The sequence below is a fragment of the Muntiacus reevesi genome, chromosome 5 (assembly GCF_963930625.1).
Source record: "Muntiacus reevesi chromosome 5, mMunRee1.1, whole genome shotgun sequence".
In the NCBI taxonomy this organism is placed as follows: domain Eukaryota; kingdom Metazoa; phylum Chordata; class Mammalia; order Artiodactyla; family Cervidae; genus Muntiacus; species Muntiacus reevesi.
Window position 1 is genome coordinate 109,923,250 of NC_089253.1, and position 576,716 is coordinate 110,499,965.

A 576,716-nucleotide genomic window follows, 5' to 3' on the forward strand; every position below is an offset into this window, starting at 1 on the left:
GTTTGTGCAGCCACTCTGGGAAATAGTGCAGAGGTTCCTCAGAAAACTGAAAATAGAATTACCATATGATCCAGCAACCCCACTCCTGGGCACATATCCAGACAAAACTTTAATTCAAAAAGATATGTGCACCCCTATGTTCACAGAAGCATGATTCACAACAGACAAGACATGGAAACAAGCTAAATGTCTATTAGCAGATGAATGGGTAAGGAAGTTGTGGCACATATATACATACATACAGTGAAATACTAAAAAAGAATGAAATAATGCCCTTTGCAGCAACATGGATGCAGCTAGAGATTATAATACTAAGTGAAGTAAATTGGACAGAGAACAACAAATACCATATGATATTACTTTTATGTAGACTCTAAAATATGATACAAATGAACCTATTTATGAAACAGAAACAGACTCACATAGAAAAGAAACTTGTGGTTACCAAAGGAGAAAAGGAAGGGGTAGGATAAATAAGGAGCTTGGGATTAACATATACACACTACTATATATAAAATAAGCTTCTAGTGTATAACACAGGGAACTATATTTAGTATACTGTAATAAACCATACTGGAAAAAAATTTTTTTTAATGATTATTGCTTTAAGCTACTGTGTTTTAATTTGCTATGTGGCAGTAAGTAGCTAATCCATTCTTGGTCATTTTTATTGCTTGTTGTTGCTGTTGTTCAGTTGCCCAGTCGTGTCCGACTCTTTGCGACCCCACGGACTGCAGCACGTCAGGCCTCCCTATCCCTCACCATCTCCTAGAGTTTGCCGAGTTCATATTCACTGCATCAGGGATGCTGTCCAGCCATCTCATCCTCTGACACCCTCTTCTACTTCTGCCCTCAGTCTTTCCTAGCATCAGGGACTTTTCCGTTTTATTGTATGACATTCATTTATTCAGCCAACATTTTCTGCACTTCTGCTATATATTGTGTAACTGTGCTAGACAGGGGAGAAATATGAGCAAAACCAGACATGACTGTTTTCACTGAGTGGATCATCAAATAATCTTACGTAAATATAAATTACAATAGTGCAAGTGCTGCCCAAGAAAAGGGCTCTAGCTATGCAGGGATATGAAGGGAACCTAATTCAGGTCAGGTGGAATTAGGGAAAGTTTGCCTGAGGAACTAAACTGAAGGAGGAGTTAGTTAGGTCAACGGGAAGGAGAGGAGAAGAGCATTCCAGGCAGAGGAAGTAGCAGATGCAAAGGCCCTGTGGCTGGAGTTCAGAGGTTGAGGACAAGCTGTGAGGCTCAAAGACCGAGGCCAACCCACACAGAGTTTTGTGGCCATGTTAAGGAGTTTGGTTTATACTAAAACCAATGGAAAGCCTTTTAAGAAGTAGAGAAATAAAATATGATTTTGATTTTAGGGTCTTTGATTTAAATCTGACTGTGAAGGAAACAGATTGAAAGGCATCTGTGAGAGGACTGTTTCAGTAATCCAGGTATTTAATGTGTTGGTTACTCAGTCATGTACGACTCTTTGCAGCCCCATGGACTATAGCCCACCAGGCTCCTCTGTCCATGGAATTCTCTAGGCAAGAATACTGGAGTGGGTAGCCATTCCCTTCTCCAGGGGATCTTCCCAACCCAGAGATCAAACCCAGGTCTCCTGAATTGCAGGCGGATTCTTTACCATCTGAGCCACCAGGAAATCCAGGTACTGTTACCATCAAATAACATGTTAACAATTCCCAAGCACGGTCAGTTTTCTTCTCAATATTCTATAGAAAGAGTAACATATACAGACATAATATGTAATGTCATAATATTATATAGACATAATTTTTGGCTTCTCAGAGTCTATCATGTAAAAAAATCAGCAATGGTAGGACCAAATGGGATGACAAAAGACAAGTAAGAGAGCTGGAAAACTGAGAAATAACTCCAGCAAAGACTGAGATCAATCAGTTGATTAGCACAGAAAGGAAATATAACTAACATTTCTTGAAAGTTGAATAGATGTCTTAGATATTTGACACTCCTTATTGAATTATGCCCCGTAACAACTTCATACTGCAGATGGCATTGTATTTACCTTACAGATGAACACACAGCCTCGGGAAGGTTAAGCAACTTGACAGAGATCACATAGCTTGTGGGGTCTGTTTATTTCAAAGTGAAAGCTTGTTTTATTCCATGAAATTACCTACACTTCCATTTGAAGTCCCTTCATGTAGTGGAAAAAGTTTTGTTTATAACCAGACACTTACCAGATTCCAGGTCATCACTATAATGTATGTTTCTCTAGGCAGAATAATTCTCCAAGCTAACTTCATTAAAATGAAGACAATAATATCAATACTCATGTATTTAGCTTTTAACAAAAGGTGCCTGGTCCTTCAGTAACATATATAAGGGACCCCAGTTATATACAAGTTTTATAACATGACCAAAGATAAATAATCTATGGACTCTGCCATAGAAGAATCTATTCATGAAACATTTTTATTTTCTAAAATGAGAATCCCCTGTTTCTGAGAAATTTTCTTCCTTTATGCTCCATCCATGGAGTTGCAAGGATAGCATGCATTTTAGCACAATGTGATCCAGCCTATTCCTCACAGCTGATTGGTCCAGAGGTTGGTTCTAAACTCAAACTGGGCCAATTGGAATCCTTCCCTGGCACTTTGGAAGCTGAACTGAGAAACAGAAGCCCGTTTTGGTCTGGACCCCTGAGCCTCAAGATGAAAACTCACAGCCTTCTGGTGGACACATTTTGTCATGTGACTGGTAAAGGCGAGGAAACTGGTCGGTAATAAAACTAAGAATGGAGTAGACCTGCGGAGAAATGCAAGTATCAGTTTTAGGTGGTAGGCGCATAATGTTAAACAGAACTTTAGCCAACTTTTTCTTGCACAGCATCTGGTAGCACCATTTACACCAACTTCCTGTGAGTGGTGCACCTTAGAACACGACTGTGTGGCATGAATGCAGTTCCCTGGAGCTGTGATAGGGGACACCCCCATTTTTTGTTGGAGATGGGGCTGTAGATAAAGGCCAGGACCAAATCACTCAAGTGGTGTGGTGGTGGTGGTGTTTAGTCATTAAATCATGTCTGACTCTTTGCGACCTCATAGACTATAGCCTGTCAGGCTCCTCTGTCCCTGGGATTCACCAGGGAAAAATACTAGAGTGGGTTGCCATTTCCCCCTCCAGGGGATCTTCCCTACCCAGGGATTGAACCCATGTCTCCTGTGTCTCCTGCATTGGCAGGCGGGTTCTTTACCACTAATGCCTCCTGGGAAGCTCAAGTCAAGGATATCTTCTGATTTTTATCTGAGGACTAAGAAAATTTGGAGCCAGTGTTCAATCACATAGTGGAATCCGATATCTGTTAATTTACTTGTTTTAATACCGATAATGAGCAGAATTCTGGGACACTGTGCTTTCTGATACCATTCTGTTCCCTCAGCCTGGTATTCCCTGGCTGCTCTTGTCTGTCTGGCAAACTCCTCTTTTTTTTTTTTTTTTTTTTTTTAAATTTACATTTATTTGCTTGCTTTTGTCTGTGCTGGGTGTCCTTGGCTGTGTGCAGGCTACTCCCTAGTTGCCACGTGCAGGCTTCTCTTCGTGGTGGCTTCTCTTGTGGCCACAAGCTCTAGAGCGTGATGGGTTTCAGGAGTCGCAGCCCCACTCCGGCTCAGCAGCTGTGGCATGTGGGATCTTCCCAGACCTTGGATGGAACCTGTTTCCCCTGCATCGGCAGGTGGATTCTTAATCACCGAACCACCAGGGAAGTCTTGGTAAACTCTTATAGCCTTCAAGACCCAGTGGAATGTTTATATTCTCACAGTTTTCCCCTAACATTCAGTCTTGGAGAGGTATTGCTCCCCATCTGATATTCTACATAACTTTACTCCTTTCTCTATTCTAGTTTGTTTCCTACAGAACTGTAGTCATTGCTTGTTGTGTCTATTCTCTAGAATCTAGGACCTGAAAAGGATTGAATCTTACATATGTCAAATAGCCCCTGGCATGTAGATATTTGATTAAATGACAGGGAAATTGTACCTTAATGTGTGAAATACTTTGGGTATTGTTAGCTGTCCATCTAAAGAAAAATACCCTTAAATCATGAGAAAGACAAGCAAGCTAGTCAACTAGGAGCTCCGTGGGACTTCTGCCTGAGGACAAGCTAGTCACTGGGATTCTTAAATCTGCAATTATTAAGAAGGAAAAAAAAGATCAATGTTTTAAAATAAAAAATCTAAAATGTAAGATCATAAAAACAATAAAGGAAATTTTAAGAAAATTTATTTTTTAATTTTGAAGCTAGGAAAACTTTTCTAAATATGATTTGAGTGCTAAAAGCTATGAAAGATTAATAAACTCAGTTACAGAAAAAGGAAATAACTTCTTTATTCATAGTAAAAACCATCATAAAGTCAAAAGACAAACTGTAAGAAGATATTTGACATTTCTACGACAAATAAAAGGCTTGCATCCCTATGAGAAAAACAGCCCACACAAATCAACAAGGAAAAAAAAAGCCATCAATTGGGCATAGGAAGTATAGAAAAACACAAAAGAAAATACAACTGGCTAAACATATGAATAGATGCTCAACCTTATTTACATGAAAAGAAATGCAACTATATGATACCATTTTTTAACCTATCAGATTTGCAAAGATATAAATGTTTGATTTATAGACACACAGGGAAGATGGGGGGAGAGGGGGTAAACATTGCCCTACATCACCAGAGGAAGTGTAACTGATGTTCTAAGGAAGGCACTCTATCAAAATTATACATATACACCCTTTGACCTAAAATTTCACTTTTAAAAAATCATTTATAAATAGGCTTGAACATACGTAAAATGGTTTATGCAGTGTTGCACGTCATTAATTCATCATAGTGTCATTTATAAATTCAAAAGATCAGAAACCACCTAAATCAGAAAGGAAATGTTTAGGTCATTTATAGTACATTTATTTATGTGATAGAATATTACACAATCAGTTATAAAAGAGAATAAGGAAGTTCTTTCCATATTGACAGGAAATTATTGCCAAAATAGTTTCCAAATTATTGCCAAAAGGGCGCTCAGACAGTAAAGAATCTGCCTGCAGTGCAGAAGACCCAGGTTTGATCCCTGGGTCAGGAAGATCCCCTGGAGAAGGTAATGTCAAGCCACTCCAGTTCTGGCCTGGAGAATCCCATGGACAGAGGAGCATGGTGGGCTACAATCCATGAGGTCACAAAGAGTCGGACACAACTGAGTGACTAAGCACACACAGACATACTTAACAAAAAATCAAGGTGCAGAACATTGTTTACAATATGCTAGTATTCATATAAACAAGGGGGGAAATATATGGGTATTTGCTTGTAAATGCACACACTATCTCTGTAAGGATGCCCAAGAATTGAGTACTATTAGTTGATTGTTAAAAGGGGAACTAGCATGGGAACAGAAAATAACCACAGTGCATCTTTTTTTGCCTTTTGGATATCAAATCATACAAACAAACTACTTATTTTGAAAATAAGTAAAAAATTAAAATGAAAAAAAAAGACAAAATACACTGACTTTTTAACTCAGCCACCAAATAGAAGAAAATCTTATTTACAGGTACTTCTGGAGTCTTGATTCAATTTTTGGATAAACAAAGGAAGGCATGGTGTTATTCAGCAGTGCTGTCTGTTTACAACATCCATGACCCCTAAGAGCTAAGGTGGTTAGATAATCCTAGGTATAGAATGGGGAAAGTAGCATGGAAACATACACACTCCCATATGGAAATTAGATAGCCCATGGGAATTGGCTGTGTGATTCAGGGAACTCAAACTGGGGTTCTGTGACAACCTAGAGGGTGCAGGGTAAGGTGGGAGGTGGGAGGGAGGTTCAGGAGGGAAGAGACATTTATATACCTATGGCTAATTCATGTTGATGTATGGCAGAAACCAACAAAATATTATAAAGCAATTATCCTTCAATGAAAAATAAATGTATTTAAAAAGACAGCAGAAAAAAAAAAAAAAGAAAATCCTAGATATAAACAGAGTCAGAAAAGGTGGTATAAGTTCATCCATACGGTTTCATCCCATCTTAGACAGTGATGCCAGAATAACGGAGCTGTTCCATGAGAATTCCGACGATGCCACTGACATGTGAGCTGGAATTCTGTCTTGATTGGATCTAGGCTATTTGAACCTAGGAGGAATTTACTCTTTGCATAGCTTTCAAGTTTTTTCTTCTAATATGTTCTCCTGTTCAGGCATCCTAGGACCCATCCACAGAACTCGGGGATATCTTAGTCAAATGATTTGGCTCAATCAGTATTATACAACTGATAACACTGGTTGAATATAAAATACGTCAAGGGATTGTGGAGAATGAGGGAGATGTGGCTACTATTACTCTAGGAAGGCCATAGAGTCTAGTAGGAAGGTCAAGAGGGTGTCCTGGAGAACATTAGCCAAATGCTGGGCTAGGAAATAAGTAAGTCTTAGAATGCTGGCCTGTGAAATTCAAGTGAGTCATATACCATTCAATTTGTATTTCATGTATCCAGCCTTTAGGCTACTGTCTCGTAGCAAAAGAGATGTAAGCATAGATAATTGATGTTTATTGTCTTTAAACATCCAAGTAACATAAGTGATGAAGGAAAATGGAAATAAGAGTGAATGAACTGTGTGTCCTACGGGGCTTGTGGTTCATAAGTGTGGGGATGTAGCGCCACCTTGAGGCGGATATTATGCTGTAATTCCGGGAGTCCCAGGCTTCTGTAGCTTGACTGGCTGGTGTAAGAGGCACCTGCGTTTTAGCTCACAGAACTTTTTAATACAGGAGTTTTCATGTATTCTGTCAATGATGCTGGGCTAGGCAGAGAAGGGGTAGGGCAAAGATCCACGGCAGGAATATGAAGGAAAGAAATTTTGTTTAGAGAACCCTGTTTCTAAACTGTTCTAAGCCCCTATCAGTTTGTTTTCTAATTGGGCTCACCTTCCCATTCCCAATCACTTTGGTGTGCTTTTGTACATTTTTTTTTTTTGTCTGTAAGTCGACGTTATTCATAAATCTAGAGAAAATAATGTAATTAAAACTTGGTCTTAGATTTTGGGTTATTTGCTCAGTTACTGGCCAAAGCAATCTATAGAAATAAAAATCAGCATTTTTGCAGTTTAGAAAGAAGCATTTCAAGTATTCGGAGCCATTTGGGGAATTGTGGGAGGGCATTACTTAACGTGCTTGAGAACTGCATATTTATTTATTAGAAATGATTCTGAGAGCATGAGCATTAGATAAACTAAGGAGAGAGAGAGGAGAAAGTGGAGAAAAGCAATAGATGCAGGGACTGGAGAAAGAGAAGAAAATAGAGAAGTAAAGAACTAGGGAGAGGAAAGGATACAATGCAGAGGCGAACAAGAAGTGAGAAGAGGGGAGGTAAATCACAGCGGGTAAGAACTTACCCAAACCCAGCTGACATGTGATGGTGCTGTGTGATGCTGGCAGACATGTGACGGCAGCATGCATGAGGAACACAGTCAAATGTTTGTTATTGGCTTAGCGCCTGGTGAATGGCGGCTTGGTTCCTGATGCATGCCGTCTGTGATCATGATCCCAACTTCCTCAAAACCAGAGTTATCTCAGGAATTTCCCATTCACCAGGATTCCCATATGAAAACTCTAATCTGCAATCTTTAAACTGGATTGTGAGGGCACTCCAGAAGTGTGGACAGAAATAAGTTTGCAATTCAGGGTACTTCCAAAATGGAACACCAGATGATTATATTGAATGTGGACAACATGGATCAATTAAGCAAATAATTTTTAGTTTATGACCAATAATCTATTTAACTTGACTAATGAAATGAGAATTGTAGCTCTGCTTCTTGCTAAATGGAATTATGATGAAACTAATGAAAATAGAAGTTCATTAGTTAAAAGACATCATCTAGGGATTTCCCTGGTGGTCCAGTGGCTAAGACTCTGTGCTTCCAACGCAGGGGACCTAGGTTCAATCCCTGGTCGGGAAACTAAGATCCCACACCGTCACAACTAAGACCCAACGTAGCCAAATTAAAAAAAAAAAAAAGACATCGTCTATGACAATACGGAAAACAGGAATCTAGTGGGAAGCTGCTGTGTAATGTAGGGAGCTCAGCTTGATCTCTGAGATGACCCAGAGGAGTAGGGTGGTGGGGGTTGGAGGGAGGTTCAAGAGGGAGGAGATATTTGTATCCATATAGCTGATTCACTTCCTTGTATAGCACAAACTATCATAATATTGTAAAGCAACTATCAGTTCAGTTCAGTCGCTCAGTCGTGTCTGACCCTTTGCATCCCCATGGACTGCAGCATTCCAGGCTTCCCTGTCCATCACCAACTCCCAGAGTCTGCTGAAACTCATGTCCATTGAGTCAGTAATGCCATCCAACCATCTCATCCTCTGTCATCCCCTTCTCCTCCTGTCCTCAATCTGTTGCAGCATCAGGGTTTTTTCCAATGAGTCAGTTCGTCACATCAGGTGGTCAAAGTATTGGAGTTTCAGCTTCAGCATCAGTCCTTCCAATGAATATTTATGACTGATTTCCTTTAGGATTGATTGGTTTGATCAACTTGCAGTCCAAGGGACTCTCAGGAGTCTTCTCCAATACCCCAGTTAAAAAGCATCAATTCTTTGGTGCTCAGCTTTCTTTACAGTCCAACTATACTCTCAACTATACTCCAACTAAAAAAATACTGGGTGGGGAGCAAGACATAAGAGAAACTATGAGGAGTTTCTCAAGACAAAGAGAACTTTGAGGAGCCCAACTCTCAGTCACTTTTCTCTTTTCTAGTGGAGTTACATATGTTATGGGAATTGGCCTCTGCCTCATACTTTAGGAATCATCAAAGGCAAGTAAAACTCACAATGAAAAAACAGCAATGCCATGCTGAGTATGCTTCTAGCATTGCAGCACTTCTCCAAATCTCTCTTCTGATTTCTATGATTGTTAACCTCTGCATCTTTGAAGGGCTCCTGAGGAGGTTTTGTCTCTCAACAGTAACCCTGAAGCATTAAGATTTGAGATGTCCAGAGAAAGCTTATTTGTCCTGGAAACATCTGCATTCCTCAAGCACCGGAGCTGTGTAAGAGGTGGGGTATGACTTGGGAGTCAGGCAGATCTGAGTAGGAATCCAGTTCCTACAAACCGTGTCTCTTTTATCTATTCTCTAAGCTTCAGTTCTGAAAATAAAATATGATGGTACTGACACATACTAAGTACTCAATAAAGGGTGGCTTTTGTGTTTTAGTCTATCTACTCTCATGGGCTTCCTAGGTGGCTCAGTGGAAAAGAATCCGCCTGCCAATGCAGAAGATACAGGTTCGATCCCTGGGTCAGAAAGATCCCCTGGAGAAGGAAATGGCAACCCACTTTAGTATTCTTGCCAGGAAACTTCCATGGACAGAGGAGCCTGGAAGGCTGCAGACCATGGGGATGCAGAGTTGGACACGACTGAGCGAGCGACTAAGCACAGCACAGCGGCCCCAGCTGCTCTCACTGAGAATCTCGCTTCGGAAATTAAAAGCCACGTTACCACCACACGGCGAGTGCTATGCCTTTGGTTTCCTGCTGTTTGTGCTATATCTGTATTACATTTCATACGTTTCATAAACTTGGGTAACTCTGGACCTCAAGGGCCTTTTTGTAGGACTCTTAAAGTTGTTTCAATGTTTCAGACTACTTTGAAATGAACTAACATTTTAAGAAATGATGAAAAGGATATAATTATGAAAAGGATATAATTACTCATTCCATTTTTATACATGAAACTATTTTATACTATTAACTTAAGATGCTGTCTTTCTTATAAAATTTCCCATTCTTTGACTACTATAAAAGGGGTGAGGGACTTCCCTGGTGGTCCAGTGGTTAAGAATCTGCCTGCCATTGAGGCAGGGGTCGATCCCTGCCAGGGACATGGGATCGATCCCTGCTCCTGGAAGTTTTCACACGCTGAGGGGCAACTAAGACCTCACACCACAACTACTGAGCCCACACTCTAGAGCAAGAGCTCTGCAACAAGAGAAGTCACCAGAGTGAGAAGCCCAACCACCACAACTGGAGAGTAGCCCCCGCTTGCTGCAACTAGAGCAAGCCTGCACACAGCAATCAAGACCCTGCGCAGCCAAAAATAAATAAATAATTTAAATTTAAATAAAGGGGGGAGGGTAAGACTGAGTGACCATCAGTGTCATTTCAGCTAAAGTAATTTTTTTTTTAAAGTTCATGACTTTTTTGAATGCCTCTTGGAGAAGGCAATGGCAACACACTCTAGTACTCTTGCCTGGAAAATCCCATGGGTGGAGGAGCCTGTTAGACTCTAGTCCATGGGGTCGTGAAGAGTTGGACTCGACTGAGTGACTTCACTTTCACTTTTCACTTTCATGCATTGGAGAAGGAACAGGGAATCCACTCTAGTGTTCTTGCCTGGAGAGTCCCAGGGTCGGGGGAGCCTGGTGGGCTGCCATTTATGGGGTCACACAGAGTCGGACACGACTGAAGCGACTTAGCAGCAGCAGCAGCAGCATGGAAATACTTTACCAAAACCTAATCCTCTTAATAAATAAATTTCATTGTCTATAACATTATGTTAAAATATTAAAACAATAAAACAGCAACAGTGAAACCTGCTTCAACTTTCTCATCTTTCTACTCCTTCCATTTCAGTTGAACCTGCCCCTTCTGCCTGTGCAAGGCCAAGTTCAGACTGATCTGTCTCCCTTTATTCCAATCCACCCTGATCTTGCTACTCCTTCAACATGGATTCAGTGCATCTACAAATATTGTATACCAGTAATAGGACACTGGAAATAAGAGGATTTGGAGAAAACAAAAGATGTTCAAATTCCCAAGTGTCACAGCCAGAGATGAATTTATCGTGTAGTGAAAGGTAAGCCTTTGGGTCCCCGACTGCATATGCCCCTGCCAAGACCCTATTTCAATCTTAGGATTGTAATTCATATATTCTTTTCCTTAAGGAGAGCTCTTCCCTAGAAATCTGGATTAGCCACCTCTGGCCATAGTACTGTAAAAACAAAAACCCCACCACTTTTACTACTCCTAATAATATTCTTGCCTTTTCTATCAGAGGATTAGGTTAATAAACAAAAATACAGAAAAAATACAGGAAAAAGAAAAAAAAGAAAAAGAGGAAATCCAGCATATTCACGAAGGCAGGCCTTCTCAAAATTGGGGAAGTGGTATTAGAGCAGGAGAAAGCCACCAACCAACCAAGTAACTCCATCATTCTCAGTTGGCCTTCCCGCGCTGCCTGTGGGCAGCTCTCCAAGGACCACTCAATGGGGAAAGAATGCTAGCGCACCCCTAGGGCAAAGGGGGAATTCAAGTCAAGAGAATTCACATGCGCTTTTTAACTATTTTAAGAAGGGTCAGATAAACAACGTCACCCCAAGGAGGGGCCGAGGCACTGGGGCTGGGAAGGAGGCCAGTCTGCAGGGAGTCGCAGGGACACAGCACACAGGGCTGACTGGGCCCTGGGGAGCAGGGCAGGCGGGTGATGAGGGTTAAGAGCCTGCTCCAGAGCTGGGAAGACCCCAGCCCCTTCACCCATTGCCTAGGATTGTTTTCAGGACAAACGGATAATGCCTGGACAGACTGTGGAGCAGTCGCCAAGGGCACAGGTTCTGGAGCCAGCCCAGGTTAGAATTCCTGAGAGCTGATTGACCATGGGCAGCTCCGTACCTGTTTCCTCATCTGCAATATGGGGGAAATCACACCACCTATGTCATAGGGCTCTTACGAGGACTAAAGGAGATAATACACATAAAGCACTTTGAGCCATACTTAGCATATGCCTGCTGGCTAATAAAATTCTTAACATCAGCCCCTAGTGATCAAGCAAGGTATCTGGTTACTCACTTGAATCAAGACGCTGGTTCAGAACTGTCAGCTCTCCAGTCTGCAAAGGAGGCGTGAAAGGTCTTCCCAGTGTCATGTTCTACTGGGAGAAATCAAAAGCCAAGCTTGCTTGTCAGATTTTCTAACTGACCCCAAACTAAGATTAGCATCCTGATGTGAGGATGAAAACACTGGGCAGGTGAATTAAATGAGGCAGACTGGGAAAGGTCTAGGATAGGCTCTCTCAAACTTGAAAAATGCTTTCTCCTTTAAAAAGAAAAAGGCTCACAGACAGAACCTCTCCTACCCTCACTGTCAACTAATTAATCCTTATTATAATAATTATACTGCTACTCACATATATGCAGATAGAAAACTAAGATGAAGCTCCTTTAAAGCCTGTGTCAAAGATTTAAAAGCAAAACAAAAATTACCAAATAATACATTCAAATTAAATAAAGGAAGAAAAAGTAACACTTATTGAACACTTAGTATAGGCTTGAAAATTATGAAGTTGCCACTATTCCATCATCTTGCCCTACAAAGATAGCAGTTTCATATGGTTCAACCAAACATGTGAAGGCACTAAATGCTTTCTGTAATTCCTACAACACTATTATTACTGCCCCATTTTCTAAAAGGTGAGAAAACCGGAGCACCAAGAAACGAGGACCCATTTTTAATTAAAGTTTTTAATTTTTTAAAAATTGTCTTTAAATTAAAAAAAAATTTATTGGGCTGTGCCATGTCTTAGATCGTCATTGCAGCCCACAGGATCTCGTAGGTGCTGCATGTGGGATCTTTGTAGTTGGGGCAAGCAGACTCTTAGTTGTGTCATGTGGGATATAGCTTCTTGACCAGGGATCGAAGCAGGGCCCCCCACATTGGCAGCATGGTGTCTTAGCCACTGGACAACCGCAAGTCCCCGGGGACACATTTTAAAATCTTCTTCAGAACCGGCAGTTGCCCAAGAACTCAGTTGCAGAAGCCCTAGGGATGAACAGACACCTCTTTGGGAAGCTTTGACCCAGCAGGCATGCAGCATGCTTCTTCTAGAGGAAGCAGCAGGCCCAGAAGACTTTGTTCAGGCAGTGAGTAATAGAAGGATGACGTCAGGGACAGCATCTCCTGCTGGAGGGAGTGAGTGAAAGGCACTCAGTCACATCCGACTCTTTGCAACCCCATGGACTGTATATTCTTCAGGCCAGAATACAGCAGTGGGTAGCCTTTCCCTTTGCCAGGGGATCTTCCCAACCCAGGGACCGAACCCAGGTGTCCCACATTGCAGGCGGATTCTTTACCAGCTGAGCCACAAGGGAAGCCCAAGAAAACTGGAGTGGGTAGCCTATCCCTTCTCCAGCAGATCTTCCTGACCCAGGAGTCAACCCGGGGTCTCCTGCATTGTAGATGGATTCTTTACCAACTGAGCTATCAGGGAAACCCCCTAGAGCTGGAAGGAAGGGACCCCAAAGACCATTTTGCTTTCATGTCTTCTTGCCTTTGTTTGGGGTGGGACAGGCAGTTTTCCCGGCTGGTCCTTCCAGAGACAGGTGCTAGCCCTCCTTGGGATCAACAGTTAAGGGGCATAATACTAAATTATATGTCATTAACTTTAGAATGCTTAAATCTTACTTTCCAATGAGGCTGAAAGCAACTTGTGAGCAAGATCCAGATGTTACTCTTCCACTATGTCCTTTGTGATCATGGGGAACATGATGCATGCTTTAAAAAGACTCAGTTTGTCCCATCTCCAGATGGATTTCACCTGTGTGTTGATAGATTCCTCTAACACATCATCATACCTAAACAGTGCTGTTACTGAACAACTAACAAACGGTTCTTGTTGTTTAGTCACTAAGTTGCATCTGACTCTCTTGTGACCCCATGGACTGTAGCCCACCAGGCTCCTCTGTCCATGGAATTTTCCAGGCAAGAATAAGGGAGTAGGTTGCCATTTCCCTCTTCAGGCGTCCTGCCGACCCGTGGATTGAACCTGTGTCTCCTGCACTGGCAGGCCGATTCTCTACCACTGAGCCATCAGGAAAGCCCCAACAAAGGGTCTGTGTGCCATTTCCCCCCCCTTTAAATTGGCAAAGACAAAACACAGAAAAATAGTTAACCACCGAGATTGAAGTAGAAGGGCATAGGTGCTCAGAGTGCCCCTTAGCATTCATCTTTTTCCCACAATTCATGCTACCTCTCACTCTTTTCACGATGGTGCTTTGTCATGGTCAGCATCACTCGGGCTGAAGTCTAGCTGAGATGCATCAGTTGAGCCACTTGTTTCCAGCTGGCATGCATTCTGACTCCATACCTATGCTGTTCTATTTGCTACATAGTTTTTCTCTGAGAAAAGCTGTTGGCAAATTTTGAGTATAATCATTCTTATGACTATAAAATAGATAACTCTGGAATTTCCTCCAACACTATAGTCATGAAAGAGATGTTAAGGACTTTATGAAAAAGTATTGCAATCTGGACTTCCCTTGTAGCTCAGTCGGTAAAGAATCTGCCTGCAAGGCAGGAGAACTAGGTTCGGTTCCTAGGTTGGGAAGATCCCCTGGAGAAGGAAATGGCAACCCACTCCAGTATTCTTGCCTGGAGAATCCCACGGACAGAGGAGCCTGGCAGGTTCCAAGTCCATGGGATCACAAGAGTCGGACACGACTTAGTAACTAAACCACCACTGTTGCAATATCACTTGTTTTCCTTTAAAGTTTGTATGTGGTTGTTATACCTATTTGACCACCTGTATTATCTGTAGTTTAGTGTCTCTTACTCATTGCCCTCTGAACTGCTTGTAAATTTCTAAATCTTTGATGTAGGAATCTAGTCAGGTGCAGTGGTAGAGAGAATGCCTTGAGTAGCTGAAGACAGTAGATGACTGATGTAAGAAAGAGCTTGGGAGCTGGGAGTGGTGTTCATCAGGCTTCCAGACAGTTATGGAATCACTCCAGAGTGAGTGATTATAATAATCACTTCATTATTAACATTTATTAATAATTTTCTCCTCTTCTCTACTATCTAATATTTAAATAAGGTAGTCATATAAACCTTCTATGCAAAATTATTCTTGTCAAAGAGTGTAGTAACCTGGTGGTAAAAAAGGAAATCTTTCCTCTTCATTAACTATGCCTTCGTAAGTATTAAAATAAGACAAAAATAAATTATTCAACACTGACAATTTATTTTCTGAAGATTATCATTTTTACAAAACAGAACAAAAAGCAGGTATCAAAAACAGCAAAGAGTTTACAGAATTTCTGCACCAGTTTTCACACAGGTCAGTGGTTACGAAACTGGTGTCAGATGTAAATCCTAGATATACTCTGATTTCCTGCTTGGTCATAAGCATTCAGGTGGTTTGTTTTAGAGCTACTGAATAATAATAATTTTTCATAAGCACCGGTCATTTTTTGAGAATCCATTTGGTTTGTCCAACAAAGTAAACACTTTTCGATGTGTGGTATTTTGTTTTTTTAAAAAAACACTGACCTAAAATACAGAATGTGTATGTGTTTGGATCTGAACCAAATCCTTTGAGGTCCCAATTACCCTGAAGAACACTGAAGAAGACATTTATAGGACATATTAAATACTAGTTATATACCTCATGATGTCAAAGGCAGCTACTGTAAGTCTAAAGAAAAGATCTTTTCATTCAGAGGCTGCCCAGAGTTTGAACTACATCATAGTTTCCACATCTTTTCTGATTTGGAGTAATTTCCCCAAATAGGGTCATATTATTGGAAAACAAAGTTTATGCTCGTGCCAAACAGGCTCTGGCATCTTATAGATACATTTGTGTAGAGCAAGATTCGTCGCTCTGTACCCTGGGTGACCACACAGAAATCAAGAGGCCATGATTACTGGATGCGGAGAGGAAGAAGATGACTTAAACGCACATCATCTGGAGGGAAGCAGAAACACAGCTGGACTTGGTCATGGTGTTCAGCCACCACTTGTTCCAGAAACACATTTCATTTAAATAAGGGAAGTTTGGTCCAGTTTTGCAATGTTAATAGCTGACAGTCTCTCAAACATTTTTTTTTTTTAAATATATATAGATCATTTCCTGGCTAGCAATGAGTTAAGAAACTGGCCTCCAATTCTGATCAAATTTCTCACTATTAGTCAAAGCCAAAAAACCCTCCCAAAAAACAAACAACAAACAAAGGAAAACCCAGCCAACAGGGGAACAACTGCACAATTAAAGTTGAGTGTAAATTATGCTATTTACAGACTGGTATCCATGGCACTGAAATCATTCTGAGATCATGACACACTCCTGTTGAAATATTTCTTTTATCTCATCCCAATTTTCATTTAGGGAAAACTGATATGAATGTAATTTTCTTCTGTACAGATATGAAAAGGAAGCAAGAAGGCAAAGCTGAGAGAACAGACGCTGCCCGGGGACAGCCGTGGCATTTGGTTGTTTTGGTCTTGGTACCAGCAGCTCCCACCCCATGGGAGAAATCCAGTTCCCGCCGGACTACACGGTTTTCCTTGCAGTCAAGACTCGAACGATGGACCCCACTCCTCCAGCAGCAAGCGCCTAAACACAAACCAAAATGTCAGTGTTGACAGAATCGTAAAGGCTCAGTTCTCATACCAAGTAAAACATTTTTCTTCAAGGAAGGGCGTGTGCAGCAACTGATTTTGGATTTGCTAATTTTTTAAACAAGTATTTCTCGAGCACCTATTATGGGCCAGGCACTGTTCACGGCACTGGGGACACAGTAACAGCAACAACCGAAAAACCTTCCGAGTGCCTGCTCTCAGGCACTCACATTCTACTCAGATGCTAGTTGACATTCTAGGGTGTCAAATAACAGTATGTTCTTAGAGATCTGCAGCATGATGTTCTTGCCGAAAACAGGTTAGGGCTGGGGTTAGGGCATAAATTTAAATATAACCATGTATTTAAATTTAGGACATTTCATTCTGCTCTTATTCTCAGCAGTGCCAGGAAGAAATTCAAACTGGGTTCGACCATACTAAGTTCCAGTTTAAAGCACTCAGCGTTTGTCAGATTTTTCTTTTCTCAAGCTAAGAAAATACTACTTAATAGCTAAGAACTTAGGAACTTTGACATTACCTGGAAAAATTGGAAGTTGTGATTAAGTATTAGGAATTTGAAGCTCTGGTTTTCTTGTGGTCAAAAACACTGAAACACCTGTGTGTATTGCGTACTGTGCTAGAGGCTGGGGGAATAAAAGCGAACAAATACAGCATCGAGACAGGGAAGAGACAGACATATACACAGGCTATTTACATATAACGTATGAAATGACAGAGCCAGGCTCTGGGTGCTAGAAAAGCAGAGGAGGGCCATATACACAACCTGAGGACACAGAGGAAAGTGGAATGGTGAGGTTACGGCTTCCTGGAGAAATGACACATTAAATGGGTAAGTAGGTGACAGGCTGACATAAAAGGATAAGGAGGCACTGGGGCAGAGTGAAAATCATAAGCAAAGCTACAGAGGTGTGAAATATTGTGGTATGTCCAGCGGGAAACACATTACTATGCTTATTGCTACAGTACACGGGGAAGAACAACATGAAGAGGAGGCTGGACCTGGGAATCTGGACTCAGTTCTGCAGTGGACTTTCAAGCGTAGATCTGGACATTAGATCATCTGGCAACTGGGTGGAGAACAGATTTGAGGGAGAAAAACTGATAGCCAGAAGACCCTTTTAGAAAACCCTGGCAACAAACTGAAAGAGGCCGAGGACAGCTGCGTTAGAGATGGCTGAGTGGATGATCTGAGAAGTATTTAGGAGATAAGGCTGGCAAAAACTGGTGACTGTTAGGAAGAAAAGAAGACTTAGCACATGCCTCAGCTTCCCATGTAAAAAAGGGAAGTAGTTAGCATTCCTCCCAGTATTTTTATGAGGATTAATTAATTGAGTTAACATTTATAAAGTGCTTAGAATACAAGAAGTACTCAGTCAATGTTTGGTATGATCCTGAAATTATACTGAAACTAGGCTGATAGGTTTCAAAGCTGGCTCTTTCATCTGTATATTGAGGATGATAAAGATATTTATATATCTCATAGAGTTGCTGTAAGGATCACATGAAACAGAAACTAAAAGTACAGTGGCTGTGCAAAGCAATTATACCTCAATTAAAAAAACAATACAGTGGCTGATGAGTAAGAAGTACTCCATGAACAGGATGACTATATGAATTATTCTCATATATATAGTCATAGAGTAAAAGGGAACTATTCATAATTATGTTGGAAACAGGCATATCTGGGGCTGTCTTGGGAAAAGTGAGTTATAATAATCCTACCCACAAAGGTTAGCTCTTTTATTTGACAGTGTATGAGGAATGAAGTGACTTGAGCCAGGTTAAACACCAAGTTTTGCTACCTGTTCATATCTTATGTTTTCACTCAGATATCGAGACAACAGCTTCTGAAAAACTAAGTTTTTGGTAACTGTAAGATGTTAAAGAATATACACCTTATCTGTGGTTGGTTTTATTCAAATATTACCAATATAATGTAAGAGCTGGGTATTAAAATTACCTCACCAATTTTTCACCTAAAGCTAAAAATCCCCCATAGCCATTTTTTTGGGAGAGGAGGGACTGGGGGGATGCATAGTGTACCAGCATCTGCTTATACTGCAAAGCAAAATGCAGGAAAACAGAAAAAAATATTAAGAATTCTTGATCCTACTCCTGATTTCATTTTTTAAAACTGATAAAATATGTAACATAAAATTTGCCACACTAGCCATCTTTAAATATAAAATTCAGTGGCATTAGTTATATTCAAATATTGTATAGGCATCACCACCATCTATTTACAATACTTTCCCATCTCTCCAAATAGAAATTCTGTACCCATTAAGCAATAACTCTCCAGCCTCCCTTCTCCCCAGGCACTGGTAATTTCTAACCCATTTTCTGCCTCTACGAATCTGCCTATTCTAGATATTTCACATACGTGGAATCACAGTATTTTGTGTCTTTTTGTATCTGGTTTACTTTACTTTGCATAATGTTTTCAAGGTTCACTCATGCTGTACCATATATATAAACTCTTTCTGGTCAAATAATATTCCCTTGTATGTCTGTGTCAGATTCTGTTCATCTGTTTGAGCATCCCTGATGACTCAGTGGTAAAGAATCCACTTGCAATGCAGGAGATGTGGGCTGATCCCCTGGAGGAGAAAATGGCAACCCACTCCAGTATTCTTGCCTGAAAAATCTGGAGAGGGGCCTGGGGGGCTACAGTCCATGGGGTGGCAAAGTTGTACATGAATGAGCAGAGTGACTGAGTGTGCATGCATGCATGTTCGTCTGTTCATGGGTGCTTGGCTTTTCCACCTTTTGGCAATCCTTAAATAATTCAAATCAGCATCTCAAGACCAAGGCTAGTAAGCATAAATCTAAACTTTCATTTCCATGCATTTATTTGTAGTAACAACCAATGTATAACCAAAGAGTCAAAACAGGTATTTACGTTAGAGGTTATCAATGTTATTTTCCATTACAAAGGAAGCAGTCATACAGATTGTGTAATTCATAACTTACCTTTTCATGCCACTGCAATAACACAGCACTGCTATTGTCAGAGGGGCTCTCAAAGCCTTTATAAATATACTTCATTAGGAGATCCACACCGTTCTTGTCCAGGGATTGAACTGCTTTTTCAATATCGTTAGCTTTAAAAGAGATGAGCACCTTCAAGACAATGCTCCCTGCTTGATCCTGAGGGTAAATAAATAACAGATCATTCAGACTCATTTTTGTGTTGGGCAGTTTCAGTTTTTAGAAAGGCTGCACTGCGAATGTGACATTTGGGTAAAGACCTGAAGAAAGGAAGAGGAAAACTTGGGTGTACCTGAGGCAAATATTTCAGACAGAGAAAAGAGTAACTGCTGTTAGTGTGTGTTCAGTATGCTCAAGGAACAGCAAGAAGATGAAGGGGGGGTGGAGCGGAGTGCAGGGCAGGAAGTCAGAGAGGTAGTCGGAAGACAGAACACGTAAACCCTGCAGGCCCTTATGAGAATTCTGGCCTCCAGTCACAGAAATGAGAAGATGTTGGAAGGTTCTAAGAAGAGTGATATAATCTGACTTACATTTTAACAGGACCGGTTGGCTGTCATATTGAAAACAAGCCCGGGGCAGCAGGAGCGGGGAGAGTGGGGAGAGCCGGAGACAGAAGCCGGGAGACCAGTTTGGAAGTTACCTCACTAAGACAGGCCAGTTTTGGCTAGCTTGGGAGCAGCAGAGGTGGTCAGAAGTAGACAGAGTCTTGATATATTTGAAGAGAGAGCTGAAAGGGTTTGCTTACAGATAGATGTAACAAATTATCAACTTATTAAATCAATACATTTCACTTGATTAAAAAAAAAAAAGACCAAAAAAAAAAAAAAAAGGAAACTGAATTATAGTTCTACCCTGAAGCATCCTTCAGAAATAAGTTATTAATAAATAAAAATTTAAGTTTCTAAAACTTATTTTTCATTTCATATCTATAGTCGAGTGAAGCCAAATATAGGGAACACTTAATTTCCCCTTCCAACAATGTTTCTCTTTCTATTCAACACAAAGTGATACTTTCCGCATTCCTGCCCAGCATGATCTTACAGTATGCTTCTACCACCTGTTGTTATCTTCAGTTTAAAGACTATGCAATTATCCTGTTTAGAAAAATATCCTTGTATGGAGAGCTATAACCTCCCACCCACAAGTTCTGATTAAAAAAAAAACACCCACATAAAAGCAGAAGGTGGTAAAACTGAAATTTCAATGACGTTACTCACTTTTAAAAACCAAAGAAGTATTTCCTCTTATAAAAGATTATGTTGCCTAGATAATAATTATGCACTTACCTAAGTTATTATTTAATAGTATTTAACTAAGGAGATACTTGGGGCTCCTAGGATGCGTGAATGGCTAGGGACAGTGGGAGGTCAGTGCTCTGGGTGTGGGATTATGGAGGATTACATTTTTATTCCCCCATATTTCTGAGTTTTCTACAATAGTTAACAAAATTAAACATCAGAATTTAATCTGGGCTTTAAACAATTAAGTAAATAGGTTCTTAAGAATTACTGAAAGACAGTTAAGAGGCAATGTAATTTTACAACTTTTCTGAAGAGTAGTATGGCAATACCATATGTAGCCTTAAAAAAATGTGCAGTCTAAAATCTAGCCATTCACTTCCAGAAATTTATTCAAAGGAAACAATTCAGACTTTACCAAGAATTGTTCATTTCAGTACTATTTATGACAGGAAAAAAGTCAATAAATATATGATCAAAGATTATATATAACTAAACTGCAGGATTATCAATATACAGATGTTAAAAAAGATATTATAGAAATAAATTTATTACCAAGTAAAGCTGTTCATATATGCTGCTATACAGATGAAAAGCAGTTTATAAAATTCCATTTTAATTAAAAGAAAAAACTCATAGAAACACTGTAAGCATATAGCAACAACAAAAAGTAATAATTATCTATGGGTGTGGGGTTATGATTACTTTTTTATTCCCCCACATTTCTCAGTTTTCAATAATATTTAACAGAATTAAATATTAGAATTTAATTCTATGAGAATTGTAGAATTTTTAAAAATCTTTCAAAAGCAAGTAGCATGTGTTTATTTTGTGAAAGTTTCACTTGTTCTTCAAGTCTTTGCTCAAATTCACCCTGAGTGGCCTCCTTTAAAAACACACAGATCTCTCCGTCATTAGAACTTAAGTCTACCTACCACGAAGTGTTATCACAACTCAATGTTGAGGCACTAAGTTTTTATATAGATTTTCCACCTATCATACTACATTGTAAGCTCTTCTGTGTCAAAGATGGCAAACAGTTAAGACACTTTGGAGGGTTCTGGTAAGAAGACTGAGATACCAACAGAGATCGCGTGTAGTCTGTGACTCACCTTCACTGCCTGGCTCTTGGTGTTGATGGGGGGGTTTTTCAGAGCTGCCTGTAGGGCAGCTGTCATATTCCCTGTGATGGAGGTTAAGGGGATAGCGGCAAAGGCCAGCCCACAGGAAAGCACTGTAACGCCCAGGAACCACTGGTTCTTAAGATTTGATGTCATGCATGGAAAGAAAAATTACTATGGTTGCTACGTTCAATACTGGAAAATTCAACATGTTCGTTTCAAGGATGTCAATCAAAGGTAAAATACTGAAAATGAAAGAGAGCATTAAATTTTTAAAAAATAAGGCAAAAACTGTTTCACCCTTGGCTCTAATTATTAACTGAACACCTTAATAACCTTTCATTTTCCAGTAAAACACATGTGCAAACATTATCCAGGGTGATATTTTAAAAAATTCTAAAATATATATCAGAATTATTTAGGCCCCCAAATGAAACAGCCTGTCCGCCTATCCTTTAATTAGAATTATATTCTGTATTTATTGAAATGCTGGTAGAAAAGTGCTGGCAGATTACTCTACCAATCTGAATGATATACATTAGCAACCTCTCAATATTGATGATAAGAAGCATTACAGAAGATAAAATGATGACCTGTAGGTGGCAGCTTAATTTTTCTGTTTTTTAATATTTCTTCTCATATTTCATAAAGGCCATTCAAACTGCTTTAGGCCACACCTATTAAATTTAGTCCTGCTTTGAAAGCACCAGTGAGTTAGCAAGAATGAGGAACAGAAGGCCAATCACACTGTCAGAATGTACAGTCATTGCCCTAAAAGGAAAACCTCAGAGTTCACTTGTTCCTCCATCTGTACTGCCTGATCAGGGCTTGTCTCTTCTTGTTGAAACAAGAAGAGACAGTATCTTTATATTTCAAGACGAACTGATTTAAAAGCAGATCCACTATACAGATACAGCAATACCATGGAAGAGTCATCACACGTCACCTAAAAAAAGTTAGTCTCACAAAACATCATTTATGCATCACGAAGAATGTTTTTACACAGGATAATCTTCACCACTTATGTTCTAAAGAAAAAGGTCTGACTAAAAAAACTATGGTTGGTGGCGGGCTGTTATTTTCCAGGCTTAATGGACTTCTAGAGAAGCATGCCATTTGCAGATTGGCTCACTTATGAGACCGCTCCCCTCCACCCCAAACACTTAACTATTTTAAATAATGCAAAACAGCAACAGCTGATTGTGAAAGTCAAGGAAATCAAAGAAACATCTGTATGTTGATAAATGTTTAATGCTGTATTTTATGTGCCTGTAAGACCAGCTGTGGCTGCTACCAAATATTTTCACTCATGTATTTCCCCATTTAATTTAATAGGCCACTGATGAGGAAAGTCTAAAGAGCCTTCCTAATCTTATGAATACACCCAAGAATAATTAGAAATGAGCGAATTCAGTAACTGAGAATCTCTAAAACGACAGCCTTGGTTATTGCAACATTTACATTTTTCCGAAAAAAGATCTGAGGCAAATACTCCTTCAAAGTTATGAATATTCAAATATGCAAAACCCACACCAGGAACTGACAGCCACACTTTAACTTAACGGAAACGATTCCAGCATTACAAAATGATTCGGTTCTGTACAAATGATTCACCTTCTCCTATGTTATTCTTTGGGGTTTATTTAAAATATTTCCAGGGATTCTCTACATGCATTTTCCGTCTAGCAGGTAAAACGCTTCCAGCTTCTTTCTGGGCAGTTTTGTACTCATTCCCTTTCCCCTGGTTAACCAACTCTGTGCAACCTGTATTTTGTCAAATCGCTTCCTCTTAAAAAAAAGAAAAGAAAAAACAAAGCGCCCACAGGCTTAAAAAGACAGACAGAAGGCCCTCAATTTTGCAAGCCGCCCCATCTCTCCCGGCGTGAAATAACGCTGCCACAACAATACCACCACAATAAAAAGAAAATCACTGAAGAAAAATGCCCGCTCCTCCCGACCGGACGTGGGTGCTAATGAAAACCCGGTAAATACGACCTGAGAGGACCACTTAAGCACTCTGCAGCTGCCCGACAGACCAGCACCAGCGCCGCGAGGGCGCGGCCGTCGCCGCAGGTCCCTGGGAGGCGAGAACTCCGGGCGCAACCTGAGGAATCGGGGGCGTGGACGGCGCGCTGGGAAGGCAAGTTTCCGAGGGCGGGACCCGGGGGTCTCGGGAGAAAGGAAGAGCCCTCCTGCCCACTCACGACAGGAAGCCCACGGAGGCGGGGGTCCCCGCCCTCACGCCCTGCCCGCAGCGGGGTCCCGGAAGAGGGGCCGGGTCGGGTGGGGCGCGGAGGCCAGCGAACTGAAGGATATTGCCGCAGGCAGGAGTCCACCTCGCCCTCGTCGGGCCCGGCCTGCCCGTCGCCCCCGTCTTCCTCGTCCACGAACTTGTTCTCGTCGTACTCATCCACGTCCACCTTCCGGAACCGGGCCGACGACACCGTGTTCTTCGACATCCCCGCTCCGGACCGGTGGCCGAGGCCTCCTCTCGACGCTCCCTCGACCTTAGCAAGCCCAGCCCCAGCTGGAAGCCACAGACTGGCGGCTCCACTTCCCTCTTCCGCTCAGAGGCGTAGCCGGCAGCCGCGTCTCGGGTGGTTCTGGGCCTGCGCGCTGGCCGCGCTCCTTCCTCCTCAGGCTCGCGCCTTCCTCGACCCTCCTACGCCGCCCCCACGCGCCCCACAGCAGGGCGCGCCGGGGCGGTAGCGCGCTGGACGCAGCGCGCATGTGCGAACTCTCTGCGGGAAAGGGGCGGGGCAGGGCGACAGAGGCGTGGGCGGGAGGGGGCGGGGCAGGAGGGAGGGCCGAAAGCAGTGCCGCCGGCAGAGGTAAGAGGCGATTGGTCCTCCGGGTGCGTCACGTGAGCGCTAGGGGGTTTCCATAGAAACGCTTCTCTGCGGTCCAGTGTGGGGGGGGGTCTTAGGTTGGCGGCGATGGGCGCTGGGGGCGGGTGGCCTTGGCTTTGCTGCCGCCGCCGCCGTCAACAGCCTGTCATCGGGGTCCTGCCTAAGGTCCGGCTGGCACGGACTTGCCCGTGAGCTGGGATGGATTGGTTGCCGGACCAAGTCTCCTGCAGTTGGCAGGAGTATGGGGCGGAGTGATGCACGCCCAGTCGCTCAGCATCGTTCGAGTTGTCAGAGACCTCGCTTCGGACCGTGTTCTCCCCGTGGCTTCGTTCCCGAGCCCGGAAGCCCCTTTCTCCGGTGTGGAACTACGCTGCGCGGCCAGCTTGAGGTCCCCAAGGACGGAGTCGAAAGGTCACATCTTATCTGTCAGTGCTGTGTAATGGCAAGCGACTGCACCTGCAGAACTCGAACCTAGGTATCATAAATTAGGGAGGAGCGGGAGGTGTCTGGGCAGGGTCTAGGGTCCGGTGGCAGGACTGGGATGAACCTGTGGAATTTGGGGTAGGGTCAGCCATTGACATCTTAAAATAAGTGGTTATTTGGAGCAAGAATGCTAGAAAAGGGTAGGGACGAGTTACACTCTGGCTCTGAGGCGAAACAAAATGTGTAAGGATTAGTTCAAACAAGATCTTTAAGATTTATCTTTATGGCTTAAGATGTACATGATCCTCCTAAGGCCAGCTTTTTATTGTATTTGACACCCCAGTTTCTGCGAGCAAAGCTCTCACTGAGCAGGTAAGAGCCCTAAAGCACTAAATCTGAGGAAATGGTAGTTGGGTGGTGTGTCTAACACTGAAGTACAAATTTGCAAAATAAAATTAATTTGGATATTTATCAGGTTTAGTTTAATTCCACCTCTAGCTGAAGGCAGGCTGCTGCCCTGTTAAATACCTCAATCCTTGTTTTCCTGTGCTGTAGTTGAAAATAGCACTAGGTTTAGAACCAGAAAACCTTGGCTTGAGTCTTGATTCTTCCTTCCACTTCCTATTGATTGAGGCAGGTCATTTAAAATTCTGAATGTCAAGTTCCTCATTGCTAAAGTGGGGCTAATAATGTGTACTTAACAATATTGTTCTGAGGGTTAAACACAAGAAAGTGTTTGAAACTCTAAAATTGTGCATCAATGCAATTTGCATGTTATCTATACCATTGATTTTGGTACTAGTTTTATAAATTGCTTAATGATATATTGTGTTATATCTTGCCCCTGGAAGATATAGAAAAATTCTGGAGGGCAGAGACTGTCTTATTTCTTTTCTTTTTTCGAATTGAAGTACAGTTGATTTACAATGTTGTGTTAGTTTCTGGTGTACAGCAAATGATTCAGTTATACATACATGTTGTATCTTCCTTTATATCTGACATACAACTGAGCATGCAGAAGGTACTCGATACAGACACTCAATTATTTATTGATGAATGAATAAACGTGAAAGGCAGTACAGTTTGAGGGTCACACTGAGAATAATGAATCAGAAAAAAGAGGAAGAGAGATCTCAAAGTCAAACCTTTGTTGGACATGTATACATATGTGTGTATATATAGCTGTATCTATATCAATTTGTATCTATATACATATGTATGCAGAGATAGACAGGTAGACAGTTGGATGGTAGGTAGATACCTCCAGAATGGAATGCACCCCTTTTTCTTGGGAGGAAGAAGCAACATGGCATTTTCTTTTCACAGTTGAATTACCCTCAATAAGATTATCATTAAGTGATAGAAGTGACATTTATTGAAATCACCACTCAAGTTATGCGCCAATACACTGCTAAAAACTCCCTCAAGGGCTGTCTTAAGACAGCCAAGGAAAATTTTCTACCTGTTGGCAATATTTATTTTAAAAAGTCTTATACCAAAGTATCAGATCATTACTATGGTGAATGGCATTACATAACCTAGAATAAAGATTAAAAAAAATTTTTTTTCTGAGTTTAAATCTTTGGTGACTTTAGTAAGAACTGAATAATATACTTGTTTAAATGCTAAAGATGGTTGTACTTTTTGGTTTTGTAAATCATGATTTTCTTTGAAGAGAAAATTGAACATTAGAAGCATATTTGAGAGCAAATGGAAACAAGAATTCAAGAACTAATACATCCCTTCTCTTCCATTTCTATTCTAAATAAGTAGGGCTTATTTAGGAAATTTCTTTATTCTCTTTTTTTAGAATTGGGAAAGAACACGAGAGTGGAAATCAACTTAAGGGAATAGTGAGGGGAATTTTAAAACTCAAGTTGTTCAAGGGTATAATTGTTTTGAATTTTGCTCTGTGTGTTAAATGTGTTAAATATAATTAATTAGTTCTCAGTCACATAGTGCATATTACATTTCAGATATAATGTTTAAAATGTACTTTTCCAGTGGGTATTTTTTGTTGTCTCACAATGATAAATACCTAGTCCACAGTGGGTGCTCAACACATTTCTATCCAATGAATTAATCTGACAAGTTAATTTTGGAATTATATTTAGAGGTTGAGATTTTTAATTATCTTCCCACCTTCATTAGCTAATAGTTAACTCTATATAAAGCTTTAGAGAAATTTCTTTGTGTGTATATAAGTGTATGTGAAGAAACCAATCCTTCATAATCTTTTAATTGGAAAATACATTCTTCTACTTGCAAATTCCAAATTTTTATTGTTGATTGTGGCACTTAATTCATTTTAAGTAATATTATTTTTCCTACTTTAACTTTTCAAGTGAGTGCTTATTCCTGAAATAAAGGATCCATATGGTTTTAAGACAGTTTATTTATTGTGCACATAGCCTGGTTTGGTTCAGTGCTAAAGTAATACTGAATCTGAATTTTCCCAAGATTAATGCTGCAATGGTAGTATATACCTCTTTCTGATTTTCTGTGATGAAGGATCTTTTTAGTTAGAAAGGATTTTGATAAAACTATCCAGTAACAGATCTCTCTTTGCAGATATTTTAAACCAAGTACTTTGCCTGCTCTGTGCTTCTTTCTCCCACATTTGTCAATATTTATTAATTTACAAAGTAAAACATTGAATCCTGTACACTATTTTTTTTATTTGAAGTGGAAGGGACTTCAAAGTTAATCAAATATGTTGAAAGTATTATAAATAGAAACTAAATAATTTTCAGTTCTGGTAATGATAGTTTAATACCACTGTTCTCTAACAGCATAATTATTACAATGTAAAAAGATTTTTAGCATTTTATCCATAGATTATGTTATGTTTTAACACTTGTGCTTAATATCCAAATGAGCTGGTTCAGTGTTGAAATACCAACCTTCAAATCTTCAGGTTTTTGTGATTAATTTTAGCTTTACATAACCTTGTGATTACACACTGAGGTAGAGTAGGTAGGGTGAACTATTACTTTATGATAGGATTTTTATTCTTCAAAGATTAAAAACATTTTAAAATCTGTACTCATGTCTCAGGCAAAAAATTTAGTGCTAAATCAAAGATTAAACCTTATTTGTTAAACATCCTTGTGAATGGGACTCTTTCTATTAACATTTTTTTAACCTCTTTTTGATAATCTAAAGGAAAGCTATCAGTTTTTTGCCTGGGGAATCTCATGGACAGAGGAGTCTGGCAGGCTACAGTCCATGGAGTCGCAAAGAATCAGACACAGTTGAAGTGACTGAGCATGCACATGGGTTTAAACATTTACTTCTTCTATATTGCTTCCCATTACTGAGGTCTTTTATTAATGCTAACTATTGTTTTAAGTCCACATTTATTGTCACAATATAAATCATAGTATTTGATTGATAAATCATAATTTACCTATTTTCCAATATTTATATTACTTTTATTTTTCTTATCTTATTGTACTAGCTAGACTCTCAAAATCAGTGTTGAAAAACTGAATAGTAGGCTTCCTTGTTTCTATTTTTAATGGAAATGTCTTTGTTATTTCACTAGTTTTTATTTCCATTTTCTTATGATTTTTAGGAATCACAGCTGAAATTATCAAATGCTTTTTCGAGAGATCTAATGATAAAATCTTATAGGTTTTGTTCTTTTAATTTATGAATATGATTAATTGCCTTTATATTTTTTCTGTGCTAAATCATTCCTATTAGGTTGGTGCAAAAGTAATTGCAGTTTTTGCATTGTTGAAATTTGCCGTTTGATATTGGAATACATTCTAAATGTGGTTATGTTATGCATCACTTTAATGTGCATTTCTCTCTGTGTTTTTTTGCTGATGACTTATTACTTGCTGTTTATTTTATATTTATTTTAGACTATGGAAATAATGTTAGACAAAAAGCAAGTTTGAGCCATTTTCTTATTTGAGTTCAAAATGGGTTGTTAAGCAGCAGAGACATCTTGCAACATCAGCAATGCATGTGGCCGATGAATTGCTATGAACACACAGTGCAGTGGTGGTTCAAGAAGTTTTGCAAAGGAGATGAGAACCTTGAAGATGAGCATGGTGGCTGGTCATCAGAAGTTGACAGCAACGAACCGAGAGCATCATTGAAGCTGATCCTCTTTCAACTACTCGAGAAGTTGCTGAAGAACTGAACCCTGGTCATTCTACAGTCGTTTGGCATTAGAAGCAAATTGGAAAGGTGAAAAGGCTTGATAGTGGGTGCCTCCTGAGCTGACTGAAAGTCAAAAAAATCGTTTCCAAGGGTTGTCTCCTCTTAGTCTACGCAACAACAGCAAACCATTTCTTGATCAGACTGTGACATGTGACAAAAAGTGGATTTTATATGACAATCTGCAGTGACTCAGTGGTTGGACTGAGAAGAAGCTCCAAAGCACTTCCCAGAGCCAAATTTGCACCAAAATGTAATGGTCACTATTTGGTGGTCTGCTGCTCGTCTGATCCACTAAAGCTTTCTGAATCCTGGCAAAACCATTACATTTGAAAAGTATGCTCAGCAAATTGATGAGTTGCACTGAAAACTGCAGTGCCTGCAGCTGGCACTGGTCAACAGAAAGGGCCCAGTTCTTCTCTGTGACAATGCCTGAAGACATGTTGCACAGCCAGTGCTTCAAAAGTTGGGCTGCGAAGTTTTGCCTCACCCGCCATATTCACCTGACCTCTTGCCAACAGATTACCGCTTCTTCAAGCATCTTCACAACTTTGCAGGGAAAGTGCTTCCCCACCCAGCAGGAGGCAGAACATGCTTTTCAAGAGTTCATTAAATCCCAAAGTACAGATTTTATGCTACAGGAATAAGCAAACTTATTTCTCATTGCAAAAATGTATTGATTGTAATGGTTCCTATTTTGATTAATAAAGATATGTTTGAGCCTAGTTATAATGATTTAAAATTCATGGTCTGAAACTGCCATTGTGTTTGCACCAACCTAACATATTTCAAGAATAAACTATTTCATTACTGTTTTAATTACTTGTTAGATTTAGTTTGTTTATATATATGTTTTTAACGTGATTTCAGGGTCTCTATGTGTAAGATTGGTCCACAGTTTAATTTCTTTGTGTTACCTTTATCCACTTTTGATATTAGGATTAGTCTAGCTTTGTTAGGTGATTTGAGAAGATTTCACCATTTTTTCTATGCTCTGGAATAGTTTGAATAATAGAAAATTACCATGCTGTTTTTTTCTTTGAAAGTTGTAGAATGTACTTGCAAAATTATTTGGGCTTGCTCAGTTTTATGTTCTGTGGTTATTGACTTGTTTGGTTTTCATTTTCTTAGTAAATCATGCATTTCATTTAGATTGGCAATTTATTGGCAAGAAGTTCCATGAGATATTTTCGTACAGTTATTTTAATGTCTTCCATGACCACAGACGTACTGCTTTTCTCATTGCTACTATTAACTATTTAAGCAAAATATTAAAATCAGTCAGCATAGTTTTCTTTTCCTCTGCAACCTGATTGTCACAAATTCTAGTAGCATATCTTTATTTCGTGTAGAAAGTCGCTATCTCACGCTTGGAGGGCTGATACAATTTGAAAGATTCTACAATTTCTATCTGTTTCTACTGCCTATTCTTATTGTGTTAATATTTTATGAACAATAACAATGACTTAATGAGTGTTTACTATGTTTTAGACACCTGGTAAATAAGCTCTTTACTTATACCTGGTCAATAAGCTCTTTACTTATATTATTTAATCTAGGGCCTAGGAGTTAGTGTTCCCATATTATAGATGAAGAAACTTAAGGCTCAGAGAGGTTTTGTAACTCAGCCAGTTATGCTCAGCTAGCAAATGGCAGATAGATATGGGAATTAGGTCTACTTTCAGTAAGTCTTAATTCTCCTTCTACTACTTACCTTTGTGCTAAAAATAAGGATGTAGTTAAGTATCAAGAGTCTAAAGAAACCCACACAGTAGTTTGAAATGAACTACCACAAATTGTGAACTTTAAAAAAACCTGTTATTATAATGAATTTTTTGAAAGATATTTGGTTTTCAGATATTCCTGTGAGCCTTCACTAGCTTATCTCAGTATTTTGAGACTAGACATAGAGACTGTTACCTAATATTTAGTCTGTACAAGTACAAAAGATGACCTTTTTTTTTTTTTTTGTATATGGAGAGATCAGTAGATGTCAATTGTAATTCCACTTAATTTTTTAAAAATTGTGGCAAAATACATATAACATGCAATTTACCATCTTAACCATTTTCAAGTATACCATAAAGTAGTATTAAGTACATTCCTACTGTTATATAACCATCACTACTATCCATCTCTAGACCTCTTTTCATCTTGCAAAACTGAGAATCTTCTAAACAATGTTTCTTCATTCCACCCTTTTTCTAGCCCCTGGCAACCATCCTCTTACTTTTTAAGGTGGTAAATTTGATGACTCTAGGTATGCCACATAATCGGAATAATGCAACATTTTTCTTTTTGTGATTGGCTTATTTCACTTAGCTTGATGTCCTCAAGATTTGTTTTATGTTGTAGTATGTGTCAGAATAGCCTTCCTTTTTATGGCTGAATAATATTACATTATATGTATACAGCACACTTCATTCATTCATCTGCTGATGGACACTTGTGTTACTTCCACCTTTAAAAAAAAATTTATGTATTTATTTTTGGTTGCACCAGATCTTCGTTGCTGCGCTCAGGCTTTCTCTCGTTGCAGCAAGCAGGAGCTACCCTTCATCGCGGTGCATGGGCTTCTTTTTGTGGTGGCTTCTCTTGTAGAGCACAGGCTCTAGGCACACGGGCTTCAGTAATTGTGGCATACGGGCTTAGTTGTTCCGAGGCACCTGGAATCTTCCTAGACCAGGGATCTAACCTGTATGCCCTGAATTGACAGATAGATTCTTATCCACTTTACCACCAGTGAAGTCCTTCTTTCACCTTTTGACTAATGTGAATAACAGTGCTTTGAATATGTGTGTCATGTATTTTTTCTTTTTTTCTGAGACCCAGTTTTCAATTCTTTTGCGTTTATACCCAGAACTGAAATCACTAGATCGTGTATATATGTGTGTGTGTGTGTATGTATATATATATACATATAAAACCAGTTCTACTTAATTCAAAAGGGTATTAAAACAATGTTCTGCAGCCTCAGGCCTTTGATTTGATACATTCCTGAGAATCAAGGACATCCAAGGTAAGATAATCTCAGGACTTAACATTTGTTAAGAGGTCCTGGATAACAAGGAATGGGGGTGGGGAGAATACCAAACTCTGGGGTCTAGAACCTAGAGAAGTTCTCCACCCTAGCCCACCCAGCCTACCTAGCTCCCAGAGTCTAGAGGATGCCCATTGGTGCACTACTTTGAGCAGGATACAGGAAAGCCGTAGGACCGGTACTAAATAGATACTAATTTTTCCAGCCTTTATGGTGCATCCACATTGTTTTTATTTTGAGAGGCATTAAAGCATAGTAGATAAGAACATGGGTTCTGGAGCTAGATATTCTAGGTTTGACTCTCAGCTCAACCTTTACTATTTGAGCATTTACTTAAGTTTTCCTTGTCTGTAAAATAGGTACTATAATATTAGCTACCTCATAGGATCATTGGGAAGATTAAATGAGTTAATTAAGTATTTAGAAAAGTGCCTGACATATAGCTCTTAGTAAATGTTAAGTAGTAATAATAATATTTTTATTTTTAAAATTGGAAGCTAATTACTTTACAATATTGTAGTGGTTTTGCCATACATTGACATGGATCTGCCATGGGTGTACATGTGTTCCCCATCCTGAACCCCCCTCCCACCTCCCTCCCCATCCCATCCCTCTGGGTCATCCCAGTGCACGAGCGCCGAGCACCCTGTCTCATGCATCGAACCTGGACTAGAGATCTATTTCACATATTATAATATACATGTTTCAATGACTTTCTCCCATATCATCCCACCTCGCCCTCTCCCACAGAGTCCAAAAAACTGTTGTATACATCTGTGTCTCTTTTGCTGTGTCGCATATAGGGTTATCGTTACCATCTTTCTAAATTCCATATATATGCGTTAGTATACTGTATTGGTGTTTTTCTTTCTGGCTTACTTCACTCTGTAAAATAGGCTACAGTTTCATCCACCTCATTAGAACTGATTCAAGTGAATTCTTTTTAATGGCTGAGTAATATTCCATGGTGTATATGTACCACAGCTTTCTTATCCATTCATCTGCTGATGGACATCTAGGTTTCTTCCATGTCCAAGCTATTGTAAACAGTGCTGCGATGAACACTGGGGTACATGTGTCTCTTTCAATTCTGGTTTCCTTGGTGTGTATGCCCAGCAGTGGGATTGCTGGGTCATATGGCAGTTCTATTTCCAGTTTTTTAAGGAATCTCCACACTGTTCTCCATAGTGGCTGTACTAGTTTGCATTCCCACCAACAGTGTAAGAGGGTTCCCTTTAATAATATTATTTTTTAATTAGTACAGGTTACCACGTGGCTTTCCTTAAAACCTTTGGAAATAAATAACGTTCCATTCTGTAAGTTATACTTTTTAGATTGTATGCACTATGAATCAAGAAAAGATATCTAATAGCATTTTAAAGAGGTATTATTGCTCCCAGGCTAGCAGTATTAGATTGTAGCCTGATGAAATATTAACATCTATAGAACATCAATACTAGTTGTGATAAGAATTGGTTATAGAGGTTTATGTTTTCTCTCATAGCCTTGACCCACCTAAGGTCTGTCCATGGGGCAGATGTCCTTGTGCATTTCCCATCATTTCATTCCAAGTGGTAGATGTCTTTCCCTGGTAAGCAAAGTCTGACAGCACTAGATATTTGAATCACATTGTGAATTCCTCTAATACACCTTGTGATTATAGTTTGGCTTCTCATGTAGCTTATATACATGAAGAGGCTATATAGGCTGCAAAGCTTGGATAGCTGGTTGAATATCCATTGTAAATCTCACTAGAAATCAATTAGCTTTCTGCTTTTATATATGTAAATCTTGGAAGTTTTGTTAATCTAGGTTTGCCCCTAATTTATAAATCCATTTTCTCTGTAATGACTGAGTACATGGTTGAGCCTGCAATGGTGAGACTCAAGCCCTCAACCGTGTTCAATTCACGGAGGAAATGCTCCCCTCCCCTTCCTGCACCTCCCACCCACCCTCCAGCCTGACTCTCATCAGTTTCTTGGGATCTACTCCCCTGCCTTGCTTAGATCACCACACCACTAGCTCCTTTAATTCATTGGCTTGAATTTTCCTTATTGGGATTACCAGAGATGGGGTGGCAGTTATAATTCTTTGCTACCACCTTTGCCAGTTTGCTGAGGAAAGGTGGAGCATTCCGATCTACTATCCACAAACAAGAATCCATTGTGTGGTGAGCAGGAAGACTTGATCATCACACTAAAAGCTCACTGCATGGAACTATTGCTCTGATATGTGCCCTCATAGAACAAAAAGAGCTCCCGGGGAACTTTAAAGATGAGCTCGCCCATCTCTTGTTTTACAGATGAGGAAATAGAGACTACTTGCCTAGGGCCATATGTCTTTGTTGTTGTTGTTCTGTCGCTAAGTTGTGTCCAACTCTTTGTGACCTGATGGACTATAGCACGCCAGGCTTCCCTGTCCTCCACCATCTCCCTGAGTTTGCTCAAACTCATGTTCATTGAGTCAGTGACGCCATCCAACCATCTCATCCTCAGCCACCTCCTTCTCCTCTTGCCCTCAATCTTTCCCAGCAACAGGGTCTTTTCCAATGAATTGATTCTTTGCATCAGATGGCCAAAGTATTGGAGCTTCAGCTTCAGCACCAGTCCTTCCAATGAACATTTGGTGGCTGATTTCCTCTGGGACTGACTGGTTTGATCTGCTTGCTGTCCAAGGGACTCTCAAGAGTCTCCCTTATGCAGTCTTAACAGTTCCTTCTCTAAAGCTTGACTCTGTTGGCCTGGACTCATGATCTGTCAGTAACATTTTTCTTTCTACCCCCTAGTCTTATCTAACAAGTACAAAAACTTAACTGTCAAGTGCTCCTTTCTTTTCTATGGCAGCATTTTCCCCTTTGTTACATACTGTGATAGCCAGGCTCATATTTGAAATAGAAATCCATTATAGATTTCACTCTGTTCCTAACTGGACCCTTTGTATCCCGACTGATGCTTTAGTCTTCTTGACCACTTTGGAGGCAGCTTTCATAGTAATTAATTGAATCTATTTTTTTTTTTTTGGAGGAGCCCACAAGGCAGGAAGTTTCAGAACTGGGTCCCCAGGTCCTTCAGACTTGCTGATGTTGTTAGCTGAGTCACCTACCTGCTCTATCTACTTTTATAATGATCAGAGCTCCTGAATTTCTCATGTGCTGGGATCTTTTTTTTTTTAACTCTACATCCCAAACTGTAGACATATGAATTCATGATCTAATAATAAACTTCAACAGTACCCCTTTGAATAATAATTACTGTACACCTACAATATAATTATATTCTAATAAATCTATTAAAAATTTCAGGTTAACAGTACAAATTCCTTTTAAAATTTTGTGTTTATTTTAATCACAATAGAGATTTCTATTCTAAACATTTTTGTTTTCTTTTCTTTCTCCCCTTACTTCCACTTTCCCTTTCTCCTCCTGCATGGGGTGCTTTAAGTTTTTTCTTCCAATGGCAAAACTGTCTTACTAGATTAGATTTAATTTTTACACATGTTAAGAACATATTGAGTAGTAAGTTACAAATGAATGCACATTTTTCTTGTAATGCATTTCTAAGAGGGAAGTGAGGCAGCAAATACAATTAAACATAAACAAGGTACTTTAATGTACATGCTCAGAGGATTAGTCAAGAGCATTTCTCAGAAGTGTGTTTGGAACAAGATTTTAAGAGAAGGGGTGAGAAAAGGGAAAGTAAAACAAATTCTGATATGCAATTTATATCAGAAAAAGGGAGAATGGATCCTAACAAAAGAAAGATATTCATTGCAGTATGGCTAAGCAGGCGCCTGGGTGGAATGGAAAAGGAATGTTGGGGAGTGGCAATTGGTTAAGTTACTGAAAACGTAGATTCACAGACTTCCTCTCCACCTTTTGTCTGAATACTGTGCTAAACCCTAAGGGAAAACCAAAGGGGAGAGACAGTGCAGGAACTGATACTCTTGCTGATGCGACAGGGTGGCAGGAAGGTAGAGGAGGAATCTTGAAAGTCCGTAAGAGTGGCTTGGATTTTATGTGGTGTGTGATGGAAGGCCTTTTGGAGACTCTCATGTATTATCCCACCTTTATCATCTGCTCTGGAAAGAAAGATCAAACTGAGCAGGTGACTGGTTTCAAAAATCAATTTTGGTGGCTATAGCTAATCAACTAGCAAAAGAACTTTTCTCCCCACAAACTATTTTGAACCACTTTAGATAAAAAAGGAAATGAGCTGCCTAAAATCTTCTGTCCATGGTTAACAATTAATGGAAAATCACTGGTTTGCTTTTGCAAGCAGCACTTAATGTCAGTAACTCAGGCTGTTTTCCAATTTTGCAGTAAATTTTTTATACCAAAACCAATTTAGGAAGCTATTTAGTCCATGGTCTTTTTCAGTGGAAAGATGATGTGGGTAGTGTATAATAATGAATTTTCTTATCCACATCAGAATATTAGCAAGTTACTAATGAGTCCATTTTGATACTGTCACTTTCAAACTAAAGGAGAGAGATCAAGTTGCTTATGGAAAGATCTTGGATTATGCTAAAAATAGTGTAGCCTTGTAATAGTTGAAATAATAAATAATTCATGTTTTGCTTTGAGTGTGTCAGTTTATCTCCGTCTTGAATCAGACCTAAGAGAGAAAGTTTCCAGATTTCTGCTGCCTATCTAATAAAGTCCTCTGGTAGTAGTTTGGTCTCCTGACCAGTTGTCGAAATGCAAATTTTAGTTTTTCCTTTTCTTCTTCTTTTCATCTGCTTCTTTGCTACTTGTAAACTGTCCTGTGATTTCTGCTCTCTTCACTGGCATGCCAATGGGAGGCTTTCTGAGATCACCGGTTTCCTGGAATGATATTTGAGGCATATTTAAATGCCTTATGATATTCCTAGGTTTATGTGGACTTGGTCCTACATGGATTGGTGGTAGGTCTCTGTAAGGCACCAGCATGAATACGACAGGAACCCTGGGGTCTAGGGTCAGATTGGGTTGCAGCTGTCCGCTTGGCACTTGAAAAGACTGCCTGGGAAAGACATTGTTTAAGGGGTAGCCCTCCAAAGCTGCCTGAGCTTTTATGTTCGGATTCTCTTTTGCCTGGAGAAGAACATCGGTGAAATACGGCTTCACCCCTGTTATGGCATTGATTTCATGTGCGTTGTGCCTGTCCGCCAGAGCTCTTCCGGTTAAAATGGGCTGGAAAACAGTCGCTCCCTGGACACCACTCACAAAGTTGCTGAGGAGATAATGCCACATCCCACCACTTATTGGGCTCAAAGTGACCTGTGGCCATAAACTGGCCAGGCTCCGGAGAGCTTCGCGGTTCCACGCCGAGGCAGGAAATTCAGCCTCCATGTGATAGAGCTGAGAAAAGTAAATACTAAGAGTGATGTCTGGATACTTTGCCAGGAAGTTATACATTTTGCTGATGCAGCAGTGGTTAGCTTCATTGCAAGGAGAGTTACTGGAGTACAGAATAACATGCCTGATGCGGTCATTATTGTGTATGGCAGAGTCAAGGTAACCGTTCACCTCAAATAACATTGATTCTGGGTGGGTATCATTTCCAGTGCAGCTGCTGGCATGACCCTTTTGCCCCAGGCTTCCAGAAGAAGTTTTTAGCTCATAGAACGTGAGGTGTTTCGTGGGAGGATATGTTGGCCCATAAGGGAATCCAAAAATCTGATAAAATTCTGTGTAAGGAACTCTTGCTTCTTCACCCGTCCGAATATGGTAAGGACAATTAGAGCAATCGAGAGAGAAACTCAGCCAGTAATAAGGTTTTACTATCGTTCCATGACTGGCCAGGTATTCCTCATATAAGGGCTCCATCATTAGTTTTATTGTCTTCTAGCTGCAACCCTAAACAAGGAAGAGAAATGACATATAAAACCATGCAGGAAAAATGAAAGACAACACTTTAATTTGCCGAGCCATACTTTTCTTCAGAGGAAGTAGCACAATAACCATAGTAGCATCTTTGACTCTAAAAGATAGTGATTCATTGTATATCAGTAGTGAAAAGTCAAGATACTAATCCTGAGAATTAGACAAATGCTGGGGGAGGAGACAGAAGAGAAAGACATAAGAACACCTTTACCTGTTTGATAGATTCTGAGGCAGAAAAACAAATGGGTTAACAGTGAAAGTTATAGAAACAGACTCAGTTCAGTTCAGTTCAGTCTCTCAGTCGTGTCCAACTCCTCGAGACCCCGTGAATCACATGGAGCACGCCAGGCCTCCCTGTCCATCACCAACTCCCGGAGTTTACTCAAACTCATGTCCATTGAGTTGGTGATGCCATCCAGCTATCTCATCCTCTGTCATCCCCTTCCCCTCCTGCCCCCAATCCCTCCCAGCATCAGGGGCTTTTCCAATGAGTCAACTCTTCAAGAAACAGACTACCTTATTTCAAATCTGGGCTTTGCCAGTTACCAGCTTTGTTACTTTTGGCAAGTTACAGAACATCTGGGAGCCATAGCTGCTGCTGCTTTTTTTTCTTTTTTTTGTGAAATGAGGATAAAAATAGAACCTGCCTTGCAAGATTATCTTGTGGATTGAATGATGGAATAAATAAAAAATGCTTTATTATATGCCTGACACACACTAGGGACTCCATACATATTAGAGATGGCAAGAGTGTCAACATTTTAGGAATCAGCGAACTAAAATGGACTGGAATGGGTGAATTTAACTCAGATGACCATTATATCTACTACTGTGGGCAAGAATCCCTTAGAAGAAATGGAGTAGCCATCATAGTCAACAAAAGAGTCCGAAATGCAGTACTTGGATGCAATCTCAAAAATGACAGAATGATCTCTGTTTCCAAAGCAAACCATTCAATATCATGGTAATCCAAGTCTATGCCCCGACCAGTAATGCTGAAGAAGCTGAAGTTGAACAGTTCTATGAAGACCTACAAGACCTTTTAGAACTAACGCCTAAAAAAGATGTCCTTTTCTTTTTTTTTTTTTCATTTATTTTTATTAGTTGGAGGCTAATTACTTTACATTATTGTAGTGGTTTTTGTCATACATTGACATGAATCAGCCATGGATTTACATGTATTCCCCATCCCGATCCCCCCTCCCACCTGGAATGCAAAAATAGGAAGTCAAGAAACACCTGGTAAATTTGGCCTTGGAATACAGAATGAAGCAGGGCAAAGGCTCATAGAGTTTCGCCAAGAGAATGCACTGGTCATAGCAAACACTCTCTTCCAACAAAACAAGAGAAGACTCTACACATGGACATCACCAGATGGTCAACACCAAAACCAGACTAATTATATTCTTTGCAGCCAAAGATGGAGAAGCTCTATACAGTCTACAAAAACATGACTGGGAGCTGACTGTGGCTCAGATCATGAACTCTTTATTGCCAAATTCAGACTTAAATTGAAGAAAGTAGGGAAAACTACTAGACCATTCAGGTATGACCTAAATCAAATCTCTTAACGATAATACAGTGGAAGTGAGAAATAGATTCAAGGGATTAGATCTGATAGACAGTGCATGATGAACCATGGACAGAGATTCATAACATTGTACAGGAGACAGGGATCAAGACCATCGCCAAAAAAAAAGAAATGCAAAAAAGCAAAATGACTGTCTGAGGAGGCCTTACAAATAGCTGTGAAAAGAAGAGAAGCAAAAAGCAAAGGAGAAAAGGAAAGAGGTACCCATTTGAATGCAGAGTTCCAAAGAATAGCAAGGAGAGATAAGAAAGCCTTCCTCAGTGATCAGTGCAAAGAAATAGAGAAAAAGAACAAAATGGGAAAGACTAGAGATCTCTTCAAGAAAATTAGAGATACCAAGGGAACATTTCATGCAAAGATGGGCTCAATAAAGAACAGAAATGGTATGGACCTAACAGAAGCAGAAGGTATTAAGAAGAGGTGGCAGGAATACACAGAAGAACTGTACAAAAAAGATCTTCATGACCCAGATAATCACAGTGGTGTGGTCACTCACCTAGAGCCAGACATCCTGGAATGTGAAGTCAAATGGGCCTTAGAAAGCATCACTACGAACAAAACTAGTGGAGGTGATGACATTCCAGTTGAGCTATTTCAAATCCTAAAAGATGCTGCTGTGAGAGTGCTGCACTCAATATGCCAGCAAATTTGGAAAACTCAGCAGTGGCCACAGGACTGGAAAAGGTCAGTTTTCATTCCGATCCCAAAGAAAGGTAATGCCAAAGAATGTTCAAACTACCGCACAATTGCACTCATCTCACACACCAGCAAAGTAATGCTCAAAATTCTCCAAGCCAGGCTTCAACAATACGTTGAACTGTGCACTTCCAGATGTTCAAGCTGGTTTTAGAAAAGGCAGAGGAACCAGAGATCAAATTGCCAACATCTGATGGATCATCGAAAAAGCAAGAGAGTTCCAGAAAAACATCTGCCTTATTGATTACTCTAAAACCTTTGACTGTGTGGATCACAGTAAACTGTGAAAAATTCTTAAAGAGATCAGAATACCAGACCACCTGACCTGCCTCTTGAGAAATCTGTATGTAGGTCAGGAAGCAACAGTTAGAACTGGACATGGAACAACAGACTGGTTCCAAATAGGGAAAGGAGTATGTCAAGGTTGTATATTGTCACCCTGCTTATTTAACTTATACACAGAGTACATCATGAGAAACACTGGGCTGCATGAAGCACAAGCTGGAATCAAGATTGCCAGGAGAAATATCAATAACCTCAGATATGCAGATGACACCACCCTTATGGCAGAAAGTAAGAAGAACTAAAGAGCCTCTTGATGAAAGAGGAGAGTAGAAAAGTTGGCTTAAAGCTCAACATTCAGAAAACTAAGATCATGGCATCCAGTCCCATCACTTCATGGCCATTAGATGGGGAAACAGTGGAAGCAGTGGCAAACTTTATTTTTGGGGGCTCCAAAATCACTGCAGATGGTGACTGCAGCCTTGAAATTAAAAGATGCTCACTCCTTGGAAGGAAAGTTATGACCAACCTAGATAGCATATTAAAAAGCAGAGTCATTATTTTGCTGACAATAGTCAAGGCTATGGTTTTTCCAGGAGTCATGTATGGATGTGAGGGTTGGACTATAAAGAAAACTGAGTGCCATAGAATAGATGCTTTTGAACTGTGGTGTTGGAGAAGACTCTTGAGAGTCCCTTGGACTGCAAGGAGATCCAAGCAGTCCATCCTAAAGGAGATCAGTCCTGAGTGTTTATTGGAAGGACTGATGCTGAAGCTGAAACTCTAATATGTTGGCCACCTAATGTGAAGAGCTGACTCATTTGAAAAGACCCTGATTCTGGGAAAGATTGAAGAGGGGAGGAGAAGGGAACGACATAGGATGAGATGGTTGGATGGCATCACCGACTCAATGGTCATGAGTTTGGGTGAACTACGGGAGTTGGTGATGGACAGGGAGGCCTGGCATGCTGCAGTTCATGGGGTCACAAAGAGTTATACACTGAACTGAACTAACACATTAGCTCAGTAGTAATAGTGTGAATCTGCCAGGTTGTCCAGTTGGTTCTGGTTTATGAGAGTCCAAAGACATAAGCAAGGGTTTTGCATTTTGTTCATAATATTGTTCTCTTTTGTTTCTTTTCTGACTATGAAAGTATCTAATATACTGTATGGATATTTTGAGTGTGCTTGCATGTAAAAGCAGTTATTTCTTCAAATCATTGGCAATAAGTAGGAGGTGGTTATCCTTTGGCAGAGACTAGGACCTTGGAATCTATTTTATTTAATGGCAGAGACTTCTTGGAGAAGGAATGCTTGAGTATTCTATGGGTCATGGACCCTCATTCATTGACATTTGAGAGTTTTATTTCTAGTAGGTGGGCCTTGTTAGAGAATTTTGGAAACTTTAGAGTTCTGGAGAGCAAAGATGATCCTTCAGAATATTGCAAATAAATAATTTCTTGAATGTTAAGCCCTCAAAGTTGAAATTTTAAGTAATGATTTTTCCTTTACAAAAATATTCCTTCAGTATTATTGTTCTCATGCAGCAACGAAGGGTATTATAGTTATAGAAGCATTTTAAAGTAATTTATTTTGCAACTATTACATGTTTCTACAAAAGAAACTCTCCCAGTTTTGTTTATTAATATGCCCTTTGTCAGTTTAAGAAGTGAACATCAGTATCTCTTTATGGTTGTATTTTGTACCTTTTCAATTCCTGGTGAAAAGGTAATACCTTTTTATATACTTATTGATCTGTAGTACTTATTCTTCTGTGAAAGATGTATGATTCTTTTTTTTTTTTTTTTTAGATGTATGATTCTTTACCACTTTTTGTTTGAGGTTTTTCTAATGGATTTACAGTAACTCCTTATGTATCAAGAGCATTAACTGTCATATTTCTTGTTAATATTTTACCTGCTTTATACAGCCTTTTAATTATGCTGGTGGTATTTTTAATTGAACCAAATTTTACATTTTATGTGGTCTAATTAATGTTATGATTTTTTTAACTAGTGTATTTAGAAAAGAGGAATTTAAGTATTCCCCATATTTTCTTCTACTATGTATGGTTTTTACATTTACCACTTTGTCCAGGCAGGACAATGGATAAAGCAGAAAATTTAAAAGGGACAAACTGACCATTGCAACAAAATTAATTTGTCACTTTTCAAAATTTAATTTACCACTTCAGAAGTATTTATGACAGCCTCTCCTATAGACGCACTTTGATCAACTTCTGTCTTCTCAACCCAGGCCCCCTCAGTCATTGCTGTGTTTGATACGGCCTGATCTCCAGGCTGAAACCTGCAGAGGTCCTTTACTAGTCCTTTCCTGGGCAGAAAACACTTTAGGAGCGTCAGTCCAGCTGTTGATGGGATGTGACTTTACTCATGTCGCCATTAACCTAATGGCTGGTATCTCTGCACTGACTCTGGGCACTACACACACATCAAATTCCAGATTTCTCCTGACCTCTGACACATCAACGTGGTCCACAGGATTGGCTGTTTGCCTCGGATGGCTCCTTAGTGCCATCTTGGTGCCATTTTCCTGCTCCAAGGCTTCTTACACCCTGCGTAGGTTTTCCCTGGGATCCTGACTCTCCTCCTGATTAACCCTTGGCAATGGACCAATCACCTAGAACCTGACACCATCTCCTGCTCGACCCTCAGCATTGTTTTCTCCTTGGATCTGCACCTCTCTCAGCCTTACATACGAGACTGGACCTCTCTGAATATCAAAACTTGCCGAAACCAAGCCCAAAGTCTCACTTTCTTTTGAATATTGTCTCCTGAGTGTGGTCTGCCGTTGGGTGGTACACCCAATATCCAGGTTATAACTCAAATTACAATGTCAGCTCACCCACAGAAAATTTACAGATTGATTTGTCTAAAACATTATGGAAGCAGTACCAAGAGGCCCTTTTCTGCTTTTACTTTTTTGACGGGGAAGGGAGTGTGAAGATAACTGTATGTAATAGTCCCAGAATTACCCTTCTTGTAAGGAGAAGTCTTTGGGTTTTCAAGATAAAGGTGATATGGAAAGTCCTGATTGCTTTTCTAAGCATCCTTCCTTTGCATCCCTCCTCTAGGCTATCTTAGCCACGAATGATGCATCATTACTGTCTTAAAGGGGATCTTGAGGACTAGTGGCTTTTATAGATAACGATGGGAGTTTTGGAGTCTCATTCTTGCTGATGGCTTTCAGGGCCGACCAACTGTGGCTCCCTCTTGGCTGCTGCTGCTAAGTCACTTCAGTCGTGTCCGACTCTGTGTGACCCCATAGACCGCAGCCCACCAGGCTCCCTCACCCCTGGGATTCTCCAGGCAAGAACACTGAGTGGGCTGCCATTTCCTTCTCCAATGCATGAAAGTGAAAAGTTAAAGTGAAGTCACTCAGTCGTGTCTGACTCTTAGTGATCCCACGGACTGCAGCCTACCAGGCTTCTCCATCCATGGGATTTTCCAGGCAAGAGTACTGGAGTGGGTTGCCATTGCCTTCTCCCTATTGACATGTCTTCACTTTTTCAGAAGATCTTTAATCACCCTTATCTGAAGGGGAAGCAGGAAAGAATTCCCGCCCGCTTTGAACTCTTACAGAATTTCTGGTTTGTATCAGCAATTTGCCACTGACCACAGGCCGTCTTGTTGTGTTAACCTTTGGTATCTGGCCTTTCATTTTCCCCTAACCAGGTTGAGACCTGCCCTGTTTAGCCCCCGGGCTACCTCAGGAACCTCGATTGGTTCACGGGCCGGGTTGGCTGAGACTTGTTTCCCCACCATCCTGTGTCCCTACCACCCAGTTCTCTTCCTTCTGCTTTGTCCGCACTTGAGAAATAAATGCATGCCGCCCTCAGCTGAGCAGATCTACTGGCGGTGGGGAGTAGAGAGCTGCAGAACCCAGCTCCCGGTCTCCACTCCTTTCTAGTGGCCCCCTGGGCTGTGGCTATGGGAGGACCGCCTTCCTGAGTTTAACACCAGTTAGCCATACATGAGGACAGTCTGCTTTCTCGTCACTCAGCCAGGATTTAGTGAGTACTGGTAGAGCACAGTTTGCACCGGAGTAGTTGGAAAATGGAGTCTGCCCTTCCCAATCTGTGTGCAATCTGTTAGCAGCTAAAAACAAGTGTTAGCAGTTATAATTACCATCATTTTGTCTCCACGCTTGGATTACATTCCAGGTGTTCTAGGAGTTGGTCCATTTCCTCTTTCCCCCTTCAAGTCTCATGCCCTGTTTCAAGTAGCTGTTTCAGAGGGCAACTGTGTTGTTAAGATTCACCTCCTGTATCGGTTCAGAACTCTTTGTGGTTTGCGTCCCTTAGTTCCTTTGAACTGGGCTGTCCCGAGTGAAAGGCCTTGCCGAGGTGTGGCTGCGTCTAAGAACACTGTTGAATTGGTGCCATGGTAACGTTTGCAAAGTAGCTACTGCTAGGATACGGCTCTGACACTTATTACTTTATTTGCATTTCAAACCACCTGTTCCGAAGATGAAAATATACATGAATGCATATTCCATTCTGGATAAAAGCGTAATATCTTACTGTTTAAGTGAACATGTTGGGTTTTTTTTTCTCTCTCTGGCTGTGAGAATCAAGTTCTGAGCTCAGAGCCTTTGTTCTGATCTAAAATAAGAGCCAGGCTTGGGATGTGGACAAGATCTATTGGTTTCATTACCTGTGTTGGTGCCAGGGCCCCTCCTTGGGAGGCTCTCCCTTCTGTGAGAGGGAGGCCCCTGCGAATGGAGCAGAGACTTGACTTCCCCAAAGGGAGGCGCTTTCTACTAAAAGCCCCGCAGCCCCTGGTGCGGGGAGGAGCTCTATACTTTTGTCAAACCTGGGTTACTACGTGCTAGCAGTTTCCCTTCTCTTACACATTCCCTGGGATATTCTTGCTATTGATATGCTTGTGGTTGCCTCTAGTGTTAAGATCAGCTTTGCCCCGGATCAGCTGGAAGAGCATCTCGTCGCTCTCCTTCCTTCCCCTCCAGCCCCTCCATCTCCACACCGTCTCCTAGGACACTACACGTGTTGACAGTAATGACTCATTGTGCTCACCCTCATTATTCGCACTCTCCTCTTCCTCAGCCCACTTGAAAGACTGCGTGGTGATCACTGTCATGTATTTCCATTCGTTGCCACCCAAAGTCCTTAAGCATGTATCACTTCAGCCGCTCAGTCGTGTCCGACTCTTTGCGACCCCATGGACTGCAGCACACCAGGCTTCCCTGTCCATCAGCAACTCCTGGAGTTTGCTCAAATTCATGTCTGTTGAGTCGGTGATGCCATCCAACCATCTCATCCTCAGTCATTCCCTTCTTCTTCAGCCTTCAGTCTTTCCCAGCATCAGGGTCTTTTCCTGTGAGTCAGTTCTTCATATCAGGTAACCAAAGCATGTATACTATGCTAAAATATATGTTTGTTTTTTTTTTTTTTTTTTTTTAGTTCTACCACTTTATTGCTACCAACCCATCTCCCTCCACCCTCGTGCACACATGCTCAGTAACCCCATGGACTGCAGCCCGCCAGGCTCAGTCCAGGACAGAGGTCCATGGACTTTTCCAGGCAAGAATACTGGAGTAGGTTGCCATTTTCCTTCTCCAGGTAAAATATATGTATGTATACTACGCTAAAAATAACTAGCAGGGATGATGGAAGCACCCAGAAGGCTTCGTACAAGCAGCATCACCACTCGGATCTGTTTTTCATGGTTAAGCTTCCAGTCTCCACAACAGCAACAGTCCTTTCCCTTCTCCTCTTGAGGGCTCCTTCCAGCTTGAATATTTTATGTTGATCTCTGTGCCATTCATGGGCCTCAAGTGTGTTCATTCCCTCCTCAGCTGGCTAATTTTCAGTGAGATTTTCTTTCGCTGGTGCTTGTTCACTCTATTGAGTCCCATTCCTTCCACATCATTGGCCACTGGTCTTGCCTTTCTATCCCAAATTCTTGCCTCTGTTTTCACCGCGTAACTCAATGAACTGGTAAATATAAAACCCAAAGTTGATACTCTAAGTTTACCTTTTATTTGACCTCAATAAGTGATAGTCCATTTAAAATATTACCTTAAAAATGAGCCTCTATCCACTAATATGTTTACTAATTGCATTTTAGGGTAATTTGAGAAATAGGCAATCCCAGTTAGGCAGACAGTTTTTAAGACAGCTCTAGTGAGGTGGAACTGACAAAGTTGTGTATGTTTAGTATATATAACTTGATTTTTTGATGTTCTTGTACATTGTGAAATAATCATAACAATAAAGCATATTAACACATCAGTCATCTCACATGTGTAAGAGATCGTGCAGTGATTGTCTTTCTGTATTTGGTTCATTTCTTTTAACATAATCCCCTCCAGATTCATCCATGTTGTTGCAGATGGCAGGGTTTCCTTTTTAAAGGCTGAATAATATTCCATTGCATATATATACCACATTCTTTAACCATTCATTTGTCGATGGACTTTTAGGTTATTTCCATATCATCACTGTTGTGAATAATTCTGCAATGAATATAAGGGAGTACAAATATCTCTTTGAAGTTCTGACTCTGATACTTTTGGATAAATATCCAGAGGTGGGATTGTTGGATCATATAGTAGTTCTATTTTTAATTTTTTGAGGAACCACTGTACTGCCTTCTTATAATGGCTATATCAGATTACATTCCTATCAACAGTAGATGATGTTTCTCTTTTCCCCATTTTCACCAACACTTGTTATCTTTTGCCATTTTGATAATGCCATCCTAACAAGGGTGAGGTGATATCTCACTGTGGTTTTGATTTGCATTTCTGTGATGATGAATAATGTTTGAGCACCTTTTCCTACATGTGTTGATCACTTGTATGTCTTTTGAGAAATGTCTCTTCGGGTCTTTTGCCCTCCCTCCCTCCTTGTTTTAAGTCAGAATGTTTTGTTTTTGCTTTTGCTGTCAAGTTGTATGAGTTCCTTATACATTTTGGACATTAACTCCTTATCAGATATGTTGTTTGCAAATATTTCTTGCTGTCCTGTAGGTTGTTTTTTCACCCTGAGTTTCTTTTGTTGTGCAGCAGCTTTTTAGTTTGATACAGGTCCACTTGTCTATTTGTATTTTTGATGCCTGCATTTTTGGTGTCACATACAGAAAATTACAGCCAAGATTAATGTCAAGAAGCTTTCCCCCTATGTTTTCTTCTAGTAGTTTTACAGTTTAAGCTTTCACACATTAAGTCTTTAATCCATTGTGAGTTGATTTTTGTTAATACTATGATATAAGTATCCAATTTTGTTCTTCGCATGAGTCACCATTTTTAAGTTACAGTTTTTAAAATACCTGTTTGGAAAACTCTAAAGGAGATTGACTTTGCAAAACTTCATTTAGATTGCACAGAACGACTTTTAAAACCGAATTTAATCACAGAGAAACAAAAACCTTGATCATAGGGTTTCTGCTCACAATTATTATTGCTGAGTTGAGATTTACAGGAGGGAAGGAAGGTTGTAGAAACATCTAGATTCCCAGATAGACTTCTTTTTTCTGTCTTTGTTAGCTTGCCATGTTTCATCTTTAGTCGGATGAGTTATGCGATATATTATCTATATAAAGTAATATGAAATTATGATGAAAACACTTACAGAGGCCGAATTCTTCTACATTGATATATGTAATAATATGCTTTTACTTAGTTTAGTTGTAAACAAAGATTTGTTTCTAACCTGTATCCCGGCATCCCAGTTTGGGATGTATCCAAATTGGCTTATGTATTGCTAGCTGCTGCTTATAAGGTGACATTTTTCTTTGGATGGCAAGAAGTAAAGTAATCTCTATTTTATTGCTAAAATATTTTACTTTTATTTGAATGTACTGTGCTGAATTAATTCATTGCTTTCATTGCAGTTTGGTTGACACTGAATAATAATGCCCACATTCATATAGCAGTAACAGACTACTTAAAACTACTTAAAAAAGAAACTGAAGAAAAAGAGTAATCACGAAATAAACAAGAGCAGAGTATTCAGTAGATTTAATGAAGTTCACTACAGAATTAGATGGGATGAGAGAAATGTTAGGGTTGAGAGGAAAGGGATATACATATATATATGTGTGTGTGTGTGTGTGTGTGTATCACATATATATATTTGTATATATTTATACATACACATATATGGGTTTCCCTGGTGGCTCAGATGGTAAAGAACCTGCCTGCAATGAAGGAGACCCTGGTTCAATCCCTGGGTTGGGAAGATACCCTGGAGAAGGGAATGGCAACCCACTCCAGTATTCTTGCCTGGTGAAATCCATGGACAGAGGAGCCTGGCAGGCTATAGTCCACGGGGTCACAAAGAACTGGACTCGACTGAGCTATATATATGTGTGTATATGGCTTCTCAGGCGGCGCTAGTTGTAAAGAACCCGCCTGCCAATGCAGGAGACAGAGAGACGCGGGTTTGGCCCCTGGGTCAGGAAAATCCCCTGGAGGAGGGCATGGCAACCCTCTGCAGTACTCTTGCCCGGAGAATAGCGCAGATGGAGGAGCCTGGCGGGCTGAGCTACGGTCCACAGAGTCGCAAAGAGTCGGACACGACAAAAGCGACTTAGCACCCTGGCACACACATACCTGTACAGCAAAGGCTGCGTCTTCTCGCTTGGGGTCGTAAGAAGAATGGCCAGAGGGTGGCAGCACAGTCCTAAGAGCAGGAAACTCTGCGGGCCCCACGGTTAGTCCGCTAAAAACACAGTGTGTGCGCGCGTCCCAGCAGTTTCCCGCCCCGCCCCCACCACGTTGGAGACTTTTAATTTTATATAGTTGATTAATAACGTGTTAGTTTCAGCCGTACAGCATAGTGTGGGCGCGCATGCGCCTAGTGTCTGACTGCGGCTCCATGGACTGTATCCACTGCCTATGGGATTTTCCAGGCAAGAATACAGGAGTGGGTTGCCATTTCCTACTCCAGGGGTCTGCATCTCCTGCAATGCAGGAGGATTCTTTATCGCTGAACCACTGGGGAAGCCCATTTGCTATACAGTAGGTCCTTGTAAAACCACACTTTTTTTTCCTCAGAATTCCTCCATGTTGTTTTCCCCATTATCTTAGATAAACATCAACAAACTTTCAGAATCAAAGGTCACTCCTAAAACTTAAACTGAGGAAAAGTGCAGGATGAAGCACTGTCTTTACTCCTAGAGTCTGTAAGCTATTTTTGCCTAAGCTTTTGATGTCATATCCAAGATATTACTGCCAAGACTAATGTCATGAAGCTGTTCCTTCTAGAGATTTTATAGTTTCAGGCGTTAAATTTAAGCATTATACTGGAGTGGGTAGCCTTTCCCTTCAGGCATTATACTGGAGTGGGTAGCCTTTCCCTTCTCCAGGGGATCTTCCCAACCCGGAGGTTGAACCCAGGTCTCCTGCATTGCAGGTGGATTCTTTACCAGCTGAGCCACAAGGGAGGCCCAGAAATTACTGGAGTAGGTAGTCTATCCCTTCTCCAGGAGATCTTCCCAATCCAGGTGGATTTTTTTTACCAACTGAGCTATCAGTTGGTAAATAAATAAAGCCCCTTTATTTATAGAGTCTATACAGAAGCTCTGAAAAAGGTTTCAAACTGTGAGGAAGGTTCAACTTAAGTTACCAAATCATCATACACTAATAATTTTGTAAAATTTGATGAAAATTATTGTATTAAAAATGAACAAAAAACATTGAAATCAGAAGATTATTTTAAAAATATGTAGTTCAACATATATAACAAGATCAACATATACAGATTTTAAAATTATGTTTTAATAATTATAAACAGAACACTTGTCTCTTTTTGCTATTTTTGCCTGAGCTTGTGATGTCATATCCAAGAAATTATTGCCAAGACTAATGTCATAAAGCTTTTCCTTCTAGAGATTTTATAGTTTCGGGCTTTAAATTTAAGTCTTTATAATCTATTTGGAGAAGGAAATGGCAATCCATTCCAGTATTCTTGCCTTGATAATCCCTTGGATGGAGGAACCTGGTAGACTACGGTCCATGGGGTCGCAAAGAGTCGGACACGACTGAGCGACTTCACTTCATTTCACTTCTTCAATCTCTTTTGAAGGTTTTGTATGTGTGTATGTGTATGGTTTAAGGGTCCAATTTCATTCTTTTACTTGTAGATATTCAGTTTTCCTAACATTATTTGTTGAAGAGATTATCTCCTTCCCATTGTAAAATCTTGGGCATCCTTGTCAAAGATCACTTTTTTATTGGCCACGCCATGTGGCATGTGGAATCTTAGTTCCCTGACCAGGGATTGAACCTGTACCCCTTGAATTGGGAGTGCAAGTCTTAACCCCTAGACCACCAGGGAAGTCCTCAGGATCATTTGATTGTGTTTGTGTGATTTGTTTATGGGCTTTCTAGTCTGTTTACACGTAGTTGGTCTATGTGTCTGTGTAAATATAAACAGAACAATCATCACACAGAAGAAAAAGAAAAAAAGAGTTACCAAAACTACATATGTTGTTTATTGAAAGTATATGTATAGATGATTAATGTATATAGATGGTTAATATAGAGAATTGCTATTACTGTATCTTACAATTGTATTAAAACATTTATGAAGGATATAGTGAATCTCTATATTCAATGTCTTATACATGTCCATTTTATTTCCACTATGTATATCCATTTAAAAGGTTTTCACTGTGACCAACTTGCTTCTTGCTTGTTACTTTATCCCATCTAGGTTGAACAGCTTGCTCAAACTCAATGTTTGTTTTAATAGGAATACTAATAGGAATAAAGGAAGAGATTTTAAAGCAGTTTCACCACCTGAAGATACTCACTTTTAAAAAACATTTATTTACTTATTTTATTTTTGGCTGTGCTGGGTCTTCCTTGCTGGGTGGGCTCCTCCCTAGTTGGGTGAGTGGGGGCTGCTCTCTAGTTGCGGTGTGTGAACTTTTCATCGTGGTGGCTTCTCCTGCTGTGGAGCCTGGTTCTGGGGTGTGTGGGCTTCAGTAGCTGCGGCACGTGGGCCCAGGAGTTGCGCCCTCTGGGCTTTAGAGCACTCGCTCAGCAGTTTCGATGCATGGGCTTGGTTGCTCCGCGGCCTGTGGGATCTTTCTGGACGGGGACTGAACCCATGTCCCTTGATTGGCAGGTGGATTCTTTCCCACTGAGCCTCCAGTGAAGCTCTAAAGATACTCATCTTTAATGCTTTTTAAAAACAAAGCAAGTGATGTAATATTTTAAAAATTCATTGTCAATGCTTCATCAGTGGCCAGTTCCAACAATTTATCCTGTAAAAGTGAAAAGTGAAAGTGTTATTTGCTCAGTCGTGTCTGACTCTTTACGGCCCCAGGGACTGTAGCCTGTCAGGCTCCTCTGGCCATGGGATTTCCCAGGCAGGAATATTGGGGTGAGTTGCATTTCCTCCTCCAGGAGGTCTTCTTGACCCAGGGATCAAACCTGGGTCTCCTGCGTGGCAGGCATATTCTTTACCGTCCGAGCCACCAGGGAAGCCCTGTAAAATAATATTAAATTTAAACTACCTTTCAACGAATGGTTTCTGGTTCCATGAATTTCCTATGCATGGATCTTGATGGAGTATAAAAATTTTAAGCATTCTATCAATTCTGTCAGGTGTTTGGTAATCACTTTGAGCAGATGAGCAATATAAAAATCATTACCTTCTGTATGGATAATAGTTGTTAAATTATGAAACATGACATAATCTGCGAAAACTGTCCTTTTATGCTTCTAATGTTTATATTGACTTTTCAGTCATCTACTACTGGAAAATATGGTGCATTTCTTCCTTGTTTGGAAATATTAAGATTATTAACTTGACAAATACATTTCAGAAAAATAGGCAAGTCTGGCTGTCTAATACATATCTTTACAAAACTGAGCCCAAACATGTTTCTTTTCTATTAGTAACTCTTGAGTTTCTTCAATGTGCAGACATTCTCTACAGAACTTTTTTCCTAGATAACCAGTGTACCTAGTATACCATTACAGTTGTTTGTGATCAACTTCCATATTATCACATAAAGAGAATACTCTCAAATGGAATGCATTAGCTTTTATGTAATTTATAATTTTTATTATGTCACTAAACACATTGTTGAGTTTGACTTTTCATAGTAAGATTTTCTTTTTTTTTGCAGTGCAATTTTTTAAAAATTTTACTGGAGGATAATTTCTTTAGAGTGCTATGGTGGCCTCTGCCGTACATCAACTCGAATCAGTTATAATTATATATATATATCCCCTCCCTCTTGAACCACCTTCCCACCCATATCCCACCTACTTAAGTTATAGAGTGCCAGGCTGGGCTCCCTGTGTTATACGGCAGCTTCCCACTAGTTATCTATTTCAGAGTGTTTAACTGATGCTTAAAATAATATAGCTAATAATCGGTAAATCGGGGATTTGAGCACTCTAAAATTCTTCTCTTAATACCACAATCTCTCCATCATATCCTACTTTTTAGAGCAAAAAGAAAATAATCTCAATTTAATGACCTAGCCTTAAGATAGGGAAAAACCATATTTCCAAAGTGAGACAATGATAAAGTCAACAAAGAGAAGAAAGTGTAGGAAGAGCATGTCATGAGAAAATGATAAGTATGTGTGGGAAAACAGCTGAAAACGTTTTTGGCAAGAGGAAAGAAATTTTTAAAATCAGCTTTATTGAGGTGTAATTTACATATAATGCACCCATCTCGAGTGTACAGTTTTATGAGTTTTGACAAATGTATGTACTCATGTTACCATCATTACACTAAAAATGGAGAACATTTCCATCAGTCCCAAATTTCCCCCATGTCCCTCCCTTTCCCATCAACCACCCTCCTGCATGGCTCTAGGGAAGTATCATTTCTTTGCCATTACTGTAGACGAGATTAATTTTTTTCCAAAGTGTCACATAAATGGACTCATGAAGCATGAACTCTGGGCTTTTTGCTTATTCCTTAGCATGATGTTTTTGAGATTCACCCTCATGATTATGTATATCAGTAGTTTGTTCCTTTTTAATACCAAGTAATACTCCATTGTATAACTATACTATATAATTCATTTATCTGTTGATGAACATTTGTATTGTTTCTAGTTTTGGATGATTATGAAAAAAGTTTCTATGAACATACATGTCCAAGTCTTCGTGTGGACATGTGCTTCCTTCTTTTGGACAGATACTTAAAAGTGGAATTGCCAGTTTGTATGACAAATGCATCTCAAATTTCTAAGAACTGCCAAACTGTTTTCCAGAGTGGTTTGTTACCTGATATTCCCACTGGCAACATATGAGCATTCCAGTTGTGCCACATGCTTGCCAGCACTAGATATTGTCAGTGAAAGGAAATGCTTAACATTATCAGTTTAGGAAGACAAGTTCCTTTTTTTTAAAAAAAAAAATTATTTGTTTATTTGGCTGTGTAAGGTCTTAGTGGTAGCACACAGGATCTCTCTTGCATCGTGTGGAGCCTCTTCTTGCGCCACTTGGACCCTCTAGAAGTGGCACACAAGCTCCAGAGTGTGTCGGCTCAGTAGTTGCAGCGCACGTGCTTAGCTGCTCCACGGCACGTGGGATATTAGTTCCTGGACCAGGGATTGAACCTGAGTCCCCTGTGCTGCAAGGAGGATTCTTAACCACTGGACTATCAGGGAAGTCCCATAGAAAAACGAGTTTCTTTTAAGCTTGTCATTTGATGAGAAGGGAATGAATAGCAAATAAGATTCTGTAGTACTTCTGTTACTTCATTTGGATAGTTAATGCCCAGTGAATTTCCAAGGGCACCATAATATCAAGAAATGTGATACTTATCACTGCTTTCATCTGCTGCTGTCCCGGTCCCTTCCAAATGAAGTCACTGATAGTGCTCCGCTCAGTTCAGTCTTCTCCTTCAGTTAGGAAGGCGTATGTGGCAGCTGATAAAAAATACTATGATCTTAGGCTCAGTAGAGGATAAGGTGAGCTCTGAAAATGCTCCAAGCAGTTACTGTTGAGAAGCCTATTGAGTCTAATTGTTGTTTCATTATCGATATATTTTTTGTCTTTAAAATATTGTTTTGATTGTTGTATAAGTTTAGGTATATAGCATTGTAACTCAACATCTATATAGACACTATGAAATGATCACTATCACAAGTCTATTTACTATCCATTACCATTCACAGTTGATATCTTTCACCCATTTCTTCCACCCCCCAAGCTCCTTCCCCTCTGGTAACCACTAATCTGAACTTGTATCTATGAGTTTGTTTTTATTTTATTTTGTTCATTTGTTTTGGTTTTTTGGATTTCACATAGAATTGAAATCATATTTGACTTATTTCACTTAGTATAATACCTTCAAGGTCCATTCATGTCACAAGTGGCAGAATTTCATTCTTTTTTATGGCTAAGTCATATTCTAATGTGTATATATGCTACATCTTCTTTATCCATTTATTCATTGATAGATATTTAGCTTGTTCCCATATCCTGGCTATTGTATATAAATCTGCACTGAACATAGGGGTGCATATACCTTTTTAAGTTAGTTTTTTTTTTGTGCTCTTTAGATATAGATACCCAGAATGGAATAGCTGAGTTATACGATAGTTCTAGTTCTTTGAGGGACCTGCATACTGTTTTCTGTAGTGGCTTCACCAATTTATAGTCCCACCAATACTGTAGGCTTCCCTTTTCTTCATATTCTCTCCAACACTTGCTATTCTTTGTCTTTTCAATAATGACCATTCTAACAGGTGTGAGACAACGTCTCATTGTGGCTTTGATTTGCTCTTTATAGGTAATTTATGTTTTCTCTGATAACTTTTGAAACACTTTCTTTGCCTTTCATATTTTATAGTTTCCAGTGTGATGTATTTAAGGTATAGATTTAGTTTTACATATCCTGCTTGAAACTCAAATTTGCTAATTTTTGCTTCCCATTAATTCTGGAAAATAGCCATAATTTCATAGAAAATTTAATATATACTTTATTTGGAAATAGTTTCAAACTTAGAAAAAAGTTGTATAACTAAAGATAGTAACAAGGAACTATCCTAGACCTTTTATCCAGATTCACCTGTTGTTAATGTTTACATCATTTGCTTTGTCACTGTGCTCATTGATATTGCCTTTGTTATCTCTCTCCATCTCTGTCTCTGTATTTTTTGAAGTATTTTAGGTTATTCATTATTTTTTAAAATATTCCTCCTTTCCATTTTCTCTTCTTTTGGAACATAAATTAGGAACATGCTGATCTTCTTATTTATCTACATTATTCAGTTTGTCTGTTGTGATTCCAATTATTCATCTTTTAGTGCCACACTTTAGGTATTTTCTCCAGAACAATCTCCTAGATCTCCCCTTTTCTCTTTGTTGTTATTGTTTAGTCACTCAGTCATGGCTGACTCTTATTTTAATCCCACGGACTGTAGCCCACCAGGCTCCTCTGTCTACGGGATTTTCCAGGCTTAATACTGTAGTGGGTTGCCATTTCCTTCTCCAGGAGATCTTCCTGACTCAGGAATCAACCCACGGATCCTGCACTGCAGGCAGATTCTTTCCCACTGAGCCACCAGGGAAGCCCTCCACTTTTCTCTACAGATCTGTTAATCTGCTATTTAACTTACTTGTTGAGTTTCTAAAGTCAATGAATGTATCCTTTCTAGAATTTTATTTTTTCCTTGTATTCTCCTCCATTTTATATTTTTTGATTTTTCATCTTTAATTATTTTAATATTATATAGTCTATAACAAATAATTCTGGTATCTTTAAAGTTCTTGGGGAGTTAATTCTGTTTTTTGTTATTTCTGCCTGTTCTTGGTGGATAGTTCCTTTGGGTGTTGTAAAATTTTGTTTTCTCAATCATGCTTGGTGGGGATCTTGTGTGGCCCATGTTGAAGCTATATCTCTCCGGAACAGTGGTTCTCAATCTTTGCTACTCACTGGGATCACCAAGTGAGCCTTTAAAACTAGGATGGCAGGTTGAACCCCAGTCCAGTGAATGCAGATTCTCTGAATGTGAGGCATCAGTGTTTTTAAAGCTCTACAATCAAGGTTGAGAACCATTGCTTCGGAGAGTGTTTACCTTCCATTTTTACAGGAACTATAAATGTGTTTCCCAACCTTGATCACTTTAATTTCTCAGCTCTGGGTTCCTGAACACATAGGTAGAATAATTTTTTTTAACGGTAGAAAGATATTTCAAATAAAGAGTATCAGCATACCAATTTGATTCTTTTTGTTTTGTTTTCTAATTTCATTGAAAAATAACTGACAAATGTATATATTTGAAGTGTAAAAGGTGATGATTTCAAGTATGTATACACTGCAGAACGATTATACAAGATCAAGCTAATTAATATATCCATTGCTTCATGTATTAAGTTAATTCTTCTTTATTTCTTATGGTGAGAATGCTTAAGATCTGCTCTCAGCACCTTTCAAGCATACAAGTATACAATGGCATGTTATTAACTATAATCACCTTGCTGTACATTATTAGATCCTCAAGACTTATCTAATAACTGAAAGTTTGGCCCTTTGACCTGCATCTTCCCATTTGCTTCTCCTCCTAACTTGGTAATGTAACAGAGCAGGACAAGCACAGCCCTTAGCAGTCAGCCACTGGGGTGCCTCCTTGGTCCAGCACCCTGTTACTAGGCAACAAGGCTTGCTCAGCCATTGGTCAGTGCCTCAGTGGTCCCTGCCCACAAACAGCCAGTTGTCAATGAGCGACCGTTAGTTGTCCCGCTCAGCTATTGGTCAGCGCCGCAGTGGTCATGCCCACAAGTAACTGTCAGTGAGGGACCAGTCCAGAAGCAGTTCAGCCAGCTGTCAGTGATGTGGTGGTCATCAGGTGGAGAGGGAGGTAAGAGGCAGATTTAGGACTTCTCCTGGGGGTCGTCCAAGAGAAGGAGGAGGGCCAGCCTTGGGCCAGCAGGTGAGCTGCTGGCCCAGGGAACAGGCTGGGGATTATGTCCTGTAGGGCTCCAGAGCCCTCACTGACGCCCTCCGTTAGCCTTGGTCCAGGCCTTGAGGCAGCGGTGAACCTCTCCCTCATATCTGTCTCTGTGACCTAATAGCAGTGGCTGGTGCCTGGTCACAGTCCGTGAGGCCTGGTCTCCCCCATTTGGGCGGCCTGAGTAGACTGAAGGCCAGTTGGGTTGGATGCCTGGCTTCCTCAGGCATGACAGCTGGGCAGGCTGTGGGAACCTGGCCCTGAAGTAGCTACCAATTGAGACCTGCCTCCTCTTAACCAGGACCTGGGACCTTGGAGGGTGAAAGTTGTGCCTTGGGACCTTGCCCTTTCTTGTCAGGCATAGAATAACTTTCCTTTGGTAGAGATTTACAGGAACTTCGTTAACCTGACCATGACCTGACCTCAAGAACAAAGGATCTGACACCAAGAAGTTTGCAACAACTAACCACACTTGCTCCCTCACCTTTTGCTTTTAAAGGGGTTTGCTGACAACTTTCAGTAACTTGGGGTTATTGGGGCATGAGCCACCCATCTCCTTGTATGAACCTGTAATAAATCTCTCTGTTCCAAACTCTAATGTTTTAGTATTGATTGGCCTCACTGTGTATCAGGCACATGGATTTGCAATTCAGTAACAGTAATTGCCATTTTATTCTGTTTCTATGAAATCAGGTTGGTTTTGTGTAGGTCCCACTTATAAGTAATACCATACAGTATTTGTCTTTCTCTGCTGTCAAGATTATTTCGTCTAGCATAATGCCTTCCAGATTCATCCATGTTGCTGCAGTTGGCAGGATTTCCTTTTTTATCACTGAATTAATATTCCATTGTGTAGATATACCACATTTTCTTTACCCATTCATCTGTTGATGGGCATTTAGGTGGTTTCCATATCTTGGCTGTTATGAATAGTGCTATAGCCATTATAGGGATGCAGATATCTCTTCCAGTCACTGATTTCATTTCCTTTGGCTATATACCTAGAAGTACTATTGTTGGATCTTATAGTAGTTCTATTTTTAATTTTTTGAGGAACCACTCTCCTGTTTGATAGTGGTTATATCACCAATAGTGTGTAATAGTTCACTTTTCTCTACATTCTCACCAATGCTGGTTAACTTTTGTCTTTCTGGTAATTGCTATCAAAACAGATGTGAGATGATATCTCACTGTGGTCTTAATTTACATTTCCCTCGAATGCTGGGAAGGATTGGGGGCAGGAGGAGAAGGGGATGACAGAGGATGAGATGGCTGGATGACATCACTGACTCGATGGACATGGGTTTGATTAAACTCTGGGAGTTGGTAATGGACAGGGAGGCCTGGAGTGCTGCGGTTCATGGGGTCGCAAAGAGTCGGACACGACTGAGCGACTGAACTGAACTGAATGATTAGTGATTTTGAACACCTTTTCCTGTGCCTTTTGGCTATTTGGAAAAATTTCTACTCAGTCCTTTACCCATTTTTGTTGTATTATTTGCTTTTTTTCTGTCATTAAGGGTGTGAGATCTTTATAGTTTTTAGATATTAGCCCCTTATCAGAAATATGGTTTGCAAATATTTTTTGTCTTTCTGTAGGTTGCTGTTTCAATTTATTGATTGTTGCTCTTGCTGTTCAGAAGTTTTTTTAGTTTGATGTAGTCCCACTTGTTTATTTTTGGCTTTTGTGCTCTTGGTTTCTTACCCCCAAAAATCATTGCAAAGAGCAACGTCAAGGAGCTTTCCCTATATGTTTCCTTCTAGAAGTTTTATGTTTTCAGGCTTCACATTTAAGTCTCTGATATTTTACACTAACTTTATGAGTGGTGTAAGATGAGAGGGGTCCAGTCATTCTTTTGCATGTGAATATCCAGTTTTCTTAGCACCATTTTTTGAAGAGAATGCTGCCTTTCATGCCCTTACCATTACGTGTTCTTGGTGTCCTTTTCTAAGGATGTATGCATAGGTTTATTTCTGGGCTTTCTATTATTTGCTAATGACATACTCTTTTGGTTACTGTAACTTTGTAGTATAGTTTGAAATCAGAATGTGTGATGTCTCCAGCTTTATTTGTTCAAAAGTTTGCTTTGGCTACTCAAGGTCTTTTGTGATTCCATACTAATTTTAGTATAGTTTTTCTATTTCCATGAAAAATGCCAGTGAAATTTTGATATGGATTGCTTTGAATTTGTAGATCACTTTGGATGGCATAGACATTTTAACAATATTATTTCTTCTGATCCAAGAACACTGGGTTCCCAGTATTCATGTGTGTTTTCCATTTCTTTCATCAGTGTCTTATAGTTTTCAGTGTACAGATAATTTACCTCCTTGGTTAAAGTTATTTGTAAGTATTTTGTTATTTTTCATGTTATTGCAAATGTAATTGCTTTTTAAATTTCCTTTAGATAACTCATTTTTTATGTATAGAAGCACAAATGATTTTTTTTGATGGTTTTTAATCCTGTTATTTTGTTGATTTCATTTCTTAGTTGAAACAGGGTTTTTTTGGGTAGACTTAGGCTTTTTATTATTAGATCATCTCATCTGCAAACAAGGATAATTTTACTTCTTAATTTCTAATTTGGATGCCTTTTGGTTATTTTTCTTGTCTAATTGTGGCCATGACAGTAGTACTGTGTTGAAAAGAAGTGGTGAGAGTGGGTATACTTATTTTTTTCCTGACCTTAGAGAAAAGGTTTTTAACTTTTCACCATTGAGTAGGATGTTAGCTGTGGGCTTGTCATATATGGCTTTTATTATGTTGGGGTGTATTCCTTTTATAACTAATTTGTTGAGAGTTTTATCACAGAAGGACATGGATTTTGTCAAATACTTTTCCTCCATCTATTGAAATAAGCACATAATTTATACCCTTCAGTCAGTTCAGTTCAGTCACTTAGTCATGTCTGACTCTTTATGACACCATGGACTGCAGCAGACCAGGCTTCCCTGTCCATCACCAACTCCTGGAGCTTGCTCAAACTCATGTCCATCGAGTCGGTGATGCCATTCCAACCATCTCATCCTCTGTCGTCCCCTTCTTGTCCTGCTCTCAATCTTTCCCAGCATCAGGATCTTTTCTAGTGGATCAGTTCTTCTCATCAGGTGGCCAAAGTATTGGAGTTTCAGCTTCATCATCAGTCCTTCCAATGAATATTCAGGACTGATTTCCTTTAGGATGGACTGATTTGATCTCCTTGCAGTCCAAGGGACTCTCAAGAGTCTTCTCCAACACCACAGTTCAAAAGCATCAATTCTTCGGCACTCAGCTTTCTTTACAGTCCAACTCTCACATCCATCTATGACTACTAGAAGAACCATAGCTTTGACTAGACGGACCTCTGTTGGCAAAGTTGAATACGCTGTCTCGGTTGGTCGTAGCTTTTCTTCCAAGGAGCAAGTGTCTTTTAATTTCATGGCTGCAGTCACCCTCAGCAGTGATTTTGGAGACCAAAAAAATAAAGTCTCTTAATTCTGTTAATATGGTGTAGCACACTTACTGATCTGCATATGTTGAACCATCCTAGTGTCCCAGGGATAAATCCCACTTGATCATGATGTATGACCCTTTTACTGTGTCCTTGAACTCGGTTGCTAGTATTTTGTTGAGAACATTCACATCTATGTTCATCAGGGACCTTGGCCTGTAATTTCCTTTTCTTGTAACATTTTCACCTGGCTTTAGTATCAGGGTAATGCCAACCTCCTAAAATGACTTTGGAAGTGTTCCTTCCTTTCAATTAGGTAATATAAATTTGATCCTTGTGTTCGGGGAGACTCTCCCTGCCCCAGGCATCTATGCTGAGATAGACAGATTCCTTGTCATCTCTTTACTGAGAAAGGAGCCATTTGAGGGCTTATAGGGGTAAGCAGGGACTCTGATGCACTTTTTCATATTGAACAAAGCCAAGTCTTCGTCATCTACTTCCAAATGACTGTGAAAACCCAAGCTTCCTACTTATTCATATCAACAAGCACTTTCTTGATAGCCTAAATGTCAGTACCAACGTAACCTATCTACGTTTATTCAACAGTTCCAGGTTTTGAGTGTGAGTGTGTGTACTTAGAGCACAACATTGCTGGAAATAGAAGTCTTGCTCTGTGAGTCTGTACTTCAGGGTCATGCCCTCCCTATCCTTGAGTTCATTCTCCTGTTACCAGCTCTGCCTGAACCGAGTGTGAATTTGCTTTGTCTTTGAGCACTGTACACTGGGTTTGCAAGCATCTGCCTGGCAGCCAAACTGTATGCGTTTCTCCAGACTCTGCCGGGCCTCGTCTTGGCTTCATCTTGATCCAGTTGGTCTGTGTTGCCAAGATCCCGTCGTGCTTTGAATTCCAGCCTACCTGAAGTATGTCAACCTTTATTCTTTTTCTTCCGTTTCCAAGTCTCTGTCTTCATTGACTTGTCAAAGTTAGGTCTGGTGTCAGTTTATTTCTTGGATTCGTCTTTCCACAGAGGACTCTGTCCCTGATTTGAGAGTTTGTAGTGTGGTTTACAGCAATGTGGGAATGGGTCCAACTCAGGGTTTGGGTTTTTAGGATGCCCAGATGGGCTTAGCAGAAAGCCTCTAACTTTCTACTTCATTTCAAAAGCACTTAACCGGAGTGTGTAAATTTCAAAGGCTTTCTATTACATGTTGGTAATATGTGTACCTATAGTATTAATTGAGAATAAATACTGAATTACTCATTTTGTCAGAAAGAGGAGTTTACAGTTGAAGATATCATTTTGTTTACTTCTATTTGCTAATTCACGAGTAGCCATCTCCCTGTATTACCAAATGCAACCAGCTGTGGCTGGATTGTTATTGTTGTGGTCCATGCACCCTTTTCCTCTGAGACCTTCTGAGGAAATCAAATTTGGTGAAAAGCATCCACTGAGCTCTTGGTAATATTAGATCATTTACCCCAGTTTGGCTTTTCTTATTTCTTTTAGGAAGTCCTGTGGAAACCTCAATCTTACTCAGAGAACAACCCCTAGCCATGTACCAATGGTGTTAGCATTCGATTATGAATGTGGCTCTTAAGTTTTAAATAAAGTATCTCATGATGAGACAGCACTCTATGCTAGTAATAACCCCATGGAATCGTGGGTTGTATGGTCAGTGACGTCTAATAGAATTTTTAATCTTCATCAGGTGCACCTTTGGGGTTCACATGAGTGTCTTCCTTTCCACTGTTTTGTTGTTACTTAGATTTCTCTTCTTACTTTCTCTCTTTCTTTTCTTGGCAGCATCATCAAAAGGTGTTAGCAGGGTCTCCCGGAAGTGACCTTTGAAGATTGTTGCAGTGTATATACCTGTCAGTGTATATACCTGCTGAGAGCTATTTTATGCATCAAGTCCTGAGGCAGTCTCTGCTCTTCTCTTCCAATCTGATCATCCAGAATGATCTGAAGGAAATCCGGGAGAGCTCGTTATAGAGTCCAGAGTAATTTTCAGATGTAATTTTTCTTGTTTTTTTCTAAATGTAGGGTATTTAGGAATCTTGCACTCTTCATGCAAGGTTTTTTGTTGGCATTGGGAAAGTTGGGGGGGGAGGTAAAATTCTTTAATTTACTTAGGAAACACTTATATTCTACTTATTTTTATTTTTCTTCTCCCTCTTTCTGTTCTCTCTCTCTTTTTTATTCTTTCTTCCCCTTGCCTTCCTCCCTTACTTCCTCCCTCAGGGAAAGAAGAACAAGGAGAAGGAGAAGGGGGAGGAGGAGAAGAAATGGAATAGAATAGAAAGTATCAGAGTGTATCACAAGTAGTAAAGTTTTCATGAAACTTTTGTCTTGATTGCATACTTTTTTAATTATATAATTAACTACATATGTGAACTAGATCTCAAAAAGCTAAAAAAGTTTGAAAGCTGATGAACAGAATGTGTGTAAGAAAAAAAAATGTGTTTAACCTTTCTTCCCTACGATCATCATATGGTTGAGCCATTCTCATGGCCTACCAAATCTTTCTTAGCTAAGTATTTCTTTTTACTCATCCATGTGTATCATCATCTCATGTCTCTTTGCCGTCTTTAATACACTCTAATGTGCCTAGTTTGTATAAAAAACATGGAACCTGGAACCACAACAATGTCCTTAGATGTGGTCCGACTGAAACAGAAGCAAGCAGGACTGTCCATTGCCTGGTTCAGTGCCCTTCAGTGCAGTCCGAGGTTATCTGAGTGCAGCGCATACCCAGAGGCCACTGGCTTTGGTGTCCGTCTCTTCAGTTAGTGTAAGTCTTAGGGCAAGCTAAACAGTAACCTTGAGCAAGTTATTTAACCTCTCTGTGACTCAGTTTCTTTTTCTTCCTACCTGAGAAACTGTTGTCTAACCCAACACCACAGAGATTTGTCTCCTTTATTTTCATCTAGAAATGTTACAGTTTGGGCTCTTATGTTTATATCTATGATGTATTTCAAGTTAATTCTTACAAAAGATGTGAGGTAAAGTTCAAGTTTTTTTTTTAAAAAAAAATATGTGTATATATATATATACATATATTTATATTCATGTTGATTCAGCACCCATAAGGCTATTCCTTCCTGCATTGAACCTTGGCACCTTTGTTAGAGATCAGTGGCCATGTTTGTGTGGATCTGTTTCTGCACTTGATACTCTATTCAATTGCTGTCATTTAACAGGTATTGCACTGCAGATGTATTGTAAGCCTTAAAATCAGGAAGTACAAGTCCTCTGAATTTTCTGCTCGTTCAAGTTTACTTTGGCTATTGTAGGTCCTTTGCATTTCTATATATATTTGAGAATCAACTGACTATTGTCTATAAAAAAGTTGTGGGAACTTTGGTATTTCCCTCAATCCACAGATAATTTGAGGGAGTGAGGTTAATATTTTAAGAATATTGATGTGGCTCAGTTTCTTCACCTACATCTTCATTATCTATTCTATGAAGTAGGATAATGATACTTCATAATATTTCTGTGAGTCTTAAAGGAGTCAGTATATGTAAAGGACTTAGTGCCAGGCATATAGTAAGCACTTAGTGAACTAACATTTTTAAACCAATTACAGCAAACTGTTGATCTGTTTAAGTTATCCTCAACTCGGATGTCCAGAGCTTTTGGAGTGTGCTGTAAATAGTGTGATTGTGTGTCCCGGTTTGCTGAGGGCAGCCCCAGTCTGCACCTGTTGTCTTAGTGCATAATTAACAGTGACCTCTTTTACTCTTAAAAGTGGTCCAGATAGAATCTCACGTCTGATTATGCTAAGCTATCTATTTTTGTAGTATGAATTAATGTTTTCCCCAGTTACATGCCACTCTCATCTTCTCTAAGTACTTGGTTAGTTTTGGACTTATGTTGAAGACCTTACTCTTTTTTTCTATTGAAACTGCACCTCAGTTCTCTGCCCGCTGCCCGCCTTGCCCTTTCTGACAAGTGGCAGAACGGAGATTGGAACCACAGGGCACCTAACTGCAAAGACTAACGCTTTTCCTTCTGGCTGCAGTCACCCAGGTGTAATTTGGGCCATTGTTCTGTTCCGTGAAGACCTTTTGGTTTCTGATTAAGTCATTCTGAATATTTATTAATCCCCTTAACTTCATATTAGTCACACACTTTTAATTCACTCACACAAGTATTTAATGAACTCCCACAGGGTGCCAGGCCCTGTTCTAGGAGCCAGGGACGGAACAAGGGCCCAGCTGACAAGTCCCTTCTCCTGGGGAAGGGACATACCTTAAAGGCTGCTGTGTGGCCCAATCCAGGTGAACTGGGGTTACCAGAATAGGACTGACCAGTCTAGAGACTGGTCACGAGACACTTCCTTCTGGATTAAAATTATGTATCCAGCAAAAATAGCATTTGGCACTCATTTAGTAGATAATGAGTCTGTTTGTATTACCACTCAATTTGAATTTTTTCCTCTTATCCAAAGGATAATATAAACCTACTGTCAAAGGCTTTTTCTTGCTATGTAATATCTGTCATATTTCCTAGATGTATTAGTCTGCTGTGAAAGAAGGAAGTGGTGGTGTTTGGACTAAGTCAACCTTAGTGGTGGCCCCATAGTATTCTTTAAGTAACCATATATTTTAATAGTCTGTTTAGAGTCCTGTTGTGTCTGCATAACTAGAATTCTCTGTCATTTTGAAAATTGGGACTCTCCTTCTTTCTGCTAGTTTCTTCTCTTGTTCGCTAAGATTGCTTGAAGATGCTTGCTGTTGGCACAGTGATTGGCTAAGTTTTTTCCATATCTTAGAATATAACATGGCCAGACCAGGAGACTTAAGCTTCTTTATAGAGCCTGATGCTCTTTTCTCTTTACAATCTTACTCATCATTGGTTTCTGTTCTTGCTGTGAATACATTAATGAAATTCCTCACTGAAGTTTAGACAGTGTGACAGTTGCTGTTTGTAAAGCCCTCACTATGTGCAAAGCGCTATTGCAAGCATTTTACACACCTACCTCCCTTAGTCATGTTGTATCACCACGACAGAGGGATCATCTCCATCTGAGAGATGAGAAATATAGGGCCACGTAGGGAGTGAGGTATCGGGCAGAAACTTGAACCCAGTCCGTCATGTCAGGGTGGTTGAAGAATTGGGTACTCTTAGGGTTAAAATGTGGACAGAGTTTCCTGATAAAGTAGCCTTCTAAAAGGGAAATTTTATATACACACTAATATATATATAACAAATAACATGTAAGAGCCTACTGCACAGAGCACTGCACAGGGTGCTCTGTGATGGCCTATATGGGAATAGAATCTAAAAAAGGGTGGATGTGTGTATACGTGTAACTGATTTGCTTTGCCGTGCAGCGGAAACTAACACAACAGTGTAATTAGCTATACTTCAGTAGAAATTAATTAAAAATAAGATGGAAGCCTTTATTCTAATGTGATAAAATTGTATTTATAATTTATCATTTTGTTGATGATTCATAGTCCTTATTTAGAATATTATTTTACTTGCCTAGAGATGAAGCTATTAAAGCAGATGGAGATGAGGTGGAACTTTGGGGGGAAAGGAGTAATAATTTGAGGAAGATCATCCAGTTTGTTTTCTAATAATGCATCCACAGTGTCTGTTTGCTTTTCATCATAAAAATGAAGCGAAGAGTATGCGTAGCTGTCACATGACCGTCCAGGCAGTGAAACAAAGTTTGCTTTCTGTGGGGCACCAGAGACCAAAGTGCTTTCTTTTAAATTATTTGTTTACTCTCTATAGATTCATGTTCTTTTCTGCTGTGATACCAGGATCAGTGAGTTAAATTTTCATTGGTTTATATCAGGCTTACTTCCAGAAAGGATTTGAGGTGATATCAGGGTCTGTTGGCTTGTTAGTGATATTAAAAATTCAGAAATAATTTTCTGTATTACTAATATTGTTTAGTTGCTAAGTCATGTCTGACTCTTTGTGACTTTATGGACTGAAGCCCACCAGGCTCCTCTGTCCATGGGATTCCCCAGGCAAGGATACTGGAGTGGGTTGCCATTTCCTTCTCCAGGGGATCTTCCTGACCCAGGGATCTAACCTGCATCTCCTGCGTTGGCAGGCAGATTCTTCACCACTGAGCCACCAGAGAAGCCCTCTTACTGACATTTTCTATACTAAATAGTAGGCCATATATAGACTGGGACCCACATCTCTTCTGTGCCCTGACACATTACTAGCTCTGAGCACTCTTCATGGCTCATGGCCACATTAATTGAATAAATGAATGAACTGGTGAGTCTGCTGTTTAAGAGATTTTCAGTATCACTTGTATTACTTTTGTTGATGGTAAATTCAGAAGCTACTTTGTATCTCTTTGTAAAAGAGTAACTTTCTTAAAAAGAAAAGTTGTGACGTTTCAACATCAAGATGACTTCCTGAGACTTTTGATTTTTGAAAGGTTTTGTTATCTTGGTGAAGATCTAGTCCTGGCCCTGGTTGTTTATCTGAACAACAGAAGGAGCTGAGAGCATTTGCAGGGGTGAGGTAAGAGCATTTGCAGGGGTGAGGTAGCCCATCAGCCCTCCCTTTCATGCCCAGAATTGGTACGGCCACTGCAGGACTGGGCCACTGGCCATGTTGACACTTCTAGTTTTTAAGTGAAAAGACCAGGAGACTTCAGTCCCAAGGTGGACAGAGGAGCCTTTATACAAAGATCCTGAGAACAGCATAGAGGTGAAAGGCTAAACCCATGATTTGCTCCCTGCCCCACCTGCTCTTAGGATGTTAGTGGCAAGTTGTTTTAGCAAAGCCGAACACTTGAGTCTTTCCTTTGGAGAGCGTTATTTCTTTCCACTTAAACTATAATTATCATCTGAAAGTACACCAATATTTGATTTAAATATTTACATTTATAGTTATTTATATGAAGTTTTATATTTAAAACCTCATCTAGAGAACTTGATTTAGAGTAATAGCAATTTGGGAAAGGTTTAGAGTAAAGAGCATCCTAAATTGGCCAAAGGTTTTGTTTTCCCCCCTCTTTGATATGTTTAACATTTCTTTAATTACTCCAGAACTTGAATGTTGTTAATAAGTTTCTTAAGTTTAGCATAAGACCTGGAAAATCAGCGGCCTGGTTGTGAATCAGCAGTGCCATCTAGTGCTTACTACCCTGAATTGCAGTCAGAAGTGCTAGCAAGGGATGTGGGAGACCAAGAAATTCTACTCTATGTTCAGAGAAGGACATAGAGTGTGAAAATTTCTCACCTTGCTAAGACTTTAGGTTTATTTCATTAGAAGAGGTCTTCCTTTGAATTCAAAATAGCATGGACTACAGTTTTCTTTAAGGCCCCCTTAGTGCTGAATTTTTAAAAACTTAGAGTGACATTTACAGTCGGACATGGTTGAGCGCTTGAACAATAGAAGCGAAAGTGACTTTAAAATGGATTTTTTTTTCTTTTACTAAATTTTAAAAATTAATTCTTATTGGAGTATAGTTAATTACATTGCTGTGTTAGTTTCTGTACAGCACAGTGAATCAGCTATATGTATACACATATCTCTCTTTTTTTGGATTTCTTTCTCATTTAGGTTACCACGGAGTATTGCATCAAGTTCCCTGTGCTGTATAATAGATTCTCGTTAGTTACCCATTTTATACTTACTAGTGTATATATGTCAGTCCCAATCTCTCAATTCATTCCACCCTCTCTTCCCCTTTGGTATCTCTGTTTCTTCCCTATGTCTGTGTCTCTCTTTCTGTTTGGTAAATAGCTTCATCAGTGTAGTTTTTCTAGATTTCACAAATAAGTGATATTATACAGCGTTTGTTTTTCTATTGGTGACTTACTTCACTATGTATGACAATCTCTAGGTCCATCCTCATCTCTGCGAATGGCATAGTTTTGTTCCTTTTTATGGTTAAGTAATATACCATTATATATATGTACCGCATCTTTATCTGTTCCTTTGTTGATGAACATTTAGGTTGCTTCCATGTCCTGTCTATTGTAAATAGTGCTGCAGTAAACATTGGGTTGCATGTATCTTTTTGAATTATGCTTTTCTCTGGGTGTATAGATAAACCCAGCAGTTATAATTTCATACATATTATATGAAATCTTTTCTGAATAGCAGCTCTCTGAGGTGTTCTAATAAAGCCATGGATTTTAGGTTAAGTTGAAAAAAATCTATAACATAAATAGGGTAAGCAGATAAGTAAGCAAAAGCGTGGCAGGAATATAATCAGAAAATAATCTTGCTTCCTCCATACTTATTGTATGGTAGTACAGTAATTTTGTCTGCTACGTTTAAATGTGCTTTCCAATAGTTAACAAATACTGATGGGTTCAATCAGAAGAAAGTTCTTGTTCGTTAGTATTATGTTTATAATAGGCGAATGTTAGAGATCTTTTATATTTCCTGAATAATTATGTTTTAAGACCTTAGCACTTGTAAGAGTATTCATTTGATTCTTGTTTTACTTTATCAACACACATTAGTTTACAGTTTAGCAAGGATCACCATTGAGACCAATTTTAACAGTCCTTTGGTAATTCCAGTTTTCTTATTAGAAGTGTCTCATACTGGAAGCTTTTTGAAAATAGTTCATGAGTTGCTATTTTTTTTCCCATTAGTTGTATATGTCATCAGTTCAGTTCAGTTCAATCACTCAGTAGTGTTCAACTCTTTGCGATCCCATGAACCACAGCACGCCAGGCCTCTCTGTCCATCACCAACTCCCGGAGTCCACCCAAACCCATGTCCATCGAGTCGGTTATGCCATCCAACCATCTCATCCTTTGTCTTCCCCTTCTCCTCCTGCCCTCAATCTTCCCCAGCATCAGGGTCTTTTCAAATGAGTCAGCTCTTTGCATCAGGTGGCCAAAGTATTGGAGTTTCAGCTTCAACATCAGTCCTTCCAATGAACACCAGGACTGATCTCCTTGCAGTCCAAGGGACTCTCAGGAGTCTTCTCCAACACCACAGTTCAAAAACATCAATTCTTCAGCACTCAGCTTTCTTTATAGTCCAACTCTCACATCCATACATGACCACTGGAAAAACCATAGCCTTGACTAGATGGACTAATACATGTTCATGATAAAATTGCAGGTATTAACCATTCTCTATAAACTCAAACCCTGGAAACAGTCACTGTTAATAACTTGGAGTACTAGTTTCAATTGCTGTATTTTTAATTAAAATCTTTTCTCTTTCTGGTGGATCAGAGGTTAGGGGTACCCTGTTTCTACTTTCCTCAGTGGTACTTTCTTCCAGGGGATTTGCTGGCCTTTTTTTCTGCTGAGGTAACTGGTAATTTATTACTATGGTCAGGATTTTTGTTCCTGGTTTTGCTGTTTCTACCTTTTTATGTCTTTCAGTTTCTTACGAGCTTGACAGCAACATGTATTTGTGTAGTGCTGTGCAGATTTTTTGGCCTGTTCAAAGGTATATCAACCCTGCATGAAAAGGGTGTAGAAAGGTTGAAGACTCTGCCCAGGTTGGCTAATGTGTGGCAAAGGCATAGTTTGAATGCCTTCTGATTACTCATGTCCTGAGGTGACCTCATCTGGTCCTATAACGTTAAATGCTCTCTGAATTCTGATGATTCTCAGATTTGTATTTCCAGCCCTGACTTCTCCCCTGAGGTTCAGACTTGTATATCCAACTGTTCTCTCTTCCTCCTCACCCTTCACTTACTTCTCTCCTCCCCCCTCCTGCTCCCCTTCCCCCTGCTTTCTCTTCTTCCTCTTCCCCTCCCCTCTCCTCCTTCTTCACATCCATTTTGATGATATCTCAAACTTGACTTCACAGTAAAGAGGAGCCTTGCTGGCCCTACGCCTATCTTGTTTCTCTCAAGGTCTTTTCCATCTTAGCTAATGGCATCATTAGCCACTTATTTACTCAAGCAAAATCTTGAAATAATCTTGTTTGTCTCTTTCTCAAGCTTGATATTGAAACTGAGCCGGACCTGTGGGGTTCCTGGGCATGGAAACCTATCGGTGTCCCCATTTCTTGTTTGTTAGGAATAGACTCCAGCCTCCATGACCTTCCCTGAGTTCCAAAGGGCAGGTCCAAACAGCTGCTAATCAGGGAAGAGAGGGGGATGTGGAGACAAAGGAGGAGCAGTCAAGAAACAATAGTGAAGCCTTGGGGCAGGGCCCTGGTCCCACCTTGCAAGACACGCAAAACAGCGTCTTTGTGCCTTTAAACTAAAAAAACCCCAGCAAATGAAAAGTGTTAGTATTCTTCGTTCCAGATTGAAGGAACCAGAGAAGTTCATCAAAAGGAGACCACGTGGGACCAGATTAAAATAGTGCAGCCCTGCACACACCCTGATCTTATCAGCAGCTCTGCTCTTGAACCATCGCTATAGAACTCCTCACCCAGTTCTCCCAGGTTGGGACACACGGTTTGCAAAAGCAGGAGCCCACTGTGTCCCCCTTTGCCTGGAAAAGCAATAGAACTATTCTTTTCCACCATCACCCAAAACTCTGTCTCTAAGAGACCCAGAGGCCAGAGGCTGAGTTTTTGACATCAAATCCATCAGTGCCTGCAAAACCTGGGCTTCCCAGGTGGCGTTAGTGGTAAAGAATCCGCCTGCCAATGCAGGAGACGCAGGAGATGTGGATTCAATCCCTAGTTTGGGAAGATCCCCTGGAGGAGGGTATGGCAACCCTGCCTGGAGCATCCTATAGTCGGAGGAGCCTGGCCAGCTACTGTTCATGGCATTGTAGTGTTGAACACAGCTGAAGCAACTTGGCATACACGCAAACCTATTTTTTCATCAGTGTCGGCTATCACAAGTCACTTGTTCCAACTGGTTTCCCTGCTTCCACTCTGTTCTCCATTACCTTGTTTCATTTTTTCACTGTGCGTAACAGTATTAGATAATTATTTGCTATGGATTTGTTGCCTGTCTCGCTTTCTCTAGAATGAAAGCATCACAAGGCAGAAACCTGTTTTGTTAATCACTGAATCCCCAAGGCCTAGAACACTGCTGGCAATAGTGAATTTCATGTTGAATGAATGAGCAAATATGTGAATGAAAGGAAGAAATCTGGTGCTTTTCAGTGGTTGAGGCTTCAGGAAAAATTATTCCTTTGCTAGTTTTATCAGGGCTTTTTGGTAAAGTATTAAGAGACTTTAATAATGTGTTCTTGAGCTTTATATTCAAGTCTTATAATCTGAAATATTTGATTTCATTTGAGCCTTGGTGCATGCATCTTGTGCTCCCTGAGATATTTGAGAGGTTTTCTGTGGAAACCTAAAAATGAAACCGATTCTACTATTTTCTGGAAAAGGCCTGGCCCAATAAATGAAGGGGAAGAAACTGTTGCTAGTTGAGAGAAGCACTCAGTTTGCCCTTCAATAGAGAATTAAAAGAGAAAAAAGAAAAGTGACTGCAGAACATCTTTATTTGCTTTGGATTGCCCTTCTTCCAGTAAGGTTAACTTTGAATAAAGAGTAAATTGATATTGGGCTGATCAATAAATTTTTAAAGTTGAAAACTTAAAGGTCTAAAGATCCTGAAATGTTATGTTAAGTAAAAACCAATGACTCTATTAAGAAATGCAAAGCAAAATGAGGGAAAGGTGGGGAGAGATTGATTGGTTGTTCTATATTTGGTATAATGGAAAATATTTTTTTGAAGCAGCGAGATCTGGGCTTTGATTCTAATCTTGCTGCTAGCTGGCCACATATACTTGGGCACATGGCTTCTGGGATCTAAGTTTGTTATCTCTGTTGGAGGTTTAGTATGATTATATGTGCTGAATCTTGGGAAAGAATTCTTAGAAGTAAAAGTATGATATAAATGCAATGCATTGGTATTATTTTTAATGCTAAAATGCTTTAATGAAATATAATTTATAAGTATAAAAGGTACAAATTTTTAAAAACTTGTTTTTCTTTTTTTTTCCCCTTCCAGTTTTAGTGAGATATAATTGAAACACCTGTGACTCAGTGGTAAAGAATCCACCTGCAATGCAGGAGATGCAATGCAGGAGACACTAATTTGATCTTGTTGAGTTGGGAAGGTCCCCTGGAGAAGGAAGTGGTAACCCACTCCAGTATTCTTGCTTGGAAAATCCTATGGACAGAGAAGCCTGGCGGGCTACAGTCCATGGGGTTGCAGTAGAGTCAGGCATGACTTAGCAACTAAACAAGAACTGTGTAAGCTTAAGGTATATAGCAAATTATTATTGCACACATCATCAAATTATTACCATAGAAGTTTAGTGAACTTCTGTCATCTCATATGAATACAAAATTAAAGAAAGAGAGAAAAAAAAACTTACTTCTGATGAGAACTCTTAGGATTTACTCTCTTAACAACTTTCATGTGTAACATAAAACAGTGTTAATTGTATTTACAATGTTATACCTCCCTAGTACTCATTGATCTTGTAACTTGTTAAAGGAGTTTGCACCTTTTGATGCCTTCATCCAGTGCCCACTCCAGCCATCTCCACCTCCTCCACCTACCCCCCGTAACCCCCACCCCCACTTCTAGTAATCACACATATAATCTATTTTTCATGAGTTTGTTTGTTTTTGAGGTATAATTGACCTACAATGTTATCATTGCACAACATGATCATGTAATAAGTTTAGCTATGATATGTCACTGTACAAAAATATTCCATGGTTATTGGCTGTATTCCCCCCCCCCCCCCGCTGCTGTATATTTCATCACCATGACTCATTTATTTCACAACTGGAAGTTTGTACCTCTTAATTTCCCTTATTGATTTCTTCCCTTTACTTCTCTCCCCTCTGGTGAGTCCTCTGTATCTAACTCTTTTTCTGTTTTGTTTGTTCATTTGTTTTGATTTTTAGATACCACATATAAGTGAAATGATATGGTGTTTACCTCTGTCTGAATTGTTTCACTTAGTGTAATACCCTCTAGGTTCATCTGCATTATTGCAAATGACAAGATTTAATTCTTTTTTATGGCTGAGTAATATTCCAGTGTATAATATCTACCATACCTCCTTTATCCATTCATCTATGATGGCACTTGGGTTGCTTCCAACTTTGGCTGTTGTGAGAAGTTCTGCAATGAACTTAGAGGTCATATGTCTTTTTTAATCAGTGTTTTTGTTTCCTCCAGATAAATACTTAAGTTAGGAGTGGGATTGCTGGATCATATGGTAGTTATATTTTTATTGTTATTATCAGTATTTCATTCTTCTAGTATGATATCCAAGTCTTCATTCTCTTGCTGTTTTCAGCTCAGGGGTGCTAGAACTCAAATGACTATGAAGATGCCAAGATCTGAACTAAGAGTTTCATGAAACAACTTAAAATAGTTTAAAATGAATTTTCTGGGAAATTTTTGCTTGCTTATTTATCTGATTGTTTATGTGCATCTGGATTAACAACAGAAACAACAAAAGCACCTTTTATGTGGCACCATTCAGTCAGTTCAGTTCAGTTCAGTCGCTCAGTCGTGTCCGACTCTTTGCGACCCCATGAATCACAGCACGCCAGGCCTCCCTGTCCATCACCAACTCCCAGAGTTTACTCATACTCATGCCCATCGAGTCGGTGATGCCATCCAGCCATCTCATCCTCTGTCGTCCCCTTCTCCTCCTGCCCCCAATCCCTCCCAGCATCAGGGTCTTTTCCAATGAGTCAACTCTTTGCATGAGATGGCCAAAGTATTGGAGTTTCAGCTTCAGCATCAGTCTTTCCAATGAACACCCAGGACTTACCTCCTTGAGGATGGACTGGTTGGATCTCCTTGCAGTCCAAGGGACTCTCAAGAGTCTTCTCCAACACCACAGTTCAAAAGCATCAATTCTTCGGTGCTCAGCTTTCTTTATAGTCCAACTCTCACATCCATACATGACCACTGGAAAAACCATAGCCTTGACTAGATGGACCTTTGTTGGCAAAGTAATGTCTCTGCTTTTTAATATGCTATCTAGGTTGGTCATAACTTTCCTTCCAAGGAGTAAGCATCTTTTAATTTCATGGCTGCAGTCACCATCTGCAGTGATTGTGGATCCCAAAAAAATAAAGTCTGACACTGTTTCCACTGTCTCCCCATCTATTTGCCATGAAGTGATAGGACCAGATGCCATGATCTTAGTTTTCTGAATGTTAAACTTTAAGCCAACTTTTTCACTCTCTTTTTTCACTTTCATCAAGAGGCTTTTTAGTTCCTCTTCACTTTCTGCGATAAGGGTGGTGTCATCTGCTTATCTGAGGTTATTGATATTTCTCCTGACAATCTTGATTCCAGCTTGTGCTTCTTCCAGACCAGCGTTTCTCATGATGTATTCTGCATATAAGTTAAATAAGCAGGGTGACAATATACAGTCTTGATGTACTTCTTTTCCTATTTGGAACCAGTCTGTTGTTCCATGTCCAGTTCTAACTGTTGCTTCCTGACCTGCATCCAGGTTTCTCAAGAGGCAGGTCAGGTGGTCTGGTATTCCCATCTCCTTCAGAATTTTCCACAGTTTATTGTGATCCACACAGTCGAAGGCTTTAGTGTAGTCAATAAAGCAGAAATAGATGTTTTTCTGGAACTCTCTTGCTTTTTCAGTGATCCAGCAGTTATTGGCAATTTGATCTCTGATTCCTCTGCCTTTTCTAAAACCAGCTTGAACATCTGGAAGTTCACAGTTCACATATTGGTGAAGCCTGGCTTGGAGAATTTTGAGCATTACTTTACTAGCATGTGAGATGAGTGCAATTGTGCAGTAGTTTGAGCATTCTTTGGGATTGCCTTTCTTAGGGATTGGAATGAAAACTGACCTTTTCCAGTCCTATGGCCACTGCTGAGTTATCCAAATTTGCTGGCATATTGAGTGCAGCACTTTCACAGCAGCATCTTTTAGGATTTGAAATAGCTCCACTGGAATTCCATCACATCCACTAGCTTTGTTCGTAGTGATGCTTTCTAAGCCCCACTTGACTTCACATTCCAGGATGTCTGGCTCTAGGTGAGTGATCACGCCACTGTGATTATCTGGGTCGTGAAGATCTTTTTTGTACAATTCTTCTGTGTATTCTTGCCACCTCTTCTTAATATCTTCTGCTTCTGTTAGGTCTATACCATTTTTGTCCTTTATTGAACCCATTTTTGCATGAAATGTTCCCTTGGTATCTCTAATTTTCTTGAAGAGATCTCCAGTCTTTCCCATTCTGTTGTTTTCCTCTATTTCTTTGCATTGATCGCTGAGGAAGGCTTTCTTAATCTCTCCTTGCTATTCTTTGGAACTCTGCATTCAAATGGGAATATCTTTCCTTTTCTCCTTTGCTTTTAGCTTTTCTTCATTTCACAGCTATTGTAAGGCCTCCTCAGACAGCCATTTTGCCTTTTTACATTTCTTTTCCATGGGGATTGTCTTGATTCCTGTCTCCTGTACAATGTCACGAACCTCTGTCCGTAGTTCATCAGGCTCTCTATCAGATCTAGTCCCTTAAATCTATTTCTCACTTCCACTGTATAGTCATAAGGGATTTGATTTAGGTCATACCTGAATGGTCTAGTGGTTATCCCTTCCTTCTTCAGTTTAAGTCTGAATTTGGCAATAAGGAGTCCATGATCTGAGCCACAGTCAGCTCCCAGTCATGTTTTTGCTGACTGTGTAGAGCTTCTCCATCTTTGGCTGCAAAGAATATAATCAGTCTGATTTTGGTGCTGACCATCTGGTGATGTCCACGTGTAGAGTCTTCTCTTGTTTTGTTGGAAGAGGGTGTTTGCTATGACCAGTGCATTCTTTTGGCAAAACTCTACGAGCCTTTGCCCTGCTTCATTCTGTACTCCAAGGCCAAATTTGCGTGTTACTCCAGGTATTTCTTGACTTCCTACTTTTGCATTCCAGTCCCCTATAATGAAAAGGAAATCTTTTTTGGGTGTTAGTTCTAAAAGGTCTTGTAGGTCTTCATAGAACTGTTCAACTTCAGCTTCTTGAGCGTTACTGGTTGGGGCATAGGCTTGGATTACCGTGATATTGAATGGTTTGCCTTGGAAACGAATAGAGATCATTCTGTCATTTTTGAGATTGCATCCAAGTACTGCATTTTGGACTCTTTTGTTGACTATGATGGTTACTCCATTTCTTCTAAGGGATTCCTGCCCACAGTAGTAGATATAATGGTCATCTGAGTTAAATTCACCCATTCCAGTCCATTTTAGTTCGCTAATTCCTAGAGTGAGGCTTTCTATCCTTATTATAAATTTCTGAGTATCCTCTAAGATATCAGATATGAAGTTTTCTTTGGATATATCAGGGGAGAAAGAATGAAGGTTTTCATGTCTTTAAAAGCAGTTATAGGCTCAGGTCTCTGAAAAAGTATTGAGTGCCAGTAATGGCACCTCTGCTACCATTTGATCTTGACTTAAAAAAAAACTTTTTAAAGGCCAGACTGTTGATGCATTTGAATACCATTAGTACCTCTTTCTTAAATAAAATTAGTTTAACAGTGTTATTAATTTTTCTTCTTAAAAATGGCAGGAAAATGAGCTTGAAGCAGTATTATTGCATGTGCTTAAGTGAGTCTGATTTCCAGATATCAGATAGCATGTTTTTAAGTGTTTTAGAGAAAAGTAATTTTTTTAAGTCCAAGCAGATTGTTTTGTTTTAGAAATACTGAGGATGCAATATGTGAATCATATTTGGATTTTTAAACAGGATATTAAACCTCACAGTGAAAGTGATTCCATGGTTGTTAAAGCCCAGGGAGAGGTTTATAAAGCCAGCCGACAGAGAAACTGAACTCACTTGGAGAAGTGAATGATGCAGGAATGGAAATATTGAATAAATGACTTTAAAACCATTTTAAAATGTTCTTTTATCCCTTGAAGAGAGACAGATCATTAAAATTAAAATTGTATTAAAATTTTTCTCTATAAAACTATGTAACCTAATAGTATGAATGTTGAGTCAGTCACATGTATTTTTTTCCAAATCCATAATTTGAATTGGATTTCCAAGTCCAAATTTCTAAGCTTATGTAGTATTTTGAAATTTGTATTTGCTAGGCATTGCACCTTAGTCAGTCTTTAAAAATAAATCCCCATTAAGTTCAAGTAAATAATCCTGAAGGTGAAGTGAGCTGGCCTTATTGAAATGTGAGTGAATGTGAAAATTGAGTTGACTGACTAAGGCAAGTGAGGAGGGGATTAAAAAAGGCGTGTCATTTCCACGTGTTTGTTGCTTTGCATTTGCTCTTAGTCTCCTGGGAGGCCTTTATCATTCTACCTCATCTGTTAAATTCACACTAATTCTTTCAACATCCATTTTTAGCGTCCTGTTCTCCGCGATGACTTTATTAGCAGCCCACTCCATTTCTCTTGCTGCCGGTGTGAACCTCTGTTACTGCATGTAGCATGCCGTAAATCATCGGCTTACTTTTCTGTCATTTTTTGTCTCTCCAGCGCCTTGCTTAGTGCCTGACACATAGTAGGAACTTAGCACATGTTTGCAATGTACATTCAAACAGATGAACAATGTGGTGAGTAATAGCCCCTGAACTCTGCATAACCTAGATGCTGTTCAAAAAGATGTGGCTCTTGGCCCTATCCTTCTCCTCGGGCAAAGTAGTGGTGGTAGGACAGAGGGTCTCTGAAGGATAAGCAGATAGGTAGGTTGATTATTCAATAAATATTCACTGGGCTTCTGGCACTATTTCAAGTGGTTCAGGGGAAATTGCAGAGATGTAAGATACATTGTAACTACTCTGAGGAGTTTACCAGTTAGCTTTAGAGGTATGGCTTACCTATGTGAATCATTTAGAGGGAAACTGAATGCTGAATTATAAGGAAGCCCGAAAAGGTAGAAAGCCTTGTGAGCTGGAAGAGTTAGTTGGGAAAGTTAGGGGAGACGCAAGTTAATTTGAGCTCAATAGTATTGACTGAAGGAAGGGCTTTGAGGTGTTGTCAAGCCTTGGGCCAGGGGAGAGCTGGATGGTTGACTTTGTGGGAGCGAGCTGGTGAAGCAGAGTTTACTCTGGGGACTACAGACCCTTTGTACATCCATGGGTAGGCTTCAGAGGGGCTTTGAATCCCTGGAAAAAGTTGCAAAATGTTGTTTTTATGTGTTTAGGCAGTTTAACAGTGGTAAGGTTCAGCTTTTAAAGCTGTGGGTGTAGAATTTTTAAAGAATGCTAAATTTTGTAATTTGCATTGGAAATACTTTTTAACAATTTGTATTTTTGTGAGGTCATAAAGAGAGGGGGAAGGGCTTTCATGGTGCCTCAGATGGTAAAGAATCTGCCTGCAATGCGGGAGACCTGGGTTCCATCCCTGGGTCGGGGAGATCCCCTGGAGGAGGACATGGCAACCCACCCCAGTTTTCTTGCCTGGAGAATCCCATGGACAGAGAGGAGCCTGGCGGGCTACAGTCCATGGGCTCACAAAGAGTCGGACATGCCTGAGTGACTAAGCACAGTACCTAGCACAAAGAGAGGGGGAGAGGCAAGTATTCAGGAACAGGGGAGAGGATGGAAAGAGAAAGAGGAAGGAGATTTGGTCTTATGCTTGAGGAGGCAAAATAACAATATAGATGTTATTATTTATTTATGATATTTCCCTGAAAGTGTTTCAGTATCTATGCAGCATCTTTAGCTGATTATTAAAAGAAATCATCCAAGTAATGAAAGCTAAACTTCTGGGGCCAACACTGTGTATTTGAGAAGAATCAAATACTGAACTAAAAGTGAATGAACATTTATACCGTTGTTGCCCAAATGAAAATATATGAAATTCAAAGGTGAACAATGTCATAAACTTGGTCAAGAGTTTTTGGTTTTATTTGCCAGGGTCTTTCATCAGCTATTTTTTCAAAAAGGTATTTGAAAAATTATTATTTAGCTATTTAACTTTTTCCCCCAGTTATATTGGGAAATTATTGACATGTATCACTGTGTAAGTAAAAGGTGTACAACACGATGGTTTGATTTACAAATATTGTGAAATGATTGTCACAGTAGATTCACCTAAGACCCATTTTCTCATACGGATACATTAAAAAGAAGAGAAAAAAATTTCTCTTGTTATGAATTACTCTCTCAACAACTTGCCTAAATATCACACAGCAGTGTTAGCTCTGTTCATTGTGTTGTTCATTACATCCCTAGTACTTATCTTGTAGCTAGAAATCTGTGCTTCTTGACCACCTTCCTCTAATCCCCCTCTCCCAGTCTCTTGTCTTTGATCTCTCTTTTATGAGTTTGTAGTTCTTTTTTTTTTTTTTTTAAAGATTTCACATATTAGTGAAAGTGGAACAATATAGCATCTGTCTTTCTCTGTCTGACTTGCTTTACATAGTGTAGTGCCTTCAGGGTACATCCTTGTTGTTGCATATGGTAAGAGTTCCTCTTTTTTTCCTGGCTGAATTACATACGTGTGTGTGTGTGTATGTATATATATGTGTGTGTCATAATATTTTTTATCCATTCACACATTGATGGACACTTAGGTTGTTTCCATGTCTTGGCTCTTGTAAATAATGCTGCTATGAACACAGGATGCAGATTTCTTTTTGAGTTAGTGTTTTCATTTCCTTTGGATACATTCTCAGAAGTGGAATTGTTGGATCACCTGGTAGTTCAATTTTAAAAATGATGAGGATCCTCCATACTATTTCTCACATTGGCTACACCAATTTACAATCCTATCAACGGTGCACAAGGGTTCCCTTTTCTCTATATCCGTGTCAGTATTGTTATCTCTTTTCTTTCTGATGATGGCTATTCTAACAGGCACATGAAATGATATATCATCGTGGTTTTAATTTGTATTTCTCTAATCACTACTGATGTTGAGCATCTTTTCCTATATCTGTTGTTCTTTCATGTATCTGAAATGTCTTTTCAGGTCTGATGAGGTCACCTCATCAGATGTATGGTTTACAAATATTTTTCCCATTCTGTAGATTATCTTTGCACTTAGTTGATGATGTCTTTTTCTGTGCAGAAACTTTGTAGTTTGATATAGTTCCACTTACTTATTCTTGATTTTCTTGCTTGTGCTTTAGGTGTCATATCCAAAAATTCATCACCAAGACCTATATCAAGGAGTTTTTTTTTTTTTTTCTCATTTATTTTTATTAGTTGGAGGCTAATTACTTTACAATATTGTAGTGGTTTTTGCCATACATTGACATGAATCAGCTGTGGATTTACATGTGTTCCCTATCCTGATCCCCCCTCCTGCCTCCCTCCCCATCCCATCCCTCTGAGAGTTTTATTTCTATGTTTTCTTCTAAGAGTTTCATAGTTTTATGTCTTACATTAAAACCTTTAATCCATTTTGAGTAAATTTTTGTGAGTCGTGTAAGTTATGAGCCCAGTTTCATTCTTTCCCATGTGAATATCCTATTATTCCAGCACCGTTTATTGAAGAGACAGTCTTCTCTTGTCGAGTGTTAGTTGATCACATATGTTTAGCTTTATTTCTGGGATATTGATTCTGCTCCTGAATTATTGATTCTGTTCTTTCGATCTTTGTCTCTTTTTAGGCCAGTACCATACTGTTCTGATGACTATAGCTTTATAGTACAGTTTAAAATCAAGTATGGCTTTACAGTATAGTTTAAAATCAAGATATGTAATTTGTCTTGATTAGAGCCCCTAGTTCTAGTCTTCCTAATTTGTTTTTCTTTCTGGGAATTTCTTTGCCTATCTGGAGTCTTTGTGATTCCATATAAATTTTAAGAGTGTTTTGTCTACTTGTATACAAAATGACTTTGAAATTTTGATAGGGATTGCATTGAATCTATAGATGGCTTTGATAGTATTGACATTTTAACAATATCAAACCAATTCATGAGCATGGGATACCTTTCCATTTATTTGTGTTTTTTTCAATTTCTTTGATCAATGTCTTAAAGTTTTTAGTGTAGAGATCTATCACCTCCTTAGATAAGCTTATTCATGAATATTTTATTCTGTTTGATGCCATTGTCAATGGAATCTGTTTTCTTTTCTTCAGAAAATTTGTTGTTAATGAGTAGAAACTTATTTTTGCAAGTTAATTTTGTATTGCATTTAACCTTTTGAATTTAAGAATTTTTCTCTTAATGCAAAAATCTGCATTTCTTCATAAAAATTGAATATAATGAACTTGACTTGGTTATTTGCCATAGATAGAGATTCTTTTAATATTAGATGCTCAATATATAGAGAAAACATTGCGACTGGAGCTCTCTTTCAATTCTCTTTCAATTTGAGGTTAACATACTGACCATGTCAGGCACAGAAATGATGGATTTACACTTTGGGTTTAGTGAGCATTTCACTATCAGAAACATGCTTTGAAATGATAGCTCTATCATGTCACAAGTGTGAGTTAATGAGGAAGGAAATAGACAGGTGAAAAAAAAGTCTATTCATTTGTTCTTTGGCTTATTCCCAAAAGAATTGCAGTGAAGAGTGTTTCATAATTATTGGTTTATAGGATCGATAAGAGGTTAGTAATTGAGGAACAAAGAAGCTGTAAGTTTGTGTAAATAAGCACAGCAGGACATTTTTCTCTATTTGTCATTACAAAGTTAACTAATTTGACAATAGTTTAAAAAGATAGTGCTGTTGAGAGAGGAAATAGATATGTAAATCTCAATTATATCTAAATCATCAATAAGCCATATTTTTACATAGAATGCAGTTTAATTGGAAGAGCTGAGCAATTTGATGATGCTAGGAACTTACTAATTCAGATTTATAAACCTAAAAATGCATAACTAATGTTAATTTAATAATGTTGGATTTTAATAGCTTTAAAGTATTAGGAAAGATATATAAATTTACAGATCATATAGTTTTATAAGCAATTGTTCAACTGATGAAGATTCAACATAAAGGGCCACTTCAGCAAATGTTCAGAATGTATTATCATTTCTATTATAGTCTAAACCTATTAAAAAAGATCTGATAATAATATATTTGTATATATATATATATAATATAATGTTAAAATAATAAAATAGTATATATATTTAATATATCATGTATTATGGATTATAATGTAGTGATATATAATATACTTTTAATTTCTTAATATCTTGTACTTTCAGAAAAGTTGTATATGTAATAGATGCATGGATGTGGACATTTTAGATAACTGTACAGCAAGCTGGGGATGTAGTAACAGAACTTGCCTCTTGCTGGAGATCAGGTTGGATCAAGAAAGTGTATCCATCTAATGGGCCACTTCTGGGATTGGGGCTTGAAGCCTGGAGGTTGGCCCAGGTGAAATAATTAGAGTATCCCCAAGAACAGAGTGTGCAAGAGTGGATGCGGTCAGTGTCCAAGAAGGAGCAGCAGGTCAGAACTAGATAAACTACATACATTGTCAGTTATGAACGTCAGGCTGATTAAGAGGAGGCATTCAAGAGGAAGACGGGTGAAAGTTCACAGGAGGGTGAGAGAAGGTCCGGGCCTTTGTGAACAGGGGTGGGTTTTCTGGGCTGCCTTATCCCAGGTCGATGGTGGCTGGAATTAAAGATAGTTTCAGATGGCTCACCTTTTATGATTTCATGTTTATTAATATAACTTTACATTTTATTTTAAATACATTTTAATATGAGTTAAAATAACTGCTACAGCAAGATGTTCAACTTTCAAGCTATAAATAGTAACATTTCTAGTTTGGGAATGTGCAACAAAGAAAATATTAACAATCTATTTACAAAGAATGGGTCAGCGGTTGCTGGATTAGGAGTCTGGGAAGGGTGTTACTGTTCTGTACCCTGATAGTGGTGGTGTTTCTGCAGCCCCATCCATGTGTTACAATTCATAGAACTGTACACCAAAAAGCCTGCTTTACTGCATGATAATTAAAAAAAAATATGAAGTAAAGCACAAAATGCTAATGGAGAAATCAAAAGATGTTTTCAGTATACAAGAGGCAAACGATGATGCTCAGTACACCAAAACAGTCCTAGAAAGCCATGGAAGCAAAGTTCCTAAAAGTGTATAGTTTGCATGTTTCTCAGGTCCTTAGGCTGATGAAGGGTACTCTTCAAAGTTTTAACATGGAGGCTGAAAATTATTTGACCCACTAGGTTTTCTTTTATCTCTCTCTCTTTTAATAGACTGTCCTCCCTCCCTTCGTCTCTCCTTCCTTTACTTCCTTCCTTCATCTCCTTCTTTCTTGAGTTAAGCTCTTGCTATCTGACATTGTAAAGAGGTGCCCCAGATTACATGGTGGAGAAGGAAATGGCAACCCATTCCAGTACTCTTTCCTGGGAAATTCCATGGACAGAGGAGCCTGGCAGGAGCCATACAGTCTATGGGTTCGCAAGAGTTGACCACCACTGCTGCATATGACATGAAAGTGATATGAAATGAAGTGGGAGGAGAAGCTGGTTTAGTTCTGCTCCAAACATCAGGGTGGACATTTGGGCCAGGAAAAAATCGAACTAGAAATGCTGCTGCTCACCAGAATGCACCTGTGATATCCAACCCGACCTGTAGGCCTCCTTAGTTCAGACAATATTAAACGTTGTTCTAGAGCTGAGCATGTGGTTTGAGTTAGAGTTGCTTCAGACTCCACAAGTTGGCTGCAGCCCAGAACTGACCAGAGGGCCCCTGGAGCAGGTCTTACGTTGATCTTGACCTGATAGTGTTCTTTGGGTTGGACCTCCCAGGATTACTCTTGTCCAAAGCTCTCTTTCTGTTCCTTTGAAGGAATAAATTGGTGTCTTGGGTCTGGAACAAATTGAAACCAGTCTTCTAGAATTTTGAAGTTCTATTTGAGGCCAGGAACAGGACTACATGGGCTCTTCCCTCAGTATTATCTCTTTAACTTCTCATTTGCCTGGCAATTTGAGTTCTGATTTTCTGAATGGGTGTTCCTCTGGTCACTTGCCCAGGAAACAGCTCTGGATGAGGGACCATAGCAGAGTGTTTTACATCTCTTGGGAAAGGAAAGGTTAAATTTTGTTTCCAAGAGCACTGGCTGCATGAATTCTTGGACGCAGCCTTCCCCAGGAGAGTGCAGTGGGGGAAGTTTGGCGGGAGCATATAGCTACACAGAGGAGGCAGGAGTGAGCTATGCGTGCCGACTATTTACAACAGCTTCCGGAGTCTGCTAATACCAGACTGATGGAGTAAAAGATTAGTTGGAAATTCTCAACTTACAGTCTTTACTTTAAACGCTGGTAACCACTTCTCTCTTTCGATCTTTCCTCTTAAGTTATCCTGGATTTTAAAGTTCTAGTTATGAGATAAAGTCAACTGAAATTCTTGACATTTTCTAGCTTGAGTCACAGCCCTTGCTTAAGATTATTTCAACATAAAACATGTGTCTTTTAAGTAGTTTGAAAATATATGGTAGTATGTTGCTAGTAATAGATTTCTTGGAGCTGAATATTTTGGTACAGGGTTTGTGATTTGAGTTTACCATCTGATTTATATATTCTGTGATCTTTTCATAATTCAGATTTGCCAATCTGGGTAGTTCTGGCACTGTGGGGGCTGTTGTGCCTGACTTAATTACATATTTAAATAGAAGGCTAGAGCTAAATCTAAAAAAGCAGATGGATTTGGAAGAGGAGATTGTCCTGTTTTGAGGTCAAGTGTAAAGCCAAGAAATCGCTGGAGCCGCTCTGACAGGGATTTCAGGAAAATAGGCTTGTAATATTTCCATTTCTCTCGGTTTGCTGTCTGGCGCCAAATGTAGTAAGATCAGCCCTTTTTCCAAAGGTCTCGGCATTTCTGCAGTTGTTTTCAGAAAGTCTCAAAAATGAAAGTCAGGGAGTCCACAAGATCTCAAATATCTGTACCCTAAGCAGCAAAGCTTTTGGATGATCCAGGAGGGAAAGAGTTGATGCCATAGAAGTGAAGGTGTGGGTGACACAGTGCATGTGTGGAGGCCGCTCTTTCAGATAGGACACCGTGCTGATGGCACCTGAAGGCTGTAGAGTGCATCGGCTCTATAGCAAGCGTGCTGGAAAGCCCTTTTGAAGTTTGCACACGATATGTGTACCTTCTATTACTTTAGATCCTTTTTGCTCTATTCACTTGGGTCAGCTGGGCCATCTGTCAAGGTCAGTAAACATTTCAAACTTTCTAATGGGTCCAGTTCGTCTAATGTTAGTATGTCACTTACCTTCGTTACTGAGAAACTGTACTTTAAAGCATTTTTAGTGAATCCTTCCAGTGTTACCATTTTTGGTCTATAGAAACAGAAACTAGGGTTTAGAGAATTTATGTGATTTGTACAAATCACATAAACAGACCACTGGATCATAAGAACTATAGAAGAGTATATTTTATATTATTAGCTGCCAACTTTCAAGTGGTTGAATCTCTCCATATATGTAGGTGATGTATCTAAGGAAGTTTGAAACAATAGCAATGACCACTGTATTGTATCAGTGACTTTTAAATATTTTTGGCAAATGAAACTTATACAGAAACCCAGTATGTTAAGCTATAGATTCTATTCTATTAGCATGAATTTTTCTTAAGAGTTGAGTTTTCTAATAACTAATTACTTTCAACTCAACCAGTAACTGTAACAGACTATGATGAACACAAGTACTTAAAATATGAATTTATGTAGTCACTTGGAGCCTCAGTAGCTGATATGTTATTTTGTCTTATTGATTGTTCAGCATTGAAAAAAAATCTTTAAGAGTTAAATTTCTTCAAATGGGTGTGATTTTCTAAACAGTTAAGAATAATTTTCAATCAGATTGATGTAGAAGCTTCAAATCACTGTATAACTCTAACCTAAGGCAGACTCACTCTTTTCAGTCTCTCTTCAATCCAGTCCAAACCTATCTACTGAAGCTATACCTGTCAAGGTCCCTAGACCTCTGTATAGTCAAATCTATCCATAAATTCCTGGTGCTTGCCTTGTGGAACGCATCAGCTGTATTTGATAACCTTGATCGCTCCCCCCACTCACCTTCCAAGTCTGCACTCTCTCCTGGGTTTCCTCCTACCTCACTGGCCACTTATCAGTTTTCTTTCTGCTCCCTCCTCTTTTCTGCCCTGTAGTTTTGTGTGTGCTCAGTCACTTCAGGCTCCTCTGTCGATGGGATTCTCCAGGCAAGAATATTGGAGTGGGTTGCCATGCCCTCTTCCAGGGGATCTTCCTGACCCAGGGATCGAACCCGTGTCTTCCATGCCTCCTGCATTTTAGGTGGATTCTTTATGCACTGAGCCACCCGGGAAGCCCGCCCTGTAGCTTAGAGACCCCTAACCAGCCTCTCCCAGCAATGGTTTCTCATCTGAACCGCACAACACAGCAAACAATGTGAAAGACTTTTTTCTTGGTTTTCTCAGCTAGTGTTGTTCTAGATGCATAGAAGGGAAGTTGATTTGTTACATACAATGGGTGCCTTAGGGAATTATCTTAAATTTTTCACAACCTCAGTTCAGAGGGTTTGCCAGGCTCACTCTACACATGTTAGGTATCTGATCCAGTTGCATGGCCTTAAATTCCATCTACATGTTGGTGACTCCCAAATTTATACTTAAATTTATACCTAAACACTCCACCTAAACACTGAAGGCCAGAGTCTTTGATCCAACATCTATTAGACATCTTGTCTTAAATATCTATTTATGAAAAAACTAATCAATCATCAATTCAAGAAAGAAATGGAAAATTGTATTTGCACCAACCTGAAAGAGGAGAGTGAAAAAGTTGGCCTAAAGCTCAACATTCAGAAAACTTAGATCATGGCATTTGGTCCCATCACTTCATGGCCAATAGATGGGGAAACAGTGGCTGACTTTATTTTTGGGGGCTCCAAAATCACTGCAGATGGTGATTGCAGCCAACAAATTAAAGTACGCTTACTCCTTGGAAGGAAAGTTATGATCAATCTAGACAGCATATTAAAAAGCAGAGACATTACTTTGTCAACAAAGGTCCGTCTAGTCAAGGCTATGGTTTTTCCAGTAGTCATGTATGGATGTGAGAGTTGGACTATAAAGAAAGCTGAGCACCGAAGAATTGATGCTTTTGAACTGTGGTGTTGGAGAAGACTCTTGAGAGTCCCTTGGACTGCAAGGAGATCCAACCAGTCTATCCTCAAGGACATCAGTCCTGAGACTTCATTGGAAGGACTGATGCTGAAGCTGAAACTCCAATACTATGGCCACCTCATATGAAGAGTTGACTCATTGGAAAAGATCCTGATGCTGGGAGGGATTGGGGGCAGAAGGAGAAGGGGACGACAGAGGATAAGATGGTTGGATGGCATCACTGACTCAATGGACATGAGTTTGGGTGAACTCTGGGAGCTGGTGATGAACAGGGAGGCCTGGCATGCTGTGGTTCATGGGGTCGCAAAGAGTCGGACACGACCGAGCAACTGAACTGAACTGAACTGAGTGTTATAATCCAGGAGACAGGCTTTCAGAAAGCTCTGAGGACTGTTGCACCAGTTGGACATCAAAGCACAGTTATATATGTTTTTGAGACAAAGGGCTGTATGTCAAAGCAACATACTAACCATTTACATAATCCAAGCAGAGTAGCAGGGCCTTGTGACTCCCTACAGGATCAAGAAAGGAATGTTATCTCCTAAGGAGTTACCTTGCTGGAGCCAGGAGGAACTTCCTTTTTTCCCCCCTGGCAAGTAGGCATTCCAGTATCTTTTAAAGGAATATAGTTAATGTATAGTGCAGATGCAAAATGCACACTAAAGGGGGAGGAGGTACTGGCTCAAATGGCAGAGAAACTTTTATGTTAAATTACTCTCGTCCTGCTTTAAAAATGATTTTACAGAACCTCAGTTCAGACAGGTTGCCAGGCTCAGTCCGCAGGTGTCAGGTATCATGACCTTAAATTCCATCTTCCTGCTGCTGCTGCTGCTGCTGCTAAGTCACTTCAGTCGTGTCCGACTCTGTGCCACCCCATGGACGGCAGCCCACCAGGCTCCCCCATCCCTGGGATTCTCCAGGCAAGAACACTGGAGTGGATTGCCATTTCCTTCTCCAATGCATGAAAGTGAAAAGTGAAAGTGAAGTCACTCAGTCATGTCCAACTCTTAGCGACCCCATGGACTGTATAGCCTATCAGGCTCCTCCGTCCATGGGATTTTCCAGGCAAGAGTACTGGAGTGGGATGCCATTGCCTTTTCCAATCTTCCTGTTGAGAAACTCCAAATTTATACCTCCAGCCGAGACCTCTACCTGAACACAAGGTAGAGTGTTCTGTCCAACATCTATTTAATACCTTGCCTTTTAAAAAGTTAAGTATTTATTTTTATTTATTTGGCTGCACTGGGTCTTAGTTGTGGTACGTGGGATCTTCCATTGTGACATGGGGGTGATCTCGTTCCTTGACCAGGGATCAAACCCAGCTTCTCTGCACTGGGAATGCAGAGCCTTAGCCACTGGACCAGCAGGGAAGTCCCTTAACACCTTGTCATAAATATCTAACCGACACCCCAAACCTAGCACGTCTAAACACAAAATCTCATTTTTTTCTCTAAAGCCGATCCGTTCGTTTATAGTTATCATTTGATAAATGATAGGCCCCAAATTTTAGTCATCCCTGAACTTCTTTCTGACTCTCACACCTTCTAGCCAATCATTCTGCAAATCCTCTTGTATCTTCCTTCCAACTACATCCCCAGTCTGACCAATTTGTCCCGCTTTTACTTCAGCTGCCTGGACCTAAGCCGCATCATCTCCCAAGAGCTGGAAATATTTCAGTAGTCTCCTGCCTGGTTTCCCTGCTTTTGCCATGAGACCCCTATAGTTTATTCTGAACATAGCAGCCAGAATGATCCTTGTGATATCAGTCTTCTGCTCGGAACCCTTCAGATGCTTCCCCTTTAATTCATGCCAAAAAGTTAAAGACCTTATAATGGAGTGCATGATCTGTATTGCCCCTCCCCTCAACTCTGCCCCAATCTTTTTGGTGTTCCTATAGTATATTAGGCAACTTCCACCCTAGGGACACTTCCGTCTTCCTAGACGGCTCTTCACCCCACTCCCTCTCATCTCCTTGGCTTATTCTCTTGCTTCTTTCAAATCTTTGCTCAGATGACACCTTTCTGGTGAGGCCTTTCCTGACTAGTCTTTTAAAAGTTGTGAACCCCCTCATCACTCCCTATCCCTATTTTATTGCTTTTTCCCTCACCATTGTGTTTACCACTTTATAATATTCTGTATGGTCTGCTTGTTTATTTTTATTGTCTAGTTCCTCTACTAATGTGTAGGCTCCTTAAAGGGAGGGATTTTATTTGGTCTGTCCACTACTGTATGCTGAATGTCTTGAACAGAGTCTTCACAGAGTGGATGCTCAAGAAATGGTTGCTGAATGAATGATATGAACGATGGCGAGTGTTTAATGAGAAAATATGTGATATATGGAATTTTAATCACTCTAAATTCTCCTTGTAGTACACAAAATACCCCTTGGTGTTAAATAGAGCTTATTATGAGATGTTCAATAGTATCATTAAAAAATCTTAAACCTCAAAGCTATCTTTTAAATATATTCAGAGATTCAGAACAGTCACTGGTTTTGTATGTTGAGGCCAAAATTGAACTTTTAATTGCATGCTGATGCTTCCTCTGCAGTCCTAAGCAACCATGCATTTCAACCCTGCATTGCCAAATGCATCTAATTGAGTATATGAAAAATATCAGCAAGATTACAAGTACTCCAGTTTCATTCTCTCCTTTCTCCACTCTGCTCTGTGTTGTATGGGGGATTCTACTTGGGCATGTTTCTGACTGGGTTGTGTCAGTAGGAAGCAGTAGAGGATGATGGGGTGTATTCCCCCTCCCTCTCTGCTTCTTTGTCTGCACTGGCAACATCCAATTCCACTGGGTCTGCAGCTTCCATCAAGTGGCTCGAGCCTAGGATTGCACTGGAACCAGCTCACACCTGCTCACGAGGGATGGTTTTGTTCATTTCCCATACTTCTCTGTTTAGCGATACCACATTGATGACTTAAGCTTTGGTGGGTGCATCCACACCTCAGAAACTGCAACCTTTCTTCCAACAGGAAGGTGAAAGTGAAAGGTTGCTCCCTTGTGTCCAACTCTGTGCGACCCCAAGGACTGCAGCCCATCAGGATCCTCTGTCCGTGGAATTCTCCAGGCAAGAGTACTGGAGTAGGTTGCCATTTTCTTTTCCAGGGAATCTTCTGGACCTAGGGATCGAACCTGTGTCTCCTGCATTGCAGGCAGATTCTTTACCATCTGAGCCACCAGGGAAGCCTCTTCCAACAGAGAGCTACAAGAAACATTCACCAGCACATTTCTGTGGCCTTGTCGGGAGCTCTGGTGGCAGCCCCTCCTCCTTTTGTTCCTCCATTCTAGCCGTGGGCACGGTTCCAGCTGTTGCTAATCTCTGGATCACACACTTCTGTAAGAAACTGTTTAGGACTCAAGTGCCTTGATCACTTTTATAAGGAATTCCCTGCATTAAATTGCTTCCTTTGTAGAAATAGGAAATTGTTTTCTTGTACTTGGACTGATAAAATATCTAGTGTAACCATGCTACGTATGTGTGAACTCAGAGAATCTTTGGCAGCAATACAAAACAAAAATGGTCTCCTCTGAAATATTTGTGTGGATGCTTTGCTTCAGAACAGGAAGAGATTTGACATTCATGCTCTCATTTAGTTGAATAGTAAAGATTTTAGCCTTCTTATTCATTGCATATGTCGTGTGCCCATTTCTGGATACTGTGCACTGTGATATCTGGCCAATAGTACTGTTATTTCTGAGGCAATGCAACCTGGTCCTCTAATACCTCACTTCTGGGTCAATAGCCCAGGATTTAATAGGGTTCATTGACTGTTTTTTCCTCACATGTGCTGCTGTGATTTGCCCTGAATGATTTTTTTAAATGTATTCTTTCATATGGGTCATTTCTAAAGTCTTTATTGAATTTGTTACATATTGTTTCTGCTGTTTATGATCTGCTCTTTTGACCCTGAGGCATGTGGGATCCTAACTCCTTGACCAGGGATCAAACCTGCACCTCCTGCATTGGAAGGCGAAGTGTTAACCACTAGACTGCCAGGGAAGTCCTCTGAAAGATGTTTTAAAATTCACTTTCACTTTTTGAATGCTACTGCTCCAGACCGATAAAACACCCTGGAAAATATATTGTAATCTCATCTGTGGTCCTGCCATTGGAGCCTGTTCCAAATTTGCCCCCGGCCATGGACTTGGATTGTATCTTCATCTTTTATCTCTATGCCCACCTGACCAAGTGTCTAAGAAGTATTCTTAACCTTATCTTTCTGTCTAGATCAGCATATTTTATTCTGAGTGGAGTAAGTAAAGAACTGCCATGAGAAAGATATCCTGATTTTAATATTATCATCTGCAGAATTCCGCTCAAGTGTGACATAAATTGTGTTAGGTGCAACCTAGCCTCTTCTCCCCAGGTGGAGCCGTGGGATCTCATGTGTAGGCTTCCTCCGCTTCGTTGCCCTCATTGCTGCTGGTCTGCCTCTACTGTCAGCCCTGGTTTGAATATTCAAGCACTTACTTTGTTCTCACGTGCAGTCACTGTACTCTGCGTTTTATAACAGACCTTCTGACTCTCTTGGTTCTTCCCTCTTGGTTCTCATTTACTTGCCCATTCATTTGTTCCTTCCTTGTTTTTACTTCTCCTGTTAGCAGAGCCTGAGGGTCTGCCCCAGATTCCAACCCGAAGTCTGGGTTCTACCGTCTGCTGACAGACTTCCTGGAGGCTCACGGTGTGAGTTCCGGATCTTCTCAGGAGCGTCTGCCAGCTCTTTGCTGTTGTGTTGCGCCCACCTGTTGAGTCAGTACCACTTGGTCTCCTCTGCCTTCACCACTACTGGCTGGACCATGATATGTCTGTTGGATGTGGTGCTTTGCCTGCCAGACTGAACCTCCTTCCTTTGCACAGGATGATACCCGTTCTCCCAGTGGCTGGGACCAGACCTACATTCTGACCCCTCCTCCCACTCCCATCCCTCACCTGCTCAGATCTGAACAGAGTAATAGGAAACTGGCCATGCAGTTATGCCCCAGTGATAAAGCAGACTGCATCACTCATCACTGGCCTTTTTAATTATGAGGGGCGGCTATATGAGAAGAAAGGAATTGCAAGCCTCTGATGGTGGCTTTGTCAGGTTAGTACCACTGGTCCAGCCCCTGAGAGAAGCATCATGACCAGCTTTCAACTTTGCAGTATTACTTTGGGAGCATCTAGAAAATACTGTTAACATGGGTCTCATATGAAGTATTTCTATGTCTTTGGAAAATGGACAGAAAGCTGGTTTTAAGAATCTTACAACAGATGGGGAAACTGAGACATGAATTAATCAAATGTTGCTCCTGAAATCACACAGGGATTTGTTGAACAGATTCTCGGTTTTGGTTTTGAGGACCACCAATCCACTAAACCAGAGGCTCCCAACCTCTTGACTAAGAAAGGATGATTTTTTTTTTTCTCAGAAGCCTTAACATTACTTAATACTAGAGCTGGCCTGGAACTGACCTTGGATCACCTGGTTATTCGTGTGAACCCTCAGTTTTGAGGTGCTCATGATGAAGTTCATGAGAGAATAGAAGGCGTGCTCCATTTCCCTACTTTTCTTTCTCACCCCTTGTCACATGATTGGAAGAAATGCAGTGACAACAGGATTGAGGTCTGATCTACCAGGGAGGAAGGACCTCAAGATCTGTCTTCATCTGTTGTGCAACTAGGTTTAGTAAATGGACACATATAATGGACACACAGCAGTGGGTTAAGGTAGGGGACAGTTTCCTGCCCTTCTGTGCTATTGCCTTCAATAATGTTACGCTCTTGCTCTTCGTTTTTCCACCTGCTGGTTTTTTTTTCCCCCGAGGATCAGTGGTAGTGGTAGGTGACTAGAAGGAAAGCAGAATCCTCTTGCTTTTCTGAGTGCTGCTTACCCGGCTCTCTCTTGGTCCTCGACGCTCTCCATGTGACATGCTAACGCATGTCTTCTCTCTTGTGTGGGCTGCACTTTCGCCTCCTTTTGGAAGCCTTTCACTGGGGACCTCTCTGCTTTAGTGTTCTTTGATGTCTCCCTGGGCTCCTGTTTCTGGAGGTCAACTCCTGTTTAGGGAGGTCAACTCCCTAATAGCTGTTAGGGAGTCAGCCGTTTTAGACAAGGTCCCCTCCAAATGTCTCAATTCTGGCTACCCTTTGTGTTGCCAACTTGAATCCTAGGAAACTGCAGCATCTTCTTGTTGAGAGGGTAGCTTGCTGCCCTTCCCCTGCACTCTGCTTTTGCCCATTGATTCTAATCAGCCTCTTTGATGGGAAGCGAGTCCAGGCTCTGTGTCCAGAGACACTCAGATTCCAGGGGACATCCATCAGTTTCTCCCGTGAACTGTCCCTGAATTCAGTTCAGTGACAATTTGTTAGTGGAGTCTGCAGTTGCTCCCAGCCTCAGTGAGCGATTTTCTGGGAGTCCTCCAGCTATGCCCCCATCCGCCTTTGCACTTAATGGATAGGTTGGGGTGTGTGTGGCTGTGATGGGGAGCAGTGCAGAGAGGAGTGAAGTGCTGTTGTCCATTCTTCCTGGGTCTCTCCGGCTCCGACCTGTGGTTACTGAGGCTGAATGGTGAAAAGCTAGGCGCCCCTCAGGCTTCCTCTTGGCAAGACTTGGAACGGAATCCATTCCACGCCCTATTGTAATTATGTGGGGAATCCTGTCCTTTATTCAATTAAACCCATGGTGCTCAGTGGAGTCAACAAGCATCTTTGCTACCGGCTGCTATGCCAGGTCTGTCATTAAGTGTCTCTCCAGTATCCACCATGTTCCCATAACTCTGGGAATCAGGGGGAGGGGAGGGAGCAGTGGGAGGAGGCAGGAGAGAAACAGAGGACATTCATAGTGGATAACTCTGCTAGCAAATAGATATACCATTCCAAGTCACTTTATCTACCCAAGAACCGAATGATTCGCCTCAGATGTGAACTGCTGTGTGGTCTGGTATGAGTCTCTTGATTTTCCTGTCTATCAAACCAGTAGCAGCACAGATTTACATGGCAGAGCTGTTCTGAGAATTGAAGTACCTGGAAGCATGTAATTAAAATGACCCTAAAGTAATTTTCAAATTTGAAGAGTTGTGGAAATGGGGAAAGTACTTACCAAGAGATCCAGAGAGGGGCTGTACTTGAATTGTCAGCCATTCCTGGGGCAGTGGTCATTTTTTGGCAGGAACTGGCCTGGGAGGGGCCTTGACAGACCCTGTGCAGAGCTAGTTTAAGAGCCTGATTGACACATTAGTTATTATTTTATCTTTGTAAAGCCGTGGTGTGAGGCCTGGGACAGCAGGAAGGTGGCCATGAGGTAGTTCCTTGACAGCCTACCATTGTCAACTCTTTTGGGAGGAAGATGTCAGTGCCTCGAAGGACAGGCTTAGGCTGTTAGTGGTTCTTTTTTGGTTCAGCTGCAATAACTCCTGCTGGTGGTATAACACTTTGATTTTGGAATTCTCCACATGTGACTGAGTGACGGTGTATGTGTATGTGCGTGGGCATTTACGTGAACAATTCCCATTCACTTACCTCATGAGTACTGGTGGGTCACCTTCTTCATAGGATTCTGGGGGTTGCTATTACACAAATTCTGCCAGGATGACCTGGTTTTTGGACAAAGAAGTTAACACAGTAAGTCATATAATAACTTCCACGTCTCATGTTGCAAGGGTTAATTGGTAGCAAGGGCAAGAATGTTCAAGGACCATACAGTTGTGCTCATTTCACATGCTAGCAAGGTTATGCTCAAAATCCTTCAAGCTAGACTTCAGCAGTATGCGAACTGGGAGCTTCCAGATGTGTAAGCTGGGTTTAGAAAAGGCAGATGAACCAGAGATCAAATTGCTTGCATTCATTGGATCATGGAGAATGCAAAGGAATTCTAGAAGAATAACTACTTTTGCTTCATTGACTATGCTAAAGCCTTTGTGTGAATCACAACAAACTGTGGAAAATTCTTAAAGAGGTGGGAGTACCAGACCACATTACCTGTCTCCACATTACCTGTATGCAGGTCAAGAAGGAACAGTTAGAACTGGACATGGAAAAAAAAAAGAAAAAAAAAAAAAGAACTGGACATGGAACAACAGACTGGCTCAAAATTGGGAAAGGAGTATGACAGGCTGTATATTGTCACCCTGCTTATTTAACTTACGTGCAGATTACATCATGCAAAATGCTGAGCTGGATGAATCACAAGTTGGTGTCAAGATCGACGGGAGGAATATCAACAACCTCAGATATGCCATCCTAATGGTAGAAAGTGAAGAGGAACTAAAGAGCCTCTTGATGAGGGGGAAAGAAGAGAGTGAAAAAGGTGGCTTGAAACTCAGTGTTAGAAAAACTAAGATCATGGCATCTGGTCTCATCACTTCATGGCAAACAAATAGAAGGGGTAAAAATGGAAGCAGTGACAGAGTTTATTTTCTTGGGCTCCCAAATTCCTGTTGATGGTGACTGCGGTCATGAAATTAAAAGACGCTTGCTCCTTGGAAGAAAAGCTATGACAAACCTAGACAGTGTATTAAAAAGCAGAGATATTAAAAAAAAAAGCAGAGATATCACTTTGCTGACAAAGGTCCGTATAGTCAAAGCTGAGGTTTTTCCAGTACTCATGTATGGATGGTTGAATGGCATCTCTGAATCAGTGGACATGAGTTTGAGCAAACTCCAGGAGATAATGAAGGACTGGGAAGCCTGGCGTGCTGCAGTTCATGGGGTCACAAAGAGTCAGACACAGCTGAGTAAAGAACAGCAGGGGCAGTGAAGGATGGGATTCTGGTATGGACCTTCATCTCAATTCCTACAGTAGAATGAAGATGTAAAAATCAAGATTTTTGGTTCTATAACAAAGAAATATTTTGTGTCATTCTTAGAAGAGGAACACATTGGGCCATCCCCGTTGAGCTTTAATTCTGCCACTGTAAATTCTGAAGATCCCAGGTTTCAAGCCTTAGAGATGTTTTCTCCTGTTTAACAAACCCGCTGTCAGTCCCAACTATCAGTTGGCCCTGAATAGCCCGCAGTGCAGCCCTGACCTGTGTGGCCTTCCTCTGCCTTGGATAATTGGATACCAACGGAATGGATGGAGGTTTTTAAAAGAAACTTTGTTGCTTTTTTTTAATCTAAAAATGTAGTGCCCCATTTTTTTTAGTCCCCCATTTAAAAATGACCTTTTATACTGAAATTCAAGGACAATAGGTAAATTAGCCACTAAAATGTGGTTTCCATGAATGCAAGTATTTTGCACATTTTATTCACACTGTGTCCTCAGGCCCTGGAATGAGCCTGGTATATAGAAAGTTCCTCTCCCTGTAGTCCCATTCAGTAGGAATGGTCTTTTCTGGCTTCCTCTGTCTCTCTCTGACCTGCCAATCCAATCTGCCCTCACTGTGTTAGTCTCTTTGATTTGCACATTTCTAACTCTTTTCTCTTATTCCCATTTCAACTGCCACTGTTTAACAGATGCTCATTTTACCCCTGCTATTTTGATAACTTCAAATTTGTTTCCCTGACACTGAGTTCCTCAGTTTCATCTGCTGCCACCAGATGAAATCTTTCAAAGGCTCCTCGCCAACACTAACTATAACTTTTAATCTCTATAGTATGTCAGAAAACGCCCTTCCCCTCTGGCCTCTGCATATCTGCATATATCAATCTTATCTTCTTCCTTCCACCCGCTAGGCTCTTCCACCACTTCTGATAACCTGCTTTTATCCAAATGTGTGGTAATTGCTAACTTCTGTAGCCTTGCACACTTTGTGTAAAGGCCTATCTTCAGAATGAACCTTCTCTACCTCAGGCCACCTGGCATGACCTTTTCTCAGCTTGGAACATGTCCCTCCAATTTGCTCTTTGGTCAGCTTAACCTGACCTTCTCACAGAAACCTCCAATGTGCCTGCAGTTTAGTTGAGCTCCCCTGCTTTCACTTTCAGAAAGAGTCTTCTTCTCCTTCAAGGCACTTGTCACAGTGGCGATGATATTATTCATGTGATTATTCACGTAAAGACTAGGACAAGCCTGTTTACTATTGTGATTTCAGCGTCTGTGGCTGCAGCTGAAAGGATGAATATAGATGAAATCATTCAGAGAGAATTTAGAGTGAGAAAAGACAACCAAGACAGAGCACTGGGGAACAGCAATGTTTAAGGAACTGTACATGAACATTAGATTTATTATCTAGAAAGTCATAGGAGATCATAATGGAATAATTTTGATGAAGTGGTGGCACTGCAACCAGATTTCAGGGAGTTGACGTAAGAGAGATGGAAAGTGGGGTAAATGAAATGCATATTGTTGTTTTTAAAAGCTTTTCTCTGAATTGAAGGAGAAAGATTCATGGAGATTGTTGGAAGAAAATGTAGAATTGAAAAGGGATTTTAAAAAATGTTTGTGAATTGCAGGAAGGCTTAAGTAAAGATGGATAAGTGGAATATATAAGCAGGAAATAGTATATTTTGAGATGGAGAGTTTCACAGAGGTCATGGAGTGTTTTGAGCACATTTACAGAAATAAGCTTTGAATAAGAGGAGGAATGTCTTTGCTCGTGAGGGTAGGGTATGCAATGAATGAATAAAACAATTTGAAAGATTAGAGTAATATGCATGTAAATGTGTTTGTAGTTTGGGAAGCAGATAATATGCCAAGGGAATTATTGCACTGTGATTTCTGTAATGTTATGAAGGAAGGAGCAAGCTCAACCTTTCTTTTCTATAGAAAGATGATTAACACCATGATCAAGCGGAATTTATTCCAAGGATACAAGAATGGCTCAACATCCACAAATCAATCAGTGTGACATACCACATTAACAATATTAATGTTAAAAAGAATATGATTATTTCAACAGGTAGCAGAAAAACATTTAACAAAATTTAATATCCATTTATAATAAAAACTCTCAACAAAATGGGCATAGAAGGAATGTACCTCAATGTAATCAAGGTCATATATAACAAGCCCACAGTTATTAATAATACACTATTCAATGCTGAAAAGCTGAAAATCTTTTCTCTAAGATCAGGAACAAGACAAAGATGCTTGCCACTTTTATTTAACATAGTAGTGGAAGTCTTGGCCTGAGCAATTAGGCAAGAAAAAGGAATAAAGAGCATCCAAAGACCCTATATAACCAAAGTAATCTTGAGAAAGAACAAAGCTTGGGTTATCATGCCCTTTGATTTCAAACTGTATCAAAAACCTATAGTAATCAAAACAGTATGGTAGTGGTATTAAATCAGGTAAAGAGATCAATGGGACAGAATAGAGAGTCTAGAAATAAACCCAGACAATCTATGACAAAGGAACCAGGAATATATGATGGAGTAAGGACAATCGCTTCAATAAATGGTGTTGAGAAAACTGGACAGTTGCTTGAAAAATAATGACACTGGACCACTATCTTACAGCACACACAAAAATTAACTCAAAAATGGATTAAAGACTTCAATAGAAATCTAAAACTATAAAATTCCTAGAAGAAAACGTAGGTAATAAGACATTGGTCTTGGTGATAATTTTTAAAATCTGAAACGAAAAGGAAAGGCAACAAAAGCAAAATTAAACAAGTGGGACTATGTGAAACTATAAAGCTTCCAAACAGCAAAGGAAACCGTCAACACAATGAAAAGGCAACCTACTAAGTGGGAGACAATATTTGCAAATCATATATTTGGTAAAGACTTAATATCTGAAATAGCAAGGCAATTAAATAGCAACCAAAAAAATTAGATTAAAAAATGGGCAGAGAATCTGAATAAACATTTTCCCAAAGAAGACATACTGATCGTCAGCAGGTACATGAAAAGATGCTGAACACTATTAATCATCTGGGAAATGCAAATCAAAATCACAATGAGATATCACCTCACACTTTAGAATGGCTGTTATAAAAAAAACAAGGATGTGGAGGAAAGGGAACCATTATGCACTGTTGTTGGGAATCTAAATTGGTACAGCAACTATGGAAAACAGCATGGAGGTTCCACAGACAAAAGCAGAACTACCATATGATCTAGCAGTTCCACCCCTGGGTATTTGAAGAAAATGAAAACACTAGCTTGAAAAGATGTATAAATTTTCATGTTCATTGTAGCTTTATTTACAATAACCAACATATGGAAACAGCCTAAGTGTTCCTTGATGGATGAATATATATTACTCAGCAATGAAAGGGAAGGAAATCGTACCATTTGCAACACCGTGGATGGATCTTGAGGGCATTATGCTAAGTGGAATAAGACAAAGAGAGAAATACCATATGATCTCACTAATATGTGGAATCTAAAAACAAAACAAAACCAAGCCCATAGATACAGATAATAGCTTGGTGGTTGCCATAAATGGGAGTTGGGGGTGGAAGAGGGTTAGGGGTTAGGGTTAGGGTTAGGTGAAATTAAGGATCAAAACCTACAGACTTCCAGTTGTGAAAGAAAGAAGTCATGGGGATGTAACGTACAGCATGGTGAGAAATACTGTATTGCATCTTTGACAGCTGTAAGAGAATATATCTTAGAAATTCTAATCACTAGAGAAAAAAATGTGTAACTATGTGGTGATAGATGTTAACTAGACTTACTGTGATCAGTGTGCAGTATATACAAATATCAGATCATTGTGATGTTGAAACTAATATAATGTTATATGTCAATTATAGTTAAGTTGAAAAAAAGGAAGAAGAAAGGAAGGAAAGAAAAAGGAAGAGTTCATGAGCCCAGAACGAACTTAGATTGCAAGGTTAGTTTTATTCCTGTTTTATCCAGTCTCACATCCTTTCTCTTTTGAGAGTTTATGGTTTCACTTGAAAGGATTGTGGATGTTGGAGAGTTGTACCTGTGAAAAGCCAAACTTGGACTGACAAAGTAATTCTGTGATTAAGAACACAATTTTGGCTGTCATATGAATCTGGGTTTGAATTTTGGCCCTACTCCACAACTTCTTATGTGACCTTGTACACCTCATTTAACCTTTCTAAGGCTTACAATTCAATGGACATGAATTTGAGCAAACTCTGGGAGACAGTGAAGGACAAGGAAGCCTGGCGTGCTGCAGTTCATGGGGCCACAAAGAGTCAGATGCAACTTAGCAACTGAACAACACCGTCAACAAAGGCTTACTTTCCTTATTCTAAAAGTAGGAATACAGATACTTGTCTTGCAGTGAGAGTTTCTTAAGGTAACACATAGTCAACAATCAATAATGAGATTTTTAAATTAGAAACTTGACAAGGGTTTCGGCTCCTTCATGTTATTCAGTTCTTTTTTTTTTTTTCAATTTTATATTTGACTGCACTAGGTCTTGGTTGCTGCACACAGGCTTTCTCTAGTTGCAGCAAGTGGGGACTGCTCTCTAGTTGTGGTGTGTGGGTTTCTCATTGCAGTGGCTTCTCGTTGCAGCGCACGGGCTCTAGGGTCAGCAGGCTTCAGAGGCTGCAGCACATGGGCCCTAGTGGTTGCGGCACGCGGCCTCAGCAGTTGTGGTGCTAGGCTTAGTTACTGCAAGGCATGTGGAACCTTCCCAGACCAGGGATGGAACCAGTGTCTGCAGTAGTGGCAGGCAGATTCATGAGGCAGTACTTCAATATTTATGGGAAACAGAGGATAGATAGACTCCATAGTCCTTAAGTTATATTGCGAACGGGCTTAGTTGTTTCCTCTCTAAAAGAGATTTCTCTCTGAGTTGGTCTGGATCCTGTACAGAATCTGTAACATGTACCAAAGCATCTCAAAAAAAAAAAAAAACAAAAAACCTCTAACCTGTCTAAAAATGCATTCCAAGTTCTAAGCAACTAGTGCTATAAAAAAAAGTTTGTAAATTAACATATGTATAAGTGGGGACTAGTTGTATGGTAGTGATTGTTTTGTTGAAAGATTGTGGGGCAAAGAGGATGGGGGAGAAGAATCTCAATCTGCAATAAAAATAAAGACGTAGTGTAGAATGTTTTTTTCTTAACTATTGTGAGTCTTGAAGTTTGGAGGACTCTTATTTTCTAGAAAGACATCCAGTGTCATAGGCAATCCTATGTTTGGTACTCTAGTGAGAAATTCATCTCTACATTTCAGAGAAGTGAAAACAAGCACAGGGCAGAGGTTATTTGGTCAGAAAAATTCCCCAAGAGCAGATTTTAGGTCATTGAAGACTTATCGGATGAAGTGCTGAAAAAAACTGCTTATTTCCTTAAAACTAGTTATTGTATTATTCAGATACAAATGACTTTTAGATTTCTTGACAGGTTTTCATTATATTTTGGCAGTAAAGTACCAACTCCACATTCATTTATTACTTGTTCAATGATTTTTACAATTTCTTCAGATATTAGTTGATTTATATCATTTGATTTACAGGTTAGCAGTTGTATTTTTGGTCCTATAATGTGCTATATGGAATTACTATACAAATAATTGATACTTAAAATATGTAGTGGTTTTTTTCAAAAGAAGCATTTATATACCTTTCACATCCAGTCATGGATGTGATTAGGATCCCTGATTAATCTACAACCCAAAACAACTAGGAAATTGGACAAAATGTATGTTCTCAAACATCAGACTGTAGGCAGCATGATACTATGATTTCTGAGAAGGAAAGCAAATGATGTGAATCCAGTGACTGTTGTGGGCTTCTCCTTCCAGACTATTTCTGGACAATGGTACATGGAGTGAGAACAAAACAGAACCCTATATTTTGATGAATTGAGACGGCAGAGATTAAAATTTAGGTGGCTTGAGGCAGCTAGAATTTGTGAGACACAGACTCTTTGAAGGGAAGGAATTATGCTAAGAAAGAACTCCAGAAATGTGCCTATGGGTTCCCTGGAGTCTTTGGTTGCATAGAAATCTGCATAACTGTAGGGTGAGATTTCTGGCAAAAGAAGAGTTTTTCTGTACATGTAAATTGAACAGTTCCTAGAGATCACATAGGACCAGGAATAATTTAAGGTTTTACCAGTCAGAGCAGAAAGACCCCATTCCACACATGGAACATTTAGTAGAGACCTTGTAAGACTTGGGTGTTAATGGTGGGGCTAAAATAGCTGTAAAGGATAATCTAAACTCACAGCAAAAGGCGTAAAAATAAGCATCAAACATATGAAACTAATCTGCAAGAGACTTAATCTTATGTCAGAGCAGTGGTCAACATTTTTAAAAGGAATTAAACGAAATCTAACTCTTAACAATGAAAAACTCACAATATTTCAGTTCAGTTCAGTTCTGTTGCTCAGTCGTGTCCGACTCTTAGGGACCCCATGGACTGCAGCACGCCAGGCTTCCCTGTTCATCACCAGCTCCCAGAGTTTACTCAAATTCATGTCCATCGACTTGGTGATGCCATCCAACCATCTCATCCTCTGTCATCCCCTTCTTCTCCTGCCTTCAATCTTTCCCAGCATCAGGGTCTTTTCCAGTGAATTAGTTCTTCGCAGCAGGTGGCCAAAGTATTGGAGTTTCAGCTTCAGCATCAGTCCTTCCAATGAGTATTCAGCACTGATTTCCTTTAGGATCGACTGATTTGATCTCTTTGCAGTCCAAGGGACTCTCAAGAGTCTTCTCCAACACCACAGTTCAAAAGCATCAAATTTTTGGTACTCAGCTTTCTTTATAGTCCAATTCTCACATCCATACATGACTACTGGAAAAACCATAGCCTTGACTAGACGGACCTTTGTTGGCAAAGTAATGTCTCTGCTTTTTAATATGCTGTCTAGGTTGGTCATGGCTTTTCTTCCAAGGAGCAAGCGTCTTTTAATTTCATGGTTGCAGGTCACGATCTGCAGTGATTTTGGAGCCTCCCCCAAAGTAAAGTCTCTCTCTGTTTCCATTGTTTCCCCATCTATTTACCATGAAATGATGGGACCGGATGCCATGATCTTAGTTTTCTGAATGTTGAACTTTAATCCAAACTTTTTCAGTCTCCTCTTTCACTTTCATCAAGAGGCTCTTCAATTCTTCTTTGCCTTCTGCCACAAGGGTGGTGTCATCTGCATATCTGAGGTTATTCATATTTCTCCTGGCAATTGTGATTCCAACTTATGCTTCATCCAGCCCTGCATTTTGCATGATGTACTCTGCATATAAATTAAATAAGCAGGGTGACAATATACAGCCTTGATGTACTCCTTTCACAATATTTGGCATCTAATAAAAAGTGACCGGACATGCAAAAAAGCAGGAAAATGTGATCTAAAGCCTGGAGAACAATCAGTCAACATGAACAAGCCCCCAAATGACAGAGATTATAAAGCTAGTAGACAAAGACATGAAAACAGGTATTATAAATGCACTCAGTACAATCAGTTATTGGGGCCTCTCTGGTGACTCAGATGGTAAAAAATCTGTCTACAGTGCAAAAGACCTGGGTTTGATCCCTGGGTTGGGAAGATCCCCTGGAGAAGGAAATGGCAATTCACTTCAGTATTCTTGCCTGGAAAATTTCACGGACAGAGGAGCCTGGCGGACTACACAGTCCATGGGGTCGCAGAGTCGGAAACGACTGAGCAGCTTAACACAGCAATCAGTTATTAAATGGAAAATGCAGACATGATGAAAAAAGGGAAATATAAAAAGAAAGCAAAGGGAACTTTTATCTGAAATGAAAAATTCGCTTGATAAAGGAATTAACAGCAGAATACATGAAATAAAAAATGAAAGCAATAAAATATAAAGCAATATAACCTTTTGAAAACATTGCAGTAAAACCTAACCATAATGAAGCTTACACGTAGAGATTTTAAATATAAGAGTAGGGAATTCCTTGACAGTCCAGTGGTTAGTACTCCATGGTTTCACTACCATGGACCAGGGTTTGATCCCTGATTGGGAAACTAAGACCCCACAAGGTGTGTGGCCAAAAAAATTTTCTTAAAAATTAAAAAATAAACAGACCTGTGGGGAACTAGAATATTGACTAACATGTAAACTGGAGTCTTTAGAAGAGAAAGAGAGAGAGAGAAAAAGAACAAAAATAATATATGAAAGCATAATGATCAAATATTTTCCAAATTTTATGAAAAATATCAACTAAGATCTGAGGGGGGTCTATGAATATGCAAAAGCAGGACACATACTGAGAAAACTGCACCAAGGACCTCGTAATCAAACCACAGAAATCAACTGATTCTGAGAAAAATCTTAAAAAGTATGTGCAGGGGGAGATGGCACATTATGTACAAAAGAACAAAAGAATTACAGCTGACTTTTCTTTAGAAACTTGCAAGTCAAAGACGGTAATATATCTTTAGAATATATAGAATTCTAGACCTTTTCAAATATGAAATATACAATAAAAACTTTTTTCAGACAAAGAAAACCTGTGGGATTTTGTGGCCGACAAACCTGAACTGCAAGATATGTAGTTCTTCAGGAAGAAGGAAAATGATACCAGATGAAAATATGGATCTGTACAAAGGAATGAAGAGCTCTAAACATGGTAAATATGTAGATAAATATTAAGGACATTTTTATCATTTAAAAATTTCTTAAAACATAATTGATCACTTAAAGCAAAAATAATAACAATATATTGTGGGAATTTTAACATGAGAAAGCAAACTGTGTGACAACAGCACAAAGAATGGGATAAGAAAGAGATGAAAATATATTATTGCAGTAGTCTCACATTATAAATAAGATAGTATATGATGTTATTTCAAGGTAAACATAAATAAGGATGCATATTTTAAACCCTAGATGAGCCTTAAAAAATAAAAATATATTATAGCCAACAAACCAATAGTGGTGATAAAATAGAATTAAAAGATACTGAGCCAATCCAGAAAAGAGAAAAATAGGAGGAAAACCCAAAGAATAGATAAGATAAATAACAACATGATAGCAAAATGACAGATTTAAATAAAATCATATCAGTAATTTCATCAAATATAAATGGTCTTGATTCTATAGTAAAAAATCAGACATTGTTAGACAGGATAGTAAAAACCCCTACTATATGTGATCTATAAGAATTATATTTAAATATAAAGAAACAAAAGGAAAAGGTTGGGAAAAGATAAAGCTGTTTTAGCTATGTTAACAGTAGAAAAAAATAGACTTCAGAATAAGAAATATTACCAAGGATTAACAGGGATATTTCACAATGATTAAAGGGATCAATTAATCAAGAAGGCATAATAAGTGTGTATGCATGGAATAACTGACTTCAAAATGCATGAAGAGGCAGACAAATCTGCAAAGAGAAAAAACAAATCTATTATTATAGTTGCAGATATCAGCACGCCTTTTCATAATTGACAGATCAATCAGAGAATAACTAGAGACATGGAAGCTTTAAACATTCTAACCAACTTGGACTAACTGACATTTACTGGATTCTCCACTCAACAAATGCAAAATACACATTCTTTTCTAGTACACAAGGAACATTTACCAAAATAGACCATATGTCCAGCTGTTAAATAATTCTCTAGAAATTTAAAATGATTGAAATCATATGTAGTATGTCCTCTGATCACAAGGAATTAAAGCAGAAATAAGTAATGAAAAAATATCTGAAAAATCCCCAAATGTTTGGAAATTAAGCAGCATACTTATAAATAATACATGATTCAAAGAAGAAATCACATGGAAGTTAGAAAATATTTTGGACTAAACAAAAAGAAAACTGACATTATTGTGTAAAATCTGTGAAATGTAACAAAGGGAAATATATAGGTTTCAAAGTTTACATTCAATTCAGTCACTCTGTTGTGTCCAACTCTTTGCAACCCCATGGACTGCAGCACGCCAGGCCTCCCTGTCCATCACCAACTCCCGGAGTTTACTCAACCATGTCCATCAAGTCGGTGATGCCATCCAACCATCTTATAGTCTGTCATCCCCTTCTCCCGCCTTCAATCTTCCCAGTATCAGGGTCTTTTCCAATGAGTTAGTTCTTCGCATCAGGTGAACAAAGTATTGGAGTTTCAGCTTCAGCATCAGTCCTTCCAATGAATATTCAGGACTGATTTCCTTTGGGATGGACTGGTTGGATCTCCTTGCAGTCCAAGGGACTCTCAAGACTCTTCTCCAACACCACAGTTCAAAAGCATCAGTTCTTCGGCGCTCAGCTTTCTTTATAGTCCAACTCTCACATCCATACATGGCCAATGGAAGAATCATAGCTTTGACTTTAGAAGGACCTTTGTTGGCAAAGTAATGTCTCTGCTTTTTAATATGCTGTCTTTTTAATATGCTTGGTCATAGCTTTTCTTCCAAGGAGCAAGGGTCTTTTAATTTCATGGCTGCAGTCACCATCTGCAGTGATTTTGGAACCCCCAAAATAAAGCCTATCACTGTTTCCATTGTTTCCCCATCTATTTGCCATGAAATGATGGGACCGGATGCCATGATCTTAGTTTTCTGAATGTTGAGTTTTAACCCAACTTTTTCATTCTCCTCTTTCATCAAGAGGCTCTTTACTTCTTCTTTGCCTTCTGCCATAAGGATGGTGTCATCTGCATATCTGAGGTTATTGATATTTCTCCCAGCAATCTTGATTCCAGCTTGTGCTTCATCCAGTTTAACATTTCTCATGATGTACTCTGCATATAAGTTAAATAAGCAGGGTGACACTATACAGCCTTGACATACTCCTTTCCCAATTTGGAATCAGTCTGTTGTTCCATGTTCAGTTCTAACTGTTGCTTCTTGACCTGCATACAGGTTTCTCAAGAGGCGGGTCAGGTGGTTTGGTATTCCCATCTCTTTAAGAACTTTCCGCAGTTTGTTGTGATCCACACAGTCAAAGGCTTTGGCATAGTCAATAAAGCAGAAGTGGCATGCTTGTAGTCCATGGGGTTGCAAAGAGTTGGACAGGACTGAGCCACTGAATTGAACCGACTGAGATGTTTTTCTGGCACTCTCTTGCTTTTTTGATGATTCAATGGATGTTGGCAATTTGATTTCTGGTTCCTCTGCCTTTTCTAAATCCAGCTTGAACATCTGGAAGTTCACGGTTCACATACTGTTGAAGCCTGGCTTGGAGAATTTTGAACATCGCTTTACTAGTTTGTGAGATGAGTGCAATTGTGCAGCAGTTTGAGCATTCTTTGGCATTGCCTTTATTTGGATTGGAATGAAAACTGACTTTTTCAGTCCTGTGGCCACTGCTGAGTTTTCCAAATTTGCTGGCATATTGAGTGCAACACTTTCACAGCATCATCTTTTAGGATTTGAAATAGCTCCACTGGAATTCCATCACCTCCACTAGCTTTGTTCGTAGTGATGCTTCCTAAGGCTCTCTTGACTTCACATTCCAGGATTTCTGGCTCTAGGTGAGTGATCACACCATTGTGGTTTTCTGGGTCATGGAGTTCTTTTTTATATAGTTCTTCTGTGTATTCTTCTTAATATCTTACATTAGAAAAGGATAAAACTCTGTGACAAGTAACAATGTAAGCTTCTACCTTAAGTTAGAAATATAGGAACAAATTAAACCCCTACTCAGTAGAAAACAATTAATGAATCAATGATGTAAAAAACAGAAAAAATAATAAAGAATATCAATTAAAACAAAGGTGATTATTTGAAAAGATTAATATAATTAATATTGGAAAAGACCCTGATGCTAGGAAAGATTGAGGGCAGGGGAAGAAGGGGGCGACAGAGGATGAGATGGTTGGATGGCACCATCGACTCAATGGGCATGAGTGTGAGCAAACTCTGGGAGATAGTGAAGGGCAGGGAAGCCTGACTTGCTGCAGTCCATGGGGTGGCAAAACAGCAGACACGACTTAATGACAGAGCAACAATACTGATGAAGGAACCAAAAGGATATAAATATTATGAATATCAATAATGAAAAAGGAAATATCTCAAAGATCTTACACACATTATAAGGGTAACTAACAGAGTATTATAAACCACTTGATGTTAATGAACTTGACAACCTGTATGAAATGGACAAACTCCTTGAAAGACAATAAAAATTATTTCAAAAATTGATAGAGAACCTGAATATCAATCAAAGACATTAATTCATAGTTAGTAACCTTCCTACAAAGAAACTTGTGCATTGAAATCATTTAACTGGTGAATTGTATGAAACATTCAAGGCAGAAATACCACCAACTGAACATAAACTCACTTTGAAAATATAGCAGAAGAAACAGTTTTCATCTCATTTTACAGGGAAGCAGTATCCTGATATTAAAGTCAGACAAAATATTATAAGAAAAGAAAGCTACAGACCAATATTCTTCAAGAGCATGGGTCAAAAATTTTTAGCAAAATATTAGCAAACCAAAAATGATACATGTATAAAAAGCATAAATATACTATAACTAAGTGGTGTTTATTTCAGAACTAGAAGATTGATTAATATTAAAAATCAGCTAATGTAGTTCACTTCATTACAATGGAGGAGAAATACTATTTGGTCCTTTAAATTGATGCAAGAAAAACATCTGAAAAAATTTAATATCTATCCATTATAATAATCTCCCAGAAAATGAAGAATTGAAGGGAACCTCCTCAATCTGATAAAAGGTTGATGATTTCACATCTCTGCAAATATACTAAAGTCACTAAATTGTGCACTTTAAATGGTTTAATTTTGTAGCATGTGAATTATACTCAATAAAGCTATTTTAAAAACCTATTAATATCATATCACTTAATGGTGAAACCTGAATCCTTTTTGCTCCAAGATTATGATGAGGACAGAACTGGTATGGACCTAACAGAAGTAGAAGATATTAAGAAAAGGTGTTAAGAATACACAGAAGAACTATACAGAAAAGATCTTCATGACCCAGATAACCGTGATGGTGTGATCACTCACCTAGAGCCAGACATCCTGGAATGCAAAGTCAAGTGGGTCTTAGGAAGCATCACTATGAACAAAACTAGTAGAGGTGATGGAATTCCACCTGAGCTATTTCAAGTCCTAAAGTATGATGCTGTTAAAGTGCTGCATTCAATATGGCAGCAAATTTGGAAAAGTCAGCAGTGGCCACAGGACTGGAAAAGGTCAGTTTTCATTCCAATCCAAAGAAAGGCAATGCCAAACAATGCTCAAACTACTGCACAATTGCACTCATCTCACACACTAGCAAAGTAATGCTCAAAATTCTCCAAGCCAGGCTTCAGCAGTATGTGAACTAGGAACTTCCAGATGTTCAAATTGGATTTAGAAAAGGCAGAGAAACCAGAAATCAAGTTGCCAACATCTGTTGGATCATTGAAAAAGCGAGAATGTTCCAGAAAAACATCTACTTCTGCTTTATTGACTACATGAAAACCTTTGACTGTGTGGATCACAACAAACTGTGGAAAGTTCCTAAAGAGATTGGAGTACCAGACCACCTTACCCATCTCCTGAGAAATCTGTATGCAGGTCAAGAAGCAACAGTTAGAACCGGACATGGAACAACAGACTGGTTCCAAATTGGGAAAGGAGTATGTCAAGGCTGTATATTGTTACCCTGTTTATTTAATTTACATGGAGAGTACATCATGCAAAATGCGATGCTGAATGAAGCACAAGCTGGAATCAAGATTGCTGAGAGAAATATCAATTACCTCAGGTATACAGATGACACCACCCTTATGGCAGAAAGTGAAGAGGAACTGAAGAGCCTCTTGAAGAAAGTGAAAGAAGAGAATGAACAGTTGGGTTAAAACTCAGCATTCAGAAAACTAAGATCGTGGCATCTGGTCCCATTGCTTCATGGCAAATACACGGCGAAGCAATGGAAACAGTGACAGGCTTTATTTTCTTGGGCTCCAAAATCACTGAAGATAGTGACTGCAGCCAGGAAATTAGAAGACACTTGCTTCTTGGAAAAGCTATGACCAACCTAGACGGCATATTAAAAAGCAGAGACATTACTTTGCCAACAAAGGTCCTTCTAGTCAAAGCTATGATTTTTCCAGTGGTCATGTATGGATGTGAGAGTTGGACTATAAAGAAAGCTGAGAGCCAAAGAACTGATACTTTTGAACTGTGGTGTTGGAGAAGACTCTTGAGAGTCCCTTGGACTGCAAGGAGATCCAACCAGTCCATCCCAAAGGAAATCAGTCCTGAATATTCATTGGAAGGACTGATGCTGAAGCTGAAACTCCAATACTTTGGCCACCTGATGCAAAGAAGTGACTCATTTGAAAAGACCCTGATGCTGGGAAAGATTGAAGGCAGAAGGAGAAGGGGATGACAGAGGATGAGATGGTTGGATGGCATCTCCAACTCGATGGACATGAGTTTGAGCAAGCTCCAGGAGTTGGTGATAGACAGGGAAGCCTGGCATGCTGTAGTCCATGGGGCCACAAGGAGTCAGACACAACTGAGCAGGTGAACTGAACTAAATTAAAATGAGGATGTTCACTGTTTCCACTTATTCAACAGTCTACTGGAAACTCTTACCAGTGCAATAAGGAAAAGAAATGAAAAGGTATCCAAATTAGCTATAAGTAAAACCACCTTTTTTTTTTTTTTTCTGTAGATGACATGATCGAACATGCTGCAAATCCTCACAAATCTATCAAAGGAAAAATAGAACCTGGTAGAACTAGTAAGTTATTTTCGTAAAATTTCAGGATACAAAATTAGTGTGTAAAAATCAATTGTATTTATTTGTATATTATTGTTAATTTGTACATTAGCAATAAGCAAATAGAAAGTATAATAATAGCTAAGACATCATTTGCAATAACATCCCCAAACATAAAATACATGAAACCTGTACTATGAAAAACAGAAATATTTCTATGAGAAATTAATGAACAAATGGATTGATTTACCTTGTTTAGGGCTTCCGTTGTGGCTCAACTGGTAAAGAATCCGCCTGCAATGCGGGAGACCTGGGTTCAGTACCTGAGTTGGGAAGATCCCCTGGAGAATGGAAAGGCTACCCACTCCAGTACTCTGGCCTGGAGGATTCCATGGACTGTATAGGCCATGGGGTCGCAAAAAGTTGGGCATAACTGAGCGACTTTCAAAAGGAATCCACCTTGTTTATATCTTGGAAGACTGAATATTGTTACAATTTCAACTCTTTCCAAATCGATTTCTAGAGTCAATGAAATCTCAGCATAATCAATATTGTTTTTGAGTCAATATTATTAAAATGTCACTTCTCTCCAAAATGATTTATAGATTCAATTAAATCCTAATAAAAATCTCAGAAGGCTTTCTTGTAGTAAATTTCAAGCTGATTCTAAAATTTATATGGATATCTAAGTGCCTGTAATGGCCAAAAAATTTTGAAAAAGAAGAATAAAGTTAGAAAACTTACTGATCTCAACATTTACTGTAAAGCTATAGTAATGAAAACAGTGTGTATTGGCATAAGTTTAGACACATAGATCAATGAAACATAATAGAGAGTCTAAAAATAGGCCCACATATGTAAGGTCAATTGATTTTCAATAAAGATGCCAGGGTAATTCAATATGGAAAGGATTACTTTTTCAACAAATGGTCTGGAACAACGTATTATCGACATAGAAAAAAATGAACCTCAACCCTCTATCATACACTAAAATTAACGTGAGATGGATCTTAGCCCTAAATGCTAAAACTACAAAGCTTTTAGAATAAATTTTGTAACCTTCAGGTAGAAAAAAAATTTCTTAAGACACAAAAGCATGAATATAAAATGTTTGAACTGGACTACATTAGAATTTAAAGCTTCTGTTCATCATAATGTACTAGTAAGAAAATGAAAATTCAAAGGCAAACCCCAGACTGGCAGAAAATATCAATATATATCTGACAAAGGATAGCTTTCCAGAATATATATATATATATATATATATTTTAAAAAACCTCTTGTGACACTGGTAGAACCAATAAGTCTGCACAAAAATGGACAAATCTGAACAAACTCTTCACCAGAGATGATAGACAGCCAATATATTCATGAAAAGATCTTCCCATCATTCATCACTAAGGAACTGAAAATTAAAACCATCACATGATATCACTACACATCCATTAGAACATTAGAGGAGATATAGTTAAAATGAGCGACAATACCAGCTGTTGGCACACAACGCCCCTGGCACTCTGATACACTGCTGATGGGAATGTAAAATTTTACGGTCGCTTTGGGAAAGAGTTTTGGCAGTTTCTCATACAGTTAAACATATATTTACCATATGATCAAGCAGTTCACTCTTAGGTCTTTATCCAAGAGAAATGAAGTCATATGTGCACATACAGAATTGTTCATGAATATTCCTCTCACTTTTATTTGATGGAATCCAAACTGAGAACAACACAAATGTCCACCAATGGATGATTGTACAAGTGAAATCTTTAACAATGGAACGGTATTCGTTAAAATTAGTAAACTACTAAGACACAACAACATGGATCAATCTCAAAACAAGTATAGTAAGTGAAAGAAGTCAGACACAAAGGTGCAGACATTGTATGACATTCAGTGTAATGAAACTCTAGAAAAGAAAAAAATGTCCCATGTATTTACAGAAAGCATATGCCTGACTCCCTGAATACAGTGATGGGGTGAGATCAACTGGGGAGAAGACTGAGGCAAGAATCTTTTGGAGTGATGGCAATGCTCATTATTTTGATTTTAGTGTTGATAACCTGAGTGAATACATTTGTCTAAAGTCATTGAATGCACCCTTAAGGTGAGAAAACTAATTGTACCCCATTAAAATTGTCATTGTGTGTAGCGTTTGCTCTGTTTTTGAGGACCAAGGTATTAGACTCGGTGTAGGGAAACTTCATAGGTGTGGACAGTTTCTCCATTTTATGAAGCCTTTTCTGTACTGGGTACTGTGTCAGGCGTTCTTGTGACAAAAGCATTTATATTAAAACTGTGATGGAACATAGTGGGTTGAGGGAAAAAATAAGAAATGAGGAAGGATAGGATATCTGTGGGTTGATTTAGTCAACAAATATTTACTGACCATCTTATATGTGCCAGCATGGCCTAGGTGGGGCTTCCCAGGCGGCTCAGTGGTAAAGAATCCACCTGCCAATGGAGGAGATGCAGGAGACACAGATTCAATCCCTGGGTCAGGAAGATCCCTTGGAGGAGGCAAGGGCAACCCACCCCAGTATGCTTGCCTGGAAAAACCCCATGGACAGGGCTCCAGTCCATGGGGTCACAAAGAGTCAGACATGACCAAGCAACTGAGCATGAACATGCATGTCCTAGGTACCCAGCATATAAAGGTGAGTGTAAATGGTCCTTGACCTGTAAGAACTCACAGTCTACTGCAATGCAAACTAAAGTACAGTCTTAGAATTGCTGTAATAGAAATACAACCAACTTACATGGGATGTGCAATCAACTTCCCAATGGGTTTATCACCAGGAGGTGACGTTTGCATTTGTTTTTAAAATGAAATCCCCAGTGGTTAAGGTCAAATGCTTTGGTACCATGCAGATATAGATGGGAATCCTGGCTCTGCTGCTTCCTCCTTCCCTCATGACTCATTCATGTTGTTATACAGCAGAAACCCACAGAACAAAGCAATTATCCTCCAGTTAAAAATAAATTTAAAAGGTAATAACAAAAACAGATTTACAGATATAGAGAACAGACTTGTGGTTGCCAAGAGAGATGGGGGAGAGGAGGACTGGGAGTTTGGGATTAGCAGATGCAAACAATTACATATAAGATGGATAAACAGCAAGGTTCTACTGCATAGCACAGGGAACTGTACACAGTATCCTGAGATAAGCCACATGGAAAGGAATATGAAAATGAATAACTATATGCATAACTGAGTCACTTTACAGCAAAAAATAAACGCAACATTGCAAATCAATTATATGTCAGTAAAATTTAAATAAAATAATAAAAGCATACAAATAAGTGAGAATCCAAATAGGGGGCCATGAGGTAATGGTACATATCGGGTATGATAATTACAGTGTCAGGCATGTATGCGCTCCAGAAGGTGATTGGTGTTAAGTATTAGGAAGGGTGTAGGCTAAGCTGCTCTAACAGAGACAAAGAAAAGGTGAGGGGAAGAAGAGTATTTGGGGCAGGAGTTGTCCATCAACAAAAGCATGAAAGCACTGTTTGGAGAATGTGAGAAGTCCAGCCATGTAGGGAGTTGGGGAATTGGAGCAGGGCAGAGGGGAATATATGACTTGTCAGTCAGGGTACAGTCGGACCATGACATAATGTGTTAAGAACCTTGAACTCTATGCTGTAATGGTGCATTCTTGTTGCAGGTTCCTAAGAAGGCCAGTGATCGAATTAAAGGTTTTTAGGAAGTCTACTCTGGTGATGGTGTAAAGGATGACTAGCCAGAGTTAAGGGCAGAGGGTCTAGCAACTTGGTTATTGCAGTTGTTCAACCAAGAGATTGTGAAAGTATGTATCAAGGTGGTGGCTCGCACACAGAAGGGTCTGATCTGTCTTTAAAGAGGTAGTCAGTAGGCCTTTGTGACTCCTTGAGGAAGGAGCTTCGTGACAGGGACCAGTTGAGGATGAGTCTGAGATCGCTAGCTTGGGTGTCTGGATGGATGGTGTTGAAATAAATCTCTAGACCCAAGATGGAGTCTCTTTTGCCTGAGGTGCCATGTCATCAAACCAAAAGTTAGATAACTTTGCGTCTTTGTAAATGCTCTGCTAGAACAGAGGTGCAGTGTAACTGTCTTCAGTCATCGAGTCCCCAGACACCAGACCCCAAGCTCACTTTGGGCTTTCTCACTCCAAACATGGCTGGCTATATTTTTTATTTGTCTTTTCCTTGCTTCTTATTCTTTACCCTGTAAAAGTTTCTTGCCTTCTGCCTTACTTTGCAGTTCTCTGAGACTGTCCACTTCCACGATGTGTTAAAGTTTGCTTGTATCCCCTAAATAAAGCTTGCATCTTGCCATTAGTGAATACAGGAAACCCACGAGCAAGAGAAGAATTCTGTAGTGAGTTAAGAAGTATGGACAGTGGATGCTGTTTTTGTGGAAAGCAGTGATTTTGAAAGTGTTTTGGTTGAATTTAGGGGGAGTGTCCTCCAGTATATGTACAATTATTTATCATTTGTATACATGCAGCATTGTTCTAACATTTGTGTGTACTATAAAGTGTAACAGATGAGATGAAATAAACATGTAAATCCAAGTTGTAATCTGTAGTCTTAGGTAGCAGGTCAGGGGTGTGCAATTCATTTTAGACCCACTGGGGTATAAGAGCCATTGTCAGGCTTGGTTGAAAGATTAAGACCCTTCCTTTCTCCTCTTTCTTTCTGTTTTTCTTTTTTTCCCCTGAAATAGGTATGCAAGTCATTACCCACTCTGAGCAATAGTTGTAAAACTTTCTTTACATCAGTGGTTGCATTGCCCTAGAAGTTCTTTATAGTTCAAATGAAGCAAGATTTAACTATTTTGACACAAACTTTCGCTATGTTACAAAGCATTTCCTCCCTAAAAACTGGATAAGACCAAGAGACAGAGGTTCTGGTAGAAGTCCCAAATGGACCTGGTCCTTGCCTGGTTTGTCCCAGCAGAGAGGACCAACTAAGGACTTTTCGTCTCACTTCACTACCGCTTCTCTCTAAGATGATGGAGAAAAGGAGAGTGAGGGAATTTGGCTCAATAACTCAAACTAAAGCACTGGGGACACTTATATTTAAGACTAATGTCAGTGCCAAAGTGCTACTCAAATGTATTGAAAGTCCTGCCTTTCTATTTCAAGTTCTTTTTTTGTCTGTGTGAGACCAGTCTGTTGCACATGGAAGGCGAGTGTTGCCAGATTCTAATTTGGAGAATAAAGAACTTATTTTTGACTAATTGGTCCAATAGGAACTGGAGTAAACCTAAACAACTCTGGAGGTCTGTGGCAAGGAAGCAGAGGGGAGAGGGATTTAATCAGCCTTCACCTAGGCAGCCTATTGATAGACTTCTAGGCTGACTAATGTACTTATTTCTCAGGTAAGACTTTAAAATTATTGATACTTAGACCTGATTTCATAATATTTCATTCTCTGGATGGTGTTATACTTACAAAAGCAACTAGCCTGGAATTCCTTTTTAGGGCGCACAAGTGGATAAAAAATAAAACCCCACACTTTGTGTCCAGACTAAACTGGAGAAATGGAGTAGGTGTATAGAAGCTGTGACTCTAAGCCCACTAAAGCTGCACTTGTGTTTAAGTCACTTTTCAGCCCATAATGATGTTAGTAATCATTAAAAATCTCTGGTATCCCGAGTCACTGTCAGCTATAATCGAATTGGAACAATGAACCTGAGCTCTGCATTCACTTCAACTGTAAATCATAAACCCATCACCCTCCCGAGCAGCGGCAGAGAGAAATCAGTGGGTACCCTAATAGGGTCCATATGCCGTTGTAAAGAAAGTCTTAAAAAATAATTAGGCTTACAGATCACCATACTTTTGCAGCAAAAATGTACATATGTGACTAAGAAGTGAGAGAATGAACAACGTCAAAGTTTGGCTTCTGTCTTCTCCCATTTTTTAGAAAAAGTGGAAAAATGTTTACTTAGCTCTGGAAGGGCAGGCCTGGGGACGTTGTGACAGGCATCTGGGATTGGAGAGGAGCTGGCAGAGTGGGACATGAAGGGTGGTAGGAAGAAACAGGCTCTCAGCTTTGTAGATAAGGAAGCACACATTTCAGATAACCCTCTTGGCCTTCCTTCTTCTACCGGAGTGTAAAGAGTTAGTGTTTCTCTTTAAACATTAATGTTACAGAGCCAAATTAACATAGCCACAATTCTGTAAAAATTGTCGTAGGCCATTGTCGTTGTTCAGTAGCTAAGCAGTATCCAACTCTTTGCATCCACATGGGCTGCAGCATGCCAGGCTTCCCTGCTCTTCACTGTCTCCTGGAGTTTGCTCAAACTCACGTGCTTTGAGTTGGTGATGCCATCCATCCATCTCATACCTTGTCACCCCCTTCTCCTCCTGCCCTCAATCTTTCCCAGCTTCAGGGTCTTTTTCCAATGATTCGGCTCTTCCCATCACGTGGCCAAAGGTTATTATAGTATGCAAAAGTATGCTTTGCTCTCAGTCAGACAGATCTGCTTTCAAATTCCGCTGTCTGACCCTGGGTGATTCACTTCACTTTTCTGAACTTCGGTGAGTAGGGGATTCATACTTGACTCACCAAGCTCTCAATGTAATGCCCTTGTATATATCTATCTTCTAGTGCTTAACCTATTGTTTCAAAATAGAACTCTTTCTCTTCGAATGGTTGTGAACTTTCCAGTGGTTCAGATTAAGAACTCCCAGCATGAAGCTGCCTAAAGGAGGACACATGCTTTTTTATCTTTATTTCTCCCTGCCTCATCCACACCTGGCACAATGATTAGGCTAAATGAGTAAAATGCTGAGGACTTCCCCATCCCTCCTGTGCATTGTATCTTGTGGGGTGAGGTTTAAGCAACTTAACTGTCATGTCCCTGGAAATTTGCCATCTAGTTGCAGTTAAGTCAGTTTGGCCCATTGACTCCCTCAGCTAGGAAGTCAGGGATGCTAAATTGAATATTGGCACAATTGCTCTTTGGACTAAGAGGTCTGAATCCGAGATGGACTTTCATTCAGTTTCCACTTTGGTTTATTGGAAATGCCAAGGTCAAGCTGTGGCAATGAAAAGAATGGAGAAAGTGAAAAGTCCTGTAAAAGCAGAAGAAGGAAAAAATAAAAGAGAAGAAAAAAAAAACCAAAAAAACTGCAACCCAGTTGGAATGAAATGGTGACCTAGAACGAAATAATCCTTCTTCCCCTCAGACAGATGCGTCGGTGGATTTCGTACTGAATCCAAAACTAAAACTGAAACCTAACCGAGTGTTCAAACCTGCATTCCTTCCACCCCTCATTTCTTGGTATCAAAGTGAAGACATTTCGTAAGTTCTGCTATCACAAACTGTATGTGTGTGGGAAAGGGGCAGATAAAATGGGCCAATTAAACTGCAGCCACATCTATCAAAACTCTAACCCTTCACCTTGGTGAAAATATAATCTAGGATCAAACACAGAAGCCCTGCAGATGTACACGAGCCATGTGATGCAGCCTTTGAAAAGACTGTGACGGATGGCCGCTGCTTTCTGAAGGCCTAATGAGAAATCCAGGCTTGGCCCTGCTAGGAATCTTTGCAATCTTAAAGAAAAAAGTAGGTTCTAATTCAGTAACTATTTCATATATCCCAGCAAGATCCTCCCTCCAGACTGAGTTGAAAACATTCCTGACTCTGTTGCTATGCAAAGCAGTTTTCCAATACGTCTTGGAAACCTGCTTGAGATTTGAGAGTGGAATTTGGTTTTCAGTGGCCTCATTTAGGCTTGAGATCTTTTGGTTCACTCCAAAATAATGTGAGAGTTCTATTCTTCTTGGGCTATGGAGGGTAAATTCTCATCTAAGATACACATGAATCCAGGATGCATCCTCTATGAACTGATGTGAAAAGCAGAAGAAAAAGAAGAAATAAAAGAAGTTGGAGTGTCTTTATAAAAAAGTTCACTAAGAGACTCTGAGGGCTTCCCAGGTGGCACTAGTGGTAAGGAGCCCACCTGCCAACGCAGGAGACGTGAGAGACGCAGGTTCAGTCCCTGGGTTGGGAAGATCCCCTGGAGGAAGGTGTGGCAACCCACTCCAGTATTCTTGCCTGGAGAATCGCGTGAACAGAGGAGCCTGGTGGGCTATAGTCCATGGGGTCCTAAAGAGTTGGACACAAATGAAATGACTTAACATGCACACACACAAGAGACTTTGAAACAATTGGAAATTTGGAAAATCATCGAAAATAATGATGACCTCTTTTCTAATACACATGGAACATGACCAATGCAACTGCGTTTACTGATGAAAATGTCACTGTGCTATGGCAAGTGCCAGCCTTTGGGAAGCTCGTGTCCAAATTCCATAAGAAATAGCTTTGACTTTCTATTGTGTTCACTCTAGGTGACACAGGTCACCCAGGGATAAGCCCACAAGATCTAGATGAGAGTCCGAGTCGAGAAGCAGCATCCCTAGTAGTTTCTCCTTCTTTGTCTTTGTGCCTCTGTATGCATCAGGATCACCGAGTTTTTGGTGGCACCTAGGATAGGTCGGGCATGTTACATCACAGGTGCAGGCCCAAGAAAGCTGAGAAGAAAGTAAAAATGTGGGCCACTGGTAGAAGTCATCCTAACACAAGGTACACAGGTCCTTCCCTCTCCCATGCCAGATGAATATTTGTTGTTGTGTTCAGCCACTCAGTCATGTCTGACTCTTTGTGATCCTGTGAACTGCAGCATGCCAGGCCTCCTTGTCCTTCACCATCTCCTGGAGTTTGCTCAAATTCATGTCCACTGAGCTGGTGATGCCATCCAACCATCTCACCCTCTGTCGTCCCCTTCTCCTCCTGCCTTCAATCTTTTCCAGCATCAGGGTCTTTTCTAATAAGTTGGCTCTTTGCATCAGGTGGCCAACGGATTGGAGCTTCAGTTTCAGCATTGGGATGAATATTGAACCTGTTAGTTTAGCCTTAGCTCCATTATGGGCATTTGTTTCTATCTCACAGGTCAAGATCAAGGAAGGAAGAAAATAGTTAGGTGGAAATGAAGATGCTACTCTGAATATAAAGTCTAGCACTTAGTCTAGCAAATTGGTGTCTGGGGTATTCAGCAGGACTAACTGGATTTAATCATTGCTTTGTGAAACTAATCAGAGTGGGGCAAGGTTATCTGATCTAATGAAAGAAGACTTGTAATTAAGAATACATGTTATATGTAAAACTCATGGTGGCCTTGCTGCTTAGAGATTGAGAAAGAGGATAAGGATTGGTCTAGTGCCAGCTCACTGTACATTCCTGTCCCAGAAGTGTTTTCTTGAAAGAGATTTCCCCCCATCGGGACCTGCCATTATCCTATGGTCTAGTGAAAGTGACTGTAATTAAATAGATTAGACTTCTGTTTTTGGTAAAGTAAAAGATTGGGAACAGATCACTGTTTAACCTGAGATGTGGAAAGGCCAAACTATTTGGAAGTTAAATGATTTTGTGCATTAACTGATACTCTCCATGGATTTTCTTTCCTGAATCTAACATTTCAAAATTTAACATTCCTCTTGTGAGAAGCTCTGTTCTGAATCTTTTCAAGAACTCCGATTCCTGGAAATTCAGATTTTTCAGCATTTATATGGTGTTATTTTGTGGGCTTCCCTTGTGGTTCAGCTGGTAAAGAATCCACCTGCAATGTGGGAGACCTGAGTTCGATCCCTGGGTTGGGAAGATCCCCTGGAGAAGGGAAAGGCTGCCCACTCCAGTGTTCTGGCCTGGAGAATTCCATGGGCTAAGTGGAGCCTTGACTATTAAGGGGTAGTAGTCGTGTAGTTAGTGTTCCCAGGTCGCTTAGTGGTAAAGAATCTGCTTGCCATGGCAGGAGACCCGGGTTTGATCCCTGGGTCGGGAAGATCCCCTGGAGAAGGAGATGGCAGTCCACTCCAGTATTCTTGCCTGGGATAGCCCCGGAACAGAGGAGCCTGGTGGGTTACAGTCCACCGGAGTGCAGGAGTCAGACACCATGAGCGACTGATCAACAGCAAAGCAGCGTAGTGCCGTGGTGAGGATGCAGCTCTGGGGTCAGGACGGCTTGAGAGAAACTCCCAGACTAGTTCGTTCATCTCTCATGATCTGAGCTTCTCCGGAGCCTGGTCTGAGGCTGAGCTGATGCTTACAAAGTGCAGACCCAGGGCCTGGCAGGGTGAATGCTGACTTCAGTGTGATAGTGGTGGTGGTGGGGCTGGTTAGCCCTGTTGTTGTTATTGTTGGGACTTAAAAGATAGCTCTGACATGAATCAGCTCAACTTTCTTCAACTTGAAGATAACAGTTAGCCCGGGACTGTTGAACTGGGTGATGCTCCCTTCATGGTTTTGGCCCTCATTCAGCCAGTTAAAGCTGGAGTCCACAGAACTGTGAAACATGGAGCCTGGGACAGTCACGTGACTTACACTTTTATCCCATTTTCAGCTTTCAAGTGACATCATCGCTGAGCTTTTTATTGTTATAAAAATGCAGGCCGTAAACAGTTCAGTCCCTTAGACTTCTCTCTCTCCCTTAGAATGCTGGAGGGCTCTTTGTGATCGGAGCCTCCATTCTGTCTGGGTGTCCTCTCCCTCCCCCACGTCTGTCTTTGCAGATTTGCTTCCAGACTGGCTCTGCTGAATGGAGACCAGGAAGGGAGCCCAGCTGTTTTCCTTGTGTTTTCTCTCCATGCTGAGCAGGAATTGCTGAGCAAAGAGCAACATTTCTCAAGGGAAGTTCATAAGGGTAGTACAAACTCAGTCTGGGTTTTCTTTCTTCTTTCTTTTTTTTTGAATTATCATTAAAAACTTCTGCCAAACACTATCAGTGAGAGGGGAAAAGTACAAAAACTCTGAAATGCAGTTGAACCAGCCTTTAAAAAAATATCAGTCTGAATGAAGAAGGGAGGCCTTGCACTTCTTTAATTTTCTACATTTAACAAGAGACAGTTGCTGTCAGAGAAAGTCACTCCTGACTCCACAGAGGATTGTGCAACTTTGCCCAGTATTCAGTGACACGGTCCATAATTAAAATTCCTTTGGAAATGGTTGCCCAATGATTGACATTTGTCCCAAAATACATCATAATGGTAAATGTGTAATCTTGGACTCCAGTGAATTTTTTTTTTTTTTATGGAAAGAAAAGAAAATAAACTTTAAAAAAATAGGATTGAACTTTTTTAAAAAAAACAAGTTGAAGCAGCATAACAAATTTATGTCCAGTTTTGCTGTAAAAAAAAAAACTGGCAGTCCAGCAGGGGAGACCAGATTAAGCTAAGGAAAGTAAAAGAAAGCAATATGCAGAATATAAGTGAGTTGCCTTATACAGACTAGAATGCTGTTGAGATTCCAAAGAGGAAGAAATAATGAAGATCTGTTTACCTCCTAATACATGGACATACACTGTCACTTCAAACACAAATAACTTTTAGTATTGCTATGAAATGTTTCAACATGCCCCCTTTCCCAGTCCTAGGGAGCTCTCGCTATGCCAGGCTTCCTGGAGACATTTCCATCTGATGTCTGTCTGTGCCCCAGTCTCTATTTCCCCACAGAAATCCCTGATTCCAGACAGCTGCTGCTTTCTCTCTTTTCAAATGGCATAGACTGGTGAGACCACTGTGATGCACCCCCACAATTGGGAAGGCTATATCTTAATACCTTCTTGGATCCCCCCAATTTGTAAATACCTCGATAGCAATCATGATTAGAAAAATCTACCACCAAGTCATCCTTAGATTTGGGTGCTAAGCATTGGTGAGCACCCCCAAACACCAGCTTTAGAAAACCTCAGCAAACTTACAGTTGACTACGTGACTGAGAATTTGGGGTTGTTCCTGAGTAGAAAAAATTCAGATGTTCTACCTGTCAATACCAGGGTGCTCTTCATGCTCTTTTTTGACTTCTGAATAACTAATGCATGCCTAATGTGGGAATCAGTGAACAATATGTGAATGACCCACAGAAATCACAACTTTAAAAAAAAAAAGAAATCACAACTTTTCACTATTTTGTTTAGTAGTGTAGATTGCTCAGCTCTACTGGAAAAGCAATTCGATGCATATTAGTTTTGCTTTCTACATTTGTGGGGAGGTGAGTGTTTTGTCTCTGTAAGCAGTCTCAGCGACCTTGTAGTCTGTCAATTCACTTTATTTTTATTTTATTTGGCTGCTTTGGTTTTCCGTTGCATCATGCGGGATCTTTGACTTGCAGTGCATGGGCTCTCTAGTTGTGGCAGATAGCATCAGTAGTTGTGGCGTGCAGACTCAGGAGCACGTGGGCTTTAGTAGTGGCAGCACGTGGGCACTGTAGTTGGGGTACAGTGGGTTTAGTTACTATGTAGCATGTGGGATCTTAGTTTCCTGACCAGGGATCGAACCCATGTCCCCTACATTGCAAAGCAGTTTCTTAACCACTGGACCACCAGGGAAGCCCCTATCTATTTATTTTAAAGAGGAGGAAACAGGCTGAGGAGTGAAATAGTTACTCAGGGTTCATGTAGAGAATTACTGTGGGTGAATAATTTGAACCCAGATCTCCTGACTGGAGTTTCAGCGCTCTTTGTATGATGCTATTCTAAATCTTTGATTAAAACTAAGAGGCAGACTCATTGAGAGATAAACTTTTTAGGTGGAAGAGTTGTAAATCGTAGGAGATAAAGATAAACTTGTCTTATCTGAACAAGACCTCAACTCTTTAGGAAGAGGCATAAGGATGAGAGAAAGTAGGAAGAAAGACATGGCAGGAAGACAAGTGATCCTGGAATAGACTGGAACAGGGCAAATGCCGTACTTTATCAAGAATTAGAAGAAATCTGAGCTGGGTTAAAAAAATCAAAGTTCTTCAGGGAGAAATAAGAGTTTATGTGTATAAAGGGAGTAAAACAGAAATATTTATTATTGATATGAATGATGGAATCTGCAGGGGCAGAAGAAAAGCATGGCCCTAACAGGTAAAGAGAACAAACACCACACCATTGCAGTAAGGTTCTGAATATTAAATACTTTTTTTCCTTCCAAAAATATGTGAAGAGGAGAGGTCATAGGAAAAAGATAATCATTTAGAGAGAACTCATACATTATTTACTAGCATAAAGTGAAAGAAAATGAAGTCACTCAGTCGTGTCCAACTCTTTGTGACCCCATGGACTGTATAGCCTACTACGCTCCTCCATCCATGGGATTTTCCAGGCAAGAGTACTGGAGTGGGTTGCTATTGCCTTCTCCAATTGTAGGATGTCAAATAATGAAGTACTGATTGATTTATCAAACTCCAGCATAGGGGTTAATAAAGTAAATATAGATTTCAGTAAAATTGTGCCCTAGCACTTACTTGAAACTCAACATTAAAAAAAAAAAAATAAGATCATGGCATCTGGTCCCATCACTTCATGGCAAATAGAAGGGGAAAATTTGGAAGCAGTGAAAGATTTTATATTCTTGGGCTCCAGAATCATTGCAGACAGTAAATGCAGCCATGAGATTAAAAGACGCTTGCTCCTTGGAAGGAGAGCTATGACAACCTTAGATAGCATGTTAAAAAGCAGACATATCACTTTGCTGACAAAGGTCCACATAGTCAAAGCTATGGTTTTCCCAGTAATCATGTGCAGATGTGACAGTTGGACCATAAAGAACGTTGAAAGGAAAGATTATGTGTTCAGTCGTGTCCAACTCTTTGTGACCCCATGAACTGTAGCCCGCCAAGCTCCTCTGTCCATGGGATTCTCCAGGCAAGAATACTGGAGTGGGTTGCCATTTCCTATTCCAAGGGATCTTCTCAACCCAGGGACTGAACCCGTGTCTCTTGCGTCTCCTGCATTGGCAGGCAGATTCTTTACCACTAGTACTACCTGGGAAGGGAATTGATGCTTTCCAACTGTGGTGCTAGAGAAGATTCTTGAGAGTCTCTTGGACTGCACAGAGATCAAACTAGTCAATCGTAAAGGAAATCAATCCTGAATGTTCATCAGAAGGAATGATTCTGAAGCTGAAGCTCTAACACTTTGGCCACCTGATGTGAAGAGCTGACTTACTAGAAAATACCCTGATGCTAGGAAAAATTGAGGAGAAGGAGGCAGCAGAGGATGAGATGGTTAGATAACATCAACGGACGTGAGTTTGAGAAAACTCTGGGAGATAGTGAAGGACAGGGAAGCCTGGTGTGTTGCAGTCCGTGGGGCTGCAAAGAATTAGACACAGCTTAGCAAGTGAACAACAGCAGAGCATTCAACCAGGCTTAGAGTCGTTCTGAGTAAAGGCCATGTGTGACTGTATAGGTCATACCTATAAAGCCTGCCCTGGTCAGAAGTTAAGGTGGAAATAAAAAGGAAATGGCATGGTCTATTTTTTCATGATATTTCCCTTCCCTCTATCTATTCCACTGTTACCCATGATTCATCAGATGTGACCACCTCTCAAGGAACACTGTTATACCAGTTACCTAAGACAGTGACACTTCAACTCTAGTCCGTGGGGAAGGGGTGTGAGAGGGAGGTCTCATTCCACCAGTGAAAGGTAGGGGCCAGGGGTTGAAGCCCTTCTGAACTGACCTAGGAGAGAGTCTGTGAACTTGGGAACTGTACAACTTTCTAGCAGTGACTTAATCTCTCTGAGTCATATGTTTCATTGCTGTGAAATGGTGATGTTTACCCTGAGGCATTTTTGTGTGGATTTGAGATACAATAAGCCCCCAACATATGAATGAGTTCTGTTCTGAGAACGTGTTCGTTAAGTCCAATTTGTTTGTAAGTCCAACAAAGTTAGCCTAGGTAACCAAGTAACACATCTAACACATCGGCTATATAGTATTGTACTGTAATAGGTTTATAATACTTTTCACACAAATAATATATAAAAAACAAGCATAAAAAATAAAGAAAAACATTTTTAATCTTGCAGTATGGTACCTTGAAATGTATAGTACGGTACAAGCTACATCACCACAGCTTTTACACTTGCTTGCAGACATTCTGGACTTGAAATAGTTACTGTACCACTGCACTCTATAAAGTCAGTACTTTGTACAGCAAAATACCCAAAAACAGCCACTTGTAGAGGATGTACGCACATGACAATATACCCCAGATGCGTGAACTAGCTTATGTGATTGGACATGTGAGTGAAAGTTTGCATCTTTGCAAGTTCACAACTTAAAGATTTGTATTCAGGGGACATACTGTAATGTGAAAAATACCTAGCAATGTGACTAGGGGGCAATGAAAGTGCAATCTATGTTATTCATAGGGTCGTTTTGTGCATATGAGCGAGGAAATATACTGAGCGTGGTGGAAAGGCCTCACGTCTCAGAGAGGGTGGCAGATCTCAGAATGCTTGAAGAGCCTCGTAAGAGCTGGCTGCCTCTCTGCACCCATCCTCAGTACCCAAGTACCTTGGGATGGTTTAAAACTCAGAATTGCAACTTCTTCCCAAACAGGGTAAGGGGCAGTCTGTAGGAAGTCAGTATGCAATAGTCAGGTCAGTCTCCAATACGGAAAACATGCCAACTTTCACCTACACTGTGGGGATGAGACAGCAGCTGTGGGCAGCCAGTCGGGTAAGAGCCATGGGGTCACTGGGCTCTGTTACATTTACACATGTTCCTTTGTTCCCCCTGAGGTTCTGCAGTCTGTCTAGTTTATCCAGGTACCTTTCCATGATATACAAATAGGACAGCCCCAAAACCATCTGATGTAGTTTTTCCACTTTGTTCTGATTTATTATTTGTTGTTTACAGTATTATCTCCAATAACAACAATGGAATTTCCTTCCCTACTAATTTGGCCTGTTTCCATTTTGCCTGTTTATTTTAATTTCCTTTTTTTGGAACTGAAACCCCCAGATGACTCCCCTTTGTTTATTTCCTTGCATGTATGTGTCAGCATCATTTATGTTCATTCAGAACTTTGTTCATTAATTGTCAAGGTTATGTTTCCTGGTTCCTAGTGGGAGTATATTGAGTGCTTCATGCTTCTGAGTACTGCACAATGGTTTTGGTTAAGTTTTCCTCAGCACTGCTCTCTGCCAGAAGATTGCTTGCTCTCCATGGCTCACAGATGGAGCATGTGAGGTAGAGAAGTAACTTGGCTGTAGAAGACGCTTCTCTTGAATTTTCCGACCTATTACCCCTGCCCAGCTTATCAATGCCATTTCCATTTACTTTTATTTTAAATTTAGTTTTTGACTGGAGGATAATTGCTTTAGAATATTGTGTTGGTTTTTGCTGGTATATGAATCAGTTATAATTATATATATGTCTGCCCTCCCTCTTCAGCCTCCCTCGTCTCTGCCATCCCACCTTTCAAGGTCCTCACAGGGCACCAGGCTGGGCTGAGGAGCTTCCCTCTAGCTAGCTATTTCACACATGATCGTGTATATATGTCAATGCTATTTTCTCAATTCATCGCACCCTCCCCTTCCCCCACTGTGTCCACAAGTCCGCTCTCTACACCTGTGTCTCTGTTCCTTCCCTGCAAATAGGTTCGTCAGTACTATTTTTCATTTGCTTTTATTTGGGTAGTAGGTTATGTGAGCTTAAGACCTGTTGTTTGCAGGCATGCTCAATTCCTTGAAGACATTTCCAAGAAAATGACTCTATTGTTGGCTAATGAGCAATTGCTGCTTGCAGAGTTACTGCCTAGGGGTGCAGGATGAATGTTAGACTTAACTCTTTCCTATGAGGAGCTTACAGTCCACTAAGTCAACAAAAGTTAAAGAGAAAAGATAACTTGACTTGTAATCTGTTATTTGAGTATATTAGATCTGCTGCCTTAGTTTTACTGGATTCTCAAGACTTACTGAATTAATGAATCCATCAAACATATATTTAGTACTTACTCTGTACATGACATCATCTCTAGTGTTTAGATGCTTAAAAGACCAAAAGGTAGAAATAGAATTGAAAGCAAATAATTTAAAGTGCTGTAAGTGACATGGTAGAGTTCTGTCCAGAGTATATACAGAGAGATACAAAGGAGGAAGGGTTTTTATTCTCTTGGCATAGTGGGTGGAGGGGAGGTGACGCAAACAAAGGCTGAAAGATCCTGGATGTTTTTGAGATCCATAAGCACTTTATTTGGGGCTTCTCAGGTGGCTCAGTGGTGAAGAATCTGCCTGCCAATGCAGAAGACATGGGTTGATCCCTGGATCAGGAAGATTCCCCTGGAGTAGGATGGCAACTCACTCCAGTATTCCTGCTTGGAGAATTCCATAAACAGAGGTGGTTGGCGGGCTACAGTCCATGGGGTTATAAAAGAGTCAGACGCATGCAAGTACTTTATTTACTTAGCTGTGTCACTGGGCCTTAGTTGTAGCATGCGGGATCTTCATTGTCTCCTGTGGGATCTCTCTAATTGTGACCCGCAGGCTCAGCAGTTGCGGCTCATTGCCTTAGTTGCTCTGCGGCATGTGGAATCTTCCAGGACCAAGGATCGAACTTGTGTCCCCTGCATTGCAAGGCAGAGTATTTACCACTGAGTCACCAGGGAAGTCCCTATAAGCACTTTAAACAACAGAGACAGTGTGGTTGAGGAGGCTGCCGGGCCTGGTAGGAGGAGCAAGGTAGAGGAGGTCTTGGATGTTATATTACAGAATTTGGACTTTAATCTCTGGGAAAAGATTTTGGTAGGTGGAACATCATTGTCAGATTTGCTTTTTAGAAAAATTACTCTGAGAAGGATGGGCTCGGGAATGTGAATAGGGGTAAGGAGATTCCTTAGGGCAGTGTATGGTGCTGGGCAGGTATAGCATGATTCTGAACAAACCAGTGACAGGTGGAATGTTGTCAAAGAAATAGACTTTATAGAATTGGCATCAATTTTTAAATATTGTCTCTAGAGTGACTGCTAATGAAACTGAGGTTCAAGAAGGTAACACAGCTAATAAATATCAAGGAGAACCTCCTCTTTGCTTCTGCTGCAGTTTAGAAACATGATTACTGCGGCATTTCACACGTGGTGTGAACACACTGTATGGTGACCACTTGTTTACAACCCTTTCTGTCCGGAGACAGCAAACTTCTTAAGGTTAAGAACCAAACTGCCGAATTACTTGTGTCTGCCTCGCATGGAGACGCGAACAAACAATATTCAGTAGATGTTTAAAGAGTAAAACTCCTGACCCCAGAGCCAGTGCTTTTCCCACATGCCTGGCATGGCATGGAAATGCGAAAACATCATTCAGGCTTGTCTTTGAATGCTCAGTTTGACCCTTTGCAACCCCATAGACTGTAGCCCACCAGACCCCTTGTCCATGGGATTCTGCAGGTAAGATTACTGAAGTAATCCTCTTTCAGGGGATCTTCTCGACCCAGGGCTAGAACCCTCTCTTATGTCTCCTGCACTGGCAGGTGGATGCTGAGCCACCCAGGAAGCCCAGGTGTATCTTACATCCACCCATTTCAAGCTCTTTTACTGAGGGACCAGAGCAAAGTGACAAGCAGATAGAACAGGCGAAGGATACTTTTTACTTTGCTTTAAAGTTTTATCACTTCGTCCGTTATCAAAATGCTTCCCTTTCTCCAGAAGCCTGCATTAAAATGCCAATCAGGAATAGCTAAAACATAAAAAGTGGCCATAAAATTTAGTGTCTATTGTGATACCATTTTTGATGGTCTCACTATCCACAGATCAGGCATGATAACTTGCTCTGCCATCTCTTTGTTGCTGTTGTTGTTATGTAATGTTTTAACCTGGATCCCACTTTATTCGTCCCTACAGATCCGTAATGCCTCCTGCCTGGCTCTTTCAAGATGGAGGAGAAGCCCTTGGGAGAGCCTGCACATGTGGTGTCTAAACTCAAACTTTCCAGCAAGGTAGAAAACACAGGACACTGGCTGGTGGAAGATCATGCTCGGATATGGGAAGTTTTAAAGACAGAGGAGGTAAGACAACGCTAAGCGACACTGTTGGTGCACTTATGGGTTTTCTTAGATCTGAGATGCTCATTCTTAGCGCAGCTGTTATCATAACCCAACTTGGCAATTTTTTATTCAGGGGCCATAGGCTTAACCACAGCTAGAGACTAGGAAGTCAGGGGTATGTCCCTTGGACATTGATAACTCCATAGTGATTCATTCAGCCAAGGGCGGTAGCCCTGACAGATAGGACTTAAAACATGCAGACAGGCATTTGTCCTTGTAGACTCCTACCAAACATACATGGGAAATCAAATTGTGGTGAGAAAATTGATTCCTCAGGATCAACTAACACGTGTGGAATTATATAAATCCATTCTTTGACAGCGTGAGATTAAGTATTAGTTAGGGCTCCTTGGTTGCAAGCAGTAGGAATGGACTCTAAAGAAACTGGCAAATTATTGGAGGATATTGGGAGGTTCGCAGAACTGATGGGAATTTGGAGAACTGTGTTTGGAAATAGGACGGGAACCAAGTCAGCAGGAACTAGTCAGAGCCCTACCCCTGCTATAACTTCCAAACTGGTCTCTCCTCTCTCATTCTCACATTTCTCTGCTCAAAATGCAAAACAATGGGAGAGAGGTCCTCACTGCCAACCTTGATCACGTGCCTTTCTGTTGGTTATTCTGTTAAGAGGAAAATAATCTTTCATGAGAAATCATTATGCCAGGGCCTCAGAGCACTTGTGTTGGGTGTCCAAATCTCTAATATCTGCATTTTGTAATGATTCCAATCCAAGAACGTAGTATAATAGCTATAGTCTTAAGCATGTGAAATCCAGACGAAGAAACTATAAATTCTATAGAAATACTAGCACAACAGAGTTTTGCTTTTTGTTCCTTAAAGCAGTAAAACTCTGCCGAAAGCTGTTTGAAGTCTCTGTGTATGTCCCTTAATAGGGTCAAGACTAGGATCAGAAAGGGAGGTGCTGAGGGCACTAAATTTCAGGAGGTACCCACTCTCAGGTTTGTGTCCTGCACTTGTACAAACTTGGAGGTTAATCTATCCTTGTATTTTGCATGCTAGGTGCCTTGCTTACTCACGCTAGTCCTGGCCCTGGCACCCAATTCTATTTGCTTTCCTCCTTCCCCAAAGGTAATCACTATCCTAAATTTGGAGTTTATCATCCTTATGCATATTTCAGGGCTTCCCAGGTGGCGCTAGTGGTAAAGAACTTGGCTGCCAGTGCAGGAGACACAAGAGACCTGGGTCGAGAAGATCCCCTGGAGGAGGGCATGGCAACCCACTCCAGTATTCTTGCCTGGATAATTCCATGGACAGAGGAGCCTGGGAGTCTACAGTCCATGGTTGCAAAGAGTTGGACGCGACCGAGTGACTGAGCATGCACGCAAAGCTGATACTAAAAAATGGGAAATAGGTGGGAGAACGGCGTTAAATAATTGCAATGCAGTGTGATGAGTGTTGTATGTAATCAATATGTCCCTAGGTGTTTTCAGAACCTACAGCAGGGCTCATTAATCCTGCATGGGTGTGAGTATGCTCATGGAGGTGTGGGTGTCAGGGAAAGAAAGCTTCTCAGTGAAGAAGTAAGGCTTGAGTTCATTCTTAAAGGAAAAGTAGAAGTTAACCCAACAGAAGGGATTTTAGAAGAGGAACCCCAGCAAATATTCCCAGAAGAGGGAAAATTGTGTAAAGGGCAGTGTTATTAATAGGACGTCCTGCAGTTGGGAGCATCTGCAGCAGAAGAGAAATGGCAAGAGATGAAGCTGAGAAGCACCAAATAATGAGAAGACTTACACACTTCACTCAGAAATTCAGGAATTGTCTTGTGGGCCTTGGGCAGTCAGTAAAGGGTTTTAGGCAGGGGTAGTAACACAGATTTGTTTTCTAGAAATCCTGCTCCGTCAGACATGTGAAGGATGGCCTGGAACACTTCAAAACCTCTTTCAGCCACTTTGATCTCCTTCTCTGTATACACTCGGCTAGTCAGTGCTCAAGTGGGAATTGTTTGGGGGTATTCTTTTTTCATGATGGTGATTCTCTCTTTCAAGCTAGGCTGTCTGTCCTTGAGACCACGTCCATTAGTTTTATTTAGACTTCACTTAGAAACCCTAAAGCACTCACATACTGCTGTACACAGTTGAAATAAATACCTGATGGTTGATTGATGAATCATTTTCATAGCAATTACATGACCATGTGATCATGACTTCAGAGTAACATGTTGTTTCTATAAAGGTTAACAGCAACCAAACTACTGCCATCTCTGGTACAAAGGTGATTTATTTCATTCGCCATTGGGTCGTAGTCAGTGGTGGGATTTTGTTTGTTTGTTTGGGTCTTTCCTGATTGAAATTGCACTGACTCATTCATCGTGCACTTCTTATCTGTGCTGTGTCTTACGTTTGTGAGGAGCCTGCCAAGATAAGCAATATTCTCTGTGGCTGTGAAACAGAGATGCTCTCTATGTGAAATTCAGCTAGTGAATGCCTGTATGGAGACTGGACATATGACCTCTTGCTCTCAATCCAGTTCTGGAATGGGGCCTCATATTGTAACATCACATTCCTGGAGGAAGAAATAGTATGTGTCATCACGCATACTTTGGAGATTAAATCATTCTCATCTGAGGGACAGGAAGAGAGAGAATTAAAAAAAAAGAGAGAGAGAGAGAGAGAAACTGGATGACTATTTGGACAAGCAGTGGGTGTGCATTTTATTCATCTCTGAAGAGCCAGCTCTTTGCTGACCTTAAAGAATGTGGTTCAAAGATAGCACTAGGCTTCTTTGTGATTCTGAATGACTTCCTTTTTTCTCTCTACCACAAACTTTAATATGAGGCAAAGGGATAGACATGTCCTGCCTGGGAAGTTAATATATAAACATGGTTTGAAGTATTTTTACTGAGATCAATAAGGTAGACGTTATCATCAGTAGTGAGAAATGGAATAATGAAATAAAATATTAATAATATTCAACAGGGGTCTGTAAGGGAGGGAGAGAAAGTATCATTTGTTAAGCACCTACTGTGTGTCAGAACTGTCCTTGGCACTTTTATATTCAGCAGTATATTCAGTTGTCACAGTCATAGGGATATTTTTTATAGAAGCTTGCTTTTTTTTTTTTTTTTTTAGCTGCACTGGGTATCCATTGCTGCGCCTGGGCTTTCTCTGGTTGCAGTGAGCAGGGTCCACTCTCTTGTTGTGGTGCATGGGCTTCTCATTGCAGTGGCTTCTCTTGTTGTGGAACACAGGCTTAGTTGTCCTGAGGCATATAGAATCTTCCCGGACCAGGGATTGAACCCGTGTCCCCTGCACTGGCAGGGGATTCTTCACCCCTGAACCACCAGGGAAGTCCCATAGGAATATTTTGCATAAGGATTTTGAGGATTAGAAGTTAGGGTGCATGCTCAAAGATATATAACTGGTAAGTGGCAGAGTAAGATTCAAACTCAAGCTTGTCTCTCTTCATTTATACTCTTATCTTCTCATGAAGCTGTCTACCAAAATTGTTTGAATCACCTGGATTCTACATTTGGTTTCCCTTCCCAGACTTCAACTCATTCTGGCCAGGTCGGCATCGTCAGCGTAATAAATGGTCCCAGTCTTGCTCTCTTAGAGCCTGGCTCGGCAGTGTCTCATGGGAATAAACAATGACGTGTCCATTGAGCCATAACTTTCTTTTATTCCTCAAAATGTTTTTCCCAGTGTGTGTGGCTGGGTTTCCATCTCAGTTTTCCCACATAGCGTCACAACATCTCATGGAGACTGCACCCTGCCCTTAACTCCACTCCGTTTGAGTGAAGCCCTAAACCTCTGCTAAGTTTGTCATAGCTCTTTTTTTCCCTGCATAACTGAATTCTGTTCCACATACTCCAAGCTATTGATAGGGGCCCAACGTGTAAACAGTCTGATTGTTTGGAACCTGGGTATTTCCACCCATTCCCTGAATTACTGTTGCTTCCTTGGACACTAAAGCCCACCAGAATCACCTCAAAGTTTCCCTCTGCCCTTGAGATGCTGTTCACCAAACAGCCTGCTATCACCACGGAACACAGACCTACCATCGGGGAAGTCTCTTCAGCTCCAGTCTTCCCACCTTGTATCTTCTTATTTTTAACCATTGGCTCTTGTTGCCAGAGCCAAGTGCATGCAAAGTGCTTAGAACAGTGCTTCCTACATAATAAGCAATAGATGTAGACTTCTCTTATTATTGAATGAATCAGTGAAGGACAGAGGAGTATAAAATGTCACACCCTATCGGCCTGCCAGTTTTACACCAGTCGCTTTTTGACCTCTGCCATCTGAACTCCAGATTGCCTTCCACGTTCTGGAAGGCCAATACTCCAGGATTCCTTCAGTGTTTTTTCAAACAGCTGCTGGGTTTGAACTGGTAGACACAGCTGCCTGACTCTGATGAGACGGCCCCCACTGAGGTTCCTATGGGTGATCTTCCCAGGAGGAAAATAACCAACCCCAACTAAAGAGCACTGTGTTGACATATACAAATCATTCTGGGCAGTGTCCAGATAAGGGTGTTTCAGACCCACTCCGTTCCTCCTTCTCTGCCCCGAGCGTGTGGTGGGGCGATACCAGTCAGCAGTGTGCTCCTCAGGGACGTCTTCCTGGAAGGCTGTGGGCAGGCTGGGTTCTCAGCCTTCTGTTATCCTATCTGCTGATTGGGTGCTCAGGTGACCATTTGCAGGAGGAAAGGCCAGGGCCTTTTAGGAGGATAAAATTGATACATAGCTTTCTCCCGTAAAACTCTGTTAGACATTTGCAACCACTTTAGCCCATTCTCTTTGGCTCCCAGTTTCCCAGGTGGTGCTAGTGGTAAAGAATCTGCCTGCCAATGCAGAAGATGTGGGTTCAATCCCTGGGTCAGGAACATCCCCTGCAGGACGAAATGGCAACCCACTTCAGTATTTTTGCCTGGGAAATCCCATGGACAGAAGAGCCTGGCGGGCTACAGCCCATGGGGTCGCAAAGAGTCTGACACGACTGAGTCTGCACATGCCTTTGGCTCCCCGTCCTAGAATGAACCCTGCCTGTCATATTAGATGGAAACATTTCTTTGTACTTTACTACAGAGAATAAAGAAAACTCCCAAATGAATTTAGGAAGGGAGGGAGGAAAAGAAGAGGAGGGAGGGAGGAAGGAAGGAAGGGAGCAAGAAAGAAAAAGACCGGTTTCTTGAGGGCTTGGAAACCACTCCTTCATGGAGCTTGCGTTCATGTGGGTCTAAGCTCCCCAAGAAAAAGTGTGCAAAACAGTTCTGTTTCAGCTCATTGTTTTCCAAAATGTGCTCGCTGTAAACCTCAGGGTCTCTTTTTATTCGCTTGAAAACACCATTATTGTCAGGACAAACTTGGCATGAGGCAATAAAGAGGCAGGGGGTTGGGGGAGAGGAGCTTACAAACCGAAATAGTGCCCATGAAAGGGAAAGAATTGTCTTCTGTCCTTTAGGCTTATCTCCCCTTCGAGGGCACAAATATGAAGAAGAAACTGTATTTATTTAAATTTGTCCTTGGATTACAAGTGTAGGCTATCTGGGGAGAAGCTGTACTGCTTGCCACAGCAGTGAGTAGCTAGTCCAAAGGCCCATCCTCTTTCAGGGACCCAGGAGAGGAAACAGTGGAAAACTTTTGCTATAAATTCTTCTCCTATGACCTGACCTTTGAGAAATTTACCTGGTTGACTTGATGAGAAACCCCGGCCTATGAATGTCAAGACACATAATCTTTTGTAATCTTTTTTTTTTTTGGTGGGGGGAGGCGTGGGGGTGGGGTGGGCTGCACTGCCTGGACTGTGGGATCTTAGTTCCCCAAGCAGGGGTTGAACCTGGGCCCTCCGCAGTGAGAGTGCAGAATCCTAACTACTGGACCAGCAGGGAATTCCCCTGGAACCTTTATAGATGGAGAAAATTTCAGAAAGGTAGAGATTTACAGGAGGTCACTGGTAGGGAAATGTTGTTGTTGTTTAGTCACCAAGTCGTGTCTGACTCTGTGCAACCCTGTGGACTGTAGACTGCCAGACTCTTCTGACCAAGGGATTCTGCAGTCAAGAATGCTGGCGTGGGTTGCCATTCCCTTCTCCAAGGAAAGGGTTGGCATGCTTGAAAAACTTGGACTCTGATACGGGGACATTGGTGGCCCCAGCGCATCTGCACAGGACGCTGTAGTCTCTGATGGGGGTGCCCTTCCTTCCTCTTTGCCCAGCGAACTCCTATCCACCCTTCAGACTCTGGCGGTTCCCAGAGTCTGACGTTTCCTTGACCTCCACACTCTGTGTTATGTGCCCTTGTCCATTGTTTTCTTCATTTTTTAAAAACTACTCTGTGTTTCCTGCATGTCCATTTATCACATTATATGGCAATCATTTCTTCTTTTCCAGTATACAATGAGCTCCTAATCTGAAGAAGTATGTCTGTTTTATTCAGAGTTATATCACTACACTCTTGAGACATGTGTTGAATGAATAAATGAATGAACAAAGGAACGGACAGAAAACCAACTATCTCACTGGCTTACTCTGAGAAGAGCACCCAAGTGATAGAACTTCTGGAAGTTAGTGGGGTTTCCTCTGCCGTCATGAAAGGAGGGACCCGAGGCCCAGAACCATATGATTTACTCTGTGGCTTGTACTTGCCAATAATGGGAGCCGTTAGAATTTTACTGGATTTCTGAGAAATCAATGCAACACCATATGTGTGTAGTAAAAATACAGTGACAATTAAAGCAGATAGCCTGATGAAAAGAGTCCTCAGTAAGGAAAATAACCTCTCCACCCACTCCTGTTTACCCTTATGGCCATATTGTGCTTACAGACTCAATGTTGCCTCAAAACATTCATTTTAAGTAGGTTGGATGCAGTGCAAGGACAAATCTGAATTGTTTCAAAGTAAAAATGTTGATCAAGGAAGCTAAAAATGGCAAAAAAGACTTGAAACACTGTGATGGAGGAATCATGCTCTATCAAAGTGGGAGGTGAAGTTATGTTTAAGGAATCATGGAGGATGGTAGATAGGGGAAAGCAAGAAAGAGCCAGGATTTCAATTGGGAGTCTAGAAGTTTTATAATTTATTAAGAGAAGTCAAAACTGCTGACAATACAGTTACAAAGTGAGTGATTGCCAAACACCCCTGCACTTACTGGAAGAAATGGAGCAAGACCCTGGATACAAAGTATCCACACAGGGACAGGCTGTCCCTTTGGGGCAGGGAACGCTGTCATTCATTTTCTGAAAGGGGGCAGGGACCGCAAGAAAGAATGTGCAGGGGCTTAACTGGACCCTATGCTAGCTCAGATAGTAAAGAATCTGCCTGCAATGCAGGAGACCCAAGTTCCATTCCTGGGTCAGGAAGATCCCCTGGAGAAGGGGATGGCAACCCACTCCAGTGTTCTTTCCTGGAGAATCCCATGGACAGAGGAGCCTGGCGGGCTACAGTCCATGGGGTTGCAAAGAGTCAGACACAATTGAGTGACTTTCACTTTCTTTCGTGTGAACTACAGAGCCACTCACATGCTGACCGTTCAGCAACCATAAGAATTTGAACTGAGAGCCAAGAAGAGATATTAAGTCAAATTATTTACCCCTAGGTTCCATGTTTTTAATCGTTAAGACAAAAATATAGGACACTGTGGAAATCATAAGTGACAGTAAATTTTTATTTTGTTTTACTTATTTTATTTCTTAAAGTTTTTATTGGCGGAGAGTTGATTTGCAATGTTGTGTTACTTTCAGGTCAGTGATTTTTAAATATGACCCTTAAATATCTAGTCACCTTGCAAAGATTTTCCCCACCACAACCACAACATTCCAGTCCTTGTAGGACCAAGGTAAATTTTCAGGGGCCGTCTAATGTGAGCATTGCTTGTCATGTGTCATCCTTAACCTTTGGCAGGGACAGGAAGGTAGTCTGTTCAGCCTTTAAATGCTATTTTCTCTTTGCCTATATGGTTGCATGTTTCTTTTGCAATGGAGAAACTTCCTTGGCATTATATCACCACTTAATTTATTCATAGCTGAATTAACCAAAATGCTTGTGAAAGCAGTGCCCTGGTTAACTTACTTTTCTGCTAGTTAATGAGATAACAGTACACAATCCATAGTAGGCACTTAATTGACATTTTTAAAATGAATTGGATGAATAACATATGTGAAAGTACATTCCCTGGCTCAAAAAGTGCAGGTGCCTTCCAGGTATAGATAGGGTTTGAGGATCTAGACAATAAAGGATAAAGCCCCATGGATTTTGGATTTAGTTAGTATTTGGTTGAAACATGGTAGTAACATTTACTGGGTGTATTATCTCAGTCAGTAGTTAATCTTCTAAGTCTTAGTGGCCATTATCTTCATTGAGTGAGTGAAGTCGCTCGGTCGTGTCTGACACTTTGTGACCCCATGGACTGTAGCCTACCAGGCTCCTCAGTCCATGGAATTTTCCAGGCAAGAATACTGGAGTGAGTTGCCATTCCCTTCTCCAGGTGATCTTCCCAACCCAGGGATCGAACCCTGGTCTCCCGCATTGCAGGCAGACACTTTACCGTCTGAGCCACCAGGGAAGCCCTTCATCCATAAAGTGTGGATAATAATATTCACTTAGGATGGTTGACTATGCAATATATATAAACCTAGGGCAGTGATTGGCATGTAAGTGCTTAATAATTTTGTTTCTGTTTCTCTCTCTCTAGTTAACTCAGGATTGATCACAAAATCATTGGAGTTTTGGCCCTTTGAAAGCAGTCTTGAATAGACTGGAATATATAAAACTGTTAACATTTGTCAATTCCAGATGGCGGTAATATGAACACGATTATATATTTGTATCTCTTGGCATCTTTTACAGTTCTAAAAAGTGTCAAAACAACAAGCTTGAATAAAATGACAGCTCTCTTAAAAAAGAAAACATCTGAAATAAATTCATTCCTATCTTATTAAATATAAAATAGTGAACTGAGTCATTTACTCAATAGATAATTGTTGAGTAACTGCCACGTATAGGACTGATGTAACCCCTGCCTCATGGAGCTTATAGTCTAGTGGGGAATATAGACTTTTTTTCCTCACAAAGGCACCATAGATGTGATTTAAGGCAATTAAAAGAAAACACAAGCTTGTAAGGGAATACACGTGAGGCATATTTTAGCTAAATTTGGGAGGTTTGGAGAAGCTAAGAGTAGTAAATGATGTGTAGGAGTAAGTGATTTTATACAAATGAGACATGGAAAATGGATGAGGTTGACTATTTCATTATGGGGGTGGGGAAGGAAGTCCTTCGCAGGTGCAGAGGGAAAAGCATGTACAAAGGCGTAGAGGGTGGGGGATAGGGGAATGAAGAGTAGTTCAATGTGAATGGAAGATCGGATTTGAGACAGAAAGTGTTGGGGATGATGAGGCTTGAAAGGAGGGCACGAGTCAGATCAGGAGGGTCTGTGAAAGCGTTGTGACTCTGGGGGAGAGTTTGTCCTCCAAACATCAGGACCCCTGCCTGACACTGTTGGTGGGATCTCCATTTTTGTACTAATGCTGTTGATGCTTAGGAACTAAACATTCAGTACTTAAAGACTGATGGGAAGAGGGAGGCGGGAGGGGGGATCGTGATGGGGAACACATTTAAATCCATGGCTGATTCGTGTCAATGTATGGCAAAAACCACTACAATATTGTAAAGTAATTAGCCTCCAACTAATAAAAATAAATGGAAAAAAAAAAGACTGATGGGATGCCGTGTTTTCTGGGGAGCCTAAAATTATGTTGCTACATTTAGTGCACAGAAACTTTACTCCTAGTGAGTGAAATCAGTATAGAAGATCTGTCTCCTATACCTTTTTCAACCTAAGAACTTTCATAGATGGCTTGAAGCTGTCCTGAGCTAAAGTACACCATTTCTGCCTGCCATCAACAGGAGATGGTTAGCAGTGACTTGTTTTAATGTCCTCCAGTGAAACAGATGTGAAGGCAGCCACTAGGAACCTAATTTATAAGTAGATGAGGTTTGTAACAAAAAGTTAGTTATAACATATTTTTCTTAGACTGCTGATGTCCTCTTGCATCAGATGAATCATGTTGTGTCCCTGATCTTGAGGTTAGCCAGAACTTTTGAAACTAATAAATGATTTTACAACTTGGAAGGTTTTTCTCTTAACAAAACTAACGGCATTTGTTCATTATCCTATGGAGCTAGGAAGAATGGAATTTGGTTTGACGAATCTGGAACACAGTCGCACTGGGACAGATGAAGAAGGATGATTACCTTCTAATGACAGTCATTCACATGACCTGATCACATTCAGACACAGGACCGTTACACATGGTTTCATAATGGAAAGTAAATGGGCCAGACAATTCAGTATGCACAAACCAGCTGGTGACCTCGCCAGTGACTCCTCAGGGAGTGAGCTGATAGGAAAACTGATGATCTGAGATTGTGATTTGCCCAAAGTTGCAGAATAACATCATTATACGCTAATTCCCAGCTCCATGCACTTGGTTTTTCACAGCTATTTAAGAGTCTCAAAGACTCTAAGCTTTGCAAACTTGAGTTACATGATAAAGTTTTTGATACTCTTATTTGGGAGCATACTTTTTTTTTTTTAGGTCTCCTACTTTTTTCTTTTTCTTTTTTTAATTGAGGAATAGTTGCTTTACAATGTTGTTAGTTTCTGCTGTACAATGAAATGAGTCAGCTATATGTAGGAGTATACTTTTTATTGTCTCTTGAATTCTTCATGAAAAAGTCTTCCCTTCCTTGAGCTCCCTGCCCTGACCTGGGTTTTCCTTTCATTAATATTGAGAGAATTGACCCTAAACTAGGGAGTGGGATGTTTGAGGGGGCAAATCATCTACTAGTTTGTTGTACGTGTTCAAGACGAATCTTTAAGCTACACCTCTGGGTAGCACTTTTCTTTGCTCTGGTTGTGTTATTTTTCTTATTTAATGTGATGTAGTTCAAAGCAGGATCTATTTATTCTTGGCTCAGTTTCCACCTTGCTGGTTATGACTTTTAGATGTATATGTGGAATCTTGTTCTCAGAGGAAGATCTAAGAAGGCTCTGTTGTAAGTGTGGGTTAACCACCATCAGGCACAGCTGGTGCAAATCAGCGTGATGCAGCAATAGCTTAGGGTTATTGGCAGAGCCTGTGTTTAGAATTATATAGTAGAGAAGAAAAGGGGCTCTGTCTATAGGATAGAGAAGAAGGGAAAAGCTAGGGGAGGGAGAAGGGGGGATATCAAAGATAAACAGGAGAGGGAAGACATGAAAAGAGTAGCAGTTTTCCCAGTGACCTCATAAACACGTAGGGAGGGGAAACTATACACTGTGTACAGTTTTATTGAGTACAATGATGTTATATACCAATCCTCCATGGTTGGCAGGGAATGGGGGCACCTTATTTTATATTATGCTTCTGTCCTTTGTCAGGGTGGACAGAAAAACTGTAAGGCAGCTCAATAGCCTATGGAGAACTGGGAGAGGTTCTTGAAAGCAGTTGGGAAGAATCCATGGTAAAACCACACGTCTCAGGTTTGGGGTCAAGATGCACGTAGTCAGGGCTTTACTGGTGGCACAGTGGATAAGAACCCTCCTGTCAATGCAGGAGACATGGTTTGATTCCTGCTCCAGGAAGACTCCACATGACAAGGAGCCGCTAAAGCCTCTGTGCCATGACTGCTGGAGTCTGCCCCTTCTAGGGCCCATGAGCCATAACTACGGAGCCCACGTGCTGCAACGACTGAAGCCTCCATGCCTAGAGCCCCTGCTCTGCACCAGGAGGAGCCCCCGCTCCCCGCAACTGGAGAAAGCCTGCACACAGCAACAAAGCCACAGTGTAGCCATAAAGGGAAAAAGGACTTACGTGGTCAGCATCAGTCTCTCTGAGTAGGGTGACATACTTTCTCAGGTCACTCCCAACCTCCACAGATGTAGCTGTATTCTTTTCTTGAGGCCTGGCTTCAGTGCTCCTTTAAAGTCAAATGAGCAGTGATAGATGGAGTAGTTTCTGAACGAGAAGGTCCTGTCCTGTTCCAGCCCCCTACCTCCACCCCCGGCAGGATCCTACACCTGGCACCTTGGATCTGGGAGCTGCAGTAGACTCTTTTCTCAGTCTTTCAAGGGCCAACTGTAGGTGACCAGAAGGAAAACAGAAAAAGCGAGACTCCCTCTTCCCCCAGAGGACAGATTCCTACCAGTAAGGGATCTGCCTGTTTTTCTGGGATCGGGAGTTAAAAATGGTGAATTTTATTTGTAGTATTGCAATCTTCGTGGCAAATAGATGGGGAAACAGTGACAGACTTTATTTTTTGGGGGCTCAAAAATCACTGCAGATGGTGACTGCAGCCATGAAATTAAAAGACACTTGCTGCTTAGTAGAAAAGTTATGACCAACCTAGACAGCATATTAAAAAGTAGAGACATTACTTTGCTGACAAAGGTCCATCTAGTCAAAGCTATGGTTTCTTCAGTAGTCATGTATGGATGTGAGAGTTGGACTATAAAGAAAGCTGAGTGCCAATGAATTGATGCTTTCGAACTGTGGTGTTGGAGAAGATGCTTGAGAGTCCCCTGGACTGCAAGGAGATCCAACCAGTCCATCCTAAAGGAGATCAGTTCTGGGTATTCATTGGAAGGACTGATGCTGAAGCTGAAACTCCAATACTTTGACCACCTCATGCGAAGAACTGACTCATTAGAAAAGACCCTGATGCTGGGAAGGATTGAAGGCAGGAGAAGGGGACGACAGAGGATGAGATGGTTGGATGGCATCACCAACTCAATGGGCATTGGTTTGGGTGAACTTTGGGAGTTGGCAATGGACAGGGAGGCCTGGCATGCTGCAGTCCATGGGATTGCAAAGAGTTGGACATGAATGAGCGACTGAACTGAAATAAATCTATTATCTTGAGATCAGAGAACTTGCAGTTGTAGATGTGCTCAGATTTCAAGGTATGTAAGATGGCCCTCAATGTTAAATCTGGGTCAAGGTGAGAGTGTGAGATATGTATGTATTGACTTGACTGCTTTGGGTCCTAGTGGTGGCACATGGGATCCTTGATCTTCATTGTAGTGTGCAGGATCTTTTAATTGTGGCATGTGAGATATATATATATTTTCTTTTTCTTAGTTTCAGCATGTGAGATCTTTAGTTGCAGCATGACAACTCTTAGTTGCAAAATGAAGGATCTAGTTCCCTGACCAGGGATCGAACCTGTGCCCCCTGCATTGGGAACACAGAGTCTTAGCCCCTGGACTACCAGGGAAGTCCCATTTCTAGGTCTTCATCTGTGTTTCAGGTACTGGCGCATGTGGTATTTCAGATATTGATTATGCTTGTGGATTGTGTTGGGAACTTCAGAAGCAAGGAGCTAGACAGAAGTGTGAAGAAAGATAGATTGGAAATTCGTTTCTTTTTATAAATGGTGGAAAAGCATAAGTGCTGGGTTCTGTGAGCCAATTGAAAAAAAGAAGGTATTTTATCCTTAGTATATGGGTGAAGAACATGTTTGTGAGGAAAGAACTAGAGCAATTCGAAGAAATATGAATTTATAAATAAAGTAATTAGCATGAAAAATGTTCAGATCAAATAGTGACTGAAATGTTGAGTTTACTTTTTAATATAAAATATTTAAAGAGATATAAAGGGCATAGAGGGGTGCCCCAGTGGCTCCATGGTAAAGAATCTGCCTGCAGTGTAGGAGACACAGGAGACTTGAGTTCGATCTCTGGGTTGGAAAGATCCCCTGGAGGAGGGCATGGCAATCCACTCCAGTATTCTTGCTGGGAAAATCCCATGGACAGAGGAGCCAGGCACGCTATGGTACATGAAGTCACAAATCGAAGTGACTGAGTACCAAGGGCATAGAAGTTTATAAAACTCATTTCGATTTCAGTTTCGTCTCTAAGGGAATACCTGTAAACAAGTAGAACATTCTGTATATACTAAGTGAAATAGTTTTCTCAAATTATTTTAGTGGAAAAATGGGTTTATAGTATGATACCTTCTTCTTAAAGCAAAAGTGAGCTCTTACGAGTAAATAGCTATGTTCTGCCTGATGACCAGTCTAGCAGTTGTGCAGATCTTTGAGGTCTGCTTGGTGTTAGTTTTCCTGATTTTTTGGGAACAAATAACAGGTGATGTAATTTTAATATTTTTGGTATGCTTCGTGTCACTTTTCCAGAAGCATGGTGAATTTGAACTCAGACATCTGTTTTACTTTGGACCAGTCTCCCTTGTCATCAGGGGCATCCATTTTTGAAACAGATGTTTGGGTTGAGGGATGCAATATATGGCCATAAAACAGATCAAAACTAACTGGCCCTCAGGTAAATAAGCTCATGACCTTGGCCTTTTTAGCCCTATACTGTAACTAGCTGAAGTAACCTGGCTTGGGGGAAGTCTACTTCCCTGAAGATGCTCCAGCATTTAGAAATTATCCAGTGAGGCTTATGATGCTGCTCTCTACCTTCTTCTGCTCTGGTGATGAATAACTGGATGGGAGTGACAAGAGGGGAACATTCTATGCTTACCCTGGGACTGGTGGTCTATCAGGTAGAAAATCATGTTCAAGTCATGCTTACTTTACAGGGTTTATATCTAGACCAGCGTCATAGATATTTTACTCAGATAAATAAGGACAACCTTGCTCTGTAATGAAAGCCATTGAAGGAGGTTTTGGCCAATAGAAAGCCTCCATGTATATCACAAACAAGAGTCATGTGGCAAGTGAGACTTTCAGTGCAGTGGACTCCATTGAGTTTCAGTCTTTTCTGTTATCACTCTGTCTGGGTAGACAGTGGCATATGCCACAGCAGCCCAGACTGTGCAATGGGTTAATGAAGCTGCGGTTCCTCCCCGAGGCCAAGAACACAAAGAATATGCTGTTCAGTAGAAAGGGAGCCACCAGCAGCTGTGGAAGCTGTGTGTTCTGTGAGGCTGGTTTACAATCCTCCTACTTCAGTGCCTACCCTTTGTCAACATTCCCTGTGAACACCTCTTTCACCCTTCTGATTGGAGTCGGGAAGGGATGAGAGTGTTCCTTCCAAGTCTTTCTAGGTAGCTGGGACAACATTTTGGTCCCTTCTATTCTTGGGCAAGTGCTAGTTCCTCTTATCAAAGGCCCTTTTCCAAAGTGAAATAAGTGGAAAAATTAAAATTCAATGAAAAACCCAGATGAGGCAATTCTTCTTCTTCTTTCCACTTCCCCCTCCACCCTAATACACAGCAAACAGTTTTTGCAGAGGCCAGCTTCTCCCTCTCTGCAGACCAGAATACTTCCTCTTTAGCTGAGTTGGCTGAGGGCATGATCCATCTCTCAGCCAAGAGCCTCTTTTCTTTCTTTTTTTTTTTTTTTTAACTTTGCTCTTTGGACACATACCCAATTTCTGTTGAAGATACTAACTTAGAAACTGTTTCAAATAATAATAGAATGTTTATTAGTATTTTCAACAAAGGAGAGTACAAAGAAGACACCTACTCTGATTCCTGATCTGTCTCCCAAATGCCACCCTGCCCGGTTAAGCTCTTTCTCCAGCCCATCTCAGGTCCTTTACTCAATGTTTACCACTGCTAACTATTTCCCGAGATGATTTCCTGCACGTGCCTGAATGTAATTATGTGCTCCTCTCCACATACATATGTGTATTTGAACACATAAGGAATCACACGATACACACTGTACTGTACTTGACTTTTTCCCCCTTAATAAAGTGTTATGGAAATCTTTCCATATTGACACACACAGATTCATCTCATTCTTTTAACTAATCCATTATATGGATATGCTATTTTTATTTAGCCAGTCCCTCTACTGATGGATATTTTGATGTATTTTTAAAACCATGCCAAAGTAATGCTTCAGTGACCATCCTTGGACATAATGTTTTGTTGAAGTGTTCCGTGTATATCCACTGGGTAAATTTCTAGTGGTGACATTACTTGTTCAAAGGGGAAGTGTGTTTTTAATATTGATATTACCAAATGGTGCTTTTAAAAAAGTCAGGCCCATTTACACTCTCAAGATTATACAAATCTATTTTGAGTAGAAAGAAAAATAATGTTTTCTTAGACTCGTGTAGCTGGTTTCTGTTTTTATTCTTAAAGTGCTTTCTGTACCTTAGCTTCTGGAATCTGATACATAAATAAGTAATGCCCACAGCTCAGCTCCCTTGTCTGCTCTTCCCCTTGAGGATCTGTCACGCTCTAGAGCCGATCAATAGAATAATTCTTGTCCCAAGTCATTAATTTTCCACTTGTGTTGGGTCAGAAAAGGATGTGGCTTCTAATTACGAGGACTGTGATGGCATTCTGTCCACAGGGTACCTGCCACAAGGACACAAGGGCTCCGGTTCCAGGCAAAGCATCTAAAAGACGGGGCTGGACCATGTTATCTCAGGGCTTCGCTAGTAGCTCAGCCGGTAAAGGATCCACCTGCAATGCAGGAGACCCCAGTTCGATTGCTGGGTCGGAAAGATCCCCTGGAGAGGGGAACGACTTCCCAATCCAGTATTATGACCTGGAGAATTCCATGGTCTGTATAGTCCATGGGGTGGCAAAGAGTCGGACATGACTGAGTAACTTTCACTTTCACTTCACGTGGCTAGCTCAACCTAGACACATGGAGTTTTGAGAGCTTCATCATCAACATTAAAGCCATCAGATTTTTGAGGCACTAGAGAATCTTCTTTGATGCTTCTAAAGGACACTGAGCACCAATAGCTTCATCAGGAAAGGGAGTGCATTGCTCAGACATGGAAGCAGTGAGGAGTGACTAAGCGTTGGAAAGCCTCTGAAGCATGTTTAGTCACTGTTTGCTGCTTCTTCATAAAACCTGGCATTATGATGTCTGCCTAGCATCTTGGGACTCCAGACCACTGGGCCTTTGGACATCCTGGCCTGGGATTCAACACTTATATGTGTTTATAGTTAAACAGGAATATTAGACCGGAAAGCCACTCGGGTGTCTAACATTGCAGGATAGGCTCCAGTAGAGAAGACATTGTGGTTGGTGGGTTCTAGTTGGTAATGTACTCTGCCTCCTGTACATAGATCTGGTGAGATAGTTGTTATGTTTTATGAAGAATCTGGAGTGCCTCAGAGGAAAGCTGGAAAACAGGCATGAAGTACTTGTGCACAATGCGTTTAACTCTCCCCCATCATACCATGTCATAGACATTTGGCAAAACAGCCTCCATGTCCAGCATGTACTGCCACACAGGGAACAAGAGGCTGACTATTATTCAGGGAGTGAGAACTAACTTTGCCCGTTTTAATAACAAACAGAAACACCCACTCTTGGCAGTCTACGTTTCCTACTTGTGCTGGTGGGAGGCTTGTTCCATGATCCCTGGGTCCACGGATTTCTTTCTATCCCCGGGGAAAGCTGCTGTGCTGCCTTTTATCACGCTTGTGGACCTAGCAGGTGCCAAGGAGGGACTGCAGGGGTCTGAACTGGGTGGCTGAATTTATTCCAACTCTGTTTTAGGAACCATCAAGACTTAGGGTGGGAGAGTGGAGGCTCCCAGATGCATTTGGGGTTGAGGGGGAGATGCAAAGAGATAACTCTAAATAGAGAGGCTATATAGAATAATACTGTATATTACTTAAGGGACTCGCAGAGAATTTCCTTAACGTCTATAGGGACAGGGGCCCGTATCCCCCATGTTTCAGGAATGATATTAAGGATGCTAAGCAGGCGCTTGACTGTGCACTCTTGCTCCGTTATAATCCTTGATGGACTGTTACTCATTTTGTAAAATGGAGCCAAGTCCCTTTTTCCCTCCTTCCCTCTCCCCTAGCTATTTTGCTTTGCTAAGTAATCAGACATGGATCTTATTCCCAAGCCATTTATTTATATTCTTGGGGAGATAAGACATTTGCAAGAAGGAAGAATGTAATAAAAGCCGTACTGGAAATCCAGATAATGAACTGGAGGAGTTCAGAGGAAAGGGATGTCATTTCCAGTCAGGATGGGGAGGAGATTACAGATTGTCATGTTTGGAGGCTTAATATTTAGTAAGAATCCCTCAGGAAATGGGGATGGAATGGGAGAAGGCCCTTTCCAGGCTGAGTGGTTGGATGGAGTGAATCAGGGGGGTCAGTAAGCGTGGGGCATGAATGGCAAATGACAGGGAGATGATTTTGACTGGAGTAAAGGGTACACAAGCTTAGGGAGGAAGAAGTTTCAGTGGTGGGTGGGTGGAAATTTGCAGGGCCTTGACAATTATTGTTATAGCTCAAGACATTGTTAGAAATGGCCAGGTTCACTGCCAAAGACAGGGCAAACTGGCAGAGGCTAGATCTGCTGGGGGGCTGGGGTAGGAGCTGTGGGGCAAATCTAGGCTGCAGACAAGGTGTTGGAAGGGAGACTCAGAGGAAAATGCAGCAGATGACAAGGTGGTCACTCTACTTGCCTGGGTGAGTGGAGCTGATGTTGGGAGGTGGCTGGCAGATCTTGAGGCTGGGAGGTGCTGGTACTGGAAAATCTAGCACCAGGTGGCCCTAAGAAATGTCTTCAGCAGGGAGGGAATAAGAATGTCGGTCAGCAGTCAGCAGGCTCCAGCCACTAAGCTCAGGTTCATGGGCAGACTTCCAAACTCTGAAAGGAGGAAAAAGTGGAATGGAGAGTGAAATGCAAGGCCCCCACCCCAGAGGGACCAGGCAGACTTCCAAGCCAGGAGTCAGACCTGGAACACGGGGGCCTGACTCTAAGGAGGAGCAGAAGTCTGATGCTCCATTCCAGAGCGCTGAGCCGAGGCCTTTTCATTCCTTCTGCATAAGGTTATGACTGGTCTTAGATGCTGGGTCCACAGATGGGAGCAGAGAGGCCCATCAATGTGGATGGGAGGATGCAGATGCCGGAGGAAAGGCAGAGTCTGCCGCTGGCTAAACAGTCTGGGCTTTATCTGGTGGCTAAAGAGCAAAAATGTGGAAAAATTAAAACACAGGGATATCTTAAGTAGAGCTATATTTCAGGAAGATTCGTTTGATCCTAATGAGTCAAATGAACTAAAGTAAGTTCTCACCTGTAACAAGTGTCTACTTCCTGAGTACTTCTCCCATGTGTTCACTTCTCGCCATACCTCTTTCTAGTACTGTGGGTTAAAGAAACTAGATTATTAAAATTAATTATTAATTTCATCTGTTCTGTTATTTTTTAAAGTGGTTCCTAGAAAAGTTAAAATTCCCTAAGTGGCTCACACATATTTATATGGGGGCCGTGCTGCTCGAATCGTTTCTCTATACTGCAGTCAGATCTGTTTAAAATGTGACTCTTCTCATGTCACTCTACTGTGTGATATCTTTTCATGGTTTCCATTGCTCCAGGATAAAGCCCAGATTCTTTCACGGAGCTCCCAGGCTCTTCGTAATCTGACTCTTATCTCTCAGCAGAGCCTTCCCACTGCACTCATCCTTCAGGCTGTCGAAGTATATTCAGTTGTATCTGTGAAGTTACTTTCTTTCCATTGGCATCCATGCCTTTGTTCATGTCATTCCTTTTCCTGAACTAAGCATTCTCCCCCTAGATTCAGTTCAGTTCAGTCGCTCAGCCGTGTCCAACTCTGCGACCCCATGGACTGCAACTTGCCAGGCCTCCCTGTCCATCACTGACTCCCAGAGTTTACTCAAACTCATGTCCATTGAATCGGTGATGCCATCCAACCATCTCATCCTCTGTTGTCCCCTTCTCCTCCCGCCTTCAATCTTTCCCAGCATCAGAGTCTTTTCCAATGAGTCAGTTCTTTGCATCAGGTGACCAAAGTATTGGAGTTTCAACATCAGTCCTTCTGATGAATATTCAGGACTGATTTCCTTTAGGATGGACTGGTTGGATCTCCTTGCAGTCCAAGGGACTCTCAAGACTCTTCTTCAACACCACAGTTCAAAAGCATCAATTCTTTGGCTCTCAGCTTTCTTTATGGTCCAACTCTCACATCCATACATGACTACTAGAAAAACCATAGCTTTGACTAGATGGAACTTTGTTGGCAAAGTAATGTCTCTGCTTTTTAATATGCTATCTTTTTATATGCTTGGTCATAGCTTTTCTTCCAAGGAACAAGTGTCTTTTAATTTCATGGCTGCAGTCACCATCTGCAGTGATTTTGGAGCCCCCCCAAAATAAAGCCTGTCACTGTCTCCATTGTTTCCCCATCTATTTGCCATGAAGTAATGGGACTGGATGCCATGATCTTAGTTTTCTGAATGTTGAGTTTTAACCCAACTTTTTCACTCTTCTCTTTCACTTTCATCAAGAGGCTTTTCAGTTCTTCGCCTTCTGCCATAAGGGTGGTGTCATCTGCATATCTGAGGTTATCGATGTTTCTCCCAGCAATCTTGATTCCAGCTTGTGCTTCATCCAGTCCAGCGTTTCTCATGATGTACTCTGCATATAAGTTAAATAAGCAGGGTGACAATATATATTCTTGACGTACTCCTTTCCCAATTTGGAACCAGTCTGTTGTCCCATGTCCAGTTCTAGCTGTTGCTTCTTGACCTGCATACAGATTTCTCAGGAGGCAGGTCAGGTGGTCTGCTATTCCCATCTCTTGAAGAATTTTCCACAGTTTGTTGTGATCTACCCAGTCAAAGGCTTTGGCATAATCAATAAAGCAGATGTAGATGTTTTTCTGGCACTCTCTTGCTTTTTTGATGAACGAACGGATGTTGGCAATTTGATCTCTAGTTTCTCTGCCTTTTCTAAATCCAGTTTGAACATCTGGAAGTTCATGGTTCTCGTACTGTTGAAAATGTTCACGCTCATTTTTGCTTCCCATTAAAGTCTCAGCTTTAGCCATCTCTGACTCCTTAACTCTGGATTAAGAGCCTGTCAGTGCTAGGGGTCTCACCTCATGCTCCCTCCAAAAAGCATTCGCGCGTTCTTTTTACAAGGTCCCATATCCTGGTCTCTCTCCTTCCTAAGATGGTGAGTCCTCTGAAAGCAGGGGCTCTGTATTGATCCTCCAGCTTGCCCAGCACTTAGCGCAGTACTTGGAGCATAATGGCCATCTGCAAGATTGTATGAATGAATGAATGGGGCCGTTGTGCCACGTCTGAGGAACCTGAGCCAGGATAGGGGCACTGGGCATGAAAAGGATAAAACACTCAGGAAAGAACCAGTGAGGATGTAATTCTTGATGGCTGGCAACTGTGTGGATGTACCTCTGATTACTAGTGGGTATGGGAATGGCTACCCACGCTAATATTCTTGCCTGGACGATGCCATGGACAGAGGAGCTTGGAGGGCTACAGTCTACAAGGTAGCAGAAGAGTCAGACATGTCTGAGCAGCTAACACTTGAACTTTTTTTTCATGAAGAACTAATGTACTCCTTGAGGTGCCTTAAGTCCTAAAAACATACAAGCAAGAATGCAGACAAATGTTCTGGAAATAAAAATGTATTCTTTTGAAAGTGGCATGATATTTGGAGTCAAAAGACCTGGCTCTAAGCATTTATGTTGTCTTTGCAGTCGTGACATTTCACTTTCTTAAGTCATAAAATGGAGATAGTAATACCTCTACTTTTGGGAGTCGTGAGGATTAAGGGAACTAATATATGTAGAATCATTTTGTAAACTGCAAAATGACAGAAAGCATTAGTGATTACCAATGCAAAAATATTTGTGTCTGTAAACAGATGACAGTCATGCTTTAGTGAATAAATTATACATAATTCTGACCTATGTCAGGGATGTAAATCTCAAACCACTAGAGCACAGAGGAACTTGGATAGCCTACACTGGGTAAAGTTATACTTTTCCATTCATACGACTCATGGAATGCTCTGGTGAGACAGTGAGCCAGAGGGGTGATGGGTGAGTGTGGGTGTGTGGTGTGAGGGGGCTGGGTGGCCTCATTCCCTCTGTCTAGTCTGGGATGGCCTCACATTTGACTCCAAGCTTGAAGGTGTTAGTCACTCAATTGTGTCCCGACTCTTTGCGACCCCATGGACTGTAGCCTGCCAGGCTCCTCTGTCCATGGGATTTCCCAGACAAGAATACTGGAGTGGGTTGCCATTTCCTTCCCCAGGGGATCTTCCTGACCCAGGGATCGAACCCAGGTCTCCTGCATTGCAGATGGACTCTTCACTGTCTGAGTCAGGGAAGCCAAGCTTGGGCTCACATTTTTGTTTTGGTTTTTTCAGTCTGTCTAATCAAGTACATAAACATTTATACTCATCCTCCTGATACATTGCCCCTTTCAGCCTTATGAAATGTCTCTTTCTCTTGTGGTGCTCCGTGCCTTGAAGTCTACGTTTTAAACTTTATTTATTTATTTTTGGCTCATGCCAAAAATTCTTCTGCTCAGATTTCTCTCCCCTCTCCTGCTCTGCTTCCCTTAAGCCCTTCCCCTTCCACCTAGACATTCTGTTCATCCTTCAAGTGTCCGTCAGGAGGCTCACAGCATTCACCATCTCTAAAGTTGCTTTTCCCTCCCTGGAAAGAGACCTCACTCTTCTTCTCTCTTATTACCTGGTCAGGGGTCGCACCAGCACCGAGTATTCTCAAGGTAGACTTGCAAGAGGTCCTTCCAGCCAGCCTGTGTCCCCACCCCCAGAGAGGGACTGGACTCTGATCTGTTTGTGCTCGGATGGCTGTTCTAAGCAGAACAAACTGTAACACTAGCATTCTGATTTGGAATTTGGAGTCTGTCTGGTTTCCTTTGTTGTTTAGTCGCTTCAGTCTTGTCCAACTCTTTTTGTGACCCCATGGACTGTAGCCCACCAGGCTCCTCTGTCCATGAGATTTTCCAGGCAAGGATAGTGGAGTGGGTTGCCATTTCCTCCTCCATGGGATCGTCCCTACCCCGAGATTGAACCCGCATCTCCTGATTGGCAGGCGGGGCCTTTACCACTGAGCCGCCAGGGAAGCCCAGGAGCTCACGGGCACAGCCTTTCCTCTCGCCTGCTGGCTGTGCCTCCCTGACTTGAGACCTGGGACCAGGATGTGCAGTTAGCGCCTGATGAATAGCATGTGCTCTGTTAAAGTCCTTAAGATGGTTATCTATTTACCTGACCCTTCCCAGAGAATTATCTGAGGGATTATGGGGTTATAGAAAATAAAGCAAAAGCATCCTTCGTGTTTCCAAGGGACACGTGTCCAGTTAGTATGTTATATTCAGCCATGTCTGACTTTGACCCCGTGGACTGTAGGCCACCAGGTTCCTCCATCCATGGGATTTCCCAGGCAAGAGTACTGGAGTGGGTTGCCATTTCCTTTTCTAGGGGATCTTCCTGACTCAGGGATCTAACCCGTGTCTCTACTATGTTATACTATTAAGCCAATTAGCGCTACTTCTTTTTCAGGAAAAATGTGTAGTCCCTGCATATTTGGCACACTTGATGAACTAGGCCATGCCTAGGTTTCTATTTGATCTGTGACGCCTCTGAGTCCCGGGCCTGCCCGTGTTCTGCCCCCTCTGCCGGGACTGTTCGCTCTTCCTCCTTCATCCACTTCTCATACTTCTAAGTCCTTCTCAGCTTTCAGAGCTCACTGTGGGGGTCATTTTCTATGGGGAGCAACCCCTGAAATCCTGCGGGCTCAGCCTGTGTACTCCAAGAGCATCCCTTCTCTCTGCATTTAGCATCCTGTAAAGTACATGGTTTGTTCTGGTTCTCCCTCTAATCCATCAGCACCAGGAGGCAGTCACCAGGACTGTCTTCTTGAAAGTTATTTCTGCAGTGCCTAGCACAGTGCCTGTGATGTAGTGAACACGCAAATATTCATTGCACAGGAGCTCATAAATGGGTAAAAGAATCCCTTTGAGAGCCCAGAACAATTTCAGAATCAGAGTACATGAGAGTCAGTCTTAGAATACTATGATCTAGCCTTTGGCTAAGTGACTTTCTACTGATTTCTGTTTAACAGGTATATTAATTAGAATGTAGGTCTGGCTACTTGTAACAGAGAGCCAAATTCACAACAATTTAAACACGAAAGACTTCTAATTCTCTCCCATAAAATAGTCGAGTCCAGCACTCTGGAGATGGCAGCTCTACTCTGTGAGACGATAGTCAAGAGTCGGGCTTCTTTTGTTTTGATCTGATCTCCACCACATGGTTCATGGTCACGACAAAATCCTGGGTGGTCCAGTTTAGTCCTGGAATCCTAGGAACCTGGAACTGATTCTAGGATCTCCTGGACCCTCTTTGGACAGCTAGAGTCTGATACTGATTTATAGGACTAATCATGTTGAGGCATTTCCCTCTGCTTGCCCATCCTTTGCAAGTGGTGAGGACCAAGGACTTAGTTTGAGTTGGGCATGCATGCCAGGAATGCCAGCTGGTCTCCATGCTAAGGTCATGAGACTTCAGCCAAGGGTGGTGTGGTTTTCTGAGGTACAGGACACACTGACTTCACAGCAAGGCATCCTGACAAGCTACAGGAGAGGAATTCCTTCAGATAATGTTAAATATATCATCTACTTGGCTATAAGTAAATGTATGTTACTTATTTTGTTCTAACGTTGCCGTGTAACTTACAGTTGTATTGTCATTTCTTTACAGTGCCTTTCTGTTGAATTTACGTGATTCTGGAGAGAAGTCATGAGATTTTTATGATTAAGGTCCAAGATGAAGGCCAATCTACTCTATCAATTCTCTCATCCTATAATACATACACACTCACTCAGTTCAGACACACAGAGACACCTCACCCAACACCCCACCTCCCACTGCATGCATCCAAAACTCCCCTTTTCCACAACACACACACACACACACACACACACACACACATGCACACCCATTATCTCTGGATGGAAAGGGAAGAAAAACCAGTATAGGCAGCTTTCTAGAGCATCCACTATTCTATCTAAAAGAAGTTGAATCAACCAAGGATTATAACTTCTCCCCTTCTCCTGCCCTGAACTGAACACATTTTCATTCTATAGGCCTCGCTTCATGTCCTAGACAAAACAGGATTAAGTATGAGTTAGTAGCAGTTGATTCTGCCAGTTTAACAGGGAAATAGCAAGAACCAAAGATCTGTCTAAAATTTGTTCCTGGCGAAGGCAATATTTGAGATACTTTCTGATTTTTAAAAAGACATCTAATTGATATATGGCTCACAAGTAACTCTCTAAAACAGTGAGATTTACTTTTCTTTGTGTCTTTCTGTGTGAGTAGTTATCATACTTGCAGCATTTGGGCTAATTATGATGAAAGTTAGATTTTCATCATATATGTTTTTCTTTTCTTTCCACCTTCTCCAAAGTTCTCCTTTAAGGCAGAAACTTTCCATTCTTGGTTTCATCCAAAAGACAAATATTTCTGGGAAAACACCACATTTAAGCTATTCAGCAATTCTGGTGTTATATAACTGACCACACTAGGACTTTCAATTAACTTTGGTTACATTTTATTGAAGTGTGTTCACAGACTAGAATAACTAGTGATAATTAAATTAAAAAAACACCTTTTCTTTGTCTTTAAACAGGGAAAATCCTTTTCAAATGTGTGCAGCATCTTGTGATGATGACAGAAAGTAAATCTTTAGTCATTTGAAGTATTCTAAAGTCCATTGACTGTATTCCAAGATTGATTTTAGTGTGTTTGAGAATTTTTAGTGGCAGTAAGCTTTCCTTTCAGCCTTAGCTTCCATAAAACCCAAGCTCTCCCGGTTCCACTTCCCTCTCTCTCTTGTCTTCTGGTTATTTTTGTTTGGTCATCTTCAGTTGTAGATGCATTTTGAGATTGTTTAGACTCCGCATCTCTTCACCTGAGGGAGAATTACGTGCGTTAGTGATTTCAAACAACTTCCTATACGTACTAACTTGCAACTCACTTTTTCCATTTCTAGTCTTTTTCTTTCCTTCCCATCACTTCAATATCTCTATTTTCTTTCTCTCCAGAACTGAACTGATCATATTTTCACCCACAACAAAATGCCCCTCCCATTTTCTCTTTGTTTTCATGTCTCCACCACAATCCCAGTGTCCCACTCTTTAAAACTTGCAGGTCTTTTTCTTTCACCTCTTCATTTCCTTGCAACATGCTGCCTGTCCTCAAGTTGCAACATTTATTTTTCCAGAATATCATTCAGACTCTTTATTTTAAAACCCTTGTCTCAGCCTAGGTTGATTATTTGGCAAGTATATGACTGTAATAGCTTCCTATCTGATGACCCTACCACTCTACCTTCTTACCTTTAAGCCAGCCTTTGGACAAGTATTAGAATCATCTTGTTCACACTCATACCATTTCAGTTTCCTCTTAAACCAAACCGGGAATCTCCACCAACCAACTTCTTTATTTAAACTTCATTTCCCTGGACTACATTAGCCACTTTTGCAAGCAATTATTATCCTCTGAAGTTTCCATTCTTTCTACTGGAAGACTTCCTTTTCTTCCTTCCAGTACATCTTGCTTTTTTTTTTTCCCTTCAAAACTAGTGGTAACGAAGCCTTAATAAAAACTGTAATTATCTGCAAGTCCTTTAAGGGCATTCACCACCTGGCCCCTTTTCTCAGCTTCCTCTCTGAGACACATTGCTCAGTACCCTGCTCTCTAAATCTGTACCTGCTAATCTGTGGTTTTGTAAAGTCATTTTATTTTTTCCCTTTATGTTCTTTTTCTGCTTCTAGAGTATAAGCAACCTTAAGGTAGAGATAATATCTAAGATTTATTTATATTCAGTTCAGTTCAGTTGGTCAGTAGTGTCTGACTCTGCGACTCCATGGACTGCAGCACGCCAGGCTTCCCTATCCACCACCAACTCTCGGAGTGTGCTCAAACTCCGAATATTCAGGACTGATTTCCTTTAGGATTGACTGGTTTGATCTCTTTGCAGTTCAAGGGGCTCTCAAGAGTCTTCTCCAACACCACAGTTCAAAAGCATCAATTCTTTGGCTCTCAGCTTTCTTTATGGTCCAACTCTCACATCCATACATGACCACTGGAAAAACCATAGCTTTGACTAGACAGACCTTTGTCAGCAAAGTAATGTCTCTGCTTTTTAATATGCTGTCTAGGTTGGTCATAACTTTTCTTCCAAGGAGCAAGTATCTTTTAATTTCATGGCTACAGTCACCATCTGCAGTGATTTTGGAGCCCAAGAAAATTTATACTTATATTTATTTATATTAAATTTATATTTATTTACTCAGCAACAATTACTAAGCACTTGCTGAATTTATAGCATGAATTTATCTATGTATCTCTCTGTTGATAGGTCAGATATTTATTAAGCGTCTACCATGTGTTAGGTACTGTGTGAGGTGCTGGAATACAATGATGAGAAAACTGACATTACCTCTGCCTTCACAGAGTTTGGGGGAAATGGATATTTATCAAATAATCACACAATTTGATGAAAAATTACAAATGTGATCGAACTGCAAAGGGAGAAGGTGCCATGAGAGCACATAATAGGGGGATTTAGCCCAAATGGGAGAGGAGAGGAAGGAGGAATGTCCCCCAAAGAGGGAATCACATGAGTAAAGGCTCTGTGATGGTGGGGAGCCAGGTATGTTCAAGTCATTGAAAGGCGACTGGGGGGTGGAGGACTTCCCTGGTGGTCTAGTGGCTAATATTCCATGCTTTTAATGCAGGAAGCCTGTGTTTTTTTTCCTGGTCAGGGAACTGGATACCACATGCCACAATGAAGATTGAGGATCCTGCGTGCTGCAACCAGGGCCTGGCACAGCCAAGTAAATAAATAAGAAAGAAAGACTGAGGTCGCTGAGCCCAGAGAGTGTATAGAAAGTGAAGTGGAAGGGGCCAGCCTGGGCAAGACTTTATGGAATATGAAAAGGATTTAGGTTTTTATTCTTAGCAATGGGGAGCTACTAGAGGGATTTAAAACAGGTAGCTGGTAGGAATTTTCTGTATGACTCAGGGAACTCAAACTGGGGCTCTGTGACCACCAAGAGGAGTGGGATGAGCTGGGATGTGGGACGGAGGTTCAAGAGGGAGGGGACATATGTTTACCTATGACTGATTCATGTTGCTATATGGTAGAAACCAGTACAGTATTGTAAAGCAATTATCCTTCAATTAAAATTAAATAAATTGAGGAAAAAGAAGAATAGGAGGTGATGGTTTGGTGATTTTAAAAGATTACTCTGATCCCTGCGTGGAGGTAGTCTGAGGTAGGAAAGGACACAAGTGCAGTATTTTTCTGTGCCATATGGAGACTTGATGCTGCTCACCGACTGACCAGTCTGGTTCTTTGTATCATGAAGTTTTTGCTTCAAGCTGCAAAATCTTGAGCAACTCAATCTATAGGTCTGATTTTTCATGTAGTCAGTGTCTTGTAGCTTTTGCAACTTGTTGACTTGACACCATTATCACCATCAACAACCTTAACTGATTATTAACTATGGTGCCAGATACTGTGCCAAAGACTCATTTAATTTTCACTCTGAGCCAATGAGGAAGGTGTTTATATCCCTGTTTTTTTGTACAGACTTAGAGATGAGACCGTGCCTCAGAGAGAACTGGATTGATCAGGACTCAAATCTAGGTGTCTCTGACTACATGTTCTAGCAGCTTTATTTGGGTTTTTGGTACCACTTCAATATATTATGGAAAAAAGACGTTCCTTTAGCCCTGAAACAAGATATGATTTGGCTCATTGCCCAGTAACTTCTTCCAGAGTCCTGGTCAAAACCCATCCTGGTCTCAGGTCACCCATCTCCCATTTTGTAGAATGTTTTGTTATGTATCACAGAGACCTGCCATTATGTCTGAGCTGATTGTTCTATGTTTTGATCTTTTCAACCATGTGAACACATTTCTGGATGTCTTTTACAGAAATCTGTAATTAGATGAGCTTATAATGCTTATTAGCCAACTTACAAACAGTATTCCAGTAACCAACTTCCTCCTCAGGAAGGCATCATCAACAATTACGAATAACCACCCCCAACTGGTAAACTATTAGTTGAAAAGCGTTTGTCATCATGGCCAGAGGAGTCTTCTGCCTTTGGCCTGCCATCTGTCAAGTGCTATTTATGTTTCTTCTGCCTCCATTTTCTACCCCCTAAGGCAGCCTCTTCTTTGGTTGTAGTAGGTTCATCTAAAATTGACTTGTAATTTGCTTGCTTAAATTAAATAACTCCCTAATAACAGAGCATAGAAAAATTTTAACTCCTACCTCATAGTATGTCCGTGATAATTAGTAAAAATAACTTTGGGCCCTCAGAAAATAGTAACAACCCTCTACTGCTTTGAGTGTTTGGAGGACTGGTCATCTTTAACCAAGCATGACTGGTTCCTTACCTTTTGCAAAGCAAGGTTGAAAGTTCAAGCAAAGAGTTGGTGAATGGAGCAACCCCAGTTAGCAGAGCTAGAAACAAATAGCAGGATGCCCGGCTGATGGTGAAAGGCTGAAGAAGGAAAGTTAATGAGCAACATAGCTTATAAGCCTGAAGACTAGGGGGAAGCATTTCATAGGGATGTTGAGAGGATTAAGTGGTTTACATTTGGACAAACCTTTGATATTGTTGTGGGAAGGAGTTAAGAAGAAGTAAAAGATTTATTTGTTTATGTACCTCACCAAAAGTTTTTTGTTTTTTTAGGGACCTATAGATAGCTAAGCTTCCTAGGTGGCTCAGTGGTAAAGAATCCTACTGCCAATACAGGAGATGTGGGTTTGATCCCTGGGTCAGGAAGATCCTCTGGAGAAGGAAATGGCAACCCACTCCAGTATTCTTGCCTGGAGAATCAATCCCATGGACAGAGGAGCCTGGCAGGCAACAGTCTATGAGGTCAAAATGAGTCGGACACGACTGAGCGACTGAGCATGCATGCGTGGAATGCTAAAGGTATATATAGATTGTGAATAAAATGGTGCAAAGTGGCTATTATCAATTCTGTTCAAAAGTGTGAAAATTTTTCAAGTTCATCTGCTTAGGTAAGGGCTTTAGGAAAGCAGAGGCAATATGCACTCAGCAGTCTTAATGTGTGGAAGAAGAATCCTGACCTCTCAATTATTTAGCTTTTTTCACATAGCTCTTGTTATTATTACTGTTGCTGTCTTAGGACTGTTTTCCTCTACACTTTCAACTGGGCGCAGGACATCACAGTGAGTTTGAGGACAAAGCCGTGGCCTTCCCCTTTCTATCTTATGGTGATATTGCCATATTTAAGACAAGTTTTTGCTCACTTATTTCCAAGTACAATGTCTATTATACTTGCACTATTCTGACTCTTCTGTCACACAGTACAATCTATTACCTAAGCAGACATCTAAAGAACATGCAGATTGCAAACCAAATGCAGTAAATGAACACAGAATTACACTAAAGGGAAAGAGTGTGGGGGCAGGGAGAGAAGAAGATACATTTTTATTCAACGCCGCCTGTGTTCCAAAAGCACTCTCTCAGGTGCTTTATTTAGCATAGTTTATTCTGTTAGCTACTTTATATAGGATAATTTATTTAACACTCACCATAGGCATGAAAGGAAATATGAGGACAAGGCTATGAGAAGTGAGGGTCGAACTCTAGGTTGAGATATAACAAGTGTCTCATCATTTACCCAGGCACATAAGTATTACTCCATGTCAACCTACATACATAACTATACTGTCACAATTTTTATATTTTTCACTTTTTTCTTGCAGCCAGAGATGTAGAGTAAAATCTAGAAAGGCATGATGTCATAGAAGCCAATGACTAAATAAATGAATAAATGGAGTATATAAACTGTATTTCCATTTCTTGATAGAGTCTCTTAAAGAATCTGCACATAAGCTGCTTATGTTTGCTCTTACCAGTTCTCTATTTATTGGCCCTGAGCAAGAAAAAAATTTTTTTTTCTTTCTCTCATTTGGGGTTCTTCCATACCTCTTCCCTTTTCCTGTTATATCCTAAGAATCTTCTATTGCTCCTGACTTCCAGTGATCACCAAATATGGTGACATAGAATTCCTAGCAACATCCTAATGCTTTAAGAATAGGTATTTTCTGATTTCCTTCCCCTCCCCTCAACTAACAAATTTCAAGTGTACAGTACCTGTTAACTATAAACATAATACTGTATAGTAGATCTCTAGCACTTTTTCATCACTGAAGAGCAACTCCTTATTTCCCCCTCCCCTAGCTCCTGGCAGCCACCCTTCTACTGTCTGCTTCTACAACTTTGATTAATTGAGATACCGCATGTAAGTGGAATCAAGCAGTATTTGTCCTTCTGGACTGGCTTATTTAACTTAGCATAATGGCGTCTAAGTTCATCTGTGTAGTTCAGTTCAGTTCAGTTGCTCAGTCATGTCCGACTCTTTACAACCCCATGGACTGCAGCACGCCAGGCTTCCCTGTCCATCACCAACTCCCAGCGCTTACTCAAACTCATGTCCATCGAGTCAGTGATGTCATCCAACCATCTCATCCTCTGTTTTCCCCTTCTCCTCCCACCTTCAGTCTTTCCCAGCATCAGGAATGAGTCAGCTCTTCGCAGCAGGTGGCCAAAGTATTGGAGTTTCAGCTTCAGCATCAGTCCTTCCAATGAGTATTCAGGACTGATTTCCTTTAGGATGGACTGGTTGGATCTCCTTGCAGTCCAAGGAGATCTGTGTAGTTGCATTTGACAAGATGTCCTTCTTTTTCAAGACTGAATAATATTCTATTGTCTATATATATCACATCATCTTTATCCATTGATGCACTGACATACATTTACATTGTTTCCACATTTTGGCTATTATACATAGTGCTGCAATGAATGTGGAAGCCCTCAGGTCTCTCTGAGATCTTGATTTAAATTCTTTTGGATAAATACCCAGTATGGAATTGCTGGGTCATATGGTAGTTTTATTCTTAATTTGTTGAAGAACCTCCACATTGTTTTCTGTGAGGACTGTACCAATTAACATTCTCATCAGTAGTGTCCAGGTGTTTCTTTTGCTCCACATCCTGGTCAACACGTGTGGTTTTGTTTTGTTTTGTTTTAAGTAATGGCCATCCTAAGAGGTGTGAGGTGATACAATATCTTATTTGGTTTTGATTTGCATTTCCCTGATGATTAGTCATGGTGAGCTTCTTTTCACAGAACTATTGACCATTTGTATATCTTTGGAGAAATTTTTAAAGTCCTTTGCCCATTTAAAAATTCAGTTATTATTATTTTTGCCATTGAGTTATAGGAGTTCCTTATATATTATGGATATTAACTCTTCATCAGATGCTTTCTGCTAATATTTCCTCTCATACCATAGGTTGCATTTTCACTGTTTCCTTTGCTGTGTGGACGTGTTTTAGTTTGATGTAGTCTCACATGTCTATTTTTGATTTTGTTGCCTCTGGTTTTGGTGTCATAGCCATGAAATCATTGCAAACACCAATGTTGTGAAGCTTTTCCCTTATGTAGTCTTCTATGAATTTATAGTTTCAGGTCTTCTGCCTAAGTCTTTAATTAATTTTGAGTTGATTTTTGTGTATGATGTTACATGTGTTCAATTTCATTCTTTTACATGTGAATATCCAGTTTTCCCAGCACTATTTGTTGAAACTTATCAGAACTAACAAATGAATCGAGTAAAGTTGCAGGATATAAAATTAATACATGAAAATCAGTTGCATTTCTATACATTAATGATGAACAATCTGAAAATGAAATTAAGAAAACAGTCCCACTTAAAAAAGCATTGAAAAGAATAAAATGCCTAGGAATAAATTTAACCAAGGAGATGAAAGGTGAAAAGTACAAAACACTGCTGATATCCTTTAAACAAAACTTGACTTGCTCTTTTAGGACTATATAAGGTCATAGGTAGATTAATCTAGTAAATAAATTCAAACTTAGTTATAAATGGTTTACTGATTTATCCTCCCCAGATACTGATCAGGAGTATTTTAACCCAAAAGTATGTAATAAGGTAATACTGGCTGAGCTGCCTGCAGGTGGAATATTTTAAAATAAATATTTAAAAATTGTAAACTGCAACACTTGGGTGTCCTGTCTAGCAGAAAACCAGCCTTTTTTTGAGGGTTAACATTTGGACAAAATCATGTACATTATTGCGTATAAATACAAGTAGTTATTCTTGGGAAATCTCTCTGAAATTATTTAGTAAGAAGGCATCATTTTAGATTTCTGCACATTGCACACATATAACTTTTCAGTGAGTCTGGGAAAATGCAGTTTGGGAGGAAGTGTGATAATAAGGGAATGGAGCTTTTTTGATCATGCCCTAGGTGAGTTGTATACATATTCCATTTAATCCTTTTTCAGACTCTATGAGGTAGATGTTCGTCCCATTTTGCTACTGTTCTGGTTTAGTCACTAAGTCCTGTCCAACTCTTTTGTGACCCCTGGACTGTACCGCCAGGCCCCTCTGTCCATGAGATTTCCCAGGTAAGCATATTGGAGTGGGCTGCCATTTCCTCCTCCAGGGGATCTTCCTGACCCAGGGATCGAACCCATGTCTCCTGCATCAGCAGGCAGATTCTTTACCAGAGCCATCAGGGAAGCCCTTGTCCCATTTTACAGATGAGGAAATGAAAGCCCAGGGAAGTAGCACCCCAGTTCACTCTTAATGTAAAACCAGGATTTGAAGCTGCATCTGCTGGAAGCCTATTTTCTCCTTACTCATCAGGTAGCCTGCCAGGGAGTTGGTGGAGAGGAGGCTGATGAGATCTGAAACTTGACTGGAGCCTTGTGAGTTATAAGCTGTCCTGTCCAAGAAGGCTTCCTGGGAGGGGCAAGTTTGAAGAAACTTTTAATATCCCTGAACTAGAAAACATTTAAGGAGTCATCTCCAAATTCACAGCCAAAAATCAGGTTAAAGTAGTTGTGAAATTAATCTGATGGGTTGCTTAACTGCCCCCAGGTGTATCTTGTGTTCTTCAAGATCACCGAATAGGGGTGGGCCTGGAGTGGCTTAAGAGGCAGATGGAAGGTCTTCCACACCATTTTCCTCTGGACACTGGGGACACTATGCTGGTGGTCACTGAAAGGTCTAGTTTATGTGGTTTGGTAAAAATAGAAATAATCAAAGTTCAATAAAAAGAGCATCCCTTCTGTCCGATAGATTCTGGTTGTTTGCGGGGAACTTTGCCGAGTGACTTCGAGAAGTTCGGAAGTGTCCAAAGATCTTGTTATTTTTCCTGGATGCACCCTCACTGTCATTTATTTTGCTCTCCTGGGAACAGCAATATACTGGGTTCTCTAGCTTTTCAGTTCATAATATATTTCTCATTAACCAAAGCCCAGCCTTATGCCTTAGCATGGCAATTAGTGAGAGGCCTTTCTTTTAAAAAAAATTTAAAGGCGATTAAATTCATTTAGGGGAGAACAGTATACAAGACATGAGCTCTAAACTTTTTTGTGTGAGTGCAATTGGCATGGAATTCTGTCATGTGCCAATGTTTGATTATCATCTGGAATTTCGCTGCTGATTTACTTTCTGTTAGGACAAAACTCCCTCCGGCAGTGTCCTCTGAAAGGCTCTCTCCCCGAGGTTATCATCCCACCGCGTCCCTACAGTACAGACAGCTCAACCCATGGTGACGACTCACAGAGACTCGGGGAGCCTCCCGGGCCGCCGGTGGCCCAGTTTGCACGCTGTCAGTCTCAGCAAAACCGTCTCCTGCTCTGTCCCTTTGCCTCCCACAGCGGCCAGTTACAGTTGATGAGCCTTAAACTATGGGGGGTAGAAAGACGTCCAGAGCCATTTCCTGTTGGCGGTGTGCTGATTCAGGACAAGCGCAATCCTGGGGCGTGGGTTTTGGAATACCCTCTGACCAATTTCTGGGTTTTTTTTTTTTTTTTTTTTTGGTCCTTATGAAAAACTTCCTGGCTTCCAGTACTGCCGTTCTCACTGGGGTCGCCCCGATTGAATCTACATTCCATAAGTAACACGCAGATAATAGACGTTTATCCGACCCCCTCCTCCCATCCCTTTTTGCACCCCCCCCCCCTTTATTTCTTTGAGCGAAGGAAGGAGAAACACGCTTAGATCCCCGTACCGCACCCGGACCTTTTGGGGGCACCTGGTGGCCAATCAGGAAAACCTGATCCACGGGAAACGGTGGCTGGCTGCCGATCACCTTCAGGGCTGGAGAAATCACGGCGTGCTAACTTTATCCGCGGGATTTCAGAAAGGGAGAGTGTGCTCCCGAGCACAAACAGGAAAGCCTGACATCACGGAGCGGCGGGGTGGCGCGGGGAGGAGTCTGCGGCGCCCTCGCTCGCCGGCTCGCTGGCCGCGCTCCCTTTGTGGCCGAGTCGCGCGCACCGGCGGCGGCGGGCGCGTGTCTGTGCTCCGTGCGCGGCGGCCGCGCGGGGCCGGGGCTTGGAGGCGCCGCGGCTGAGCCGCGCGGGGATCGCGTTCGCCTGGGAGCGGGGCGCATCATGCCGCGTCCACACACCGGAGAGAAAACTGAGAATGAAATTGCTTTGGCAAGCTAAAATGGTAACGAGAACTCTCTGCCTTCTCCCGACGCTGCTCTGGTGGGGAATCTTCTCCCGCTTTCTCTGGGCGGGTTTTGGACTCTCTCGGAGTGAACGGAGCCATCCGATCCCAGACTTGGGAGCTCAGAGCTTTCTCTCTCGGCTTTCTCCGCCTTCCTCTCTGCGTGTCTTCTCCGTTTAAACTATACTTATTTTTCTCAGCAGTTGCTTTTGGTGTATCTGGGCTGATGTTTGTCAGCAAAGGAAAACTTTTCAGGCAGGAGGTCTGTGAGTCTGGGTGAATCGCGGAGCGCCTCTGAGTCCCAGCGGCTCTTTAAACACAAACTTCAAGTTTAGGGAAACCCAGGGGGTCGCTGCACACAGCCGATGTGTTGCTTTTTTCTGCACTTGCCAAGTTATTTGACGGAAATAAAATTTTTATCCCTCCCGCTAACTTTCTGGGTTCCCAAACAATAAGAGGAGAAAAAAGACTTGCGAAGTATCTCGTTCCAAAGGAGCGAGCACTCTTAGCATTTTAAACACTTGTTTGTGGCAGAGTTTAAAATGCAGTTTGCTCCAAGAACGGAGCCACTTATAAAGAGACAAACTTCTTCTGCCAGTGAATTCTTTTTCCTTTCATTTAAGGAGGAAAAGTGAGCCAGGACTAAACTTCAGTTTCTTTAAGAAAGAAAAAAAAAAAGGCTTTAGAAAGCTATTTAAGATACGTGAAGGAGTCTAGGAAAAATAAAAGGAAAAGCCCTGGGCTCTTGATAGCATAGGAAAGGGCTGGGGGGGCCAAGAAAATCTCAGCATTCCCCCTATAACAGTGTGTCTTATTTGTTCTGATTGTAATATTTATTTTGAACAGCCCATCTTATGCCCTGAGTGCTGTTGTAAGCTGCAAAGCAGCTGGGATAGATTGTGGTTAGTGGAGAGGGGGAAAAAAAAACAAACAAATTTTTCTTTTTCTTTGTCCTGTCTCCTGGCAGAGCTCGATTCAGGACTGGGGTGAAGAGGTAGAGGAAGGAGCTGTTTACCATGTCACCCTCAAGAGAGTCCAGATTCAACAGGCTGCCAATAAAGGAGCGAGATGGCTCGGGGTGAGTAAAGCTGGGGAGACTGTGAGCCTTGGACTTGCAGGGCCTCTTGTTCTGTGAATATCATTATTATTTAGCAGAGGCAGGTTTTTTTTCTTCTCCATTTCTTCTCTTTTGGCCTTAAAAAGGAAACTGCCAATGACCAAGTGTTTGCACTAGCCATACCGGTCTGTTTTTGTACTTATTCTTTTCCGAAGCGTCTCCCTTAGGTTTGTAAATAATTCAGAACGTCTTAGAGACATCTTGAGGTATTTGGCAAATGGAGTGAGGGTGGGGTGGCAGAAAGTAACGTAGAGTAACAGGACCAGAAGATGGCACCGCGTCACCCGCTGGCATCCTTTTCTCTCCCCCGCTTTTGATCCCGACAGCCCTTCTCCCGCTCCTCTTCTTGTACCAAGTACCCAGAACGCTCAGGGGCGCTGAGACTCCAAATCGGCCTCCTATGGGGGGCGGCGCGTTTCCCATGGTTACATCCTCTACAGGGTACTTAGTGTCCACCTCTTCATGTGTCCAGTGCGTGGAGGGCTGGGGCTTTGGAGAAACACTGCTTCCATAAACAACATTTTTGCCCCCTGCTGAGATTTTAAAGTATTGGGTGAGATCATGTGAGTTATTCATTATCTCCTAATGGATCCTTCAGCATATCCCAACTAAAGGGGATGTGGGAAGCCTGGGCAGACATCATCATGTGGAAGAACGAAGGAGTTCTTCATCTGGAGGTAGAAGGAATCCTCCGAGAACAGTGAGAGGTGATACAGAGAGCTTTGAGAAAGAACATAGCGGTAAGCGAACAGAGAGGTTGGAGTGTGGGTTCCCCAGGCCTTATTCTGGTCATACTCAGGCTTCACAGCTGATGGGCTTGAGAACAGTGAAGATTATGCACCAGCATCCAATCTCTAATATCTTTGGGTTTCAGAAAATTCAGGTTGTTTTTTAAAATTTTTTTTTTTTTTTTAATTTGAGCAGCAGTCAAAGGTCATGTGCAAAAGAGGACAGGAAACAAAACTGCCCAGGGCTTTAAGACTAGAGGCAGCATGTGACTTGCAATTCCTGGAGTTTAAGGCAGGATGGCCAGCAGCAATGATTTCCTCTTCCGTGGGTCTCCTGGGCTGCTGACACAGGCATTCATTGCTTTGGGCTTCCCCAGCTGCTTCAAGTCAGGCTGCGTATTTGGGGTTGAAGTACCACCCGCTAGGGCAGTCAGTTGTTAGTTGCATCTGTAGGTATAGCCTAGAAAGGTAGGAGCCTTTCCTTTGAAAGCCTGAGGTCTTCACTTCTTAAGCAGGTACCTTACTCGGAATATGATTTTGAAATTAATTAGGTGTATCACCAGCAGACCTGATAGGAAAAGCAGAACTAGAGTTCTGACAAGTCATCACTTTATATTTTTGGTGGTTGCGTGTATTGCATTTTATTTAAATGCAGTATTGATGTGGTTTGGCCCAAGTATTTCAAAATGATTCACAAGCTTCTGAAGCAGCTGCCTTCAAAAGGGTTATTACATTTTCTGATGCCAGGTTGTTCCTCTCTTTATAATGAGACTGATGTTGCTTGGACGACAGCTTTAGTTTTTGGCCAAACACAATAGCCGTGAATGAGTAAGTCATGGGAAAATGGACAGGTTAACTCTGTAGGTCCCAAACACAACGAATTATGGTTCATTTAGATGTCCCCAGTTATTTGGTAATTCTCACTGACCATTGTGTTCACGGGACTTCTCTCCACCCCCTCCCAGAGTCCTCACATTTATGCACAGTTCGGAGTTGGTTCATCCCGGATTTAGCAGTAGAGCTAAAATACCAAGAGGGAAATATGTGAAAAGATTGCTTCTAGTTGATGGAGGGATTTGTCCCCTCCTCCCATTTCAACAAAGTATGATTTGCTGTGATCACCCCTCGTGCTCAGGAACCAGTTCTAGGAACTCCCCCACCCCAATTCCCCTTGTTTTCTTGTCTTCGGTGTCCTGTTGGGAAGCACTGTTTTTGTCCTTGGAAATTCCAGACTTAATTAAATGTGACTCAACCAATTGAGCCATAGCAATTACAAAGCTTTTCTCTTGAGGCCTGTGAGTGGCTTCTCTATACTTGTTTTTCCAGTCACCCTTTCAGAATTCTTCAGAGCAACCAGTTTTATTTATTGACTTATTATTGACCTATAGCAGATGTGCACTCCGGTGTTAGTGGTCCCGTATGCTACATGATGATTTGACATTTGCACGCATTTATGAAATGATCACCATGATAATCCTAGTAAGCCTTTGTCCCCATACAAAGTCACCGTGATATCGACCGTATTCCTCACGTCAAAACAACTGGGTTTATAGTGAACCAGAGATGGAGATGAGGTGAGCTCATGTCAAAATATGACAATGGTTCATGAGGAAAGGTGGAGTTGTGATTACCTCTTTCCACGTGAGGAAACTAAAGTCGAGAGAAGTTAAATTGCTTGCCGGGGTCACACAGCTAGGAAGTGGTAGAGGCTGGATTTGAACCCAAATGTTTAGTTCCTTGCTGTTGGGAGCTGCCTGGGACCTGAAGGCTGCTTCCATAGTAGTGGAAGAAACATTGACTCAGAAGAACAAGGATGCTCATAATATACTTTCCCTGTACGTATTACCTGGTTCAAGACTCAAGACATACGGCTTTCTTTTCTTTATGCTTTGAGTGATAACTTGAGCTGCAAATTGAGATATTTGCTGTGAAGATGTGTTTCTTGTTGATAAGCTCTCCATGTTGGATGTGTAAAGTGTGGGGCACCAAAGACGTGCGAGTTTATGTAGCACCTGAAGTGGGGGTATGACTCTCATTACAAGTCTATAAGGCTAATTAGGAAAACCTAAATGACTGAGTGGGCTTCCCAGGAATATGCCTGCCAATGCAGGAGACGTGGGTTCGATCCCTGGTCTGGGAAGATACCCTGGAGAAGGAAATGGCAACCCACTCCAATATTCTTGGCTGGGAAATCCCATGTAGAGCCTGGTGGGCTACAGTCCATGGGGTCCCTAAAGAGGCTATAGGCCACGGGGTCCCAGAAGAGTTGGAGATGACTTAGCATCCGAACGACAACAACAAAGTGACTGAGTGTAGTTTTTGTAGTTTCTAGTACTCTGATCACAAAACAGAATTAAGATCCAATTTGGGAAGGATAAAAAAAAAAAAATTACACATCCTCAGATGTGAAGTATCATACAATCCAAAATGTTGAGGACATTCTTTGTTTTGTTTGTGAAATTTTGTGTTCAGTTGCTCTTTTGAAGTAACACTCTGTCTTCAGTTGTAAGTATACAGTCAACTATGGCTCAGGCTGGATTTAGGTGCATGCAGCTACAACTTTGCTCACTGACAGTGAAGTTATGCTGGGCAACTTTGAAAAACCAAATATTGTTGAAATACTGATTCAATTTTCTCTTTACAGTAACATCTTAGGCTGGGATAATTTTACCCAGTTATAACCCTCAAAGAAAAATGGTTCTGATTATGTCAGAGAATCATAAAATCTCAGGGCTGGAAGAGACATTAAAAATAATGTATCCAACTGTTCGATTAAGCTTATAGAAAAATTTCCAATAATTTTTGGAAGAGCAAATAGTAAAAAGTTATTATTCTACTTTGGTCCCAGTGTCATGGTCATACATTGACAATGAAATGTAGAAACAATTTAGGAAAATATCAGTATTCTCTGGAAGCAGGAAATGTCCCATTTTAGGAGGAATATTCAGATGGACCGAGGAAAGGGAACCACTGTTAGGGGAAGGGCTTCAGTGTCCAGAGCCCATTTTGCTGTCTTCAGACTATGGCAGGCTCAGGGTCCAGAGAAACCTGTCAAACCCAAGGTTATCTCAGAGTGGGGATATTTGTTTCCCAGGCAGGATTGGAAGAGTGCGGTCACCTCTGCAAGGTCTGTGGGGAGTGGAATGGTCAGCAGATCGTCACATGGCTTGTCTCGGTTCTGGGCTCCTGTGGCCCGTGTGTGGGGCCCCAGTGCCTCCCTGCCCTTCGGCCCATGTTTATCACACTGTCTCCCACAGAGGCCCTTGTTGGGTTGAATTGAAATATTTGATAGCTGGGAGGCTGGTAAAGATAATGAAATGGGACAGGAGAAAACAGAATGCCTTTAGAAATAAAAGGAACTAGAATTCTGTTCTAGTTGCTCGTGGGTTGTATGAGTGCAGTGGGAAGGTAAACACTAGTCAGGCTGGGTGGAGACGTTGACCTCAACTTGAGTAGACTATGGGGTTGAGTCTTCCTGGTGTTTTTGTGGCCCTGCTGTCAGTAAGTGCCTTTAAATGGCATACAGTTCTCTGCATTTTCAGCTCACTTCACTTCTGGAAAGCTCCTCTGATCTCCCTGGCCTGGAGGACGTGCCGCTTCTGCATGTCTCAGAGGCATTCTTTATCTCTCTGTCATATATTTACCTCTCTCTGCTGTAACTGTTTGTTTGTATTCCCCATTAGACTCTAAGCCCCGTGAAGTGGGAACTGTGACCATCTAGTTGGCAAAAACTCAGTATTTGTTGAATGAATGGATCAAGCTTCATGCCTTCTGGGGAGGCAGATATTATCTTGATAAATATGAAGGTATGGTTGCTCCTGATTTAAAACCAAATTAGAATGAAGATATTAGCTTACAAAGAAGAGGGGTGCATGGGCGTGAGAAAAACTAATTAGCTATGATTACAGCTGTCTTACTTCCTTCCTATAACAAAGCAGGGCCCAAACAAAGATAGTGGTTATTCATTTTAACAACAACAACAAAAAAAAATGGCAGTGAATTAACTTGCCTTTTAAAGCCCAGAGGTCCAATTGTATTGAGTGTTGAAGAAAGAAAGGCAATGCACAAGTTAGAAAGTGTTGGCAAACATTACCATCATGTGTGGTCGTATGGTCGGAGGGCTCAGGAGCAGGGTTTTAGAATTTTAAGGAGATAAGCCTTAGAGAGGCCCTCAGTTTATAGTTTGTCATCCTTGTTTTCATCTAGGAAAACAGGCCCTTGTGTTGCCTTATTTTGATATATCAGAATGTTTAATTTAAGCTTTAGAAAGTAAATTCCAAAATTTAGCAACCATCTGTAAAAGAACCAACTGGTATTTTTCATTTTGACCATGGGAGCTTGTTTCTAAAATAATCCAATATTACAGCATGTGGCCACCACCCATCAAGAAGATATGGTAAATTTCAGTTGCCTGAGCTATTGTTGTTACCTTGCGTCCTTTCACTGCTTTCAGAATCTTCTGGGGTCTGCGTAAGGAGTATTTAGCACATAAGACAAGAATATCCATTTCAGTTCAGCAATTCTGGGGACAGTCAAGTTCAAGATACATGTCTGTCCCCAGCAAATACATAACAGCGTGGTCATGAGGCCCATTAACTCCTTTGCTTACAGTATACGCGCGGGCTCAGTTGTGTCTGACTCTTTGTGACCCCTTGGACCATAGCCCGCCAGGCTCCTCTGTGCATAGGTTATCCTGGTAAGAATACTGGAGTGGGTTGCCATTTCCTCCTCCAGAAGATCTTCCTGACACAGGGATGAACCTGCGTCTCCTCCATCTGCTGCATTGGCAGGCAGATTCTTGACCACTCTGCCACCTGGTAAGCCCCATAGTATATGTGCCGTTAAATTAACATTATAAACATATTTCATTCTTATTTCTGTCAAATTTTAAAGAAAAATTTCCTGGGGTTTTAAATTTAGCACGGAAAGAAGAGCAGTAAAGTCAGTAGCCCGCCTTTCCCCTTTAGCTCTTAGCTTGGATTCTCCACTGCCCCATCCCACTTATTTTGGTTTCCTTTGTCCATGGCATGCATATCCTTGTATGTATCCCCTTTCCACATAATCAGAATCCTGTAGTGACTGATCTCTACACATTTTGCACTAAAATATGCAGTAGTAGGCTAAAATAAATAGAATGTTTAAATTTCTACCCAAATAGACTTTTTAACAGGAAAGAAAAAAAAAAAAGATGTCTGTGAATGGACCAAGGCAAGGACTGGTGAAATGGGGGAAGATAGGGAATGTAGCTTTGTTCCATGAGAGACGCTCAGCAGGCTCGTGTCTGGGTTGCTGATGGGTGTGGCTGTCCCCACAGAGTTGATCTGGAATCTGGAGTCTGGGCAGTTTCTGGGATGTTTGCTAGTGAAACACCCACTGTGAACTCCCTTGCTGCTGTTGCCGCTGTGCAATTCTGTCATCTGCATTGGAGTCTGCTAACCTCCCCTTTCATAGGATCCATTGATTCACTAACAACCTACTTTACGCCAGACACCCCATTAAACCTTGGGAATCCAAAGTGATACAAGACACACTCCTTATTCTTCAGGAGATTTCAGGTAGTAAGGGAGACAGAAACATAAGCTAATTACCATGTATTGTGGTCAGTGTGACCAGTGCTGTGTAAGACATCTGCATTGGGTGTTAGGGGAGCCGAGAAGGGCGGTGTGTAGATCAGGTAGGTGTAGGCCCTCCTGGAAGGCTGCACGGAAGAAGGATCCTTTTGTGGTGAGTTGATGGATAATTAGGAGTTAGGTGAGGATGTGGGGGGCCCTGGAGGCAGGCATTCCAGCCAGAGAGCACAGCGTAGGAGAAAGCGTGGGTGCCAGAGATGAAAGCCCCGTGTGAGGCTCAGCCTGGGGAAGAGGGAGGGGCACCTGGGCGGGCAGTGATGGGAAAGGACCCCAGGGAGCAGGGCTGGAGCCAGGTCTGTGCTGAGCTGTGGAATTTGTCTGGTCCTGAGCGCTGGGTTGTCATCACTGAAGGGCTTTTGGCAGAGCGACTGGGTCAGATTTACATTTTAGAGAGATGACTGACAGCTGAGGGGTGGACGCCAGGGGAAGGAGGCTGAAGTGGTCATGACCTGAGGAAAGAGATAAGGACCTGGGTGAAACTGGGGCAGTGGAGCCAGGAGGGTGGGGAGTATAGGGAGGACTGATGCTGAAGCTGAAACTCCAATACTTTGGCCCCCTGGTGCGAAGAGCTGACTCATTGGAAAAGACCCTGATGCTGGGAAAGATTGAAGGCAGGAGGAGAAGGGGGTGATAGAGGATGAGATGGTTGGATGGCATCACTGACTCAATGGGCATGAGTTTGAGCAAACTCTGGGAGTTGGTGATGGATAGGGAAGACTGGCGTGCTGCAGTCCATGGGGTCGGACACGACTGAGCGACTGAACTGAACTGAAGCATAGGGAGAGTGGGGGGAGGAGAGACTGACTTCCAGAGTTCTGAGTAAACTCTGGAAGCCGGTGATGGACAGGGGAGGCCCGGCAGGCGTGGATCTTAGCCACCTGGGGTTCAGAGAGCAGGTCAGAAGCCTTCTGGCTTTCCGGGGTCAGCGGCACCCTCTTCTCATTGGATGGAATGTCCCGGGGACTTCAAGGCAGGCTTGCTCCATGTAAACACTAGCAACTGTCCTGTCGGCACGGCCCAAAGGCCAGACCCAGGCGTGCCTGCTGTGTCGTGTCCAGAGGCGCAGTCTCGGATCTGGGTTATGAACGGGGGGCAGCAGGCTCTGCTTGTTTCTCAGATTCCAGAGTACTTTGAAGAGCTTGTGGTTTCTCTGTGTTTTTTTTCCCCCTTCCAAAGTCTTCTGTTTCCTTACAAACTAAACAGATTGAGTCTGTAGGCCACAGAGAGAGGATAAATGTGGAACCCACAGGACTGTGATTACAGAGTTGTATTTTAGACAACGGCAGTTAAAGTTATAATTGTGTTGTTAGAGACACAAGAAATTTTATGGTTAGGTGTTCTGGTCTCTTTCTTTCTCCCTGCTCCATGTCTTTAAACTCTTTCTATTTATTCCGGCAGTTGGCATGGCCACTCTCAGGGGCTCAGTCTGATTGCTGACTCCACTCATACCAAAGAAGAAATTTGGTAAGATCTAATGCTTCCTTTTGGGGCTTCCCTGGTGGCTCAGACTGTACAGGATCTGCCTGCAATGCAGGCGACCTGGGTTTGATCCCTGGGTGAGGAAGATCCCCTGGCGAAGGGAGTGGCAACCCACTCCAGCATTCTTGCCTAGGAAATCCCGTGGACAGACGAGCCTGGTGGGCTACAGTCCATGGGGTCACAAAAGAGGTGGACGTGATTGAGCGACTAAACAGTGCTTCCTTAGTTTGCCGCCCACCACAGTCCCAATCTTTCTCTCTTATACACATACACAGACACGCACACGCTGTAAATTGAAGTGTCTTTTGGTATTGTATTTTCTTAGGATTTGGTACGTCTTTCTAATGTCATTTCATGACCTCTTTCTATATAACTGATCAAAGCCTGATCTTGGCTGTAGATCGTTTGGTTTCTCTTGTCATTTCTTCGTTTGGTTTCTCTTGTGTCATTCTTGTGGTTGATTAAGTTTCTTCTGTTTAGGAACTGTCCTCAGTTTAAAAAGGATATAAATGAGAAGAGGAGGGAATAAAGGTAGGAAGAGATTACATTAGGTGGAAGATACCTCCTGGATAAAATCCCGCTAGTCTTGTGCAAAGAGAGAGAGAGGCATGTCTTTTACTGCTCATCCTTTGGGCTTAACACCGTAGGAATACCTGGGCCTTCTCACCAGTGTGGCTGTGTACTGTGTTCCGATGAATGGGGTTTTTGCGTGGCTTGGTTCCTCAAAGCCGTCTTTATGTCATGCCGTGTATGCCTGACTCCTGAGGATAATGATGGTGGTGACTGGGAGTGGGATGGTGTGTTGTTGGCGGTTCTGTATATCCTTCCACCCTCACAGAATCATTACCCTACATTTTCTAGAGTTTAATTGCTTGTACCATCTGTGGTCCATTCATTTGAATTCATTTCCACACAGTTAATCTCATCCCATGTACACTCCTCCAGACAGTCTTTGTTTGTTTGCTCTTTTCAGAAAGGAATTGAGCAATTTAGCTTTTTCCCCCTTTGTTTCATTTTCTGCTGATTTTAGTACCCTTCTTCATCTTTTATAAAAGCAAAGCCAAGGCTGGGTCCTTCCAGCTTCATCATTCTAAAGATAATCTGAAGGCCACAGATAAACTTTTTCTGCTAAAAGTAGGATGTCTTTGGTCAGTAACATCAACTGAGGCTCTTGGCAACTCTCTTGGAAGCAACTGTTCCTTAGACAGATGCCGTTCTCCTGCCCGTGACTTCTGCCACTGCTGGTGACAGAGTTAGAAATATGTGGACGATTTCTAACAAAAGCGCATGTAATGGATGTAGGTAAAAATAATTGAAACTAGATTTGACATCGGCTGAAAATGAAATGCTTCATAGTCCTGGCTCTTCTAATTAAAGTTGCAGTCCTTGAAATTCTTTATGGAGATAACGGATCCTCCCAAATAAAAAATTCAGGAAATGGGAAGCATTTGGTTAGTTTGTGAAGCACAGGAAAACATTTGCTGTCTTCTATCCAAATATTGACTCCCCCTAATGACACCACACAATGAGCATATCTGTTTTACACACGACTTACCCAGGGGTGAACAGGGCCCAGAGCCATCAGGTCCTGGCCGGGGAATCAGTTTGGGGTTCTTTCCCCCTGACTTGGAGCCTTTGCAGGAGACAGCACCTCCTACTTGCTCTTTCTTTTCAGGGTTTTTTTTTTTTTTTTTCTTTCCAGCAGGAGCACCAGTTGAGGGCGGTAACTCATGCCCTGGCCATGAGTCTGTGCTTTGGAGCCAGACAGACTTGAATCCAGAGGTGGCCTCTGCCCGTGTGTGGCAATGTGAGCTTGAGCTCTGAAGTTACTTCTCTCAGTCCAAGTTCTTCACCTGGAAAGGGAGGAAATTAGCAGTCCCCTCTGGACTGAATTATGAGGAGGAAGTTGTGTGGGTAAGGTGCTTGGCACTGAGCCTAGGATATGGTCTGCCCTTCCTCACTGAGCAGTGGGGGTCCCATGAGGACCCCACTGTCTGGGAGCCCTTTTGAACCCCACCATGGAACCGTGTAGAGGCGTGGGTGCCCCCCGATGCTTGCTGTTGTATAGAAACCAGACCGCATGACTGAGACACGGTCTTAGAGACGCTTTGTGTCCCTGACATCCATTTCTCATTTTGCACATCTGGGAGGAAGGGCTGTGGCAGGGTTTAGTAATCCTTGTTTATTAGAAGTAATATGCATCACTGTGTTTTCTCTGCCTGGCTGCCTGTATGGTGAAAGACGATTATGAACTGGGCTCCAGTATTTCGCATTTCAGATTCCTTCAGTTTTCCTCTGTAGTTAATTTGTCAGTGCTCTGATTTTTCATGCTTTAAAAATATTTTATGACTTAACAATGGACTATATTCTGTCTTCTACATTTGCTATTTCTGCCTGAAAAATGGGAAGGTAGGAAACGATTTTAAAAAAAATTGCATGGTAAACATGCTAATCATTCTTCATTGGACATAACGTGGAATGTGAATAAGTTCTGCTTGCACAAGTTAGAATAAAGATTAAATTTCTCATTGGGCCACATGTCATGAAGTCAGTTAATGCAGTACTGGAGCCCCAGACTGGGAATGAACTAAATTTCTCCTGAGGTGGTGAGTTTTAGAATGTCACATGACCATATAAATCTTCACTTTCCTGATCTGTGAAATGGGAATACTCCTTCTGCCTTTGGGTTTTGTGAGGATCATATGAATTAATGCATGTATGCTAAGTCACTTCAGTTGTGTCTGACTCTTTACGACCCTGTGGACTATAGCCTGCCAGGCTCCTCTGTCCATGGGATTCTCCAGGCAAGAAGACTGGAGTGGGTTGCCATGTCCTCTTCCAGAGGATCTCTCCAACTGAGGAACTGAACCTACATCTCTTATGCCTCCTGCATTGGCAGATGGGTTCTTTATCACTGGTGCCACCTGGGAAGCCCAGTGTATATAAAAGTACTTTTAAATATGTAAATGATTATACAAATACAAGGATATTCTTATTGTTACCTCAAGGCTGTTTATTTTTTTTTCCTCTCCTCATCACCTAAATGCTTGATGGGCATGTTCTGTCGCCTTTCTTTCCTCATCCCAGAGGGAATCTTTTCTACAATTTTTTCCTCCCATTTGCTAGTAACCTAATGATATCTTTACGTTCAGTAAGTAGTAGTGTTTCCTCTGCCACAACCATTGTTACTGCTAGTACTGGTATTCTAGGTGCTTTGAAAGTGCAGACAAGGCTTCTCTCAATAAATTGGATGTGGAAACAAATACCCCAAACTCACAAGATTCTAGACAAATGCAGTAAATATCCTGCACATGAAAACCTACTTTCTCTTTCTTATTTTCTCTCTAGTAGAATTTTGTTTGTTTTGAGGTAGTGGCTGTTGCTTCTCTCTCTCTCTCTCTCTCTGGGATACTTTTAATTTGTTGCAGAGAAGGACAGTAAAGTTAATACGCCAAGGAATGGAAAGTGCTTCCAGCCTTTCAGAGCTGCTGGAAAGTCAACACTTGCTTTGAGGCCAAATGCTGATGTGGGACTTGAACTCATGACCTAATAATGCCAGAGGCGAAGTGTTGCCAACCAGCCCACACCAGACTCTCAAAAGATGCGGACATTTAAAATACTTCCTTTGAGTAGTCCCGTTGTTGCCTTCTGGGTTCTCTTCTCTCTTTCAGCCTTTTCTTGTGGCATTCCTGGCTTCCCTGTTAGGAGTGCAATTTTAGTTTTTAGATCTATTTTTTTCTCACTGTCTTTCCATTTGCTTATGACAGTCTCTTCCGTCTTGCTTTCCATTTCTCCTGGGTGAGTTCCTTGTTTTGTTCCTGTTCCTTCCTGTCCTTCCTTTGGACTAAAAATAATCTCCAGGGTCCCTGGCTTCTTGCCCACAAACTTGACCTTCCTGCTATTCATCTAGGGTCCCCCGTGAGTATCTTAAGATCCTTTACTATGCTCTCAAGATAATCAGACTCCTGCATCCATTCTCTGTTGTTTACGCCTCTTCTCAGCTGACTTATGGGGCTAACTGACCTTTGTACCCAGGGCTGTAATTGAAAACTAAATCTCTTTGTATCTTGTACAAAGATGCTGAATAAGCGATTTGCTCACGTTAAAGTGTTACTGACAGACACTGAATTCTCTCTGCATGTGCTGACTCTGTGGGTGGTGCAGAAGGAGAAGGCATCTCACACAGTGATTCGAGGTGCTTGTGTAACATCCGTCTCTGCCGAGCAGTGGTGTCACGACCAGCAGAGCCCAGGAACCAGCATTTTCATCCATCATGCTGCTTGTGGGTACCCCAGGGGTACCACTTGACCCCCACAAAAGTGTTTCTCAGGGAGCTAAAGTTGGTTAAAGTGTTTCTTCGTGAACATTCTTTGGTCAGAGTTGAAGGATTATGATATTCTTTACAAAAAGTGGCTTTCTGTCCCGTGTTGACCTAGACAATCCACAAATGAGTGTCTGCTCTAGGGATAAAGGCTTGTAAAACTTTAGATGACTGGGCTGAAAAGCGCTGATGGCGGCAGCTCCTATCTCAGCGCCCAACCCTAACCTGAACTCCCTGTTTTGCTAAGAGTTACAGCAGCAAGGCACGTGATACTTTTCTGTGTGGCAGATGAAGGCTTAAAAGGTTTCTTTCCATCTGTCTGTCCCTCCAGCTCCCTACATGGGTTATGTCGCCATGAAAAGAACTAGCCCTACTTTTCGTTGAGAATACAGAATACAAAGCTGTAGATTTCATCACCCGTGGTGAGGTCCACGTTTATATGCAGCGCTGTCTTCCTCCTGACGCTGCTGATGCCACTGTATCGGCCTGCAGTGCTTTTCTGTTCACGGATTGACCAATTAATGACTTATCTTTCAAGTCCTGGCTCAAATGCCATCTGTGCTCTTCTACTTTCTCCCTCTTCTGGAATAATTATCCTTTTATCTGGGTCTTTTTAGCACTTTACCAAAAGCTCAATTACAGCACTTATCACACTGTTTCCTTTTTTTCTCTCAAATGTTTCTCTTTACCCTGTTCATTTGAGTACCTCAAGGGCAGAGGGTGGGACCATATTTAATTAATCATCATATTCCCATCACATGGAACCATGTCCACGCCACAGTCAGTACCACTTAGTAAGCATCTTGTAAGTCGTTTGACCTAAACTCTAAAAAAACATGTGTCTTTGTGATCTTTTTTTTTTTTTAGCCATTTGATAATGATGTAAATCTCATTCGTTGAATCAAAAAGGAAAATATTGAATAGGTAAACTAGATCTGATTTATATTTTATACTTCAACGAGTGACACAAGAGAAAAAGAACAATGCTGATTTTGCCTTATTTTTGTCACCATTGCTTCTTCTATACATTTCATGGTCTTATGAAATTGATTGAACTATTATGGAGAACCCTATAGGTGGAATGACGTGGTATTTCAAGTTAACCCACAAGGCCTTCACTGGTAGCTCAGATGGTAAAGAAACTGCCTGCAATGCAGGAGACCTGGGTTTGATCCCTGCGTCGGGAAGATCCCCTGGAGAAAGGAATGACTATCCACGCCAGTGTTCTTGCCTGGAGAATCCCATGGACAAAGGAGGCCTCGTGGGCTACAGTCCATAGAGTTTCAGGGAGTTGGACATGACTGAGCACACACACACATACCACAGGCTTCTTGGTGGTTTGAGTCATGGGTCACGGATAAACCTTTGGGAACCCAGTTCTGCTTTGGATTCTAAAGTTATTTTACTTACATTGTATTTTTACTTACAATGTATTTGCCCATATTTTATTTAATCTCTTATCTGAGGGCTGCAATTTTTTTCAAGCTTGTATTAACCTGATATCAAACCACTTTGGATTTGTTCCATAGAACACATTTTTGTAAAAGGACCTGACACCCTCCATGCTCATAGCCATTAGGGTTATGCAGGTAATGATAAGGCTGCTTCTCTGAGATTTGCGGGGCAGGCTTGTTATGTGTGGCACTTTTTAGGGTGTGTGTTTCTTACCAGAATTCATTGACAAGAATTCATTGACAGAATTCATTGACAAGAGGGATTTAAAAGTAAGTGACGTAAATTATACTTCATTGTATAGCAAAATAGTGTCTGAAGACTTAAGTTTTCATTAGTAAAACTCGTTTCCTCTGCTCTGTGGCCTTATATTCTTAACTCTTACATTTCTACTTCAGGCGTAGAAGCCTGAAGCCTATGCTGGAAGTTTTCACAAGTCCAGCTATTGTTAAGCGTTTCCCTTTGGACCATCCCAGTGCAGTTGGCTCTGTCACGCTCAGGTTTTCTGACTGCTCCTGGTCCTTCTTGCCTTTTATACAAGCAGGTTATCCTTGCCTTTTTTTTTTTTTTAATAGGGATTCAGTGGCCTGTATGTTTGCTTGGGAACAGAAGGAAGAACCTTTTTAAAGCAGTATTATTCTTGAAAGAGTGACTCTACAACATGATCCATATTATTTTTACAAGAAGAGGAAAAAAAAGATCACCCATAAATTTTACCACAGTAACCCAGTCTTTAAACTTTCACTTTTTATCTCCTGGTCTTCAGTTCACAGGCACACATTTCAACATAGTTGCAGTCATACTATTTATTCAGCTTTTTTAATCAGCAAGATATGTTTTTGTTTTTTTCCAGAACAGATTCTCCAAAAGTTGCTTTCTGGTTTGAATCTTATGTGACATTTGTGCTATTTCGGATGTCACAGACAAAAGAATGCATTTGGACTTTGAGGAGTTTCAGAGTGATGCTGCTTATTACTGGTGAACAAGCCGCCTGTCTGTTCTTCTTCCTTGTGAAATCTCCCATCTGTTATCAGAGCTTTCACGAGGAGCCTGTGAACACAGTGTGAGATGAGGACATGTGAGCAGCTCTGCTGTGCATTCAGCAGGTGTGGAAGGCTACCCTCCTTTCTGCGACGGGGCACCGTCGTGGGTCCTGCTGCCCTGGGGTGGGTGTGTGGCGCCAGAACTCTTAGGCCCGCACTGTTCAGTGTGGTAGCTGCTGGTCTCAGGTGCCTGTACCGTCCATGGAGTTCTCCAGGCCAGATACTGGAGTGGGTAGCCTTTCCCTTCTCCAGGGGATCTTCCCAACCCAGGAATCGAACCCAGGTCTCACGCATTGCAGGTGGATTCTCTATCAGCTGAGCCACCACCTGTGCCTGTGGAGCACGTGAAATGTGACTAGCCTGAGCTGAAGTGTTCTCTGCCTGCAAAGTCCACATCAGATTTCAAAAACTTCATTTGATGAACATACTGTAAAAGAACGCAGTCATTTTCTATAGCGGCCACATGTTGAAATGATAGTATTTTGATATAATGGGTTACATAATATATACTGTCAAAATGAATTTCACCTGTTTCTGTTCACTTTTTATCTTTTTTTTTTAATGTAGCTACTAGCAACTTTAGAATTATAAGTTGTGGCTGGCACTGTTTTTCTCTTGGACAGTGTTATTCTAGGGCCTTGCGTTTCAGAATGCAGGGTGTAGTTTATGAGTGGGCTCTGAAGTCAGTTTAGTGGGTCAAAAATCAGTATTCTAAAACTAGAACAGAATGACATAAAAATATTAGAATGGCATTGTGGTGAAACTTGTTTTAAATAGGTGCATGTAGGTACTGAGTCATGTGTAAGGGCACCTTTCCTTTTTACTTTGACTCATAGCTAAAAATTTTGAACTCCTTGTCCTAGTGGAGTCCAGCTTAATATAGTGCGTCATCATGAGGCCTGGCCTGCCTTGTAAGAGGGCAGGTTGCTATGAGCAACACCGTATAGATTTTAGGTCTGGTTGGTGGCAGCTCTTCCAGAACAATTCAAGGAGAGCAGACCCAGCAGAAGGTGGGCCTGAGCGTGGGTGCTCCTCAGGGGACCCCCAGAGTGAAGGGCGAGCTAAGAATGGTTCCAGTTCTGTCGACTGGCATCTGGACCTGTGTTCTGAGCACTAACATGTCCCTGGAGCCCTGGAGTGACTTTCGTCTGATGAGTTGTTTCTTGAAGATGTCTTCAGAATTGCCTCACGGGTGGAGCTACTTTCTAAGAAGTAGGGTGGTTTCTTAAGGACCTTGGAGCCGGGCTGGGTTAGACAAGGGATCTCTTTGACCTTTAGATCCTCCACCCATCATGTCCTGTTGAAATCAGAAGAGGCTGTACTCTCCTGTAGGCTCACACCATCCTCTTCCCTCTTGACAGAGAGAAGTCATGTCCTTACAGCATGCAAGATGCACAGTCACCAGGGCTGTGTCTTGGACTGGGTTCTAAATAAAGGACACTTAAAGCCACAGGGACAGGAGGGAGAAAAGGCTCCAAAAATGAAGTTTATGGGGTTACTGGGGCCTTGTGTTTATTCTGACAGTTGTAAAAATTCTTTGGGGCTGACCCATTTTTCCTTTCTTAATTAAAAAAAAAAAAATCTGGCAGGCAAGAGGAAGAAATGTAAAACATGTGACTAATGCTTCAGCTTTTTCTCCTGGAGCCAGATTCTTTAAAATTATACCTTAGACATGCTTGATGTTTTGAAAACGATTGCCCACAGAAGCCACCAAACATTTGTTTCTGAAACTTGTAGGCTTAGATGGCATTCATTTTCAGTAAAGAGTCCAAAAGCACAATATTTAGGAGTTACTGAACTGAAATCTTTGGAGACTTCACTCTGGTGAATCAGATTACCCCAGGAACTGGCAGAGGGCCAGGCAGCCTTTCGCCTCTTGCTTGAGTCTTTCCAGCCCTGTTGGTAGTTACCCAGAGTCTGTGAGGGAGTTAGACTAAACGACCTCCAAGATGCCTCGTAGATGGAAAGTACTGTGATCTCAGTGCAGTGACGTACTGAATTGGCAAGCAGGAGCTCTGTGTATGTGGACCTCTTACTGTTCTGTAGCCATCACAAATAGTTCATCCTTTCATTTGTTCACTGATTCATTCAAACTTGAGCCCCTACTATATGCCTGGTATTGTTCTTGGTCTCTCTAGGAAGCTCATGGAATTTTCGAGCACTTGTCACAGTAGATTTGAAGGTCTCTGAAGTTCAGTTCCAATCTCTCTCGTGTTATTTCCTGTGTCTCACCTTCACACACACCACGCTTAACCTCACTAGGCTACATTTGTTTCCTAGGGCCTCCGCCCCCCCACCTCATTGTTGCCTCTATCTGAAATGCCCTCTTTTCCCCTAATCTCCAGTTCAAATCCCAGCCATCGCTCAGATTCCAACTCACATGCCATTCCTTCCGCAAATCCACTTTGGTTTCCCAGTAGTGGTAAGTTATCCTTTTCTGAGTTCTGTAGCACTTTGTACTGATCTTGTGATACTAGATGTAATCGTATCAGGTTGAACAGTATGAGATAACCCTGTTAGTTAAAAATGGTTGAATACTGCTATGTAAAATGGCAATTATATGGTTCTTTTTAATATTAGGAGTGTTCACGTATGGAACTTAAATTAGGTCTCTTGACACACGTACTATGCTCATGATTCAGCTAAGATTCCTTGGTCTTTTTATTTTTTGTGACATTAAACTAAATCACATTTGACTTGTACTTGGAGAGGAGATTTTTAAAACTGTCTTAAATTGATTAATTTATTAGTTTTGGTTGCACTGGATCTTTGTTGCTGCACTCATGCTTTTTTCCTAGTTGCCTTGCATGGGGGCTACTCTTGGATTTAGTGTGAGGGCTTCTTACTGCGGTGGCTTCTCATGCTGCGGAGCGTGGACTCTAGGGCTCCGGCTTCAGTATTTGTGGCTCGAGAGCTTTAGGGTGTGGGCTTAATAGTTGTGGCATATGGGCTTGGTTGTACCACGGCATGTGGGATCTTCCTGGACCAGTGATCGAACCTGTGTCCCCGTCATTGTCAGGTGGATTCTTAACCACTGGACCACCAGGGAAGTCCCAAGAGTTGATTTTAAAAATATCTAATTGTAGAGAGTGAAACAGATCACCAGCCCAGGTTGGATGCATGAGACAAGTGCTCAGGGCTGGTGCACTGGGAAGACCAGAGGGGTCGGGTGGAGAGGGAGGTGGGAGGGGGGATCAGGATGGGGAACACATGTAAATCCACGGCTGATTCGTGTCAGTGTATGGCAAAAACCACTACAATATTGTAATTAGCTTCCAACTAATAAAAATAAATGGAAAAGAAAAAGTTAAGAGCCAGTAAAAAAAATAAAAGCATCTAATTGTAGAAAATATTTATTTTTTATTAAATCTAATTTTGTTAGACTTTGATATTTCCCAGTTTTTATGTTTTAATTTTTTTAAACAGCAGGTTTATTTATTTTTCTTTTCCTTTAAAATTGCTTGACCATGCCATGCAACCTGTGAGATCTTAGTTCCCGGACCAGGGACTGAACCTGTACCCCCTGCAATGGAAGCGCAGTCTTAACCACTGGAGAGCCTGGGATGTCCCATATGTCCAGTTTTGTTTTTTTTTTAATTAAAATTCTGATTCTGTAAGTCATAGTTATCTGGCCTTCCCTGATGGCAGAGTGGTAAAGAATCTGCCTGTTAGTGTAGGGGACACAAGAGACTCAGGTTCGATCCCTGGGTTGGGAAGACCCCTTGGAGTAGGAAAATGGCAACCCACTCCAGTATTCTTGCCTGGAGAATCCCATGGACAGAGGAGCCTGGCAGGAAGTCACATGAAGTCACAAAGAGTTGGACATGACTGAGCACACAAGTAATCATCTGCTTCATTTGTTAAAATGATTTAATCAACATGTCCAAACACAGAACTTCTGTTACATAACTAGAGACATTCCTCACTCTTAGCTGTGTGTAGTGTGGTCAGTCAAGTCTGACTCTTTGCAACCCCATGGACTGTAGCCCGCCAGGCTCCTCTGTCCATGGGATTTCCCAGGCAAGAATGCTGGAGTGGGCTGCCCTTTCCTACTCCAGGGGATCTTCCTGACACAGGGAGTGAACCCAAGTCTCTGTGTCTCCTGCATTGGCAGGCGGATTCTTTAGCACTGTGTCACCTGGGAAGCCCACTCCTAGCAGTATTAATTGACATTACTTCACATTCAGCATTCCCTGACTATTTGATTGGAATACAGATCTAAGCAGTTCTACAGCTCCATCATATCCATAAAGATCTAAGGAGAGAGTTAGTGGGATGGTTTTTGAATCTGTGAGCGTCATGTTTGTAGCATTCCTTTTTTCTTGCCTTGGGTCAGAATAGGGTGGAAAGTTAGTTTGATCTGATTTTGTTTTTCTCAGTGATTTCGTGTGGGCGCCAGGTGATCATTGCTCACATACCATGTGGGATATTGGCAACAGTGGTTTGTAGGCAAATCAGTTCTTTGTTTCTAGTCCACCTTAAATTCTCTCTGAAAGGCGGTGTTTTCTTGTTGCCAGGCTTCAGACACTTGTATCTTTCTCTGCTTCTGTGAGGATTCCATTCATCAATATTATGATCACATCTGCTGGTTCTTTCAGGGCTCTTCATGCTGTTTATCTGGCTCTGGAGACATGAAGTCTCTTAAAGGGCTAAGTGCTTTCCTAGTATCGCATTCTCTATCGTGGGCTCTAGTTTCCTCTTCATCATGCTGGTCCTGCCCTTTTTCCAGTTAGAAGATCATTTTCCTTGATAGTGAAGATGAGGAGTGAAGTAGTTCTCTTTTCTCTCTCTCATCAGTTAAAATTACTACACCTATCAGCAGTGAACTGCTCTTTCCTCATTTTGCTCCTCATAGAGCTGAAGAATGCTCTTCAACTTGACCTTCGCATTTTCCTAAGACTCCGTTCTTATGGCTGCTGACTTTCATGTCACCATGCTCTTAGCTAAGTATATAGCCTCCATTATGTGGCCTTCTTTCTGTCTCTGATAATTTGGGAAAACTGTAAAGCCTCCTTGATTTCATTAAATTTTTATTTCACATCTGGAATATTTGTCCTACTGTTTCAGGAAGGTGGACACCGAGAGTGGGCTCTTGTCTAACACTTGGAAATGTGTTGTCTGAGGAGACACACGTGCTGACAAAGCAAGAGATTTTATTGGGAAGGGGCACCTGGGCGGAGAGCAGGAGGGTAAGGGAACCCAGGAGAACTGCTCTTCCCATGGCTTGCAGTCTAAGCTTTTATGGTGATGGGATTAATTTCCGGGTTGTCTCTGGCCAATTATTCTGACTCAGAGTCCTTCCTGGTGGCACAAGAATCACTCAGCCAAGATGGATTTTAGCAAGGAACATTCTGGGAGGTCAGTAGGACATGTGACAACTCCTTTTGACCTTTCCTGAATTCTTCCGATTGGTGGTGGCTTGTTAGTTCCATGGTCCTTACCAGGACCTCCTGTCGTAAAATAGCTCAGGCAAATGGTTACCTGGCCAGGGTGCCAGGCCAGGGTGAGTGGTTTCAGTCTTTGTTTCCCCTAACACTGCCTTTCTTGAAACCTCTTTTCTGTTACAGAAGGTTTATCGTTGTTGTTCAGTCACCACGTTGCGTCTGACTCTTCCCGACCCCATGGACTGCAGCACGCCAGGCTTCCCTGTCCCTCACCATCTCTCGGAGTTTGCCCAAGTTCATGTCCATTGTACTGCTGATCCCATCTAACCATCTTATTCTCTGTCACTCTCTTCTGCTTCTGCCTTCAATCTTTCCGAGCATCAGGATCTTTTCCAATGAGTCGGCTCGTCTCATCAGATAGCCAAAGTATTGGAGCTTCAGCGTCAGTCCTTCCAATGAGTATTAGGAGTTGATTTCCTTTAAGATTGACTGGTTTGATCTCACTGTCCAGGGGACTCTCAAGAGTCTTCAGCACCACAGTTTGAAAGCATCAATTCTTCGGTGCTCTGCCTTCTTTTTGAGCCAGCTCTCACAGCGATATGTGACTACTGGAAAGACCATATCCTTGACTATGTGGACCTTGTCAGCAAAGTGATATATTTGCTTTTTAAAACCCCACCTAGGTTTGTTATAACTTTCCTGCTAAGAAGCAATCGTCTTCTAATTTTATGGTTGTAGTCACCATCTGTAGTGAGTTTAGAGCCCAAGAAGAGGAAGTCTGTTCCTGCTTCCACCTTTTCCCCTTCTATTTGTTACGAAGTGATGGTACTGGATGCCATGATCTTAGTTTTTTTAATATTTAATTTTAAGCTGACTTTTTCACTCTCTTCCTTCACTATCATCAAGAGGTTTTTTAGTTCCTCTTCACTTTCTGCCATTAGAGGGGTACCATCTGCATATCTGAAGTTGTTGATATTTCTCCCGTAATCTCGATTCCAGCTTGTAATTCATCCAGCCCTGCGTTTCTCATGATGTGCTCTGTGTATAAGTTAAATAAACAGGGTGACAGTGAACAGCCTTGACATACTCCTTTCTCAATCCTGAACCAGTCAGTTGTTTCATCCAAGGTTCTATCAAACTGTTGCTTCTTGACCTGCATACAGGTTTCTTAGGAGACATGTAAGATGGTCTGGTATTCCCATCTCCTTAAGAGTTCTCCAGTTTGTTATGATCCACAGAGTCACAGGCATTAGTGTAGTCAGTGAAACAGAGGTAGATGCTTTTCTGGAATTCCCTTGCTTCCTCTATGATCCCGTGAATGTTGGCAATTTGATCTCTGGTTCCTGTGCCTCTTCTAAACCCAGCTTGGACATCTGTAAGTTCTCCACTCATGTAATGTTGAAGCCTAGCTTGCAGGATTTTGAGCATAACCTTACTAGCATGGGAGATGAGTGCAGTTGTCCAGTGGTTTGAACATTCTTTAGTACTGCCCTTCTTGGGAATCGGGATGAGGATTGACATTTCCAGTCCAGTGGCCACTGCTGGAAAAGGGTTATAAACTGAAACTTTAATACTTTCGCCACCTGATGCGAGGAGCTGACTCATTGCAAAAAGACCCTGATGCTGGGAAAGATTGAAGGGAAGAGGAAAAGGGGATGACAGAGGATGAGATGGTTGGATGGATGGCATCACCGCCTCAATGGACATGAGTTTCAGAAAGCTCTGGGAGGTGGTGAAGGACAGGGAAGCCTGGCCTGCTGCAGTCCATGGGGTCTCAAAGAGTCAGACACGGCTGAGCAACCAAACGTTTTAACAACATTAAAGAACGTTGTTTTCCTAATGTTTGGAGTTCTGTCTGACACCTGTAGGAGGACAGAGTCACTTTCTCCCAAGGTTCCTATAAACCCCACAGGAGTCACTGTTCATCAGTGATCACAATTATGTCTGGAGTATTGTTTTCATTTCCTCCTGTCAGCAGAGCAGATATATACCTAGAAAAAAGCTTCAGTAGCTGTTGGCGACTACAGTGAAAAGAGGCGTCAAAGATGAGTGTAAGACAGTTGGTGTAGTTGAACTAGGAGAATTAGTGATGTCGTTAGGAGAAGTAGGGTTTGGGGAAGGAGAACTCCTTTATGCTGCTGATAAAGCAGTGCGATCGAGATCATTTCAATCTCAGACATGGCACACTGGAGGAGTTTTCCAATCAGAAGAGATTTGGGGTTAGAGAAATACGTTTGGGTCTCATTCACACATAGGTGAATGAAACAGTGAGAGCAGAACCACATGGAAAACAGAAGATGTGTAAGGACCAGGCTTGAGTAAGGTCATCTTCAGGAGACAAGAAGGCAGAGACCAGTTGGTGTAGAGGTCAGAAAAAGTGTAGTTAGAGAGGTAAGAGGGAGAAAGAGGCTAGTTCATCATCCCAGAGTACAAGGGAGGCCAGAATTTTAACTTAAGAGGCCAAAGTTTTAACTTAAGAGGCTTATGTGAAAGGGCTTCGCAAGTGGCTTAGAAGTAAAGAATCCGCCTGCAATGCAGGAGACCCAGGAGACATGGATTTGATCCCTGGGTCTGGAAGATCCACTGGAGGAGGAAATTGCATTCCACTCCAGTGTTCTTACCTGGGAAATCCCATGGACAGAGGAGCCTGGCAGGCTATAATCTGTGGGGTCAGACATAGCTAAGTGAATAAGTATGCACACACGTACTCTAGAAAATAAGCAGAATAACACTCGCTTACTTTTGGTTATTTCAACTTTCCAGAGCATACTTAAAAAGTGAAAGTTATTGAAAAATTTCTCAGAGTAGCCCAATAGCTCTCACTCCATAGGAAAGAGCATCATCTTTAATATATGACACGTTAATTCCTAATACATAACAGAGTAGGTTATTCACGTACAGTGATAATATGGTTTTCTTTTACAGTTGAGTAGATGTGGCAAATTTGAAGGGAGTGGGGCTTTCAGAGGCAGACACATTAATAATAACAAATGGACAAACCAGTGGAAGGCTGTGTTCAAATGTCACTGTCCAGTGAGGCCTTCCCTAACCACTCATTTAAATTGTAAGCCTCTCTCACCCTGGAACTCGCCCACTTCAGCTTCACCCTCCTTGTCACTTAACCACTGTCTAACATGCTGTTTCGTTTATAATTGATTGACGGATTTGTTGCTTCCTGTCTTAGAATGTGAGTTCCACAAGGGCGTGGGTTTTGGTCCTCTCCTTCCAGCAGCACTGTCTTCCCAGAGACTAGAACAGTGCCTCACAGAGAGAAGACACAATGAGTACTTATTTGTTGAATAAATGAATGAGAGACAGTGATGGTTAGATACCAGGCATTGAACTATGTGGGATCATTTAGTTTTGGAATAAGCCCCGCTGTCTGCCAGTGTTTCTGGGGGTGCATATACAATCCCTTGTAGCATCAGTGGGCTCATGGAGCTATGAATGAAAGTTTAAATCATGCTCAGTATATTCTTTTTCTGAAGGCAAAAAAACCAGAGGCATTTCCATCGAGTTAATAAAACTTTTAGAATGTCGGTGTTTCAAAGATCTCTCACTGAGAAAACAACTCATTTTATGTCGAACATAAAATTTCCCCATGAAGGGTTGCTATTACAAGATTTAAATGTACTGGTTTGTTAAAAATTTGATTCCTCCCCCCCCTCGCCCCCTTGACCTCATTCATACCCTGAACAGTTTCCTTCCAGGTGTATTGGAAGGAAATGTTAAAGGTATTGCTCCTTCCTTACCAGTCTGAGTCCTCTGACCAGAAGGTATGGAGTCAGTTATATGTGGGGCTACAGAGAAGTATGTGATGACTAGACTTTGTTGTTGTTTAGTCACTAAGTTGTGTCCAGCTCTTTTGTGACCTCATGGACTGTAGCCCACCAGACTCTTCTGTCCATGGGATTTCCCAGACAAGAATACTGGAGTGGGTTGCCATTTCCTTTCCCAGGGGATCTTCCCAACCCAGGGAAGGTGCATCTCCTGCATTGGCAGGCATATTTACTACTATGCCACCTGGAAAGCCTAGACTTAAAAATGACTCAGTTAGAAACTCTCACTGATTTTGCTTCCACACTGACTACTATTGCTTTATTTTATTATACTGGTGGTCTGTTTGTGTCTCTCATGCCTTTTTGGCAAAATGAATCAGTAAAGTTGGCCTCCTGTATTTGTGGGCTCCCTGTCTGCAGATTCAGCTAACTGTGGATGTTAAGATATTCGGGGGGAAAAAAACTTCAGAACATACCAGAAAGCAAAGCTTGAATTTGCCACTTCAGCAGCTATTTACATAGTATTTGCATTGTGTTGAAAGTGAAAGTGAAGCTGCTTAGTCATGTCCAACTCTTTGTGACCCTATGGACTGTAACCTACCAGGCTCCTCCATCCATGGAATTTTTCAGGCAAGAGTACTGGAGTGGGTTGCCATTTCCTTCTCCAAGGGATCTTCCCGACCCGGGGATCGAAGCTGGGTCTCCAGCATTGCAGGCAGAAGCTTTACCATCTGAGCCAAGTATTTGCATTGTATTACAACTATTTAAATAGTATTTGCATTGTATTAACTATTGTATGTGCTCTAAAGATGATTTAAAGGGTACGGAATGTGTGTGGGTAATGTGTAGACACTACCATATCTTATATAAGGGACTTGAACGTCCATGGATTTTGTCATCCTCCTGGGAACCAATCCCCTTAGGTACCGAGGGATGCCCGCATTTACTTCTAAGTGCTAGGTGTCCATCAGATTACATATGCATATTTGGAAAAAGCTATCGCGTTGTCCAAAAAGTTTGTTGGGATTTTCTGTAACATCTTATGGAAAAACTTTTTGGCCAGCCCAATACACTTCTCCCCAGTTAAGACAACACTGCAAAGCATAGCTCTTCAGCTCAGGCCACCTTCTGTACACATTTTACGTTTTCATCAGTATCTTCTACTTCTTCCAGAAGCATTTTTTTCCTTACCTCTTTCATGATTTACTTTGGATGCAACAGCTGGGTACACAGTGTCCATGGCTCAGTATAATTTAAGTTTTTTAATCTTACAAGTTATAGAAGTGACTGAGAAGAACTTTTTAAAGTGATGGGAAGTCCCCTCACTTTAATTAGCACGCCCAGGGAGAATGGAGTTATGTAATAGGTATTCATGCAGCTTCATTCATTACATAACATAATGGTCACTCACAACCAGATACTTAAATCCATCTCACATTCAGAATCATTGTGTCCCCTTGCAGAGACAGTGGTTTCTTTGTTTGCACCAAATAAGCAGCTAGTGATTATTAGCTTAGCTATTAAGTTAAATCACATTCCTGGAAAGGGAAATGTTGCAGTTGGTTTTTTTTTTTTTTTTCCCCTTAAAACGGGAGAGGAGAGTGCATTTTTGAAAATCCAGACATACAATTACTACTGTCAACATGACCATTACACCTCTTTGACAAGAGAAGTTTATGTTTTGTTTGATTAAGACAGTTTTAATTTCCCAGAGCCCCGTGACCTCTACTCTGGTAATTTGAAACCTAAATATTTGTGTGCAAATAGTTTTGGTGACGTGGAGCAGCTATGTCCTAATTTGCCTGTGATGGTGTCTTTTCCCTCCCGGTACCCCACAAGGGGAATTTTGACTTGCTGTTGGCACAGGACTTGAGAGTTGGTGATTCTTTCATAGACTCTGATGTGGAGTTCGCTCTCACTATTTGACGTGTGTGGAGTGAGAGGCAGGGGTGGCACACGGGGGACCTTCAGAGAGCAAATGGACATCCTACCTGCTGGAGCCATTGTGGCCCTGCCTTTTGAACATGGCTTTGGAGTCTGAAGGGTCTGGGCTAGCCTCTGGCCTCTGTCAGTTTCTGTGAATGGGGCTGGGTCAGTAGTTACTTAGCCCCTTGAACCTTTAGTGTCCTCATCTATAAATTGGGATTATTGTGAGAATCAAATGCAGTTGTGTATATAGAAGAGCTTTGAATATTAGGGCCGCACAAAAGATAACATTATTCCCAGTCTGAACTTGTCCAGTCAGAACTGAACTTGTGTAGTAACACTGATTAACTTATGTGTTCATGTACTCTCATCTCCTGCAGTCAGGAGCAGATCAAAGTAAGTGTATGTTCCTTCTCTGAATAAAACTAATATCAATCGATGACTATGGAAAAAGAATAGAATTGATCCCTTACTACAGGTAAGGGAGAAAGGGGCTAGAGTGGTGAGTGGTACCACCAATATTTTAGAACAGGGAACTGATGCCCAAGTAAAAGCAGGTGATTTTACTTCAGTTCTGGTTTATTTCATTTGATCATCATTGGAACTGCTTGGCATTATTGCTGTGCTTCTTAATCATTAATGGTTATCATAATAATCTAGGACTAACTGCAGATTCCCCCAGTTATAGGGATTTGCTTGTAGAAGGCTGGAGTTTGGGTTCATGAATCTGCTTTGGACTGGTACCTCAAGTGACTCCGATGCAGGTGGATCATGATCTATAGTATGAGAAACCTTTGACAAGAAAGGCAAAAAACCTTTGCCTTTTCTGGTCATTTTTTAATTGAATCCCTTCTTATTACCTTCAGTTCATTCTTCTCCTCGTGGCTCAGCTGGTAAAGAATCTGCCTGCCATGCGGGAGACCTGGGTTTGATCCCTGGGTTGGGAAGATTCCCTGGAGAAGGGAAAGGCTACCCACTCCAGTATTCTGGCCTGGAGAATTCTGTTGACTGTATAGTCCATGGAGTCACAAAGAGTCAGACACGACTGAACAATTCACTTGATTTCATTCTTCTTGTAGCTCCATGTTGTATTTGATCATGGTATACCTCCCTGCTTAAAATCTTTTAATGGTTTCCCATTGATAGCAGGTTCAAGATCAATATTGTCCTCCCGGCTAACCGCATCTCTTGCCACTGTCCTCCAGCTCCTTCTCTCTGGCCATGTCAGCTTCTCTGTCTCCTCCACGGTGCCAGGTTTCTTCCTTCTTTGGGGGCATTGGCATGCAGTTCCCTCACCTGAAGTGTTCTCTCACCCTCTGCCTGGTGGACACCTCTGATCGCTCTGATCTCTTGTTTCCTTGGTGAAACCTCCCCTGATCACCAGGGTGGAATCTGATCTTACCGTATGTCCTTATAGCACCTCTGTATGGAGAGCAGTGATCTCTGTTGGCATTAGATCATTAGTTGTTAAATTATCTATTTAATATTTGTCTTCTCTGCTTGAATATTGGCTTCATGTAGATAGAGACATTTTGTATTCACTTCTATATCTGCAGTATCTTGTAAGATAGTACCTTGAATTTAGTAAGAGCTCACTAAATATTCTGGAATAAATAAATGAACAAAAGTAGGATTTGTGGTAAAGATGCACTGCTCTAGACCTCCACTGAAGAAGGTTTAATGTTTGGAGTTGCACGTTAGTCTTGTTATAAAGTGGAAAATACCCTTAGCATTCTAGATAGAACACGGCGTTAGAACACTTACTTGTTTCAGTAATAAACGCTATAAATTCAGAGGCCTCAAACAGTATTCTTAGTGTTTAAAGCTTAGAACCTGGCATGGGAGAAAGAGGAGGTTTTATTTATGCAAATAAAATCCTAACTTACTTTATAGCATGTCTTCCATGCAGAAAGGATTGGAAGCTTCATGGTAGTCCAACACCTCCTAAGTAAACTTGCAATGTATTTACACTTACATTATGTAGCTGCTTGATTAGCTTGTGTATTCATTTCCTCAGATACTCCCACTTGGAATTGTAAGAAGTCAAAACAAGAGCATATTCCCACTCTGTGTTTTCAAAGCAAGCAATTGGTTCGGTGGCATTTACATCTGGTAGAACAATGAGGGCAGTGTCAGTCTCAGAATGAGAGATCCTTGTTACGTTTTGTGTACTTGGATTCAGCATTCTCAATCTTGATGGGAAAAGAATTCTGGAGGAAAAAACCCCATGACTGCAGTAATTTTTATAATCATGATAGCTAAGTATGGAATTAATTGGGGTTCAAAAAAAGCCAATATAGTCATGTTGAGAAATTCACTTCAGTTTTTAACCACTGTGAAGAGATAAAATCAGTAAACTTTGTTTACCTAAAATGTTTAGCTCTGAGGACAGAGTTTTGCAACCTTTAGTCAACCTGTGAAGTTTAGTCGGCCTTTCATTCAGATTTTTAAAGAAGTTGCCATTTAATTACAGCATTAGTTTGTTTTTTACTCATTACGACAAACACTTACTAAGCACTTGCTGTGTGTTAGACATTATCCTATACCCCAGGGATATAGTAGAGAACAAGACAGATAAGAACTCTGCTGCCACAGAATTTATAGGCAGCAAACTTGCAAACAATTCAGGGCTATAAAACATTTAACCTAGATAACATGATCTGGCCTGGTGAAGGAAGATGGGTAGTGTGACACCAGACGGATGGTCCAGCAGTTTATCTGAGGAGATAGCACCTGATCAAAAGCAGTGAAGGCCGGGGAAGGACCCACCATAAGATGATCAGACTGAGCAGCAGTAGCATGTTAGGTAGAAGGAACAGATGCAAAAAATCACTAGGTATGAATGAGCTTGCTGTGTTTAAAGAGTGGAAAGAAGACTGGTGTGGCTGGGGCTTAGAGAGGGAAGCAGATGGTTTTGGTGGTGAGGTCAAGGGAGTAGGCAGAAAGGGCCCTGTGGGCCCCGGTGGAGTCTGCATATTATTCTACGAGTCATGGGAAGCCAGTGGGAGGCTTTAAGCAGGGGAGTGACACGATCTGATTTGTGTCTTTAAAAAGATGGCTGGGATTGCCATAAGAACAATTTAAAGAGGCATTTACTTTAGCTATTTAGCTCAAAGATGATGACCAAGTATTGTATGCTTTAATTGTATATGGACAGGCTCTTCTTGTGTATATATACAGACTTTTTTTTTATTTGACTGAATTCATAATAATCAAGAAAAAGATTACTTAGGGAATATAATGTCATTGGATAGATTCATTAGATAAAGAACTTATTTTTATCTTAAAACCATGTATTTAATATTCTTGAAGCACTTATTGATGTGACTATAAGCTAATTTCTGGAGCTATAAATATGAATATGCCTTTAACCAATTTATGGTCTAGTGGAGGATACCTGTAAGTAAACAAATGCTTACAACATACTGTGAAAAGTGTGCTTGGCTGTTATGAATGAAGCAGCTATGAATGTTTCTGTCCATGCTTTCTGGTGGACATAATAGTCATATCTTGTAGGAATGAAATTGCTGAGTCACGGGATAGGCATGTTTAGCTTTGGCAGAGACTTGGGACTTTATTCTGAAATTTGGATTTGTTCTTTAGAAAGATGATTTTGGCGACACTAGTCTTAAAGGTCTTAAGTTACTTCAGTTGTGTCTGTCTCTTTGCAATCCTATGAGTCTGCCTGCCAGACTCCTCTGCCTGTGAAATTTTCCAGGCAAGGATACTAGAGTAGGTTGCCATTTCCTCCTCCAGGGGATCTTCCTGACCCAGGAATTGAACCTGAGTCTCTCCTGTCTCCTGCATTGGCAGGCGGGATCTTTACCACTAGCGCCACCTGGGAAGCAAGACTAGAGGCAAGTGAAACCAGTTAAGTGCTTGTTACACATACCCAGTTAAGAAATAAGATCTAAATTAAGGTAAGACAGTGAAGATGGGGGAGAAGAATAGAATGGAGATATGTTTAGGGAATGGGACACATTGGATTTCAGAGGTGAAGGGGAGATAAGTTGAGAATAAAGATAATTTGTAGGTTTAGGACCTAGATCATTAACAGAGTCAGAAGTTAGAGAAGAGTTGAGATTTTAGAGGAATAAAATGAAAGTTTCTTTTTGGATACAATGAGTCAGAGTTCCAGGTGAACATGTGGTAACCAGAAATTCAGGTCTAGAATTTAGAAGGGAAGTTAAAGTAAGAACTGGAGATAAAGATTTGGGAGTTAGGATAGTATTTGTCAGTTCTAGAAGGTCTTGTAGGTCTTCATGTGTCTTTGTGATAGTTGCTTAGTTGTGTCCGACTCTTTGGGACCCCATGAACTGTAGTTCATCAGGCTCCTCTGTCCATGGGATTCTCCAGGCAAGAATACTGGATTGGGTTGCCATTTCCTTCTCCAGGGGATCTTCCCGACCCAGGAATTGCGCTCATGTCTCCTGCATTGCAGGTGGATTCTTTATCACTGAGCCACCAGGGAAGTCCCACTGAGCTACTAAATACCCTCAAGTGTATTTAGGAAATAACAAAACAATTAAATTAGGAAGAGTTATTCTAGTTCACTGCTGACATAAACAGAGGGCATTAACAAGTATTTGAAAATTAATTTGACCTGGAACCAGAAACTGAATCTAGTTCCATGCCTTCCTTATGGTTGAAGCTCAGTGTTGCAAGAGACTTTTATTCCCATTAGGGCCACTGCTTATTTATCTGGCATTTATTTAGTCTATTAAATATTCACTAGCATTAAGCTCTACACAGGAGAAGGCAGTGGCAACCCACTCCGGTATTCTTGCCTGGAAAATCCCATGGCCAGGGGAGCCTGGTGGGCTGCAGTCCATGGGGTCGCTAAGAGTTGGACACCACTGAGCGACTTCACTTTCACTTTTCACTTTCATACGTTGGAGAAGGAAATGGCAACCCACTCCAGTGTTCTTGCCTGGAGAATCCCGGGGACGGGGGAGCCTGGTGGGCTGCCATCTATGGGGTCGCACAAAGTTGGACACGACTGAAGTGACTTAGCAGCAGCAGCAGCAAGCTCTACACCTCCTATCCTTCCATGTCACTGAATGAAAAAATTCAGATTCATATTATAACCTCTACTGTTAAGTTTTTAGAGTATTGTCCTTGATTTCCTTTATGGATTTCCTCAGCCTCTCATTTGGATTCTTTGTGTAACGGGAGCTCTTTTAACAACCTTTTTTAACTGACCAACATCAAGAGTGAGTCATGAGCAATGGGAATGTTTTCTTTACCACTAACATGCCTATTTTTTTACATATATTTTTGGCACATTAAAATCTAGTGGGCAAAATGGTTCCATTTTCAAAAGTTTCTGTTTGCTTAGCAAAACTGGATCTGTGTTTTTTCTAGGTATTTGTTCTTTCTATCCTCTGCCCTCTCCTCTATATATTTGTAACAAATACTAAATATTTGTATTAAGTGTCAGTATTTACAAAACTGCCACTTTTTCTGGCTATACCACATAATCAATCATATTGTCAGTTTGCTTTTGTTTTCCTCTCTTTCTAAAAATATAAGGAGTTTGTCTCATGACTAGATATATTTATAAGCCTAGCAGGGAGGAAAATTAATAATCTGGAAATCAGATTATTTATGACTATTCCTCCCTCCCTCTGGGATCCTACCCTGTATTATCCAGTCACTTCTCATGCAACTTACTGACCTTGTTCTCCTGGCTTGTTTTGAGCCCTTGAATAAAGTCCTTCATCTTTCTTAGACTTAATTTACTTATTTAAGAAACTATAGTAATGAGGGGGGAGTTTTGTTTTCCTCCAAAGAGGGTATTTAATACAAAAACACTTTTTTTTTCCATCTTTAGGTGTTAAAGATTTCAGTCAATGTCAGAAACTAAGAGGGATAATATCAAGAATATCTGATGTATTAAGACCTAATTTTGGTGAAAGTAATGTGAACACAGAAAGATTTTAGTATTGCACAGATATAAGTTGGTGCAAAAGTAACTGCTGTTTTGCCTTATTGAACTTTGCCATTTGATATTGGAACACATTCTTAAATAAATGTAGTTAAGTTATACATCATTTTAATGTGCATTTCTTGCTTTATGTTTTTCAATCATGAATTATTACTTGCTGTTTATATGTATTTTAGACTATGGAAACGATGTTAGACAAAAAGCACATTTGAGCGATTTTCTTATTTGAATTCAGAATAAGTCATAAAGCAGCAGAGACAACTTGCAACATCAACAACACATTTGGCCCAGAAACTGCTAATGAATGCACAGTGCAGTGGTGGTTCAAGAAGTTTTGCGAGGGAGACAAGAGACTTGAAGATGAGGAGCGCAGTGGCCAGCCATCAGGAGTTGGCAGTGACCAGCTGAGAGCATCGTTGAAGCTGATCCTCTCACAGCTACATGAGACGTTGGGCAAGAACTCAGCGTTGACCATCCTGCAGTCCTTTGGCCTTAGAAGCAAATTGAAAAAGTGAAAAAGCTTGATAAGTGAATGCCTGATGAACTGATCCCAAATCAAAAAAATTGTTGTTTTGAAGTGTTCTCATCTCTTTTGCTACACGACAACAGTGAACCGTTGCTCGATCAGACAGTGATATGCTACGGAAAGTGGATTTTATATAACCAGTGATGACCAGCTCAGTGGTTGAACCGAGAAGAAGCTCCAAAGCACTTCCCAAAGCCAAACTTGCACTAAAAAAAGGTCGTGGTCACTGTTTGGTGGTCTACTGCTAGTCTGATCCACTACAGCTTTCTGAATCGTGGCGAAACCATTATGTCTGAGAAGTACACTCAGCAAATTGATGCTGCTAAGTCCCGACTCTTTGTGACCCCATAGACAGCAGCCCACCATGCTCTGCCGTCCCTGGGATTCTCCAGGCAAGAACACTGGAGTGGGTTGCCATTTCCTTCTCCAGTGCATGAAAGTGAAAAGTGAAAGTGAAGTCGCTCAGTCGTGTCCGACTCCTAGCGACCCCATGGACTGTAGCCTACCAGGCTCCTCCATCCATGGCATTTTCCAGGCAACAGTACTGGAGTGGGTTGCCATTGCCTTCTCCAAGCAAATTGATGAGATCCTCTGAAAATGGCAACGCTTGCAGCTGGCATTGGTCAACAGAAAGGGCCCAGTTCTTTTCCACAACAGTGCTTGACTGCACATCACATAACCAATACTTCAAAAGTTGAATGAATTAAGCTACAAAGTTTTGCCTTATCCACCATATTCACCTGACCTCTGGTCAAGCATCTCAACTACTTTTGGAAGGGAAAATGCTTCCACAACCAGCAGGACACAGAATATGCTTTCCAAGAGTTCATCAAATCCCAAAGCATGGATTTTTTTTTTTTTGGCATAGAAATAAGCAAACTTATTTCTCGTTGGCAAAAATGTGTTGATTGTAACGGTTCCTATTTTGATTAATAAAGTTGTGAGCCTAGTTATAACAATTTACAACTCAGGGACTGACACTGCAATTATTTTGCACCAACCTATATAGGTGGTGTTGGTGGTAAAGAACTCTCTGCCAATGCAGGAGACATAAGAGACTCGAGTTTGATCCCTGAGTCAGGAAGATCCCCTGGAGGAGGACATGGCAACCCACTCCAGTATTCTTGCCTGTAGGATCCCATGGACCGAAGAGCCTGGTGGGCTTGGGTCACACAGAGTCAGACATGACTGAGTGACTTAGCACAGCACACAGCATACGAGATTTTATATGCAGAGTCCTGAATAGTTCTTGTAACCATTCAACACACCTTCATTTTCTAATTTTATTTCTTACAACAGTCCTGTGAAGTATGGAGATTCTGGGCTATTGAGTGACCTCAGGTGTACACATAAGGAGACTGAATCCACAAAACTGTGTCACTTTGCATGTTAATGCATCACTCTGTAATAGAAAGACATGCATGCTAAATCACTTCAGTCGTGTCCAACTCTTTGCAACCCATGTACCACAGCACCCCAGGCTCCTCTGTCCTTGGGATTCTCCAGGCAAGAATACTGGAGCGGGTTGCTGTGTCCTCCTCCAGGGGAGCTTCCCAAACTAGGGATCGAACCCGCGTTTCTTACATGTCCTGCTTTGTCAGGCAGGACCTTTACCACTAGCGCCAACTGGGAAGCCCGATAGAAAGACAGGGCTGGTTTTACATCCAGACTCTGTCAGTTACACTAATTGACTGACTGAAGTTGGATGAGACCCCTCGCTTCTCCAAACCTCAGGGTCCTCAAGTCAGGGTCCTCAGAGTCGGACACGACTGAGTGACTAACAGTTAGTTAAGAGATTCCTTAACGTGATCTCCAGAAGAATTAAATTAATGACTTTGTTGGGAAACTTCAGGCAGCTGCCGCCTTCTGCTCCCCCAGAGACTGGTAAAGGAACACTTTACGTCTCACCAGGAGATGAAGCACCGTGGAACTGTCCGTGGGATTTATGGCGGTCTGGGAAAGCTTCTGGGCTGTGAGGAAGTGTTTCCACTCAGAACAGGCTTCATTCACAGGGAATATTGGGTCACACAGAAGCTCACTACCCCCTGCTGACCTTTTCAGACAGAGATTGGCCAGACTGCACAGAAACAGAATGAATTCCAGAAGGCCAGGGCCCCTGTTAACCTGTGACCTCAGAATACGAGGACCTTGGGCGTCTGAGGTCTGAAAGTGTGAGGAAGGAGTTGTGAATTTTGCAGGTTCACTCTGGACACAAAAGCCTGTGTGACGATCTGTGATGCAATTTGGCACATGCTGCAGTGACTATTTTAGTTCAAACCTCCCTCCCCGCTGTAACTCTAATTCCTTGAACTTCTCAAAACAGCATGTGATTTCTTTACTTCGCAAAGTCTTTGACCAAGACATTGAAGCTTTAAGTTATTGCCTTAGGTCCCAAAGTAAATTGGCCTCAGAGATCAAAATAGAAGCCAGGTTAACTCACAACCTCTTCATTAGCATCCTGAGCTTCAAGCAGCAAAGTAGCGTGTAAAAGTGAAATTATTTTACTTGAAAAACGTAGTCAGCACACTCCCTTGAATCCACTTAGTATTTGAGTCTGTACTGGAGTGGATTACCATTTCCTTCACCAGGGGATCTTCCCAACCCAGGGATCGAATCGAAGTCTCCCACACTGCAGGCAGATGGTTTACCCTCTGAGCACCAGGGAAACCCATCTGCCTCCTTAAAGATTCCTTAAATCCTTAAAGGAAGACAGCAGTGGGCGTTTGCGTCAGAGAAGATCCAGTCTGTTATGGGTTAACACCGGGTGGAAGAGATTCACAGCCAGGAGGATGACCATTTTTTATGGGGATGGAAAACACAACTTCCTGTTTCCCCTCAGAGAGTTCCTGGACTCTCTGGGGTGATCTAGGAGACCCCGCGGAGACAGGATGGTGGAAGGGTCTGAGATTTCTGTCGGATGAAACACTGGTCCTTGTTTGTTATTACAGCTCTCAGCATTTTCCTGAGGATGCAGCGTACTCATCATAGAAATCTGACCACGTTCTAACATGTGGCTTCAAGTGAAGTCAACTCTTGGGGACCTTGTCATTTTTTTTTTTTTTTGAGAGCATATTAATTTGTCAGGTGCATACTCCTCCACCTCTTCTCCCTTCACATTTCTACTTTTTTCTTAGTTCAGAGGCATAATTTTCTATCCTCTATGAGGTCAGCCTTGATTGGAGTGGTCACAGAAAGACAAAAATGTTCTATGGATGTGAACTCTCTCCTGAATTTACCATTGGCATAATCTGAGAGGGAGTCCTAGGTAGTGGTGCACTGATAAATTACCTCTTCAGACTCAAAGCCCCGACATGTAGCTAGTTAGTTTGCCAGTTTCCATGGTGTAGCTGTTTCCACCATGATCAGATTCACAATACCAACATGATGTCATGGAACATGGGACTGAGGAATGTGTACAATCAGCTCCTGCAAGTGGGACAGGCTGGCTCCAGCACGCTGCTGGCTAGACCTCGATAGGTTTGCGTAATTAGATGGAAGGTGCATGCATTGGCATATGTGGGTCTGGCAGTGATTTTTCTCCTGGGTTCTATGCCCAGAAGTGCTACCGCAGATCAGGTGAGTGTAAACTTGCCGCATGTGCAGGTGCATCTTTTAGTCCTGGACATCTTTGCTTTTGGAACCCTCTTAATTTGGGTGTTCTTCCAGAGGCTGTCCTCCACCCTGGATTCTTTTTGTTCTACACACGCTGCCTGGAGAGTGAAGCGGGTTTAATTGTTGTAACTTGTCCCTGTTGTTTAGTCGCTAAGTAGCGTCTGATTCTTTGCCACCCCATGGACTGCAGCACGGCAGGCTTCCCTGTCCTTTGCCATCTCTCTGACTTTGCTCAAACTCGTGTCCATTGAGTCAGTGATGACATCCAACCATCTTGTCCTCTGTCATCCCCTTTTCCTCTTGCCTTCAATTTTTTTCAGCATCAGGGTCTTTTCTAATGAGTCGACTCTTTACATCAGGTGGCCAAAGTATTGGAGCTTCGGCTCCAGCATCAGTCCTTCCAATGAATATTCAGGGTTGATTTCCTGTAGGATTGACTGGTTTGATCTTGTAGTTCAAGGGACTCTCAAGAGTCTTCTCCAGTACCATAATTTGAAAGCATCAATTCTTCGGCTCTCAACCTTCTTTATGGTCCAACTCTCACATCCATACATGACTACTGGAAAACCATAGCTTTGACTGTACAGACCTCTGTTGGCAAAGTGATGTCTCTGCTTTTTAATATGCTGTCTGGGTTTTTCATAGCTTTTCTTCCAAGGAGAAAGCATCTTTTAATTTTGTGGCTGCAGTCATAGCTCTTACCTATTTCCATCTTAGACCTCCTTACCCACCTCTTGGATTCTGACTGCCTGTTGGACTGTATACCATTGGAAAATCCCAACAATACTTCAAATTTTACGTTTTTTTTTCTTTCTTGGCCATACCACACGGCATGCAGGATCTTAGTTCCCCAACCAGGGATCAAACCTATACCCCCTGCAGTGGAAGCACAGTGTGTTAACCACTGGCTCACCAGGAAATTGCCAAGTTTTATATTTGTAAAGTGGAATTCAGTGCCTCTGCCCCACAGAAGACTGACTTCCCCTTCTCAGTTTCCTTTCTTGTGGGTGGTATCCTTCTCTTTCCAGTCACTTTCAGATGTTGCCTCTACATACAGTCCCTCTTGGTTCTTTCATGCTATTTGCATGTCTCCCCACCATTTTACTTGTGTTGCATTGTAATGGTTTCTCTGTGTCCATTTTCTCTATCGTATTGAACATCCTGGGTGTTAGAACTGCTTGCTATTTGCCTTTGTATCTCTGCTGTCTTGCACAGTGCCTGACAGGTAGTACCATTTACTCAACATGTGGCTGAATAAGTAGATGAATAAATGAGAGATCCATTCTGTACCCTTTATATGTATATGACATAGAATTGCCAGACTTAGGAACTAAAAAAGTACAGGATGCCAGGTTAGTTTGGAAATTCAGATAAACAACAAATAGTTTCTTCAGTATGTTGTTGTTGTTCTGTTGCCAAGTTGTGTCTGACTCTCTGCATGAGTAGGTCCTAAATACTGCAGGTAACATTTATGTTCACAAAATTATTCAATTATTTATTATTTTTTTCTAAAATTAAAATTTAGCTGGGCATTCTGGCAGCCCTAACCTAGCAAAAACAATGTTAGCTGACACCCAGAACGGAAGTTCACGCAACACAGAAGCTCACGCTGAGCTTGCCATCACATGCCTTAGGGTTTTGTATGGACTCTGCCTTACATCTCTGAATGTCCTATGTGTAAATAGTTCTCTTTACTCAGATGCACTGGGCTGCTCCATAACGTTGTGCTTTATGCCGTTACATACACATAGTTGTCCTTTGCGTGGCAAGCACATTTCATCTCTGCTTGTTTAGGCAATGTGGACAAATGATCAGAGTTTGTGAGTCATCTTATGATATTTCTTATGCTGTGGTGGTTTCTTACTGTTTCTGGACAGTGGTTTCAGGGCATTTGAATAGGGGATATAAAACGGACCTTTGGTGTTCTAAGATGAATGTACAGAGAGGAACGTGCTGTTAAAGTCCTGTAAAACCTTGGCTCTGGGTTTTAGATTTTCTTAGGGAGTTATGACTGGAAGAGTTCCCACTATTTACATTTCTGCTCGTGCCAGGATGCCCGAGAACTGATGTACTAAAGATTAAGCATGGCTTGGAGAAAGACTTAATACTGTCTCCAGTCTAATGAGGTTGTTTACTTAACACGTTCCCTGTTAAAGTGTCAGATGACTAAAGGATTATTTTGATTGAAGGAATTTTTTTTTAAAATTAAAAACACCCAAGTTGTGAACAGTTTATGTTTTAGAAGGCAGAAGAGTCATTTCTCAATGACTGGAAACACACTTGAAATATGGCACATTTCATCTCTCACATTCTTTCTCCTGTCCCCCTTATGTCAAAATTGGTAATTATAGAAATTCCATGGCTAGGACAGTTGGGCAGGGTTTTAGATATTTACCCCATAGGAGTCAGGCATTTTCTCTGAGGAAATGCTGAATTCTAATGGCAGACGGATTGGCCAAAAAACAATCATGAAACATTTTTGTGGCCTCAGTATCGTGATCTTGTCAGTAAAGCGATGGTCTCTGATTAAATCCAGATTGGGCTGTTTCCTGTTAGCGTGCTAACCCAGAGGGCAGGCTCAGCCCTCCATGTCTTGCTCTCTAAGTCTGAGTTATTAAACACTTGTCTGCCAAGACTTTCCTCACTGCCTCTCCCCACTACTCTTTTAAACTAGAATTTCAAGATGTTGAGTTATCACAAACAAAAACAGACCCTAAAGTCTCTTAAAAGGGTCATGTTGCTCTTGAAACATTTTAGCTTTTCCAGTCTACCCATAGGTGTAGGATATTTTTGTGTGTTTCACTTTTGCATAACTTTATTTCAATTCCAGTAACAAGCAGATAATTACAAAATTTTTATTTCATAAAAATGTACTTTATTTGTTCTTGTGTGCATGCTCAGTCGTGTCTGAGTCTTAGCAAACTCTGTAGCCCTCCATGCTCCTCTGTCCCTGGAGTCTTCAGGCAAGGATGCTGGAGTGGGTTGCCATTTCCTCCTCCAGGGGATCATCCCGACCCAGAGATTGAACTTGTGTCCTCTGCATTGGTGGGCATATTCTCTTACCACTGTGTCACTTGGGAAGCCTGTACTTTATTTGAATATTGGCAAATTATAGCTCATCTTCAAAAATCTGGCCTTCCCCTTGCTAGTGAAGAGATATTAGGGTACTTAGCAAACGTGCAGAAAACAAGATTGAGCAAGTGCTCTGACACTGACATGTATTGTTATTTTTTGTGAGAACGACTTTAGGCATCAGAGCAATTCCTGTACTTCATTTTATGCTATTGCCGTTGATGCTCATTTGTTGCAATTAGAGAATAACTCTTAAAATCTAAATATTCAAAATATTCTATTAGCTATTCCGTTAGCTCAGTCATAGTTCTTCCTAATGTACAGATGCAAACACTGAGGAACAGAAACCATTAAAGGCATTTATGGGGATCAGGCATGTGTGTTGAGATTTTCTTCACAGTAGAAGGAGTGAAAGGAAGCGACTGGGTTAATGAGCAACATGAATCCATTTCCAAGAGAGAGCGTTGGCTTCCTGCCAAATCTGCTTTCTGGCAGGAAAAGGGACCCCCTTCATCAGGGTCTGTGACAAGCATTTTTCTCTGTGTTTGAATTTTTGGCCACATCACTGCTTAGGGAAAAATTAGTTCTCTTAAACAGTTACTACTTTTAATAGGAAAAGATTTAGCTTTAAAGTGGAGTTTGCATTGTAAAATACATATCATCAAATTACAAAATTTATTGGTAAAGGAACCCTGACATTGTCTGTTACAAGGTAAGGAAGCTTGATTTAGAATTAGAGCTTGAATATCCATAGAAACTGAAAAGCCATTCCTTTTATTGTTGTTGTTAACATTTGCCCTTGAGGTGTATTTTTTAACTTCTGCTTTTTAAGTGATAATTATCTTGATCAGATTTTTGAGGTGACAAAGTAAAAAAACACAAAATATCCCTAAATTTTGGTGATATTAAGAAAGAGATCAAAGGAATATAGATGTTTGAAGGTAAAAGTTAATTTTATAATGTCTTGGTTTTTTTTTTTTTTAAGTGAAAAGTGGCAAATGTGAATTAAGTTTCAACTGCATCACAGTGACTTAATAAGCTAACATTTTCCAAAATACCTTCATCCTAATGTTCTGCAGGGTGCTCTGAGACCAAAGGGAAATCCATTAGGAAATGTCAGATACCATATCCTTCTTTGGGGTTTCATAGAATGTTAGCATATTAAATACTATAAGAAATTCTATGGAAAAGAAATATATTGGGCTTTGTTTAACTTCATAATTCCCAAATTTGAATGCAGGGTGTTTTGTTTTGAAACTAGTATTTTACAGCACACATTTAGGCCAACACTGTACCAAGTAATTAAATATGTAATTAGACATTGAAGCCATGTATCTTCTTCATTGATTGTTTCTAGTTCAAGTTAACTGAAGCTCTTGGAAGACAGATGGATATTATCAGGCTTGTTCTAAAACTGCTTATAGAGTGATAATGAATAATTATAAGGCCATGATCTGAGTCCATTTGGTAGTTTGGCCTGAGTCAGAGCCCTTTCCTTTGTAAACTAAAAGTATCTTTTGAAAATTAAATAAAGAAATCAAGGCACCCCCCGCATATGCTAGAGTCTTACGATTAATTCCTGCTGGCAGTTAGCCATGATGACATTAAGCTGTTCTAAGCCCTTTCTAAAAGTGAGGGCCTTTACTCTGGTTTTGCGAAAAGCAATCTTGCCTGCTAATTTCCTTCCAGCGGTTTAACTTTTGACAGGACAGGTGAAGAAATAGCAAACATGTGACTTTGTAAGCACAATGTCATCATTTAGAGTTTTCAGTTCTCTCTTTCTTGCTCCCCTTTAATTGTCACGTATCTGATTATTTCAATTTAGGAAAATCTGATATAAAACAATCCACACTTAAAATTGAGAGGCATTGCCTGGCGATTGTCTGCGTCACTTAGAATGATTCCATGCTTTAGAACAAGTTCCTTTCTATAGGTCATCTTCCCCTATGAAGGACAGGTTGAACTCTGAAAATTGCATCACTGTATAATTTGTTCAGCACAGATTTATCGTAGAATATAAGGCACACTTGGATTTTTCTTCAGTTTATTTCTCTTCCCCTATACTCAGTTTTAAAGCTTTACAGATTTTTATCACTAATCAGTTTTTAATGTGTTGTGGTTTATGTCTCCAAGGGGCAGTTATACCTAGCAATACTATTCACAGTCACTTCTTTCTCATGTGGTAGCTACTTTTCACAGGGAAATATTTTCTCTTTGTTGTTGTTGTTCAGTCACCAACTGGTGTCTGACTTTTTGTGACCCCCATGGACCACTGCATGCCAGGCTTCCATGTCCCTCACCATCTCCCAGAGTTTGCCCACGTTCGTGTCCATTGAATCGGTGGTACTATCCAACCGTCTCATCCTCTGTCACCCTCTTCTCTCTTGACCTCAGTCTTTCCCAGCATCAGGGATTTTCTAGTGAGTCAGCTGTTGATATCAAGTGGCCAAAATTTTGGAGCTTCAGCTTCAGCATCAGTCCTTCCAATGAGCGTTCGGGGTTGATTTCCTTTAGCATTGACTGGTTTGATCTCCTTGCTGTCCCAGGGACTCTCAAGAGTCTTCTCCAGCACCACCATTCAAAAGCATCGATTCTCCAGCACTCTGTCTTCTTTATGGTCCAGCTCTCACATCCACACATGACTACTGTACTGTACATTGCTAGTCTCCAAAAGGCAGGGGTCATGCACCTACCTGCCCTTTCTATTACTCATCCAAGATTAGCTGAGACCTGCTTGGTACAACTGCTGCTCAGCCAACTCTGTTGATTAATGATGATATTGAATGTGTTTTGCTTTCCATGGACCAAAGAACAGTCAGATTTCCCTAGATGTCTGTGGAGAACATACTCCTCCCATGGCTGATTTTTTTTCTCTCTCCAAACTATCAACATACTGTCATCTGGCTCACACAAATCTAAAAATTTAATAAGCAGCTCTCCAAAGTCAGTAGGATCAGTGCCAGCACCCCATTGTAGGAGCTGTCTTTGAAAATGAGTTTGAAAGCTTAACTGTGGAACAATGTAAAGGGAATGATTGATAGCATTTGCTAAACTTGATCCCGGAGTCATAAGAAAACATTCTTGACAGAATATGCCAGCAACGTAGTTCTTGATAGGGAAGTGAGCAGAAGCAAATGGTGAAGTAATCCCTCTGCTTGTGGGATCACAAGCAGGTGCCACCCCGGTACCCCGACCCATCCCACGCTACTGCACTCAGAGGTGAGAGGAGTGAAGTCAGCCTTTCCTCACTGGTGGGGAAGTTAAATAAGAGCAGGGGAAAGCATGACAGGCCATGCTTCAACCAGTTCCGTGTCCTCACTCTTAGTTTAGGGAGTCGTTTCTCCTGATCATAATCTTGAGTTTATCGCACAGGTTGAAGGGGACCAGCTGCCTCCGGGACACACAGTCAGTCAGTATGAGACGTGTAAGATCAGGACCATCAAAGCTGGCACCTTAGAGAAGCTCGTGGAGAACCTGCTGACGGCTTTTGGCGACAATGACTTTACATATATCAGCATCTTCCTGTCGACATACAGAGGCTTTGCCTCCACTAAAGAAGTGCTGGAGCTGCTGCTGGACAGGTAAGGGCCTGAAGGGGTGTGCGAGGTGACGGAAATGGCAGGCTCTTTGCAGAGTGAAGGCACGAAGTTCTTTTTCTTTTTTAAAAACTTAATTTTAATTGGAAGATAATTACTTTACCATACTGTGGTGGCCTCTGCCATACCTCAGCATGAATCTGCCACACATCAGCCTGAATCGAGCATAGGCATATGCGTGTCCCTTCTCCCCTGAACCCCCCTCCCACCACGCTCCCCACCCCACCCCTCCAGGCTGTCACAGAGCGCCGGCTTTGGGTGCCCTGCGTCATGCATTAGATTTCCACTGGCTCTCTATTTTACATATGGTAATGTATATGTTTCAGTGCTGTTCTCATAAATCATCCCACCCTCTCCTTCTCCCATTGTGTCCAAAAGTCCTCCCCAATTAGGTAGATAGCAGATATGAATATTTTAAAAATAGAAGTAATTCATGTATATAGTAAAAAAGTTCAAACGATTCAGAAAATTCTGAAAAAAAAGTAAAAAAATAAAACACAAAAATTTCTGTTTACCTAAGTCCCATTCTCAGGCCCATTCTTCCTAGGTAATAGCTGTAAACTCTTCCTTTGGTATTATTCTCAAGTTTTTTTGGGTGTATACAAATGTATGTTTATATATTTGTATTTATATATGATATTTATATATATTTATAGTATGAATAGAACCACAGTACACAGTGTATTCTGCAGCTTTCTTTTTTTACTTATCTGTATCTTGGAGATGTTTTTTTTTTACTCAGTAAAGTCTTTAACATATATAAAGAGTTTAGAACAGTGGCTGGGATATTGAAAGCTCAAGAAACATAAGTTATTGTTATTTTAAAGTCAGTAGGTATAGGTAGATACTGTGTTCTTTTTAGTGACTTTACGATGTTTATTGGATAGAATGTTCTGTGTGTGTGCCCAATCAGTTGTATCCAACTCTTTGTGATCCCATGGACTGCAGCCACCAGGCTCCCCCATTCTTGGAATGTAATAGGTGGGAATACTGGAGTGGGTTGCCATCTCCTCCTCCAGGGCATCTTCCTGACCCAGGGATAGAACCGGTGTCTCCTGCATTGGCAGGTGAATTCTTTACTACTGAGACACCTGGGAAGTCCTATGGATTTACAGTTAAGCTCTCTCTAGTTTAGTTTGTTTTTAAGCTTTTGAGCAGTGCTGCAAAGAGTGACTATGAGTATATATTTCCTAAGTATAAACACTTGTCTGAGAATTCTATAGGATAATTTCACAGAAGAGTGACTGATGGGTCAAAATATATAAGCATTTAAAAAATATATTTTTTTCTTTATTTATTTGGCTGCACTGGGTCTTAGTAGGGCTTCCCTGGTGGTCAGATGGTAGAGAATCTACCTGTGATACAGGAGACTTGGGTTTGATCCCTGGATTGGGAAGATCCCCTGGAGAAGGGAATGGCAACCTACTCCAGTATTCTTGCCTGGGAAATCCCATAGACAGAGGAGCCTTAGTAAGGCACTCCAGATCTTTAATCTTCATTGCACCATGCAAGATCTTTTTTAGTTGTAGCATGTGAGATCTAGTTCCCTGATAGGTATCGAATCCAGGACCCCTGCATTGGCAGCCCGGAGTCTTAGCCACCGGACCATGAGGGAAGTCCCCAAAATATATGAGCACTTTGAAATGTGAACGATGTTGCTAGATTGCCCTTCAGAAAGCTGTGCCGACCACTCTCCTGTCCACAGAGAATGAGTGTCGCTTTGGTTTCCCTGTACTCTGGCCAACTGTGAGTAGTATTTTCATCTTCAGCATTGAAACCATCTCTACTGTCATCTGTCTGTTGGAAGGGAGCTCATTGTTTTTATATTTATGTTTCTTACCATTTATGAGTGAGATTTAGCAAGTTTTGAAACACTTATTGGTCATTTGTGGGTTTTTTTTTAAATGAACTCTATTTTCATATATTTTATTTATTTTTATTTTGGATTATTGTTACCTAATTATTGATCATCTAATTATAACTCTATCCAATAACAAAGTTAGGTTTCTTAAAATGTGTGTGTACATATATACATACATATATATATATATTTTTTTTGTCCGAATTGCACAGCATATGAGATCTTAGTTCCCCAACCAGGGATCATACCCATGCCTCCTACACTGGCAGCTTGGAGTCTTAACCACTGGACCACTAGGGAGGCCCCCAAATTTTTTGCTTATATTTGTTGGAAATATATTTTTTTCTAATTTGTTCTTTGGTTTTAAAAGTTGTTTATAAACATTCTTCTTACGAAGACATTAAAAAATTTTTTTATGCAGTCATTTATCAGTCTTAAGAAAGGCCTTTAATAATCTAATTCTGTTACAATGTGAATAAGGTGTTGATAACAGTGAGTTTTTCTCAAGATATTTTCTTCCCAGATACATATAGAGTGAAATCACTCGGATCAATGAATGTTCTTATGTTCACTTTCAGGAACATCCACAAAATGTCTTAACTGGATCAGTGCATAATAAAGCCTAGAGAGCTTTGGACTTTGACAGCAGTGGGAAGTTCTGTAGGTTTTTTTACACAGCAGTAATTAAAATATTAAGCATGGTGTGTAAACCTGTGGGATTAGTGAGTCATTTCTTTCATAGTCTCATAGTTGTTTGCCTCACACCTATAAATAGAACCTGAAGAATTATATGCATTTTCTTTCCTCTGTTCTGTATTTATAAAGAGGATGCAGTATGCTAACTGTTGGCAGGCAGTATAAAGAAATAGGTCAACACATCAAAAACTCCTACAAGTTTTCTTTGGAACTGGTAACCTCTTCTGCTTATGGGGTAACTCCACTGATAATAGACCACAGATGTCTATCGTCCATGAAGGAGTGCACATGAATTCCAGCTGCTCATCATAAATAGTGGACATATACAGGAACAAGAGTGTTTAGTCTATGACTCATGTACATCCAGCTTTTATGTGATGATTTTTAAAAATCTTCTGTTTGTTTTCCTGTCATAGTGGGTAGACATTTTTGGATTGATAAAATATTATGACAATTGTTAAGTAACAGAATCAACATGAATTGAAATTACATTTAATTCAAACTATCATTTAAGGTATAACTGAATGAAGAGTTAAGATATATCTTGAACCATTTAGGTGGGCCAAGGCTTGACCTTGAATTTAATCTCATAGTCAGATCTTTTGATTCTGACATGACTGGAATCAACACGTACTGAAATGTCTTTAAAATACCCTATGCTCTGCAAGACACCACATGGACGAAGCAGAAATAGGAGACTTGGTAAATTCTCACCCTTGTGATGAATTTACTGTGAAGTTGCTGGTGTTTAACCTCTAGGGCCCTTCACTGGGAGTACCCTCTACATAATTGATATTCATAATTTTATATACTTTTTCTTAGAGAAAATCCCTCAAATGACATAAGGTAGCCCTGCAAAACATGGATCCACCCTGACAACTTAATATTTTACCGCAAAAGATACTTAGAAAACAAGTAGACAACTGCATACGATGGTATAAAAATGAAGCTCTAACATGTTCTACAGAAGTTGAGAGAAATATATCCTACTTATTTTGCTTGCTCTGCAGACTTTGGATTTGTCCATATATACATACAAACTTCATGAGTGTTTCTTCCTCACTCTATTTCCTACTCACTCATATCCTATGGCCAAATGTTAATCTCTGATTTTAACCAAAAAGCAGATTCTGCGAGACATTGGGATCTTAAATTGGTTGTTGGGGATTTTAATGTCTGTAATTTGGAGGTAAGCAACTAAGTTGCATATATTTACCTTTTCTGAAGATAAGCTGAATAAACTGTTTTCTTATTAGTAAATTGTGGTCAACTTGTTTATGGGTCTCTGATGTTCTGCTTTGTTTTTTTAAAAATGATTTCTCTTGGATTCTTAATAGCAGATTACTTATCCTTTGTGAAATTAACACTGAGAAGTTATTATAGGATGTGCTAATCCTAACCAGTCCAGAATGGATTGAAGGCAGATGCTGCAGTATTTATTTCCCTCCAGAGAAAAGCGTATTTGAAACCAAACGGATTTTTCTTAAGACTTCCAATCATGTGGCTTTAATCATATGGAACTGTTTGCTTTCTGTGATTTAAAAATATTTGTGATAGTTGTTTTGTTTCATTCTACTAATACGAGCCTTTGTGATTGACCAGTGGACAGTGGTTTGCATTCATATATGGCTATTCCTTGTGTGTGCCTTATTGCTTCCTTGGGAGTGATCAGCAGTTAACAAGAAATCCTGTTTTCTGTGCTTCTCACTGTGGCTAAGAGTTAATTCTAAGGCTCATTGGCTTCCTTTCAACCTAAGAAAGTTTTTGAGTGTGGTTTAGCTGTTTGTGTTTGAGCTCTGTGGCTCAGATGGTAAAGATTCTTCTTTCAGTGCAGGAGACATGGGTTCAGTTCCTGGGTTGGGAAGATCCCCTGGAGGAGGGCATGGCAACCCACTCCAGTGTTCTTGCCTGAAGAATCCCATGGACGGAGGAGCCTAGTGGGCTATAATCCGTGGGGTCACAAAGAGTTGCACATGACTGAGCGACTAACACATTTACTTTCACTTCAACTTTAAGCATACATTTCACTTAAAAATATGTTTTCTTCCCACCATACCATTAAAAAAAAGTAAGTTAAATACTACTGAAAACACCTAACCTCAAATTTAGGGAGAAACCTACTTCAGATAGTGATCCTCACTGAGAACCATGAAATGTCTATACAAACATCTAGATTTTTCTTCAAACAGCTATCGCATTCGCTACTTTTAGGTTCTTTCTTGGTCATTCTTTCTTTCTCTGATAGCAGAAATGAGCAGACTGCTAAGGACAAGAGAAATGGGGTGAATTAGGTCTCCAGAAACTTTTGCTAAGCCACTAATGGCACTCAGGTCACAGTTTGAAAAGGATTGAGTGATAATCTGAATTGCCCCTTCATTTTGAGTGAATTCTCCCAGTGGGGGACTTCTGGAGGATAAAGGTTGAATGGCTGCAACCTTTGAATGGCCATCCCATAACACTATGCTTTTAAGACCAATCTGACTTGGGTTTGCTGGCTTAGGTCACCAGAGAGGAGACTAATTCAGTGGGTCTTTGAACTTATTTCTTCTTCCCATGTTTGATTGCCATGCATTTTCAGATTTTATCTTATTTAGTTCATTGATCGTTACCTGCATGTATATAATGAGAAAATTGAGGCTCAGAAACTTTCAGTCACCAAGAAGCAGAGCTGGAATAAAAACTTATCTCTTTCTGACTTGGAAGCTCTTTCCAAACATACCAGATCACATTATATGTCATTTGAAAATGTTAATGTCATTTCTAAAGAAAGGGATGATTTGGGTATCCAGCTCATATCCTTTTCTCTATTATCTCAGTTGATTTTCCTTAGAGATTTTGCATTTCCTGAGGGATACTTCCTTGACACAGTTGTGAGCAGCTCAGTTGAATATCCATGCTCCTTTTCATTCATCCACTGAAATGAGTTTTATCAGATGTTTTAATATCTACCCTGTACTGTGCAAGGAACTGTGCATACAATGGTAAACAAACCAGTCATGACTCCTGTCTTCTTCATGCTTAATGGCTGAGAGTAACTTAAATAAGCATACACATAAATGTGTATAATTAAATTAAAATTGATACAGTCCTTGGGAGGTAAGAGCTAGGTTCTGTGACAGAGACAGTAAGAGAAGATGGAATGAGAGAGGAGGGTATTATCAAAACAAAACTTCATGTTGGCCGGTGATATTTTGTTGTTAGATAGGTCATGGGCTGTCAAGGTCCCTACTGATAGGGACCATGTATCTGGAGTATTTCTGTTCGATGTACTCAGCCAAACCCCCTGACCTGAATCTTACTACTCCCCAAAGAGAACTCTTCTTAGAGGGTAGGAGTATAGCAAGTGCAGTAGCTCGGGAGGACTTATGCAAATATATCACTACGATGGTGACAGTAATCTTAAATCCATACTTTATGACACATGGAGTAGTCACACCTTCCTATGTAAAAGCTGATGCACCAACAACCAGCAGGAATGGAGCTGCCCAACCAATGAAACCAGTTCCTCCACAGCAGAGAGAAAGCGATCAAATATAAGACTTGAAAACATTTGATTTGTTTCTGTAGATTTCATCAGAAGTGCCACCAAATAGGTTTCCCTTTCATTTCTTTTCATGCTATATGGTACCACTTACATGTGGAATCTAAAATGAACCTCTATGCAAAACAGAAACTTACTCAAGGACATAGAGATCAGACTGTGGTTGCCAAGAGGGAGGAAGAGGGATCCAGTGGGAGTTTGGGGCTGGTAGATGCAAACTATTACCTTTAGAATGGATAGACAGCAAGGTCCCACTGTATAGCACAGGGAACTATATCCAGTCTCCTGGGCTTAACCATAAAGTGGAAAAGAATATTTTTAAAAATGTGTATATGTGTAAAACTGCGTCACTTTGCCTTACAGCAGAGACTGGCACAGCGTTGTAAATCAACTATACTTCAGTTAAAAAAATAGACTATTTTCAGAGAAGGTTTGGGTTTACCACAGAATTAAGTGGGAAAGTGCAGAGCTTTCCCATATATCTTTTGCACCCATGCATGCCCCTACTATCGACATTCTCCACCAGAATAGTACACTTGCTACAATCACTGACATATTGTTTGTGCTTAGTTGTTTAGTCATGTCTGACTCTTTGCAACACGATGGACTATAGCCCTCCAGGATCCTCTGTCCATGGGGATTCTCCAGGCAAGATTACTGGGGTGGGTTGCCATGCCCTCCTCCGAGGGATCTTCCCAACCCAGGGATCGAACCCAGGTCTGCCACACTGCAGGTGGATTCTTTGCCATCTGAGCCACCAGAGAAGCCCCATTGACACATTATTGTCACCCAAAGTCCATAGTTTACATTAGAATTCACTCTTGGTGTTGTACATTTTATGGATTTGGACAAATGTATAATGATACATATCCATCACTACATGGTATCATACAGAATAGTTTTGCTGCCTTAAAAATCCTCTGTGGTCTGTCTGTTCATCATTCCCCCCCCCCTCCCCATCCCTGTCAATCACTGGTCTTTTTACTGTCTCTGTATGTGTGTATGTATGTGTATGTGCTCAGTCAGTCGTGTCCAACTCTTTGTGACTCCATGGACTGTCCATGCGACCCCAGTCTCCTCTGTCCATGGAAATTTCCAGGCAAGAATACTGGAGCGAGTTGCCGTTGCCTTCTCCAGGGCCTCTTCCTGACCCAGGGCTCAAACCTGCATCTCTTATATATCCTGCATTGACAGGCAAGTTCTTTACCACTGGTGCCACCTGTAGTTTTTGCCCTTTTCAGAATGTTGTATTGTTGGACTCATACAGTGTGTAGCCTTTTCAGATTTGCTTCTTTCACTTAATAACACACAATTAAGGATTCTTTATGTTTTTTCATAGCTTGATAGCTCATTTCTTTTTAGTGCTGAATAACATTCCACTATCTGATTGGACCTGTAGTTTAATTACCCACTCCCTGATGCTGGGAAAGAGTGAAGGCCGGAAGAGAAGGGAGCAACAGAGAACAACATGATTGGATGGCATCGTCGACCCGATGGACCCGAATTTGAACAAACTCCGGGGGATAGTGAAGGACAGGGAAACCTAGCGTGCTGCAGTCCATGGGGTCGCAAAGATTTGGACATGTCTGAGTGACTGAACAACAGCAACACTTACTGAAGAACATCTTGGTTGCATCTAAGTTTTGGCAATTAAGAGTAAAAGTGCTATAAACATCCGTGTGCAGGCTTTTGTGTAGACATAAGTTTTCAGCTCCTTTGGGTAAATACCAGGGAGCAAGAATTTTGGATCATAGGGGAAAAGTATATTTAGCTTTGTAAAAAACTATTAAACTGTTTCCTAGAGTTTCTACACCATTTTGTAGTCTCATGAGCAGTGAATGGGAATTCCTGTTTCTCCACATCCTTGAGAGCATTTGCTGTTGTCAATGTTTTGGATTTTGGCCATTCTAATAGGTGTGTAATGGTATCTCATTGCAGTTTTAATTTGTAGTTCCCTAATGGCAAATGATAGTGAATATTTTTTCATATTTGGACTTGTCATCTGTGTATCTTCTTTGGTAAGACACAAGATTCTTTTGTATCTTCTTTGTCTTTTCAGGTCTTTTGCCCATTTCTAAAAATTCTGTTGTTTGTTTTCTTATTGTTGAATTTTAAGAGTTCTTTGTGTATTTTGAATAACAGCACTTTATCAGAGGGGGCTTTTGCAAATATTTTCTTTTAAGTCTGTGGCTTGTCTTCTCATTCTCTTCACACCATCTTTTGCAGAGCAGAGGTTTTTAATTTTAATGAAGTCTAGTTTATAAAAATTTTTTCATGATTTGTGACTTTGGTCTTATATCTGAAAGATCATTATCATATCCCAGGTCATCTAGGTTTTCTCATATTTTTTTTCCTAGAAGTTTAATAGTTTTATGTTTTACATTTAGGTCTATGATCTATTTTGAGTTAATTTTTTGAAATGTGTAAGGTGTTCGTCTAGATCCATTGTTTTGCACATCAGTGTCTAGTTGTTCACCCATCATTTTCTGAAAAGACTACCTTTGCTCCACTGTGTTGCCTTAGCTCTTCTGTCAAAGATCAATGGACTGTATTTGTACAAGTCTATTTCTGAACTTTATTCAGTTGATCTATTTGTCTATGTTTTCATTAATACCCCACTGTCTTGATTACTATAGCATTATAGCAAGTCTTGAAGTCAGATAGCATCAGCCCTCTGACTTTGTTCTTCTTCAGTATAGAGTTGGCTATTCTGTAGTTCTTTTGCATCTCCATATAAACTTTAGAATCAGTTTGTCAAAATCCACAAAATAACTTGCTGGGAGTTTGATGGTGATTGCACTGAACCTACAGATTGAGTTGGGAAGAACCGTCTTGACAGTACTGAGTCTTCCTATGAACATGGAATCTCTCTCCCATTATGTAGTAGTTCTTTGATATCTTTCATCAGAGTTTCATAGTTTTCCTTATATAGACCATGTATATATATTTTGAATTTATACCTAAGTATTTTAATTTTGCAGGAGTACTGATGTAAAAGGAGTATGTTTTTAATTTCAAATTTCACTTGTTTATTACTGGCATATAGGAAAGTGATTGACTTTTAAAAAGATTTATTTATTTACTTTATTTATGACTGTGCTGGATCTTTGTTGCTGTGCTCAGGCTGTCTCTAGTTGCAGCGAGCAGGGGCTTCTCTTCGTTGCGGCGCTTGGGCTTCTCATTGCGGTGGCTTCTCTTGTTGCGGAGCACGGGCTCTAGGCACATGGACTGAGCCACAGCCTGGCACTGAGTTGCTAATGATGTATTAATTCATCTTAAACCTAAGGAAACCCCTGACTTGTAAACAGTTTCTGTGGTTTTCAGGGTGTTGCCTGCTCCTTGCCCCCAGTCCTAACCTTTTTCTTTGGTCAAACTTCCAACCTTCCTTATAGCCGTGGCAGCTGTAGCATGCTAAAAAGACAGATCTGCAGCTGATGGTTTAGAACTGTTAGCAACCACAGGCGGAAGGAGGAGGCACTGAGGAGCCACCGGACTCTCTGGGGCCAGCAAGTGGGCCAGAGAAGAGAAATGGGTGGCCAGGCCTTGGAATGGAAAAACCCCAAGAAACCTGACGGCAAGGGAGCGAAGGCCATCAGACTTGAGAACAGACTCGATGTGTGAATGAGAATCAAGTTCTAGCAAGAGACACCTTTTTGTTTTCTTCCCCTGGCAGAATAGGGATTATAAAGCCCTTGAATTTTTTTCTTGGTCTCCCATTCAGACAGTTGTGGGTCAGGACTGGGGGTGAAGATACTGTCAAGGAGAATTTTTGCAGTATTTCGTAACTGTCAAGTGGAACAGAAATACTAAGTTCTTTGCGCTGTTAATGTTGCCTTAACTCTCAGGGACTAACATAAAGATACTGTGGTGAATCGAAGGGCAAGGAAGGTGGAGGGCCCTTCACAGAGGACTGAGGATCCTTCTGGGTCTTCTGGCTTTTTCTAACCACGGGAAAACTGCCTCAAGAACCGGACCTCGTGTGTGAATGCACGCTGCCTGGTTCACTGTCCAGCATCACTGGCCTCTTCCAAGAACAAGGAGTTTTTACCTTGTTGTCTCTGACCTTTGTCTTCTCCTTGAATAAGTGGCTTCATGATGGTAACAAGACCTTTCCACGGCAGGCTTGGTGGCCGTGACCCAGTAGTCGGGCCACGCTTGAGTGGAGAGGTGCCCACCGTGGAGGATGTTATTCAGGGTGATTAGAAACATCCCCCCAGCAGCTGCTCTGCGGTGCAGAGGCCACCTCCCTCACCGAGGCCTCGCTTGGTGTTCCCGACATCTGCAGGCTATTTCTCCGTGTCATTATCCTGAGTCAAGGTCAGCTTCTGAACATTTTCCTCATACCTGACCTGTGTTCTTGTGGGTCAGTTAAAGAAAAAATGCCTCAGATGTTCCCAGGCTGGGCTTGATGAGAAAAGCAAAGGCCCCCAGAGGTGCCTGAATCAGTGGCTTCCTGTGCGGTCTCCCCTGCCCTGACTTCCTCCTCTCTCTTCTCTCATCATCCCCAGTAAATGGCTTCTGCCCTCTCCTCCTCTCCCTCCCACTCTTTGATTCGTGATAGTCGAGGGCATGATTTAATTCACTTAGCCAGTGTTTAGTGAGTGTCCCCCAAGCCCAGGCTCTCCTCCAGGCTCAGGGCAGGTACCAGTAAGTGAGATAAAAGGTGAAATCAAATCCCTGACCGTGGCCGGCTTGGCCCTCGGGTTCTGCCCGCGCCGCCTCCACGCTTACCTCCTTCTCTGTTTCTGCTTCATCTCTTCTGCTCCTGTCTCAGTGGCCTTCTTGACGTTTCTCAAGCACATCATCCTGCCACTGCCCCAGGGCATTTGCATAGACCCTCTCCTCCTCTTGGAAGGCTCCATTCCTGGAGATCTCTGTAGCCTGCTCCCTGACCCTTGATAGATTTTAGTTCATTGTCATGTTCATGTGGGGCCTGCCCTGGACACTCGTAGGAAGCTGCCACCGCAGGCTCTCCAGTCATGTCTGAGCACCTTTAGCTTCTTTTTTTTCTTTTCTCCACTGTACTTTTCACCATCTCTCTATTATATATTCATTAATCACTAGTTTATTGTTTATCTCCCCCCCGCCCCATGAAAACAGGGGTTGGGGTTAGTTCACTGCTGTATCCTCAATGCCCAGAATAGTACCCAAACATAAGCTTTAATAAATAATGAGGACTAAATGAGTGAAAAAATAAAGAATGATTAAGTGAAAAATCCAAGGTTTCCAACCCTAAAGAATTTATCATTTGGTGAAGGGATACATAAATAAATAAAATAACTGTGGTTTGTGTGATAGGGTGGTGGCTCAGAGGCTGGACTCTAGAGCCTGACTGTCAAGGTTCAATTCCTTGCTTTACTGATTAGCTGTGTCTTCGAGGGCAAATGGCTTAAGCTCTCTGAGCCTTATTTTCTCATTCATTAAATAGGAAGAAGAATAATTCTACCATATAGGATTATGTGCTTAGTCGCTCAGTTGTGTCTGACTCTTTGCAACCCCATGGACTCTAGCCCACCAGGCTCCTCTGTCCATGGAGATTCTCCAAGCCAGAATACTGGAGTGGGTTGCCATGCCCTCCTCCAGGGGATCTTCCCAACCCAGGGATTGAACCCAGGTCTCCCGCATTGCAGGTGGATTCTTTACCATCTGAGCCACCAGGGAAGCCCCATATAGGATAATCATGAGATAATCCATCCATCCAAAGGAAACAATCCATGTGATGTGCTTAGCACAGTGCCTGGCCTGTAATGAGCTCTCAGTAATTTTTAACTGCTGTTATCAAGGGATCACTTGCCATAATCAAGTGGAGCCTGAAATGTTCTTTAGGATTATCCCCATCCTGGTCTGATGTTGCTGAGACTCTTCTGTTAGGGAGTAGAGGTTAGAAAGCTGCCCCCTGTCCCCCACACCAGAAGGGCTGTCCCGGGGTTAACATTATCTTAAGATTTTTCTGAACTTCAGGTGTCCCTGGTCCTCCTTTTAAACACATATTAAACATTTTTTTCTGCCCAGATAGGCTCCAAACAATACATCCTTTCCCCTTGGAAATAACTGTTTCCTGTTTAAATATTAGCAACCAGTTAAGCATGAATTTTTTCTCTTTTTCTAGTCATTTCTAGGTAACAGTAAATAATTTATACTTTAGAAGACATTCACAGTTCTTTCTTTTGCCTTGTGACTATAGAGTAAACCATGTCAGAAGTTATTCTGATAATTTGTATTTTAATTTAAATTTTTTGAATTACCATTTAAAGAAAGGCAGTTTCTCAATGGTAAGCCTTCTTAAGAGGTTGGAGCTTTGATCTTAAATCCTAGGGAGGTTTTGCAGAAATTAGAGGTGACATTGTTGACAGGTTTGTCTGTAGCTACTCATTAATTAAAAACACACACACACACACACACACACCCTTTATTTACTCCCCTGGAGTAAATGAATTGAACTTGACTTTGATTTTTGATGGGAAGCTATGAGAGGGTCCAGAAAACATCAAAGAAACACTCTTAATCTCATAAAACTAACTCTTAACTCTCAAATGACCTAGCTTGAACATTAAAGAGAACTTATTTCCAATTCTGGTCTAGTTTCTTTTCTGTAAGATTTAATTCTCCTTAATGATAAGAAAAATGCAGGGGCAAATAATTATCCTCTCCCTAGTCTGTTAAATTCCAGAGGGTTGTTGGCTTTTTAATTTTATCTTGCTTCTAAAGGTCTCCTCTGTAAAACTATATACATACATTATTTTGCCTTTTATACTGCTTATGCCTTCAAGATCTCAGCTTTAAGATCTTATTTATTACTTTTGCATTTTAATTTTAGATTTTCTGTAATGATCCCAGCTATCCTAAAGCTTTTTTATCCTCCTAGATTGTTAGAAATGAAGGCACGGACAGGTTAAGACATGTGTATAAGTAAAACGTCACATGATGCCTTTATAGAGACAATTTTGAACCTAGTTGTTAGGAAGTTCATTTTCATGTCTGCTTAGGGGACCCCACTAGAAATAGTCATCAACATTCCTATTTGTGCTAGGCACTGTTTTAAGCTCTAAAGAGACAGAAGTCCTGCTCTTATGGGGTTTATGTTCTAATGGACAGTTAACAACTATATTAATTGTACAGTTTGCTGGAAGGTATTCAAGGCTGTGGAAGAGAATAAAGCAGTGGTGTTAGTGTTTCTTTTGCATAGGATGGTCAGGGAAGGCCTCACTGATAAAGTGATGTTGGAGTTGAGGCCTGCAGGAGCCCAGGGAGTGTGCCATTGGAGTGGGCCTGGGAAGCAGTTGACAGCAGTGCAGAGATTCTGAGGCAGGAGGATGCCTGATGTGGGGAGGAGCCAGTGAGGTCAGAGGGGACTGAGTGAGTGTAGGAAATGTGGTCAGAGATATCAAGTGGCAGGTCACTTAGGGCCTTGGGAGACAGGTAAGACATGGACCTTTTCTCAGGGTGGAGAAGAGTGGAAGCCAGGGGAGGGTTTTGAGCTGAGCAGTGGAATGAATAGCATCACTTGGCAGAAGCCAGGAGAGGAGTTAAGTGGTTGTTGCATTGATCTCAGCCAAAGATGGCAGCATTGTGAGCCATCTCACAATGGAAGTGATGAGAGTGGAAGTGATGAGAAGTGCTAGGATTCAGGATATGTTATAAAGGCAGAACTGAAAGGATTTCCTGGTGGGTTGGGCAGAGAAGAGTTAGGCATATTGCAGCCTTTGAGCCCAAGTACCTGGACCACGTGTGCCAACACACGCGAGGCTTGTTATTGATGGTTCTCATTGGTCTCTGAGTTTTTACCAACCAATCATGCTGGTCCTGATAATGAGCCTCTAGACTCTCTGCTGGTGGGGAGGAGTATCTGAGTGGTCTTCTGAGCAGATGGTAACAGGTTCACTAAAGAAAGAGAACTTCGCTCACTCACCATTGTCAGTTGCTTAGTCCATGACCCATCTGACTGCACCTGTGGCATCATCTGGGAACAGAACTGTGATGGGTGTTCATGTTATCCCAACCACCCTTTCAGTTATGGGTCTGCAAAGTGTAGAGAAAGAGCAGCTGAATATGAGATGCTTAAGTAAAGACATGGGATAGGAAGATTAGGGGATTTTTTAGTATAAACATCATCTCTGGAAAGAATATCAGGAGCAAGAGAATGTGTATCTTTCCCTTGTAAAGTCTTTTCTCCCCTTTTATTTCTATCTCTCAGAGCTTCTAGTCGGTGCAGTGTTTCCAGGATAACCAGAAAGAGAATTAACGAAGGAGCACAGAATGTGACGAAAACAAAATCGCACGTTTAGTCACTGAGGGCTGGCGGGCAAGAGTTGATGGGTCAATCTGGTCAAAGGGATGGCGTGGCATGGTGGCCCCCCTCCTCACTGTGCTCACCTCATCTTTCCTACTTAAGTAAACCACAGAGTCTGTTGTGAGGGAACATGAGGACAGGGTTTGCTATGACGGTGGCCAAAAAGAGAGCCAAGAGATTCCGCTCTGTTTATTTACTAGGAACCTCATTCCCCAGCCCTGCCTTGCTCACGGGGGGCCTGCATTAGTCTTAATCTGCCTGATTCTTATCTCAGGGAAAGCAAAGGGTAACCGTGGGAGCCTCTAAATAGCAGGTGCAGAATGAAGAGGAACAGGGAGGGCAGAGGCCAGTGGAAAATATCTTTGGGAGGCCAAGAAGTCCATAAGGCTGATGAGCTCGAGAAAGGAGCAGGTGGAAGGGAGGAGGGGGGAGGCTAAAGCCTAAGGGCGTACACTGGAACCTCCTGGGATAGGGCGATGGGGAGACCAGATGGACTGGCATTCGGTCAAACCAGATGGCGGGCTTTTATGTTTTAAAGGACTTGTAAATCCTCAGAACGAGGAACCATAAGGGTCCTGGGGCCCTTAATCCCATTAGTGGAAGACAAAAATGTGCTCTTTAAAAATGTAAACCCTGCCAGTTATAGAAGTTCTGTTACCAGAACTTTGGGACAGATCGCCAGCTTGTGAAACTCCAGGCAATCTCCAAATGCTCCACTGGTGGGAAGAGAAACTGCAGAAATAGTCTAGGTGTTCTAAGTGAATAACATAGGCTACTCCTTAAGACTTTGAAGTGAATTTACTAAATGTCTACTCTGAGCCAAATGAAACATGATATTTCTGTATGAAATAGACTTGCATTACCTATGGAATTGGAAGGACACCTAACAGTGTGACTAGGGAGTGATCCATTATTGAGCAAGTTTTGAGTTTGTAGTGAGAGAGATTTTAAAATTTAAGCACCGGTTGCTTTGCGCCCCTGTGTCGCCCTCCCCAAGTGGCTGGGGAAGCCTGAACCAGCCTCAGTGTACACACTGCTGCTCTCATGGTTGTTGAGACATGAGGAGTCTGTTCTTCAGTCCTTGTCCCTGTCTCAGCCTAACCTGAGGGCTCAGAACCATTCCCGTAATGCTGCTTCAGTAGAACTTATCCTCAAGGAGACCAGACTCATACGCAGAGCATGGAGTGATCAGCTTGTGCCCACATGTGGTGCAGGCATGAAGGCTGAGCAAGCAGAGCCACATGTTCCTTCAGCGGATACACAGAGGGGCAGGGGTGAGGGGTTGATGCTCCAGAACTCAGGAGGAATCTCCCATCTGTGCCTCATGTAATGACTGATTCTCCTGCTGAGAGGAAAAGCCCAAGTTCATCTAAAATATTCAAAGAAATGTTGAGTAGTAAGAGAAAGTTTTAAGTGGTGTGATTCATTGTTAAATCGCTTTTCTGTTGGAGTAAATATATGTGTGTGTGTATATGCATACAGATACAAGTTCTGCATATATATATATATATATATGGAAAATGTATATATACACATATATATTTGTGTATATATGTACATATATACCCATTAAATAAATATAAAAAATACAGTATCATTTTTGGATGCTATTTCACAAATGTTACTTTCCTTAAATACTCCTGAAAAGTGTAACTCTTATCTTGTAGTTGAGATAGAATAGAATTGCTTTCCGGCACCACCAACTGTGTTTTTTGTTTACATATTTGTGTGTTTGTTTTTATCTATAAAGGTATGGGAACCTGACAAGCCCAAACTGTGAAGAAGATGGAGGCCAAAGTTCATCAGAGTCCAAGACGGTGATCAGGAAGTGAGTGTGCCTCTCCTCTGCATTACAAGCTCTCTGTCAGGACTTATTATTTTAAAAGACTATAATTTAGTAGAATTTTAAAGTCCCTTTGGAATGTTGTCATGGTTTTTCTTCATAATGCATAAAATCATAGAATTATTTTTTGACCATCTAAAATGATATTCATTTATTCATCCAGTAAAAAGGTATTGATCACCCACTGTTTGCCAGGCCCTGTGCTAAGGGATGCAGCTATAACAAAATAAGTAAGTCCCAGTTCTTACGAAGGTTATGTTTTAGTAGAGAGAGAGACAGAGAATCCACACAAAAATGAATGAAGTAGTGCAAGAGGGCTAGATTCCAATGGAGTTTAAGTCACATAGGGTGTCAGTAAAGGGCTTTCTTCTCTGATCCAGACACATTGGGGCAGAATCCTGAATATAGTGCAGGTGAGGCCTTGTGAATGTCCAAAAAGGGAGACTATGGAAGGGGCCCTGTGCCAGGAACAGTGTTCAAGAAAAAGTAGAGAGGTGGATGAGACTGCCGCCATTTGAAGGAAGTGGCAAGTGCTGGGGCAGGAGATCTGGAGGGTGGTGGGACCCCTCGTCACATGTAGACTCAAGGGTCTGGGGAAGCATGTTGAATTTCATTCTAAGGAATATAAGAAAGACTTATAAGGCTTTAGGAGAATAGTGGTATGGCCTGCCTTATTTAAAAGACCTACTCTGACTCTGTGTGGAAAATAGACGATGACACTGGAGATGGGGCAAGAGTGGCAGCGAGGAGCCCGGTTAGGACCCTTTCATGGGTTCAGGCAAGGGGTGATGGCAGCACAGACTTGAGTAGTAACAGCAGCTGTCCTTGTCATGGGAGTACCAACAGGCAGTAATAACCGCCTCTGCAGAGCTCTCGAAGGTGTTGCTGAAAGGATGCACAGATGCAGTGGATGCGGCATGTGAGACGGAGGAGGCACGGACGCCTCCACGGGTTGTGTGTGAGCGCCTGATAGACCAGAGCCCTGGCTTCATGAGACGAGAAAGTCTGGTGGGAGGAGCTGGCTTGGAGGAGAGCTTGTGTCAATAATTTCATCTTAGGTGTATTGATTTCGAGGTAATTGGGTGAGTCTAGTTTCCAGGGAGAAGTCTGGACTGGTAGACATTTGGGCATCCTTAGTTTATACATGGCATTTAAAGCTATGGGGACAGATATGACCTCGTGGAGTTAAAGGGTAGATAGAGAGGGGAAAAGTCCAAAGACTGAGGCTTGGTTCCCTCCAGTTAGGAAAATGGAGGGTCCAGCAGAGGAGACTGGAAAGGAACAGGCATGGGCACAGAGAAGAAAGAAGCTGTGTTCCAGAAGATAAGTACAAAAGGGGTTTCAGAGGGAGAGTGACCAACTGTGTGTAATGCTGCCCAGACATCGAGTGAGAGGGGTCTGGGAAGGGACTCCTGCTTCTCCCCCACTTCAGTCTTTGGCACCCTTGACAAGTGCCGTTTTGGTGAATGGAGATGTGGGTCATGACAGGATCGAAGGGGAGGAAGTGGGGAGTGCAAGTCTACTAACTCCCCTTGGGAGTTTCGTTGTAAAGGGGAATAGAGAAATGGGGTGGAGGAAGAGGCAAGGCATGGTCTTTTTGTTGTGTGTGTGTTTACAAAGAGGGTTTATCCTGATGAAAATGATCCAGCAGCCACTGAAGAAAAATCCATGATGCAGGGGTACAGGCTGCTGAAGGAATGAGGTTCTTGAGTTGTTACTGTTGTGCTTAGTCGGTCAGTTGTGTCCGACTCTTTGCGACCCCATGGACTGTAGCCCACCAGGCTCCTCTGTCCCTGGGGATTTTCCAGGTGAGAATACTGGAATGGGTTGCCATGCCCTCCTCCAGGGGATCTTCCCAACCCAGGGATCGAACCCAGGTCTCTTGCATTGCAGGCAAATTCTTTACCAGCTGAGCTACCAGGGTTCTTGAGTAGGTGGCTATATGCCAGGGTGCTGAAATCACTCATGGTTTCATTTTAGGATCAAAAGATTGGGGAGGTAATCTGATGGTATTTTTAATTCTTCAGAGGGTTGGATGATGGGCTCCTTTCTCTAGGAGCCAGGGATGGAAAGATGAGAAAACTGGGTACTCTTTTAACTCTTGAGTTAGGTTTCAGATAGTTTCTTAATTTTATTGGTTAGGCCATAAGCTTCCAGAAAACCAAACACACTAGTGTGGGTGTTTGAATGCTGCATGCAGGGTGTGGTGAGTAGAACTAATACCTTATTCCTAGAAGACTTGGGGATGCTCCTTGGAAGAGGTGATTTTTTTTTTTTTTTAATATTTATTTTTGGCTGTGCTGGGTCTCTGTTGCTGCACGCAGGTGTTCTCTGGTTGCCGTGAGTGGAGGCTCCTCTCTAGTTGAGGCACGTGGACTTCTGACTGTGGTGGCTTCTCTTGTTAGGACCGTGGGCTCTAGAGCATGGGCCCAGCATTTGTGGTGCGTGGGCTTAGTTGCCCCACAGCAGGTGAGATCTTCCTTGCAAGGCGGTTTCTTGACCACTGGTCCACCAAAGAAGCCTGAAGAGATGACATTGAAGCAGACTTTGAAGAAGGGCAAAGATTTGGATGGTAGAGCCATTTAGGAAGAGGGGGCAGTGGGACCGAATCAGGGCAATGTTGTATGCATGACATTTGGGGGAGCACCATGGAATCGGGGTGGCTGCTTCACTGTGTACATGTTGGGTGAGGGTAGTTGAGCTGAAGCTATCATGAAAGGGTTGAAATTCTCACTAGAGAGTTTGAACTTTCCCTGGTTAAATGGGCAGTCACCCCTAAAGTTTTCGCAGGAGGGAAGCAGCATAATCAGATAGATAAATTGAGGGAATGGATTAGGCTTACGATTTTCTTTCTTTTTTTTTCCTCTTGTATTTCTTTTTTTTTTTTTTTTTAGTTTATTTTTTATTGAAGGATAATTGCTTTACAGAGCAATTGAACATGAATCAGCCATAGGTATACATATATCCCCTCTCAGAAGTATGGAATGCTTTGCAGATTTGCATGTCGTCCTTGCTCAGGGGCCATGTTAATCTCTGTATCATTCCAATTTTAGTGTATGTGCTGCCTAAGTGAGCACTCCTCTTGTATTATGTCGTTGTTGTGCCCAGTCCAAAAGCCGCTGCTCAGCCCTAAATCCTTCATGGCCACATGCTCTCCACTTCTCATCCACACTTATTTCCCTGTTCACTGATATGCATGGCAGACTCTGATTAGATTCAAAGGTTAGTCCCACATGGGACTTAACAGCCTTCTTACTCAGAGTGTGGTCCATGGACCAGCCATCTCAGCATCGCCCGAGAACGTCTTAGGAATGTGGAATCTCAGGCCTCGCCCCAGATCAAGATTAAAATCTATTCTAACAAGATCCTCAAGTGATTTCTACACCTTTTATTAAAGTTTGAGGATTGCAGGATTAGAGGGGTTTTGTTACTGTTAATTTTGTTTGACCATGAAAACCTATGGAAATAACAATTTTTTAAAAAGGAATGTTTTTGTAATGAGTGCTTTAAAACATACATGAAAGAAGAGATACTGTACAAATTGAGTGGCTAGCTTATCAAATGTAACCTTGACCTGTGACCAGATTCAGAAATAAGCATGTTGTCATCCATGTATTTTGGAATCTCATCATATCTAGAGCTACTGGTTAACTAGCCACCTAAACACTCTGAGGAGAAACAATATGAAAAATATCCAGAGCTTTTCTGTTTCCCAGGGGGTGTTTTGAGATGAAATAGGTTTCTGGGAAGTAGCAGTTAAAGAAAATTGATTTGTACCCTGGATGTGAAGAGTCATGCTCAGGCTTTTAAAGACCTATTATAAACCTTCATTTGGATTCATTGTACACCAGGAACAGTAACCGTGGGTGAGACTCCAGGATAAGCTGTTTTAAAGGGCTTTACAGTTTTAGGCATATGAGGCCTTAACAAAGAGCCTTCACAGAGAGCTCCCCTGAGGGGTCCATCATCTGGGGACAATGGTCTTTTCCTAAAGCCTCACAGTGAATTGGGAGAAAGTTCTTGACCCTCTTCCTCAGACTGAGTTGCCTTTAAAAAAAATTATGCCTGACGAAAATATGCCACTTTTTCATATAATGGGTTGCTCTGTCCTACAAATACCGGAATGTGAAAATCCCTTCTCTCTGCTGACCTCTTTCTTCTTTCCATTTCCCTTTCTTCTGTCTGTCTTATTGCTTCCCCTCCGCCATCGCCCCCCACCCCGTCCACCACTTCTCCTTTCATTATTTTTCATCTCACTTCAGCATTATCTTTTTGTTCTGTTTTTCACATGCTACCTGTCTGATCATTTCTATAACTCGATAAGCTCCCTGCTTCGTCTTTCTGAGATGAATTCAGAGAAGCAGCTTCTCCATTCCACTTGTAGCACATGGGAAGTTCGTTGGTTATCCCAGAGCTGTGGCAGTTGACGTGTAGCAGGGACTGAAGACATCCCAGTGGCTGATTGATGTGTGGGAGATACAGCTATATGGCAGTTCTCAGTGAGGGAGTTTTGCCCCCAGAGGACGTTTGGCAATATCTGGAAAATTGTGGGTTGTCTCAACTTGGTGGGGAGATGCTCTGGCCTCTAGTGGGCAGAGGCCAGGACTGCTTCAAAACACGCTGCCACGCGCAAGACAGCCCTCTTTCCCCTCTACAGCAAAGAATTACCCGACCCTAAACATTGGTAGTGCCTGGGTGAGAAACCCTGCTGCAACAGCAAGGAGGCTATATCCTCAAGTGAAAACTGTCTTTATTTATGGATATCTAAATATATGTAAAAATAATACCACACTTGACTGGAAATTTACTTATTCATGTCCCTTCTTTTTTTTTTAAGTATGCAATAATAAATCTGTGCTATTTTTAATGTATTTTTTATTTTTATTTTGGCCACATGGCATGTGGGATCTCAGTTCCCTGATGAGGGATCGAACCCTTGCCGCTTGGGTTGGAAGTATGCAGTGTTAACTACTGGACACCAGGGAAGTCCCTCATGTCTCTTCTTATAATTGGTGAATCCAGTGCTGAGGAGGTTGTGGAGCCAGCCTTACGGAAAATGACAGGCCCCGGGGAACGAGACTGGAGGACTCAGATTCAGGTCCTCGTCCGTCACTGTCACCTGCCACCCATTTGACCTATTCACTTCACCTCTCTCAGTTTCAGTCTCTTTACCTGAAAAATGAGTGCTCTGAGATTCTTTCAAGTTTAATGGTGCTTAGAACCCCCACCTCCACCCCCCAGGCTCCTCTGTCTATGGGATTTTCCAGGCAAGAGTACTGGAGTGGGTTGCCATTTCCTCCTCCAGGATCTTCCCAACCCAGGGATCAAACCCGGGTCTCCTGCACTGCAGGCAGATTCTTTACCACCTGAGCCACCAGGGAAGCCCAGGATAATTTATCTAGTTTTCTTCTCGTCTTCTTAAAAATGAAAGTGAGCACCAGTCCGAGTTCGATGCATGAAACAGGGCACTCAAAGCCGGTGCACTGGGATGACCCGGAGGGATGGGATGGGGAGGGAGGTGGGAGGGGGGTTCAGGATGGGGGACACATGTACACCCATGGCTGATTCATGTCAGTGTATAGCAAAAACCACCACAATGTTGTAAAGTAATTAGCCTCCAATTAAAGTAATTAAATTAATTTTAAAAAATGATCATCAGAAACAGAGATATGATCCAAATATTATATTGATTGATTGAGAGGTGACCTTGACTGCTTGTTTCTGTTGGAAAGACTATGTAACTTGTTTTGATAAAAATAGGAAAGAAAAAATAGACAGCTTCTTTGGTTTGCTTGTTATTAATCGTGACATCAGAATCGCTCTCTATGATCATGATAAAGAGATGGGCTAAAGCATTGTGTTGTGGGGTCAGACAAGGAGCAGCAAAATGCCCATTGTTTTCCTTTGCTGTGAATCTGTGTTCTTGTGATTTCAGGTGGGAAACAGACGGCAGGAATTCAGTGACACTCTAAGAAGTAAACATCCTGTTTTAGGACAGATGTCTTCAGTTTTGCAGTCCAAGGGTGAGGGGGGTGGAGGTGGGGAATCACTACTGGGCTTAAATATGAGAAGGAAAATACTCAACTATTGTTTGGTTTTTCAGTTTTTAATGTAAAGCATAGAGCAAGGCTTACATTTGATACAGGTTCCCAAATCCCAAGATAACAGTCTTTACTGTACTTCTGAATATGGATGGATCTAATCAACCTTTCAAAGGATGAAAGAACTTAAAAGAAGGCAAAATGTGGAAATACAGATGAAACAGTCAAGATGAAAGATTGGTGTCTGTTGTCTTGAATCACAAATGGCTAGTGTTCTTCATGAATTTCAAAAAGTATCTGAATGTGCTGTGACTTCTAATCCTGAATATGCCCGGTTTAGGCTTTGTGCAATATCAGAACCTTCTACGTTATCTGGCTAAAATGAAAATTCCTTCAGTTGCAAGGAATTCAACTTCCAAGGCTTTTAGATGCTAGAATCTTTGCACACAGGGATTTCTGATGTTAGTACTAGAATGATATAAATAAGAAGTCATACTATGTTTATTTCTGTAATCCCTAAACTTGCCACTGTTTGGAAATCGGGAAACTCACTTCCTATGACAGAAGAAAACACGTTTGCCTGTATTCATTCTCCTTCCTGCTGACAATTTTCATGATAAAATGCTATTTCTTTAGAATAATATATAAAATCTGAACCAGATGGAAAAAGGAAGCTTTCCTTAGTTCAGATTTATTATAGTCATTGAATTCAGAAGTGAGATTATGAAGAAGTAATATTAACCATATAGAGCCTTGATACCATGAATCTTCATTCTCTGAAATATATTTGAGATTAGAATATCATACATAGGTATGCTTAACTTTATTTAAAGAGGTTTAAAACTCTCTTTTCAGGAATCTTACTTTTTATTCCTTTTTAAAATGACTTCTATAATTAATGTTGCAATAGTTTCTGTTTTGTTTTCTTTAATTGACTCTCATCACTTCCCTCCTGGAATGCCATGTTTTATTTCCTAAAACTCTGTACCATAGCAATGGTTTAAATGGTTGAAATCATTCTACTTTCATCTCCACACATTCAGATATGATTGTCATTCATGTAATCTTTTCCCAGAAGTTGTAAATAGTCACACCAGATTTTAGTTACTGGTAAAGATTTTAGTTACATATAGATAGTAGCAATCTAAGATATTGGAAATAAAAGAAAAGAGAGGTGAGTTCTAGGAAGATAGCTGTGATTCTTTTAATACCTGGGAAACTTTATAGTGAAAAGTATTACAAGATCTTCTCATTGAGTTTGCAATCAATATTCATTCCATCAAACTCAACTAACCTAACAGGCCAATTGAAATTAATCTGAGTAATTGTTACAAAAATGGGGCAAAGGAAGAGGGGTAAAGAACAGAGCAAAAATAAGATTTAAAACTCTAATCTTGGAAGAATTAAAGACTATAATGTGAAATTAATATTTTTTAAAAGTAAAACCAAAGAAGAAATGGAGGTGCAGTACATCAGATAAAAGAGCCCAGTATTATCTTTAAAACATCCACCCTGGACAAAGAAAATTAGAAATGATAGGTTTAGAAGTCACTGAAATCCTGAATCAAAACTGTGTGTTTAAGGGAAGAGTGTAGGCTCCCAAGCAGAAGTTAATACTTTTCTGACAGTGGAGGAATGAAACAACATTGATCATCATTGATTCAGAAAGAAGAAAAATTGGCTGCCTGAGAAAACTCCTAAGGTTCTCTACATGTCAGAGAAAGGCAAACAAACGTCTCAACCAGAGTCTGTCACTCCGTCACCCTGCAGACTCAGAGATGGTGGAAACGATGACACCACCGTCACCGCCTGGCCACTGCCGCTGGCTACAGTTCGAGGTGTGCTTGCTTTAGTGCAAAGCTATCCGCATTTTGTATTTTCTTTTACTATTACAGACATGCTGTGAGATAGTGTCCTGATTTTATAGGTATGTAAACTGAGGTTTCAGAACAGTGAGGCACTTTGATTAAGATCAAGCAGCTAGTTAATGACACGTCTGTTATTTGATCTCAGATCCAACTGACTCCAGGACCTGGGTTTTTCACCATTTTGCTGTCGGGGCTGCTGTTTCTAAGAGTGTTGGAATCTCTGGTGTGCATGAATCCTGACCGGTCCTCCCCCTCTCACACATTACAGTTGTCTCTGTCACAGTAAAAGGGCTATAGACAGAAGTACACGAGGAGTTAGGGTACAGCATCACCTTTGGGACAAATGCTTTATTTAGCTTGTTAGCATTCTGAGATTGTACAATTTGGGATTATTTCCTCATTTGGCTTGGCTTTATTATTCAGTGAACACCCCGAGCAAGGGCCCCAAACAGCTGTTAGAAATGTGGAAGTTAGGCTTGTTTCCTGGGGAAGGAGATGGTTTGCAGGATGTGAGGAAAGAAGGACTCCATCTGAGTGCCTGTTTCCTGTTCTCGGTGCATCCTAGCATCTGTCATCCCCAGCGGAAACTCCATTCTAATGGTGAAAAGTGTAGAAGGCCTCAGCAAGTTTTTTCATTAGAGGCCTATTTATAGCATAAAAATTCCGGTCTCAGACTATGAGAAATCAGAGAATAATGAGTTACTGAGGTCCCCGAAAAATAATTTTTGGTGATCGGCTGTATCTCTTTCTAATAATAATGCCCAGAATTCATTGGCTGCTTCGTAGGAATAGTTCCTGTGTTAAGTACTCTGTATCCTTTCAATATCCTCCTAGTAGCTCCATGTGTTGTTCCTGTTTTACAGATGAGGAGTCTGAGGGACTAAGGAACATGTCCAAGGTCATACAATGAATAAGTGAGAGAGGGATTTAACCCAGGCCTTAACCTCCGTACTGTGTGGCCCCTACTTCTTTCCCTGTGATATGAATGAGACTATTTCTCTTAAGTACTTAGGTTGGACCCTCTTGTTCATCTTTGCTCCCCCCACTCCCCTTTGGACATTTTAAATGTTTTAAACAGTTTTAGATTTATATGAAATTGAGCCAGTAATACAGAGTTCCCATATACCTTCCTCACAGTTCCCCTTGTTATTAACTTCTTACATGAGTATGCACAATTGTTGTAACCATTGAACCAACACATTGTTAATGAAAGTTCATAGTCTAGTCACAGTTCCTTGTTTTTCTTTTAACCTAATGGCCCCATTCTATTCCAGGACCATCCAGGACACCACATTACCTGCAGTTGAAATATCTCCCTAGGTTCCTATTGACTGTGACAGTTTTTGACTTTTCTTGCTTTTGGTGACCTTGATAGGTTTGAGGAGTACTGGTCAGGTATATTTTAGGATACCCCTTTATTGTGCTTCCCGGGTGGTGCCAGTGGTAAAGAATCTGCCTGCCAATGCAAGAGACACACGAGACTCAGGTTCAATTCCTGGGTTGTGAAGATCCCCTGGAGAAGGGAATGGCACCCCACTCCAGCATTGATGCTTGGGAAATCCCACAGATGGAGGAACCTGGTGGGTTACAGCTCGTGGGGACACAAAGAGTTGAACACAATGGAGTGCGCACACACATGGCACCTCTTTGTTAGAATTTTTCTTGTAGTTAGATTGACATTTTCCCTCCTAGTTAGACTGAATTTATGAGGTTTTGAGAGAAATGTCACAAGAGATAAAATACCATTCTCATTACATACTATCAGAGTGATTTATAGTGGTTGATGTTGTTCTTGCTCATCTGGATGAAGTAGTTATTTTTCAGGTATCTCATGGCAAATGTCTTTTTCTTCCCCCTTGTTTTCCATTCTATATTGGTTGGAAAGAATTCATTATGCACAACCCTTTTGTTTTGCTCCCCTCTTTTAGGGTGGAGTATTTACCCACCTTATTTGGATGGGAATTTGTTCCTGTAAAACAGGAACAACACATGGAGCAACTAGGAGGATATTGAAAGGATACAGAGTACTTAACACAGGAACTCTTCCCAGGAAGCAGCCAGTGAATTCTGGCCATCATTATTAGAAAGAGATACAACCAATCACCAAATTCTTCTGCATGCGAGATTTGTCTTCTCCATTTATTAATTTGAACTTCCCTGGTAGCTCAGCTGGTAAAGAATCCACTTGCAGTGCAAGAAACCCCAGTTTGATTCCTGGGTCATGAAAATCTGCTACAGAAGGGATAGGCTACCTACTCCAATATTTTTGGGCTTTTCCTGGTGGCTCAGCTGGTAAAGAATCTGCCTGCAGTGTGGGAGACCTGAGTTCAATCTCTGGGTTGGGAAGATCCCCTGGAGGAGGGCATGGCAACCCACTCCAGTATTCTGGCCTGGAGAATTCCACTTTTCCATAGTCTGTGGGGTTACAGAGAGTCGGGCACAATTGAGTGACTTTCACTTTATTAATTTATTCAGTCTTTTGTTTACACCAGCATAGACTTGTGGATATTCATTTATACTGTGGGATACAACACAGCGCTACTTTTTGTATTTTGTTGCTCAGATTGTTTCAGCTTTGATCATTTGGAGCTCTTCTGTTTGACTCCTGTGTCCCTTTCACACGCCCCCAGTGTTGTGTTTGTCTGAGCCCATCTTGTAAGATGTTCTGGACTCACTTTGTATATTTCCCATCCCAGTCTTAGAATCAGTCGTTTCTTCAAGGAAACCTGTTTTATTTTTTATTGGAGAATGATACCAGAAACAAAGCTCTGGGTCTGAGGTGTGCTCATTGCTCCTGGGGTGTCATTTCTTTTAGGCCCTCTCAGCTGACATGGCTAGGAAATGTATGTGTATATTAATTATGTGACTATATATGTCTGTATGTATCCTTATGTATAACCATTAATACATTACGTTAAACATGAATTCTTACTGATGTGTTCAGCTCTAATCCTTACCACATGGACCGTTCTAGCCCCCTCCCCTGGCTTATTTGTAAGTTTCCTCTCCAGCAGTGAGAAAGCTGGCTTCTACCCGCTTTGCATTTACTTATTCAGTTCCACAGTATGTGTATAGCTCTGTCAGAATCATTAACTCACCCCTGAGGAAAACAACTTCTCAGCTAGAACCCAGTGATTATGTGCAGCTCCTTTTGCCTTTAGTCCTTGATCTTACAGACTGCAATTCTTCTTTTTTAAAATAATAGAAATAGCTCATGGTTTTGAGCACTCACTCTGCCCTAGGGACTGTTCTGAGTCCTTCATATGTGTTATCTCTTGTAGGCCTCGCTCTGTGAGGAGGGATCTGTTATTACATCTACTTTACAGATGAGGAACCTGAGGCATAATGAGGTTAGGTTAGTCTAACCAGTGGGTCAGTCTGACTTCTGGAGAGTGTGTTTAGCCGCGTTGGCAAAACTGCTCATGAAATATAGGCGTTTAGGAGACTTCTTCGTTTTGTCTGACAGAGTGCAGTCACTGATGTACTGAGGAAGGTTTGGTGATATTGGGGTAAGTCTCTGCACTGCTCTCCAATTTCTGCAGATTTGCCTTCAGATGCCAGGCTGTACGTGTAGTTTGCGAACGAAACACAGGTGTGTAAACACTTGATTTTGAGTTACTGGTTTTGAGCTCATCTCCTCCTACTTTCCCACCCATATTTACTCTGTGTGTCTTTTCTGTCACAATCCTTTTCTTCTTCCTTCTTGCCCTGGAGCCTCTTCTCTTCTTTAACTGCCCCATGGCCCCTCACTGTCTTTTCCGCCCTCTGTTGCCTTCAGGTGCTTAGCCCTGACTGTCTTTGTTTACATTTGTTTCCCCAGGTCTCTCTTAAGTTCTCTTTCACTTTCCCTCCCAGGGTTCTAATCCCTGCTCACCACTAGTACCAAAATGTACGAAAAATGTACAAGAAAGCATTGCAAGATTACCTTGGTGAGTCCAGATAATCTTTCCGTCCTTTATGTGCTTTTTCAGGCAAAAATGGGGGGGGGGGGGAAACAAAAACAAAACCTCTCTGCACCTTCCTTTGTTCTTTGTCATCAGCAAAACCATCTAGCTAGGGGTCTCAGAGGCAGACTCTAACTGGCAGCCTTCCCGGAAACAGAAGAAAACTGTTTTGTGACCGGGAGAGCCAGGTGGAGGGTCCAGCTCAGGGTCAGTGTCAGGGTTACTTGGCTTTCCTTCCCTGGCAGGCAGAATGCATTTGCTCCCACCCGAAGGGGCTGGCAAGTCCCATGCTCCGCTGCTTCAGAGGCCACCCTCTGCACGGATCTTTTTACCTTTTTGTTACCTATATTAGGGAAAGATCCAGCTCTTGGAGAATATCCTAAAATAGAAAAATGTTTTGCTGCTTTTAAAAAATGTTTCCATGTCTTATTTTCTGCTGATGATTAAGTAGCAATAAATTATTATCTCACCTCGATTTCTGGGGAGAGAAAGCAACTCTAAATGGCCAGAGTTATTCTTTTTGTCATAATAATCCTATTTCTTGACTTGGAAGTTTCACATCATGGGAGCAATGACTTCATGCCTAGAAGTTTTTTTCATTAAACCTTTTGCCAATTCTAGAGTACTTTACTACCTATGGGATTTTAAAATGATTTAATGCATTTACCTTAAAATCCCCATATGCATTAAAAATCTGTGGTTTGAGCATAATAGCAGCCATGCTCACCCCGGCCAGCCCTCTTATTCTGCATTGCATACCTGAAGGTCCCTGAGAGTGATTAGAAGTTTTGTACTATTTCCTTATACCTCTCACCTAAGACGTTTGTCCAGTGTCTTCCAGTCAACTATTATTAAGTGTGATTTCTATTTGGCTAAGAAACTGAATGAGTATAGCAAACCTCATCATGCTCCCTTTCTCCCCTCTTTCCCTGTTCTTTAAACAGACCTTCCTTATGACTCTTAGAAGTGTTTTGCATTCTCTCACCTCAGGACCTTTGCCTATGCTATTACCCCAGAGCCTTCACCCTGCTAATCCTCCCTGTCCTTAAGGTCTTTTAACATCATTTACTCAGGAAGACACCCCCTGGAGCCCTGACCACGTTCACGTTCTCTAAAGGCAAATGTCCTCGACTCCTCTATTGTGACATTCATTACGTGAATAGTTTTTGTGAATATGGAAAATAAAGGGTAGTCGACAGATATTAGTTGGATTAGTGAATTCATTTTCCCGAGGGAAATTTTTACTTTCATTAGAAGTAAAAGTCTTAGAAGCCGCCTCCAGGCCTGGGCATGACTTCCTACCCTGCGGACCATTGTAGGTTGGAAAAAGTTCACATACTACAAGGATTTGCTTCTTGCCAAGAATGCCTGAGGTAGAGAAAGCGATCCTGGTTGTCTGCTCTGCCATCAGATTTGGACCCTTCCCACCCCCAACCCCATCCTTCTTAATCAGACACACACTTTCCCTTGGGCCTGAGGAACTTTGCTCTGTACCTACCAAGACTACTTTGGAAAAGAAAGTCTTGTGCTGGCTTTTCTCTTTTACTGAGTTTAGGTCATGTCATGGTCTTTCCATTTGGCTTCAGAATTTGCTTCTTCAGTCTTCACAGATCACTGAAGAAACATGTCTTGTAGATCAGTGGTTCCTAACCTTTTTGGCACCAGGGACCAGTTTTGTGGAAAACAATTTCTCCCTGAACAGGGGAGGAGGGGGGTGGTTTCGGTATAATTCAAGCATGTTACATTTATTGTGCTCTCTACTTCTATTATTATTACATCAGCTCCCCCTCAGATCATCGGGCATTAGATCTTGATTGGGGACCCCTGTTGGAGATTGTGTTATGCGTTATGTTCCTGAATTGGTCTGTCCTGAGGAGGATGCCTCAGGGGTGTGTGTGTGCCTGTGTGTGTACACACGCATGTGCGTGCATGTGTGTGGTAGTTGCTCAGAGTGATTCTTTCAGCAGACCTGGAGCCACAAGTGTTGTAGAAGTATGGTTTGGATCCCGTGTCACACTTTCTGTTTTGTGTGGCAACTTTTTTGAGTTCTTTCCATGAGCACTGATTGATTTTCATTGAGCCATACCTTCCTTAATCCCTCCCTTTTGTGACTTATGGTTAGTAGTCTTAAGACTGCAAACAGTCATGTTTCTCTCCAGATATCTCAGTATCTGTATTGGCATTATGTCATTTGAAACTCAGCCAATCAGTGTCAGGTTGATGATGGCAGGTGTTATTGTCCCTCCTCCAGGTAAGGGTGAATGGAGCTAAGTGATGACTGGTCCAGCTCCTGTTGTTCATAGGTGGCACAGTGAGGGTGGGAACCAGGTTTTTCTTCTTGAATCTCACATTCTGTGTCCAGAGCCAAGTAACCTCTCTAGTTTAATCGTCACACCTTTCCTGTAAGTTTTTGACTTTTAACCAGGGCTTCTCTTTATTATCAAGGTTCTCTACATCTTTCCAACTAACCAGTTCTGGTTAGAATGCACATTAGATCTTAGGAGTAGAGCCAGGAAAGGTAAGGTGGAAAAGCCATTGGCCAGTAACCCTGTGGTCTCTGTCATGATATTGTGATGGTGTGTTCCTTTTTGAAATTTTCAAAGTTTCACATTTTACCTGCTTCTTAGTCTATCAAGAAGAGAGAGCTTCTCCCCAGGACTGGCAAACATAAGGTTGCTGTGAGCTTTGGGCTCCTGCGCAGGCCTGTCCAGATGAGCCTGCCTCCCCGGGATGCTGATAGACGCTCTGCTGATAGGAGGGCAGGGGTCCGCTTTGCATTGTACCGTGCTGTCTGTGTCCCTCTCTCCTTCCTCCTCCGCCTTCTTTTCTCATCTGCGTGAAAATGCTTTTTCTAGCTGATTCAGTATCTGGGTTGGCAGTGAACTTTCAAAGCCTTCTTGGGCTAAACTGTGGGCAGGGTACTGTCACAAAGGGTGAAATGAGTAGATTACCAGAGTTAGTAGAAAATACCAGTCTGAGAAGGATGAAAACATACATCTAAAGGCAAGTCCAGTGTGGATTAGGGTCCTTCTTGAGAACTTGGCCAAACCTTCCAGGGCTACAACTTGCTATGGGAGTAAGTTCTATATAATGTGCCGTATAGGAATACACAAGTACACAGGCGTGTAAACACGGATTTGCATTTTTTTAGTTGTAATTGTGAGAACCTAACAATAACTTTGACTATCAATAACCTAACAATAACTTTGAAGTGTGGATCACAACAAACTGGAAAATTCTTCAAGAAATGGGAATACCAGACCACCTGACCTGCCTCCTGAGAAATCTGTATGCAGGTCAAGAAGCAACAGTTAGAACTGGACATGGAACAATGGACTGGTTCCAAATCGGGAAAGGAGTACGTTAAGGCTGTATATAGTTACCTTACTTATTTAACTTATATGCAGAGTACATCATGTGAAATGCTGGGCTGGAATCAACATTGGTGGGAGAAATATCAGTAACTTCAGATATGCAGATGAAAGCACCCTTATGGCAGAAAGCAAAGAGGAACTGAAGAGCCTTTTGATGAAAGTGAAAGAAGAGAGTGAAAAAGTTGGCTTAAAGCCCAACATTCAGAAAACTAAGATCATGGCATCTGGTCCAATCACTTCATGGCAAATAGATGGGGAAACAATGGAAACAGTATCAGACTTTATTTTTTTGGGCTCCAAAATCACTGCAGATGGTGATTGCAACCATGAAATTGAAAGATGCTTGCTCCTTGGAAGAAAATTATGACCAACCTAGACAGCATATTAAAAGGCAGAGACATTAGTTTGCTGACAAAAGTCCATCTAGTCAAAGCTATGGTTTTTTCAGTAGTCATGTATGGATATGAGAATTGGACCATAGAGAAAGCTGAGAGCCAAAGAATTGATGGTTTTGAACTGTGGTGTTGGAGAAGACTCTTGAGAGTCCCTTGGACTGCAAGGAGATCCAACCAGTGTATCCTAAAGGAAATCAGTTCTGAATGTTCATTGGAAGGACTGATGCTGAAGTTGAAACTCCAATACTTTGGCCACCTGATGCGAAGAACTGACTCATTGGAAAAGAACCTGATCCTGGGAAAGACTGAAGGCATGAGGAGAAGGGGATGACAGAGGATGAGATGGTTGGATGGCATCACTGACTTAGTGGACATGAGTTGGTGATGGCCAGGGAGGCCTGGTGTGCTGCAGTCCATGGGGTCGCAAAGAGTCAGACATGACTGAGCGACTGAACTGAACTGAGCATTAACTTAACTACCCGTGCACTAGTAGAATACCTATATTAATTATGGCGTGTGCATGCAGCGGGCACTGTGTAACCCTGAGAAACAGTGAGAGCTGGAGGCAGTGGATAGAGAGGTGTGTGTATATATAGACGTAGTATTTGTGGGAAAAAAATCCATGGTTTATACATATTTCATCTATTTAAATATATGTATACATATACATAGAAAAGCTTAGAAAGATATACTCCAACTATTAACATAAAGTCATAAGAATAGGATAGGATTAGGATGAAAGGGGGTAGATATTTTGTTATTTTAGTTTAAACACATTAATAATATTTTTCCAATAAGTAATCAGTCTTGTAACTTTAAAACTAACAATTATGATGGGTATAGAAGTTAATGACATATTGTTATCTTTAATGTCTGTCTTTTTCTGAAATTTTGCATTTCTGCCTTGGTTTTCTTTTAGGATATGAACCTCTGAGGGTCCCTGAGTTGCTGGTCTCACTCTTGGTTGGATGCTGGTTTTGATTTTTAATTGTGTGAATGTGGATTATCATTCTTCCGTGTCTGTTTTTCATCAGTGTCATTGAAAGAGTATTTTCTCACCGACATATTAAAGAATAGTGAGTTGTGGTACTAATTCAGTTAAACCACCCTTCTTTTGTGAAGTGCAGAAGTGTTCTGTGAGAGTCAATATAAAGGACGCAAGCATCAGGTTTTCCTAGATTCTGGCTGTCACCCCACCTGTGTGGCTACCCCAACTCTGGGCTCATTGCTTATCAGCAAAGAAGGGAAATTATTCATAGAAAAAGTCATCTTCCTTATAAAAATGAAATATTAGAATGCTGCTTCAGCATTTTCCTCTTCAGTTCATGATACTTGGTTTTGGTGAAGAAAGGAGAAATACCATGTGCTGTGTGTGGGCTTAAAAAAACTGAAGTCTGTCACTTTTGACCAGGGGAGTTAGGGCTTCAGCATATGAATTCAGAGGGACTCAGCATTCATACACAACATAATGTATTGATAACAAGAAACCAAATATGGAAGGTTCACTGGCTACTAGCTCATTAATTTCAATTTACTTGTGCTTTCAGTTAGCCCCAGATGCCAGATTAATTTCTTCTAGCTTTTTGCAAGGGAATTAAACTTCTGTTTCTCTTTTCATTCAATCTGGACTAAAGATTTAGAAAATATTAAATTATTTCTAATGTTTGAAATGCCAACTTTAATGGTTCTCTGCCATTTATTTCTTCTGTTACTATGTGATTATAGTCTTCATGTCCCTATTAGTAAAACAGTGGTCTCCACATCAGTGAAAAGAGTTAATTTATTTTTCTTCTGGGTTTGTACTTCAGTTCCAAAAGTTAAGCATTAAATTGTCTTTAGTTGCATTTATGCCTTGATCGTTGTCCAGGTCTCTACTGTGAAATTGAGACTTGTGAAATTTAGACACACCTGTGAAAGCCCAGCCTGCAGTTTCGTATATATGGAGCATAATGTCTTTTAGTTTCTTTACAGTTTGTTGACCAAGCAAGCAATTTGAAGTATAATTAGATGATAATTTTAAAATTTGGAAAAAACCCCTACCCCTACCTCAAGGACTTCCCTGTAGCTCAAATGGTAAAGAGTCTGCCGCGATGCAGGAGACCAGGGTTCCATCTCTGGGTCAGAAAGATCCTCTGAAGAAGGGAATGGCAATCCACTCCAGTATTCTTGCCTGGAGAATTCCATGGACAGAGAATTCTGGTGGGCAACAGTCTATGGGGTCGCAAAGAGTTGGACACGACTGAAGCGATTCATATGCACAAGTGACTTCATAGTCACCAGGTCATTTTATCTTCACCTACCTTGAGAACGTTGTGGTTGTTTTAATCACTCAGTTGTGTCTGACTCTTTGTGACCCCATGGACTATAGCCCACCAGACTCCTCTGTCTATGGGATTTCCCAGGCAAGAATACTAGAGTGGTTGCCATTTCTTCCTCCAGGGGATCTTCCTGACCCAGGGTTCAAACCCAGGTCTTCTGCATTGGCAGGTGGATTCTTTACCACTGGCCACCTGGGAAGTCCCTGTAAAGAAAATAAGCTCGTGTAATCAGTAACATGTCTAGAGGGAACAGAACCCCCCCAAAATGACTCTTTTTTGGGGCCCTGGTCCTTGTTTCACCCTAGGTGGACTCCGCTGGGCCACCAGAGGAGGTCCCCTTCACAATGAATGGCCTTGCTTATCAAGTATTTCTCCTTTACCTTTTCCTCTGCCTCACTCTGCTGCTCATACTGTTTCTCCCACTTGAAACACGTTGTCTCTGGTCATTTGAAAAGCGAAAGGATAATGTTGTGAGGGCATTTTTGGTGCTTTGCCGAAGCCGTGGTGATCTTCGTAAAATTAAATATGCACATTTATCTTTCCTAAACCTGAGGCCTTCCTTTCATCAGATTTCTGGCCTACCGTCAGTCAGTTACTTCCTACAATGTTAGCACAGTAGATCTTGTGGTCTCTGACTTGAGTGAATCCAGAATTGGAAGCACTTAATCTTGTTGTATACAGGATTACTTTGAAGTTGCTTCAGGGCTGACTCAATATTCTCCTGTGTGTCTTTTTTTCTTTTTTTTTTTTTTTTTTTGCCCTGTATAGGTTTTTCCAAATTTATGATCCTGTTTTTTTTTCTTTTTTTTTAAACTTGCCAATCTTTGCCCTTGCTCCCCAACCATCACTTAAAATAATGAAAGGTAGTCAGGCTGTTTTCAAATGCTTTAACGTCACTGACACTGGTGGAAACTTTGAGGTGAACTGTCCTTTGATCAGCGGCCCACGTTTTCCTGAGGCCTGGCCGGGGCGGACTCTGGTGGCCAGGGCTGGCGTTGAGTCTCCACAGCCAGTGGGTGCAGTGACCCTCTGTTTCTCTTTCCCCAGTGCAATCGCGTCCATCCTGAGGGCCTGGCTTGACCAATGTGCAGAGGACTTCCGAGAGCCCCCTGACTTCCCCTGTTTACAGAAACTGCTGGATTATCTCAAGCAGATGATGCCAGGCTCTGACCCAGAGAGAAGAGCACAAAATCTTCTTGAGCAGTTTCACAAGCAAGAAGTAGAAACCGACAGTGAGTACTCGTTTGATTCCAGGGCAGAAGCTAGATCCTGATCCTGCAAACCTCCCACAACGACAAAATACTCTCCCTACTTGTTGGGTCGGAGGCCTTGGTTTCCCTCCGGACAAGCTGACAAGGGATGGGTGGCCCGTGTAAAATTCTTAAGGTTATTGAAGTCCCAACTATAGACTGTATAGAGCTGGAGAACGGAATCCCCCTGGAGAAGGGAATGTCAACCCACTCCAGTATTCTTGTCTGGAGAATTCCATGAACGGAGGAGCCTGGTGGGTCTACAAGTCCATGGAGTCACAAAGTGTCAGACACAACTGCATGGCTAACCCTATAGAATTTTAGAGCAGAGAAGGGGATATTCAAGACCACCTAGTCTGACTCCCTCATTTTATGGCTGAGGAAACAGTGACTCTGGGAGGTGAAGTGATTTCCCAGGGTTCCTTTTACTACCATACAGAGGACGATCTCCTTGATGATCTTTTGCCTTTCCTTGTCATTGCACAGTATGCTGAACTTGAATTCGTTCTTCATTATCTGCCTGATCGGTTCCTCCTTCTGTCAAATGAAAACCCATCACAGACAACCACCCCCATTCAGCAGGCAGGGAATTAAATCCAGTCCTGCCCCTGCCCTCACAAAAGCTTGGGAAGCCCAGAAAAGATGTTTCTCCTTCAGCTGGAAATATTCCTGCTCTCTGTCCCCTGCCTGACGCAGATCTCGCATCTCCAATGGACTCTCCCAAAGGAAGCCTCTGTGGCTGTTTTTTTCCTATCTGAGGAACTGACTGCCTATTTTCAAGGACAGAGCAAAGGCCACCACTGCAGGATCTGGGCTGCTTGGAACCATCAGGCTTTGAAGAAAGTCAGAAAGAGGTTAGGACAGGCTTCCAAGCGGTGACGTTTTGTCCCCTCACTGGCTGCATGGCGATGGTTGCCGTGGCGGCTGACCCACTTGGAGCTTCTGACAGGCATTTCCCTGAAGTGACGCCTGATTTCCTCAGTGAGGGAAAGGAAACGGTTCCTCAACACCGATAAGGGAAGCTGCATCAGTGCCAAGAAAAACAGCCTTAAAATTCCAAACAGGACCTGTTGACTTTTTTTTTTTAATGGACAGGGGACCAGGGAGGGGAAAAATGCCATTGCATCATTGGAAGCTGACTGCCAAGTCCTCTGTATCTCAGATGACTTCATCTGCTGGGAATGTTTGAATACCAGGGGCGCCCCTCCAGCTGTGGGAGCTCTGCTCCCCTCAGGACCTCCCCTTCTGCCTGCGTGCAGGGGTGCATACTCTGTTAGCGCCCAGCTGTCCCCACGGGGGCTGCCCCTGGTTCCCAGCCTAATTGGGGAACTGGTGGGACCAGTGGTTCATTGTTTTTAATGGGCGCTGGAAGGCCAGCTCCTTTGGCAGGCTGAGGCAGGGGAGAGTGAGTTTGCCTGACATTAGAAAGGCTTTTAGGCAATCCCAGGAGTGAATTTTTAATCAAGAACTCTCTGAACCGTCTGTTTATTAAGTACAGGAATCATTACCGTAAAAGAGTTTTAGGAGCTCAGTTCCCATATGCTTCATTTTATCCAATTTCATGCCGGCAAAAGCAAACAAGCTCTCCTGCATGTTTTTCAAAAGTGAAAATTTTGCTTCAAGTTTTTGCCTGCTTACCCCTGGAAAAGAATCAGAAGCAGAGACAGTGAGAGCATGGAGGAGACCCCGGAGAGAAAGGACCTTGTAACCTTCAGGCACAGCAGCGTTGATCCAGGGCACGTAACAGGCTGCTGTGAGTGTTGGATGAATGAGAAGATCACGCCTTAGCACATTTACTCCTTGCCTGAAGTTGGCCAGCCTCTGCATTGTTGACCAGCAATGCAGATTTGTATCCAGTGGTTAGCAAGAGGATTGAGAGGCCCATTCTGAACCTTTGGGAATTCAGATGTCTTATTCCTCCACCCAATGAGAGAGGGCCAGAGTTGTGTGGAGGAAAAGTGGTGAAATCATGGGGTGTTAGCTTTCTTTAGCTCATGCCTGTTTGTATTCCAGCCTCCAGGGGCAGGCAGAGGTCCCCTCCTGCTTCCCCGCCTACTCGCCTTGTAACTAGCCTCGTTCACATTGGTACCTTCAGCTCCAGGGTGAGGCAGCCAGCCTTAAATCCTCTTGTTGTTGTTTAGTCACTCAGTTGTGTCTGACTCTTTTGCAACCCCATGGACTGTAGCCTGCCAGGTTCCTCTGTCCATGGGATTTCCCAGGCAAGAGTGCTGAAGTGGGTTGCCATTTCTTTCTCCAGGAAATCTTCCCAATCTGCGGGATCAGACCCATGTCTCCTGCATTGCAGGCAGATTCTTTACCGCTTGATTCACCATACCTGTCATCAAAGTTGGCAGATTCCCATGTGGTTCTCTGAGAGGGGCAGTGATGCAGGATCCACTGAGCGCTCCCTTACCCCTAGGAAACTAAGAAAGTGAACGTGTTAGTCACTCAGTCATGTCTGACTCTTTGCGACCCCGTGGACTGTAGCCCTCCAGGCTCCTCTGTCCATGGGATTTCCCAGGCAAGAATACTGGAGTGGGTTGCCAATCCCCCTTCTTCAGGGGATCTTCCCGACCCAGGGATTGAACCCGGGTCTCCCTCATTGCAGGCAGATTCTTTATCGTCTGAGCCACCAGGGAAGCCAAGGAAACTAAGAAAAGACCACCCCAATTTGATCCAACATGTCTAAAGTCTTTTATTTTGCAAAGGCTTACATTGTAAACATCCTGGGGGAGTAGTAACACCCTGATTTAAACATCTGCTAAGATATGTGTATGCAACTAGATTTTTCCTATTGAGAACAGATCTGCCAGGCAGGAGAACAGGGAACGTGGTTGGGAAACAATTCAGGAATTGGGGAAGGTTTCCAGGATGGGAGGCGAGAGGCTCAAGGTAAACTTCTTGCAATTGCATAGTCTTTGACAGTAGAGACCCAAGGTCCTGCTCCATGTGCTGAGTGCTTATGCTTTTGGAGTCCTAGGTAGTGATTTTTTTTTTTTTTTTTTTTTGCTTCTTCAGTCTGTGTCCTATTAATTTGTAATAGGTCTTTGTTATATCAAATTGTAATTTGATGATCTTATGTCTAATAAGACTCAGGTGAGTTTAGTTTAAGGCTATTTTACTGCTTCATGCATTCTTTATTTTTTATTGGAGGATAATTGCTTTACAATGTTGTGTTCGTTTCTGTTGCACGTCAATATGAATCAGCTATGTGTGTACATGTAACACCTCCCTTTTGAGCCTCCCTACCACCCCACCCCCACCATCCCACCCCTCTCTAGGTCATCACAGAGCTGAGCTCCCTGTGTTATACGGCAGCTTCCCACGAGCTATTTTACACATGGTAGTGTATATACGTCAGTGCTGCTCTTTCAATTTGTCCCACTCTTTCCTTACCCCACTCTGTCCAGACGTCCATTCTCTACGTCTGCATCTCTGTTCCATTACTCAGCAATAAAAAGGAACCAAACTGAGTCGGTTGTAGTGAGGTGGATGAATGTAGAGCTTGTCATACGGAGTGAAGTAAGAAAGAGAAAAGCAAATATCACATATTAATGCATATACATGAAATCTAGAAAAAATGGTACTGATAAGCCTATTTGCAGGGCAGGAATAGAGTTGCAGGCATAGAGAACAGATGTGCATACTTAATTTTAGGTAGAAGTTGAAAGCTACTCTTAATGTTCTGAGAATTCTGAGGACTTCTTGAGAGTTCTGAGGACTTCATCAGTATTTCTGACACCAGAATGGCTTATTCTACTCCCCAGAGCCTGTCTTGCTTCATGCCCTTTCCTTCCAGGCTTCTGATAATTACTGGCCCAGTAATTAAGAAATGCATAGATGGGGTTTAGGAAATAGTTGGATTAATGCTTGAGCTGATCAGAGGGATTTGAGGGTGCCTAAATTGAGAGGGGGACCCCTGAATGTAGCCCCACTTTGCTTTTTCTAGCCTTTGTTCTACTTTGTCCTTGACTAAAGATCCTGTGGTTTGTCAGAGTGACAACATGGGGCCTCTGGACTCAGTAAAACCTCTAGGGACAAGCCGAGAGGGGGAAGACCTTCATTTCACTCCATTTATTATGCTCGCTGTTCTCTCCCTGTGAGTTTTCTAAGGGTCAGCCCCCTTCTTCCTAATTAAATAAGTCCATTTTTGACTCTGTAAAGAAGGTCATATACAGCGGCACCAGACTACTGATTATTTTTCCCCCACCTGTGAACAGATGGGTTTCCCAACAGCATCTCCTTCAGCCTGGAAGAGGAAGAGGAACTGGAGGGCGGCGGGTCTGCGGAGTTCACGTGCTTCTCAGAAGATCTCGTGGCTGAGCAGCTGACCTATATGGATGCAGTACGTCTTCTCTTTGTGCCTTTGACGTGCTTCTGCTTAAAACGTGGGCAGTGACAGGACTGGTGGCCCCTGGGAGGGCAGTAGGGTCATGTGAGTTAAGTCTTTTCAAATCCCCAAGAGAGGCTGTGCCAGTAAATGCAGAGGGAAGATGTGATTTGAATCCATCATCTGAATAATTCAGGCCTCAGCTCTTCTTACAATTCTGGGTGAAGGCGTTTTTCACTCGGCGCTCCACACCCAGAGGGAAAGGAGAATTCTAATCCTAGGGAAACAAAATCTATCCTGTTCCATGGGTGTTTCTCTCCCTTTAGACTCATACATACTTCAAGATCTGAACTGTTTATTTGGAGGATTGTAAAGGGGTCAAAGTATAAGTTAGGACAAAATAAATTCACTGAATCCACATGCAACTCTATCTGGCAGCTCGTTTCCACATGTGCTTCCTGGTCTTTCGAAGTCTGAGTATTTTTGTTAGCTGTACATATTTGGTTTCATTAGTCACATTTCATAGCTCAGTGTTAGCTGGTTAAAGAAAAGAGGGCCATTATCAGGGATCTCAGTGGTTTCAGCTCTTCCACTCTTACCACTTTGGAGGAAGCAGCGTAGAAAGTGGCTGTGAGTGTCCACCTATTTAGCATGCAAATAAACTCTACTCTCAGAAGTAAATCAGATGGACTTTTTTTTTTTTTTTTATTGTAGTGTTTTTTGCCATACATTGACATGAATCAACCATGGATTTACATGTGTTCCCCATCCCGATCCCCCCTCCCACCTCCCTCTCCATCCCATCCCTCTGGGTCTTCCCAGTGCACCAGCCCAGATGGACTTTATAAAGCAAATGCTGGCACATTTGCTTTTACACAAACCCTCTCACATCTTGTATCGAATTGTTGTACAAACGAGAATCAGATTAGTTCAACAACTTTGTTGTTGTTTCAAAAACCAGTAGTGTAAGAGAACGATGGAAAACTTCATTGGCTATGACTTTTAGGCAAAAACCTGGAAAAGAAAAAAGTGAAAGTAAAATTTGCTCAGTTGTGTCAGACTCTTTGAAGCCCCGTGGACTGCGAATTCTCCAGGCCAGAACACTGGACTGGGTAGCCTTTCCCTTCTCCAGGGGATCTTCCCAACCCAGGGATCGAATCCAGGTCTCCCACATTGCAGGTGGATTCTTTACCAGCTGAGCCACAAGGAAAGCCCAAGAATACTGGAGTGGGTAGCCTATCCCTTCTCCAGTGGATCTTCCCAACCCAAAGACCTGGAAATCAGGCTTCAGATCCCTCTTTCCTCCTTTTCCTGTGTGACACTGAATAGTTTTTCCTTTCGTTTGTTTCTCACTTTCTTCACTTTAAACGATGGGAAATAATGAACTTGATGAGTGTCACTCTGTGAGTCATTTTTCAGGTAGCCATTCATATTCATTATACACAGTTCATGATTGTGAGTGTCCAGAATGTACCATGGATATGATTTTGAAGTCAAAGTAATCTTAACCACTTCTTGGTCAGAAGTAGATTTTTACCTGGATTTTATTCCAAGACAGAGAAGTCCAAATGTTTTTGGTCATTTAAATTTTCTGTTGGTCATCGTGTACCGTGTGTTCAGTTGAGCAGATTTAGAAAGAACATGTGGGCTTTTCTGATCAGTTAATATATTAATTATTTACTTTTGTCTGTTGAAATGGACACCATGAGGCAAATCAAGTAGAAACGAGTGATTTGTCCATTCACAAAATACCAAGTTACAGTAGATGACATGCTTTGCCCTATGAAATGTGTGCATTGTCCTTAAAGTCAATTCCTCTCTTCTTCTAGCAACTATTTAAGAAAGTCGTGCCTCACCACTGCCTGGGCTGTATTTGGTCTCGAAGGGATAAGAAGGAGAACAAACACTTGGCTCCTACGATCCGTGCCACCATCTCCCAGTTTAATACCCTCACCAAGTGTGTGGTCAGCACCATCCTGGGGGGTAAAGAACTCAAGACTCAGCAGAGAGCCAAGATCATCGAGAAGTGGATTAACATTGCTCACGTAATTGTGTTTTTTAAAATATCCTTTGGGCTTAGAAGATATGGGAGGCCATGCCATCATGCTGATGTTCCCATCTGGTTGAAAGGCAATCAGAAAACCATATGTGAGGGCCCACTGGGTTTTTGTTGTTCTTATCGTGGTCCTTCCAAAGTAAGGGAAAAAGTTGCCTTTCTTAACATGGGAGTTTATTTTTCCTCTTTAAAAAAACAGGTCCCTTGCTCACTTCCTGCTGCTTATGGGCCCCCGTACTGCTGCTGCTGTATGAAACAGAATGTCTGCTTTTTCACAGACTGTTGGTTCTGCCCTGTGTTCAGTACATGTAAACTGATGGTCTCAGTGTCAGATAGACTGCTCTTCAATGCAGAAAGATTACCCCAGCCCCTTCCAGGACCTGGACGCATTCTATCTTCTGCAAACCTGACGAGCCAGTACCTTCTCAGGATCTCACATCCCTTTTCTAAAGGACTGAAATATATAGATTCCATATTCATCGAGGGCTTTTCTGAGAGCCTTATATCTGAAGTTGGAGGGACAGAGTCTGTTCCTGTGGCTGAATTGCATTCTGCTGGGTGTCAGTCCAGTGTCCTGGGTCAACTGCATGCATGTCATGTGACCTTGACCTTCATTTATCAGCATCTTATTTTCTGATTGAGAAAAGGTGAACGGTAGTCAGTCAGTCAGTCAGTCACCACGTATTTCATGAGCCCATAAATGCTTCTGACCTGCAGTTTAATGTACTTTGAGGACATAGGTAGGCTAAGCGCAGTTAATTTGGTCCTACAGGAGCCTAGTCTAACAAGGAAGCTAAGAGATACTGGAGTCATCTCAGCCTGGGAGTGGAGTCATAGAAATCCATCCTGGCTGCGGGTGATCCAGGCAGATTTTCATGGACAGGATGATATGTGAATTTAGCTTTGAATAACTGGTAGGATTTGGGGTATTTGAAGACTGAGGAGGATTTATTTATTTATTTTTTGTCTAGGCAGAAGAAATGACATCAGCAAGAGCTATGTAATTAACAACAATTTTGACAAATAATTTTTATGCAAATATCCTCTGTTCTGGGCTATATGGGGTCAACTCTAACGAAAACACATTTCATTTTCTACCCCATTATTTATTTTTCTCATTGAGCCCCTATCTGTGGGCCTAAGACTTAAACTTTTACATTCTCTCTCTCCCTCTTTTGTTTCACATTCCCTCTGTGGTCTTTGGTTAAACAGCAGAGTCATAATTGTGCCAGAGAGTTTCCTTTATTTTGAGTCTGTAGGTGGTCTGATACTAGAGACTTTTTAGTATATGGGAAAATACTATATGGAAGAAACAAAGTTTTACACAACTTAGACTTCTCTTATTCTGAATTGAGCTTATTTATCAGCAAGTAAGAGCCACAGAGGAAGTCCTGATAGAGTATGATAGAACATGAAATTTATCTTCTTAGACTGATAGGAAAAAATATGTTTTTTGGCCACAAATGCCAAAAGAAAATAGTCTATCTACTTTTAAAGTATTCAACTGCTTAGAAAATCTATGGTAAGCATATAGTATTTGTTTACAAGACAGGGTGGCTCAAACAGTGACTTTGGTCCAAATTAAGTACCAATTGTGCATTTATGTGATAGTAAGAAGTACAAGTTGTATAATTTCAGGTATATTTCAAATGCATGTGCTTAAAAGCCGGCGGTCTTTAACTCTTTGTGATGCACAAAACCGTGTCTCTTGAAATTGTGTAGGTGACTTAATAAAATAATAAGACTCACAGGTGTTTTCCAGTCAAGATTTATTTTACTTTTCCTGAATTAATCATAGTCATTTTCTATTGAGAGGATGTTTGAAAAATGATAATTTTACATGCAGAAAATATTTCTGACCCAATGTGACTGTTTTGTTGGACTGGCCTTACTGCTACACTGTTGCATGAAATCTCCTCAAAGATCACTCCTTTTTTAGCAGTGGGGCCAGATGCCTCTTGTATTCCTTTAAACCCTTAGCTTAAGCCTCTTTCTGAATAAATGTGTTCCATATGTTTATTACAATTTGCATGAAATAGCTGGGCCCAAGTTCTTTTATTTATTGCAAGTTTCCTGATTTTTAGAACATAACTTTTGGATTCTGAACCTTTGTTGAACCATGCTCTCATGGGCTTGGTTTCCAGACTGTAATTCAGTGCTCTTGCTCTCTCTCTTTTACTCACTCTCTTTTTATTTTTTTTTATTTATTTTTTTTTTTCTCACTCTCTTTTTAAATAAAAAGAAAGCATTGAGGCATTTCAAAAGAGTGGGCATGACTTTTGTAAAGAGCTTTGGCATTTACTCTAAGAAAATCTTGGGAGGGGGGTTGTTGGTTTGGCATAGTAATTTTTTTTAGTTCTTATCTTTTTTTTTTTAAAAAAAAAGCTTTTTATTTTGTTTTGGGGTATACCCGACTGACAATGTTGTGATAGTTTCAGGTGGACAGCAAAGGGACTCAGCCATACATTACATGTATCCATTTTCCCCCAAACTCCCTCCCATCCAGGCTTGGCATAGTAATTTTAAGCAGCCAGATGTGGGCGTGCTAAGTTAAAGAATGCCATTTTCCCTTCACAGTCAGGACTAGCGTGACTTCGTGAAATGTTCTTTTAAAGCAGTATGCATTTATGCCCAGCCACTCTGGGACCTCTTGCCTCAGATGTTCCGCATGAAGCCAAGCCCATGCTCACACGGCGTACTCAGTCATCAACAGCGGATGTTTTACACTCCCACATGCCTGCAGATGAAGCACCTCCTTGGACACAAGGCACATTCGCTCCCGCCCAGGGCTTCCGCCTTCCCCATCTTGGCTGTGAAGGGGACCCTCTTCCTGACTGTTTTGCTGTGCCTGCCATTCATTCAGCAGGATTTTGATTCCAAGGTCGCTGCCTGCTGATGCTACAGCCTCTGAATGGTAGCTTAAGTTTCAGGCTCTGGGAGGCTTTCTCCTTCCCCAGAAAATGACATCCAGAATGTTTCCTGTTCCCTTTCTATTTTATTCTAAAACGCTGCCAAAATGAATTCTCTTTTAAAAGCCCAAGTTATTTTGGAAACATTGTAAGTACCAAGGTGTTTCTGAATGTTTATGATTGAGGCACAAGCCAATTGGAACTCAAATGAATGTGTATAAAAATATTCCCTCTTGGCTAAGGACATAAGAGCCAAAGTTCAACTTGTGGTGAGTTTTTACTGCCAAGCTGTATACCCCTTTCCAGACAAGGGTTGGTCCTGAGATGTGTGATAGCATCTGACCTTGAAGCGGCTGCGACCCGGTTCGCTTTGTGGGTCTAAAGGTTACGGTCATCTTTTGTGTGTATTTTTAGGGCATCTGTATGCTTTCAGCAGAAGAAAGGTTGCTTTCTCTAGCACAGCTCTGTAGGCTCACCGCCATTCGTGTTTTTACTAGGAAAGCTGGAAACTATAAAACTGTAACAACAACGCAAAAAAATATATTAAAGGGAGAAAAACAAGCATTCGGTGCCAACATCTATAAAGCGTTCCGGTGACTGGGGTGGGAGTGTAAGGAGTCACTTTTTGATGTCGTATTTATACAGCTGCGTATTTAGTGGTAAGAATTCATAGCAGCTGTGATGCTTCTGAAACAGGAAACCACCAACTCACTGTATTATTGATATTTAAATGCCTTGTATGTTTTAATCACTCTCCATACAGGAATGTAGAATCCTGAAGAATTTCTCCTCCTTGAGGGCCATCGTTTCAGCGCTGCAGTCCAATTCCATCTATCGTTTAAAAAAGACTTGGGCTGCAGTCCCAAAGTAAGTTCCCAAGTGTCTGCTCTACTTTCTTTGGCTGGGCTGATTAGCTGCGGCATCAGTGGTGTGGGTCCCTCTACCTTCAAAGTGCATGTTACATAACAAGAGAAACATCATTGAAAGCCTCTGTGTGTTCCAGGCAGGGTGCGTTTTACACATCATCATTAATGAGTTTTGAGGCAGGGCTGCTGCAGAAATCAACCTCACCCTCGAAGGGTGCCAAAGCCAAGACAGTTGGCTTTGGGGGTGATTTTAAGGATGTGCGTGTCATCTGGGCTTGGAAGGATCAGCTCACGGAGAAGTGAAGTTACAGCAGCTTGCCAGTACTTCCGGTTATTTGTTCAGCCACATTCCTTCAAAGCCCTAAGCCGTTCCAAGCTGTGAGGGATAATGTGTGCACAGAGGACATTAGTTCTTGCTGTTCAACATGAATCCATTTAGTTAGTTTCTGCTTCCGCCTATGACAAGCTATCTTAGTGTTGTTAAAAACCCCCCAAGTATTCCTTCCTAGGAACCTGACTGAAAATGATTAACCTCCCACGTTCTGTATTGAATTTTTCTTCATGTTTCTTGCTGTAACCTTTGGAAGGGTGAACAATCGAATGTCCTCATCGTTTCACTGTCGCTCTTGTCCCTTGTCCAGAGCTTCACTGGACTCTACCTTTTGCGAAGGTGGGAAGGGGAGTAAGGAGGCAGTTCTGGTCCCCCCGAGAGTACAGATTGAGAGGCTGGGGAGTGTGTCATGACTACAGACCAGGCCAGTTACTTTCTCCCTCCATTTGTACTAATCGCAAAGTCATTCCATAACAGGCAAAAATGCCTAAATTGTTCATAAACTGCAAAAATGCCTGTACTGTATGCAGCACAGTCTATACTGTATGCGGCAGAGTCAGTTCCAGATGGGAGAGAGGCCAGCTGGCTCCCAGGCAGGCCTGCCTTGTGGGTTTAAGTAGATTCTGTCCTTAGAGCAGAAGGTCTTGGTACTCAATTTCATCAGCTCACTCAGAGTTGATTAAACCTTAAGTGTTAGTTGATCAGTCATGTCCGACTCTATGTGACCCCATGGACTGTAGCCCACCAGGCTCTTCTGTCCTTGGGATTTCCCAGGCAAGAATACTGGAGTGGGAAGCCATTTCCTTCTCTAGGGGTCTTCCTGACCCAGGGATTGAACCCAGGTCTCCTGCTTTGACAGCAGATTCTTTACCATCTGAGCCTCCGGGGAAGCCCTAAGCCTTAAGGGACTGACCCTACCAAACTCTCTAGAGACCCAGATTGGTAAACCAGAGTTTCATAGTTTTATGCTGAAAAAGGAGTGCCAGAGTATTCAAGCTACTGATAAGCTCACACCCTCCATCAGAGGAAAGGCAGCTTAGGGGAAGTCACATTACTTGTTACATAACTCTTAGAAGTGGGTGATCTTAAAGCCTGGTGCTGCAGCGATACAGACACCCTGCCACTTGATCTCCAGCACTCACATGCTCTGTTATCTAAGTGGAGATGGGACTTTTCAAAGTCCAGTGCAATTTTCTCGATTACCACTCTTCTCTTGGGTTCTTCTCCCCTTCATTAGTTTGAATGATCAAGGCGACACTGTGTGTGATAGATGAGTTGATTGGAATCTTCTGCACAAGAGTCTTATGAAAGATACGGACCATATGAAATCAACAGATGGTAGGCGCAGGTGACATATGATGGGAAAATCAGATGCATACAGAGTCCCCATCCTCAGCACCCCAACCTCCCCCTTCCCCTCTTCACTGCTCCCCACTTGTGGTATCAGAAACAAAGGGATGGTCTGGGGCTAAAATGCAGCCTTGTCCCACTTGTAGCCTTCTCTTTTAGGCAGTGAAAGGTAATCTATCTTTCCTTGGTGGTTGATAAGTAGAATACTGTGGAAGTCACTTATCCAGCCACAGGTTTCTTCCACAGCACATTTGAGGCTAAAACACAAGATAAAAAATGATTGGACTTGTTTCTTAATCTCCTTGGTTATCATCAGAGAAAGTCCATCCTTCCAGCTGGTTTCTGTATTTAAGAAATACCGCAGAACAAAGCTCAAAGCCCCATTCTGTACAATACGGGCATCTGGTTGGTTTCTTTATTGGTTGGTGGGCTCATGTTTTAGCAGGAATGCTGCAGAAGTACCACCATTCCTGAGAGAAGTCACTTTCGTATCAACTTTATATAGCTTCTATTGCGAAATGAAAGGAACAGGGTTAAGATGTTTTATCCGATTATTACTTTTCCAGTAGCCCTTTATATTAATAGCTTTCAGTGGACAGAGAAGACATCTATTTACTTCTCTTTATTTCAGCACACATGTAATTAAGTTCTTAATGACTTTTTTCAAAATATTAACAGCTTTTATGATTTATGCCTTAAGAAAATGCCAAAGAAAATGGTTTTCTTTTTTTTTTTTTACAGTCACTGTTTTATTTGCTTTTAATTAATTCACATACTTGATAACTTTTAAGTCTTTGGGACTCATGATTATGTTAATTGACTATATTTGATTTTGCTGGTAGTTTTTATTGCTGTTTTCTTTTTTTTTTTTTGGTAGTGGTTTTTGTCATACATTGAAATGAATCAGCCATGGATTTACATGTATTTCCCATCCTGATCCCCCCTCCCACCTCCCTCTCCACCTGATCCCTCTGGGTCTTCCCAGTGCACCAGCCCTGAGCACTTGTCTCATGCATCCAACCTGGGCTGGTGATCTGTTTCATCCTAGATAATATACATGTTTCGATGCTGTTCTCTCAAAACAGCCCACCCTCGCCTTCTCCCACAGAGTCCAAAAGTCTGTTCTGTATTTAAGAGTAATATTACACTCGTTGTAAAACACATAAATTTTTTTTTAATTGGAGGATAATTGCTTTACAATGTTATATTGGTTTCTTCTGTACAGCAACATGAATTAATCATATATATGTATATGTATATATATGTATGTGCATACATATATATACACACACACACACATGTATGTGTGTATATATATATATATATCCCCTCCTTCCCGGGCCTCCCTGTCCCTTCCTGCCCCTCTAGGTCATCACGGAGCACCAGGCTGGGCTCCCTGCGTTTATACAGCAGCTTTCCACGAGTACTGTTTTATGCATGTTTATAGTACTGTTTATAGTGTATGTATGTCAGTGCTACTTTGTCAGTTTGTTCTACCTTCTCTTTACCCAGCTGTGTCCACTAGTCTGTTCACATAGATTCTTAATAATGGCTTTCTCATGATAATGAAAGTGTTGAGTGTATAATGACATTGCCTCTGTTAATTCTTTAGAATTATTGCCTTCAGAATCATCCATTCAGGAACGCTGGAGGGGTGGAGAGAAAAGCTAGAGGCCTGTGGAGACATGCTGTATTAGGGAGGGGCTGGGAAGGAGTAGGTGCTTTACATGTGTGATCATGCAAGGGGGCTGTCAGCATTTCCACTGTGCAGATAAGAAAACTGAAGCTCAGGGAAGTTGAGCAGCTTGTCTCAGATCACTTAGGGCAGAGTTGGGGTCAGAGCCCAGCCCCTCTGACTCCAGAGCCCCTCCTGACTGCACCATCCACTCTGGCTCTGGGAGGAAGAGCACTGGCCTGTGAGTCAGGAGCCAGGGTTCTACACTGCAGCTCTCAGCAGTTAGCAGCAGGAGCTTGGGCAAATCCCGGACCCTGACATCTTCATCTCTCAAGTGAGGAGACTGGCCAAGGCGAGTTCTCAGGTCCTGTGGGCTGTGGGTGTGTTGCTAAGGGGACATTTTTTAAACATGCTGAAGAGAACTTGTCCCAGTTGTACAACTTAACACCTTCTGTGTAGCCAGAGGTCCTCAGGAAAGACAATCCAAAGGTGTTGAGCTTTTGCTAATCTTCATTTGTTAATATTTTCTCCATTCCTTTTCTAGGGACCGAATGCTGATGTTTGAAGAGCTTTCAGATATCTTCTCAGACCATAATAACCACCTGACCAGCCGGGAGCTACTGATGAAGGTGAGGATGTGGGGTTGCACTCTGCTCTGGACTTTGCTCAAGGGAAGAAGAGATGTTTGAGGGCCCTTTGGCTGCCTGCAGTCCCTTGAGAGAGCCTAAAGGGACTAGAACACAGGACTTTGGGTTTTTATGCCAAATCAAAGAAACCTGGGACTGAGAAAATTCAAAGTCCTGCTCCTTGGCTTCACTGGGATGCAACCAGATTGTGAAACTTGGCATTGCTGCCTGTAGCCCCTGAACAAGCCATTCTGCAAACACCGAGTGCTGGCAGTTAGGTGGGGGAGAGGGCCTGGAATATCCTTCTCAGCAAAACATCTTCTCAAAGGGCAGGGGCCAAGCCTGCAATTCCACATCCTTTATTTGCACTAAATTGCGCAACCTGTCTGTCAGCAGTATTTATTGAACACCAGATGAGTGCTGGCTGCTGAAGAGCAGGCTAGGTAAAGCTGCAGCTCAGCTCCTTTTCTTTCTCTAGATGTTTGATGAGTGCCTAGTGTTTATAAAGCATTTGACTGGCCTCTGGGAGTATGAAGAAGACTTAACACAGACTGTTTTCAGGAACTCACCTTCTGGTGGGTAGGTGTAGACACTGAACAAGAATGAGTACTCAAAGAAAGGTATGAATGATAGGTTGTAAGCAGTCATCAGAGGGGAGCAGATAGTATCTTCACAGCCTTTCTATAGATTCCATCCTCCTCATTTTGCAGCTAGCCAAGGCTCAGAGACGTAAGGATACCCCTGAAGTTCCACCCCTGGAGGTAGTGAAGCTAGAATGTGAATCCAGCCTGGTGAGACCCTAAAGCTGCTGCTTTCATCACTTAGGCATAAAACTATTTCTTTTGACCACTTGTGAGTAGGAGGCAGGGTAGGTCAGGTGAAACTTCAGAGAGAAGGGAAGTCATTCATTTAATATTGATTGGGCATTCACCATGTGGCCAAAGCAATCTCTGATCTTAAGGAGACTACAGTCTCATGGGGGAGGGTGGTAAAGTGGGCAGTTATTAAAAAAACAAAACAATATGTTACCCTTTTGCCCTGAAGTGGGCAATTAGAGGATTCTTATCCTTAGTCTCCTTTTCTGTGAATTGAAGGCAACAATAGTACTATTTAGTCTACTACTGATCTCATAGAATTGTTTTGAAGATTGACTGAAATCACATATTTGAAAGCAGTGTGCAGCTGTCAGTCATCTTTAGCATTTGGCAAACCATCTACCAAAAGTGAAACCAAAGTATGCATGACAAATGAAAAGTATAAGCTATAGATGTAAGCTTAGCATAGACACTTGGCATAGGAATGAGAGTCTAGTGGGGGTAGGTTTACTTAGAAAAGGCCTCAGTGATAACTGTCAGGTTAGTTGTTCCTATAGACGCATTTGTTATGATCTTCTGTCTGTCCTTCTCCTAAGTCCTACTCTTCCTCCATGTCTCCGTGAAGACTACATTTCTGCTCAAATCCTTCCTTGACACATTCAGGTCTGATTAGGCCCCTTCCTGTGCGCTCCAGAAGCCCATCATTCCTCTTGTCCTAGCTCTCATCACGTGCCTCGGTAGACTTGCCTGTGAATGTCACCTGTCTCCCTGCAGGCCTGTGAGTCTCTTGCGGGCAGGGGCTTCTCCACTGTTATCTCTCTAATGCCTAACACACTGGGCATGTCACAAGTGTTCAGAAACGATGTTGGACTGCACGCCCTGATGGGCCGTCTCATTCACATGACTTTAACCACTTGCTCACTGTTAGCTCTGCTTGGCATAGACAGTGTGTGCAGGGCAGGGTGGCTGCTGTCTCTGGATTCGGCCCACCTGATGAACCACATGCTAGACCATGCCTGGTTTGCTGAGGTCATGCTCCTCCCTGCTTCACATCCCCCTGGATTTGCAGGCTTTAAATGGAAACTCATCTGGCTGGAAGGAGATGGCTTAGTTGTCTCCCTGTCAGTAATACAAAGCTAGACTTGGTGGAGCCACACAGTCAAATCCCAATAGCTCTGAGTCATCTTTCCAAAGTAGATAAATTGAATACTGTGCAGCTCATTGCCCGGTGGCCCTCTTCTGGCTGAAACCATAGAAGCAGAGCTACATCTAGACATTAAAGGTCCCATAAACCTTTCTGAAATGTACAAGTTTACCTCGGTGCTCGAAGTTAAATTTCTAGTATATGGCTGGAATCCTAAAGAAATAAAAAACTTGGCTATGAATTCATGTGGTCTGTGCATTATCATTAATGATAGTGGAATGTTTTGGGCAGGTCATATGTCTATGTGGGTCCCTTTCCAGTCATCTTTGTTTATTATTCTTCATATGAAGCATATCATTCTGGATGTTAATTCTCAGCACAGTTGTAATAAAATGAAGTCAAGGTACTTAGGTTTTCAGAAGAACCACGCCTGGCCTCTGTTTTTAATATGCTGGACATAAACTGATTTGAACTGAACTGAATCTTAGTCTTGAATGACCTTTCTTCTGCTTCTGGGCAGATGTAAGGTACTACTTCTATAATACTATGGCTGAGACAATACCATAATTAGCAAAAATCTATGGTTTTCCTTTTAATTGTTGGAGGCAAATGTTTTTATTTTACTCAGAGATTGTTTTAAACCTGTTAGTCTTAGGATTTCTGAATCTTGGATCATTCCAAGCAGCTCATCTATGGAGTCCACATGTTTCAGTATGACAGGAAATCAGAACACTACCAAATCTTCTTCCTTCCTGGGACTCTTAGCAAGAACTCTCCTGGGTTGAATTGTTCGAAACAAATGCTAGGCCCAAGCATTTAGCTCTGGTAGAGATGTCTGTTTATAGACTGAGGTCAGAGTTGGGGTAGAAGACTATAGGGCTGGGAAGGCCTGTTGCATATAATTACTGTTAACTGCTGAACTGTCATTTAACTGGCAGTAGAAGTGACAAATAGATTTAAGGGACTAGATCTGATAGAGTGCCTGATGAACTATGGACGGAGGTTTGTGACATTAAACAGGAGACAGGGACCAAGACCATCCCCAAGAAAAAGTCATGCAAAAAAGCAAAATGGCTGTCTGAGGAGGCCTTACAAATAGCTGTGAAAAGAAGAGAAGCAAAAAGCAAAGGAGAAAAGGAACGATATACCCATTTGAATGCAGAGTTCCAAAGAATAGCAAGGAGAGATAAGAAAGCCTTCCTCAGTGATCAGTGCAAAAAAAACAGAGGAAAATAATAGAATGGGAAAGACTAGAGATCTCTTCAAGAAAATTAGAAATACCAAGGGAACATTTCATGCCAAGATGGGCTCAATAAAGGACAGAAATGGTATGGATCTAACAGAAACAGAAGATATTAAGAAGAGGTGGCAAGAATACACAGAAGAACTGTACAAAAAATATTTTCATGACCCAGATAATCATGATGTGTGATCAGTCACCTAGAGCCAGACATCCTGGAATATAAAGTCAAGTGGGTCTTAGGAAGCATCACTACGAACAAAGCTAGTGGAGGTGATGGAATTCCAGTTGAGCTATTTCGAATCCTGAAAGATGATGCTGTGAAAGTGCTGCACTCAATATGCCAGCAAATTTGGAATATTCAGCAGTGGCCACAGGACTGGAGAAGGTCAGTTTTTATTCCAATCCCAAAGAAAGGCAATGCCAAAGAATGTTCAAACTACCACACAATTGCACTCATCTCACATGCTAGTAAAGTAATGCTCAAAATTTTCTAAGCCAGACTTCAGCAATATGTGAACCATGAACTGTTCAAACTGGTTTTAGAAAAGGTAGAGGAACCAGAGATCAAATTGCCAACATCCGCTGGATCATCAAAAAAGCAAGAGAGTTCCAGAAAAATATCTATTTCTGCTTTATTGACTATACCAAAGCCTTTGACTGTGTGAATCACAATAAACTGTGGAAAATTCTGAAAGAGATGGGAATAGCAGACCATCTGACCTGCCTCTTGAGAAATCTGTATGCAGGTCAGGAAGCAACAGTTAGAACTAGGCATGAAACAACAGACTGGTTCCAAATTGGGAAAGGAGTACTTCAAGGCTGTATATTGTCACCCTGCTTATTTAACTTATATGCAGAGTACATCATGAGAAACGCTAGGCTGGATGAACCACAGGCTAGAATCAGGATTGCTGGGGGAAATATCAATAACCTCAGATATGCAAATGACACCACCCTTATGGCAGAAAGTGAAAAAGAACTAAAGAGCCTCTTGATGAAAGTGAAAGAGGAGAGTGAAAAAGTTGGCTTAAAGCTCAACATTCAGAAAACTAAGATCATGGCATCTGGTCCCATCACTTCATTGCAAATAGTGGAAACAGTGGCTGACTTTATTTTTTGGGGGCTCCAAAATCACTGCAGATGGTGACTGAAGTCATGAAATTGAAAGATGCTTTCTCCTTGGAAGGAAAGTTATGACCAACCTAGACAGCATATTAAAAGGCAGAGACATTACTTTGTCAACAAAGGTTCATCTAGTCAAGGCTATGGTTTATCCAGTAGTCATGTATGGATGTGAGAGTTGGACCATACAGAAAGCTGAGCGCAGAAGAATTGATGCTTTTGAACTGTGGTGTTGGAGAAGAGTCTTGAGAGTCTCTTGGACCGCAAGGAGATCCAACCAGTCTATCCTAAAGGAGATCAGTCCTAAGTGTTCATTGGAAGGACTGATGTTGAAGCTGAAACTCCAGTACTTTGGCCACCTGATGCAAAGAGCTGACTCATTTGAAAAGACCCTGATGCTGGGAAAGATGAAGGCAGGAGAAGGGGACGACAGAGGATGAGATGGTTATATGGCATCACCGACTCAATGGACATGCATTTGGATAAACTCCGGGAGTTGGTGATGGACAGGGAGGCCTGGCGTGCTGCGGTTCATGGGGTCGCAAAGAGTCAGACACGACTGAGCAACTGAACTGATGGAGAGGGGTCCCCTGCCTATGTAGCACCCGGTCGAAGAGGCCCCTTGAGACCTAGGAACAGGATGGATGAGGGCAGCTGTCTTCTGTCAAAGATGGTGATAGGCAGTGAGACTCAGGAGAGAAATTTGCATCAGAGAGAGAGAAGGACAGAGGGGGGCAGATACAAGAGGAGAATGGAAGGTTGATAGAGGGCAAGATTTGGAATTCTTCGAGGCATGGTGATAATGGGGATCATGGGACAGGATGGTATTTCAAGATACCTGAGTAGAGCAAAAAACAAGATGACTTTGTCGGAAAGAACAAGAGTCATCAAGAGAGTAGAAGCAGGAAAAGGAGGCAGAGGAGAGACCCAGAGCGATGTAGTCACAGTGCCCGTGAAGAATCTCGAGAAGTTTCAAGGGATTGGTGTTGTGAACCTTGCAGGACAAAGGATTAGGGCCGAGGCAGAACACTGACATGGTGGATGTGACACAGAGTGGATTTCTGTTGACACCTCATCTGGGATAGCTGGCGTTAGTCATCAGTCTTTTTAGTTACCTAACCAGGAGTGGAGCCTCACTCTCCTGAAGTCGTGAAATCAGCAAATCTTCCAGCTCCCAGTCCCAGATCTTTCTCCTCCCCACAAGGAGGTTGTCCTCAGTGCTCTTTTAAGCTCTCTCCTACTTCTGTGATTCTCAGGGGTCTCTTAACTTTTCAGAAATCTTTCTCAAGAATTTTAATGCACCTGCGGTAATGTCCATACATTACATGTCTGTCAGTGATTAAGAAAGTGGAAGGGAACCAGGAGGGCCTACTCCCTGGAAAGAAATGGATATTTGCATTCGAGTCAGGAAGAATTGATTTCTCACTCCAGGCAGATTCTCAAGAATTTGAGAGGACTCACAATCACCCAGCAGAGGAAGTGGCACATTTTAGGACACTTTCATTCATCCCCCAGCAAAAACTATAAACAGGAGATCGTTAAACGATGACACTCGGTAAAGAGTCACTATGGGTTTTGTCCCTAGGGATGTACCTGGACCCAGGTAAAGGCTGGTGAATGATATAGGATACAGATGCCTCTCTGTTACTGGAAAGGCCAGGTCACTGGAAAAGGTCCCCTTGTAGTCGGACAGTAGTGAAAGGTCACATGCTCTGGTTATATGATAAACCCAGGGAAAACTGACGAAGGGAAACCAGTGTGGAGTTAGGCGCTCCTGAATTGTGAAATCTGCCTTCCATTCATGCAGTTCCTGGAAAATGAGAACTTAACAAGACCCCAAAACCCACAAAACCCAAAGCACTTTATGTTCAGTCAGCAAACTGGAGATTAGTCATTATGTGGAAGAGTTTGTTGTTACAGCAGATGGGAGGAGAGAAAGGGTCGCCATCTGTCCCCAGGCGCCAGGAGGAAGGAACTGATTTTGTAGGCGTTCCAAACCTAAGAGGCAACTTGGAAGGAAGGGTTGAGGGAGAGAAGGGGAAAAAAATGTATGAGGGTCTGGCTTTCATAGATCAGCGCAGGACTTCCTCAGAAAACTTCCGGTACAAGAGTTTCATTTAGCTAAGAAATACCACAGAAATAGTCTCTTTTCTTTCACAGGATGCTGGCACATGCCCTTCAGACCAACTTCAAGAAATCACAAAAAGTACAGAGGAAGAGATGTTTGTTTCCAGACATGTGATTACTTGCAGTGAAATTTGGGACATGTAAAAATTGTCTCCATTTCTGGGAATGCCCTGCCTTATATTAATGACTGATTTTATAAAATCGATTGGGGGCTCTTCTTACAAAATAGAGGGAAACAGGATAAGACATGACCAGGCCCTCTCAAGAACAGACCGCTTGCCGCAGGTCAGCCAGGTGTTTGCACAAGGCAGTCCAGCGCCTGCTGGAGGCCTCTTCATTTCACACGGTGTCCACTAGTCGTGTGGAGGCTCTGCCCCAGAAACTAGGTGCCCCTTCCCTTCTTTCCAGCATCTTCCTCCATCTCTCTCCTCTCTTGTGTGTGTCTGTTTCTTAGGAAGGAACCTCGAAATTTGCAAACCTGGACAGCAGCGTGAAAGAGAACCAGAAGCGGACCCAGAGGCGGCTTCAGCTCCAGAAGGACATGGTACAGAAAGCCCTGGGTCTCCCCGAGGGCCAGCCACGGAGCTGCCCCGTGGGGGTGGCGGGGCTCCCGCTTGGCAGCAGAACCTTCCGTCTGCAGGGTGCCCAGATCTCAAAAAAGTTCTCGGGCTCTTTACCTCATCTGTTCTCAGCAGCCCTGGGAGGTCTCAAGGCAAGCCGTTTTCACTCCCACTTGACCCCGCAGGAAATAGTTTGGACCAAGAGTCCCAGATCATGTTTGTGTTTTGGAACTTTTTTTTTCCCTGAAAGTGATGGCAAGTGTGTGGCAGGTAGGCTTCTGTCCCCTTTGCTGTCTTGTTTTATCCACTCCTGTACTTAGGAGCTTCTGTGAACTGAGACCTCCTGCAGTGCCTACTGTAATCAGCTTTTTTTTTGGCCATGCTACACAGCATGCAAGATCTTAGTTCCCTGACCAGGGATCGAACCCGTGGCCCCTGCATTGGAAACAGAGAGTCTTAACCACTGGATCCCCAGGGAAGTCTCAACTGTTTTCAAAGTCCCAACTTTGAACACACGGTAGCCCCAGGACCTGGTTGTTGGGGAAAGAGAGTGTCAGCTCCCAGGACTTGGTCCTTGTACTCAGAGATCTTTTCCTTTGTTCCAAACCCTCTAGTCATTTTCTGGATCTCCTCACTGATGCCAGGTACTAACCAAATCTTTCTAGTTTTTCAATATTCAAAGGCACATCATATCTCCTTCCTTAAGACTAAAAGATAACTATAGACATCACTGGCTCTATTTTTAAAACTCTCCTAACTTTGAGTAGAGAAGGGGAAAACCAGAGAGAGCAGACTGGAGACTGACAACTCTAAATATTTTTGTCCCTACTTGAAGAAGATTTTTCTCCTTCTTTGGAAGGCTGGTCATAAATCAGAAATGTTGTTTTTGAGTGATGGGCCTCTTCTGTAACATAAAGCCTATAAAACATTCACAGCACTTCAAACTATTTTGATGGTTCAAAGACAAGTTAAAAATAGCTGTTAAGAGAAGATTATTTTGGTTCAGGATGAGACCTTGTACACATAATAGGGAAGGACAAACTGCAGCTGACAGTGAGTTCTTGAAGGACAAAACCTGCCTTGGTGTGAACCTAGCGAAGCAGCCCTGACCGAGGAAACAGCCAGCCACGTGCACATCAGGCCGCCTGGTTTCACCCTGGCGGAGACTTTGTGTTCTTGCTAGAATTTCTAAGTGCCTTAATGGACGTTGGGACAAGGTGTGTCCATGAAAGCCCCTTTTTATTTTCTCTTCAAAAGAGTGCCCTGGTGGCCTTATGGAGTACAGGAATGATTTCCAAGGAAATTTGATAAAATTAATATAGTACGTATATACCTGGAGAAGGGAATGGCTACTCACTCCAGTATTCTTGCCTGGAGAATTCCACGGACAGAAGAGCCTGATGGGCTACAGTCCATGGGGTCACAAAGAGTCGGACACAACTGAGTGACTCACACTTCCACACTTTCATATACCTGCAGTGGAATTGCTTCTACCTTTCTTTTCGAGGGAAATTCTTTTTTTTTTTTTTTTTGGTTGGAGGATAATTGCTTTACAATACTGTGTTAGTTTCTGCTGTACCACACCATGAATCAGCTATGTGTACACTTATATCCATCCCTCTTGAGCCTCCCTCCCACCCCCCATCCCACCCCTTTAGAGCTTCCCAGCTGGGCTCCCTCTTACACTGCAGCGTCCCCGTGGCCATCTGTCTTGCACGTGGTACTGTGTGTATGTCTGTGCTACTCTCTCAGTTTGTCCCACCCTCTTCTTCCCTGCTGTGTCCACAACTCCGTTCTCTATGCCTAAGTCTCTCTTCCTGCCCTGCAAATAGGGTTCATCAGTACCATTTTTCTAGATTTCATACATATGCGTTAATATATGATACTTGTTTCTCGCCTTCTGACTTAACTTCACTCGTATCACAGACTCTAGGTTCATCCACATCACCACAACTTTAAATAAACTTTTAATTTTAGAATTTAGAGAGAAGTTCCAGATAATACATAGAGTTTCTCCGAACCTCTCACCCTTCCACTACCACCCCAGTTAACATCTGTAACCATGGCACACCTGGCAATACTAGGATATTGACGTGGGCATCCTGCTCACTGAAAGCCAGACTTTTTTTTTTTTAGTTGGAGGCTTATTACTTTACAATATTGTAGTGGTTTTTGCCATACATTGATATCAATCAGCCGTGGATTTACATGTGTTTCCCATCCTGAACCCCCCTCCCACCTCCCTCCCTATTCCATCCCTCTGGGTCATCCCAGTGCACCAGCCCTGAGCACTTGTCTCATGCATCCAACCTGGACTGGCGATCTGTTTCACAATTGATAATGTACATGTTTCAGTGCTATTCTTTCAGATCATCCCACCCTCGCCTTCTCCCACAGAGTCCAAAAGTCTGTTCTATATATCTGCGACTCTTTTTCTGTCTTGCCTATAGGGTTATCGTTACCATCTTTCTAAATTCCATATCTATGCATTAGTATACTGTATTGGTGTTTTTCTTTCTGGCTTACTTCACTCTGTATAATGGACTCTATTCGTCTGCTCATGGGCATCTAGGTTGCTTCCATGTCCTGGCAATTATAAACAGCACTGCGATGAACATTGGGGAACACATGTCTCTTTCAGTTCTGTTTTCATCGGTGTGTGTGCCCGGGAGTGGGATTGCTGGGTCGTATGGCAGTTCTATTTCCAGTTTTTTAAGGAATCTCCACACTGTTCTCCATAGTGGCTATACTAGTTTGCATTTCCACTAACACTGTAAGAGGGTTCCCTTTCCTACACACCCTCTCCCGCATTTATTGCTTGTAGACTTTTGGATAGCAGCCACTCTGACTGTGAAAGCCAGACCTGACTTGGATTTCACCAGTTTCCCACCAGCATCATCCTTCTGTTCCAGGATCTAACCCAGGGCGCCCCACTGCGTTTAGTTGTCACTCTAGTCCCCTCTGCTCTGTGACAGCTTCTGAGTCTTTCTCATTGGTCATTACCTGACAGTCTTTAGAAAGACTGTCTTAGTGTCCTTAGAATGTCCTGCGGCCAGGGGTGTCTGTTGTTTTCCTGGTGATTAGACTGAGATTAAGGGTCTGGAGAGGAGTATCACAGATGTGAAGTGTCTTCTCATCATGTTAAGGAATGAATGGCATCAGTGTGACATTGATGTCACTGGTGATTTTATCCTTCATCACCTGGTTAAGGTAGTGTTTGGCAAGCTTTCTAGTTTAAAGGTACTGTTTTCCCCTTTCCCTCCTGTTCTCTTCAGAACCGAGTCACCGAGCCCCTTTACAGTGACGCCCCAGCCTCCTGCGGGCACATTCCCCCCGTGGGCCACGGCCGCGCCTCGGCCTGGGGAGGCCGTCCTTCCCAGGGCTGTTCTGAACCCCCGGGGGTGTCCACACACTGAGCGAGAGCAGAGCTCCCTCCGACCTTGTGTCAGCGATGTGCGAACCTCAATCCACCTGAACCATCTCCTGCCTTCGAGGCTTGGTTTTCATGATTTTGGAAGTCACCAAGTTACCTTGGTGATGGAGTTCCCAGTCAATTCATAAAGGAATTTTAAATTTGTCATTCATAGAGGTTAGCACTAGTGGCCTTAAGAGAGGCCTTGAATGGCCCTTAAGTGCTCTCCAAATGCTGTCGAGGCTCCCCAGGCGGTTCAGAGAGTGCTGCCTCCATCTGCAGACGTGCACCCTGCAGACTGCAGCAGACACAGGGCCCTTGCGGCCGGCGTGGAGCAGACTTGCAGTAACGCAGAGATGGTTTGCTGTGCTTGCTCTTCAGGGTCTGATGCAGGGCACTGTGCCCTACTTGGGCACCTTCCTGACCGACCTAACCATGCTCGACACCGCCCTCCACGACTACATCGAGGTGAGTTCCGGGCCGGTGGTGCAGCTGCTTCTGTAGCCTTCTCACTGGTGAGCAAGAGAGAAATTCGCTCTTGTTCACATCAAGTGGGGCTTCCCAGCTGGGGCAGGGGGTAGAGAATCTGCCTGCAATGCAGAAGATGTGGTTCAATCCCTGGGTCGGGAAGATGTCCTGGAGAAGGGAATGCCAACCCAATCCAATATTCTTGCCGGGAAAATTCCGACAGAGGCGCCTGGCAGGCTATGGTCCATGGGGTAGTAAAGAGTCAGACGTGACTGAGTGCACACACACACCCCACCCCACACTGAGGGCTCTTCATGAACATGGCATTGTGCTAGATGCCATGAGTTATACACAGATGAGTGACCCCAGCAGTGCCTCACAATCTCGTAGAAGGGGTGTTTCAAAGCAGGCAGTGATGGATGGAAATACTAAGAACTCAAACAGAAATGAAGTGGGAGAAGAGGGGAAGCCTCGACTGATTCCTTAGGCACAGAGGCATGGCTTGGCATTATGAAGGAGTGGGTTGGAGCATTGTCAGTGTTTTATCAAAAGGGAAGTCCCTTCTATGTAACATCATTAACAGAGTTAAGTTTCAATTCTCCAGCCCCGCCAGCTTCTGGTCTCAGTGGGCTGAATTTAACTTTTTGATCATCGGTCGCTACAATGATTTTTAAAAGTTAAAAGTCAAATCCTGCCCAGTGTTGGGTAGGACTTTGGCAGGTGGAGCTGAGGGAATAATACGCCCTCATGTTCTATCTGCTGGGATAGGAAGTCAGTCAAATTCATGGGTTTTCATGTATCCTTTTTTGTTTCATATTATTACCTTCCTTCTCTCTCTTTTTCTCAAAACGGGAAATGAAGTGAAGCCTAGAAAAACCAGCTGCTTGTTAGTAACAGTAATAGAATATTACATGGAGAAGAGATTTGATATGTGAAATGAAACTTAAGGATTTCTCGTATATTTCTTTATCTCACATTCCTGGTTATCACGTGCAGTCAGCTGGCGTTTTACTCTATCATAGTTAGGAGTAGCAGTTATCTTGCAAATTCCCACTTCCAAGTTCGTTATAAATGTGGACATGCTCACTCAGAGAGCAGTGTTCCACATCTATTCACGTCCTCTGCCTCAGCTTATCTCAGGAAACATTATCTGAGTTAGGGGAATTTGGGGGTAGTGACCAGTGCTTTAAAAGTTAAATTCAGCCTATGAGAAGAGGAGCTGGGGGGCTGGAGAATTGAAACTTAGCTTTGGTGATGAGGTTATGTAGAAGTGACTTCCCTTTTGATAAAACATTGACACTTTGGTTTCTAGTATGAGTCAATGACCATTTATTTTTGTTGCTTTTGGCCAAGAAAAAAAAAAGTGTAATGGAACATTTACCCAAGCTTTTGTCTTTACTGGCTCTGCAAGTATATTTGGATTCTGTGTTGTTACTCCTCTGTCATTACGTTTTAGTTTGTTTCAGGCATTGTAAGAGAAGGCTGTCCGCCTATATCTTGTCCTATGATAAAGAAATGTTTTTCTTTAAGCAAATGATGCTTCTCTTCTTCCAAAGTAGCCATAATTACTGTCATGAATAATTGTGACTTTATTGTCCCTTTGATCTATTTTAACAAAAATCTAGAACAAAGAGGGCTATGTTTCAAAGTAGCTTGGTTTGTCATTCTTTTCAAAAAATTTCTTTCAGGGTGGACTGATAAACTTTGAGAAGAGGAGAAGGGTAAGTAGGAGTCTTGGCTGTGGTTTTCCATTTTACTTCATCTGGGCATGAAAAAAAAAAAAAATGGAGAAGTGGAGACTTAAGTTTTTTGTTGAGGCAGAAAAAAAATAACACATATTGAAAATTTATCATATATCATTGTACTTGGCATGTTCTTATGCCTTATTGCCCCAGAGCCCTTGCGAGGTAGGTTTTATCATTCTCAGTTCAAGGGTGAAGAAACCAGGACTCTGATGAAGTAACTTGACCAGAGTCACCTGGTGGCACACCCAGGGTTCAAATCCTGTCCTGTTTCTCCTGAGCCCACATTTCTTCCTTTACCCCCTCATCATCATCATCTTTACAATCAGCCTCAGCAATAACAGGCTTATCTCATTAAGAAGAAAGTGTTTCATAAGAGTATATGATATAGAAGGGTTACTAAAGATGGTTAACTCTGGTAGGCCTATTAGAGGAAAGGAAATGGTCTTCATTGTTGCATTTGGATAATTATTCTTTTCCTTTCCTATCAGCATAGGAAGGGGCGTTCAACATCAATTTGAATTTTTCTGTGGAAAGTAGAATAGTTCTGTACAAGGAGAGAGAAAACAGAGCTTTGGAAATTTACTATGGTTTTAGTGTTAAAATGGTATGTTTAAACAATCCCAAGGAAAATGACTGAGCAAAATAATAACATCACCCCATGGGACGCTTGTTGTTCTTTAGTTATTCACTCATTCTTTCATCCCACAAGCGTTTCTTGCAGACCTAACACTGGATGGAAAGTGGGATAGGTTTAGGGATTGCGTCAGAAAAAGCCCAGAGCTCCCTGCCCTCATGAGGTTACAGTGAAGGAGGTAGGTAGGCAAACAGGCAGTTATCATGCATCCTGATAAGGGCTCATGAACAGAAGTAGTGGGTATTAGAGGAGCATGTAAGAGGGGCATTTGTCCCCAGCCCTGTGGGGTCGGAGAAACTTCCAGGAAGAAATGACATTGCAGTTAAAATCAAAGTTTCAGGAGCTAAGCAGGCTGAACTCATAAGTAACAAGAGACAAACACCACCTGAGACAAATGTACGTCTTCTGTCCCTGGTAGCATGTGATGATGAATGCTCCTTGTGGATGCTGAGGCCAAGCTGGGGGTCACTGCATGGGAAGTTGACACCTATGGAATCTGCCGGTTGTTGAACTGCTTCTGTCTTGCGACCATCAAAACCAATTCAGTTACTGCTTCCACAGTTACCCATCTTTGTCCCTTCTCTTCAGAATAACCCTAGAGGGGGATCTCTTTCATTTTAAGACTAACATGTTAAACTTTTGAAAAGTTTGAGTATAAAACCTAAAGTTAAAACTTATACTCATTGCTGACTTTAAAAAAGTCTTTATTGAAACATCTAAAGAAGGATAAATAATTTTGGACATAACTGTACACTTGCTTCTTTTATGAGCTTTAAAAGACTGAGTTAAATGATTTACTAGAGTAGTAAAACCCCAAGGATTCAGGAAATCTAAGCATTCAAGTTTATGAGGCTCTGGCCTATTTAGATATTCATCCCTACCAAAACTTACTTATTGAGGCCATAAGGGTTAAAGCAGATAGGAATGGAGAACTTGGGAGCTTCCTGACTCAGAGTAATTTTTTTCTTTCATATTTTAGAAAGTAAAATTTAAAAATACATTTTAGAAGGATTCAGTCTTAAAAAAATAAGTTTTCTGTCCCAAGAATGGAAATGGAAAAGAGAAATAGGAAGTCACTATGACTTCAGGTCATACCTGGTATGGGTCGCCTTGGGAACTTGTTTTATTCATGTAAAACGCTTTTTCAAAAAGAAAGGGTACAAAGCATAGACAAAAGCCAGTGAGTCAGAATTCAAATGTGTGAGTTATTCAGCTGTTTTATTTCTAAGGTAGGCAGTTCTTTATAAGCTTCCTCGATGATTTTGTCCATTGTTTATCCTACTGCGGTATGTTTTCATGTAGAGAAGATGTATATTTCGTTGGCTTTTTAGTTCACTCTTTGGTGCTCTGAGGGATTCCCTGGTGGCTCAGATGGTAAAGAGTCTGCCTGCAATGCAGGAGACCTCGGTTTGATCCTTGGGTCGGGACGATCCCCTGGAGAAGGAAATGGCAACCCACCCCAGTATTCTTGCCTGGAAAATCTCATGGACGGAGAAGAATGGTGGCCTACAGTCCACAGGATCACAAAGAGTCTGACACAACTGAGCGACTTCACTTTTACTTTCTGCTTTAGGAATTTGAAGTGATTGCCCAGATCAAGCTCTTACAGTCTGCCTGCAACAGCTATTGCATGAGCCCAGACCCAAAGTTCATCCAGTGGTTCCAGAGGCAGCAGCTCCTAACAGAGGAGGAGAGGTAGGCAGACACATTGTCCTTAGGGGTGGAGCTGCAGTGTTGGTCAGAGGAATACCGCATCTCGTTACTCACTTGGCCATTTATTCAACAGCTCTTTAGCGAGCAGCAACAAGGTTTTCAAAGGATAATGGTGTAGCAGAAAAAACTGAACTGCCAGCATCAGAAAAGGTGCTTTCAGATTCTTGTGCTGTACCATTCATTTATCTTTGTCACCTTGAACAAGTCACTTATTCTTCCCGATCTCCAGGATGCTTATCTGTAAGATGTCTGTTTGAGAGGATTAAATGTAATCTTTGAGACAGCATCATTGCCGTCACTATTAGTCACTATCAGTAACTGGTACTAGCTTTGAGGGAGCGTTCAAGGGCGCAGGAGAAACAGACTCATGAAGAATTGAAATAACTGCAGTGGGTAATCGAAGTGCTGCAGGACCCACTTGGCCAAGGATGGGGGAAATGGGGAAGAGCTCATAAAGGCATTAACTTCTGGGCTAGGCTGTGGAGGAAAGAAAAGATTTCTCCAGGAGAACTGGAGAAGAACATTCCAGATTGAAGTATGTGAGCAAAGGTCGGGTGGCCTGACAAGCTTGACATTCATTTGAAAGAATGGCTAGAACACTGGTGTGTCTGGTTCATGAGTGGACAGCTTTCAAAACAGAGGTTGATGAGCTTGGAGAGTACACTAACTGCAGTGCCTTGAATGTTGGCCCATCAAAGATGTGTAGCTTTACCCTATAGTCAGAGGATTAGAGTTCACAGGCCTTATCCAGCCTACCAGCTGTTTTCACATACTTAAATGGTTGAAAAAGAAACAACAGAAGAGGACTATTGTGTCATGGGATAGTTATTTGAAATTGAAATTTTAGTATCCTTTGATAAAGTTATAAGGGCTTCCCCAGTGGCTAAGTGGTAAAGAATCCTCCTGCCATTGCAGGAGACACAGGAGATGTGCGTTCGATCCCTGGGTTGTGAAGATCTCCTGGAGGAGGAAATGGCAACCCACTCTCATATTCTTGCCAGGGAAATCCCATGGACAGAGGGGCCTGGCAGGCTACAATCCTTGGTGTCACAAAAGAGTCGGACACAGCTGAGTGACTGAGCACACACACACAATAAAGTTGTATTGGAACACAGCCCATCCATTTCCCTCTTATTTATGGTTGCTTTCATGCTTTCAAGGCAGAGTTGAATCGTTGCAACAGTTAGCACATGGCCTGCAAAGCCTAAAATACTTAATATCTCATCCTGTACAGAAAACATTTTCTGACCCCTGCTGTAGAAGAGGGGATTTCCTTGAAAGTTTCTCATCAGGGAAGGTGAAGTGGACTGCAAAACAAGTATTTTGCCAATGAGGAAACTGAGGTTTAGAGAAGGGCTGTAATTTGCCAGAGATAGACTTCAGATTCAAAGTCAGGTCTTCCTGACTTTACAGCCTAAGCTCTGAAGGTGGTTGCACAATGTTATGTAGATCCTGTAAACTCCATAAGCGTGCTTCCCCATTTGATACGCAGATGTTTTCTGAGGTCCTTGGTAATGGAATGGATTGGTCCTGTTATATTAAAACCTTTGATTAAAAGGAAAAAAAAAGCTCTTTGATTCAGAGTACTCATCAGTTAATGAAAGTTTTATCTTTGCTCTGTATTGAATAGAAAACAAAACATTGCCTCTTTCTACGTTTTCTGGTTTGATGATCAGTATATATGACCTTCGTCTCTGTGCATCATATTCACGTATGGAACATTCACACCATGGCCAGTGATTTGAATCAGAAAGTTCAGGGTCAGAATATCAGTTGTAGAACTGACTTTTTAATGATTAAAGGAATCTCATTAAACATATCCTATTTTTTTTCCTTGTGATTTATAAAAGCCCTGTGTCTAAAGTTACTATTTGAATAATGCCTATATCAATGAATACTTCTGCTTGACCAACTACCTGGATACATCTCTAGGTTTAAAAAAGTACACAATATTAGCAACTTATTAAGCTAATATTTACCACTTACCTTCTTCACCTGAACTTCCCAGGTGGTACCCAGGTAAAGAACCCACCTGTCAAGCTTGTCAGGCCACCCGACCTGTTCACTCACCTGTCAATGCAGGAGACGTAAGAGGACGCAGGTTTGACCCCTGGGTTGGGAAGATCCCCTGGAGGAGGGCGCAGCAACCCACTCCAGTGTTCTTCCATGGAGAATTCCATGGGCAGAGGACCCTGACAGGCTATGGTCCATAGGGTTACAAGAGTTGGACATGACTGAAGCGATTTAGCATGCACGCATGCTTCTTCACCTACCCAGAACCAAGTACATCTCCTAACTAGAGCGACGAGCTTTCCTAAGAGACATTTCAAGGCAGACATACATTCTTCTTGTGCTTATGGAAGTTATATCTGCCTGGCATATAGATGTCTGAATCTGGAGCATTTTTAACTTGGGATGTTTTGGCAATTAGAAATGATATTTATATATATTTTTTATCAATACTATAACTACCTATGTCTATTTATTGAAGATTAGATCATTTACAAATGTCTCTTTAATTTCCTGTAGATAAACAGTAAGTTGAGTATATACACACACATACACACATGCGTGGGCGCACACACACACGCAGACACACACAAAGTAATGGGAGAAGAAATGATTCTTTCCCTGGCCCAACCATAGGCTGAGAACAATCAGGGAAACAAAAGGAGTCAGCTTGTGATGCAGCCAGAACCAGCAAATCCATGTGTTTTGAATCGTGCAGAACTAAACAGCCTCAACCTCTATACCAGTGGGGGTTTGAGGGGAGGAGGCATAGATGTCAATTTGTAAAATCTGGTTGTTAAATCAGTACCCTCTGACCTTTGTCACAGAACAACATAGTCCATATCTTGACTTTGAACAGTCAGAGCCTTCCTCTCAAAGGAAGCCAGTGAATCGTGTGGATTTGAATCTGTTCACTTCCCAAGCTCTGTCCTCATAGGCCCCCCCTCTCTCCCCAGCTATGCCCTCTCCTGTGAGATCGAAGCGGCTGCCGATGCCAGCGCCACATCACCCAAGCCTCGGAAGAGCATGGTGAAGAGGCTCAGCCTGTGAGTACCACCCTGGGGCCCTGGGCCCAACGGGGTCCCATCAGAGTGGGAGAGGGGGAGGATATTCAACAAAGTTCCCCTGAGCCCGTTCACTCACTTGTTAAATCGTTAATATGTCACGACTTCAGTACATTTCCTAGATCCATTCTTCCCCACTGTTCTCTCTGGCCTGAACCACATCAGACCCTGCCTGGACCACACTCCAGCAAGATCCTTACTGACTCTGGCCCCACCCTTGCTCCAACAGTTGTATTTCCCACCCAGTAGTCTGGTAGTGTGTTTAAATGTACCCCAGATTGTATCACTTCCTTGCTTTAAAACGTCTACTGGTCTTGTTTTAAGGTAACACCTGAATTCCTTATCCTGTTTCACTAGGCGAGTGTGATCTTCCCCAGTCTTCTGGCCACCTTTCTGTATATTGAATCCCCCCTTGTTCACCACGATCCAGCCTCACCCATCCCCCAGCCCTCCTTTAGCCTCCCCAGGCTCCGTGCACACTAGATGCACCAGGTGTTTGCACTAGATGTTTCCGTGACCTGGCACGTGTCCTCTCCGGGACTCGCTCCCTCAGATGCTGGCACAAGCATTACCTCCTCAGGGAGCATCTTGTCGGATGCTGCCGTCTGCCCGGCTCACTCCCAGCCATGCCTGTTGTCTCCTCCAGTAGAACGGAAGCCACCTGAGAGCAGGAACCTTCTCCGTCGTATTCATGGCTGTTGGTCCAGCTCAGGGCCAGGTGCAGCTAGCTTCATCACGCCTGTCTCCCTCTCAGCACAGTCCAAAGTCTTCACGACGGCTCTCAAGCCCCTCAGGACCTGAAGGATCATCCCAACCCTGCCCTCACGCCATCTGTCCTCAACTTTCCCCTCACTTTCTGCACCGCGGCACCTCCCAGGCCGCCCTGCGCACACGTCGCACACCCATTTTTATTTGCTGTTTCTTCTGCTTAGAACACTGTTCCCCAGAGAGCCAAATGGCTCAGTCCCTCACTTACTCCAAATCTTTGTTGAAGGGAGCCTTCCCTGACCACCTTATATAAAACTATATCCTGTCCACATTACCTGCCCTTGGCACGCTCTCTCACCATCACCCACTTTGAATTTCTCCACGCATTTACCTCCAGTTGACATGCTGTATTTGGATGTATCTGTTTATTAAATAGAAGGCAAACTCTATGACGGCAGACATTTATGTCACTTTTTGGTTCGTTGTTAACCCCGGAAATTGGTGCCCAACACATAGTAGGTGAATAATAAAAATTTATTGAATGAACAGATTGTGTCATGTGCCAACACTGTTCTGAGAACAATATATGTATTTCTCATCTGATCCATAAAATAACCTACTAGGTTCTACTATTATGCCAATTTATTTTTGGCTGTGTCACGAGGCATGTAGAACTTTAGTTCCCCAACCAGGGATCGAACCTGCACCCCCTGCATTAGAAGCATGGCATCTTAACCACTGGACTGCCAGGGAAGTTCTGATAACCAGTTTTATAAACCAGGAAAGTAAGGCACAGACAGGGTTAATAGTATGCTACTTATTGTCGGATCTGGGCTCAAATCCAAGATTTGGCTCTAGAGCCAGGGTTATAACCCTTTTACTATCTGCCTAGTGGTGAAATACCTTCTGGAGGAAGAGGAGAAGGAAATAGGAAGTAAGAAGTGGAGGAGGGGAGAAGGTGTGGGGGGGGGCGGGGAAGGAAGAAAACGTGGAGAGAAAGAGTGAGGGGAAAGGAAGGGAAGGAAGAGAGATGTCAGTATAATTAGCCCTGTGCTTTGAATGTGGCAATTTTTATGGAAGAGTCTTAAGAGAACCTAGTCTCTGTCTTGACGTTGATCTCATAGACATTAAACTCTGAAAGACATTAATTAGACCAATGAATCTAATGACGGCTAGAGAGACTAGTTCAAGGAAAGAAGGGTTATCATTTGGTTAACAAGTTTGTCCTTCCCTTCTGAAGGTGTATGCCTGTGTCTGATCCTTTCACTGACACAGTCTGTGTTGGCCAGGAGTTTCGCTCTTCCCCCCACAAAGCCTCAGTACTGCTTAGAGGTCCAAGAAAGGAAGCAATGTGGAAAACGGGGCAGGAGTGGTGGGATGGAGTTGAGACAAAGATATGCTTTTTAGGTCTTGGAATTTAAGCTTCTAATTCTTCACATTATTTAATAAAAAAAAAAAATCAAGCCTGTCCTCATTGTTTCTCCTCTTGTTATTTTACATAGAATATGTTAGTCGCTCAGCAGTGTCCAGCTCTTTGTGACTGCATGGACTGTAGCCCAACAGGCTCCTCTGTCCATGGGATTTCCCAGGCAAGAATGCTGGAGTGGATAGCTATTCTCTTCTCCAGAGGACATTCCCGATATAGTCAGTGCTTATTTGGGTTTGGACCCATTTGCTAGTTTCTTCACATACCATTCCTTCTTGCATCTTATGCCTTCCTTCCTGTTGTTTATTGATGGTAAATAGTCATTGTCTGAAAAAGTCTTTGTTTTGCCCTCACTCTGGGAGTCATGTGGTATAGAATTTCAAGGATGACGGTTATTTTCCTGCAGCATTTCAAAGCTATTATTCCATATCTTCAGACCTCTGTTGTTGCTTTTGAGATGTCTGCTGTGTGTTTAATTTTTGTTTTTGTGTATTATGCCCCCTGCCCTGTTGCTTTTAAAATTTCTTTTGTCTTTAACACACCATTGTGCAGGTTAAGTGAGGATTTCGTCTTATTTATCCTATTCTAGGTGTTCTTCCTGGATCTGAGGATTCGTGTGTCCCGTTAGTTCTGGAACCTCTTCAGACTCTCCAGACATGGTGTCTTTTCCATTCTCTCATTTGTCTTCTTCTGGGACTCTCCTCACATACGTTGCAGGCATCTCTTCCATTCTCTGTGTCTTTTAACCTCTTTTGTCATTCATGTCTTTATATTTTGATGCTGATCTCTGAGGACTTTCTTCAGGCCTGTCATCTAGTTGACAGTTTTTCTTTTCAATGTTTGTTTAATCCTTCCACTGAGTTTTTAAATTTAAATCACTACCTTTTTGTCAGAGTGCCTAGCTCTTAACCACTGTTGCAGTTTCTTCTCATATGTTTTTGATGTTTTTCAACATATTTGTTTTATAGCTTGGCTCGTGGTAGACACTCTAATTATTGAATGAATGAATGAATGAATGATTAGTTTGTTTCTGACAGTTTTTATAATCTAAAGTTCTCAGGAGTCTAGACTTGCTGTTTTGGGACTTCCCTGGTGGTCCCGTGGTTAAGACTTCACCTTCCAATGCATGGGGTGTGGGTTTGATCCCTGGTCAAGGAGCTAGGATCCCACATGCCTCGAGGCCCAAAAGAAAAAGGTCATCTAATCCTCTAGACTTGCTGTTTGTTATGCTCCTCTCTTTGGATAGGTTATTTCCTTGTGTGTATATTGTGAGCTCTTCTTCATCAGGGAATTCTCTTCAACCTTTCCTTCAGAAAGGTTTTTTGTTTTTTTGTTTTTTTTTTTTTAATGCTAGTTTCTTCAGAAGGATCACTGGCCTGAGAGTTCCTAGTTCTTAGATCAGCTAAGTAGCAAATCTGAGTGAGGTGCTGGGTAAAATCACATGTGATTTAGGGGAGAGATTTTTCTCCTACCCAAGCTCAGGCCAACAGATAAATTTCCCTGCTGCCTTGCTATGTCGGTAGGAAGATTTTTTTTTAGCCCATCTTTTTACTAAGAGTATAGATTGAGAATTGAGAATCCTGCCTCTGTATAAAAGATGTCAGTACTAACTCTCTAGTTACATAAACAGAAGCCCTCATCTTTGGACCTTGTGTATGTGTTAGAACCCATGTGCTGAGTTTGCCAAGCTTGGCACCTCCCACTCCCCATCCAGAGCAGCTGCAGAGTTAGCTTGCATGTTCTGGTTTTCAGTTCCCTTTTCGTTTCTAGCCTGCAGGGATTTTCCTGACTGTCTTGTAAGCCCAACTTTGAAAAGAATTTGTAATGCTTCTCATCTAGTTGTTTAATGATGAAGGGGTTTAGGTTAGTTTAGTTTATTTAGGTTTATTTAGTTTAGTTTTAGGGATTGTTGGAGAAGAAATCTTCCTGCTTGGTTTCTTGTCCAGCACAGGGCCAGCCTTCTCTTTTAGCCTCTTGGAGTTCATATTATGATGGGAAGTGATAGGAGTGTGGCCACAGCACTTTGATCCTGCCAAAGTGGTCCAGGAACTCTCAAAAAATGGAGAACGATTGACCCAGGAAGACCTCAGATTAATAAGGTCCTTCCTCCAGCTAAGCAATGTGTGTCCTTTGAGGTTAGAAATAACCTATTGGGACAAGATGTTTACTGTGATCTATTAGAAGCTGGGTAGCAAATCTTTCCTGAGATAATAACAACAGGGCACACAAAACTGAGAAGACATCAAGGACTTATTAACACAAAAATACTTGCTTAATCATGGATTCCAGATCTTTAAGAGCCTGAACACCTGTCTTTATGCTTTCTGCAGGCTGTTTCTGGGGTCGGACATTATCACCAGTAGCACTCCCACCAAAGAGCAGCCCAAGTCCACCGCCAGCGGGAGCTCTGGTGAGAGCATGGACTCCGTCAGCGTGTCATCCTGCGAGTCAAACCACTCAGAGGTGGAGGAAGGCTCCATCACTCCCATGGACACACCCGATGAGCCTCAAAAAAAGGTATATCCTTAACCTTTTCCATAATTCCTGATGCGGGCACCTGACCCAGTGTTTGCCACATGAGGAATGTCTGTTTTCTGGTTGATCTCGCTAGAGGATTTTGCAAATCATGTTTTGAACCAGGTCTTCAGTCTGGGGACTTATTCCATATAGAAAGTGTCTAGAAGTGATAAGGCTGTTGGTTCCTTCATCGAGCCTTTGAAGCATCGTTCCACACCTACATCCAGAGGCAGGTGAAGGACTGTGGCTTGTAACATGAGCTACCCTTTATTTGGGAGATGGAGAATTGTCTTCAAAGAAGCAAAAAGTCAAGAGCCAAAGGTGTGTCAGTTTCTTGGTGGCAAACCTTGTCTCAGCCAGGCTTGTCCCACAGTAGTGCTGCAGAACAAACCACTCCAGACTCGGTGCCCTCAAGCAACAACCGTTTGTTCTCTGTCCTGCGTCTGCAGGTTGGTTGGTTTGGCTTGGGCGTGGTCATGATTTGGTCCAGGTCTTCTCTACCTGCCTCTTGTGGTTTTTGGAGTCACCCAGGGCCTGCTCTTAGCATGCTAAATTTGGATGAGCAAGAGGGCATTGCACATGCCTCAGAAGCCTCCTCATGGGCTCTATCTACCAATATTTATTTTCCAAAGCAAATTTGTGTGGCCCAATTCCACATAAATAAATGAGTGGGGAACTATACTCCACTTCCAGTGGGAGGAAGTGTGGAGTCACAGGGCATGGGTGCAGGGGAGGGTGAGGAATGGGTAACAGGGATACCATCTACCATGTCCCCCAAAAGGGAGAGTGATGAGAGGTGATAAAGGAGTTCTCAGGGAGAGTCTTCATGTCCATGGGTGTAGAAATAAGTGAAAAGAAAACAAAAAGTCCACGTGCATCCCCTACACCTGCTTCAGTCTGTTGCTCAAGGAGCTTGGATGAGAGATGTCAACTTGGACGTGACTAGAACTTGCACCATTTGGTGGAGGATCTTGCCTGGCTCGACTTGCTGTGTAAGTGACTTCTGGCCCCTTAGCTTATGCTGAGGCCAGCGAGGTAGAGTGTTGGTCGCAGTCTCTTCATTTTGGTTAGGTTTGCCCTTCTGTAAGGGGGTGCGTGTGCTGCTTCATGTTGTGATATAAGCACCGACAGCAAAACTGGAAACCCTTGGATGACCTTGTCACTAAAGGAGTCAATCCAGGAAGGGCTCATTAGGCCTGAGATGACTCAGATGCTGCCCCAGTGGGATTTCTCACCTTCCTGTTTTGAAATCTGGAGACACATCTTTAATGCTCCAAATATTGAAGGAAAGCTCTGCAAACACCCACGGACTGGCTGTTCTCTCAGGCATGTCTGGCTAATCAGGGATGGAATCATCCTTCATGACTTGACATTCAGCACTGAATCTGTCAGAAATCTGGGGTGAAGTGTCATCACTCACCTTGTGACAGGTTCTTGGGCTTTGGAGGCCCCATTTCCGATGGACTTTGATGATGGACGTTGTGCAGCAGTGACAGCTATTGCCCACGTTGCCCTGGGGATTCTCCCTGGGCAGGAAGGACATGGAGTCACGTTTGCATCTGTTTGAAACTGTACAGAAGCCCAGCGTGTGTCCTGTGCACACCCCTGCCCCGCGTTCTCTTTGTCTCCTCCCTTACATGCTGGCTCTTTATGATTTCTTGCACAAGTCATGAATTTTAATTCTTTGGCTGAACCTTTCTCAGAGTCAGAGATTTCTCTAGGTTTAAAAATGAGTGAGTGAATTGGATGCCAAGTAATTGCTGGGCTGCAGAAGCCCAGGATGTTAACCCGAAAGGCCTCAGCCCTGCTCAGGGCTTGGCTGGCCCGGGAGACCTCCGTGGCTCCACACCCTACCTTTCCCTTTGGCTACACTGTGAGGTCGCTCTTCTGAGTAAAGTGTAATTTGCATTCCTTTGTCTTGGTTCCCCTGATTATGATTTCTAAACATTCGCTTCACATTTGCTCCGCATTACTTAGATTCCCAGGAAGAATTCGGGCTCATGAGGTGGTCTGTTTAATGGTCCTATAACCCAGGCTCTTCAAGGCAGTATCTTGAATATAAATATCTTTAAAATCATGAAAAAATCTAACAAAGGAAAAAGATTTATGTGGAGGAAAGGGAAGGGGGAGAAACTGAACCAGTAATTGGAAAATGGACCCTCTTCGCTACTGTGTGGTATACCTGCAAGCAAAGCCAGGCTGTTAAATTATTCACCACCGTTAGTCCTCAAATTGAGCCACTAAGGTAATTCACTTGGGAAGCTAAGGGAAAAAAAGTAAACCATATTATGATAGAGCTTCAGTTAGACTTCTGCATACCAGGGTTGTCATATCAGCTGACTGGCTCTAATTAAACTAATGATGCAGTTGAATTTAATGTATGGTTATGCAATAGGAAAAAATTCATAGGGAATAAAATAAAGCAGACTTCATTTTACTTGGAGGCCAGATGATCAGAAAACTTAATTTCTGTACTTTGTTTCCATGGGCGGATAGGTGGGTATGAAAGATGTTAGTAAGTTTTCTGTTTTTTAAATGACCTCCGGATTATCTTATTGGATTAATGTTGTATAATTTAGCTCATTGAGAAATTATTTGTAATTTTCTATAATAAGAATTGATATTTTAAATGATTCAATTAGTGGGTTTTTGTTTTTTTTTTGGAACACCACCTAATGAGTTGGGGACATCCTCTTTCTTTGGTAATTGGTGTTGCACATATAAGATCTCTGTCATGAATCAGAAAAACACATTAACTCTAGTATATCATTCCTTAATTATTCTTGATATGCGACATGAAAATGTGTACAGTTAGTTCTAGAAACAAATGTGGTTAAGGGTAGGCTGTGTTCCCTTGGGCAAGTCACTCTGTTTCTCTGAATCAATTTCTCTCATATTGATAATGCTCTGAGTTTTGTTCTTGAGATAAGATACCCGAAAGCTCATCACAAGCCTCACAGTGCTGAGCATCCCTGAGTCTGGCGTACTGTGTTCTTTCACCATCTTATCATGGACCCTTGCTATGTGAACCTGGTGGTGGGAGCCAGGAAACTTGAGAGCACTTCCTGATGGTGCTGTCAACACCCGTGGCCTCAGGTTCCTCAGCAGCAGAAAGAGAGTGGGGCCGGGCGATCTCCAGGGCTAATGTTCCATGCAGAGCTGGATAATCTGTGGTCCTTATCTTAGAAACGTCTAAAAATACAAGCCATTTCTCTCCTGCTCTGAACGCCAGTGGTGAAGTAGAATCACAGTAGAACTGATCTCTGTGGGCAGCTCAAACATTCTTCTTGCTCAAGGCAGGAGGATTGGGCTTTCCTCCTGCCCTGTCATCTTCAGACTTCTTTTGGGAGTCCCTGTTGCCTCTAGTTTCTGGTATCTGCTGCCATCTGCTGGTCAACCTCCTTCAGAGCAGCTAAAAGCTCAGGAAATGAGAGGACCGCCTTGCCTCCCAGGTTGCAGAGTGATTCTGCCCTGGGTTCTGAATCATTGACAGGCCTCTGCCATGGGAGTGCTTCCATCAGAGATGAGACCCACGTGTGCTGTGGGCTGTTGTAGAGCAGATAACTGAAGTTGATTAGTCTCGACATTGACCTCTGCTTTGCAACTTAGCGCACTGTTGGCCAAGGTTCTAACAGTTCAGTTTCCTTCTGGGGTGTGCTTACTCTTCCAGCTCTCCGAGTCCTCCTCCTCCTGTTCCTCCATCCACTCCATGGACACAACTTCCTCAGGGATGTCGTCCTTGATGAACCCCCTCTCCTCCCCTCCGTCCTGCAACAACAACCCGAAAATCCACAAGCGCTCTGTCTCTGTGACATCCATTACCTCGACAGTGCTGCCCCCCGTTTACAACCAGCAGAACGAGGACACCTGCATCATCCGCATCAGCATAGAGGACAGCAACGGCAACATGTACAAGAGCATCATGGTAAGGCTCTCGGACCTCCACCCCGAGCACTCACGTGCCATGTCCGCATACGCACGTGCATTCCTGCCAGATGCATCTGTGCCATGTGAAGCAATGCCAGAGTCTCCCCGGATATAGGCTAATAGCGTGTTCTTTAAACTTTTTATTTTATATCCAAGTATACAGCCAGTTAACAATGTTGTAATAGTTTCAGATGCACAGCAAAGCGATTCAGTTATACACACACATGTATCTATTCTTCAAATTCCTTTCCCATCTAGGTTGGTACAGAATGTTGAGCAGCGCTCCATGTGCTGTAAGAAGGTCCTTGTTGGTTATCCATTTTACACATCGCAGTGTGTACATGCTCCTCCCAAACTCCCTAATTATCCCTTTCCCCACCCTTCCCCGCTGGTAACCATCAGTTCCTTCTCTAAGTCTATGAGTCTGTTTCTGTTCCATAAATAAGATCATTTGTCTCATTTCTTTTTAGATTCTGCATATAAGGGATATCATATGATATTTCTCTTTTTCTGTCTCACTTGCTTCACTCAGCATGACAATCTCTAGGCCCATTGATGTTGCCACAAATGGCATTATTTCATTCTTTTTAATGGCTGAGTAATATTCCATTGTATATATGTACCACATCTTCCTTATCCATTCCTCTGTCGATGGACAGGTTGCTTCCACATCTTGGCTTATATAGACTAATAACATATCTATATAAAAATGTGCATATCAGCAGTCTAAATAAGATACAATTTTTTATGTCTTAAAAGTTGCTAAGCCTTATTCATCCAAGTCATTGTCACCTTCTTCACAACTCTCAATTGGGGTGACTACATAAATGTATCCCAGGGAGGACGCCACTGCTGCACACCTCCTTGGAAGTCTTCCCAGGGACTTATGTGTTCACATGTCTAATTGAATTGCCATGCATCCTTAGCAATGTCCTTGGTGGTAGCAGTTTTCTCTTTAGTCACTTGGAGTCACATACAGTACAAATGGATGATCAAGCTGGACATATAGTTTGTGTCCACAAGGAACTATACATACAAATAAGTGAGACTGGCCTTTTTGAGCTTCTTATAAAAATTGCGTGTTTCTGAGCATAGTCCCTAAAATGTGTTTTAAATAATGGCAGTCTTTTTGGATTACAAACCATGCCTCTCCTGGTATTAACCTTGCGTATGTAAGGTCTGCTGTGTTTATTACGAGAGTAGACTCCTTATCTTAAAGGACATAATGTATTGAAAAGCGAACTCTCTCTACACCTGAAACTAATACAATACTATCATTCAAATAAAAAAACAGCAGACTTCCCTGTAGTAAAATCACACAGCTCCTCCTGCGTCTCTCCCCAGCTTCATCACTTGCTTTCTTTGAGGGCATATTGACTACTTACGAGCTCAGCTCTGAATATGACGTAATGATCTGGAGGCACTGTCTTTGAACATCTAAAGAAAAGCTTTACTAAAGCGTTCACTGAATCAACAAAATGTTTCATGACCATTAGTTGTGTACTAGTCATTGGACCAGGCTTTGGGAGTAGGGAGACAATTGATACATTTCTGTCTTTGAGGAACTTATAATGAAAAAGGAGATTGTAAAGAATTTTTCAAAACATATTAAATATTCTAGTAGAGGTCTGATCAGATTTTCCCAGGGCCTACGGGCCACATGAAGGCCTTTGTGTAAATCCTGCAGGCAGTCGAGTCTTATCGAAGGCTTTTATGTAGCAGTCAGATTTGCTCTTTAGAGGAGTAACTGGCTTTGTGGAGACCTCATGCTGGAACACAGGCGGGTAGATTAGAGATGAGGGAGAAAATTAGAAGCTGCTATCATATTCCATGTAGGAGGTGATAAGGGTTTGAAAGAAGGTCATGTGGCTGGAGATGATACGGATTTTTGAAAAATTTTTGTAAGTTAGAATTGTAGAATCTATCCATTTAGTTATCAGCTTTTTGGTTCCGTTTGTGGGGGAGCGGAAGAGGAAGGGCCAAGGTAGCTGGATGGTGGTGGTCCCATCAAGTGTGATGTAACTGCTGGAGGAGGAGGTTTGGGTGCGCTCACATTGGAGGTCACCGTGGGACATCCAGATGGCGTGGCCTCCCTGGCAGATAGTCAGAAACGCAGGTTGGTGCAAGGCTGATGCTGGGGTCGCACACTGGGGGTCGTCCAGCCCCACGGGCTGGACACGGTCTTGCAGGGGAGGGGGGAAGGCTGAGACGGAGCCCGTGTGGTGGTGACAGAGGGGCCGGTAAAGGAGTGTCGGGGCGGAAGGGGAACCGCCAGGCAGCCAGGGTCATCGGTGTCATTGTAGTATTTCCAGGGTGGTTTATTCACGTGGCTTCTCTCACATTGCCATCCAGGGAAGTGAGTGCCTGCTCTGTGACCGCGGTGTCTCTGAACTGAGAGGAGCTGAGGACTGAACACACGGACACAGTCAACGTGGGTGAATCTCTAAGCACCCTGTTGAGCCAGAGAAATCAGATATACCGCTTCCTGCAAGGGGTCTGATGTTTCAAAAACAGGCCTGACTTGGGGCGTTAGAAAACTAACCTCAGGGAAGGGCACAGGGAACGTTTTAAGTTCCTCTATAAGGTGTGTGAAGGAGACATCCAGGTACCGTTCAGTATTGTAACCCCCAGCCATGTTTGACAGGTGAGCGTTTGAAATGGGCGGAGTCCAAACTGAGATATGCTATGAGTGTGAAATGCACCCAGGTTCTGAAGACTTAGTACAAAAAAAAAAAGAATGAGGATGTAAAGTATCTTATTAGCAATTTTGTATTGATTATATGCTGCTATAATATTTTGGGTTTGTTGGATTAAATAAAATATTAAAATTAATTCCCCTTTTGAAAAAAATTCAAATGTAGCCACTGGATATTTAAAATTACAAATGAGGCTCATATAGTATATATCTACGGGACAGTGCTGGTTTAGTATATCAGCATAGCGTTATGTGGCTGAACTCAATGCTAGCCATGATGATCAGTTCTCCTGTAGCTTTTATGGTACAAAGTTACAAACCCTCAAGGAAAGCCTTTGGCCATCCCATCCATATGGACACACCTGAGGAGGGTTAAGGTAAAGAAAATAAGGGTAGCCTGGCTTTCTCCTTAAGTACGTTCAAAGTTGACAGCTGAACCTAACATTAACCATGAAAGTGAAAAGTAAAAGTGTTAGTTGCTCAGTCATGTCTGATGCTTTGTGACCATGGACTGTAGCCCACCAGGCTCCTCTGTCCATGGAATTCTCCAGACAAGAATATTGGAGCAGGTAGCCATTCCCTTCTCCAGGGCTTCCTCCTGACCCAGGGATTGAACCAGGGTCTCCTGCATTGCAGGCAGATTCTTTAATAAGGATGTGCCAGATGTTTTGGTGATACACACTTGAGGAGGGTCTTTATCACTTACAGGGACCCCATTGTAATGCTTGTTATTTATTGTATCACAAATACAGCTGCTTCTCCAGACCAGAGAGGGGCCCATGGGCGCAGCATCCTCAGGCTCACAATGACAGTTTCTTGGAGGAAATCAGACTTCTTTTTTTGGCTCTCTTTCCTCCTGGGGAGAGCAGCTTTTATTTCTAAGTAAGAAAATCTGTGTTTTCTCTTGCTTTCTTTCAAATTTAAAAAAAATCAGCCAAGGGATAATACGAAAGTGAGCTCTCCCTTTTCCTGTTTCTCTGAGCACCCTGAAAATAGCTGACTGATGGGCAGAGATGAAGGGGAGACTTGGGTTGAGAGGAGCATGTACTTTGAAAAATGTTAGATTTATTGTTTGTAAACACTCAGAAGCTAATTTTTAATTGAAGCAACATTTACATACAATTACATAGATCTGAAGTGTTCTATTCTTTGGATTTTTATAACTATAATATATATATATATTTATTTAACTACCATATGTGTGTGTATATATATGGTTATATATATATATGTATGTAACCACCATCTATATATGTAGCTGTCATATATGTGTATTTATCTATGTAACCACTATATTACATATATATGGTTATATATGTGTGTGTGTATATATATATGTAACCACCACTGCAAGTCTGGATAAATAACATTTTTCATCCACTCATCCCTTCTTCATTCCCAAATTCCCTTATGCCCCTCCAGTCCTGCTTTAAGCATAGCTGAATATGAGTTTAACGTTAGTTTTCTGACCCCGCAGGTTAATTTGGCCTGTTTTGTGAGAACAGATGCCTGCAGCCTGTTGTCTTCTGGGTCTCCTTCCTCTAGCTGTCCGTGACGTGTGTGAGATTCATCACGTTGTTGTGTGTTTCAGTTCCCTTTCGCTGTTACGTCATGCTCTGTCCTGAACACACAGCACTGTCTTTATCCTCCCCTGTTCTCCTGTCGATGGAGATTCAGGTTGTTTTCAGTTTGGGGTTGTTATGACTAAATCTGCTGTGAAAGTTTGCACAGAAGTCCTTTTGTGGACACACGCTTTCGTTCCTCTTGGTGAATATCCAGAGGTAGGCTTCCTGGGTCGTGAAGTCAGTTTACTCTTTGAAATGGTCAGTGTGCGGACCTGTGGCCACGTCTAACCCACAGGTTGTCACTGGTGCTCAACAGGTAAGGGTGACCTTAGCCCAGGACCGACAGCACTGTGCATTTCCCACACTTCCCTCATACACATTCTTCCATTGGAACCTCCACTGGAACTGGCAAGGCACCCCGGGGTGTCGCTCCTGTTCTAATGGGGGAAGACACTGTGGCTCTGCAAGAGGAGCTGATGGAAAGAGTAGATGACCTGTCCTCTGAGGGTGGAGCAGGGACTGGAATCCAGGAGGGCTGGCTCCTGGTCCTTGCTCATTTCGTTGGGGTATTTCTCCTGGGAAGGCACAAGATAGCAAGATGGAGAAGGTCAGGAAAACTCTTCCAGGAAACACAAAGTTAAATGCTTTACACACCCTTTCGTTTGACTTCCCAGTTGACGAGCCAGGATAAAACTCCCGCCGTGATCCAGAGGGCGATGTTGAAGCACAATCTGGACTCGGACCCGGCCGAGGAGTACGAGCTAGTGCAGGTCATCTCGGAGGACAAAGGTAGGCGCGTGTTCCTCTTCAAACCAGGTCGCCCCAGTATGAAAGGACCCTATGTGGACACAGTGTCTATTTTAAATGGAACCAAGTTGGGGGTGGGGTGGGTATTTTTATTTACTTGTTTATGTAATTAATCTTTTATTAATTGTCATTGGAGTAGAGTTGCTTTACAGTGTTGTGTTAGTTTCTGCTCTATAGCAAAGTCAATCAGCTATATGTATAGCTGTATCCTCTTTTCCAAGTGGAGATTTTGAATTGCCCAAGAGTGGAATTGTGTGGGGAACCATGCCATCACCTCACTTGTTATTAATTCTCTCAGTCTGGCCCCTCAGCAAACCTTGTATTTTCTGAAGTTTTGCTGAGCATGCCTCCCGCCCATTCTCTGTAAATTTCTTGTCAAGCATTTTTGTAGGAAGAGGTCCCTCCTTGTGTGTGGTGGGGGTAGGCGGAGCCTGTCTGGTCTTTGCCGACGGCCATCTACCTCCGTTACCCAATTACATGTGTCCAGGTTGTATGTGAACCTGAAATGTAGCAGTTCCTGCAGTGACTTCTCATTGTCAGTTAACCATTTACGAGAGCTCAGCCTTCAGTTGAACCTTTACTCACAGCTGATCTTCCAGTAGCCACAGCTCCTGATGGCAGAACTGTGGAAGGTTCTTGACCTCACGCTTATTGAAGCAAAGAACCAGTGAATATGAAATGCAGCAGTTTGCCGAGGAATCCATTAGTTAAAGAAATCTCCTTCATGGAAACTCTGGGCAGATAATCCCCCTGAATGTATCAGTTTGTTAATCTGAATTGGGGTTGTCTTTGTTTAGAGGAGGAGACATACTGGTAGGTGACTCCTCTATGCCACGGCACATCCGAGAAAGTGACTCAGGCAGAATAAGTCTGCTTTCCAAGTGCAGAAGGAACAGCTAGTACTGTTGACTGAGGCCAACCCTGTTTGCTGACTGACCCAACACGCTGACCAACGCAGGTGTCTCATTGTGGGACTGTTCCTCAACAAGCATTCCCCCTATAAATGGAAAGAAAGAAACTCTACAAGGTGGGGATTTGGAAAGGGAGCTGCTACTCTTACCCCACTGACCCAAAAAATCACCCAGGACTGTCATCTCGGGCCCAGATAAGAGTGGGCCAAATTAGAATAATAACCTTTTCCAAGCAACGAAAAGCCACAGCCTCAGAGAAAACTGTTTTCCCACTGTCTCTTGGAAGTTTTCTCATTTATCCAGCTGAGCCCAAGGTTGTGGGGCAAGCCTTTCTCAGTTATATCTTTTAGTGTAGTTACTGTTAAAAACCTCAGCCTACAAAGTGGTCTCTTGGGTTTTGCCACCCACATTGCCCCCAAGCCAATGCCAAGGTGAGGCCCGATGGGTCTGAAGATCCAGGAGTCCCGAAGCACAGCCGGGGCCCAGCTTCATTCACCACTGGGTGGTGGCGGGTGGGCGGCTTGACCTCTCAGGGCCTTGGTCTGTAATTAATTAAACGGAGACAGTACCCTACTAGCCCCTCATGCATCATGGGGAGATGGTGACAGGAAATAATGTACCAAAAGTGGACAGTATTCGAGATACAGTACAGATATATATATATATATAGCTGTGAGGTAAGTTGTTACCGACCTCAGGAATATGTGGGCAAGAGACTGGGGACACTTTCAGGGAATTATTCTTTATGGAACACTTGTGCAAAATGTAGCAGAGTACCTCAGAACCTGATCGCATCAGTCTTGGCAGTGGAATCTCAGTGTTTGACGCTAATGTTAGTTTGAGTTACTCCAGTTCTGCAGTCACATATCTCACCTAGCTGCCTCCCTTACTCCACTGCTACAAAGCTAGTTTTGCACATTTTACCTTTTTAATTCTCTCTTGGTTTTTAAAGATATCCCTTACGCCTGAGTGCTAAAGAGTGTATACCTTCTTTTTAAATAAAAAATGAATTTAAATAACTTTGCTCAATAACTTCATATTATACTTGTAACAGTCCTTGTTCAGAAATTACAGTTATCTAGTTGGGACTCATTGAAATAGACAGTTGTTGAAGTTTTAACAGATATAGCCTCTCTTGTCTGGTTTCCCTTTAACATTAAAATGCAACCCCTTAATGAAGCAAGTTCTCAAATGGTGGAAAATACTGACTTGGTTTGGGATTAATTTAAAAATGTTTTGATGTTCCAAGTAAAGATTTCTGGAAAGTGCTGTAGATTTTCTGCCTTTTCCCCCATGTCATCGGATTCACTTAGTCTCTGAGAAAAATTTCACATTGGGTAGAAAATGAACCACGGAAGGCTGGAAACCCCGGGCTCTGCTCCCAGTTCTGCCATTGACTAGCTGTGCACTCAGGAATGTCGCTCAACTCCTCCAGGCTTCTGTTTCCTACTCTACATCCTTCCGGCTAAAACATCCCACATTTGAGCATTTTGTTCACGGCTTGAATTTCCAAGATTGGATTCACACTTAAGTTTTTAAAATTGGGATTGGGAAATTGTTGGAACCAATTTGGTGTGACTGAGTGGTGGTCGTTATCCAGCTCCGTTCACATTCCAGGAACAAAGGACTATAATTCCAGCCATGAGTCTGGGCAAAATTTCCATCTGCCATGGTCAGTGCTGGGCTGATCTACACAAGCTGACCACCTTCTCTTCCCTCATCTCTCTCTCTTTTTTTTTGTTTTAGAACTCGTGATCCCAGACTCGGCAAATGTCTTCTATGCCATGAACAGCCAAGTGAACTTTGACTTCATCTTACGCAAAAAGAACTCTGTGGAAGAGCAAGTAAAACTGCGTAGCCGGACCAGCCTGACGTTGCCCAGGACAGCTAAACGGGGCTGCTGGAGCAACAGACACAGCAAAATCACCCTCTGAAGGCAGAGACGCGGGGCCCCTCGCTTGCCAAAGGCAGGGTGGGGCTGAGAATAGGCCATGGTGATCGCAACTACCACCCAGTGTTAGAGGATCGCTGGTGAAGTGGACTGAAGTTTGTTGAGCACCTCTGGTGTGCAGGGCACTACGATAGGCGTCGTGGGGAAATCGGAGATGAGCTTGACGCAGAACGGATGACCGAGTCACTGATTCTCTTTGACCTGAGATTGAAATGCAAAATCATCCGCACTTATAAATCTATATGTATGTACACATATTTGGTATGTGTGTGTATATATATAAATATGAGGGACCTGTGGGATATTCTGGACTACGGGAAAACAAATTTGCACAATGGCCTGGGAAGGCGAGGTCACTTTTGACAGGGAAACAGAAGGAACTGAGAACCTTGTCTCTCACCTCCCAAGTAAATGGAATCACCCCTAGGATTGCAGAGCATCCTTTGTGCCAGTATTATAAGAAGTCCAACCTATTTTTATAAAGGGAGAGGATTACTTTCTCAATCAAGTGCCACCAGAAAAGAACCGCTGCAGAGGTGGGAACTGCCACAGGCTGAATGAAAGGCCACGTCAGACAGGGTTTGGATGAGCCAGTGGCTCTGACCTCTGCTTGCATCGGCCAATGCTTCGGCTACCCCAGGGAGGGCGGGGAGCAGCTTCGGAGGCCCCTCTGAGCCACTGAACCAGCCGTCAGGACGCCTCTGGAGGCAACGCAAGCCCACTTTGATTTGGTAACTGCATCGTGTGTCTCCCATCCCCTAAAGAACACATCACAAGCATTTCTTGCACACGTAGCCATGTTCTTTGGTAACTTATCAACCAGAAAAGAAAGCTCAGAAGGATGATGATTCACTTGGACTCTGATCCGTCTCAGAATGCCACTGCTTCATTGTTTTTTTCTGATTGCCTTTTGCATGTGAAACTATATGTTTGCAGTCTTTTGCCATCTGGATCGTAGTACCTCTATATTATTAACGTGCAATTTGTTCCTCAGGTGTAGAAATCCCTACTGCAGTTGACTATGTCTGATCATTTTGAGACCTGTGAAAGATTTCTGAACAGCCATCGCTCTGTGAACAGCCCCCTGGAGATGTTCCCAGCTGAGAGCAGTGTCCTGTTTTTACTAACTTTTACAGCCTTCCTGTGCCTACTCATGGGGACAGAAGTGGGGCTTCGGCATACTATCCAGACCATTTCTAGTGAGGTACACACATTCTTCCAGATGGAATCATTAACTTTACTTTTCAGGTTCCCACACTCTGTATCCCAGTGTCACTGTTAAGTGACACTTTTGTCTTCAGTAGCACCGTCATCCTCTCCCTTCCAAATCTGAGCTGTACTGGGGTTTGAGCTATAAAGCCATAACATGTGGGATGTTGACATGTGTAAGAAGCACTTTTAGAATGTTGTCCTTTTTAAGAAAAAAAAAATCTCAAAATACCAGTTTTTATTCCAAAAATAAAGAACAGACCCAAATAAGAAGTGCAGATTGTAATGTAGAGCTTTTTCTTTCTTTTGTTCGCCACCCCCCCCCACTCCCCACCCCCTGTCCTGTAAAGAGAGCTCCCAAAGTTTATGTGTGATTCATGTTCTGTAAATAGTCATATGAAATCTTCAAGAAACACCAGGGAAAGTCTAGAGATTTGTGCCCTTGGACCAAAGAATAAGAATGAGCCAGGAAGGCCTCAGATTTCCTGTAGGTCTTTCTAGGTCAGAATGTACCTTGTAAAGACTGACTGGTATCAACTAGTTGAAAAGCATTTTTTTTTTTTTTCTTTTTTCCTATTTTCGAGGCTGGTCTGATTTGTGCTTCTATGCTTGGAAGGAGGGATGGCCAGGGTGCTAGACATCATGGAGATGAAAGGAAATGTATCCTCAGCCTGAATTTCTTGGCTTGAAGATCAAAAAGGAAATGTAGAATTGTCAGCCTGGTTTAGGGTGCAGCTACCAAGACTTATAAGTTATGCCCGTGTGCTCGCCTTGTGTATTTATACTGTATATGTAGAGTCTAGATTTATATACTGCAATGTAATATATATATATATATATTCCTTTTTTAAAAAACAATGGAAGTTACAAGTAGATAAAACATAGCTTCATTTATTTAATGCCACTTTAAATGTCTTAAATTTGTTTCCTGGTGAACTGCCGGGTAAAGCTTTTAGCTGCTGACATGCTTGTCTTTCTGCCTCTCTGTCATCTGTTTACCTTTTGGTTAAGTTAATAAACTGATTTGGGACTTGGTTGGCATGTGCTGCCAGACTCAAAGGGATTGTATCTGGAGTGTTAACCTGGTGGATCTGGGTTTCAGATGTGTCAGTAAGTGCTTTGGGAGCCCACTCTGGTCCGGCTCGAGGGAGCAGAGGGAGAGCCAGTGGCCCAGTTAGGAGGGGTCCTCGCCACCGTCAAGCATCGTTTGCATTCAGGGGCAAGAATGACATCTTAGGAAATCGCTGTCAGATGCGATGGCTTGCTGGAGGGCATCCTTAGGGGTAGTTTGGCTGGGACACTATAAAATCAAACTTAGGATCCAAGGTAGGACTTTGTCTTCTTTCCAACAGCCTTTCCTGAGTCTCCAGTTGCTACCGTCAGCATAGTTCTTGAAACCATCCTTGGTGTTCCAGAAGCCGGGACAGCCTCTGTGGAGGAAAGAAGGAAGGTCTTCCCAAAATTCAGTCAGACCTAGACCAGCTTCATTCAACAGATGCCCATCGGCATTCCATCATATCATTCCCCAAGAAATGGATTCCTAAATAGATCCAGGTTATCAAGTTTTCTGCGTCCCTGTGGGATATAGGAGACAGCCAAGTAGGTGTTATAATAATTGATAATATGGGCAGGAAAAAGGGAGGTTTCTATTTCTGGCACTAGGTGACTATATTGTCAAGATTATCTGAGAAAATGTGTTCCCTTGTTTTGTCTCCCTCTAGAAGCAGCTTGAACTTCCAGATGTTCAAGCTGGTTTTAGAAAAGGCAGAGGAACCAGAGACCAAATTGCCAGCATCTGCTGCAATTTGATCTCTGGTTCCTCTGCCACAAGCTGGAATCAAGATTGCCGGGAGAAATATCAATAACCTCAGATATGCAGATGATGCCACTTTTATGGCAGAAAGTGAAGAGGAACTAAAAAGCCTCTTGATGAAAGTGAAAGAGGGGAGTGAAAAAGTTGGCTTAAAGCTTAACATTCAGAAAACTAAGATCATGGCATCTGGTCCCATCACCTCACGGGAAGTAGATGGGGAGACAGTGGAAACAGTGTCAGACTTTATTTTGGGGGGCTCCAAAATCACTGCAGGTGGTGATTGCAGCCATGAAATTAAAAGATGCTTACTCCTTGGAAGGAAAGTTATGACCAACCTAGATAGCATATTAAAAAGCAGAGACCTTCCTTTGCCAACAAAGGTCCGTCTGGTCACAGCTATGGTTTTTCCACTGGTCACGTATGGATGTGAGAGTTGGACTGTGAGGAAAGCCGAGTGCCGAAAAATTGATGCTTTTGAACTATGGTGTTGAAGAAGACTCTTGAGAGTCCCTTGGACTGCAAGGAGATCCAATCAGTCCATCCTAAAGGAGATCAGTCCTGGGTGTTCATTGGAAGGACTGAAGCTGAAACTCCAATACTTTGGCCACCTCATGTGAAGAATTGACTCGTTGGAAAAGACCCTGATGCTGGGAGGGATTGGGGGCAGGAGGAGAAAGGGACAACAGAGAATGAGATGGCTGGATGGCATCACCGACTCGATGGGCATGAGTTTGGGTAAACTCCGGGAGTTTGTGATGGACAGGGAGGCCTGGCGTGCTGTGAATCATGACTCGCAAAGAGTCGGATGTGAATGAACTGAACTGAACTGAACTGAGAAGCAGCTTGGTGACATTTTGTCTGAAGGAATAATGTCTTAAAATTTCCTTCTTTGGAGTCTTTTCAAATTTGCTGTGCAGCACAGGATCATTAGGAAGTTTGCAGTCTTGCTCCGTGTCCTGATTTCAGTGGTCTTAAGAAGTTTCCGCAGCGCCAACCCTCTTTTTCTATAGAGCTGCTGCAATGACCCCAATTACCTCCTGTATCCACAGTTCCACTCTAAGAAGTTATTTCCATTGTGTTGTGCATGGTTGTTTCCCCTAGGATCTCTGTTAAAATGAAATAACTTCTGGAAGGGATGGTTAGGCTAGGCTAGTCTAAACTAACAAAGCGTGAAATCTCAGTAACTTAGGATAGTTTGGTTTTCAACATGTCATAGGTATTGCAAATCGGGCGACTCTCCTTAGTGGCTCAAGGATCCAGGCAGCTTCCATCTTGCAACTTAGTGCCATGGTCTCAGATTTTTTTTCCTTCAAAATCACAGTGATGGGGGAGAGAACTCACAACCGTTCCTGACTGCCTTAGTCCAAAGGGACCGTGTCGCTTCCATTCATAGTCCACTGGCCAGTCAGTGGCCCCAGTCTGTGTGCAGGGGAGGAAGGAAGATGGAGGAGGACATTTGGAACAGATGAGCGTTTCCATCTCTGCCCAAAGGAGTGCTGTCTTTTCACCAGGGTACATGGCTTTATTCATTAGCCACAGTCACCAAAAAGTGTTTGGAGGAGATGGTAGAGAGGACTTGAGATGGGGGCTGCACAGAGCCAAGAAGGGTTGAAGACAGAGCGGTGCTCAGAGGAAGAAAAAGCATTAATACAAGAGTAATTTAATTTTGTTTAGAATTAGCCTTACAGAATTTATTTTTAACATGTGGTCACCACCAATTTTCATGCTTCTAATGTAGTCCCTACTCAGACTAAACTAGGAGCTCCTTTATAGATGTAGTTGTATGTCAAATCTTTTTTTAAAAAAAATCTAGGAAATTTAAAATGTTGAAATATAAACTGTGAAATCAAATAGAAGCCAGGCAAATTTAATTAGACTCTGAATTAGAAAACCACCATTTGGTGTGGTTTCTCAGCATCTCTGCCTAGAAAACTGTGTGGAAGTAATTCACTTATTTAACAGTTTGAGGTATTTAACATTTTCTTAAGACTTGGAAGGCATCGTACAAATCATACAGTCAACGCCCTCATATTACAGATCCCCTGGGCTTGAGGCTCAGAGCAGTTAAGTCACATGCCAGAGGTTGGGGCAGGGCTCTGAATGACTGGACTCCACTATGTGGGTGTCACATGGGTCAGGGCTATCCTGACATATTCCCCAGAGCCTCCTGGGGCTGGAGAGAATGCCTGGGGTCTGCTGGCTCCATACCCAGCCTTCCAACCATGTGAAGTTCCACAAGCTGCCTTGGTTAGATGGGCATCTGGTTGGTTCTTTCAAATCTCCAAGGAGAGACCTGCAGCTGGTCGGAGCACTGCTGCCTTTTATTCTGAGCATCATTCCATCTTACAGAAGGGGAAACAGGGCTGTAAGATTACATGGCAAGTTAGCTCCCACCTGGGATCCATGATGCACCCAGAGAGTAGGTGAAAAGCACCAACTGAATGAGGCATTAAGGGAGTGGACCAGTGATCAGGACCGAGTACTCTATCACAGCCTTCTCAGGAGAAATCACGTTTAATCCTACCAGTGTTTCCTCCTAACAACAAAATGTTGTTCAGAGCAACATTTTGCACTGCAGTCAGTCTCTCACAATGGTATCCATCAAGTTGAAGAAAGAAAAAAGAGAATGATTGAAATTGTTTCTAGATTGCTCTAGCTATTAAAAATAATACCAAGGCACCAGTTCAAAAGGGAGAAGCATTTTAAATGAGACTGACTGCTGCCTTGCCCCCAGATGTCTATTTCTGATCCTGATTTATACAACATCTAACATCCAAGCCTCAGAGAATTGGCCTGATCAGCTGAAAAAAATTCAGTATATGAGATTTACTAGGTGGGAAGTAAACATTGGAGCTGGAGTTGCAAGCTTCTATGTGTGTGAGAGAAAGAGTTGGGGAGAGAGCGAGCAAGCAAGCAAGCAAGAAATCGAAACATTAGATATTAGTGAGAAAACAAGAAACGAGAGCCTCTCTCCCCAGAAGCTTTTCATGCATGCAGTTTGGTGTGGGTGGGATCTCACTGCCTGGCTCTGACTCCCAGGCCACTTAGTATTTTATCTTCAGCAAGTCTGTTAGCTATTGCCTCATCTGAAAAGTGGGGATGGAAGACAGCTTCTATCTCTTGAGGTTCACGTGCTATTAAATTACACGGTGCACATAAAGCCCTTCTCTCTGGCGCTGACTGCGGGAGTTCACTGCTGGTATTCCTGGGAAGCCCCCTTGCCCGGTGAGCGGCCACGTGGGGCACACGTGACACTCAGAGGTGGGCCCACAGATGCCTGAATGGCACCCTGGGAAAATCGAGCCTGCGGCTGCTTTTGGCAGAAAGACTGACTCATGGAGTTGGAGGGCAGCCAGGGGCTCCTGCAGCCTGCTCCACAGCCCTGCTCCAAAGAGAGAGTGGGCAGGGGAGTGTGGGTCCCGCCTACCGCAGCGCCTCCTGGTGGGGCCGCGGCAGCACAGGGACCCTTGCCGGACAGGCTGGAAAGGGAGCCGCTGGCCCCCAGGAAGCAGGCCTGAGCTGGAGCATTCCCCCGCTGGAACCTACAGTGACTTCCATCAGGGCCCCCCACCTTCCTGGCTTCCCTCTGTGGTCAGGGAAGGACCATTCTCTCACCAGAAGCTGAGCTCCCCCGTTCCTTTCTCTTCCCTCCTGTCTCCACCTGGGCCTGGATCTTCCCCTGCAGGATGGGGCTGTCTGCTCTGACCCTCCCTCTGTCCAGGGATGACTCACATGCAGGACAGAGTTGTTGCTGTTCCATAGGCATCAGGGGGGCCCAGGCATCCCACCGTTCCTCTGCAAGCTGTCCAGCTCACCGCCGCCTCACCTCTGCACTGTGGCCAGATCGCAAGGATTAAAGAGTCATTTTAAGGGCCAGGGTCGCCACTTCCATACCAAGCCTCTTTTCTACTATTGTGTCACTCTGGTTCCCTGCCCTCGCCACCGCCCCCTTTCTGGCCTGTGTGCTGGCCTTACTTCTCCACCAACAATGGGGGTGAGTCTGTTTTCTTATCCCCCTGGTCTTGTTCCTTTCTCCTGGACTCAAACCCCTGTGCTGTGTCCTCCCTCTTTCCTCTCCCCTCTAATACCCTAAGGCCTGCATTCCTCTTCTGTCCCCTCCCTGCTCACGCTATGGGCATGGTTTCCTCCTGATGTCCGTTCTGAACAGTAATATCCCCTTCAAGTCTTCACAATTCATGCTGGCATTTTACAAAGTAGTTAAAACCCTTCAGACCACACCATCAACACAGACATCTCAACTATGTGAAGGGCTTCCCCAAACTGTCCATTCTCTTTGGTAGAGGACACTTTGTTACGAGTTATTTTCTAAGGTCTCCGAAGAATAAGGAGAGAGGGCTTGTCCAGGGCACTGAAAAAATCATGTTCCCCCATAAGCAAGAGCCCAGACTCATTCCCCTAGAAGAGGAAGCACCGGAGAAGCCTCGTCTGGACCAGCAGGGCCACGCAGCTGGTGTTCAGACACGGAGATTTGGTCAAAGTGCCCACAGCTGAGAAGCCAAGCTGAAGAAATGCCAGGGAGGGGCAGAAAAATAAACGCAGTGAATTAAAAATAGAGACAAAACCAGTTCTCAGAGATGATTCTTCATTCTTTCCATCCTTTTTGAAGACATGCAAGAAGGTGGCTTTGGGCTGTGAGCTGCCTGCCTAGTGTAGCAGAATGATCTTAAACTAAGATCATCTCCGTGTCAATACAGGCCCTTCTAGGCAAATTCACAGACCAGAGAGGAAGCCACTTTCTGGCCCAACAACAAATTTTAATGGAGCCCTTCCACCACTTGCCTTGGGATCCCATTCAGTATTTAGTAATTCTGTCAAATATTCCTGAAAACACACCTAAACTATTCTTGCTGCAATTCGAGCCATTTCCTCATTCCAGGCACATGATAAGAGAAGGTATCATTTTCTCTTCTTGCCAGGAAGCCTGCACAAGCCTCTAGCCCAGCCTTACCCACAAGGGGGCAGACACCAGAAGCAAGAAATATACAGTCCTACAGCAAGTGGAACTGAGCCTAAAAAACACAAGTCAGAACCTATCCTGAGACCAGCAGGCCCCTGGCTCTTGAGCGCCAAGAGGGGAGTGTACTGCTGGGTCACATAGGATATCCCATACAGAGGACCGCTTCACCAAGGTTGGAAGCATGAGTAACCGTCCACATACATAAAAATACAAATAGAAGTTTAGACAAAATGAGACAACAGAGGACTATGTTCTAGACAGAGGAACCAGATAAAACCCCAGAAGAAGAACTAAGGGATGTCAGTTCAGTTCAGTCACTCAGTTGTTTTTTGACACTTTGCGACCCCATGGACTGCAACTTCCCTGAGAATGAGTTCAGAGTAATGATTGTAAAGATGATCCAAGAACTCAGGAAAAGAATGGATGCATGGAGCAAAGAGTTTTAAGTTTTTAATGAAGAATTAGAAAAAATAAAGAATAATCAGAGTTGAAGATACTATAACTGAAATGAAAAATACACTGGAAGCAATCAATAGCAGAATAAATGAAGCAGAAGAATGCATAAATGAGCAGTAGACAGTGGTGAAAATCACTGCCATAGAACAGAAACAAAGAAGAAAGAATGAAAAGAAAGGACAGTCTAAGAGACCTCTAGGGCAACCTCAAGCACATCAACATTCACATTATAAGGGTCCCAGAAGAAGAAAAGAGAGAAGGGGTCTAAGAAGATATTTGAAGAGATAATAGCTAAAAACTTCCCTGACATGGGAAAAAAAACTATTGGAAAAGATACTATGCTATGTGGGGAACCAGAGGTCATAGGGAAAAACAGAAGTGTCTTCAGGGACAGTGATTCCTTAAGCAAAATGTCATAAAAGACACTCTGCTCCCGTCAACTTCAGACATTCACTTGCACTGCTGAGCAATCAAGGGTTCTGTTTACTACAACTTGAAACCTTTACCCCAGAACATCATGGAACTTCCCTTTCATCTACAGATCTTCGCATCTCCTATTCTGGTAAAGTTCATTTTGTAAAACTGTGGGCATTCTTGAAAGCTAGAGGAAAATATACTGTTTGTATGCCAAGGGATGCTTTTAACTTGCTATTTAAACAAGCCCTATGCATGGGGAACAATTAATAGCTACATTGTCCCGCCTACCTCTCAGAAGGAAGTAGCTAAAATGAGGCCATCTATATAGAAAATGCTAAATCTTGGTAGGTCGGAGGGATAAATTAGGAGTTTGGGATTAATATATACACACTACTCTATACAAAATAGATAACCAGAAAAGGGACCTACTGTATAAAATAGGGAACTATATTCAATATCTTATAATGAAAAGAATGAAAGAGAAAGAAAAAAAAAAACCACACATATGTATAACTGAATCACTTTACTACACTTGAAACTAACACAGCATTGTAAGTCAACTACATTTCAATTAAAAAAACTCTTAAAAAAAGAGAAGGCACAATTTCTAGGTAATCTGTTGTTAACACATTGTACTGAAACCCACCATCATTATTTCTCTCTTTTCCAAGCAAGCAAAAACAAAGCCAAAAACAACATATTGGTCATCACTGACCAGACTCTTCAGCCTTGTTTCAGCAGTGCCGCCTTGACTCAGGGCCACCACCAGCCACTCACAGGGGAGTCCCTCCCATGTCCACTGCTTTCTCCTCACGTCTCCCCGCCCCTCACGTCTCCCCGCCCTCTGACACATTTAATCAGAATATCTCCAGGGGAGGGAGGTTCTCTCTGAAATAACCACCACCACCACCAAACATAAAACTCCGGTGAAATGATTATTTCCAAGGCCGCCTGTGCTGTGCTGTCTGACTGTATCACCCATAACACGCTATCTTACCAGATGACCAGCCTCACTTTCACTCTCACTTTGCCATTAGTTAAAGCTTTGGTGAATTAACTTGTCAGTCATAGAGATCACTTACTTGGAAAGAGTGTCTCAAAAGCACAATGTAGAAGCCTCTTGGGAAGACTCATCGTTATTTTACAGCTACTAATTAGATGGATTTGCTCCAACTAGAAGTGAAAAGATTCCCAAGTGTGTAGCTGAATGGAAATTTTGTTTCAGACACCAACGTTTGACTGGAAGTCTCTGCATTGTCTGTCAGGAGAAAAACCAAACGTAGAATTCCCCCAGAAACAATGGCCTCTGCATTCATGAGGACAGCCCAGCGTGGAGGGGTAGCGGCCATGCCTTGCATCATCCCTGGGTCTCAAGACTGTTACCTGTCAACAACTCCAGCACATAGCTGACTCTTCCATCCTGTCCCGCTCCCCATCACTCCCCAGGAGGCCCTTGGACAGCCCCACACCGTCACAGTGCCTGAAAGCCTCCCCACCCTCTGTGCTCATCTCTCCTCCCTCTCCTAAGCTCTCATCATGCTCCCAAACCCAACACAATGGTCACATTCCCAGCAAAGCTGCCCCCTCGATGGCCCCCCTCCTTGGCACAACCAGGTTCCGTGGGTTCTACGGTCACCTTTGTTTCAGCCTCTGAAAACAACCATCCGGCTATACACGGCAGCTCTCCTGGACCACAGACCCCACAGTAGTAGGCACCTTTCCTAGATCTCCGAGCATCTCAGTGCCCAGCACAGGGCCTGAAACAAGGCAGTGCTCACACATGGATTCTGAGGTCCAGGGGGAGCTTGACCTGAAATTCAAAGGGGTCACTGAGGCCAACGTGGGTTCTCCCGTGTTTGCCCCAAGATAAAGCTCTTTGGCCTGGGACAGGCGTCTCAGTATCTTTTGATGAACAGGCTGATCAACAGCACAGAAATGCAAGATGAATTCTCCCTCATCATCCTCCCACTGGGGACTCCTGTCTCTCTATACCTTAGAATGCTCTCTGGCTTACCCACCTCTCAGCAGTCTAAAACATCCCCCAACTGGCCAGGAAGGCTGGTGACTACTCTCTCTTCTTTGCCACAACAAAGTGATGATTATCTCTGGCCTCCAACATCCTTGGGCCAGGGCAAACCTGGAAATTCCAGCAGTGTGGGCTGCTGACCAGCGCTGGAGGAACCAATGAACAATCACAGGGCTGCACATTATTTTTTAATTTTACAACAAGCTCTAGAAGGCAAGTCATTTACCACTTCCCCACCCTGAAACAACAGAGCATCAGACAGTAGAGGAGGCCGGGAGGCCCTCTTGCTTCCCAGAGTCCCTGCAGCAGGCCCCGGTGAACAAAGCAAGGCCCGGCAGTGTGTCCTCTGCAGATGGCAGACACTCAGTCCATACTCAGCAGCACCAGCACCACTGAAGTCAAGGTTGTCCATCCAGAAGATTCCACCTTGCATCTCAAGATCCAGAGAGGGTTTAACTTCCAGAGGCAGACAGTAGGTGCCATGGCTGGAGGCAAAGTCCTCTGACACTGCCAAGGTCAAATGTCTTGACTTAAGGCTAGACGGGAGGGAGGGGAAGAGTAATGAGGTCAAGGAATCCCTGGACTGCTGAACTGGTGATTTTTTTTTTTTAAAAAGAAATGCTGGAACTGCAGTTCACAACGTTCACAAAAGAACATTGCTTGGGATTCTAGACCTGAGTGAAGAGAAACAAAGGCTGGGCTGACAAAGCCAGAACTTTATTCACAGTAGAACAGTCCTAAAGCTAAAATTCTAGAATTTATGAACAATGTCTTTTAAGAATGAGAATTCATAAACCCACCAGACCAGCTGACAGGGAAAAAGAAAAAAACACCAATGTTCTCTATTAAACAAAACCACACAAAAATTAATTCAATCTGCCTTCATTTCCACTCCTAATACCTCAGCCACCTCCCACCCCCTTTACCAAAAAAAACAAACATAAAATTCATGCACACTTGCACGCACTTAAATATTCAAGCGAAATACAAAATACTCAAGGAAATCTTAGGAATCACCTAAGGGTTTTTCACTAGCTCTTCAGATGCTCTGTTTCTCTAGACAAAGAATCAAGTTCTGACTGCCACATCTAAGCAATAAAAATCAGAGTTGGCTGAGATCCCCCTTCTCTGTCTCCTGGCTCACTGGGCAGTGAAGAAGAACCAACCATATGTCAAGAGGGAAGGCCAAGGCTGGCGTTCTGTCGGGGAAGCTGCCTGGTTGTCCTGCAGCCGGGGGCCTTCATGGGGAGCAGTCAGCAATACCCTCATGGGTACACTCGGCAAGGCCGCCCTGGGGCTCTGTTCCCAAGCATGAAGCTCAGAGTCCAACACCCAGGACGTGGGGAGAGGAGACGGTGTGGACAGGATGCTTGGGGCGGGGATCTCTGGAGACTGAGTTTTACTGCTTGTGGGCTTGAGAACAGAAACCTAAAGCAAACCATCATGAGATATCACAGACGGCAGCACTGGAAGAGATGATGTAGGCCAACTCTGCATTTTACATAAAATCCACTTACGGAGAAAGCAGAGAGGTGGTCTGCCCAGGATCGTGACTCTAAGAGCTTCCCTGGGTGTTGGCCTGCATCAATTGATCAGTCCACTGTTTCTAGCCAAGGTTTCTCACCGAAGTGGAGAATCATTTGTTTCCAGAAGGTTAGATTCTCCCATTCAACAGGCCTGGGAAATGCAGAAGAACCAGGTTCTAGAACCAACCAGTCTACACTGAACACTTCCCAGGAGTGATGAAAGCCTGATGCATCTGTTTCTCTGCCTTATCCTGCAGACTCTCCCCCATCCCCCAACATTTTGTAAAAATAAATAATTCAAAATAGAATGAAAATCCCAGGCAAGGACAGTTGCCAGCCTGAATATGTGCTCTGTTTCTTAACAGACTCATGAAACTCGTGCCTGCAGTTCACTCCCAGGCTCAGGGTGGATGGGAGAGTCTGACCTGCTGGGGCAGCACATGAACCCCTGGGACAGCAACTATAGACCAGTGCTGGCCTCTTATATATTAAATTTATCTTCATAAATAGAGCATCCCAACTCAAGTGACCATAATAAAGAAGGCCAAAGCTTGAGTGTTTTCCTCAAATAGCTACACACACCCTCAAATATCTATGAAACTATATCCAATATATCCACATGGCAAACTGGACAGCTCTCTATGGGAGCTTCAGTTGTCATGATAGTCAAAGGCCAAGTCTCAGACAGACCCAAATACCCATTCTCTGTTGGATAACAGAGATTAAGATGCAAAGCTCACTTTGCAATAAGGCTCATGACATATGTCTTTAAAGAAAAAGCCCGATTAATTTGATTTTTAAATTATTGGATTTCTGCCCTCCAACCCCCCACCACCAAACTTGGAACGTACTCAAATTTTCAAGGTCACATCTACGACATAAAACGGGCCCACCAGACCAATAGATATGGTCCAGTTGGGTAGGCTGCTGGGCCTACACATTTATTGATGTGATAGCGTTGGTGATCACCTTTCCCTTGAGTGAGCATCTCTGAGCTATGCCATTCAACATTAACGTGGGAACCAGTATCACATGGGTAATGAACTGAAGGACAAGGTGTCTGGGTTGAAGTTCATCCTAATGGTGGCCAGAAAGCCTATCTTCTAGCCATCCTAGGAGATTTGGGTTTAGTTTCCCTATTTTCTTCCCCTGTCAAAAAATATATCAATTTTCATTAATCACATTAGACCACTTTGGTTAGGTCACCATTAAAAGAAACTGGAGCAAACAGATGATTGGCCCGTTAGGAAAACCCAAGTGTAGTAACCCCTCCATGGAGCCTTCATAGCTCATCTCTTGAAGGTGCAGTGTCCAGGGAGGCTGGTGGTGGCAGGGCCTCTGTGTTCTTTGCATTGCGGTGGATGCGACTTTGCTTCCGGGACTTCCAGGCATGTGTCCTGTCCCAGTCAGTGGCCACCGTCTCATTGTCCCAGATGGTCGAGGTCTCCGTGTCACTCAGATACCCCGGCTGGCCTGTGTAGTGCGTTGGGTAGATGAGCAAGGGTTCTGCAGAGAAGGCTTTCAAGTCCCTGGATTCGTAATGCTCCATGTACTCAGCACTGAAAACAAGAAGTGGACAAGTGGGTGAGGGGGCAGAACACTTACAGAACAGGGGAAAAGGGTCTTGCTTGTTGCCTCCTAAATTCTCATGGATTTGATTATTTTTTAAATTGCGTCCTTTGTGGAAAACTTTAGCCTACAAACACAACAGAATTTTTTTTTTAAGGCTTTCAGATGATGTAAACAAATACACAAAGAAAAAGGTCAGGGTATTTCTGTTAAATTTGGATGGTGGTTTAGTCACTAAGTCATGTCTGACTCTTGCAACCCCACGGACTAAAGCCTGCCAGGCTCCTCTGTCCATGGGATTTCCCAGACAAGAATGCTGGAGTGGGTTGCCATTTCCTTCTCCAGGGGATCTTCCCGACCCAGGAATCGAACCTAGGTCTCCTGCATTGTAGGCAGATTCTTTACTGACTAAGCTACAGGGAAGATTCGAATTTAGATAGAGTAGCTTAAAAATGAATTTCAGGTCTTGTTCTAAAAATTAAGGTTTAAGCTCTGTTGGACCATAATAATAAATAAAGTGATCACTTTGTAGAAAATGCTTTGATCCTGGATTAGTGAATGAGACGGCTGGGAGCTGGAGTGAAGGTGTGAGTGACGTGGTGTAAGCTTGGAGGCACACCAACTTGGCTTTGCAGTCCAGCAACTTGTGAGTGTAAATGAAGGGACAAGGAGCCCTCTCCCAGGGCTCCTCTGCCGATTACATGAGGTGACATCTGCTCAGCAGCTAGGTTTCAATTTCCTTTCTGTTAAAGAGGATGATGGTTGACCTCCATGTTTCTGTCAGGTAGCAGAGATAAAAATTGGTCTCTGACATGTTGTCCATTTTTACTGAGGACAGGAGACAAAATGGGCAAGATGCAGGACAAGAACACTGAACTGCTACAAAGAAGACCATCTAGGGAGGAGACCACTCAGCAATGAGAGAAGGAGTCAAGATTAGAACCTGGTCTCCTGCTCCATTAACGAATTTAGGAAGCATCGATCAAGCAGTTAGCATGGGTAGAATCTGGCCTAGACTCTAAGGACACAGAGATAAAAGATGGTTCCTGTCTCAGAGGCTCACAGGTTCCTGGGGAGACTGACACATAAACCCATCATTTACCATCTTCTTGATACAAGCACTAGGTCTAACGGAACTATGGTCACTGATCATCACACTGTCTTCTTCTGTGGACGCCCAGCTCAGAGGCCATCTCCACTCTTCCCGAGCCTCTAACACATCTCTGTGGTTGTAGGTATCACAATATATCACAATGACTGTTCGTGAGTCTGGGTTCCTGACTAGCTTGTGAGTCACTGCCTGGCCAAGAGTATACACAATGGACTAAAACAAACTGAAAAATTTGAGGTGCTTAGGAAGATGACCTTCACCTTGAGGTGTATGGGTTTATGGAAGTAAGAAAATCAAAGATAAGAGGAGCAAGCATATTATGTGCAGTTAAGCTACTCACTGGGTATTAAAGAGGACTCCTATGCAAGACTCACCATTTCTGCCTTATATCCCCTGTTTGTAAAAGGGGGTAATCACTCGAGTTGGCCTCTCTTGTCATGATTATGGAAAGATCATTTAGGAAAGGAGTCCCCTTTTAAAAATACCAAGTATTACCCCAAACCAAGCATCATAATTCATGAATGAATTATGCTTAAGGGGTAGGCAGGCAGTTCAGGGCAACTCACACAGGATGCTTGTTGTACATGATTGGCAGAAACTCATCCACTGGTAGCATCTTCCCAAAAGGATCTGCTCCAACCAGCTTTTGTGCTCCTTCCAGAGAGATGACGTAGCCGAGTGTCCAGTAGGAATAGTCAGCTTCAACCAGATTTACCACATTGGGCACAGCTTTCTCTGGTTCTTTTACTTGCATTCTCTTCCTACCAATATAACTAAAAGGAAACGGGTGGAGGAGAAAATTCCAATTTGAGTATTAGACGTCCATAAGAATGGAGCACAGCTTTGCAGACACTTTTGAAAGCTTGGACCAACTGTGTCTTATTTCAATGCATCACACGACAGGGCACAGCACATCAATCATGGTTGTCACCATCTTCCATCAGTCAGGCCATTTCTGTGGTTCCACTTATCAATAGCCCAACTGTCCTTGCCTAGCAGGCTGTTAAGGCCTGAAAGTTGAAATGTAGAGACTAAAAGATCTTTCAGAAGTTAGAGACGAGATGGTGGAGTAGAAGGACTCGAGCTCACTTCTTCTCATAAAAACACCAATATCACAACTAACTGCTGAATGACAATTGACAAAAAAGACCAGAACCTACCAACAAAGATATTCTACACCCGAATACAAAAAAGTCACAATGAGATGGAAGGAGGGGCACATTCGTGATGGCATCACATCCTCTACCCACCAGGTGGATGATTCACAAAGGGGAAAAATAATTATTTCTCATAAGTCCTCCCACAGGGGTGAGAGTTCTGAACCTCATGTCAGGCTCCCCAGTCTGGGGGTCTGCCATCAAGAGGAGGAGTCCTCAGAGCACTCAGCTTTCAAGGCCAGGGGGCTCGACTGCAGGAGAAACTCCACTCCTGGGGGTGCACACACAGTCTCGTTCACAGCAGGACCTGGGCAAAGCGGTGGCTTCAGAGGAGTGTCAGACAAAGCCACCTGATGGTCTCGGGGTGTCTCCTGGGAGGCGGGGGAGCGGCTATGACCCAGTGCGGGGACAAGGACACTCGCTAGTGCGAGCAAATGAATATAAACACTGTTAAAATAATATTTAAAGGAATAAAAACATGATCATCTCAATATATTCAGAAAAAACTTTGACAAAATTCAACACCCATTTTAAAGAAAAACAAAACAAAACTCTCCAGAAAGCAGGCATAGAGGAAACCTACCCCAACATAATAAAGGCCAAATATGACAAACCTACAGCTAGCATCTTTCTCAAAGATGAAAGCTGAGAACATTTCCTCTAAGATCAGGAACAAGACAAGGATGTTCACTCTCACCATTTTTATTCAACATAGTTTCAGAAGTCCTCCACAGTGATCACAGAAGAAAAAGAAATAAAGGGAATCCAAACTAGAAAAGAAGTTAAACTGTCACTGTTGCTAATGGTATGATACTATACATGAGAAATCCTAAAGACGCTCCCAAAAACTACTAGAACTCGATGAATTTGGTAAAGTTGTAGGATATGAAATTTTTCAAGTTTTTTTTACTTAAAAAACTAAAATAGAACTGCCACATGATCTAGCAATCTCATTCCTGAGCATATAACCAGAGAAAACCATAATTTGAAGAGGTACATGCACCCAGTGTTCATAGCAGCACTGTTTATAATAGCCAGGACATGGAAGCAACCTAAATTTCCATCAACAGAAGAATGGATAAAGAAGATGTGGTACACATACACAATGGAACATTATTCAGCCATAAAAAAGAATGAGATAATACTATTTGTAGAACCATGGATGAACTTAAAGATTATCATACTAAGTGAATTAAGTCAGACAGAAAGAGACAAATATCATATGATATCACTTACACACAGAACCTGAAAAAATGATGCACACAAACTTATTTACAAAATATAAGTCACAGACTTAGATAACAAACTTATGGTTACCAAAAGGATAAGGTGAGGGGGGGGGGATAAATTAGGAGGTTGGGATTAACACATACACACTATTATGTATACAATAGATAATCAACAAGGACCTACTATACAGCACAGGGAACTACACTCAAGATATTTTGTAATAACCTATACGGGAAAAGAATCTCAAATATAAATGAATCACTTTGCTATATACCCAAAACTAACACAACATTGTAAATCAACTATACCTCAATATTAAAAAAAAAAAATCTCTTAAAAATTTCGTGACAAAAAGCAGATTTTTTTCAGATCATTTCCCAAAGGTAGTAGAGGATTTTCAGCTGTGTTTATAGAGGTTGGAAGAGGACAACAAAGACCAGATGTGAGAATCCCACGTTTTGCTTTCAAGTCCCTAGAGTTTCAGTCTGTTGACCTGATATTTTCTGCACAGCTCTCCAAATGCTGGTGGTAAACACAAGAAAGAGAATGCTTTGGAAAAAATACAGTCCAAAGTGAAAGACCTAGGAACCCAAGAGTAGCTCAAGAGTGTTTCCTCTGGGGAAGAATGAATGTCAACACTTGTGCAGTTTGCCTTCCCTCACCCATGTCTGCCCATGTCCTCCATGAACTACTTCTGCAACACAGAATGTACCCTCAGCCACTCTCCCCATCCCTAGTCCACCCATGGATCTGCGATCCATCGCTTTTGTCTGGAGCCTAGTTGTTTCTGCTTGCCTGCACCAAGTTGAGGAGATCTGGCCTTCTGCCTGTCAGAGAAAGCTGAATTCCTCTATTTTGCTCTAAAAACCATCTCTTTCAATATTTAAGCTATCCTCCTTGTTGAAACATCCTAGGATGTATAGAATAAGACTGTGTTCACCTTCAGTTCTTCTGGAGATAAATATAGCCAACTCTCAACCACAGCCTCTTAAAAACAAAGAGCCTGAATTTCTTTCAAGTATCAAGAGAAAGAGAAAATCCTACTGAACGCCTGAATTGTGAACAGAGTGACTGAGGAATTAAGCTTATACTCAACCTGCTATACTAAATTTAAACTGTAATTTTAAAATTGAAGATGTGTAAAATATTTTTTCTCTTCTTCAAAATGTATTATTTTGGTAGGGCTACAGTTTACTTCAACAGTTGAAAATTTAGCATATGGACTGAGGTGTGTTGTATGCATTAAATACATATTGGATTTTGAAGACTGAATGAAAAAAGAATATAGACTAAGTCACTAATAGTTTTAAAATACTGATTATATGTTAAAATAATATTTGGATATGTTAGATTAAATAAAATGTATTATTAAAATTAATTTCACCTATTTTTATCTTTTTAATATGATTACTAGAAAATTTTAAATGATGTGGCTTCCCAGATGGTGCAGTGGTAAAGACTTCACCTGCCAATTCAGGAGGCACGAGAGATACAGACTTGATCCCTGGGTTGGGAAGATCCTCTGGAGGAGGAAATGGCAACCCACTCCAGTATTCTTGCCTGGAAAATCCCATGGTCCCTGGGGTAGCAAAGAATCAGATATGCCTGAGCACACACAGAAAATTATAAATGATACGTCTCACATATTTCTATTGGACATGCTGCCCTAGATAATTTCAATGGCTTGTTCTATTTTCCCCCACTTACTGTTTCCTTTTTCTGGAGAAATTTAATATTGCTGTCACAGACAGCCTATATGCTTTCATATTTTGAGTTTAAATACATTTGCTTTATTCATTTTATAAAGTGAGATGTGAAAAATTGGAAACAGCTATAATTCTTTGTGATTAGATAACAGATTTCAATGGAACACTTGCACTTGATCAGTGATGGAAATTTAGAAAACATCTACCCTGCTCCGTCTGCTGTATCCTTATCAGAACAATAACTCTTCTTTCTTGGATCTGTTGGTACTCTTTCCTGAGAAATGCATCAACCAAACTACAAGTGAACAAGGATATATGTCAATTCTAAGCCTTAGACTCCCCAAATCCAGTCCTCTGAATCCAAGGCTTAAGTGAAAGTTGCCTTTGTACATGTCACATAAGCATGAAATAGCTTTCAAGCTCCATGCCTGTGGGGCCTTAACCACAGGCTGCAGGGCCACAGACTCAGAAAGCCTGAGGTGCGAGAACTGCTAGAGGATTCTAGAGACAACGATCAGAAGAGACAGTGCAGAATCTCAGCGCATGACTGGTACCCGACAGGGAGCCAGTCCCTTCATTACATAGTCCTGGGTCTAATTCCCACGGTTACTTGAGTCATTACCAGGTTTCCTCTGAGCTCTGAATGGTACATTTTCTAATAAGCAAGTATTCCACCCGAGTGCATAGTTAAGTTTCCCTCCGAGGATGGGAGGAACGGGGACAGCTTGTGGGCTGCAGCTGCTAAAGGAACAGCCTCTGATCTGATGAAATTGCCTTTGACACACAGCTGGCAAGTGAATATGACGCTTGGGAACTTTCTGCCTCATTGGAGAGAAGTAAAAAGTGTCATCTCATTGTAAAAACAAAATGAGAGAGGGAGAGAGAGATCTCAGTTCCCAGAGAGACAGCGAGAGCGAGCGTGCTCAGTTCCCAGAGGTAGCAGGCAACGAGCATTATCTAAATGTCAGCTCAGAGCCAGGACTCCCTTGGTGAGTCTGGTTTTCCTAAGATAGCCCCTGACCCTCCAAACCCAGCTGTCAGCGTTCTCCCTGTTTGAACAGATCCCCTCCCCAACAGGTGCTCTCCCGTTGACCTTCCAACCCCCGCCCCCCACGCACCATCAGAGACTGCAGAGGAAACCCGTCCTCCAGGGAGCTGATGCTCATGAGTGACACAAGTGGGACCCGCGTTCCTGGCACAGGCCCTCCGTGTACACGTCCTGTGCGCCACGCTGCTTCATGGGTGGGTTTCTGCTGTGTTTTCACGTAAATGCTCATTCTGAAAACCCAAGATCTGCAGGCAGATTCCAAGTCTCAAAGAATTTGCCATACTTTCTCACCCCAAAGAGTATATAGATGCAAAAGTGAAAGTGTTAGTCACTCATTCTTGTCCGACTCTTTGAGACTCTGCCAGATTCCTCTGTCCGTGGGATTCTCCAGGCAAGAATACTGGAGTGGGCGGCCATTCCCTTTCCCAAGCGATGTTTCTGATCCAGGGGTCAAACCCAGATCTCCTGCATTGCAGGTGGGTTCTTTACCATCTGAGCCACCAGGGAAGCCCCCAAACCAGTGGGTATCCCCTACCTACTTCTTGTTTCTGGGAGAGAAAGCCAGGTAAGTGGAAGCTTGAGCCCCACCTCCTATGAGTTGGGGTTCTCAGTGCTAAAAGAAATGAAAGAGTTCTCAGTACTCTTAGAAAAGCTTGTTGTCTTGTCACTCACATCAGTTCCCAGTCCAGCTGAACTCTATCAATGTCATCCATCAGCTTCATCAGCTTCTTTTTAAACTGATGTTCAAAACGCACGTCGTCCTCAATAACAAGAGTCTTCTCCAGCTCCCGGTCAATTACCTGTAAAGGTCAGGGGGAAGATACCCTATGAAAAGTTGGTACTTATTTATCTAATCAAAATAGGTATTAAAAAGCCAAAAGTATGGTAGCACAACACATAATAGCTCGTAACTGGAATCTGGGCAAAGGTTCATCGACAGTAAAATGGTCCCACTCTCCTCCCTTCTCATGACAGAACTGCACATCTGAATGAAGCATTATTCACCTCTTTCCAGACAGAGTAATGGCTAAGGAAGCAGCCAATTTCACCCCTGGTTAGAGGCCTGGAGGAGTAGGGATCTCGATATCCAGGCAGCATCTCAATATTCAGGGCCTTCAGCTGGCTTGTGTTGAGTGCCCTGTAAGATAGAACATGGCCCTAAATTAACACATTGAGAGGTCCCCACCGCAGAAGCCAGGAGAGGGAGGTCTGTGTATTCCCCAGGGCCTTTATGCTGAGCAGGGCTCCTTAGGAGCTCCTCAGGGGGAGTGTGTTGTAGCACTGTGAGCTTTGTGAAGACAAGATGTATCCCTCACAACACCCGACGTAGTTCTAAGTATCATCAGTTTCTTGGCATCTTTGAAACAGTATTTTCCTAATGAAGGAGACTGGCTAATAGAAACATTAAATATTATTAAACATTGAAAGGAATGAGGACAGGAAAGAATCATAAGAGGAATTGTACACATGTGTACATCTTTCCTTTGGAGCTAAAAATTAAAATGCAGAGAGAGTCATGTCAGCAAGAGAAGTGACTCACTACAAATGAAGTATTCTCAGTAAGATTAATTTAGCTGATTCTCATCTGAAACCGTGGAGGCCAGAAGGTTGACATATTCAAAGTGCCGACTCAGAGAGACTGTCAAACAAGAATGCTGTATCCAGTCAAGCTAGACCTCAAAAATGGAAAAACCAGGATGTCCCAGATAAACAAAAACAGCGTCCCTAGTAAATCTGCTCTATGAGAGATTCGAAAGGGAATCCTTCAGGCTAACATGAAAGGAAACCAGAGAATAACTCATATCCACATAAAGAAATGAAGCACTGGTAAATGCAAGTGCAGGTGTTTGCATGCGTGCTAAGTCACATCAGTTGTGTTCGGCTCTTTGTGACCCGATGGACTGCAGCCTGCCAGGCTCTTCTGTCCACGAGATTCTCCAGGCAAGAATACTGGAGTGGGTTGCCATGCCCCCCTCCAGGGGATCTTCCCAACCCAGGGATTGAACCCGTGTCTCTTATGTCTCTTGCATTATCAGGCAGGTTCTTTACCACTAGCACCACCTGGGATAGGTAAACATAAACAGTGTAAGTATTCTTTTGTTCATAAGTTTTTCCCTTATCTGATTTAAATTATAGCTGCATAAAGCAATAAAAGCAAATAATGTATAAAGAGCATATAAAGAAATAATTAGTGTGACAACAGAACAAAGGAAGGGGAAGGAATAAAGCTCTATAGGGGTTAAGTTTTTCCATAGTATTGAAGTTGGTATTTTTTTATTGAGATATAATTGACATATAACATTAGTTTCAGGTGTACAATATAAGGATTCAATATTTTGTACTTTAACATCTTAATTCCTTTGTTTATATTTCTGTATATTTTTAGTTATTAGTGATTGCCCTACAGATTATAATTAACAATCTATAGCCATCAAGTTCATATTAATAGTAGGGTCCTAGAAGAAAACAAGAGGATAAAACTCCCTGACACTGCTTTGGTGATGATTTTTTAACTTTGGCTGAAATTAAAGGCAACATCAGCAAAATACACATTCTTCAACTCTATGTGCAGCATTCTCTAAGAAAGACCATATGTTAGACTATATAGACCATAAATAAAGCCTCAGTACATTTTAAATGGTTGAATTCATACAAAATATGTTCTACAACCACAATGAAATTAAAAATTGATAGGAAACTTGGAAAATTCACAAATATGTGAAATTAAACAATATACTCCTTGATAGCCAATGAGTCAAAGAAACCACAGAGGAAATGAGAAAATATTTTGAGACAAATGAAAATGAAAATAGCATACCAAACCTTACAAGATGCACCTAATGCAGTACTTAGAGGGCTGGTTACAGGTACAAATGTCTATATGTTTAAAAAAAAGAATCTTAAATAATCTGCTTTTCCATTTTAAGAAACTGGAAAAAGAGCAAACTAAATGCAAAGCAAGCAGAAAGAAGGAAATAAATGAAACAGAGAATAGAAGAAAAGACAAAAACAAGACCAAAAGTTGGTTCTTTGGAAAAGAACAAAATTGATAACCCTTTTAGCCAAATAAAAAAGACTCAAATTATTTAAAATTAAGAATGAAAGAGGGAGCAATCCCTACTGGTCTTGTGGAAATAAAGAGGATTACAAGAAAATACTATGAACAACTATACATTAACAAATTAGATAACCTAGATAAAATGGACACATTGCTCAAAAGAAACAAACCAACTCAAGAAATAGAAATTCTGAATACCTGTAACAGTTAAAGAGGTTAAATTTGTAAAGATAAAAAAAAAGTTCCAAAACATGGTCCAGGACCAGATAGCTTCTGTAAAGAATTCAAAATTCTGCCAGACATTTAAAGAATTAACACAAATCTTTCAAACCCTTACCAAAAATTGAAGAGGATACGCTTCCCAACTTATTCTATAAAGTATCATCCTGATACACAACCAGAAAAACATCACAAGAAGACGAGAGACCAATATCCCTTAAGATAAATAGAAAAATCCCCAAGAAAATACTAGTAAACAGAATCCAGCATCACAGAAGAGGGATTACACATCATGACCAAATGGGATTTATCCCAGGATTCTAAGATTCATTTAACACGTGGGGATAAAAAGTGACACATCATTATTAACAGACGAAAATTTCATGATCATCTAAATAGACATAAAACTGGACAAAAATCCAAGTGTATATGGAGTATTTATATTCCCCCAAGTTCATATGTTGATAAGGACGTGGAGCCATCGATCCTAAGGGTAGAACTTCCGTAAATGAGATTAGTGCCCTCATGAGAAAGCAAAAGCTTGCTTTCTCCCCTCCCTTTGCTCTCTGCCATAGGAGAGTACAGCAAGAGGACAGTGATCATGCTGAGTTGCTAAGTTGGGTCTGACTCTGTGACCCCGTGGACTGTAGCCCACCAGGCTCCTCAGTCCATGGGATTTCCCAGGCAAGAATACTGGAGTGGGTTGCCATTTCCTTCTCCAGGGGGATCCTGCTGATCCAGGGATCGAACCTGCAGCTCCCGCATTGGCAGGCGGATTCTTTTACCACTGGGCCACCAGGGAAGCCTGCAGGAAGAGGACAGCCGTCTACAAGGGAGGAAGGGGTCTTTCACCATAATCTATCCATGCTGGCACCCTTCTCTGGAACTTCCCAGCCTCTGGAACTTTGACAAATGTTTGTTATTTGAGCCACTGGGCCTATGGTCATTTATTCTAGCAGCAAACAAACTAAGACACCATCACCCTTTCAAGATAGAAACACTCAACCCAATAAAGGCCATCTGTGAAAACTCTAGAGCCAATTATCCTATTTAATGGTGAAAGACTAAATGTTTCTCCTTAACAACAAGAACAAGCCAAGCCTGTCCACTCGTATCATTTCTATCCAACACTGTACTTGAGGATTTTGCCAAGGATTACCCCCACGACTTTTTGTTCCTCATCCTTATTCGACAACATCTTGGTGCTTGTGGGAGTTTCCTCAGCCTCTGGCTGGCTCAACAATTGTTGGCTTGCACCTCCCAGGACTGCAAGTCTTGTAATTTAGCTAGCCTTGAGACCAAAGAAAGAGCCCAGAGACAGTGACAGAGACATTAATGGTTTATTGGACAGGGGGATCTTACAAGTCTGAAGCCAAAGATCCTGGAGCATGTCACTCTCTTGTGTAAAACAGACAAGACGCCAGACACTGCAGCAGTCTTCACTACTTGGCCGAGGAAGAGGCTACCATTTATAGGGGGCATTAACATCACATGGCTCATCAGTTACCAAGGAAACCAATGACTGGGGCAGGGGCAAGCATGTAGGCAGTTACTGATTAAGCCCTATAATTAAGAAGATTGGATAGTCATGTGAGTGAAGCAAGGCGTGGTCAAGTAGGAGATGTACAGAGAACAAGAGAGGGATCATCTTGAATGGCCTGATCATACTTACACACAAACACATTATTGGAACTAATACATGAGTTCAGCAAGGTTGTACGAAAAAGATCAGTATACAAAAATCAACTATTTCTATGCACTTAGCAATCTCCAATATAAAAGTGAAATGAAGGAGACAATTCCACTTATCATAACATCAAAAAGAGTAAAATACTTGAGAATAAATTTAACAAAATTAATGCAAGATGTGCAAGTAAAAATTACAAAACATTGATCCAAGAATTAAAGATCTAAATGAATGGAAAGATATTCATGATCATGAATCAGAAGGCTTCATATTACAAAGAGAGAAGTACTTCCCTCAACTAACCTACAGAGTCAATGCAATTTCTATCAAAATCCAAACTTTTTTGGTGGAAAATGGTATGCTAATGCTAAAATTTACATGGAAATCCAAGAGACCTAGAATAGCCTAAACAATCTTGAAAAAAAATAACTAAGTTGAAGGGCTTCCTTACACATAAGAAGCTACTGTGAGGAATAAGGATTGGCATACACATCAATGGAACAAAATTGAGAATCCAGCAATAAACCCTTATATTTAATTAATTTTTGACAAGGTTGCTAAGACAATTCAGTGAAGGAAAGAATAATCTTTTAGCAAATGGTGCAGAGACAACTAGATAACTGTACAAAAGAATGAATTGGAAACAAAGAATGAATTGGACCCCTACCTCACATCATATAAAAAACTAACAAAATATATCAAAGATCTAATGTGTAAGAGACACATATAAAACATAAAACTATGAAACTCTTAGAAGAAAAGATAGAACCAAGTCTTTGTGGCTTTGGATTTGGTAATGGATTCTTAGATATGACACCAAAAGCACAATCAACAACAATAATATAAACTGGACGTCATCAAATTAACTTTTGTGTTTCAATGGACACCATCATGAAAATGAAAAGATAGTTCATAAAATGGGAAAAAATATTTGCAAATTATACATCTGATAAGAGACTTGTATGCAGAGTATATAAAGAACTCTCACAACTCAACTAGTTTTCCTTGGTCCATGTGGTCTATGAAGGAAACTGGGGTTATTAGAGGTATTTGAGACTGTGGTTCCCAAAGTCTAGTGCATCCAAAAATAGAGTTGCCAGATTTAGCAAGTAAAACACAAAAATATCCAGTCAAATTTATATTTTAAATAAACAGTAATTTTTTAGTATAAGACCCATGCAATGTTTGGGACAAATTTGACTAGATGTCCTTTATTCTACGTGGCAACCTTACCCAAGAATCACTTTGAGGCTTTTTCAGTGCCGATTCCCAGCCCAGCCCTACAGATCATCATTCAGCAGCTCTGGGACTTAGGAAGCTGCCCTCTTAACCAGCCCCTGGGGACTGTGACATGGGTGTCCAGGCCACACTTTTGAGAAACACTGATGAGATTCTCTAAAAGAGTCATAAAAACTTCCACAAGAGCTTCTAGCCATACTCCTTAGAGTCATTCATACCCCCAAATTCACATATAACATGGAATAGGAGGTTTTGCAAATATCCCTGGTGGTTCCAATGGTAAAGAATTTGCCTGCAATGTGGGAGAGCAGGGTTCACTCTCTGGGTACGGGAGATCCCCTGGAAAAGGGAATGGCTACCCACTCTAGTATTCTTGCCTGGAGAATTCCGTGGACAGAAGAGCCTGGCGGGCTACAGTCCACGGGATCACAAAGAGTAAGACACGACTGAGCGACTAACATACTCCTTGAAATAAGAGTGTCAAAGGGCAAAGCAAACATCAATAACAAAACTCTTGAAGGTATCCAACTAGGTACTGTATGTAAGTTTCCTGCCATGTTCCTGGGAAAAGTGATCAGCCCAGGCAGACTGTGGCAAGCATCTTGTGCAACAGGACACACAGACTGTTATGCATTTTTTCCATTTATTTCTTCAGGTCAAGTCACAGAAGGTAAGATGCCTTGCTCTAAATCAGGCTCTGAATGCAACTCTGAACACATTCCTTCCAAGGCACTACAGGGCTGGAAACCACCACGACCATTGCAAGAACCCCCAGAGACCGTGGAAAATCACGCCCAGGGCAAGCCTTCGGCAGAGCGAAGGCCAGAGAGCACAGGATGATGAGTGGATTTCTGCTCTACTCAGTGAAGTTAACATATATAAGCTGCTATGAGTCATAAAGTTTTCCCAAAATAGGCTGCACTGTGAAAGCACGTCTATCTCGCAATGACTGCAGATTCCTCTCACTGGGACTAAACCTCAGTTGGAGAAGGTGCATCTCCACTCCAGCCACAGCGGCAAGGGTTCGAGGAGAAAATCCAACTCACTTTCCATCCACAGCCTCCACAATCTTGACCTCAATCTCCTGTTCATACAGGGTGCGTAACATCCGGTCTCGCCTGTCCTTTCTGCGCTTGAGGTTTATCATGAAAATCTAATACAAGAAGAAAAAGGGAAAAGAAATACAGATTACTCAGGTTTTATTTTAGGCTGCTGAAAAGCAAAGAAAGTATAAGCAACAAAGCTTTAGTTAGAATAAGGAGTGGAAAAGTTAGGGGAAATGGTGGAGAAGATTTATTTGTATTTCATATCAGGTCAAAAAGTTATTCTTCAGGAGGCCAATGGTGAATTAAACCCAAAACAATATGAGACCAAGGGGAAGGAAGAAGTTTGGCAAGTGGCTAGATTTATCAAGACCTAAGTCTGCTAAGTGTTGGCGGTGGTCCAATCCCTATGCTTCAGTTTCCTCATCTGTAAAATGGAAATAATACTGGTCTTATTACCTAGGTACAAAATATTAGCAATTCTTGAAATTTATATTCTCTGTAGAAAAATTTAAAGTCATTCCAAGAGTAAGAAAAATCTAGTCTTAACAAATTCCTTTCATTACCAAGAGTTCCAAATTGAATTATTAAGGTCTTAATTTTCATAGCTTCTTTACCAGAACTCATCAACTCTCTTAAGACTTTTTCTGAAAAAGTCTCTTTGGAAAGAAAAAGGACTCTGGCCTTGGGGACAGCCTTTTAGGGAGAGTCATAATTTCCACATTACATGGATCTGAGGGACGTCTTAAAGAGACGACACATACTGGTCCATGAAGTCCCCAAAATGTGCATTCAGATCGTCCCCCATGAGTGCTGGGTCTTCCTGCAGCTCCTCACCGTAGCCCTGAAATTCCTGACGATTGCACTAAAACACCTATCACGAGGCCGCTGGGAGTTACAAAGACAAGGAGGCTGGTCTGATTATTCCCAGATTTAAGGAGCCACAGAAGAGCCCAAAGCCTCATGAAAGTTGTCACAGGTAACAAAGGGCTTTAATAAGGTCCTTTTGTATAAGCAGTAACTTACTGCTTTGTACATTACTTTGTACATTAAACTTACTTTGTACATTAAACTAGTCCTGCAAGAGAGGGAGACTTCAGTTGCCAGTGAGAAATACTGAAATAGCACGGGAAAGGAGAAGCCTGCAGGAATAAGCTGGACAACATTGGCTTCATCCTAACGACCCATCTAGATGACTTTGAGGAAGTCAAAGTAATGTAATGTTACGGGGTTCAGTTCCCTTGTTTGTAAAAAGAGGGAGTTGAGCAATCTTATCTTTCAAGGCCAACACAGATTAAACTGTCTATAATATATGGTTTATGATAAAGTTTGCATTATGTCTAGAATAAAGAAGTCATGTCATATAAGCAGGCTGTAGTTTTGACTTTACTGAGGGTTAAGCCATGGTTCACACAATCATTCTGAGTTGAGTATAAAGATGTTATATGTTTTACCAGATCAAAAGCTGGATTAAGTAAAATTTCAGTTCTTCCTTATAAAATATTCTCACTTCCATCCACTTATACAGCTCTAAGAAAAGTACGGATGGGGGAGCAAGATGTCTTCTTTGAAAAAATCATCCACCTGAATCAGAATGAAGTGGATTAGGTACATACCATGATTTTATTACCTCCACTGTTTATCTAACTGGGCAATCCTTTTTTGAAAAACAATTTCTGTGGTAACTCTATTTGCCCTGTGACTTGGGATTTTATAACTTAATGAGTTGTGTTCATTTATATGTCATTTTCTTCCTGTTTAGAATCCTACTGTGATGGGAACACATTCCATCTCCTGATTTTAAGGCTCTGGGAAGGAACAGGCATTTCCTCATGTGTACTCATGGTGACACCTGAGGTCACTCCAGGAGAGCAAAATAAAACAAAAAATGAGCAGAAATACAACAAAAAGTCCCCTCAGACCCAAGACCTCAAGTCTGGGAAGACTTCAGTAAATAATAATCCCATCCGGGGTCCTGCCAGGACAAGCGCAATAAAAACTGCAGCGATGAAGGGAAAACACAGACGGCTTGCTCATACTTCGTGAATAGTAAACAGGCAAAACGCCACCCGGCCAAATGCAGCCCAGACACCCCAACAAGGTCACAGAGTACGGGGAAGGTTGAAAAAGCCCTGAAATCCCTTTTTCTACTATCCTATCTCTGTTCCAAACAGAGAGATGACTACCAGGGCTCAGGAGCGCAGAGTCCCCATGTCTGGATCTCCATAGAGTTGGCCTTTTTCCGAAGGATTCTGAAAGTGACCCAGTCCTTCCAAACGGAAGACCAGGGCTAGAAGATCCTGCTTTCGTCCCATGGTATTTGCTCTGATTTGATCCTCATCGGAATGTGTTTATAAAGGGGAAAATGAATATATGTAAAGACCCTTGGGTTCTTTTACCTGGAGACCTGAGAGTTAGTGAGAGCTGCAGAAAAGGAGAGCTGTAAGTAATATTTGGAAGCCAGTTCAGTATCTGGGGTGGGCCAACCTTTCTGAAGCCCTGACTGTTTATCAAACTGTCTACACTTTAATTCTTCTCTACTTTAGTCTAATTCATCTCTATTACACTTAAAACCATGTAATCTCATCTTGCCCTCTGTAAAAATAGCATAGTAGTTTCTAACTCCTTTCCAATTAATATTCATGAAATATTCCCTTCCATTTCTGAAATCTGCCAACAAATAAATTTTATAGAATAAACCCCAACTTCCAGTTCCAGCAGGAATTTAAGATGGCTGTACTTTGGAGACCCATATGACATAGTACAGGGAGATAAACAAGGCAATTTCTTTCAATGAATCAGTGGCAATGAGCATAGAGCACAAAGTTTGGCTTATAACATATCACAGATTCATGGAAAAGTTCCATTGTAGTTTGTGGATTCCCAAGGCACTGTCCCAGCCTCCAGATCATCAAGTTCCTGAACATGGATCAGCAGTTATGTGACATGAGGGGCCATGAAGGATTCAGTGATTTTGGAGTCACAATTCCGGTTCTGCTGAGCATATCACTAAGACAGGCATCTCATTACATTTCTGCTCAATCATTATACAATTAAAATGTAATAATAAATATAGCCCTTGGAGCATTATTATGAAGTTCTTGGCTGCTACAAAAACAAATTTTAGTATGGGTTTCTTTTTTCTCTTTTACTTTGTCCTCTAAACCCTGCCCTCCAATTTTTCCCATGGAAGAACAGCAAAGAGAAAATAAAGCAAAGAATGTTCCAGAATGGTTTCCACTTACTCAGAATAAAGTTAAAGTCCTCTAATACCTAAAACATACATCTTCTTTACCCTACCCTTGAATCTTGATAAAACATGGCAATATCTGCTCTTAGAAAATATTACTTTCATGCCTAATTAGTAACATCTTTCTGACTCAATGATTAATTCACTTTTACCATGATGCTCCTTTTTTAAGATAAGTGAATAAGGCACAACAAAAACTGAGAGCCTTTTCCAAGACCTCGGTTTCTTTTCAGCAGCCAAGCTGATCTGGCTGACTCTCAGACATGTGCCCAGGCTTGTTGTTCTGATACAAACCTATAAGCATGAGGTACACATGCGCACACATACAGATGCACACAAACACAGACACCTTGCCTACCTCATCAAATCCCATCTTGTCTGGATATTTAGGGACAACTGAGACAAACTGGGAAGGTTCCATTGGAGGACCGTCAACTGGAAGACACAAGAAACACGCAGAGTGCTGTGTTAGTGAGAGTGTCAGAGAACAGCATCCCATTCACAGCCTGACCGCTAGAAACACAACCTGCATGGTCAGGGTAGGGAATAACTGCTCAGTAGTTTTCCAGAATTAAGTGGCTACGCAAGAACTCCAACGGTCACCGTGCTGGTTTTGAGAGCACTTTTTTTTATGCAGATTGCAGCATTTGCTCCATTTCCCTTAAGACCTATTTTTAAGAATGTTTGGAGGGTAATTTTTAAAATTTTTATTGGGCTATAGCCGATTAACAACGCTGTGATAGTCTCACGTGGACAGCAAAGAGACTCAGGCACACATATACACGTATCCATTCTTCCCCCACATCCCCTCCCGTATAGGCTGCCATAGAACATTGAGCAGAGTACCATGTGCCATATAGTAGGTCCTTGCTGGATATCCATTTTAAATATAGCATGCATACCTGTCCATTCCAAACTTGGAAGGACATTCAGGGTAATGATTAAGGGTGAAGGCTCTTGGAGTCAGATGATGTGGCTCTAAACTTTGGTCTGTGAAGGTCTGGAGCGGATAGACGACCTCTCTGTTTGTTTCTTTCTTTGCGTGTAAAATCAGGATAATAAAAGTGCATATCTTGGAGTGTTATAAAATTTAAATGGGACCTACATGCAAAGCACTAACCACAGTAAATCAACACAGTAAATGCTCAATAACTTCCAGGTACTACTCAAAGTGGCCCAGGACGAAAGAACTCAGGAATAGGCTAGACTTTTTCTAAAGAATGCTTTTTTACCTATACATTTAAAATTGTAAAACTCTGGGACTGCTTTTTTTTTCTTCCATCCAGGCAGGTTTAACTATAGGTACTCAAAAGACCCTTTATTTTAACCCAAACAGGCTGCTCTGTCTATGGAATTCTCCAGACAAGAATATTGGAGTGGGTTGCCATTTCCTTCTCCAGGGGATCTTCCTGACCCAGGGATCGAACATGTGTCTTCTGCATTGCAGAAGACATGTACCATCTGTACCACCTGTACCACCATCATGTACCATCTGAGCCACCAGGGAAGCCCCTGACTAACACACACCTCCAAGGCTCAGGCCATATCCCAGAACTTGGTACAGGGCTTACAGGGAAATTTCCAGATGGGAGGGGTGTCGCATCTCAAGTGATAAAAGTTTTCTTTACTTCATACTTCAAAAAAGCTTTATTTAGAAAAGCTTATATATACATTTTAAAGGTTGGAAGTAATATAGATTAAAGAGCCTGAGACAGCCTTGAAGATTTTTGGTATGCACAAGTTCAAAGTACTCACTTGGTTTTCCTTGAAGACACAATACAAGGAAAATGCTACATGAGAGCAGGTAAATAGGTTGTTTAAAGAACTATTGTTGTTGATGGCCATTGTACTGTCCACCAATTTCCATTCCCCTCTATTTCAAGTATGTGAAAGGGGTTTTTTCACCTTGAGGTTAATCATGGCCATCTGAATTGCTGCTATTCATATCTACAAACTCTCCTCCCATGCTCCCTACTCAGCCCCACCACAGTGATCTTAGTAGCCAAAGTTGATACAGAGAACGCAAAAATTTGAAGCAGCCTAGAATGAGGTGTCAACACAGTGGAAATGAGATTTCGGCATTCTCTATGAGATATCCCAGCATAACTTCTGCTGTCCTGATTGAGATACTGTCCAAAAAGTATTTTTTGTTTCACTCACCCTTTATTGGGATATTAAAGAGAAACCATGACATCCAGTTTCTCTTATGATCAAGTCATGTGAAACTGTAGAAACTAGTGAAACAGATTTCCTAAGCCAAACACAAGAGTTGATCTTATTATTTCAAACCTGACCCTTACCATCACATTTCTATGAGTACACAGTGAATGTGTTTCTGTTTCCATTAGCAGCCCAGAGTATTTTGGTTCTTCCTGCTCCACCCAACTCCATTAACTTCTTTTAAAATCAACAAATGTTGATTGGAGGGTCACCATGTACAGGGTTAGGTTTTACGAGCAAAATATCTTACCATACCAACTCCTTCCCATTCATGTTGTTTGAGGAGCTGTCTAACCCTCCCTCCCTGGGCCTTAGACTTGAGAGGAGGGTAAATTTTGGTCTCCCTGTTGGTCTCTGTTGGTCTCCATTTGGGTTGCCTAGTTTTAACGTTTCAGCTGAAGAGTCTGCTTTTAGCCACTTTGCTTCCATCAAACATGGGTAGTCACTGTGTGCACAGGACAAGTATCCCCCCAAAAGCCACAAATGGCTGGTCCTGAAAGCCACCATTGAGCAGAAATATGAGACACAGCCCTGGGTTTTGTAGCTGAAGGTAGAGTTAAGCCATAGGGAAAAACAGGAGATGATATTAATTAGACCTAAAGGGTGACTATAAAAAAAAAAAAAGGTGACTATGGGGGGAGAAGGTATGCCTGTTTGCTATCATCAAACACCCCAGCTTCTGTTCTGGGTCATTTCTGACTCCATCATCCATAGTTAATTTAGTCCCTCATTGAATCCCTTCCTATACATGCCCTCAGCATACTACCACCAGTTGGGATGTGCCTCATTGGTGCCTGAATTGTTTCAAGATTTAGGAATAACAATAATAGCTATTGGTATAGCTATCGTATTACCAACCGCACTCTGGGCTACACTCTTGATATATGTATTCACATTTATTTAATCTTCACAACATGTTCCACAGGCTAGGTCCCTATTTTTACAGATAGGCAAACAAAGGCTTAAATAACATGCCTAAGGTCACAGAGCTGTTAGAGCTGTTATTTGAACCTAGGTCTGACTCCTGCACATGAACCCTTAACTCCCACTCCCTGCCCCCAAAGCTAGACCTTGGTAGCCACTGGCCTCAAGTTGGCCTCGGGCAACTGGGGTGAGTTCACAGAAGCTCAGTTAGGCAAGTCCTTGTTCCTCGGTGACCACCATGTGTTGCTCTTTCTGTCATCTACACTGGAACAAACTCCATCCAAAGAACAGTGTACCAGCCCAATCATGCCCAGAAAAGAATTTGCAAGATTGTGCTTGGACCAAATCCTAACACTTCTTCATAGTTTCTCTTGGACGTCTTCCATGGCTGCAGCCACCACCCTAGCTCAGGTCCTCACTCACATGTCTGGGCTGTTTTAACACCTTTCAAACACTTTATGCTCTTTGTCTTGCTCATTACAACTCATTATGCACACTGTGGCCAAAACAATCTTCTTCCTTAGGCACGTCTCTATTCTTGACCATAATAGTCACGCTTGGCACTTAGGTGCTTTACAATTTGTTAAGTAATTTGTTAAGGATTTCCCTGCAGCTCAAACGATAAAGAATCTGCCTACAATGCAGGAGACCAGGGTTCAATCCCTGGGTCAGGAAGATCTGGGGAAGGGAGTGGCAATCCACCTTGGTATTCTTGCCTGGAGAATTCCATGGACAGGGAAGCCTGGTGGGCTACAGTCCATGGGGTCACAAAGAGTTGGACATGACTGAAGTGACTAACACACACAAGTGATTTCCTAGTCACCACGTCATTTTATCTTCACTTTTATTGGGCGGCATGGTGTGCTGTTTGGGGCTTCCCAATGGCTAGTGGTAAAGAACTCACCTGCCAGTGCAGGAGATGTAAGAGACTCAGGTTTGATCCCAGGGTAGGGAAGATCCTCTGGAGGAAGGCATGGCAACCTACTCCAGTACTCTTGCCTGGAAAATCGCATGGAGAGAGGAGCCTGGTGGGTTGCAATCCATGGGGTTGCAAAGGGTCAGACACAACTGAGCAATTGAGCATCCATGCCTGTTCTCTCTGTCTTTACAGATGTGAAAACTGAGACCAGGACTCCCAGACAGAATCTCGCCCGAGTTCAAATAGTGAGTGACTGGCAGAGCTGGAACTCAGTTTTTAGATCTTTTGACTCCAGATGCAATAAACCGTCTTTACATGACATTCTGCTGCCTCAAAATGTCATTACTGAGAAGAGGCACCTGAGATAGCCCATTGCCTCATGCTGATTTGTACAACCAATCTCCTCATGCCTCACAACCCATTTTCTACTATCACCTTGACAAGATCGAGCCTCTGGTCATCCGTCCCTCAATTTTCTATCCAGCTGTCAGTGTACTAAATGAGCAAATACATGACAGTGATGGTCACCGTGGTTTTCGAAGTGTTAGCTGTTGTTTTTATACACTATCTCTACCCAGTCCAAACTCTTCTACTCTGATCTCTAGAAACTCCAGTCTGAAATTCATAAACTCCCTGATATCTTCAGTCCCTTCACTTTTTCTGAATGTCTCTTTGCCTTTTTGTTTAGGCCAAGATGGCTTTCCTTTGAGGTCACTGCCTCCCTTTCAGTTGTTGGTGTGAAAGCTCATTTTCCTCATGTCCTGCAACTCACTCCAACCTGTTTCTCTTTCACTCTTCAAAAACCCCAGCTTCTTTGAAGCCTGTTGCAGTGCCCTGTACCTCCTCTTCATGCTCCCTCAGTCACCGGCTCACAGTTTCACTACCCTGCCACCACTCTTAGAAACAGCATCACCATGGTGATCCAACAACCAGTAATCCAGCACCAACGATCATTCTTCCAGGGATCCACTACATTGTTTGCATCCATCACACCCTTCTTGTTCTCACTCCCATCAGCACCCAACCTAGATTTCATGGTCTACAGCTCTAACCATCCCTTGGAAGGACCCTTCATTCTCTTCCACTGATCTTGCTTGATAAAATTCCAATCCTGGTTAAACCCAACTGTCCTCTTCCCACCAAGAACACTGAAGAGAGAAATTCACACTGTTGTGTTGACTGAGTGACTTCAGAATTACAACCACAGATGTCAAATTGGCACTTGACACTGCCAAATGATGCAATTATGCTTCCACAGTAAACTTACTTTCTCACTCTCTGAGAGGTCTATCTAATGCCTTGTCCTCTCTCCTGAAATCTTCAACATCTCTCTTGAGCTGATAACTGGATCACATATGTAATGGAGAAAATGTTTAAAGCCCAGTTAGACCCATCTTTCCCTTCCACATCAAGTCTACAAACCTAGCTGCCTCTCTGCCTACATACCTTGCCTTTCCGTCTGCTACAGCATCCCTGTTCTATCTAGAACTTGTTTTCTCAAGGGCCTTAAATTATCTTCTTTTCTACATCATTAAATTCTCCCTATGTTTTGGACTTTTCTCATTAGCATACAAACAAGTTAAAATCTGATCTTAAAAAAAAACTTAAAAGACAAAACGCAATGAAACGAGACAGCCTCTCCCTTGATTTTTCACTCTCTTACAGACACTACCCTATTTCTCCATCTTCCATGCCAACAAGAGTTCACTTTCTCATCTCCACACGGCTCTCTCTTCAGCCCACGCTAATGACTTTTGTCCTCATCATTGTACTGAAGTAGTTCTTATCAAGGTCAACACAGATCTCTATCTTCAGAGAACCAGTGATCAGTTCCCTATCCTCATTTTACTTGACTTCTCAAAAGCAGCTGGTTCCTTCTTGAAACACTTCTCAATTTCTTCTTCCAGCTTTCTGGCTGTTTGTCTCCCCCAGGGATCTGTCCTCCACCCTGTCCTCTTTTTCTATGCTCTCTAGCCAAGCAAGCTCACACTGTTCCATGGCTTTGAATATCTTTTTAATGCTGATAACTCTCAAGTGTCTGTTTCCAACTGGAGTCTCTTCCCTGAAGTCTAGACTCACTTATTCAAATGTCTCCTAATCTCTCCATTCAGATGTCTAATATATATCCTAAGCTTACATGGCCACAACTTCCCTTCCAAGTCTTTCCCCATAAAGCCTCTCTGATTTCATTAAATGATACACTAGGCCAAACTCCTGGAGTCATCTTTGATTCCTTTCTTTCCTTCATGGGCTGCATCCAGGTCTCTGTAAGTCCTGTTGGCTCTATCCTCAAAATATGTTCTAAATCCACCTGCTTGTCATCACCTCCCAGCTACAGTTTGCATTCCAATCACCATCATTTCTCACCAGGAGAGATGTACTGGTCCCTTTACATGCCAGTATCCATACCACAGCATGAATGATATATCTAAATATATAAAACACTTCATGTCACTCTCCCTCCCCCATCCACATGGAATCCTATTACTCTTAGAATAAAATCTGAATCCCTTACTGTGGCCACAAGGCTCTGCATGGTCCAGAGAGGGTTGAGAACAGATTCCAGGGACCAGAGCAAGGGGATGGTTTAAGGATGATTGAAGAACATTACATTGATTGTGCACTTTATTTCTATTACTATTATGTCAGCTCCACTGCAGATCATCGGGCATTAGATCCTGGAGGCTGGCGACTCCTGTGGAGGAAAAGAAGAGAGGGCTCTGGCCAGCCTCTCTGAGCTGACATCTACTTGGAGTCAAGACTGATAGTCATACAATGGGGCCGATAAGGGAAGACACATCACCAAGCATTGAATGGAGTCCTAATAACAGGAACACTCTCAGTCTTATGGAGTTGATGTCTACTCTTTTATGTGCTTCTCTCAACCCTGCAAAGTCAGTGTTCTTATCCTTACTCCACAGATAAAGGAACTAAAGCTTTTAGAGGTTGTTCTTTCTGCCTACATGACAGAGCCTGAGTTCAAGTCTGTGAGTCTAACTTCATGTTCAGAGCTCTTTGCGACACAGGTTTTATTCATTTGCTCATTGTTTCATTGTCTGGTCATGCATTCAGCAAATATTTGTCCGTTACCAATTATATATCAAGGACTGTGCTAGGTGTTTGAGACAGAAGGCAATAAGATACTGCCCTTGGCCTCTGGGTCTAGAACACAGAGGAGAGGCAGGCATACTGAAATTAAAGAAATTCACAAAAGAAATTCCTAAGGGCTGGTTCTAGAAATACTACTATGCCAGTGAACCAACTGATGATTCAAATCTCATTCCCCCTACAAATACTGGTTTCCCCCACACACATTATCTCTATTACTCTCTGTACTTAGAGAAAATGGTAGTGAGCTCTTCTTTCTTTTTGAAAACTCAGGGATATTGAGACTAGGAAAGACCAAATGACTTGCAAATGATCATGTGCATCAGCAGCAAAGGGTGTAATGTGGGGGTGCTTTGCTCCCCATCCCAAGTATAGTCTATGGTCATGCTTTGCTCATTATCACCAATATGACCCTGCTAGACTGGGCTGACTGATGTTTTGCAAACACAGTCCTGTGTAAATACAGTAGGAGATCTTGCTATTTAAAGGGATTTTCTGATGAATCTTTATAATTATTATTGTCCTTCTTACCTTCTGGTCCTAACTATGTTTCTTAAAAGAAACATTTCTGTTCTTCTCTGTGTTCTTGATTTTTAATTACTTCTCAAACACTTAAATTCTGAGCCAGCCTTTTCTGACACCATCCTTTTTATGGAGATTAGCTGAAAAAACTCATTGGACTCTTTTTCAGTCCTTATCTCAGTTGAACTTCCTTCTATATCTCATGTTCCTGTTTTCCTAAAATTCTATGACATCACATTATCTTGTTGATGAATCCCAACTTAACATCTTTAGACTTGAGTGTCAGATTCATCTCTCCATCTATCCACTGGGCAGTTTATTCATTTATTCAACAAAGATTTGCTGGGTACCTCCTAGGCAGCAGGGGATGGGTTATGTCTTGAGACTAACATGAAACAATGAATTTATTGCCTGGGAGTGAGGAGCGGGAAACAGATATTCACAGGCCACTCAAGGTTTTAAAATGAACTCATACTTTTTCTTTGTATATGTTTTCTTAAATCCACATGTGTTTAACATTCCTACTGTCATTCCAGACACTCAAGTCAGAACTCAGAAGTTTCCCTCGGTCCCTCTTCTGCTCATCCACAAACCTTTGACTAAGTCTTTTCAAGTCTATGTCATAAGGTTCATCTGTACTCTCTCTGCTCCTGCCTGAGCTCAGATCCTCACCACCTTCTGCCTAGTTTACCATATAATATCCAAAATGGTCTCTTCACTCTGACCCGAGTCCAGCATCCAGTGCCCTAGGCTGCAGCTATACTTCGTTTACCAAGAGAGTGACCTTTCTAAATTCAGATTTTAACCTGACGTTTCACTCCTAAAATCTCTTTAAAAGTTCCCTTCCCTTCAGGAAAAGTCCAGACACCTTCTTTTACGTTAGCGGTCTTTCTAACTGAGCTCTTGCCCACCTTCCAGCCCTGCTTTCCACTGTGCCTCCCAGTCACACCCTCTGCCCACATACCCACATCCTACACGCTAGTGATGAATAACAGAGTTTCCCAGTTACTGCGTGAAGATTCAATGCAAATGTTCCCTCCTCTGCATAGCCATTTCCAAGATCCTCCCCCAGGCAGAGTATATTTGTTACTTTCTCCTTTAAACACCACTGCACATTATACATAATAATTAGTGTAGCCCCTCATTATCAAGCATTTACCAGTTCTGACATCATGCCAGACTCAGAGGCAATATGATACAGTGTTTAAGAACCTAAGTTTTAGAGATAGCACTGTTGGTTCAAATCCCAATCTGTCATTTATTTAGCAGAATTATCTAGAATAAGATACTTACATGTGCTAAATCCCAATTTTTTCATCTTTAATAGGAGGATAATAAAACACTTTTCATTGAGTTATTATAAGGATTAATGAGACAAAGTACAAAAAATGTTTAGCATGATCTCTGCTACATCATAAGCTATTATTAAGCTGAAGTTGTAATTACTGTTTTTGTTAGTATACTTTTTATATATATCATGGGGAATTTGCCCCCAAATCCCAGATGTTTTATCTTCATTTCACAACTAAGGATGTTAGATTACTTGCCTAAAGTCATATACTTAGAAAGCAGCAAAATCAGAGTTTAAATTCATACCACAAAACACCATGATAGCCATTATAACATGCTATGAAATGGATTTACTGTATACCCAGCTCTCCACCTGGATGGGAAGCTCCCAGGGGGCAAAGTTTCCTGGGGGCAAGGTCACATTTCCATATTTGCATTTCACATAAGGAGAAGTTTGAAATGAATGGACAAATGAACAGCTATGTTTCAACCAAGGCAGACTATGAGAGTCCAGTCCTGGGAGAGCAGAGATGCGGCTGATATGGACATGGGGGCAACAGAACACAAGCCACGTATACCACCAGGCCCCGGGTCACTCACTCATTGCTTCTATCTGCACATGGATGAGGTTCTCGATGTCCTCCTCCAGGGTCTGATGGGGCTTCAGGGGGATGGGCAGGTAGCCGTAGTGCTCTCTGTTGCAGAGGTACATCTGGATGCCTGAGGACACAAGAGACGGGCAAGAGTGGCCAATCAGAAGACACATGTCTGGGGCTTCCCTGGTGGCTCAGGGGGAAAGAATCCACCACTTGCCAGTGCAGAAGACACGGGTTCGATCCCTGGGTGGGGAAGATCCTACATGTCACGGAACAACTAAATCTGTGCACCCCAACTACTGAGTCCGTGCCCTAGAGCCCGAGTGCTGCAACTACTGAAGCCCACGTGCTCTGGAGCCTGTGCTCTACGACCAGAGAAGCCACCACAATGAGAAGCCCACACACTGCAAAGAAGAGTAGATCCCGCTCACCATGATTAGAGAAAAGCCTCAACAGCAATGAAGATCCAGCAAAGCCAAAAATAAACAAATAAATAAAATTAAAAACAGAAAATACACATCTTCTTTCTACAATGACCATTAAGGAAAAGGAGACCAGACTGTTTGGCACTGAAATTGAACAAGTAGTTGTTTCGGGCAGAGTATGCAGACCTCAAAAATGCTCCTTTATTAAGAAAGTATAACACAGTATTGGAGGCAAAATAAAAAACCTGGGCCACTCTTCAGCTCAGAGGAAATTGATTTTTTCTCTCTGAAGAGAAAGCATCCTCATGGCCTGGAAGGAACACTAAAGGCACGAAGGGATCAAAAAGGAGGCAAGGAATTCCTGTTCCAGAGAACAGAATGGAACACTGTAATCCATCCACAGGAAATAAAGAGAAGATGAGGAATAAAGGCCACATTTGATATGAAAGCAAACAGGAAAATCCCATAAGGCTGACAGATGATTAAAGCTAACTCTAGGCATATGCAGAACAAAAAATAAAAAACAAAGGACACTTAAAATTTTCCACGAGTCTCCATGGCTTGATTTCTCCTCTTAGCCCACATGGACTTGGAGTTGACCAACAGACATGAAACTTCTATAAAAGAGTCAGAAAGGGACCAAAGGAAGCCTGCATTTCAAGACCTGGTAAGAACCTGTAGTATGACAATACCAGGTCATGGCACAGCCCTCTTGTTTTCAACACCTGTCTTCGCTGCCCCAGCTGGCTAACTCCAAGAGTTACACAGAATCTCAGTTCAACCAGGGAGCTGGGGATATTGGAATCAAAAGGGCTTCAGAGAGATCCAGCAACTGACCGTCCTGACAAATGAAAAGATTGCTTAAGTAAATAGATGAACCTGCCAAGCTCTGGTCCATGCGTTCAAGCTTCTGAGTTGTTAATTTCTATAATCACCTATGCTTTCCAGACAGAGAATTACCTGCATAGAGACTTCCCTGTTTTCTGCAGATGACATTTCCTCCAGTCAGCTACATCACCTGTCAAATCAGGTGAGGCTGTCTCATAGCATTAGCAGGGAAGAACAAAAAAAGAAAAGAGACTTTCTCCTCCCCATGACTGAACCTGGTTCCCATCAAGGCTGGACCAGTAAGCCCTGTCACTTCTCTTGCTTCCACCAAGAGAACTCACTAGTGCTACTGTTTGCTGACACGAATGCTTCTGAGAAACTTCAAACTCAAATGGACCCACTTGCAAAGTTGTGATGAATTCAGGAAACAGGAGGGAAATGATTTAATGTTTAGGTTGCCTCTCGACCCTAATTAGGGAAATAATTTTACCATTCAACTTTCCAAAGCTTTGGTTATAAAGGAGAGATGGGACCTAGCCAAGCTATCCATCAAGTGTGAGGAGACAAGACAGGCAGTTTCAGACACGCAAGGTCATAGATATTTACTTGCCATCACACTTTCTCAGACAGTGGCTGGATGATGTGGAAGAAGGAGAAGAAAGAGGAGTAGGGGGAGGAAGGAGAAGGATTATTAATAAAAGAAGATGATGATGACGCAGGACATAGTGAACAGGAGAACCAATAAGAGAAGACGAGAGAGTCGCAGGTCCACGACTGTGGCTCCTCTCAGATTGGGGAACATTAGGGAGCTCCAGGAGAATGTTCACACACACGCACAAAGAATGTCTGCTGAAATCTGACCACTTTGAGAGGAGTTCTAGACAATTAGGGATTAGCTTTGGGTTGTATTAGCAATAATAAAACTAAGCAAATAAAAAAGGCAATTGTTAAGTCAGATATGAAAGGAAAACTGCCCACAGTCAATAAATGGAACTTGGTTCCCATGATTATAAGAACCAAAACACTGACCACAGCTCTATCAGTACCACACAGCTATCAAGAGAACGGGCCAGACTTCCTGGTGATCCAGTGGTTGAGAGTCCCCCTGCCAATGTGGGGGACATGAATTCAATCCCTAATCTGGGAAGATCCCTCATGCCACGGGGCAACTAATCCCATGCACCATAACTACTGAGCCCACACCCTACAGCCCAAGCTCCACAACAAGAGAAGCCATGGAGATGAGAAGTCGGCACACAGCAACTGGAGAGTAGTCCCCAGCTCGCCGCAACTAGAGAAAGCCCATGTGCAGCAACAAAGACCCAGCACAGCCAAAAATAAAGTAAATAGTAATAATACAAAGAGGACAAGGTGATGGGAAGAATGCTTTTGCACAGAGGGGGCAGAGGGAGGGGACAAAACTAACTCCTCTTTGGTAGTAGAGTCAGTTTGCATGCATGCCCAGTCATGTCTGGCTCTTTGTGACCCCATGGACTGGAGCCTGCCAGGCTCTTCTGTCCATGTAATTTTCTAGGCAAGAATACTGGAGTGAGTTTCCATTTCCTATTCCAGGGGATCTTCCCAACCCAGGGATTGAGCCCATGTCTCTTGGATCTCCTGCATTGGCAGGCAATTTTTTTTTTTTTACCTCTGTGTCACCTGGGAAGCCCAGTAGAGTCAATAGGCACGGCCTAAAGCAAAAACAGAAATTTGAGAAGTAGCATTACAGGAGCTCCTTGGTGGTCCAGTGGTTAGGACATTGGGGTCTCATCTCACTGCTGAGGGCCTGGGTTCAATCCTTGGTCAGGGCAACTGAGATTCCACAAGCCGCGCGGCATAGCCAAAAACCCCAGAAGCTTCATTATAAGCATGCTATTTAGAAAGCTGGATGTGACTCTTACACTTGTACCACCATCTGAAAGAGTGAAAAGTGTTGGTCTTCTAAAAGGGGGAAATGGCACAGGATGGTGACTGCTAATTTTATAATAAACCAAGGGGGACTATTTGAACTTGATGAGACCATGTGCCTGGATTGTTGGATAAGAATATAAAAATTTGAAAAGGAAATGTGCTGATAATTACATAAAATCTATAAAAGAATCTGGTATTCTCAGGCGAAAGTTACTTCTGGGGCAAACAATCTTCTCTCTAGGAAATAATGGTAAGGGATACTACATATTGAAGGCCTATACTTCTCTTAGGAAGGTAGCAAACATTTTCTTGCGCTCATATAGTATGTTAACGTTGCAAGATTGATTTACCTACCTTTATCCTTGGTGATGGAAACTCAGAGTCTGAGAACCTGTGCTCTCACCAAGGTCACCACATAACTCATGAATGCCAAACCTCTGTCCCTAAAAAGCCAATGCCAAGTGTCTCTCCACGTGCCCAGGGTCTGGAAGCCGAGTCACAGAACCAGTAGTCAGAACCAGTCTCAGAACCAGAACTCTGGACTTCCGTCCCTGCACACAGGAGGCCCTTTTGCTCACTGCCCGTGATGTGCAGGAGCAGCTCTGCCTGCCCATCACCCACATCTCTTGCCTCTCTGACTCACAGCAGACATACAGTGGATGACTGGCTGGCGCCAGAGACGGTTACTGTGGCCACGATACACAGCCCAGCTCACTGGCCACAGCGGGAGGTGAACTCCCGACCCTGGCTTCAGAGGAGCCACAGAGACTTGCCCATGACCCCTGTGCTCTCTTCTTGGGCTGGATGGGCAGCCACACTCCAGCACCCTTGGACTGCTCCTCTCATTCATCATCCACGTGTGGCCATGTCTGGAGTCGGAGGTGAGACATTAAGGTTTAAGGTTTGTGGTTAGATGGTCCTGCCTGGGACATATGGACCTTCTCTTTCCTTCTGGACATTTACAAAATGATACTCCAATGGATGATCCATAGCTGGGGGGCTTCATAAGAGTGAGAACAAAAGAATATATATCATCTTTCATCTTATTCTTTCAAGAGAGAAGGAAAGTGTTTTGCTTTGAACATAAGAGGGAAAGAGCTTAGAGACACTCCATGGACTGTGCAGGACTTGAGGCTCATTTAAATCTCATCTAAAAATACTCCAAGCTGAGTAAAAGTGCTACCTTAGAACCACATGACTGTCAGGAAATCTCTGTCATTCTCCCAAATGACAGTCATTCTTTCCTGTCTTGACTCCTGCGCTGTTCACAGTTTATACCACTAATCTGACCCTCAGCTTTCACTGCTTCATAACTATTACTTATGTTTCCTCATGTAAAGATCTTACCTCCCTAGCTGTCACAGAGCCTAACACAATGCTAGATATAGCAGGAAAGTCTAGAGGACTGATCCTCTCCCCTTGCTTTTCTTCCTCTCCTCTCCCCACCTGAATCACCCAACAGTTCTGCACCTCTGCACCTGCTTTCAATGTCCTGGGTAGACCCATGGGAATCTGGCCAATAAAGCATGAAATCCAAGTGAACAGGCCAAGCAAGGGACATAACTGAAAAATTCCTATCCAGCCTGGTGTCATTCTTCCAGCTCCAAATCCAATTCTTGGTTTAAAAGATATATCATAATAATTTAGTGCCAGGGTCACAATAATGTCTTGTGCAATGTTTATCAAGGAGGCCTTTGTCAGGCATGGATCGTTATTGAATTGTTAATAGCTCACTTTCTTGGAACATCCTTACTTTAAGCTCTTAAGCCAAGGCACTGGCACAAGTTGAAGGATTGGGAAGGCCTTGAGTTTGCTTCCATCCTGGAGAAATCAGAGGCAATTGCAGGCCATGTGGAAAGAAGCAGTTACCATTAACCTTGACACAAGGATTTTCACAAAAACCTCCAATCTACATGAGGATAAGAACCTTGCTTTTGCCCTGACACAGTCCTAAAAAGTGTCTATACCTGGCCAAAGAGTCTAAATGGTTCTAGCAGGCAAGGGGAAAAAAGCCAGCATTCCACATTTCCACCAAATATTCTCATTTCTACCAAATTTACAACTGATGAGTGGGACACCTATGGCTTCCAGGAGGGCCTGATGTGAGCTGTAACTTGAATCTATATTAACATTCTCACCTGCTAGCAACCTGCCTCAATCACCTGTGGTCTGTAGATGATCCCATCCACCTTGACTGTATGGCCACATGAATTTATACACCATTCTCCTGGTTTCTAAACTCACAGTTCCAAGTGGTTAAGTGATACATTTCTGGCTCATTGATAATGGGACCTGCCCTCTGTCAGGAAGGTTTAAATGACCCTCAGAAAGCTTTGCTTTCGGGACATCATGTATCTTTGTGTTGACCTGATTTAGTGAACTATATCCTCTCTGATTGCTTGTGCAAGTGACACAAAAGTAATAACTTATTTTCCTACTGACTTTTCTTCCTCAAAAGTCTACAAAGGTTCATGAAAGAGTTAAGTATGGCTTTATTTTTCCTTTCATGAGGACTGTGGGAGAGACAGCTAGCTGCCTCCCAAAATCTATCTTCTCCTTCTTATAGACAGAGAATTGGGGCTCTAGACTGCACAGAATAAAGACAATATTCTGAGCCTCCCTTATAGCTAGTTGTTGTCTGATGACTAAATCTGGCTACTGGGCTATGCAAGGTAGTGATGTGTTCAACTTCTAGATGGTACCTTTAAAGGACAGCAGGGTGCCCTCCCCTCTCTGGTTTTCAGCTGATGGCTGAAATATTGCATCCATAATGATGAGACATCTTGGATCATATGATTAAGGGGTTAATACTTCACGGAGAGTGGAGAAACAATATAGAAGGAGCCTTGGTCTCTGAAAACTTTGTGGAACACAGTCAGTATACTAGCTCACTTATTTGAGAAGAAATAAGCATTTTTAAAGCCTGGGTCCTTCCAGTGCAGTTCTGGATCTCTGTCACAGTCTTCCAATTAATAAAAGGACTTCTTTAATGAGCAGAGAATGCAATAGCACCATCAAGAGCCAATCACTTGCCTATGGCCACCACCACAACCACATTTTTTTTTTTAAAGAGAGTGGATTCTTGGGTAGGGGTGAGCTCTGGCTTTTGGTCATTGGTGCTCATAGAGACAGTAACCCAGAGGGTGCTGGTACGTTACTGCAGAAACTTCTAACACTACCTCAGTACTTAGAGTGTTTTATTATAAAATGCACAAAACAAAGGAGCTGGTCATTTGTCTCCATGGTGGCAATACAACACGCATACAAACAGTACCTGCTTGCCTGCTGGAGAAGGCAAAGACGATGATGTCATCAAAGGTCCAGGTGTAGTCCTGGTGCGGGGGATAGAACACCAGCTTGTCAGAGGCTTCCTTCCTGAGGTCAATTAGGAATGTGGAGTGGACCATGGGGACCGGAAAGCAGCCCAACCTCTTCCATTCTCTAATCTGAAGATAGTCTGGGGTCCGTTTATAGAAGCCCTGGAAAGAGCAGATGGGTGGGTTATTTCCTCTGATCTGAGGGCTTCCCCTTTCCCAGCCTTCCATTAGGTGGACTTCTAATGAACACAAGTACCAATCCTGGAGCAAAGTCACCTCCTCTCTTTTTATCTTGGCCTAAGAATTTCCAACTGAGCTTAAGAAATGCTACTTACATTAAAAAAAAATCCTAAAAGGGTCTTGTTATCAGAAACAGATTGGTTTCACCACATCTCTTCATCTAACAGCTTCATAAGAGTATGCTTTATGTATACGACATCACTGAATGTGTATATGACGTCACTGAATATATGTATATGATGTCATTGAATATATGTATATGATGTCATTGAATATATGTATATGACGTCATTGAATATGACATATGAGCAGTCAGAGGTGGTTGAGCAGAGCAGTGGAAAGCAACATGTTTTGGGATCTGACTGCCTGAGTTCAAGTCCTACCTCAGCTACTTATTGCATGTAGGTGTTGGTCAGGCCACTCAGCCTTACTGTGTCTATTTCCTCATTGTGAAACAGGAATGATGGCTCTATCTATTCCATGGGGTTCTCTGTCAAGTAAGGGAAAACCTGAAAAATGCTTAGAATAGTGCCCAGCACCAAGAAAGTATTGATAAATATTGGCTGTTATTAAAATTACATTACATTGGCTGATTTAAAAAAATTTTAATTCAAATATAATTGCTTTACAATGTTGTGTTGGTTTCTGTCGTGCAACAGCAGGAATCAGCTAGGTGTTGTGTGTTAGTCACTCAGTCGTGTCCAACTCTTTGTTGGACTGTAGCCGGTCAAGCTCCTCAGTCCATGGAGCTTTCCAGACAAGAATACTGGAGTGGGTTGTCATTTCCTTCTCCAGGGTGAATCAGCTATATGGATACATAAATCCCCTCCCTCTTGAGCCTCCCTCCCTCCCCCATCCCACCCCTCTAGGTCATCACAGAGCACAGAGCTGAGCTCCCTGTGTTATAGAGCAGCTTCCCACTGGCTATGTTTTACACATGATAGCGTATATATGTCAATGATACTCTCCCAATTCGTCTCCCCGTTCCTTCCCACCATGTCCACAAGTCTGTTCTTTACATCTGTGTCTCTACTTCAGCCTTGCAAATAGGTTCATCAGTAGAATTTTTCCAGATCCCATAATATGCAATACTGAGTATTAATATATGGTATTTGTTTTCCTCTTTCTGACTTGTTTAGTTGCTGTCATGTCCAGCTCTTTTGCAAGCCCATGGACTGCAGCCCACCAGGCTCCTCTGTTCATGAGATCTCCCAGGCAAGAATACTGGAGTGGGTTGCCATTCCCTTCTCTAGGGGATCTTCCCAACCCAGGAATCAAACCAGCGTCTCCTGCACTGCAGGTGGATTCTTTACCGCTGAGCCACCAGGGAAGCCCTCCTTTCTGACTTACTTCAGTCTGTATTTTTAACTAAACATGCAGTACTTAAACATATAAATGGGGCCTTCTTTCAATGCAATTATTTATTCACTATTCTGGTGGAGTTGTCACTGCTGCATGCTTTTGGGGGATTCCTCTTTGAAAGTTCTCTCCGGGCAAGTACATAGGATGACCAATGCCCTTACTCTGTGGTTCTGAACACACTAGTTTGGAGTAACCCAGTTTGCTTTCCCTCCAAGCTCAACTGTTCATTCCACAAACATATCCTGAATGCCTACCGCAATCCAAGCTGTGTGAGATGTTGGAGACATAGCAGTAAGTCGACAATCCCAGCTTCAGCCCATACAGGTGCAGAATCCACTGGAGCTCTACACTCCAGTGGCACCAGTTATGTAACTCGACTATTGCTAAAGCTCAAATCCATTCCAAAGAAGATGAAGATGCATCTTAACAAAATATACTTTAAAGAATGTAGAAGCTTGGAAAGGCATTTTAAAATACATTTTAGGCAACAGCAGGCTCGTGGAATGAGTGTAAAACTTCACAGGGCCAGCACTCTGAAGGGCACGATGCCCATTAGTCACACAAGTTCTCGAATACTCCTTCATCAGTCACATTACTTTGGGGCCACACTATCTGCAGTGGTGTCAGTACCCACATGGTAGGCACTGCAGCCTCTTCGTCATTTCTTTCAGTGTCCAGACTAGTGTTCTAGTCCAGCTGATGCTCACACTGACCACGTGATAAGGTAGAAGGGTCACAAATGAAGCCTCAGAAGATACGTGTCTTAGCATCATCTTAACCACCTAGCTGATCAATCTTACCCCATGCTTCACCTCTTCGAGCCTAAGTTTCTCCTCCTGAAAAGAGGGGGTAAAAACCAATCTGTTGATCTCCCAGGGCTGTAGAAGGGATCACATGTGATCTGGTCTATGAAGATACCTTGGAAACTGTAATGCATTAGATGAAGGATTATTATTTCCACAATTTTTTATTAGCCTTTAACAAAGATTACTTAACATCTTACTAGTATTCTTACTAGTATTACTAGTATTCTTCCAAGGGATAGAAGAATTCTTCCAAGGGATAAAGGGAAAACTGGTTCGTTAGAGGAACTGCCTAAGAACACACACCAAATACAAAATTCTAGACTACTTAGGAACAATATTCTCAGACTGAGGAGCTTGGAAAATTCATGAGGATGAATCACAGAATACCCCGGGGACAGGGAGGAAGGAAGCAGAGAAGGAAGGGGAGAAGGAGACTTCATATGCTTCCTGCAGAGAGGAGGAGGCAACAGATGCGTCTCTTTTTCCACATAAACTGAATATTGTTGGTAATCATTCCTACTCAGTGGCCAGACACAACCGAGGTCATGTTGTTTTGAATGTGTTTAAAGGCACTGGACGCCGAGGCCTGACTTAAGCTTATGAAGTCACTGGCTGTTTCTGTTCCTGCCCTCACAGAAGCCTGACTGAAGATGGCAGAAAAGCTAGAAAGAGACATGAATAAGAATTTCCCTAAAATTGCCTAGATTTTACTTTCACTGTGCAAAGTAAGTGAGCTTTTAATATTAGAGCAAATAAGACAACAGAAACCGGAAGGCCACAGTTATGAGGATAATCCACTCCTGATGCTGGTGTCAGTGCATTACTCATTAAAAACACCCTAGAGTGATGCTGCCATGTTAAGTGCTGCAGATAATTAACTGAGAATGTATGAACTTAAATTCAATATAATATCTTCTCCTTAAGGAACTGATTGGCTTTTCTAAATATGAACTTAATGTGTCTCTGAAAGAGATGTGGATAACATACACTCAAAATCCCTTGGAACTGCAGGAAATATTTGTAACAAAAGAACAATGCCCACTCTAGTTGTGTGCAAGAGCTATGGACTTAAATTTTCAGGGAGTTTGCAAGGCAGTTGTCATGTTGATAGTTTAAAATCTGCAAAAACAAAAATCATGCTAATACCCACCATTCTAAGTAGACCACGAACAGCAAGCTTGGCATGTGCTTAATAATTATATCACGTGACTGTACTTCAATTTACTTAACCTTCCCCTCAGCTTAAACAATATTTGCACGGTGGGAATACTGACACCATGAAAACTGGTAAATGCTAGCAATCAGGGGTTTTCCCTACAGAGAGCCACCACTAAGTATTTACCAGCACACCATTAGCCTCTTTCTTCATCCAAAACCAAACCAAATATAAAACAGGGACTGAAAATTTAGCTCTTTGAGCATGAGAACACACCTAATATACACTTTTTCCCTTAGAGGATCTTTAGCCTACATTGATATATATTACATTTATCAGTTTATCTCTCTTAATTTTTAACTAAAGAATCAGAAATACAATCAGCCATAAACATTCACTGCAACACCTCTCTAGCTAGACTTTGAAGATTTTTACAATAGAAAAGAGAGATGATGGAAATTTAAAATATTGTTTTTAACTTAAATTTTGTAAAAACATCTACCACAGTAGTTCCAAGTATTCAATTTCTTTAGAAATAAATTTGGCAACATATCAAGGGTCATTAAAGTGTTTAATACTCTTTAACTCACTAATTCCACTTCTTAGAAGTTGTCCCAAGGAAATAATATTAAATGTGGAAAATTTTATGTTAATCACGATGGTTATTATAACAGTTAAAAGTTGCAAATAACTTAAATGTTTTTAAACTAAAAGAAAGGCTAAGTAAATTGCATAATAGCCACTTGATGATATAGTTAAAAACATGTAATCTGTTATCTATGATGTTAGAATGGGAGCAAATAACATGATGTTTTTTAAAAAACTTTTTTTTTTCTATTTCCAGTTTTTTACAGTGTTCTCATGTGAGTTTTAATGACCAAAAATACTTAACTTTTGAAAATCTCTGAATCAGGGAGAAGAAAAGTACAAATCCCAGTAACCCAATTACTGGTTAATTTAAAACTTCTAATCCTAAACTCATTAGAATAATGTCTTCACAATTCATTAATACAGAAGAGCTCTTTGGGTTGTGGCATTGGACATGGATTTACTTCCTTTCCTGAAAATCCTTGCTCTAGTAACACCATGATATGCGTGTTTCAAAGGAGAAAATCAGAAAAAGATTCACGGGTCTACTGTTGACAGGTGGCTGCCTTGTTAAAACTCATAACCTTAATTTGTTAACCAGCAGACTTGCCTGAGGTGTGATTCCGCACCAGAAGTTAGAGTACAAGCCCCGAGACTCCAGCATGGGGGCCACAACGGTTTTGTTTTCTGCGATCAGTAGATTGAGGGTCTGCGGATTAGTCAGGAAGTTGTCAACATCTATAAACTAGGAAAAGAAAAGGACAACATCAGATGAAAAGGTACTTTCCGTAATGGGTATGAGTAACCCAACACTTGCCAAAGGACCATGGAAACTTGCCCATGACATACAGAACCAGCTATCCCTGTTTTTGTTATGGAAACCCCTTGGGGCTGAATGGCTTTCATTCAGGCAAAATGCATCCAGTCTAACTTCCATGTGTTTAGCTACGCATAAGGTATCAAGCAATGAATTGGTGTTATCGTTGGGCAAATACTAGACTGGAACTCAATGACACCTTGGTAAGTATAAGATACGAATGGGTCTCAAACCCTTAAAAGATTTGTTTGCATTTATTGTGTGCTCATTCTAAGTGTAAATGAACAGACCTACTTAGGTTGTCTATAGTAATGTCAAACTGGCCCCAAATGAATCCATGAATGCTCTCTTAATGCTGCAATTAGATTTGTTTGTTTAAAGTATATTATATAGTAGTGAAGCTATTTTCCATTCTCATCAGAAATCCGTGTTAACACATTCATTTACAGGGTAAGTGTAACAGTTTCTATTATATAAAATAATCACTCTGAGCTGTACACTTTAAAAATTAAGATGGTAGAGTTTACGTTATGTATATTTCCCCACACACAGAAAGCAAAACCTCAGAAGCTTTCATTCCTTTGATAGTCAATCTCTTCACCCAAAATTTTGTGGCTCAGCACTTGTACACTTCAAAGACATTTAAACAGCTATGCTATGTTAAATATCAACACAACTGCAAATTTCTATGAAATTATTCATATTGAAAGTGGAAGTGTGATAAACTACTGGGATGGTTTCTGTTGTGACTGAGAGGCTGAGGGTGGTCAAAAGTGTTCCCTTTAGGAGTCAGGGAACAGACGGCCATTAGTTTTATGAAACATCACTGCCTTTGTTTCGTTGGTCGTATTTCTAGTGTTGTACTGAAACAGGCTTGCCAAAAGAATTAAATGGATTTGTGGGGGTGCGCACAGAGGAAGAACTCGGTTGCCATAAACTTGTGGGGAAAGAAGACTCTGTCAGTTTTCAAATGAAAGCAGGGACTGCAGCTCCTTACTGCTCAGAGGCCTGTCCTTTCCAACGGAGACCCAGGTTCCTGGAGGACAAGGATGGGATAGAACATGGATTCCTAGTCATCAAGGCCAGCATGTTTCTGGACCACTCTGGAAGTTCTAAGGAAAGTAATGGAACCTCTTCATGGAGAGAAATTCTCCAGGAGGGTCCAGCATAATTAGGAGCAACTAGGAATCCAAGCAAGAGGTGCTGGTCCCCAGACACTTAGGAGCCAAAAGGAACAGCATTTCAGGGCTGTTAATTTGACTATTTTTATATAATTAATTTCTCATATCCCCGAAACTCTTCTAAAAAGTTAAGACCTTTAAAAAAAAATTTTTTTTAATGTATTTATTTGGCTGTGCCGGGTCTTAGCTGTGGTGTGTGGATCCTTGATCTTTGTTGTGGCATGCAGGCATGCAGGGTCTTTAGTGAGATCTAGTTGACCTTCATGCTGCAGCGATCAAACCTGGGCCTCCTGCGTTGAGAGCTCAGAGTCTTAGCCCCTGGGCCACCAGGGAAGTCCCGAGAAGTTAAGACCTTTTATATTGCTTTACCCACAGCATTCCCTCTGAACTAAAAAGATTTAGGGTTTTTCATGTTTACTACAATAAAGAGATAGAATAATTCAGGAGCTTATTTGCTAACTCACTAAAAATGCATGTGAGAAATGGGTCTGAGATGAAATCCAGCTCTCCCGATATTAAGTTCTCCAGATTCTTTCTTGTGCCTTTATTAGAATATTGAGGAGGAGAGGCCTAAAAAAGGACATTTGATTGCTCCCACAGTCCTAGATTATCGACAATTGATTTGGACACATTCTAGATAACAGCTGTCAAGAAATTAAACATCTGTTTTTACCAGAATGTAGTCTGACCATTTTTCCCTCGCAGTTCGAAGGGCTGCCTGTCGTAGTTTCATCACGTGGGCAAAACGGGAGGCAGGCCAGTGCTTTGGTCCAATTTCATCAGGGTAAGACCTATAATAATAATTGTGAGGATGATGATGGCTAATAATTATTGAGTTCTTATATACTGCAGGCACTATGTACTAATCCATTTTGTCTTCCAGTAGTAACCCTAGGAAATCGATACTATTATGGTTATCATTATCCCCTTATTACACGTAAGAAATTGGAGCAAGGAGAGATTAAGTAATTTGCTGCTTCCCATACACAGGAATCTTTATATGAAACACTAGGCTGGCAAAAAAGCTTGTTTGGGTTTTTCTGTACATCTTATGGAAAGGCCCGAATGAACTTTTTGGCTGACCCAATATTTCAGTTCTCATTAGAATTCACTGTCTTTATGATGTAAGTGCTACCACTCTCCCCTCTTCACAGTCGAGGAAATTGGTCAGAGTGGTTAAGTCATTTGCTTAACATTACGCCATTAATAAGAGGTATAGCCAGAATTTGAATCTAGGCATAACCCCGAAGCTCATATTCCTAGACACTTTCTCATACATTCAGCCATCAGATACATTTGAAAATGTTACAGCATCAAATTAGGAGCTTCCCGGGAAAAACAAAGGTTTATTTTCTGTAAGTCTCAGTAAAGGACTCTACAGAGTCCAACATGTTGATCTCCCCCAAACGGAGTGAGATCACGGAGCAAACACACAACGCTGGAATGTCTCTCAACACCCATAAGGTCGCCAGGACTCATCCATGGACGTGGAGGCAGCTGGGTTGGCTCACCCTTAAGAACCTTTCTGAAAGCTCCCACCTGGTAGGGACATTGAGAAAGTCACAGGGGCCCCAAACTGGCCACCACTTCAAGTCCTTGTAGCTGCATAGCGGCAGGACATTTGTCTCAGTAAAAGAGAAACCACAAAAAAGAGACCATAACCATACAAATAAGATGAAAAAAACTGTTTATTACACAGGAAGTCTTTGAAATGTTTTCCCCAATCGTTCCTACAAAAATCAGTGGAATTCCTGTTTTTTTTTTTTCTCTGAATATGTTGCCCCTAAAAATACCTTCTCTGATATTTCTCACACTGACCTTGGCATACAATATATTTAGTCAAAATCTGGCTATGGAGAAAATTACCAGGATGCGGGAGAGGTACATAGAGTTTTTCTGGGCCACTCTAACTGGGCCAAATTCCATTATAAGTAACTCCAAAAAAGTGTTCAGAATCTTTGACAGTGTCCACATTTGATTGTTAAGGTTTGCTCCATCTATAGACCATATGCTGAGATTGAGACATATATGTAGATACATATATATGTACATGTAATAAAAAATATTATACGGTGAGAGACTAAAAGAACAAAAATTTGTTCTGGAACAGCATTTATTATTTTTATAATACACATGCAGCTTCCAATAAATGACTTATCCTGGGAAAAATTTCAGCAGTTCAATTCATCCCACTTCTGCTACTGCTGCTGCTAAGTCACTTGTCCGACTCTGTGCGACCCCATCCCTGGGATTCTCCAGGCAAGAACACTGGAGTGGGTTGCCATTTCCTTCTCCAATGCACAAAATTGAAAAGTGAAAGTGAAGTCGCTCAGTTGTGTCCGACTCTTTGTGACCCCGTGGACTGCAGCCTATCAGGTTCCTCCGTCCATGGGATTTTCTAGGCAAGAGTACTGGAGTGGGGTGCCATTGCCTTCTCTGCACCCTACTTCTACAGTTCCTTAATCTAGAACTATAGTAGCCTGGGGAACATTTAGAGTAGTAAGTTTGAAATGTATTTATTCATATTCTCATTCACTCATTTGTTTACTCAATAAGTATAAATTTAGTGCTTACAAGAACATAGCACTAAGTGAAACATAGAGTATTTGTACATTTTAGCCCCTGTGTAAAAAATAAAATAGAAAATAATGCATGAATTAGATAGTCAATGTTTGTTGTTTATTGCTGTGCCAAACAAGATGCTACAGGAAATAAGCAATACAAGTGTTGACAGAAGGTAGAAATTTGTAACTGGAATGATTAGCCACAGCTTTTGGTAGCAGGTAGAATTTGGGATAAAGGTTATCACAAAGAAGGGAAGGAAAGCCTGGGGCTGAATAAAATAAAAGGAACATTTGGATAATGCAGTTTTCTTTTAGGAAATATTGGTGTAAAGATACGGATATTTTAAAAATATTTATGAAATATTTCAAATCAGGCATTTGAACTTCATTCTGTAGGCAGTAGAGAGTCACTGAAGTTTTTTCAACAAAGAAATGAAAGGCCATCATTAATATTTTAGGTAGATTGATTTGACAGTGTGGTATACAGTATCATTTTGAAGATAAAAGCAACTAAGAGATTGCTGCAGTAGGGTCTTCCCTGTGGTTCAGTGATTAAGACTCTGCACTGCCAATGCAGGGGACGCAGGTTCGCAGGTTCAATCCCTGCGCCAGGAACTAGAATCTTGCATGCTGTGCAGTGTAGCCAAAAAAAAAAAAAAAAAAAAATTGCTAGGGTAAAGACTGGAAAAAATGTAAATGTCCATTAGTAGGAGAATGATTAAATAATCATGGTTCACCCATCAGTGGATACTCTGCAGTCACAAAAATAATGAGATATTCCTTCACTGTTGCTATGGCACAATTACCAACATACGATGGGTGAAAAAGCAAGGTATAAATAAGAAGTATACAAACTTTTCACTATGATCCCTCAAGTATAAAAGGTTAATACTCAAAGTCTGAATAAGTAATATCAATATTTTAAAACATACACTACTGTGAACTTGAGAACGAATAAGAGTCTGAACTTGGCCAGTAGCTGCATGAGCAAAGAGGAAAAGAAAAACAAAGATCTGTCAAAGGAAGAAATAGCAGGTCTTTGTATCTTACTATCAGATACAGAGACAAAAGACAATGAAAAATCACATGTGTCTCTAAGATTAGAAGCCTAAGTGACCGAAAAACTGATTAAGCGGGGGAAGGGTAAATAACGAGTTCACAGAATGTTCTCTGCTACTCACTCAGGTTCATCCATAGGCCTCCACTCCACATAGTGATAGGCTTTCTGTACATTTTTCAGCCACTCCCTGAGTATTTCTGTTGTATTATCCACATTGTGGTCAGTGGCCGCCCTGCATGAGAGAAAGCACCACACAGTTCAGTTATTATGTCATCCAAAGACAGAGGAGGAAGCCAAAAGTCTCCAGATAAACCGAAAGAACGGCCAGTTCTAGACACCGTGTACATGAAAATGACTCCCTTGTGTTCCAATCTAGACAATCAATTTCTGAAGCGAGAGATACGGCTTTCAACCATCTCTGTGTCATTAGATCCTTAAGCAGGACTTGGTCAATAGTAGAGTCAATCTAAAAAACAGTATATGTGTAAAATGAATGGGTTAGTTAACTAATATTCTTGGAAAGTTTTCCATTTGTTTTAATTGGAAATTAAATTGTTTTAATTTAATCATCCAATTTTTAGGTATCTACCTTTTAACTTCATAACAGCAACTCTCAATTTAAGCAATAATTCAGTTGCATTTTCAAGTCCCACAAAATTTTTAATCAATGTTGTTTTAATCACACACAGTAGATAGGAAAGTCACAATAACAGCTTTTAGTATAAAATTCAAAGTCCAAGGTATCGTCACCTGTTTAGTTCAGGTAACTCTACCATCACTTACACAAGATAGAATACCTTCAGAAGTCTACAAACTATGTAAAATCTGTTTCTGATCTATCTTGAAAGTTTAACAAACTGATTCACTTAAAAAGCAGTTTAAGTCATTTATAAAACAAAAATATTTTCAAACAGTCTCACAAAGCAAACACATGGTATGAATAATATAATGTATCAAAAACAAAGCTATTCAGAACACCCCAAAATGAACAGATATGCCAGTCAACTGGAAAAGAAGGAAGCAAAGTATGGGTTGCGATCTTTACATCAAATAAGGCAGAATTCAGGCCAAAATTATTGAACATGACAAGAAAAAAATTGTAATGATAATAATAATGCTAAATAATGTCATTCACATCAACCATACAGTAAATGTGCATATCCATGTACCTATTTATAGTGCAGGGGTTGGCAAACTTTTCTTCAAAAGCCAGACAGTGACTATTTTAGGCTTGTAGGCTATATACTCTCTGTTGTAACTACTTAACTCTGTCATTGTAGCAGTGAAGTTGTCATTCATAACACATGAATGAGTGAGCATTATTGTGCTCCAGTAAAGATTTGTTTACGAAAATAGGCAACAGGTCTACAGGCTGTGGTTTGCCAACCCCTATATAACAGAAAGTATAGAAAGGTTAAAACAAGCACCAATAATAAGAGGTGTTAATATACTATTTTCAGTTAAAGAAAGTGCAAAGGGGAAAAAAGTAAGCATGTAAAGAATCTATGGAACACAATAATAGATATTCTACTTCTTTCTCAAGTGCACATGAAACATTTACAAAAACTGACCAACAATTACATTATGAAGAAAGCTTTACAAAATTGGAATATTTATAGCATTCTCTGGTCACTTCATAAAATTAAAAATTAGTAATAAAACCTCCAAAATTCCATTAAAACTGTTTATTAAACAACTATTAAGTGAAAGAAGAAATACAAATCAACTTTAGAATTTATGAACATAAATAATAAAAACACTAGAGATCAGAACTGAGGGATACAATTAAAGCAGTGGTCAGAGAAAATTCAGTTTTTTATCCTTAAATCAATAAAAATTAATGACTTAAACTCCTACTCCAAAAGCTAGAGAAAGAGCAACAAAACAAACAAGCATAAAGATAAAAGTAGAAAGCCATGAGGTTGAAAACAGAGAAAAAGCAGAACTAATAAACAAAAGAAATGTTACTTTAAGTAAAAAATCAACAAAAGACAATCACTAGTTAATATAACCCAGACAACACAAAAATTAAAAATAAGAAAAGACAAAGATGAAGAGAATATGACTGACATGAAATAATTTTTAAAAAAACCATATGTAGTTCATATAAATTTTTTGATGAAAAATATTTTTCGATGAAAAATAAATTTGAAAACTAGATATAATAGAAGATGTCCTAGCAAGACGCACGTTAGCAAAATTGATTCCAGTAGAAACATAAAACTTAAACAGAACAGTTTTCTTGGCAGAAATAAAGGAAGAAACAAAAGAAAACACTAGACCCAGATGGCTTCATAGGGAAATTCTACCAGATATCTTAAGAGTATGTGTGCACATGTGCGTACTCAGCCATGTCCACCTCTGTGACCCGTGGACTGCAGCTTTCCAGGCTCCTCTGTCCATGGGAATCCCAGGCAAGAATACTGGAGTGGGTTGCCATTTCCTCCTGGGGGTCTTCCCAACTCAGGGATTGAACCTGCATCTCCTTTGTCTCCTGCATTGGCAGGCGGATTCTTTAGCACTGAGCCATCTGGAAAGCCCATCTTAACACCTAGCTACTTCCAAAGTTATGTGGCTTGTTCCAAGTCCTTTTAATAATGCAAGTGCAACAGTGATACCTAAACCTGATAAAGACAGAACTACAGATCAGTTATCTTTCAATGAATATGCTACAAAAATCCTAAAGCATTAATCAAAATTCAACACTATTACTGATTTTTTAAAACCACACTGAATAAAATTAAAACAGGACGGAAGGGAGGAAGGAAAGAAGAAATGGAGGATAAATGGGAAAGGAAGAGTCATGGGAAAATAGAGGTATCTGAGACACTTAAGTGAGAGTAAAAATGTTTATACTTCATTGGCAATTCAGCAGTTCCTACTGGGAGGGAAAGCTATTGGCATTATCAGCAGTGGTGGTTCCCTGGGAGCATGGCCTTGACAAGAGCAAATAAAGAGATGTAAACAGTGGTCACTTCTTCCATTTATAGCAATCCAGTACACAGGATTTTGTTAAACTCAGTCTATAATGGTTTTTATTCTTCCTACTTGAGCTTTTGGGAGTCAGAGCTGCTCCAAAAGTAACAAGTGAAATCTTTAAGATAGGATGAGAAATCTTTAAGAGAAATATTCAAGAGAAAAAACCAACTGTTAAGCAAAGCATAGTGAAAGGCCGTGTTACACAGGGAATAAATTTCTGTAAAACACCAACATGATGATATGTAACTTACGTCACAAGGTAGAGAAAAATGAAGGACAGAGGGGTATGACTAATATTTGAAACTCTTATTTCATAAAAGGGACATTTGAATGAAAGCTATCCTTATTTAAAACATTATTCAAAAAATAGAGGATTAGGAGGTAATGCCAATGGCCAATTCAATCTATTTTCAAGTCTTTTCTGGAAATTAGATAAGAACCAGCTCCTTTCTTCGAAACAAGATCTAGGAGGGAGAGACCCACAGACCCACGGGGACATTCTGTTTTCTGGAGGGAAAAGAGGTGATGTGTGTAGTTGATAGTATCGGGGGACAAAGGCGGGGGAGAACAAGCAGGCGGGAAAATGGGCCAGGAAGCAACGTGGGGGGGAGACACAGACCCTGTCCAGCTTGCAGCTGTGCCGAGAAGCACAGCTTATCAGCAAAAACCACATCCACAGTCACACACGGCCACAGCCACCAAAGCCCAGCACAGCGTCCGGCATCATGGCCAAGAAGGGCACTAGGATTGTCACACCACTCCGTCTCACGGTAGATGGAGTATATGTAGAGCAAGTCCTGAAACTGAGAACCCGCTCTAATGCACATTCTTCTTCACTCAAAGTATTATGGGTAAGAGTAACTTAAAACAAAACCAACCCCCAAAATCTTGACTGCAGCATGAGCCAAAAGTTTTAAGAATTCCATATTGCTTCCAAATGCTTACAGTGTAGGCAACTTCAGACAGCCTCTACTTCTTTCCTTGACTGTTGCTTCTGCATCACATGGGACTGACGTTCTCTTCGCCCTCCCTACTCATTGATGCATTTCCTCCTAATTTTTTTAACAAAGGTTTCATTGTATGAAATTTACTTTCCTGGTGTACAGACTAAACAACTCCAAACTCTGCCTAAGTCTCCACTCCTGCCAAACATCCTGAGAAATTAGCTGCGTGGAATCTGCAAAGATAGATGTGTCTAATTAAAAGTAGAGGCAAAGACTTTGAATACTCTCCTGATTAAGTTTTAAATATTTCCTATACGGTTACTTCCCCCAATTGTTCAGATTCTCTTTGTTCTCAGGCTTCTGAGGAAATGAGCAAGTCCTCCCACTGTGGTTGCAGGTCCATCTACACCCGTCTTTGATGCACACGGCCAGTCTCCTGCCCATCCCAGAGGAAGAACAAAGGGGCCCGCTCCAGGCCACTGAGGAAAGTTTGCATTCCGCCCCCTTGAGACCGCCGCCCTGCTCCTCCACTCCCCTGGTGAAGGCAAGTAAACAGAAATCCAGGCAGACACTTCTAACTGCTGCTTTTTAATCCATCTGATGAAAATGTGTTTCCATTCAAATACATAATCATGAAAGCATGCACTGGTGTCTTCAGAGGGTTGGAGAGAGAGAGAGAGACAGAGCAAAGACCCAGATGCAAGCTCCCTGAGGAAACTTGAGGCCTGAGTTAAAGGTTCTATTTTCAGAGCCCTGTAGAAAATGAAATGGTGCAGAGCCTGACCCGTCCTGCAGCCCCACCAGCTGCAGGACGCACAAAACTCAGCAGCTAGACGGATTTATCCTTCAAGGACACAGAGTGTGCAGGACAAGCCGAGGCTTTCCCTCAAACCCACAGCTCCTTCCAGTCTCACGGAAGATGAGTCTGTCATCTACTCCCAATGAGATCAAGAAAAGCACCCGGAGAGGTAACGGACATCGCTAGAGGATTCCCTGAAGAAAGCAAGGAATGATGTGAAGATACACCTGGAGAGGTGGCCTACAAAGTGATACACAGTGATTAGTGATTTCACCAACCAGACTGGAACACCTCTGTTCATGAAGCACAAACAGGTACTGGCTGGAATGCCAGGCTCCTGGGAAGCGAAGCCTGTTCAATCTTGGCCTCAATTCTCCCAACCAGAGTAGAGAGTCACATTAAATCATCTCTCCGGCTCCCAATGGCATAGCAAGGAGAGCTCAGCTCTGGAGCTGTGCCAATCCTCATGTAATTAATTTTCTTTGAAGGCCTCATTGGGAGAGCGACCTGGAGTCCCAGGAGTACTGGAACCTGCCGGCCACTAAGAGGCCTCTCTCCTCCACCTTCAGAAGAACCGTGGCCCTGATACGGCTGTGATGCCGATGGTTGGTCCCCTCTCTGTCCATTAGTCTTTGCTGGCTTTCTCTGGAGCTGGCGGCACCTGAAATGGAAGAGCTGGCAGATACAGGGGCAGCATCCATATGGCCTCAGGAGGGAGTCTAGGTCACGGCTCACCATCAAACTGCAAGTCCGCGTCCTCTCTGCTTCCGCTTCTAGTTCCTCTTGCCTCTTCCTCTTCCCTACCTGGGCCTTGTCAGCAAAGGCCCATGAGTATTGGATTCAAAGTCAGATTAGGACAGCAGTTAACACATACTGCAGCCTCCCCAGGTGGCTCAGTGGTAAAGAATCCACCTGCCAATGCAGGAAATGTAAGAGACAAGGGTTTGATCCCTGGGTCAGGAAGATCCCCTGGAGGAGGGCATGGCAGTGCACTCCAGTATTCTTGCCTGGAGAATCCCATGGACAGAGGAGCCTGGCAGGCTACAGCCCAAAGGGTCACAAAGAGTCGGACACGACTGAGCAACTTGGTACGCACGCATGCACATACTGCAAATTCAGTCAGCAGCATGTATATGGATTTTCTTGGCTGATGGAGTCCCCAGGCCAGCAGGTGCATGGTCACTTGTTACAGGGGAAAGCAAGAGCCCCTGCAGCAGACCGGCAGATAAACAAGTCTGCAGAGTGACCAAGCCTTCCTATTCGGCTGCAGCCAAAAATAAAACTGAGGTTTCTTTGGCGATGTCTAAACACACTGACTTTCCTCCTTGTTTTAGAAGGTCAGTTTTCATTCCTCAGTCTTGGCTCCTAAACAAGTAGCCAATTTGAAATAATTGCAACTGGCTCATTTCTTTTTATAAGAACTACTGAGGTTGTGAGAGCTAAACTCACAATTACTAAGTGTGGGGCCACTGAAGCCAAATCAAAGATGCAGACTGGACCACTCTGCAAGTGGAACACAGACGCTGAGGACATGGTACTCCTGATCACCTCCACCTGCACTGACCCTCAGGGAATGTTCTCAGCTTTCTGCCACCCCAGAAAGTCTAGACTTCCAATGCTACAGAGCAACAGGCCTGCAGTCAGTGGGGCAGGAGGAGGGCAATGCTGTGCAGTGATTGATCTTTGCTGTCTTGGAACCTGCAAGAGGCTCAACGGAGCAGTGATGGAATGAACAAGAAAGTTAGTCACCACCTGGACCATTCATGCCATGACTAGCGAGTTGGCAAAAAATGAATTTTCCAACTTGAGACTTCAAAATCTGAATTGCCCTCTTAATTGCCTCATGTTTTCATCCAGCAAGGAAGACTCATTGGTGTAGAAAATAAAGAGCTCCACCTACGAATAAAATTTCACTTTTAGAAGCAACTAGTGAAATTCATTTTCAAGAAAGGGCATGTCATCAAGCCCCACCACTGTCTCTGCTCTTGGGGACAGGCTCACCAGCTGCTGTCCTGCCAAGGTGGGAAGAGACATGCTTGGCCACTTGGCAAAATACGAAGATGGATTCTGGCCTCCTGGCTACTGTGTACCATTGTTTAAAACACTAGACTCTGTCTGCTGGGTGGACTAGCTGTGACTATGTTTCAGGATACAGATAGGAACTGGAAGCTGGGAATTTCTTCCAACAAAAGTCTTCTCCTAGATCCTACCAAATCAGTTAGTAGCAATTCTTTCTAATGAACAAACAAATCAGGAAAATTCACTTCTTATGAAACCCTCCTCACCAACAAATAAATATTTATACTGTCTTGGTGTCCTTCCTCAGTATGAACCATTCAATCTCAGAAACAATCACAGGCATTACATCTAAAGACTGAGTAAGAGTGATGTAAAAAGAAATGCTAATTTTGGAAAGGGAGTCAACCAAGTAACCAAACGCACTCCTAAACAGCAATAAAGAGGCGTGGTTAAAATTTGCAGATTGACCAGGTAATGGTGAATTCAAAAGCCCATTATCACTTTGATAAAAGCAGGATGAACTTAATTAAACATATTACAAATAGACCATTCCTTGATGCTTTCGATCGTGAGCTAGATTTTCGTCTCTTGGTATTAAGAATCCCTCATCCCCATATGTCATACACTGTCCCATTTTGAGCTTCATGATTAGCTAAGATAGACGTTCTTTTTATTTCTCCATGTTAGGGCTTCCCTGGTAGCTCAGCTAGTAAAGAATCCACCTGCAATGTAGGAAATCCCAGTTCGATACCTGGGTCGGCAAGCTCCCCTGGAGAAGTCAGGGTTCTTGCCTGGAGAATCCCCATTGACTGAAGAGCTGGTGGGCTTTAGTCCATGGGGTCACAAAGAGTTGGACATTACTGAACGACTGAGCGCACACACACACATAGATGAGAAAGCTGAGGATGAGAGGTTATGTCTTGCTGAAGCCATATAAATGGTGGGGGTTAGAGCCTGAACTTTTCCTTCAGGCCTTTTGATACCCCTCCCAACACTAGCTCACACACCCCACCACACACACCCACAGACAGTGATGCCCACCTGTTAAACTGGAAGGAGTTCTCTGCCTGATGAAGCACATTAATCAATTGTGAATATCTCAACATGAAAGGATGGCAGGAAATAAAATAAGAAAAATGGGAAGATTCATTAGTTCCCTATAACCTTTGCTGAAGTTCCCTTTGGCATAATCTTCCTTGGAGTCAAAAACCTTGGCATTTCATGAAAGCATCAGTGGCAGCATCTGAGACAAGATAAATGTTTCTCATTTGTCTAAGGACCCTTTTTCCTGTTTTTCTTCTTTCTCCTTTGTTTATTCTTCTTCCCAGTCCTTTTCACCTACTCTTTATTTCCTCTTTTCCTTGCTGGATTTTCCAATTCTATTAAGTTTTCTTAATTTGTGGCTATGCCCTGAAGAAATGGAGTTACTAGTGAAATGTTCTTCGATGGGTCAAAAACTAAAGTTCTGATACTAAAGAGAAGATACCACCCTATCCAGGGACACATTCTCCAGGAGCCCTGAACCTCCCACCCCCAGACCTGTAACCACACATCGATTCCCTGCCCGTACTCCCAACATTGCACCTGCTCTTGTACTGCTCCTGTCCTTCTCCGTTACCGGACCCTCTTCCCTGTGGACAGGACTATTCCAGCACTTAATAGAGTTTACTATGTAAAGCAGGCACTAATCATCAGTTTAATGAATGGATAAGTGAACAATTGCAGGAAGATGTTCCCCAGTCCAACCCAAATGCCTACAAAGGCTGAGCAGAGATTGCATGCAGGAGTGAAATGGGCCCGGTCTGAGGGGACGGTGTGAAAGGAGAACTGTAAGGCAGAGGCACACGCAGACTCCCTCTGATTGCTGCTATGCTAGAATATGTGCCCAGAAACGCTAGACTTTCCTAAGAAAAGCCAGATATTCAGGTTCAGAGATAAAAGCCTCTTTTAACCCATTAGGCTGAAATGCCATAAATGTATTCCAGCATGGCAGGCACTCTGTGGAAACCAGGGACCCAACACAAAGACCACATTATCTCAGCTCTTAATAACCACTGTCCATCCATCTGCACATGCTCAGGGCACACATTTCAGTAATTAAATATTTCAGGTATGGTTGGGAGGATAGCAGTAATATCACTGTCCTGCTTCCACATACTCAGCAAGCATCTTCAGGGACAAAGAAAGACTGACAAGCACAGGTTGAGCAAGGTCTGAATAACTCTCTGAGTCAGTCTAGTAGCAATTGAGTCACTATTAGAAAAAAGAAAAAACGCTGACACATATGGTAAGCACACAGGTATACTTGCACAAACGCCATCTATAACATCTCTTCCCAGAGCAACTAAGGCATATTCAGTCCTGCTCCTATTTTTAAATAATAGCTTTACTGAGCTATAATTCACACACCTCGTATCACCCTTTGAGAGTATATAATGCAGTGGTTTTAGTGTGTCCATAGAGCTATGCAACCATTACTATGATCTAATTTCAGAACATTTTCATCACCCCAAAAGAAGCCTTGTACCCGTTAGCAGCCACTTCTCATCATCCTCTCTCTCTAGCCCCTGGTCACCACTCGTCTACTTTCTGTCTCTATGGATTTGCATTTTCTGTAGATTGCATAGAAATGGAATCATTCAACCGTGACCTTCTGGTATCTGATTTCTTTCTTTAGCATGATGTTTTCAAAATCCATCCATGTTGCAGCATGTATCAGTACTTCATTCCTTTTCATGGATGAACAATATTCACTGTATGGATAGACCACATTTTGTTCATCAACTGGCCAGTTAATGGAGGTTTGTTGTTTCACTTTTTAGCTATTAAGAACAATGCTATGAATTTTCAAGTACAAGTTTTTGTATGAACATGTATTTTTCATTTCTCTTGGGATTGTTGTCCAAATTTTAATTATTATGTAAAGTGAGGAAAATAGATTTTATTTTATTCTTTCTCATTTTTGGAGAATCCACTATGTTCTGGGCACTAAGCTGGACATTTCCTATCTATATCTCTAACTCTTACTGTAATTCTCAAGGTAGGCATTATTAACCTCATTTTACAGGGTGAGGAACCTGAGATTAGAGACTGTCTCCCAAAGCTTGCTCTCTCTTCACTCCCACTTCATCGCTGATAAGTATTTTTCTTAATTTCTGAAACCCTCAGTTCTCTGTTCCAATGCAACAAATAGAGACCCTTTACTCTGCTATATGAATGTCCTGACTGTAAATGACAGGAACAGATGCAACCCAAGAACATGGTGCAGTCACCAGCATGCAAGGCGGGTCAGTTCTCAGCCAAGGAGCTAGGAGGGGCTGTTGATATAAACTGTCGGTCCTCAGCCCTGGGGGGGAAATGCCCTGGCCAAACACAGAGCCATTAAACATCACATCATGAGGAACTGGAGCCAGCGTGACCACAGAGAAAGTCACAGCCCCAGGACTGGGTGGGCTCAACGAAGCACGATGGGAGATCTCAGGACCAGGGTCCAGTCTCCGTGTGAAGAGGAACACCGGCTGATCTGGGCAAAACATGTAAAGGAAAGCCGGGCATTTGAGTGGAGGATCATGAGAATGCTGAAAGAAGGGGCCGTGTTCTATACAGAAAGGTTTACTTTGATTCACTCATTTCTAGAGACAACTGCAGTTAAAAACAACAGTAAATATTTCAGTCACCCAGTGAGCCTGAGTTACTTGCTAGATTATATAACTAACCACATCCTTAACCAAATAAAAAAGTATCAAGTCAGAAGACATGGCTCTTCTGCCAATTAGCTCTCTCATCTTTATGAATTTACTTGAGCTCCAATTTTTCCACCTGTAAAATGGAATAAAAACACCTGCTGTTCTTACCTAACAGTGGGTTATTGGGAGGAGACAACAGCACCCGGAGTTTTCAATAACTTATTTTGAAATCTGGCCTCTCCCTAACCATCTCCCACAAACACACACACACACACACACTCAAATAAGAAAGTGAAAGTGTTAGTTGCTCAGTCTTGTCCAACTCTTTGAGACCCCATGGACCACAGCCTGCCAGGCTCCTCTGTTCATGGGATTCTCTAGGCAAGAATACTGGAGTGGGTTGCCATTCCCATCTCCAGGGGATCTTCCCAACCCAGGGACTGAACCCGGGCCTCTGGCATTGTAGGCGGATTGTTAACTATCTGAGCCACCAGGGAAGCCCCAAATAAGAAAAAGGACAGCCGTTTCAACAGGCTCTTAAGATGCATGATAAAATTCAACATAGGCATTTAAGTTAAAGAAACCAGAATCACCACAGTCTACCATTTTTTATCAATCAAAGAAGTCACTGTAAGGTGAGTGCAGAGAAAAAGAGAGTGAGCCAGGCAGTCAGGCAAGAAAAGGGAAATTTATTAGAGGGAAAAGGGAGGGTGACTGCCTCTTAAGGAGAACTGGCATCTCCCCTTTCTGACGGTGTCCTTCTTATACCCCACCAATGAACAATTCTCTGAAGGGATGGCTAATTTTTAGCCTGTAGTGAGTCCTGTGGTCACGCAGCTGGAGGTCTGGAATCTGGCGGTCTGGCAGCTTTGAGAAGATAGGTGCCAGTGAAAAAAACAGAATGCCATTTGGGCAGTTTGGTCAGTCTCACGGGTCACTGTGCTTTTATTCTTTGTTTGCCAGGTCGACATAATCGCCATCTTATCAGTCAGACCCCACGTGGGCCCTATCAGTCACATGCCCAATTAAACACAGAAACAAGCAAAGACTGCTAACTGTCTCAGTATCCGTTTTTCCTCTTCGTCCCTAGTAACAGAACTTTCAGCTGAGCCCACGACCATCAGTTTGAGACGAAGATTTTAAGTACCATGACGGCAGGTCATTTGTTTGTTCTGCTCACTGCTCTGTGCCTAGCATTTGAGAGAGGCTTGGCACGTAGTAGGTGCACAACAAATATTTGTTGAACGGTTGGTTTCCCATGAAACTTCTAATAAGGAATGTAAAAACACCTGCATAATGCTCTCAGCCCAACAGACACCTCTGTATCTCCTAAGCACCTCCTCTGTGCCAACATCACAGCACGTGCTGGAAAACAACACAGTTTAATGAAAAACAGAGGTGTGCAGATGGTTTCTGACTGAACAATGGCTCGATATTATGATGGTGCTAAAGCACTTCCCATTCTGTAGAAACCATACTTCAAATTCTGAATTTTTAGTTTTCTTAAGGAACCTCCATATGGTTCTCTATACTGGTTATATACCAAGTTACATTCCCACCAACAGTGCAAGAGGGATCCCTTTTCTCCACACCTTCTCCAGCATTTATTGTTTGTAGATTTTTCTGATGATGGCCATTTTGACTGGTGTGAGGTGATAACCTCATTGTAGTTTTGATCTGCATTTCTCTAAGAGTGAGCGGTGTTGAGTATCTTTTCATGTGTTGATCTCTTCCTGGGTTGGTGATAAGCTGTAAAATACTCTCTTGTGATGCTGGGCAGGGTCGGCAGCTGCAGCTCCCAATAAGCCACGGGATCAGGAAGGTAAACGACTGATACACTGACAGCCATTCTGTACAGAGACAGCCATTCTGCTTTTCACTTTCAGTCCAACATTCAATCAGTTACATGTGGTGTGGTGGTTTAGTCACTAAGTCGTATCTGACTCTTTGTGACCCCATGGACTGTAGCCTGCTAGGCTTCCCTGTCCACAGGATTCTCCAGGCAAGAATACTGGGATGGGTTGCCATTTCCTTCTCCAGGAGATCTGCCTGACCCAGGAATCAAACCCGGGTCTCCTGTGTTGCAGGCAGATTCTTTACTGACTGAGCTACGAGAGAAGCATTCAAAATTTTATTATTGAGTAGGCTTTGTGTTAGAAGACTTTGCCCAACTGTAGGTTCATGTAGGTGTTCTGAGCATGTTGAAGGTAGGCTAGGCTCAGCCGCAATGATAGATTAAGTGTACTAGCTGCATTTTCAATTCCAATATATGCAATTTATGGTAAGTTTACTGGGATATAATCCCATCATAAATCAGGGATGATCTGTACAAATAACTGTAATTGAGCGTGTTATCTGCAGTGGTGGATGTATAGCAAGGTTCCTAAGTGCCAGAGAGAAGAAAGCTGCTGGTAAGCTGCGGGAGGAGGCAAAGGATGAGAAGCCTGAACAGGGATTTGAAGAATAAGCAGGTATCTAGAAGGAGCTGGAAGGTAGGCAGAACATTCCAGACAGAAGAACACTACATGTGGAGGCAGAGAGGTATGAAACAGTATGATGTGTCTTCAGAACTATTTGTAAATTTTTTGGTCTAGGAGTTACAGATCAAAGGAGTGAGATGGCTGCTGAAGGTTACGGATGACACAGCTGTCCCTCAGGAAGGGAATAAGAGTAGGAAGCAGTGAAGATGTGTGTCCCACTTTCCTGGGTCCTCAGCATCTTGCCCTGCTAGAAAAGATAAACTGATGAATAATTATCTGAAATAACATATTTTGCTTGATTGTGACAGGTATTGCCTTTAGCATGAGTATATTCTTTGAATTCCACAAAGGAAATGCTGAAAATACATACAAAGTGCCGGTTCACTTTATTCCATTTCCATGCACAGGATGGCTGCCACACATGATGGCTTTTCTGGGAAGGAGTGATTTCTAACATTCTGACCCATTTTCTTCATAAATTCACTTATACTTCTCAGATCACACATACAAATTTTCTCACTCAAAATCTGCCTGCTGCATAATAAACAGATGTGCTTGTTGAATGACTAAGAGAATAAGTGTTCACATAAATTGATGACAGAATAAAAGCCTCGTTTCTGTATTTGCATGTCTACCATGTCTATCATGCAAGCAAAAGAAGCAGCAAATAGAATAATATGAAACTCATATGAAGCATTTTGATTTTTTCAAAAGCTTTCAACCTTTTTCCTTGTAGTACTTGCTTCCGCATTGAAAAAGTTAGGCTAGAAACATGAACAGACAGAAGTGTTTGGTTTGCCAACTGACTTCAGGGCTGTTTTTTTCCCACAGAGTCACCTAGAATGAGAACTTGGCTCCTGCTGACGAAAAATTTCTGCCCCGTCCATCGCTATTACCCAATACCTGTTGTCTTGGTTCCAGTAATAACACACCCGGTCAGCTCAGGAGGGAGAGAGGAAATGTTTGCCTTGAATTTACCTGCTTTGCAAAGTTGTAAGTCTGGCCTTCCCACATTGCTTATTTGGGGTTTCTTTCCAGGGGGTGGGAGGGGGCAAGAGGCAGGGACTGCTGTTTGGCAGGTATTGGATCCACATTCATAATCTATATTCACTCATGCAAACTGAAGAGTACCAAGACACATTTTTGAGGCATTTCAAGTTATTTTACTCTTATTTCTGGTGTCAGAGGCAAACAGGAGGCTATTCTGATGGTATTTTTTTCCAATCTCTTTTATGGAAAACTACTGTCAGAGCACAGAAAACACTCTGTGCTCCTAACATTTCCAGGATCCATATGGCTTTGTAACACAAATACATGGGGCCTCAATGAGTCCCTCCTACCTTTATTACTCATTACACTTCTGCAGGGAAGGGGCCTACCTCAGCTGAGTGCTCATTACCACTCAGGCCCTGAACTAGAACCCAGTATTGCAACATCTCATTTAAACCTCACAACAACCCTATGAAGCAGTATTCTTATCAATCCATTTTACAGATCAGGAAAATCAGGTCCAGGAAGGGACATATCATGTCCGAAGTCTCAAAAGCATAAGAGAGCCAAAGTCAGACAACGGGACTCAGATGATTGTCTGTCCACACCTAAGTCTTATTTTGAAATTGTACTTGGAGTGAAGTTTAAAACAGAAGGAAATATTTTACAAAAGGTAGAGAGTATATTGTAGCTTTGTCTTCAAAGTGCTAGATATATCAATAGACATCATGTGATTAGTCAAATGGTTGCAGCCATGGACATTTATATCATTTTAGAGCCCCCAGGGGTCACTGCACCTCTTATCTTCAGGTCTTAGGAACAAACATATCCAACCAAGTGCTCATAACTTTGAACAATGCCTTGAAGAGCAAGTGACACTTAACAATGATTGATTTCTTTAATGCTTCTCAAAGCTTTATGCTAATTTGGTTATCTTCTCTCTAATGGAGAGGCTTAAGGATCTTTGCCTTTCTTGTGAATGGAGACACTGGATTTAAGGAGACACAAACTTTTTTTTTTTAACTTTAATTGGTTATGGTTTATTATTCCTTTAATATAGCATTGGATTTGATTTGTTAGTATTTTATATAGTTACATAATCCCTTACCTAAAACCCTTTGGGTGAAATGTGTTTGCAATTCTTATTTTATTAAACTTGAAGAAGGTAATCTGATGCATATACTGTGAATGTTATGTAATAACGTCAGTGGAGTCTGGGGAAGTACCCTGTAACCAAACACATTAATATTTAGCAGCCAAACATAAGAACGCAAAACTAAGTCAGATAAATAAATGCTAGAAATAGTCTCAAGTCACGAATGGCTGCAAAGAAACTGAGGTCAGATTTTCTGTCTTGGGATGGATTCTCCAGCAGTGGGCCTCCAGACAAGGGGTGAAGATGATGGATTAGGAAGTGTTCCCAGGAAGAACAGATGGACCTGTGGACAAGTGTGAGCAGAAAGAAAAGGATGCCAGTGATGTCCTACGGAGGGTGACCTGGGCTCCATGTCTCAGGGGGGTCCTGGGAGCCAGGACTCTTGAGCTGTCCCCATGGGACAAGGGAACTGCACCCCACAGTCATCAGGGTGCCTGGAATGGGTGAGAGTCAGAAGAAAGGGAGGGGAGTTTGGACAGCACTGGCCAGCACCACCAAATGCATTAAAAAAAAAACAAGGTTTCAGAGTTTTTCATTTTCAGAATTCTAGATTAGAAACTGTGGATCTGTAGTCGTTTTGGTCTCAGTATCCCTAAGTGATGCTGTTTTGTTGCTTCCAGTCTTGGTAGCTGAGTCTTTCCAGTTGCTTAAAATGCACAGAGAAACCTTCTCCAGTTTTCTGGGCCATGGAGTAGCTTATAAAGCACCAGAACCGTTGGTTCTATGAAGGCTATTCAGAACAAGCCTGGAAGCCAACCATCACGCCACAGGTTTGGGAGGTAAATTTTGACAAACAGTGAAGTTTCAAAATAAGGGTTATTGATTTAGTCAGACTAGTTCCTGATTTTATATTTCCCTGAAAAACAATGCCTTTCATTGTGATTTGGTTTCCTGGTGTCATTTCACAGAGCAGTCACTCGTATTTTTTGTAAGACAGCATCAGTGCAGTTACTTATCTCTTCTTTACACTGAGTTAAGTTAAAGCAGAGATTTTGTCTAATTCATCATGGGACACAAGCTTTTTAAAAGCCTGCCCCAAATTTCACCTGGTGACTTTGGAAATCAGGATAAAGATCCCAGATTTTAGGCTTCCAAGGTCTTCCCTGACTTTCCTACATGGGTCAGATCCCTGGGTTATTAGTTCTTTTGGTACCATACATCTCTTCTTTCTAGTGCTTATCAGAGTTGCAATTCTATATGTATTTCTATGGTATTAATTATTTCTCATGTCTGGTCTATATAGAGATGCGTCTGTCTTTGCCCATCCTTATATCATCAAGCCCGGGACAGCACGTGGCATCGGCACGGAGTAAAGTGATGCTCACTGAATAACTGAATGCAATCCTCACCCTGTCCTCACCCTCAGTTTTAATCACTAAACATGTAAAATGTGGACACTTTACCTGGAAAAATGAATCACACAATCAGACAAGACTGGGGAAATGTCTTTTGGGGCATTTCCAGCCTGCTTTCATTATCCTTATCTGGAAAGTCTCACTCTCAAGTGGGCCCTGGAAACAGGTTGGAGTCAGATGCTATTTGGTACTAGGCTATGAAAGGCCCTGAAGGAGCCCAATAGCCTGTCCAGGAGGAAGTGGGGGAAGGTCATCCATTGCTTTGAAGGCAGTCCCCGGAGACATTTAACCAGGGCAGAGTTCAAGCAAATGGAATTGTGGTCATGGTAAATATGGCAACAGGTGAGTCATTCTTCCCGACTTTCATTAGGGTGTATCCCTTAAACCGGATTACAAAACCAGCAACAGGACTTGGCACCCACTGTCATAAACAGAGTTCAGATCCAGTCAGTTCAGGGAGAAAGCTGCAGCTTCCCTTTCGACCTAAAAGAGGGTGCGATGGCTTCCCCAGGGCCAAGGAGCCCAGTGGTAGCTCTCACCGCCCTTCCTTCCCCAGCCTCAGGTCAGGCCTGGTCTAAGGCAAGCTTCAGTCTCCAGTTGCTGCCATGTTCTCTTGGAGGCATCATGGGAGGGAAGCCAACAAAGTCCAGTGTTCAAGTTCACTTCCCCCAGAACCTTCTGACCAGCTTCTCAGTTCAATTTTTCTGTAAATTACCTCACTGCCACTGGTGAAACTTTCATCCCTACATAGTTGATAGAGAAAGACTTAGACATCACTAGAGCCAGATTTGAACTCAGTGACCCTGGTTCCTTCAACAGAGGATCAGAGCATAGCCTGAGAAGAACCACATTTTTTTCTGGACTACTATTTGTACAAAGACATAACAGCAGCCTTTAGGTGCAACGCAGCATTCAAGATGAGGATGTGGTAAAATGAGGCACATGTATTTTTTCATTTAATTCTCACAACATTCTAGGAAACACATTCTCCCCACTTTATGGACGAGAAAAGTCACAAAGTTAGTAAATGATGAACCCAGGTTTCAAGTCTAATTAACCTGGAAGTTAAAGGTGAATTTTCAAAACCAATGGATGAAGAGATTTCCTTGTGGTAACATCTCAGGGGTAGGAATAACAAAATACCTGGCATAAAATCAAGAATTTTATATTTGTTCAGGTTTTATAAAATAGAAAATAAAGTCAAGTATATCTGACTATACTATCCATAGATAGATCCCATCCCATCCAGTAGGCTGTGTATTGACTGAAGTGGCTTCTGGAATCCTTCAGCTATCAAATTCTGACTAAATTATGTAATATCTATATGTCATTGTTTCATCTGCATTGTTCTAAAAACTAAGAAACACCACACAGAAAGAGTAAACCTAACAGAAAGAAGTAAAATGGAGAGAAATTGTAGTACTGATATATACCTTCAATAGTCATATTTTTGAATATATAAAATTTCCAAACTTACATAGCAAGACATTGTAATTATAAGTAGCTCATCAATAAAAGAAACATAAACTGTAATCCAGTAAAAGTCATTTGGTTCTGATTCAGTGGGGAAAAAAGCCTTCTTAATATCCAAAAAATCTTAAAGAAATTAATTTATTTGCAAAAATGATTTTTGGACCTCAACTCTATAATAAACAATTCCAAATATATATAGTTATGTCTGAAGAGAGATGAAAAACAATCTTAAAACCTTAACAAAATAGAACACAATGAACTCAGAAAAAGAAGTATTGGCTTGTCCTAGTGAGGAAGTGGAAGGGACGAAGAGAAGGGCAGGAGAAATTCCCGAGCATCCTCTGCAGAATGTGAGCACCCTGAGCCTCGGGGGAGCACTTTGAGCAAGTGCTCAAAGGCTTCGTGTATCACTGCCAGCTGGTGTGCAGCGTTTTTTTTTAATTCTTTTGTTTATTTATTTATTTAGGTTTGACTATTTATGGGCTTCCTTGGTGGTTCAGATGGTAAAGAATCTGCCTGCAACTCAGGAGACCTGGGTTCGATCCCTGAGTTGGGAAGATCCGTTGGAGAAGGGCACGGCAACCCACTCCAGTATTCTTGCCTGGAGAATCCCATGGACAGAGGAGCCTCGAGGGCTACAGTCCATGGGGTCACACAGAGTTGGACATGACTGAGCAACTAACACTTCCATTTATTTATTTATCTGGTTTGACTTTTTTGGTTTGTGTTTCTAGAGAAACCCTTTGGATTTTCCTCCCAGTTGTGCTGCTGTTAATACCACAGTTTACTTATTTGTTGTTGTTGTTTAGTCAAAGTCATGCCCGACTCTTTGCGACCCCATGGACTGTAGTTCAGCTGGCTCCTCTATCCATGGGGATTCTCCAGGCAAGAACACTAGAGTAAATTGCCATTCCCTTCTCCTGGAGATCTTCCCAACCCAAGGATCGAACCCTGGTCTCCTGTGTTCCAGGAAGATTCTTTACCATCTGAGCCAACCAGGGAAGCCCATAAATAGTCAAACAAAAATAAATAAATAAACAAAAGAAAAGCATTAAAAAACAAACAAACAAACAAACAAACCACACACCAGCCTCCTGCGAAATCTGTATGCAGGTCAAGAAGCAACAGTTAGAACTGGACATGGAACAACGGATTGGTTCCAAATCAGGAAAGGAGTACGTCAAGGCTGTATATTGTCATCCTACTTATTTAACTTACATGCAGAATACATCATGAGAAATACCAGGCTGGATGAAGCACAAGCTGGAATCAAGATTGCAGGGAGAAATATCAACAATCTCAGATATGCAGGTGACACCACTCTTATGGCAGAAATTGAAGAACTAAAAAGCCTCTTGATGAAAGTAAAAAAGGAGACTGAAAAAGCTGGCTTAAAACTCAACATTCAAAAAACTAAGATCATTGTATCTGGTCCCATCACTTCATGGCAAATAGATGGGGAAACAATGGAAATAGTGATAGACTGTTTTCTTGGGCTCCAAAATCACTGCAAATGGTGACTGCAGCCATGAAATTAAAGGATGCTTGCTCCTTGGAAGAAAAACTATGACAAACCTAGACAGCATATTTAAAAAGCAGAAACATTAACTTTGCTGATAAAGGTCAGTATAGTCAAAGCTATGGTTTTTACAGTAGTCACATGTGGATGTGAGTTGGACCATAAAGATGGCTGGACGCCAAAGAATTAATGCTTTTGAACTGTGATGTTGGAGAAGACTCTTGAGAGTCCCTTTGGACTGTGAGGAGATCAAACCAGTCGGTTCTAAAGGAAATCAATTCTGAATACTCATTGGAAGGACTGATGCTGAAGCTGAAGCTCCAATACTTTGGCCACCTGATTCGAAGAGCTGACTCATTTATAGAAAAGACCTTGATGCTGGGAAAGGTTGAGGGTGGGATGAGAAGGGGGACGACAGAGGATGAAATGGTTGGATGGCATCACCATCTCAATGCTTATGAGTTTGAACAAGCTCCAGGAGATGTGAAGGACAGGGAAGCCTGGTGTACTGCAGTCCATGGGGTGGTGAAGAGTTGGACATGACTGAGTGACTGAACAGCAACAACAAATTACCCGAATACATTTAAGTGCCTTGTTTTCATTTATACTCTTAACTGTACTTTTACGGGCTTTCTAATTTGCCATCTTTCTTTAATATCTTTATGATTCTTGCATTTTTTTCTTTAAGAAGTATAGCCCTTTAATTAATTTTTACTCTTTTTTCTTGTCCTTGATCTTCAATCTCAATGATAATACATGTATATGTGCTTGGCTCATTTAGCTATCTGCTATCTAGTGAAACTAATGTTAGGTTTCTTTTATTAATATTTTAAATCTCAGAGTATTCTTTTCAGCCCTGTCCTAACTAGTTGGACATTCCAATTCCTAATACAGTGCTGGTTCATGAAAAACATATGTGATCCCTTCGGGCAAAGGAAAGAAAACTTGCCTGAGGAACAGAATGCAGAAAATTTAAGATGGTAATGTTTAGAAGCCTCTAGAAGCTAAGTCCATCTAATGATAAAGTGATTTAAAGGTATAGAGAGTGACTGGGTTCAGTAAAGGAATTCCAAAAATCAGGACTGATGAAGCAAGTGGAAAGAAAACTATGAAGATGCAATAAGGAGACTGAGCTCAAACCACAGACTCTGGAGCTCTGAGAAAGGAAGGATATTTTCTGCCAAGTTCTCTCTCAGACAAAAATAAATGTTTTGACTTCCCTGCAGGCTCACTGAATCCTTCACTTTGTGAACAAAGACTAGCCTGCCTAGAGGCCAGGACCTCTCAGCTGATGTGCTGCTTATCTGCCCTGAAGCCCCAGGGCACCAGTGTCCTTTAAATACAGACAAGGATGTTAATTGGAGAAGACTGCAGCTCTCTAAAGTGAGAATACCTGTGGAGAGAAATTGGAGGATGGCTTAGGACACACAGCATGTATCTGAGATCCTGAAGAAAGCAAATACACGCAGGTTGAAAGACATGATCTAGCTGAAATATGCCAGTGAAGCCATCTGAACCTGGGCTTCTGTTTGTTGGGAGATTTTTGATTATTGTTTCAATCTCCTTACTAGTAATCATCAATTCAGATTTTCTGTAGCTTCATGATTCAGTCTTGGAAGACTGTATGTTTCTAGGAATTTATTCATTTCTTCTAGGTTGTCTAATTTGTTGGCAAGTAATTGTTCATAGTAATTTCTTATGATCCTTTTGTGGTATCTCTTGTAACATCTCTTTCATATTGATTTTGAGTTCTTTTTTTCATGGTGAGTCTGGCTGAAGGTTTGTTGGTTTTGCTTATCTCTACAAAGAGCCAGCTTAGTTTCTTTGATCTTTTCTATCGCTTTTAAATTCTCTATTTTGATCATTTCCACTCTGATCTTTATTATTTCCTTCCCTCTACTATTTTTGGGTTTCATTTGTTCTCCTTTTTCTAATTTCTTTGGGTGTAGAGTTAGACTGTTTTTTGAAATTATTTTTGCTTCTTGAGGTAAGCATGTATTGCTATGAAAGTTCCTCTTAGAATCGCTTTTGCTGCATCTCATAGATTTTGTCGTGTTACAGACCACAAAAAAAAAAAACAACCCACACCAGTCTTAGTGATGTTTTTGTGAATATGACTCCAAAGGCAAGGGAAACAAAAGCAAAAATAAACAAATGGAACCACATCAAATGTAAAAACTTCTGCATTGCAAAGGTAACCATCATCAAAATGAAAAGGCATCTACTGGGAGAAGATATTTGCAAATCATTTACCTGACAGGTGGTTAATATTCAAAATATGTAAAGAACTCATACAACTAGACAACAACAACAAAAAGACAGTCAAATTAAAAAATGGGCAGAGGATCTGGACATTTAAAAAATATATATATATATATACAGATGTCCAACAGGCACATAAAAAATATTCATTATCACAAATTGTTAGGGAAATGCAAATGAAAACCACAAGACATTACCTCACACTTGTCAGAATAGCTGTTATCAAAAAAACAAGAAAACAAAGTTGGAGCGGATGTGAAGGAAAGGGAACCCTCATACACTGTTGATGGGAATGTAAATTGGTGCAGATACTATGGAAAACTCAAAAAATTAACAATATAATTACCATATAATCCAGCTATTCTGCTTCTAGTTACTTAACCAAAGAGCACAAAAACATTAATTTGAAAAGATATAGGCACCCCTATGTTCACTGCTGCATTATTTACAACAGTCAAGGTATAGACACAGCCTAAGGGTACGTCAATGGAAGAACAGATGAAGATATGTTATATACATATATATATGTGGCATACTACTCAACTATATAAAAGAATGAAATCCTGCCATCTGTCCAACATGGTTGGACCTTGAAGATATAAGACTAGGTGAAACAAGTTCAATGGAGAAAGAAAAATACCATGTGATTTCACTCACATATGGAATCTTAAAAACAAAATAAATGAAGAAACTCACAGATACAGAGTTCAGATCAGCATTTATCATAGGTGAAGGGCACTGGGGGGTGAGCTAAATGGGCAAATGGTGGTGGTAGCGATCACTTTGTAGTATATACACATGTTGAGCTATAATGCTATATACCTGAAACACGTATATATTAAGGTGAATATGCACTCAGAGGCACTAGCACTCAGGTAATCAAGACAGTAAGTACTTGAGCTTTTTACATTCTTGCGCTTTATCTTCTTGAGAGAATTTTAACAATACAGTGCCTGAGTCATGTATGGATGTGACAGTGGGACTGTGAAGAAAGCGGAGCACTGAAAAATTGATGCTTTTGAACTGTGGGGTTGGAGAAGACTCTTGAGAGTCCCTTGGACTGCAAGGAGATCCAATCAGTCCATCCTAAAGGAGATCAGTCCTGGGTGTTCATTGGAAGGACTGATGCTGAAGCTGAAACTCCAATACTTTGGCCACCTCATGCGAAGAGTTGACTCATTGGAAAAAACCCTGATGCTGGGAGGGATTGGGGGCAGGAGGAGAAGGGGACGACAGAGGATGAGATGGCTGGGTGGCATCACCGACTCAATGGACATGAGTTTGAGTAAACTCTGGGAGTTGGTGATGGACAGGAAGGCCTGGTGTGCTGCAACTCATGGGGTCGCAAAGAGTCAGACACGACTGAGTGACTGAACTGAACTGAACTGAACTGAGTCATGAAGGGAGACAACACATATTCAGTTAATGAATGGATGAATAAGCAAGTACATGAAAAAATGAATTCATGGCATGGAAATGGTGAACTGCAGAAATATTTCTATAGAACAAGAGACTTGCATCTGGCTTCAGTCAACTTCATGCAGAATTTCAAGTAAATACATTTATATCTCTTTCTGTAGAATTAACAGATGTGTTATGAAGATAAATATAAAATAAAGTTTCATTGGACAGCATTATATAAAGCTAAGAAATGACTGTCACATTTCTTACTGCAAATTACATCACACAGAAGTGAATACAACATGTAATTAAAAGAGTAGCAAACGCACCCATGTGCCCCCTTCCTTGCTTAAGGGGTATTAAGAAGCGTTGTCAATACCTTTGAAGTACGCTACATGCCTTCCCTAGTCACTCCTCCTACATCTCAACCAGTAACCTTTAGTCTGAATTTTTGGTTATTAATTCCCTTGCTTTTCTTTATATTAATAGCTTTACCACAAATGTACGTAACCCTAAACAAAGAATACTTTAGTTTGGACTATTTTTTAACTTTATATAATTAAACACACACTATGCGTGTTTTGTATGGCCTTATCATTGACTTTTAAATCCATGCATGTTGATGTTTATACCCCTAATTAATTCATTGTTAGTGCTGTAACTCAGTGATCTACTGACTGTCAATGCACACTCAGGATGTTTGCAGACTTTTGCTGTTAGAACCATGTGCTATATGACCTTTGTAATATGTATCTTCTGATATGCATGAACAATAGTGTGTTTAGGAGTGGAATTGCTGGGTCAGAGGTCTGAGAATGTTCACTTTTATTCATATTTATGTTCACATTTCCTCCCAATGAGGAAATGCCATATTGTTTTCTAAGTAGTTGCACGAATCCACACTCCTCCCCTCAGCAGTATATGTAAGCTCCTGTTACACACCCAGCAATATTTGGTATTGTCAGCCTTTAAAATTTTGACCAATCTGGCTGGTAAGAAATGATATTTAATTGTAGTATGTATCTACATTTTCTTTAATACTGATCAGGAAGTATTATGTTTCATATACTTAAGATCATTCATACTTTCATTTTGTGAATAACTGTTCATAGTTTTTGCCCTTATTTCTAGTGGGTTCTTTGATTATTCTTATTTATTCATAGGAATTATTTGTTTATTCTCAATACTATAACTCTGTCCATTGTAAAAATAATTTCCCATTATTTTTAGGTGTTTTTTGATTTAAAAAAGGCCACCCTTACCTCAGCTAGTTCTTCTGCTTTAGCAATGACATATGTATTCTTGGTATCCTTTGAGATTTCAGATAAATTTTATAATCAGCTTCTCAAGCTCAACTGGTAAAGAATCTGCCTGCAACACGGGAGACCTGGGTTCCATCCTGGGGTCGGAAAAGATCCCCTGGCAACCCACTCTAGTATTCTTGCCTGGAAAATCCCCATGGACAGAGGAGCCTGGCAGACTACAGTTCATGGGGTCTCAAAGAGTTGGACATGACTGACAGACTAATCATACAAGGTTCATAAGAAATCCTCTTGGGGTTTTCACTAGCAAGAACTGCATTAAATCTATATAGATCAGCTTGTAGAGAATATCCTCATTGGGTTTTCCTATGCACAAATATCTCTTTCTCCACATTTATTTAGGTCTTTTTTGTGTTTTTTTAAATAAAGTTTTAGAATTTCTTTATAAAAGTGTTTTTTGTTACCTATTTTTGTTAGATTTGTTCCTCTGTATCTTACATTTTTGGTTGCTGTTATAAATAATATCTTTTCTTAAATAGATTTTCCATTAGTTGGTGGTACATATAATTCAGTTGACTTTTGTACGTGGACTTTGTTAAATTTTTCTATAAGTTCTCATAACTTACCTGAAAATTCTATTGGGTTTTCTATGCAGTAATATCATCTTGGAATGATGATGCTTATTTCTTCCTTTTTTAATCCTTAGCCTTTTATTTCTTCTTCTACTCATATTACTGAGGTCAGAATCTCCAGAATAATGCTAAATTAAAGTGATGATACTGGTACCTTTGTCTCATTTCTAATTTTAAAGGAAATGCTTTAGCATTTCAACACCAAATATCATGGATGCAACAGTCTGCTTTGGTGTTTGGTTTTTCTTGTTGCTTTATTTTGGTTTATGGGTAGCATCCACTAGGTTGAGAAATTTTTCTTGCCTTCCTAGATGGTGAAATATCATAAAATTTTTTCTGCATCTATTGAAATGAACATATAGCTTTTCTCCATTAATATGTTATCATGATAAAATACATTTACAGATTTTTCTTGTGTTGAAATAATTCTCCATTCTTGATGTAAACCCAACTTAGACATGACAAAAATATCTCTTTGACACCGCTGGATTCAGTTTGCTAGTGCTTTGCCTAGAATTTTTACATTTGTGAACATGGTTAAGATCTGCCAGTATCTTCCCTGTCTGTATTGCCCTTCTAAGGTTTTGGTATTCAGTTATGACTTCATAAAACAAGCTGGAAAGTACTTGCTGTTTATCTAGTAACTCAAAGAGTATATAGAATGTTGGAATTATCTGTTCATTAAATCGCTGGTAGAACTAATCTTGAAGAATCTTCCAGGCTTAATGGTTTCTTTGCAGAAACATTTTAAAACTACTGACTAAATTTCTTTAATGGTATACAAACATAAGAGGATTTTTCTTTCTTCATGAATCAGATCACTGCATTTTCCCTAAGAACTTTTAATATTTTACCTAATTTCTCACACTTTGTTAGTATAAACTTATAGTATTTTGTACCTTTGTTCTTACCATTAGTTTTAGTATTATTTATATATCCTCTTTTTCACTTCTTATACTGTTTTCATGATCAGTCTTATCAGATTTTATTGATTTTTAAAATTCTTTTTGTTGTTAGTGGCTCAGTCATGTCCAACTCTTTGCAACACCATAGAATGCAGCATGCCAGGCTTTCCCATCCTTCACTGTCTACCAGAGGATAATTGTATATTGGATTTATTGATTTTTTTCACTATATCTTCAGTTTTTATCTTATTAATTTCTATCTAATTTGTATTGCTTTGTTCCTTCATTTCTTGTAGGGTTTATTCTATTTTTTCCCCTAGTGACTGAATTTCACTACTTGACTTATTTAGTAATACTCAACCTTAAATGTCTTCCAGATTTTCATTATTATTTTTTCCTTGACCTTTGAGTTATTTATAATTATGATTTTTGTTTTCAAAACACAGGGCAATTTTTGACATATCTTTTTGTTGATATCTGTCTAGTTGTGCTATAATCTGAGAATGCCCCATACAAGGGTATCTGTGTAATACCATTCTGTTAAATGTTTTGAGGCTTGCTTTTAGCCTATATTGGGTTTAATTTTTGTAACCATCCCATTGTGCCTGAGGAAGAATATCCATTCTGCAGCTACAGTAGGTTGATTTTTTCTATTTTTCCTCTCCTGACTTATTTTAGGATGAGATATTTTGCTCTTACTTCATTAATTTCTCCTCCATCGTTTATTAGTTATCATTGGGGTACATGTATCTAACTTAACAAACTCTTAATTGACCAACACTTCATTCTCTGCAAACCAACACAAGGACTAACTGCAATCACATCCCACCCCAAACTAAATGTTATTGCTCTACCAAGCTAAGTGACTTCAGTCATGTACAACTATGTGCAACCCTATGGACCACAGCACGCCAGGGTCCTCTGTCCATGGGATTCTCTAGGCAAAAATACTGGAGTGGGTTGCCATTTTCTCCTCCAGAAGATCTTTCTGACCCAGGGATCGACCCCTCATCTCTTATGTCTCCTGCATTCACAGGTGGGTTCTTTACCACTAGTGCCACCTGGAAATCCATACAGTATAATTTAGTTCTGCAGAGGAACCAGAGATCAAATTGCCAACATCCACTGAATCATTAAAAAAGCAAGAGAGTTCCAGAAAAACATCTACTTCTGCTTTATTGACTATGCCAAAGCCTTTGACTATGGGGTCACAACAAACTATGCAAAATTCTGAAAGAGATGGGAATACCAGACCACCTGACCTGCCTCTTGAGAAATCTGTATGCAGGTCAGAAAGCAACAGTAAGAATTGGACATGGAACAACAGACTGGCTTCAAATTGGGAAAAGAGTACATCAAGGCTGTATACTGTCACCTTCCTTATTTAACTTATATGCAGAGTACATCATGAGAAACACTAGGTTGGATGAAGCATAAGCTGGAATCAAGAATGCTGGGAGAAATATCAATAACCTCAGATATAGAGATGATACCACCCTTATGGCAGAAAGCAAAGAGGAACTAAAGAGTCTCTTAATGAAAGTGAGAGGCGAGTGAAAAATTTGGCTTAATACTCAACAATCAGAAAACTAAGATCATGGCATCTGGTCCCATCACTTCATGGCAAATAGATAGGGAAACAGTGGAAACAGTGACAGACTTTATTTTGGGGGGCTCCAAAATCACTGCAGATGGTGATTGAAGCCAGGAAATTAAAAGACACTTACTTCTTGGAAGAAAAGTTATGACCAACATAGACAGCATATTAAAAAGCAGAGACATTATTTTGCCAACAAAGGTCCGTCTAGTCAAGGCTATGGTTTTTCCAGTGGTCATGTATGGATGTGAGAGTTGGACTATGAAGAAAGCTGAGCGATGAAGAATTGATGCTTTTGAACTATGGTGTTGGAGAAGACTCTTGAGAGTCCCTTGGACTGCAAGGAGATCCAACCAGTCCATCCTTAAGGAGATCAGTCCTGGGTGTTCATTGGAAGGACTGATGCTGAAGCTGAAACTCCAGTACTTTGGTCACCTGATGCAAAGAGCCGACTCGCTGAAAAAGACCCTGATGCTGGAAAAGATTGAGGGCAGGCGGAGAAGGGGACGACAGAGGACAAGACGGTTAGATGGCAATACCAACTCAATGGACAAGAGTTTGAGCAAGCTTCAGGAGATGGTGAAGGATAGAGAAGCCTGGTACGTTGTAGTCCATGGAGTCAGACACAACTGAGTGATTGAACAACAACAACCACTTTACAAGGTCAATAATTTGTTAAAATTCACCCACATGTTTAACATTTTCCTTGCTCACTATCGCTTTCTGTATCTTAAATCTTCTGTCTCGTATCATTTTCCTTCTTCCTTAAGTACAGGCATTTAGATACTTCTTTAGTAAGTGTCTGCTTGTAGAAAATTCTCTCCGTTTTTGTCTGCAAATGCCTTCCCTGACTCTCCTTGTTGAAAGGAAGTTTTGGTAGTTAAAGAATTTTAGGAAGTCAGCTTTACTTCAGCATTTAAAAGATATTCTGGCTTTGATTGCACTCTTGAAAACTCAGCTGTAGTATGTTGCTCCGTTTTAGTGATTTATCTGTTCTCTCTGTTGTTTCTAAGGTCTCAGCTTTCTAAAAAAAAATAGATTTTGCAGCTTATGATGTATCACGTTGTGAATTTCTTTTTACTTATCCTGCTTGGGATTCACTGGAGTCTATATCTGAAAACTGGTGTCTTTCACAGATTCTGAAAAATTCCCAGTCATGTTCTATTCAAAGATTGCCTCTCCTCTATTCTCTTTAAAATCTACTCCTGAATTCCAACAAACATATATTAATTTTCTCATCCTTTCCTCCACATGTCTAAACCTCTGTTTCATACTTTTCATCTCTTTGACTTTCTATGTTGAATTCAGGATAAATCTTCAACTCTATTTTCCAGTTAATGCATTTTCTATTATACTATACTTGTTCTTCATTTCTAAACTAAAGCATCATATTTTTTTCATTTCTAGAAATGACTCATATATCCCTATTTCACATTTTCATATATACAGAGAATCACATTTTTTCCAAAGCACTTTCATTACAGGCCAATTCAGTTCATGTTATTTTTAAAACTATTACTGAACTTAGTATATGAATCTCTTTGTTATTAGGAAAATGAGTTGGAATCACATAGAAATATTCTGTGTCATTTATGAAACCCCATGAAATGCTCTGCTCTAGAGCCTTCTTGCCCGTGAATCTCAAAGTCATTACCTAAATCTTTTTAGGTCAAGTCAGAAATCTAAACCCTTAGTGATAGTTGGGAATATCCCACAAGCCTGCAAGTTTGAGCTTTATACTTCCCTGGTACAAAACCTCATTTCTTTATAAGGTTCCTTCAGCTGGAGATTTTGAATGACAAAGTTTAAACTCTCTAGCTATGCTACCCGATGCTCCTTTTTTCCTCCTCCTTCTCACTCTGTTTTGAAGACCACAATTTCCCCATTTCGCTGCTGAGGAAGCACGCACTCCTCCACCAGGGTTTTGGGATGGAGCCCAGGGCTCACTGCCTACAGGCCCCAGGCCCCACAGGTGGCGCTCCTACCGCCGGCCAGAGTTGGAGAAGGTGAGCCCGACAGCAGACAGGTCCACTGGGCCTGCGGAGGACGGCGGTCAGGGGACTGCCCTGCAGGCTGCGAGGAGAAAGCTGGGTTGGACTCCAGGCCTGCAAATAAACTCGTGGCCATCTGCATTCCCCTTCATGACTCAGCCGTTCCTCATGAAAGGATGCACTGTGTCTGAGGAGAAGGAGGCTAGACGACCTGGAAGAAGGCATGGCAGAGGAAACTGCGGAGATGATGAAGTCATTGAGATCAAGGCGCAAGGGCAGCTGTTAGACGCTGCTGCTGCTTCCTAGGGACAGGAAGAGAATGTTCCATTTAAAGAACAATCATTCACGAGAAAGTTCATCTTTGTGCACACAATGAAACACCACGTAACAAAACAGGACCGAAGCACCTTACTGGGATCTCAGAGAAGGCAGTAACAGAACAGGCTGAGTAAATGTTGAGGTTGTAACTGGAAGCCCTATTTTAGTTTGGAATAGCAGAAAAAAGACTTAGGTCTGAGTTCTCCTTCCATACTTTCTATTTTGGGGACCACAGGCAAGTGTCTTACCATTTCTAAACTTCAGTTCCCTTATTTGAACAATGGGCATAATAATAACTGTCTCCATGAAAATCAGAGATGATACATATAAGGAAATGATACAGAAATTGCTAGTTACCCCTTGATATCAATTCTCCCCTTGTTTCCTGGTAATAAGAACTATGATTTCTTCTGGGCACACCCCTACTTAGAGAAAAGGATACATTCCCACAAGTCACACGCCTAGGGATGCATAAGATTGGGATATATATATATATATATATATATATATATATATATATGACAGTGATAATATACACTGATATATAAGAAGTATTGAATATGATTCTCATGAAGCGCTCTTAAAGCAAGGGAACTCGGTGGCCTTTGTTCCTTCTTACTGCCTGGAACTTGGATGAGATGGCCAGCAACCATTTAGGACTAGATAAAAAAGATAAATTTGTCTTTAATTCAAATCAAAATAGAGACTCAGAGTAAAGAGTTGGAGGATCACTGGTTTCTAACAATACTATTGAATCACCACATTGACCTTGGGCTCTTTATCTCCAAATTCCCCTATGGGTGAAAAGGATTTTCCCATGTGTTTAAATCAATATAATTTTGAGTTTCTATATTAAATGACACTCAACCGAAACATAATTCTGATGCAAAAAATTATGTATCATATCGGCCAACATTAAAATTTCACATTTTTGACCCATCAGTCCCACTTTTAAAAATATATCCTATAAATGTACTGAGATATATACACAAAAGATACAATCAAAAATATGTATTGCAACAAAAAATGTATTGTATCACTGCAGTATCAAAAGACTGGAAACAAACTACATGTTCAACTGTAGGTGACTGGTTAAGCAAATGATTTGTATTCAAGCGGTATACATTACTATGCAGCTGTTAGCTTGTGAGATCTATATGGAATAATCTTCAAATGGCGTAAATTCCCATTTAGGGGAGAAAAAATAATATATACTATGTTTTCCAAAGATAGCTGCAGCAATATCTCCCATCTCATGACATGACTGTGACAGTCCTCCCATCAAGATACAGGGCCTAATTTTCCTCCTCTTAAATCTGGACAGCAGAAGTGACCCTTTGTGACTTCCAGGGCCAAGTCAGAAAGGTGAGGCAGTTTTCTCCTCATCAACCAGAAGACTCGCGCCCAGAGCCCAAAGTCCCCATGCAGAGGCCACCGTGCTGCGAGGGACCCATGCCACGTGGGGGGGCCGTGAGCAGATGCTGCGCTGAGCGGTCTCAGTCTTCAACACCACCCTGTCCCGCGACCAGACACTTGAGTGAATACGCCTCCAGATGATTCCAGTCACCTACCCTTCAAGTCTTTTAAGCTGAGGATCCAGGGATCATGGAGCAGAGGGAAGTCATCCCTGCTGTGCCCTTTCTGAACTTCTGAATCACAGAGTTGGTAAGCGCAGCAAAATTGTTGTCTTTTTATCATGAGGTTTGGGATGGCTTGGTGCACAGTAATAGCATGTTTTTTTGTGTATAAAAATTTTCAGGAAGATGATACATTAAAGCCATTAACCTTGATTGTTTCTGAAGAGTGACACGGGGATCTAGCATGGTGAAAAGACTTAGGTTTCACTTTTTCTTATCATTGCAAATTTTCTTTTATCATGTGCATGTATTATTGCACCGTTCAAGTACGTATTAAAAAAAAAATTATTAGGAAGAAACAAGAGACAAGCAGGTCTGTCAGCTCCTACCAGCAACAGGACTTGAAAAAACCCCAATCTCCATTTAGAACATGCACTAAAAAGTCCAAAGAAGATGAAGATACTATTACAGGCATTCCACTTTCTAAAATTAGGTTACATGTTACCAACTTTAATAGAATCTCACAATGATACAGTCCTATCACTTTTTTCCCACAACAAGTTATTAATAAAAAAAAAATTCCCCCCATCTAGCCTAGCGCCTAGGATCTAAAATGGCACTATTTTAATCACAGATTCAGGTGCATGTTGAACACAGCTTCCACTGCACATCTTCCAAACAACAATCCCTTCCCATCTAACCACAGGAGGCGCTGGGCAGTCGGATAAGAACTTTAGATGTAAAACGTAGTCAGTTCTGCTTCTCCAGTCATTGCAGGAAAGTGTGCATTCTGAGAACCCATACAAGCGCCCTGAAATCTGGTAATGCCAGAAGAAAATCAACCTTACCCATCCACTTTGCTGAACTGTAAAGTTAAGGGAGAAAATGGGATGTAACTAGTAATTCAGAGGGCCTATTCCAAATGATACCAGGAAACAGAAATCATAAACCAAAACAACCGAAGGACTTCCCTGTGTTCTACAACAACTTCCTTATACATTTTAAAGTGTCCTCCTGCATCTTTAATTTTACAAAACCCTTTTAGGCGGAGTTGTAGCAAGAAACAAGCAGTTCTCTATAAAAATTACTCAGCAATTAAACAGCATACATAATACAGAATTTTCTAATTCTGTAATTTCTAAATAGGAAAAATGGATGATTTGCAAATGTCCTAAGGGACAGATTGGGCCTCTGTTGACATTTAGAGATTAGTGTTCTGGGAGTTTTTATAGAAAAATCATTTTACTTTGCTCTATTACAAAACAATTTTAGTACAGAGCAACAGGAAGCCAAGTCCCCAGGAGGAGGTGGGGTGGGCTGGAGTTGTTCACTGTGATTGGGATCAGTGGTTAGTCCAGGGACTGACTCTGAATGTGTTTAAAAGACTTCCTCATATAAGGCATGCGTGTGTGTGCTAAGTTGATTCAGTTGTGTCTGGCTCTGTGCAACCCAAAAGACTGTAGCTTGCCAGGCTTCTCCATTCATGGGATTCTCCAGCAAGAATACTGCAGTGGGTTGCCATGCCCTTCTCCAGAGGATCTTCCTGACCCAGGAATAGAATCCGCATCTCTTATGTCTCCTGCATAAGCAGGCGGGTCCCAATGAAAATCATTGGGAATAATTACTATTTTACACCCAAAGGAAGCTGTTTTTTCTACTAACGAGAAGGTAATTCTCATATTGAGAGCAGGAGCCACCTGAAAATAGAGGGCCTGATGGAATGCTGCTGGAAAGTGAGAGCAGGTGTTCAGCGCCCTCTTTGCCTGTAAGCAGGGTGGACCTACAGCAAAACATAGATGAGCATGAAGTGGGCTTCGGAAATACTTTCTGAATAATGAATGAATATCAAGGAAGCCCCTAACTTCTTCAAGCTTCCCTGAAGACACAAACCCATCATCAATAACTGTCAAGTCTTATTGACACTTGATCCTTCACGTTCCCACCAGGATCTCCACTTCCTGCAGAGCTCCCCCTGACCCCATCACCCCATGGCAGCTGGTTGTCTTTATCTCTCCTAGCTGGTCATTTGTCACTGCCCAGGTATAGGACTTTGCTGGTGGCTGAATGACCAGGAGTGACATACTCAGAATTTCTACTTAGCTGCCCATCCTGCCTAGAACTAGTTTGATGGGATAACTTTATTTTTTTATTGGAGTATGATTGATTTACAATGTTGTGTTAGTTTCTGCTGTAAAACAATGCAAATCAGCCATAATTATACATATATGTCCTCCTTCTTGGACCTTCCTCCCATGCACCCATCCCCACCCCACCCCTCTAGTACAGCACAACTGGCTAAGCCCCCTGTGCTAATATGGCAGCTTCCCACTAGCTAGCTATTTCACACACGGTAGCATGTGTATGTCAATGCTATTCTCTCAATTCGTCCCATCCTCCCCGAGTGGGATAACTTTTCTCTGGGAAGCTTTCTCAGCATCCAGTACAGCGCCCCCACACTCTGCCTGGCCATCTCTGCCCCACACAGCCTGTGCGTGCCATGCAGATCTGATCCCTGTGTCCTGATACAACTTGAATTACTTCCCATGAGACTCTGGGTGTGAGTCATCGGCTCTCTCCTGCCCCAGGCCTATTGTCATGGACAGAATGTTTGTTTTCCCCCCAAATCCATATATTGACATCCTAACCTCCAGTGTCGGAGTGTAAAAATTCTAAGTGATAAGAAAAATGCATGTTTTAGTTTATCTAGCAGTTTTTCTTTCTCTGTAATACACAAAGTCATGGTGTATATGAGATTTGATAAAATACCACATCTTAAAATAAGAGAAACTGAAGCAATTATTAATATAATTCATACTTGCAACAAATCATGTGGCTTTTACTTTAGTCTGCTTATAGGTCTTTCCTCCCTAATACGCCGTCACTCTTTGACAAAGAGTAGGAACAGAAGCTCATCCTCTTGAGACGGTGGCTACTCTGCGAACCAAGACCACAGCTCCATTCGGTGTGAAGTCAGGTCCACAGGGCCACAGACTGCCAGGGTCTTCCTACAAATATCCTGGAAACAGCCCCACTCTGCTAATCTTTAATCTTTCCTTTACCAAAGTTAGCTCATCCTTCCCCCCAAATCTCGGAGAACTACTGAAGTAGAACATATACCCAGATCCATTTTTATCTAACAAATACTCAGCGCCTGCTCTTGCTAGGTCCCAGGCTCCACCCTGAAGACACCGTGGGGCACAGAGAATGCTTCCTGCTAACGAGGAACTTAAAAACCTACTGAGACAAACTACCAACTTCAACAGGAAAAAGTCACCATACAAGGGAGATACTGGACACACATTAACCCAGTGATCGACTTTATCACCAGAAAGGAGCAAACAGACATCCGCCCCCAGATGGATCCCGAAGAAATCTGCCTAACGCAGTATTTCAGCCCAAATGCCTATACAGGAGCAAATCATGAAGAAGCATCAGAGATACCAGACTGAGGGCTATCTTATAAATGGCTGGCCTGTATAATATTTTAAAGATCAGGGACATGAAAGATACGGAAAGGCTGGCATTAAATATTTGCTCAGATTAAAGGAGATGAAAGGGATGGAATGACAATGCAACAAATGATCCTGGGCTGGAGTCTGCTCTTAAAAAGAAAAGAAGGAAGAAAGAAAATTCTGTAAAAGTCATTATTAGAGCAATTCAGGAAACGGAAATATAGACTATAGATTCAGGTAGCGTTGTATCAATGTTAAACTTCTGAACTTGATATCTGAACTGCTGCCAATATGTAAGAAAATATTCTTGTTCCTAGGAAAAATACACTGAGTCAGGAGGCGTGCAAACTATCTCAAATACATAGAGAAGGAGAATGACAATACAAATGTGACAAAGGATCCATTTACAAGAATTTTCTGTATTATTCTTGCAACTTTTCTGTAATGCTTTAAACTACTTCAAAATAAAAAGTAAAAAACAGATAATCCACACGAAAGTCTTTTGTACATGCTTGTAAAGTTGCCACACAATTAAAAAGAACTCTATTCTTAGCTGCCACATGATGCAGCAATCCCACTCCTGGGCATATATCCAGAAAAGACTAGAATTCAAAAAGATATATGCATATCAGTGTTCATAACAGCACTATTCACAATAGCCAAGACAGGGAATGAACCTAAAACCTGGTGGTTGAGTTGTTAAGAATCTGCATGCCAATGTAGGGAACTCAGGTTCGATCCCTAGTACAGGAAGATTCCACGTGCCATGCTGCGGAGCAGCTAAGCCCGCACACTGCAGCCCCCGAGCCCGCACATCTAGAGCCCGTGCTCCTCAACAAGAGAAGCCACCACAATGAGAAGCCCGCGCACCCCAACAAAGAGGAGCGCCCACCCGCCGCACTAGAGAAGGCCTGCCTGCAGCAACAAAGGCCCAGCGCAGCCAAAAATAAAATAAATAAACACATTTTTTTAAAAGTCCATTGACAAATGAATGGATAAAGAAGATATAGTACAAATATACCATGGAATACTTCTCAACTGTAAAAAAAGAATGACATAATGCCATGTGCAGCAACATGAACGGGCCTAGAGATTATCATACTAGATGGAGTAAATTAGAAAGAGAAAGACAAATACCATATGCTATCACTTATACATGGAATCTAAAATGTGACAGAGATGAATTTATCTACATAACAGACACAGAGAACAGACTCGTGGTTGCCAAAAAGGAGAGGGGTAGAAGAGGAATGGATTGGGAGTTTGGGATTTGCAGACGCAAGCTATTAAATAATAGGATATACAACATATATATATTTATATATGGAGAAGAAAATGGTATATATACTTTATATATATATTTGACTATATATATATTAAATATAGGATAAACAACAAGGTCCTACTGGATAGCACAGGGAACTATATTCAATATTCTGTGATAAACCATAATGGAAAAGAATATTAAAAAGAATGCATGATATGTATATACAAACTGAATCACTGATGTACAGCAGAAATTAACACAACATTGTAAATCAACTATACTTGAATAAGTTCTTTTTTTTTTAAAAAGAACTCTATTCCTAAACTAAAAAAAATAAATTCAATGAGAAGTATAGACAAGTAAGCTTGCAAACCTTGGGGTCTGGAGTTCTAACACATTAATCTTGAGAAATGACCCCAGTGAAGTCAAGATCAGAGAGGGAGTTGTCAGCATTAAACATGATTAACTAAATGTGAATTAAGAGCACAAGAAATTCCCCTTTGTTTCAACATTCCTGAAATTACATTTTACTAAGAGATTGGCACTTTCATAATCAACATAATTTCCTCAAATCCGTTTTGGAAATAGGTGAAGTATAAGTAAATTAACAGATGTATGATTCTTATCTTGGTCTCTTTCTCAGCCACATGCATTGCATTAGCCAATTATTTCAGAAACATTCAACCAAACTAAAAATGGCAACTCTTCAACCTACTTGTCTTACACTCTGCCCTCCATTATGAAATCCCCTTCCTTTCTCTAAAGATCAAAACATCAGTTTTTTAGTTTCTTTCAGATTTTAAATGGAAACTTATGAGTAGATCATCTTGGGGATTATATTCGAACTGTCAACGGAAGATGACACGACATTTTTTCCAGTCTCCCAACATCCAGAATACTGGTGGTGACAATCCAAGAAGTCAATATAGTTAAAAAACCAAACTGATTTTGGCTTAAATTTAAAATTTGTGTTTATTACGGTATTTAAAAATATGACTTCTCTCCCTGCTTTTTGGACATAATTTATGTTCATTCCACTCTTGCTCATATTCTCTAGTTCACAAGAACAGTAGTTATTGTAGACAGAAAGGAAAATGACAGGGCAACTAAAAATTGAAGCTTAGAGTTGCCAAACACTCTGCTTTTGACCAACTGCTGGAGGAAAGGACTTCAAGATTCCTTTGGAGTTGAGCCTGTCTTTACTCCAAAAGTGCTGGCCACCTGTCACAGAGGCACCCACAGAGGTTGGGGCCTGATTTTGGCCAACTGAAACAAAGGATCATCAGCTTCCAGGAGATGAATTGCAACTGCCAAGCAGGGAGCCAGTGATACCCTACAGCCAGGGGAAGCAAAGACAACAGACCAGTGGGGAGGAGGGTCTGGTTTTAATTTTCCGTGGCACCATTCAGCAGCTCAGAGAAGGGCCACAAATTGGGAGAAGGCCATGGCTTGACATATAATCACCAGTGGCAGCAAACCTACCAAGGAAGCCGGTGGTGATCCAAGGGCTACTGCAGCCTTTTCAAGAAACAATTCAGAACTGGTCAGAACAATACCATCTATATTTCACTTCCCTCTTAGTGCACGTCCCCACCTAGAGCTGAACACAGAGACACTGTGAACCCTTCCCAAGTGAATGTTTGCTACGCAAGTGTCGACCACATGGTTTGTTTTGAGAGTCTATTTAACTGAAAGCTGGAATCTGGGCCAGAAAAGCTTTCATTTTGGCACCCTTCTCCAACATAGCTTCCCTGACGGCTTAACTGGGAAAGAGAAATTATCCAGAAAGAAACAGCAGACTGGAGACCATTCTGCTATTCACCATCTCCTGTCTCCTCCCAAGCTTCAGTGACCTTCGAAGCTGTCTGATGCACAGAGACCCAGGCAGCCTCCGTCTCTACTAGCAGCTCTGATTTAAGATGCCAGCCAGTAGGTGCAAAGCCAACTTCCTCATTCCAATGGGCTGTCATGCTTTTTGATCCATGGTCAGAGATGACTCTAATTAGTAATGCAAGGTGTCACAATCTTACACTTCCTTTTAGTTTCCAGTGTCATTATGTAGTTAGGATCCTTATGAGATTCTCTTGCCTCATTTTTAGAATGTGTAAACCCTATGTGTAAAATCCATGTGTCAGGCACAAGAAGGCAGCATTCTGATCTATTGGTTGATATGCTCCCAAACTGTTACCTAAACCAATGATAAAGATGACCTGACCACTATGGTTTGGCAGGAAATGCAAACTGGACAAATTCCCCCCACTTACACTGGCTGGGGGCCCAGAATCTGCCTGACTGCCAGTGCAGGAGCCGCAGATCCAACCCCGGGGTCGGGAGGGTCCCCGGGAGGAGGAAATGGCAACCCACTCCAGTACTCTCGACTGGGAAATCCCATGGACAGAGGAGCCTGGAGGGCTGGGGTCAATAAGACTGCAAGGAGTTGGACATGACTGAGCTACTGAGCACACACACACACACTGGCTCTTAGTATAAAACACTTTATTACAATTCAGAATACTGTTATCTCCAAGAAGGCTATAAGAGGACAAGGGCAGAAAAAGAATGGTATTTCTTTGTCCTTCCTCATGCCTACTACAGATACATTTCTCAGATCCTGCTTCCCCGAAAAGAATGAAAAATAGAATAAAAAGGAAAAGAAAGAGAGCCGAGAGTCCCTCAAACTTCTCCTGAATCCAGTCCATCACACCCACAGCATACAGCATTTCTGCTGCCTCCTTCTTTAGGATGGTGAGTACAAGTGTTTCTTGTTTTTGTTTGTTTGTTTGTTTTTATTGCACTGGATCTTCCTTATGGCACAAGGGGTTCCTGTGATGCACAGGCTTCTCTAGTTGTGGCATGCGGGCTTAGTGGCCCTGTGACATGTGAGATCTTAGTTCCCCAACCAGGGATCGAACCTGTGTCCCCTGCATCGGCAGGCAGATTCTTAAACCAATGGACCACTAGGGAAGTCCCCCAAGTAATTTTTTTAATCCATTATTCTTACAAGCATTTTTGTGCAGATGTCTTTAGAAGTGTTTAAAATCTGCTAATACAAACATAGAAAAAGAATCTGCTTCATCAGAGATTTTGGTAGTCATGAAATCAAAAGGAAACTGTGTGTGTGGCATCCTACAACATCTAGGGTTATTAGAGGAGAAAAATGAAAACACCATCATGGATACATTTCAAAATTCTTTTTCTTAAAAGTGAGAAAAAAGATTGAATCTAATTTACGTAATGAAGGGGATTACTCTTTGAAACAATGAATCACTTTTTTTATGGAATTTAGTATCATGACTGAAAAACTGTATGTTTTCAGTGTGGATGTGGGAGTCAAAGAAATGTGAAATTCATCCTCACTGTGTACTTCAAAATGCACTCCATTTCCATCATCAAATAAGCAAAATAAGAGACAGGATCCTACAAAAAAGAAGCCTAATTCCCCTGCCTCTGGGAAAAGAAGCATAAAATCTCAGTTTGGGTCCCAACTTTGTAACCAGACAAGGCCCAAAGGAACTGGGAGGAAACGCCTAGTTACCTTTGGGGGGCTCAGTATTATAATAAAACATAAATAGATAAAGTCAATATTGATGAAAGAATCTATTAAAATAACTTATCTACTCTTTGCTGAATATTTATTGAGCCCCTTCCCACTAGGCCACCTCCATGCCAGAAACCGAGGGTACAATCAGAAGACAGGTCCTGTTAGCAGAGAGGTCATTAAAAACCTTTACAATGGACTTCCCTGGTGGCCTAGTGGTTAAGAATCCACCTTCCAGTGCAGGGGATTCGGGTTCAATCCCTGGTTGGGGAACTAAGACCCCACATGCTGCAGTGCACTAAGCCTGCATGCCACAACTAAGACCTGATGCAGCCAAAAACAGCAAAAGTAAATATTAAAAAAAGAAACCTTTACAAGAAAGCTCTGGAAGACACATGGAACCATACCACAGGGGTCTTGCCCAGATCACAGCCCCTGGGAGACCCTACTGGAAGGTGGTAAGGGCTGTATAAGCCTTGAAAAATAGGCAAGTAAGAGTGGAGAGGAGGCACTCTGGATCCAGCAAAGTGCATTAACAAAGACCCAGAAATCAGAGAGAGTTGTGGTTCCCTGGAAGGCAGCTCAACAAGATTACAGAGTGAGACATAAAGGAGGGGTGAGGATGAAGGCGGCTGGAGAAACTAGCAGAATCCCTGTATCTTGAAGGGCTTGGTGGGCCATTTTGAGATATATAGACTTTACCCTCAAAGGCCACTGGAAGTTCAAAAGTAGCATAGCCTGCTTTTATTTAAAGAAAGATCATACAGCTTACAGTGTGGGTCATGGATTGTTGGGGGTTGAGACTGAGGGCAGAGCAATCCACTGGGAGATGTGAGAGGACGGTGACTTGAACTAAGGACATGACAGAGAGGATAGGAAAAGGCAAAAATAAAAATCTACGAAGGATTAAGAAGCAGAGGGTGACAGAATTTAACTAATAACTTGATGTGGATGGTAGCAGAGAGATCCATGTTTCTGTTGTGAGCAAACAGTGCATGGTGGGAGGCACATGGGAGATGGAGCAGTATGAGAGGGTAGTGAGTTTAGTGTGAGATTTACAAATTAGAGGAATCTATGGACCATCCCCATGAAGATGACCAGGGGGATATTAGGTGTGTAGCTCTGGAAAAACGATCAGGCACAGAATTAAGAGTTGGGGGTGGGGGGGGGGGGCGCTGGTCACCAACACACATATGGTAACCAAAGCTACAGGAATGGACAAGACCACTTAAAATGAGGTTGCCCCGTGAGAAAAAGGTCCAATCTAGATTCCCTGGGTAACACCACTTTTGAGGAATATGAGGTGAGAAAGAAGTAAGCCAAAGAGAACACAACAAGTAAGAAGAAAATTATGAGAGAGGAATTATGGATCCAAGAGAAGATACTGCTATAAAAAAGGAAAGTGTGGTCCACGTGATGGGATGCAGCAAAAAGATCACTGTAGAGAAGCTGTCAAAGTGCGACTGGATTTAATAATAACTGTATTGTTGGCTATCTTGGCAAGGAAACTTTCAATGGAGAGGAGGTAGTGAAACCAAATTACAGAAACCAGAGGAATGAATGCAGGTAAGAATGCAAAACTGGTAAATTTTAAACCATTCTCTCAAAACACTTGAGGGTTCTAAGTCCTTGAGGACTTGACGCTATTGTATCCTCAGGTCTAATACACAACAAGCGAGAAATAAACATTCACTGAATTAATGTTAAGGGGAAAGAGATGAGACAAAAGGCTACTGGGAGGATAAGGTCAAGGAGGAAGATGAAATCCAGAGCAGAAATTGAGACATTTACTTTAGGAAGAAGAAATACCTCTTCTATTAAGATAGGATTAAAGGAGACAAGGAAATGAAACCACTGTCATGCGCAGGTGACGCCAGTGGTAAAGAACCTGCCTGCCCATGCAGGAGATGTAAGAGATACAGACTTGATCCCTGGGTCAGGAAGATGACCTGGAGGAGAGAATAACACCCCACTCCAGTGATCTTGCCTGGAGAATCACATGGACAGAGGAACCTGGAAGGCTATGGTCCACAGGGTCACAAAGAGTTGGACATGACTGAAGTGACTTAACACATATGCATGTCATCAAAAGGCTTCCATTTTCTTGATGAATTCAGAAGCAAGGTGATGTGCTAAAAATGTCAATGGAGATGATGGAGTAAGCAGATTTAGAAAAATGGAGAGGAGAACAAAAACCAACTGGGAAACAGAAGGATCCACTGGGCCCACTTGAGGGTGAAGAGCTTGACTCATGTGGCAAAATTAGCATGAGCGGGTGTTGGAGGATTAAGTAGAGAATGACCATGCCCCCAAAGTAGAGACCACAGGAAGACTGACGTGGGATTGGGCTTTTTCTAAGTGAGTAAAGCAAAAAGACAAGGGCATCTGAGGTATTTGCAACTGGGCCAAACTAGAAGGAGCTGAAGATGGACGGGGCAAGTAGGAAAATGAGGTCTTACAGGGGACAAAGGTCAGAGTGTAGAGGGCATGGCAGAGTGAGAGTTGAAGCCTCCTTATGGGGGAAGCTGTTAGTTGCTCAGTTGTGCCCGAATCTTTGTGAACACATGGACTGTAGCCCACCAGGCTCTTCTATCCATGGAATTCTCCAGGCAAGAACACTGGAGTGGGTTGCCATTCCCTTCTTTGGGGGATCTTCCTGACCCAGGGATCAAAGCGAGGCCTCCTGTGTTGCAAGCAGATTCTTTACTGTCTTAGCTACCAAGGAAGCCCTATGTAAGGTAAACACATATCCAATCCTGGTGCTTTTCTAAATGGCTGTTAACTCGGAGCCATAACCAACCTCTGCCACTTTGTCCCATTGCCCCTCCAGGCTCTCAGAACACTGCCTTGTTCCTGAACCTCCTAGGCCTCTTCTGTGATTGCTGGGTTTCCAGAGGGTAGACAGAGGCAGTATTTCACTCACTTTCAGAGCAAAATTCTTACCATTAGAAAGATTATCCACAACATTAGTAAATGAAGAGATAAAAGTATACCTCCATATCTTCTCATTTGGTGAAACGCAGAGATTTTGTGCATTTTCCCTGCATAGGTACATGTGGGACACTCTGAGTTCTGAAACCCACGCAGCAAACGCCCAGCCCTGGGCCATGAACCAATATTGAAAATTAGACAAGAAGCTGCAGAAGGAGCCATGTGGCTGATGTGAAGAAGTGAGGCTTCAGGGGCAGATATAAGCCACTATTCACAGGGCACCTCCTGAGCAAGTAGAGGATTCAGTAAATTAAATATTTATGTAAAACTATGAAATATCCTGAGTCCCAGCAGCAGACTTCATAGATGTGCATGAAAGTCAAACAGAAATTCTAACTCATTATAATTTTTGACAGCACATTAACTTTAGTGAATATGCTGAAGATCTTAAAATGTCAGAGGTGATGCTATGAAAATGAATGCTTACTCCAAACATCAAACTGTCATAGGTGGCTTTATTTACAGGCACATAGTGATTTCTGCAGTTAATAAAATGTGACAAAATGGGTTTTTTATGGACTAAGTGACCCTTAGTTACTACATTTATCTCAGAGTCAAAATGATTTAAAAATTTCCACCATGACTATAAATTATCAGTCACTAAAATTTTTATCATTCACTGAATTACATCAAAGATCCAGGAGCAAATTATATAGCAAGCCTGGAGTAGGGTGAGTTGTGCTGTGAATTGCCCAGCGGTTGTGGCAAAGCAGACGGACAGAATGTTTTCAAAGCATTTTACTGGGGACATGAATGTGGGTGTTGAAGTACTATTTATAACTCTGAATTTGGGGATTTTTTTTTTCAGTAGTGAGATTTCAGGGTTAAATAAGGATAAATTTCACTAATTCAGAAAGCCCTAATATTAAATTTAATTGAAAGAACAGCTAGTTTGTGAGATAATCAAAGGAAAAACAAGGTTTGCAGGGACTATTTGTACCACTTCAGTGGCAGAATTGTACAAAAGGGTAGGAACTGGGTTTGAAGTCTCAGGGCTTGGGCGGGACTGAATCAAGGTTCTGTGGGACTTGAAGCTTATATAACTTGGGGAATCCACTTTAAGAAAAGGAATACAAGATTCCAAGTGCAAAATTAAGTATGAAAGTGAATATTTACTTAGAATGAGAATTACTATATAAGTAATTATAACAAATAATAATAAATTTATTTTATAATTGTCATTATAACAAATTTTCAAAGGCTGAGAAATGCCACAGACATTCAAAATCCAGAAAAATATGTTATTAACCCACCTGACATACTTCTCTAAACTTACTTTCTTGAATTTTTGTTAAAAGGGCTATCATCAAAAAGTCTACAAATAATAAATGCTAGAGAAGGTGTGGAGAAAAGGGAACCTTCTTACACTGTAGGTGAGAATGTAAATTGGTGCAGTCACCATGGAGAACAGTATGGAGGTTCCATAAAAAGCTAAAAATAGAGTCACCATATGATCATGCAATCCCACTCCTGGGCATATACCCAGAGAAAACTCTAATTTGAAAAGATACATGCATCCCAATGTTCATAGCGCACTATTTACAAGTAATCTAAATGTCCATTGACAGATGAATGGATAAACAATATGCATATTATTCCACTGTGTATATATATACACACTCAACCATAATACTCAACCATAAAAAATAATGAAATAATGCCATTTGCGGCAACATGGATGGACCTAGAGATTATCATACTAAGCGAAGTAAGTCAGACAAAGACAAATATCATGTGACATTGCTTATATGTGCAACTTGAAAAATGCAAATGAACTTATTACAAAATAGAAACAGAGCCACAGATATAGAAAACAAACAAGTGTATGGTTGCCAAAGGAGAAAGGATGAGATGGGTGAATTAGGAGTTTGGGATTAATATATACACGCACCACTAAAATAGATAACCAACAAGGACCTGCTGTATAGCACAGGGAACTATATTCAATATTTTGTCATAACCTATAAGGAAAAAGAATCTGAAAAGGAACATACATACTAAATACATATATAAGAAAACAGATGTGTGTGTGTGTGTGTATGCACACACCGAATCACTGTGCTCTATCTACACTTGAAACTAACACAACATTCTAAGGCAACTGGATGTGTATGTGCTAAGTCACTTCAGTCGTGTCTGACCCTTTAGGACCCTGTAGACAGTAGCCCGCCAGGCTCCTCTGCCCATGGGATTCTCCAGGCAAGAATCCTGGAGTGGGTTGCGTGCCCTCCTCCAAGGGATCTTCCCAACCCAGGGACAGAACCCACATCTTTCATGCCTCCTGCATTGTCAGCAGGTTCTTTAAAACTAGCGCCACCTTTTTATTATTAACAGTGTAGAAAGCTTTCTCATTATTTCACTGAGCTGCTGACAGTTTTGAGTGTCGTTTCAAATGGATCCACCAGACTTCGTGAGGCCAGGATGCCTTCTATCTGCCATGACATAAGCTGAGGTGTTGCGATGCAAAAAGCTTGCATGTACTCAGACACACTACCTCTGGTTGTGATCTCCAGAGAGCAATTCTAATATATTCTGTTCCATCCAATTCCCACTGGAGAAAAGAAAAGCGTCCAATAGTTTTACAATTATATTCAATTATAGTCACTGTATTATCAAGTATGTTTCTGATAGAAGAGAAGTTTAGCTTTGACCAGGAATTAATGAGAGAAATAAATCATCAGTTTAAAATTTTTCATGCCTGATGACTGAAAGTATTTTCCAGAGATAAGTATCAATCATTGTTTCTCCTCTGCACCTCACTTACTTCTGAGATCAGCCACACAGCAGAATCTTTGATCCATTATCTGGGTATAAAGTGGACCACAGAGTAATAAACTACATATAGAAGTGACCACGAACTATCCCACTATCCCCAAACTAAGTGCATCCCCCTGAATTAGATTCCAGATAACCCCCTGCCATTCTATCACTGCCTGAAACAAGGGGTAGAAGGATGGAGAGCAAGATGCCTAAGTGGTCCTTGGACCACTGCTGATGAAATATTTTCCCTTTGTACATTTCACCCAAACAGATGAGAACACATTGCAATGGCACCCTGCAGGAGGACTGAAGCTTAAGCCTGCTCAACTTCCAAGTCAATCTGCCTCTGACCAGAGTCAGGTCACTGCTCTGCCACTAAGCCCATGGCTCTGGAAAAATCTCAATTTGTCTCAACTTCAGTTTCCCCTCTGTAAGATGAGGCTGCCATTAACAGTAGGTATTTCACGGGGTTGTTGTGAGCTCTGAATGAGTTAACTCACAGAAAGTGTTATCATAACACTCAACGCACTGTAAGTATTTAATAAACATTAGTTCTCAGCCTTAAGTAAAGGGTAAAATACTGCAGGGTACCATATAAGATAATGGGCTTTCCAGGTGGTGCTAGTGGTAAAGAACCCACCTGCCAATGCTGGAGATGCTAGAGATGCAATTCCATCCCTGGAAGATCCCCCGGAGGAGGGCATGGCAACCCAATCCAGTATTCTTGCCTGGAGAATCCTATGGACAGAGAAGCCTGGAGGGCTACGGTCCATAGGGTTTCAAAGAGTCGGACACGACTGAAGTGACTTAGCATGCCAGCATATAAAATAATAAATGTGTGCTTAGGAAACCATTTCATATATCAACAATGAAGACAGTAAGCAGACACAAGCACCATATATTAATTTTAAATGATTTCTCTAAGGATAGCAATAGCATCACCCTAAGTCACCATGTGTATTTGAAAACAATGAAACTATTTTGAAAAATATATATTTGGGAGATTTAATTTGTACAAAACAAATACTCTTCTTCCCATCTCATTATCGTTGAACTGAAGGATGGGTGATTTATTCACTACAATATTATAAGGGCAAGAAGGATGTTGCCTTTCTGGTATTAATTACTCTAAGTAGTGTGTTATATTTCCTTTCCTAGGAAGCATATAAAGAATTCCATTCCCAGAAATCAAGGTTTCAAAACATCTTCAGAAGCAAAGTAAGCAAAATGGATAACAAACCTTAACAATGATTTCATTCATAGGAAACTTCTCATTGCTAATAACATCAAGGAAGAGTATAAACCTTTCAGACTACACACATTCTCCATTTTACCTTCAAAATCTAGATATTCAATAAAGTATACATAGAATTACTATACAGATTTTTTAAGTAAAAAAGCATAAGCTATTTTAAAGCCAAGTTTGACATAGAGGCCCCTATAAAACCAAATATGTGACCTTTCAAAGTCATAAGTTAATATGCTGGAAGATGCTCCAGACAGCAAGGATCAGAATAAATTGAGAAGAAAGAAATATTTTCTGCCAGTAGCAAGCATCAAGAGTGCCAAATGTAGGGGAGATAGGGAAGCTTTTGAAAAACAGAAAAGCTCTTTGTGGAATCATACATCTACTTAAAGCAAACCAGATGATAATCATTACTTATTAGAGATTAAATTTTGAACCATCTTAAATTGGAACACATGAATTTGAATGGCTCAAGTCCCTTCTCACAGTCCCCATAAATGTGCCTGTCTCTTCTGAAATAAATATATCATTGCTCTCTGCTCTGCTGTTTGGCTTCAGAATATCAACTCACTTCATGGCTGCACTGTATGGGAGGCAGAAGAAACGTCATTGACTTAAGAAGCTAAATCTTAAGGGGTGACAGGCAGCACTTGTGAGGACTCAGGTATGAGACAGAAAAATCCTGGCAATTATCTTATTTTTCATGAAGAAACCAGAGCTGAGCTTTGCCAAGCAGACAGCTATGAGCTCACTGGTCTGAAATAATTACTCATTGAGACTTTTCCCCAGGACAGAACTAATGGGTTTATGCAGAAAACATAACTTGAACATTGATTTGCAGAGTTTTTCTTTTTAAATCAGTAATCAGTAGCATTTGCCTGTAGTTGAGCCTAACAAAGTTCTTGGGTACACTGATTGGCAAAATAGGAAATTAAAAAGGAAATCAATGTCCAACTACAACAAATTGTTTTAAATTCACATTCTTTATGTCTAGTGGTCTTGTTCCTGTTTCAGGAGATGAAGAAATCAAAGCCTCAAACAATTGAAATGGATGAAAACATTTTGAACAGGCTGAATATTCCACAACTACAACTCGGAAATTAAGCACAAACTGAAGCCCCACCCAAAACAAATTGCTCTCTTTAGCCGAGAGCCGACCTGAGAAATGTTCTTTGTAATCAAGGCGAGATGTGCTGTGATGTTAACAGAGGGACCGAGGACATCAAAAGTGGACTGTATTCAAATGATTTCCGAGGGAAGATACGGAGCAGGATCTAAACACCAATCTGCAGTTTTGCAAAATTGTGTTTCATGCCTCAAGAAAACAAGTTACAGAACTGCAAGGAGTGTGTGTGCATGTGTTCACTCACTCGGCCATGTCCAGCTCTGCAGCCTGCCAGGCTTCTCTGTCCCTGGAATTTTCCAGGCCAGAATACTGGAGTGGGTTGCCATTCAAAGTGTATGTACCTAAAACTCAGTAAGGCATGCTCTGAGGCATTCTTTCTTCTTTTTTAAGCTGTATTTATTTGGCTGTGGTGGGCCTTTATTGCTGCACGCAGGCTTTCTCTAGTTGCAGGGATCGGGGACTACTCTCCAGTTGCGGTGCTTGGGCTCCAGAGCGCAGGTTCAGTAGCTGTGGCGCATGGGTTTAGCTGCTCCACAGCATGTGGGATCTTCCCAGACCAGGGATTGAACCTGTATTGACAGGTGGATTCTTAACCACTGGACCACCAGGAAAGTCCAGCACTTTCTTTCAACACTCCTACTCTGTGGTTTAAATAAGAGATCTATGCAGAACTGACAATGTCCAGTATTCTCTTGTTTTTAGATTCTTTGGATGGATGTTTAGAATGTTTTCACTTCTTATTTGGGTTTTATGTTGTGTTTAGTTTTACTATGTCATTTTAAAACAAAGCGCTTTTTTCTAAATTCCATATATATGTGTTAGTATGCTGTAATGTTCTTTTATCTTTCTGGCTTACTTCACTCTGTATAATGGGCTCCAGTTTCATCCATCTCATTAGAACTGATTCAAATGAATTCTTTTTAACGGCTGAGTAATATTTTAAAAGATGGTAATGATAACCCTACATGCAAAACAGAAAAAGAGACACAGAAGTACAGAACAGACTTTTGAGCTCTGTGGGAGAAGGTGAGGGTGGGATGTTTCGAAAGAACAGCATGTATATTATCTATAGTGAAACAGATCACCAGCCCACGTGGGATGCATGAGACAAGTGCTCGGGCCTGGTGCACTGGGAAGACCCAGAGGAATCGGGTGGAGAGGGAGGTAGGAGGGGGGATAGGGATGGGGAATACATGTAACTCCATGGCTGATTCATGTCAATGTATGACATAACTCACTGAAATGTTGTGAAGTAATTAGCCTCTAACTAATAAAAAAATTTAAAAAATTAAAAAATAATAAATAAATAAAACAAAGCACTTTTCAAGAATACTGCCCCCTGAATCCTATCAGTAATGGCATTGCCATTGACGACAATATGGAAAGGTGCAAAAAAGTCTTTGGAGAACATTTCACTGTGTAATCAAGATGTGAACATGTGGTGCATGCTAAGTCACTTCAGTCGTGTCTGACTCTGTGCGGCCCTATGGACTGTAGCCCACCAGGCTCCTTTGTTGGTGAAATTCTCCAGGCAAGAATACTGGAGTGGGTTGTCATGCCCTCCTCCAGGGGATCTTCCTGACCCAGGGATTGAACCCACATCTCCTGTGGTTCCTGAACTGCAGGTGGATTCTTTACCACTCACACACTGGGGAAGCTCAATCAGGATGCAGGGGGTGCTAAAGTAGTGAATTTGCTGACATAATACTCAAAGGTTAACAACACATACTTATTTCCCACCTGGCGAGGGTTTAACTGTGAGTCACACAGGTTGATACATACATGGTTGGATAGCATGAACATGAACTTGAGCAAACTCCAGGAGATAGTGAGGGACAGTAAGGCCTGGCATGTCAGAGTCCAAATGGTCTCAAAGAGTCAGACATGATTCAGCAACTGAACAACACATAGGTTGCTAAGCATTAAAAACATTATACTATTGTTGATGATATTGCAAACCGATCATATCCCCCCCCCCCCAAAAAAAGAAAGGAATGCCGTTTAGACAGCAAATCTGACAAAAGTCCAAAACAGATCAACCGATCAGCCTTCTTTTCCTCCAACAAGTATAACCTTTCTCTGATTTAGGAACCTGACTGGCTCCCTCTTTTCTTCTCCAGTCCTACCCTCTCTTGATAAGGTGGTTCCTTCTCATATTCAGGGCGTGGCTCAAATAGCACCCCCTCAAAAAGCCCTTCTCTGACCACCTTATATAGGAAGCACTCTCCTACCCAACCACTTCATCCATACCCTATTATTCTGTTTTACTTTCTCCTTAACACATCTTTTAAAAGCATCTGGTTTGTTTTTATTGTTGTTGTTTATCATTGCTCTCCCCTAGTATAGGCTCCATGGACCCAGGGTCTATTTCTGTACACAGCATCTCAAAAAATGACAAAGCTGATGTTCTTAGACTTGTAGGTCAGGTGTTTAGGACATTTGCACTTGGAATTTCTCATGGCCTTATAAACAGATGTCACCCAAAAGCTGGACTGGGCTGAAAAATTGACTACCTGGAGGATTCTTCACAAGGCAGCAAGCCAATGCTAGCTGCTGGTTGCAGGCCTTAATTCCTCTCTGCGTGGACCTCTCCTTGGGACCACTTCAATAACCTCATGGCATAGGGGGCAGCCCCCAGGGCAAGCAATCCACATGATAAAAGCAAAAATTGCTACGCCTTTTATGATCTGACCTCTAAAGTCACATACTCTCACTTCCACCCATTCCACTGGCCATGGGGGACAGCGTGGCAGGAGACTGGTATCAACCACAAACTGGCACTTGACTAGAGAATCTGCCAGCGCCTGAACAACAACAACAAGGGCATTTGCCATCTGCCTCTGCAGAGACTGAACTCTGCGCTGGTGCAGCTGACAACCTTCAACACCCCCTGAGGGGGATTCAGGGTAGTGAACGAGCCACTCTGTGCTCCAGGGAAACTGGTGGGACAGGTCTTTAGACAGTTAGATATTTTCTGGATTCATGATCCTAATGCTTGCACCTCTTCATAATTAGAAAAGCTCCTCGTGACTAGCAGAAAACCTTCAGTTAAGTAAGTGCTTGATTGCATTGAACTCTCCCTTCACCAAAATCTTATATATTGACCTTGCCCCCACTACCTCTTTGGAGCAGTGTCTCAGAGCTCTCTGAGATGCTGTCTCCTGGGCTACAGTCCTTGTTTTGCCCCAAAATAAAACATCACTTGCAACTCACACATTGTATATCTTTTTAGTAGACATTGGGAAGTAGCGGGCACCAGGAATGAGGCATGGATCAACCACCATGGAGGTCAGTCACCACACTGCTGGTTATAGTCAGTTCACTATTGAAATAGCAGGCCTTTAAGGTAAGGCAAGCAAATATTCATACATCTCATATTTTTACATATTACTTCAGTATTTGTGTGTGTGTGTGCACGCTCAGTCATGTCTGATTCTTTGTGACCCCATGGAGTGTAACCCACCAAGTTCCTCCATCCATGGGATTTCCCAGGCAAGAACAATGGAGTGGGTTGCCATTGCCTTTTCCAGGGGATCTTCCCCACCCAGGGATAGAATCTGCGTTTCCTTGTCTTCCTGCACTGGCAGGCAGATTCCTTATTTGAAACACTTTAAAAGAAATAAAAGTTTCTACTTTTCTATGGAGCCTGAAAAAAACACATGAATTTCTTCTTAGTAAAAGAATTAGATGTAAAGAATCATAAAATGGCTACTGTTGTCTCTTTCATTTCTGGTTTAATAATAGGTTGCTGGTTTTATTTTACTATCTACTTAGTTGGGGATGTGCAGTACTCAAGTTCTTTGAAGTGTAAAAGTGAGATTAAAGGCCAAGTTCAAACTGAACCAGGAGTTCAAACAGTATTTGAAGCAGGTCCCCAGACAGGATCTGTAACCCATGTGTCTTTTGAGACAATGATATATGCAATTCTTCCACCAAAAATGACCTTACTTGTTACCAGTTGATTTTTCAGGGGTCTGGAAACCACAGTGTATTATTTTACCACCCAGGGTGAAATTAACAACAGACTGTAGCCATGTGTAACCTTGATCTTCTCAGGGATCATGGCCAAGGAAGGTAAATATAGTTGTGTTTTTTTTTTTTTTTTTTTTTTATGTTGCTGAAAACAAGAATTACCTGTCTGGATTTTTTAAATTCATAATCATTTTTTACAAGCTGATGTGAAGAATAGCTTCTCCTAATTATTTCAGATAAGACTCTTGCATTTCTAATATTGCTAATTCTATAAGAATAAACTGATCAATCTATCAATAAATTAACCAAAACTACCTAGAAAAATGCTACTTTAAAAAAAATGAAAAGCAAAGGGTTGGAAAAGAGAAAATGGAGCCAAATCCAAGATGTTAATAAAAGTAGTAAGTAAAAGCAGTGAGATTTAACAAGAATGAGAACCCCAAAAATCTGCTATGGAGAAATGATTTCAGAAGGTAAAACATAGACTATGTTTTTTTTTCATCTGCTGCCCCTTTTGACATCCAAAAGATAGAGCATCCTTTTTAGAGAAACTATTTGCTTTCTAGCTCAAAGTTATAGAATGTCAATGCAACTTGTTATCTAAAACTTGACAGCTAATACACAGATTAGGTGTGGGGTGGGGGTCAGTCATGTCCAGCTCTTTGCAACCCCATGGACTGTAGCCCACCAGTCTCCTCTGTCCATGGAATTCTCCAGGCAAGAATACTGGAGTGAGTTGCCATTCCTTTTTCCAGGGGATCCTCCCAACCCAGGGATCAAACCTGGGTCTCCCAAATTGTGGGCAGATTCTTTACCATCTGAGCCACAAAACCACACCTATTAGGGGAAGCCACACCAAATGTCAGATACACAATTACAGAGAAGAGAGAAAAAACTTCAAACTCCACTTCACTTCAGGGCAGAAACTTAGCCTCTGTGCCTTAAGTCACATTTACTGTTATACTAGAAGAAAAACTCATTAGCACATTTTATGCTACCACGTATGAACCCCAGTGTAACAAAGGCATCCTAGAAAATTCTTTCTCTAGAAACTCAGAACAGCTGGTGCTAGATGGTTGAGAATGCAGGCAGCTAGGTAACAGTTTGGGAGTATCAGCTGAGTAGCCAAGATCAGAGAGAGCTGAGAGAGGCAGCCAGAGAGCAGGGCTTTCTCAAGATCATTCTGGTTCAGCAGACGGACTGCTTTTTCACTCAGTTCAAAAAAGGAAGAGTTTCATTTTAGACTGAACCCCAGGAATGTAAGTCCAAGAGTCACCAATGAGAACTCTCTCTGGAAAAGAAAGCTGTTGCCTTCCTGATTTGATCTTTCTATAGTCCAGACATGAAAAAACCAACCTCTGCTTCTATGTTAAAGCATCGGTAAGGGTAGTCACAGCTCCAACCAGCTCCATGTTACAAGGACCTTTCACAGGCACTCATGCCTCTGGTCTGTGGAGATGTCAGTGGAGACTGATCTTCAGCATCTCCAAAGGACACCGCTGTGAAGTAAAGTCTCTCTCTGGGGAGGCGCTATCACTTCAGTGTAATAGCCCATTAGCCTGGTGACACTTGACTTGCATTTCCAGGTTCTCCTAACCCCAAAGTGCACATGCAAGCTAATTCCCTCACACGGCAGACTGAGCAAAAGACACAGGCCTGCACATTAGCCAGCAGCTTTTGCAAAGAACAAACATGTATATTGTTTCCCATCACAATGGCAAATGCCAAACTCCTACTTCTGCCTTTTCAAAGAAAAAAAAAAAAGGTGGGGGGAAAGGGGGACACCTTCTAAGGAAAACTTTCACTTACTTATTTTGCACGCATGAGAAAAGTCAATATATACACTCATGCCACAACTATTTCACCCCAGATGTCCACAGCAACGGTTTTCCCAGCTTTCCGATCTGGAACTATCTCTTCTGACATAATTCTCTGGGTTCTTTTTCTTCTCAGCACAGCCCTTCTTTCGGCTGTTGTTGTTCATGAAAGAGATGGCACTTTCTTTCAGGATAGAGGTTATACTAGTCAAGGTTCTCCAGGGAAATGGAGCCAATAGATAGCTGGAGAGTCAGAGAGAGAAAGAAGCAGGGAGTAGGAGGAGACAAAATACATATAATAAATACCTCTATATAATATGTTTACTTCCTATCTATCTGTTGCAGGGGGGATATTTTAAGGAACTGGCTCATGCAGTCATGGATATTGGCAAGTTCAAAATTCGTAGGGTAGGCCAGCAGACTGGAGACTCAGGGAAGAGTCAGTGTTGCAGTTCAGGTCCAGCGGCAGTCTGATGGCATATTTCCTTCTTGCTGGAGGAGGGCAGTTTTCTGTGTTGTTCATGCCTTCAACTGATGAAATGATGCCCACCAACATTATGGAAGGCTTTACTCAAAGTCCACTGATCTAAATATAAATCTCAGCTAAAAACACCCTCAAGAAACATCCAGAATAATGCCTGACCACATATCCAGGCACCACTGACACATAAAATTAACCATCCCAAAGGGCAAACAAATTTTATAATTTGTTATAGATATGAACCATCAGTCTATTCAGCAATGATATGAGACAAGGCTAAGTCAAAAGTACTGAAAAGTTATATCTAAGCACAAATTTTGAAAAAGGCCCAAAAAGCATCTTAAATAATGTGGCGACAGACTAAAGGTGTTTTATTTTTCATGGTATCAGTCGGGGAACTGCAAATTCATGGCATGCTGTGGCTAGAAAGGTCTTTAAAAATCAGCCTGCCTGGCACTGGGCATAGATGAAGAGACCAAGGCAAGGTGGAGAGTTCAAGAAAATCTGAGAATGGGGTGGTGCATGGCATAGTTGATGCAAAAGAGCAAACAGCTAAGAAACCAGATAAAACTCACACTGGAATGCCTTATGTGGAATGTTTCTGAGATCAAAATCACTCTCCACTACCTAAACATACAACTTCTGGGCAACACCAAGATAGAGAGAGAGAGACAGCTGAGCAGGGTGCTGGATGATTGGACCAAGCTGACCTGTTATCAAAAGCTGGCCTCTGGGTATCCAAAAGACAGGCCATCCAAGCATGGATAACTAAGAGTTCAATTACTGCCTTTATTTTGATAAGCTCCATGGGAAAATGAGGCTTTGGCCACCACCATGCCAACATCAGCAAAGACTGGCTAGTGGATCTGAGGTTTCTGTGCTTCCCAGAGGGACACTTAATAATCTGTCTCTCATGGGGTGGGGGTGGGGGTGAGATTCAGCAAATATTAGTGAGTTACTCTCCCTTCCTCCTCAGATAGACGCCAGCAGTGGGTCCCTTTAGTTCACAAGCATTTGCACAGGCCTTGAAAAAAAGTTATTAAGATTCAGCACCATTATGAAAGGGGCCACGGCAGAATCTAATCTCTGGGAGACAGCAAACTGGCCCAGAAGTGGGGCTGTGACCTTCAGTCACCTGCTGGCCTTGCTGCAATCTGATGCCTAAGAAATGGGGATTCAGTGCATCTTTGATGCCCAGTCAAGGCTTTGAAGCTGTGTCAAGACCACAGGACAAAGGCAGCACTGTTGATGCAAATCTGGAAACAAAAGAAGCTAGACTCCAAAGCCATTAAAAGCAACATCAGAAATGCAATCCCCAGGGGTGATTAGAGGCCCTGCACCAGTGTGAAACAGAATGCCTGAAAGCGAGGCTGGGCAGCACACCAAAACATACACTGGGAAGGAATCCTGGGCAGCCACAGTCTGCCTGCATGTGCTTTGAGGCCTTGATGTCCACAGTTCCTTGGCCAAGGGGCAGCCTCTGTGTGCCGCAGGAAGGAAGCCCGGGCCACCACTGCTCTCTACCTGGGGCACGCAGGCCCGTCCCGAGAAGCTCCAGTTTGTGCTCTCAAGGCCGGCCCTCTTGCTGCCACGTCCCCTTGGCAGTTCGGTCATCATGTGGCACAGGCCTTCTGCAGGAGACAACTCTTTAGGGGAACTGAATGCTGGTGGTAAAGAACCCTCCTGCCAATGCAGGGAACTTAAGAGGCAACAGGGCAACCCCTGGTTCAGGAAGACCCCCTGGAAGAGGACATGGCAACCCACTCCAGTGTTCTTGCCTGGATAATCTCAGGGACAGAGGAGCTTGGTGGGCTACAGTCCATAGGATGGCAAAGAGTCGGACACAACTAAAGCAACTTTCATGCACACAACAGTGTGAAATAAAAACGAGCTTCTGAGAAAACTTAAGACTTTTTTTTTAGGCCACTCCCCAAAAGTTCGAAAATTCAGCTGAGGGTCCAGGAAACATCAATCGTGCAGTGTTACGTTTCATGAAAATTCTTTAGATTTTGTTACTTCCATGAAGGGGCTTCCCAGGTGGCTCGCCTGCTAATGCAAAAGATTAGCATTAGCAATCTAATGCTAATTGATTAGCAATCTAATGCTAAATTAGAAAGAGACACAGGTTCGATCCCTGGGTTGGGAAGATCCCCTGGAGGAGGGCATGGCAACCCACTCCAGTGCTCTTGCCTGGAGAATCCCATGGACAGAGGAGCCTGTTGGGCTACAGTCCAGGGGGTCGCAAAGAGTTAGACACGACTGCATGACTAAGCACTTCCATGAAGGGGCTACTGATGGCAGATCAGGAAGGGACCCCAGAGAACATCTGTCTCATCTAGGGGTTCTCAAGTTTGGCCACACAGTCCCGTTCTCTGGGAACTTTTCAAAATAGGTCAGTTGCCCTGATCCTAGCACAGAGATTCAGACCTAAGTGATGCCTAGGTGGGGTCTAGGTATCAGTATTTTATATATATATATATTTTTTAATCAAATGATTCTAATAAGCAGCCACATTTTAAAGCCACAGTTCTGGCACTTCTCTCTTTTGTTATGGAGCAGAAACTGAGGTCCAGAGAGAATAAGGGCTTGTTCAAAGTGACACAAGTGAACAGTACCTCCCTGTCCACTCACAGAATTGAAGTGAAAGTTGCTCAGTCGTGTCCGATTCCTTGTGACCCGGTAGACTATACAGTCGATGGACTTCTCCAGGCCAGAATACTGGAGAGGGTAGCCTTTCCCTTCTTCAGGGAATCTTCCCAACTCAGGGACGGAGCCCAGGTCTCCCACATTGCAGACGGATTCTTTACCAGCTGAGCCACCAGGAAACCCACAAGACAACATAGATTAGGAAACGAGGACATCTGCACACGGGAGGGGTGGGAATGAACGCGGCTGCTTTGGGCTGGAGGCCACGGTCCTGGAGACCCCCAGTGCACTGGGCCTCACCTTCCTTCCCAGGTGACCATGATCTTCTTGGCAGGAGGCACTGAGCTGTGGGAGGCAGCTCACATTTCAGAGAAGGGGAAGGACTTGAAAAGAAAGTGGGACACATACACTTGAGGACATCTACAGTGTTACCTGAAGGACATGATAAAACAAGGATGTAAACAGTATGAGATTTAGCAACTGAGCTGTGATCCTCCCCAGAGATGGCTGCCTGTGGGTGAGGTTGTAATAACGCTGCTATACCAACCCTGAACATACCATTGTGCAGCAGTGGCAAACTCAGAAAAATCTTTGGTATAGCGGACTCGAAAAGCGTGAATTTCCAAAAAGTTCTATTTTGGCTTCATAACCAGTGCAGATGCCAGGTTAGGGACTTTTTAATGTCATAATATTAAGGCTGAACTTCAACTCAGCTGGGCTTCCCTGGTGACTCAGACGGTAAAGAAGTCGCTTGCAATGCAGGAGACCTGGGTTCAGTCTCTGGGTCGGGAAGATCCCCTGGAGAAAGGGATGGAAACCTACTTCAGTATTCTTGCCTGGGAAATCCCATGGACAGAGGGACCTGGCGGGCTATAGTCCACAGGGTTGCAAAGAGTCAGATACGACTGAGTGACTAACACTTTTCACTTTTCAACTAAGCTTATTTAATAGACTGTTTATTCTTTTCACACATGAGTTTTAATGGCATGCCAAAGAGAAAATCAAAGGTAAGAAAATTAAATACCAGCACAAAAGAAACAAGATAAGGGGATGTGGGTCCTGAAGTGGGTCACATGACTACCACTCATTAGAAAGAAACACACTGGTTTGATTTCCCTCTAGACTATTAAGAGATGTTCATCAGTAGACAGCTTTTCTTCTATAAACCTAAATACTTCATGAGTTCATGATGTGAGATAAGTGAAGTTGCTCAGTCGTGTCTGACTCTTTGCAACCCCATGGACTGTAGCCTACCAGGCTCCTCAGTCCATGGAATTTTCCAGGCAAGAATACTGGAGTGGGTTGCCATTTCCTTCTCCAGCATGATGTGAGATAACTGAGCAAATAAGAGGGTTGGAAGGAGTGTCATTTTACATCAAGTCCCAGTGCAAGGCACTTCATATAATGGGCAATCTGAGGCACTCCCTTAAATTAAAAAAAAATTTTTTTTTAAATAGCCACAATTGGAAGGAGGGAGGACATGTGCTTGACTCTGTAAGAAACACAAATGATGCTGCCTGGCAGAGCCTCTTCTTCGTAATCCTGTACATTACAATTTCTCTTAATAAGAAAACCCCTTGGCCTTCTTGATTGCTTAACCATCTGGAACCTGGGGTTTAGAAGAGTCCAGCGTGTGCCAACTTTCCAAGCTTTGAAAATCCAATGGCCTGTACTTTGGATGCATATACAGCCCTCAGTCCCTCCAGGAGGGCCCCTTATTCTTCACAGGGCCTTCTAGGCACTCATCTCCTACAGTTCCCAGACCCAGAGGTGCATATAAATTACTTGTGCACATGTTTAAGATACAGACTCCAGACCTGAGGCTGGGAAAGATTAAGGGCAAGAGGAGAAGCGGGTAACAGAGGATGAGATGGTTGGATGGCATCACTGACTCAATGGACATGAGTTTGAGCAAGCTCCAGGAGCTTGTGAAGGACAGGTGTGCTGCAGTTTATGAAACTGCAAAGAGTTGGACACAACTTGGTGACTGAACACAGAGTCTAACAAGATTGAAGAAAGGCAGAGGGGAGACTTGTGATTTTCTAAAATATTTTAGCATCCTGGCTCTTCTGAGCCTTACAGGCCAATTCTACAAAATGTATCTGAAATGCAAGACACGGTCTGACTGTCTGAATGCACTTCCACCCCATCTGCTTCCAGCAGAGGGAACGCAGCCCTGGGAGAGCTGCATATAAGCTTACTGTTCCGTGGTGCAGCGATGACATGAAAAATCCTGATTCCACTTGGCAGCAACTTTCCACTATCTTGGCGGGTCTCAGCCATAATCACTGTGGTGTGTGGAGCTTGGACAAATTATGGGGCTGGCTGGAAACCAAGAAACGAAAAAGCAGTCCAGCAGTCCAGCAAGGGACTCTGTGTTGGAAATGCCATGGCTCCAAATGTCCGTGACCATATTTCTCACGGATAGCCCAGAAATTTAAGTTCCACTGTTGGAGCTTGTTGGAAATCCTGCCTTTCCCAAAACCCTGAAAAGTGGCAATTTCTCACTCAACATGACTTTTAGGGAGAATGTCAATCAACACACAACCACACATTCCTCTTTCTCACAGAATCATTTCTTGCCCTGTAAGAACAGGAAAGTTGGACATGGTCCACTGTCCTCCCCACCTCCAAAATGTATACAATTGCTCTCAGAAAGCAAAGCAGCTGGAGAGTAAGAGTTCTTCTTCTTTATTGTTTAAAATGAAGGCACTGTGGGCTACCTCCGTGGTTTTCCTGGGCTTGACAGCTATCTGAGCCTATCTGGGCTGCTCTAACTAAATGCTACAGACTGGGCAGCACATATACAGCAGAAATTTATTTCTCATAGTTCTGGAAGCTGGAAGTCCAGGACGAGGATGGCAGCATGTTCGGGTTCCGGTGAAGGCCGTCTTCAGCGCTGTAGACTTCTTTCGGTGTCCTCACGTGGCGGGAGAGAGGAGGGAGCTCTCTGGAGACCTTGTATGACAGCACTAATCCCATTCTTGCTTCACCCCCATAACTGAAGCACCCCCAAAACTCCCCACTGCCTACCACAGTCATCTCTAGGGGTTAGGGTTTCAACATATGAACTCTGTGGTCCATACAGATGTTCAGATCATGGCAGTGGCCAAAATGGGGAAAACTCCATTTAAGGAATTTCCTCTCTCTAGCCTGATATGTCCCTCAATAAACTCTGAAGTGATCCAACCTAGGAGGTAAGAAGAATGCTTCCAACATAGCCAATTTATCCCTTAAACTAAGTACTCAGGAGACTGCTTCATCAGGGCGGCCTGCCTCCCACTCCCGGCCACAGCCTTCTGTCATCTTCTTAGGGGTGTGCAGCCTAGGATCATTACTTATGCTATCATTTACACCTTTTTTTTTTGAAATGTACATCTTCTAAGTGGTTTTGAAACATCAATCAAAAATATTGGGGCAAAGGACTTTGCATTATGTTTGCAGAGGAACAAAATCTCATCAGCTAAACCAGTTAAGTCAGGGGGGAGGCATCAGCTTGCTAAACCTGACAAACAACTAAAATAATTACAATTACTGCCTCAATTAAATGAGAAGTGTTACAAAATCATAAATTTAGCCTTGGCAGGATGTCGTGAAGCCATTATGAGAAGTCTGAGTCTGACAGGATTTCTGTACAGTGCTCCTAGGGAGGAAAAGAAATGCCCTCCAGCCAAATCTAAGGTTTAATTCATGAAGGAGACTTGGCTAATGTCACCGACCACAAATGTTCTGTTTTCATGGCTCTGAATGGCAGCAAGTTCCAGGGAATTAATTACAGCCACTCCTATTTATATTCTGCATGGCTTTTCAATTACCACCTATAACGAAATGCTTTTTTACCTTTATGAACATTCACACACAGCATTCCAACCATGGGAATGGAGAGCCAAGGGGAAAGTAACGCAATCCTGATCATTTTACCACTAGGTCACTCGCTGGAAGCTTGCCAAGCCTTCTGGTTCTAGAAAGCGCCACTGCTTGAGTCCTAGGGATCCTGAGAAGCCTGAGCAGAGAGCAGCGGTCACCACCCAATTGCCTACAGGGGCCAGGCAAGCCACACTCAAGAGTCAGACAGCAGGAGCCAATCGCAAGCGCACACAGGGTGGGCCTGATGGGGACATGACTGCCTGGACAAAGTCCAGGGGACAGGGGCTAGCCAGTCCCACAGTTGTTGCTGTGTACAATTCTCAGGGGGATTCCCCAGTGGTCCAGTGGTTAGGACTCTGCGATTCCACTGCAGGGGGCACAGGTTCGAGCCCTGGTCAGGGAACTAGGATCCTGCATGCCATGTGGTGCAGCCAGAAAAATAAAAATTTAAAAAACAAATTTAAAAATTAAATAAAAGAGAAATAGTCAGGAAAGAAAATGCTTGAAAACATTAAGTGTCAGTCGCTCAAATGTGTCCAATTCTTGCAACCCAGCTGACTGTAGCCCACCAGGCTCCTGTGTCCATGGGATTCTCCAGACAAGAATATGGGAGTGGGTTGCCATTTCCTCCTGAAGGGATTGAACCCAGGTCTCCCATATTTCAAGTGGATTCTTTACCAGCTGAGCCACCTATGAGGGCTCTAACAGATTTAACTTAAAAAAAAATCAGTAATTTGATATGCTGAGAACATGAATGCAATTAAATGAACAAGTCACTCCTTTGAGAATAAAAATGTCAAGACATATACAGTATACACATTTTGTAATTCCTGATGAAATAACAGCCATGATTTAAACACTTACAGTGCAACCTCTTCATGGTAACTGGTAACCTCAGATGGCATCTGGGGAATAGAACTAACAACCGGGCTATGGGCTGATCATTTTCTCTCAAACTTTAACTCGACTGTATACTGTTACATGATTTGAAGAAATGTGCAGAACTGAGCCTTATAATAGTTCTACTATACTCCCTAGATAAGCCTTATAATGGACCTACTATAGTATGTCTTAGACTTGAAGACAGTGCCTCACAATCATAGGACCCATGAGGACACGTAAGTCCTGGGAAAAGGACCGAGGCACAACCGATAGCCTTTCTGATTACAAAGCTTTCACTGTTCATTGCTCTGACCACCGAGACAGTCAAGGGAGAGGGCCACAGGGAGTGTGCTCATATACCTGGAGTCGCAAAGAAACTCAGCAGTAGAAACACAGGTAGAACCGGGTTGAAGACAGATACGTGAAACCAAACCCTGCTTAGAAAAATTGCATGCTCCTTTAAACCAGGAGCAATACTGACTATAAAACACTCAGCATTATAAAATACTCAACCACTGAGCAACAAAGGGTTTAAAAATCTAGAAATCTGTTATTGCATCCCAACAGTTTTTCATTATATAGTATACTGGGGGAGCATCCCTTAACTACTCTGTGCTTTGGTTTCCGCACCTGTGGAAGTCAATTAATAAAACAGATCCAGGACAAACTAGGCATCCATTTTAACTCTGCAAGCAATTTGTCTGAACTTGAGCAAAAGGATAGGTGACTTCAGTTTTTACCCAAAGGAAACATGTAATTCTGAGGTCCAATCCTGTTTTGAAATTGTAGGATGGGAGGAGGATTGATAGTTTTCTCCAACTATTTGGAAGAAAGTTGAGTTTATGTGTCAATCAAATCCAAGACCACTAATTAAAAAGGCTGAAAAGCTGACCCTCTGTCTTACCAAAATACTGCCATCACCATGATATGAATAATGCTGTCTTATTCATTTGTCACGAAAAATCTTTGATATATTTTTCTGTTGCTAAATAGCTGAGATCCTAGCAAGTGACCTGTATATTTATGTATGACCCATATATTTAGTCTCATTCTATTCCTATAAAATCCACCAACACAGAACAGAGTTTAGTAACTATAAAATGCCTAAGCTAACTGATGCAATTAACAAGACAGCGGAAGGGAACCACCGAGTCCTTGTGTCATTCAAGCAGAAGGGGCCATTCTTCTTTGGAAGAAACACTGGCACTCTTATCTTTCTAAGTTGGGTCAACTGACAGAAGCAAAAACTAGAACTAATTGGTCCTTTCTTGATCTTAAACAGACCATTTGTACTCAGTCTGAGACATTAACTGCCTGAATCCCATCCTGGCTCCACCATGCACTAGCCTTTTGAGCCCAGACAAGTTTAAATTCTCTGTGCCTCAGTCTCCTCCTGTGTAAAGTGAAGACCGTGATGACACTTTGTACCTGGCTTGCTGTCAGGAGTATATCAGTTATCATACCAAAGTGTTTAGAACAGCTCTTCCATAAATGTTAATTTCCAGTATGCTGATAATTTTTGTTTTAAGGAAGGAAATAAACAGAGCTTGAACATATTTTCCTCTTTAAAATTTTTTAAATTTTAAAGAAAAGAGAAAGGAAGAGAAATGTAAGGCAATGAGACCAAAAGGAAAAGACGTATAGGAAATAGCAACTATTATCTACTTAGTAGCATATATGTAAAAAACATTGTACTACATTACCTCATTTGCTTGTTACAATAACTCTTTGCAAGCATGCTAAGTTGCTTCAATCAAGTCCGACTCTTTGTGGCCCTTTGGACAGTAGCCAGCCAGGCTCCTCTGTCCATGGGATTCTCCAGGTAAGAATACTGGAGTGGGTAGGCATTCCCTTCTCCAGGGGATCTTCCCAACCCAGGGACTGAACACTTGTCGCCTGTGTCTCTGGCATTGGCAGGTGGGTTCTTTACCACTAGTCCCACCAGGGAAGCCCAATAACTCTTTGAGGAATGTATAATTATTAGTCATTTCCAGATGAGGCAGCTAGGCTTAGAGCTTCATTGATGTGCCCACGATCATAGAGGAGATTTGAGCCCTAGTCTATCTGACTCTAATTTTCATACTCTCCCCTCCAAACTAAACTACCAGGCTTGGGGGGAAAAGGGCGGGGGGAGGAGGCGAGGGTAAGGTGAGGAAAATAAACTAATGGATAGAAGTGGATTCAAGTACCATATATGTTTTCAGCCATGAGCTGAAACTTCCATCTAGAAGTAAAACAAAAACACTAAATGTCAAGACATTAATGAAAAAAATATGACATCATTCTCACTGCTGATGAAAACTAGCATTAGTAGTAGTTTGGAACATTTTATAAACCACACTTAATATTTGTATATCAAGTTCAACATTCAACAAAATGCTACTGGTTGGGCATTAAAATGTAGATATAAATCCAAGCTAATCCCCAAACACTGAACAGATAAAGCTGCGTGCAAAATGTCAGGCTCAGTACCCTGAACAAGTAGAAGTTTGTCACTGTCAGTGTTTATGTCAACAGCAACATCTTTTTTTTTAAAAGTCATATGATGGTTTCCAAGTAAGCATACATATTACTTTTCAAAACTCTACCAAATGAAATGCCCAAATTGTTCTGTAATTACACGATGGTTACTGCCTTGTGACTGCAGACTGTGAATCCCAACTGTCTTCCCACAGGGAGCAGCAGGCTCTCCAAAACACAAACGAATGTATCTTCTGGGTCCAATGTCTTTCCTTGGGCCCAGCTCCATTTTTCATCATCATATTACTGGGCACTGTCCCCCTTAATCATAGGTTTGGGAAGGAGGGGATGAGGTCAGCCTTCCCTCCACTGCTAAGGCCACTATTCATGGCTCCACTGAACTGAGGAGAACCCACTCATGTGCACTGCCGCAGGTCACAATGCCGACCCGTTCCCTTCATCTCAGCGGAGCAGTGATCTCCACTAGCCCAGCGCAGGTTTTAATTAGGACATAAGGATTATCTTAGTTATCACACAATTGTGATATCTGAAGAAAAACAGTTTGGTGGGGTTTTGAGATCAGACAGGTAAATGGTGTGGTAAGTTCTCCCTTTCACTGGTACAAAGTATCTCTAAAATATAAACTTTCCTTAGTTCAGTTGAATACAAATAAAGTTGATGCTGAGATAACTGCACTCATCCTCTGAAGAACTTTTCAGGTCAATTTGTTGGTTCTCAGTGCAGATCTGGTCCAGAACTTTAGCTGAGAGAAAAACATCACACTACTGGGAAATCTGAATATGATCATTGAACAAGGCTCTTAAGTACTCACACAGGAAAGAAATCTCATCAGATACTCCTCCCGCCATTGTTAAAGGCAAGCAGAAGAAGGAAAAGAGTGAATCTGCATAGAGTTACTAAAATAAGATGTATTCAAAGCTGGCAACCCAGTCCCTACACTCAACATGGTTGTGTTTTATAAAGTTCTGGCCATTTTTGACGCTGCCTATTTTTGACATCAGCATGTGTTGGCTCTGCAGAGTGGATACTAGTCAATTTGCCATCTCAGAATTTTGAGTAGTGTGTGGGACTGGGACTGGAGTAAGTAATTGGTAGAAGCCCCTCAAAGCTGCAGCATCCTAAACTGAGTTACTGCCTCTCTGGAAGGTCATTACGCATCAGCTTCCCAGTCAAATAATCTTCTAGTGCTAGCCATGAAGTTAGCAGCTCCAGGGTACAATGCAACGAGTTTGGAGATTTGCAAAACTTAGACCTGCCACTCACTTTATCTCCCCTGAGAGGAGGCTCTGGTTAATGTCCCAGCGCCTTTTTCTTTTACTCGCTGCTCCCTCTTTCTGGAACCCTCCTTCCTTCCCAGGTTTTTTGTGGATTCCTATTTGACCTTCAAAACTGAATTCAAACTAAGTGTCAACTATCCTAAGAAAAAACAATCTTCCACGACACACAACTGCCCTAATCTGATTTAGAAGTCTTTTGTCACTCTCCCAATAGCTACAGAAGCCATTCAGATCACCTTACACTGCCAAGGATAAAAAAACAAAACAAAACCATATTTATCCGTGAGAAACCACATCTTACTCAACCTTTTCCTGCTTGAATAGGGCATGGTGTCTGGTTCTCACAAAAGCAGGTGATTAGGAGCACATATTTACATGCTGTACACCCTCTTTTATACCTTGGTTTTCTCATCTGTAAGAAGGTATAATAATAAGACATGCCTGATGGGGTTATTGTGAAAATGAAACCAGAAAATGAATTGTAAAGTGCTCAGAAGAACTGTGAGCTCTTATTATTAAATATCTGTGAAATTAACAAGCCAATATAATCTTCACTAAGTTAGTTACTTTAGACACAATATCTTCTATGAAGTGGAGATAATCTTATTTCTCCATAGGTTGGTAGCAAACCTCAAAGGAGATAACACAGCTGGTGACAGTACTTTGAAAGCTGTAAAGGACTATTTAAAAACTGGCATTTTATTATTTTTACTTAATAAATTATATAACAATCTAAGCCAGAACTCAAAGGAGAGTCTTCAGTGGCTGGCTAATGCAGGGGTTGCCCAAGGCCTTACCCAAGTTGCGGGTTTCTTCCTTAACTTTTCAACATTGACCATAAAGGTAAAGTCCCATAAACCACGAACAAGGGTAAGGGAAAAGAGATCCCTAAGGTCTACGCAGAACTGGAATGCTCTCTATCTAAGGAGAACACCAACATCCATAGAATCTGGAACATCCAAGGAACTGAGGATGTACAATCACTGTTCAATGATTCTGATCATATCACACAATCTATGGAATTTAAGAGCCAGAAAAAAATTCTGAAATCACTTATTCTATTTCCCTCATTTTACTGATGAGGAAACTGATATCTGTGAATCCCAAGCAACAGGCCCCAAATCAAGGTCAGGCTAGTGACAAATCAAGTCTCTTAATGTGTAGCTTATAGGTTTATATACATTTTGTTTATGTCATATTCCCTTTATCCTTTTGGAGGTGGTCTTTATAAACAAACTAGGGTTAAAATTCCCATTTTAATCATTTATTAATTCTGTGAGTGAGTTACTAAACTGATCCAAATCTCAGTTTCTTTGTTTGTAAAATAAGGATCATAGTACCTCTTAAAAGTCTGCATGCCTGTGTGCTCACTCAGTCGTGTCTGACACCCTGTGATCCCAAAGACTGTAGCCCGCCAGACTCCTCTGTTTGTGAAATTTTCCAGGCAAGAATACTAGAGTGGGTTGCCATTCCTCCTCCAGGGGATCTTCTTAACCCAGGGATCAAACCTGCATCTCTTGCATCTTCTGCATTGGCAGGCAGATTCTTTACCACTGTGCCAAGTTTACTATATGATAAAAGGGGTAATTTCTGTACATTGGATAGCAAAACCTGAGCCTCATACTCACTTCCGCACTCACTTACTTCCTAGTAACTATTGGGATGTTCTTCAAAATTAAACAATGCATAAAGACAGGCCATACTGTAAAACATCTCTTTTGAAGAAAGCATCTGAGAACTGACACTTGCGAAATTTTCTTTTGGTACTGAAATGGTTAAAAAAAAAACCCTCTGGTTTAAAACCTGGCTGCACCAATGTTCCCACTTCCCACATAACATGCGCTCCTCCGTGGCGGCCGGCACGTATACTGGGGTGTATAGTGAGGCAGTGTATAGCACAGTGCGGTACTATATCTCATGTTTGCTTTCTCACCTCTGCCCTTGCCCACCAGGTACCCTTGGGCTGCCGGTTTCAGTTCCTGCTTTATCCTTCCTTCTCCCTTTTTGATCCACCAAGGCTTTAAGGATATCTTGTCTGTGGACAGCTCCCTTTATCAACACAAGGCAGAAACTGTTCCCCAGTGACCAGGGCTCTTATCTTTCTCCGGAGACCAAGGGACTCTTGCCCATGAATCTGGTGGCTTATCTCCTCTGGTCAGCGTCCACCTCCTCCTCCACAGGCTCCTTAGCGGCTCACCTGGGCACCAAATTCTCACCCTCCGATACCTGCTTTTATACAAAGATGTGGGGACGGGGCCAAGTTCTAAAGTTGAGATGGGCAGCCACCCCCACTGATGCCCTGACCCTCCCCGCTGCAAGCACCGGGGCCAGGCCCGGGTCGCTAATCTAAGAGCATCAAAACTTAGCTGTTTGCCTTCCTGAGGCTGCTCAGTTCCCAGGACGCAGTACCCCAAGGCCCCCGGCGATGTTTGCGTCTGCGACGGGACTGGGCCCAGGCAGGAAGGCAGGATGCGGGGACTGGACAGCTTGGAGCGCTCGGAGGAGACAGCATCCACCGTGGTGGCGTGGTTAGAACGCAGCGGGTTCCACCTAGCCTTAACCTCTGGTTCCTGACCGCTTCTCCCCTTTCCCCTCACACCCGGGGAGAACCCGGAGCCACTTTTCCAGCCTCAGAGATGAGAGCCCGGCACCTGGAAGCCAGGGCGGCGAACCCCAGCCACTCCGGAGTCCCCCGCTGCCAGCCGCAGTGACGGACCACGTCGCGTCCCAAGCAGTCGGCGGCGACGACGGGCACCTTTATTCCCTCACTCCCGGACGAGGAATGAGAGGTGGGGAAAAAAGGAATCTTCGCGAGTGCAAAGGCGGAGAAGCTAGCCGTTTTGCGGCGTCTCCCCAGCCCTATCTGGGAGAGGCACGAGGTCACCCCGATTCCTACCGTCCCCGGGGGAGCTCCGGGCGGGCTGCTTCTCCCCAGTAGCAGCCGTTGCGCACGCAGACGCGCGCGTCCTTCCCGACCGCAACCGCTGATCCGGCCAGGACCCGGGCGGGCAGCGAGGGCTGTGCGCACCACGTCTCCCGCGCGTCGCGAGCGGTCCCCGGCCCCCCAGCCCGGCGCGGCCGGCTCACCAGATGGCCATCCTGCTCTTGGGGTAGTCCAGGCGCTCCAGGCAGCCGAGGAAGTGAGGCAGCGTGTGCGCAGCGTTGCGCGCGAGGACGACCACCAGCACCGTGGGTCTCTGCAGGGGCGACTCGGGGAAAACCACCGCCTCCTCTTCGTCGTCCTCGGAGTCCGCTTCGGCGGCGAAGCGCGCCCGGCAGCCGCCGCGCAGCAGAGTCCAGGAAAGCAGCAGCAGCGCCCAGGCCAGGGGGGCGGCGGGGCGCGCGGCCATGTTCCGGGCCGAGGCGGGCGGCGGGACGACCCGGCGCGGATGCCCGAGGCCGGCGGCGAGAGGCGGAGGGGAGGCGGCTGGCGCGCGCGCACTGGCACGGCCTCGGCCGCCGGGACCCTCCCGCTGCAGCCGCCGCCGCACCGCCCAGGCCCCGCCGCGGGCGCTCCGGAGTACCTGCGGCCGCCGGCGCTCGCCTGGACTCAGGCTCGCAGACGGTCGTGTCGGTGCGGCTGTTTGTCCCGAGTCCGGCGGAAAGTTCCTCTAGTTCAGGTTCAGCTTGTACTGAGGTCTGTGGCTTTCCCCAGGGCTGTGAGGTGTGGCCGTGTCTGCCAATGGGCGTGTGAATGTGTGTGTGTGTGTGTGTGTGTGTGTGTGCGCGCGCGCGCGCGCGAGCGAGCGTGTGTACATAACGGTACGACTCCAAGAAAATTTATTCTGCTTTTGCAAACCGCAGTCTAAAGTCCTTCACAGTGATGCAATGTACCCAGTTTTTCATAATGCACCTATTGACTAAATGGGTAGAGTTCTAAAATGGAAAGTCACCCAGTGATTCATTACTATGATAAACAGGTTTTGTTTTGTTTTTTTAAACTTCCACGAAGGCAGAATATTTGTATTTCGTCACCCTCAAGTGCTCTTTAAATTCATTTTTGACTGAGTAGTCTCCCCAATAAGATCTAGTTGGAAGACCTGGAGATTTTAGAGCCAGACCAAACCCTTCAAATTAAAGGAAAGCTCTTCATGGGTCTGTCCTCTCCCCGACAGCTCAGGGTCCTGAACTTCTGAAAGGGTGTCAGGTTAAGGACCAGATTCACTTAAGATGGTTTTCTTTTTCCTTAGTGACCCAAGCTGATAAATTGTGACAGACAGGGAAAATCTGTACATGCTGGAAGAGAAGGGAGGATAAGGAAGAAAGAAGGAAGGGTAGAAGAAGAACGCTATTAGCAGGTAAAGTGAAAATGCTAGGAAATATACCATCAAAGGATATTTAATTTTGAACACAATGGGGGAAAGCTAGTAAAGAAGTTCTTTACTGGATATCTTTTTGTGTGGAATTCTTTTTTGGAAGTTCTTTGTGTGTGGAAGTTGGAGCTAAATTTTTGTCTCACATGTGTCACTTATTCTTTGTGTGACCTTGGAGACTTGACCTCTCTGGACATCAATTTCTTCCTATGTAAAAGCCTTTTAAGTTCCCACCTTATTTTCTCATTTGACAACCATTTATGAAATTACTAATTGTCAATCATTCTGGTGTTGAGTGTTTGAATCTTTCTTCTCCAGAGAAAGGGGCAGAAGGTGTCCTGCCCCTTTTATCTGGCTGGGTCAGAGTTGGAGGAGAGAGTCTTGGCTGAATCAACAGGGCTAGTTTTTCCTGAACCAAAATACCTTTTGGGGGCTTCCCAGGTTGGTCAGTAGTTAAGAATCCACCTGCCAATGCTTGCCAATTGCAGGAGGCATGGGTTCAATCCTGGGTCAAGAAGATCTCCTGGAGGAGGAAATGGCAACCCACTTCAGTATTCATACCTGGGAAATCCCATGGACAAAAGAGCTTGGTGGGCTATAATCCATGGGGTTGCAAAGAGCAGGACATGACTGAGCACACACACACATTGTTTTTTTCACTACTTGGATTTTTATATTCCCTTGTCTTAGCCGGCGTAAAATCCTACAACATAAACGTTCATTCAAATTGACAAGTATGCCAATTTTAACACTAAAACACTTGAGAGAAGAATATTAGGCAATAGCTTTGGTATTCCTACATTTGTGTGAATTAAATCAGAGTTCCTAATCTCAATACCTAAACTGAGGTACACTATAGGAAGCTTTGATGAAGGAAACAGAATGGGATCCTTATATGGAGCATGACACCCTTAATGACAAAGCAAGTTCTGTGGATTTCTGATATGTGGGCTTGAGGACTCCAAGTCCAAGTGGGAAAAGGATATGGAGGGTAGCATGAGAAAAAGAGCAGTGGCTGAAATGGGAAGGGATAAAATTAAACTGTGCCACTTTCAAAGTTTTTTCTAAACTCTGGCCCGTATCCAAGAACTACACAATAGTTACCATAGAAAAATGATTTTCAATTCCAAACACATTTATACAGATTTAAAATAATTCTTTTATCTCATTTAAAAAGACTAGATATGCTTCTTAAATTGTCTTCACTTATTTGTTCCAACATTTTCTCAGTGCCTACTGTCCCAAGGCACAGGTGCTGGAAATCCATAGATAAGTAGATATATTGAATGAATGAATAAATACCATAAACTGGTAGGGAAAGAGGATAAGGAAAGGAGTGAGGATGGTTAGGAAATGCCTCATTAAAGAAATGCCTTTGAACCAAGTATTGAAAAATGAGGGGCATATTTTAGGAAAATGATAGAGGGTTGGGAGAGGTTGGAATTTCAGGCTGATGGAATTATAAAAGCCAAAGAATGAGAGAGAGCACAGAGCGTGAGGAACGGCAATGAGAAGAGCATGACTGGCGGGCAGGGTAGGACGTGGGAAGAGAGAAGTCTGGACTACCACATGACTTTTATATAATTACATATATAAGCTTTTACAGAAAAGCTAAAAACTTGGTTAAAATGGAAAAAAATGAGCTAAATATCTGATGTATAGTTGGCTTACACAGTGCTTTCAAATGTCACATAGAATATATGAATATATGATATTGAATGGCCACAACCATATGGCAGAGTTGCAGACTCCAGGTGATTAAAGTCTCAAAAGCAAAATTTTAGCTTAAATATACAGATTTTCAAACTCAGTGATTTTGAATTTATATGGTTAAATATCTTATTTTAAACTGATAAAAACCATGCTATTTTATAAACATATAAAAACATACTAAGGACATATAAAAGCATATAGTTCTTCCCAGGTGGTGCTAGTGGTAAAGAACCCACCTGCCTATGCAGGAGACATAAGAGATGTGGGTTTGATCCCTGTGTCGGGAAGATCCTCTGGAGGAGGAAATGGCACCCCACTCCAGTATCCTTGCCTGGAGAACTCCATGGGCAGAGGAGCCTGGTGGGCTACAGTCTGTGGGGTCGCAAAGAGCTGGACATGACTGAGTGACTAACATACACACACACACACACAACTTAATGTCAAAGAAAAAAAACCAACCTGGTTAAAAAATGGGCAGAAGACCTGAATAGACATTTTTCAAAAAAAGACACACAAATGGCCAGTAGGCACATGAAAATGTGCTCAGCATTGCTGGTTATCAGAGAAGTGCAAATCAAAATCACAAAGAGATATCATCATGAGATGGCTGGATGGCATCAATGACTCGATGGACATGAGTTTGAGTAAACTCCGGGAGTTGGTGATGGACAGGGAGGCCTGGTGTGCTGCAATTCATGGGGTTGCAAAGAGTCGGACATGACTGAGCGACTGAACTGAACTGATCATCTCATACCTGTCAGCATGGCTATCAAAAAGTCTGCAAATTACTAATATTGGTGAGGATGTGGAGAAACAGGAACCCTAGTACATTTTTTGTGGAAATGTAAATTGGTGTAGCCTTTGTGGAAAACAGTATGGAGGTTTCTCAAAAAACTAAGAACTACCATATGATGAAGCAATCTGACTCCAGGGTACATATCTGAAGAAAATGAAAACACTAATTCAAAAACATACATTTACTCCAATGTTCACAGCAGCATTATTTACAGTAGCCAAGATATGAAAGCAACCTAAGCATGCATCCACAGATGAATGGATAAAGGAGATGTAGTATGTATATATACAATGGAGTATTACTCAGCCATATAGAAGATAATAGTTTGCCATTTGCAACAACATGGATGGACCTGGAGAGTATTATGCTTAGTGAAATAAACCAGACAGAGAAAGACAAATATTGTATGTGATCACCTATATGTGGAATATAAATGAACATAACAAAATGGAAACAGACAGATAAAGAAAAATATAGATTACCAGTGGGGAGAGGGAAGGGGGGAAGGCAAGACAGGGATATAAGATTAAGAGGTTCAAACTACTATGTATGAAATAAATAAGATATAAGTATATACTGTATAGAACAAGGAAATATATCCATTATTTTATAATAATTTTAAATGGAGCATAATGTATAAAAATATTGAATCACTATATTGTACATCTGAAACTAATATAAAACTGTAAATCAGCTATAATTTAAAGAGGGACAAAAAGAAGAAATTAGACTTTATGGTGCAATTAGTGATCCAGTTTCTCTTTATACCTACATGTGTATATGTGTACATACATATACATATACACATATTCATTGCCTCAACTCTGCATTACATCTGTAATGTCATCTCTGTCCATATGTGCATGACTTGATTCCATTGGTTTATTTATCTACCCTTGTAGAAATATCACATACTCTTAGTTATAGACCTTTATAATAAGTTATCTCAGTTTGTTCATCAGAAGGGTCTTGGTTATTTTTGGCCCTATGGGCTGCCGTCTATGGGGTTGCACAGAGTCACACACGACTCAAGCGACTTAGCAGCAGCAGCAACATTTCGGAATCAGTTTATCAAGCACTAGGCAAACCCCTATTGAGACTGTGATTGAAATAGCTAGAACTTACAGATCAGTATTGTAAAGTTGTCAATTTCCTCCAAACTGATCTATAAATGTTATTAAAGATCATTAGAGAAGACCTAAATTAATGGACAGACATACTTCTCTAATGAGCTTCAGTAACATTTACTATGTTCTCCATAAAGGGTTTGCTCATCTTTATTCTAGGTACCTTATTTTTATTGTTGTTTTGTTCCAAATGTAAGCAGTATTTTTAAAAATTAAATATACTATAGCCTGATTCTTAAAATGGGGAATTTAGATTGCATTTTTAAATTTATGAGAAATGGAGAGAAGATATTTTGATTATTCTAAATTCTTTTCTATATGTATGAGGTTCTTCAAACAAACTCATGCATATGAATAGTAAAATATCATAACATCTTAAATATTTTACTGAAAGTATAAACATCTTACCTATTCTCTGGGAAACAGAGAATGGGAAATTACATGCTTTGTGTACAAAAAATTACATGCTTTGTGTTCATATGTATGTGAACAACATACATATGAACATTCTTACAGTCAATGAATTAAAGCTGATCCAGAATGCTAGCCTGCATTTTTCAGCTTGAGATCACTGTTGTATATAACACTGTGTAAAAATGTTTTCTTTTTAACACATTAAACATTCCCATCACAATCAAAAGTTCAGTTTTCCTCTGGAGACTAACTGAATTAATGTCTCGGCCTGGACTTTATTTTGCAGGAATTAAATGGTCTGGTTCAGATATCAAGACGGGAAATCAGTAGAGCAAGTGCCAGATTACACAGAATTTTATATCACCCAGTATACTCAGGAAGAATTTTATTTGTTGTTACTTATCTAAGCTTTTTTCCTAAGCACTTTGGTTCTCTGATATATTAAGCCATGGAAGCATTTATAAAAGGAGAAATTCTTCAGTCTATGAGAGGTTGAAACTCTAACCTGCTCTTGGGTGTATTTTACTCTGGATTACCAGAGTAGTCGACATTGTTCAGTTCAGTTCAGTTCAGTCGCTCAGTCGTGTCTGACTCTTTGCGACCCCACGGACTGCAGCAAGCCGGGCTTCCGTGTCCATCACCAACTCCTGGAGCCTACTCAAACTCATGTCCATTGCGTCGGTGATGCCATCCAACCATGTCATTCTGTCGTCCCCTTCTCCTACCAGGCTATTTAAGTAGTCCCAGATCTTTTTCTTTCTTTCTTAGCTACTCCAAATCAACAAGATTTATTTATAAATAAGTTTCCATTGCTTAGTATGGAAGCCAAGGGACAATCTATTCTCATTCTTCAACTCTCTGTAATAGATAATGACATTAAAAGTCACAAAGATTTAATATTCAGCTTAAATAGATCACATTTTTTCTAATAGAACTTCTTTTATTTGCCAAAGGATAGCATTAACCTGTTGCTTTTTTTTTTTCCAGTTGATATACCTTTCTGTATACTTTTGGGATTCTCTAACCTCTCTGCCCCATACATCTTTTTTTTTCTTCCTCTTAAGTTTAAAATCTTCCCCTGAAGATGTCTGAACCTGTTCACATAGTACCTAGTTCCATTGGATCTCCTTATTTATAAAATTTCCCCTTTCCTCATATGAGCAACAGAATGCTCCTAAATGCTTCTAAATACCATCACCTGAACAGAGAGAGAGAAAAATCTACTTACGTCTAATTACTTGAATTACTGTCAAGGAACCTACTAATTTCAGAGTTATTTGCTTCTTTAGGGCTTAGCAGCTGTTTGAAGAGGTAAGGTTAATAAGTTCATTCAAATGTAATACATTCTAGGGCAATTTATGAATCTTCATGTGTGGTTTTATATCACAGGATACACTTCTCTCTATACATAATACATTTTTTAATGCATTCAAGCTTTTTATCTGACTTTCAACAGTTTGACTTCAGCATGGACTTCACTGTGTCTATTTTACCTGGTTTTCATTTAGTATTTTGTACCTGTAAATTTCTTTCATCAAACTTGGGGAATTATTAACTTCTTTATTTTTTTCTATTCCATTCTCTTTCTTTTCCCCTTCTAGTATTTCATTTACATATATGTTGGATTGTCTGATATCACGTAGCAGTTCTCTGAACTCTGTTTATTATTTTTTTTAATCATCTTCTCTTTGTTGTTCACTTTGGATGATGTCTTGGATGATTGCTGTACCTTCAATTCATTTAATTTTTCCTCTGTAATTTCCATTTGGCTGTTAAATTCACCCAGTGAATTTTGTATTTCTGAAATTTTAATTTTTAGTTTCAGAATTTCCATTTGATCCCTTTTTTCATTTTCTCTAATGAGGTTTATTTGTTTGTTTGTCTCCTGAGAGTTTTATTCACTGAAAACATGTTGTGTTTTACTTCACTGAGGATAGTTAAAATAATTACTTTAAAGTTTTCATCTGTCAGTCTCAACATCTGATTCATCTCAGGGTCACATTCCAGAAAATGTGATCCACTTTCTTGATTTTCATATGTCACTAGTTTTGAATTGTATCTTGGACTTTATGAATGGTGAATTGTGGATGTTCTGGATTGCATTATTTTGCTATGATGAGTGTTATTTTCTTTGCATTAGCAGGTGATTCTCTTGACTAAATATAAACCATAAACTCTCTTTCTTGGGGGACAACTCTAGTCTCAGTTCAGATCTTTTGTTTTTAACTGAACTGCTGGGATTTTGTTCCAGGTGGTTCAGGATCTGTCAGAGATGAAAGCAGAGTTAGGGGGTCCTTTCTCTCTGGCTCCTACCCTTTGGGGATTTCTTGATCTCTTCAGCTTTCAAAGTTTCCTGGCTTCACTTTTTTGGTTCTCCAGATAAGAAAAACTGAGAGTTTCCCCACATGTGCCCCTACTGCTGAAGAAGCTGCCTCCTGGACTGTACTTGGTTGTTGTTCGGTCACTAAGTCCTGTTGGACCCTTTGCGATGCCAAGGACTGCAGCACACCAAGCTTCCCTGTCCTCCACTATTTCCCAGAGTTTGCTTAAACTCATGTCCTTTGTGTTGGTGATGCTATCTAACCATCTCATCCTCTGCCACCTTCTTCTCCTTTTGCCTTCAATCTTTCCCAGCACCAGGGGCTTTTCCAATGAGTCGCTCATCCACACTTAGCTCAAGCTAAACTCTAAGGAAAGGGAAACCTTCCTTGTGCTTCATCACCCTTCAAGCAAGCTTGCTCTCCTGACTAGGCTCAGGAGGCTCTGTTCGCATTGCAAGGTATTCTGGAATACCTATTTTTGTATTATGTCCTTTTAGGTATTTGACCTAATATCTGTTTTCTATTTTTGTATTATGTCCGATTTTTACAGATGTTTTTTTCTGGGGGTACAGTCTCAGTCTGTCATATTTGGAAGCAGAAGTTCTATCCCTGTCTGGTACTTTGACTCTTGAGAGTCATTTCTTGCCTTGATTAACGCAATACCTCCTAGGCAGTCCTGCTTCCACCCTTGACCCCTAAGATCTAGTCTCAGCCTTCAGGCAGAGGGACACAGGAAAAATAACAGGAACTTCTGGCGTCCCCCTGTTTCACTCACAGTAAATCCATAAAAGCTTAAAATGTCCTGCGCTGCCTGTCTGAAACTCCTCAGCCTTCTTGACTTCCACGTCACACGCTTATGCTGGTTTGCATCCTCCTTTTCTGACCACTCGTGTTTATGTTCAACAACTCGTGTTTACTCTTGCTCCTCCAATCCTAAAAGGTCGGTTCACCCTAAATATATGGTTCTTGAAACTCCGGTCTCTCTCCTTTCCACTTTCTTCTCTGGCGATCTCATCCATTTCCACACTTTGAGCAGCTGTAAACGGCGCTGATGTAAGGAGAATTAAGAGCTCCTGGACCTTCTGCACGCTAGCACCTACCCAGATCCGAATAAGCTCACACGGAAACTGGAGTGCGTTCGTTCAGGTTCAAGTAGTGTTGACCTGAAGGCGGGGCTGATCCTCCCAGCACCTGAGTTCTGCGCCGGCGCAACACGCGACGCGGAGGCGGAACCGAGACGCAGGAGTCTCAGCTTCTGGCCGAGCGCGGAGAGCACGGCGCGGTGCACCACGGGCGCGCCGCACGGTAGGGCATGGAGGAGCGCGGCGAGTCCCAGCCGACCGCGGGCTGCGGCGATGCGCGCCCCGGCGACGATCGCGGCGGCGGCAGCGCCCACCCGTGGGCCCCCGAGGACGCCTGGATGGGCACGCACCCTAAGGTCAGCAGGCGCTAGAGGAGCAGGGCGCCCTGTCCAGGCCTGCTCCCAAGGCGGGACCCCCGGGCCGTGCTCCCGCTTGGGCCCTTGACTCCCCACCCAGTGGGATCGCAGAGTTTCCGCGCGAACCTCACGGAAGGGGATTCTTTTTGCTCACTGATCGCTGCTGGCAACATTGTTTTTGTTTGTTTCAATGAGTTAAACTATTGTTCTGACACCGCCCCCTTCCGCCTCGCCTCCCTCGGACCATTCTTAACTGGAGGGAACATCGTTAGCTACATTGCCTCTGGAGCCAGATATCAGCCACACCAGTAATCTGAGTTTTGCTGCTTAGGGTCGTTCTTGGGGATGGTCTCATTTAATCCTCATAGTAACCAAGCGGAACCGTTTGTGAGCCTCGAATAAGCTGTAGTAGTCTCCCGTGGTCAAAGTTTTAGGCCAGGTCCTCCTTTGTCTCTTGGCAAATTGCTGCCCTGGACCAGCTATGGCCCAAGCAATGAATGGATATGAGTTTTGCAAGAATCTCAGGGCCTACATACTTTGGTCTAGTAGCTTGAATAGAATTGCAGTCTTCTGCTGGAGAGCAGTATTTCATAGTTAATGACCTAAAAAACATCCCAGAAAAGGAAAACTTTGAAGATCTTTTCATCTTCTCTTGCTTGATTTTATCCTTCTGCTCTGATCCCCTTACACCCTCTCAGGGTGAGAAAAACAAACGCTAACATGGAGATATTATTAAGTGACATCAAAGAACCAAAATATGGAGAGAGAGCATGGTGGTCAGGAGCATGAGTTCAGACTGCCTGAGTTTGAATCCTAGTTCTGTCATCAGCTTTGTGATTATTATTATTATTTTTTTTTTTCCTGCGGGGGCGGGGGGACGCAAAAAAGAAAAAGTTTTATCTCATTGTTCCTCAGTTTTCTCTTCTGTAAAATGGAGATAAGAATAGTATTAACCTTATCAAGTTGTTAGAGGATTAAGACAGTTAATATTAGTAAAGCACTTAAGACACAGCAGCCACTACCTAAATATTTAAAGGAAAACACCAGTAATAAGTTTTAAAAGCTACTTCTAGATTTGATGTTACTGTTTAATTTTCATACTTGCAGGGTTTTTTGTTTTTTGTTTTTTCTTTCTTTAAAGTCAAACACTTTATAGACTCAAACAATCAAATACTTTCTTTTGGTTTTTCTTCTTGAAGGATCTAATTGATCTTAAAAAAAAAAAAAGAAAAGGTATTAGTTGTTTGATTTTCAGTTCTGCATTTGCATTATTCAGTTTGAAAATTACTTAGGTCAATCCAATAACATAGGATCAGATTTATCATCCTCAAACACCACTTTGGTTATGTAATTCTCATGTTTAGAGAATTTCCTGAAGGGTAAAATTCATACTTTTACGTTGGCCATCAAGACCTCGCTACCTGGTCCCCCGTTGCCTTTTCAGTGTCATTTCCAAACTTATTTGAGGTTGAGGAGGACAATTAACAGCACTCCTCTTTTCCTGCACCTGTACACACTTTGGTGCATGCTGAGGGAAAGTGTGACTTTAGCACACCCAGGTGGGTCTGCAGATGCCTCACCTCTGCACTGACCCTGCTCCCCACCTGCCTAGTCATTGACAGAGCTGAAATACCTCAGGCTTCTCCTGCAGGGGCAGGCCCTGAATAATGTTCCCTGTGTGCTGACCAACAAGTCTGAAAGCCGCAGCAGCTTGTTTGATCCTTCCTTTGAAACTCAACAGTTAATGAACTCCCTGCTCTTGAGTGAGCAGGGGTGGGGAGAGAGGCCAGGAGTACTCTTCTAGCACACCTTCTCCACCGGCAAATGAGACCAGGGAAACAGAGGCTCCCACTAACCTGCCCCGACAAAAGTCCTGTTAAGATGTCTCTACTCCCGGCAGATAGGTTTCTTTCTAGGCCTTTGAATCCATGGTGCTTATTTCCACTTTCGTGTGATTACTCACACTGTCACTCTTTCTCTGTTTATTCAATTCGCACATGTCCTTCAGGGCCCAGTTTGCATCCCACTTCTGCCAGGAAACAGTCACCAGCCAAGCCACCTGAGTGCAGCTCCTTTGACCTGTTGTGTCATTTTTTTTTTTTTTTCCATTCACTTGGTTTTTAGTCACTTACTATAATGTATTATTATTTATCTGCAATTGCAAGTGTGTATGTGTTTACCCTAGCAATCCATAAGTTTTTTTAAGAGATAGGGATCAGAGCTTAATTGCTAAGAAATTCCCACTATACCTTTAGGAGAGTCTTATACATTATCTGTTGACTAGTTGTTAATTGAAAGAAAATGCTAAGAGATTCTTCCTTCTCTTTTTGACAATTACATTTTGATTTTCAGTATTTAGAAATGATGGAATTAGATATAGGAGATGCCACCCAAGTTTATATAGCGTTCTTGGTTTACCTGGACCTCATGGAGAGTAAGTAACTTGTTTATTATTGTTTTGTTATTGGGGTTATTGGTGGGGGAATGAGGAGTTGTGTCGGGATATAGCATTTATGCATTTGCTGTTAATTTTGTCAGTGTTGTGATTTCTTTATTCATTAGCACTGGGAATTACGAGTAACAGAAAATACTAGAAAGATAAAGGGACATAGCATTATAAGTGATGTTTGCTCAACTGAGTATTAGGTAGATTTTAGACCTTTTATCTTTTATTTTTGATAAATATTGTTGTCCATTCGATGATGCACTTTCAGGTAAAAGTTGGCATGAAGTAAACTGTGTGGGATTACCAGATCTCCAGCTCATCTGCCTTCTCGGTACTGAAATAGAAGGAGAAGGGTTACAGACTGTGGTACCTACGCCCATCAGTGCTTCCCTCAGCCATAACAGGTGGGCAGCTGATTTTGATCTTTGTTTAGCAGGTTAGTTCCTTTCCTGCATAAAGCACTAGGAATCCTTAAATTAGGGTTAGTAATAAATTTTAAAGGCTTCCTGGTAGATCAGGGGTTAAGTATCTGCCTGCAACACAGGAGACACGGGTTCCATCCCTGGGTCAGGAAGATACTCTGGAGAAGGAAATGGCAACCCACTCCATTATTCTTGCCTGGAAAATCCAATGGACAGAGAATCCTGGTAGGCTACAGTCCATGGGGTTGCAAAGAGTTTGACACGACTTAGCAACTAAACAACAGCAACAATGTATTTTAAAAGGGATTTGGGGTATAGGAATCATGGCTTTATTCTTGGTTATTTGAGAACTAAGTTAAATATGAGTGTTGAACAAGTGTTTATTTACTGTAAAATGTTACTGTATTTTTCATGCTCATTGGGAGTGGTTTCATTTTAGATATTTTTAACTTTATAAAAAGGCATGTAATATTTTGAGGCTTGCTTTATAATGTTAAGGTTATATTATGGTGTCTCTTGGCCAGGAGGGTGGGCCGCCGTATAGCATTCCATTGTGTGATTATACCATAGTGTTCACATCTCTCCTGATGATGGAGTGTTGCTCATGTTCGACTTTAGGGGGTAGTTTCAAACTATTTTCCAAAGTGGTTGCCTCAGTTTACTTTCCCCTACACAGTAAGTAAGATCTTTGGAAGCTGTATGGTCTCTGACATTTACTATTCTCTGACTCATAAATTTTTGCCAGTTGAATGGCTTGTGTAACTATGGTCTTAATGTGCAGGTCTCTGATACTGAACATTTATTTATATTTTTATTATTTCCTAGCTTGAAAAATGCATTTTCACATCCTTTACCTGTTGGATTGTTTGCAGTTTCCTCACTGACCCCTAGGACTTCTTTATATATTCTTGATATTAATCCTTTTGGTTGTGTTTCCCAGATTTAAAAATCTGTCTTTCAGGTATCTTTTGATGAATAACAGCTTTTAATTTGAATATAATCATACTTACTAATTTTAATAATCAATATCTTTATATCTAATATAGGCGCTATTTCCTAAGTAAAGATTTAAAAGACGACGGTCACCTGTATCTTCACTAAGAGTTTTGAAGTTGCTCTTTTTAACATTATGAGAGGAAGGCTAGGGACCCTATTTTCAGTTGGATGACTATTTTTCTCTGCCCCCAATTACTGAATATTCCCTCCTTTCCTTATTATCTGACATACCATCTTTGTGCAGCTATGCTTTGATTTGCTTCTGGCCTCTCTTTATATTCTGTTTGTCAATATATTTATTCTTAATGCCAGTACCAGGTTTTCCTAACTGCTTGCTTCATAAGAAGACCTGGCATCCTGGTAAAAAGTCTCCCTCTCTGTTCTTCTTGAGAAGCTGTGACAGGTGGCTTCTGAGACGGCTTCTTGTGATCCGGCCTTCTGATGGTCACACTTGTGTAACTCCCTTCCCTGGAGTGTGGGCTGGAGTCAGTGACTTGCCTTTTTGTTGGGGGGTAGTTGTTGTGCACTGAGCAGCTTGTGGGATCTTAGTTCCCCAACCAGCGATCAAACCCGGGTCCTCGGCGGTGAAAGCATAGAGTCGTAACCCTTGGAGCACCAGGGAATTCCCAGTGTCTTACTGTTAATAAATAAAATTTGGCAAAATGATGAGATGCTACTTCTAAGGCCAGATTATAGAAGACATAAGGCTATTTGGGGTCTTTTGTGTTTCCACACAAATTTGAAAATTTTTAGTTACTAGTTCTGTGAAAAATTGTTCAGTTGCTGAGTCATATCTGATTCTTTGTAACCCCATGGACTGCAGCTTGCCAGGCCCCCCTGTCCTTCACTGTCTCCCAGAGTTTGTTCAAACTCATTTCTATTCAGTTGGTGATGCTATCTAACCATCTCACCTTCTGCCGCCCCCTTCTCCTTTTGCTTTCAGTCTTGGCCAGCATCAGGGTCTTTTCCAATGTGAAAAATACTCTTGACAATTTGATAGAGATTGCACTAAATCTATAAATTGCCTTGAATCATATGGTCATTTTAACAGTATTGACTTTTCCTATCCAAGGGCATGGTATATTTTTCTTTCTGTCTGTGTCATTTTCAATTTCTTTCATCAGTGTCTTATAGTTCAACTGACAAGAGCATATCTATCTATGTGTGTGTGTGTGTGTGCACACATATATACATGCGTGCTCAGTCTCTTCAGTCATGTCTGACTCTTTGCAACCCAAAGACTGTAGCCCACCAGGCTCCTCTGTCCATGGGATTCTCCAGGACACACACACACACACACACACACACACACACACTGTCCATGGGATTCTCCAGGACACACACACACGCGCGCGCGCGCACACACTGTATATCTAAAGCATTGTAAATCAATGATACTTTGAGAAAAAAACCAGTGGCTTCTGTTGGGCACTCTCTCTCTGACTTGTTTGTTCTGAGGTAAGCCAGCTGCACTGAGAACTGTCCTAGAGAAAGGCTGAACGTAACTAGTAATGGAGCCAAGTTTCTGCGAGGTAGGAAGGGGAGAATTCAAGAAACTACTGGAAGAGAGTAATCTTGAGCTGGAAGAGGAGCACCCAAACCTCGGAGGCTGTAGGGCAGGTAGAAAGGACAGATAAAGACATAGGTATATTTTAGTGGGTGTATAAGTAGGGAAGAGGGCTTGGAGCTGTTGTTCAGCCACTAAGTCATGTCCGACTCTTTGTGACCCTATGAACTGCAACATGCCAGGCTCCTCTGTCCTCCAGTATCTACCAGAGTTCGCTCAGATTCCTGTCCATTGAGTCAGTGATGCTATCTAACCATCTCATCCTCGGCTGTCCCCTTCTCCTTGGCCTTCAGTTTTTCCCAGCGTCAGGGTCTTTTCTAGTAAGTCAGCTCTTCGCATCAGGTAGCCAAAGTACTGGAGTTTCAGCTTCAGCATCAGTCCTTCCAGTGAACACCCAGGACTGATCTCCTTCAGGATGGACTGGTTGGATCTCCTTGCAGTCCAAGGGACTCTCAAGAGTCTTCTCCAGCACCACAATTCAAAGGGGAAGGAGGCAGAGCACCTTAAGTTCCAATATGAAGCACTTTGATGAATACCTATTTTTTTCTGAATTCTCTATGAATGCATAGAGAATTAATGCATATTGACTTAGGAGAAAGACCGTGGACTAAAGCCAAAAGACCTGGATTCTGGTCTTGGCACAGATACTTAACATTTTGTTTGATGATTGGAGACACACAATTCTTGAGTTTCACTTTGTCTTTTATTGAAGGTTACAGGTTATCAGTAGATAATATGTGAGATCCCTTCCAAATCAAAGCTACCATAATTGGCTATTTTTTTCATTGTGTGTATTACATAAAATTATATTAAGCTAATTTTTAGATTTCTATTAAATGTTTTTGGTGTGTGTGATTTGTTATTAGAATTATCTTTTGATATTTCAGGCTATTCGTACTATTCTTTGAGAGGCTTCTTACTGTGAGATTTTTCTATGTGTTTTGAGAATCAATACACAACAATTTAACTAGCTTTATTTCTAATAATGCTTCTGCCTAAGAGATGTAATAATTCACTCCTTCAGACTCTCCCTTTGTGTCTTTAAATTACTGTAACAATGTCATCCTAGCTAGTATTATTGTTATTTTATTTATTTGGACAAGGAACTACCATTTAGAATTAACGTACATTTAATCCTAAAAAGCAAAATGAATATAGCCTGTTTGAATCAAAATCATTTCATAAATCTAGAACTATAAATTTGCCCGATTAATTTCTAGTTTTTCCTACTTATGACTATTGCTTTTCTAGCTTTTTAAGCTTGTTTTCTCCTTTAAGTAGAATTAGTTGGAAGGGTAACTTAGTAATCCATTTTTGCGCTCTATAAATAAAGCAGAGGGCTTAGTCTGTGTGTCTTATTTTTATATAAATATTCATGATTATATTAGGCAGTGGAATGATAATATAGAAAATAGCACAAATGGGGCCCAATACACATTAGATTTATTATACTTTTTATGGCATAAAATGTTCTCAACTCAAAGAGTGGAAATAACCTTTAACAAATAAAGATTTGTGTGTTTGATTTCATTCCTCAGTTTTTAACAGGAGTGATATTTTTAGGTAATAGGCAAACTTTAATCTGTTTTTACTCCCATGTGTACTTTCTGTATAAAATGTTACATGTATAACAGTAATGGTGCAATTTCAGACAGTTGTGGTTAATGTAGGAATTTTCCTTCATTAGTAACACAAAGAAAATTATTGACTTTGACTCTATGGCCGCCTTGTATAGGGAGGAAGCTCATTAAGACAAGTCCTGAAAGTATTTGGGTAGGAATTTATGAAGGCAACTCACCTTAAAAAAAATGCATTTTTTTGAATTTAAGAGAATAAACCACCTATAAAAATAAATCACTGGGTTCACTTTAAAAATTATTATTGTCAGATAATATTGCTTGAACTTTTTAGTCTTTACCTAGCAAATACTTATTGACTGTTAGGTCAGGAGGTGGTCTGTGCTAGAGATACCGTGCTGATCAAGACAACCTATTTCTTTTTTTGAGGCATAATTGATATGCAACATTGTATTAGCTTCAGGTGTGCAACATAATGATTTGATATTTGTATATATGGCAAAAGAAATCACTGTATATAATTACAGAGTTTTTTTTTTTCTTGTGATATGAACCCTTAAGATCTACTTTCTTAGCCACTTTCAAATAATGCAATATGGTATTATTAACTATAGTCACCATGCTGTAGATTACATACCCATGACTTATTTATTTTATAACCGGAAGTTTATACTTTTTAAGTCTTTTCGCCTGTTTTACCCACTGCCTCTGGCAACCTCCAGTCTGTTTTCTGTGTCTATGAACTTTCGTGTGGGTGTAATTCCACATATGCATGTGATCATATGGTATTTAAGACTTTCTCTTGAAAGTAACTTTCTGGCTTTAATTGTTGGCTTGGAAAATAAATTTTATTTCATTTTTTGGTAATTGTTAGATGAGATCTAGGAAAAAAATTGTCGTTTGTTCAGAGATTTAATTAACAGTAATTTGGGACCGCCTCCACTTATTTTATTGTTAGGTAATTGAATAACAGGGCTTCCTTATTGGCTCAGTGGTAAAGAATCCACCTGCAATGCAAGTGACATGGGTTTGATCCCTGGGTCAGGAAGATTCCCTGGAGAAGGAAATAGCAACCCTCTCCAGTATTCTTGCCTGGGAAATCCCATTGACAGAGGAGCCTGGTGGCCTACAGTCCATGAGGTCCCAAAAGAATCAGACACAACTTAGTGACTAAACAACAACAACAAATTGAGTAACAGGAGTAGTGGAGTACTGATAAACATTTTACATAAAGTTGTATCAGGACCCAGAAGGACAGGAAAAGCCTCAAAGTGCTAAGAGACCATGTTTTAGCAAGACAAGTGGAAGTAGTGACTGCCTGCCTATTATGGAATCTGGTTCAGAGTAGGTGCTTAATGGCATGGGCCAAATTGAACAAATTGAACAAACAAGGCTACTAATGAACAAATGAATATCTAGAACTCATGAGAAAAGAAGGGACGGGTGGGAAATGAGGAAAGAAGGGTTACATACATCTTGAAGGACATCACTGTTTACACTTCTTTGCTGTTATGAATTACACTGTAATGGATAGCCCTGTAAGTATATCCTTGTTCTCATGTATGAGAGTCTCTCTAAGGTAGAAACCTGGAGGGGAAACAGCTGGGACATACAGCATTTACAGCTTCATCTTTACTACTTATTACTCACCTCCTCTCCGGAAGGTTATCAGTTTATAGTCCCACTGAGAGTATAGAAGTTTCCATAGACTAGGAGAAGAGATTTACTGATGTAGAGCCGACAAAGATTCAATCAGAATATGTACATAACTTCTGTGACTCGAGGGAAAAAGCAACCCAGATGAAAAACATGGGCAAAGAATATGAACAGCAGTTCACAGAAGAGGAATTAATCAGGGAAATACAGATGTAAGATGTGCTTGTTCGTGTTTTAGCTTAATGATGCAGAAGCTTTTCAAACAGTTTATGTGTTAGATTTGACAAAAGGAAGATCTGGGAGGATGTTTGAACAGGCCTACAGCTAGCTCATGACTTGCTCTGGAGTGAATTAGGAAAAAGGGACTCTCGGGCATACAGAAAAAGTCTTCACCAGGATTCAGGTTTGGCAAGCTCCATCAAGCAGATTTCAGACACCCTTGTACCTGACACCTTTGTGCAAGGTACAGTCTGTACAATATGCATGACTCCCTAGCCCTGAAGCATGTCTGTTGAGCCCCAGGTTTCCAGAAGGTGCTCTTAAAAGTTACTGCTACGTGGATGGTGTTGTGGAAGGACTTCATGCAGGCGAATGATGCAGTAGCTTATTCCATGTGGTTATAAGAATATTTTGCATTAGTAGAGAATGTTACAGAATTTCAGAGTACCTTCACTTGTTTCATTAGCTCTAGAAACCATAGTGGTATACAGGTATATATAAATTATAAAATGCAGGTATATACAGGTATATATAAATTTCATATATAAAAAGCTGAGATTAAAAATATGTTTTTATTTATGTTCTACTGTTTCCAAAAGATAATAAAGGATTCAGTGTGTTGCACCAGGATCTCCAGGTAGATAACAAAGTCTCATAGCTATCATTCTTACTGAAAGGTGTTGCTGAACCATGCAAAGACTCGGGATTCTTGGCCTCCAGAAGAGAAGAATTCAATCCGGGGCCAGAGACAAGGCTGGATCGCTCAGAGCTTTTGTACAATAAAGTTTTATTAAGGTATAAGGGAGACAGAGAAAGCTTCTGACATAGGCATCAGAAGGGGGCAGAAAGAGTACGCCCTTGCTAGTGTTAGCCATGGAGTTGTATACTCTCTAATTAGTTATTACAGTGAATCAAAAGAATGTCTGGAGGTTGTAAAGACCTCACTAGACCTCCTCCCATAATGTACACCCTAAGATAATAGGAGTAGCCAGAAGGTTTCTTCCAGAGACTGTCCTCAGGCAGGGTACATTATTGCTATGTAATCCTAAGGAATGTAGAGGGGAAAAAGTTTGTCCTTTCTTCCTACTTGAGAATTCCAGACCCCTCTCTCCTTGGGGACCCCTAGACTTCTTATCAACCTGCCTAGGAATTAGCTCTCTCATTATTTTGCTGGTGACTTTAAAATCTTTTACTGGAGAATAAAACCAGATACAGAAAGTCGCACAGTATAAATGCATAGGCTGAGTTCCAAAGAGAACATTTTGAACACTTGTGACCACCACTTAGTCAAGAAATAAAACCTTTCCAGCCATCTCAGAACTCCTTCAGTGTGCCTTGCCCTAAGCATAACCTTTTCCTTCCCCATTATTCTTACTTTTATGGTAATAACTTTTATTTTGGTATACTCTCGTATGATGTACTCATGGTGCATTTTAATGTTTCCCTGTCCTCTGTATTTTCTGCAAATTGGCAGCTGGAATCAAGGCTTCAATTATTATCATATTAGTAAGACTATAGCTGGTGGCCTGTTCTTTTATCAGGAGGCATGTAATGCCCTTTTATTTTTTATATACATTTTAAAATCAATTTAATTTCTACAAATAAAACAGTTCCTTATTTGTATCTCATAAATTTTGCTCATTAAAAAATGTTTTTGGTTATATCCTGTAAATCTCTCTTAATCTGCAGCAGAGATCAACAAACTATCCATAAAGCTCTAAACAGTAAATATTTTGAGATTTGGTGGCTGTTTGGTCTCTGTTGCAACCCCTTAGCTCTGTCACATTAAGGGGAAAGCAGCCCTAGACAAATATATAAACAGATGGGTGTGGCTGTGTTCTTATAACTTTATTTACAAGAACAGAGGGCATCCAGATTGACCCATAGACTAGTGGTTTACCACCTCCTGATGTGTGGGTCCTGCCTCTATCCTTCTCTTTTCCTCACAATTTTTCTGTTAAAGAACCTAGGCTGTTTGACATACATACTCTCCCATAGTATGGGTTTGTCAATTACTCATGGTGCATTTCAGCAGGTTTCCCTGTCCTGTATTTTCTGCAAATTGGCTGCTGAAACCAGCAGCTTGGTTAGATGCAATTGGATCACATTAGTAAGACTCTAGCTGATAGTCCATTCTTTCATCAGGAGACAGGTAATGTCTGGTTTCCTCTCTGTGTGATCTTAGTAGCTACTAATGCTTAATGCCTAGTTGTGACTACGCATTAAGTGGTGGTTTTAACCTTTGTTTTAACTTTTATTTAACCTTTATTGTTTTCCTGACCCATGATTCTAGTCCACTTTCCTTGAACTGCAGTATAGATATACTAGAGCTTTTGTTTATATATTGTTCCCAGGACCTCTTTGTGTTGACTCCCTGCTTTGACTCTCACCCAAGAAAGCATAGTAGAATGTGAGTAGGTGAGAATGGTGATATATTATGGGGAATGTTAATTTTACATTAAAATACAGCCTGCCAACTTTGTTGTTGGAAATAAATCACCACACACTTGCACTGTCAACCTGCGCACAGAAGCTGTAAATCACTATCCTAGACTGTGCTGCTTAGCTGCTTGATTGTGGTGCTTTTTTCCTTATAAATGTTTTGTATTTTTCACAAACTTTAAATGACATTTTTATTACTAGGGAATTTGGGTAGTATACAAAGCCGAAGAGCCAGAGGAGTTGGCAGTTGCAGTGGGTGCATTTGCATGTTATCCACAAAGGGTACAGTGTACCTAAGGCTTGCTAGCTGTTTCCTTTACTGAAGCCCCAAGTTTTAGAATCTGTTGTTTGTAATACTGGACCACACTCTGTCGTTTTCATAGTTAATTACAACTTAGTTATGAACGATTTCCCCAGGGATAATAGTCTCATCGTAGTCCTTAAAACTATGGTAGCAACTATCTTGCAGCTTGACTACTGAGTGAGAGAGTGGCATATATATTTGAAAAGCTTATTCTTTCCATTATTTACTTTATGGTGTATATGTTTTGGTTGGCCAAAAAGTTAATTCATGTTTTTTTTCAATAACATTTAATAGAGAGCCCTCAATGAACTTTTTGGCCAACCCAATTATTTGGTGACTCCTTAAAAGGTAACGGTTCTAGGCAACACTTAATATTATATCTGCATCAGTGTCTCAGAATGCCCAGACAGATTTTTTAGCCATTTCCTACTCATTTTCCCAGGGTTGGCCCCTGTTGGTTTTATGTATGTAGTTTCTGGCAAGAATACAGACAGATTCCATCACAGATCAAATGTGTGTTTGAATAGCAATGAGTCAGTGCAGTATTTTGAGCAAAAGTACAGTTTGTGATCGTTGTTTCCTCTAAAGCAGTTATACATAAAATTTGTGTGCATGTCATTAGTCCTGTCCAATTCCTTGCGGCCCCATGGACTGTTGCCTTCCAGGCTCCTCTGTCCATGGAATTTTCCAGGCAAGAATACTGGAGTGGGTTGCCATTTCCTACTCTAGGGGATCTTCCCAACCCAGGGATAGAACATGTGTTTCTCTTTTTTTTTTAAACTTTAAGCTTTTTGTTTTGTATTGGAGTATAGCCGATTAACAGTGTTGTGGTAGTTTCAGACCAACAGGAAAGGTACTCAGCCTACATATGCATGTATCCATCCTCCCCGAATCATGACTCTCATCCAGGCTGACACATAACATTAAGTGGAGTTCCGTGTGCTATACAGTATTGGGCTTCCCTAGTGGCTCAGACGGTTAAGTATCCGCCTGCAATGTGGAAGACCTGGGCTCGAACCCTGGGTCAGGAAGTTCCCGTGGAGAGGGGCATGGCAACCCACTCCAGTATTCTTGCCTGGAGAATCCCCATGGACAGAGGAGTCTGGCAGGCTACAGTCCATGGGTTCACAAAGAGTCAGACACAACCGAGTGACTAAACACATACAGTAGGTCCTTGTTGGTTATTCATGTTGAATATAGCAGTGTGTACATGACCTTCCCAAACGCCCTAACTATCCCTTCCTCCCAGCAACCATAAGTTTGTTTTCTAAGTCTGTGAGTCTCTTACTATTTTGTAAGTAAGTTCATTTGTGTCATTTCTTTTTAGATTCCAGATATAAGGGTTATCATACAATATTTTTCCTTCTCTGTCTGACTTACTTCACTCAGTATAACACTCTTTAGGTCCATCCATGTTGCTGCAAATGGCATTATTTCATTCTTTTTAATGGCTGAGTAATATTCCCTTGTATATATGGACCACATCTTCTTTATCCACTCCTGTGTCAGTAGACATTTAGGTTGCTTCGGTGTCTTGGCTGTTGTAAACAGTGCTGCAATGAACACTGGCGTGCATGTATCCTTTCTGATCATGTTTTTCTCCAGATGTATGCCCAGGAGTGGGATTGTAGGGTCATATGGTAGCTCTGTTTTTAGGTTTTTTAAGGAAGCTCCGTGCGGGAGACCCGGATTTGATCCCTGGGTTGGGAAGATCCCCTGAAGGAGGGCATGGCAACCCACTCTAGTATTCTTGCCTGGAGAATCCCTCTGGACAGAGGAGCCTGGCAGGGTACAATCCATGGGGTCACAAAGAGCCAGACACGGCTGAGCGCCCAAGCCCGGCACAGCCCAGCACAAGGAGCCTCCGTACTGTCTCCGTGGTGGCGGTACCAGTTTACATTCCCACCAACAGGGCGGGAGGGGTCCCTTCTCCACGCCCTCTCCAGCTTCTGTTGGTGGTGGATTTTTTGGTGATAGCCATTCTGACTCCTGCATTGGCAGGCAGATTCCTTACCACTAATGCCACCTGGGAAGCCTTATACATAAAATTTACTCATAGTTAAAACACTCTGGCATATTTTTTAAGTCTTAAAAGGTCTTATGTATGCTAGTCCCTTGTGAAAATGCTGATTTCATACTAATTACTGATATCCAGTAGGAGAATAGAATTGGAAAAAGGTTGTATCCAATGACAAGTGGGTAAATTATGCTGATGGGAACATGAAACTGGGAATATGCTTCTCAACAGGAGGGATACAACTACTTTATCTCTCATCTAAAAATACTTTCTAAAGCTAATGTAAATAATCTTTAGCTTACACTTTAAAATACTATATTAAGTTCTATATTTGGATGGTATATACATATGTAAAGCACTTTGGATTGTTTCTTGCTAAAGCAAATCTAAGAATTCATGTAGCAGTTTTGGTCAGTGACTGTAGAGGTTATGATAGTAGTAAATTCATAGAGGCCAAAGAGATCTGATGAATTTAAAGATAAGATAACCGGAGGAATCCTAATGAAAGCCAAGGGCCTTTTTCTGAGCTGAAGTAGCAAATGAAGTCAAATTTGTGTCGAGAGAGCTTAGTTAGCTTTTCTTTGGACCATCCTGACGTTGATATTTGTTGAATGAATGAAGTATATTACAACAAAATTAAGGTAGTTTTATAGCCTTCTGTAATAGTGCTAATATAAGTTTTTTTAAAAAGCCGAACAGAGGATTTTTTATAATTATGAGATCCAGAGACAGTTAAGATACTGTTTTTTTTTAAATGCTCAATACATCTCTTTTGTTACAAAAGGCTATAGTTCCTTGCTTAGTAATACCAATGCATCATTCATCCTTTTAAACCTGAGTAAATTATAAATGACTTTCTTCTCTCAGTGCCAGAGAAGGATACTGGATAGCTTATGTGAGGATGGAACCTCTCCGATGACCGTTTTATCCCTCCACTTCCACAAATTAGTGGCGTTTCTTTTGAGGTATGGTGATTGATAACCTCTCTACCAGTTTACCTGAAAGGCAGTTTTTCCAAATGTTCTCTTTCTTAGCACCTTCTGGCCTGAACATCACTCTGGAAATTAGGGGGGAAAAAAGCCTTTAGCATTTCATATACCAGATTGGTCATCTGCTAGTTCAGCAGCCATAAGGCTAAAAGTCTAATAACTTTTGTCATTTGATTTGATCAGAACTCTTTTGGCGAGATCTTTATATAATTTATGCTTTAAGAGAAGTGAAAAAATTCATTACACATAGAAATGAGTGTCAGAGCCAAAGTTAGACTAGAAATCCTGTGAGTTTTTAATCTGATGCTTAGCTTATTAAACTGTATTAACCTGTTCCCTATAATGTTGTTGTCAAGGTTTTCAGTATTTCAAAAGAATACATTCTTCCTGACTGCAGTTCTTTTTACTTTGTTGGAGTTAATGTAGCTTTTAAATATAGTTTTTAAGGCCTGGAAAGAGTAATTTTTCTTTTTTTAAAGGACATGATTATTTTAAAAATATTTTATTAGCTGTTTATGTGTTCTCACAGCAGTAACCCAAATAATAAAAATGGACTAGTTGTTTATTTTTAAATCCATTGTACCCAGTGTTTTTTCCAAGGAAAGAGAAAAAATCCGTATTTTAAAACACAGATGTGTAGGAAAAATTAAATTTTTATTTCTTTTTCTTGTACTAAAATAGTATAACTTTCAGTAAAAAATTTTATGAATATCCATAATTATACTTTCTCTTGAAGCATTAAATATGATAAACATAAATGAATATCGATGGAATTATAGACCATCTAGAGTCAAAGAAGCATCTTTTTGTTTGAAGGGAAGGATAAAAAAGTAAATTGCATATTAGTGCAGCATATTTTAGGTTGCTCATTCATTTATTAGGCATCTGTTGTGTACTGGGTTGCCTTTTTGGTTTGTTTATGATTTCCTTTGCTGTGCAAAAACTTTTGAGTTTAGAGAATTAACCTATGGTTACCAGAGGGGAAGTGTGAGGAGGGATGGTCAGGGAGTTTGGGATTGACATGTACACACTTTCATGTATAGTTAGAATGTAGCAATTGGATAACCAACAAGGACCTACTACTGTAAGCATGGGAAACTCTGCTCGATATTATGTAACAACTTAAATGGGAAAAGAATTTGAAAAAGAATAGATACATGTTAAAAAAAAAAAAACTCTTTATTTGCCTTCTTTTATAAATGGCAACACTATGCATTCTGAAACTCAGGCCAGAAACCTTGGAGATATTTATCACTTTGTATCTATCTATACTTTATCTTTTAGAACAATTTTAAATTTACAGAAAACTTGAGCAGATAGTACAGAGGTTTCCCACGTAAGTTTCAGTCCAGCACAGTGTTTATTAGTTATTATTGTGTTGCTTTAGTATGGTACATTTGTTATAATTAATGAACCAATATTGATATAGTATTATTAAGTAAGGTCCATAATTTTTCATTAAGGTTCACTCTTTATTGTACAGGTCTACTGGTTTTAACACATGCATAATGTCACGTATCCACCGTTATACACAATAGTTTTATTGCCCTAAAAATCCTGTGTGCTGCATATAGCCATCCGTTTGCCCCACTCTGAACTGCTGGCTACCACTGAACTCTTAACTCTGTAGCTTTGCCTTTTTCAAAATGGTATATAGTTGAAAGTTTTGATTAGGACTGTGCTTAATTTATAGATCACAATGGGAAGAATTGGCATCTTAATAATGTTGAATCTTCCTATCCAAGGATATGGACTATTTCTCCATTTATTTAGATCTCCTGTGATTTCTTTCCTCAGAGTTTTACAGTTTTCCTTAAACAGATCCTGTGTATATTTTTCTTAGTTTATACCTAAAGTATTTAACTTTTTGGATGCTATTGTAAATGGTCCTCTGTTTTTCATTTGAAGTTCCATTTGTTCATTCCTGGTATATAGGAAAGCAACTGACTTTCATATATTAACCTTGCTATATAATCTCTGATTAGTTTTAATCCACCCAGTTCTCAGACCTCCAGATTAATTTGTTAACAAATTCTGTCACTTCTCCTTTAAAAGTTTATGTAAAATCTGACCATCTCTCCCCTCTTTTGCTATACCATATCCCTCTGGTATAAGCTACTATCATCTCACCCTCTGTACTATTGCAACCTATGAAGTGGCCCCCTTTTATTACCACATTTATTGCTACCCCGTGTATTATATATTATTTACTTTCGTCTTCCCTGCACTTCCTTGATGGAAACAGGAACTTTGTTCTGTTCATTGCTATTAATACTTCCCCTGTGCCTAACCTAGTACCTGATATTTGGTGTTAAATAGGTATTTGTTGGATGAGTGAGGGATATGACTCAGTTTCTGCAAAAGAAAGTTGCTGAATAATAGCTTAAAGAACATAAGGTTGCTCCAAGCAACCTTACAAGAGTTTCTATAAAACTAGAGTGTCTACAAAATTCATCTGTTTGCAAGATTTTCCCACACTTTATACGGTAACTAAAACTGTCTGTATCCGAGGAGAGAACAGTCACAGATCTGAAGAGTCCCTCTGCTGATTCTATGAATAGGCTCCTTACCTTTTAGTTAAGTTCTTTTTCATCCATTTCTTCACCACTCAACACGCCCCCCCCCCCAACTTCAACCCTTCTTTTGCCTAAGTGCCTTGGAAGAAAGACTTATAGTAATGGTGGAGTAAAGGGTTAATAGAACTAACAATTCCTCCTTTAGAACATTTTTAAAGATGTTCTTAGTTATAAGATTTAATTCTGAAGTGCTACATATTTTTGAAGGATACTCCATTATTATTTCCCTGTAAAAAATATTTCCTCTCTCCAAAAGTATATACTCTTTATTACAAATTCATTAAGTGATCATTATTTTATATGAGGCCTGAAGTCCAGTAACTCGTGAAGTGACTTCTGGCATTTGTCTGCCCTGCGTATCAGGATGTGTGTCCTTGTACTACCTCTGCTGGAAATCTGCTTCTGGGGAAACCACCCATTCTGGCAGCTTCTTTCAACTAGCATACCATTTTTTTTTTCTCTTACCCTCAAGGAAAAAAAACAAAAAACAAACTTGCAATTTATTTTAGCAGAATAACTTCCCACTGGGGCAAATAGCCACACAGGCACTTAATTGTTGAGTAAACCCCCTTGAGACTGTAGCCGCCTTGATTTTTTATTAGGAAGGCATTGGCATGATCCCTAAGCGGGTGGTCTGTTATTCTTGAAACCTTGAGGATTGAGCCTGTGGATGAGTAAGGCCCCGTGGGCACCAATTTAATCTTGCATTGTGTTTCAGAGTTGCATAATGGTGTGTCCTTTCAATATATCATAATGAGGCAGATCAGGGAGTTCATGTGTTTTATCGATGTAACTGAAGCATGTATCAATTTGACCACATTGAAGAGGACAAAAGAATATATTGCCTTCTGTGGGGTGAAATTAATAATAATTTTAACCCATGATGCATTCTAGTTCAACAAGGTTGAAGTTAAAATTAATGTTGTCTTCAACTTTTTTGCCCTTTGTGCACATCTCCAGAGATTCCTTAGTCTCTATTATAGGGTTCTTACCAAAAAAAACTATATATGCTAAGATTTATTGAAAGAATTTAAATAGCTTGGAGAGATGGCAGCAGCTAAATAATGTTCTCTGTGTGTTTGCCTCAGATACATTCTCAAGTTAGCTTTGTTAAACTTCAGAATCACTGTTTTCAGTATGCTGAGGTCCTCTCAAAACAGTTATAAGAAACAAAAACCTGTTATAAACATCAAATTCTGTTACTGTTGATCAACAACTATGATACTGACTTATCTCTTTCTTAGGTGGAATTTTTGCCTTAAAATGTAATGAACTCAAAAACCTGAAGTTCTTATTGTTAATGCATAGGTTATGTTTTACATATGTGAATTTCTATCAGATATGAACTATGAAGAGTTTTATTATCTAAATTATTATTTTAGATCTGTCTAATGTAACATCTCTACAATATCTTTCCAAAGAACTGAGTTTTTAAAAAATATGCATATAAGGAAACTTTGTTCTGTGGTTTCTAAATTAAGATTTCAAACTATGAGCTTGTTAGAGGTTAAATGAGACTATAGTATTTTAATGATGCTTCATGATCCTCAGCATCTTTACAATCATGTGTGGTTCTTAAAATAGAACTTTGAAACCTGTTGTTGTTGTTATATTGAGAAAGCACAGCCTATTGACTCAAAGACAAAGTAACACCTTTAGGAGTTTATTAGTACCCCATAAAGGGAACAAATAAGACAGATTTCAAATAGACAGATGATGGCATTACCTTAAACATGTGTTACAAATTGCCATTGACTAGAAGAGATCTTGAACAAGAATCTTTGTGAGACTTCCCAAGTGTGTTTTGAGTAACAGAGGCAGATAAATGATTTAATTCTGTTATTACTGAGAAAATTCATTGGTAATTTTCCCCCACACACTTCCACGTAGGATAAACAGAGCTCTGAGATGGGAACTTCCATTTCATTTTTGACAGTGATTTCCCTCGACTCTGAAGACAATACCCCCTTTACAACTCTGAGCTAATTTTCAAATGTGAGGGTTTCCCACATGGGTGTTTTGAGTAAGTCTGAAAATGTTTTGGTATTTATATCAAAGAACTCTGAAAACAAATATGAATGAGATGGAAATTTCTATCCTAAATTTCAGTATTTGAGCTAGAATTCCCACGCAGTTTGCATTAGGGGGAAAAAAAACACATGCATGCACATACACATATACATTTCTGATTTAAATCATGTTATATTGGGAGAAAAAGAAAATAGGTAAAAATCATCTTAATTTTTTTTTTCCCTTCCATCTGTGTCCCATCTTCATCATACCCTGCCAGTTAGGGGTATTTAAAGGAGCTTACTTGTAAGTTATGCATATTGCAGTGGCTTCAGAGTGTCGCTTCCCATCAGTGCTGTGTAGTAAGGCTTCTGATTCATATTTATGGTGGCTTCATCCAAATATCTCTTTATAAAGTAAACCTCTGATATGAACAGTAAGCTCGCTAATTGTCATACCATTCAACATAGGTGGAAATTGTTTTTTAAGAGGAAGGTAGTGATTACCATATTACGTCCCAGTTTTCAAAGAAGGAAATCTGGTATAGATAGTTGATAAAAATACTGTATTCAGTGACTACTTGTCAGTTTGTAAAGTCTTTTCATGTATGCCACCCCATTGATTATTACAGTAATCCTATTTGTAGACAGAGATATACTGTCTTCCGATTATAGCACCATTTGTTAAAAAGACTTTCTTCATTGAATTGCCTTTGTACCTTTGTCAGAAATGAACAGATCGGACTTACAGCGTATTAAGAAGTAATACAGATGATAATATTAACACAAAGGATGGGGCTGTGTAGAAGCAAGGAAATGACATCAAAAAGTAACTTGAAGAAACATTAATACCAGAAATATTAAATATGTAGGTTATATATTTTTTATCCTTTTTCCTCTTAACTTTTTTAAAGATATAAGATTGTATAAAGTAATAACACTGTACTGAGTTTATAATATATAAGCATAATATATATGACAATAATAGCACAAAGAAGGGAGAAAGGAAAGAAATTATATTGGAGTTTCTATATTTGTTTTAGAATTAATCTGAGTAAATTGTGATAAATTAAGGTGCATATAGTGTGATCTCTAGAACCACCACTAAGGAACTCAAAAAAGTACAGCTGACCCTTGAACAATGCAGGAGTTAGGGATGCCAATCCTCTGCATAGTTGAAAATCTGAGTATAACTTTATAGCTGACCCTCTGTGTCTGCAGTTCTGTATCCACAGATTCAATAGATCAGGGATCATAGTACTACAGTGTTCAGTACATATTTATTGAAAAAAAAATCCACAGATAAATAGACCTGCAGAGTTCAAATCTGTGTTGTTCAGGGGTCAACTGTATAGTTAAAAAAAAAACACAAAGTAATCAAAATAGTACTCTAGAAATATCAATTTAATCAAAAGGAGGAGGTAAAGGAGGACCAGAGGAACAAAAAAAAGACATGTGATATACAGAAAGTGAAAGTGAAAATCCCTTGGTCGTGTCCAACTCTTTGCGACCCCATGGACTATATAGTCTGTGGAATTCTCTCCAGGCCAGAATACTGGAGTGGCTAGCTGTTCCTTTCTCCAGGGGATCTTACCAACCCAGGGATTGAACCCAGGTCTCCTTCACTGCAGGCAGATTCTTTACCAGCTGAGCCACCCAAAACAAATAGCAAAATGGCATACATAAATCCAACACTATTAATATTATTTTAAATGTGAATGGATTAAACTTTCCAATCAAAGGACAGGAATTATAAGACTGGGTATAAAAACAAGATCCAACTACATGCTCTCTGTAAGAGAGACACTTTACATTCAGAGACAACAATTTTGGGAAAGTCTGAACTATTTCTTCTACACTGCTTGGTCTAAATGTGCCCCCTGTGTTTCATATGGTGAAATCCTTAGCCCAGAAGATGATGGTATTAGGAGGTGAGATCTTTGGAGGTGCTTAAGCAATCAATGATGGTAGAACCCTCATAAATGGAATTAGTGGCTTTAAAGAAGACCTCACAGAGGTCTCTTACTCCTTTCACCACGTGAAGACGTAGTAAGAGGGTTCTGGCTGTGAACCAGGAAGAGGACCTCCACCTGAAAGAGACCAAGCTGGTGCCTTGATGTTGGACTTTTCAACTTTCAGAACCCTGAGATATAAACTTCTATTGTTTATGCACTGTGGTATTTTGTTATAGCAGCCTGAACAGACTAAGATACACATTATTCTCTCCTTATTTTCTTTCTGTAATTTACACGTATGTTAAACTGATACTGCACTAAAGTCCTCTGGTGTTTTATTTAAAGAAAAAAATGTTCTCCTTGTATTACACTTCAGTTAAGTTTTTTGTGACCTGTTTTTAGGTTCATTAAGTTCTTTCTTCTGTTGTGTCTAATCTGTCATTGAACCCAGTCAATAATTTTGAAAATATATTTTTAGATTCTAGAATGTTCATTTTCTTTAGAATTTTCATTCTTTTGCTTAAATTTTTCATCTTATCACTCATTTTGTCTGTGTTTTTTCTCAATACCATAATATTTATTGTAGTTATTTTAGAATCTTTACTTAACTCCAGCATCTAAGTTTTTCAACAGCCTTAGTTTTCTGATAGTCTTCTTGTATTGATTTTTTGATGTTGATTATTAGATGTATTTTCCACCTTCACATAGCTTAGAGTTTTTCATGGGATGCTGGCCATTGTGTATGAAGAAGAGACTGAGGTTGATAGACTGATGTGGATGCTACCTACCCGCCCCCTCACTCCGCCCCCCAAAGAGCTCATCCTTTCCTCTGTCTGGCAGGTAGAGGCAGGGTCTTATTTAGTCATTCAGATCAGAAATCAAGAGGAATCGTAGCTGAGTTGCAGCTTTATAGTTATCAATTCTGTTCTGGTTTGAAATGTCTTGAGAATGGATCAGGCCTCTCGCCTCAGCAGGGCCTAGTGATTAGGGCTTGCCTGCCATTTTCTAGTCCCTTCCCCAGTTTTTCATGCTGCTGCTTAAACACAGCAGAAGTCCCATGAGTAAGAATTAGTGGACTAGAGGGACTGATGTCCCTTAAGATTCCAACCCACCACATCAGTTCAAGCGTGGCTTTCAGATGTCGTGCTGTTTTCTCCTGGTCCCAGTGAAATCACTTTCCTATGACTGGCTCACTCCTCCGGCCACAGTGACCAGACTTAGCAGTTGCCCTTGAGGGTTAGAAGTGGCTGTGCCTTGGTCTCTAGTTTACCCAGGAAGGGCTCATTTCTCATTGGAATTTAGCTCCTTTGTACTTCTTTGTACTTTACCTCTTTTTTATGGCATTAAAGAAAAATGGTATATTTTTAAGCAAATGAGGTATTTTCTCTTTATTATCATAGGAATGGTGGTCTTTTGAGATCTTTTATATCCTAATTAGAAGTGAAATCTCCTTCTGCTCTGACTTTTGAATATGTAATAATGAAAAAAAGGAACATTACCTTGGTGATCATATCTTACAATTCTTATTCTTAACTTTTTTCACAGTGTAGAGTAGGGGTCAGCAAACCTTTTCTTAAAGGACCAGGTAGTAAGTATGTTGGGCTCCGTGGGCAGAGTGGCAAAATCAAGGCTATTTTGTAGGTACTTATATGCCCATTCAAAATGTACCATTTGAAGATATAAAGATCATTCTTAGCTCATGGGCTATAGAAAAACAGGTGACCAGAGTTTGCCAGGCCCTGGTGTAGAGATAAATGATAAAGTAATTTGAATGTGTGATGACACGTAAGAGATGTGGGTTTGAACCCTGGTTTGGAAAGATCCCCTGGAGGAGGGCATGGCAACCCACTCCAGTATTCTTGCCTGGAGAATCCCATGGACAGAGGAGCTTGACAGGCTATAGTGCATAGGGTTGCAGAGTCGGACACAACTGAAGCAACTTAGCATGCATGCACGTTAAACAAAAAGCAGGCGAATATCAGATATTTTGAAGACATTACTACAGATACTTGAAAGCATTCTACTACACACTATTAACAATTTTTTTTCTTAGAAAGCTTTGACCCTCAAAATTGGTACAAGCCAGTGGAAACAGACACTTAGGTGTGTTAAGTACAGGGTAGTGATTACAGTAATGTAGGTTTGCACAAGGTGTCTCTGTAGGATTGGGGAAAGATGATGCTTTGCTGACTCTTGAAAAGGAATTAAGATTTTTTTTCAGGAAAAAATTTTATTTATCCAATAATACCAGTATTACCATACTATTGAATTGACTCTCTCAAGGTCATCTTAGAAATGGTTTGACTATGAGGTTTGACAAACTTAGAAACTCATTCTCTCCTTATGTGATTGTATACTTGTGAATATTTAATGATAGGTAGTAGGTAAGCAGCCTTTTGTGACTGTTTTAAGAAACTAGTTATCACTCTGAACATATTATGCAGTGACTAAATGGTAGTTTAGCAAGAACAATTCAGTTTCAGCTTTCCCAGAGGTTTATTGCTGTTTTAAATCACTTTTAAAATCTTGTCTCCTCCACAGATTTTTTAAAAAGTATTATAATTACTGTAGGAAGGCTATTTCAAAGCAGAGACTTCTTTTTATATGCTTTATAAATTAAAGAGCTAGTAGGATGGGTGAAGAGTCACCACAAGAATTTTTACTTAAGAGTTGGGAGTAGAATTTAAGGGGACAAATTAGACTTTTGCTAAAGAGAGTATAGTGTTATTTATGTATTCAGTTGTAGCATGTTAATATGCTAGTAAATCTTTTTCTAATTCCAGAAAATTGGTTAGCTTAATGAAAAAAACAGCTGATCATTTTTTATTTGCCCTTTTAAGAAGACTCCTCTGGAGTTTACATTTTCCTCAACTACTGAACACAGGTTTTGTTAGGTAGGTAATAACGATTTTTAGTTCATGGTATGCAAAAACTAACAGTGCTTTGAAGATCTTGATATTGGATTTAGTAGATTATTATTTACACAGCAAGCAAACCAAAATCCTTCATAACATTGATGCTTGACATATAATTTTATTAAAAAAATTTTTTCTCTCTGTATTTTTCTTTTTGCTTTTATTGAGTATCAGGATACATGAGAGCCACAGAAATATCTGTATTCATATCCAATAATTCTAATACTTGGAAAGACCAAGCAGAATTATTTAAAAAGAAACTACTACCTTCAGAAAGATGATTATCACAGTTTATCTTTATTAGCACCATCCTCCTCACACACACACACACAAAACTGAAAGAACATTACAGCAATAGGAGAATGATTGGATAAATTGTGAATCAATAGAATATTATATAACCTTATAAAGATTGTAATTTTGAGCACCATGTAGAAATATGGGGAAATGTTTATTATAGTCTATTAAAAAAACAAACAAACAAACAAACCTGAATACCAGTTGCTTTGCTGTAAGATACCAAGTTGGAAACTTGGAAGATGAGTAATAAAAATTTTTAGCCGATTTAGACGCACTAAATACTGTTAGTGTCCCTTTTGTAGGTTCCCTAGATACAGTTTTGATTCTCTTAGGTATAATGATCAGGAGAGAAGAGTGAATATAAAAGAGGAGGACTGAAAGTCAATAAATAATGCTTATTTGTGGGATTTTCTGTATAAAAAGTTAACTTAAGTATTTATATTTGAGCCTTCAGACATTTCCTGAGTTAACGTTACAGATATAATGTTATTATGTACCTTGTCTCCAAGATTTTACAGTATTTGACCATATTACTAACTGAGTGACTGTGAATCCTGAATGTGTTATGGCTCTATTTTCAGGATAAGGGAAATCTTGAAGGCATCTCGAAAATTGCAAGGTGATCCCGACTTGCCCATGTCGTTTACTTTGGCCATAGTGGAGTCCGACTCTACAATAGTCTACTACAAACTCACTGATGGATTTATGCTGCCAGATCCTCAGGTCAGTTTGGAGGTGACTATCAGTAAAACAGTGAAAAGGGAAGAAAATTATGACATGATTTTAGGTGTGAATCCATCCACTCACAGAACCATCGCTTCTTTTGCAATATGAAAATTCAAGGGGAAAAGGACTTGATGTCTCATATCTCAGAAAACTAGCTATGTTCTGTTCAAAGTAACATGTTCCTAGTTGTTTTCACAAAAAATTATTTGACTTCCTTACTCTACAGAAAATTTTATAGTTTCCCAGAGTACTTCATGAAGTCATAACACATTTAATTATTTGATGAGTAACTGGGGTGGAATATAAAGGCTTATAATAGTTTTAACCAAAAGAACATTTAAGGAAATGTTAAATTGGTTGGCATTTTGACAGGAACAATTTAATACATAAATGTGTTTTATATGATTTCTTTACATGCATTGTTAGCATAATTGAGATAATCATAATAAATATCTTTCAAGTTTTGCTTTAAATTACATTATCTTTTGGGGAAAAGGTCCATCCTAATCTTTTTCTTTTTTTTATGTTGCAGAATATTTCCCTTAGAAGATGACACCTATACTTCCCGATGTTTACTTTGTTCACACAAGACTGGCTTAAGAACCATCAGCCTGGTTCATCTTTTATCTCAGAGATAGTCAGGGCTGACTTAGCTGATCCCATTCCAGAAGTTTTCTTTTTTGAAGAATAAAACTTTCCCATATAGAAGAATTTATTTTCTTAAAAAATAATAAGATAGTTGCTCTAGAACTTTCTCACTTGGAGACAGTTTGATTATAGTCATATGCAGGTTTATGCCTGTGGTGTGTTCAGAAGGATAGGAAATTCTTGAGACCACCATCTCTTTCCCTTACTCAGCTCTCTCAGTCTTTTGGTCACTACAGCTAGTCTGCAGAAATGGAGAATTTACTTTAGTCTGCTTTTTCATCCCCGGTAGAAGGTGTTCTTTTGATTGGTTTTCATGACACAATTAATGTTACTTCCTTCTATGGTTAAATCAAAATTAAAAATATGCTCATCCAGTGTATAAAATTGCATGTCTAGATTAATAGGGACCAGAGAAGTGTTACCTACAAGAGCACTGGGCCTTTTTTTTTTCCCTCCCATTCTTACTTACTACCACCATACTGTACATAGCTAGAATATTGTAGGAGAGATATTAATAGTAGTGGACAGTGTGAACCTTAAAAACATCTTTCTTCAGTAGACCTAGTTTTTCCACTTTTTCTTAATTGTTACCTAGAAAGGTGTTTTGAAAGTTAAGGCAAGAGTCAGAAAAATTTTTCCAGAAAGGGCCAGAAAGGAACTATTTTAGGTTTTTCAGGCCATATAGGTTTTCTCACAACTTCTCAGCTATCTTGTTTGTAGAATAAAAATAATTGTAGACAGTATATAAATGAATGGATATGCCTATATTCCAATAAAACTTTATTTACAAATGCAGGGCCATAGTTTGCCAACACCTGGTCTGGGGAAATAGTCAATAAACATACAAAAGTAATGAATGTTGTGTTATGTACCCATTAAAAATTAGAAATGAGAATATTGTAAAACATGAAAAAATGCTTAGTAAAAAGAAAAAAGCAAGATACAAAGTGTATGAATGGATATGATTATGGCTGTGAATAACACACCAAGTATATAATAAAAAAAGGACAAAATAAATTCCTAACTGTGGTTATAATAGGAGGGCAGGGCAGTAAATGAATGGCTTTGTCTTTCTTTAAGATTTTACTTTTTCTTTGTTGGTATTACTTTTATAATAAAAATGTTTTAAAGTAAAAAAATGTGTCCTGAGATCTGTATTTGTTATCTATTTTTGTATACTAATATTACCACAAACTTAGCAACTTAAAAATACAACACATTTACTATCTCAAAGTTGGGTCCTTTGTAAGGCTGCCGTTGGGGCTATAGTCCCATCTGAGGCTTTTTTGGGGAAAGGTCTCCTTCCTCACTCATGTGGTTGGTAGCAGCTTTTTATTCTCTGTGGGCCCTTGCACTGAGGACCTCAGTTTAGTGGGCTGTCAACAAGAGGCCACCCTCTTTGCCACATGAGCCTTTCCAGCATAGCTGGTTGTTTGCTCAAAGCCAGTGACAAGGAGAGAGTCAGCAAGGTGGACCTCATAATCTTACATAATGTAGTCATGTATGTCCTGTCACCTTTGCCATTTTCTGTTGGTGAGAAGCAAACCAAGGCTTATTACACTAGAAGACAGTAGTAACAAGAATGGAAACATGGCCAAAAGAAGGAAAATTGTTTAAAGCATCATACTTGAGCTATACTAGTTCCTGACTCCTTTCCTTTGATGTCAGTTGAATTTGACTTTTCTTTTTGATGGAAGGTCTTGGTCACTCCTTCAGGCTCCTCTGCTTCCCCAGAAGGCCTTGAAGATCTACAGATTCAGAACAAAGTGTGCTTCTGTGACACCAGGTGGAAATTTGCAGACTTATCAGTTCTTAGGGTCTCTGCCATTTGATTCCTTTTGAGGCTTTTCATTGCAGTGTTAGAAAACAGTCTATTTTCAGAAAGATATATAAGGCTAAACGAACATTAAATTTATGTGTCGGGCCTGGTGACCGGTGGGCCCCTAGGTAACTATAAGACCAGAAGCGCCTTGGGGTTGACTGTGAAAGGAGCTTTCTGTGAGAAAGCTCCAAAACTAGGTCTCAATCTCCCAGTATGTTCTGGAACGTTACTCTCTTTCGTAATGTTCCCTGTGTACTTGACGGAAGTTGCTCCATCACAGGACAGCCAGATACCTGCTCTTGTGAAGAATGGTCCAGAACAGTTTGAAAATGCAGACAACTCAACTCTGTTGGTCTCATTTTAGTGAAAAATAGGTAAACTGATTTCTTTTGTATGATCAAGTAATTAATCTTGTATTAGATAATTGCATTTACATCTACTTCTCTTGTTAGACAATGGGCTCTTTAAGAACAGAATAAAGAACTGTGTCCTTAAAATTTTTTAAAATATAGTTGATTTGCAATATTAGTTTCAGATATATAACATAGTGATTCAATATTTTTGTAGATTCTCCTCCATTTAAAGTTACTACAGCATAATGGTGTATTTCCCTGTGCTGTATAGTGTATTCTGTTGCTTATTTTACACATAGTAGTTTGTGTCTCTTAATCCCCTACTCCTGTTTTGCCCCTCCCACTCCCTCCTCCATACTGGTAACCTCAATTTGTTCTCTGTATCTCTGAGTCTGTTTCTACTTGGGTATATTCACTAGTTTGTTTTATTTTTAGATTCCACATATAAGTGATAACAAACCATGTCTTTTTTTTTTTTTAAATACATCTGTGTATCTCATCACCTTTCACAAACTGGCATAGACTGAGCACTCAATAAATATTTGGTGAATAAACGAATGCTAATTGTAGATTTGTTTAGTTGTATAATGGTTTACTTTTTGCCTGAAGGCAAACTGAAATGATCAATTTGGACACCAGAGGGCACTGCTAAATAAGCACAAAATTTTCAGACTTTAGAAATGAATTAAGTTGAGAAGTGGTACTCCTGAAAATTTATTTTCAATCAGTGGAAATAAGATAAATAAAAATATAAATAAGTTTTATGTCCTCACACTTCCCCCCCGCCACTCTTTCTTTCTGGTATGACTCCAAAATTACACTCTACTGACATTAAATATGTGACTTGATTCATGCATTACTGGAAATATAAATCTATATTTAAAAGCTTGCTTGGGGCAAGAGTGGGTGGGTGGTTTTTTTTTTTTTTTCCCTAGAATATGGTTTTGTTCATACTCATATGTCATGATGCATTTCATTTTTTCCATGCAGAAGCCTAATATGTTAAATAAAATTTCAAGAGCAGATCAGGTAGCAAGAGACACCAGCTCTAAAACACTCACCTAAGGGAAGGGTGTGCGATGGTTTCCCTCTAGTACTGTCTTTGCCTTTGTATTTTGGGGTCCCCCCTCAGTGCACCTTCTATGCTGGGACAGCTCAGAACACTGAGTGATCTAGGTCCAGCGACTCCAGACTGAACTTACTTTGCTTCCTTACCTGGGCTGTCTAGGAGAATGCGGTCTTAAACACCGCGTGTCTCTCATGAAGAACAGAGGGTGGAGGCACTTCGTAATTCTAAGCTACAACTAGAATAGAATAGTCATCCACAAAGTTCATGGAATCTGCAGTTTTTAAAAAAGCTGAAACAGCTTTACACTTTTATATGCCTGGAACCAAGTGACTTAATCAAAACTTCATGGTGTTTCATCTTCTCTCTCCGAGCGTTTCAGTTCTGAATTCCTCTCTGAGGTCACTTTTTCCATTGCAGCCCCAGCAGGAGGGCTTTCACGGCAGCAGCACCGTGGTTCCTGCCAAAGTTTATAGTTCTTCTAGACAGAAGCTCTTTATTCATCTGCAGTATGTTACCTTGACTGTTTACATGTTCGGAATAATGTTGTATTCTCTGAACAATTAGTACAATTTTCCCTCCTTCCAGACCAAGAGCTGTCCGTTCCTTACCACCCTCACTCCTGCAGCTTAATCCCCTTAATGATCTTTGAATAAGAGCTTGCTCAGGTTCACAAGGGAAGAAGATGCGGAAATCACATGACTTATTGGATGGGTCTACTTTTAAAATGTTTAGATGATTCTGGAAGATTAAAAAAAAAAAAATTTTAACTAAAATCAAACAAAGATTGGTGTTTTAGATTTCAGGATACTAAATGGAGGTAGTATTAGGGAGCTATTTAATTAAAGTTTATTAATTTATTAACATATTGATTTATCTTCAGACACTAATTGGGCTTCTCTGTGCTTAGATGACTATGGTAGGAGCTGAGGTAACAAAGATTAGTGAGATATGATCTGTGCTCTTAAGGAGCGCAGATAGCATATTACAACTCTCCTGTCTGAAACTAAAGAGTGTTGCCAGTGTGAGTGAGGAATACCTATCATACAGCATATGAAGTTTATGCAATTTACTTAATGGTGAAGGGATTCCACAAATTTTGGTAAACTGAACAGTTTTCAGAAAATCATTGCATGTTTATTATTTGTCCCAAAGGACTGAACATTGGACAGGATACAGAGAAACATTACCCAGGGCACTACTCAAAGACATTTTGTCTTACTTACAAGGAGAAAAACCTATGTGTACAGGTAATTTGAGAATGTTACAAGGCAGTATTACACATAAATGCTAAGCATTAATTGTAGTCTTTTATTCACCACCAAGAGCTTCAGTGCTGTTCATGTTGATTCTCACAGCAGAGCTGATGTTATTTACTTGCTGTGCTATGCTAAGTCGCTTCAGTCGTGTCTGACCCTTTGAGACCTTACAGACTGGAGCGCTCCAGACTCCTCTGTCCGTGAGATTCTCCAGGCATGAATACCGGAGTGGGTTGCCATGCCCTCCTCCAGGGGATCTTCCCGACCCAGGGTTCGAACCCATGTCTCTTACGTCTCCTGCTTTGGCGGGTGGGTTCTTTACCACTAGCGCCACCTGGGAAGCCCCATTTACTTGCTTTTATTACTTCATGTATAAAAGTAAATGTATGTATATGTATAAAGTAATAAAAGCTAGATGATGCTTTTATTGTTGGATGGTATCACCGACTCGATGGACATGAGTTTGAGCAAGCTCCTGGAGTTGTTGATAGACAGGGAGGCCTGGCGTGCTGCAGTCCACGGGGTCGCAAAGAGTTGGATGCAACTGAGCCACTGAACTGAACTGATGCATAGGCAATGTATTTATAAAGTTTTATCCCAAAGAATAAATACATTCATATCCATGCTTTTATGTAGGCAAACCTAAACAATATTGAAGGTTTAATGAGAAAGAACTCAGAAAGGTTCTTTGCTTGTTGGAACTAAATTTTGTGCTGGGACAAAGAGTAGACTCAGGGAATGTCTAAATGATGTTTTCACCCTCAATGAGGGAGGAAGGGTCTGGCACCCTAGATGTCCCCGAGATATGCTTGCTATTTCTTGAAATCCTACTGTAATTCTATTCTTGATCATGATGCTTTGATCCAATTTAATTTGACAAGCATTTTTGCAGGACCCCATGGCAAGACCCAATGCTAAGATTCTGAGGAACTATAAGCCCAATTATTTTATTATTAGAATCAACAGAAAAAGTTAATCAATTGAACTGTCATATGAATTTCTAAATGTTTAATTTCTGTACTTAACTCGTTACAGACCAGAGATATTTTGTGGATAGATTTCTGTATTTGGACCACACTTTGAGTAGCACGTGTTAGAGCTCCTGGTGGTTCAGCTGATAAAGAATCTGTCTGCAATGCGGGAGACCCTGGTTTGATTCCTGGGTTGGAAAGATACCCTGGTGAAGGGGCAAGCTACCCACTCCAGTATTCTTGCCTGGAGAATCCCCTTGGCCAGAGGAGTCTGGTGGGCTACAGTCCATCAGGTCACAATGTCAAACATGACTGAGCGACTAATGCTCATTGCAGACCAGAGCTATTTTGCGAATTGATCTGTTTATGGACCACACTTTGAGTAGGATGTGTTAGAGCTCAGATGAGAAGTGATGAGAGCCGGAAAACCAACAGTAGCCCAGGTATGTCAGGATGGGCAAGATTCTGATGCTGCTGGTTCACAACCTCGGAAACTTCCCAGGTGACATATGAAGCTAGCTCCTGTAGCGAGGGCGAGGAGAGACTGAAGAAAGAGGCAGGCCACTCAGCTGGGTAGGTGGCAATTTTAATAAGCAAGGAAACTTGCATATGAGGCTCATCTTGAGCAGCTACAAGACAGGCAGATCTCTGCACACACCCTCCAGAATGGTAAAAGTTTATATCCAGTGCTTAACTGGATTCAGCCATGTATTCAGTCCAGATGGTCTCAACAACACATCACTACCTCAAGGCTGCACCCTTGAAACTGCTTGCTCTGCGGCAGAGCATGCCTTCAAAGGACAGGGAAGGGGTCAGGAGCCTTCCACTGCTCTGGTCCAGCTTGTGGGTCAACTGGGGGTCATGTGCTCTTGATAACCATTTCCAACAGATTCAGTTACAACCAGTGAATTAGTTAAACCAATGTTTATTTCTTGCTCACATTACAAGTCTCCTGTACGTAGGTGTGGCATCCTTACTCTGGGAATCAGGTCCACAGAGCCTATCACAGCTGAAATGTTGGTTTCAATGACAGGAAGAAGGAAGCACGAAAGTGTCACGTATTGCAATGAATGCTTTTAGGAGAACTTCCCTGACGGTCCAGTGGTTAAGAATCCTCTTTCCAATGCAAGGGATGCAGGTTCAATCCCTGGTCTGGGAAGATTCCACATGCCAAGGAACTATTTAGCCCATATGCCCTAGGGCCCGTGCTCCCCAATAAGAGAAGCCGCTGCAGTGGAAACCAGTGAACCACAACTGGAGAGCAACCCCTGCTCCCCGCAGCTAAAGAAACCCCGAGTGCAGCAACAAAGCGCAGCCAAAAGTAAATAAATAAAAATTAAAAAACAAAAACAAAACTTCCAGGAGTAAACATGTGTCTTTCCTGCTCACATTTTATTGGCCAAAGCAAGTCACGTGGTTGACCATGATCAACCTCAAGAAAGAGAGGAAATGCATGTCCACCGTATTCCTGTACTGAGGACAGGGGTTAATCAGAGACGAGTACTCCCAGATAATGAAAAGGAGAGGAGAGATAGCAAGGAGGTAATTTTAGCACCTGGTTAGCTGTCAGAGTGGAGAAGGAGAGGAAGTTGAGCCTCGAACTATTCTGAGTCACTTTCCTTGAATGTGAATATTTCAGGTTGCAATGGAGAGATAGTAAGAGGAGTTTACAAGAGGGTCACAGAGGTGGGAAAGGGGCTGATCTACAGGCTTAGAGGGAGAGGAGTGTTTGGAAGACAAACTTTCCCCACTCTTGTACTCAGGTTCTGAATTTAACATCTGAGCTCAGAAGGGAGATCTTTTACGTAACAGGAACCCAGGATCACTGTAGACCTTACTCTTCTCCCTTGTCTGGTGTACTGTGGGCTGTTACACAGACTATGTTGCCTGGTCTTTACTTCTGATGATGCGGGGGTGGGGGGGAGCATTTGCACCTGCAGTTTAGGGGATTGAGTTGAACCCTGCAAGAGTATTTCTTAAGGCCACTGGTTAAATACGGATGCCTGGATAGGGTTGGGTTTGTGAGGAAACAGGGCTTCTTTTGGGGGGGGTGGATAATTATCTAGTGGGATCACAGACCTGGGGTGTTCATGTAGACCTAGGAAGCTTTCTGAGTGTAGTATTAGCCTGGGCTAGGGAGAGAAGGTTAGGGGTAAACACCAGTCCTCAGGATTCCCATCAGTCCACGCCAGCATTGGCTGAGCTAAGTATCACCCTGCAGCGCCCCTGTTCCCCCCCAGTCAGCGCTGTGTCCTCCTAGCCGCTGGTCATGAGACCTCTCATCACTCTCTCAGAACTCTTGGGCACTTGGAAAAATATGTGGTTCTGACCCTGGACTCCATGGCATGTGGGGACAAGTGCAGGCCATGTTGGTTCCCCTTCATCTAGATACACTTTCCTGCCGGACTTTCTTCTCTGCTGTCTCAGTAAAATTCTGGACAATTAACATACAAAAGTTCTTCAGACTTGTGGTTGCCAAGAGAGAGGTGGGGGCAGGGGGGAATGGATGGGAGTTTGGGATTAGCAGATGTAAACTACTATATAGAGCATGGATAAATGACAAGGCCGTGTTATATAGCACAAGGAACTGTATTCAATATCCTGTGATAAGTCATAATGGAACAGCTTGTGTATGTAAAATGGAATCATGTTGTTGTACAGTACAAATGAACACACTGTAAATCAACTATACTTCAACAAAATCTTTTGAAAAAAGATAATAAATAAAATTCTGGGTGAATGACCATAAGGGTCTGGGGTCTGGGAGGTTTCACCTGAGCCTGGAGGCAGCAGCAGGTGGTGGGTGGAGGGTCGGGGGTGGGGGATGCAGCGCTGCTGTCCACAGATTCTCATCTTGGAGAGAGGACTCCCCCTGGGGTGCCTGTCTCTGCTCTGCAGCAGGGATGCAGCCAGACGAGGGCAGGGCAGGGGGTGCAGAGCATGGGCTTCTGCTCAGTGACCCATTCAAGCGTCCACCTCTTCTGCATTTGCAGAATGCAAATTAACAGTTTTATTAATAATTAACCTCTCCCCATTAACAGTTGTGTTTCCCCTCATTTTATCTTATTTTAGGCATAGGAAAATACTATCTATTTTTCTTCCAAATATATTGTTTTTGCCAAGATTTCAGGTTTTGAAAACTCAAAAGGCAAGAAGTCGCCTCTTTTGTTTTGTAGTATAATCCCATCCCCAAGGCAGTGCGCCAAGAAAACCGGTGTGGGGAAAGGTTCACAGGTAACGGGAACTACAGAGAAGGGAAAACATTTCAGTTAATACATCAAAATATTATCCTGCTACAGTCGTCAACAGACAGCGTTCATCATCATTGGCATACATATTTATGCTCACGAGAACTGATTTCTTAGTGTATATCATATCTTACCAGTCAGACATTACCCTACCTATTGGTAAAACAATATTTGACACAGAGTAAGAGCTCAATAAATGCTTTATTTGATTACCTTCAAATGTTCATAAATGGACTACTCCTGACTCAGTCCTGCCCCTGCCATTCTAAGGGACAAAGCTACCTCTCTACCCTGCCAGCCCTGTGTGGAAAGGGGAGCCCTATGTTCCTCGGGCCACATGAGAGATGCCACATGCTCTTCTAAATGTGCTTATGCTATAACATCCATTGTATTTTGAACTTTTGCCTTAGTAGTTTTAAGGAATCAAGACAGAGGTTTCTAAACAAAATTTATCCACTTAATATTTTATTACACATTCTTTTCTGTTCTAACCTGTGCATTTTTATTTATCCAACAGTTTTTTGGGGGAATGTAGACATGTAAACATTGCTAAATTTGGCAACTCTACTTAGAAATGGCAATTCCCTACTCAAAATTATTAAATTATGGTGATTATACTTCTATTGATGACTACAGATGGCACAATGTGGTTTTATAAATGGGAGAAAAATTGTTCACCTCTCCTTCCATCTCAAGTAAGACCATTGGAAAACTTGTTTGCTGTAAATATAGTCACATAGGAGTGAGTACTTTTCCTGGACTATAGGTTCTCATCTCATTCCTTTAGATTTAAATGAATACAGTTCACCCACTTTAGCTCTTACTGTTCCACTTCTGTAAAGTGAAGGGGTTGATGCAGACAATCTGAGATCCATTCTATCTAAAATGTTGGTCCGTCTGTAACTGAGCGATCTTGCTGGGACTTCTCTTGGCAGTCCAGTGGTTAGGACTCTGAGCTTCCACTGCAGGAGGCACAAGTTTGATCCCTGGTCAGGGAACTAAGATCCCACAAGCTGTGTGGTGCAGGAAAAAGGATCTTGCTGTATAGATCTTCCTTTTCATCAACACTTTCATTTCTTTCTTCCCATCTTCATCATTGTATTAAAAAAAAAAATTCTTCCAATCGTGAGCTTTGATAATCAACCATTTGAAATGTACTCATGTACTCTTTTGAATTTTTGAAGCTCAGAAGGCCTGAAAGACAGAATTTTGACTTCAGACCATCCAGAGTGACATGGGAGAGGTAGGTAATCTCTTAGAGCCTCAGTTTCACATCTGTAAAATGATGGACAAAATATGTTCTTCTACATGAGACAAGTGCTCGGGCCTGGTGCACTGGGAAGACCCAGAGGAATCGGGTGGAGAGGGAGGTGAGAGGGGGGATCGGGATGGGGAATACATGTAACTCCATGGCTGATTCATGTCAATGTATGACAAAACCCACTGCAATGTTCTGAAGTAATTAGCCTCCAACTAATAAAAATAATTGAAAAAAAAAATGTTCTTCTAGGTTGTATTTTCCTTGCAAGATGAAATGATTATGTGGGGAAATGCAAAGCCTGGCACATGGTAAGCTATCAGTGTCTCCTTCTTTTGCAGTCTCTAAGCCCTTCTCATTGATGCGCAATTTGCCACCTTGGGAGGAAATACATGACAGTCAGCTGAGAGCCAGGTCCCCCAGGAGTGGGCCCTAGATGCACACTCAGGTAGGAAGAGGACATAGGAGGACACTAAAGATAAACTTGGCCCCTCGACAATTTTATCAGGCCTAACCCTGCTGCTGCTGTTGCTGCTGCTACTGCTGTTGGTGATGATGATGATAATGATAAAATGTTTTGGTCCCATTTCGGGTAACCCTTTGAACTCAGATAAACTGCACAGGAATGAAACAACTACCAGCTATGTAGTTGGCAGCTCACATCAAATAAGGGAAATTTCCACTGCAGAGAAGCTGTACTGGGATAATTCACTGGGGTTGAAAACAACCCGGTTATACTTAGCTCAGCCCAGCATAAAAGCACATTGAAAAATTCCCTCTAAATAGAAGCTGGAATGTTCAGGGTGGGTTTAAGTCATGGGACCTGGCATGTAGCCTTCTGTTGATGGTAGGGATTGGGACTCTTCTTGAAAAAATGAATAAGTAAGGAAGCATGATATAATGACTAACAAATTGTATTTGCAGAGCCTGCTTACATAAGTGTAGGGGATGTAGAGACTTTATTTTGTTTTTCTCTGTGTCCCCAGAGCTTAGAACAGTGCCTGACACATAGTGGGTGTTGCCTAAATATTTGAGAAAGGAAGTAAGCAAATGAATACATATAATGTTGAGTGGTGACAAATGTTCTGAAGAAAGTAAAGCAGGGTGCAAGGATAGAGTGCAACAGGAACACAACTCTAGAAAGAGAGGTCAGGAATGCTTTTCTCCGCAGATAACATTGGAGCAGAGACCAGAAGACAGTGAGGGAATGAGTCTTGCAAGGATTAGTCATATAAAGATTAGCCTTGTGAACAAAGGAAGCTGCAAGTGCAAATGTCTTGAGGACATAATAGGATCTTAGATTCTACAGTTTCAACAAGGTTTCAAGCAGTGCTGATGCAGCTGGTCCACGGACCACACTTTGAGTAGCAAAGGTTTGGTCTAGAACCTGAACATGGAGTTTGTAGTTGATATGAGGAGGGTAAGGAACTGAGAGACAGGATCACTGCATGAGAAAAAGATGAAAAACTGCCTATGCAAAATAATATTACTATGTAAAATGGATATTAAAAATATCAGTAGTATTTTCCTCAGTGACATCCCATTTCAGGTGATTTAAATCCCCTTCTTTTTATTTAGATTGTTCCAAAATTTCCACTGTGTGTATCAGAAAAAAACTTTATTTTAAAAAGTTAATTTTAAAACAGGAAATGTTTTTACTTAAGACACTGAGTTCAAAATGTATGAAAACATTTCTAATTAAAAATTTTTACAGACATATGGGAATCGACTGGGGTTTCTTAGAAAAAGTTTTATAGAGGGGGTGGTTTTGAAATGAATCTTGATATCTAAGTAGGTGAAATCTAAGTTTGAGCTCTTAGCAACTTCTTTCTTATGTTCCTGTCCTCAGGTGGAAATGGGGAGGTATGTAGGGCATGAGTGTGGAGTGTTAGTTATCTATTGCTATATAACAGATTATCTCAAAACTCAGTTGCTGAAAACAACAAACATTGTCTCACAGTTTCTGTGGTTCAGAAATTTGGGAGCAGCTCAGCTGGGTGACTGTGACTCATCTTTCTGCTTTATTCTATTTATTTAGTCTCTGAGTGCAATTCATACTCCAGGGGAGGGGAATTAGAGTCTAGCATTTAAAAGGAGGAGTGACAATGGATTTGTTCATATATTTTAAAGCCATCACAGGAGGAATGGTGTGTGATAGTTCATGGACATTCTAATTTTCACTTAAAGTGGGCTGTTACTGTGATAAAATAAACATAGTTTGCTTTGTTAGACACTGGGCATACCTGATGTTTAGCAGAGTATGAGATGGAAAAGATGAAGGGTAAGAAGATGTGATAAGTAAAACAGGGACCTTGGGTGGAATTTACAAAGCAAACAGTTAAGTCCCATAAAGAACCAAAACTGAAGAGTAATAGGATCATGCCTCTGTTTAAGAAATCACTCTGACTGCCAGTGTTTAGGACCTAGAGGGATGGAGTGGATAAGACTGCACTTGGAGAGACATCTGGAATATTCTGTGTAAGAGATTGAACTAGGTTGGTTACACAAATGATGTAGAAGAAGGAATATGAAAAAGATAATGTCAGGGTGTGCCGTGCAGGCCTGGACTGTGCAGGCCTGCAAACCTGACGCTTGCCCAGCCTTATGACCAAAGAGAGAGCCCAGAGTCAGTGACAGAGACATCAGTGGTGTAACAGATGGGGGAGCTTATATATATATATATCTGAAGCCAGGTCCTGGAGCAGCCCCCAACCCCAGCGCCACAGCAGAGGGTAGGCAGAACATGACAGCTGTCTTTACTGATGGTGGGGCAGAGGAGATTACCAGTTAAAGGGGAACTAAGTTTGGTTCATTATTGTCAGAGAAACCAGAAGAGGGATGTCCTCCTGACTGCTCCTTTGATAAACTATCAGAGTGGAGATAGCTCTGATCTAAAGATTTGAACAGCTGGGGCCAGGGGCAAGTACACAGGCATTTACTGATTAGGCTCCATGATGTAGAGGGAAGGTCAGTCAGGTGAGTGGGGTGTAGGTGAGGCAGGGGCTGGTCGGGCAGGGGATGAACAAAGAGCAGCCATCTTGGAAACAGCCATCTTGAGTGGCTTAATCTTACACACAGTGAGGAGGTGGTTTGTTCTTGGTTCAGTAATTGCTTGAATGTGGAAAAGTAGTCAGAAGAGATGAGATCAGAAGAGAGAAAAGCTAGAATGATTCCAAGGTTTCTGGCTTGGGTGATTGAGAGGATATAAGAAAGAAACACTGGACACAGAACATATTTTGTCCCGGGAGGATGGTAAGGGAAGAACACAGATGTAGATTTGGAAACGTTTGATTGAGGTAATTGTGGAGACAGAAGTGGAGATAGCTGTGGACAGTTGGATGGGTGAATCTGGAGCTTAGCAGAGAAAACTGACAGCAAGTAGAATCATCACAGACCTTCTTCCATGTAACACCACCGGGAAACACTGTGGAGAGTTCCAGTTTTCTTGGTTGCTTACGGTGGAAGCATAATAAGCTGAAGAGGAAGGAGCAGAGAGCCCCTTCAGAAACAGGCCTGGGGGTGCCTGCTTTCCTGGCCCAATGACCCGGTCACTTGAGAACAAGAGAGATGCCATAGGAGCCACACCAAGTGGGCATCTTAGAGGGGCAGGAACCCCTCAGCCTGAATACTGTACTGTCCCTTTGAGGGGGAGGAGAAGGAAAGTGTTGGATAAGATACTAAGTTAAGAATCCTTGTCTGGAGTGTGGTTGTTTATCTTGGACATCGTCTCCACCTCTCATGGCAGGTATCCTGTCGGTGCAGTGTGTCCGGCCACTTCTTTCCATCACTAGATGTGATGCCTTGATGCCAGAGTTGAAACACAAAATACTTACAAGGTAGGCAGTGAGCAGGAGCCAAACCAGTGCAGAGAGTGATACATTTGGCCAAAGGAAGCAGTTGCCTCTCAGCTCCCGGACTTTTTTGTGAGGTGGCAACGTGGGCCTGGTTGCCAGATATTCTTATTTTTTGTGTGTGTGTGAATTTTTTGGTGAAGTTTTCACACTGTTAAATGCTGGGTAAATTATATTTAAAAACCAAAACCCAAATAAAACATGTCTGCAGGCTTTAACCAACCCCTAATCCGCCAGCAGTTGTCATTAGTCCGAATGCCTTATTTGTGTCCTTCTGTATCAGGCTTAATTGTGTTTTTCTATTTATGTTTCCTACTGTAACCACTAGCTTTGTGTGGGTTGCTTTTATGTGTTTGCTTTTTTGTTTTTATTTTCTAAGAGAAAGTATAATGGGTCAGACCCTATATATTGATGAATCTTATTTCTGGAAACTGAACAGAACTGTGTGAGGTACTGAAAACCCTTCAGGCTTTCAGGGACCTAAAACAACAGACCACACAGAAAACAGCATATTCCTCTGGCAGATTCAGGCCTCACAATTGAGGCAGGAGAGGAATAGCCAAGATGCACTTGGCCACATCTTGGTGATGACTCTTCTAATAACCTCACAGATTATTTAAAGTAGACCCTGCATTCACAGCAGAATAAAACATCAAAGTCATTTCAAGAAGGTAGTAATTCTCATGATGAAAAAAACACTCTTTCCAATGCTCAAGGCTCTAAATATATATAAGTCTAAACTGGATGAAGAATGAGGTAAGAAAAAGTACTGGAAGAAAACTAATGAGGGAAAATAGAGAAATACATGGGATAAAATGAGTGTAATATGCATTACCCATGGATTTTATGAAGCCATATGTCTTAGATTTACAGAAGAGAAGCACAGTTTCTCTCATCATATTCCTCATTCCCCTTCTTTCTTTCTTATCCTATGGGGCAGAGTTGCTAAAGATTCTAAGACACTGGACCATGTTTGCCAATAGGTGCATTAAAAGATCATGGACTATTCATTAAAAGATTGTGGACAATGTTCACATGAAGAATTGCACACAAATGTTCATAGCAGCTTTTTTCATGATAGCCAAAACTGGAAACAGTTTAGATGTCCATCAGTAGGTGACTGGATACTCAACATTAAAAAGGAACAAACTACTGGTATACATATATATATATGTAGGCTTCCCTGGTGGCTCAAATGGTAAACAATCTGTCTGCCAACTCAGGAGACCTAGGTTCAATCCTTGGGTTGGGAAGACCCCCCTGGAGGAGAGCATGACAACCCACTCCAGTATTCTTGCCTGGAGAATTCCATGAACAGAGGAGCCTGGTGGGTTACAGTCCATGAGGTCACAAAGGAGTCAGATATGACTGAGCAGCTAACACTTTCATGTATATATATATGATTCATAAAACATTCTGTTAAACAAGAGAAGTCAGAGTCCAAAGAGTTCATACTATATGATTCAATTCCTATGAAACTCTAGAAGAGGCAAATCTAATGTATAGGGACAGAAAACCCATCAATGATTGCCTGGGGCTTCTGACAGTGAAAAGTGAAAGTGAAAGTCGCTCAGTCATGTCCGACTCTGCAACTCCGTGAACTGTATGTAGCCTGCCAGGCTCTGCTGTCCGTGGAATTCTCCAGGCCATAATACTGGAGTGGGTAGCCATTCCCTTCTCCAGGGGCTCTTCCCAACCTAGGGATTGAAGCCAGGTCTCCTGTATTGCAGATGGATTCTTTACCGTCTGAGCCACCAGGGAAGCCCTGGCACCTCTCATAGGGCGCATGGAATACAAAAGAGCATTAAGAAATTTTCAGGAGGGATGATGGAAACGGTTTTTAGCTTGATATTTGCAGTGGTTACATGTGTGATTATAGTTTCAAAACTCACCACACTTACACTTCAAATAGGTATATATTATTTTATGTAAATTACACCTCCATACAGTTTATTTAAAATAAAGATTTGAATTTGATTTGAATAAAGATTGGATTCTCTCTGGTGCTCTCCTGTACGTCTTCACCTGTTATGCAGAAGCAGTTGTTAAATCTAGCTCTCCTTTCTGCTTCTGTGTGGCCTGAAGGAGAGGAAATTCAGGGCTTTCCAGCTTAGGACACACACAGCTAACCTTTTGCTCGTATCTTGCATCATGAAGCCTCATCTGTTTGGGTTTTTGTCTTTATTTATGGCAGGTGTGTATGTGCAGGCTCAGTTGCTTCAATCATGTCTGACTCTTTACAATCCCATGTACTGTAGCCTGCCAGGTTCCTCTGTCCATGGAATTTTCCAGGCAAGAATACTGGAGTGGGTTGCCATTTCCTCCTCCAGGGGGTCTTCCTGACCCAGGGGTCAAATCCACATCTCTTGCATCTCCTGCATTGGCAAGTGGGTTCTTTACCACTAGCACCACCTGGGAAAGCTGTTATGGCAGGTGAGGTGTGGTGAAATCTTGAAGTTGACTTTGGACTTTTGGGGAGAAAAAGTGTTCCCTTTCTAAGCCTTCAGACTCATGCAGGTGCCTCAAACCAGCTTACAAAGGCCCTGCACTGGGTTGAGAGCCTGGAGTTAGCTGAGACTGGAACCTTCCTTTGCTTTCTTTTACTGTTGTTCTGGAGGTACACAGCTCCTTCAGGGATGTTTTGGAGAAAGACAGCTGAGGTTTAGGACTTGATTTTGGTAATCCTAAAACTCTTGGATAAATACTATCTGAAGACCATAATTATTTCTAAAATAAATCTTCCTTAGGCATCCTGTGTTCATTCAGGATTCACTGCCTTTGTATATATCATTGCTACAAGCAGGAACGTCGTTCTCCAGCCTGCATACGTCTCTGACTTGTCAGATACTTATTTTTCAAGAATCCAGCTTGAGTCATTGTCCCTAATCCTTCCCACCCACCAGTCTCAAAGCGGGCTATTTCTTGCTGCATGGTACAAAAGAGGAAGAAGCGGCTTGAGTGTCATACAAATCTGAGTTCAAATCTTGATCTGCCACTTAGGTTAAAGTTATTTAACATCTCTGAGTCCCAGTATGTGTGTATATACATATACATACATATATATATATATATGTATGTATGTATGTATGTATATTTATATAGTCACTGAGGTTTAGAGATTGATATACATATTTATGTGCTTTTTTCAATTCTAAAAATGGCAATAATTCCTACTTTTTAGGCTGTTGTTTAGATCAATAAATTGATTGATAATTTGATTAGATAGATGATATGAAATAAAGTACATGATTTGTCAAATGAAGATGAATAACATATTCTAGCTATTATTATTAGACACTGGTGGCAGAAACACCAGGCTTTTCTTGCATCTCAGTGTGGACATATGGCCTGGAAACAATGAATTGCAAGTGCTGTGTGTCACTCCTGGGGCAAGGATTTTAGAAGAGAGTGTCTCTTCTCCATCTCTCTTTCCCCTTCCACTGGATGGAGGCAGAAGACAAAGGGACTCTAGGAGATGGTGGGAGCACAAGCTAGATGGGGCCTCAAGTCCTTAAATTACTACCTGGAGGAAAGCCGTCTCTCACTCAGCAACATCTGCATTGGATTATATAAGGAAGAAACAACCTTAATTTGTACTGAGTCCCTGAGACTCTGGGGTTTATATATTATGGCAGCGTGTGTTAATTACTCTTCTGAATTTAGGAATGGGCACTCTGAAGTGAAGCTGAATGTAAGAAAAACCTAAAATATGTTGCATCAACTCAGCAGTTGGAGGGTGGGTGGCACAGGCACTGGTGTGGAAGGCTGGGAAGCTGGAGACCAGTGGAGGTGATGGCAAAGCATTTGGTAAATCTGTTGTTACTAATAATTTAAAAGTCAGGCCAAGTGCCTGATAAGCCTTTGTCTCCAAGGGAGAGATTGTTTATCACTCACTGCATTTAAGAAGGTATAACCCTGCTTATTTAACTTATATGCAGAGTACATCATGAGAAATGCTGGGCTGGAAGAAGCACAAGCTGGAATCAAGATTGCTGGGAGAAATATCAATAACCTCAGATATGCAGATGACACCACCCTTATGGCAGAAAGTGAAGAGGAACTAAAAAGCCTCTTGATGAAAGTGAAAGAGGAGAGTGAAAAAGTTGGCTTAAAGCTCAACATTCAGAAAACTAAGTTCATGGCATCTGGTCCCATCACTTCATGGGAAATAGATGGGGAAACAGTGGAAACAGTGTCAGACTTTATTTTTTTGGGCTCCAAAATCACTGCAGATGGTGATTGCAGCCATGAAATTAAAAGACACTTAACTCCTTGGAAGGAAAGTGATGACCAACCTAGATAGCATATTAAAAATCAGAGACATTACTTTGCCAACAAAGGTCCGTCTAGTCAAAGCTATGGTTTTTCCAGTGGTCATGCATGGATGTGAGAGTTGGATGGTGAAGAAAGCTGAGTGCTGAAGAATTGATGCTTTTGAACTGTGGTGTTGGAGAAGACTCTTGAGAGTCCCTTGGACTGCAAGTAGATCCAACCAGTCCATCCTAAAGGAGATCAGTCCTGGGTGTTCATTGGGAGGACTGATGCTGAAGCTGAAACTCCAGTACTTTGGCCACCTCATGCGAAGAGTTGACTCGTTGGAAAAGATCCTGATGCTGGGAGGGATTGGGGACAGGAGGAGAAGGGGACGATAGAGGATGAGATGCCTGGATGGCATCACCAACTCGATGGGCATGAGTTTGGGTAAACTCCGGGAGTTGGTGATGGACAGGGAGGCCTGGCGTGCTACAATTCATGGGGTCGCAAACAGTCAGACATGACTGAGCGACTGAACTCAACTTAACTGAACTGAACAAGACAGAGATCTCAGATAAAAACTGGTTTGTGTATGACAGCAGAAATGAAAGGGAGCAGATGGAGTCCAGAAATTTTTTGCTTAATAGAACTGGAAGAGAAAGCTACTCTTTGGCTCCAATGAGTAGAAGATACAACTGAAAAAAGACTTTGAGCAAGAGATGCATTTAAAAATCTAAATTTAATAGATGCCATGCAAGCTTCTATAGAGGCTACAAAATAACTAGCGACTGTTATTTGCCCTCAAAAAGTGTGCAGTTTACTAAAAAGGATAAAACATATGTAAATAACTGTAGTCGACACAGTTAATCATGGGAATATCTGTGGCTATGAATATTGGGGCTTTCCACGTTATGCTAGTTATAAAGAACCTGCCTGCCAATGCAGGAGACATGAGAGATGTGGGTTCGATCCCTGGATTGGGAAGATTCCTTGAAGAAGAGTATGGCAACCCATCCAGTATTCTTGCCTGGAGAATGCCACGGACAGAGGAGCCTGATGGGCTCCATAGTCCATAGCATTGTAAAGAGACAAGACTGAAGCAATTTAGCATGCATGCATAAATAATGAAGGAATTACAACCTTCTAGGGGAAGGGGTTCTCTGAGAGAAGGGGCTCTCAAGGGGTCTGGGAAGCTTGAACCTTGGTTATCCTTTAAGCTCTCAGACCCATGAATGAATGAACCTCAGTAGTCTTTCATACTCTTCTTTCCCTTTTTGAAATACTAGAATTCAGGTTTGGTCTGTGGAGCTGCAGCTGATACCCAGGGCACTGGGGGACCCCTCCACCCAGCCCACAACTTCCCTATCAAATTCTTCCCTGACTTCACAAGTAGTTCAGGCTGAGACCTGCTGAAGTTCCTTCCTTAGGGCCTCAATTCTGTAAAAAGAGACAAAGACCCTGCTTACCCTCCTGAGTCCTCAGCTGCCCTGGGTCTATGAGGTGTTCCAGACTGTAAAGCACTGTGTGTTTGCAGAGACTGCTTGTTTTTATTGTCTCTTGTTTTTTTTTAAATAATCATCTTTGGGCAAAGAATAAGACCTTGCAAGTTCTTAGTGTTTCCTGGCATGAGCCTAGTACCCTTTTAGCTTGTTTTTATTGCCTCTTTGGCTGCCTGTACAGAGCACTTATCTAAATATAGAATGGTACACCGCTATGGACAGGACTGGAATAAGATAACATTTTCTTTGCAATCAATTCCCTTGCATCTTCTAGTGAATGCTGGGTACTGTTCTTTTCTGAGTGGCAAGAGTGGGCAGCAAAAAAGAAATGATATTGAGTCGTGGAGCTTTCCAAAGTAGAAGTCACTTGCTGCAAGGCCTTCTGAAGTAGCAAGGTCAAGTTAACTGGCGCTCTGGGCTGTCTCTCCCATGACCTTGGGTGAACCATACAATGCTGGTTGGTGGCATCCACCTGTCCTTTGGCAGGAGGATGGTATAGTGGAAGGGGCGCAGGCTGCAGCAGACCCAGACTGGATCTGCTACCAGCTCCTTATTTTAAGGGTGACCTTGTGTAAGTTACTTAATCTCATCTACAGAATAGGTGGTACTAATAAAATCTGTCTCTTAGGGCTCTTATAGGGGTTAGATGAGATGAATATATGTAAACTACCCAATACATTTTCAAGAAATGGCAGCTATTATTTTTTGTAGGCTGCTATTTTATAGCATCACTGTTTCAAATGTGACCATATTTTCAATTTTGTTTCTGGAGAAATTATATAAATTTATTTTTTATAATGACAAAATACAGCTCTCACCCACCATATCTGTATATGAATCAGATACAAGCCTCTAATTTCCTTCATTCATTCTGGTGAGAGGGTTTCATTGTTGGGGGCAGCACTGTGTAGTGGTTAGAGCAGAGGCTTTGGCATGAGTCTTTGGGGCTCACATCCTAGGCTGTGATCTTGAGCAAGTTGCTTGATTTCTCTGGGATGCAGTCCTTTGTCTGCAGTTCTAAAATGAGGCTTTTTATGAACTTTATCCCACTTAGTATAAATCTTCCTAATTTTGATGTAGAAATATTGTGACTGAGTCCAGGGGACTCCCCAGAATCCTGAGAGGGGTTCTAGGATATATGTTCATATGCTGAATTCTGAATTTCAAAGCTTATCTGGCTCCAAGAGCTTTGGTAAGGGAGCCTTGACACACTCTCATAAGGCTATTTTGAGCCACATTAACTTCATGTAAGCCTCTGAGACAGCAAGATCAAACCAGTCAATCCTAAAGGAAATCAACCCTGAGTGTTCACTGGAAGGACTGATGCTGAAGCTGAAGCTCCAATACTTTGGCCACCTGATGCGAAGAGCTGACTCACTGGAAAAGACACTGGTGCTGGGAAAGATTGAGGCCAGGAGGAGAAGGGGATGACAGAGGGTGAGGTGTTTGGATGGCATCACCAACTTGATGGGTGGAGTTTAAGCAAGCTCTGGGAGATGGTGAAGGACAAGGAAGCCTGGTGTGCTGCCATCCACGGGGTCTCAAAGAGTCAGACACAGCTTAGCTGCTGAACAACAATAAGCCTCTTGGAATGCTATTGGCTTTATTGTCATCTTTGGAAACAATACTTTGAGGCAGTTATTATATCATTTTGTAGATGAAGAAAATAGGGCACAAAAACATTAAATAGCTAGCTAGCCCACACGTGGTAGACCTAGAACCAATCCAGACAAGACACTTCCAACACCAGATCCCATGCATCCTTCTGAAACAGATTTATTCCCAGGGCCTTGGGCTTCCCTGATAGCTCAGTTGGTAAAGAATCCGCCTGCAATGCAGGTTTGATTCCTGGGCCAGGAAGATCTGCTGGAGAAGGGATAGGCTACCCACTTCAGTATTCTTGGGCTTCCCTTGTGGCTCAGCTGGTATAGAATCCACCTGCAATGCAGGAGGCCTGGGTTCGATTCCTGGGTTGGGAAGATCCCCTGGGGAAGGGAAAGGCTACCCACTCCAGTATTCTGGCCTGCAGAATTCCATGAACTGTATAAGTTCATGGGGTTGCAAAGAGTCAGACACAACTGAGTGACTTTCACTTTCACTTCACTTTCTTGTACTGGCCTTGGCAGAATTAATTTCAATTAAGATTCCACTCAGAGAAGTTAGAAAACACCATCAGCTGGGGTTGCCCTTTACAAACATCTCCACAGGGAGACTAGCTCTGATGCGGGCTCCCCACCCTCTTCCCATGGCCGTACAGAGGAGGGAAGAGTGGGGTGCTGGCAAGGCTCCTCACAGGGGGCTGCCAAAGACGTGGCATGATGAGAGGGTGTGGCCCGCATGCTGTCTGATGGCACGCCTCTGTCCATTTCTTGATGGGACACCCTGTCTCCTGTTGGGTCCCTTTAGAAGCTGACACTGAGAAAAGGATTTCAGGGCAAGTGGTTGATTTGTGAAGCACAGGAAACATCATTGACCTTTTGGTAGCGAGGAAGGGAAGGGGAAACAGCCAATAAGGGGTACATTATTATCCATTTTCCACTGTGAGTCACTGAAACTCCACAGGGAAATGTGAGGTCACAGGATAAAACCCATGCCTCACACTGATCCTACCCAAGGGCTGAGGGAGCTGAGGTATTTATACTCCATCCCTGGAGAGTCATTGGTGGAGGGTGACTCCCAGGGATGTCCTTGGCCCATAGCCAGAAGCAGCATGGCCTTCCTCATTCTGGAACATGAGGTCCAGGAGATAGGAGTGGAGCGCTGACAGGGGCTGGTACACACCCTTTCACCCAGTTCTGCGTGGGGGCAGGAATAGCCTCATTTGTGAAAAGCCCAGGGTGGACGATGTCTCACTCACTGTGGGTTTGATATCCATTGACAGATTCACCCACCCTCAAAAAATTCCCACCGTGCTGCCTGCTGTGGTGCCTGAAATCTGTGCTGTAGTCACGAGTCTCCAGAGAGCACCCATAAAATATCAGAACATTACTCAGGAGAAGGAGCAAATGCACTGTGACCTTTCCTTTCCTAGCCAGAACCCAAGGGAAAGGGACTTGGAACAGAGACGTTTTAATGGAAGAAATATCAAGAAATTTCTGGATGAGGTGAGGATCAGGGAAGAATAATGAGGGGTGAGTCACCACCACTGAAGACCCTGGATATTCTGGGGTGCCAGCTGCTGGGATGGAGGTGGACATGGAGGAGGCCACCTCTGGGGAGAGTGGCACCAATGGGGGACTCACAAGTGTGTCTTAGAGAGGGAAGGGGGGACTTCCCCGGTGATCCAGTGGTTAAGACTTCACCTTGCAATGCAGGGGCTACAGGTGTGATCCCTGGTCAAGGAACCGAGATCTCACAAGCCTTGTGGCCAAAAACACACACAAAACCCATAAAATAACAGAAGCAATATTGTAACTAATTCAATAAAGACTTTACAAGTGGTCCTCACCAAAAACAACAACAGCAACGACCAAAAAAACCCACTTTTTTAATTTAAAAATAAAATAAAGAAGGATTCGACCCAAAGAGACATTTCCTGTTTCCCAGTTTTATCCAGATCAGAGTTGGGAAAAGAAGACTTCCTTCACTGCTGCTGGACTCAGCTCTTGGATGGTAGTGACCACGTCTTTTGGTCTTTATATTCAGAGCTCAGCACAATGACTCATCTAAATGATCTCATCTTTCTTTTTTAAATAAATATTTTATTTTGAAATATATTTTCTTCGTATCCTCTCTATACCCGGACCTATGACACTCCCATGAGTGCAGGGGAAGGCAGTGTTTTGGAATATTCCCCAGCGTGGACTCTCCCGATCTTTTGTGTTCATGGAGTTGAACCACCAAACTTTGCACATACTTTATATTCTCCTTTCAGGTGGTGATCTGCTGGACACAAAATTCTAACCTCTGCTTCAGGCTCTGCAGCACTGGAGGGCATGTCTGGTCTTTCCTTTGGCCTAGCTTCTTGCTCTCCCTGGATTCAGTGAATTCAATGCTCTGCTCTGGTTCCCACCTGCCAGTTCCTCTCTGACTTTTCTACTAGCTACCCTACGTTCATACCCACGAGCTTTCTGTGTTTCCACTTCTTCTATTAAAATAGCAACAACAACAACTTGCTGGCAGTGAAATTTGGGGCAAATTATTTAACCCTAAGTTTATTCAGCAGCAAAATGTAGAGACTGCTCCGAACTTGTGGTGGGGACTCATGAGGTTACTGTGAACTGACTTGTATTCTAGCAAAGTTCATGTGTTGAAGCTCTCGTCCCCAGTGTGTCTGCATTTGGAGTTGGAGGCCCCATCAGGAGGTAATCAGGTTAAAGTGAGGTCACAGGGTGAGGCCTTAATTCAATAGGACTAATGTCCTTATCAGGAGAGGAGGAGACACCAGAGATCTTTCACTCTCTTTCGTCTTGTGTGCCCGGAAGAAAAGCTATGCGAGAACACTGAAAAAGTACCCTCTGTAAGCCAGGAGGAGAGGCCTCAGCAAAGGCCAAATTTTCTGGCAGCTTGATCTTGGGCTTCTAGCTTTCAGAATTTTGAGAAGATTAATTTCTGTTGTGTAAGCTCCCTAGGCTTTAGATTTTGTTATGAATGCTCTAGAAAACCAACACAGAGGTAATTCATGTCAAGGACTTTGCTACAGTAGCTGACACAAGGTGGAGATTCATTAAGTGTAGCAATTGCTATTATTATTGCTTGTAATAAAATGCCCACCTTTCTAGGAGAGAAAGAGAATTCTAGAAACCCTGTACCAAACAGTCGCAAATTCACTTTAAGCTTCTGATGAGAGATTGAGGACATCAGAAAGAAAGCAAACCACGCTCGCTGAAATTTTCCAATCCTATTTTTGTGTCTCAGTCATGATGATTTGTGTCAAATAACATGACTGCATATTTCCTCTGAGGAACTTAATATGCTGATGCCAACTACTTATCCATCAGGCCAATGTTTGCATCGAGGATGAGCGAATAGAAAGTCTTAGATGGCTGGGTGCCTGAGACCAGGACTGTGCATGGGAGAGCCCTAATAAAATATGATAATCACATTTGTTCCACTCTATCTGTAGTTTAGATTGTGCAGTCTGGAAGTGGGCCAGACTGGCCCATTTTAGGAATTGCAGAGTTGAGCTTACAGTACAAGACAGATTTTCCCTTCAGTTGGCCTTGACTAATGGCTGTTCCAGCTCTTTCAGAAGAAGCACAGTTAACTCTGATTCATGGACACATCAGAGAGAGGGACCTCCCAAAACTCCATTCTCTCCCCCAGATTCCGAGGTTCTGGTTTCATAAAGCTGTTTATGTTCCTCAGGACACCTCCATCAGACCCTTTCAAGTAGACCCCTGGGCTTCAGACCTCCACTGACAGAATGCCGAGGGGGCAGAAGAGGCCTCTTGCATGTGTGTGTGCTAACTCACTTCAGTCCTGTCCATCTCTGTACGACCATGTGGACTGTAGCCCACCAGGCTCCTATCTCCATGGGATTCTCCAGGCAAGAATACTGGAGTGGGTTACCATGCCCTCCTCTGCAGCCATGTGTTAGTGACTATTTCTCTGCTCTCCTGCTAAACTGGAGCCCTTTGGAGGCAGGGTCCATATCTCATTTGCTTTAGCATCCCCATTGACTTAAAGAGGGCCTATGGACTATAGCCTGCCAGGCTCCTCTGTCTGCCGGGTTCTCCAGGCAAGAATACTGGAGTGGGTTGCCATGACCTCCTCCAGGGGATCTTCCATAACCAGGGATCAAACCTTCATCTCCTGCATTGGCAGGTGGGTTCTTTACCACTAGCACCACCTGGGAAGCCCCAAAGAAGTTTCTTAAGAAATTGCAGTTCTTTTTGTCTTCATTTTTAACCCAAATGAATGCATTAGAGATGGTACTAAAATCTATGTGGAAAAAAGAACCATCTGAGATCAGTCATTGGTCAGAGTTCTAAGTGGTGTGGAAAGAGAAGAAAATGTGCTGAGTCTTGATAAATGGGAAGAGGGTTATATTGGCTTAATTGAAACCAGTTAAAGGAGTTCTTTATTCTGCTCCTTTCTCAAATTTCTTTTTAAATCAGAATTGCCCAGTGTCCCTCCGAGCCTACATAAGGCACAGCTCAAATTTCTATTGTTCTTTCCTGTTGTCTCTCCACTGATCCTGGCTTCACAGGGAAGGATGTTGTAGCCTATAGGATCCCTTTATTCCTCTGTCACAGATGGATGAAGTGTTCCAACACGAACCACTAAGCTTATTTCTTTTTGTTTCTCCCATATGCTAAGAATTTGTTCTCTGTTTCAAAATCATTAAATACAAACATTTACTCAATACTCACTCAAGCACCAGGCCCTGTTGAGGTCAATGGGGATGTTAAGGCAAATGAGATACAGACCCTGCCTTCAAAGGGCTCCAGTTTAGTGGGAGAGCAGAGAAATAGTCACTAACATGTGGTTGTGGAGGAGGACAGAGTATGGAGAAAGGCTTTGAAGGGAGTACCAAGGGATACAGAGGTGACCTTTCAGGAGGGAAAAAATAAGAGAAGCCTCTTATCAGAAGGAAAATGTAATGGGGAGAAAGAAGCAGCCAGCTGATTGTTTTTGAAAGAATCAATCTTTTTGATGTATGGCCAAAGGCAGCTAAGGATGTTGGTATAGGTTGCAGACAGCTTAAGCTCGTGCACCAAGAAGTAGCCTCAGTTGGTGAAAGCCTAAGTGGAAGAAACTTCCTCACATGGAGCAGCACAGTGTAATCTGGAACTGAATGGAAGGAAGAGAAGAAGGCAGGAAGGACAGGAATCACCTTATATACTAGGGAAAATATTATATATGAATGAATCTATCTGCCTCCATTTGATAATCCCAACCCCTCTTCTCAGGAGGAGCCAAGAGATTGTTCCATCAGAATCGTTGTTTAGATTTCATAAGATGCAGTGAATAACCACCAAATTCATTGATTCCCTTATTTCTCAGAATATGAAGGAATGAATTTACCCAGTACAAAACCTGTGAAATTTTGTTGATTTTAAGAAAAGCAATGATAATATGATGTCTTTTACTACATAGGGTGGTATTATGATGGATAAAATTAAGTATGAATTATTATATAGTTTGAACATGATAGTTAATTAAACATGTTGGTGGCCAAAATCTGTTATGTGCTGTGCTTAGTTGCCCAGTTGTATCTGACTGTTTGTGACCCCATGGACTGTAGCCCGCCAGGCTCCTCTGTCCATGGGAATTCTCCAGGCAAGAATGCTGGAGTGGGTTGCCATGTCCTCCTCCAGGGGATCTTTGCAACCCAGGGAGCGAACCCAGGAAGGTTCTTTACCATCTGAGCCACCAGGGAAGCCCCAGAATCTGTTATAAATGAGTTGGAATTCTATTCAGATTGTATCATTCTAAAAAAAGTATCCAGAAAGGTGCCCTAGCATATACCTATACACAAGTCTGAAGCACAATTTAAGGATTGCTGTAAGCATCTCACATGAATTGAGGTCAGTGGTGAAACCTGTACAGTGGCCATTTGGGGCAGAAGGAGAGGCAGGGGACGCAGGAGGTCTTCCTGAGAACACCCACAACCCCTCTAGAATTTTCTAGCTACATTTTCTTATTTTCTAGCTACATCCCCTAATTGTCTTCCACTAACTCATTGGGCTTAACTAATAAGGTTTGGTTTTGACTTTATCTGCTTACCTTTTTTTAAAACACATCTATAGACCCAGATTGTGGTGGTAAGGAAATTGACTCAAACTTGCTCAGACCAGACCTCAGATGACTGAAGGCATGTCTTACTCATCTCTGAACCCTGAGTACTCAGAGTAGATGCTCAATATGTTCATTATATACACTATCAGGCTTCCTTGATCCACATATCTTCACCACTAGGAAGCCTAGTTTTTCAACAAATATGTATTAATTACCTACTCCTTGCCAGGTGATGCATCAGGCACTAGATTTATAAGAGTGAGCAAGAGGGACATGACCCTGTCTTCGTGGAGCATGTGGCCCTTAAAGAGAGACAGCAGTTAAATCAGGAATTACAAGGAATTATGATAACATCACAGTATGGGAAATTGGGTGCTGAATGGGTCAATACCAGTCGGACCGCATCTGTTGGGGAGGTGGATCAAACGATGTTTCCTGGTAAAAGTGACTCAGAGCAAGTTAGTCAGAGTTCTCAATTCTCCTAGGATTTATAATCTATTTAGAGAAAGAAAACAGTCGTGCATACAAAAGTAAGAAACAGAATGATGTAAGAGACTCTAGACTCAGTGTTAGATCATGGATTATAGATGATAGAAAGGATGAGATCAGGGGGCAGAAGCAGGCATAGACGTATTCGGGAGAAAAGTGCTCTTGCCTGTCCTTGAAAGAGGGGCAGCACAGTAGACAGGAATTAGGGGGAAAAAGGTTAAGATGAGAATTGCGCACAGTTGGGCAGATAAGGCCTAGATGAAAGAAAGAGGTTGAATTAGGCAAGGCCTAGAAAGTCAGGAAGAAATAGAAGTACAGTAAGTACAGTTGCATTGTAGTTATGATTTTTCATAACGTGATAAAAGCTTCTGTCAGGTTCTAGTCTGGGTTAGGTGCTAGGCTGGTAATGTTTAACAACAGGCCTACAATCCATCCTCTTTCTTTACCAGGGGGAACCACATAGGAAAGATAACTCAATCAATCTTCCTGTGAGCATGTTAATGATAGACTTCCAAGTAAACAAAGTTAATCATATTTGCTAACTGCAGGGTCCTTATCAATGACTTGCTCTTATAAGGAGAAACCTGATCTGTCTGGGTTGCTCATTTGTTACAAATCTAAAATCTAAGAATGCTTTGAGCATGGCTTCTGGGAAAAAGTAAAGTAAATTCGGTAACTATCTGAATATAAATATGAAGGTACTTCCCGATGACTGTTTTCTGTATAGGTAATGTGGCCACACATATAGCTCAAGGGTTTTCTGTGTTCATCTGGGTAAGAGAATATCTTGAGGTGTTGTAAAAGGGCCTAGAGGGCTACTTTAGCCCTCAGATCACTCATTGCTTTGCCTGAATCTTGCAGTGACTTGTTTCATTGACGTTACTAGGAAAGCTTGAGATGCGGTAAGATCTATTTTTTACGAGTCTGTTTTAACAACCTGATCCTTTGTGTTTTCTTAGGTACTTAACATATAGTGGTTCACATCAACCCTCTAAAGTACATGCTCAGAGAAATTAATGTGTCCAGTATCACACAGTGAGGGAGCAGCAGGCTTAAAATTTAATCACAGATCTGACTCCCTGAACCATCCTTTTTCCCACTGCTCTATATTTTTCCCCCTTTTAAACTTGAGTAAAACAGACCAGGTTATAGGGGCAGAAGTGGGGCAGTCAGCCCCTAGAGGACCTTTGGGAAGCCCCACAAGCCCTCTGGGAGCCACTTCCACAAACGAGTATAGTCTTAATGAGAAAAGTCTTTCTGGTACAAACCCTGAATCATTTGAGACCCTAAAGGTAGCGTTGGTGTCATGTTTTCCATGGACATTCATTTTCACCAGAGGCAAAACACTTACATCTCTGATGGGACTCATGGAGAGCTTGTGTGCTATCAGGGGAATAATACCACATTCTTTGAATGCTGAGAGAATAGCCCAAAGACTCTGCCCGTGATCACAATCAGACGACATGAGCTGGAGTTTCTAATTCCATTTTTAGCCCTAAAGCAAGCTGGGCCTTGTGGGAAAGCTTGCTAATCCCTGATGTGTTAGATCAGCCATACTTCACATGGGTTGCAGTTTTATGAGGACATTTGTGGCATTCGTTCACAGCTCTGAGTTGTGTGTGTGTGTGTGTGTGTGTGTGTGTGTGTGTGTGTAACAAAGTCCTTTGTAAACATTATGTTCAGCTTCCTTTCAGGGAACTCAAGTTCCTCTTTTTAAAAACACTAGTGTGTGAACAATGGGGAAGGAAGTAGACCATGTCAAAGAATTCGCTTTTCTGGAGAGGTAAGCCATTTGATTCTAGTTGCCTCAGGTCAAGGAGTCTTATTCTTATGTGACAACTGGCCAGTTCAGCAAATTGTTGTTGCTGGTCAGTGGCTAAGTTGTGTTCAACTCTTTGTGACCCCATGGACTGCAGCACACTGTTTCTCTGTCCTTCACTATCTGCCGGAGTTTGCTCAAATTCACGTCTATCAAGTCAGAGATGCCATCCAACCATCTCATCCTTTGTCATCCCCTTCTCCTCCTGCCCCCAAGATTTCCCAGCATCAGGGTCTTTTCCAATGAATCGGCTCTGTGCATCAAGTGGCCAAAGTATTGGAACTTCATCTTCAACATCAGTCCTTCCAGTGAATATTCAGGGTTGATTTCCTTTAGGATTGACTTGGTTAGATCTCCTTGCAGTTCAAGGGACTCTCAAGAGTCTTCTCTGGCCCTACAATTTTAAAACATCAATTCTTCCATGTTTAGCCTTCTTTATGGCCCAACTCTCACAAGCTATGGAAAAACCATAGCTTGACACCATAGCTTGACATTATGGACCGTTGTTAGGAAAGTGATGTCTCTGCTTTTTAATATGCTGTCTAGGTTGGTCATAGCTTTCCTTCTAAGGAGCAAGCATCTTTCCCTGTTAAAAGCACCACGGGATGTTCATTACTGGGATGTGACAGATTGCCCCATTCCCCGGACCTCTCGCTCTGGACTGCCAGCATCTTTAATGAACAGATGGAGCCACCCTCCCTTCCTTGGCTGTGTCTGTTTAATCAGTTTCGGAAGGAGCTATCATACCATCAGCTAATAAAAGTCTTAATAAATATCTAAACTGCAATACCACCAGAGAGGTGTTCATGCTATTAGAAAAATCTGATAAAAGAGTGCCAGGATTTTTATTTCAAATCAAAGCAGACACATGCAGACCTTGTATCTATCTGTAGCGGTATGTTGAGGGGCACTTTAACCTGAGTCTTAGGAAGAAAAGCAAAAAGTCCAGTCGAGAATTTCTGAAACACATAGATCTGAGCTGAGAGAAGGCAGTGGTGTGATATAGATCTTGGGTTTGTCCTCTGGACTCTGCGGACCCACTTCTCAGGCTGCACTGTTAATACCCTACTCTGATCTTCACTGGGTGTTGCTTTCTTGTTTCTAGACCCTTACCACTTTCAGAGTTCTTAATCTTTGTTTATACTTTTACCCAATGTTCCCTTTAAATACAACCTTTGTCAGTTACAAAGGAAAACGAGATTCTTTCCAGCGCGTGGCAAAACACTGGCTATTGACTTTGTTTCCTCCCAGCTTATTTGCTGCTTGTCCTGTGCCCTTCCAAGCCCAGCACTGGCTAATCTTCTTGTCCTGCTCTTTTTGTTCTTTATTTTGCCTGTCATGTAATGGAAGAAAATGAAAATAAACACATTTTTTAAGGAAAGAAAAGAACAAATTTCAGCTGAATACAGATTTCCTGCAATGAGTTGTAAGGCTGTCTTTGTAACCCTGTAGTTCACTGGAATCATCTTGGCGGCAAATAAACAAGTGCTAAACTAATAGTAACTTAAAGGTGGAGTAAAACTATTTTACGAGGGTGATTAATATTGTAACAAGGTATTAAGGATTCCGGATTGACTATCAGTCATTCTTTAGTCTCTCCCTTATAGATGTAGATTAGCTATCTAGTACTAAGCATTATGTTCATACAACAATATCCAAAGGAAGACAGGAAGAAAGTGCACACCATTTGAGTTTTCTCTCTTTCTGAAATAGGGGAGAAATTTTTCCAAAACTTTACCCCATAGAAGATTTCTCCTTAGTAATAAGGGCCTATGCCTGTGCTTTAAGTCACATACTTATGCTTTACCTATGATGAAGCTGTGAAAGTAACTGCCTTCTTTAGCAGATAGGGTCATATGCCTATGCTTTAGCTATGATAAAGCTGGGAAAGTAAATGGCCTTTATTGTGGAAGTGGACTTCTGTGTGTAAGGAAGAAGGAGGGGGAAAGTTGCTAGGTAGTCAACTACTGTCACGGACTGAATGTTTGTGTCTCCCTCAAATTCATATGTTGAAAACCTTTGGAAGGTACTTAGGATTAGATGAGATCATAAGGTTGGAGCCCGCGTGAATGGGATTAGTGCCCTTTATGAGAGTGAAAAGAGAGCTTGCTTCCTCTCTGCTCCTTCTACCACATGAGGATATAAGGAAAAGTCTGAAACCAGAAGAGGATTCAACTATGCTGGCACCCTGACCTCAGTCTTCCAGCCTCCAGAACTGTTGGAAATGCGTTTCTGTAAGCCACCCAGTCTACGGTGTTCTGTTACAGCAACCTCAGGGCTTCCAAGGTGGCACTGTTCTTTGCTGTGCTGTCAGTTCAGCTGTGTCCAACTTTGACCCTATGGGCTGTAGCCCACCAGACCCCTTTGTCCATGGGATTCTCCAGGCAAAAACACGGGCGAGGGTTGCCATGCCCTCCTCCAGGGGATTTTCCTGACCCAGGGATCAAACCTGTGTCTCTAATGTCTCCTGAATTGGCGAGCAGATTCTTCATCCCTAGCACCACCTGCACTAGTGGGAAAGAATCTGCCTGCCAATGTAGGAGATGCAGGTTCGATCCCTGGGTCAGTAAGATCCCCTGGAGTAGGAAACGGTAACCCACTCCAGTATTCTTGCCTGGAAAATTCCATGGGCAGAGGTGCCTGGCAGGCTACAGTGCGTGGGGCTGCAAACAGTCAGATACGACTGAGTGACTGAATACACACACATAACAACCTCAATAGAACAAGACAACCACAACCATCAAATACTCTTAAAATACAACAGCCCAGGGATGGACTGTATTAATTAACACTTGCGGTCACATGGACCACATATACAGTTATTATGGAGTCATAAAAAAGACCCCAGAAGTTCAATATAAGCCCATTCCCTCTCCTCTAGGAATAGATAATTGTCTATCTCAATTTTTAAAAATTGTGGTAAAAACACATATAACATAAAATTAATCATTTTGAGTGTGCAGTTTAGTGTCACTAAGTACACTCACATTGTTGTGCTGCCACCACCAGCATCTCTCTCTAAAGATTTCATCTTTTCATGATGAAACTCTGCACCCACTAAAAAGTAAAGTCCCCACTCCCTCTCTCCCTGGCAACTGTCATTCTACTTTTTATCTTTTTTTAATTTGGCTACTCTCCTTTCCATAAATGAGTAGAATTATGTATTTGTTCCTCAAGCATATTTTCAAGATATTTGCTAACCTCTCTTGAAATGCTGTGGGCTTCCCAGGGGGTTCAGTGCTAAAGAATTTGCCTCCAATGCAGGAGATGCAGATTTGACCCCTGGGTCGGGAAGATCCTCTGCTGGAGGCAAAGGCAACCCACTCCACTACTCTTACCTGGAAAATCCCATTAACAGGGGAGCCTGGAAAATCCCAGTGGGACTGAGCTATAGTCCCTGGGGTTGCAAAGAGTCAGACATGACTTAGCAATTGAGCACATACCACACTTGAAATGCCCTTCTTGCTTCTCCTCCTTCTCTCCTCCTTTCAAAACCCATTTCATCCTCCAAGGCTCAATAACAAGATTTTCCAGTTGCTTCAGTCTCTGGGTATCTCTCCCTATGCTGACTCATAGTATACAGCTCCGCTACTCATTTGGCCCTTGTCTGTACTGTCTCAGGCCATATCTTGAGTTATTATTCTATACTAGCCATCATTTTCTGAGTGGTTGTCTTCTCTTGCCAACTAGACTGTGACTTCCTGAAGGGCAGAGATGGAATGTCTCTTCTTTTCTTTGTATCTTCCACAACTTAACCCTTCAATGCAACAGACACTCAGTAAGTACTTGTCAAATCCTCTGCTCTTCTTTAGGAAAGCTATCCCAGCTGAATAATCAAGAAGTTCTTGCTTAAGCCAGATCACACTCTCGCTGGTTGAAACTTAAGTCCTTGTTTTCTTGTTTGATCTTTCATGAAATGGAGAGCAAATGTCTGATATTCTCACTAAACCTGTATCTATACTTGAGAAAGGCTAGTGCATCTCTCTCAGCTTTTGCTTTTCCAGGCTAAGCCAGGATAACAAAATAGAACCACTGTATTGACACAAGAACTTGTTCTAAGAAACCCATAACATTTCCCTCATATTAAGATGAGTTCTTTTAGTAGTTAAAAAAGTCAACAAAGGTCTTACAATCTGGGAGGGAACTCCTCTTCTGAAAGTCATAGCTGGGAAGGCCAGAGTCTCTGGTAAGCCTTTTTTTTAAAAAATCTTTTTACAAAAACTCCTTTACTGATTTGGTTTAATATCTACTAATTCCCTGAGAAGAGAATGCAGACAGACAGACACACACACACACACATACCTGACTCCCTTTATGCAACCTTGATCATAGCGATGCACAATATTGAATCTTTTTTAAAATAAGAACAGGAGTTTACCAGAAAATAATCTAAAATACTCAAGGACTAAAATTTTGTATACCAAAATCCAACATCTGCTGGATCATCAAAAAAGCAAGAGAGTTCCAGAAAAACATCTATTTCTGCTTTATTGACTATGCCAAAGCCTTTGACTGTATGGATCACAATAAACTGAAAGAGATGGGAATACCAGACCACCTGACCTGCCTCTTGAGAAACCTGTATGCAAGTCAGGAAGCAACAGTTAGAACTGGACATGGAACAACAGACTGGTTCTAAATAAGAAAAGGAGTACATCAAGGCTGTATATTGTCACCCTGCTTATTTAACTTAAATGCAGAGTACATCATGAGAAACACTGGGCTGGAGCAAACACAAGCTGGAATCAAGATTGCTGGGAGAAATATCAATAACCTCAGATATGCAGATGACACCACCCTAATGGCAGAAAGTGAAGAAGAATTAAAGAGCCTCTTGATGAAAGTGAAAAAGTTGGCTTAAAGCTCAACTTTAAGAAAACTAAGATCATGGCACCTGGTCCCATCACTTCATAGGAAATAGATGGGGAAACAGTGGAAACAGCGTCAGACTTTATTTTTGGGGGGCTCCAAAATCACTGCAGATAGTGATTGCAGCCATGAAATTAAAAGACGCTTACTCCTTGGAAGGAAAGCTATGACCAATCTAGATAGCATATTAAAAAGCAGAGACATTACTTTGCCAACAAATGTCTGTCTAGTCAAGGCTATGGTTTTTCTAGTGCTCCTGTACGGATGTGAGAGTTGGATGGTAAAGAAAGCTGAGTGCCAAAGAATTGATGCTTTTGAACTGTGGTGTTGGAGAAGACTCTTGAGAGTCCCTTGGACTGCAAGGAGATCCAACCAGTTCATCCTAAAGGAGATCAGTCCTGGGTGTTCATTGGGAGGACTGATGTTGAAGCTGAAACTCAATACTTTGGCCACCTGATGCAAAGAACTGACTCATTTGAAAAGATCCCGATGCTGGGAAAGATTGAAGGTGGGAGGAGAAGGGGACAACAGAGGATGAGATGGTTGGATGGCATCACCGACTCAATGGAATGGGTTTGAGTGGACTCTGGGAGTTGGTGATGGACAGGGAGGCCTGGTGTGCCGCAGTTCATGGGGCTGCAAAGAGTTGGACACGACTGAGCAACTGAACTGAACTGAGGTTTTTCTAATGATTAAATAATGCTCTTGTGTAATTGATAGTAGCAAATTTAACTGAAGTCATTCAAATAAATGGTAATTATAGATGTATCCCTGACCCAGTTTTTCTTCCTCATCCTATAATGAAAGACACAGAGCTCACACCATGGGGGAAAGTGAGGAGTTGCTGTGGCTGTGTACTTTCAGTAAAGACACCCAGATTCTCAACTCATATGAGGTGTCAGAAGAGTCATGTTGGGGTGCAGATGCAGGGAATTTAACCTGCTTGCTTAAAATATCCTGAAATATCAAGAAAATCAATTTGAATCTCAGAAAGTTTGGGAGCTAGCTGAAACTTAATTAATATTTGGTTTGTTGAAGTGGCTTGTTGAGGGGTTTCATAGAAACCCCACACAAATAACAATACAGTTGGGTGAATGGAGGGTCACCCCAGGGCACTTGAAGGGAACCTCCATGGGACTGTTTCATGAAGTTTCTCTTTACTTTGTGATTTGTGTTTTTAAAGGTCTGAGGAAAATTAAGACATGTTAGGCCTGCTTCATATTGGTTCATAAAACACTCACAAAGTGGCATAATAATGCCCAATGAAGAAATTTTGTGTGTAAGCACAACAGTTTTGACAGCAGTCATAAATATGAAAGTTGGGAGGAGTGGTAAGTAAGCCCTCTGTCAGTACTGAGGTTTTTCCCCAGTTAGAAGAAAGAGCTGTCTGGGACACACAGCATTTAAGAATGAAGTATTTGGTCCTTGAGTTTTGAGTAGTCACAATGGAAAGCCTGTGAGATTAAAAAAGAAAAAAAAAATCTTCTCTGGGGAAAAAAAGAGCAGAAGGGATATTTAGAACAGGTTAAAAATAGGAATGTCAAGAAAAATAGCATTTTCTCTTTGATAAGAGTATGTAGATAGTTGTGGTCTTTTTATTTCACTTTAAAGCTCCAGAACCAGTGCAACCTCTCTGGGGAACTCAGACAGTCAGGCACTTTCCTAATATTCATACATTTATCCACTCATATATTTTTCCAGTCATCATTTATTAATCATCTGTATGGTATCATTTATGAGAGACCTATTACACTTCAGGCACTGGAGCTATGATGATGAATAAGAAGTTTTTCATCTGGAAAAATTTCAGTTTGCTGGAGGGAGGTATATACAATAAATGGTTAAGAGTAAACATGATGAGTGTTATACTAGACTTAATTGCAGGTAGCTGTGTGTACACAGGAAAAAGAGCCACTTTTTATCTGGGGTTTCCAGGGAGGAGTTCACAGAAAGTGATATTTGAAGTGGGTTTTTAAGGAAGAATAAGAGTTCAGGATAAGACAATCAAAGTAAGATGAGGAAAATACCACTGAGAGAAGGGGATGTAGAGGATAGGGAATAGAGTTAGAGCATCGAGGTAGAGGATGGAAAACAGAACACGCAGGCGCAGTGGTGAGGCAGAGCTGGAACAGAGACCACGGCACACAAGAAGGCCATTTGTCCTCCAACTAAGGGGCCAGAAGGCGCTAGTGCAGCCCCTGGGCTCTCCTGCCATTACACACACGCACCCCCCACACACACAGAGGAACACTTCCATTAGTTAACCCTCCCCTGAGGACAGAACTGACTGTCTGCTGCATCCCTCAGAGTCAGCATTCTAGGAACAACACTGTAGATAGAGCACTTTGGTAGCGGACCCAACGTTGGTTTTGCAACATGAGAATTTCATACACACATTAGCTCCAGCCTGTAGGTTCACTGAGGCAGGACAAGTTCGGATACATGCCCTGCTTGGTCTCCTGCGAAGACCTGGCGTGTAGAAGGTCCTCCTTAAATAGTCACTGCATGAATAAATGAACTAAATGAATGAAGGCAGAGTGGCAAATGGATTAGCCCAGGAGGAGGCTACTGTCAGACCTTGCAGAAGTCTGTTATAGAAATTCAGGTGATCAGCCATGGTGGGGTTAGAGAGGAAGGGGCGGGATTTAGATCAGCACTCTCCAATAGAACCTTCTGCAATGATGGATATGTGTTATTCTGCACTGCCCATTACACTAGCCACTAGCCACATATGACATTGAGTACTGACATGTGGCCTGTGAGACTAAGGAAATGAACTTTTCATTTAAATTTAAATAGCTACCTGTGGCTATTGGCTACCATACTCATCAGCACAGTTCTAGGGTTTTCTGTGACAGACCCAAAGAAACTTTGAGCAAATTGGATTTATTAATAAATTCAATCAACAAATATTCATTGATTGTTTACTAGATTCTGGAGGAGAAAATGGGAGCCAATCTGCAGCAACTGTGTGTGCCATGCCAAATGTTTAGACTTTGTAATCAACAGTGGAAGAGGCTGGACAAGCTATTTTAGCAGGGTTAGTAGTGAAATCTTTCTGAGAGGTGACATACTGAGAGTTGGATGATGAGAAAATTATGGGGATGAAGAAATTAAAAAACCTCAAATCCAAAACAAGAAGTAGAACTATCACTGATAAAGGAGAGCCATAAAATTCAACCTGTGTTAGTTATAAAGTCGTGTCTGACTCTTTACGACCCCGTGAACTGTAGCCTGCTAGGTTTCTCTGTCCTTGGGATTTCCCAGACAAGAATACTGGAGTGGGTTGCCATTTCCTCCTCCAGGGGGTCTTCCCAACCCAGGGATCGAACCCAGGTCTCCTGCATTGCAGACAGATTCTTTACCGTCTGAGCCACCAGGGAAGCCCAAAATTTGACATAAAGGCCCTGAAAACAAGAAGGTTCCTGTGCTATCTGCAAGTCTAACTCACTCATTTCTGCTTCCAGAAAGGAAATTGAAGTCCAGAGGGGTAAACACACTAAATCATGGCCACAGAGCTAATTAATAACTTAGGAACAGACTTAATCTCCTAACTTCCAACTCCACACCCTACTGGGTAAATCTGAGTCTCCTTTTCCTTGTTGGCTAAAAAGATTATTGTGAGAGATGAAAAATGTAACATAGGCAAGGTGTTTAAAATGGTAGCTATATTTATTGTTGGATTTGTTTTAATCTTACAGTGTTCCTTTCAAGTAATTATATTATTAATAATAGCTGTATTTTTTTTAGTAATACAAAAACATAACACAGAATTTTAGTAATTTAATAATACAAAAAGCATAAGAAAGACAATGAACATTCAACTCCTGATTTGTTTTAGGAAATAGTTGTTTGGAGTGAATCTCGGGTTTGGGGCTGTGCAACCGACATCAGATACCACCTGCCACTGGCCGAGAGGCAGCTGCTGACGATACAGATGCTGTGTGGGGAGAAATATCCAACCTCGCCACTGCTGGCCTTGCAGCCCCACCTAGTTAAGTGGTGGCAAGCATCACCGTTCTAAGATTTTTTTTCTCTCTTCTTCTGAGGAGAGAAAAAAAATGAAGTTATGGTTTTCCCAACAGACAAGCTGTCATCAAGCTCCTTAAGGAAAACTGCTGTAGACAGGAGTTGAAAAGAAGATGAAGGCTTTAACGCACTGTGAAAGTTGAAATGATGAAAAGGGTGCACTAACATCATGTGACCCAAGAAAAGGATTTTTCTGCCTCCAGAATAAGGCCTTCATTGGGTTACTTGTCTTTTTTTTTTTTTTTTACTTGTCTTTTTATATCATATTCCTTCCCTACCACACCTCTGCCCTTTGAGTTAAGTTTTTGTAAATATTCAGAGAGGATGAACAATATGATGAATAAGGTCATAGATTTGCCAGACTGACAGTGTTGAAATACACATGTTGACTCTCCTTGCCTTCTCTGTGTCCCCTTTCTGACCACACCTTTGGCATTTAACCCAGAAGCCTGGACCCGGAGCCCACACTCTATCCATTCTGTTGTGTTCGATGACTGTGGAGCCACCTGTGTAATTATTGTTAATCATTAGTTTCATATGACTATTGTGTAACCACCAGAGTAACACTGACAGTGAAGTGCTGAATAACTGCAGGTTGCATGTGAAAGGGTGACCTGAGAACCACAGCTGAGGCTCACAGCCCCTGCCTCAACACTCCAACCCCCTCTCCCGCCCAGGGCCAGGGTTTTCTCCCCAGACTGTAGCCCTACCACCGCCCATCATTCCCATCAGGATATTGCCTCTGCACTTTCCAGCCTCCAGTGTTCCCAAATGCACCTCATAGTGGACACAGAGACATACTCGGGGCCACGGGGGCAGAGGGTCCAAGCCACTGAATCTAAGCAAGTGTGGATTCCAGACCTTTCTCTACCACTTAGTTCATCTTGGACCAATTATTTCATCTCCCTGAGTCTCCATTTCCTCAAATGTGAAGCTGGGATAATGTCTACCTCATAGGATTCTAAAGAATTTTAAAATGTTATTATTATATATGAAATGCTTTGAAACTAGAAGGCACTACTCAAATGAGCACAAGGCATTTTCAGTACTGTACACTACATATTGTTTTTTGTGGAAAAATGAAACCTGATGAGTTTTAAATTATATTCACATCTAGCCAATATTTTATAATAAGTGTAGATGGAGTATAATTTTTTTAAATTGTGAATTACTACATTGTACACCTGTAGCTTATACAATATTTTACATCAACTATACTTGAATAAAAAATTTGTATTCACATCACTTCACCCATCCATCCATTCATTCATTCAACAAGCTATAGTAGACAATCAGTCTGGGCCAATTATATAATTGTGAACAACTCAGGTCGTATTCCTCAGGGAGCTTACATTGTATTAAGTGAGAGGGACAATGTAAGCCAATCATCCATGTTAATGCATCAAAAATTACAAAGTATGCTAGGTGCTATGAAGGAAAACCTGCATGTGGATAACAGTGGAGGGGCGTAAATATGAGATTTGGTCAAGCTGACTGGTGTGAAGCAGGAAGTGCATAAGAGAAAACCTGAAGACAGGAGAGCACTTGGCGAATTCCAAGGATCCAAGAGGCCCTGGTGGCTGGAACACAGGAAAGGAGAGGATTTGGAGGTTAAAACTGGATAGGCAGAGTGAGTGTCACAGACGACTCCTAGGATTCTCTTGTGAGAAAGCTGGAAAGTGTGAGACCAGTGGAGGAAATGTAAATGGAAGTCGTAAGACTGAGAGAATGAACTTACTAGAGAAAGTGTGGATATGTGGTCCTTTTAAGCTGAAATAGGATAAACTCATAAATTCTACACCATCATGTGTAGAATAGATAGCTAGTGGGCAGCTGCCGTAGAGCCCCGAGTGCTCAGCTCTGTGCTCTGTGATGACCTGAAGGGGTGGGATGAGGGGTTGGGGTGGGAGGGAGGCTCAAGAGGGAGGGAAATATGTATATATATAGCTGACTCACACTGTTACACAGCAGAAGCTAACACAACGTTGTAAAGCAATTATACTCTAATTTGAAAAAAAATTTAAAGATTCTAATACCTAAGGTGAGAGTTTTTTACAGCAGTGTTCAGGATTCAGTTATAGACACAGAAATTAATTTTTACTTTGTTAGTTGAAGTGGAAAATTACACTTTACACTGCTCTATGTAAACATTTCTACATGTTTGTAGCCTGTAAATGTGTTGTTTTATTAACTGTGTAGTAGTCCATCATGGTTTCCTCATGGTATTTTTGGCCCTTCTACACACTTGTGTGGTTTTTCATTCTTTATAGTTTTTTTTCCCTTGAAAATGCTGCTGGGAATATTTTCCCCCCACAGGTTATTTTCCTGACTTACATTCTCCTCATGGGTCATTTCTCTGCATGTCAGATGGCCTAAAGCACTGTTGTGTCGGGCTTCGTTTGTCCTGCCTGGATGGGAGGGTACCAGCCACTTCAGGGAGGTGGTGGGGGAAAGGCAGTGGCAGGCAGGAGGAGGATTGTCCTCATTAGGTGTACAGAGGATACAAGTTGTGTTAATACACTTTATCCTCTAGGATGTTGCCTCTATTGGGGTTTTTTCTGCACTCAGAATCTCCATGGTGTTAGCCTGACAGGTAGCTCATTCTCCTTCACTTTGCATTTTCCCCCAAGGCCTTTTAAGTTCTTGGTGAGTGTTGTATAGAAAGATGCAAAGCTAGTGGCAATGAATTAAATTGTTGTTAGTAGGAAGTGATTGTGAAAAGAGGCATAAGATCTCTGTGACTGCAATTAACTGAAAATTATAATCACATCTTCTAAGGCAAATGGTTTCCCAAGTGTCACCATGTTTACTTAATCTTTTATTTAATATTTCATTCTAAATATCTAGACGTGGTTGAGAAATTAGTCAGGGACCAATTTACCAGGTCAAGTAGATATTAGGGAAACTCATCCAACAAATATATTTTCCTTTGCCTGATCATAGTTCGCCTGTTCATCTGATCCAGCATATTTCTTTGGCATTTTTAATTTATTTTTCAATTTTTTAACTGAAGTATAGTTGATTTACAATATTGTGTTAGTTTTAGGTGTACACCATAGAGATTCAGTATTTTTGTAGATTATATTCTAAATTATTACAAGATAATGGGTATCCTTGTGCCTGTTGCTTGTCTATTTTATATGCAATATCTTGTATCTGTTAATCCCAAACCCTTAATTTGTCCCCCTCCCATTTCTCTCTCCCCTTTAGTAACCACTACAAGCTTGTTTTCTATCTCTTTGAGTCTGCTTTGTATATAAATTCATTTGTATTATTTTTCAGATTCTACATATAAGTGATATCATGTAATATTTGTCTTTCACTGTGTAACTTATTTCACTAAGTATAATATTCTCTGGGTCTATCCACATTGCTGCAAATGGTAGTATTTCATTCATTTTTATGGCTGAGTAATATTCCATGGGTGTGAATCTCAGCCATTTTGGTCAGAACCACTGTCACTTACTGTCAGTAATATCTGTAGTTAATAATAATGGCAAGAATGTTAACATGCAGCACCTATAAGTTCTGTGGTTTAAACTTTATCCTTATCTCACCACCATTTGAGGTGGGTTTTGTCAAGATCATAAAACTAGTGAGTGATGGACTCAAGATTCAAAGTGATGGACTCAGATTCATCTCTCTACCTCTTTTCTACCCTGAAGACATGATGGCTGGAAGCTGTGTAGGGTCCCAGGACAAGACTGGGCTAGCGTATAGAGAATCATTGGTCATCACAGCCTCTAAGCTGTTAGGTGAATTTAGAGACGTCACATAAACTCCTTGAGGTTTTGCTTTCTATAAAGCAGAAGGGACTCCTGTTTCCCTTAACTCCCATTGTGAAGGCTTGCTATGCAATAGCTGTGAAAGTTTTTTGACAACCAACCATTAAGTCTTATAAAAACAGGGCTTTTTATTTTGTACTGTGATCACTATGACGATGTGGCAAGATTCCCATATGAGACATGCCATGACTACTCTGGAGTAAGGATTCTCAGAGGAGTCCAATTTGAATGTCACATCCAGTGAAGCTGAGGTTCAAAATGAATCATCTGATACGCTGTCATGCCAGGGAATCAGATAAATCACAGCCAGGAGGCAACAGGAATCATGTATGTTTTGTGGATATGACTTGATTGATGTGGTGATAGATGTATTCACAGCATCTCCCAGCTCCCCAAACACATCTCCTTCTAGGAAAGCTGATGTCTGTGGGAGGCTCCCTCCAGTGACTGCAGTCAGGAATGGATCATAACACATTGTGAAGTTTAATTGTTACAAGGTTGAGGGGTGGATCAAGACTCAGGAGTTCTTCAGAGTGATCTTGCTGACATGGGCTCCATGACTCTGACTTGGGCTCCATCATGCCTTCGAACAATCACCACCTCTCAGGTCTTGGGTTTCTAGATAATGGAATACTTTCACAGCTGCTCCAGGAAGAAGGACACGGAGGCAAGGCGATAATGCTGTCCACACTTGATATCATCCCAGTGGACTTAAAACCTCTTAGAAAACTTGTCCAAAGGCAGATTTCTGGGCCCCAGCCCCAGAGATCACTATCCCATTGGTGGAAGGTGGGGCCCAGAACTCTGCATTCAAACAAATACTTAAATAGCGTTGCAGGCAATGGGCACTTTCCATTTTCAGGGACGAATGAATGATGATTTAAAGAACCTTAAAGTTGGCTGATCATTACTTAAATTTTTGAAGTTCCAGGCCTACATTTCTAAGTGCCTGACTGTCTAAACATTCCATTTGATAGTTCTGCCAGCATCCCTTTTCCAAAACACATCCCAAATCAAATTCATCATGTTCCCCACCGAGTCTCTCTTCTCCAAATGAAACTGTCTCTGTTGCTGATGACACTGTTCTCCCAGGCCTGGCTCAGAACTGCAACCGCCTTTGATGTGCCACCCTTAGACAGGCATCTGTGGGAGAGATTCACAAATTCTCTGGGCTCTGCTTTTATTCTTCTAGCGCTCTCATCACTGTCCGTACCACAGTCCAGATTCCTTTTCACCTCGTGGTATCTGGACCACACTCTGGAAGCTAACGTTTCCCTTCTTTGCTCATCCTATGGCTTCTTCCTACAGTGGCTCTGGAGAATTGAAACCGTATCATCATTGCATAGGTATGATAGGAGCTCAAACTTTCTCCATGATGTTTTAAAAAATTAACTTTTATTGGAGTATAGTTGCTTTACAATGTGTGTTAGTTTCTACTGCTTAGCAAAGCGAATCAGCTATGCATACACATATATCCTCTCTTTTGGCTTTCCTCCCCATTTGGGTCACCACAGAGAGCTGAATAGGGTTCCCTGAGCCCTACAGTACGTTCTCATTAGTTTTCTGTTTTATACATAGAGGTGTATATATGTCAATCCCAATCTCCCAATTCATCCCTCCCCCTTCCCTCCCCTTGGTGTCCATACATTTATTCTCTACATCCATAGCTCTATTTCTGTTTTTCCTAATAAGTTCATCTATACCATTTTTCTAGATTCCATGATTTTTAATTGCTTACAAAAAGTTTCTGCAACCAGTTCCAGTGTAAGTGTTTGCAGAACGTGGTGGGTGTTCCACACGTACCACCAAGCAATTCTTGGACATCAGCAGGGTATCCGACAATTCAACTCGATTTTGAATCACTTCTACCCAGAGATGGTATCGGATTCCACAAAATAAGGGGCTCAGTCCCACAAGATGTCCCTCTATTCGGATGTCAACTGCAAGTCCAGGTTGTTACCTATGTTTCTGTCTAGCTGGCTATAAACCAGAGGTATCCACAACCCCTTCCTTGGGTCTGATGAATTTTCATGTGCAGTCCACAGGACTCAGGAAGTCAGTTGATTCACTCGATCAAAAGTTCATCACAAAGGATATTAAACGATCAGCGCCAGATGCAGAGACACACAGGGGACGGTCCCAAACAAAGGCACTTCTATCTACCCGCATGGAGTTTGGACTGGGCGTGACGGCATGGGGATGTGTTCTGGCTCACCAGTCTGGAAGTTTGTCAGATCTTGTCCTTTTGGGTATTTATGGGGGCATCATTGCTTAGGTATGATTGATTAAATCATTGCCCAGTTGAACTCAATCTTCAGTCCCTCTCCCAACCTGGAGGTTGAGGTAGGGGTACTCTAATCACATGGCTGGCTCACGTGGCTAAAGACCCCCATCTTTAGGTTACATAAAGCTTTCCGAAGTCACTGCATTAGCATACCAAATTACATCTTTATGCTCTCAACACTTAGGAATATCCAAGGCTTTCAGTAGCTCTGTGCCTGAAACAAGACAAAGGCCAAATATATATCTCTTATTATAAATCCCAATATCACACCCAAAAATTAAATAAAGTTCAAACTTACACAATTCAAAGTCAGGTGTACATGACCTCCCATAATTTTACTACATATTATTTGTCTAGCTTTGCTTTCTAATAATTCTTTGAAATGCTTTACTATTCACCGTGTTCACTGGTCCACTGGGGACAGGAAGAACAGTGTTTAGGGCCCATCATACTTTTGGGGATCCATAAAATATTTTACTTTTCATATGTTTTCATCTCTTTTAAAGTCAAAATAAAAAATGAATATTATCCAGCTTGGATTATATTCATATTTATAAAACATAATTTTAAATATTTTTTTAATGGGAGAAGGAGTTAATGAAAACAAAAGTATCTAAGTCCCATAAAAGTCATCATGCAGCCTCGGCTTTTCATACATTCAACCAATAAAAATTAATTACGCTCCCACTGTCTTTCAGACACTGAGCAAACAGATGTGATCTCTGTTATTAGAGACTTTAGATGCTATTGTTAGACAAGTAAGCAAAGATATTGACAGAATTATTATACACCATGGCACACGTTAAGATTTAAAGGAGGAGGCACTGAGAGAGATAACATTGGCAGGAAGGAATCCTGCTTGTTGAGGTGGTGGTCTTTTTTGAGGAGTTGACACGGGCTTCCCAGGTTACGCTAGCGGTAAAGAACCCACCTGCCAATGCAAGAGACATAAGAGACACGGGTTCGATCCTTGGGTTATATAGATCCCCTGAAGGATAGCATGGGAACCCTCTCCAGTATTCTTGCCTGGAGAATCCCCATGGACGGAGGAGCCTGATGGGCTACAGAAACAATCGGACACCACTGAAGAATACTCATACTCAAAACTGACATAACCTCAAAGCTGAAGCATAAGAAGGAGCTAGTCCTACAGAGAGAGAAGGGGGAGGAGCATTCTAGCAGAATCTCTGGGTGAGAATTGGGAATCCATGCTGTTGCTCTGTTTCCTGGGTGCTTTTAATGAAGGAGCTCCTGGTCTTGATGATATCCTTGTCAGACGACACAACCTAAACAATTTAGCAACAAGTTTGATGCCCTATATCCAAGGGGGAGCATGCACAGACCGGACGAGGACAGGACCTCACAAGCAGGGAAGCTCTCTTCCAGGGGACCTCGGGGGAGGCGTGAGTTCTGCCCAGTGTAAGAGGCAAGTGGCAACAGAGCATGGTTGACTAGGAGGCCCAGGATTTCCTGATAAGGCTCACATTTCCCATCTTCTAGGGTGAGGGAAGCTGGCTAAACATGAATTGGAAGGTTGTGATTGGTGTAGGTTTCCTTGACAGTGAATTTCTCGTAAGTGCAGGCTGACTTAGGCTTAAATCTGTGATATGGGCCAGGCCACTGTGTTGACCTCTGTTTTGCGGGTCCCAGAGTATGAACTAACTGTAGCATCCTCAAACACAGTTTAAGCTCTCTTGTTTCTATGGTTTTGTTGATACGGTTGCCTCCTTTTAAAATTCCTTCTCCTTTGTCTCCCTTCTCTGGTTTCCAAGGGCTTGTTCATCCTCCAAGGCCCAGGTCAAACACCACCATCTAGTCACTGCCTCCAGGAGACCTTCTCTGACTATACCGGTTGAAGTGATCTTGGGCTCTTTTGAAACTCCAGCTCACTAAGGAGTCTATCCTCTGCTGCCTTTGTCTTTCCTCTCTCTCTTAATCCACACTACTTGCCAGTAAATTCCTTGAAGGTAAACACTATCTTATATCTCAGCATTCCTTGAAGCACCTCCATGGTGACCTTCATATACTAGCAATTTAGTGAAAAATTTCTGGACACATGAAAAATGAATGGATGATTCCCAGGCAGGCTGTGTCTTAAAATTGTATTCCTTTACTTCCTTCCACAGACCAGAGACCTCGATACTGGTGATGAGACCTTGCATATTTAAAATGATGCTGAGAGAGAAGGAGAGTGATGAATGAGCTCAGGAAGATGTGATGGCTTTTGTGATGACGCTAATAAATGGAACACGGAATCCAGCTCTACTACTTAGGGCTGGAAACTAACTACAAACAAGTAGGCAAGAAAAGTGAACATGTGTTGGGGGGCAGTTGGGGGGAGCATTTGCAATAAATGAAAAGATTAAAAGCTCCATATTGCTGATGGGACAGAAATGTGGGCTTTTTATAAGAGGATTCTCCTGTTTTTATTTTTGTGCCTTTATTAACAAATAATTAAAGGGAAACCAATCTCCAAAAGTTTTTACACAGTCTGAGGGTCCATGAGTAAAACATAGAGAGCTTGACGTAGTAGGTGGTCCCCCAGCAGGGTGTGGATCTAAACCAGAGACGGTATAGTGAACTGTCAGGCTGGGTGCAGTTGTAAATGTCACATCTATGGGAGTGGTGTGGAACTACGCAATGGACTGACTCACAGTATAGCAGGGAGACAAGGAAACTGTGCGCATACTGAAACACATGCCTTTAAAAATGTTTCTGTCATGTTTTTGGTTGCTAGATTCTTAGAAGAATATGGCAAGTGGGAGACGTTCCATTGTATCAGAAACGCAAAGGAGTAGAGCAAAATCCTAAAGACAAATGAAACGTGCAATGGCGATAGCAGGAATTAAGTGAATGCTGTAGGTCTGAGGAGATGTTTTGAGCAGCTTGGTTTTTTGTGTGTTTTTTTAAAGATCTTTCTTTGATGTAGACCATCTTAAAAGTCTTCTTGAATTTGTTAAAATATTGCTTCCATTTTATGTTTTGGATTTTTCATTGTGAGGCATGTGCAGTCTTAGCTACCCAACCAGGTATTGAACTGGTACCCCCCTTGTAATGGAAGGCGAAGTCCTCTTTTTTTAAAAAAAAAAAAAAAAAAGACTTACTTATTTATTTATTCTACACCAGGTCTTTGTTGCAGCACTCGGGATCTTCAGTCTTCCTTGCAGCAGGCGTGATCTTTAGTTGTGGCATGCAGGATGTTTTAGCTGTAGCAGGGGGACCCTTGTTGTGGCATGTGGGATCTACTTCCCCAACCAGGGGTTGAACCCAGACCCCTAGCATTTCAACTGTGGAGCTCCAGGCACTGAACCATCAGGAAAGTCCCTGGAAGGCGAAGTCTTAACCACTGGCTGCCAGGGAACTTGTTCTAAGATTGAGCTTTAACAAGAAGTAAAAGATGGTAAAGAATGGGGTAAAAATATTGCTTGGTCCCCAAAGGGTCAGAGTCAGTTGTCAAAACACACTGACGTGAGATGTGGTGAAGTCTAGCTAATGGGATGAAACAGTGGGCTGCCGAGCCAAGCTTCCTCGATAGAGGAAGTGATTCTGGTAAAGGACCCTAGGGCTACATTCTGAGCGCCCAGGCTTGGGCTCTACCCACTGGCGCTTTTCTGTCTCCTGGTTGCCAGCTGTTCATTCACTGAACAAATATTTATTGATGACGTACTAGATGACAGATGCTGTCACAGGTGAATAAAGTAGGCAAAAATCCCAGCCCTATGGAACTTACATTCTAAAGGGTCAGTATATTCTTATATCCCAGAGATTTTAAAGGCAGCTTTTAGATAGATTGTCAACTAAAAATAGACAATAAAAAAGATAAAGAGGAAAATGTGTAGTATGTCAGTCAGGGACTATAGCAAGACGGTAATGGGAGCTTGGAAGCGTGAAGGGATGCGGTTTTAAATAGGGTGACCAGAGAAAGTCTCACTGAAAGGATGATTTCTGAGTAAGAGTCTGAAGGAAATGAGAGGATTAGCATATGGATATTTGGGGGAGGAACATTCCAAGAAGCGGAAACAGTCAGTGCAGATGCCCTGAGGCTGGACGTGCTAAATGGGTTTGCGGAACACTGAGGGGAAGGAAAAGACCCTGATGCTGGGAGGGGTTGGGGGCAGGAGGAGAAGGGGACAACAGAGGATGAGATGGCTGGATGGCACCACCAACTCGATGGGCATGGGTTTGGGTAAACTCCGGGAGTTGGTGATGGACAGGGAGGCCTGGCGTGCTGCGATTCATGGGGTCGCAAAGAGTCGGACACGACTGAGCGACTGAACTGACTGACTGAGAAGAAGGATGTGGCTGGAGCAGAGAAAGATTACAAGATAAGGTCAAAGAGGTCATGGAAACCAGTCAGGTAAGGCCCCCTGTAAGGACGTTGGCTGTGAATGAGATGCCTGCCCTTGGACAGACTGCATTACTTTGTAATGACTTATAAAGTAACTTATCTTCCCTTGCCTCTCTTTTCAGAGGACTCTGGAGTTCCTCCTCCTTCAAACACTGCTTCACATACCACCAGGGAGTATGCCTTCCTAGAACTATCTTCTGGACTTAAGTCAAGAGGCTAACATTTTGGTCCCACGGGAACTGACTGCTTAACTAGCAATAGCTGATTTGGGTATAGAACTGAGGACCGCAGCAATAGAGGTGTTCGTGTCAAGGGTCTTTGTGGTATACAAAGGCAAATATTCTCCTTATATCCTCCCAGGATTTCCTAAGAAACAGATCTGCAGTCATAGGCGATGGTGAGAAAATGAAGCACAAATATTGCTTTCATCCATATGTTCATCTATTAAGTGACTGTGATGCTTAATTTTATGTGTTAACTTGACTAGACTAACAGATGTCCAGATAACTGGTAAAATGTTATTTCTTGGTGCTGTCTGTGAGGGTGTTTCTGGAAGAGGTTAGCATTTGAATCAGTAGGCTGATTAGCTATTACCCATACCACTGTGGGTGGGCATCATCCAATCTACTGAGGGGCTGAATAGATCAAAAAGGAGAAGGATGGGCAAATTTGCCCTCTTTGCTTGCTACAACCATCTTGACCTGCCCTCAGCCATCAGTGCTCCTGGCCAGACTCAGAACAGTACTTACACCCTCAGCACCCTGGGTTCTCAGACTTTCAGAGTTGGACTGAATTACATCATTGGCTTCTCTTCTCCAACTTGCAGATAGCAAACTTGTCTCCTCCATAATTGTGTGAAACAATTCCTGTAATAAATTTCCTCTTAAATATAAATATATGTACATATGTATCCTGTTGGTTCTGTTTCTCTATAAAGACCTTGTTCTCCCCATTTTGCCCACTCATTAGTATAATGTCTTCTAGCGACTTTTGATAGCTCTTCTTATCACCTCCTCTCTTAGACATCATAGTCCAAATCAACTCTCTCTGTTTTTTAAACAGATTTATTGAGGTATAATTATATACTATAAAAATCACCCATTCTAAGTGTACAATTCAATGATTTTTAGTAATCGTTTAGTAATTAAATTGCATCATCTCCTGCTTAAGTTATTGCTTAGCACTCTCTGCTTTATTATTTTTTTTCAGTAGGACTTCCATCATCTGACATAGAATATATTTTACTTACATGCTAGAATATATAGGTCCTATGATGGCAGGGATTTTGTCAATTTTTCATTATCACCATATCCATAGTATCTGCAACAGTGCCTGATGCATATAGTCACTCAAAAATATTTGTTGGATGAATAAATACGTCACTGAACAAATGTCACCCACTATTCTCTTGGACAAGTATAAAACTCTTCACCCTACCACCTGGAGGAGATCTGTGATGGGTCAATACCAGTGGAATAAGGAGATGGAGTAGTCATAGGTAGACACTCTCCTTCCCACTTCAGTTTTTCCTTTGGGTTTTTCTCTCTCCTTCCATTCTCTAGTCATCGAAGTGGTAGGACCTGAGGACCAGGACTGGATGTAGATCTTGAGGAATAGGCTACTGCGTTTGACTTTGACCCAGACTCCTTGGCTGCCTTTTCCAGGCAAAGCAATCCCCGCCTGGCGTTAGATGTCCCCGTGCTGTCAGCGGAAGTTAATGTCCAAATGTAGAGGACAAGGGCGGGCTGAAACTTCAGAGTAACAGACAGCTTTCCCCCGTATCTTTACTTTTCCCTCCTAAACCTGGAGAGGTAGTCTTAAGTGGCTGGTTCAAGATTGGGTGTTCACAATTCCAACCAAACATCATTCCATCTTAACACAATTGACACTGTCTACTCAGATCTACATCTTGATGTAGTTTTGAAATTTTAGGTTTATTCTGCTTTGGAGAACTATATTATACAACAACTTTAGGGGAAAAAAAGCATCTAATATTTACTGAGTGCTTTTCATATGATAGCAAGATATTTCACATGTATCCTATATATTAGACACTTTACATACCTATATATTTAATTAGTTAAAAACAAAAGACTAATATTTTTCTTTTACTCATTAAAATTAGGCCTAAGTTTTGTAAACCACTCTTACATGGGTGTGTATAACCAATTGGAGCTTGGCGGAGTAATCTGGGCTAGGGACAGCATTTCGAGTATCATTTATAAAAAAATGATAATTGAAGCTATAGGAGTAGATCATATGATCTGGAGAGTGAGAAGAAGAGAAAGCCTAGCTCAAAACTTTGAGGAATTTAACTTTTAATGACTGAGTAGAAGATGATGAGCCTGGAAAGGCAGAGAAGGACCATCCAGAGAGGTTAGAGGTAAACAGGGAGGATGTTAACCACAGGAAGGTATGTGTCAGTTTTCTGAAAGCTTGCAAGTCTCATAACAGAGTTTGTTTTGGGGGAGTCTAACTCCTAGTAATGTATTTGTCACTTAATTAAAAATTGTCATTAAGTGGGTGGTTCTGAACTTACTCTTGACACTAGATAAATAGTTCTCAGCCAGATTTACCTACAAGACTGGAAAGATATAGATTTTTGCATTATGAAGACACTGTGTTCAGCAAAATTATTTTTTCACTCCAATCTTACCTCCCCCTCTAAGTGTGACATACCCTTTCCAGAAGCTCTATTATTCATCAATGACTTTTTGGCATTCTAGTAGTAAATTTGAATATTTGATGTTAGTGAAACAAGATGACAAGCATTGTACAAAAAAGTGGAATTATTACTGAAGCATTCTTGAGGATGAGATTATTATTTTTGTGTTTAATGCTAGTGACAGTAAATTCCCAATGCATTTTTATTTTATAGCTTTAGACTCAGCAACAAACTTATTGTATTCATTCACTCATTTATCCATCAAATGTATGTTAAGTGCCTACTATATGCCAGACACTAGGAATGTTAAGACACATCAGGTGTGATTCTCAAGTTTTGGTATGAATTGGAACCACCTGGAAGACTTGCTAAAAATACATATGCCCCAATCACCATCCCCATATTCAGTAGGTCCCAGGGTAGTTTCTACAAATTTATGTATAACAAGCTCTCTGTGGGATCCTGATGTAGTTTGGAACTATTTTCTATGCAAAAGCATTTAGTGAAAAACTTAAATAAAATAAAATGTAAGAGGTGTCAGATACAAGTACACACAGGGTGGAGTATATATTAAATTTTATTACGTTTGTATCTCCCTACAGCAGTAGACGGTACACTCAACAATATTGTTGCAATTTTAAGCTCTAATGGAATTTTTTTGTTAGGGCTTTAAAGCCTTAGCAAAATGGTTTATTTTCATTAATATTGCAGAGAATGTTAATGTCCTTATAAATGATCATAAAGGTAGGAGAATGCTGTAAACGTACACATATCATTATATCCATGCATACAGTTTCCTTTGGTAGGAATGAGGCAGCTTCTACTTAAACACTGGGGAGCATATTCTGCGGTTGTTACAGGACTAGTCCTCTCGTAAATGAAAGGCTTCTTTCCTTTTCTTTTTTCCTTTGTCTGCTAGGCGCTTTTACAGCCTGTTGGTACAAATAGCATTAGAGGAGTATTAGCAGTTTCTAACCCCCCAGCAACAGTGCAAAGTGCAAAACTCTATGTCTTGCAGTGAGGAAAATAAGCTTTCTTTGAAAGAATAACTGGTGTTTTCTTATTAAAATGAGGCACTCATTCACTGTGCCATTCACAAAGAAACCTAAGCTGAGAAGGATGGATCAATTCCACTTTCATTATAGGGAACCTAGGATGTTTTTTGACTACAAGATTGAGCAGGAAGAGATGCAGATTAGAAGCAACTATTTAATAAATCTGATTTAAAATTGAATGAAAACAGCACAGGAAATTTGAAGAAAGTTCTAGAATTTCTTCAAAATGATGCTTCAAAACATTTCTTCTGAAATAGATTTAAAAAGTGCAATATACACATCAAGAAACAAGAAAAAAGCCAAATAAATAACCTAACTCTACACCTAAAACAATTAGAGAAGGAAGAAATGAAGAACCCCAGGGTTAGCAGAAGGAAAGAAATCTTAAAAATTAGGGCAGAAATAAATGCAAAAGAAACTAAAGAGACCATAGCAAAAATCAACAAAGCTAAAAGCTGGTTTTTTGAAAAAATAAACAAAATTGACAAACCATTAGCAAGACTCATTAAGAAACAAAGAGAGAAGAACCAAATTAACAAAATAAGAAATGAAAAGGGTGAGATCACAACAGACAACACTGAAATACAAAGGATCATAAGAGACTACTACCAGCAGCTCTATGCCAATAAAATGGACAACTTGGATGAAATGGACAAATTCTTAGAAAAGTATAACTTTCCAAAACTGAACCAGGAAGAAATAGAAGATCTTAACAGAGCCATCACAAGCAAGGAAATCGAAACTGTAATCAGAAATCTTCCAGCAAACAAAAGCCCAGGACCAGATGGCTTCACAGCTGAATTCTACCAAAAATTTAGAGAAGAGCTAACACCTATCTTACTCAAACTCTTCCAGAAAATTGCAGAAGAAGGTAAACTTCCAAACTCATTCTATGAGGCCACCATCACCCTAATTCCAAAACCAGACAAAGATGCCACAAAAAAAGAAAACTACAGGCCAATATCACTGATGAACATAGATGCAAAAATCCTTAACAAAATTCTAGCAAACAGAATCCAACAACATATTAAAAAAATCATACACCATGACCAAGTGGGCTTTATCCCAGGAATGCAAGGATTCTTTAATATCCGCAAATCGATCAACGTAATACACCACATTAACAAATTGAAAGATAAAAACCATATGATTATCTCAATAGATGCAGAGAAAGCCTTTGACAAAATTCAACACTCATTTATGATTAAAACTCTCCAGAAAGCAGGAATAGAAGGAACATACCTCAACATAATAAAAGCTATATATGACAAACCCACAGCAAGCATCACCCTCAATGGTGAAAAATTGAAAGCATTTCCTCTGAAATCAGGAACAAGACAAGGATGCCCACTCTCACCACTACTATTCAACATAGTGTTGGAAGTTTTGGCCACAGCAATCAGAGCAGAAAAAGACATAAAAGGAATCCAGATAGGAAAAGAAGAAGTGAAACTCTCGCTGTTTGCAGATGACATGATCCTCTACATAGAAAACCCTAAAGACTCTACCAGAAAATTACTAGAGCTAATTAATGAATATAGTAAAGTTGCAGGATATAAAATTAACACACAGAAATCCCTTGCATTCCTATACACTAACAATGAAAAAACAGAAAGAGAAATTAAGGAAACAATACCATTCACCATTGCAACAAAAAGAATAAAATACTTAGGAGTATATCTACCTAAAGAAACAAAAGACCTATACATAGAAAACTATAAAACACTGATGAAAGAAATCAAAGAGGACACAAACAGTTGGAGAAACATACCGTGTTCATGGATTGGAAGAATCAATATTGTCAAAATGGCTATTCTACCCAAAGCAATCTATAGATTCAATGCAATCCCTATCAAGCTACCAACGGTATTTTTCACAGAATTAGAACAAATAATTTCACAATTTGTATGGAAATACAAAAAACCTCGAATAGCCAAAGTAATCTTGAGAAAGAAGAATGGAACTGGAGGAATCAACCTGCCTGACTTCAGACTCTACTACAAAGCCACAGTCATCAAGACAGTATGGTACTGGCACAAAGACAGAAATATAGATCAATGGAACAGAATAGAAAGCCCAGAGATAAATCCACGAACCTATGGACAGCTTATCTTTGACAAAGGAGGCAAGGATATACAATGGAAAAAAGACAATCTCTTTAACAAGTGGTGCTGGGAAAACTGGTTAACCACTTGTAAAAGAATGAAACTAGAACACTTCCTAACACCATACACAAAAATAAACTCAAAATGGATTAAAGATCTAAATGTAAGACCAGAAACTATAAAACTCCTAGAGGAGAACATAGGCAAAACACTCTCCGACATAAATCACAGCAAGATCTTCTATGACCCACCTCCCAGAATATTGGAAATAAAAGCAAAAATAAACAAATGGGACTTAATGAAAATTAAAAGCTTTTGCACAACAAAGGAAACTATAAGTAAGGTGAAAAGACAGCCCTCAGATTGGGAGAAAATAATAACAAATGAGGAAACAGACAAAGGATTAATCTCAAAAATATACAAGCAACTCCTGAAGCTCAATTCCAGAAAAATAAACGACCCAATCAAAAAATGGGCCAAAGAACTAAACAGACATTTCTCCAAAGAAGACATACAGATGGCTAACAAACACATGAAAAGATGCTCAACATCACTCATCATCAGAGAAATGCAAATCAAAACCACAATGAGGTACCATTACACGCCAGTCAGGATGGCTGCTATCCAAAAGTCTACAAGCAATAAATGCTGGAGAGGGTGTGGAGAAAAGGGAACCCTCTTACACTGTTGGTGGGAATGCAAACTAGTACAGCCACTATGGAAAACAGTGTGGAGATTTCTTAAAAAACTGGAAATAGAACTGCCATATGACCCAGCAATACCACTTCTGGGCATACACACTGAGGAATCCAGATCTGAAAGAGACACGTGCACCCCAATGTTCATCGCAGCACTGTTTATAATAGCCAGGACATGGAAGCAACCTAGATGCCCATCAGCAGATGAATGGATAAGGAAGCTGTGGTACATATACACCATGGAATATTACTCAGCCGTTAAAAAGAATTCATTTGAATCAGTTCTAATGAGATGGATGAAACTGGAGCCCATTATACAGAGTGAAGTAAGTCAGAAAGATAAAGAACATTACAGTATACTAACACATATATACGGAATTTAGAAAGATGGTAACAATGGCCCTATATGCAAAACAGAAAAAGAGACACAGAAATACAGAACAGACTTTTGAACTCTGGGGGAGAACGTGAGGGTGGGATGTTTTGAAAGAACAGCATGTATATTATCTATGGTGAAACGGACCACCAGCCCAGGTGGGATACATGAGTCAGGTGCTCGGGCCTGGTGCACTGGGAGGACCCTGAGGAGTCGGGTGGGGAGGGAGGTGGGAGGGGGGATCGGGATGGGGAATACATGTAACTATATGGCTGATTCATGTCAATGTATGACAAAACCCACTGAAATGTTGTAAAGTGATTGGCCTCCAACTAATAAAATAATATTAAAAAAAAAAAAATAAAAAAAAAAAATAAAAAGTGCAATATAGTGCCTACTGATAACCAAAATTCTTGATTTTCTTCTCTTTCCTGTGACCACAGATAAACTACACTTCCCAGGCACCTTTGCATTCTATATATGGTCGTATGCTAAGTTCTAATCAATCGAATATGAGTGGAAGCTATATGACATACACCTCTTCTAGGCTTGACCCATAGAGAATACCCACTATGGTTCTCCATGCACCTTCCTGGATGATGATACCAGGCAGATTTGAAAGTCACAGATTGAAAATTACAGGGCTTCTGTCAGCCTGGGTCCTTGAATAACTATATGGAACAGGGACTTCCCACCCCCACATTTCCCCATCCCAATGCAAATTAACTTTGCTTGAGAGAAAAATCAACTTTTACCCTGTTAAACTTCTGAACTGTTGGGGGTGGGTCATAACATCAGCTAGCCTACTTGAAGTAAGACAGGGTGTAAGAATGTAGGCATGTCTGTATCATGAGACGATGCACTGCTTATTATTTCTGGGCCCAGAGCCCTAAATATAGTCCCATCATTCTCCTGCAGAGGTTGTCTTTACCACAATCCCCACCAAGAAAATTCTGTAGAAAAGACTCCTCTGGCTCCTGGGGGCAGTACTTAGGCTATCAGGAGTACTCTAGTTCTGCAAAGACAATTTAAAGCCAACAATTCTCTTGGTTAGTGGGACATAGTCCTAGCAGCACACAGATTGGAAAATGTACAAAATTCTAACTCCAGCATTTGGAGAAACCAGGACTAGATAGAAGGAACCAGAGGCATAGTCACAATGGAGCCCAGCATGCGTGCAGAGAACAGAGCAAGGGTCACCTTTTGAGCCCCTGAGTTGCACTTGCCACAGACTGGCAGGTATTGGCATTAAAATGCAAGAGAAAATCCTCCTGGCTTTTAAAAAGTTTTACTGCATGGAAGTCAGACACTGGATTTCACACTGTGGGCCTTTTCATAAGGCCCACTCCTTATGAAAAGAGAGATCTCCCTTCCCTTTTAAGATAATGACTGAGCCCCCTCTAGATCATCTCCCTCCCACAGAAGCCAACTTTTCACACGCCAACACTCTGCCCACAGTGATCGCTTTCCATGGGGTAGCTATTTATGGCATCGCCTATTCCAAATACAATCTCAGTGGATATAGAAACTGCTGAAGAATTTGCAACCTGATTTTATTTTTAATTTAGACTTGGTTTATATCCAAAATATTCCTACAAGCCTTAAAGGTCTTCAGCCATTTTAGGTACCTCTCTCTCCTTCCTAAGTCCATTAGATTAGATAGCCACCATCCAAGCAACGGTGATTCTGTATCAGGTAGTATGTACGGCCTTTACATACATTATGCTACTTAATCTTCATATGAGATGAGTATTATTCTTCTCGCATTTTGTATATGCAAAAACTGAAACAGCCAAAGGTTAGATAATGACCAATGTCATATAACTAAAAGTGTGTGAAAGTGTTAGTCGCTTAGTCATGTCTGACTCTTTGCAACCCCATGAACTGTAGCCCACCAGGCTCCTTTGTCCATGGGATTTCCAAAAGGCAGGAATACTGGAGTGGGTTGCCATCCCCCTCTCCAGGGGAATCTTCCTGACCTAGGGATTGAACCAGTGTCTCCGGCACTACGGGGAGGTTCTTTACCATCTGAGCCACCAGGGAAGCCCCCATACAACTCACTACTAAGGAGCAAAACCAGAGTTCAAAGCATTCACACCAGCCCCAAACCTCCACCCTTAATCAATGTGCTCCCCTGCCTCTACTTCTATTTAAATTTTGCTCCTAGAAGACACCTCTTGAAAGAGTAGTTGATCCTTCAGAAGGACCAATAAATAATTCCAGTTCATCAGAATTTCTTCTCTGTACCTTTTTTTTTTTCTCATTCCAGCACTTGTGGAATTTGGGAACCTCTTACCACAGCACCGGTGTTCATTCTCTCAGGTACCTCCCTTCTCTGCATCTTAGCAGCTCTCTGGCATGGTGATCCTGGGGCTGTTGCCACAGTCTTCCGGAAAGAGAAGTTTCTTGGCTCCTGCACGTTCCTAATGCTCAGGAGAAGAGCTGCGCTATGGGGCCAATCTGTCACTGGGTCTATATTTAGCACCATCTGCCAGGAATATTTCAAACTGCCTATTTTTGTATGTGCCGGTTTGTGCAAATGTGACTGCTCCACCGCTAGTTCGTGGGAAACCAGGGGCATTAAGTGGATGCTCTGCGTTTTATGTTAAGTGTTGCGAGTCAGCCCTTCAACCAACCTTCAAATGAGAGTTGGAAGAGGATGGAGGCAGGGTTTTCCCAGGGTGTGATTCCCAGGGGTCTACACTTTCAGTGGCTCAAAAGCAATCCAGGGATGGCAGCTGCAGAGGAGGCGGAGGGGAGTTCTGGTTTTGGGGAAGAAATAGAAAAAGCCCAAGGCTTTTACAGCATCCCTGAGGCAATGTGCTGGCTTTTCCCATCTCAGAGCTCCCCCATGCCAGATCCATAAATCATTGGGCAGACTCTTCCAGCCTTAACCAACCCCGTACTGCCTTTGTGATCCATCTCAGTGAAAGATAAGGTCTCCCATTTACTGAGGGCTTCAGGTTCCAGTGCTGGCATTTATGAGCATCAGATAACTTCATCCAAACGACACCCTTATGAGGAAGATTCTAGACTTAGTCCCAGCTTAGAGCCAAGGAAACTGAGGCTGAGAGAGGCTCAGGGACTCAGAGTCAGAATCCAAGCTTGGACTTTCTGAAACCAGACCACGATCATCAGTCAGACTACGGTTATCATACTGACCAGTTCTGTATCTCCTACCCAGTCAATCTCTGCAGTAGACACTGTATTTTTTATTTTATTTATTTTTTCATTTCTATCTGCAGCTTATTTTCCAGACTGAATGTTTGACAGCATTTGAGAGTTTCTGACCATAGGTTTGTCATCCAGCCCCACTGTGACTGTGTTGACTCCTCTAAAAACCTCTCCCAGATTGGGCCCAGAAACGGCCTAGTGAGGCAGGGGGCTCTTGGTTTTGCCCTCAGCCGTGAGTAAGATATGTTTGATGGAAGCAGTTGAGCAGCCTTATAATAGGCTGCCCTAACTGCAGAGGTGCAGAGAGAAGTGTGGAATTTGTCCTTGTAGACGGCAAGTGTCACTGGAATAGGAATTGCCACCGGGATGGCGTGGGACTGGAGCTGAGAAGGCTGACGGTGGGGTGCAGTTCATGAACCCCGCTGACCGGAGTGACTTATCAATCTTCAGAGTGGCTGAATGCAGGCAGATTCTGAACTGTGATAATAGGAAAACATTGAAAGCTGTATGGACTTTTTTTCTGAGCACAATTCCTGAGGATAACCGAGCACCCTAGGATGAAACGCATGCTCTGGTTTTGTAGGTTGGAAAGTAGAGGGACTGACAAACGTGAGTGGCACAGAAATAGAGATGAGAAATCAGACCTTTTAACTGACAATTCCATATCCCCTCTGTTTCAGTTGTTTACTCTTACATAACAAGCCACCCTTAAACTTAGGGGCTTAAAAAAAGAGCAATCATTTTATTATGATCTTCTGTGGGTGTGGGAAAGTTTGAAGGCAGGAGGAGAAAGGGTTGACAGAGGATGAGATGGTTCAGGGGCATCACTGACTCAAGGGACATGAGTTTGAGCAAACTCTGGGAGATGGTGAAGGACAGGGAAATCTGGCGCATTGCAGTCAATGGGGTTGCAAAGAGTCGGACATGACTTAGTGACTGAACAACAATGAGGATGTGGGGGCAGCTGTCTGGCTGGCTGGTCCTCACTGGGGTCTCGCCTTCAGTTGCATCTGGACAATGACTGGGGCTGCAGTCATAGTAAAGTCTTCTTCACGTATCTGAAAGTTGATGCTGGTTGTGAATTGAGACCTCACCTCGGCTGTGTCAGGACATCTATACATCATCTCTCCACATGACCTGAATATCCACATAGGAAGAGGGCTGTGTTCTCAGAGGGAGAGATCCGAGAGAATGAGGAAAACTCTATATCTCATCTTTTATTACCTAACCTCAGAAGTCACACAGTGTCGCTGTATTGTCCCATCATGGTCACAGGCCAGGCCAGATTCAAGAGCATAGAAAATAGACACATTCCTCAAAGGGAGGAGAATCAACATGAATTTTTAAGAAAGGCATGTGAGATGGGATATATACTATGGTGGCCCTCTTTGAAAGATGCAATCTTCCATACCAATCACACTGGACTAGGGAAGAACTTGAATTTGGGAGAAATTGGATGAGGGACTATAGCCAGGATTACGTGCCAGAGGGCTGGAAGGGCAGAGGAGAATAAAGACTCCAAGAAATTCCTTCTTACAGTCAACAAGTGTTTACTGGGTGCTTCTCATGTGCCAGAAATTGGGGCTACAACAGTGAGCAAGAAGCAAGGCCCTGGCCTTCTCGTAGTTTATAGTCTGGTGGGGACATGATGAACCACCGCTCAAATAAATACAGTAACTGTAAAGCTGGGTAAGAAGACTGACAGTATAAGGGTGTATGTGTCTATTTTAGATAAAGAGCTTAGTGATGGCCTCTCTGGGGTGGGCAGACACTTAAGTGGATGAAGTGAAGCATGGTAACATTTGGAGGAAGGACATTCCAGCCTGAGGGAAGAGCAGGTGCCAAGCCCCTACAGAAGGATAAGCCTGAAGTATTCAAAGTATAACAGGAAGCCCTGTGGCTAGCATGGAGGGATTGAGTTGGAGTAGGGTAGGAAATGAGGTATAAGAAGTTACCAGTGGTTGAAGCTTAATTTGGGGCAAAATCTATTTCAAAACATTTCATTTGCAAATGTTTGCTCCCCTAGACGGACAAATCCTCTCTATTAGAATGTATCCATCATGAATATAGGCTTCCTGTTTTCTAAACATAAATGACCATGGTTCCCTTTGGGGCAGAGCTGACTGAATACAAATTTCAGAAAACATCTCTGACATGAATGTAGAAGCATCTGGCTCCCCTCGGGGTAACTTCCCACCACTTACCACAGCCAATCTGGTCTTTGTCAGGGCATCTTCCTTTTCAGGGTGTAACTATGACAACGGAGTGTGATGCTGATGCTGCAACTCCGCAGAGGCCCTCTATTTGCACACACGATGCTGTCGGAACACAGAATTGTGAATCAGGTTAGTGTCAGCCCCTCCCTTTGTAGTGAACAAGTTATCTGCTATTGATTTCATTAATGTTTTATTACTGGCTTTGTTTTCAGTATGACTCTATCATAACAAGATGATTAACATGTTCTATAATCTATGGCAGCATTTCCCAAATTTATTTGATCAAGACCCCTGTATTAGTTTTCCATTGCTGCTGTACCAAATCACTACAAACTTAACAGCATAAACAACACAAATGTATTATCTTACAGTCTGTAGATTAGAGGTCTCATGATGGTCTTTGCAGGCTAAAATCAAGGTGTCAGCAGGGCTATGTTTCTTTCTTGAGGCTCAAGGGAAAGACACATTATCTTAGTCATTCCAGCTCTTGGCAGAACTGAATTCCTGGTGGTTATAGGACCAAGGTCTCCTTGCTAGCTGAGGGCTATTCCCAGCTTCTAAAGGCTGCCCAAATTCCTTGGCTCATGGCCCCTTCCTCTATCTGCAAAGCTAGCAGTGGTAGGTTGAATAACTCACACCTTGAATTTCTCCTCCATGTTCTTCTGTCTCATTGCTCTCTGACCACAGCCAGGGAAGACTTTCAACTTTTAAGAACTCATGTGATGAGATTGGGCCCACTTGGGTATACCAGGATGTTCTTTTCATCCAAAGATCCATGCCATTAGTCACATCTGCAAAGTTCCTTTTACCATGTAACACAACACAGTCACAGGTACCATGGATGAGGGTGTGGACATCTTTGGGAGAGTCATGACCTACCATCAACCTTCATCCCCCAACCCCCATGGAATACAGTTTGGGAAGTACTGCAGTAGAGGGCGGAATTCTAGATAGGAAAGAAACCCATTAAAATAATGGAAAGTGGCCATTAAAATAACCAAAGCACCGAGTGAGCATAAACCCAGATGAAGTTGGAGCCAGGGGTGCAGAAGAATAGATTTCATGAAGGTTTATCTTCTTGCTTAGCTAGAGTATGAATCAAGTAGATTTTCTGATAGGGCTAGTCTATCAAGAACTTCTGCTTCTAATGCCAGAAAGGAGAGGAAGGTGTTACCAACCAGGGTTCTGGGCCTCCTTAATCGATAGAAATTGGTCAGAGGCCAGACAAGAAATTCAGGCAAGGTTTTATGGGGCCCCTGCTGCAGGAGAGGAAAGTGAGAACAAACAACAGTTTCCCTTGCTTGTTCACTCCCTGGAGGGAGGGCAAGCTTGTTCCTTATGTGATCTGAGGTGGGGGTGTTCCCGGGGTTGGAGTAGAGGAGTGGCTTATGTGGTCTGCCCACCCCTTAGGTGGTGTTGTGTGCAGGGAGCACGCACAATACCCTGCTTTTGTTCCAGGCTCTTCCAAAGTGGCAGTTGGGTTTTTTGGTGTCTTTGTATCTTTTGTCCAGAATTTGACCTAACTGTGCATGCACGCAGTTATTTTTAGTCCCATGTAGTTTCCTTGTATTTTGTCGCTGGAGGCGAGGTGTGCCCAGGTGCAACCATTGCAGCCAGCGGTCTCAGGTCCCAGCCTGTCTCAAAGGGAACAGTTACTGCCACAGGGGCTCTTCATAATCATCTCATGACCGTCATGCCAACTTGTGGACGTGAACCCTGCATTTGAGCCTACGTGGGTTGGATTCATTTGGTGCCTCACTTGGGTCTCCTTTACTGGGTTGGTGCCCCCATCCTACAGAGGTGGAGAGCTCACAGTTCCCCCTTTCTCTAGCAGTTACCCTTACAGCTAATGGGAGCTGCCTCAGCTTCGAGGTTATGCCCCTGACCACACCTTCCCCCAACACACACATCCTCCCAACCTCAGAATTCTGGACTTCTTCCTTCATGGTGGGGACATTTCTGTGATATCTTTATACTTCAGCGTTCTCTGTGGATCAGATCTGGACTTCTTCCATGCTTTACTCTTTTCCTTTCACTTTTCAGCATCCCTTCCTCCCTTATAAATAAAGGAAGGATCCCTTCCATCCCTTCCTGAATAAATCAATTAATCAGGTGTCCTCAGAACCCTGCCTCAGGCTCTGCTTCCAAAGAACATAAACTAAGGTGTGATGTGTGCTGCGTGCTAAGTCACCTCAGTTGTTGTGTCCTACTCTTTGTGACCCTATAGACTGTATTCTGCCAGGCTCTTCTGTCCATGGGATTCTCCAGGGAAGAATACTGGAGTGGATTACTGTGCGGTCATCCAGGGGATCTTCCCAACCCAGGGATCGAACCTGTGACTTTTATGTCTCCTGCATTGGCATGCGGGTTTTTACCACTAGCGCCACCGGGGACCCCCATCACAAATCTAAACATAAATCAGTTCTCACTTACGGGGAATGCCTCACTGTCAAGGAAACCTCGTCTACACCAGTCACAATCCTATAGCTGGCTTCCCTCAGCCTAGGAAAGAGGACCTGCTACCTTTATAAGGGAACCGCTAACCTCCTTGCCAATCATGCCCTGAGTCCTGTTGCCTCTTCTAACTCTCTGTCTTGGCCTAGACTCAGATATCACCAAGAAAAAAGCAGGAGGAATGTCCCTGACATGACTGATACATGCCCCTTTCCAGATATGTGGTTGAATAAATCAAATGATGCTTGATTGTTTTCTTTGTAGAAGTGGGGGTGAGAATTCTGTAGACGATTCTACAGATTCTAAAGACTAAATTTGTAGGAAAGGACAAGAAGTGAGAGTTGAATAAGCATGAATTCAGCGGTCCCTCTCAGTACAAGCTCCCTGGGGGCCTTGTACACACCCTGTCTTCCTGCACCCAGCCCAGGCTTTTCCACCAGGCAGATCTGCAGTGGTAAGTGAGAGAAGTGGAGAGAAGGAATAGGAGGTGACGCTTCTGTGAGTCCACAGGTTAGGCCAGAAGAAAGTTGGGGAAAGGGAATCTGTGGCACATGCTGCTTTGTGCCCTTCCAAGCTCTTCTGTGATGACCTCACTTATCCCCAGAACTTGCTCGTAGTTCACAGGAAGCTGTGGACTCAGACCCTCACCCAGAAAGTGGCACTTCCGGTTAGCCCCTTCTCCTCCTGAGTGCCAGCAGCCTGCTCCTTGACGTAGGACAAGGCCTGCCCTTCAGAGATCTAGTAGACACCTGGGTTAGACTTAAATTATTTTTATTCATATGACATTTAGGGTTTCCCTGATAGCTCAGTTGGCAAAGAATCCACCTGCAATGCAGGAGACCCCAGTTCAATTCCTGGGTCAGGAAGATCTGCTGGAGAAGGCATAGGCCACTCCAGTATTCTTGGGCTTCCCTTGTGGCTCAGCTGGTAAAGAATCCGCCTGCAATGTGGGAGACCTGGATTCAATCCCTGGGTTGGGAAGATCCCCTGGAGAAGGGAAAGTTTACCCACTCCAGTATTCTGGCCTGGAGAATTCCATGGACTAGATAGTCTGTGGGGTCACAAAGAGTCGGACAGGACTGAGCGACTTTCACTTTCACTTTATGTTAAATTTGTGCAATTAAAAGTCAGGTATTAACCCATTTTACTTTAGTGCTTATATAAGACTAAACAAATATATGGTTTAAACACCAAAAAAGTCACAAAAGACATTAATAACACTAACGAACGGTGACATCGTGTTGATTTCCTAAAACCGAGTCTCTGTTCACAACACAGTGTGGTCCTAACTGTCCAAGCCCAGCTCTTTCCCAATGAGTCCATCCCTGTAACCCTGGCCCAGGGCAGGCATCCCCTCTCTCTCTCTCTCAGCTTTTCTCTCTTCCACCACTTCTAAATCTTCTTTTGGATAAAAAGCTGTTTTTACCTTCCAGCAGATGAAAATACATTTATATGCCAAGTCCACCTCTATCCATTCCTCATTAGAGGAATAAATAAATAAATAAATAAATAAAATAAATAAAGTTACTTTATTTGGCATTAATGTGATCCCAGACACAAATGTGGAGACTGCAACATGTGATGACTGTGGATTACACATTGGATAGTCAGACAATTTAGAATATATGCACTTATAAGAAAATATATTTATTTTACATGCATTATACATATATATGGATACATATGCATTTATGTACATGAAATAATCATTAAATTTTAGTCTTTAAAATAAAAGAGTAAAACATTCTTCTCTTAGAAAATTTGTGGTCCCTTGTGGAAAAATACTGTTTGGGGGCATAATCTGGTCTGGAATGCCATATCTCTGTATATGACTTTATATCTCCTACCATACCCATGCATTTCATCATGCCCAAGAAATAAAATTAATTTTCTTTACCTCCCTTGTTTGTGTATCCTGCCATCAACCTTATCTATTCATCTATTCTAGAACAACCAATCAGCCATAATAAGCATCTATCATAACTACTTCTACTTGGCAAGAACTCTGCAAAGTAGATAATATTATTAATATTATTCTTATTATGAACCCAATTTAAAAATGAAAAAAATCTGGAGCTCAGTTTGAGATGTGAGTTGCATTGGAGGTGGGGCTTTAACTCAGTTCTGCCTGACCTCAGATCCCACATTCTTATTCTTCACTGTGTCCCCAAGGTACCAAATAGTGTATATACATAACCAGTACTTAATGAATACCTTTTGAATGAATATTGTGAGTCCCTTGAACAGCAAGGGGATCAAACCAGCCAATCTTGAAGGAAATCAACCCTGAATATTCAATGGAATGACTGATGCTGAAGCTGAAGCTCCAATTCTTTGGCCACCTGATGCAAAGTGCCGACTCATTGGAAAAGACCCCGATGCTGGGAAGGATTGAGGACAGGGGGAGAAGGGAACGACAGAGGATGAAATGGTTGGATGGCATCACTGACTTAATGGACATGAGTTTGAGCAAACTCCAGGAGATGAAGGACAGGGAAGCCAGCAGTGCTGCAGTCCGTGGGATCTCAAAGAGCTGGCACAACTTAACGACTGAACAACAGCAGCAAAACAACAAATAACAATGAGCTGTTCCTATTGTTCCAGTCACCTCTACTCACAGCCCACAGAAGTCGGCCTCCTATGCAGATTCTACGCGGATCCAGTAAATTGTTTCTTTACAGGCAGTGAGGCCCTGCAGAGTAGAAACTAAGAATCCTTACCTCAGAATCCCCATCACGCCTGACACATAGTAGGTGCCAAATATTCATTAATCTGAATTGGCTTGATCTGCAAGGTAGTCATGGCCCAGCCTGGGATCATTCTTCACAGTTAATTTAAATTTTTTTTCCCCACAGTTAATTTAGAATTAGAAAAAAAAAAAAGAAGGCCTTGAGGAGGAGAGTGTATTTCTGACAACTCCAGAAACGTCCCACCAGCAGCCTTGGTGAAGGAATGGGAAGTCTTGGCAACTTCTGAGGCTGAACTCCAGGCCCTGCTACATAATGTAGGCCAAAGCGTGTGATTCAGAGCGCAGCAAAACCACGGAGCGGCCTGCCAAGTTCAGAGTCACTGAAGCAAGTGGTGTAAATGATGAAATTTAAAAGACAGAGACCTTTTAGAAGAAGCTAGGGCGCACCAAAGTGACAGCATTGCAAAGCTGGGTTTGGGTGGAGATGACACATCTTCCCCATCCCCCTTGCAGGAGGGCCTTGGAGAACACTTTTCCAAACGCCCTTTTCGGCCACTGAAGGAGCCGTCAGCGGGATCAGCTAAGGCTGGGAAGTTCTCATGACCATGTGCTGCATAACTGAGGCTCCCACATTCTTTCTGCCCCAGCTGCTCCTCAGGTCACATGAAATGCACTGGGGGCTCACGGTTCATTTGTGTTTCTATTTTCCCCCCTTGGCTGCCCTTGTTCTTCTGCTCTTCACAAGTCACCACGCTCTTGCTGCCCCTCATTCAACAGGAAACCTTCCTTCCCCCCAGACTATTTACAGCTTTCTCTCCATGCAGTTTTCCAGCCAGTGGAAGCCTGGTGTGCCGGGGGCACCGACCAGGCAGCAAGCAGCTAGACCTGTGCTTGTTCTCTGCTCACCTGCTCGCCTGAGCGAGGGGTGGGGGGCAGGGGGAAAAAGGCAGGGCTTCCTTGTGCTTCTGGAGAAGCCCCAAATATCTGCTAAATTGCAGGGCATTTTCAGCCACTGGGCACCTTTCCAAAGCTGACACATCTTTCTCTGCCTCACTGGGATGGGAGATGGGCAGAGGGAGGGAAGGAACTGACGTTATGCACAACCATCCGAGCCAGACATAGAACCAGGGGCCTGAGGAACATTAGTTGGAACTTCCACGGCTACCTGGTAGTCTCAGGGGAGTCCTCACTTAGCAGATCAGAGACTCCAGATTAAACAGAGTCACAGCTAGGACGTTGAAGCTTGGCTTTGGTCGTGTCCGATCCTTTGCAACCCCAAGGACTGTGGTCCACCAGGTCCTCTGTTTAAGGGATTCTCCAGGTGAGACTAGTGGAGTGGGTAACCATTCCTCCTCCAGGGGATCTTCCCGACTCAGGGATCAAACCCGGGACTCTTATGTCTCCTGCATTGGCAGGTAGGTTCTTTACCACTAGCGCTATCTGGGAAGCCCCAGGATGTTGAAAAGCCAGGGCTCAATTCTAGGTCCCAGCCAGATCCCCAAGCACTTTTTGCGTGATCATGTGGAGAGACTTTGGCTTCTTGCCTGACACCCCCACTTGCAGAAGGGAGCGTGCTTTACCTCCCACCCTCCCACCCTGACACCCACTGATTCATGCAGACATTACTGAAGTCAGGATTTGTAAAGTTTCATCCCCCAGCTCCTCTCAGATATACTTCAGTTCTAAACACAGCATTGATTCCCACTAGATTCTCCGGCATACTTTCAATTTCATGCAATTCCATTCTTTCTAATAAATTCATTTGGTTCCATTTATGACTAAGTATGACCTCATTTTATACAATTTTAAGGCATCTCATGTATAGCAAATTCAGAAACCAGATAAAAGATATTTTTGTCCAATGCCACGCCCTGATTTTTTAATCGAACCTCCATAAAGTATGTACCATGTCTGTGTATATTCGTGGTAATCGTTGCATGTTAGTTCTCCTTTTAGCAGCACTTTTTTTTTTTTTTCTTTTAAGAAAGGAAATTCTCTGTTTCAGGCACTGGAACAATCCCTCGTGGTAGGCCCAGCTCTAGAATATTCTGGTCCCTTCTCCAAACAGATTCTTGACCACACGGTCCCAGTCCCCCATCTGTACTAAGAGTTAAGACACTCTCAGTTCTGTCGCAAATGGAATAGATATTCCTGCCTGAGGATCCTTTTCGCAAGGCCTGTTCCAGGGAAATGTTGGGGGCAGGGAGTGGAAATCCGAGTGGAAGATGAGGTTGCTCTGTCTTGGCGCCAGAAAGAAAGGCCTACCCTTCCCTGGTGGGTCCCCTATGGACCAGCTCCCCTCCCTCCCCAAGAATGGGGCTCCAGTGGTAGGTACCTCCAGCACTGCAGGAGCCCACTCTTTCCAAACCATTGAGTCATTTCCTTTCAGGGACTTTCTCATTAAAACCTTCCTGTTTGCTTTAGCTCTGGACCTCCGTTCTGAGTTACCGTTTCCTTCCCAATCCCTGCTGGGCTGGAATTAATGGCCCGGTACCTTCCAGCTCTCCCTCCCTTTGCAGTTTTCCTTCCCACTCTCATCTCTTGGCTGGAGTCTCCACAGTTTGTGCACATTTGTGTGAAGCCCCAGAGTTTCTAAAGCTGGGAGAGAAGTGGGGGACACCACCCCTCTCCAGCAAGATATTGCTAGGAGAATAAATTGGAAAGATGAGTATCCTAACTGCCAAGAGTCACCAGGGAGAAAACCCTGTGACCAAGAGCTTGTCCCAGATCCACCTGAATCAGCCTTGTATTGTTTATTCACTTTGTCACATTGTCATTATGACAAGCTTCTGGAAGATTTGCCTCGGGTGATGGGTTCACCCCTCAAATCCCATCATATTGGCAGCCCCCCGCCGCAGTAAGTGTGAGGCTCATGCACTCTAGGGACTGCTGATGTGGCTTTGCAGAATTCCAAAACCAGCATGCTGCCACTTGGAAAACCTGCTTTCAGAGTCGGCTTGTGGCTGCTCATCATCACCAGTTTGGTGATTTCCATAGGTGAGATCGGACGGTGTTTCCCTGTTTCCCCCCCTCTTGGTTCGGAGGACGCCTCATCATCCTCCTCTGCTGCATGTCGCCAATTCCCTCCTCTGTGAACTTCTGCATCCTGCGCCATAAATGATCTCTCCTTCTCCTCTTAGATTTTCAATCTCTCTGTCCCCACTGTGCTGTGTGCTGTGCTTAATCACTCAGTTGTGTCTGACTCTTTGTGACCCCATGGACTGTAGCTAACCAGGCTCCTCTGTCCGTGGGGATTCTCCAGGCAGGAATACTAGAGTGGATTGCCATGCCCTCCTCTAGGGGATCTTCCCAGCCCAGGGATCGAACCCAGGTCCCCACTGGCCTTTCCCAGATAGTCTACAAATTGCTTAACTCCTTTTCCAAACAACTCTGTCTTCTGCCTGCTTCATAAATGCTTCCCTTTATGTCCTCCAGGGGGCGCCACGCACACCATATTCTGGGTGCAGGAGTCGTGTTCCAGGAGTTTACCCAGTACAGAGCCTGAAAGCAACTCCTCCTCTTGCACCTCCTTGTGCAAAGACGGGCATCGCTGCGCTGCTTCCCTCCAGTTGGTGTCCTGTGTCCCTCCATCCCTCTAATATTGATAACCATTCTTACAAGAGCCACCTCTGTTCCTTACCCCTCCACATGCAAAAGTCTCCGCGGACTTCCTGCTGTAATTTAACATCGGTGGCCTCTCTCTCATCCTCCTGCTCCCTTGTCTGTAGCAGATGATCCATCTGACTTTTCCCTCCTTCTGGAAACACCCTCCTTCCCTGGCTTTCCTGCTTTCTCTGTTCTCTCCCAGCTCCTCCTCAGTCCCCGAAGCAGCTCTCCACCTCCAGTCTTTTCTCTGAAATCCTGATATTTCTCAAGGCTATGTCCTCAGCCCTCTTTTATTCTTCATGGTCTCTTCCCTGGATAGTGTCACTTCCTCTCAGTTAATGATCTGAAACTTTCCATGTCAATACATCTTACCCAATACCTAGTCAGTATTTGATTACCTTAATCATTCCCTGGATGTCCTTTCTAGCTGGTTTGTTCACTTAGGAACTATTTAAGCATGTACAATATGTGGCCATTTTTAAAGTTCCCTTAAAAAAATTAAATATGGACATGATATCATGCTCATTAAATGGATTTGGCTAGTTATGTACAGAACATCCCATCTTCTGGATTTGCCTAGTTGCTTCTTTACAATATCATTTAGCTTGTTTCTCTAATTCACTTAATTTTTATAAACGGAAAGGAAAAAGCAAAGGCGTGATGAATTCAAGTTAAACCTTATTAGCTAGATTATATCATAGAGGTGGGCTTTATACTGCCTTTCATCACAAGATATGTATGTTCTGGTTGACTCACTATTAAGGATCCTAGCATTGAGTCATAGATTAAGGCAAACAGCCGACTCATCCTTCCATTGTAGCATGAGGTTTTCCCTGTGTGACCAGCTAGTAAACTATGTGGTATTATTTTGGCACTATACAAAATGCCCACTGCCCCACTGACCGTATGCCTGATGCTTTTATCACCAGTTTATAGTCATGGTGTAAGTCAATAATGCTATTAAGAGTTTAGTGATTATCAGCCAGGGTTCTTGATAGTGTATGTTACACTTTAATTAATTAAAGGTTGATTAAGAACATTTTTAGGATGGAGCGGTTTACTGAGGTGTGGGTCATCAGGGGGATGGTGCAGCGCCTGGGGGTGAGCCAGGAGGGTAGCTACTGCCAGCCCTGGTCCCTGGGGAGGACATGGTGTTCTCAGCGCCCGGGTGAGCTGCAGCCGAGGGAGGAGAGGTACCCACTGACTGCTGACAGAGGAAGGCGGGGCAAACAGATGCAATGAGACTTTCCTGATAACTTTGTTTTCTATTTCTTGCCTGAAGCATAGTAGCAGAACAGGGGGTTAGACTTGAGATATTGGAGAAACCATGCCGTCTGAATGGCTATTTCTGCACCGGGTTGACTGTTGGCATTGACAGCCATCAAGAGAAACAAGGTGGGTAGCGCTTTGGGGGGAGGTTGACCTCTGATTGCCAAGGCACAAGATGGGGTGGGGGTTCACATTCACAGTGGATGATTGTATTTGTTAGCCCATCAAGGCCAGAGCTGTGTCGTCTCCCGGCAGGAAGCACATCTTCACTCCTGGGGCCTTATATCTTCACTCCTGAAAAATTATTTGCTCCAGCCCTTGGACACCTTTCATTCTCAGGCATAAATGCACAGAGGAGAGAAGTTAATGACCACTTACCTTGTACCGTCTTGGGAGGAGTGACTTCTGGTGCTAAGTATCAGGAAACGTCCGAGGGAATGATTTCCAGGTAAGTGTCCTCAGCTTAGGAATCAAACACTTCTGCTTTCACTTACTACAGGTTAATAGAAATAGCACCAATAACATGTGTTATGTTGCTCGATCAAGTCTTGGAGCCTGGAGGCATGCTGATTTCTCTTCTCTCTGGAGGAGTGCTCATTACCAAGTTTTCTTCCAGCTGACAAACGGTTTGGCCTGTCCCCTTATTACATGCTGACAGCATGGGCAGAGGAGGAGAAGATTAGATCAACGGCTGCTCTATCACTCACTAACCAGGCGGCCTCGAGTGTGTTCTTTGATCTCCCCAAACCAGTGTTTACAGCCATAAAACACAATGATCATATTCCTCTGGGTACAGAGAAGTAGCTCTGATGAAGTAAGGTTGATATGAATGGATTCTGGAGTCAAAAAGACCAGAGTTTAAAGTCTACACATCTTACTGATGGTGTACATTGGACAGCCACCTGGCTCCTACACCAGGTAAAACAAAGAAAGTCATGCAATTTTCCTCATAGGTTATTTTAAAGATTAAATGCTGAAAAGTACTTAGCACAGTGCTGGCGAGAAAGACAGACCCGAGAGTTCATTGTTATTACTAGTGTTTATTATTAATATGATCAGCTGCAGGTGGTAGGCAGGATTCCCTGATGTGGTTCTCTGTTTAATCTCCTTGGGCAAAGCAGGGCCTGTGAATATGATGAGCTGTCATTCCCATGGCTGTGGTCTGTTATATGGCGAAAGGGAGGAGTGGGAGGATGGAAAGAGAGTGAAGATAGATCATGAAGGGCTTGTTAGGTCGTGCTAAGGATTTCGGCCTCAGTCAGGTTTTCCCTTTAAAAAGACCATCTCTGGGATTTCCCTGGTGGTCCAGAGGTTGGGACTCCTCTGTGCTTCCACCACAAGGGACTCAAGTTCGATCCCTGGTCAGGAAACTATGATCCCGCATGTCATGTAATGTGACCTAAAGAAATAAATTAATAAATGTGAATAAAAATAAAGCAAAATAAAAATAAAAGATCACGCCCAGCTGTGATGGAGAAAAAGGATTGTAGGGGGAAGGACACATGTGAAAATCCTAGTTGGGAGGCAATTGCAGCCCTCCAGCCAGGAGTTCAGGGAGGCTATGACAAAGATCGTGATGTGAACAAGGAGAGAAGTTAGATAAAAACAGATCTAGTTTGGTGAGCTTTAACTTGGCCAGTTTTAAAAAAATTAAGAAAACATTTTCAGTCAACCCTACCATTCTTTAAAGAATTTACATTAAAAAAAAAGAATTTACATTCATTCACTTACTTATTCAATGAATATGAATTGTGTTATTTTTATGTGTCAGGCACTATTCTAAGCATGGGAATATAGTAAGGAAGGAAGCCTGCAAGGAATTTAGATCATAAGGAAGAAAGATAAGGAGTATATAAAATGTTTTTGTTAGCAAAAAAATGCTAAGGGGAAAGTTAGAAGGGGAAATAGGAAGTGTTAGAGTAAGATTGCTTCATATATGTCTAGACGAAATCTCACTAGGAAGGTGATTTTTTTTCCTATCATGATTAAAATGTTTTATTGAAGTATAGCTTGATTTAGAATGTCATGTTAGTTTCAAGTACAGTACAGAGATTTAGTCATACATGTATATACAGATATAGATGTAGATATATAGATATAGGTAGATATTATTTTTTAGATTCTTTTCCCTTCTAGGCTATGCAAAATATTGAGTAATACATTTATTAAATATAATATATTTACTCATATATAAATATATTTATCCCTATGCTATACAGTAGGTCCTTGTTGGTTATCTCTTTTGTATATAGTAGTATTTGTTCATCTCAACCTCCTCATTTATCCTTCCCCTCACCTTTCCCCTTTGGTAACCATAAGATTAGAAGGTGATATCCTACACTGTTAGTGGGAATGTAAATTGGTACAGTTCAGTCGCTCAGTCGTGACTCTTTGTGACCCCATGAACCACAGCACGCCAGGCCTCCCTGTCCATCACCAACTCCCGGAGTTTACCCAAACTCGTGTCCATGGTGTTGGTGATGCCATCCAACCATCTCATCCTCTGTCGTCCCCTTCTCCTCCTGCCCTCAATCTTTCCCAGCATCAGGGTCTTTTCAAATGAGTCAGCTCTTCACATCAGGTGGCCAAAGTATTGGAGTTTCAGCTTCAACATTAGTCCTTCCAATGAACACCCAGGGCTGATCTCCTTTAGGATGGACTTGTTGGATCTTCTTGCAGTCCAAGGGACTCTCAAGAGTCTTCTCCAACACCACAGTTCAAAAGGAAACCAGTATGGAGTTTCCTTAAAAAACTTAAAATAGAGCTACCATGGTGGGAGTGGAGATTTCCCTGGTGGCTCAGCAGTGAAGAATTCACCTGCAATGCAGGAGCTACAGGAAACCTGAGTTCGATCCCTGGATCGGGAAGATCCTCTGGAGGAGGGCATGGGAACCCACTCCAGTATTCTTGCCTAGAGAATCTCGTGGACAGAGGAGCCTTGTGGGCTACAATCCATGGGATCACAGAGTTGGCCACAACTGAAGCAACTTAGCACACACGCATGCAGAGTTACCATATGACTCAGCAATCCCAGTCTAACGTGGTTAAGAATCCACCTGCCAAAAAAAAACAAACAAACAAAAAAAAAAGAATCCACCTGCTAATGCAGGAGACATGGGTTCAACTCCTAGTCTGGGAAGATCCCACTTGCCTTGGGACAGCTAAGCCTAAGAGCCACAACTTCTGAAGCCCAGAAGCTCTAGGGCCCATGCTCTGCAACAAAAGAAGCCACCATAATGACAAGCCTGCTCACCACAACTAAAGTCCGTGCAGCAATGAAGACCCAGGGCAGTCAAAAATGAATAGATAAATACATAAATTTTTTTAAGAAAGAAAAGGAAAACCACAGTGAGTGGCCTGGCACATGGTCATGCAGAGCCAATAGTGGTGGCAATGTGGATAGGAAGCCTGGAGCATATGGTGTCCACATCAAGGCCACAGGAAGGGAATCGTTAGGGCAGACGGAGAATGCAAGGGCATCAAGGGACCAGGACTTCTGGGCCTGTGCCAGAACTGGGTCAGAGTACCACCACTGACAGGGTGGCTGCCAGAAACAGCAGGAGGGCCCCTTCCTCCTGCTGTCTTTTCCTCGAACGCCCCCTACAGAGAAAGCTTAATGCGTGCTCTTTGTAATGGAGAAATGCTTAATGGAATTCCATCTACTATTGCAGAGAAGGTTGTTGCTGTTCAGCGTCTCAGTCGTGTCCGACTCTTTGCGACCCCATGGACTGCAGCACGCCAGACTTCCCTGTCCTTCACCATCTCCTGGAGTTTGCTCAGACTCATGTCCATTGATGATGATGCCTTCCAACCTGCTCATCCTCTGTTGCCCCCTTCTCCTGCCCTGAATCTTTCTCAGCATCGGGGTCTATTCCAATAAGTTGGCTCTTCCCATCAGGTGGCCAAAGTATTGGAGCTTCAGCTTCAGCATCAGTCCTTCCAATGACTATTCAGGGTTGATTTCCTTTACGACTGACTGGTTTAATCTTCTAGGGAGAGTCAAGGGGCTCTCAAGAGTCTTTTCAAGTACCACAGTTCGAAAGCATCAATTCTTTGGCACTCAGCCTTCTCTATGGTTCTGCTCTCACATCCCTATGTGACTACTGAAAAAGCCATGGCTCTGACTATATGGTCCTTTGCCAACAAAGTTATATCTCTGCCTTGTAATATGCTGCCTAGGTTTGTATTGAAGGGTGAATTTGGATGAAAGATAATAAATTGCTAACTGGCATGACTTTCAACAGTACCGTATTAAAAATGATTAATTCCCAGAATAGTCGGATTTATAAAGAGAGTAGTTACCAGGGGCTGGGGGAACGGAGAAATGGAGAATTAATGTTTAGTGGATTTAGTTTCAGTTTGGGGAAATGAAAAAGTTCTGGATATGATGGTGGTAATGGCCATACAACAATGTGAATGTACTTAATAACACTGAATTGTTTCCTCAGAAAGGGTTAACATGTTAAGTTTGATGTTATGTATATTCTACCATGATTTCTAAAAGGATTGATTTGTGGTTACCATCTTGGTGTCCCACGTTTGCTCCTTTCCACACATCCATTTTCTTCTTCCTTTCTCTGTTTCTTAGTCCACACACTAAAAACACAGGTGCCAACAGCTTCTGACCTAGAATAGCACTCCTTTTCTCAAGAAACCGGCCAGACTGTGTCTGGACTCACCAGTCCCTCATCCAAATTCTCCTGGAGATTCTGCAGCAGCTTTGGTCCAGTGCTCACTTTAGTCATTTGGACCAGTATAATTTGCTATAGACCTGTTTTCAGAAGTGTTTATGTGTGGTTTTGTGAGTAGGATGAATGAGGAGGGAACTTTACTGATAAAAGAAGAGGAAACCATTATAATCATGCAATGTAATGACTCTCCTTTTCTCCCCTCCAGAGTTTCAGCCACATAGGAAAGTCAGGCAAAAAAAAATTAAGTTATATGTTTGTGTGTGTGTGTGTGTGTGTGTGTTAGTCACTCAGTCGTGTCTGACTCTTTGAGATGCCAAGGACTGTAGCCCATCAGCCTCCTCTATCCATAGAATTCTCCAGGCAAGAACACTAGAGTGGGTAGCCACTCCCTTCTCCAGGGGATCTTCCCAGAAATTGAACCTGGGTCTCCCACATTGCAGGCAGATTCTTTACCATCTGAGCCAACAGGGAAGCCCCATATATATATACATATATATTTGATGTTATATGTATATATGTTATGTGTTTGATGTTATATGTATGTTATGTATTTGATGTAATTCCTGTATATATATATATATATGATATATATATATATATCATATATATATATATCACATTGAGTAAAATCAATAGGTAAAAGGATGCCAGATCAGTCAAATATTTTTTCTCCTTTCCACCTGTGCTAGTAGTCTGAATAATATTAGAGTCATATGGCAGAATAATCAGAATTATTTATCAAGGTAATTAACCATATTTAGTTTTCTAATTGGCCAAAAAATGGCAGAAATCATTTTATATAGTGAGGTTTAAAAATTAATTGTAGTTGTTATAGTGATTGGCATTTTTTAGTTTTGCAGGCACAACTCCTTGAAATGATATGTATTCCCAACAGGTGCTGCAGAGAAGCACTGGTCTTCCTTCTGACAGACAATGTGCATTTTGGCAGCAAATTGTTGGATGGAAAAATACAGACATTTTCCAAGCCCTAAACACAGAGTGTGTTATCTATTAGTTTGGATTTCTTCCTTAACTATCGTCACACAAATATGTGGTGGCTTTTCTAAGAAGAAATCAATCCAAATATGTCTTTGGACTCAGAATCCAGGAAGCCTGGGTTTTATCACTGGCTTGGTCACAGATGCACTGAAAATGGGCAAGTCACTTCCATCTTTGTCTGAATTTCTCCATCTGGCAAATGTAGATTCTGACACTCACCATCAGATAATGTTTGCAAAATGTTTGACGGTCCTTGCTGGTAGACAGTATGTAATTGCAAACTGTTGGATGATTTTTTTTTCTGTCCTAAAAATTCTTCTCTTTTCTAGAAACTATTTTTAAATTAAAAATATCACTTTTAAAATATGGCCACATGGCAATAACACTTCAGTTGGTAATGGAGAGTAATTAGAAAAACAAAAAGTACAGGTCTTTCTCCAAGGCATTCCCTAGAGGTAACAGTTTAAAAATTCTTTCCTCTTTAATCCTACTGAGTCCAACCTCCACAATAATAATTCATTATCCCTGTATCTTCAGTGTATCAACTTCAAAGTATATCTGATAGGCCTCTTTATGAAAGATGAGAATTTTTCTCACACTTCCTTTCAACAACCACTGCCAGATATATTTCATTTTTTATTATTCTGTTAGACACTTCTATAGCTTTATACAGTACATCCCTTCATTTCTTGATCCACCAATTTTAGATGGCATCTCTTGACTTTCCTCTAAGATTCGATGGCCTTACATTCCCCTCCTCCCCTCATGGTCACCCAATGTTCTAGCTTCAGTTCATCATATATTTATTTCTATACAGTTAAAGTTTATAGAATTTATACTTCATTATATGCTTAATTTTTCTGTATTTTGACTGTTTATTAAGCTTAAAAACAACCAAGGCTTATTTTAATTCAATGAATATTAGTTATTATCCAGTAAATTTCATTCTATTCAAAGAAATATTTATTGATTATATACTCTGTGCCAGCACTGTTCTAAGTGCTAGGGTTAGATCAATGAATAAAATAGACAAAATATCCCTGCCTTCACAGAACTTACATTTTAATGTATGTTTGGACTCAGACAAGAAGTGAAGAAATTCTATGGCATATAACCTTGTCAGTAGAAAAAGAAATGTACATACCTAAGTTGGGAGGAGGGTTTCCTGGGTGGCTCAGTAGGAAAGAATCCACCTGCTAAGAAAGACATTTGGATTTGATCCCTAGGTTGAGAAGATCCCATGGAGAAGGAAATGCCATTATTTTCACCTGGGAAATCCCATGGACAGAGGAGCCTGATGGGCTAAAGTCTATGGAGTCGCAAAGAGTCGGACATGACTTAGCAACGAAACCACCACTACCACCAAATTGGGAAGAAGAAGGAAGAAGTAAAGGAAGCAGGGTGCTGAATGTTTATAATGTATTATTGTTATATTCCTTCACTTTCTCACTAAGACAATAATCTAGAATCTACAGCACTTTAGGGGAAATTTAGTTTCTTCTTGAAGCTCTTCTTTTCAGAGCCCCCTGACTTGCTATTCTAACTTGGGCTGCTAACTTTCAAAGCCTCATTTTCTTTTATTTCTTTTTTATAATTTTCCTTATTTATTTTTGCCTGTGCAGGGGCTTTGTTGTGGTGAAGGCAATGGCACCCCATTCCAGTACTCTTGCCTGGAAAATCTCATGAGCAGAGGAGCCTGGTAGGCTGCAGTCCATGGGGTCGCAAAGAGTAGGACACGACTGAATGACTTCACTTTCCCTTTTCACTTTCATGCATTGGAGAATGAAATGGCAACCCACTCCAGTGTACTTGCCTGGAGAATCCCAGAGATGGCGGAGCCTGGTGGGCTGCCGTCTATGGGGTCACATAGAGTCGGACAGACTGAAGCGACTTAGCAGCAGCAGCAGCAGGGGCTTTGTAGCTGTGCAAACTTTTCTCTAGTTGCCGTGAGTGGGGCTATTCTGTAGATGTGGTGTGTGGGCTTCTCACTGCAGTGGCTTCTCTTGTTGTGAAGCACAGGCTCTAGGGCACCTGGGCTTCAGTAGTTGCGGCTCCCAGACCTCTAGAGCACAGGCTCAGTAGCTGTGGCACACGGGCTTACTTGCTCTGTGGTGTGTGGGATCTTCCCAGACCAGAAATTGAACCCCTGTCCCCGGCAGAAAATTTTTATACCTTTTTGTTAATTTTACTCTGAACCTAAAACTACTTCAAAAAAGTCTTTCTTTAAAAATTATGCTAACTAAAAAAAAAAAAAGCCAGTCTCAAAAGACCCATATTGTATGAATCCATTTATATGAATTATTCAGTATAAGCAAATCTATAGACAGAAAGTAGGATTATGATTGCCTGGGGCTGGCAGAATGGTAGGTTTAGGAGTTGATGGCCAAAGGACACAGAGTTTCTATTTGGTGATGAAAATATTATAAAATTCATTGTGATGATATTTGCACAACTCAAATATACTAAGAATAACTGAACTGTATGCTTTAAAAAGTAAGACTGAATCAGGAAGCCATATTATTTTTTCACATTTATTTATTTATTTGCCTGAGTCAGGTCTTGGATGTGGCATGCAGGATATTCAGTCTCCATTGTGGCGTGTGGGACCTTCAGCTGCAGCATGCAGAATCTTGGTTGTGGCCTGTGGAGTCTGATTCCCTGTGGCACACAGGGTCTTTAATTGTAGCAGGTGAACTGTTAGTCGTGGCATGTGGAATCTAGTTCCCTGACCAGGGGTCGAACCCAGGCCCCCTGCACTGGGTGTGTGAAGTCTGGGCCACGGGACCACCAGGGAAGTCCCCGGAGGTAATACTGACTAGGATTTAAGAATACAGATTCTGAAATTAGGCTGACCTGAATTCAAGTCCTGGCTTCACCACATATTGGTTATGTGACTTTATTGAGATACTTATTCTCTCTAAACCTCACTGTCCCCATCTGGAAAAGACAGATAAAAGTATCTGAGTCAAAGCACATACACACACCTCATCCTCAAGAGTCTGCCAGGTGTCCTGAGGAAGATGGACAGTGGTGACCAAAGGCTCCCCCTCTCTTCTATAGCAGCTTCACCTCACTGGCTGTGTGCCTTGGCACAGGGATGGTTCTGCGCTGCCATCCTTGCCTCAAGGAGGGAAGACAGATCAAATTCAGTGAGACCTCAACTAATTGTCACCCTCTCTTGGCTCTTTCTTCCCCTCTGAATTTTATCAATCTCAGTCCCATGTCCATAAAGGCCCCCTCATCTCAAAATTTGAAAAAGTGAAATAAAAGAAGAGTAAGAAATTGATTTTTTAAATCTCTATCATGATGTTATACCCAAGGTTCCAGGTGCACTGTGGACAAAGATTGGACACTTATCATGTACAAACTCCAGTCTAGGATGAATTACTTCATTGGAGGTGGAAATTACAAGTGGTACTTAGCTGCTAGCTGACTTTGGCACTGACCAAGAAGATTGATCATTATGGCATAATATAAAGTCCAGATGAAGCAAAGTCAGCCTAGCAATTTTAGCTGGAGAAGGCAGTGTAAACACTTTAAAAACAACTGAGCAAAAAAAAAATATAAACTGTGAAGAGCAGCCACTTCCAAACCACAGCAAACGCAGGGACCGGTTTTCCAAGAGAATGTTTTATCTTAAGCCAAGTGGACCTAAGATTAAAGCCTGTTGTATCTACCAATCCATAGTATCAATAAAAGGACCAATCATCCAAATAAAAACATTTGCAACTCCTTTTTTTTAACCTACTTTACTCTTATCTAACATTGTCTCTTTGGAAAAAGATGACAAGGAAGCCATGACTAACACTTGAACAGGAAGCACATCCACCTATCATAGTAGTACAACGCTAGAGCTAGCCATCAGGGTTGATTGGTTCTTAGTAAGTTGATAGTGATGCCATAGAGTCATGAAGTTTCCAAGCTGAAGTGAATATAAAAATATTAAACATGATAACAGCAATACAATAATTATAGCAAATATTCATTAAGAATTTACCATGTGCAAGAAGTATACTAAATACTTCACGCATTTTAAATCATTGAGTCCCAACCATAACCCTGTAAGGTAGGTACAATAAGCATGCCCATCTCAGAAGAGAAAATTGAGGGTAGAGACCAATTTTTTCTTTTGGCTCTTTTCAATATTGAGGCCAGGTGAAGTGAGGGATCTTGCATATAATTATTGAAGTTTATTTTATTTGCCTTCAGATTTCCTTCTCCATAAATTCTTCATCTTCTTCCTCTTTACTCCATTTCAGAGGCTCAATTATCCCTTTTTAAAATAAAGAAGTCTATTTTCATGAAAAGATCCTTTACCAGCCTCTGACCCCTTAATCGTCAAGATCACTGATGTTTAAGTGATGTTGAGCTGACTCCAGTGTTAAGTTCTTCGTATTCCTTCTACTTGCCTTATCAGTCAGGATTTGACAGAATTGATCACTCTTTCCGTTTTTCCTCAAAAATCTTTCCTTCCTTTGGCCCTTGTTATGCTATTCTCTCTTGATTTCCTTCTACTTCAGTGGCTGCTATTTCACTGTCTCTTTTACTGATTCCTTGTCTTTTTCCTGACACCAAGCTGGAGACTTGGTCATTGGACCTCTTCTCTTCCACAACTGCACTCACTCCCTTGGTGATTACTTCTAATCACATGGCTGTAAATATGATTCCTCAATTTATACTTCCAGTCAGGACTCTGTCCCAGAAGTCCAGACATATAAATTCAGTTGCTACTTAGCATCTTCACTTGGATGTCTAAGAGACATCTCAAACTTACTATAACCAAAATCAAAGCCGTAGTTTACCCTATCAAACCTGCTTCTCACACACTTTTCTCCCCATTGGTAAATGGTAACTCCACCCTTCCAGCTGCTTAAGAATAGAAGTCATCCCTGACTCCTCTCTTTATCCCATATTCAAATGAACAAATCCTGTTACTCTGCTATCAACAGTATCAATATAGATGAATACCAATATATATCTTCAGTTCTCACCATCTCCACAATTATTGCGCTTGTCTGGCCCAAGCTTCCACCACCTTGCCTGAATTGTCATAATAGCATCCTAACCACTCTACTCTTTCCCTTCTGCCCTACTTCAGAAACTAGAGGATTCTTTTAAAAGTATAATGTCCCAATAAACACATGAAAAGATGCTCAACATTGCTTATTATTAGAGAAACGCAATCAAAACTTACAGTGTGAGGTATCAGCTCACACCAGTAAGAATGGCCATTATGAAAATTTCTATAAACAATAAAGCTGGAGAGAATGTGGAGAAAAAGGAGCACCGTTGGTGGGGAGGTAAATTGATGCACCACTATGGATAACAGTATGGATTTCTTTTAAAAACTAGGGAAAAAACCACCATATAAGCCAGCAATCCCACTACTGGGCATTTACTGAGAAAACCACAATTCAAAAAGACATGTGTGCTCCCATGTTTACTCAGCGCTATTTACAACAGCCAGGATGTGGAAGCAACCTAGATGTCCACTGACAGATGAATGGATAAAAAGTTGTGAAAGTGAGCGTATTATTCACTCAGTTATGTCTGACTCTTTGCAACTCCATGGACTGTAGCCCACCAGCCTCCTCTGCCCATAGAATTCTCCAAGCAAGAATCCTGGAGTGGGTTGCCATTCCCTTCTCCAGGGAATCTTCCCAACTCAGGAATTGAACACAGGTCTCCTGCATTGCAGGCAGATTCTTTAGTGTCTGAACCACCAGAGAAGCTCAAAAAGAAGTTGTGGTACATATGTATAATGCAATTATTTTGTTGTTGTTTTTTAGTGACTCAGTTGTATCCAACTCTTTGTGACTGCATGAACTGTAGGCCACCAGGCTTCCCTGTCCATGGGATTTTCCAAGCAAGAATTCTGGAGTGGGTTGCCCTTTCCTTCTCCAGGGGATCTTCCTTACTCAGGGATCAAGTCTGCATTGCCTGCCTTGGTAGGCAGATTCTTTATCACTGAGCCACTAGGCACTCAGTCATAAAAAGGAACAAACATGAATCAGTTGAGCTAAGGTGGATGAACCTGAACCTATTATAAAGAGTGAAGTAGGTCAGAAAGAGAAAAACAAATATCATATATTAACACATATATATGGATTCTAGAAAAATGGTGTTTATAAACATCTGCAGGAATGGAGACACAGACATAGAGAACGGACTTGTGGACACAAGGGGGAAGAAGATGGTAGGCCAACTTGAGAGAGAAGCATTGATGTATATACACTGCATGCACGCTAAGTCACTGCAGTCGTGTCCGACTCTTTGCGACCCAATGGACTGTGTAGCCTGACAGGCTCCTCTGTCCATGGGATTCTCCAGGCGAGAATACTGGACTGGGTTACCATGCCCTCCTCCATGTATACACACTACCATGTGTGAAATAGTGGCTAGTAGGAGGCTGCCATATAGCACAGGGAGCTCAATCCGGTGGTCTGTGATGACCTAGGAGGGTGGATGGCAGGGCTAGGAGGGAGCGCTAAAGGGAGCGGATATGTGCGTATATACAGTTATCACTGATTCATGTTGTTCTGTGGCAGAAGCCAACACAACATTGTAAAGCAATTATCCTCTAATTAAAAAATTAAATTTAAAAAAGTGTAATGCCATCATATGTCACTCAGAGCAATGACCAAATTTCTTGATTAGTTCGTTGGCCCTATGTGCTTTGCAGCATCCTAATCCCACACAAATACCTCGATCCTATACCTTCTCTTATTTTCACTTGCTCTTGGTTTCCTTGATGTTCTTAAATTATGAGTCATGCCCCTATGTCAGGGTCTTTGCACATGCTATCTCTCAGCCTGGAACACGCTTATGTGTATGGTTGGAATACACTCTAACCTTACTTACTTTTTATTGTGGTCAAAAGTCACCTTATTAGAGAAGCCACCTGCTATAAATAACAATCCAACACCTCTGCAGTCCTGATAACCTTTATTTTGCTTTATTGTGAGCCTTAGCAATTATGACCAATTGATTATTATATGTTTAGTTGTTTATTGTTGATCTCATCCAATAAATTATCAGCTACATGAAGACAGGAACTTTAGTTATTTTGTTCATTATTATATCCCCAGCACCTCAAACAGTGCTTGACAGTATTGAATGAAGGAATGAAGTTAAATCAGACTGTTACCTATTGCAGGAGTACTTGCAATTGAGATTCATCTCTCATTGCAAAAGTAAAGACATATCTCCTCTCAAGGAACTTCAGGACTTAGATATGGTGAGGGTAAATGTATCCATGAAATTATCTGCATGAGGTCCCTGACTCTGTCATCATATGGATGTATCCTGAGTACTGTTTTTTCTAAGAATTTGCTTAAAAACTAAAATTAATGATAAAAGGGTAACTATATTGCATAAGTTTGGAGGGTTCTTGCAGGCATTAAAATGAGTTGATGATTTTGACAGTTGGCTTGGCCTGAGTTCTTATGCCACCTATGTGCTATGGCAGGGGTCCCCAGTCCCTGGACAATGGACTAATACTCTTAGAAGCCAGGCTGCAAAGCCGGTGAGTGACAGGTGAGTTAGCGAAGCTTCCTCTGTATTTACAGCCACTCCTCATCACTCAGGTTACCGCCCGTGCAGCCAACTTCTGTCGGGTCAGCAGCGGCATTAGATCTCACAGGAGCATGAACCCTGCTGTGAACTGCGTGTGTGAGGGATCTAGGTTGCACACTCCTTAAGAGAACGTAATACCTGATGATCTGGGGTGGAGCTGAGGCAGTGATGCTAGCACTGGGAAGTGGATGGAAATACACACTATCATTGGCAGAGAGGCTTGACTGCACAGAGACCATAATAAATCAATTGCTTGCAGACTCGTATCACAATCCTATCAGTGAGTGGCAAGTGAGAGTTAAGCTGCATCGGGCATAGATTTATAGTGGCAAGCGAGTTGATGTATTTCAATTGTATAGCTGCATCTCCCCTCCCCCACCCCAGTCCCTGGAAAAATTATCTTCCATGAAACCAGTCCCTAGTGCCAAAAGAGCTTGGACTGCACTTCTGTGGGAAGCCTTTTTGCCCCCTTAGCATCCCTTGGGGGAGAAGCTGAATGATTGCAAATACAATGGCCTCAGCTATTCTCTGGGAACAGACTTTGGGCTGTGTCCCTTCCTTTGAAAATACACCACACAAACCTCCTCCCAACAGAAATAGGATAACTGTGAGTCTGACCGCCATGGAGACACAGCTGCATCACAGACCTCACGCCAGATGAACAGAAGGTTAAAGGAAGGAATCTGCTGAAGAGGCCGAAAGGTTGGTTTGCTTGCAGGCTGTTTTTTTAAATCTTTGCCCATTCAGCAACTATTAGTAACTGTTTTGTCGCTCTCCTTGCCCCTCAGTATCTGCAGGGTCATGTTTCCATTAGAGAGCACCTGACTTGTATTACTCTTCTTTTTTGATGGTAATATGGTTGGGCTTGATTAAAGTAAACAGAAACGGAGGTTTGAGTGAATTCCTGTTTCCAAGGAAAGGAGGACCTGTTGATGTCTCACCCTGGCCCCTCCACTTCTCCTGGTGGTCATCTGTCTGTGGTCCGCACACACCCGATGAATTCCTGTGACTGCCTGCTGGCCTTGCCCAGCCGCAGGGCTGAGTTCAGCCATGCCCCCACAGCTCTAAGGAGTGGAGTAGCCGATGGTGCCGATGCCCCAGGAACAGCCATCAAAAAATGCTTAATACCAGTAATAAAGAGGAAAATTAAAACCACAGTGTGATACCACTACAAATCTGCTAAAATCATCAGCTATCAATGTGAATAACATGGTAATGCATGTTATCATTTGTATGATAATCAGGTTAGTTGTTGGTTATGGTTTGTTATTAGGTGTCTGTATTAGTTATAGTATACACTTGTTATGCATGTTTCAGAAATAATAGTCATTTATTAATTTAATTTGTTGAATTTTAAAAGCATCTTCAGGAAGTTCCAGAAATGAAAAAGCTTTAAAAAAAAAAAAAAAACTCCAGAAATCTCTGTTAAGATCTCTTTGAACCTTGGCCAAGTATTGGGCTATACATGCATAGAGTGAAATTACACAAAGCTGTTCAAAGAATGCTGGTGAATTATAAGCTTGCACAGGATGATGGTGTTCAAACTCTGATCATCCATGCTGTAGGCTCTTTGGCGATCACCTGGGGCATATAGTCGAGATTCCTGATAGGTTACCCCTTAGAAGTAAATACGAGCTATTCCTGGAGTAAAAACTATGTTAGCACTACTTACTAAAGCTTAAAAACAGTCATCAAGATTATTTTGATCTGATAGTGACTTAAGTATCTACAAATATAAAACCCAACCCTCTTTAAAAGAACACAACAAAATCTAGATGCTCAGCAGTGTAAGATTTACAAAGTCCAGAATGAGTAAGTTTATTTTTTAAACTAGATGTGATAAGAAGATGGAAAATGTGTCCTCTAATCAGGAGAAAAAACATTCAGTAAAAATAGATCCATAAATTACAGTGATGCCGGAAGTTATAAGATGATAGTACAGTTATTAATGTAATGTTCAAGTACATAGAGAAAGGCATAAATATAGTGAGAAGAGAAATGGAATATATAAAAAGGAATCCATGAGAATGAGCTTCTGGAGAGGAAAAAAAATATTTGAAATGAAAAAGTCACTGGAGGAGATTAAGAATAGATTTCACACTACAAAAGAAAAGACTAATGAATTTGAAGACACTGCAACAGAATCTATCCAAAATAAAGCAGAGAACAAGGACTTTAAAACATGAACAAAGCTTCAGTGACCTCTGAGATAATATCAAGGATTTCCAGATACATGTGATTGGAGCTCCAGAATAAGAAGAGAGGGGGTGGAGAAAGCAAAGGTATTAGATGGCTCAAAGGCTGAAACATCTCCAAATTTGATTAAAGCTATTAATTCACAGATCCAGGGAGCTCAGCGAACATCAAATAAGATATTGCCAAAAAAAAAAAAATATATCACAAATACCTACATACAGAGTGACACAAGGCACGTTCAGCTCAGTTCAGTTGCTCAATTGTGTCCGACTCTTTGTGATGCCATGGATTACAGCACGTCAGGTTTCCCTGTCCATCACCAGCTCCCGGAATTTACTGAAACTCATGTCCATTAAGTCAGTGATGCCATCCAACCATCTCATCCTCTGTCATCCCCTTGTCCTCCTGCCCTCAATCTTTCCAGGCATCAGGGTCTATTCAAATGAGTCAGCTCTTCGCATCGGGTGGCCAGAGTATTGGAGTATTGGTATTAGGCACATTATAGAGTGCTAAAAACCAGTGATTAACAAAAATCTTAGCAACCACCAAAGAATAAAGATAGTCTATAAAGAGAAAAAACATATTTATTATATACCTGTGGTCAGAAGCTATGCAAACCAGAAGACGGCGAGCATCTTTAAAATACTAGGAGGGGGGAAATCTGTATGTGACTAAGATATTCTTCAAAAATATGGTAAAAAATTTTTTTCAAGCAAACAAAAGCTATGACAATTCACCAGGAGATCTACATTACAAGAATTGGTTTTAAAAAGTTGCTTAGGCAGAAGACATGATGTAAGATGGAGATGTAGATTTATATAAAAGAATTAAGAGCAATGGTAAATATGTAGATAAATATAAAAATATTTTTACATTTTTTAATTTCCTTAAATTATAATTGAATTTTTATAGTAATAAGTAAATAATAAAAATTATTATTATAATGTAGTCTGGGGTTTACACTAGGTGTAGAAGTGAAACAAATGACCAAAATGGCATAAAAGAAGGGAGGAGATAAATAGAAACACACTATAAACCTATAAGTGCCTTATATATGAATTGATATAATGCTATTTGAAGCTAGGTTTTTTAGTTAAATATATATGTTGTAAACACTAGAGCAACCATTATAAAAAGAGCCATAGGTAATAAGATAGTAGACAGAGATAAATTGACATGTTAAAATTAATAATTGGGAAAAATTGAATGCTAAAACAATGAATTACTATCAAAAAAAAGACAGAGAGCAAATAAGTAAATAAGTAAGTGGTGAATGGGGTGAATAGAAGAGAATAACAACATTGTAGGTTTAAACCAAAGCATATTGCATATTGCATTCAATGTAAATGGTCCAAATGCCTCATTTGAAAAACAGATTCTCAAATTGAATAAAAACAAGATCCAACTATATGCTATCTGTAAGAAATCCATTTTATATGTAAGGACATAGGTTAAAGGAAAATAATAGAAGGTTTGATACAAGAAACAGAAGAAACTATAGATAAATTGGAAATCATCAGAATTTAAATCTTTATGCTACAAAGAACACCATCAAGAATATGAAAAGACCACCCCATAGCATGGGGGAAATATTTGCAAATTGCCTATCTTATAAAGGACTTCTATTTAGAACATATAAAGAACTGTTACAACTCAATAATAAAAAGATAAGTAACCCAATTTTTAAATGATTCAAGGATCTGAATAGATGTTTCTCCAAAAAAGATATAGAAATGGCCAATAAGCACATGAAAAGAGGAGCCACATCATTAGGCATCAGGGAAATGCAAATCAAAACCACCATGGGATACCACATCATACCCACCAGCATGGCTGGAATAAAAATGACATAATAACAAGTGTTGAGGACACAGAGAAATTGGAACTCCCATACACTGCTGGTGGAAATGAAAAGTGACACAGCCACTTTGGAAAACAGTCAAAATGTTAAACATTGAGTTATCATATGACTCCACAGTTCTACTCCTAGGTGTATATCCAATAGAAATGAAAATATATATCCACACTAAAATTTGTGCATGACTATTCATAAGAACATTAGTTATCACAGCCAAAGTGAAACAACTCAAATATCTATCAGCTAATGAATGGATAAGTAAAATATGAGAAATTCACATAGTGGAGGATTACTTGGCAATGAAAAGGAATGAAATAGTGATACTTGCTACAATACTAATGAACTTTGATAATATGCTAAAGGAGCCAGACATAGAAGCCTACATATTGTATTATTCCATTTATACAAAATGGAAACTCTATAGAAACAGAAAGTAAATTAATACTTTCTTATCATCAGATAGTAGAGTTGAAAATACTATTGTCCAAGGATACCAGGAAGGGTGGGACATATTGCAGTCTGTTAAACTGGAAGAAAAAAAATAAAAGTCCCACCTACCAAATGCATTGGAAAGCTTCTGCTACAAGACTGTCAGAACATATGGGAATATTGCCAAGCAATTCTGGGGAAACAGACTTGGCACTGATTGTGGCCTTGTGTTCTATATGAAAGAAAAAACATTAATTTATGTCATAATTTATTACCTAGAAGCCAAACTGCCAGTTAAAATTCTATTTGCAAGCAGGTGTAGGTCTTCAATATAGCCTTCACCTAACATCATTGAACGATGTCTCTTCATAATCAAATGTGATGCAAGTTATCTTTGCAGCTACATCCTCAGTGTTTCCAAATGTTCAGAAAAATGGCAGGTTGGGAATGTTTGTAATTATAATGGAACTTATGTATCTGTTCTAAATGCAGCTGTTTGGTTTACATAGTACGGAGGAAATAAATCACCACATATAGAAGGGAGTGTTTGCTCTTATCCATCCCAATGAATTGTTTCCTTTAGAAGTTAATATTTTAAACATGCACAAGCAACAAGAAGGGTAAAAGGTTAATTTTTCTAATTCTGTGCTATTTGGAATATACAATGTTACCTTTTTTTAAGTTCATAATACTTTAATTGTAATTGATGCAATCCAACCTCATTGATGTTTTTGTAGCTCTGCATATAAATTTGTTTTCTCTGAAGACTCAAAAGTGTCTGCAGGCATTCATCATCACAGTTCTCATGGTGAAGACTGCAAGGGCCGGCCTAAGATTTTGATCAGTGGAAAGGTAGGATGCCTTTCATGCTCTTCTCCACCACTGGAATGTTCTCAGAACTTTTTTCTCTTGCTCTCCAAATCTAGTAAGTTCAAAGCCTGCCTCCTCCATGAAGCTTCCCTTGATACCTCTAGCTGGCCCACTGTAATCTTTTGTTTTTTTCTGAAGGAAAAATCTGTATCTCTAGTTCTCCACGTAGTGCTCAGATCCTACTGCCTTGAATTTACCCTTAATTATCAAACTAACCTTCTTCTCTAAACAGTGACCTTCTATTTTTATTATTTTATTGAAGTATAGTTGATTTACAATGTTGTATTAATTTCTGCCATACAGCAAAGTGATTCAGATATATATGTGTGTGTGTGTGTGTGTGTGTGTGTGTGTGTGTTTGTATAACATATTCTTTTTTATATTCTTTTCCCTTACATTTTATCACAGGATATTGAATATAGTTTCCTGTGCTATACAGTAGGATCTTGTTATTTATCCATTCTATATATAATAGTTTGCATCTGCTGCTCTCAAACTCCCATTCCATCCCTTCCCTACCTCCCCTCTCCCTTGGCAACCAAAGTCTGTTCTCTGTGTCTGTGAATCTATTACTGTTTCATAGATGAGTTCATTTGTGTCATATTTAGATTGCACATATAAGTGATATCATCTGGTATTTGTCTTCTTCTGGCTTACTTTGCTGAGTGTGACAATCTCCAGTTCCATCCATGTTGCTGCAAATGGCATTATTTCATTCTTTGCTTTGGCTGAGTAGTATTCCATCATGTATATACACATCTTCTTTATCCAGTCATCTGTCGATGGATATTTAGATTGTTTCCATGTCTTGGCTATTGTGAATAGTGCTGTTATAGCATAGGGATGCATGTTTCTTTTTGGATTATTGTTTTGTTCAGATATATACCCAGGAGTTGGATCATACGGTAACTCTATTTTTGTTTTTTGAAGAACCTCCACTGTTTTCCCTAGTAGCTTCATTAATTTACATTCCCACCAACAGTGTAGGAAGGTTCCCTTTTCTCCAAACCCTCTCCAGCATTTGTTATTTGGAGACTTCTTAATGACGGCCATTCTGACTGGTGTGAAGTGGTACCTTATTGTAGTGTTGATTTGCATCTCTCTAATAAGTAGCAGTGTTAAGCATCTTTTCACACACCTGTTGGCCATCTGTGTGTCTTCTTGGAGAAATGTCCATTTAGGTGTCCTGCCCATTTTTCAGTTGGGTTGCTTGTTTTTCGTTGTTGTTGAGTTGTGTGAGCTGTTTGTATATTTTGGAAACTAAGCCCTTGTCAGTTGCACCATTTGCAAATATTTTCTCACACTCCATAGATTGTTTTTTTGTTTTGTTTACAATTTCCTTTGATGTCCAAAGCTTGTAAGCTTGATTAGGTTCCATTAGTTTATTTTTGTTTTATTTCTATTGCCTTTGGAGACTGACCTAAGAAAACACTGGTGATACTGATGTCAGAGAATGTTGTACCTATCAAACAATGAGCTGCTTGAAGTCACATCCAGGTCCTGTATTTCTCATTCTTGCTCAGTTTAGTGGTGGATTTACAGATCGTAGCCCATAAATATTTGTTAGCAAAGTGACTGAGGAAAGAACTAGAAAATTTAATTGTTTAGGAACCAATTATTCAGGCTGCTCCCTGATAGTACAGAGGTTTGGGGTTGTCGGTGGTTTAGGGATTACTTACATGTCATCATTTTTGTCATCCATTTTCAGAGAGCTTAAGAAAAACTTAAAGCTCCTGAGAGCACTTGCTTCTCATCTGTAGTAATGATCGGATTAGACCAAGTGCAAAATAAAGGCCTTTCCTAGGAATCCCAAGCTCTTTCTGTGACACAAATCTGCTAGGATGGAATGGTAGAAGAGGGAGGGCAGGACGGGAAGTGGGGTTGGAGACCCACCTCTATATTTCAGTCTCCCTCTGGCCTTAGGCACCACTCCTGGCTACACTGCTATTCTTCCATTCCCTCTCACAGACCCCTACACATTTATGTCTTAAAGGATTGCTTTGAAGATGCGTGTTTGGAAACATGTGTTTAGCGCTTGTAAGCTCCTCCTCCAAGGCTTTGCAGAGTCAACAGGAGGCATTTTGATTATAGATATTGGCTGTCAACACACAGCAAGTTGGCAGAAAATTGGAGGTCAGACCCTGCCTCTTCTTGCTGCTTAGAAGGAATCTACACAACCAGGCTGCCTGTGACTACAGGACTGAACCGGGGAGCTAAAGTCCTAGGAGCTGGGGCTCAGGGATGCTGTGACACCTGGGCGAGCAGCCTCCTCGGCAGTGTGGATGCAGCAGAAACTGTGCTGAACTACGAGCCAGGAGGCTCCAGAACGTGTTGCTGACTGAGGCCGAGGCCAGTCACAGAGCCTGCGGCTGTCTGATTTATTTCAGGAACAGCGTTTCCAAGGGAATCTTTAATTATTTAGGCTCTGGGCCTTAATTGGTTTCCTTTTCCACAAAAGGATCCCTCTTGTGATCAGAGTCCCTTTTATTAATCCATAATTCTCTTAGTGTTCATAACATTGTGTGTATGGATTTCTTTGTCCTGACTTCAGAAGTAATCTGTGTTTCTAGCTAAAGTATACATTGGTGTTTAAAACTGTGTTCTTTAACTTCAACAAGATTTGGATTTGAGGTCAGGCTCTGCTACTTGCTTGCTATTTGTGTGGGTAAGTCTTTTATCTGCTCACGAAAACAAAATTAAAATTTTTGCAAGTATTAGATGAGATAGAATACCTGAGGCATGATAAGGGCTCAGTATGTTATTGAGCAATTCTTAGTCTTTTTGTTGTTAGAATATTTACACATAAAGTTTGGTTTACCCCCATCTTGGGGTTTCCCAGGTGGTGTTAGTGGTAAAGAACCTGCATGCTAAAGCAGGAGACATAAGAGATGCAGGATTGAACCCTCGGTTGGGAAGATCCCCTGGAGGAGGGCATGGCAACCCACTCCAGTATTCTTGCTTAGAAAATCTGGTGGACAGAGGAGCCTGGCAGGCTACAATCCATGGGGTCACAAAGAGTCAAACACAACTGAAGCGACTTAGCACACATGCACCCCCATCTTATTTAAATGCAACTTTATCTGTTTCATTTAAATGTGAAATATAACTTTTTTTGATGAGTTTACACTTTATTTTTTTAAATTATCATCTGTTTTCAAAAAAATGTTTGCTGAAGTGTTGTGTTACAATATTGTGTTGAAATCTACCTTTATCTGTGATTTATGTCCTTAACCATTCTGCCCATTGTCCCTCCTGCCCAGCGGTTTTGGTCTTGTAGCTCTTGCCCCCCTCCCCCAAGGGCCAAAGTCCTCTCATCCATCCATCACAATTTGGAATAGATCACACTGTTACTACTTCCAGATCATACTGGTATAAACTGAGAGTGTGAAGCTAGATGGAGTTATTCTAAAATAATGCTTCTCAACAGTGAGGCCCATGGGCCTCTCTATCACAATCACCTAGGAATGCTTCAGTTCAGTTCAGTCTCTCAGTCTTGTCCGACTCTTTGCGACCCCATGGACTGCAGCACGACAGGCCTCCCTGTCTATCACCAACACCTGGAGTTTACTCAAACTCATGCCCATTGAGTTGGTGATGCCATCCAACCATCTCATCCTCTGTCATCCCCTTCTCCTCCTGCCTTCAGTCTTTCCCAGCATCAGGGTCTTTTCAAATGAGTCAGCTCTTCATGCATCAGGTGGCCAAAGTGGAGTTTCAGCTTCAACATCAGTCCTTCCAATGAATATTCAGGACTGATTTCCTTTAAGATGGACTAGTTGTATCTCCTTGCAATCCAAGGGACTCTCAAGAGTCTTCTCCAATACCACAGTTCAAAAGTATCAATTCTTCGGCACTCAGTTTTCTTTATGGTCCAACTCTTACATCCGTACATGACCACTGGAAAAACCACAGCCTTGACTAGACGAATTTTTGTTGGCAAAGTGATGTCTCTGCTTTTTAATATGCTGTCTGTTATTCAATTGCAATTCCTAGGGTGCTGTGCCATTTTGAAGCAGATTCTTTTGTGGGCTTTGGGGATAGGACTCTGTATTATAATTAGCACCCAGGCTTTTCTTAAGCTAAATAAATAAAATTCTAGAATTGCTCCAGTGCAGTCTTCAAACTTGCCCAATTACAGAGGGGCCTGGGGATACTTCATGAAAAGAGAGATTCCTGGGCCTCCCCCTTCCCAGAGGTTCCAATAGAGAAGACTGATGATGTGCGTTTTTAATGCTGTGTGTTTTTAATGTGTCCACAAGTGACTGTCAAGCTGGCAAGTAGAGGAATGCTGCTCTATAGCGACTGGTCAGGGATGTGATTGGTGGTGGTGATAGTGGTGGTGGTAAGCTATGATGGGGTGAGGTAGTGATTTGGGAGGTTTGAATGATCAAATCTTGGGTCACGGGCCCTTCTTTGGCTCTCTTGCCTCCCCTTCAGGTGTGAGAGTCTGTGTCCAGCCATTCTCACAGTGTTTGAGAAATTCAAGCCAGGCCAGTCTGGATAGAAAGAATAGAGCGAGAATGACCATAAAGCTCCAGGGCGGACACCAGCGATGCCAGCTGAACCACCCTGGGACCCCGGCTAAAGGAAAGAACAGCTGCTCATCGTAACAGCAGTTTCTGGTTCTCTCTTGTAGCCTGGCTGAAGTTCCTGCCTATATCTTTCCCACAAATTGCCTCTTTTCCTTTAAACTGTCTGGGTGGGTTTGTAACCCAAATGGCTTTAATTCAAACAAGGTCCTGCCACCAGGGGCTGCCCGCGTTGCAACTTGTGACTGAGCTGCCCCTCACTGCTCTCCTCTGGGCCTCTGGGCCGGCCTCTGTAGTCAGATTAGCTCCCTCAGAGCCCACTCTGCCTCTCAATGGGCTCGTGTTGGTCAGAGCTCTTCCTCAGCGACCCCAGGCCAGGCATGACAACTGTCACGTTTTGGGCACAAGTCTCATCTGTGGCAGGTCGAACAGGAGTGCTTCAACCTCGTCATTTGATTGTCAAATGTGGCTACCAGGTTGAAAAATCTAGTTGTTTCAAAGACGCTCTCTTGGGATACTCATCACCTCTCAATGGTGGTCTCCTTCCTCCTAGCAAAGCTGGACGATACCTCTCCTAGTCCGCTGTGCACCCCTGATGGGAAGGCAGCCTCCGGTCCGAGCAGAGCCTGCCCCCTCTCCTCTTCGTGGTCACATGGCGCCTGCTCTGTAGTTGTGCCCCCAGCTAGTTTGTGCCTGGCTCTACCACCCCTTCAGGGCAATACTGCCTTTTCTTCTCTTTTCTTGTAGGTATTAGCTGAGATCTCAGAGAGTGGTAGGGCTTTGCAATAAGGAAGACTCTGATACCACTGTAATCTTTCATTTAGCTTGTTTCGTGACATTCCAGCCAACAAATAGTTAAAGACGAGGGCTTCTTTCAGGCCCACTGCAGTATTCTGGCCTGGAGAATTCCATGGACTGTATAGTCCTTGGGGTTGCAAAGAGTCAGACATGACTGAGCGACTTTCACTCACTCTTTCTGGTGAGATATTTAGCAGGCTCAGAGGGGCATTCAAGATAAATAGGATAAAGTCCAAGCCAGAAAGAAATTCAAATGCCATTCCAGTGGATGACATATGCAAGGGTCAGCCATGCAGTGAAAACATTAGAGTCAGGATATTAAGGAGAGAAATGATGTGGAAAAATTTTAGTTGTAATGTATATATTTATATCTTTACAGAAATCTGAAATATTATCAGGAAAAAGCACTGATAATGTGCATTGTATTAAATGCTGTGCTGTCAGTCCATCTAAGTCAATTTGGTCATTCACAGCTGTTGGATTCTTTTGGCAATTAATGGTAATCTCCAATGACTAAAGGTAGAGGAAGTGTCTAGGTCTCATTCCCACTCACTCACTGCCGCCAAGTGGTCCATTACGAAGAAAGGAAATCTCAGAACAAATCCTGTGACACACACACAAGCCTTTAGTAGCACATTAACATAAAGAGCCATAGAATATGCTCTTTCTGGCTCCCTCCCTCCGTCCTTCTGCTAGGCCCCCTGCCTGACAGTTTCACTAGAGGTAGATGCAGAAATATTCTCTTGGGACGACCAGCTAGCCATCGAGTCAGAATCAGAGAGTAAATCCGCTGGTTAGAGAGGACACAGGACCAAGTGGGACTTCTAGGCTGGGCCATCACACTGGGAAGTATCAGGATGCTGCGTGGGACAGCTTATGCATAGGTGGAGGCATCTGCACCCTGCTAGTCACAATACGAAGCTACTCAAGTTGTCTTTGAAAATTATTTCTAACTCCACTAATGCTGAATAACCCCTCTACTGCTGATAGCGATAGAGATCACTGAAACCCTCAAAGTACTCTGGAGTGTGGACTCCTCAGTGGGACTTTAAAAATTCTAGCTAAGCACATCTGGACAGTTTATTCCAGGTTAAGATGTTAAGGATATTAAGGTACTCCTAGCATGGAGATTTAAACCAATGCACACACATATATACATATACACACATGCACTTGTAGCACTATACTAAGCTAAAGTATTTTAAGGGAAATTTTAGACATCGTACCAAATAGACAAAGTAACAAATCTTCAGTTTTATTGTCATGAAAATTTCAATGATATTAAATGAGAATGACTAAATTCACACTTAGTGAAAAACAATTACAGCCAATTATTAGTTAATTTGAACAAGATTATCTTAAGCAAAAAAAGAAAAATAATATGCACTTTGCTTCTGATATTCAACTCTAATGCTATTGAGGAACAATCACATCTGAACAAGGGAAATCGTCCTGCCTTAGCTCTCTCTAGTTCCCCATCCATCATCTGGCTTTGGATTTACGGTTTTCCACTTGACCAGCATTTACTGAGTCTCTGCACTATGGCCAGATGGGGGTTACAAAGATGAATACAAATGTTCATTGTCCTCCAGGAGCCCACGGTCAAATGGAGAAAGCTGAATTTTAAACAGGAGCTACAAGTGGCAATCCTAGGTCACAAATTCAGGGTAGCAAGAATTGTTAACAGTCCTTTCTACAACTGCATTAAATTTCTGTCTTGATCTCTCATTACTCTAGTAGAGAGAAATTGGCTAGAAAATTCCAAGTCAATTCAGACTGATAGACCTTTCCGGGTTTCCCCCTTGCCCTTCTCCCAGCTCCTTTAGCTCCCTTCTCAGATGGGGGAAGTGAAGCTCTTAGGAGCTCCCCTCCCCTCTGGGGCCACCCTCAGGACCCACCCTCAGAATTACTTGCCAGTGACTTACTCCCTCTTGCTTCTGGCTTCCCTTTTCTCTGGTTCCAGTCCATGAGATCTTCCAAATCAGAATGAACTTTGTGCTGGAAGATCCTCTGGACCTAGGCTTTTGATCTTTTAAAATATTCTCCTTTAAACAATGAACTGCCAACCTGAGTCTATTTGGGGAAACTCAAAAAGCTAATATTAACTGATTTCCTGCTCTTTGAATTTTTTATTTAGCAGCCTTTTACTCTGAAGGGCAGTGAGGAGAGACAGCTCATCTGCCTTAAATGGTGGAAAGGACAGTGCTATCAGAGAATACTAGAGAAAGAAGTATAGATTTCTTTTCTAAATGCTTTCTCTACATTTTGGCAGTTTCGGTAGAGTGTGCTCAGTAAGGGTTTTCTTACTGGTGTAGAGTGTTGTAGGGTGTCATGAGCCCATATGAGAGAGGCACCTAAAGCTGACTCTGAGGTTTAAGGAAAAGGAAAAGTGAAAGTGTTAGTCACTCAGTTGTGTCCAACTCTTAGCAATCCCACGGACTGAAGCCCGCCAGGCTCCTCTGTCCATGGAATTCTTCAGGCAAGAATACTGGAGTGGGTTGAATGATACTGGAGTGGGATCCCTTCTCCAGAGGATTCTCCTGACCCAGGGATCAAACCTAGGTCTCCTGCATGGCAGACAGATTCTTTATTGTCTGAACCACCAGGGAAGCCCATCTTTCCTGGTGAAGGGAAGTTGGCTAAGTGGGTAAGCAGGTTTGAAAAAATAGCACAGAAATAGCTGAGAAAATAGCACAACAGAGGGCTATGGCCATAATGGAGAATATGTCACATTTGGGGATCTGTAAGCAAATTTAGTGTGGCTGGAATAAAATTTATGGTAGGATAAGAGTCTAGTAAAATATGGAATTGAACTAGTAAACTGGGCTCAGATAATGAAACATGCCATCTTAAAGGCAATGGAAAGTCACAGAGGATTTTTTGTAAAGCAGAATGACATCAAATTTACACTGTACAAAGGTCAACTTGCCATTGGTGAGAATTAAAGGAAAGGCAGGTAAACTAGCTAAAAATGAGCATCCAGGAACCAAGAGAGAGATTATGAGGCTCTGATCTGATACAATAACAAGAGAAGATGAAGAGAAAGGAAGACACTGGAGACAAAATTAGGAGATAGAATAGAAAGGATTTAGTAATAGGTTGAATGTGTATAAATAAGGAAGATTTAAGAATAATTTTGATGTTTTTTGGTGGATGATTCTCCATGACAAAGAATGTAAGGAAAAGAGCTGACGTGGGGAAGGAGGTGAGGTGGGAGAATGAAGAGAAAATATTAGTGTCTGTGAGATGTCTAAACAGAATTGCCAGGATGGGTCAGGAGCTCAGGCAAGAATTCTAGGCTGAGACGGGAACAGGGATTCTGTTTCACAGAGGAGGCGGCTAAAGTCCAGAGGGTGAATAAAGGTGAGAGAAGGAACACACACACGGTAAGGAGAAGAGGAATAATTCCAGATTCTTAGAAATCACTAACACTTAGCAGCTGATCCTTTTCCCGGTTTCTGTTTTCAAGCTGGTTTGCATCAGAATGGTAATTTTCTTATTTAGGAATTATAATATTAACTGCAGAGAATTCTGTGTTTCTGTTTATAATTGTTGAAAGTTCTGGTTTTGAGAACAGTATCTTCAACAACCGTTTTCAATGATGTTCAAGATCTGGTTGGAACACAGTCTTCCTCTGTTAAACCCTTTGTGGAATGTCACAGCCCCCTGATGACTGGCGCATGGGGTCTCCTACACTGGTCTGCCCTGTGGTGACGAGGGGAAGGGAACAGGAGGATTTTCAGGGCTCTCAAACCTAAAGGCAAGGAAAATGTCTAGATTTTGTGCAGCTAAAATGACCTCCATCTTTTTTCAGAAGTCCTCAACTCTTTTTTTTTTAATGGACCATTTTTAAAGTCTTTAATGAATTTGGTACAATATTGCTTCTGTTGTTTTTATGTTTTGGGTTTTTTTTTTTTTTTTGGCCTTGAGACATGTGGGATCTGAGCTCCCTGACCAGGGATAGAACCTGTATTCCCTCCATTGGAAGGTCAAATCTTAACCACTGGACCACCAGGGAAGTCCCTAGTCCTCAATTCTTACACTTTCTGTGTTAGAGGATGAAAGGTTTTGGGTCTGTAACAGAACATTTATTAAAGTTTTGATATCAAAAAGCCAACTAATAATACTTTTGTGCATAAGCATATGTTTATGTAAAAACTATTTTGTTAGGACAATGAAATTCCCAAAGTTATGTAAGGTAAAAAGAAAGTGACTTGCTCTTGAAGGATAAGGTAATAAAATTGCTTCAATACTTATCACTATCATGGTAAAATGGTTATCAAAAGATTTATAAGTATTTTTCCATTTAGCACAGCACATCATTCTTATTCACAGACTAATATTATCCACAGAACACCAGTGTTCCATGGCATGCCATATAAGAGAAACTGTCCTGATGGTTTCATTGTGATGCCACAATCCTACACTCATCGAATGTGACCCCTCGAACTTTAAATGTATTCATAAAAGGCAATTTCAAAAAAGTAGAAGGATGTATCCAGAAAGTTGGTTAGTTCTGTCCTTCAGTCTCTACTGTCCCTGTCCTTAGGACTTTTGGAGAAAGCAGGGCTCTGGAAGGCTGTAGACAGACCTTGCAGAGACTGCAAAATAAGAGGCAGTGCTCTGGCCGCAGCTGCAGCAGAGAGGTGTGGGAACAGTCATTAGACAGGCCACCCGGAGGGAAAGGCAGCCAAGCCGCTGATTGCAACCGGGTTAGTTAGCTAAGGTCCCCACCACCGCATCACAGACGAGCCGGGTGGAGAAGGCTGGGGCATTGTCCCGGCCTCACCTCCTGCTGTGCTCACAGCCTCAGCAGCCACGTTGCAGAACTGTGTCACCCTCTCCCTCTCTGAGGACGTATGAATGTGCAGAATATACTGTTAAAGGATTTTCTTTAAAGGATAAAATCATGGTGCCCTACAAATATAACGTGTACCAAATATTGTGTTTAATTCAATATGTGGGTGAACCACAAGACATTACAGCTGGTATAAGGAATTCCAAGAACCACACTGAAACAGGGAATAGGACCTTAGAAACAAATTTACTAATAGATGCAAGATGCATCCACCCACAGGGCAATAATCAATTCATTTGCATTTCTATGGATATGAATAATTTGTATCTTCATCTGCATTCTATGTTGTACAGGGTTAGAAAATAGCTCAAAGAATATGAAAGATGAAGAGAATCCAGACGGGTGAGCTGCTTAGTCTAGTTTCTAGTTCATAAGGTGAAGTCACACAGTCGTGTCCGACTCTTAGCGAACCCATGAACTGTAGCCCACCAGGCTCCTCTGTCCATGGTTTTTTCCACACAAGAATATTGGAGTGGGTTGCCATTTCCTTCTCCAGGAGATCTTCCCGACCCAGGGATTGAACCTGGGTCTCATTCATAGTAAGTTCAATTAAGTTTTAGCTATCATTTATTATCCCTGATAGCTCAGTTGGTAAAGAATCCACCTGAAATGCAGGAGACCCTGGTTTGATTCCAGGTGGGGAAGATCCACTGGAGAAGGGATAGGCTACCCACTCCAGTATTCTTGGGCTTCCCTTGTGGCTCAGCTGGTGAAGAATCCGCCTGCAATGCAGGAGACCTGGGTTCTATCCCTGGGTTGGGAAGATCCCCTGGAGAAGGGAAAGGTTACTCATTCCAATAGTCTGACCTGGAGAATTCCATGGACAGTATAGACCGCGGGGTCACAAAGAGTCAGACATGACTGAGCAGCATTCACTTCACTGTTATTACCATAATAGTGTATTTGGAATCAGACAGGCTTGGTTCTGAATCTCAGCTCAGCCACTCACTAACTGGGTAACCTTAAGCAAGGAAATTTATCTTTCTCAGCCCAGTTTTCTTATCAGTGTGCCATTATTTTGGGACTAATGAGGAATAACTAGAATAATGTCTGTAAAATATTCCATATAGGGATTATCACAGAGTAAACATTCAATACTGGTAGTATTATTTTTATTATTAAAATTGGCAATTTTAACAAAGCCAAAACTTCTGTTTATATAGCCATTACTGGTGTAATCAGCTAAAATTCCTTTTGGATATAGTTAAAGTTATAATTCATAAATAGATACATAGTCAGTTCAGTTCAGTCGCTCAGTCGTGTCTGACTCTTTGCGACCCCATGGACTGCAGCACGCCAGGCCTCCCTGTCCATCACCAACTCCTGGAGTCCACCCAAACCCATGTCCATTGAGTTGGTGATGCAATCCAACCATCTCATTCTCTGTTGTTCCCTTCTCCTCCTGCCCCCAATCCTTCCCAACATTAGAGTCTTTTCCAATGAGTCAACTCTTCGCATGAGGTGGCCAAAGTATTGGAATTTCAGCTTCAACATCAGTCCTTCCAATGAACACCCAGGACTGATCTCCTTTAGGATGGACTGGTTGGATCTCCTTGCAGTCCAAGGGACTCTCAAGAGTCTTCTCCAACACCACAGTTCAAAAGCATCAATTCTTCAGTGCTCAGCTTTCTTCACCATCCAACTCTCACATCCATACATGACCACTGGAAAAACCATAGCCTTGACTAGATGGAACTTTGTTGGCAAAGTAATGTCTCTGCTTTTAAATATGCTGCCTAGATTGGTCATAACTTTCCTTCTAAGGAGTAAAGGTCTTTTAATTTCATGGCTGCAATCACCATCTGCAGTGATTTTGGAGCCCAGAAAAATAAAGTCTGACACTGTTTCCACTGTTTCCCTATCTATTTCCCATGAAGTGGTGGGACCAGATGCCATGATCTTAGTTTTCTGAATGTTAAGCTTTAAGCCAACTTTTTCACTCTCCCCCTTCACTTTCATCAAGAGGCTTTTTAGTTCCTCTTCACTTTCTGTCATAAGGGTGGTATCATCTGCATATCTGAGGTTATTAACAAACCTCAAATATTGAGTCTGGCAAAATGGTACTTATAATCTCTGTCCTTATTTCCAAAGCTAATTATTGAATAGATCTATGTTTTTGCTTTTCTCTTCTTTTTTAGTTTTCTAAAATGAGGCACCCTCATCCCCCAGACATGGAAAGGAGTTTGTCAATGCTTCTTACAAAGCACACATAGAAACTTTTATTAAGGATCACTTATGAAACAGATTTTCATCATTATGAATTATTTACTCTCACTTAAAGAAACTCATTGACTCAGAAAATCATAGGACTGATAAGAAGCTTCAAGGTTACCAATCCATCCATCTCTTTGATTTCAGATAGGAAACTATGGATTGGCCAAATAGTTCATTTGGGTTTTTAACCAAAGAAAACCTGAATGAACTTTTTTGGTCAACCCAGTATTATTCAAGAGATTAAGTACATTGTCCACACAGCTAGCCATCAGCAGAGTTTGGACCAGAAGCCAAAGTTTTTGATTCCTTGGTTAATTTCCTCTGAATTTCCCTACATTAGAGCCTCATCTAGTTGGCAGTAGCTAAAAACAGAAGCACTAGCTTTCCTCTGCATATACTGAATTGAGAAATCAACCACAGAAATCCCCCAGCACTCAGGATGGATTGGAGATGCCAGAAAACGAGGTTCCACTTGTCTCGAGCTCAGGAAACCATTGTCCAGGGTGGAAGGAGCGACCCACTTGTCTGCAGTGCCTCATGATTTATTAACTGTTACTGGTGCCCATGAAATATTCATCCATTCTCCTAGTCACTGCTCCACTGCATCAATAAACCATTGCTCCCCCATCTGTCTAGGTGTGCAGTTTAGGGAAGAAAAGTTTCACATGAAAAGGAAAAGAGACCTGTTTTCATGTTTAGCGCAGTAATAGAACAACAATGCACTTCTTCGTTTCTTGGGGTTTTTTTCCAAACAGTCAGGCTGACTTACTGGGCTTCTGGACATATAGTAGCCCCAGAGGGAAGGGCTTCAAAAGGTTGGTTGGCTGGTTGTCATGCCCCCAGTTTCAGCTTGAGCTGATTTCCCCATATGCAGTAGAGCAGGGAGCCATGACTTCTTTTTTGAGGACGCTTGCCTGACCTTGAATCGGGTTCAGTGTGAAGCTCTGAGTTCAGCCTCTCCTTTGGGATCAGAGGCACCGAGTAAACTGTCTGCCCCCTTCCCTGCTCTCACTTCTTTGGATTCTTCTTCATAGACTTTTTCTGCTAACCCTTCACTGTGATTGTTCCCCTTGAACCCTCTTCTCTTCTTACTGTGTCTATTCCCCATAGGTGTTTGCATCCACAATCATGCATTCGCCCTCCATGAATAATCATTCACACCATCTTGATCTCTCCTTCTCTCTTTTTAGATCTATATATCCAACTATATTATCTATCTCTACCAGGTAGCCATTTGCCACTCAAACGCCACAGGTTTCAAACTAAACTTATTATCACCCTCCAATGCTCCACTTCTGGGGAAATCTTTTGATAGTTCTGAAGCTCCAATACTTTGGCCACCTGATGCAAAGAGCTGACTTATTGTGAAATACTGTGATGCTGGGAAAGATTGAAAGCAGGAAGAGATGGGGACTACAGAGGAAGAGATGGTTGGACTGCATCACTGACTCAATGGACATGAATTTGAACAAACTCCAGCAGACAGTGATGGACAGGGAAGCCTGGCATGCTGCAGTCCACAGGGTCACAAAAAGTCGGATAGAACTTAGTGACCGAAAAGCAACAACAACTACAATGCTCCCCTTGCTCCCTCCATGCTCCAACCTGTTCTACCTCTAAGTCTTATCTTGGTGTTCTACCCCTAAATCTTTTCTTGGGAAAGGGATCTCCATCATGTTACCTGAGCCTGGAGACCTGGGAGCCTGATGCTGATTCTCTTCTCTTTGTCCCTCCATGTTGCAGTTATCACTGTTAATTATTAATGTCAAACTTAGTGACTTAGTGATGATTTGTTCATATGGCTGGCAAGATGGTGCTGGTTGTCAGTAGGGAATTCACCCAGGGAGCCTCAGTTCCTGTCCATTTGGGTCTCTCCCTGAGGCTCGTTGAGCTTCCTCATAGCATGGTGACTGAGTTCCAAGGGATAAGTAGTAGAATACACAGGTCTCTTAAGTCCAGGTCTCTGCTGTATTATATACTGGTCGAGCCAGGTTTCCCTCAAAGCTCAGTTGGTAAAGAATCCGCCTGCAGTGCAGGAGATCCCAGTTCAATTCCTGGGTTGAAAAGATCAGCTGGAGAAGGGATAGGCTACACACTCCAATATTCTTGGGTTTCTGTTGTGGCTCAGCTGGTAAAGAATCTGTCTGCAATGTGGAAGATCTATGTTCTATCCCTGGGTTGGGAAGATCCCCTGGAGAAGGGAAAGGCTACCCACTCCAGTATTCTGGCCTGGAGAATTCCATGGTCTGTATAGTCCATGGGGTTGCAAAGAATCAGACACTACTGAGGGACTTTCACTTTCAAGCAGGAGAGCCCACCCAGATTCTTGCGGGGAGTATCAGAGAATTAAAGGCTCTCTTTAATCTATTACACTCTATACTCAATCTTCCTCTTGCGGTCATCTCCCTGCATCCTTTTCTTCTCACATGCTGTTCCTTCAGTCTTGAAAGCTTTCTTCACCTTGTCCTATTCTTTCTTCAAGATTGTGCTTAAGAGTTATAGTATCTCCCCAAATCCTTCTCAACCCTACTCTCTCCAGGTGTTATGCAATGCACTATGTCAGCATTTGTTATTCTGTATTATCACTGTTTATATCACTTTCCCAAAAGACTGTGAGTGCCGTGAAGGCAGGGACTGTCTTATTCATTTTTGTGTCTCCAGAACCAAGTATTGAGCTGGGCAGAGTAAAGGACCTCAGCAAACATTTGTTGGATGGGTAAATATTTCCTTATTTTAACCTCTCAATGATCATGTAAAGTGACAGAAATTGTGTATTATTTCTGTGTTACTGCCTGACTTCCTTATCTTAGATTAAACAAACAAACAAACATGGCAAAGAATAATGGCATGACCCAAGGCCACACAGCCAGGAAGATAATTCAGTATAGTTAATAGGAATTCAGTTCTCCAAAGTAAGCTGAAATCATAGACCCAGGGATAAGATTGGGAAGGCAAAGAAAGAACTCTGCCATGAATAGACTCAGTTGTAGCAGGAAATACCCCTGAGGTTTCCTGCGCTATTCTGTGTTTCCAAGGGACTGCAAAAGACCTCTGTCCTTGCCAGGAAACTGAAAATACCAAAAGAGATGAAAGATAGTCTCAGAATCTTAAAAAAGAGAGAATGGACATTGTTCAGTGCTTTGTGCAAATGGGAAAGGTAGATCTAATGTGGATTCTCAAAATGATGGTGGAGAGTGAGAGTTTGCTAGTAATTCTCAAGTGACTCTTCAGAACACAGAGAGAGACAGCTATTATCAGAAAGAGAGGCTGTGTCTGACCCCAAGTGTTAGGGTCAACTGGATAATTCACTGGAGTTAAAACCTCAGCTAAGATAAAACATTCCTCAAGGACATCTGACTTTCTGTGCTCTGATTTCATGCTTAACATGTCTTTGTTCACTAATTTGGCTTATTACTTATTTTTTTTCAATTAGGAAAATATCCTCTTCATAGCAGATACTGATATTCTAGTCACTAGAAAGAAATCTTCATTATAGATGCACACATTGGTATTGCAACTTTGAAGCTCTTGAGTCAATTTCTTAAAGTTAGAAAAAATGTCCTGTATACAGTGGGTTTCTAAAAAATAGCACAAATAATTCATATATACTTTCTTATTGTAAGAGATTCAAACAATTGAAATAAATATACGTGAAAGCCCCTTTCACCACCAGGCTCCCATCCTACTTTCAGTCTCAGAGATAATCATTATTAGGAGTCCAATATGCAGGCTTCAGTCCCTTTTCTATACATTTATACAGAGACACCTGTGTATTTCTATATTTATGTGTCCTTTTTGATTTCTATAGAAATTAGATCATACTATAAATTTCCCTAGGGCTTCCCAAGTGGCGCTACACTAGTAGTAAAGAACCCACCTGCCAGTGCAGGAGACATGAGACGCGGGTTTGATCCCTCAGTCAGGAGGAGGGCATGGCAACCCGCTCCAGTGTTCTTGCCTGGAGAATCCCACGGACAGAGGAGCCTGGTGGGCTACAGTCCATGGAATTGCAAAGAGCTGGACATGACTGAAGCCACTTTGCACAGTGTGCATACATTTCCCGATTTCACGTAACTACCCCATGACTGTTCTTCTACATTGGTCCTCAAAGCTCTGTCTTCTTGTTTCTGATGGCCGCACATCTTTGTAGGATGTATGAGTGTCCTCCAGAGAAACAGAACCAATAGGACGTATATATTAGAGAGAGAGAAAGAGAGAGATTTTCTTTAGGAAATCAGTTCATGTGATCTTGAAGGCTGACAAGTCCTAAAGCATTCGGGCTGAGTCACAGTCAGAGGCCCAGGGAAGCCATTGGTTTAGTTCTAACCTGAAGGCCTAGAGGCTCAAGACTCAAGAAGACCTGATGTTTCAGGTTGAGTCCAGAGGTAGGAAAAAATCAAAACACCAGTTAGAAGGCCATCAGGCAAGAAGAATTCTCTCTTAGCAAAGGGAGTGCTAGCCTTTTTATTTTATTCAAGCCTTCAGCTGATCAGATGAGGTCCACCCATGTCAGGAAGGGCAACCTGCTTTACGCAGTCTAGTTATTCAAACATTAATTGCATCCAAAAACACCCTTACAGAGACACCTAGAAAAATGTTAGATCAAATACCTGGGTACCTCATGACCCAGTCAAATGCACACATTAATTAACCATGTGGAATTATGTAATTATTCTACTTTTCCTGGGCCCTAGGAATACATATTTAAAATTTGATGAATAATAAAAATGGCTTTCACCCAGAATAGCATTTTCAATGGACAATTCTATCACCAGTGTAAGAGAAACCTCATTTCCTAATACCTTTACCGTCACTAAATTTTATCAATCTTTTGTATTTTTAGTAGTTTAATTGAGTGAAAATTTATTATTTTGTTGTTGAGATTGACATTCTTTTTATGTGCTTGCTTTCCTCTTGACAAATAGAGTATTTATCTTTCCTATTTTTAAACAAGGTTGATGATATTTTTTCCTTATTGACTCATACGTGCATTTTTTAGATATTATGGCTTTTAATACTTTGCCTGTTATCTATGTTGTAATATTTTCTCTCAATTCTTCACATCTATATTAACTCCAAAAATGGTATCTGGTCCTGTAGACAAACACTTCCTTCATGACTATGGGTTTTGTGTCTTGTTTAGGAAAAAGAGTTTGCTAACTTAACCAGAAAAATTACCAAATGCCTGTCTGACCCAAGTAATAAATATCTTGAGTGACCTTGAGTCAGTCCAACACTGCTTTGGAGCATTAATTTTCTTATTAAAATAACAAATGTGTTCATTCAAACATTATTTACTGTGAACCACTTTATACCATGGGCTTCCCTGCTGGCTCAGACAGTGAAGAATCAACTTGCAATGCAGGAGACTCAGGTTTGATCACTGGGTTGGGAAGATGCCCTGGAGAAGGGAATGACTGTTCACTCCAGTGTTCTTGCCTGGATGATTCCGTGGATAGAGGAGCCTGGCAGGCTACAGTCCATGGGGTCACAAAGAGTCGGACACAACTGAGTGACTAACATTTTCACTTTTTCGCCTTATGCTATACTCTGCCTAAATGCTAGAGCTGTGTGCTGTTCTTAGTCACTTAGTCATGCCTGACTCTTTGTGACCCCATAGACTGTAGACCACCAGGCTTTTCTGTCCATGGGGATTCTCCAGGCAAGAATACTGGAGTGGGTTGCCATGCCCTCCTCCAGGGAATCTTCCCAACCCAGGGATCAAACCCAGGTCTCCCATGTTGCAGGTGGATTCTTTACCAACTGAGCCACCAGGGAAGCCCAAGTAAATGCAGTATTCAAGAATATACAGTCTAATGGGAGGAATGGATGATAAAACAACCATCACAATAGTGACAGGTAATAACATGGCCTGTAACTGAGATTGGTGCAGAATCCCTTGGCAATCTGTGGGAGGAGCCCAGATCCAGACCAGGAGGTTTTATAGAGCTGGTCCAGGTGAGGTAGGGGAAGATGCTGAGCAGACAAAGCTGCAGGTACAGAGGCTTGGGGGTGAGTGAGGACATACAAACAGTTCACCAAATAAGGGTGAGGATGGTGATGAGTTGTGAGTCCGGAGAGGTAAGCAGAGACTGCTGCTGCCAGTGTTGTTCAGTTTAGCCTTCTTTCTGCCTGAGGATACTAGGAGGCCTTTGAAGTGTGAAACAGGGGAATATGGTGTGGACCAGCCTTTAATTATTTTGTTTTTTCAAACTTCAAATTTTTTATTTTGTATTGGGGTATAGTTGATTAATGTTGTTGTTGTTTCAAGTGAACAGCAAAGGGACTCAACCACACATACACATGGATCTATTCTCCCTGCACCCCCTTCCCATCCAGCCTGCCACATAACATGGAGCAGAGTTCCATATGGTACACAATAGGTCCCTGTCAGTTATCCCTTTTGAATGTAGCAGTGTGTACATGACCTTCCCAAACCCCCTAACTATCCATTCCCCCGAGCCAACCATAAGTTTGTTTTTTAAGTCTGTGAGTCTCTTTCTGTGTTGTAAGTTCATCTGAATCATTTCTTTTTAGATTCCACATATAAGGGATGTCATATGCTATTTCTCCTTCTCTGCTCACTTATTTCACTCACTGTGACACTGAGTCTCTAGTGGACCAGGCTTTAATAGAGACCATTTTGGTTGTTCAGTGGAGATGGGGCTTAAAGGGAAAGTGAGCAGAGGCAGGGAGGCCAACGAGGAAGGAGGCCATCGTTCCAGCCTTGGAAGGAGGTGGCAAGGGTGAAAAGGAGGTGGTGACAGAAGATATGCATGCTGGGCAGACTGAGAGATCTGGGTCCACCTTTCCCAACACGCATACTAGTTATGGGTCGAGAATAATATATAGTGTTTTTCCAAGTTGAAGCTCTTTGTAGACAAACAAACAAACAAACAAACAAAAACCAACAAAAGACAACAGCTTAATAATGGATTGAAAGTAGCTCAGTTGTGTCCAACTCTTTGTGACCCCATGGACTATACAGTCCATGGAATTCTCCAGGCCAGAATGCTGGAGGGGGAAGCCTATCTCTTCTCCAGGGGATCTTCCCAACCCAGGGATTGAACCCGGGTCTCCCACATTGGGCTTCCTTGGTGGTTCAGATGGTAAAGTATCTGGCTGCAATGCAGGAGACCCAGGTTCAATCCCTGGGTTGGGAAGATCCTCTGGAGAAGGAAATAGCAACCCACTCTATTACTCTTGCCTGGAAAATTCTATGGACAGAGGAGCCTGGTGGGCTACAGTCTATGATGTCGCAAAGAGTCAGACATGACTGAGCAACTTTACTTTAACTATAATAATGGAACTGTAGGCAATGGATATATTTCTGAACAGAGAAGAGTCTATAGCGAGAAACAAAAGTCACCATATTTAAAGTACAAAGTCATTATATATTTGGACCATGCATATTTTTCTTCATATATTGATTGTCTTCATGTGACCATGAATGTATAATACAAGTTCAGCCTGTCTACCTTCCCCTCTTATTCTTTGTTGGTTATCTTCTTATGGATGAGTTGGGAAAGAATAGGGCTTTTATCTGTCTTTCCTGAGATTTCTACCACTCTCAGGCCTGCTATTGGCACCCACTCACCTCTCTGCCATTTACTACCTAGAAATCCTGGACCGGTGGATAAGGGTTGGCCTCCAGAGAGCCATGAAGGTGTGAATAGGGGAGGAAAAAATTATCTGATATTTTCCCATTCCTTTATTCTACATGATATCACTTCTCAAAGTGATATACAGACTTTACACTTCAGCAATAAACTAGTCAAAGGCAATTACAGTAGAAGAGCAAAGCTTTAAGCCTGTAAACTAATATTTACCTTGTTTTAAGGGACAAGAGCTTCCCTCCGGTCCACCCTCATCCCCAGCTCTGCTTCTGTTTCCTCTTCCCAAGTAAGTGATCAGACAACATGCGGGACAGGACACATCTTTTGCTGGGAGTAAAGCTTCCCTTAGCACACAGAAGTATCCCCCCAGCTCTCTGTTTCCCTTAGAAATGGGGAAAAAAAAATATTGAACAGCATTTCCCGGCCTACTGCTGGCTAATAGCATTGACTGCTAATGTTTTATGAAATCCATCTCAGTCAGTATACGCATTAAGCAGAACCCACTGGGTTAACATTTGCCCCCTCTCATGCTCTCTCCCCATTATTGGTCTTGTCCCTCTATGTGAAGAGGCTCTGCAGCATCCAAGCCTCTGTGTCTGCCTGGCAACGGTGATGGGAAATGAATGCCATCTTGAAACTGCCAACTGCCCTTCGGGGCTGACATTTGATGGGCCTTTCAAAGAAAGCTGAGTTTGCCGACACTGTGAGTTTGGTTATCACCCATTTTTCTAGGACAGAGGCCTGGGGCAGCCTCTAGTACCATTTGGCTGATATTAATTTCATCTATTTCTATTTCTCATGGTTAAAAACAGAAGCTGAGTCATTGGTGCTTTGGCATAAAGATGTCCAGTTTCACCCATGAGACATCTGGTCCTAATAAATGGCAACACATAGAGGGTGGCGAGGGAGCCAACTGCAAATCCATTCAGAAACTTGTAAAAATAGTCACAATAAATTTACATGTGCTGTCTTAATGGATTTTTAAGTGAGGTGGGTATTTTCATCCTTATTTTAAAGATAAGAAAACAGAGGCTCAAAGACTTCAGAAGCTTGCCCAAGTCATAATCTTGCTGTATAGAGTCACATGATTCTAGCCCTAGATGTTCCAGTATCTTAGGCTGGATCCTGTTTTTTCCCTCACCCAAGCCAATGGATGCCATAATCCAGGAGAGTCAGTGACCAGGTCCAGATGAATATGAAGCTTGTTTTTGAAGGAGAGATGTGAGATTTTGCAAACAGGGAAGAGTGATATTTGTTTTGGGGATGGGGTGTGGCTTTATTAAATCCTGGGCACTAAATGAATCTGAGCTGGAGGTAATATTAACACTAAAGCTCCTACCAAGGGAGGAGCTCCTGCATTCACCACTGTTCTCAGGGAACTTTCATGTTTCACCTGTGATCAGCTTAGCCTTATAGACAGTCAGCTTCAGGCTCTGAACATGGGCACAGCCTCAAGTACCATTGTCGCCAGTAATGTTAGGAACTGGGAGCTAAGGAAAGCCAGGGCTGAAACGGGCTGGATGATGGAAATCTGACCCTTCCTCTTAGAGCTTGAAACAGTAGCTGATGTCAAAACCAGGAGCCTCAGCTGGGCACCAAGGGGCTATTTGCAGCTTGACAGCCTCTGTTGAATTATTGATACCCTCCCTACCTCGGGACCTCCCCCTTGTTAACAAATCGCATTCTGTATGAAAATTTAAAGAGGCAAATGAGTGGAATCTCTTGTCCTATTATTGCCCTCTTCTTTTGCCATCTGAGCTCTAATTTTTAAGTCAATCAGCCTGAAAGGTATCTCTGGGGAGAAGGCAGAGTGCCCAGAGCCAAGCCCAGGACAGGAAAACTGAAGGCCATGATTGAGACCATGACCTGAGTCCTGAGTCATTTAATGGCGCCTAAGTGACTCTGGGCTAGGTGAGCACTGACCCTCTGAGTTACTGAAAAACAATAGGGAAAAAAAAAAAAAAACTTGTTCCTTCCTAACTGGGACAGCAATATCTCTACCCCATTTGCCATATCTCTTAAATTTTCCTAAAGTAAAAGATAAAAACTTTTAAGTTAAAATTCAAATTTGGATTTGGGATACTTTGTTTGGTCTGCAGGGTAGTGTTTTTTTTTTTAAATGAAGATAGTTGTCAACATTTTTCAAAGTAGGAGGTTTACATAAATATGCAATTTTCTGACTTCTCTTGAGAAATCAGAGGACTTGGGCTTTCATTTGGTCATCGCAACACTTCCTGCGGTCTGTAGTAGCTGCTCCTTAAGTGAGGGATGGCCTCTTTGCTTTGCCAAGGTTCCTACCACTTCCTTGAGGGCTTGCCCCTGTGAAACTTGGTTTCAAGAAAGATGGAGAATAAACTTTCTATGTGCTGCCTCCAGCCTGCTGGTAGGACTGCCTGGAGGACCATAATGGGTCTGACCAGTTATGGTAGATTGCCTTGTTGGCAATTATCCACCTCCCCTTTCCAATAAGAGGGGTTTCTCTGGTGGCTCAGACGGTACAGAATTTGCCTGCAATGCAGGATCTTTGACCCCTGGATCGGAAAGATCACCTGGAGAAGAAAAGAATGGCAACCCACTCCAGTATTCTTGCCTGTCCAATGGAGAAGGCCATGGACAGAGGAGCCTGGCGGGCTACAGTTCATGGGGTCACAAAGAGTGGGACAGGACTGTGCAGCTAACACTTTCACTTTCCCTATAAGAGGATCATACACAACACCTCTGACCACTGCACTGTGACTGTGTGTAGATCCTTCAAGCAGTGGCTAAGAGGCATTGTGGATTGTCACCAGCTCTCTGGCTCTTTCCCTCCGCTGTGGGAATCGCACACCTCACGATCTTTCAGCCTGGATCCCAGCAGGACAAGCTCACATGGTGCAGACCAGCATCTGACTTCCAGCTTGGAGCAGGGCCACATGCTGGAACAGAGCTGCAGCCAACCCTCAGCCTTCAGTGGTGTGAGTGAACAATAAATGTCACTGTCAGCCGCTGAGCATTGGGTTATCTGTTACTGCTGTAGAACTGACCAATGCAGCAAGACTTGGCTTGCTATGAAAGGCTACTGTGATGAAAAAACAATGTTTTTCTATTTTCTGAGGAAAGAAAAAGGTGGCATTTAGGGAATTCTTAAACATTAATTTTAATGGTCTTTAATTTTAAAAATAATTTTATGGAGGGGTGGGAGGGAGGTTCAAGAGAGAGGGGATATATGAATACATGTATCTGATTCACTGTGCTGTCCAGCAGAAGCTAATACAACATTGTAAAGCAATCATACTCCAGTTGAAAAACTTTAAAAATTTTAGAGGATTCTGGAAAGATCATGAATGTGCAAGTTGCTCAGTCACGTCAAACTCTGCAACCCCATGGACTATACAGTCCATGGAATTCTCTAGGCCAGAATACTAGAGTGGGTAACCTTTCCCTTCTCCAGGGGATCTTCCCAACCCAGGGGTCAAACCCAGGTCTCCCACATTGCAGGTGGATTCTTTACCAGCTGAGCTATCAGGGAAGCTCTGGTAAGATCATGGCAGTGATGTAAAATTAACTGGGTTGACTCAATTTTCCTTTTATTATGGAGAATTATCTTTTAAAATCTACATGTACTGAAGTTATATTTGCAATTAAATATTGTGATAGTAAGATGATATTACAAAATATTTCTTCTATAAAGAGTGCCTCGCATCTGACAGTTTAAACCACTCCTATTGTGAGGATCAAAGGGCCTAACCTGAAAATCCTTTGTCAGTATTGAATGATTACAAATTCTCATTCTTACTAGGTTTCTGGTGATGTGACGTCTGTTTCTCATTTTCTCCCTTAGGAGGCAGGTCAAACATGACTATTCCCATTTGACAGATGTAAATACTGAGGCAGTAAGCAGGGCAGAGACTTGAGCTATTTAAGGGGAGAACTGAGGGAGAGTCAGTTTATCACCCATTCTCCAGACCACCAGGAATCTGTCCCGTGCCTTACACAAAACTGGGGCGAACCTGGGACTTTTGAACAATGATGCCAATATACAGATTTCTAGTCTAATGTCAGTTCCAATGAGATTTAGTTGGGGTTAATTTCTTAGAAGTAGTGAAAACCTAGTTATTATCAAGATACTTTCATATCTCCCTTATACCTCCTTGTAATGTTGCTTTCCTTGACTTCAGCCACTTCCGGAGTAGGAAGGACTACCCACTGCTGGGGTCTGAGGAAGCAAAGGCACCCACTACTTTCAGCACCTTCCTAAGGCCTCGCTGCCAGGAAACAGCCGAGCTAGAAGACTGAAGTCAGGCCTTTCACCTTGAATCTTGCTTCCCCTACCTTGGTCAGCCTCCTCAGGACTGGAAAGTCCAGTCTCCTCTTCTGCTACAGGGACCACCCTTCCAGTTGCTTCTGCTCCTCCTCACCCATTGGTTCCTCTACAAGCCCCTCCACCTCTGTCCAGCCTCAGACATGCCAAGAATCCTTCCATGGCTATATCCTCTTTGCCCTAGACTTAAAAGTATATCTTTTTTAGAGTCTTCTCTGATAGAGGGTAAGGGAAGTGATGGCTTTCGTCTCCCCTAAATCCTCAGCACAGATGCTATAATTGTGTGACTTCTCATCTTCCAGACTTTTCAGTGACCTACCTGCTAAACTCACACTCTTCAACCCAGCATGGAAGCCCTCCCTCCCAGCTTATTTCTGTTCTTTCTTCTCTTCCAGAGAATCTTATTTTCTAGTCATTTTTCTTTGGCCTGTGTCCCTCCTTTCAACTTGGAATCCTCTCTTATCAGGGCTTACAGGCCCACCTTTTAGCAGATGCCTCCCCTGCCGCTTTCTTCTTCAGGCCCAGAGCACTTGGTCTATGCCACATATAAGACATCCCATTCTACGGTTATTTGTGTGTGTGTGTGTGTGTGTGTGTGTGTGTGTGTGTGTGTAATGTATGAGTGAGCTCCACTACCAGTGAGGGAAGGAAGCCCACCTTGCACATCTTTGCATCTTGCTTTACAGTGCTCCTTGCACAGAACATATGCTGAATAATTCCTGGCTAGATGATTGAGGGAGTAAATCATATTCATGACCTTGCCTTTGGCTGCTGCTCTGGCTCCTGGCAACCTGTCAACCTGTCATGTGGCTGCAGCTCCCCCTATGAGCAGAGCTCAAAGAACATCAGCCCAGTGCCTAGTGCTCTAGAAGGATTCCCTGTCTGTGTGTCTAATGTCTAGGGTGAGTGCAGCTGGTTGCAGAACCCACAGGTCTGGGTGGTCTCAGTTGCTCATAGATTATCCAGAAGAGCAGGATACATTAAAAAAGGGTTTAAAACTTCCCTTTTGGTAGGGATTGTATTGCATCTGAAGATTGTCCTGGGTAGAATTGTCATTTTAACAATATTAGTTCTTCTAATCTAAGAACATGGTATATCTCTCCATCATTTTGTGTCATCTTCAGTTTCTTTCATTGGGGTCTCATAGTTTCCTGAGTACAGGTCTTTTACCTCCTTGGGTAGGCTTTTTTCCCTAGGCATGTTATTCTTTTTGAAGTGATGGTTAAGTGGGAAGAATATCTGAGTAGGTCCTCAGGAAATGCTACTATTGGTAGCTACTATAATGGTGAATAAGACTGTAAATATCATGACCAGAGATAAAGTTAGAAGTCAAAGCCAAAGTTAAAGAGAGGAAAACCTTTCTCCCCCCTCCCCTTTTAATGCCCTCTGCTAGAGGAAGGTAGGGGCAGAGGGGACCACATTGTTTGGAGAAGAAATGCAGAGAGGCTGAGGCACAGGTGCATAAACACCTACAGTAATTACCTCATTAATATCAAAACCAGTTGGAAACAGGCTCATTCCAGAGGGCAGGACTGAGCCAGCTTCCTTCCCGAGAGCCCCAGTCAGCACTGCAGCTCCTCTGAGGCACGGTGCTGGCTTGAAAGCTTTCTCCAACTCCTGCAGCTGTGGAGGAGGAAGAGGCAAGACCACCTGAAAGCCCCGGTCTAATCCCTCCTCTAGTCATCACCTTTCTCTAATCACCTTAGGCGCTGACTTAATAGAGTCTCATGGTAGCCTTAACAGCTGTTGCCCCATTTCAGGACCAGTAGACCTATAACCCTACCTTAGAAACGAATGATTTACCATGGGAAATTGTGTGATTTGCCAAAGCTTTTTTTTTGTTTTTTTTGCAATACAAGACAGTGAAAGGAAAAAAAGAGGGAGGAGATGAAGCTTTCAGGCATATATACTCTCCCTGGAGGAATCCAGAGTACACTCGGTTTATTTTGTGACTCCTCTTCACTGCCCTCCTCACCTCCTTATGTCCAGCCTTCAGGAAGCGCAGCTGTCCCCAAACCCCTAGGAGGGTGAGAGTCCTCTAGTAGGCTTGCGCCATTTCTTCCAGACCACACTGATTCTCTTCTCTTAGTAAAAGTGCCTGTGCACCTCATCTCATGCAGAATGGAGCAGAGACCCCCCGGCTGCAGAGTGACGTTCAAAGTCACCAAGGGCATTGATGGCCAAATCAGGATTGATACCAGAAGCTGCTGATGAGAGAGTCTGTCCAACCACAAGCCTGGGTTGAAGAGAATATTTTTAGAACATGCTTCACTCTTTGGCTCCCTTGACAACTCCTCACCAATGTTTTCTTATTTAATTACTTTCCATGTAATCTGCTCCTGCAAACTTGTCCTCAGTATAGCCTGCATGGACAGCTTCCGTCTTGCATTTCCTAGAAAATACGCATGCTCTGTCATTTGGCAAGCACCTCCAGAGGTAGGAGAGAGATCTCTGTTGTGTCAGTCTCCACTCCCATATTGCTATTAGTTTTTCCAAATGAAATGGAAGTGCTGCAAAACATCCTCAAAACCACAGGCTGAAGACGCTGTTTTACCTTAACAGCTGCTTTTCACTTGCTCAGTGCCAGGACCCCTGAGGGCCAAGGAGCATTCAGTGGACCAGGACTTCACTGTGACCTCTTGATTGACCTTCCAGTCATCTGATCTGGAAGGGCACAGGGGCAGGAGCTTGTGGGCAGAGGTGAGGATGGGAGTGAAAGAAGGGGTTTTGGATAGGAAAGGTCAAGGGGTTTAATGGACATTGAATAGGAAGTTACATAAATCACGAACCTTGACTATGTGTTAATTTATTCTTTGGTAAAATAAAGAGGGGTCTTCCCTGGTGGCTCAGTGGTAAAGAATCCACCTGCCGATGCAGGAGATGCAGAAGACACAAGTTTGATCCCTGGATCCAGGAGAGCCCCTGGAGGAGGAATTGGCAACCCACTCCAGTATTCTTGCCTGGGAAATCCCATGGACAAAGCAGGAGAAGGCTGGGAAATTGGTTATCCATTTGGAGAAGAATAAAAACAGATACCAAAGAATCAGTTCCAAGTGCATGATAAAGCTCTGCATAAAATCAAAAACTTAATCCTTTCTTTTTGAGAAAGAACCATAATTTATACAAGCACTCTTTGTTTTGAACATTTTCATTACAATGTTTATAAAAATACCGTGGTGTAGTAGCTTGATCAGCTACTACAGTATTAATCAGTGTAGCTTGATCTTTGCATAAATTTGGAATTTTTTTTAGGATTAGTTCCTCTAAGTTTCATAGATGGTTCTAAGCTAGCACCTGGCTTGATTCTTACTGATTGTCTACATATTCTTGACAGTAAATACCACATTTTCTTTTTAAATTGAAATATAGTTGATTTACAATTTTCTGTTAATTTCTGCTGTACAGCAAAGTAGTTTAGTTATATTATATCTGGAGAAGGAAATGGCAACCCACCCCAGTATTCTTGCCTGGGAAATCCCATGGACAGATGAGCCTGGCAGGCTACAGTCCATGGGGTCCCAAAGAGTCAGACACGACACTTTAGTATTTGTATTAGCACTAACACTTTATTATATATATTCTTTTATTTTTTTCTTTTCCAAATTATGATTTATCACAGAATTTTGAATATAGTACCCTGTGCTATGTAACAGAAACGTGTTTGTCTATTCTGCGTGCAATGGTTTGCATCTGCAAACTCCAAACTCACACTCTGTCCCTCTTCCACCTCCCTTCCCCCTTGGCTACCCCAAGTCTGTTCTCTATGTGAGTTTGTTTTTATTTCATAAAAGCTCATTTGTGTCATATTTTAGATTCCACATATGAGTGATATTATATGGTATTTGTCTTTCTGACTTCAACTTGGTATGATAATCTCTAGGTCCATCTATGTTGCTGCAAATGGCATTGTTTTGGGGTTTTTCATGGCTATGTAGTAGCCCATCGTTTATATGTATCACATCTTCTTTATTCATTCATCTGTTGATGGGTATTTAGACTATTTCCATGTCTTGGCTATTGTGAATAGTGCTTGTATGAACATAGGGGTGAATGCATATTTTTGAATTACATTTTTTGTTGTCTGTATATACACCCAGAGATGGGATTGCTAGACCATATGGCAGCTCTATTTTTAGTTTTTTGAGGAACCTTCACCTGGTTTTCCACAGTAGCTGTACCAGTTTACCTTCCCACTAACAGTGTGGGAGGGTTCCCTTTTCTCCACACCTTCTTCAGCATTTGTTATTTGTAGGCTTCTTGCTTGTTTATTTGCTTAAAACAGTTTATGTATTTATTTTTTAATTAATTAATTAATTTTAATTGGAGGCTAATTACTTTACAATATTGTAGTAGTTTTGCATACATTGACATGAATCAGCCATTGTACATGTGTCCCGCATCCTGAACCCGCCCCCCCCCCCCATCCCATCCCTCAGGGTCATCCCAGTGCACCCTCCCTGAGCACCCTGTCTCATTTGTAGGCTTCTTAATGATGGCCATTCTGACCGGAGTGAAGTGCTACCTCATTGTAGTTTGGATTTGCATTTCTGTAATAATTAGCAATATTGTATCTGTTGCTAAATATTAGCATGTATCTGTTGGCCATCTGTATGTTTTCTTTGGAGAAATGTCTGTTTAGGTCTTCAGCCCTTTTTTCAGTTGGGTTATTTGTTTTTTTGTTGCTGTTGAGTTGTATGAGCTTTTCTATATTTTGGAAATTAAGTCCTTGTCAATTGCTTCATTTGCAAATATTTTCTCCCAACCTGTATGCTATCTTTCCATTTTGTCTATGGTTTCCTTTGCTGTATAAAAGCTTGTAAGTTTGATTAGGTCCCGCTTGTTTATTTTTGCTTTTATGTCTATTGCCTTGGGAGATTGATCTAAGAAAACATTGTTATGATTTATGTCAGAGAATGTTTTGCCTACATTCTCTCCTAGGAGTTTTATGGTGTCATGTTTTACAAAAACGTAATACTTCTAGAAGGAAGTGTAGGGTTAGACATAAAATTAAAAAGAAACACAGTATAGGAATATAGTGACAAATTTGACTATACTTACATTAAATCTAAAACTTCTTTTTTAATAAACAACACCGTAAACAAATATTAAAGGTAAGCCTGAGACATGGAGAAAATATTGGAAACACAGATAATGTTAAAGGCCTAGTATCCAAAGTTTACAAATAGGTACAATAAGAAAAAAAGTAGAAAACAAACAAAACATAAGATGATAGTCATTACTTGTGAATAAACACATGAAAAGATGCTCAAAGTTCCCCCTAACTAATAAACTACAAATTAAAACAACTAATATGTACCATTACTCACTCAACAAGTTGACCAAAATTTTAGAAGTCTTGTCATAAAAAGTGTAAGCATGGATAGATGGATAGGTGAAAATTTTCCCCACACTGCTTTATTTCTGGTTTCAATCACTTTGAGCTGGAAATTGCATACAATCTAATGAAACAGTAAAAGCACATTAAGAAATGGGAGATTTACAGAAGAGCATTGATTGCAACATTATAATAATAGAATAAAATAAGAGGAAACTACCTAAATGACCATCCACAGTGGATTGAGAAGTTATAGGATAAAATACAATAAAATATTACATAAAATTTAAAAGGAATAGACTAGAATTACATGTATTAACACGGATACATCTCAAAGACATCATGTTAAATGAAAAAAAAAACAAATTACAGAATAGATATGATAGGGTACCATTTACATAAAATTTGGAAGAATATAAAACAATCCTACTTATTTATGGATTCACATATGAGACACATATTGTAGAGTAACATAAAGCACAAATGGGAATGATAGCCATCAAATTTATGATGATGGCCACTTGTAGGGAAGATTTCAATTATAGTTGTAATCTTTTATGTAAAAAAAACTAAAGCAAATAACGCACAATGTAAAGATTTGATAGAAGTAGATAGTGGGCAAACGAGTGTTCATTGTGTTATTTTCTCTCCCTCTGTACATCTTTACAGAATTTTGTAATCCATTTTGAATGGTTTAAAACTGGCTTTTACTTCCAAGAGGAAGGAAGACGAAAGTAGAACAGGCCGCCATTGAGTGGTGATGTATGATCTGCCACATCCTTCCAACAGCCTAGGACAGCTGTTCCTAGTACCTAGCCCAGTGCCCGGCTCCAGAAGAGCAGGCAATAAACAAAGATGGAGAGAATGAATGGCTGAATGGGCTCGCGTTTGGAAATGGAATATGCCCAGTCATATGTACGCTGTGCCCTCTCTGTCATTAAATCACACTCGAAGCATCGTTTCCTTCCCATCCATCTCACTCAGCCTGACTGGCCATCTAGTATAATAACTCAGGGGAATTACATTTAGGGACCATTTTTTTTGCAGGACAGCAAGGAGCTGCAATTCAGTCCTGGCTGTGCTCCGAATTCATTAGCGTTTTTTCGGCAACGTGTGGTGCTCAGAAGTAGAATCCTCTCTCAAAGCAGGACACCACTGTCTTTCTCGTATTATAGTCATAATAATAACCAAAAACAAACCCAAGGAAGTAAAACCACGAGGGAGGCCTTCCTCTTTAATTAAGGCTTTCTAATGAGCCTCAATCTCACCACGCATGGGACTCAGTTCTCCTTCATAAACAGAAGGTTATCGATGCGGGGCGTGTTTTCTTTTGCAGCCCTGTTTGCAGCTGCTGTTTTCTCTTCATTTCCTTCTCCTGGTGCTGCTGGTCCTCTGTGTACGTGCAGATGCACACGGGTGAAGGCTATAGCATCAGGAGGATCCAAACCTCTTTATTCACTCAGCCAGCTTGCAATTCTAAGATTCTTTGGGTGTCATCCAGGGAAATGTAATGTGGACCCGGTAGCTTAATTGGTTGGTAATTAAGGTAAAATCTTAGGTTCCAGCCCCCAAAAGACAGAATAATGGACTCTGCTCATCATTTCAGACAGAGCGTCTCAAATATTGGCAAATGTATTGTTTATGTGAGGGGTGAGGGTCAGATAAACCAGTATGGCATGAATCATGGCAAAGTACCCCACTACCAGTGGAACTCAAAACTAGCCCCAATCTGGTGAGCCTGTGGATTCTTTTTATGAGAAAACAAGAGTATCTTACGTGGGTAAAAATTATTAGTCATGTCCTCCTAGCTCACTTACAAATGTGGAACTGAGAAAGTGACCAGGGTCAAGATTTCCATCTTTATTGATGAAGAGTAGAAAATAGAGACTTGATCTTTCTGTCATTTTTGTGATTTTTTCTTTATGAATCTGAGGGTACATTATAAGGAAACATGTGAAAAACTCAAGCAAAGACAAATTTGGGCTGCATCTCTGGGAAAAAGAAACTAATCACGGTGAGATCCATTAGACTGTGTAACAGTTTCCCAAGGGAAATGACGTAAACTTTGGAGTCACAGTCATTTAAATTTGACCAAACCATTCATTTGTGAGCAGACCCCAGGGAACAATCCTGCATTGAAGAGGGGATGGGAAGGTGATAGGTCAGATGATCTAATAGATCTTTTTCAACTTAATTTCTAGGATTGTAGGATCCTAATTAAAATGAACTATATTGCCTATTATGAGCTTGTTACATTTATATTCTGTTAGGTCTCCAAACAGGTCAAGGGGGTTTCAACTTTTTCTTCTTTCTGTGAAGCCAGTGTCCATTAACTATCTTAACCATGTACCTGCCACTCATACACTGACTTCTTCCTAACAATGCTTGAAAAGTCTTTAAAAGAAATTAGAGCATATATTATGAATTGAAAATTTTATTCATAGTAGTTTGACTGTGTGGATCACAATAAACTGTGGAAAATTCTGAAAGAGATGGGAATACTATATCACCTGACCTGCCTCTTGAGAAACCTGTCTGCAGGTCAGAAAGCAACAGTTAGAACTGGACATGGAACAACAGAGTCGTTCCAAATAGGAAAAGGAGTACGTCAAGGCTGCATATTGTCACCCTGCTTATTTAACTTAAATGCAGAGTACATCATGAGAAACGCTGGGCTGGAGGAAGCACAAGCTGGAATCAAGATTGCTGGGAGAAATATCAATAACCTCAGATATGCAGATGACACCACCCTTATGGCAGAAAGTGAAGAAGAACTAAAGAGCCTCTTGATGAAAGTGAAAGAGGAGAGTGAAAAAGTTGGCTTAAAGCTCAACATTCAGAAAACTAAGATTATCGCATCTGGTCCCATCACTTCATGGCAAAGAGATAGGGAAACCGTGGAAACAGTGGCTGACTATTTTTCTGGGCTCCAAAATCACTGCAGATGGTGAGTGCAGCCATGAAATTCAAAGATGCTTACTCCTTGGAAGAAAAGTTATGACCAACCTAGACAACATATTAAAAAGCAGAGACAATACTTTGCCAACAAAGGTCCATCTAGTTAAGGCTATGGTTTTTCCAGTGGATGTGAGGATGTATGGATGTGAGGGTTGTACTATAAAGCTGAGCACTGAAGAATTGATGCTTTTGAAGTGTGGTGTTGGAAAAGACTCTTGAGAGTCCCTTGGACTTCAAGAAGATCCAACCAGTCCACCCTAAAGGAGATCAGTCCTGGGTGTTCACTGGAAGAACTGATGTTGAAGCTGAAACTCCAATACTTTGGCCACCTGATGCAAACCGCTGGCACATTAGAAAAGACCCTAATACTGGCAAAGATTGGGGGCAGGAGGAGAAGGGGATGACAGAACATGAGATGGTTGGATGGCATCACCGACTCGATGGACATGGGTTTGGGTGGACTCTGGGAATTGGTGATGGACAGGGAGGCCTGGAGTGCTGCGGTTCATGGGGTCTCAAAGAGTTGGACACAACTGAGCAAATCAACTGCACTGAACTGAAGTCCAGTAGAATGAGAAACATGCTTTAATATCCTTGAGACGAGCTGTGACAACAAATATTCTGGCAAATAGCACAGTGGTGAGCTGGTTCTGCAATAGTGGAGTTGTCTCCACGTAAGTTCCAGGACTGGGCTTCCCCGATGGCTCAGTGGTAAAGAATCTACCTGTAGTGCAGGAGATGCAAGAAACTATCCCAGGGCTTGATCCCTGGGTCCAGAAGATCCCCTGAAGGAGGGCATGGCAACCCACTCTAGTATTCTTGCCTGGAGAATCCCATGAGCAGAGGAGCCTGGTGGGTTACCGTCCATGGGGTCACAAAAAGTTTGACACCACTTAAGTGACTGAGCACGCATGCGTGCAAGATCCAGCGCTAAAATCTGATTGCTCACTTATGGTCCTGATTTTTCCCTTTAGCTTTAACTGATGATTGAAAGGGGATGTTGGTCACTGGAGAAGTCTTAGCAGAGGTCCTGCTGTCACAGACCAACCCAGTTTTCCACTAATGTCAACCTCTCTTCCTTGACTATCCTCTGGACATGGACTCCAGTGAACAAGCTCAGACAAGACCATGGGTCGGCTGGCCAGGACTGGTCTGAGAACCACCACTGAAGGTGCACAGGTCACTGCAGCCCCCAAAATAGTGACAGTTTAGGGCAGGTGGAAGAGTCAGGTGGTTCCATTGCCCATGTGGTGTTTCAGATGAATGTAGCTGCAGAATAGAGAGTGAAAACTTGATTCAGCCTAAGGA

At 41.6% G+C, this 576,716-nt stretch overlaps 5 protein-coding genes and 2 non-coding genes across 8 annotated transcripts; 3 read left to right on the plus strand and 4 right to left on the minus strand.

The window, feature by feature from the left end:
- Nucleotides 1–7,929: 7,929 nt before the first annotated feature.
- On the plus strand, nt 7,930–8,002 carry TRNAG-UCC (transfer RNA glycine (anticodon UCC)). The gene has a single exon. It is a non-coding gene; the product is annotated as a tRNA-Gly (tRNA).
- A 7,033-nt stretch (nt 8,003–15,035) lies between these two features.
- On the minus strand, nt 15,036–24,520 carry ARPC5 (actin related protein 2/3 complex subunit 5). The gene is made up of 4 exons (XM_065936187.1): nt 24,011–24,520; nt 21,798–21,944; nt 19,430–19,606; nt 15,036–16,430 (listed from the first exon to the last, which is right to left on the minus strand). The coding sequence occupies exons 1-4, from the start codon at nt 24,263–24,265 to the stop codon at nt 16,368–16,370; spliced, it is 642 nt and encodes a 213-aa protein (XP_065792259.1). The 5' UTR covers nt 24,266–24,520; the 3' UTR covers nt 15,036–16,367.
- Nucleotides 24,521–24,726: 206 nt separating this feature from the next.
- RGL1 (ral guanine nucleotide dissociation stimulator like 1) lies at nt 24,727–295,655 on the plus strand. Of its 2 annotated transcripts, XM_065936188.1 has the most exons (19): nt 24,727–25,130; nt 130,132–130,295; nt 166,606–166,716; nt 209,027–209,235; nt 225,389–225,466; nt 244,469–244,653; nt 248,892–249,016; nt 250,831–251,046; nt 254,730–254,833; nt 258,733–258,817; nt 265,720–265,809; nt 269,619–269,705; nt 271,394–271,426; nt 273,658–273,779; nt 276,764–276,853; nt 281,336–281,522; nt 285,193–285,447; nt 290,384–290,498; nt 293,174–295,655. In XM_065936188.1, the coding sequence occupies exons 2-19, from the start codon at nt 130,164–130,166 to the stop codon at nt 293,359–293,361; spliced, it is 2,412 nt and encodes an 803-aa protein (XP_065792260.1). In that variant the 5' UTR covers nt 24,727–25,130; nt 130,132–130,163; the 3' UTR covers nt 293,362–295,655. The 2 variants fall into 2 exon arrangements, with proteins under 2 accessions (XP_065792260.1, XP_065792261.1); XM_065936189.1 differs by lacking the exons at nt 24,727–25,130; nt 130,132–130,295 and adding an exon at nt 165,459–165,638.
- On the minus strand, nt 36,997–38,097 carry APOBEC4 (apolipoprotein B mRNA editing enzyme catalytic polypeptide like 4). The gene has a single exon (XM_065937174.1). The coding sequence runs from the start codon at nt 38,095–38,097 to the stop codon at nt 36,997–36,999; it is 1,101 nt and encodes a 366-aa protein (XP_065793246.1).
- Nucleotides 228,455–228,558, minus strand: LOC136170077 (U6 spliceosomal RNA). The gene has a single exon (XR_010663532.1). It is a non-coding gene; the product is annotated as a U6 spliceosomal RNA (small nuclear RNA).
- Nucleotides 295,656–302,801: 7,146 nt separating the features above from the next.
- On the minus strand, nt 302,802–418,704 carry COLGALT2 (collagen beta(1-O)galactosyltransferase 2). The gene is made up of 12 exons (XM_065936190.1): nt 418,190–418,704; nt 350,076–350,186; nt 347,004–347,121; nt 344,943–345,077; nt 340,138–340,342; nt 333,704–333,823; nt 324,479–324,555; nt 320,874–320,980; nt 314,630–314,762; nt 314,297–314,424; nt 309,050–309,256; nt 302,802–307,362 (listed from the first exon to the last, which is right to left on the minus strand). The coding sequence occupies exons 1-12, from the start codon at nt 418,450–418,452 to the stop codon at nt 307,086–307,088; spliced, it is 1,881 nt and encodes a 626-aa protein (XP_065792262.1). The 5' UTR covers nt 418,453–418,704; the 3' UTR covers nt 302,802–307,085.
- An 8,331-nt stretch (nt 418,705–427,035) lies between these two features.
- Nucleotides 427,036–454,127, plus strand: TSEN15 (tRNA splicing endonuclease subunit 15). Its single transcript, XM_065936191.1, has 5 exons — nt 427,036–427,224; nt 429,577–429,658; nt 429,939–430,074; nt 452,196–452,337; nt 452,873–454,127. Exons 1-5 carry the CDS (start codon nt 427,099–427,101, stop codon nt 452,891–452,893), a joined length of 507 nt encoding a protein of 168 aa, XP_065792263.1. The 5' UTR covers nt 427,036–427,098; the 3' UTR covers nt 452,894–454,127.
- The last annotated feature ends 122,589 nt before the right edge of the window (nt 454,128–576,716 follow it).

Bases quoted from the DNA above. Each gene is read 5' to 3' on its own strand.
- ARPC5 (XM_065936187.1), bottom strand. From the start codon at position 24,265: ATGTCGAAGAACACGGTGTCGTCGGCCCGGTTCCGGAAGGTGGACGTG. The intron at 19,607-21,797 runs GTGAGTCACAGA...ATTTACCCTCAG, and splicing joins CCAAGAGCCAGGCAGTGAAG to GATCAAGCAGGGAGCATTGT. The intron at 16,431-19,429 runs GTAAGTTATGAA...GTTTGTGTTTAG, and splicing joins TATTGCAGTGGCATGAAAAG to GCGCTTGCTGCTGGAGGAGT.
- APOBEC4 (XM_065937174.1), bottom strand. From the start codon at position 38,097: ATGGAGCCCTTATATGAGGAATACCTGGCCAGTCATGGAACGATAGTA.
- RGL1 (XM_065936188.1), top strand. From the start codon at position 130,164: ATGGAGGAGAAGCCCTTGGGAGAGCCTGCACATGTGGTGTCTAAACTC. The intron at 225,467-244,468 runs GTGAGTGTGCCT...CTCTTTCCCCAG, and splicing joins TCCAAGACGGTGATCAGGAA to TGCAATCGCGTCCATCCTGA. The intron at 244,654-248,891 runs GTGAGTACTCGT...ACCTGTGAACAG, and splicing joins GCAAGAAGTAGAAACCGACA to ATGGGTTTCCCAACAGCATC.
- COLGALT2 (XM_065936190.1), bottom strand. From the start codon at position 418,452: ATGGCCGCGCGCCCCGCCGCCCCCCTGGCCTGGGCGCTGCTGCTGCTT. The intron at 350,187-418,189 runs GTGAGCCGGCCG...TCTCTCATGCAG, and splicing joins AAGAGCAGGATGGCCATCTG to GGCGGCCACTGACCACAATG. The intron at 333,824-340,137 runs GTACTGTTTGTA...TTGTGTCCTCAG, and splicing joins CTTCTCCAGCAGGCAAGCAG to GCATCCAGATGTACCTCTGC.
- TSEN15 (XM_065936191.1), top strand. From the start codon at position 427,099: ATGGAGGAGCGCGGCGAGTCCCAGCCGACCGCGGGCTGCGGCGATGCG. The intron at 427,225-429,576 runs GTCAGCAGGCGC...TTTGATTTTCAG, and splicing joins GGATGGGCACGCACCCTAAG to TATTTAGAAATGATGGAATT. The intron at 452,338-452,872 runs GTCAGTTTGGAG...TTTATGTTGCAG, and splicing joins TTATGCTGCCAGATCCTCAG to AATATTTCCCTTAGAAGATG.